This window comes from Lepisma saccharinum, chromosome 14 (genome assembly GCF_977018435.1).
Source record: "Lepisma saccharinum chromosome 14, izLepSacc3.1, whole genome shotgun sequence".
Lineage (NCBI taxonomy): Eukaryota > Metazoa > Arthropoda > Insecta > Zygentoma > Lepismatidae > Lepisma > Lepisma saccharinum.
The window spans coordinates 64,531,074-64,996,289 of record NC_139242.1 but is presented as its reverse complement, the minus strand read 5'-3'; the positions used below and the strand labels follow the sequence as shown (position 1 = coordinate 64,996,289).

The window sequence follows — 465,216 nt, the reverse complement described above, 5'->3', positions numbered from 1 at the left end:
TTCCTGTTGATAGGTTAGTTTCTAAGCAACATGGGTTGCTTGTCACTTGGATGTGAAATCTCCCTTGTATTTGTCTGCAGTCTCATATAAATATAATACCCTTTAATGAAAAAAAGATCTGCACAATTTTTTATCTGATTTCATTAAAACTCCACCGTGAAAAAAAAAACAGTCTTAGGGTCTCCTAATGACACGAGTTGTTTTCAATGTTACGTGGGGGGGGGGGGATAATAAAGAGATATCACTCATCATGAAGTTTGCAAGTACACCTTTAACTTACACCAAGCCTACATTATTTGATTTTCAGAAATATCCAACCAAGAACAATGCATATACTGCCATGTTATTTTTTTTTTCAAATGTTTCAGTTATTCTATGTTGTGGTAATCAGGATAGTTCAACCACAAGGGAAAAACCTTCCTTCAAAAGTGTTCGCGCAACTTCCCCGCTGTTGTCGGTGCTCGAGGCAGTGTTGCCAGGTCAGACTTAAAAAAATCGGTCGATTGTTTCTTGAGAAACCAGCCACAAAGTCCAATGATCTAATAGTAGCGGATAAACGACGTTTTTTTTGGAGGGGGTGGCATAGACGTGCGCACTTGGGGGCAAGGGAACGTCCACAGTTTTTTTTTCCAGCGAGGGGGAAACAATGTTTTTTTATTTTTTTTTATCAGGCAGGTAAACTAGCCATATTAACCCGTAATAGCGTTGCCCTCTCAGAAGACACCATTTGAGTTTGAAATTACCACGTTCCAGTTATAATAATAGATGTAAATTACTGTGACTGAAATCGAATCATAGGTCTGAAATAATAGGTACTTTTATGTCAACATTCATTTTCCAGAAGGGAAGGGAACGATATAGGTTGTGAAAAACCTAGAGTCGCCAAGCAAAGGGTTACAATAAAAGCCCCCTGCTGCAGTGGCGTGTGTTGTTTAAGGTGTAAACGTTACAGATACTTTTGTAACAATGGTGCTAAACCCAGAACCCTGTGTTTGGCGAAAAGAAACCGAACGTCTCCATTTCAGGAGTGGACCCGACCAATGTCTTGCACACATATACATGTATATAATAATTTGCCCACGCTACAAGTCAGAGGTTCTACCTAGCAAGGCATGGACGTTTTGCTGTGTTTGTGTCACTTCATCCATCTCATCACTTCTTCATTCATCCTTGTTGTCGTACTTACCCGTAGAGGCACAAAAGTGACGTAAAATAATTAAAATAGAAATAGAGTATGGGGTGGGATAAAATACAGCCCTCTAAAAAGAGTAATGTAGTAAAAGTACAGCACCTTGAATAACGTAGTGTAGAAAACGACCCAAGAAACTGGTTCCCCAGACGGATGAGAAACATAGATGGCAGTGTGATCAATGTCGGTGCTAATTTTCTTATGAAAGTAATGCGGCTTTGTTAGTTTTTGGAATATATTATGTAGATTTGTTTGTCTTGAAAGGCGGTACGTGAATTGATGGAAACAATTATATTTGTGGAGTGATTTGCAGTCATGAAATGACATTAATTTGGAAAGAAAAGTAAAATAAAATTAATAAATAAATAGAATGCGTAACACAAGAAGAAACATCGCAAAGTGATTCCGGACGTCAGGTGTTGGATTGTGTACTATAGTTTTATTTTTCTATGTTATTAGAATATAAATAGTATCCTGAGAGATATTTCATACCGAGGCGACAAACCACAAGTGTCGCTTGGAAGCGAGCAGTCCGTAATCAATGCAGCCTTTCGAACCGTAGGGACACAAGCTCTGACTGCACCGTTTCCTCAAGGAGATTTTACACCAAAGCGACACGCGACAAACGATATGAGGATTTCACACCAAAGCTACACGGGTCCTTCGGTCCAAGGCAACTTTCACACTGAAGCGACACATGTTGCTTGGAAACGAGCCAATCAAGAGCAACATTTCACACCGTAGCGGCATGACGGGAAGTACAGGTGCTACCTTCATTTGGTGCAAAGGTACATAAACCTTAAACTTAAAACTCAGCTAGCTTATCTACAGGGTAGGGTTCTTTGTATACAACGAAACCAGACAGGATGCCTTCCAATGGAGACGTTTAAACGAATATATTATTTAAATACAAGATACATGGAGTAAGAATTTTACATGATAAGCTACATTCTTCTATAATTTTCTCGTTTACAGTCAATTTTCATCTCAATATTCTTCCTTCGTAATGGGCAGATCTGGATCGGGACTTCCTTCTCAATGGACTGTCTGGATCGGGACTTCCTTCTCAATATGGAGGATCTGGACTTCCCTCTTAATGGACGTTCTGGATCGGGACTTCCTTCTTGATGCACGGCCTGGATCGGAACTTCCTTCTCAATGGACGGTCTGGATCTGGACTTCCTTCTGGATTTCAATTTATTTAGGTTTTGACTATTTAACGAATTCCTTTATCCTTTTCCAACTTTTTCCTCCAAGCTTTGGGAATAATACTAATATCCTCCCTTGGGGCTGCAATTGGAACGCGCCACCACTAACTAGGTACAACAGAGTGTATACTTGGTGCAGCCGATTGACATGCGCATCCAAGTAGGTGCTACAGTTAAACTGCGCAACCAAAAAGTGCTGTGGGGCATCGATCAGAACGTGCTCGCCACTGATGTAAACAAAATTTCCGCTACGGGAATGGTAAATCAACCAAACAGATGCAATATCTGTTCAAAGACACAAACTTGTATCAGTGCTTTGACTTCCTTAATTTTCATATTAACTTACATGTGATCATTGATTTGATTTATAAGATATATATATATTAATTTACTTCTTTCATATTTATTTTTTGTCTTCTTATAATATATTCTATTGTTTTTCATCTTTCCAATTTCCTTTGTTCTTATTTATAGTTATTCATATATATTATGCCAATTCTTAACCTTGCACGCCTGGTGCTGCCATCTCTATTCGTCTTTGGCAAACTATTCACATTACTTGGTCCTATTGGGTACGTAACACAATATTCCCCCCGTTGGCCATAAAAAAAATTTGTCGTAAAATATATATATATATATATATATGCAGATACATTTTTTTTTTCAAATTATATATGTACAAGTCTATTATTTCTTCTTGACGCTTTCTTTCTTCTCTTCTGTACAATTATATCTTCTAATGTTATCTAAATTCTCTCTCCTTTCTACATCTGTTTTTATGTGCTTTAGAAGAACTGTATTTCTAAAAGTACTTATCACTTCATATGGGCCTTCATATATGAAAAATAGCTTTTTGATAGCTTTCTCTGAAGCTTTGCTCACCGGATGTGTTTTACAAAACAACAAATCTCCTTTCTTGATATCTATTTTCTTAACCTTCTTCTCTTCCTTTGTCTTTCTTCTATTTCTCTTTTTATACAGCTCTAATATCACTTTCTTCATTTCGCTCTTTTGCTCCATCATATCTGGCCACTCCAATTCTTCAAACGCATATGGTTCCTCCGTGTATCCGAGAAATAATTCAGCAGGGCTTCTTCCTGTTTCTTCTGACAATGCGTTATTTAACAATTTAGTTATTTTATTAACAACAGTTGACCATCATGTATGGTTATCGTGGCAGTATGTTCTTAACAGTCTGACTATTTCTCCATTGTATCGTTCTATGGGATTCGAGCTAGGGTGGTATCACGTTACATTTATTACTTTGACTCCTTTGAATTGCATATAGTCCATGAAATACTCCGATACAAACTGTGTACCATTATCTGTTAACACCATTCTAGGAATTCCATAGTGTTTAGTGAAACCGTCTTCGAAACATTTAACTATCTCTTTTGATGTTGCTTTTCTTATGTTGTAACACATTACAAATTTACTACTTATGTCCACGCATGTAAGGATGTATTGGAATCCTCTTGATCTCGGCAGTGGTCCAATTAAGTCTATGGATATTAAATCCAATGGCCTTCGAGCTATAATGTGTAGTTCTTCCTTTTTTAATTTCCATTTATATGGCTTAGTCTGTATGCATACAACGCAGTTTCTAACATGGTCCACAACATCCTTTTTCAGAGTCTTCCAAAAATAAAAACGACGTGCCATCCTCAAAGTTTTGTCTGTCCCAAAATGTCCTGACTCTTCATGTACTGTTGTTAAGATCTTATAGATCATTGTTTTGGGTACACATAACCTTACTTGGTGTGGATTTTCAATGTTCACTTTAAAAATCATGCCTTCTATAATTCTGTAATTCCCTTTGATTCTGGCTTTTCTCATCTTCCTTTCTCCAACAATGGTTTCTCCTTCCAATATTTTAAGTATAGTACTAAGTTCTTCATCTTCTTTCATCTCTTTTATCCATTCTTCTTTTACTACATTCATCATTTCTTCCTCCACAATCGCATTTATGGACAATTTGATTATCTCTTCTGGTTCTTGTTGGGGTCTTATTGGAGCTCTGCTTAATGCATCGGCAATTTGATTATCCCTGCCCTTTATATCAATCACTTCAAAGCTATATTCTTGTATTAACAGGGCCCATCTGGTAAGTCTAGGATTCCACTGCTTTGCCGAATTTAGCCAGACCAAGCTTTTGTGATCGCTGAATACCTTAAATCTCCTTCCTTTGAGGTATGGTGAGAACTTTTGTATTCCAAATAGGATGGCTAGGCATTCGAGTTCACTTATCGTATAGGATTTCTCAAAAGTCTTAAGAGAACGGCTGGCATACTGGATGACTTGGTCTTCTCCATTGCTGTCCTTCTGGAATAGATACGCCCCTAGTCCTATATTAGATGCATTGGTTCCCAAGCAAAATGTTTTCTCAAAATTCGGTTGGCTTATGGCAGGCGATGATATGAGATCGATCTTCAGTACACCGAAAGCTTTATCTTCTTCTTCTCCCCAATTCCACTTGTTAGTTTTCTTTAATAGCTCATACAATGGTCTGGCCTTTTGTGCAAAATCTCTAATGAACTTGCTTCTCCAATTACACATTCCAAGAAATCTCTGTAATTGTTTCTTTGTAATTGGCTTAGGGAAACGTCTTATCGCTTCATCCTTATCTGTACATAGCTTAATTTCTCCACCGGATATAACATGGCCTAAAAACTTAACTTCCTTTCTGACAAAAGAGCATTTCTCCAGTTTTACGGTTAATCCTGCTTTTCCTAATTTGTTCAATACCCAATCTATTCTTCTTATATGTGAATCCCAGTCTTTACTGTGAATGCACATGTCATCTACATATATGGCTAACCAATGCTTAGTTTCTATCCCAAATATCTTGTTCAACGCAGTCATAAATGCCGAAACCGATGAATTTAAACCATATGGCAATCTTCTGAATTGAAACAATCTTGAGCCATATCTGAATGCTGTATACTTTCTTGACTTCTTCTCGATCTCAACTTGAAAGTATCCCAGGATCAAATCAAAAGAAGTAAAGTATCTGCTTCCTGCAAATGAGTGTAGCATCTCATCTATTTTATCCACCTGGTTTCTTGGAAGTAATACGTGTTTGTTTAATTCTCTCAGATCTAAGACTGGTCTAACTCCATTGGGTTTGTCAACTACATGCATCGGGCTTACATGTATGCTATTTGAATCTTCTATAATTTCCCATCTTAACCATTTCTGAAGTTCTTCCTCTACAGCTTTTCTTTTCGCAAAAGGTATCGGATACTGTTTAGATACTATAGGTCTTTCTGTATCTACTTCTATTTCGTAGGAATACCCTCTGGTGAGTCCTGGCTTTTGGCTAAACAAATTCCTATGCTCTAACAAAACTTCTTGTAATTCCTTCCTCTCTTCTTTGGAGATATCTTTGCACTCATCAACCTTATTCTTTATCTCTTCAACAGATGCAGTGTATTCATCATTTTCTTTATTCATTTCACTTTCAATTTCTTCACATATATCATTTGGTACTGCCTTCATCTGCCCGTACATTACATTGAGGTTGCCAATGCATTATTTTCTCTCCATTTCGTTATTTACAGTTTCCATAGGAACATCTAGTCTTTTTTCTTCCAATGACTCTAGATTCAATCTTCTCTCTTTGATATAAATATGACCATCATATTTTTCCAAAAATGGTATTCCTAATATCATATCACTTCTTAGACCTTTTTCTTTCATATCTTCCATTGTTTCTTCCTACGTCTCTTCTTTCTGCACTTGGTCTCTGGTTTCTAACTTCTATTCTTCTTACATCAAATTCCTGTCTCCGGAATTTTGGTTTTGAGCGCCCTTCTTCTTCTGAATGTTGCCTCTTTCCATAGAATCTTCCTTCCTTATCGTTCCAGGAATTCTGAGTTTTTGTTAGCACATCTTCGGTTCTTAGATATTCAATCAAATCATCAACTGCTTTTATCTTAACCGCTGCTATAGCTCTCTGTATTCTTAATGGCAATGTTTGGACAACTTGTTTAACCAACTCCTCTTCACTGCATCCTTCCTTTAGGTTTTTGAAGCTTCTAAGGGTCTCCCATGTATGTTCTTCCAGGCTGTCGACTTTTGACCAATCTACATATCTTCTTTTTAATGCTTCTAGCTGCCTTTCCTTTATGTCTTCACTGCAGTAGTAATTCAGGAATTTTCGGCTGAACTCCTTAAAATTTCTAAATTTGTGCTCATTTAGTTGATACCATCCTGCTGCCGACTGTTCAAAACATGTCTCTATGACATTCAAAATCATTCCTTCGGGGATCCTCATAAGTCTGACATTTGTTGTTAGTTCCCTTAAAAACTTTCTGGGACATTTATCAGATATATTCCCATTGAATTTTGGAAGATGCTGCAATTCTTGTGGCCTAGGTATCCTGGTCCTATAGTTCTCGTCTCTCGGGAATTCATTTTCCAATATGTCTAAGAGCCTTTCATTATTACTTCCATCTTCGCTATTCTTCCATTTCCTTTTCTTGTGACCTCCCGCTATTCTATATCTCTTATGCTTCTCTTCTTCCTCCGTCGTCGATTCATCGCTTGAACTCTCTTCTCTCAGCTCTTTCTTAACCTTCGTTTCTTCACTTTCTCGAAACCTAGGATTTATGTTTCCTTCTTTGATGAATAGCTTTCCTAACTTTCTTTCCACTTCTTCTACTTTCTTTTCTGTCTTCTCTATCTTTGACACTGCCCCATTTAATTTTCTGTCTAATTCCTTTCCTTTCTTATCTGCTGCATTAATTTTATTTTGATTTTCCGCAATGTCCTTCTCCATACTGCTAGTTTTTTCTTGAACTTCTTGCAGTTCCCGCGTACTTACTTCTCTCAGTTTTAGAACTTCCTTTTCCATTCTATTGCGTGTTTCCCAGCTTCTATCTTCCATTAGAACCTTTGCTTCCTCTATCTTGCTTTCATTTGCATCTACTCTAGAAGATACTGCTTCTATTTGCGATTTATTTTCAACAATTTTTCTTTCCATACTGTCGGTTCTGTGTATATTCTCCTCTCTAAGTTTTGAAACTTCTTCCTCGATCGTCCTATTTATATCCACGCTTTTGTTTTCAATTAGCAGTGTTGTTTCTTCTATCTTCTTTTCCAATGATCTTCTATTTTCTTCACATGTCTCGGTTATTTTCTCGTACATTTTCTTGCTTTCATTTCTTACTTCTTCTAACTTTTCTTTCACTTCCTTGTTATTTTCTTCTAACTTTTCTTTCACTTCCTTGTTATTTTCTTCTAACTTTTCTTTCACTTCCTTGTTATTTTCTTCTAACTTTCTATTACTTTCATCAAACTTCTCCTTCAATTCTCTGTTATTTTCATTTATCTGCATTGCCAGCTTTTGGAACATTTCCATCAAGTTTATTTCTTCTGTCTTCTTCTGCTTTTCTTTTAGCTTTTCCTTCTTGCATTCCTTACATGTATAATCTTCTTCCCTTTTACTTATTGCTATGTATTTCTCCTTTCTTATTCCTTCGCACGTCCAATGTTTCATTTCCTTACATGTGACACAGAAAATAATTTCTTCCTTGTTTCCTTCCTCTCCGCAACAAATGAAAGTTTCCCTTTTTTCTCCGTCTTCCTTCATTGTAGCTTCTCCATTCTCATTTCCATCTTTATCCTTTTCCTCCATTTTCAGTTATTCTTTCTCTCTTCGCTGTCTGGTTCCTAATTCTCTAGCCCCAAAAGTTGGTCGCCATTTATTTATGCTACCTTCATTTGGTGCAAAGGTACATAAACCTTAAACTTAAAACTGAGCTAGCTTATCTACAGGGTAGGGTTCTTTGTAGACAACGAAACTAGACAGGATGCCTTCCAATGGAGACGTTTAAACGAATATATTATTTAAATACAGGATACATGGAGTAAGAATTTTACATGATAAGCTACATTCTTCTATAATTTTCTCGTTTACAGTCAATTTTCATCTCAATATTCTTCTTTCGTAATGGGCAGATCTGGATCGGGACTTCCTTCTCAATGGACTGTCTGGATCGGGACTTCCTTCTCAATATGGAGGATCTGGACTTCCCTCTTAATGGACGTTCTGGATCGGGACTTCCTTCTTGATGCACGGCCTGGATCGGAACTTCCTTCTCAATGGACGGTCTGGATCTGGACTTCCTTCTGGATTTCAATTTATTTAGGTTTTGACTATTTAACGAATTCCTTTATCCTTTTCCAACTTTTTCCTCCAAGCTTTGGGAATAATACTAATATCCTCCCTTGGGGCTGCAATTGGAACGCGCCACCACTAACTAGGTACAACAGAGTGTATACTTGGTGCAGCCGATTGACATGCGCATCCAAGTAGGTGCTACAGTTAAACTGCGCAACCAAAAAGTGCTGTGGGGCGTCGATCAGAACGTGCTCGCCACTGATGTAAACAAAATTTCCGCTACGGGAATGGTAAATCAACCAAACAGATGCAATATCTGTTCAAAGACACAAACTTGTATCAGTGCTTTGACTTCCTTAATTTTCATATTAACTTACATGTGATCATTGATTTGATTTATAAGATATATATATTAATTTACTTCTTTCATATTTATTTTTTGTCTTCTTATAATATATTCTATTGTTTTTCATCTTTCCAATTTCCTTTGTTCTTATTTATAGTTATTCATATATATTATGCCAATTCTTAACCTTGCACGCCTGGTGCTGCCTTCTCTATTCGTCTTTGGCAAACTATTCACATTACTTGGTCCTATTGGGTACGTAACACAGGCCAGCGTTCGGTTGGTGAAATCCTCAAGCGATAAGTGTTGCGTGCCCCTTGTCGCTTTGGTGCGCAATCTCACTAAAGCAAGACACTCATTGCATCGCGCATGCGCGAACAACAAACCACGGCAACATGTTGCAAGCTATTGATGAAATGGCCCAGTTTCAGCGACAAAGCGACACGTGTGACTTATCGTGTCGCCTAGATCTGTTGTAATGTGCGGTTTTTCGTGTCGCCTATCTGTTGTTCGCACAATTAGCAGCGTACGATTGCCAATAGACTGAAGGCACCATGTCGCTTGTCACTTAGTTGGGAACTCCCCCTGTAGCGCGTCGCTTCGGTCTGAGCACCCTTCCTGTAAGGAGCTTTCCGACCGAAGTAACAAGTAGCACGCGAAGACACCATATGAACGTGTCATTTGCTGTTTGGACCCTCATGTGCAATGAATGCTATTTTACAGTCTGGAAGTGTGTGTCACTAGTGTGACAGTGTGAACATCCCGTGTCGCTTGTCCCATTGGTTTGAAAGTTTCCTTACACTCATGTCGATGGCACGCCACTAAGAAAGTTTTGTGGGGTTCCTCTTGTCGTTTCATGGAATCATCATTATCATCATTAGTTTATAGCAGAAGAAAAGAGACAGTAAATATCAAAAATACAAATGCTTCAGTGTGTACATCTTTAAAAGAAGTGATGATGATGATAATAATGAACCTAATTCATACACAAAAATTTAGTTGCCAAGAGCATTCCACGCATATTTTTTCTCCCGTATTATTAACGAAAGTATGACGATAACAGGACGTGGTCGACTGTCTAGAATGTTCGTTAATATCTTCGCAACCAATGTACCAAATATAGCAATTATCACATTCATAGAAATGCTTCATGTAAAAGAATCAGACGTTGCAGCGAAAACTCCATTTACTTCCATTATAAGCAGACGAATACCAAGCACCAGGTTCAACACCAGCGCCTCTAGCGGATCATTTTCGAGTGGAACCAGCCAGAGCGCGCAGAACTGTGCTGTTTTCCACACTATGTTATTCAAGGTGCTGTAAGTAAAAGTAATAAAATAATGTCCTAGCACAATTGAGTAGCGTTTGACATAATTTCACAGTTCAAACAGCACTTTTCACGGCTGAGTGGAGTTCCACTCCACTTCTCCCCTCCATGTCCAAGTAAGATGGGCAGGAAACGTGTTTTTGAGCTGGATGTTGGAGGTTCCATAGCAATAGTTTATTAAGGAATTCTCCCGAGAAATCAATAGGCCTGGCAACGCTGACGTGAGCCGTACTGGATGTTACTTCCCCCTGCCCTTTCCCGCACCCGCCGGCGCGATGTGCTTCTGCGCAGGTTTTTTTGCTTGTGGTTCCACTATAGTTTCATATCATGTTAGGTCAATCAGTTGGACATTGTGTCCAGTTCATATGTTAATTAATTGGCATGAGGTATAAGAGGTGCCAAAGAAGGATTATTTATAACAAACTGTGACAACACCAAAGCATATTGGCAAATCCATGAGGGATAAAACTTGCAACCATGGCAACTTCCATCATTGTTATTTGCTGGCGCGTCGCGTGATAATGTTCGCATGAGCACGTGAACACTCATGTATATGTTTTAAATTACGTACATATTAAATGCACACACACACACACATATATTTAATTGAAAAAAATACTTTTTTGATGTTCGAATATATACACACAATTTACTCGGAGTTGACGTCTTTCACGTCTGATAACTTTTTTAGATAGTTGGTAACACTGACTCCTGTGTTGCACGGTTGCGATGAACACAATTGCTGTGTTGTGTGTTGTGAACTGGCAGCTAACGGGCTGTTGGCCACTATACCGCGGAAGTGTTCACTGGTCTGTGCGAACATATGGTGCTGGGAGCCCGGATTCAAGCGGCAATACTTCTTGCATTCGGCACCAGAGTGCAGCATATACAAGGCATGCCTAGGGGGACTCGAGACGGTCTGCACTACATAGTTGCAAACTTTAGTGTAAAGTCGCTAAACCTGGCGGATTTTAAATTCCAGTGGGCGCTAAAGTTCACGGAATAGTGACGAGCGACTTTTCTTTAGAAACTAGTCTGCAGGAGTTACATATCTTTCAAGGTTTATATGATTTGCGCATGTGCGGCTAAGGGCCATTCAGGCTGTGCAACTTTTTTTTTAGTAATCGACGTTTTTAATGCAAAAAAAAAAGAAGAACTCTCACCGAATTAAATTGCAAAGGAAAGTGCCGACTACATTTACATCAATTGAACGTGCATTTTTCTGGTAACTATACTCAGAATGGTATGGAGTCCTAGGCCTAAATAGCTGTTACCGTAAAAAAATTTAATTGATGTTAGTAAATTATTTTTACTATTCTCTACGTTATTGGAATATGCTTATTGTGTGAAGAACAAAATATAACTTTCAGAATACTAGAGATGCATTTTTGCTACACATAATATTTTCTTCTTTGAAGTTAGAAAGTTAAAATGAAATATGCATAAATCCTCATTTGAAATTAAGTATTTTTTTTAATGTACATATAAACGCACAAACATTGAAATTTAATTTATTGGTTGGAATAAACCTGATGTAAGTTGTTCTTTACAGCACTTTTTAAAAATATATCTTGCATTTTTCACCAGTAAATTTGATTCAGCAACTTTTAGCGCATGTTGAAGATTTAGCAACTTCTGCGTTTCAGTTGTTGGCAACACTGTTGCTGTGGGAGACCTGCAAGGGACACGTTATTTTTGGAAAGGTCAAGTTCCCTTCCTTTTGCGGGGCAATAAAAAAGCCTATGCTCTTTGGCGGCAACCGGCAAAACGCGGTTAGAGTGGTGTCGACTATTGGAGAGCGCGATATCTATTGGCAAGCGGTTGGGTGACCTTATGTGCATTGGCTTTCAGACGTGCGTGCGTGTGTGCGTGTGTGTTCTGCCGTGTGTGTGTGTGTAGTGTAGTGTTGTGTTTTGTACACTATGAATACTGTTAGGAGTTTGCAGGCGCATGCCCAGGATTTTCGTAAGGGGGGGGTTATGAATCTAACACATTTTCCAGTTCACAGGTCAAATTTCTTGTAATAAATTAGATAATTAATATACTTGGATTTTACCCCAATGAACGCAATCAATGTATTTGCTATGGATGCTTCATGTTTTTATTGCATCATATAAAAGCACCTGCTTGAATATTTCCAAATTATTAATATTTTATATTTAATTGCTCAAATATAATTTTTAAACAAAAAATATGTACACTCAACATTGTAACAACATTAAAGAGATTAAGACTACTTGATGTCTTGAAGACAGTAATAAATAAGGTACCAAAGTTCAACAATTTAAATTCTGAAATTTAGGCATCGAGGTTTCTGTGCGAGTTCTGACAATATGTCGTCACAAGTAACTTTTATATCCCGGTGAATGTTCAGAGCAGCTAACCCATTTAATCTTTCTTCGCAAATGGTATTTCGAAGATAGGTCTTCAAGTGCCTCAAAGTTGAGAATGATTTCTCATTTGATGTTGTTGTTACCGGGATTGTACATAATATGCGCAAACGTGTGTTTACCCAGGGAAATATTACTTCACTGCACATATCAATTGCTTTAAGAGCATTTACTGGACGTCTTTGCATTGCTGCAAGATGACGATACCGCAGTTTCATTTCAGTGTGAGCGTCGTCGCCTTGTAATCAAGGTGTCCCGGGTTCAATACCCGGTGGAGGCTAATAGTGCTTCGGATCTCACTTTAAACTTTAGGCCCAGTCCCGATTAGCCTTACTGTGCATAAAGTGGATTTAAAACATCAAATCAATCAACATTGTACTTGTTGTGGAGATGGTTTTGCTAAATATTGTGTACATTTTTGGCATTGTATTATTATATTATTGGTCAAAACATTTCTTTGACAGTCGACAAACAAATACGAACCGCTTCAGTAATTAACATTTTCTACTACAGTGTCATTAATGTGTCATATTCATTTTCATATTAGGTCTATGGAGAGGAATTTTGTATAATGTTAACGTTATGGAACTGCGAAACCAACTGTTGAAGGGGCCACTCCCCCCTTCCCCTCCGAAGCCCAGTACCGCACCACAGGATCTGTCACTGAGCTCGACAAAATCTTGCCAGACAGTGCTCGAAATGCAAATTCGTAGCCGAAAAGGGAGGGGATGTTTGATCGATTTTGGAAATACGAGGGGGTACATCCTTGTATGGATCAACATGGAGACAATACAGTAGGTGGAGGATGCTCAATATGAAAATTATTCTAATTGGGGGTATGATTTGTGAAACTTTCTTAACTGAAGGCAGCATCCCCTACTTCGACCACTGATGCCAGAAAAGATGCTTTCAGAAAATGAATTTATTACTGCACATGTATATTACTTATTGTATTTGTTGCGTTTGTACAAGAGAAATATTCAGAAGATTTGTAAGGAATATTTACAGTTAATAGGATGCCTATCTAGTCTATCCCGTGTCGTAATACAAACTTTATCCCTTTCCTACAAAATAATAAAACTGTCCATGCCAACCGTGATTTTATAATGTGGTTGCATACATATACACTAGCGACATTAGTGCCACTGCTCCGACGCCAGAGTTTCAAATACCTTGGTGGATCTATAAGATAGGTAATATCGTTTTTCGAGGGTTCGTGAACAAAACAAAAAGTAAATGATTTTAAAGTCCATTTTATATTCAGATACGTTAATCGGGACTGGTCTTAAAGTTTAAATCGGGATACGTACCACTGTGCAATGCACCTTCACAGGGGATCAAACCCAGGACCTCTTTGATTACACCACCATCGGTGAGGCCCCTGAAATCATTGAGGAAACTTGTTCATCATGATGTTCTCTCGCCCTGCGAAAGTTTATTGGTGATATAGGGTGACATCCTACACACGTCTTCCAGACATACACACGCGGGCACACCCCTCCCCTGCACACACATGATTGTATGCTTACAGCACATGCTGTGCTCTCCCAGAAAAACAATTCTAAATCCGCCTATGGATATATCTGCTATCAAATAATGAACGTCACTTACCTCGACAGTTCCTTGACATAATTTTGCAACAAGGTTTGCAATATCTTCTGTTATGCCTTCTTGTTGAATATCAAGAGTCTGAAAGTTCGCACGTTTCACTCTCGCAATTCGGATGGAATTCCTCTGAACTTAAATCGACCTTTTCTGACGTTCTATTTGTGGAAGGTGAAGCTTCAACTTCCATTTTTTGTTTCTTTTTGAAATAATCTAATAATATATTTCTCCTCTTTTTTCTATCCATCTTTAGTTCCACGTCAAAAATCTATTACACACGCAGAAACGTAACACACAACACGACCACTTCGACTTGCTACCTTGCAGACTGCAACTCGCTACAACCCCAGTGAACACCAGGACTTGGGACAAAGATACCGGGCGGTCGAATGTCTGAACCATGCATCCAGCTTGGTCCAGCTCAAATTACGTCACCAGTGTTGACAGCAACCAGTAGTGTTGGCAACTGCTAAATTATTTACGCACAAATTCAAGCGAGATCTTTCACACATGTTACAAGAAAATTCAATAAACTGAAGGCTGGAAATTGGTTGCGAAAAAAATATCTAATTTGTAAAGAGCACAAGAGTAAAACGTATAATATTTTGGCATATTAATTGCTTTTATTTTGTTTATGAACTGACTGGGCTAGTTGCGCTATATAACGCATCCCTCCCTTCCTCCCGGCATGCTATTGTACAAAACATTGCTTGCCTCCTTCGTAAAACCATGCCTCGCTACTGCCTGCAACAATCATTATTATTATTATAATTATTGATATTTTGAAATAAATATGCATCCAGGTGCGAAATAAGATTTTGACTTACTTTGCCTACTAATTGTAGTGATTCAAATCTCACAGAACTTTGCTCTGCTGGTATAAATGGTATAAGAAGGGGAAAGAAAGAAAAGGGAAGTTAGCAGCACTGTCGTAAAAGGAAAGGGAGGGTCATTCTCCTAAGAGGGTCATCGTGGGTGAAAGAAAGGGGAGGAGGGATTCCTTCAGTTCGCATTCCAAGGGTTGCGGCTCTTTTCTTGACCATACTGAGAAGGAAATTCTCCTTCCTTTTCAGTGACTAAGGAATGAATGAATGCTTGTGCATTGCTGTAACTCAACTCCAGTATTATCAAAAGTAATTGAAGAAGCAATACATTTCTCATTGCCAAATGTAAACATTTTACAATATTGGCAATTTATGAAATAAAATGTATTTCTGCTTTGATTTTTTTTAAATGACGAAACCAATGGGGGGGGTTTTAACCCCCACCAACCCCCCCCTGGGCACGCCACTGGGAGTTTGAAAGTAACTCCATTTTCGCGAGTGAGCGAAGCAGAACGAACTGAAGTAAAAAGGATGGGCCCTCACCAGCCGGACCTCTACATTGTACAAGAGGTAGAATACAAGTAAAATTCACCACAGTGGTTGCAACAGAAATTACTAAAGGAACTGTATCCTCTATAAAGGTAAGTGCCAGCATAATGTAGAATTTGAATTTGAATTTGAATTTAAAATTGTGGGAGTGTCAGCACTTAGGCTATTTTGCTCCCGTCACATTATACGGGGGCCAGCCCCTTATCATTACAAAGAACAACTCTAACGTTGCATAATTAAAAATCTTAAAATGTTCTGACTTCTGTTAGAAGCTGAGGCTGTAAACGGGCACTCAGCACACATAAGGACAACAGGACAATACAAACAAAATTATACTGGCCATGGGGCCAGTCGCCAGAGCCTCGTTAGTCTTCAGTCCAGGGTGTACTAACGTGGAAGTGAGGTTGACATTTGGGTGTACTACGAGGAAGGCACCCCTTACACCCCAGCATAATGTAGAATTTAGTTTCTCTTGATATCATTATTAAGTGCATTGTGCGTCGGTGTGTGGCGTTCAATTACTCGACCCACAGTGAGAATTTTTTTTTCTTCTCTGTAATATCTAGAGCTCAATTATAGGCTTCGGCCGGTTATCCTTCAGGAGGGAGTTCATGTGCAAATGTATAATTGAAAGTGCATATTTAGAGTGTGTTCTTTGGCCACTTATTCGGACAAATCAGTAAGTAGTCTTGTTTGTAATAGATACATTTAAAAAATATTTTAATATATCTAAAAGAGAATTGTTATTCTTTTTTCATCGGACAGTTCTTGTAATTGAACAATTCACTCGAAGCATGGATGGGCAAAGGACACATTCTGGGCGTTTGTTACCATTTGCACATAGCTATACAAAAAGACTGCCTCTGGAACGATTAGTTTCGTGCAATGCATAAGATCAAGGATGGTAAATATGTTTGATTGATTTTTTTGGTGTTTTAAGTCCAATTTATGCTCAATAAGACTAATCGGGACTGGACCTACAGTTTTAAGTGGGATTCGAATAACTAAGTTCCTCCACGGGTATCGAACCGAGGACCCCTCGATTAGAAGGCAACGACGGGTAAATATGTTAATAATAAGAGTGTGCCGCGGCATCCTGAGGGGTGCAGGGGCGCTGCGAAATGTTCCAATATTTTCACTGAATTGTTAGTCAGTGCTATGGATGTTTCAAATATGTGCTTATTTAGTACATTTTTACATATGAAATGTTTCTGAATTTGAAATACGTGCCTAATTTTTAACTTAAGGCATGCAATCTTACAAGTAACTGACTGATGCAAGTGTTAGAGAGGGCTACATTCTGGGCGTCACGGAAAAATCTTGAAACTCTAAGGGCCCCGTGAAGCAAATAAATTTGAGAACCCTTGCATTAAATGGTCAAAAATCAATCTCTCTGAACCATGGCAAAATGATGCTAGGAGGGAAAATACGAAACACGAGGGAAGAAGGAACATATGGAATGTCACATTGATCATAAGCATCCCAACCGAGTTATTGTGGGCGGGGCGAGGTCATTCTGTATAATTCCCAAATATCTTACATACAAAATATTTTTTTCTGGACTGGACGCGTCCTCCCCTCTGTCCCGCTAACGATGCACGTGCTTTCAATGCTGAATGAATGTGGTTGGTTAACATATGGTCGGTGTAATAGAAAGTAGATTGCGAAGTATGGTAGTCTTGCATTGTACATACCTGAGATTGCATGTTATACTAATTAGGTTGCACTAACCATTACTAATTGTAAATTGCGTAATTAAAAGGGTGTTAATTGAATAAAAAAATGTATTACTTCAAATATAGCGTGATTTTTGTGGGAAATAGTTGAAAATAAGTTGAACTGTTATTCCTACTTTTTCAATTGAAGATGAAGTTACAAGGGAGAGGAGTAAATCTCCATTCAGTATAAAAAAAATATTGTGAACACCCGTATGTGAACCGCACGCGACGCCACTGGTTATTTGTTTTGCGATGTTGGAGTGACAATTATTAATTTGTTAAAATAAGGTGGGAAAGTGAGATTTCTCTCACCCTGTATGTTTATTTTGTTTGACCTTCATGTTACATTCTTACAACAATAGAACATATCTTGCTTGGTTTTCAAAACCAAGCCTAAAACTTACTACAAAAGAAACTGGACAAAATGTCACAACAGTAACACAATTATAAATTTCAGTTTCTAAAATCTTTAGTTCTGGCATTTTTGTATACAAGAAGAACTGATGATGGTGGTTTAAAAATGTCAACATATCACTAAAATTCTCAGGATTTTTAATGTTAATTTGACCTTAAAGTTTTCTGGTCATAAGGTTAGTTCTGTGGTATTCAACTCATAAATTTTATGACATAAGTGAAAAATTCTCTCTCACAGAGAAAAGAGTATAAATGGTGTATTCTGAAATTTTGAAAATTTGACCTTTACCTCAACAATTATTATTTATTGTATATATTTATTATACAACCAATATAGATAAAATAAACAATAAACCACTAAGGTCTTTAAATAATTTACTTAAATTAATATTTAGAAGCTTGTTTTAATATTTTGCATAATATACACTCCTCACAAAAAGTTTGCAATATTGTTACATTAGCCAATAGGTGATAGGCACCGTGCCATATGTCGGCGAGAACACAAGGGCATCGTGTAGAGACAGACATCATGTGTTGTTGCATTCCAAGGCTGTGCTACAGCACATTGAATAACAAAGTGTGGAAAATGACCCAAGAAACTGGTTCCCCAGACGGATGAGAAACATAGATGTCAGTGCGATCAATGTCGGTGCTAATTTTCTTATGAAAGTAATGCAGCTTTGTTAGTTTTTGGAATATATTATGTAGATTTGTTTGTCTTGAAAGGCGGTACGTGAATTGATGGAAACAGTTATATTTGTGGAGTGATTTGCAGTCACGAAATGACATAATTTGGAAAGAAAAGTAAAATAAAATTAATAAATAAATAGCATGCGTAACACAAGAAGAAATATCGCAAAGTGATCCCGGACGTCAGGCGTTGGATTGTGTACTATAGTTTTATTTTTCTATGTTATTAGAATATAAATAGTATCCTGAGAGATATTTCATACCGAGGCGACAAACCACAAGTGTCGCTTGGAAGCGAGCAGTCCGTAATCAATGCAGTCTTTCGAACCGTAGGGACACGCGACAAACGATACGAGGATTTCACACCAAAGTGACATGGGTCCTTCGGTCCAAGGCAACTTTCACACCAAAGTAACACATGTTGCTTTGAAACGAGCCAATCAAGAGCAACATTTCACATCGTAGCGGCATGACGGGAAGCACAGGCCAGCGTTCAGTTGGTGAAATCCTCAAGCGACAAGTGTCGCGTGCCCCTTGTCGCTGTGGTGCGCAATCTCCCTAAAGCAAGACACTCATTGCATCACGCATGCGCGAACAACAAACCACGGCAACATGTTGAAAGCTATTGAGGAAATGGCCCAGTTTGAGCGATGCACAAACGACAAAGCAACACGTGTGGCTTATCGTGTTGCCTAGATCTGTTGTTGTAATGTACGGTTTATCATGTCGCTTATCTGTTGTTTGCAAGCAATGCTTGCTAATAGACTGAAGGCACCATGTCGCTTGTCACTTAGTTGGGAACTCCCCCTGTAGCACGTCGCTTTGGTCTGAGCACCCTTCCTTTAAGGAGCTTTCCGACCGAAGTAACAAGTAGCACGCGAATACGCCATATGAACGTGTCGTTTGCTGTTTGGACCCTCATGTGCAATGAATGCTATTTTACAGTCTGGAAGTGTGTGTCACTAGTGTGACAGTGTGAACATCCCGTGTCGCTTGTCCCATTGGTTTGAAAGTTTCCTTACACTCATGTCGATGGCACGCCACTAAGAAAGTTTTGTGGGGTTTCCCTCGTCGTTTCATGGAATCATCATTATCATCATTAGTTTAAAGCAGAAGAAAAGAGACAGTAAATATCAAAAATACAAATGCTTCAGTGTGTACATCTTTAAAAGAAGTGATGATGATGATAATAATGAACCTAATTCATACACAAAAATTTAGTTGCCAAGAGCATTCCACGCGTATTTTTTCTCCCATATTATTAACAAAAGTATGACGATAACAGGACGTGGTCAACTGTCTAGAATGTTCGTTAATATCTTCGCGACCACTGTACCAAATATCATAGCAATTATCACATTCATAGAAATGCTCCATGTAAAAGAATCAGATGTTGCAGCGAAAACTCCATTTACTTCCATTATAAGCAGACAAATACCAAGCACCGGGTTCAACACCAGCGCCTCTAGCGGATCATTTTCGAGTGGAACCAACCAGAGCGTGCAGAACTGTGTCGTTTTCCACACTACGTTATTCAAGGTGCTGTAGCTGTGCCTATCACCTAATGCCTAACACATCAATATTCCACACTTTTTGTGAGGTGTATATAATGAGCAATTACTCGTACATTAAATCTAAATGTATAAAAATGTGTGAAAAAAAGATGGTTTATTGGTAACATGAAGAATATGCCACTGCTATTTTTCCTTCCACATCCCTCTTCCTACAGAAATCACTTCCTTAATCTTGTAGTTTACAATTGGCGAGGGGGGGGGGGATTTATAAAATTTCGACCCCTAGGCTATTATTTGTTTTGGGCCCTGCCGACATTATTATTATTAATAGTAGCAGTAGTCGTAACAGTTTTGTTGTTGTGGTACTTTAAAACTAAACTAAACTCAACTAAGTTGTGCAACTTCCTTTGAAATTGGCCAGGACCTGCCAAACAGCTGAAATTCACCTACTATGTCACGGATTTGAAAACGTCCTCTCCACAGACAGGAGGTCCTCTGACGTCATCACTTAGAAATGCGTGCAGGCGGGGCTTCTGCTCGTCCCGTCAACTTAGCATGAGCCACGGAAGCGACTGAAAATTCACTTGTTACTGTGTAAAACAAGTATCTTACAACTTCCAGTGCAAAAATCTATGCTTCATTTCTTGGAGATGAATTATGCCCTAGCAGTATAGTAGTATTTACTATAATTCAGCCACGGTGGCTCAGTCGGTAACGTGTCTGACTACCATGCTCAAGGTCCCGGGTTCGATCCCCGGCCGGTTCAAATCCGGGAACTTTTCTAACGGTGGAAGCGGCCCCGGTGCCAACCCAGCGTCGAATAACATGGGTACCTGGGGGAAACCCTGGGGGGTAAAGGCGGTCAGGGGCGTGATGCTGATTACATCACCCTCACTCACGACCGGATCAAGAAAGTGTGGGGCGTTACCCCCACACCCCCTATACGCCTTCATGGCGTGGTGCTATGCACAGGGGAACACTTTACTTTTTTTTACTTTATAATTCAGCCACTCAGTAGGGGGTTTTCCCATTAGGGTGACAAAGCAAACCTTGTAACAGTCAATGGCTGAACACGTGAACAGCCTTGTTCATTGCGAATACATAGGTTAGTTCTGACTGGCAAGAACTTAATGTTATAGAAATGTCTTTTCTGGAATTACAGTTATTTTCGTCATAATATTTTCATCACAAATTATAAGAACACTCTGGTTTACATGCCAATTTCTGCAATATAAGAGGTGATAGGGTATAAAAAGGTACGGTGAGTTTTTAAATTCCCTGCAGTAAATGAGAGTTTTCTTCAGTTAATATATATATTGCAAATTTTTGTATTTAGCCTACTTTTACGTCGCTTTTCCGTTCACTTTGTTTAACCGCAACAATGAGAACGCATGGTCAATTTATTATGTATCATCTCTAACATCACATTTCTTCCCCCTTTTGGCTAATCGCTACAATGAAGATGAATAACTACAAGCTGTATTCGAAGTCGGGGTGCAGGAGTACACCTCCCACATACACACACACCCACTACTGCCAACTGCACAATCTAAGTATCACCCAACCTGCCATGATAAGAGACGAACTTTTTCTTCTGTCCCATCTCATTTCAAAAACATTCACTTGTCCCATCTTCTTTTATGAGACGAGACGGAAAATGTCTCGTCTTGTGAGCAACACTAACATTAACAATAGAAGCATCCTCAGCTGGTGCATTGTTCCTCCTATTTGACAGCTGGGTGTTCTATATCTCTTCATTTCTTCATCATAGTCTCTTTGTACTTTCCTTGCTTTGGAATTAATTTCATTAAAGTTCTCAGAACTCTCTCTTAGTTTATTATTATTTAATATCTCTATTAGAATACTGACATGTTCACAGTACTGAACAGTCCACCTTTTGAGGTGCTCAACAAAATCTCACTGCATGAAAACAATTTGGTTACAACAAGTGGAGATATTTCAAACTCCCACAGGTTACACAGTGAAGAAACTGAAAAGCTTGCTGAAATATTTATCTTCTGCTAGAATATTGTAATGTCTGTAAAGTTTCTATAATTAGCGAATACAATTCCATAAGTCACGCTACTTAGTATTGATACTTTTCTGTTCATCTTGTGTCAACTAACATGAGAATATTACGGTGTTTCCCTGGGTTTCTTGCACTGCGTTTTTAAAAACCAAATTCCTTTAAGAAGACGCGAGGGGAAAAAAATATAACTGATTTGACAGTCCCAATGCAATTTCTTATCACAGAAATTCCGAAACTATCAGGAAATTGCAGACATTTGATGTGCAGTCCCATCTGGTGTGTTACATTTTTATGAACAAGTGGATATGCAATCTGGCAAGTTTACCGAACCAAAAAAAAGGGGGGGGGGTTTGGACTGGTCAAAATCAGTTTTCAAACTACTTTTTCCTGTTAAGAAAACTTTCAAGAGTATGCTGTGTAAATTCTAGAGTATGAAATATGTGTGACATGTATATTCAAATATTTCAGTCACAGCACATACTGGAAGTATAACATTTTGTTAATGAAAGTAGAAGCTACTCATAAATTGAAGTAACTTTCACAAGTCCTTTGTCAATCACCATGGATGAAAGACATAGTATCTGTGCTGGGAAATTCTTATTGTCTATCTGTTTAGCTGTAGCAGAATAAGAACATTCTTGTGAAGGTTTTTTGAATATCTATGTATGTAAAATACACGCAATCTTATGTGCAGACCAAATTCCATGAAAGGGGAAAACTAAGTGAACTCTAGAAACTAGTTTTCTGTGTCACCACTTGAAGGTACCTTGAAGACAATGATACCATATGAATAAGAAAATGCTGTGTATTTTTCATTTTACACAAATAATTTGTACTAGAGTTTATATTTGGCCTCTCAATAAATTATATATATCAGTATAGATTTTCACACATGATTTCGTTTTAGTCGTAATTTATTTTATTTCAAGACACAATAATTTCAAACTGAAGGAGTGTATTATAAGGAGGGCATACTGTTAAGTGGGAAATATGTCTCGTTTGCTCTCCCCTGGAAAAATGCCATGCTTACGTTAGCCCTCCCTGAAAAGAATCCCACACCTTGGTTAACAATATGTAAAATTGAAATTGACCTATTCAAATAAACACACATTATTCATATCAATGGGGACCTGTACGAGTGAAGGAGGCCGGAGCGTGCTGTTGATCACGTTATTTCAAATTAGGCAGAGCTCGTGTGTGGGGCTCTAGACCCACAACCCCTAAATGTGCCTTTTTGCACGGTGCACAGGGAACTTTATACTCTTTTTTTTTTTTACCTTACATTTCATTCAAGTGAAAAATAATTATTTTGTGGCATTGCGACATGATTTATACGAATAAATAATAATAATCCGTCGCGCAACAGCCCATGAAGGGCCTAGGCAAAATTTATGAAAATTTCTCGGGGTGTACTCATCAGTCTATTGTCTGTGGAGAGTGGTCTTCTTTCCTTTTTTGCCCCGTGTCATTCGGCATTGTACAATTCGTACAATGCGTACTATGCGCAGTAATCTGTGAACATCAGCTTGGGTCTCACTTATCGTACAACAATTGAGTAATATTGTGTTCTGACGTCATAGGATAATGCTTTTTAATTTTAGGCTAAGTGCCTACGTTGTTACAGTAGGCTTGCTATGTTTAGTTCTCTTAGCCTAAATAATAAATTTCCATTGTATTTACGCTAATGGAACCTAACCTAACAGGCCTAATTTAACCTCGTACGCATATCTCCTCTGACGTCAGAACACAACGTAAGAAAACTGTTGTGCGAAGAGGAAGATCCATCAACCTTGTTGTGACTGAATAGACCACAGATTAGATCAAGACTGAAAAGCGTGACAAAGAACCGAAGAACTTTGGTTTCGGACACAAATAGTGGACATTCATTAAAAAAAAAAAAAAAAGTTACACATCTTGTGTTTCGAGATGGCAGAAGAGCTACAAAAGAAGATACAGCAAGAACTTGACAATTACAAGCAAATTCAAAAGGGTAAGACTTTGAAAAATATTGGTGTGGGGAAATTAAATTTGCCGTAGAATATTTTGTTCACATGTTCAGGCGAATTCTCTGGTAGGGTAACGGTTCCGAATGTTAACCCATTCCCTGCGATGGATCTATATATAAACTATCTAAAAATGGGCGTTTTTTGCTGAGCGTCTACATATGTGTGTGTGTGTGTGTGTGTGTGTGTGTGTGTGTGTGTGTGTGTGTGTGTGTGTGTGTGTGTGTGTATATATATATATGTATATATATATAGAGAGAGAGAGAGACGGTATTTAAAGATTAACGGTTGTATTGGCGGCACGTCACTTTTGTAGATGTCTCTTTTTCATGCTATTACAATCCATCGTTGATGCTTTATCAGTACTTGAACAATATATTTTTGGTAACACTTTACTATACCAGAGATGGATTTCTTCAAATTTACAGGAGAAAGGGTACTACTTTACTATACCAGAGACACCTATCAATGATTTATTTTGCAATTTTTTACATTGCTAACGTACTATTCTGCATTGCGGAACATTTATTTAGGTGAAATAATGAATTTCTAACGAAAATAATGTGTATTTCTTACATTAACGAGTACTTACTGTTGTTCCTTATTTCCCACAAACCATCCACGGGTAGCCCCAAAAACCATTGACATTAGCCCAAAAATTCACGATAGCCCCACGAACCATCACGGGGACGAGGTATGCCTACTAGGTTAGGTTAGGCCTGTTAGGTTAGGTTCCATTAGCATTAACTATGTTTCCTAACCCAACCACGTGCCAATGGTTCGCAATTATTTCCAATTTCTAGATCCTGATACTAACACGACACCAAATTTTAACTATGTTCCCTAACCTAACAGAACTAACCTATCCACGTGCCAATGGTTCGTGGAGCTAGCGCCAATGGTTTCCTTTCATCACGACCCCATGTTCAATTAGAAAATCCACTGGATCCTCCAAACCCGGTACAAACTTCACCACGCATCCAGGACACGTCATCCTTCCAACTCTCGTTGCAAATGCAGACAGTTCGAAACACTGGATACCCAATGAACATAAACAAAACACAATCATGACGCGTCATGATACAGTCACGACGCGTGATGGTGTACGAAGGTGTACGCGCTAAACGCTATTCTCCGTCGGAGAATTAATTTTCAACAAACAACATGAATTTCAGCTATGAAACATTCCCACATCACACAAAACACCTTCCCGATGTTCGACAATGCTACAGGAACTTATTACAGTAAGTAGTTTCGGTAACACTTTACTATACCTGAGACAGATTTCTTCAAATTTACAGGAGAAAGTACTTACGCAAATTATTTTCTGTAGCGTTGTTGTTCGGGAATGTAATTTTGATTCATTTTAATGCGAATGCATGTGGTTTTGTACGAAAATCTATTTCCGATGTGCTATTGCTGCTGCCGCCATTTGCTTCCTGCATGAGAGCACAATATGCTCTCGTATTGTCCGTATATGCTAAGTTGAACGAAAGGAGTGCTAATGGAACCAAACCTAACAGGCCTAACCTAACCTAGTAGGCATACCTCGTCCCCGTGATGGTTTGTGGGGCTATCGTGAATTTTTGGGCTAACATCAATGGTTTTTCTGGCTCAAGGAATGATCAACGGTAAGCTATCGCCATGTTGTGTGTGGAAATAAACAACAACAGTAAGTACTCGTAAATGTAAGAAATATACATTACTTTCCTAACAAATTCAATTATTTCACCTAAATAAGGGTTCCGGAATGCAGAATAGTACGTTAGCAATGTAAAAAAGTGCGAAAAATGATTCCCAGGTGTTTCAGGTATAGTAAAGTAGTACCGTAGTTTCTTCTGTAAAAATAAATAAATGTGTCTGAAGGGTAGTAAACAAGTACCCACACATTATGGTGATAGCGTACGGGTTGTGAGAGTTTTTTGTCAATTTATGCAGTGTTGCAAGCTTGTTCACCGGAAAATTCCTACTTTCGTGCCCGGATTTGAATTAGGTTAGGCAAACATAGTTAAAAAAAATTAAAATACTCGACACGTCATGTTATAGTGAAAACACGGCGAGTTTGAAACACTGACTACGGGGTTTACCTTATCTAACACACAGAACATTGTGCTCTCATGCAGAAAGCAAATGGCGGTATCAGAAACGTCGTGTTGGACAGAGATTTTGGCAGAAAACAACATGCATTTGCATTAAAATGGATCGGAACTACATTCACGAACTTCCACAACGCTACAGAAAATGATTTGCGTAAGTACTTTCTCCTGTAAAAAGTAAGAAATCCGTTACCCCTATAGTAAAGTGTTACCAACATGCAAAATGGTGGACAAATCTTGACTAGCGTTGTCGATATGCTGTGTTTCAAACGGCAAAGCAGTGTTTCAACCTAAACAGAAAAATTCCCGCATAGCCCCAAAAACCATTCTGGATCGTATAACCATCCACAAATAGCCCCAAAAACCATTCACGATAGCCCCAGGCACCATCACGGTAAGGTTAGATTAGGTTGCTTTAGGTTGGACAATATAGTGAAAAAACTACCCCAAAAACTATTCTGGATCGTATATCCATCCACAAATAGCCCCATGCACCATCGCGGTAAGGTTAGGTTGCTTTAGGGTGGGCAATGTAGTGAAAAAACTGTGTGTTTGGAAACATGGTATAATTTAACAATACAGGGAATTTCTCCAATTTGTTTGAAATTTCAGATACTTACTAATTTGTGTCTCCTAATCACGAATCTGCACTTAAAATTTGGCGCTCACATATAGAAATTCCTGAATTATGGCTAGCCCCATGAACCATTGGCGCGTGGTTAGGTTAGGAAACATAGTTAAATTTTAGTGTCGTAGTAATATCAGGAATATATATATTTCGTTCTTTAAGTATTCGAAACGGAAAATCTTGCGATAAATAATGAGCAATTGTGCAATGTCGGTTGCGATGACTGACCCTGTGCAAGTTTGACACATGAGCGCCAAATTTTAACTTCACATTCGTGATTAGGAGCCCTAATTTAGTGAGTATGCCAAATTTCAAACAAAATGGTGAAATTCCCGGTATTGTAAAATTGCTCCGGAAACACTTACCAGGGATAACGTCATCAGATGCTCACAACATCCGGTTCAAGTACATGGATGGAAAAGCAAGCAACAGCTTTTGTGCATTGGACAGACATTATAGAAAAATACATGAATTAGCGGCCAAATATATTGAAAAATGCGAGAAAACACTTCTACGACTTTCCGAAATTCCACAGAAACTCAATTCTGTAAGTACTTTCTCCTGTAAATTTAAAGAAATCAGTTTCCCGGCTTTGACATTTTTACCCAACGTTTTCCTGCGCTTTACCATTGCTGTTATATGGACACACTGGATTATCATGTACTGCTTTGTGATCGGTAGCATTTCTTTGGATTATCATGTACTGCTTTGTGATCGGTAGCATTTCTTTTTGTTTGTGTGCTAGTGGTACATTTTTCTGTTGTACATTTTGAACAGAATTTTTTAAATGGCAAGGAAAAACTCAGACGTAGTAATATTCAGTTCCTGTTGAAACACGACTTAGATGATGATTTTATGGATGAAATTTCTGAAGTTGAAAGTCAAGCTAGTCATAGTGATGATAGTGTCCCAAGTGATCAATATGATGAGAGGGGCCTTGAAGAAGAAGACACAACCGGCAGTGAATTAGATGATTTATTTCTCTTGTAGTCTACGGTCATTACAAACATAAAAACACAGTTTTTCGTTGTGAGATTTCAGGAGAACACACACTCCCTTCATCAGACATTTATTTTTTGTTTGACTAAAGATACAGAATTAGATGAAGATTCTCCATCTGATACATGGATTGAATCTTTACTTGTAAGCAGAAATCCTGTCCCTTTTTTTGATAAAATGCTAATGGAATTTATTGTGAATGAAACAAACAAATATGCTAGTAAAGAAGGAGATGAGAAAAGAAGATCAAGCAAAACGAGAATAAAAAGCAGAGACCTTTTATGGGAGGACACAAGAGATGTGCATTTTCTTATCTCTCATTATTCTACAAGGGATCATTAAAAAGCCAACAATCCATTCTTACCACACTAAAAATCCACTGATATCTACTCTTCGCTTAGTGCATTACTATAGTGGGACCACGAGCAAAACAACCAGCGCAGACCCGCAACTCCTGTGCACCGTACTCCCGCGAGTAGGGGAGGGGGAGAGTAGACCATGCTCCCTTATGGCCCGAGGTGGAGGGAAGAAGGGAAAGTTGCACAGGGACTTTTCGTCCCAAGGTTTTTTTCCTTGTGGTCGATCTATAGAGACAGGTTCAATTTGCTCATGAAATACATATTTGCACTTATCTGATAAAGGACAAGATGTTCAGGACGTACTCAACTCTCTTCTTCAAGAGTTCAAGTCCCACTACATTCCAGACAAAAAGATAAATATTGATGAATCATTGCTTCTCTGGAACAGCAGGCTCAAGTGGAAAATATACATCCCTCTCAAGAGAGCCAAATTTCGCATTGAATGTTACATATTAGCAGAGTCAGAAACTGGCTATGTTTGGAATCTTATGGTGTACACCGGTAAAAGAACGACTTACCCCTTTACTATTCCTGGATTATCTGAAGAGATTAGTAAAGGATTCACCAAGCCTGTGAAGATAGTTTTGAGTCTTATTGAGCCTTTATTGAATAAAGGATACACCCTCAGAATAGACAGTTTCTATGCCTCCTGAGCTTCGCGAGATTCTTCTCGCTAACAAAACAGATGTTGTAGGAACAAGAACCTTTGTCAGGAAGTAAACGATAAAGTGTTGAAAAAAGGCGAAACTATTGTTAGGTTCAAGAATAAGATGGTGCACATGAAGTGGAGAGACGAGAAGTATGTAAATATGCTGAGTACCATTTATGATGGACTCTATGGAAGAAGTGCAAGTTGCAGGAAAACCCACGGTATGTGTACAGTACAAAAGATTTCACATCGGAGGAATAGATCTAATGGACCAAGTTACATCTGCTTCCTCCCCTGGAAGAAAAGTTGTCAACAGCCATATCATTTATAGGTGCAATGGAGGAGGAAATATATTTCTTGATTTCAAATTGAATCTCATTCAGCAGCTCATCAGTGGTTATGGAAAAGATGTATACTGCTTAGAAACCTGACTGCTTCGATCAACTTAGGAACATGTCCTACAAGGCTTACAGGAAGACATTTCCCAGTTGAATCTGTTTCAAGTTATGAACCAGGTACCAAGAAGAAGGTTCATAAAAGATGTGTATTAAAATGTCAGTATCCTCCAAACGTCGGAAATTCCTTTATTTCCTTCTTTTTTTCATTGGTACTTACATATTCTGCATTGCTAAGGATTCTTGAAGGTGGGATTTCGTTTTTTTTCACGACAATAATTTCAATTTTGCACATATCGAGTAATTATTGTTCGTTGGTGGCGTTACACACAATATGGCAGGCAAATCTTGACTAGCGTTGTCTATGATCAGTGGGTGTACAGTGTTTCCAACATTCTTCACCGAAAAATACCTACTTTTGTGTTACTAATTTTGTATTTTTTTCTGGGTTCGCACGAACCATGCATGTAGCCCCAGAAACCATTCATGAATAGCCCCACGAACCAAGCACATAGCCTTACAAACCATTCATAAATAGCACCACGAACGATGCACGGCAAGGTTATGTTCGGTTAGGTAAACATAGTTAAAATTGTCACGACCTTTCAAAAGTGTACGAAAAGTCAGTTCGGTAAGTACTCTCTCCTGTAAAATTGAAGAAATAAGTTTTGCGGATAACAAAATTTTACCAAGTAACAAAAATGTACAAAATAGAAACAGGTGCACTTTAAGAATATCAAAAATGAATATATTTTATTAATTAAATTAATATGGAATGCTTATTTGCGGCAGAGTCTATATATAGTTTTCCTTAGCTTCATTTTCCAGCCAGTCTTTATATAGCTATTATTTACGATGAAATGAATTTGCAGCTGCAGCTCTATATAGATATTTTTTTGGTAGCACTTCTCTTCCAGGTCACCACAGGGAAGGAGTTAATGTTTATTCTCAAGTTTTATAGGAGTATTAGGAAGTGTTTTAAAATACTGGAAATGATTGTGGGGGTTAACATACATCCATTTGTTTATTGCTGACACTTACTTCACGTTGGGGTATTCCATCCGTAATGCTTTTGGTGTCAGGTTGAGGGCTCTCAGCATTAAAATAACATCCTTGAAATGCTTCTAACACCTGATCACCTAGTATCTGACCTTGAGCACAAACCTCCCTTTGAGCCTCGCACGAAAATCTGCAGGTTTAATGGGACAATATTTTAATGCTAACCACCTAACCTGATCTGCGTAATGTAACCACGAAAGTATTGTAGAGATGTCATTGTATTGCCAGGAATCCTAAAAGTTGACATATCTAACCAAAATATGAAAGCTGGAAATAAGACAATAGCTCCCCACACGTTAACAGGTCTCAAGCAGAAAACCCTTTTGAACCACACACAGATGGCAGCAGCAGTGTGTATCCAAGATGATAGTAAATAAATGGCTGCTGGCAAAGAAATAAGCATTTTGTAGTACATGGCAGAAAAAAATAATCTCCACAAAATACGTTGATTACTTAACTGTGTGTGTTTACTTAACAGGCATAATTAGAAATTGAACCATGCTAAAAATGCATGCATACAGTGATTAGTTAGGATTAAACAATCGGAACTTGGGCCATTAAAAACTTTTCCTTGCATACTAGATTATGTATTCTAGGTATGGAGTAGCATTTGAACTCTGGTTGGTAACATATTATACTTAAAGTAGAATTTCGTAAGTTTCAATCCTCATTCAACAATAGATCCTAGTTTCTATCACTCTTGCCTTATAATTAGGATCCAATAATTGTGTTCAAAAATTCAGTACAATATGTAGTTAAATATCCAAAAATAGGTACTGAAGGCATTCGAAAAGTAAGAAATACATAACATCAAAAACATTGTATTACCAGCATTTCAATCCTATTTCTATTTTTTTTAAACAAATTGCTCAAGAGAAATACAATAATTAACATAAAATTTTACATATTCTTGTTGCTTACCCAATCCCCATAACACTAATGAACAACAATGTTTTTCAAATATGAAACCTCTCCTGTTGTGGCATATCAAGACTTTGTATTGACTAAATGATCATTCTACTTTGCACGAAGTAAAGGTGGATGTTTTAACTTGCACAAATTGCCTGGTGCATACTCAGTTTCCAAGGCATCCGTTGCCTCTACTTGGCATTCTAAAAATTGTATTGTAACCAGGGGTTTTCTTCCAAATGGTGGGCCTCCGTAATGGCGCAGTCGTAGCATCGTCACCTTGTAATCGAGGGGTCCCAGTTTCGATACCCGGTGGAGGCACTCATTGGTTCTGATTCCACTTTAAACTGTAGGTCCAGTCCTGATTAGCCTTTCTGTGCATAAAGTGGACTTAAAACAGTAATTCATTCTCTCCTAAATGGAAGACATATTTTTCTTCACCACATCCCCAACTGATCTTCAGCTAAGTGACTGTTGAGTGAACAAGGAACAAAGTGCATTATTTTTAGTCTCTTCAAATCAATCCCATCAAAAAAGTCTCCTCTCAAAAGATATCGGTGTTATCAAATATGAAAAACTTCAGATGCTACTAAAAGAGTAATGCATCTTCTTGGTCTCCTGTACAGGTTCACTGAAATCCAAAACTAGTCACCAACTTCCATGGCAGAATGGATAGTACAGCATGCTACGATGGCAGTGGTCTTGGGTTTGAATCACAGCCTGGGAATGGGTGTTTTTTGCGAGTGTCCCTTCACCACTCATCCTCATTGTCGTGATTAGCCAAAATTAGCAGAAGTGCAATGCTAAATAACAGAAATAATATCAAACCAACACCAATCATCCATTATCATATTTTTCAGATTGTTTATCTCCCATATTCTTGAATACTGCTCCTGGAAAGATTTGTCCTGTCCTCGACTTTTACCTCATCATTTGTTTTGGTCATTCAGTACTCTATCAGAAACTTTAGTAAATAAATAAATAAAATTAATTGATTTTCTTCATTTAGCACAGGCTGCAGTGTCACCTTTCAAGAAAGTCAATAATTTATTTCCATCGAGGTTGTCCTTTAAATTTCATTTAAAATGTGTTGTATTTTTATTTTCTTATTTTATATTGCTTTTGTGCCACGTTTTGCTAATCATGATGATGATGATGAGTTGTAATTAGTTGCAAGAATCCTATACTGTCTCAGGAATGTCTGGTTCAAGCAAATGAAAACAAGCCTCTGCGCAAGTACTGACGTGAGACGGCTCGACTAGTGAACACCTACAAGGGAACGCGATTGCAGGGTGGAGGGAAGTAACTGCAGTTACCAGCTTTTGGAGCAGAGTGTACTGCTTCAGCTCCACCCATTCGCGGGTATGGGATTCAGAGATTCACAGGATAGCGTAGTACATTAATCAAAGAGCTCAACCACTGAGGTGGTGTAACAAGTGTTGTTAAATCCAGCTAAACATCAGTACACAGCTCATATTTTCATGTTAGTAGTCTTATAATGCATTTACGAGTGTAAGAATTGTAACTCCCATTTTGAATGAGTTGTTCTTTTGTACTACCTGATATAATAAAGCATGACATGTGGTAAATGAACACACCACAATATACAAAATATCTCAATATGTTCGTTTTACATAAAAATTAGTTGTTAAGACCTTTGGGTTAATGTTTCTAATGATTTTATTGCAAGGAAGCAACACGAAGCCTCATTTTCCTGAACAAAGTTGTCTCACTGAACGCGAACAAATGGACTTAACAGATAGTATGAACAATCATGGCAGCTTCTGCAAATGATTTTGGCTTCAGCTCATGTTACACATGTTCTCTCTGTGCCCATACTTTAAGTTAAATATAAAAAGAAGTCTATAAAATAAAACTGTAATGTCTATGGTAATAGCTGTTGTTGAATGTCTTTCCAGATTATCAGAAAACTCTTTCTCAGCGACAGCAGCTTGATAGCCAGATGAATGAGAATACAGTGGTTAAGGAGGTATGTGTTATAGTTAATAATACACTCCTCATAAAAAGTTTGGAATATTATTATGTTAGACAATTAGTGATAGAGACAGCCTTGGAATGCAAGAACACATGGTATCTGTCTGGTGGATGTTCTTGTCGTTTCGCCGACATATGCCAGCGTGGCTATCACCTATTGCCTAATATAATAATATTCCAAACTTTTTGTGAGGAATGTATATGGATAACTTATATTGGTACACAAATCAACATATAATCTTGTAAAGACAGTGGCAGCTGGTAGTTCTGAATTAGGTGAGGGGCTAGTAGGATAAAAGTGGAGTAATAGAGAAAATTAGATCAATAGTTACACATACTTATTAGAAAATAGGGTATCCAATAAATATGTAACTATTGATCTAATTTTCTCTATTACCCCATTTTTCCTCCTACTAGCCCTTCACGTAGTTCAGAACCACCACTGCCGCTGTGTAAGGTGTTTTTAAACATAAATATTGTTGGTTTACTTTGTATGTCACCCATATGAGCACTGGAGCATATGACATGGCAACTATATTTTTTCTCAAAGTTAAACGGTCGTACCGCAGTATGATTGTGGCACATGTAATATGTGAACACGTTACTACAAACAGTTATCATACAGAGAGGCAGGCAGTGGTAATTCATTGTTGAGTCAACCACAGTGGCATAAACAGCATTCGTGTATCAAAATTATCGTTCTTCAGTGGAAATTAACGTTCTTCAGTGGATAAATGACAGCAAATGCCACAGGGAGCTGGTGGACACTGTGAGGAATAGTGTCCTATTGTAGTATGTGCCTCTATTGTTCCTGTAATGCGAATGCATGCTTTCTGACTTGTAAACACATGTGGCACGATGCTGTCTTCAAGGATGTTTGCTTGTTTCCCTATCCTATATCTGGTACACATGATCTGTATTGTTCATACATTCCTCAGTACCCTTTCATTTGTATATTTTAGATTTTCATGTTGGTCCTGCATTCTTGCGAAAAGAAAAATTGCCATGACTTATGCCACAACCCTCGTATAATTTATATATGAAATGTGCAGACTGTATCTCATAGTTGCTAAATCAACTTCCATGTTTGACAAATATCAGAACTTATATTCTCACCCAATATTTGTGTTTATACAAAATGACTTTTTCTTTTGATTTTTCCCTTGTATTTTTTAATAATAATGCTAGACATGTGTGGTGTAATTGGGCAGTTAATATATACTGTGATGAATCAGGGGGGAAAAAAAACAACTCCTAATTACCTGAGGCTGTTTGCATGTCCCTACTTTGTCTTGCATAGGCTGAGGAGAAAATGATCATCACATACTATCAATAATGTTCATATTTTTACCTGTATAATGTGTTTCATTTTATAGTTGCAAATGTGTCAAACATTAGATAAAGTCCGCGCGTTCATTATATCCCCAGCGGTTAACAAAGGGAGCGGTGCTCTTTGTTAAAAGAAACACCCAAGCGGGCGGTTTTCTTTTGAAGAAACTGGAGTAGGAAAGCGATGTTGCCAAATTGAAGGAAAGGGTAAAGAAAAAGAAAGAGAAACAAACAAATTAAACAATATGTAAAGAGAAAAGACTCACGCACCCGCCTGCTCCGCCTTGCAACTACAAGAAATGTAAAGAAAATGTGGCAACAACGTCTGAGTGCACGCGCTTATCGGAAGCGGCCTGGCTATTGTTGGCTATTGTTTCCAGTGTTAAGTTTTATCAAAGGATTGCCGATGGGGATATAATGAACGCGCGGACTTTACACATCATCTGACATATAGTCACTTCCAAATGTCCTCATGGACTGAAAAAATTTACATGACATAGGTAGCCTTCAAAGATCTAAAGAAATTTCTGTATTAAATGCCTCATATGCCAAATGGAAAAATTATGAAGTAAATACAACAAGCAATTACTTTCTTATGAAAAAAATGACTAGCAACTAGGAAAAACAAAACTGTTTCACTATGTATAAATAATAATAAAATAAAATTTTTAGCCTGCAACTAGACAAAGGAAACTAAAAATATTTTCAATGTCTACATCTCTATAATACTCTAATCATTTATATTTTAAGTCCTAAGAACCAATTTACAATTGTTATGTATCTGGCCCACTTAAATTCCACCATAGTGCTGGGCCACCTTATTTACATCGCACACTACTAACATTACAGATTTCATGATCATCATAATCAGTGGCGAAGCGTAGATTTCCTAGCAGGGTAGGCACAAAAGTGCGATAATTTCTATTAGTTGCTTAAATATGTAAAAAGAAAGGGAGGGGGGAGTGAACCACTCATGGAGAGTGGTTCAATGTCTCTCCAGACCACTTCTTTACTTGCCTGTGGCGCGACGTTTTCAAAAGTGTTGTTACCGGCCATCAATACGATAATTATGTCTTAGACGTTCTCCTCCCGCCCACCAGATGTCATCGATAGATTTTGTTCATTTGGTTTTTTTTTTATTTGTTTGTATTTTTTCAACCCCTGATTTATGCACACACCTCCAGAAAGAACTACCAATCATGGGACATCGCGAAAATCCACCGAATAGTGCTCGAGCCCTGTTGTCAATTCTTCATCACTTTTTTTCTAAATTCATTTTGCAATTGAGGTAAAAAGGGGTGGAACCCCCCCCCATAATTTTCGGGTCAGTCTGACGTTTGTGCCGTGACCACACGACAGAATTCCACACTTTCAGCGACTGTCAGTTTGGTATGTTCTACTGCTGCCAACTTAGTTTTTTTAGCAAGACTGCCTCGCACCGAGGAACACACCATTGTTATATGTTGTCTAACTAAAGGAATGTTGTAATTCCGGTCTTGGCTTTCTAGATAAATGAATTTCTGACACCTGTATGTGCAAGTAAACATAATTTAAGTTTTGAATATTTTCGTCTCATTTGTTCTGCTTTATGTTAATCGTGACGATGAGAATGTATGGAGAATGAATCAAAGATGATTAGGAAACATTGGCATGACCACAATTAGGTCACCTGGCTTCGTAACGTGTTAGGATGACCACCATGGGGCTTTAAAGAAAAAACAAAGTAAAGGTGACCTCTCTCATTCAGTGTGTATACTTCGCATCCTAGTTTGTTCTACCCCTTGTGTTAGTAGACACCAGGCGTGGAGCGTCCATGTAAGCCATGTAAGCCGGGCTTACAGTTTAATACATCCAGTAAAATGTATGTAATTATGTGGCAAAATTCGTAAACAAGTTAAAAGTTCAACTTGGGTCGACACCAGTGTTCAAGATCCTGTTTGTTAGATTGCAACACTTCAGCACTAGGCGGCACAGCACATGGGAAAACTCCCGCCTTCTGCCTGTGGGAAGCTGTAAGCCTTCTGAATTTTGCCTTACAAGTTGCTGACCGCGAGCGAGCAGTGCCTACCCTCCTTCTCTCTGCCTACCCTATCTGCTTGGAGAAGAGTGGGCCAGAACCCTAGGTCTGTAAACCTTCGGTCAGAGGCTTACAGCAGTGTTGCAAACCTCATGTTTAGAAAAAGTGTTGTTCAGGGACGTCCGCAGTATTTCTTTCCACCAGTATTTTTCCAGGGGGTGGGGGTAAACTAGGCATTTTCCCCCTTGATAGAGTTGCCTCCTCAAAAGATACTAATTCAATTTGAAGTTTAACATTTTTCTGCAATGCCCTTACAATAATTAACATAATTTGCTGTGACTGAAATGAAATTATATGTGTGAAATATATAATTTTATGGTTGACATTCATTTTCCAGGAAGGGCCTCCCCTCCTTACCCTTACCGAACATCGATGGTGTCGTTTATACTCTGAAATTATGCTACATGCTACTATATTGTTCTAGGCTCTATATATTATTAATATTAATTTATAAAAAAACAATAATTTATTATTTTCCTAAGACTAGTTTCAAGTTCAATTTATGCATCTACTTTAGAGTTTTAAAATTGCATTATTAATTAGCTACATACTATAGTTAAGTAAAATATGGAATTTCTTCCGTATAATATAAATTAGAATGGTTCAACCAACGGGATGGGTTCGACGTTAACGTGAAAAGATTGAGAAAATTCAACCCCCACGAACAGCGGCCCTCTTGTTTTATTATATCTCCAACTGTCCAACAACTTGTTAAACTTGTGCGAGGTTTAGCACCATTATGCTTGGGTGGCATCACTGGCTAACCGTGAATACGGTCCAGCGAGACACCGATTGCCCCGCAAGAGGAGGGAGCCACAGCGTTATTGGGTTTTAGCCAGGAAACAGTGGAAACTGGCCAGATGTGCATTCTGTAGTAAGGCGATCTTGATATTGCTGGCGTGTTAGCAACTCACATTGTTCAAGACCACACTTGACAAAGACCAATGAGCACATCCCCCTGAAGGAAAGATCAGAAAGCTAGCAACCACCGCACCACCTCCCCTCCTCACTTCAAGAACTGTATGCAGTGCACTCAGTCAAAGAGTAGCAGACGACTTTCTAAGTCTCTATCGTAACTGCAGCATCTGGCAACTATGTATGAAGAGGTGGTTGCAAAGGAAATTTGAGACGGTTGTGTTTCAAGGAGGTTTTTTTTACAGGAAAAGGAAATTTTGAAGCAAAGAAATTAACAGGAATGGGAAAAAGAGAAACACCTAAAATGAGCAAAAAACGAGAAAATGATAAAATATAATAATATATACATTAATGTACTTAACGCTTGTTTTTGCTTGTAGGGTTAGTATATACATAGGAAATATTAAGATCTCTGTTTTTAATTTGAACTCTGCTTGTAGTAATTGAGCTAAATAGTGCAAAAAGTTGTTTTTTTAAGTTAAATGTTTGATGAAAACTTAAGATTGAACCAGTTTTACAAATTATCATATCAAACGAAATATCATTCATTAATTACATTCCGTAATTTAAACACTCTCCGAAAATGCACGGAAAGCTTATTTATGGTCTGTCTCTCTTTTACACTCCCCTTAGAAATATCTCCTTTGATAGAAATTTCTGGATAAACTTCTACAATTAGTGAGCATTTATTTTATATTTTATTTTTGAATTTATTTTTTCTTCCTCTCTTTACGAATTATAGGGAATTATAAGGCCAGAGAGGGAATTTATTTATTTCCAAAAGGGATATTTCACTCTGACTCCGGAATAGCACTGCTTTGGGCAGTGGCTGCTTTTGGGTTTGGTTTGTTTCCCCTTTCTTGTTGTGTGCATCGTTAACTTCTCGTGGTATTTTTTTTTTTTCCATCTATTGAAAAGTGGGCGGTGTGGTGCAGTTGTCCCTATACTGTGGTGTGATACGAAGTGCATTATGGAAGAAAACGAGTGTGATTGTGTGGTGGAGAACTTGTTGAAGACGCCGTTTTCCAGCAAGGATTTTGCTGCAAAGAAGAAACTTGTGGATGTAGGTAGGTCCACTCCTTCTCTAGCAGGCATGGTAACGGAAACAAAAAATAAAGTGCGCCGGTTTTGTGACTCATGGTACGAAGCTGATACTTGGTTATGTGGTTGTAAAAAGTATTCAGCACTTTTCTGTTGGCCCTGCCTTCTCTTTTCAACAGAAAAAACTGCTTTGACAACAAAAGGTGTCGGCGACGCTAATAATTATCATTTATTAAAGAAAAGACATGAGATCTCCGTAGCACACGTAAATTCAAAGATTGCGTTGTTGAAATTTGGAACTACGCGAATTGAAGATTGTTTAAACCTTGCCTTCAAATTAAACCGAGAGAAACACAACGAAAAAGTCAAAGCAAATAGATACATCGTTGGTTGTTTAATCGACACTGCTTGTTTTTTGGCGGAACAAGAGCTCCCTTTCAGAGGTCATTTGGAGGGTTCAGATTCAAACAATAGAGGTAATTACGTAGAAATGCTTCATTATAGGGCAAGCTATGATGAAAAACTACGTCATCACTTGGAATCATCTACAGTTTTTGCTGGCACTTCTCACGATATCCAAAATGAGTTGATTGATGCAATTGCAACTTTGATGAACAAAATAAAAAATGAAGTGAAAGAAGCATTATTTGTGTCTGTCATCGAAGATGAAACAGTAGACGCCTCTCAGAAATCTCAACTTTCATCGATGCTACGTTATGTAACTTCAAATGGTAACGTAGAGGAGCGGTTCATAGGTTTTAAGGATGTCAGTGGGGATCGCACGGCTGCTGCCCTGGCAGACCATGTTTTTGGTGTAATAAATGACTTCCAGTGTGGCGAGAAATTAGTCGCTCAAACCTATGATGCAGCAGCTGTCATGGCTGGAGAACACAATGGTTTGCAAAAGTTGATAAGAGACAGGTATAAGACAGCGCTGTTTGTCCATTGCTATGCTCACAAGTTAAACTTAGTTCTCAAACAATCTGTGGAGGGCATCAAAGAATGTAAAGTATTTTTTGAAACCTTGTCGGCTTTTGCAGCATTCTTTTCTAAATCTTCAAAGAGGAAAGCAGCGCTGGACAAAATGGTAAGCAGACGTCTGCCATCAGTATCTCCTACTCGATGGCTCTATGCAGAGAGATTGGTTGAAGTTGTTTCCCAGTTGAAAACAGATCTAATTAATTTCTTTGAATCAGTGATACAGAACCAAGAGCAGTGGGATGGAGAAACGCGTCTCTCTTCTCGTGGATATTTTGCTACTCTCCATGATTTTGATTTCAATTTTATGTTAATTGTATTTTCGGCCATTCTTCCACCAGCTAAAATACTTTTCGAAAATTTGCAAACCAGAGTGAATGACATCGGCTACTGTACTCGAAAAGTACAAGAATATCAAAGTTTCTTGAGTACTAAGAGGGAAGACTTTGAAAAAGTGTGGTCCGAAAGCGACAGTGCCAGGTTGGGAGAAGAACACTTAAAGGTGCCAAGCAAAAGACAGAGAATTGTTCTCATCAGTAATGAGAGGAAAGCTTCTTACCGAAGACTTTACTATGAAATTATTGACACAATGAAAGTCAAATTAGCCAACAGATTCTCTGATATCCAGAAACTAGAATTGCTCTCCTTGCTAGATTTTGATAATTTTCAAAATTATTCTCTGAAATTTCCAATAAATGCTTACGAATCATTATTGAAATCATATTGACGATATTTTGATCCTCTAATTTTGAAAACCGAACTTACTGCTATTTATTCGTCGCAGGAGTTTTTGAAACCTTCAGTGTTAGACCTCCATAAATATTTAATTTCAACAAACCTGTGCAATGCTCTTCCGGAAACAACAAAGCTTTCTGCCTTAATTTTAACCATACCTGCAACTAGTGCATCTGTTGAAAGAACATTCTCTGCCTTGAAGAGGATACACACCTACCTGCGCAGCACACAGACCCAGAGAGACTTACTAAGCTATCGCTGATGGCAATAGAGAGAACTCTCTTGAAGGATTTAAAGAAGAGCCTTACCTTCCATGATGCTGTGATTGACATCTTTGCCGAAAAAAATCGCCGCCCGGATTTGAACTACAAGTTGTAATGGAACAGTAGCATGTAAGAGGTATGTTTATTTTAAAATTCATTTAGATAAGAGGTTCTGAATCGAACTATTTTCGTTCTATATTTTATCTAACTTTGCATTTTTTTTTTATTGTTAGGTTATTCATAGTGATAGCAATAAGACTGACATAATTATTAGTTCTCCTCTTAATGTATTCGATACCTGGTGGAGGCACATAGTGGTTCGAATCCCACTTTAAACTGTAGGTCCAATCCCGATTAGCCTTAATGTGCATAAAGTTGACTTAAAACACCAAATCAACCAACCATTCCTCTCAATGTAGAAGAACGCAACCTAGCAATGAAAACACCACGCTCATGGATGTTTCCAGAAGTTTTAATCTGGTGTAGTGTCACTTTGTTTTTAAGGGGTGTAAGGTTAAATTTAGTGCAAAAATTAGGCTTTTCTGAACAATTCTAGGGAACTGAAAAAAATGGAAAAGGGGGGGGGGTCAATATGCCAGCCCCAAAATAAGCACAACGGGAAATAGCCTTCATCATGCTAGGCTTACACTGTTGGAAAGCTCATGCTCCGCCACTGGTAGACACCTTTACGTGATAATAGAACATAGGATCCTTGTTTGGGACCCGGCAACACGACAGGTTACTATGTAACATATAAACAGGTTATAATAAATGAAGTTGCTTGAGAGAATAGAGTCCCAATTTTTAGGCGCAATTTAGCTCTTTTCTGCCAATCCAATGTGACAACACTGGCCTGTTCCGCCAGACCTGAAACAGACATGGCCCGCGCAATAACCCCATAACACAACACCCTTTGTCCTAAACCCCAAAAAAAGTCTTCCCTTGCATTGTACTCTCATTGAACGCCCTTTTCTCTTGTTATCCCTTCAGGGTAAACGAAACTGCCTACCTCTTCGCTTGTGTCGGCTGCATAAAAAAAAATGTCTGCTTGTAATATTTATTCAACGACAGTGTTAACGCATTAAATAACGTTTCAACAACTTTGAATTTTTTAAAATATTTTTATGTTACTTGCCACTGCTACTTGCAAAGGAAAATATAGTTGAAAACATTTTAGATATGATTGTTATAAGAAGGAAACATGAAAGACCAAAAGTGGGTCCTACCTTACCGATGATTACATCTTCACTCAATTAAGCACTCGATTGTTCTTGCATTTCAGTCCGGCACTTCTTGCATAAATCTGATCACTGCACAAGACACGAATCACAAACAAATCTCTACCATCACGAAACTCGCGCTCCGAGCCACGCTCCCTTGTAGCGTCCTGAGCAGAAGGCAAGTTTTCACAGAGAGGGAACGAGTGGGGAAATCCCCGTTCACGATAAAAGTAAATTATTCTATTTCCAGTGAAAGTAAAACTACTTTGTAAATATAAGGCGTAACTAGCATATTAATTTACATAATTTGGTATGAAGACTTACTTTAGAAATATAAGTTCTTTAGACTTTCTGTTTACGCTACGGTGTTGGGTGAATTAACAAGACCATCAGCACTCTGACCAGAAAACGAAGTCAGAACTACACCTACTCCGTAATTTTCAATTTCACTTACACTTGTCGATGAAAGGAAGGAAAACCTAAGTTTCGTACAAAATATGGAGAATGTACAATGAAATAGAAATATCTCTGCACGAACACATGCTAATGTTTACAAAAAATGCCGGTACACCACAAATTTCCAACCCTGGCGGAAATGCAGTGTTGCTGATATTCTGTTCGTTCTAGTAGGTAACACCGCGAGGCCGGCCTCAGGAGCACGTTATAAGCATACGTACAGTACTCGTAAGATTAGGCTTCCCGCATATACCACCATACGACGGAATGTGAAGAGAAGAGGCCCGAGCAAATGTGCCTCACTCCGTGGAAAGTTCGTATACTGGACAGGGTTAGAATTTTTTTGTAATTATCATAAATGAAAATTCCAAACTTTTCCATTGCATCACATGTGTTTTGACGAAATAAGTAAATACACCTTTAAAAGAGTGATGGCGTGGGTAGGCCCGGCCTCCTGGCCTCATAGGACGCTTCGCCACTGATCATAATGCATGCTGTGTTGTATGTATTTTATGAATATGTAAACCAATTTTTGGTAATGCTAATGGGTTTCTGTAAAAAAGAAAGAAAAAAAGTATGCTTTGGCTACTTTTTCAGAATTGTTAAGAAATCCCTTGTAACTTGGAATAATGCTTTCCAGATGTAGTGTGGCAAACGCAAATATATCTCACCAGATGCAACAATTGAAAGAAAGAAAAAGAAGGAAGGGGGGAGTGGTCCACTCACCCCACCCCACCCCACTTTCAGAAGTAGTCTGGAAAAATGTTGCTGATGCAGGTTTGATTTCAGTAGACACTTCTGTACCTAAAGTGAACTTGATTGCAAAATACAAATGTTATTTTGAATGTGCTCAGTATTGTTTATTGTATGACTGTAATGTTTTATGATCATATCTGTGTACTCTCACTCTCATTAACAGGAGCTTGACATGTTGAAAACAGAGGCTGAAGTTTTCAAATTGATAGGTCCAGTTTTAGTTCGCCAAGATTTGGAAGAAGCAAAGCAAAATGTAGCCAAACGCATGGATTATATACGGGGTGAACTGTAAGTATGTTTCCATTCTCAGGTATTTAATGTGATTATTGTATGAGGTCAGGAAGTACTGGATCAGTGACTGGGAACAGTTAACATGCTCCCAAATCCTAATTGGGGTTTTAGTACCAGCCAAGTTATGGGTATTTCATTGCATTTCTTCTTCCAACTGTTTCTCTCATCAGAGTTCATCTCTAGTATGTTCAAGGGACACTTTATGATGATTCTATTCAAAATGGCTCAATAATGGTTGCTGAACTCTTTTCTAAGTTTTAATATGTTGTGTGTTGTTAGTTTAAAATAGGTTTTCTTTAATATCTATTATTTCTGGTTTACAAATGGATGTAATTTTTATCACATGTTCTCATTGCTGCTATTTGAGAGCTTTGCAGCAGTTGGATTATCTCAGCTACTGATTATGTAGAAAGAGAGGTGGAATAAAGTTTGTTTTTACTCTTTCGTGTCTCCTGGAGGTCAATTTCAAAACTGTTATCCTCTCCTTTATTGAAAAAGTTACTTTAATTTTTAAAAATCAAATGCTGAAATTTAGCATTGAGGATGAAATTTGATTGAATTTTATAGCACTCAAATTGAAGCCTGTCCTTTATTGAAAAGGATTTTTTAAAAAAACATATCGATGGGTAACCACAAAGAAGATATTCCAATTTCTTCAAAGCACCGAAATACCAAGAATGCACATTAATAAAATAAAAATGGCTGCCACTCGTAAACAAAAAGTGAGATTAAAAAGAGGCCTATTTTTATCAGTTTGCCACCAGTATATCAGGGCAACATTACATATAAAAGTGGAAGTTCTTGCTGACCTGTTCCACCATTACCATACATGAATATAAAAAATGGAACAATTAAAACATATTAAAAAAACAACTTCTTTACAGTTATTTGGTACAGAACAATAAATGTGGAGTAGCTAAATACAGTAAATGTGTGATGTACAAAACTTTTTGGAAGTTATGCAGAAATGACTGGATAAATGTTTTTCCTGGTGGACATAATTAATGAAAAGTATGTAATTAAAAAATGGTGTAATAATGTAAGTGCTTACTTTTTTTATTTTGTTGCTTTTACTTTTCGTTGTAGGAAGCGCCATGATGATCTCATTAAGGATTTGGACAAAAAACAGGATACCATTAGGGAGGCACTTGGCAAATTACAGCACCAGTTCCAGCAAGCTCAGGTGAAAGCGGCAATGAAGGCCTGAGGGAAGAAGAGGATTTAGGATTTTTTACATTTCAAAAATGAGTTCATGGATATTTTGGAGAGAGCATGTTTTGTGTATCAGTTAATAGTCCTGCTGCCAGGTTTTTCCCCTACACTACCAAGGAAGAGAGTGATTTTTGGACTAATAAAAGCCATCTTTTCTGAAACTGATTTTTTTTTTTTTTTTGCCATTATCTACTACTCTTCACGGTGGATAGTTTCTATCCATTGCTTTCACCACTTTTGAAATAAAAGTGTATAATAATGTATATAAATACTGAATTAATTAAACTTTGGTAATTTTATTTACTGTTTTTTTTATTATTAAAGTAACACATTAGATCAATTTGAAATGGCTGTTGAGTGATTTTCACTTGCCGAGGTTGTCAGTTTGCATGACCATATTTACTCAAATAAACCATGCACCTTCATTTTACAGGAAGAAAATTGGGATTTTTTTAAAATCGATCCCACTACCAGTTTTGCATTTTCTCAGCAGAAATATGCAGCACTGCATTTCACAACCAACAATTTGTAAACATGTTGGTTACCCATTATCTTTGCCTGCTGTATCTTTTTTGACCTCAAAAGGCTTTTTCAATTTGTATGTCATTATTTATATTTGGACGTGAATTCAGAACTTTTGAAGGCAATATTATGAGGCTGTCACGGTCCACCTTCAATTCCACCATTGCCCTATTTTCTTATACAGCATGTCTACCAAAATTCTTGACTTTTTCTTGACCTTCCCCACCCTCCCTATTTCTTAACATTTATTATTAATAATTTAATTATACTTAGGTAGAGTTGGAAATTAAGAGCTTCACACATACAAGAATAAAATTCTGAAGAAACAAAGTGAACAAATATCAACCAGAAATCAATACAATTTTAGATTTCCAAATATTCAATTTTACCAAATTCAAGTACATGTATGTATTTAACATTGTAAATTCACTATACTGTATATAAAAAAAAAAAACTACTACAGGTATAATTTTTTGATTTTTTTTGACAGGTAGACACCCTGGTATACCATTTGTCAATAATGTCAGTGCTTTTGTAGTAGTGCAATTACTATATTTAATGGTAATTTGCCTGTCTGTTGTACAGTGGGTTTCCTCCACTGATAATTCTGTAGCATTTGATTTGTCACATTAGGTTGAGCAATTTATGAAATTACCACTTTATTCAAAGTAACAAGTAGCATTTTAAAGATTTCATCACAATATCATTTCAATAGCATCACTACAATAGCATGTATTGTAAGATCATTTATAAATAAGTTAATTACAATACTTGCATAATAACACAAGCAGAGAATCTATAACACATTCTACAGAAGATGCAATTATCATGACTTCCTTTGAGGTTGGTTCATTGTATTATCTACTTTCAATGGAACAATATTAAACTCTTGATGCAAATCTGCCATGGACTGCTCCCATCGTTTTTCAAAATAAATATTCATTAAAAAGTCTGCGTTAAAACCAGTTTGAATTGCCCAAGGTAGGTTATTTTTGACATATGCTTTGCGTTGCCTGGAATGAAATAAAACAGGTGCATTATGATTTTGATACCTGGTGATAAAAGTACTGATGTGATATATTTTTAATTAATCTTATAGTGTAACCACAAGCAAAGAAACCTGCGCAGACCCGCAACTCCTGTGCACTGTAATCCCGCGAGAAGGGAAGGGGGAGAGTGGCAGAAGGGAAAGCTGCCAAGGTTTTTTTTCCTTTTGGTTGCTCTATAGTTTTCTGTCACCTTGAGAAATTACACAACTTGTGCCTTTATGCAGACATTGTACCGCTTGAATGCATGTACATATAGTGGGCAGAACCACACTGATTGCCAGCAAAATGACATGTGCAACCTCTAAACTCGAGCACATAATTTATTTTTAATTAAATTAGCTCACAATTACAAGTAGTCACACATACTTTTGTTGCAGATGATGTTGGTGATGTTTCCTTTGTATCACCACACATTTTTCACAAGTTCTGTAACAATTTGTTTTCACAAAAGAATTGTTCAGAAATTCTTTGGGGCTTCCCCGATGGCATAGTGGTAACGTCATCGCTAGAGACAGGATTTTAAAGGGATTCCTTTTTTTATTTTACAACATGGATCATGGAATAAATAACAATAGTGTTGATAATTATCTTAAACCAACAAGATCACATGGTTTTGATTTTCCCTTTTTCAGCCCACATTCACTGTTTAAAAAACATTTTCCTCCCTGGTCCCTTTATTGACTAGTTTTTCAGCCTACATTCCCTTTTTTCCCTTTATTGACAAGATATCAAATATTTTGTACGACTGTATTTTCCCTAAACAAAACATTCGACAATTGTCTTATTTGGTGCAGCTTACAGGAAAGAAAGAACAAGCACCTTCTGCCTTACCTTCCCTCCATGAGTGTTAAGAGCATGTTGCAGCGATTTTTTAAGACTTTTGTTGTGAAGTTTATTTAGAATAGTTTTAACTTTACTGTGTGACGGTGACAACAATATTGAGTGTCAGTAAAATGGCGAAGCCAGGTAAAAGTGGTAGCAAGCTATGGAATGCGGTAAGTTATTTGAAGGAAGATTTCATGCAAGATTTCTTGCATTTTTTACTTTACTTTATATGAAATTTAATGTATTCCTTTTTATGTATAAATGGTATATATTGTGCTTTCATTTAAAAAAATATTTTTAGTTGAGTGCAAGAATAAACTATAGTCTTTTTCATTTCCTTTTTTTTTTTGGCAAATAATTTTTCCCTTTAAAATCTTTCTAGTCATCACCTTATAGTCAGGAGGTCCCAGGTTCGATACCTGGTGGAGGCACACAGTGGTTCGGATCCCACCTTAAACTGTAGGTCCAGTCAGTCCTGATTAGCGTTATTGTGCATAAAGTGGACTTGAAACACAACCTCGATCAACAAAAATTCATTGTTCTAAAGGGTACTTACAATGGCAGCGATGAGGGGGACAGTTGCCCCCACCTTTTTGCAATTTTTGACCCAGAAATATGCTAAACCTTATCTACAAAGGGAAATAAACTGTCCTTGCCCCCCCCCCCCCAGTTTAGGCAACTTGCCCCCCGGTTTTTGAACCCAATCACCGCCACTGGATACTTATGTTGTGGCATTATAACAACGCTAATATTTATCAACACTGAACACTTATCACTGTAGGAAACAACACAGAAGCAAATATAAGTGCTTCTTCATGACACATCAACCCGTGTGAAAGAAAATATTGATATTCATGGCCGACAGACCACATTCTGACTACATGTATCTCCTCTTGATAATATGTTGTTGATCAGACTTAGCACTATTGCAGTGTTCTTCCGCAGTGTGTTTATCAAAAGGAACTTCTTAAAACCTCAGCTTGGAAAACTACCAGATATGCTATGTGCTTGAGTTGAGTGGACATGCACATCTGATATCACAGGCAAGCAGCATGGTTCCAGCTGCCACGTGGGCATGCCTTCCAAGTGGCACAATGCCCAAAGGACACATGAAAAAACTCTCAAATTCCTAGTTTTTTAATTTCAACAACCTTCCACGAAACTCAGTTTCTTGTTGCCTTTCTTTTAGTAATACTATTTAATATCAAATTTGTAAACCATTGTGTATGAGGTATTTCATGACGTTACAACTTTCAACAGATTGTAGGTTATAAAAATCGATTTACATAACTTCGCTCCAATAACAAAATACATGTCATATTCAGTAGTATGCCAAGGATTTTTATAGGGATGGAGGATTAGTCAGTTATATATTTTGCCATCTTTTCCTGCATTCAATTTAGAGGAATGTTAACCAAGGAGGGATATGACTCAATCAACCCCACTCCCTTGGGCATACCACTGATCGCAAAAGATTTCTTGTATCACATACTTTTAATTCCATAATTGTGAATTTTAGATTTCATCAAAATAATTTAGCATGAGAAAAGATTTATTTTGTACTTTTGGTACAATATATAAATCTTCATTGTAATTCATTTGCCAAATAAAGTCAATTAATTTTACCCTTGTGGTTCAACACATTCCACAGCGAACCACAATGCCGAAAAAATAGGCAAAAATCTGGACCTCTAAATCAATACAAATGTGTAAGATTAGCAACTTTAGGGAAAAATTTACACTTTGGGTCTACAGACTTGACGCAAGATTGATAATTAAGATATTTATACAAATGAGTATAATTTATGGCATATTTTAAATAAACACTTGGAAGTACAGTACCACTAAGCAACACACAAGAAGACTGAAATACATTCCCAGAAATGATCAAATAATAATAAAAATGATGATGATGATAATAATAATAATAATGAAAAGTATTGTTAAAATTCATTTATGCACAGTAAATGTTCAACGCCAGGAAATCAAGACTTCTTATCAAATCACTTTCACGATAATTTAATAACTTTTAAGGCATTAAATAATATTTATTCACTATTTCCGATGCCTTCTCCTTTTGGTTGCGAATGTGAGTTCCTGGCAGGTGAAGTTCTTCAGTTTATCGCTTTTTATTTCTCTTGCTTCTTTATTCAAAACTGACACTACTTTTCAGAGTGTGTAGAGTACAAGAACAAGCAAGTACAAACACCTCATTCTTTTCAAGCCAACTGAAATTATTTTTAAAGAAATTCATCTTCAATTTGGCGACATCTTTAAAATACTTTGCTGCAGAACTGCGACACATCAACACTATTCTTCTTAACACTATCATAGAAGATATTGATATTTCAATTATTTATAGAATCTAACGAATGAAACAAATGCTTAATTTGACCATTCCTAACTTCCCAGATTTTTCACGAAGGACATTTTTGTGACCACCTTTAACTCGTAAAGAGTTATGAGTAAAAATTACCCCGGCAGTTTTGAAATTTACATTTTAGTCATTTCCAATTTCTCAGTACCATTCCAGTGAACCCTTCTCATTATTGCGACATTGAATCAGCTTTGAGACTTCATCATAACACTTGCAGGCCTGTAGAAACACTGCCTGTGTAATTTGCAATGTGTGCTCATACATTTCAGTTTGGTATTTCAACATTTTCATTTTTTCTCATTTTTATCAATACAATAAAAATGTTCAAAATTAGTAAAATTAGTTTAATCAGTGAAGGTAGTGTTATTCAAATGCTTTGTAACAATTATAATTCGGACTTAACGAAGTAATTTTGTTTTTGGGTGATATCCACCCAGCTCAGTTCCTTGCATCCTAGCGAAGAGCGGGAGTTCTGCCATGCCAGGTTAATTAGTCAGACACCAAAACTTCAGTCGCATTACACCAAGGAGAGGGGGCGTGTAAGTTCAAATTTAGGAGGGTGTAAAGGTCCATTTAGTGCTAAAATGACCATAAATTGGGGGTGTGTGAATAAATCACTGTACACAACTGCTATATGTATTTAGCATCAGCTGATAACAAAATCGGGGAACTCTCATTTCGCAGCGCCCACACACATGTTCACATTTGGTGCAAGGTTGCCAGATGACCCATTAACCTCGGAGCACGCTTTCACAAATAAGCTAAATTAACCAAAAGTAGCAAAACTTTTTTCCCCGTGCCAGTTTCAGAATACTTTAAAAGTGTCCTTTGCTTTAGAAATCATCGCGGGGAAAAAGCAACGAAAGATATGTTAACTAAAGATAACTTTTATATTTTAATTCAAATTTATGTTATTTTTTCTGTGCATTAGTGAGAAGCTGTGAGTCTACCTAGCACAATTATATTTTCCGACGAAAAAAATAATACAAAATATAGTGTGAAAATTCCATTTTCACGAACCGCCATTTTGCGACCAAAAAACATCAAATGATCAATTTAGAGAGAAATTTATTTGGCATTTTATGTCCCATTTAGTTGTTAGAAAACTGTTTGTGTTTTATTCCCTTACCAAAAAGTAAAAATTACGATTTTTGCCAACTTTTTTGGCATTCTGGATCACTGTGCATTGGTAAAGTTCTCGAAGTACTCCTTATAATGTTTACCATTTTATCTTGAAGCACCCATGTTGCATTCTCCATACTTCTGTTTAACACCGATGTTAATTGGTATATTGGTTACATCATTTTGTATCGTGATTTCCTAGGTTTCTTTAGTACCAAATTTAGAAACTTTTTGTGTACATATCTTGAACATCAATGTGTTTATCATGTACCTAGATTTGTCACATATATCAGGCGAGAGTGCACAGAATGAAAATACTTTTACCACAAGCATATCTGCAGCCACAGAACTGAGAAATGCATGTTACTCTTGCACCTTGCTAAAATGAACGACTTTTGGAGACCTGGTTAGGAGTTTTCCTTTTAGGCAGGGCAAGGAACAGCATGTTCACAGCAAGACTATATTACATTCTCTGTACAGGCATTGTGATTTAAAAAGTTATAACTAAATTACAAATTTCAATATGAACCCTACATAAACACAGACACTTTGTTCTACTGGAAGGAATGAAAGAAAATGATTCTCCCTCTGTCCCATAATTATAGTCCGGTATTCCAAAATGGTAACCTTTTATTTATGTTCTTTTGGATACTTGATCGGCCAATTTGTACTGATCCTTGAGTAATAACATTGTATGACTCATCGCATGTTTCATTTTCTTCTGTATACACAAGTGTCATAGTTTGAATATTGGACAAGTATTTTGGGACAACAAACAAAAGTGTACCGGACAATAATTATGGGACAGAGGGAGTACATTAATTAAAGTACAGGGTTATTAAAAAAGGACTCCCTGGTTTCAAAAAAATTATTATGTTTATTGCACACTAATACTAACATAACATGTAAGGTACATGTGTAAAAAAAAAAAAAGCTTTTTATTTGAGACAGATAGAGATGCTCTAACAGTTGGGCTGAAAAGTTCGTAGGCTAACATAGTAAAAAATATTTTTTTGACAAAATTCGATTTTATTATTCAATATAGTTGCCTTTGAGGGCGATACAACGATTATAGTGGTCATACAATTTTTCGATGCCATTTTTATAGTACGATTTCTCTTTAGCCTCAAAATAGGCCTCAGTTTCGGCGATTACCTCTTCATCAGTGCTAAATTTCTTTCCAGCGAGCATTCTTTTAAGGTCTGCAAACAGGAAAAAGTCACTTGGGGCCAGATCTGGAGAATATGGTGGATGGGGAAGCAATTCGTAGTCTAATTCATATAATTTTGCAATCGTTTTCATTGATTTGTGACATGGTGCATTGTCTTGATGAAACAGCACTTTTTTCTTCTTCAAAGTGATTTCATCCTTTAAACGCTCCAACAACGCTATGTAATAATCTCAGCTATCTCGATCAACTTCACTTTACGATCATTTAAAATTATTTTGTGGACTTTTTTGATGTTTTCGTCGGTAACAGCCTCTTTGGGGCGTCCACTGCGTGCATCGTCTTCGATGCTCATTTCGCCTCGTTTAAATTTAGCAAACCACTTCTCAACGGTTGATTTTCCTGGTGCAGAGTCCGAATAATGTTTATCAAGCCAAGCCTTGGCTTCAACAGTATTTTTTTTCGCCAAAAAGCAATGCTTTATTAACACACAAAATTCTTTTTTATCCATTTTTTCACAATAACAAAAGCTGCTTCACTCACAATGCTATATCTCACGAACTAATTATCTGGCAGATGTGAAATTTATACACGTATCTTTTGAAGGTTAGTACTAAGTAAAAATCACATGGATTTAATTCTAGTAACGCCATCTACGAGTCAGCCTACGAACTTTTCAGCCCAACTGTTATGTGATTTCATTGCGTGACACGAGAGATATCAGTGAGATTTGCTGCAAAATGCAGTCTGCTGGATGTAATCTTCAGGAGTCAGTGCTTGCAGAAATTGCAAGAAGTGTGGCTTCATATGCTCTTGGACAATTGTCCAGACAGTTCTTTGTGGCAGTCAAAACTCTCAACTTGCCCTGTTTGTTGATTTCTGTGGGTTTGATTGAAAAGCTTTGTGGACCCAGTCCACAGTCTCGTTAGACACTGATGATTGGCCACTGGATTTTCCTATGGACAGACAACCCATAGATACATATACAACTTATGAATGCTTTTTTTCTGTTGGTGGCTCTATCTGAAATTTCATCCTCTATTGTCGTAGTACGGCCGTATCAGACTTTATTTCAGGAAATTGCAAGACACAGGATGCCTTCTCCTCTCAAGATGCTGCTATGTTGCATTTCATGCTCACAGCAGTGAAGTGTGGAACCAGCAGTGTGCGAGATTCTTCGAATACAAACTTATGGACGTAAGGCGATGTGTTCCATAACTTACCCCACAATTAAATTATGAAACCAGAGAGTTCTTTCTGAATAACCCTGTATATTCCTTTCACTTCATGATGTACACTGAACACACAGGAGGGAATACTGAAGCACTACATATCGAGCAATGTATTACATGTATGTCTTGAATAATTAAACATTTATGAAGAGAGATCAACATGAATAGTTGACAAACATGAGTATTATTAGCAGGAGGCGAAGGAGGCAGGGGAGATGCATTTCTCCAATAATCTGGAAAAATGTATTGTTTATGTGTGTATTGATAAGACTTAGGTGGACAAGCCATGTGGCACAAATGGGAGATGAAAGAAGAGTTTACAGGATTCTTGTTGGGAAACCTGATGGTGCATGGCCAATGCGAACATGGAGAGGTAACTTTGAGGTGGATCTAAAGAAAATCGGTAAGGATGGAAAAGAATGGATTGATCTTGACCAGGAAAGGACAGAGGAAGGTTTGTGTTGCTGCAGCCATAAACCTTCTGGTTTAAGAAGGCTAGAGAATTAGTTAGTTATATGTGTACTGGTGTATTATACATTATGTCCCTACAATAACCCAGAGATATTGACGCTCATGTTTACAAAATAAGTCTGAAAGAATTTTACTTACTTTGGAGCGAGCCTAATAGATCCAAATACAGCTCCTCCTATACACATAGGTAGTCTGGTCTGAATTCCTTCAACCCACTTGACGGTAACTTCCCCTAGAGAATAAAGTGGAAAACAAGTGATAAAACCCTTGTTGGCTCTGTAGGTCTGTTGTGCTGGAAGTTTAGAGTTTTTGCTTATAACAAATGAACTCTTATTTCAATATTAGAAAGGAGTGCTCAAGGTGGAAATTCCTTGGTGTGGGGATGCTTGGCAAGTTTAGGGATAGAGAGGATGCTTCTATGATTCAACATTTATACAATGAAGCAGGTGAGGGTATGCTTATGTAAATAATTATCCTAGCTGTAGGGGATGCTTTACATCTAGCACTGCTAGGAAGTAATAATCACATGTTACACAAAGTCTGACATTTCATTTGAAAACAAGGCTAAGGTTTCTCTCGTTGAAATCTCAGGAGAGGGAGGGAGGGAGGGAACAATCAACCCACTTCAACAAATACACATACCTAGCATGTTGGTTGGCATGTACAGAATCGTGTGAAATAAGTCATGGACTTCACGGTATCGTTGCATGACGTAAGCCAAGTCAGGGTCATCAACAAACTGAACTAGAGGTCGGGAATCAGGCGTCACTTTCTGGAAGACAATAAAAGCTTTGTTTACAATACAAAATATAATAATATCTCCGGAAAGATAAGAGGAAATTATGTTAACACAAAACAGTGGATTAGTTTCTAAAATTACTTGTTTAAATTCCACAAATCATATGATGTGAATTTTTTTTCCAAGTCTGGAAAGTAAGACATGTTTTCTCTGCATGCATGTGCATCATAAAATTTAAGACATGGCTTCAATTAATATTTTCTAGCACTTACATTTTTTTCAAGGAAGTTAATGTACTCTCTCCCAACTGTCCCTTGGGGTAACTTCTGCAATCCATCCAAGTCCACTGTCCTAGAATTGATACGAGGCCGCCTCCTGTTTGAGAAGAAACACACATTACAAGCAAGAACAAAATGCAACAAAGAAATTGTATTAGAAATATTATTAGAAATCCCCATTTACAATATAGTGCAAATAAAAGTTGGTTACAATTTTTTAAAAAAACACATTAAATTATGATAATTAAAGCTCTCAAGTATAATATTTATTGATAATATTTTACAATAGCATGATGATCAGGTATTAGGTGACCATAAAGTCTAATTTGTAACTTGCTATTTGCATGAGAACTTCTCTGAAGAGTGGATAGATTGCAATGGAACCATTCCAGTATTGCATTTCACTTTTTCTCAGAGAACAATTTTTAAATGGCACATGGTAGTGAACTTGAAAGACATCAAGGTTGTTCATGAGATAATATTTTTTTAGAAATCAAATGTGGTGTCACACATCTTACATCATTTATGAAGTTGTCTCTGCAGTCTTCATCTAAAGTCCAAGACCAAAGAAAGAGTTTCTTTATTCATGCAAAGCTTTTCCATGAAGATTGATGAATTGGAATTATAAGTTGTTTTTTTTTTCCAATAAATTGCTCTTAAAATATTTTGAATTGTGTCATGGACATTAGATTGATTCTGCCACAGATTTTGCACTGATATTGTTATGCATGCTACATACATGTAAGACTCGATATTTTCATCTAAATATTCAAATATACAAAATCTTACTGAATATTACTTCCACAGTTGAAGCATTAATAATATCTAGAATTAAGCATATAAAAACTCCATATTTGTAAAATATTTTTGAACATTTAATAATATTTATGGATAGTTGATAGAAACTTCCTTGCTTCTTGAATGTATGTATTTCTTGATTTGTAGAATTATTCCTCTTGCAGTTTACCATTATTAGAAGCATTTAAACACATTTTTTGATGTAACGTTTTGAAAAAAAAAACACTTCCTTCATCAGACATTTATTCTTAGTTTGATCAATGTTACAGTCATAACAATGGGATAAATTTAACAAAAAACAAAAAAGGCAGTTGTACAATGAATATTGTCAATAATGTTACATTTGCTAGAGGCATATTGCACAGTGGTTCGGATCCCACTTTAAACTGTAGGTCCAGTTCGTTTAGCCTATCTGTGCATAAAATGGACTTAAAACATAAATTTCAAATATTGCTATATTTAAATGTATGTGAAAAGTTGCCACTCACACTGATAGATAAAATCTAACAATCCTGAAATTATTGTTATATCTTGATTGTTGTTGAGGATATGGAGGTGACGTACTAGCAATGTCTACTACCATGCCTCTACTTCTCATCTATAATTGAAACAGGTATTTCTAGTCAAAACAAGCCTGTTGGTAGTAATATTATTTGAAGTGGTGTTTGTTGTTATACTTTCTAATGGCACAGATTCTTGCATTACACATATATCCTTCAGTATAAGGCTAAGAAAACTAAGACAAGTAAAGCCTTAGTTGCTCATCAGGGTGACACAGGCTGTTTTTTTTTTTGGCCATATATGATATTATTTAAAAGAATATCAGAAAATATATAACTTTTTGTTTGCACTTCTTTATAAACACAACTGTAATTATTCAGATGTGCTCTGTATGTTAAATATATCAGTAATGCAAATATACAGGGTGGCGAAAAAGTTCAGTCTTGTTTTGAGCTATTTTTCTCATGTTATTTGTTTTTTCTTAATATTCGCTTTTTTTTAATTCCTCATTAATGTTAGACTAAAAAGTGTGACCGCGTTCTCTTCCTCATGTATTAAATAGAAACAAAAGTGGTTGAACAAATTAAGCCATTTGCTTCTGTTGGTCGCTGGTGACCATCTTCAAAAAGTTCTCTACTGATGCAAAGATTTTCATCGTGGAGTATGTGTAATTGTAAACAACTGTGAAAACCAGTGTCAATTCCTGAAAGAGGAAGGATTCCAGTGCATTCAGCTCGATCAACAATTGCAATGTGTGAAGAGTTTGTGGGGCAAGGGCATTTGGCCTTCAAATTCACCTGGACTTGAATGCCATGCAAGGAAGCAACTCTTGAGCACTTATTGTAATTTTTATTTCTTTTTGTTCTTATTACTAGTATAAAAAAGTTTTGGAAAAGTTGAAATATTTAAAAAAAAACAAGTCTCCAAACTTTTCCACCACTCTGTAAACTAATAAATGAAAAAATGAAGTAGCTATATGTGTTGGGTTAACCCCTTACATGTTGAAACGCAGCAGCATGTCATGGTAGGTGAAATAATTTAATTTGAAACTTTGGGAACATACTGTATCTTGGATAATGTTCCGGAGATTCATATTTGTATTGATACCTTAGCTTTAAGGTGTGTCATGATTAATTTGATTGTTGCTGTGCCCATATGTATAGATCCACTGGTAAGTCAGCATCTACTTGCAGAAAAATTTACTTACGTAAAATAAATTTACATTATTTACTTTCAAAGATAAGGATTCGCATGACCAACGAGATTATACATGCTGCCAATTACAACTAGAATGGAACCATTTTAGTTGTCTTTGTACCAGTTTCTCTTCTATTGGCTTCCGATTTAATTCTTCTCTGATTGTTTCATTCCGTACTCTATCTCTTCTTGTTTTACCAACTATTCTATGGAAGCATTTCATCTCTACTCTCGTTATTTATCTTACTTGTTTTCCTCTTACTGGCCAGCTTTCACTTCTGAATAGTAAAATTGGTTCCACTACTGACTTATACACTTGTAGTTTAGTTTTGGCATCTATTTCATTTTTTCCGAAAATGGTCTGGCTTAATTGGCAGTACGTGTTGTTAGATTTCCTTACTTTATTCATCACTTCCTCTTATATTCTTCCTGTCTGATTTATGATTGTTTCCAGATATTCGTATTTTTCTGTCTGCTCCAGTTCTATTCCATCGCATGTTATGTGTATTATTTCTATTACCACTTCATATTATGTGTATTCCTTCTATTACCTCTTCATATTATGTGTATTCCTTCTAAAGGGTGATCCATAAAGAACGCCGGATTTGAAGTTGCTATAAATGAAATTTATTTTTGAAAAAAAAGCACAAAACACATACCATTCTCTTCAGGAGATATTAAGGTTTAAACACGGAAAACAATATCGGACATATGACCCCCCCACCCCCTACTAGCCCTACACGCAATCACTCGGTCCATGAAATTCACCATGATCCGATCACACATTTCCTCATCAAGTGTGTTGAGGACACGTCGAATTTCTTGCTTAAGTTCCAACAAATTTCGGGGTTTGTTCTGGTAAACTTGTGACTTGGTGTACCCCCCACAAGAAAAAGTCACATGGTGTCAAGTCACGGGATCGAGGTGGGAAGGTTTGGTCTCCTCGCGACGAGATTATTCTGTCCGGGAACTTCTCACGCAGCAGATTGATTGTTTCTCCTGAAATGTGGCAACCAAAGATGGAACCATACATTTTCGATGTTCATTTGATCCAAACTAGGCCAAAGGAAATCAGTTAGCATTTCACGGTAACGAATTCCATTCACTGTCAGAGCATTTCTTTCTTCGTCTTCAAAAAAGTAAGAGCCAATCAAACCCCCACTCCAAATCCCACACCAAACCGTAACTCTCTGAGGATGCATTTCCTTTTCCTGAATCACTCTTTGGGTTCTCAGATCGTACGAAGTTTCCGAACAGTCACCGAGAAACTTCCACCATTCTTGTAGTGCGTTTTGACAATCAAAACTCGCTGTTCCTTACTGTACTTTTACATGGCGTTAACAACACACACAAACAGTAGAACAACTGAAATGCTTCTCAACACAAAACCTCAATAACAACAATCGTACAAACAATGCTGCAAACCAAACAAAAAAAAATATGGCGTCCCTTTCAAATCCGGCGTTCTTTATGGAACACCCTATATTACCTCTTCATATTATGTGTATTCCTTCTATTTCCTCTTCATATTATGTGTATTCCTTCTATTACCTCTTCATATTATGTGTATTCCTTCTATTACCTCTTCATAATATGTGTATTCCTTCTATTACCTCTTCATATTATGTGTATTCTTTCTATTACCTCTTCCGTTCTTCCTATTTGCATCACTTTCCTCTTATTTGTGTTTACCGTCGTTCTTTTGTTTTACACTTGTTACAAAAATATCTACTGTCCCATTTATTTACTGTTCAGACACTACAAATAGCGACTTGTGTAAGTGGATCTGAAAAAAATTCCAATCATGGCAATATAAAAGTGATCATACATCCTTTGCACCATAAATTAAAATTTAGTATATCATAGCTACCTTCTGCTAATGGGGCTTTAGTGCAACCTGAGATTTACTACCATTACTTTTTTGGATACTAACTAACTAACTATCTAGCCTTCTTAAACCCGAAAGTTCATGGCTGCAGCAACACAGGCCTTCCATCTTGTCCCTATCTTGAGCAAGATCTATATACTCTTTTCCATCTCTACCGATTTCCTTTAGGTCCATCTCAACGTTGTCCCTCCATCTTCGTCTTGGCCTTCCTTCAGGTCTCTTACCATGAGGTTTCCCAACAAGAATCCTGTGAACTCCTCTTTCCTCTCCTATTTGTGCCACATGGCCTGCCCACCTAAGTCTTCTTGATTTAATTATTCTAATATTATCTGGACATGAATACATATTATGTAGTTCTAAATTATGTAACCTTCTCCACTCACCTGTCTCCTCATCCCTTTTAGGTCCAAAGATTTTCCTAAGGATCTTATTTTCAAATACTCTAAATTTATGTTCTTTCAATGTAAGGGACCAAGTTTTACACCCATATAATACTACAGGCAAATTTACTGTTTTGTATATTTTAACTTTTAATTTCTTAGATATTTAACGAGAAGACAAAAGTTTATGAAGAGAGAAGTAACATGCATTTCCTGAATTAAGCTTACTTTTTATTTCCTCTTTAATATAATTTTCATTTGTTAATATTACTAAAAGTATTTGAATTTGGAAACTGGTTCAAACGAGTTGTTATCAATAATTAGATTTTGATTATTACCTAACACTTGGTTCCGGCCTGTAAGCATATATTTAGTTTTATCTTTGTTAACTTCCAAACCTATCTCTTTAGCAGTTTTGAAAAATATTTTAGCATTATTCTTAATTGTATTTATATCATCCCCTAATAAGTCTACATCATCTGCATATGCTAACTGAGTCATACCATTTAATTTTAATCCTCCGTTAGTTTCTTTTACCTTCCTAACAGCATATTCTAAGGCAAAATTAAAGAGCAATGGAGATAATGCATCTCCTTGTTTTAACCCATCATGAATTGTAAATTTGTCAGACACATTAATACCCACACGAATTTTACTTTCTGTTTCACTGGTGCATGCTTTTATCATACTAACAAGCTTCTTAGGTATTCCAAACTCGACTAATATATTATATCATTTATCTCTTTTGACTGAATCATATGCTGTTTTGAAATCAATGAATAGCTGATGGACATTTTGATTATATTCCCACTTTTTTTCAAGTGTATCTGTTACGTTTAAATCCACATTGATAATCACCTATAATTTCATTAGCATATGGGGTTAGTCTTGTTAAAATAATGTTAGATAATATTTTATATGTTGTTGAGAGTAGAGAAATTCCACGGTAATTATTGCAGTTCATTTTATCACCTTTTTTAAACAGGAACAATTATGGATTCTCTCCACTGTTGAGGGATTTCTTCTTTATTACATATTAAACAAATTAATTTATGAATTTGACATATTAACGAATTTCCACTATATTTAATTAACTCAGCTGGTATTAAATCAATGCCAGGTGCTTTGTTATTCTTTAGCCTTTTAATAGCATCTTTAACTTCAGTCAAGTTAGGTTCTGGAACTAAAGGTTCTGCTGTCTGTACTTCATTTACTTCTGATTTATCTCCTACATGAACATTTAAAAGGTCATTAAAGTAGTTCTTCCATCTATTTAGAATATCGCTTGGGTCAGCTAGAAAATCACCGTCTTTATCTCTTATCAAGTTTACTTTAGGTTGCCACCCCTTTCTAAATTCATTTACACCTTTATATAATTCTCTGATATTTTTGTTTTTGCTGTTTGTTTCAATTTCGTTAATTTTGCTTTTCAAGTAATCTTTTTTTTACTTCTAAACGTGCAGTTAACTTCTCGCTTTATTCTATTATAATTGCTTAGATTTGTATCATCAGAGTTATTTAACCACCTAAGTCTAGCCTGATTCCTTACTTCTATTAGATTATGACATTCATTATCAAACCATGGCTTACTTTTTCTTGGTTTATGGTATCCTATACTTTCTTTAGCTGCTGATTCTATTGCATTACGTATGTGCTCCCAATTCTTATTTATATCTGTTTCATTTATATTTTCATCTCATTTAAATCTAGTTTTTTGGATACAAAGATCCTTTCAGGCAAAATTACATCAACGTCTCAAAATCTCAATTTGTGATTTACTTACATGCATGCTGTTTAGTTTTAGAATGCTACATAATGTAGTAATTTGCCATCCACAGTTATTCTTACATTGTAGATAAGGCGAACTAAACAGAAAAACAGCAAACTTATATTAATGTATGTTCAGTTATTCTGACGTGTAAAAAATGAGATACAAACAAGTATACACACTTACTGCAATATTTCTGAGCCTTCACTACTTGATTCCATTTTCTCTTTTATGTACGGTAATGCTCTGTGGCCTGTTGTTTCACCTAAGGTAGCTATCATGTCTGAAAGATAGACAGTAACTTGGTAAAAAAAAGTTCTTGTTTGAAATTATGCATAATTTTCACAAAATCTTTAGTAAGTACAAAGAGAAAATTTGCTATATTTTTCTTTCCCTACTTCAAATTCTGGAAGGATTTTTCTTTTACAGTGTGAATTTACACCTTTTATCAGATATAAAGCTGTCTACGAAACATGCATTCAAGCAGCAGAGTAACTTGGAGTGTATTTTTGGAGGGGCAAAACATGAACCTCAGGTTGCTGAAGATTAAAAATTGTACTACATTTAAATTCTAATAAATCTGAAAACTTGTTTGCGAAATAGGAAGGGGGGGGGGGGGCAAGTATCCCCTTGTCTTCCACCAAGTTACTCCTATACATAGTGTGATTGCATCAGTTTTGTGAACTGCAAAAGTCTACAATTTTTTTTTTTGGCCCTTTAAGGGAACTTAGAAACTAAACTTTGGAGTAGGAATTGCTCCATTACTTCCCTGAAGACAAACCAGTCTACTTGGACAGTCGTTTATGGTAATGTAAAGGTACCCTAAGCATATTGGCATTCAAGAAAGAGAATTAAATTAGATGGGCAGCCATAGGTTTGGTCTCTCCTGCAAAATAAATCTTTATTGTTTTTTGCACTTGCTTTAACATTTTCAGTTTCAATTCAATACTTTACCAAATATGCCTAGAATTATACACAAACAGAGGATTTCACCATTCATTCTCTCAATATGTTATCTCACTAACCATCTTACACTTAGTATGGGTTTGTTTTCTTATTTTATGTTGCTTCTCTGCCTCTTTAGACTAATTGTGACATCCCTGTAATTTAGTAAATATATGTCTCTATGCTCCTAAACCTTATGAATAAATACTATTTCTAAACACAAATTCTTAACAACAAAAAATGAAACTAACAAACTAGGGATGGATGAATGTACCATGAATCTGAAAATGTTACCTTTCTACCTCAGAGACTGTACTAATTGCCATGTATTCATAATGGATTATAAAAATAGAGATAATATGAAGAAACTTGCAGCAGGCAATTGTGATTTTCATGAATCACTCCTGGTTAATGTGCCATTAACAGAGGTCATGGATGCTATAATTTTCTTCCCATCATGTGTTGACCATCTGATGCTGGCTGAGGTTAACCTAATAATACAATTAAGTGACAGTAACTAATTCAAACAATCAAACAAAAGCAGTTCATATCAAGGTAAGTTATGATGTGTTATATTTTACAATGATTAACTACATTGCACAATTTACTACTTGAATAATTAGAAAGACAACAAACCTCCTCTTGCTGGATTGAACAGACTAAGGGTTGCAGACCCGGCAGTGAGCATTAACTTCTGAAATGCTGTTGTTGGAATGTGTGCTGCAGAAAAGTCATATTTACAAAAGTTATCCTCTGATCTGCCCTCTGCATGAACACACTGTTTCCGAAACTTAAGAACCAACTGAGAGTATTTAGAATCTGAAAGTAAAGAACACTGAAACTAATACAACTTTAAATCATTACATTGTGGCTTGTTAGTGTGTAGTATGTCAATGAGTTGGGGGTAGGGAGTGCCCTCAGCTGAATGGATGGAAGGGAAGATGCATGAAGGCTCTTTTCTTTCTGGCCCCTTTATAAATGCTGCTCCCACAGCCTTTGTGCACAAACAGAGAATTTGGCCTAACTTCTGACTACTAATCTAGTCATTATGCGTGTGTTTCGCTCTACATTATATGAATGCATACATGCATATGCCACAGAGGCATAATAAATATTTACAGTGTGTTTCTTAAAGAACTATTTCTCCGTCTCATGTAAGTGTCTTACAAGTAGTACGAGGGTTGTTCAATAAGTTTTGCCTCCTGGGCTATAACTTTATTATTGAATGAGGGAAGTTTATGATGTTACATTCAAATGAAAGTTTGGAATGTCCTGTTTTAAAGGGTAACAACTTTTCGATGTGGTCCCCAAAAGCATCAATACACTTCCGCCATCGGTGCACTAGTTTATGCATGCCGTCAGAGAAAAATGGGTTGGCTGTTAATGACACCAATGATGCACCTCCATGACAACCCCTTCCTTGGATGCAAAGCCCATGTCTCATCAGCGGTGACAATACGACACAGATTGTCATCTCTCTCCACCTCATAATGCTCCAAATTTTGCTGACACATTTGCATGTGGTTGGTTGTGTTTCATGTCTTTGTCAGCTGATGAGGGGCCCACCTGGAACACACTCATTTGAACCCACGTTCATCGTTGATGATGTTATTCTCTATTCCAAGCGATATGTCCATAATGTCTACAATTTCCCTGTTTAATGGGGTGATTACCATGAATCAGTTCATCAACACATGCCACCATCTCTCGAGTGAATGCAGACAGGGCATCCACTACATTGCTTATCTTTCAAAGTGGCCGTAGCTGTTTTGACTGTTTGTACAGTCCGCACCCATATCCTGACTGTGCTAACATCAACACATGCTCCCCCATATATGGCATGCATCCGATGGTGCAACATCTTCTGCAGTCAGAAATTCAATTACAGCATGCTGCTTCAACAGTATGTCAACATAGTACGACATTTGTCAAGCTACTGCTCCAACGTCTGTGGCAGTACTTGAAACAGAGAGCAACATCTGAGAGCAGACATTCCAAACTTTCATTTCAATGTAAAATCATAAACTTCCCTTACTCAATAAAAAATTGATTGATTGATTGATATGTTGTTTTAAGTCCACTTTATGCACAGTAAGGCTAATCGGGACTGGACCTACAGTTTAAAGTGGGATCCGAACCACTTGTGCCTCCACCGGGTATCGAACCCGGGACCCCTTGATTACAAGGCGACGATGCTACCACTGTGCCATCGGGGAGGCCCTACTCAATAAAAAAGTTATAGCAAACTTAAATTTATTGAACAACCCTCGTAGTATTTATCAAGTGTTGCCTACGGAATGGAGTAGTTCTGCCATCTAAAATATCTAGCTTTATGAGCAGTTCTGTATTTTATTTGCCTCTTAAAGTACAAATGCCTTTTGCAGGTAAGAAGAATTAAAATCAGTTGCTTTTCATATTCCATTTCTTTTTTTTGTGTAATTTTATTGCCCTTCAAAAATTCTTATTAGATTAGATTAGGCAGGTTAGAAGATTACAGTGCCTTAGTATTTCCCAACTTTTGTGATGCTTTACATGCATATAATATATTTCAAATTTTAAGAAATATCTTACATTGGTAAGATTTAATTAGTTCACACAATTCCAGCACCCAAACTTTAGTTCTGCCATCTGATTTTTTAAACAAATTTTAGCAACAATTACCATTTACCTTTAAGTTTGAAGCAATCCATATATATATCCTACAAACTTGAAATATTAATTCATACTTATTTCAAAACTTGAAATATTGTCCTCGTTTTCTCACACATCTTGAACTGAGAATTTGCCTCTTCCTCCTCCCCCCAAAATACAAATAAAAGAATGTCTTCAGCTTTCATCAGGTTGTATGATTATACAATGATGTGTTTTCTACACAGGTTAACAATGCATACCTTAAGTTTAAGTAAAGCTAAACCCTATTATTATCATTGTATTAGTATACTGTAATGTGAACACAAATTGACATGTCTCATATCGTAGCATGTAAATTCAAAACATGTGATTAATGGATGAAATAAATCAACAACTTGAGATGACCGGACCCCTCTCCGATTTTCTTCATATTTGGCATACTCACTAATTGAGGCCTCCTAATCACGAATCTGAAGTTAAAATTTGTCGGAAACATCTAGAAATTGCAAAATAAGCGAAAATAAGGCGTTAGTTTTCGGAATGAAAACCGTCGATTTTCTCGAAATTTTTTGTTTCACAAGCAAATATATATATTTCTGATACTACCACGACACCAAATTTTAACTATGTTTGCCTAACCTAACCATGCACCAATGGTTAATGAGGCTAGCGTCAATGGTTCGCAATTATTTGCAATTTCTAGATCCTGATACTACCACAACACGAAATTTTAACTATGTTTGCCTAACCTAACCGAAACTAATCTACCCACGTGCAAATGGTTCGTGAGGCTAGCATCAATGGTTCACAATTTCTAGACGTTTCCGACAAATTTTAACTTCAGATTCGTGATTAGGAGGCCTCAATTAATGATTATGTCAAATATGAAGAAAATCGGAGAGAGGTCCGGTCATCTCAAGTCCTACCGAAATAAATCTTATCTAATCTATAAAACTTTTATCCTCGTGCATTGGTACTGAAATAAGTGTTAGGTACAAGTAAGCCCTAGAACTGATACCAATTAACATAAACTACTTCTACTGAACATAATTTATTGACTATTGTGGTAAGGTACCCACTTTATACGATGGTGGGTGGGTGCCGGAGCATCTTGAACAGGTGGAAGAAATCCCGGTTCTCCCCACCAGGGTTCAAACCCAGGTCTCTCGCATGGTAGTCACATGCCCTAACGATTAAGCTGCCGCGCCGCGACACCCCATTATATATCAAACCATCCTTTAGATGAACAATGCAATGGCGAAAGAAACTATAAACAATAACTTTCTTTGCAATCTCTACACAACTGCCCATCCACCTGTCTGAGTCATACATACATACTTCTAGGATAGTCTATATGATTCATTATTAAAGGTAGATTTTTTAAGGTTATTTGTTATCGAGTGCAGGATCGACGAAAAATGTGTACCATGTGAAAATTACGGGAATAGAGATATCCACTGCAAATATGATTGAAGCATTTACATAGAGTACATTTCGTCACTTGTGGTATAATCCAAACATATTTATTTAATTATTAGTCTCTTTTTCAGTAGCCCCTTGGTGAAAGGGCATGGAAAACCTCAATTTCAGAAATTCTGGTAAAATTTTAGTATCCGTGAAACGTATTTCTTCAATTTTACAGGAGAAAGTACTTACCGAACTGACCTTCTGTACACTTTTGAAAGGTCGTGGAAGTGTTTCTTCCCAATCGCATAATTTATTTCGCCGGTAAATCACGTATTTTTGAAGATTAATGTCTCTCCAATGCACGAAAGCTGTTGCCTCTATGTCGTTCCACTACATGGACCAAATGTTGTGTGCGTTCAATGATGTAACCCCCAGTCAGTGTTTCCAACCACATCGTTGTTTTCCAAGAACATGACAATTTTGAAGATGACAATGTTAACTATGTTTGCCTAACCTAACCTAACCTTGCCGTGCATGGTTTGTGGGGCTACATGCATGGTTCATGGGGTTTTCGAACCCGGAGAAAAATTACAAAATCAGTAACACGAAAGTATGTATGTTTCTGTGAAGAAGGTTGGAAACACTGCACACCCACTGATCATAGACAACGCTAGTCAAGATTTGCACGCCATATTGTGTGTAACTCAACCAAAAAAACGAACGAACAATAATTACTCGATAAGTGGAAAATTGAAATTATTTTCGTGAAAAAAACGAAATGCCACCTTCAAGAATCCTTAGCAATGCAGAATACCTAAGTACCAATGTGAAAAAGAAGAAAATAAAGGAATTTCAGACGTTTCGCAGATACTAAAATTTTAATGAAATTCTTATTTTTTTAAAAAAATGAAAATATTACTTTCTATCCATTGACACCCTTGTGTGTGCATATATATTCACACACATTAACATACAGCTAGGAACATTTTTACGTATTTGAATAGTCACGTTTATCATAGTAGTATTACAACTTTTGTTTGCTTGTACAAGTTTCGTGGTCTAATTGGTAGACTGCATTAAACAATTCTTAAACATACGATGTAAATAGTGTGTTCCACAAAATGTCCTGGTTAACATAGTTTCAGCTCCAGCACACTGTAGTTGAATATGTTCTAAAATTCTAAATTAGCATTACGTTACTTGGTCAAGGATAATTTCTAGATAATCCTTGTTTTAATCACAAAATTATTTACAAAAACAAACATTTGTCTTATTTAAAATAAACAAAACACTCTTTCTTGAGTTTGTATCTATTAACACCAACTTGGAACACAAGCTCCGCCCTTCGATGTTTTCTTGGAACAAACCTAAGCCAAAAAGAATAGGAATATTCTTTTTGACCTGACCTACATAATCTACGTAAGTAACCATAAGAAGGACTACAACTGTAATTTTCACACGGATATGAGTAAGTGAAAGAGGTCAGGTATCCCAATCATATAGCTTGGCGTATGCTCTCGAAGGGCGGGGCTTATGTCCCAATTCGATGTTGATGGAGACACACGTGAACAGCTGCGCTGGGTCTGGGTAGTTTCCGCTTACAATGTGCAGTTTATATCGATGTATTACTTTAATAACAAATAATGCACGGAATATAAATGTTTCTATGTATTATTTTCCACATAGATTTATAGGACAGAGCAGAGTAAGTGGCTGCGTTGGGATTTAGTATTTACACTTCATAGTAACTATATTTTTGTACCCTTGCACTAAATTCAGGAAATGAGAATATGTATGTGTGTAATGGATACAAGGTAACATTTTCACTTAAAAAAATGTATAACAATATCTGTAATTGACGCTTTCCACACGCTTTCACCAAGGGTCTATGGAATAAAGACAAATAAATAAATAAAATAAATTATCATTGGTATTATTTGTAATCAAATTCATGCCATTTCATTAATTCCATACTTTGTTTGGCCCAAGTTCCGATTGTTTAATTCCGAATTTGGTACTTGTTTACTATCCTTCGGACACATTTATTTATTTTTACAGAAGAAACTACTTACCGTAATAAGTTCCTGTAGCATTGTCAAACATCGGGAAGGTGTTTTATGTGATGTGGGAATGTTTCATAGCTGAAATTCATGTTGTTCGTTGAAAATTAATTCTTCGACGGAGAATAGCTAGCCCCACGAACCATTGGCGCGTGGATAGGTTAGTTCTGTTAGGTTAGGAAACATAGTTAAAATTTGGTGTTGTGTTAGTATCAGGATCTAGAAATTGGAAATAATTGCGAACCATTGGCGCGTGGTTAGGTTAGTTCGTCTCAGGCAAGCGAAAAGGCCTATCAGAAAGAAGTACTGGTAATGTGAAAAATTGCAATTCATTTCATCAAAACAACGTTGATACACCTTCAGGAATGTTCCACGTAAGTACGAATGCTACCAAATGCATTCAAAAACATAAAGTCATTGCCAGTATACAAGTCACATCTAAAAAGATTCCTAAGGTACATTGTTTTTACACAGTGCAAGAGTACATTGACACCGTAAGTGACAGGAATAACAACAATAATGTAACAAAGTAAAACTGCCCTATCATTATTTTTTTATTTTTCCTTTGCTGTTCGATTTCATTTATCTAGATGTAAGTATAGGTGACTATTTTATGCTCAATTTATGTTTGTGTGTGTGTGTGTGCGTGTGCGTGCGTGCGTCGCGCGCGCATAATGTCATAGCAAATGAAGCGAACATTGAATATAGAAAACATATTTTTAGCCAATTTGTCTCAAGAAAATAACATTGAGCATGCATTTATTCTCTTTATACGATATCTTGTATCTCATACTATCTATTGTATCTTATATTATATTATGCCTATAATTTTATAGATGTATTCTAAATGTACATGTACAATGTGACAATTCCAAACTTTTGTAAAGTTGAATGGATGCTAATAAATCAATCAATCAATCAACTCCTATATGATTCTTTGTTTGTGAGCAGCAGTCGTCTTGGTTACGGACTGCTACTGCCATGCAGGCCTGTAGCTAGAATTGATCTCCATGGAAGGAGGGGGGCTCACGGGTTATCAGGGGGCTTTGTAAACCAAGTCCAGTTTTCAAAAGTTTAACAGTATTAAATCAAGGTAAATTGGGGGCATTATGTTGTTATAAAACATAAAATTTAGAAATAAGATGCAAATACTGCAGTTTTCTATCTTCTAAAACATCTATTGAATTGTTAATTGACTGCTACTGACACCATCCCTTAATACACACACTATACTATTTTTGATGATACAGGTATTTATATCATACAAGTAGAAATGTACAGTATTCACTTCAATCATAGTGCATACCGTACCCCGTCCGAAACAATAAAATGCCTCTTCGTTCCCAAAACTATGGATCTGTTGGCATTTGACACAGCTGTGGATGATGACATTAAAGTCCCAGATATTTGTCAAGCGAGAGGCTGTAACAGGGGCAGGGAAGTTACAGATAAAGAAGCTCCTCTATGAAAGAACTTTCTGAAATCTAGAGAATCTTCTAAACACTTGCCGGTACTTAGACTTCTGCTCACAAACAAGATGAATAATTCTAATAACTGCTGTTCATGTTTTGTGAATTTATCCCTCGCGAACTTGTGAACAAAATAAAAAATATGCTGTCTAATTTTCACTCTTCACCTCAAAGAAATTAGAATACAAAATAGTTTTACCTAATGTCAAGGGGCTGGCAGCAGTGCCAGGGGGATCTGAGCCCCACCTGACTATGGGCCTGCTGCCATGTACGTGCATAGGGTGCAAAGGAGTATTTTGTTGCTGTTAGGTTAGGCATGTCAGGTTTAAGACTCTTAGCATTAATCAAATATCCCTAAATTCTTTTTTTGTTTGTTAGGTTGGGTGTGTCAAACACCTGATAACATAATATCTGGTTTCAATGACAAATTCCCCTACAAACCTCGCATGAAAATCTGCAAAAACTCACGTCTGAGTCTACCGAAAACGAAGGCTGCTCATGCAAGCTACATTCCCAATCATAATTTCTCTGTTAACTAATACTTAATAAACTTTTAACTGTGCTAATTAGTTTCTCCAAACTTCAAATTTACTCCCACAATCGTTTTCAGTATTCTAAAGCACATCCTAATACTCTTATAAAAAGTGTGAAGAGTCATTAAACATTTGGAACGGTTACCCTTTATTTTAATGCCCCATTAAAGTTTACCTTGTTTTCATCTAATATACATTATAGGTGTGTATTAGTGTATAAAAGATTATTACTGTCCCATTCAGGGGTTGGTTCAGAATTTTCCATCTGGCAGCGTAAGGTCCTTCTACGGGAGATATAAGGGTAAATTTTACATTAAAAATGTATTTACATTGAAATTTCTAGAATAGAAAATTGCGAAAGTGAATTGATACTTGAATTTTGTTTCTCACAGTCTGATGAGATATCTATGGATTAATGTGAGGATGTTGAACATGAGGTAATTTATATAGTAAGATTTTTATTTGTGATGTATTTAATTGAAAATATATAAAATAATGAATAGTGTAGTCTTTTCAATGCAATCTAAATCAGCTTTCTTTGATTTTTTAGCTGCCAAATCATAGTATCATTGGCATATTAACACAGAGAAAATCATTTTCAAATGAAGTACAACAGTTTGCAACAAGGAAAAGGTTTCGAGGAGAGAAAAAGGAAGCTCCAAGTATTTTCCCTGGGTTTCTTTTGGTAAGAATAAAAATCTTTTCTCTGTCCTGTGTTTGTATTAACCTATCACATTAGTGTCTTACGCTGGAGACAGTCACACACTTAAAAGAGATAGTTATTTCATCAGCCTTGAAAGAGGGAAGTAGGCAAGTGAAAAACTGTGCATCTAACTGTTTAGACTTGTAGTTTCATATGTCATGTCGGCCCAAGTTCCTTTTGTTGTATTGCGATTTCATCATCTACAAATTCAATTTTAATATGGTTCGATTTCGATTTACTTCTGTTAACACATTCTGTGGAGTAGCGATTACTTAAGATTTTGTTCAATATATGCTTTCGTAGTTAGGTTAGGCAGGCCAGGTTTGGTTCTCTTAGCATTAAAATAATGTCACTAAATGCATTCTACTAAGGTTCCGATTTGCTTCCCACTAGTCTATGATACTTACAGTCACTTGTCAACGGAAAATACATAAATAACTTTTTTTGAAAATCCAAACAGTGCTCAAGACGTTCAAATTTTGTGTCACAATGATTGCCAAAATTCCACGATAATTAGTCTTCCTGCTAGGAGAATTTTAAAAAGATCATAAAACAATCTGAACCGTCACCATTATGTCTGATGGTGCCTCAGATTTTAAATGCTATAACTGTGTTATGAAGATAATTGGAGAGAGCCATATTTAACCCTGCATTAATAAGCATCATTTTCTGTAATGTACATAAGCATGCGATGATGCACCTTGAATTATACTGTGTGTGTATGCTGAATGTTCTTTCTTTGTCCTTGTAAGATCAACTGCAATTTTATGCTGCACTTTCTAAGTGACATAATATTATAAAGTTAACATGAGTTGTGTGCTTGAGAGACAGTTGTCCTACATTCACCTAAACACATAACCACCGAAGCAGTATCATGTTCACTTTCATTCATGTAGTCACTTTCATGTTCACTTCCTCACTAACACATATCTAAGCATCCTTCCCTTTCTCACTAACACAGTTCTGTATATCATCTGAATCTGGTGTGTGCTCTGTCTTTCTACGCTTTGACATTTTTCTTGTTGCATATTTAGTCCCCCAAGCATTTGACTGATGTCAATTTTATAATATTACGTGACTTAGAAGTGCAACAGAACAACACAGCTGAGCTTAGAATAAAGATAGAGAAAGAATGTTGAGCTACACAAAAGCACCCATGTGCAATATAGTTCACAGTGTTGCGATCTCGCAATGAATATCAATGGAGGACTCTGGTATCCCACACGCCTAACGAAGGGTCAAACATAAGAAAGTAGTAGACTGCAGCTTAGAAATAGTAACAGTATGTTTTAATATACAAATAATGAACTAAACTATATGGCACGACAGCCTTTTGGGGACCAAGACATGCCAAGCAGCTTTTCATTCTGTGACATATGGTCAGCACATTGAGTCTCATTGCCATTGTTTGTGACTTCCTAGACTAGAGACCACCATGAGAACTCTTAGTTAACACAAACCTTTTTGATATCTCATCACAAATCAAACCTGGGACCACTTGCCCCAAAGATGAGAGCACAAACTATTTGGTTATGTGACAAACACAAATATATCAGGTACCAGTTCGGTATATCGGAAACACATTAAAATCTGATATTTTGTGTTTCGCATGGTTCGTACTTACCAATTGTGTATTGCAGAACATAGTTCAAGGTGCCATTATACTTTTTCACGAAAACAGACACAATTTTTCATAACACACATTATGGCAGCCACATCTTGACTCATGTTGTAGGTATGCAGTGTTTCCAACCTTCTTCACCGAAAAATACCTACTATCGTGTTCGTCACTGTTGGAAATTGTACATTATGCACAGGTAGCTGACGGATAGCCCCACGAACCATTTCCAATAAGGTTAGGTTTGGTTAGGTTAGGCGAGCATAGTGAAAAAAAAAGGGCAGTTTGAAACATAGACAGGGGTTTATGTCATCAAACGTACGCATCATGCAGTTCACATAGCGAAAGCAATGGCAATTGTGCATTGGTGAGATATTTCTCTTGAAAAACATGATTTCCGGGTCAAATATATTCCATGGTGAAAGAAAATACCTCAACGAACGTTGGAAAACTTGCAGAAACTCATTTCCGTAAGTAGTTTCTCTTGTAAAATTGAAGAAATGTGTTTCCGATATACCAAACTGTTACCATATATCATTATGGGTTCTACGAAAATTTTAATTTTCATGATGTAGATATAAAAGTACTGTAAGGCCAGATTCACACAGGGAAGTTTTGTTGAAACGTTTAACCTTGCTTATCAGTATTTTTACTTGGAAACCTATTCACACAGGGTAGGAACCAAGAAAGTGTAGAAACTGACATGGAAGCTTTATTTGACTATTGTTTGTGTGATTTTATTAAAAGAATGTGCTGCAAGGACAGGTCTACTGTTGACAAGTCAACATGTAGCCAGAGGTGGGGGATGCGCCATTTCAGGCATTTATTTTGTTTGTGAATTTTACCTAATATTTGACAAACATGAGTATGCAATGTTTAGTTATAGCAATTCTAGCACTAGAATTCAAGAGAGTGCCTCTTCTCTCATCTTCAAGTGAACAAATTTCTTTTCACTGGTGGTGTGGATCTAACCTACAATAGACCTGTGATTTTACTACAACTCTGGTGTACTAACCAACTGTCCCACCAGATTTGTAGTAAAATCACAGGTCTCTCATAGAATCGATCCCCACCAGTGGCAAAAAGAAATCTGTTCACCTGAAGATGAGAATAGAGGTGCTCTCTGGAAACAGTTTTAGAGCAAGTATAGTTAACAGCGTTAAATGGATAATGTTAAATTAACATTGCATGCTAAGTAGAGCTTATGATATTAATTAGTTTTTTTAATGTCTAGTAGATATATGATTTAGTTTTGGTACATAATTTAATTGGCTTTGCATAGCCTATAGGTTTCACACTATTTGTGCATATCTTAACTATTGACTTTGTCTATTGCTATACTTGGCCTAATGACAATACAATTTTATTATTATTGTCACTAACATTTGGATAATTATTTGACAAACATGTAGATAAATAATTGGAATTATTTTTAGGTTATCCCCATTTTAACCTTTTGCCTTGGAACATGGCAAGTAAAGAGGCGGAAATGGAAACTTAATCTGATTGAAGATCTGAAGACAAGAATTGAGCAGCCACCAGTGCCTCTTCCAGAAGAGTAAGTATTCTTGTAGCTACATAATTATTAATTATTAAATACAAGAAATTTGACACATTCATTTTTTAATGCTAGATTCGACATAGAATAGTGCTACAGCCTCAAAAAAGCAGGTCCCAAGCCTATATGTTAGTTTTTGTTAAGTATATTCAAGAGCTTTTATTCATTATTTGTTTTCACAATCTGAGTAGTTATTTGTATGTATTTGTAATTTTGTTATTTAGAATTGCTTCTCTACCACTTTTGGCTAATGGCGGTGATGAGAATAAGTGATGATATGATGAAATTGATGAAGGAATGCCACACAAATAACACTCACACCAATGCGAGGACTTGAACCTGAGAAGTTTGGTGACGAGATCAACCACTTAATATACTTGGTCACAGAGCTGACAAGTCATACATCTCTTCTCTTCCATTAACAATGGTGAGGCAATGGGCAAGATCAACGGACATACGTATATCTGTGCACAATTATCTACTGAACAGCACCAGTATTTCTTTAAAACTTTTGTGAAGGTGATTGAATGTTATAATGTTATTTTTTCTTCCCTTTTTCCCTCTGCATTGCAAGTGAAGTTTGAACGAGCTGAATAATATGGAGTATCGACAGGTGGTTGTAAAAGGGACATTTGATCACAGCAAGGAGTTGTACGTGGGCCCTCGCACTCCCATCGCAGATGGAGAAGGAGTTTCCAGGGGAGGAACTTTGTCGAGGGATCTTAGTGGACAGAGCGGTTATCATGTGATCACTCCATTTCACCTCAGCGATAGGAAGTAAGTTTTTACTATGACAGGTTGTTGTTTTTAATTTTGTTTTGTGTCTGTGTGAGAGAGAGAAAGAGTGAGTGAAATATTTTGCTAAATAATTTTACATTATCATAATGAGAAATGGACAGTAAAATTAAAGTATTTTTTAATTACATGAAATATGTGCTTTGGCACTTAATTATTTGCTACAGATGTTGATAGTCTGTGTGATTAAATAACTATAATGTTCTATGAAGCTAGGGTCCTCAGTGTGAAATCCTAGTAGAAACATGAATGTTACTTGGAGTGTGACCATTATGTATTTCATCAATTTGTCATTCATCTTCATTGTCACAATTATTCTAGAGAAGTATAAAAGTGAAGTTCCAGGAATCGGATCAGACTTCTCAAACACAAGGTAACAGCATTGAATGTGGCACCTAAAAGTTAATCCACTTCCATGTAGCAGACCCAGGTAACTGCATTATGATGCCTTGACCCACAGCCAGCTTAATCCTCTGTGGGTCCTGTGCTATGTCCTTATGTGTACTCAGTCAATTTGACAGCCTTAAATTTTTCAAAGGTTTGGCACTTGATCACCCGACATCACCCCACCCGCCCCCCATTCCCCTCCCCTCTAGGGGGCTACAGGGGGGCTGAGACCGACCAAGAGAGAGAGAATCGGGCAGGCCTGGGGAGGTTGGGGGGGGGGGGGATCGGGGGTCACCCAGGAGTGGATTGTCCCTTTCCTTCGACGCACATAGTCGATCCTGGCACAGTGTTTCCTTCTCTCTTCTTTCCTTGCACCACACATCTCGTTCAACCCTCCTCTTCCTTCGCGAGGCCCCGGGACCCACCTGCCTCCCTCGTCCTTCCCCTTTCACACCCCTTACCACCTTTACCCCCCAGGGTGGAAGGGGATCTCCCGCGCCCTATACCCTCCACTACAACCCTCGGCGGGGCCGGAGGGTGGAAGGGGTGTTAGTAAGGTTGGGGGAAACCCAAAGCCACGCACGAATGGGAGAGGAAAGAGGAGTTCCCTTTCTCTCTCCCATATGATGCAATGAGAGAGAGAGAGAGATTTCCCCCCCCCTTTGGATTCGAGGGGGGCATGGGGCCCCAGTTTCCCGGGTCCCTTCCGAGAGAAAGGAAGTGGTGGGGGAAGGGGGAATTCCTTAGTTTGTAGATTATGATGGAATTTTATTTTTGATGAGGAGTTGATCTCTGTATTACATGATAGAAATCAGTCAGAGTTAATTTTTTTTTGTTTTGATATTTTATATTCTGAAGATCCTGTTCTTTAGTTTGTTTTCATTGACGGACTTGTCTCACATACTAAGCACCAGGTGCAAATAGCAAATAGCCAATATTAAAATGCTGGCAATATACTGACATTCATTGTTACATTGTTATTGGAAGTTCCAAGAAAACAGTTCAAGGGTTCCCGGGTTCGATACCTGGTGGAGGCACATAGTGCTTCGGATCCCACTTTAAACTGTAGGTCCAGTCCCGATTAGCCTATCTGTGCATAAAGTGGACTTAAAACAACAACTCAATGCATCAATCAAACCAAGAAAACAGTTACCCATATCTCTTCATTCTGCTAGGTTAATGGTACAGTCAATGTCATAACCCCCCCCCCCCAATCCTTTGGCCCAATTTTCTTAAGAAAGAACATCAAAGATAGGAAAAGATGGCAGACTACGATAAGAAGATTTTCCCTTTCGAAAATCCTGGGTACAGTGCACTCTTTTTAATTCTAACTTGGGTAAATCGAATTACTAAGTAATTCAAAAAGAAGTTTCTTCTTATGGAAATCATCTTTAATGATACATTTTTTTTTAATTCGTTAATGATACATGTTTTTGTTAATTTGAATTTTGGATAATTTGATCTTTTTTCATGTTCCCTTGGAATTCACATTAAAAATAGTCCACTGTATATGCAAATATATGTTAATTTTTTTTCTACAAAGGAGTAAATTGCCATTGTTAGGAACCTATTGAAAAGCATGCTTAAATTCCTACAGCATATGTCCTGAAAAGCAACCTTGTAATGTGATTTTTATTATTGCTTGGCTTGTCTGCCAATAAGGAATATAAATAACAGGAATTTTAGCATGTTTTTATGATTCCATAACTGCAGTAATTTTATTTCCTCACTGTATGTAATTTTATATTATATACCATGAACTTATGAGCACAAGACATGAAGTACATTTTCTATTCTAACAGTATGACAATTTTGGTGAACCGTGGCTGGGTACCAAGGAACAGGAAGAATCCTGAAACAAGAAAACAAGGACAGCTTTCTGGAGAATTGGAGGTAGTGGGACTGGTTCGCTTGAACGAGACTAGGCCTTCTTTCATGGCACACAATCAGCCAGAAAGAAATAGCTGGTTTTATAGGTAAGACCACAAGAGAGATATATATATATACCAACTAAAGGTTAAAAGATTAAAAATCAGTAACTTACGTGTGTGAGCATGAGATTTATCGAACTACGTTTCGAAGGTTATACTACCTCCTTCTTCAGGTTGAAACGATGTTTTCAGACACCTGACATGGTGCCTCGTCGAGAAAGTGATGGTTGAGGATTTAGGTTAAAATGGTATAGGAAAGACACTTTCTAAAAAAAGAATGTTAAATACACATACTAAAACCGCGCAATACTCCATAAAAACAAAAGAACGTTCAAGGCTGATGAAGGCCACCTGCCGATCAGTGCTCGGGGTAGGCGAATGCAGGGTGTCAGCTCTTATCTGGAGAAGGAAAACTCCTCCCCCCGGTCTTTCCTCAACCGGGGCTCGTGAGTCACCAATCCAAAGTGAATTCAACTTCCACCTTGGCGACTTTCCTAACTTCAGGGGTAACATGGAAGCCCATCTCGTCTCTACTCCCGGCGGCTTTATCCCATTTTTTAAAAAAGTTTATCCAGCCGTCTTCCAAGTTCCCATCATCCCTATTGAGTTTATTCCTAATATCCGTGCATATATAGGCTGCCTCATACACATTCCTGTCCAATTTATTGTTGATCTTCCTAATGACTTCTCTTTTGGCGATCTTATGCCAAGGCATGTGGACTTAGCACACCACATCATGTAGCAGGGCAGATTTACTATTTTTGATGTCAGCGTAGCTGAATCCCGAAGAGAAATTTTGTGGCTTCTTTTTGAAGATATTTTAGAGGAACTTATATCAAGATAGACAGTGTAGTAAATAAATTTTTAGAATTTAAATTTTATGCACCCCCAACACACACTTATATCCGCAGAGTACTTTATACAGTGGACACACAGACATAGCTTTTGCTTTTACCCTCATGATCTGTCTCATGCCAATATAGAGTACTATATCTCGGTTAAAGTATGCTAAAGTTATGGGGGTGGTCATTAACAGAAAAATTCTGGAAATATTTTGAAGTAGCTCTAGAAAAATGAATTGGTTGGTATCTCTGATTAAATATGAGCCAATTCTTTTCATTAACTCTTACAAAACTAAAACCAAGATCATTGCTTTTGTTCTCTGTCACCCCCAGAGATCTGCTGTCAATGGCGCAGGTAGTGGGAAGTGAACCTGTGATGTTAGATGCTCGTGTCAGCAGCACAGTTCCAGGAGGTCCTATAGGAGGACAGACAAAGGTTTCCTTGAGGAATGAGCATTTGTCATACATCCTTACATGGTAAGATAATGTCTTTACTTTAGTTTTCTGTGTCTGCTAATAATTAGGGGTGTGCCAAAATTGGAGATTGAGTATAAAATCTTAAAACCTGCATTCACCCCCCTAGTGTATTTGTCCACAACTCAGATGGGCACATGCCTTAGAAGAGACCTAGTGTTTGAATTTATTTATGTAAAATAATCATGCATACAAATTTCTATGTGATTCACAAGATATTATTGTAAATACCTAAGATATTAAACTCAATACTTACATGTTCAGAGTAGACTTGACAATAAATAAGTTTGAAGACAGTGGTAAACACATTGTCACCTTTATTCATACTTCGTTCTTACAGTGGATTAAGAATAGCACACACCAGTGTAGTATTTTAAATATTTCAGATTGGGTGCATTTATATGCACCATAAAACTTTGACACAGTGTTCCCAATGAATTAAGCCATCGAAAGCATATGACTCTCCCCCCCCCCCCCCAAGGGCAAAACCATGCAAATATGCAAAAATCCGTCTCCTACTGATAACAAACACAAGAGTTGCATAAAATAATTTGTTGAGAAACTAATCCTATTGCTACATCTTGTTTATCACCTGAACTTTTAAAAAAATGTGTTTTTCTATCTTTCAGGTATTCTTTGTCTGCTGTAACTGGTTATTTTTGGTATAGGCTGTACATTCTCAAGAAACCTTTGTTGTGAATCTTCGTAAAATGCAGAAACTTTGTCTTGATTCAGTTTCTAGGCAAAGTGTGGAGCATGATGAATTGTTCTTTGCTGAAGTGGAATTCATGAGTGGTAGTGATTTAATTAAGAAGCATGATTGTAATAGTGCATATCTAGTGTCAGTGGAAAATCAGAGAAATTTCCCTTAACAAGTTTCTTTGAAAGTTTCATGGCAAGAAATGATTACTGTACACTTATATAGATGATGATGAATGTAAGGACTGTATTTATGTTTTGGGGAAATTAAGTACTCACTTATCTGCAAAAAAAAACAACAAAGTTCTGATAATTTCAGTAGCCCCTGCCACCATCTCCTTGAGAAGTTGTTGTAGTGTTGCTTGATGAGCTTCTGTAACACCATAACAGGGTAGCTACTCACCGGGAATTCCTTGAATTCTGGGAATTGTGCATGAATTATTGGCTGGGAATTATGCGTCCATTTTTCTCTGTAGATGTAAAAATTTGCAACTTTTGTTAACGCAAACCCCATTGAATTTATACATATTTGTAAATGTCCTGAGGCAAGTTTATCACAGTTTAGCTTTTCTTGTCAAGGAAGGAAAAGAAAGCTGTGTGGAAAATAAAACAGATTTCTCTCAATCCATTTACTTTGGTAGTATCTTTTGCAGAACAATCTATCTGACAGGGTAGATCATTTACTCTGATCAGCTTACTTTTCTTTTTCTGCGTAATTTTTTCTCGCGATCGATTTCGCCACCCGTCTGGTGGCTTCGTTAGGCGTGTACTTCTTGCTGCGGGTGGCGTGGTTCCTTCTTCTTCCGCTTGTGGCGGCACTAGTTGATGTGGTCCTTTCACTTTCTGCCATTCTCGTGTGGGTGTAGTGCTTCCTTCTTTTAGCGCTCCCCCACGACAAGAAACCAAGCACGAGCTTCAAGCGTTCGCAAAAAAGCCCGCGTGCACATACGAACAAGCGCTGCTCCACAAAAGCAGGCGACAAGACCGAAAACTGTCACGTACAATGCCAAAACCCCGATGTGCGGTAAAAGAAGGAAGCACTACACCCACACGAGAACGGCAGAAAGCGAAAGGACCACATCAACTAGTGCCACCACGAGCACAAGTGGAAGAAGAAGGAACCACACCTGACGAAGCCACCAGACGGGTGGCGAAATTGATCCTGAGAAAAATTTACGTGGAAAAATGAAAAGTAAGTATATGTGTGTGGGGGTGGTGAGAGGCGGTAATACGTGAAGTTGAAATAGAGAAAACATCTGTTGTACCCTTGAACTTTTGGAAAGTTCACCTTGAAAACCGGGAATTATATTTGAATTTCATCATGGTCCTAGAATGGTCACCCTGGGTAAGTTCCCAAAGTATCAGAACATGATGGATAGAAAGATGAATAGATGCAGCAGTCCAGTGATATGTTGAATCACACTAGCGTACACAATTTTTTTTAAGGGGGCTGAATTGTAATGGTGGATAACATTTTACAATGAAGGTTAAAAAGGTAATTATCAAATGCCTCTTGTATTTCCCTACCAAGTACTAATCAGACATAGGTACCCACACACAGTTACAATGATAATTTATCAACAATTAATCAAAAAACCTGCTGTTGTCAATAGCACCTGGAACTGTGACTTCTTTTTTGGATATCACTCTTTGCCATTACAGTGAGAGGTTGATTTTCTTAGTCATTGTAACTACTTTAGTTGTTGTGTTGTATAAGTTGTTCAAAGACAAAAATGGCAACTGGGGGGGACATTTTAAGGGAGGTTTGTATTTAGTGCTTTCGTTTGAAAGTTTTGTTTTTTCAAAAATTTGGGAGGAGCTGTAGCTTGGCATATGCCAGTGTTGAATCATAAAAAACACTAAAATTGCACATTTAAAAATAATAAAAAGTACAAGCAATGAAGGGAATATTTTGGAAGTAGTGGTCAGTCCCACCCTTGCTCCCCCACTGGGTAAAATACCAACAAATTTTGTTATGTGAATGCAATTGTGTAGTAAGAAATAAATAATTTTCGTTACTTGTGTTGTTTATCTCTCGAAATGGATAGAAAATGCACTGTAAAAGGTTTTTGAAATTAGGTGACAGGATAGTAATTTTGATAGAAAATAGCAAAAGAGTAATTTTGAAAAGAAGATAAAAAACATCACTTTAGAAAATAAACAGATTTTGCAACTAGTTTCAATAAGGTGCAAAACGAACAAGTCATTTAAATAGTTTATGCCACACAAAGGATACATTATTGCTAATGCTCAGATTTTTATGTAGCCAAAACATGCAAAATATATAGAAATTTGCTGAAATAGGTAAAAACATGTACTTGGCACACCACCAATTTGACGTCATCGAAAGTTGCCCATAATTTCAGTTTTGGTGCTACAGAGGATGCCATCGCTAAGAAAAACTTAACATCACAACTAAAGTAGTTACAATGACTAAGAAAATCAACCTCTCACTATAATGGCAATGAGTGATATCCAAAAGAAAAAGAGTCACAGTTCCAGGTGCTACTGACAACAGCAGGTCTTTTTATTAATTGTATCATTATAAATGTGTGCGAGTGCTTATGTCTGAGTAGTACTTGTTGGTGAGAATACATGAGGCAGAGGATTAGACAATATATTTTTGGATCTGACCCTCCTGAGGCCTCCTCGATGGTGCAGTGGTAGCATAGTCGCCTTGTAATCAAAAAGTCCCAGGTTCGATACCCAGTGGAGCACATAGTGGTTTGGATCCCACTTTAAACTGTAGGTCCCAATTAGCCTTATTGTGCATAAAGTGGACTTCAAACACCAACTCAATCAACTGATCCTCCTGAATCTTCACTCGAGAACCTGCCTTCTTCCTTAAATTGCTTGAGAAACCAGCCAATTTGCTGCAAAGCCAATCTGCACTGATGCAACATCCTATCAAGTCAACTACTAACTCATGAATGAAAAATTTAAGAACGAAAAGAACATACTAATAGAGAGAAAACAACAAAATGTGCAATGGCATGCTATCCAATGGTTTTCTTATGATAATCAAAATGACTGTCGTCGTTCTAGGGTAATGATTTCCCATATGTAAAAACTGAATACAACCATCAAAAGAAGGTATGAAATGCCAACTTTTGAATTTTTGCACTAAAAAAACGAAGAAAATTGAAAGCAGTTGAAATGACCAATCCCATCATTCTAGTGTTAGTGTGTCCATGTGTATAGACACAAAACAATCCACATACAAAAATGGAATTCTGAAAACAGAAGAAGTTTGCAACATGAAGCAAAAAATAAATTTGTAAATGACATATCTTGCAATAAATTTGAGTAGAAAAAAAATATCTGGTACAATTTTCTTTTGCCCTGTAGCAACTATCAGCATGTACTCAACACAGTTGATATATTGTAAAGAAAGCTTTCCACCTTGACAAAATTTTTTCCATACTCTGACATCAAATGTATGCTGAAAATAATCAAAATTAAAAAAAATATTAAAAACAGTATGGAAATGTGCCTTGTATGAGAATTCATTGGCTAACAGTCAATAATACAACACATTGCTACAAAAGCAGCAGTATTAATTTTTATATATTTATTTTGCAGCATAATAGCATGTCATACAGAGATAGTAAAAATTATTATACTCGAGGCATTCATTAGTTGCTGGGACTTGCAGTTGTACTTGCAATACAAATACTGCTATTCATACCCAATGGAGATTTGTACATAATTATGAACATATCTATAAAATATAAAAACAGATTATCTTCCAGACAAAAGTAACATTATTTTTGCCTGAATATAAACATAAAATTAACAAAGGTTTAGTGTTACAATAAAAGCAAACTATAAACAATGGAAAACATACATTTCTTATTTCTTTGAGGAGGTTTGTTGACATTCGTCACTTATTCCCTTTCTCACTGCATAGCATTTCATATCATTACATTTAAATCAAAACATACACATGTAAATGTAAAATGGTATTAAAACATGTACACATGGTCTAAAATTCTATTCAGGCAAACTGAAAAGTTTGTGGAGTCAAGGCAATACTTCTTTTATAAAGTCCAATATGTAGAAAATATTTTATTACAAATGAGATTTTTTTGTTTACATGTTTCTTAAAATGTAATATCCATAAATTTCTCAAAGTAGCATTTTCATATTTCATCTATTATAAAATTAATTCCATTTGTAAATAAAATAAAGTCAGAAATATATATATATATATACATGAGAAAAATTTTGGTCCATTAAATGAGATAAATGGTAAATAAATGCATTCCAAGTATTTCTTCATGGTGAAGTTAGATTACAAACTACAATTGGAAGAAAAACAATATAAATCTTCCTCTAAACAAAAAAAAACATATAGCCAACTTGTCAAATTATTTGAATGTCATTAAATATAAAGAAAAAATAATATGAATGCAAGAATAGTAATTTCCTATGAATCAAACAACTGCTTTCCAGATCAGATATCACCGTTGCAAAAATTATTCTACTTTTTCGATGTTTAAGACAAAATACAGAATGTCAAATCAATACTTTGTTCATTTATATTGGCCACAAGGAATGTCTATTAAACTACAATGATAAATTGACCACATATTCACGTATGTAGGAAATTCATACTACATGAGGACTTAAACTGAAGTATGTTGGAAATATTTGCATTGTTTACTGGCATTGTCATTTCTTCTGGTAAGAGCACATTTCACTATAGCGTCATTCAATGGAAAGAATTCATTTGCAGGATATTTTTTTTCACTGTATAGAGATTAATTGAAAAGTCATTGGAAATAATTGTGCTAGAAATCAACCTGTTATGACTGGGATGTAAGATCAGAATTTGGTCACAGAAATGAACATCCCATACAAACTGTCTTCTAGTACTTATTGTCCGACATGTGTATTACATTCATATTACCATACATCAATTCTCAACATTTCCAACCTACAGGTATCAAACCTAAGACACTGATAGGCTCGAGTTTCACAACTTTATTGATGTAACAGGAGGTTATAATGGCACAGAAAACTTGTGGGGCTTACGGCTGGTCACTAGATGAGAAAATGTGAATTCCCACCACAGTAAAGTGGAAAACTAGGATTCGGCTAATGTGGATGCACCTGCATTGGATTGAATTTAATCATTGATACCAGTTGATGTTCTTCTGGAGTCCAGGTAGTTAGCAGTCTGTAAAATGCATACATTTTATTATATTTGGACCTGTATTGTGTGGGAAAAAGGATTTGTGCTTAAATAGAAGCTAACTGAATAATCTGACTACCTTATATGTGAACTTTTGAGTTTTTAAGTCCACTTTATGCACAGAACTAATGAGGACTGGACCTACAGTTTAAAGTGGGATCCAAACCATTATACCATGGAAGACTCTCCCATATATCCAAAGGAACTTCCCTGTAACCAACAAGAATTTACCTTTGATGTGAAAGGTCCTAGGTTCGATCCCTGGTGGGGTTCCAAAATTTTGGTCCTGATCCAGTATGATGAGATAAATTGGGGAGCCAAATGTGTCACCCACTGAAAAGCAGCTCGGCAAGCACTGGCCATCAAAGGGCTTTGGCACCAGGGTGTTGACTCTTTCATTCAGCCCACTTCCCCCCCCTCTCTCTCTCACTCACATACACACACAAAAATAAAGAAAGGAAAATGAGCCATAAGGACAAAAATGAATAAATAAAATGCAAGGAAATGTACCATATAAAATGTGGCTACATGTTCACTTTAAGAGTTTATAATGCCGAAGTGACACATGATACATCAACAAAAAATCCACAAAATTCTATCACACCACTAATGCTCTAGCTCTCCCAGCATGCTGTGTAGAGGAAAATGATAACCAGAGAGTAAAAGGCTTTCTGTGTGATTCAGTTAGCCTCCCAAGTCACCCAACAATACACCACATGACTTTTGTTATGGGATATTGTTACAGATGCTGTACACGTGACACCATTGCTCACAACTATGGAAGAACTCAAGAACTGCTGTGGAGTCTGCGACAACTGATATGGTGGACTGCATGTGGCAGGAACCTGATTCTTATCTTCTTGATAATGTTATTAAGGTAAGTTCTATAGAGTTCGTAAGGTATGCTATGGGAATGTGTAAGTTTTATTTTCTATCGATGTATCATTCACCACTGTGACGCCGTAAGTTCAAAATATATGGCCATTTGAAATCAGATAAATCATTTTGAATTATTCGAAAGCATGAACTACTTTAAATTGTTACAGCTTTCAGGTATTAGGATATTAGTATAGGTTTGGTCCAAATGAGAACACTTGGTCCCTCTTCAACTTTTTTCCAGTAATTTTAGTATCCAGTTATTTTTCTTTTACATTAAAATCTAGTCAACCTCCACACATTAGATGCAGTTGAACACTGGATTAGAAAGATGGTCATTATTCTATGATAGTTACTAAATTCTGATCTTACACCTCATCAAGCCAAACAAATAAGTCTCGGTAGTTCTTCAACTATCCTTCTACATAATGACTTTCATTAACAGTGAATTATAATCAATTTGTATAAAATATGCACAATTGAGAATCTAACCTTACTAACACAAGCAACTTATGGCCAATATATATTCATATAAAAATGTAGCCTAGAGCACCTTTTCAACATACTAAATTGAGAATGACATCCTTCTTGTACAAGGAGCAAATAAAATAAATGATACATAATAACCACAAAGCAACATATAAACCAATGGCATTGTATAACCTCAATCATTTACTCAATTTCCCTAACAAATTTTTGATGAACTACTCATAATTTCCCCAACAAATTTTTGATGAACTACTCATAATTTCCCTAACAAATTTTTGATGAACAAATTTAATAACTTGTGTAAAATCTACAAATTTCAAATGAAGTACTGTATATACTTGTGTATAATTGCTTTCCTTGGTAGAGCTCTAAATAGAAAATTATGTTCAGAAGCAACCTTAAAATTTTCAGAACTGGCCCAGCATTTTGAGGAAAATTGAGAGCTGCTTGAAAAGTGATGGTAACCAACAGCACTCAAGAAGGCAGATTTTGGCAGCAATGGGACTCCATGTCTTTTTTCTTTTTAGGTAGTTAAAAAATTCACTTCCAAGAAGTTACCAATCATATGTATTCTGACTAGTGACGAATTTATACACACATTAAGTGTGACGCTCACCCAAAAATATACCCCTGTCTTCCCATTCATATTACCTAAATAAATTCCCTAACTTTTGTAAGTTTTCCAGGTAATACATTTCCCGTGATACATTAACATACTACAAAGGATATTTTTATGTGCAAATATGAAATAAAAAAGTAGAAATATGAAAGCACAAACTCTAATTGCAAGACACATAATATTGAAAATTACTTCTTTGTGTGTGTATATATACCCACACAGTGGAACCTCGATTTTACATTTTTCAGGGTACCAAACTGAAAAAAACTTAAAATGCAGTAAAATTTTATAGGATTTTGCTCTATTGAGACCATGAATATTGCATCTTAAAATGTGCCTAAATGTAAAACTGGGGTTCCACTGGATATATATGGTGCAATATGTAAAAAATCAAAATCTACCTCATCGTCAACAACTGTTTACTATTCCTGGATTTTTCAGAATTTCCGAGTGGTAACGTATGTATTTTTAGTCTCATCCCTGGCTGAAACTTGTATTTGGAAAATAGACCCTGCATGGCGAGAACAGCTGAGGGCTAATTCAGGATGGTTACAGAAAAGTGTTGATTAAATTTCCTGAACATAAGTTACATTTTTAAGAAATATTTAATATTATAAAGAGCACATTCATTCTTTAGGTGGTCTAGTCTAGTATCTGATAGACCCAAGTTCGATTTCCAGGGTGAGTGATCCAAGGTCAGAATTTTTCTGGCCATGTCCCTGCATAAAGCTGCTCCTGGGCTCACCCAGCCTCAAATTAATGGGTATCTGGTGTCAGGCCTGGGGTGTAAAGGTGGCTGGAGCATGATGCTGATCACGTCACCTCCAAAAATGGTAGAGATCGAGAATGTTTGGGGTCCTACTCCCACATCCCCTAAATGTGCCTTCATGGCACTGTGCTATATGCAAGGGAGAACTTTTTACCTTTACATTCATTTTTCTTTACAAGGGATGACAATTCACAAACTTTCTGCACAATCAGATATGATGAAATTGAAAGATGAAACAAGTTCCATGAATTACATATTTGTTGAATTGGTTCGGTTCTAGGATGTTGCCAGATATTTCCAGATTTCCAGAATCAAAAGCATGTATGTATCTTGAAAGGCAGATACAGGTATTACTTTGCAGTACAATATTTTAGGATGACAAATTCAAGACAAAACGGCTGTACACTTTCTGAAACAAAACTGTCCGTGTGCTATCAGAGTTCTTCATTACATTTTTGTTTGTACCTGTCAAGATTACAATTTTGAAAAAAATGCCAGTCCATGACAGAGAGCAGAACTTGGAAGTAGAAATTTGGGACAGCTGAAGGATGACTTGTATGATTCACTATGGTAACAATGAAATAGGTTGGGAGTTCCTTCAAGCAAATTTTCCTATCCTGGGTGATAGTGTATCCCCGCATCCCACCTTCTTCAAGCAGTGGGATGCACCAGTGAAACAGAAAGTAAAATTTGTGTGGATATTAATATGTCTGACAAATTTACAATTCATGATGGGTTAAACCAAGGAGATGCATTATCTCCATTGCTCTTTAATTTTGCCTTAAAATATGCTGTTAGGAAGGTAAAAGAAACTAACGAAGAACTAAAATTAAACTGTGTGACTCAGCTGTTAGCATATGCAGATGATGTAGACTTACTGGGGGATGATGTAAATACAATTAATAATGCTAAAATATTTTTCAAAGCAGCTAAAGAGATAGGTTTGGAAGTTAGCAAGGAGAAAACTAAATATATGCTTACAGGCCGAAACCAAGTGTTAGGTAATAATCAAAATTTAATTATTGATAACAACTCGTTTGAACCAGTTTCCAAATTCAAGTACTTTGGAGTAATACTAACAAATGAAGATGATATTAAAGAGGAACTAAAAAGCTGGCTTAATTCAGGAAATGCATGTTACTTTTCTCTTCATAAACTTTTGTCTGCTTGTTTAATATCTAAGAAACTAAAAGTTAAAATATACAAAACAGTAATTTTGCCTGTAATATTATATGGATGCGAAACTTGGTCCCTTGCATTGAAAGAGGAACATAAATTGAGAGTATTTGAAAATAAGACAGGAAAATATTTGGGCCTAAACGGGATGAGGAGACAGGTGAGTGGAGAAGGTTACATAATTTAGAACTACATAATTTGTATTCATGTCCAGATATCATTAGAATGATTAAATCAAGAAGACTTAGGTGGGCAGGCCATGTGGCACGAATGTGAGAGGAAAGAAGAGTTTACAGGATTCTTGTTGGGAACCCTGATGGAAAGAGACGAGTAGGAAGACCAAGACGAAGATGGAGGGATAATGTTGAGATGGACCTAAAGGAAATTGGTAGGGATGGAAAAGAGTATATATAGATCTTGCTCAGGATAGGGACAGATGGAAGGCCTGTGTTGCTGCAGCCATGAACCTTCAGGTTCAAGAAGGCCAGAGAGTTAGTAAGTTAGTTCATCATAGCACCATCATATAAATCAAAACAGCATTGCACTTATTGTGCATCATCAAAACTAATAACTGCACAATAGCATTTGATTGCTTCATGGTGCTGCCTCGGAATCAACATAATTCATCTCAACACAACTATCTGAAACCTTACTTGCATAGTTTAGAAAATAATGCCAAGGAGAACTGAAGACCTTTGAGAAATTTTTTACCCAATAAAAACATCAGGATATTATACACAAATATGTACAGTTTTAGTGATTTTTGTTTTCGGTTTTCTTGACTAGCTCATTATTGACCAGTTCATTATTTCTTTCATTTCACTCTTTTAACACAATATATCTTAATAAATATAACTATAATCCTATTACAACTATACAAACTTTTCTGTCTATCCCCACAGTATCTCTGTAATCAACAATGCAGCATGCTTCCTAATCTAGGTTTCAAGGCAAACAGAATTTATACTGCATGTAGATATGTCAAGTATCACATGTACATATCAGATAATAGAGCAGAACAACAGACTTTGGAAGATTCATATCCACTTTTCCTTCGTAACAAATTCATATCATTCAATTGCAGTTAAACAGTACATTTTTTACAGCTTTCCTATGAAAGTCTTCTTTTCATTTCACAATAAAAAGTTCACAATGCAGAAAAAATTGGAAAGAATTTACAATAGACTGGTTTGGTAATTTTTTTTGGCACATGCCTGTCTACCCACAAAACACACAACTAATAAAAAGTCAGCACTTTCAAAATGCATGTGGAAAAATGTATGCATGCTGTACATAACTTTTGTTAAAGTATTGTATGTAGTGTATATGAACACATATCAGAAACCACAGAATGCATAATACTATTGCATCTTTCAGAGGAAAAAATCTTATGTTACCATCTTGTAGCAACATTTTTCTGATTTTTTTCTTTCTTTTGCAGTTTCTCACTAACACTGTTGATAAAAAGAGTTCCTGCACTTCAAGCAAATGCAATTCTATTTTAAAATGCAACTGCGTTACAAACCATTACAAAATATTAACTTAATCACTTCTTTTTATCTTTTTTACCATTCTTCGTGGAGTTGCTTCTCTTCTCCACCGGTGGATTCTGGAAATTTAAGGGAACACTTGCTCTCTGATCCTCCATTCGTCCTGACTGTAATCTTAAAATCAAGGAGAAGAAATCTTCGTCAGGTACGGTTGGACCACGATTTGGAACTGGAAGCTGAGGTTCACCGTTTGGTGGCAGTGAGCTGCGCTGATCTTCTAATCTCGTTCCCTGTAAATGGAAATGTAAATGCAAAATTTCCATGTAAATTTCATACAGAAGTGGTATGGTTCTTTCACATCTCGGTAATATGTCAAGACTATTGTGTATATTCAACATGTAGACACAAATATACAATACATAGAAACTGGTCTGAAAATTCACAACAAAATCTGAAACAAAAATTGAAAAGAATCTTATGTTTAGACAATGCACAAACATTTTACCCAGAACCTTCACAGGCCTTTCTATTAAAAGTGGGACAAGAAAAGCGAATCACAGTGATTAGAATAAAATATTTACTTTTTAAATTAAATCAATGAAGGGACATTCATAGTAGAATGTACATGGCCAGGTGGGGCTGCACAGAAAAGAAATTCAATGCAAATACAAATATGAAACTAATAAAACTAATGCATTTCACATAAATGTCTTGAAACTAGAAAGATGTTGACAATTAATGTTGAGCTGATAACAGTGTAGTGTTATAGATATGAGAAAGTATTGATTGGATTTTATTTACACACTTTTCCAGCATTATGTCTTTTGCACGGTCAGCAAAAATGTCCATGACATTTTCGTGGAGTCTGAATTATACTCAAAATTACAGTGGAACCCTAATTTTATGTTCTCGGATTTTACATTTTCCCACATTATACATTCAATCTTGACAGACCTAACAATACAAAATGTTATAAAATTTTCCTAGAGTTTACATTTTCCCGCTATTTAAGTTTTTTCAGCTTGGTCCCATGAAAAACATAAAATCGAGGTTCCACTGTGTGCATCATTCGAAGTTTTCATTTATTTTCCACCAATGGTCAAGTGGAAGAAAAGGCTCCACAGCCTTAACTTCGCCATGTAAAAGAAGACGAAATAAATAAATAATAAATAAATAAATAAATTTAGTCTAAAAAAACTGTATTTTGTGATTACGTAAGAGGTATTTTAATATTCTGTTGTAATTCTTGAATATTTTGGAACAAATTCTGGAAAAATGATGATTATAATTGGAGTGGAATACACACCCACTAATATTAATAAATATTTTGAACAACTCTCAATTGTTACAATTTTCAAGCTGACTCAGCCCTACACTATATCTGTAATTAATTACAAAGGAACGTTTGTAAATGGGGACAATATTTCTTTAATAAAGGCATGATACTAAACAACACAAAATTAGAGAGATACTCTTGTACAGCAATGGAAAAGCCTTACGGAAGGTTATGTAAATGGGAGGGAAATACGGTACACATAAGTTAAAGCTCCCAACTGCAAATTGCAACATGCTGTAAAGGCATTCAGGTGGATGTGGAGGTTCACAATCTCAACCATTTCTGACAGCAACATGCTCCGGACATTTTTACCACACAGGGTTGCCCTCAGTTAAACATTAGAAGCTGGGTGAACCCCAGAGCTGCTCCATGTAGGGATATTGTGGGGAAAATTCCGATATTAAATCATCCACCCCGTGTCTCCCACATGGCAGTCAAGATGCCCCATCGAATGAACCACCGTGGAATTAAATATGGTAACAAGAAGTAAGTGCATACTGCAAATGAAAGTTGGGAGTAGGAGGATGCAGGAGTGCAAAGGCAGATCCATCTGGTGGTCCATCATGGCAGTCAAGGCCCTTTAAGTGCCGTAGAGCCATGTGGAAAAGTAAGTAAGTAAACATAACACTACCAGGAATTACCAAAAAAAAACTGCACTGTACTCACCTGGCATCGCATCAGCATCTCAAAGAATGTATCATCTGGCATGGCAGCATCTTTCATTCCAGCTGCTGACAAACGCTGCAACATCTGCGTATGGACCGGAGGGTGAAGACCAGGAAGATGGGGAAGAGCCACACGTTGCTCGTCCATCCTCTTACTTTGCATCCCCGCTATAAGGTCCAGCAAATCATCTTGAAGGCTGGTACTTTCACCTACAAATACAGAAGATTATTTACTGTTTGATCCTCATTGTTCAGAACTCAAAACTTGGCATGCAGACATACACGAGAAGAACTTAAATTCCACGATCTTGTCATTCGTCTTCTTGCATGTTTCTGTACTGCTAACAAGTACTTTTATCAAATGATGGATGTTATTACAAAGCGATACAAGAACACAAAAGGTTTGATTGATTGAATGATTTGGTTTATTTTAATTCACTTTTCTGTCTCTTTTGGCAAATTGTAAAGATGAGATTTTTCTTTTGAGGTTTTGTATTAAGTCCATTTTATGCACAGAAAGGTTAATCGGGCCTGGATCTATAGTTAAAATGGAATCTGAACCACTATGTGCCTCCACCGGGTATCTAACCTGGGAGCTCGTAAAGATGAGGATGGGTAATGGTATGACAAAATTGATGAAGGGATGCTCACAAAGAACACCTATGCCCAGGCTTGGATTTGAACCCACGATCCATGGCATCACGGCATGCTGTGCTAACTGCTCCACCACTGAGATTGACAAGAAGGCAAAAAGGAAACAGTTTATTTGTACCTATTGGTCATAATGCTGTTTGTATGCTTTTCATCTGCATGAATTTTACCTTGTTTTGTTATTAGTATGGAAATTAATGACACCACAATGCAAAAGAGATAACCACAGAAGAAACGTAAATACTTCATCATGATGTGGTGCAGTAAACACATTGCTCTTCTTGCTCTAGCAACTCATTAATTTTAAAGGTCCACTGCCATAACCCCATAACCATGATAGCGAAGGTAGTCAACCTTAGAAATTAATGGGTAGCTTTAACAAAGAGAGCAAAGTGGAAACAAAACTTTTTCAACATGATAAGTACTTTGGTATTTTTATTTTGGTTATTTAAAGTTTCTTTTCAATCTCTTGGTTAATTGTGAGGATGAATAAGCTGTAGTAATATTAATGAGAATTTGGTACAAACTGGATGTGCGTCATTCTTTTGGTTTGACATGTTGCTTGAAAGTAACCCAATTAATTGCAACCTTTCACACTATACGAGGCCTGACAACTAAGTTCACGAACTTGCCACCGTGCACATATGTTGGCAGCACTGTACAAACAGCTCGCTAAGGTTTCTTAACCTTGGTATATCAGTGTCTCACGGCTGTGTTCGTGTCTACATGTGGCGCTGTCTTGCTGAGTGGCATTCAATATTGTTGTTGCATGTTTTTGAGTGCTGTTGGGAGAATGTCGGAGCTAGAATAGAGTGATGAACAAATATTAATAAATTTCTTGTTAAGCTTTGAAGAGTGGGAGTTAAATAAGGGACATGTTAGCCCAAGTGTATGGGGATAATGTAATGTAGAAACAGCAGTGCACAAATGGACTAAATGTTTTTCTGGGGGAAGAGAAAGTGCACTGACGAAGAGAGGCCTGCCTGGGCAGCCAGTAACAAGCAGAACTGGCGAAAACATTGTATTTGTCGAATTGTGCATCAAACTCGTCGGCTGACTGTGAGAAACAAAATAGACCAAATCATATAATCGTAATAATATGTAGCACTTTTATAGGATGAGTTCGCGAACTTAATTGTCGGATTTCATAGAGCCAATGCATGCTGCATATGCCTGCATTAGAATGGGCAAAGTGCTCTTTTGATGTTTTACTCTCTCTCTCTAAAAGCTTACAACATATATATCTCAACTTCAATTTATCTCACTCCATCTCATCATGTTGAACAATATGAGATCACACAAACTTTCAGTAATGAATTTCTCATCAAAAATGTACATCCATATCTGCTTCTTGCACAAATATATAATAATTCTGAATAAAATTTATAAGAAGTGAACTTCAATTGCATTTGTGCTATGAATTTGTACACACAGGTTAGCATTTGTGAAAAAATAAATATAAATTAAAAATTAAGATGCAGGACATATTCTTAAAAGTGGAGGGGCAACATTATTTCTTTACCTGTGTTCAACACAGCTGGCTTCATGCTTGCATTGTTCATCACTGCATTTAATTTTTCACTTTCTGTGTTGCTGTTATTGGTAAAATGGCTGCTTGCATTTGGAATAATGTCATGATTATTCTCTTTGTTTTCTAATATGTTAAGGGAGCATCGCTGGTCATCCATTCGTTTTGACTGGAACCGTGAGACAAGATCAAAAAATGATTCTTCATCATCTAGATGACTTGAACCTGTAATCTGATAAGAATAATGCTTTATTATTTTTGGAAACTTTCACCAGAAAGTTAGTTTTGCAATATATCACTGGTCTCTTTGGAGAGCTAGAAAGTTTTAAAAAATGTTTACAGCAAAACCTGGATTTTACATTTCTAAATATTAAACATGATACTTTCTAGTCCCAACAACTTATAAAATTTTTCTTCATTTTACATTTCCCCCATTTTCAGTTCTTGAAATGTGTCGTAAAGGGCACTGCTACATGTTATTTTTAATACTGAATACAAGAGTAAAATATAAAGTACCCATAATAGTGTGTTTACCTGCAGATATTAAGTCTGATTACCTTGTAGGTTCCTAAACATTAAATTTGTCACATAAAAATAGTGTGTCTAAATTTCAGCTTAAAATATTAACAGCATCTAAAATGATGTACAGGGAGTGCCAAAAAGATTACCACTTATATGGCATTTGAAGGGGGGATAAGTTAAATGAGTTGAAGGTGTTTAACGAATGAATGGAACTGAACTGAACTGTATCCTTGAAATATTTGTACCATTCACATATGTAAATTAAAGTGAAAATAAATACCTACAATTATACTAAACATAACCTTGACATTTCCATTTCAGTGGTAACATCTTTTTGGCTCTCCCTGCATTACTATATTTCATCTTCATTCGTTTGAAAATACAAACACTTCTGTTGAAATACTTTTTGTGCATTTCATGTCCATCCGTCCCTAATATATTTTTATTTTTGGTGCTTACTAAACAACTTGCACAAACATAATATTAGGAAATAACATGTCAAAATACTGTGAAACACTGGAAAACAAGGGAAAACTATGGGAATATGAATCAGGGAAGGAAGAACCATTATCCTAAATCTGATTAATTCAGTTTGTTTTAAGTCCACTTTATGTACAGTAAGGCTAATTGGAACTGGACCTACAGTTTAAAGTGTGCCTCCACCGGGTATCGAACCCGGGACCAATTAATTACAAGGCGACAACACTACCACTGTGCCATCAAGAAGGTTATCCTCAATCTGACATCTTCATTCTTCAAACGGATGAAGGACTTATTAACTTTGTTTCTCAGGCTTCAAAAATGTAGGAAAAAGTGTGATATTTTTAAACAAAACAACATTCTCCCATAGTTTTTCCTTGGATCATGTTCATACTCCGAGCATGTAAAATATACATAAAAAGGTCTCTACTTGGTTCTAGATGTGTTTGTTGCCATAATCACATGTGGCATTACATGTTCATTAGTTTATAAAATACAACATTCTTAGCATGCCCATGTCAAAGGATTTCAAATCTTCAGTTTTTTCACTGTGATGTACACAAAATATTGGGCATACCCAATGATGATGTAAGTGAAAATGAAGTGATAAAAAAGTGGAGCACACTATCACATCAAATCACAAGTAAAAGAAATTATCCCACACAGTCATGTGTGTCACACGTAGTGCAGAAAATTCTGTGTTAAAAATTCTTGAAAGAAGTCTAGCCAATTATAAATTTCAATAAAGTGCGGCTGAACTAAAAAATAAACCACACTGATGTCAAACAGCTGCAACCAATAAATGTAAAACAATAATGCCACAATCTCGTATTTTAATGAAATTTCAGCATGAACGTAAGCAAATGTGCTTTCGTTGGCAAATAAAAACAGATGAAACACTACTGTTCCTCAGGATTCTTACAAATCCTTTCTTCCAAGAACTGTAAGAACCCTGTAAGTCGTAAGCCGATAGGAGAAATGGAGCTGACAGGTGCAATGCAGTGAAAGATGTTCACATGTGTTTGTGTTCTTGTGCAAAATCATGCAAAGTACCATGCAACAACTTCCACAATACCAGACTGGGTGATGAGATTTTTAAAGCAATTTTTCTGTAATACCAAAGATTAGTGAACTTCCATCATACCTGCTGTCATCTTTACTAATTCTTGACGCTAACGTGAGAACTCCTACTACTACACAGAGTGGATGACAACTGAAATCATGGTAGAGTGTTTGTATTTGGCAGCATGGAATACTGAGAAAATTCAAAGTTCTGTAACAAAATTGTGTTCAGACAGCATGAAAGAAAAATGAAGATCTGTAAATAGAAATTGTAAAGCTGGAAGGAAATGCACAAGAATTTCTAATCACATAGAAGAGAATTGGAAAAAGATAGGATAGCAGTGATTATGAATTCAAGCTTACACAATTTACACTATGTTCTATAAATCTTTACGAGCCAATGATGTAGGTAAGTCAATAATCTGTATAAGATGCATACAAAACCTTATTACAAAACAGAATGGTGCCTTAATTAAGCTAGTCTCCAAGATACAGATCAAACCTCACTATTAATTATAACAATACATACAATGCTACAGAGGCTATAAAGGAAAGTCCACTTTATGCACAAATAGGGTAATTGGAACTGGACCTTGAGTTTAAAATGGGGTCCATTCTACCATGTACCTACACAGGGTATCAAACCCAGGGCCCTTTAAGTACAAGGCATTGCAGCATCAGGACAGATATTATGTACATATACACAAACATATAGATTGCCTACATGAATAAAAAGCCAACAATTCATTTATTTTTAATTTCTTTTGGTTGCTTATTGTGACAAGAAGGAATTTTCTGTTTAACATATTAATTAGTGCATAAAATATAGTTTCCAGCACCAGGCATATGGCAGGTTTTTGTGTTATATAGTTAGATGTGTCTGAACTTTATTCATTTATTTTCACCAAATGTATATTTTTCTTTTAAAGTTCTTAACTTAAAATAGAGAACAGTCAGCATTCTAAAACGCTCACCTTATCACGACGACTGCTGTCACCAGAAGCTCCAATGGAAGGACTGTCTGTTACAGAAGGAGTTTGAGTGCTGCTGGAAGTGGCACTGGCAGAGTTCTTCTGTTTACCATCTGGGGTAAGCTGAAAGAATAATAAAACTCGTTTATAAAAGGACAATTAATTTTGGAAAGGTGGCACATGTTCTAAAAACCTCCATATTTAAGAAAGGGGATATTATATCCTTCCATACAATAAGAAAATGAAGTCAAAAGTGTAGTTTTGGTCCTAAATCATTATGTTTCAGATGGATCAATAAAAGGCTTAGTGTTAAAATCCTCATGAAGGTTCTGGAAACAAGACTGAAATGTCTGTGTTAGGACCAAAACCACAAGCTTTTATTTTCTTACTTTGGAACTGTGTTTAAATTAACATTCGAAAGACTTTTGCATATGCTCTCTATATTGATCCAATAAATTTGAATTCACTAGTGGTTTGAAAAGTAAATGAGAAAGCATAAGGGATTCTTTCTCAATTTTTTTGTTATTTCAAAGTGCCAATTGGAAATATTGTAATTATCTTTCATAACTCTTTCCAAAGCAGCTGACATAGATTGGTAGCCAAAAGTATCAAGCTGTGCATATTATACAAAACTTGCTATGTGACACAAATTGGAGCTATGGGGTACTTCAGGGATCAATCTTGGACCATTGTTATTCATCCTTTCTGTTAGACACATCCATGAAACCTGGTAATTGGCTGGATGATCTCCCACCTCTGATGGGAGCAAGGCCGGCAGGCACTGACCCTCACAGGCTGTTACGCCATGGGTTATTAATAGAGCCCGGAAGTTCAGGCATTTATTTTCGTTAAAATAGGCAGGAAAAAAGGCATTTATAATGTGGTAAATAGGCACTAAAAATGAAAAAAAAGGCAAAATAAACCAAAAAACGGCACATTTAGACGTCGCTTACTTTTATCTATAATTTCTGGCAAAATGTTAAAATCAAATTGGGAAGAGCATTTCAATTTTCTCCGTCTTGATTGCACATAACTACAAGGTGCTTTTTAAGTTCTAAACATTCATTGATAGTCGTCTGTCAGAGAGAATGTTTTTCATAATAGAAAATGATCTTTCTACTTCGACAGAAGTTATTGGAGCATACATATAATAAGCTAATGTAGCTGGACTCATTTTGGTAACAGCATTTTCACCTTTTAGAATATCACAAATTGTTTTCAATTGTTTCAAGTCCTCATTTGCACTCACTACCCGTTAGCACTTTTCCGCAACAGCTCACCCCTTTTCTCCTGGCACTTCCATCATCTGCTGCATAGATTCCTCGAAGATTTTCATGGATGCTATAATTGTAATTGTCTCTGGCAATGCACCATAATGTGCAAAAGTAAACTTGAATAGCACAGGAGTTTTTTCACTTCACGAATTGAAGCCGCTTCATTTTCTGGAAGAGCATCGATCACCTCACTGATTTTTTTAAGGTTGTTAGCATAATATATATCCAGGTTCCCTATCTCGTCAAGACTGGTTGCTGAGGTAAACTAAGCTCAATCGCAACTTCCTGAAATTTTCGGGTTCGAGAGGGAGATTTCAGAAATATTTTCTTTGTGTTCGAAATCAACCTGTCCACTTCAGCAGTCAATCATGCACAAGAAATGTTAACCGAAAGGCAATATCCTGACTCAGCATGAAATACTTTTTTCTCACACTTTTCTCCTTCAGCAATGTTGAAACATGCGTGAGTTCAATATTACTTAAATAAGGCGAAAATTATTCACATAATAAACGGAAGAAAAATAAATACCAACAACGTTTTTTAGGAGAAAAATAATTTATATACACATTTTTTTAAAAAAATGTCAAATTTCATTGAAAAAGACAAAAAAGGCATTATAATTAAAAATAGGCAGTGGGGTCCCAAATAGGCAAAATGAAAAGGCTTCCAAAACATTCGAAACAACATAAGAAACGTATATCCGGAAAAATTTTATCAATATATGCAGTAGATAAAAAGAGGCATTTTGCCAAACTTCCAGGCTCTAGTTATTAATATTGAATGCACCTTCCCACATTGTTGTATCACATGGTCAAGAAAAATCAAGCTGAGGGTTCATACTCAATCCCAGGTTTTTTATTGCTAGAGAAAATTTAACAGTTTAGATTCACAAATATCAATGTGTTTTGAAAGACTGGTTGTTCCAATTTAGATATGTTTGAATTTATTAATATTCCATTTGAAGCACACCTGTCACTATGGTCTTCAAATCTTGATTTAAAAGTATGATTGCATCCTTTAATTTGTAAACCTGTGTGCAATCAGCATAACACTGAACATCGAAATTTTTCAAGTATATGACTAACAGAAAGAATGAATAACAATGGTCCAAGAATTGAGAGCAAATGGCCAAAGATTGAGCCCTGAGGTACTCCATAGCTCCAATTTGTGTCACATAGCAAGTTTTGTATAATATGCACAACTTGAGACTTTTGGCTACCAATCTATGTCAGCTGCTTTGGAAAGAGTTACGAAAGGTGATTAGAATATTTCCAATTGTCACTTTTAACTAAAAAACTGCAGAACATACATGGCTTAAAAAAAAAAAAACACCTGTTGATCTGTGACCACAAGTGTAGTAAAACTCCTTCCTCTTCCAACTACTTGCAAATTTTACACTAAACATTCATAAATATTTCCTTGTACATCTTACTAAGCATATCAACAATTTATGGACCCCTCCAACCCCCCCCCCCCCGTAAATGTATAATTGTGTTCATCCCATCATCTATTTCATCAGTTAATTATTTATCCTATTATCATAATTAACCCAAGAGGTAGGAAAACCATATAAAATTACCAAAAGAGAATGAAATAAAAGAAAGTTCCTGTGTTAAATGTTGCAAATAGGTTGAATATGAATGTTCCAGGATTTTTTTTTTTCACTTTAACAAAGAGTCTAGATGCTGAACATGGGCTTGCTCAGTAACGCACCAGTTCAGGTTAGAACACTTGCAAGTTGCCACACTGTGTGAAGTGTGCCAAAAGAAGCCTACGGTGCTGATGTAACACATAATTTTAAATAACATTAAATATACTGGAAAGAAGTACTCACTTATCTGACATGTTGGTTTCTTGTGGCCACTGGTACCACCCTCTTGGGGAACTTAATACGAGTGTGTCTATTTAACAGGCAACACTGTTGGAATATGGTCATGTGACAAATTATGAATGAGTTGTGTGAATATGTTTACATGCTGGCTTCAGATTACCACTCTGTGTTAATGAATTAGAAGCAGTTGGGGGGAAGGAGAAATATCCAACTCTTACATATTAGGCCTTAATTAACATGTGGGTTCGGTGGTGAGGGGTTGAATTAAACATTGGGGGGACAGTATCCAACTCTAGGTCTTAGATTATGGCAGGGACTTTAGTTAGATGGGGATTGATCATTAAATTGAGGGGGGTATCCAATTCTTGTGTATTACTATTGTCCTAGACTGTTGCGGATATTCTGGTGTGGAGACAGAATTATTTTTTTTGGAGGAGTCAATATCCACTCTTCAATATCAACAGTAAGTCTAAAATTGGTAGGGACATTTTGGTGGTAGGATTGAGTATTAAATTTAAATGGGGAGATAGGAAGCTCTTGATAAAGTGTTAAACCTTAGATTGTCAAGGGATTTCTGTAGTGAAGAGAGAGTATTAAATTTTGGAGACTGTATTTAGCGATGTGGTATCCACACATTTTCGACACTGAACGTGCGAAAAGAGATGCTGGAAAAGACTAAATATCTTGGGATCCTAAGAAAGTATTGACACCCCATTAAATTAATATTCTTGAAAGCCTGCAAAAAAATGGATGTAAAAAAGTCACTTTTGTACTATTTATGTACCACTCATGTTACTAAAGAAAAAGGACTCGTAGAATACTTAAAACCAGTTTTGTGGATTAAGTAAGTGCTTATTTTCAGTATATTTAACTGCTACAGCATTTTTCATTCGCTGAAACATGAACAAGCACATGCTTCCATTACCATTCATTGTCTACCATAAATTGTAAACAAAGAAAAATATTGTTTTCATGATCAATGTGATGTATTTGTGAAAAGTGAATAGGTAAACAATGCTCTTTTTCTAAAAACAAATTGTCATTGTGAATTCTAGGCTCCTAGGCTTTGTAACAGGCACAGAGCAGTTGGTAGCATGCTGGTATGAATTGCCAAAACTACTAAAACTGGTCAAGCCACATTTTTGTACTCAACGCAATCTGTTGCTCATATATGTAAATATTTACAGTGTTAATGAAACATCACCAGTATTTAGTAATAGCATTTTCCATGCATTGCTCAGAATAGCTTTAAAGTTCATTTGTGAAATATCATGCAACTAGAAAACATATGTACATACAAATTATGTAAAAATTAATACACAAAAAGAAGTATTAGATCAATTTGTTAATGTTAGGATTCATTTTGGACCTATCAGAAATTTTAGTACCTTAATTCACGTTACTTTCAGGTATAGAACATGTTTACCTTACTGAAATATGGTCACTACAAAAATACAAACCTAGAATTTAAAAAAAAATGTATCACTAATACTAATGAGCCACGATGGTCTAGTCAGTGGGGCATCTGACTGTCACGTGGAAAACCTGGGTAGGATTCCCAGGGTGGGTGATCTAAGGTGGGATTTTTTTCCGGCCCTGTCCCCGTATAAAGTGGCTCTGGGGCTCACCCAGCCTCGAATCAATGGGTACCTGGGAGCAACCCTGGGGGGTAAAGGGAGCTGGAGTATGGTGCTGATCACATCACCTCCAAAATGGAAGATATCGAGAATGTGTGAGTCCCTACCCCCACATCCCCTAAAATGTGCGTTCATGGCACGGTGCTATATGCACAGGGAACTTTACTTTACCTTACCTATCACTAATAATTCACAGAAGGGTTGGGACCAAATAATTAACTCATAGTGATTATGTATGTTGTTATGGCATTGATAAAAATAATTTCTTCATACAATATTTCATTTCAATAAACAAACTTATAATTTGCTTCCACAACTGAATTACTTTCCTATACATATAAAGGGGTGGGCATAAGTCAGTTTACTGAAAATGCAAACTATATTACTGTTTGTATTTAAATAGAAATATAAATTACCGTCGTAGGGTGCAGCCGTAAACTGACTTCCGCCAACCAATGTATATTGGGTTAACATTTCAGTGGCAAAATGTATTGGAGCCGATAGATAATCATACAGTTATTGAGTACAATGTACGTGTTGTACATAATCGATCATCAGTATTGATAACATTTTTCAACAAAGATGAGAAGAACTGTGGCAAACTCACGAACTAAAGTGGATGGTAATATGTTTTCTCCCCCACTTGCCCTTCGATTGTGCCTGAGTGTTCCATAATTGCCAAATGTATAGCTTCCCTCACTTGCTTCGTGTTCAGAAAAATCAACAAGGTTAAATATTACGTCTCTACTCTTGCCATGTTTGGCATTCCCTGTCATGATGATACAAACACTTGGCACTGAATAAAGGTGATGATGTGTTGAAAATTGATGCACATTTTCGCAATGAAAGGGAAGGATTACATGGTAAACATCTGACTGCATTCCTCATGCTCCCTCCGCTTACTTGCAGTTGGAAATTAGACAAAAGCACCACATGGTTTTGATTGATTTATAACTATCAAATCTTGCCAACTATCAGGTAAATAGATTAATCACGGCAATAAGCAATAAAAAAAAAATTGGACTGTGGCTGTTCCCTGAGAGTTGTGGAATACGGATGACAAGCCAGTTTCCCCGAGCAAGAAGGCCGATCCTCGGGTAAAAAAACAAAAAAATACAGCTTTGGAGCCAATGAACGGATTCGATTGAAATTTAAGACAGCTCAGTATCAGATCCTGATCGGCAAAATCCCAAAAACACAACATGATAGGAGGTGAATTAAGGGAGAAATTAAAGGTTAAAGAGCTAGAGTGGATGACAATACGTACAGACTCACCGTCGCTGCCTACGGAGCAACCGTGCAGAATACAATGGATCCAGCGAGAGGGTAGCATCCCTTCGAAGAGTCGCTGGAGATAGGTCAAGGAACTCAAATTACATGGGCCAATATAGAAGGGTAAGATGCCATGGTTTGAGTACGATTTAACAAGGCATAGACCGAGAGGGTATCATAACGAACATTTGAAATAGCACATAAATAGACAAGCAGAAAACACAGTTTATCTTACACAACCTCTCGGGAACCATCCACGCTTACAAGTACTCACCTCGTGTGTCTAACCAATCAGTGTTGTGTTTAGTTTGCCCAGGATTGTTTACAATCATGATGGAGTAGAGAGCGGGAAAGAGCCCACATGGGGGCATTCAACCCCTTGCCTCCCTCGAAGATGCTGAGATCTAGAAGTGTGAAGACTTACCGTCTAGAAGCCATCTCATTCATCACACTGCCAGGAGTATCAACATCGCCAAGAGGATTAAATCAAACAGATCCGGCAAGGTAAGCTGAGTGACAAGTGTGACGTCTGTAAATGGAGAAGCTTCGCTCGCCCCGTCGTAACTATAAATGCCCAATGAACTCGCATATTTACGTATAAATTACTCATTGACATTGCTTATTACGGTGATTAGATCGTACCAGCGATAATTTTATTATGTAAATCAGAATACAACTTTCAGTCATTCAATTAGGCAAAGTACTTAACCTTCAGATAGTCAAAACTATAGATTGTCGCTGTAATTATATAACGGTGATCAAATTTGACCTCAAACAAGCAACAATATAAAGGTAAACCTAATAACATTCAATTATACCTGCATAAAGGAGTAGTGTTTTCGTCCATGCTTAAGCTCCTACCTGAACATAAGATACCCGGAAACGGAAACGTGAATGAAAAAATAGGAAAAGATGTAATCAATGCTACTGACTTTAAACATCACCCGAAACTAAATTTGTATTAATTAATGATGTCTTTTGAAATGCCGAAGTATGCGTGAGAGAGTGAATGTAGGAATGAAAGGGGCATTAATATAAGTGTTTTATGCATGTTCTCTTATCTAGCAATTATATCATATAAAGTAAATTAATCCTGTGGTGTGTAATTTGAAACTATACAATCTCTTGGGCTCCAACTGATGGCACTTACCCTGGCACAAAAGGTAAATATTGTATTAATCATTGCCTATTGTTTATTTGTTTCTTGTTTGTTTACATTACCCATGCAATGTACCGCCGGAGTGGTGTCATACACATTAAGGTAGATGCCGTTATAGATTGTTTAATTATTTAGCTTATTTTACTTCACTTCTCTGGCACTTTTGACTAATCGCGAAGATAAGGATAAGTGGTGACAAGATGCAATGGACGAGAGGACAATTACAAACACAAATAAACAGCACAAAACACAGACCCTACTAAGATTAAACTGGCCGTGAGTCTATTTACCACAACCAGGTTACTCTGCAAGAATGCAGTACAGGGTGTACTAAGTGGAAGTGAGGTTGACATATGGGTGTCTTCATAAAGGTTTAACCCATAGCCCCAGCACCACAGGGTTTTCTCTTCTTGGTTAAGCTGTGCTACCATTTCACTCTATTCTACTCGAGTCTAAAACTGACTAGAACAATAGCATCAAATCTTAATTAGATAACATATGCCTAACATGGTCTCAAAGCAAGCACAAAAAAGTTTACCAACTCCTACACATACATCCAGGTACATAGAAACAAACAACATGTTTGCTTGGAATTTTCCTCACAATATTATTGAGGGTTATCCTACTTATTTTAAAGATTCTTCATCAGATCATATGATGGCAACTGTTTGATAGTCAAAATTTTGTGATGTTGAAAAAAATGATTACAGCAGAAATATTAATTACGTATAATGTACATACATGATAACTTAAATATTTAACTCAATATTTAATTATTAAAATATGTGATCTAAGGTTAGTTGCATTTTATTTTGTTAGAAATATGATGGAAAAGGGATGTAAATTAAGAGAATGACATGCATTACCGTTTTAAACTTTAAGATGGTTATAATTTTAAAGTAAATTAACTCATATTCCCTAAAAGGAAAGAAAGAAATACACACAGACAGATAGGTACGCATTTCATGGTGCTAGTGAATTACTGTTTTGATCTTAGGTTATGTACAATTCAAGGCTCACAAGGAAAATAAAAAGAAAGCATAGTCAAATAATGTGCAACTGAAATGGCTATATTTTACAAGCATATATGTAGCCTGTACAAAGCAAAATTTTCTAACATGCTAATTTTAAAAAGGGCACTGTTACATACTGCACCAGTAAGTTCCATGGTAGCGTACCACCTGCAGCAGCAAAACAAAGAAATAAAAACACCACACCTTAAACAAATCCAGCTGTTCCATGCTTTTTCTCCTCACCCTATTTCTCCTTTCACCGGGTGACGAATTCTTTAGAGGTACCGTCTCACTATCGGGTGATGTATTGCCACTTAGGGGAAGGCCCAACACTTTCCTCAGATCTACAATGTTCATTTGAGCTGTTGCTTGTCCCATCTGATCCCCAATCTGGAAAAGAAAATACATATATATCTTAGAGATGTGATAGCAGTGATCCCACATGAACTTTAAATGTACTTTCCCCAAATTTTCCAGAGTGATACATAGAAATACCTTCGTTTACCTCCATAACACACCATCCTCACCTTTTTTATTACTATTAGAGATGGGGGTTAATTAATCAGTACTCTATCAATATTGGCCAATATAGGCATATGATGTATCAGTTATATCAGCAAAATTACCGGCAAATTTACTGATCTCATATATTTTGTGACGTTTTTCCTACGCTTTTCGTACTAAAAAGTATTACGTAATAATTCCGCGTGGAAAAACTTCACAATTCCTCATTCTTCGTACGCCTTGCATCACCTGTTGTTTTTGGTTGGTTATACAAGTTCCCGCTAGAGGTCTCTACTGACCTTTTGCTCGGCGCTCGCTTCTCGAGCAGCCAAAACTAACACAGTAACAGTTCCGACTTCGCAGAGCTTCGCGAAACAACTAGCGTGACTCGAGTCACGAGAGGAGGGTCAGACAGAGAGTATGTGGAGTGTTTAAGCGTGCAAGTTGTCTCGCAGGCGAGACTTGAACTTTTGATTTTTGTTTGCACTCAACGTTACTAGATACGCTCTCTGAATTCTACGCCAAGTATTGTACGTGCCTTCGTCTATCACGCTTAATGCCGTTTACAAGTTAACGTGAGGCAGAAGTGGATTTTTCTGGACGAACTTTACACGCGTAAAAATGGAGTCGCATTTGATTGGAGTGAGAACTTTGTTGAAGCCCTATTAGATTTGGCCAGTCTCCAACAACGCGGACCAACATCCAGAATTGTGACTGGGGAACGAGTCGATGGACATTTCCAGACGTTGCTCCCATGCTCAGATGTCAGAACGAGAAGGAAGTCGAGTTTTCGTTTGACGCATCGCCCATAGCAGTATTACATGGTCGTTGGAACCTTTTGAGCAGTTTAAAGGAGTTATGTACAGTGACCACTCCCCCCCCTTTTTTTCTGCGAAGTGTAAATCGTGAACTGTGATAGATTCGTGTACGTTTATAATGATTGAGTCGAAACTTTAAATAAGTAAGAAAGGGAAACAAGGGCGACGAAAGTATAACCCATTCTAAATCGCAACTAATGCACGTTGACTAATTAATGAGCAACGAGTTGTTAGGTTTATTGCATTATGATGAAAGGAAGGAACGTAAAGTAAATGGAACTTGCGACGTTTGTGTAACATTAAAATTTAGCGAGGCGTACGCGTGACAATTCACATTCACCATTGCCAATGTTTAAACTCTAAGGTAATTAACGCGAGGGTGACACAAATCAAATTAAAGTAGTGGGAGCATCAAAGTAATGAAAGGAGGATTGTATTATTTACTGTAAGAAAAAGAAAAAAAGGTAAAAGTGGATCATTTGTTAATCAATTGTGAATATTTGATTTCGTGTACTAATAGATTCACGATGTGTTCAATTGAAAGGATTTAATTGTTATTACGTTCAAGTTCTTGTTACCGTTTAAATTTGTAGTGTATTTCCTGATATGTCAAATGACAGATTATACATCGAAAGAAAGAATTGTTAAAGCTACAATTGGAATGATTTTTAATGGAAGTTAAAGTGCGTTTGCACTCGATAAATTGTTTCTGATGTTGTTGTTAATCGAGATATTAATCGTTCTTGTTCGAGATTAAATCTAATAAATTTTTGACTCAAGTCTTTGAAATTTGCATACAGTTCTATGTTTTTTTTTCAGAACCCTTCCACAAAAAAGAAGTAATGAGGTTACTATTGGTAAGAAAAGAAGTGGTGAACTTTTGTTGAATAGTACTGGTTATATATATATGTATTTTATGAATGAATAGTGTGTCTTTTGTATTGCAGGATTCCTTAACGAATAACCAAACCTGAGCGAATTTTCCACGATATTTAGTGAACATATTTTGTTTATAAAACGTTTTTGATTGTTTTTAAGGTAGGGTCCACATAGTGGATTATATCCTCTTCTTTTCCTTTTTTGCCCACTCTTATTGATTGGTTCTCTATTGAGCCTGAGGTGGCGGCGACAAACGCTGGCCAGTAACCTCAACAAACTTGCGACTTGTATCTGTTGGTTGTTGCTTAATTTGAAGCGCGTACTTTAATTGATCCCGGACCTGTTTCCGCACGCTTCCCACGAGGCTTCATTGGCCCTATTTTCTCGTACGCGACCAACACGTTACAATTTATAATTATCCTGTAATTAATTGCAATAATTTATTCGCATAACTACAATTTGCAAATATTAAACAAAACATAAGTCACAACATATGATTTAAAATTCCTTTACAAATTCTGACATTTCGAGACGATACCCATACCTTCCTCACAGGTGTCCAAAAATCACATTAAAGGATAGACAAAATTCAAACAGAATAAAAAGTGGTTAAAAAACTGTACTTACTGAAAGTAAAGCAGGGCCTACTACATGATATTAGATAGTGCTGTGTAACTTTTATGCAAAACAGTTGATGACAATGATGTGCAGGCAATAGAATGCTGCAGGAAGAGGATTTTGCTCGAGCGCAAAATAGTTTGCATGGTTTGAGTTGGTGTTTAAGTCCACTTTATACACAGTAAGGCTAATCGGGACTGGACCTACAGTTTGAAGTGGGATCCGAACCACTTGTGCCTCCACCAGGTATCGAACCCGGGACCCCTCGATTACAAGGCAATGCCGCTACCACTGTGCCATCAGGGAGGCCCTAATAGTTTGCACGGACAACACTAAATAGCATAGAGAATTGACGAATTGAGAGCTACTTCACTCGAGTGAATAACACTCGAACAGGCAAAACGAGCGGTATACACTCAAAGCCCAGTAATACACATAAAAGTAAAGTACAGTGTTCCCCTGTGCTTCGCACCATGCCATGAAGGCATATAGGGGGTGTGGAGTAAGAGCACAACACTTTCTTGATCAGGGCCGAAGATGGGAGTGATGTGATCAGCACCATGCCTCTGGCCACCTTTACCAACCAGAGTTTCCTGCAGGTACCTACCTACCCACTTTATACGATGCTGGGTGGAGCCACTTTAACAGGTGGAAAAAAAACCCGGTTCTCCCCCGCTGGGGATCAAACCTGGGTGTCTCGCATAGTAGTCAGATGCCCTAACGACCGAGTATGACTGTAATTTGTCTGTGGTAGTGGGCTCTCAAATATGGATCGTGAAGTGAACATAGTCATCATCTCCATGCTAAAATGTGGTTGTCTATATATGAAAATGAAATACATGATTGTGGGCTGAATCTACCAAGGAGGATTTTTTACATATGTGTGTCTACGATATAAAGAGCAACATAAATTAAGAGAATTAGAAAATAAAATCCTTAGAAAAAAAATTTGGACCTAAAAGGGAGAAGAAGACAGGTGAGTGGAGAATGTTACATAATTTATAACTGCATAATATGTACTTATGTCCAGATATTATTAGAATAATTACATCAAGAAGAAGACTTACATGGGCAAGCCATGTGGCATTAATGGGAGAGGAAAGAAGAGTTTACAGGATTCTTGTTGGGAAGCCTGATGATAAAGAGACCTGTAGGAACACCCAAGACGAAGATGGAGGGATAATGTTGAGTTGTAGCTGAAGGAAACTGGTAAGAATGGAAAAGACTGGATTGATCTTGCCCACTTTAGGGACAGATGGAAGGCTTGTGTTGGTGCAGCCACAAAACTTCGGGTTTAAGAATGCTAGAGAGTGAGTTAGTTATGCGTCGAAGATTATTTGGTATATGCTCGAGGTTGGGAGACTTGAATGAGTACGAGCGAGCAAAAGTGATCCCATGCAGGGCTTTAGCATGTAGTTTTTGGCATTTGCTTCCTGTATTACTGAGGTTCTTTGAGAGATGGTGTAATGTTTCTAAGCCATTAGCTTGTGATTTTGTTTAAGAGTAACTGAAAGTGAGAGTTGGAGGGAGTGGGGGGGAAGCATTAACAATTTAACATGATCGCCTTTTATCTCTTGATTTTGCATCTCTTATATTGTAATCTTAAAAATAGCCCTGTATGAAGCACTTCCCAAAGGCTGCTTTTCCCCCTTTGAATTAGGTTAAGTGAAAGCTCACTCAAACAAGCAGAGAGGGAATGCTGACATATTTCGAGTTACCACAGAAGTAAGTGGTACCACAACCTGCAGCTGGCTGGTGGACAAAAACAGATGCCAGGCAGAGGTGTAACAGGTTGTGGATAATAGGCCTGCTGTATTTTACGCTTTTTATGCAAACAAGCACTTTTTCCCTCTACACAATGCTGCCTAAAAGCACGTATTCTTATGATCTTGTCATTATCACATACCCTGAACACATCAGTGGCAGATTAATGAGATCTTGTGGGGGGAGGAACTTTTCTTTCTTTTGCTTGTCACACATTAGATTCTTGGAAAAGTTGCTGTTGTTGTCATTTAGGTAGGCTAACTGGAACTGGGACTACAGTTTGAAATGGAATATGAACCACTATGTTCATCCACCGGATACTGAAACCACTTGATTATAAGGAGACAACATTACTACTAAACCATAGGGGAGGCCCATTTCATTGAAGATTACTCGGTTTTAACCATCCTTTTTGCAAGTGATTGCTGAATTTTAGATATCAGAGGAAAGGAGGGGAAATAAATTGACCCCTCTTTCAATCTTAATGTACTTTTGGTTTTTAGTGTGATTGCTTCATTGATTGAATTGGCATTTGAAGTCCACTTTATGCATAGTAAGGCTAATTGGGATTGGACCTACAGTTTAAAGTGGGATCCGAACCACTATGTACCTCCACCGTGTATCGAAGTCTTTAGTATCAATACAATGCCATAACTGTATGGAATAATATATGGGGTGGGTCCAGATTCTTCAAAACTAAGACTTTTGTATGATATCAGGAAAGATCAGTTTTCTACATGAATTCATCAGTACAATTTCTAACCCTGAAGTGATGGTGGTATCTGGAGGGGTGTTGGAGACTTTATTTTTAATGAAAAAAGTTTCTAAAAAATTTTCTTCTCATCTCTACAACATATCTATACCAAACAAAACAAGATATTATTCATCCATAACACTACTATCACTAGTTTCTGAGATAAAGTTATTTAGAGTAGTAATAAGTACCGTATTTACTCATGTATAATGCACACTTTTTTCCAAAAATTTTGCTCCCAAAAACAGTGATGTGTATTATACACGGAATAATTCAGACAGCCAACATGAAACCGCACAGGGCCATTCCATGATTTTGTGACACTAGCATTGATTTTTCATGCTTACGGAAATCTATCATGCTATATATCGTTGTAAAGCTTAAATTATGCAGTCTCTGAATATGACAACACTATTTCATTCAAAATAGCAACACTAATGTGCAATGAGATTGAAAGAAGCTCATCACAAAGTGAAGGAACGTTCTGATTTTCATTGTACTTTGGATGAAAGAAAAATAAGGGAAAAGAAAATAATAATTAAAATGTATTACTGGCCAAATAATATGACATACATGGAGTGTGTAAATGCCTTAATGGAAGAAATCTTGTGCTGCTAACTGTTAGTTTGAGGGTCCTGAATGTGTCTCATAAATGTTATGTTTGCCATGAAAAATATGTACATTTTGAATTTTTTTTAGAAAAAGTAAAGAGGAAATTAGCAAAACCATGTATAAAAAATTTAAAGGCAATATCCCACAATTTTTATTTTTTTTTACTTTTACAATTACTTTGTAATGTAATGTTCTGCGACACCGAGTAAAGCATTGCCATTCTGGCGAAATTTGAGCATGCACCTTCTGTCACATGGGATGCATATAAGCCATATTTGTTGGGCGAGGAATAATAGAAAATAACTTCTTGAGTACTGCAAATCCATAAGGTAATTTTCATCTTGCTATCTACTATTACAGAATAAATAAGGTGGTTAGAGAGTGAAATCTTTGGGTTGCTAAACACAGTGGAGGTAAGTGGGTTGGTGGCTTATTGTTTACACAAGAGGATATTCTCCTCTTGGTCCACATAGCAACAGGTGACTCATTTAATAGGTATGATGTCATTCACTCTTGATCAGCATAGCAACAGCTGCCTTATGACCTACACCCAAGAAAACCATTTCTTGAACCTGGATTATACTGCGCATTATATACGAGATATAATTTTTGTCACTTTTCCCCATCAAAAACCAGGGTGCACATTATACACACGTAAATACGGTAACTTAAAATTTGTCACTGAAAACAGGCTCAGCACTGAGGCAAATACTGCATGAAACAACCCAACATCTAAGGGTTGTTCAAAATAGTTATGAATGTTAAAATATATAAGTATTCCACTGCAACTATTTAAAGCATTAGATAAACTGCATTTTAAAACAACTATTACTTAATGACAAATCCAATTCCGGTAATATGAATACTTACTTCTTTTGAAATTTCCAAATGTCTGTTGGCAAAATAGAGAGCTTTCTCATGATTTCCCATTGCTGAATGAGCATTCCCCAAGCTCCAACAGGCACGACCTATGAAGAAGTTTGAAAATTTTACACCAGATATAGATACTTAAATAATACACAAATTACTCTAAAACCAAAAAGGTATGCCTGTATAATGATTCATAATCATAAAAGGTATTATTATGAGTTTATCTTAATTAAGTGGAGGGTGCGTAATGGATGTCCTGAGGGGGCACTTAACCTTTTGTGTCCCAAGCATCTCGATCGAGATACCCAAATGTAACCCTCATGGTCCCAAGCATCTCGATCGAGACGCTGTGTCAAGGTCGTAGTTTTTACGTTATAACTTTTCTATTTTTGGCTAGAATTTCGATTTTTTTTATATTGTTCCTAACACATGTATTTAACAGAAATGTTTTTTTTGCATTTTTTTTGTCTTCATGAAAATGGAGGGGGAAAGGTGGGAAAAGGGCCTTCCCTTTGTGTCTCTTTTCAAGGGAAAATTTTTACCGACAAAGGAAGACCGGCTCTGTTGTTCTAAAGCAATGCTTTTCACTCCCTCCTGTTAACTGCATTCGAAGGAAGCTTGTTTATCAGTATCCGATGTTAAAATGAAAGATATCCGTGAGGGTGCAAGCAGGGGGTGGGGGGAGGGGGAAGACTGGTTGTTGAATCTGTGTTGTGAGAATGGAATTTTGAAGCAGGCTGAAGGAAACCTTTGTTTTTTAGCACAAGTGTCCACAAGTTGTGACAGGGGTTACCCTGCATTGTCTAAAAATAGAATTTCAAGCAGCTGCAAGAATCGGCGCTCATTTTTCACTGCCTTCTAGCTTTTTGAGTTGTTGTTTTTTAAGTCCACTTTATGCACAGTAAGGCTAATCGGGACTGGACCTACAGTTTAAAGTGGGATCCGAACCACTTGTGCCTCCATCGGGTATCGAACCCGGGACCCCTTGATTACAAGGCGACGACGCTACCACTGCGCCATGGGGGAGGCCTCCTTCTAGCTTTTTGTCCGTGAATGTTGTGCGTAGGTGTCGTTTTGTGCCCACGTGCGAGGACATTTATTGGGAGTTTTCTCCCTTTCCCCTCCATATGTACGCCGAATGTGCATAAATTACATATCGTCTGAATCTGTGATTCATTCTGCGTACAACGGTATATCTTTCATATCTCTAGGGCATTTAGTTTCTGAGCTATAGTCATTTCAATGTAAACTAACTAAAACTAACTCCTAGCCTTCTTAAACCCGAAGGCTCATGGCTGCAGCAACACAGGCCTTCCATCTTTCCCTATCTTGAGCAAGTTCTATAAACTCTTTTTCATCCCTACCAATTTCCCTTAGGTCCATCTCAACGTTGTCCCTCCATCTTCGTCTTGGCCTTCCTACTGGTCTCTTACCATTAGGTTTCCCAACAAGAATCCTGTAAACTCCTCTTTCCTCTCCCATTCGTGCCACATGGCCTGCCCACCTAAGTCTTCTTGATTTAATTATTCTAATAATATCTGGACATGAATACAAATTATGTAGTTCTAAATTATGTAACCTTCTCCACTCACCTGTCTCCTCATCCCTTTTAGGTCCAAAGATTTTCCTAAGGATCTTATTTTCAAATACTCTCAATTTATGTTCCTCTTTCAATGTAAGGGACCAAGTTTCACATCCATATAATACTACAGGCAAAATTACTGTTTTGTATATTTTAACTTTTAGTTTCTTAGATATTAAACGAGAAGACAAAAGTTTATGAAGAGAGAAGTAACATGCATTTCCTGAATTAAGCCTACTTTTTATTTCCTCTTTAATATAATTTTCATTTGTTAATATTACTCCTAAGTATTTGAATTTGGAAACTGGTTCAAACGAGTTGTTATCAATAATTAGATTTTGATTATTACCTAACACTTGGTTTCGGCCTGTAAGCATATATTTAGTTTTCTCTTTGTTAACTTCCAAACCTATCTCTTTAGCAGTTTTGAAAAATATTTTAGCATTATTCTTAATTGTATTCACATCATCCCCCAGTAAGTCTACATCATCTGCATATGCTAACAACTGAGTCACACCATTTAATTTTAGTCCTTCTTTAGTTTCTTTTACCTTCCTAACAGCATATTCTAAGGCAAAATTAAAGAGCAAAGGAGATAATGCATCTCCTTGTTTTAACCCATCATGAATTGTAAATTTGTCAGACATATTAACCACTTGCCTGACACTTTATTTTCCCAAAAGTGGTCCATATTTTACACATTTTTTTTATTGTGTGTTTGTAATGTACCGATATCGGCAATTAAGGAACAGTAATGAAATTCTATTTTTGGGGTCAAATAAGGTTACCAAACTATTCAAAAAACTTCCATAATTATTAACCCGAGTTAACTCGTACATACATGGAAAGTACTACAAATGTTTCAAAATAGCATATAAACTGTGGAAAATAAAATGTCTTCACATTTTAATGTTGAATTCCAAAGAGACAGATCCAACAGATGAAAGAAAATCTTTTTATAATACTTTTTGCCACGCTTTGTTGGTGTGGCGTATGAAGCAAGATGCTGATCAACACCACCCATTTTGTCGTTGTAATCGACCACCACTCGTGGTTTAATTTTGGCTTTGTGACTTTGTGTTACAGTCATCATTTCAACAGAATGGATGGTTGACAACAATGTCACATCCTTCTTATCTTTCCATTTCATGACTGTCACTTTGCCGCATTGCAACCCTACTTCTTCGCCTTTCTTCAATTTGGCTGTTCTTAGAGTCTGTGGTACATCTCTCCTACTGCGTTTCAGTGTTCCAAATACATCAGCTTTTTCGAAATGAACAGATCTGCAAGTTGTGGGGAGTTATAATAATTGTCCATTGTCAAACAGTACCCCTTTCCCAACAAATCATATACCAAAGAAAATATTTTAGAAGGCGACTGTACACCACCACAACTATCTGTATCTGTCCCGTCAGTACACACACTGTCCACTGTTGTATCACTTCCACTCACATCCATTTTTCCTTCTCCTCCTCTATACTGTTGTCTAAGCTTATCGTTACTCATCTTGTTGTTCTTCGCACGATGGAAAACACTAAAACATGAACAGAATGTATTCACAACACAAAAACGCTCTGTACGTTTTGACACTACACTCACAGAACGACCACAACTACGTAGTGTCATGGGAATCCGGTAGATGGCCTTCCATCTAGTGGCCAAAATGGGAATTAACACCTTTTAAAGCTCAAACGAGTCTATCCGGGTAGGCAGAAAAGTGCACTGCGGTTGCACGATTTTAACGAGATAACTCGGGTAAATAATATGTAAAGCAAAAACAAATTTCGAGTTAACTCGGGTTAATCAGGCAAGTGGTTAATACCCACACGAATTTTACTTTCTGTTTCACTGGTGCATATTTTTATCATACTAACAAGCTTCTTAGGTATTCCAAACTCTACTAATATATTATATAATTTATCTCTTTTGACCGAATCATATGCTTTTTTGAAATCAATGAATAGCTGATGGACATTTTGATTATATTCCCACTTTTTTTCAAGTGTCTGTCTGATGTGAAAAATTTGATCTGTAGTTGATCTGTTACGTTTAAATCCACATTGATAACCTCCTATAATTTCATTAGCATATGGGGTTAGTCTTGTTAAAAGAATGTTAGATAATATTTTATATGTTGTCATTTCAATGTAACTGCATTTTGAAGCTTGAATCAGTGGCGTGCCAACCATTCCTTTTGGGGGTACAACTCAAGTTACCTTGTAATAATGCAAATATTTTTGTGTTCCTTACATGTCAGCGATAATTTCTATGTGCATTTTGAACTTTTCATATCCTTTTTTTCTGAGGTGGGGGTGGGGGTGGGGGGGGGAGAAACCCCATTTTTTTAAAAAAAGTATTTTCAGGGGATTTCCCCCCTTCCCCCCCATATATACACCGAATGTGCATAAATTATATATCTTTTGAATCTGTGATTCATTCTGCGTACAACGGTATATCGTTCATATCTCCAAGGCAAATAGTCTCTGAGCTAAAGTCATTTCAAGGTACCACTGCATTTTGAAGCTTCAATCAGTGGTGTGCCGACCATTCCTTTTGGGGGTACAACTCAAGTTACATTGTAATAATGCAAATATTTTTGTGTTCCTTACATGTCAGCGATAATCTCTATGTGCATTTTGAACTTTTCATATCCTTTTTTCGGGGGGGGGGGGGGGGGGGTGAACCCCATTTTTTAAAAGAAAAATTATTTTCAGGGGATTTCCCCCCTTCCCCCCATATATACGCCGAATGTGCATACATTATATCTCTTTTGAATATGTGATTCATTCTGAGTACAACGGTATCTCGTTCATATCTCCAGGGCAAATAGTCTCTGAGCTAAAGTCATTTCAAGGTACCGCTGCATTTTGAAGCTTGAATCAGTGGCGTGCCGACCATTCTTTTTGGGGGTACAACTCAAGTTACATTGGTCATATGATAATAATGCAAATATTTTTGTGTTCCTTACATGTTAGCGATCATTTCCATGTGCATGTCGACACTGTCATGTATTTTTTTCTTGAGAGGAGGGTGGGGGATCCAAATTTTTTTCCCCGAAATTTTGGAATTTTTAGAGTTCGCCCTCTCCCCATTGCCACATATACGCCGAATTTGCATAAATTTCATATAGTCTGAATCTCTGGTTCATTCCGTGTACAACGGTATATCACTCATTTCTCTAGGGCAAATAGTGGCCGCGGTGGCTCAGTCGGTAACGCGTCTGACTACCATGCTCAAGGTCCCGGGTTCGATCCCCGGCCGGTTCAAATCCGGGAACTTTTCTAACGGTGAAAGCGGCCCCGGCGCCCACCCAGCGTCGAATAACATGGGTACCTGGGGGAAACCCTGGGGGGTAAAGGCGGTCAGGGGCGTGATGCTGATCACATCACCCCCACTCACGACCGGATCAAGAAAGTGTGGGGCGTTACCCCCACACCCCCTATACGCCTTCATGGCGTGGTGCTATGCACAGGGGAACACTTTACTCTAGGGCAAATAGTCTCCGATCTACACTCATTTAATTGAAACTCTGCATTTTGCTCAAAATCGGCTTGGGCACCAAGGGGGTTACATGTGAAAATGGCCGTGGGTTCCAAAAGGTTAAAGGTCAATCTCACTTCCACATAGTACACCCTGTTAACTGCAATTTTACAGGCCAACGAAGGTCTGGCATCTGGACGGCAGTATAATCCTCTGTAGGCTTACGTGTTGTCCATTCTTTTGTCCTTATATGTGCTGAGTGCTCCTTTACAGCTTCAGCTTATAATTAAGTAAGTTCTTAGTTCTCAGAGACAAGTATTGATTTTAGCTACAGTAATGGGCTGGAACACCATATAATGTGACTGGTGCAAAATAAACCAAGTGTTGATGCACCCAAAATGTTTTATCAATCTATCAATTAATTAAGTATATTTTCTCATCCAAATAACCTTAACATTTTTAAACAATGAGGAAAAAATATAAGATATTATAAGTATTTTTTTCTATTAAGATCTTGTTTAAAACAGAGACCGAACAATCAACAAAACATATACCTTCGCCAACCTTATCCAGAAGTTCTTGTGCTATCCTTAAATGGCGGAGGTGGTAATCAATGGCAGTTGGGTAATCCCTAAGCAATGTGTATGTGTTTCCCAGACTATAACAGGCTTGTGCTTCAACAGCTCTATCTCCCAGTTCTTGTGCTAAAACAAGTGTTCTCCTGAAAATGCACAAATAAAACAGAATGAGTTACAATGAAGGATATTTACTAACATTTAAAAAAAAATGTTCCCCTTCCACTGAAGTCACAAGGTGTGGCAATTTTTTTAGGAAAATGCAGATATGTGCAAAACATTCATTGAAATTAATTGCATCTTGTGGAAATATTGGCCACAATGCCTCTTAAGCTTTATAAAAGTTTCAAATAGTACGCCAAAAGTTTCTGATATTTCAACTTACTTGTAATGATCTGCAGCTGTTTCAAATTCACCGAGAAATATGTGAGCATTTCCAAGATTACTATGTGCTCTTCGCTCAGCAGCTTTGTCCCCAAACTCTCGGGCTATTTTTAACCTCTGAAGAAAAAAGAAAACCACAGTAATCAATAAATTGAAAAGAAAAAGATTACATTGTAACAACTGTGCATATTGACTAGAACTTGACACAGCATTTAACTCTCTTACTATGAAAGCATAATTTTTTTTGCAAAATGTATTTTATAACACAACACTTTGGATAAGTAGGTTCTTTCCAATCACCATCGAGTTGTCAACTTCGTATTGAACATCTCAAATACAATATAGTCATATGAAACTTAGTTTGTCATTGTTTACAGTAATATAATTCAGAATAGACATGGTTGTGAAACTTTTCACATTGGGAAAAATGTAATTTTTCAAAAAAAAAACTTTAAGAAACTCATAACATCAATCACAATGTTTAAAAATAGCATAAAACAAATCACAAAATCAATTTCTCCCCAAAATGTTGTTGCCAAAATAATGAAAATTATGTAATTTGCATAAGTTCCTGGATATTTAAGTACTCACCTGTGGAACATGCACATAAATTATTAATTATTATAATTGATACGGCAATCTGTTACAGATTTAGTGGCTTACTTTGAAATAAATAAATAAAAAAAGACATGCAAGAGTTTAAATAACATACCTCTTCATGGAAGCTTATTGATTGACTGAAGTTTCCAAGAAGATAATGAGTGTTTCCTAAATTACCACATGCTCTACCTTGGGCTGCTGTATCACACAGTTCCTTCATTAGTTTCAAATTTTCTCTGAAATTAAACAAAGTAAATTATGCAAAACTGCAATTAATTTTTTTTTTATATAAATTTAATATCATATTTGTATAAATAAGAAGACCTAGGTCCATGGATCATAACAATAATTCTTATTATCTTGAAAAAAATATAAATATTGTAAAGTACCACTACCATTACCGTATTCATCCATGTATAATGTGCACTTTTTTCCAAAACTTTTGTCTCAAAAACTGTGGTGCGTATTATGCACAGAATAATTTGGACAGCCAACATGAAACCATGCATGAACTCACTGTCACTGAATGTAACATGTATATATCAACAGGGGCAAATACAGATTACCAGGTTAGATTTCTATAGTAATAAAAATTATATTAAAAAAACCTATAAAAGTGAAATGGCCATTTCCCATGATTTTTCTCTTTTATCAGAGCATTTTGAGACATGGAGAAAAGTTGCACCGTTCTTTTAGAATTCAAGCACGTACCTCCCGCCACATGCAATTTTGATCTCGCTTTCTTTTACTACAGAATAAACAAGGTGCGCATTATACATGCGTAAATACGGTACTTTACTTGGGGGGAAAGGAGAGTTTTAAGCTCTCTTTCACTAACTTTTCACATGTACATGTTTCTGCAACTTCTAGCAGAGCATTGTTTAATATTCTAACAAAACAACAGCTGGTGGATGTGAAGGCAACAGTCAATAGCTAGAGCAAAGGTTTTGTTGTGATTGGTCAACATATATCTTTGAATTTGTGTTTCTCTTAATTCATGTTGCTTCTCTGCAGCCTTGGCTAATCATGATGACATGAGGAAATTGATGAAGGGACACACGCAACTAGGATTTGAACCCGGGACTACTGGCATCGTAGCATGTTGTGATAACAAATCTGCCATGGAGGTCAGCAAGAAGGGTGATACGGTGATTACTTGAAATTACTAAAAGGATACTCATAAAGCAACAGTCATGGACAGGCCAGGACTCGAAACCTGGAACCTTTGGAAGAAATATCGCAAATTGGCTGTACAGGATTTGGCCACTTACAAAATACAGTGGAACCCAATTTTCACTTTTCCACGAATACTTAATCTTCCTGGTTGCAGTAAATAATTTCACAACAATGCATGAACAACTACGTAGGTTGTTAATAAAGTAGTGGCAACACTGTCAGGAAAAGGTAATGACCGCGTGCATGTGCTATCAGGCAGTGAGCAATGTCAGTGTGGGCCCATGTCGATGTGTGGAGTGCCAAGTGTGGTTGGTACAGTGAGTGCTGTGGTGTATGTACGACGTTGAAATGAACACCATTTTCTGTACTACTCTAAAACATATTTACAAAGGTAGAACATTGATTGTGGATCAAAATCCAGGTTACATGTGGAAAAAAATGCACGACAATGTCAGCAAGACTTGCACAAAGCCTGAAGCAACAATAACTTGCCTTACCTGATGGTTGCACAATGGTGACAATATCGGGAATCCAGCATGATGCAATTTTCCTCATGTTGAGGTTGTTCTCACAGATGCATCACAACCTTCTAAAGAAATGCACTTACGCATTATGCAACCATCAGGTATGGCTAGGTATTGTTGCTACAGGCTTCATGCAAGTCTTGCTGACATTGTCGTGCATTTTTTCCACAGGAAACCTGGATTTTGATCCACAATCAATGTTCTAACTTTGTAAACATGTTTTAGAGAAGTACAGAAAATGGTGTTTATTTCAACATCGTACATACATCACATCACTCGCTGTACCGACCACTTCTGGCACTCCACACATGGGCCCAAACTGACATTGCTCACTGCCTGATAGCACTTGTACATGGTCATTACTAGGGCTCGGAAGTTGAAGACCTATAAATTGCCAAAAAAAGACCTCATATTGTCAAAAAAAGGACCTAAAAACGGAAAAAAGGACGTATAAATTTGATGCAAATGAATTAATAACTTCAGTTTTAATTACATATTTAATGAATATGGGCGGCACCTCCTTATCTGACTTGAGATCTTTGCAGGCACGTGCTGTCTGGTCATATACACCGCACTGAAAGTTTCAAACCAAGAGAAAGTTGTCACTTACAGCGCGACCTTCCAGACAAGTTATGGTTAAAGGACCTTGTACCATACCTACTTCAGTCGTCCAAAAATGTTTTTCTCTCGTTTCAGGGATGGTTCTAATATATTTATTTAGTTATATTTTATTTCTTTACTACAGAAAGGATGTTTAAGAGGTGATGAACTGATGATGATTCGAATTCAGAATGGGCAGTAAAAAATGTACTGGAAAGAAGGTGAAGTTGCAAAAAAATAAAAAATAAATAAAAGCCGTTAAGACCTAAAAAAGGACCAATAAGGCAAAAAAGGACAAATAAAACCCACCTTTTTCTGGCCTACAATGACCCAAAATGAACATATATTATGTTAGGCTTCATCTTCGGACACTAGGGAAAAAAAGGATTTTTCCTCAACTTCCGAGCCCAGTCATTACCTTTTCCTGACAGTGTTGCCACTACTTCATTCACAACCCACGTATTTCAAGCCTCAATCTAAATGATGATAAATGCATTTCCTTCTGCAATCATACAGGTAAATAATCTGCAAGTTTCATCAATCCTGATATGAGACTTAATATTCATATGACAGTGTTAGTAGTAGAAACTCACACATGTATTATTTCTCACCAACTTTTCTGCTCTTGTTATCTTACTCATGTCAATACTCTACTAAAAATTCTCTGCTTTACTTACTCATAGTAAAATACTGCCTGTTCAAGGCAAGATCTGACTTCTTCTGGGAATTCACCTGGATCCTGCTGCCCTAGACGACCTATGTGTTTTCCTTTGGCATGGTAAACATTCCCTAGATTGTAGAGAGCTCGTCCTTCGCCAACCTAAAAAAAAATAATAAATAAATAAATAAATGAAATCTATTCATCCTAAAATTTATACACATTTCACAGGAGGAACCTTGTGAAGCCTGATGCACGTGCATTTAGTGCTCCGAAATTTCACCTGTTTTCCGGTTGCTTGGGTGCTGCTGTGCTTGTCTTACTTGTGATGTGGACTCGAAGTACTGCAAGAGAAGAAATGCTGGACAACTGCAAGTGTGTGGAGGACTGGTTGCTTAGTTACAGGCGATTTTCTTTCTCGCCCATGAGCTCTGATCGAAGTCTCGTGTGGACAGCTTCTGGAAGCCGCAAGAACAACGCTTCCCGTTCCCGCCAGCCACGTGGCTCGATCCAGCACTGCCTCTTGGTTGCGGCGTTCTCCCTCCTGCTGGCAGGCGACATTCATGTCAACCCTGGTCCCCAGGCAGTTTCCCGAGAAGAATGTGGTTTCCGTATATACTACCAAAATGTGCAAAGTCTAACCAAAAAGTTATCGACTCTGCAAATGTTCTGTAGTGAATTTCACGAATACGACGTGATTGGTTTCAGTGAAGTGTGGTTTAATGAAACGATCGGCGATAGTGAAATACCCCTGAAGGACTTTCAGGTATTCCGCAACGATAGAGGTTCACGTGGAGGCGGAGTATTGTTACTGCTAAACAACAAGTGGCCCTGCATCAGACGTCTGGATCTGGAAACGTCATGTGAATTAATATGGACTCTGGATAATATAGGCTCACAAAAAACTTTTAATCGGCTGTTTCTATAGACCCCCGAAATCTGGCACTGCAACCTTGTCAGCATTATTAGATTCTGTGCTGAATGCTATGAAGGAAACTGACATCATTCTTATGGGCGATTTCAACCTTCACATAAAATGGTCATCGTCGAACTCTGGCGTCTGCATAGACAATGATGACATGTGGTTTTTTGATCATTATATCAAAGCGATTGGACTTCATCAGTTTGCAGACTTCCCCACAAGACGCACAGAAACTCTTGACCTGTTGCTGTCTTCGTACACAAAGGTCAAGGCCAAGCCTGGTGAGCAATTATATCGCCTCGGACCACAACCCCCGTCCATGCCGAAATCCGAGTCCCTGGAAAAGCCCCCAGGCCCTCCCCTCCTCCAGACCTGTCTACAACTGGAAAAGAGTCAACTGGGAGCAGCTTTCTCTTGTCACCAGCCTTGTACCGTGGACAATGATGAACCCCCTCCCAGTGGAAGAAGCAGTGGATTTCCTCGTGGACTGTGTACAAGCCATAATTAAAGATCACGTGCCCCTAAGGAAAACAAAAACATCCCGATTCCCATCGTGGTATAGTGAAGAGACGAAACTTACGCTGAAGAACAAAAAGAATGCATGGATCCTGTGGAAACAAGTCCCAAACGTTCATACACGGAACACTTTTACTCAATTAAGAAAACCTAGCAAAAACTTAATGCAAAGAGACTACAATAATTACATTCAAACTGTGACGGAAAGTGCTGCTAAAAACCCCAAAATGTTCTGGATGCTAATTAACTCACGCAGACAACACGACCGTATTCCCGTTCAAGTCTCCTGGAACGGTAAGTCTGCTACAAAGAAGGAGCGCACATCACTTTTTAACTCGTATTTTCACAGCAACTTTACAAATAATACCGCTACGGCACTGCCTGAAGTCAAGCCCATCACTCCATACACACACTCTCAAATCTCAACTAACTGCAATGAAGTCCACGAATTATTAAAATCTCTTTCATGTTCTAAAGCTAACGCTCCTAATGATATCCCTGGCATATTTCTACAACGATTAGCCCATATTCTATCCAAACCAATCAGCATAATCTTTAACAAATGTTTTTCCGAGGGTGTATTTCCTCTTGCATGGAAGCAAGCAAATATAGTTCCTATACTCAAACATGGAAACAAAACTCACGTTACTTCTTATCGTCCGATTTCCTTACTTCCTGCACTTGCACTACTAGCCGAAAAAATAATTTCCAATCGTATCCTTGCGCATGCTACTCCGTTCCTCTCTCTCACTCAACACGGTTTTCTTCCTCATGCTTCATGTGACACAAACCTTGCTTGTTTGCTCACCAATGCGGTTAACTGCCCGAGTGCCAAGCAAGACATGGATGTCGTTTACTTAGATTTTTCTAAAGCTTTTGACTCTGTCCCTCATACAAAACTCATCCATAAACTTTCAAACAGATTCAACATTCACGGACCTCTTCTTAAATTACTCTCATCTTACTTGCACGATAGAAAGCAAAAGTTGAAGACACTTGTTCCATGCAAGACAATCTCACACACATTGAACGCTGGTGCCAAGACTGGAATCTGAAAATAAATCCCGAGAAATCTGTTTTCATGAGGTTTACCCTCAAATCCAATTTTCAGCACCATCCTATAGATTATGCAACAAAATCATCCCGTTCGTACAACAGCACAACCATCTTGGAATCATTTTCGACAGCAAACTCACTTTCAGCCACCACATAGATTACGTAACTTCGAGAGCCATGAAAACCCTTGGGCTAATTTACAGATTTACAAATATCACACATGTTTCTGCCCTCAAAACCTACTTTACATTGTGCGTCTTACCTATTCTTGAATATGGTTCCTGTATTTGGTCAATGGCCTGTGATAGCAATATAAAGAGAACAAACAAAGTGGTAAATTTCTTTATCAGAATAGTCAAACATAGATGCCCAGCCCTTGCAAACTTTTCCAAACATGAAATTCTGTCCACTCTTCAAATTCACGATCCTTCCCTTCACCGTCAAGTTTCAGATATAACATTTCTTTTCAAAATCATGAACGGACAACTTTTCACTAACAAACTCTTGCCACATCTTCACATCCGGATCCCACGTACCAACAGCAAATGCAACAACTTCTTTTATACAAAAACCTCAAGGCTATCCCTAGAACAAAGGTCATTTCTCTATAGGCTACAAACAAGGTACAACACACTAACTGATCCTCCAAGCTTCCATCTATCTAAGCAGGCTTTCAGAAATGTGTGCATCAAGCAGCTGAAGAGAAATTAATATTTGTTATACCCTTGTTATTGTTTTATTATCGTTTATTTCTTATTTTTTTATTATTATTATTCTTGTTATATATGTGTGCATCCTTCTCATTTGTTAATTTCTATTTTTCTCGCTGTTGATATCCTGATATAAAATGGATTCTCTCTGTATTCAGGATTTCTCAAATAAATAAATAAATAAATGACATTCATGAATGTAATTGTGCCTCAACCAGGGACTGAATTTGTGTCTTTGGGATTCTATGCTAATGCTTTACTAAGAAATTACCATGCCAAACCTCTGGCATCCTCACAACCTCTATAACTTAAGTCCATGTGTCAGTTTTTATGCCAGTCACCTTGATAATGGTAAATAACCCAAAGCTATTAGAGGAATCTAACCTTCCAACCATTCTGAGATTTAAAAACAGTCACTAGTCACAAATAAAATTCTCAAAGCTGACAAGAATTTTCCCTTCAGCAGTCAGGATAAAATACTAACCTTGTCATTAAGTTCACGGGAAATCTCTAGATGACGTTTACAACAAATCATAGCTTCGTCAAATTTTCCCATAACTTTCAGTGTGTTTCCAAGGTTACCACTGGCTTTAGCTTCACCTAGTTTATCACCCATCGTCCTGTAAGGAAAGTCCACATTAAAATGCACAATAGTGAGACAAAAGTGTTAATTATGAAATGTTCAATTTCATATTTTATGATGGTAACTACAGAAGATACACCATCACTTTCCTTTACTTAATAATAAAATGCATAGAAAAAAACTGACATTGATTTGTCAATTGAAAGCGGTATATTTTCATTAGCTTCCCTAGTACATATATTTCACCACCAGCGTTACAATGTACATAAAGTCTAGGTAAGATTGCCATGTTCTCCTAACCATGGAGCTACTTCACAGATTTGCAAATACATAGCAAGCCATCAAGAGCGAATTGAATGTTCCAGTGATAATTTCTTGGTTCATAAAGACTTACATGACTGGCACATTATGATACTTCTCTTTGGATTTCATGATTATTGCATAAAAGTTCTTTATTTTTATTGGATTACAAGTGACTGTCAATGTGAACACGAGAACAAGACTGAAAAAGACCCCAGTGTATTGGAGGATTATCTGCAGGTGCAATATGAAGTGCCCAATCATTCAAGAGCCACTGAAACTACCCCTGCAAGCTACCGTTAGTTTATATCGGTGATTTGGCAATCCCTTGTCTAGGTGTTAGGAAGGATCTGTAGGAATTATGTGACCTAGAGAATCTGTTACAAGTCATTTCCTACATCTGTTGGAGGCTTAAAAAACTGGTCTCCCATCCCGATTGGTACTTTCTCTTAAATGGCTGCCATCTTGAATATTTATCATATCATCAATCATACAACAATTTTGTTAAAAAACATTACTGTTACTGCTTTCTGGTGTGGCATTTGTAAACTTAATGAGAGACAACAAGAGAGAGAGAAGGGAAAGACGGGGGCCTTGTTTTTCATATTGAAAGTCTAATCGATAAATCCCCTTTTACTGCAACCCATAGCACCATCAAGGACTCACAGACTTGATATTTCTATAAATATATTGCAAAATTATACTTTATACATATACAGTGAGTGCAGAAATTATTCGTACACCGTGCCAATTATTATGAGAACAGGTGGAAAGGGTGAATACGACATGTAAAGATCACCAAACCCTGAAAAGACAATAGAATGCACATTGATTCATCTATTCTGTCGAAAAACGGATTTTAACATTAATACATACACATACCATAAGCATAAAATACACCCAAATCACAAGCAATGCATATAAAAAGTATTCGTACACCCAGGAAGTCTGGAGGAGAAAGCTTACTGTAATGCGGAGATAAGCAAGTCTCTTGTTTTCACCTGTCCTGTGCACACATCACGCCAGCGATGCTAATCTCCAGTTGCTGCAACCAAATGTAACGGGGGAGTGCCAGTGTGCGACACACAGTCAAAATGGGCCACAATGCGAAAGAGATTACTGAAAGTGAGCGAAAATTGATTATTAAATTGCATAATCAGTGTAAAAGTTTACGGGAAATCGCCAGACTTGTAAACAGATCCCAGTCGACCATTCAAATGATAATTGACAGCTTTGGAGAGAGAAAAACTGTGAAGAACAAACGCAGAAGTGGGTGACCACAGGTGCTGAGACCAGGACAAGCATTTTATAGTGCGTAGGATCAAGCAAACCCCCAAAACGAGTGCTCCAATGATAGCTGCAGAACTTGAAAACTGAGGCGTGAACGTATCTGCAAGCACAGTGAGAACGAAGGGTATCATGATCAAGTACCTCGTAAGTAATTTTGTGTCAATCCAACTAACAGGAAGAAACACTTGCAATTTGCTGCTAGCCATCAAAATAAATCGCAAGACTTTTGGAAGTGGGTTATATTTACAACCAAAAGCAAATATAACTTATTCGGATCGGATGGAAGACATATGGTATGGAGAATGAAGAACAAAGAACTCGATCCTAAGAACTTGTCACCTACTGTCAAACACGGAGGTAGTTCCATACTTGTATTGGGCTGTATGAGTGCTGCTGGGGTCGGCAGTCTTCATTTCATAGAGGGCACAATGGAACACAGAATGTAAACTGCTCGCCATTAAAATTGCAACACCCAGAAGGAAATGAGATAGAAACACGAAACTTGGCAAATATGTAGTTCATAATAAGATAAAAAAATGATTACAGTTAGAGCTCGGTGGTGTGACATGTGACACGTAGAACATGGTTGCATAACCCCAAGGAGCTAGTAGCGTGTACAGCCTCCACGGGCAGCAATAACTGCTGCAACACGGCGAGGCATGGACAGAATGAGTCTATCGATGTCTGCTTGCGGTACGGCGTCCCAAGCGGCTTCCACCGGTGCCAGCGGTCTTCAACATTACGTGCCGGCAACCTGAGTTGGGCCAGCCGGCAACCCACCATGGACCAGACATGTTCAATTGGCGACATATCCGGCGAACGTGCTGGCCAAGGAAGCAGGGGCACGTGATTAGCTTCCATAAATGCGAGGACATTCCTTGCAACATGGGGGCGTGCGTTATCCTGTTGAAAAGTGGCATTATGCAGTGCATGGATTAATGGGACAGCAACAGGGGTGAGAACCTGTGTGATGTACCGTTGGCTGTTCAATGTCCCTTGAATACATACGAGATGCGAACGAACACCTATGGCGATGGCACCCCATACCATGATACCCAATGAAGGCCCTGTGTGATGATGCATGATGTAGGCATCATGAAGCCTAGTGCCACGGTACCGCCACACGTGTGTACGTCCATCATGATGTTGTATACAGAAGCGGGATACATCAGAGAACACTACAGCATTCCACTCCGCCATCCATGCACGACAGTCTTGGCACCATCTCAGACGCAAACGCCTATGCTCTAGCGTCAGAGGAATCCGCAACAGTGGGCGCCGGGAAAAAATTCCCCGGTTCGCCAAACGACGAAGCACGGTTCGTGGGGACACTGGACGTTGTAAAACATCCCGTACTTCATGCGCAATCCTCGTTGACATGGCCATTCTGTCTGTAAGGGCCATGCATATCAGACGTCTGTCCTCTCGTTCCGTCGTCCGATGCGGACGTTGTGAACCTCTACGTCGCTCTACAGTGCCTTCCTGGACCCACTGGTTCCATACACGGATCACTGTGGATGCATTCCGTCTTACACGGGCACCGATCTCATGGTAGGATAATCCGCATTCACGGTATGCAACAATTCGGCCGCGATCGAACTGGGAAACCTGCTGGAATCGCTGCTGTATTCGACGACGTGGCATTGCTGACCGATTTTAACATACTACACTCACGACCATGCACTTTCACTGCTCTTCTGCACCTATCTGACCTGCTACAGGTACCACTTACCAGATGGCATGGCAGGCGTACATGACGCATGACAGCCTTGAACACCTAATCATTTCCTTCTGCACCTCTCCTCTACACACTGTGCACATTTCGTCCGATTCCGATTACTCCTTCTGGGTGTTGCATTTTTAATGGCGAGCAGTTTATATTGACATATTGAAGAAGAACCTTCACGCTAGTGTGGAGAATATGGGTCTAGTTGCCAATTTTGTGTTCCAACAAGACAACGATCCAAAGCATACGGCTGCATACCAGATTGTGGCTTCTCTACAACGTGCAGGAACAGCTCCACACATCTCCCCAATCACTTTAAATGAACACTATTGAACACCTGTGGAGTATTCTTGAGGAGAAGATAAGGCAGAAGTAAATCTCCAACATGGCAGATCTCAGGAATGCACTGCAGGAGAATTGGGGTTCTATATCACCCGCCGTCACTTCAAATCTCGTGGAATCGATGCCAAGAAGACTTCAGACAGTGATCAGTGCTAAGGGATATCCAACGAAATATTTAGTTGAGATTTGGGACCAGATTCTTGTTTTGTTTTGTGCAATAAGATTGCTAACGAATACTTTTTGCGAGTATGGAAAACGATTATTTTCTTTCATGATATTTTGTCTGAGCTATGTATAATTTTTGTACTTCTTTTTTTAATGATATTAATAAAACAATGTGTAAACTCCTTTTCGGTACTGTTTTTCTGTAATTTGCTCCTCAGATCACGGCGTTCAGTCAGCATTACTCTGCACTGTATCGGTGTACGAATACTTTCTGCACTCACTGTATATAAAACTCAGGTTTTGTGAAATTAATGTCAGAATATGAAACTTTTTCTAAGGCAAAATCTACTGCACTCAACTGAGTATGCACAGTAAAAATATAGCAATTAAAACAGTGTATATGCATACCTGGCTAACGTAAGGTCATGTTTGTGATATTGCATAGCCTTAAGGTAATCTCCAAGATAAAAATAGGCATTCCCTAACTGGCTGTAAATGGCACTCAATGTCCTTAGATCATCTGTACCGGCCTGAATGGCAGCTTCAAAGAAAGCTACTCCTGCTCTACAGTCTCCAGCTTTACACAGCCTTTCACCTTCCAAGGCAAGCTCCAGGCAGGTACTACCATCCATCGTGGTCTGAAATTACACTAGTTACTTATTAACAGCAGATGTAAATGGTGATACAAAATTTGCTTCCTAAAAACTATATGGAACTGTTCATGATGTTGTGCAGAAAACATGGTTAAAAGATTACACAAAACCCACTGCACAACTATCTTAATGCATGAATTAAGAGTTTCCTTACTTTCACACTTGCTTTCAGTATTCCAAACATTTTCCTCATCTTCCAGTAGACCATTACACAATCAGAAATCAAGACCTTACAATATATCCATCCGAGTAAACTGAAAATTCCAACCAATGCAACTACTTATGCAATTTACGGAACTGCCAGTTTCGGCAGACCTAGTGTGATTTTTTCTGTCTAGAAAGCCAGACCCGATGTGCTGACAATGCATCATCCAATGAAATCATCATCTTCATCCATTTCATTTTATGACCATTCATCCCTATATCAGTGATTAGCCAAAAGTGGTACAAAAGTATAGTTAAATAAAACAAAACAATTAATCAAGTTTAAACCCAAGATGATTTAGTTTTAGAGATTGCAAACTCTTGAGCTTCTCACAGTTGACAATGTATGAAATTAACACAAATTCATATTAAAAAATGGTGGTACACATGAATTGATGTATAACCCCATTTAGTGTGTCATTTTACCTGAACAACAATTTTATGCATATACAACGGAACTTAAATTATACATTCATCATGGGGATGTGGCTGAAGAAGTTAGAATGCATGAATACTTGGGAACTATTGCTCCAATGAGACCAAAAAGGTTAAGTGCACAATGAGGGGAAAATGTAACATATGGGGGGACAAATCATGGTTCCTCTGTATGTAAAACAATTACTCTGATTTATGAAAATTAAACTACAGACGTCAGATGACTGCAAAATTTAATATGTTAATGCGAGTACTGTTAGGCATTAACATGAACTATTTTCAGAGATTTTTGTGCAACATTTGATGTTTTCTCTTCTTCAAGTTTCTCGCACTAAATCATTTACTTATATAGTTACCTGGGAGTTCCTGGGTATTTTCTCTGTGCTACCCGTTGACATCTTTCACAATGTATATACACAACTATTAATTTTGACAATCCCACACATTGTTCATGATTGGAAACTACAAATAAAAATTGCATCAGTTATAATTGTGTACCTAGTGTATGACAATATTATATAATTAAGTAATCAAACAAACATGCAAATAGTATAAATTTCAACAGTAAGTACAATTTGTTAATCTCACAATAATATTTGTATATTTGTTTCAACATATGCACTTGCATGCTTTTTCATCACTTATTGCAAGACCTCAACATTCAAATTTGGCATGAATCTCCGTATACACAGAAAAAAGGCAAAACATATTAGAAATGTAACATACGTATGTATACCAGTGGCTGGCAACAGTGCAGTGTGCACAAGATGGCTGCTCACAGTAAGCTGTGTTGCTGTTCGCACTTTGTTAATAAATAGGTGATTCAATGAACCTCGTTTGTATCTGAAATACAATATAAAACATGGTGCAGTCGCAGAAAATGGACGGATTGGTGTAGCAGACAGTTTCCGAATGAAGTAAGTTGTGCAGTTTTGACACATCGTCTATACTGTAAGTTCCTGGTCGGGTAAAATTCCAGTGATGCCTACGTGACTTGCGAAGGCTACAAATATGAAGCTGCAAAAGTGTCGAAGGAACTGGTGCTCTCTGGTAATTTGTGTGAGAATTGGCATCGCTTTAAACAGGCATTTCAAATTTACATGTTGGCTGCAGGCCATGAAGTGGAACCCAATAATGTTAAAGTGGCCATATTACTTAATGTGATTGGCGATGACGCAGTTGAGTTATTCAACATGTTTCAGTTGTCACAGGAGCATCAACGTAATTTTGAGTATGTGTTGCAACAGTTTGAAAATTATGCAAATCCAAAAGAGAACGTAGTGGTGGAACGCTATGTTTTTAATTCTCGTACACAGGAGGAAAGTGAAAGTTTTGTCACAGATCTGAAGAAACTAGTTAAGTCTTGTAACTTTGAAGATCAAACAGATAGTGATCTTCGTGATCGGATAGTCCTTGGTGTGTCGGATAAAACCCTGCAAGAGCGAATGTTGCGAGTAGGAGAACTGACGTTAGAGAAGGCCATAGAAATGGGTCATACTTCTGAAATTAGTAAGCAACAGGATAGTACAATTCAAAATAGAAGTGCAGTATCACCTTCAGTAGGAACGGTCACTCGTTCCAGTGAAGTAAATGGCAAGGGAGCCGTCAAGAAATTCGGAAGAAAACAACTACAAGGAAAGGAACAAGAATTCCTGTGCAAGAAGTGCAGGAGAAAGCATAAAAAAGCACCATGTCCAGCATATGGCAAGCAGTCAAGGCAGTGTGGTGGCTATAATAATTTTGGAGTGGGATGCAAAATTAAACAAGTGAAAAATGTGCAGATGCAACAACGAGAATTGAGCACGTCTGATAGTGAAAGTGATGTGCTAGGTGTAACATATGTAACGAGTATTGATGGTGGCACTAAAATGAGTGCTCAAAGTAAAACCAGTAAAGAATGGTTAGAAAAAGTTTAGGTAGAAAATGAAAATGTAGTATTCAAGGTGGATACAGGTGCTGAGGTCAATGTAATGCCAGGGAGAATGTTGAACCAAATCAAACCTAAGTGTAAAATGAAGCTTACAAAAACAGTGCTAGAAAGTTATGGTGGTGCAAGTATTTGTCCACTTGGAATCATAAATTTAAAGTATAGGACTAAATCTGCTAGTAGCAATTTAGATTTCATAATAATTAGAGATGAATATCGTCAGTGTAAACCAATTCTAGGCACAAAGGCATGTGTAACATTAAATTTGGTACAAAGAATACAGGTAGATTTGGTGTGTAATAATTAGGGCTCTGAAGTTGAGGAAAAATCCCTTTTTTTCCTAGTGTCCGAGGACGAGGCCCAAGAAAATAAATGTTCATTTTGGGTCATTATAGGCCAGGAAAAGGTGGGTTTTATTTGTCCCTTTTTGCCTTTTCCGGCCTTTTTTGACTAACTGGTCCTTTTTCAGCCTTTTTTTAGGTCTTAACGGCTTTTCTTTTTTTGCAACTTCACCTTCTTTCGACTACGTTTTTTATGCCCATTCTCAATTCGAATCATCATCACCTCTTAAACATCCTTTCTGTAGTAAAGAAATAAAAGAAAGAAAGAAAGAAATATATTTCAACCATCCCTGAAACGAGAGAAAAACATTTTTGGACTGAAAGAAGATGCATTTCATTCATATAGTTTTTTCGCACTGTGTGTTCCATACCACCAGAATTTTTTATTTTTTTATTCATTAAATATGTAATTAAAACTGAAGTTATTAATTAATTTGAATCACATTTATACGTCATTTTTTTTTCATTTTTACGTCATTTTTTTAATATTTTTAGGTCTTTCTATAGGTCTTCAACTTCCGAGCCCTAGTAATAATGAAACACATGAGTTTATTCAGAGTAATCAAGATGTTTTTGAAGGTGTAGGCAAATATAGTGGTACATTAAATATAGAGGTGGATGAACAGGTAATACCAGTTGCCAGGCCCCCAAGAAGAGTTCCTCATGCAATAAGACCCAAGCTGAAACAGAGTTTGGAAAAACTTGAAAAACAAGGTATAACTTGTAAAGAACAAGATCCACAAAATTGGGTTAGTAACTTAGTAATTATAGAAAAGCCTAATGGTTCTCTTCGTTTGTGTTTAGATCTGCAAGATCTGAACAAAGGCATCAAAAGAAATTTTGCTTTGATACCAACACTTGAGGAAATAAGTACAAGGCTACATAATAAATCAATATATACTGTGCTTGACTTGAAGGATGGGTTTTATCATGTAGATCTAAATGAGCAATCAAGTAAACTGTGTACTTTTAGCACACCGTTTGGGTGTTACAGATTTAAAAGACTGGCATTTGAAGAATCAATGAAAAAAATAAATTGGTGACATTCCTGGGGTTACAGTGTACTTTGATGACCTACTAATTGCAACAGAAAGTGAAGAAGAACATGATAAAATTATGAAACTGGTACTGAAAAGAGCAATGGAGTTAAATGTAAAGTTTAATCCGTCAAAGTACAGTACAAATTATGTGAAGTTAAGTATTTTGGTCATGTCTTTAGTAAGAATGGTATAAAAGTGGATCAGGAACAGGTAAAAGCAATTCTGAACATTGAAGATCCACAAATAAAAAGGAATTGCAAAGAATACTTGGTATGGTAAATTATCTGCATCAGTTTATACCTGGCATGTCTACATCAAGAGCACCTTTAAGAGAACTTCTTAAAAGCAATGTTGCATGGCAGTGGTTGCCAAAACACAGTAAAGCATTACAAGATTTGAAAAACATAGTGTCATCAACTCCAGTTTTGGCTATATATGATGCTAAAAAAGAAATTGTTATTCAGTGTGATGCATCAAGTGAAGGTTTGGGGTCCTGCTTAATGCAAGAGGCAAACCAATGGCATATGCTTTGCGTAGTCTCACCGAAGCAGAGAAATCTAATGCACAGATTGAAAAAGAGATGTTGGCTATAGTACGTATTTTCAGTTGAAAAGTTCCATTATTATGTATATGGGATGGTAATAGTACATACTGATCACAAGCCATTAGTCTCAATAATGAAGAAACAGGTGGCACGTGTGATGTCTAACAGATTGCAAATAATGAAAGTAAGATTATTAAAATACAGTCTTAATGTAATGTATCTTCAAGGTAAAAACATGCATATAGCAGATTTATTGTCAAGGTCTTATCTAAAGGGGTATAGCCCAAGTGATCCATTTCTTGTCTGAAGTTGTACATACTGTAACTAAACACTTACAAATAAGTGATTCAAGAAAGGAAGAATTTGTTGAGTTCACAAAAAGTGATCCAGTGTTATGTAAATTAATAGACTATCATGTAAATGGATGGCCTGATGACAAGAAAAATGTACCTGAAGAGTTGAAGTTATATTATAAGTTCCGTAGTGAAATTCATGTGGAGGAAGGATTGGTGTTTTTAGGTCATAAGGTAAATGAGTCAGTATTGGGAAAAGAAAGGAGATGTATACCAGTGGCAGGCAATAGTGCAGTGTGCACAAGATGGGCGCCCACAGTAAGCTGTGTTGCTGTACGCACTTCGTTAATAAATAAGTGCTTCAATAAACCTTGTTTGTATCTGGAATACAATATAAAACAAGAAAACTAAAAACATTGATCAAAATATATCATTCTTGGCTGCTACATCCTGTACGATTATTTAGCATATAAAAGCATTGATCAAAATATATTGTTCTTGACTGCTACATCCTGTAAGATTATTTAGCTAGTTGCAAAATATGGCATTTGATAATGATCCACACACACACAGCCATGGCAACTTCTTGTTTATAAAGATACCTCTGATGTATGACAAATTAATTTGTAGTGTCTCAGATGTGGCAATTTGGGTATGAACATGAGAGTAATACATATTTAGCGTAGAATGTCAACATCAAATTTTGTGGAAAAAAAAAACAAGTGATTTTGAGTGTCAACAAACAGATCAAGAAGGAATGGAGTGTGAGTGGTCGTGCAGATTGTAGGTAGCTGAAAATGTAACAAAAGTTCAAAATATACACAAAGTATTATTGCAAAGTACACAATAAAGTGTAAGATTAATTGCAGATGGTCGATTCTGTTCAGAGAAAGGGACAAGAACTTTGGTCTTGTGGATCCTGCTTCATGACTTCTGGACTAAAATGCCATTTACGAAACTGGACACACAAGGGACTTAACATGTTAGCAAGTTTTACTTGTGAAGATGAAGCCTACAAGGCAGGATAATCAGCACTGGACCTACAGTTTAAAGTAGGACCTGAAGCACTGCAATGTGCTAAAGTATATTGGGTGTCTCTCCCATTTAAAAATAAAAAGTAGCATGAAAATCTAGTTTTCTTTAAAGTATGGTTAGGACATAAGAGGTTTCTTTGTTGCTCTTCATCAATTTCATCTAGGTTCCCAGGTTTGAATCCTGGCTAGAGCATAGGTGTTCCATGTGAGTGTCCCTTCATCATATCATCCATCACCCATCCTCATTTTCGCAATTAGTAAAAAAGAAAAAAAATGCTAGTCAGTTTGACCTTTGTATCTGCTTACACAATGGGAGTAAACAAGAATGTATTATGCTCGTCAAGATCATAGCTGTCGATGAGTATTGCTTTGAGCCCATGGCACAGATAGGCTTAATGCTACTGGATTTAGAGTTTAAAGTGGGATGCGAATCAATATGTGCCTTTACCGGCTGTGGAACTTACGCTTTGTTATAAATACATAGCTTATTTGGAATATTGTGTAACTGGTGGTTCTTATACAGGAAGATAGTTTATTTTTATAAAAACTTGGTTTGAAAAATGTTGCTACAGTTTGTTGTATGTGGTGGAATTTCATCAATTCAATATCCTAATTAGCTGCTCAAGATATTCTCCTCCCGATTTTTGTACTACACGCGAATTGTTTAGAGTTACTCTAATAATAATTGATTGATTTAGTTTATTTTACTTCACTTCCACTTTTGGCTAATTGTGAAGATGAGGGTGAGTGATAATATGACGAAGGAATACTCACAAAGGTGCCAAGGCTGGGGTTCAAACCCAGGAACCCTGGCATCGAAACATGCTGTGCTAATTATTCAGCCACGGAGGATGGCTAACTCGAGGAATAATTCCCTTGGTCATAAATTATAGTAGTTCGAAGCCTTTTTTGTGTGTTAAACAACATTGTATATGCGTACACAACAGGAAAGAATGTGCATAAATATTAAGGCAATCAACTTAACAAATTTTGTCAAATGTCTTCAAACAAAAATTACTTATAACTAGGGCCCTGAGACTTTATGTTACAACTAGGGCTATGATTTTTATGATTTAGCATTTTTTTTTTTTTGGTAAGGGTGATGTGTTCCCTAAATATATAGAAATTCATATTTTGAAGAAACTAATTGAATTAAGGTGCTTTTTAAGAGCATATTTTGGCATATTTGGCCATTTCTACATGATAAAGCATATTTTCATGGATTTCACTGGTCTACGTCCATTTTGCTGACTGGAGGCTGATGGTTGTTCTTTAGTAATTCGAGGGTGGTAAATCCAAAACCGAAATCCGTTTTTTTCTATCACGTCAGGTTTCGGAGGAAAATAGAAAATTATCTAATATTAGGGATGTATATTTAGAGTAATGAAACAACGTAGTCCGTAAAGAGGTCACAAGATGGCAGCACATGGAATATTATAGTGATTATTATCTAAATCAGTTATTTGAACATTGTTAACCTCAAAACAAAGGACAAATATTACTAACTTTGTAAGGAAAGCATATAGTGCATATTTCGGAATTAAATTGGGTGACCAAGATAAATCCTGGGCACCTCATAAAGTATGCAGGAACTGTGTAGAAAAGAAGGAAAGAAATATGTTAGCGTCTGGAACAACCTTCATGTATCTGGACAGAGATAGGCATCTATTAAGATATTTTCAAAGGGACGAAGAATATGTCTATTGTACAGATGTGAAGGGACTAATTGAAGCTATGGGATGTATGTATAATGCAGGAGAATGGAGGCTTTTATTGATAGCAAGAGGAGTTTGAAGTGTGTGTTGATGCATAATGGCAATAAGTTAGCATCCATTCCTGTTGGCCACTCCGTACATTTGAAGGAAAGCTACGAAACAATGAAAGAACTGCTTCTAAAGAAAAAAGTATGCAAATGACAGTTGGCTTGTGTGCTGAGATCTCAAGGTCATTTCAATGTTACTTGGTCAACAAGCAGGTTTCACGAAATATCCATGCTTTTTGTATTTATGGGACAGTCGAGCAAGGAACGAACATTGAATACGAAGACTGTGGCCTGCCAGGAAAAGCTTTGAAGTCGGGGCGAAAAACATCCAGAACAAGCTGCTTGTTGATCCTAAGAAAGTGTTACTTCCTCCACTGCACATTATTTTGGATTAATGAAGCAGTATGTAAAAGCTCTGGATAAGAATGGGGCTTGCTTTAAATACATTTGCTCAAAATTTCCTGCATTGACGCCTGAGAAAGTAAAAGCAGGTATTTTTGATGGTCCTCAGATAAGGATGCTAATGAAAGATGAAGAATTCTTACAAACAATGAACCGCACAGAGAAAGATGCATAGTGTGCCTTTTCTGATGTCATTACAAACTTTCTTGGAAACTTCAGGGTGCACAACTACGAGGTTCTAGTTGAAAATTTGTTGGTGACGTTTCAAAAGTTAGGAGTAAATACGAGTGTCAAGCTTCACTTCCTGCACAGCCACTTAGAAGTATTTCCGTCCAATCTTGGTGCCGTAAGTGAAGAACAGGGCGAACGCTTCCACCAAGACATAAAAACCATGGACCACCGATATCAGGAGAGATGAAATGAAAACATGATGGCCGACTATTGCTGGTGCTTGCAGCGTGACGTTCCTGAGGTCACGTACTCCATAAAATCAAAGAAACGAAACATTTTGCCTAAGTAGGTATGCATGTTGTGCTATTCTGTGGTGTATGTTAAGTTTAGCATAAGTACAGGCATCAGGTGCTTACTGTATGTGCTCGTGAAACAAATTGATCAATTTGCCGGAATTACCTAAACTTTTTGTCCATTAAGAACTCCCTATTGAGAAAATAGAAACGTATGTTTGTTCAACAACGTGACGTGATACTCTGCATGAACATCTGACTACGTCGCATTCTCTTTGCAAGTGCTGTTGGAATGTAGCCGGATATAATTTTCTGAAAATTTTGAAATGTGACTTGTCAAACAATGCAACTTAATACCTGTTATCAGCTCCGCCACCTTATGTATAGTCCTATAATTTCATTATGTGCAGATATCTATATGGAAAATTGTTGGGGTTTAGCCCAGTAATATATTATTGTGAAAATTTTCAAATGTGATTTGTGAAAAATTGTGACGTGATACACTTTTTCTGACTACATATTTGGAATCAGCGACCTCAAATTATATAGAATCAGTTATAATATGTAAGTCAGCAGAAAAAGAAATTTCATTATGTGCAGATATCTATATGGAAAATTGTTGGAGTTTAGACCAGTATTATAATATTGTGAAAATTTTGAAATGTGATTTGTGAAAAATTGTGACGTGATACACTTTCTCTGACTACATATTTGGAATCAGCGACCTCAAATTATATAGAATCAGTTAAAATATCTAAGTCAACAGAAAAAGAAATTTCATTATGTGCAGATATCAATATGAAAAATTGTTGGAGTTAAGCCCAGTATTATAATATTGTGAAAATTTTCAAATGTGATTTGTGAAAAATTGTGACGTGATACACTTTCTCTGACTACATATTTGGAATCAGCGATCTCAAATTATATAGAATCAGTTAAAATATCTAAGTCAGCAGAAATCTTTTTTTCATATGTAGACCAGTGTTTTCGGTCATATTCAGCATATTTTCACTTTTCCAAGAAATATACAGTCATTTTCCAAGTGGATTCGTTCTTACTCCCATGTTCACTCGAGGTATTTTTTTTTTTGGCCTCCAGGAAAATCTTTTTCATTTTTAATTGAAAATTTACAGAAAGTATTCATTGTGCATTTCAACTCATCAGGGCACATAAAGTGAACTAAAAATAGTATGTATATGAAAATATTTCAGCATAAGTTAGATACTGATGTTTAAAACAGTATACTTATAAGGGCATATTTTTTCAAATTCTAGTGCATATTTTGCAAAATTTTAGGTCATAAGAGCATATTTTCGTGATTTTTAGGTCATAAAGATCCTAGCCCTAGTTATAACATATTTCATATTTGACATCGGATCAAATATTGGGGGTAAGGTCTTCATATATATGATGAAAATCAGATGAAATAGACAAACTTGATACAGAATATTTTGAAATATTTCACCAATTTCGCATTTTTACAACATATTTCTTCAATTTTCTTGTAATAAGACATATTTCTGTATAATTTCACAATTGTCTTGCACGAGGGATAGTTTATATTATTGATAGCACGATAAGAAAATTATGGACAAAGAAATTAAAAGCAGATGCCAACTTTTCTTACCAACTAGTACAGAACAATAATACCCCCCCTCCTTTCTATCCCACCGACAATTGATAAGCTGTGTGACCATTATTGAGGAAAAACGTTCTCCGTCACTGTTGTGCTGGCACGAGAACTACCGGATAGGAAGTAAACAAGTTTCTATTGTTCATCCATTACAGACCCTACTCAAGAGGCAGATGCGTGGGTAGAGTAATGAGGCAAGGAGACTACTGGACTTTTGTAAGAGAAACGGACTGTTAGCAGGTAATAGCTGGTTTAAAAAGAAATATGACAGCCATAAAATTACAATATACAGTTGGAATAATGAACAAAAGTCTGTAATAGATTATATATTGGTAAACAAGGAAGTAAAGAAGATAATGAACAACATTAAAGTAACACCCAGTGAGAAATTAGTGTAGTTACTAGTAATAGAAGGGAGGAACAAGAGAGAAGGATAAGAGTGTGGAAATTGAAGGATAAGATGATTAAAGAGAAATATCAAGAAATATTGAATACTAAAGTACCAAGAGATGAACCCAAAGGAGTAGAAACAGAATGGACAAGATTTAAAACAGAATTAGTACAGGCAGCTGAAAAGGTATGTGGAAGAACAAGCAAGAAAAGAAAGAAACACCATGGAGGAATGAAAGAACTAGAGAGGCAGTGAAAAACAAACATGATGCATTTAGAAAATGGTTTAAATGTAAATCACAAAATGCACGAAAAGAGTAGGTGGAAAAGAAGAAAGAGGCAAGAAAAGTAGTGAAGGAGGAAAGAAGAAAGTGGATGGAAGAATGGGCCAAAATGCTAGAAGATGATGTACGAGGGGCGATCAAGTTGCTCCGACCCTAACATAGAAGGAATGACATTATGATTGATTTTTTATTTTGTTATTGTTTAGTGATCCTTTATATGCTTTCATTCCGAATTGCAAGTCTGAGTGGCGTACAGTTTTCTTATTACAGGGGTTAAACTGAATGAAGTTGTGTCAATTTCGCAGAATGGAGAAATCTGAGGTGAGAGCGGTGATCAAATATTTTGTGAAGAAGAAGTGAACGGTATCCAAAATTCATGAGGATTTGGTGGATACACTAGGGGACACTGCTCCTTCATACAGTATGGTGAAGTGATGGTGTCGTCAGTTTAAATGTGGGAGAGAGTCGTGTGAGGATGAACATGCAGGTGGTGCGCCAGAAACTGTCATGACAACCGAAAACGTTAACAAATTCCGCGATATCGTGCTGAAGGATCGTCGAGTCACTCTCCGTCATATTGCTGAGATGTGTGGCCTGTCATATGGCACTGTGCAAAACATAATTACCCAGAAATTCCAAATGAAAAAAAATGCTGCAAGATGGGTCCCTCGAAACCTCACCCCAGATCAGAAGCGCACCCGAGTGCTCATCAGTCAAGAACTTCTTGACAAGTTTCGTGCTGATATAGATTATTTCCTTGCCCGATTTGTAACTATGGATGAAACATGGGTCCATCACTTCGACCCAGAAACAAAATCACAAAGCATGGAGTGGAAACACCCACATTCTCCACCAACGAAGAAGTTCAAGGTGCAAACGTCAGCCAAGAAGGTGATGGCCTAAATTTCCTGGGACTGCAAGGGTGTCCTTCTTGTGGACTATCTACAAAGAGGCCGAACCATCACTGGCACATACTACAGTGACCTAATCAAGAAATTACGTGATTCCATCAACAAAAAGAGGCGTGGGATGTTGACCAGTGGTGTGCTCCTTTACCAGGGCAATGCACCTGTCCACACCTCATACATTGCGAGGGCTGCTATCACAGATGCATCGTTCGAATTGCTGCTCCACACTCCCTATTCCCCAGATTTGGCCCCCAGTGATTTCCATTTGTTCAAACATTTGAAGAATGACATTCGTGGGCAAAAATTTTCTGATGATTCTGAGGTGGTAAGGGCTGTGGACTCATGGTTGGAGGACCAGTCGGAAGAATTTTTTTTGCAAGGTATCCAGGAGTTGGAGCACCGATGGGAAAAATGCATTGGAGTTGTAGGGGAGTATGTTGAAAAATTTAAAAAAAATTGAGACGCTATTGCCGCTCTTTCTATGTTAGGGTCAGAGCAACCTGATCGCCCCTCGTAGATGTATTGTATGAATTAGTGAGAGAAAGGAGAAGAGAAAGAGGAGACAGCTCTAAGCTAAGGAATGAAACAGAAAAGTACAAGAGGATGAAGAAATAAGAAGAATGTGGAAAAATAATTTTGAGAAATTGCTGAATGTGAAAAAAGGAAATGAACATGAAGAAGAAGCGAAGCATAAAGAAAAAGGAAGGAAAAATAAATCTCACGTGGAAAAAAGTGGAGGAAGCACTGAAGAGAATGAAGAGAGCTAGAGCACCTAGAATAGATGAAGTGTCAGTGGAAATGATACTAGGAGCAGGAGTGATTGGTGTGCAGTGGCTGTACAGGGTGATGAAAACAGTGTGGCAAGAGAGAGAGAAGTGCCAAGAGATTGGACAAAGGGACTAATAGTTCTCATATTCAAGAAGGGGGACAGAAAGGAATGTAACAACTGATGTGCCACTCAGCAAAGGTGTATGAGAAAATATTAGAGAAAAGAATAAGGGAAGTAACAGAGCTGAACATCAAAGAGGAACAGTGTGGATTTAGAAGAGGTAGATCAACAGAAGATCTGATATTCACCATAAGGCAATTACAGGAAAGGCACTACGAGTATGGAAATAATTTGATTATGGCATACCTATACATAGAAAAGACATACAATAGCATGGACAGAACAAAGATTTGGAAGGCTCTAAGAGAGAACGAAGTCGAGGAAGAGATAGTATAGTGCAGAGCACATGCAAGGCCAACAAGAGCTGTGTTAAGACACCAGTGGGAAGAACAGAGTAGTTCAGTATAAGTAATGGACTAAAACAGGGAAGTGCTCTCTCCCCACTGCTCTTCATAATTACAATGGATGCAATTAACGAAGAGGTGGGGAAGAAGATAGGAGAGGAATGGATGAAGGCCCTGTTGTTCACTGACGACTTAGTAATATGGGGAAACAGGGAAGAAGAAGTACAGAGACAGCTTGACAATTGGAATGTGGAAATCAGAAGAGCAGGAATAAAATTAAGTACAGAAAAGAGTGAGATGCTAATAACAACAAGAAACAGAGCCAGAAATGTACCAAGAATAAAGATGGACATTAAAGAGTTGAGGGTAGTGGAGAATTTCAAATATCTAAGAAGCATAACTGAAAGAAGTGGAAGAATAGATGACGAGGTAAACAAAAGAAGACAAATAGGTGGTGGACTCTATCAAAGCATTTTAAGACTATTATGGAACAGGGATGTACCTATGAAATGCAAGAAGGTAATATATAACACATACTACATTCTGTAAAGAAAAAATAGCAACACCTCAATTCTCACAGTAACTTACCCAGAAAACCATAGTTTTGGTTCGCTACAAAAGAAATAAAAGGAAAGGAAGAGTAGGATAGTTTCGTTGCGTTATCTGTGACACCTGTGGTCACAAACAGCGCTAGTCAAATGTTTGTGTATCAGTAATATTCCCTGAAAGTGCCTCGTCAGTTATAGTCGTGAGAATTCTGCACTGCAGTTGTGATGTGTAAGCCAAGGTAAACAGCAGTTAGTGACTGTTCTGTGCTTTCGCCTTGTTTGTACAGCATCAAGTGGCAGTATTTTTGTTGTGTAGCGTAGTTTTTGTGTGATATTGTTGCTGTGTGTGGACTCTAAACAAGTAAAATGGGTAAGAAATGTGACTTGTTGCCACGTAAGCAAGGCAAAATTCTTACTTTGCACAGCAAAGGTAAATCTCTCAGGGAGATTGGTGGAATACTCAAAATCCACCATTCAACAGCAGGAAGAGTAATTCACAAGCAAAACCAGCATAACAAATCATCACTACGGCAACAGTGTGGTAGAAAAAGGAAAACATCACCCAGAGTAGATCGGAAAATGAAAACAACAGCACTGCAGAATCGAGGAATGAGTTCCCGCCAACTCGCTTCTGTAATTAGAAATGACCTTGGAATTGCAGTCAGCCATACAACTTTATTGGCTCGACTGCACGAAGTGGGTATTGGGAAGAAGAAACCGCGTAAGAAGCCGAAGCTGACACAAGCACACAGGGCAGCAAGACGTGAGTTTGTGAGACAATATTCAAGTTGGACTGAAGACGAGTGGAAGCAAGTCATTTTCTCTGACGAAGAGAGAATTAGAATAGTGGGAAACAATGGTGGCGTGAAGTTGTGGATGCGAAAGGGCAAGGAACTTCAAAAGGATTGTGTTTCAGAGACGCAAAAATTCAGTGGCGGAGTGATGGTGTGGGTTTGCATTAATACTCAAGGCGTCGGAAAGATGGATATATATGAAGGGTCAGTTGATGCACTAAAATATCTTCAAAGTCTGGAACGTAAATTTCTTAGAACAGCTAGAGACTGCTTTTCTGGAGAAAATATAGACTACTTTATTTTTCAGAACGATAATGCTTCATGTCACCGAGCGAAAATCGTCAATACGTGGTTCAAGGACATGAGTATTTCGAGACTGGTGGCCTCCAAACTCGCCTGACATGAATCCCATTGAAAATTTGTGGGCCATTATGAGCAGAAGACTGCATAACAAGACATTCTCGAATAGGAGGGAACTCATGGAACAGATAATCTGGGTTTGGTTCCATCAAATTGAGATTACACTTTGCCATAACCTTGTAACCAGCATGTCTTGACGATTGGCTGCACTGCAGAAGGCCCATGGTGGTCACACAAAATACTAGTTTGCTGTGTTGTACTCTCGATGTTCGTACACAATATGTCTTACCCTTAAGATATTCTATTTTTTTTTGTGCTATTCTTGTTGTTTCTTTGACTTTTATGTATTACTCTCTACAAAGGCTTTTTCTATAGAAACACACAGCTAGTTAAATATGCATATAAATTCATTAGTCATGTCAATAAGCTGAAACTGTGGCATTTGTAGTTATAGTTGGACTGCTCATTGCGAATATGTACTGTAATGTTATCAGGAATTCATGTACAAAATCATTTTGGTTAATGAATCTTGTGATAACCATATCCGAGCAAGTGTCACTATTTTTCTTTACAGAGTGTATGTGCCAATAATTACGTACGGAGCAGAGACTTGAACAATGACGGAGAGAGACAAAAGAAAGTTGCAAGCAGTGGAGATGAAATTTTTAAGGAGTATATTGGGGAAGACTAGAAGGGGTAGAATGAGGAATGAGGAGATCCGACAGACAGTGCGGATAGTGAGGCTTCAGGACAGAATAGATCAGGCACAGATGAGATGGCTGGGACACATGAAGAGGATGGATGCAGAAAGACAACCAGTAAGAGCTCACAATGCACAAGGAGTGGGAGTAAGGCCAACGAGGAGACTAAGATGTCGGTGGAAAGAGCAGATAGTGGAGACCATGGGAAGAGAGGAGTGGTGGCAGACCAAAAAAAAATGGAGAGGCTTGACTTCTATGCTGACCCAGCCTGAGGCAGGAAACGGGTGAAGGATGATGATGATAACTCTATAGGCAATCAAATACGGGAGTCTCAAGATCACTTGCCGTTTGTGTCAAGCATTTATCACTGTTGGTGCAAGTGAACAGAATGCCATGAACAGGAACATCTGCTGCAAGATTGTAAGTGCATTCATGAAGATAAACTTATTTAGTGTAACTTGTTCGGACAAAAATTCTGTGCGCTGTTTTTCAGATTCTATGCAGTTAAAATCTGCTAAAAATTGTGTATTGATTACCTATATTTACCAGAGCTGTAGCAAGCTGCCAAAAATGCTTTAGTTCCCACAAAGGTGTAATTTGATAGTAATTGAAACTTAGGATAATTGCAGTGAACCTCATGTTATTTTTAGTATTTCCCCACTACATTCTTCATTTAAAGGTATTTTGACTTAATTTAATGCCTAACCCCCACTTCCAGTCGATCTTCCCTGGATTTGATTGATTGATGTGGTGTTTTAAGTCCAATTTATGCACAGGAAGGCTAATCGGGATTGGACCTACAGTTTCAAGTGGGATCCGAATCACTATGTGCCTCCACCGGGTATCGAACCTGGAACCCTTTGATCACAATGCAATGACGCTGATCTTCCCTGGAATATAATGACTTCCCATATAATGAGAAATCTAAAAGTACTGTTGTGCATAATTTTGGCTTTACTGGAAATATTTATTCATTTTTATGACAGATTTTAAAATTTTTATGGTATAATCACATACATTTCTTCCAGTTCTATAGGACAAAGTCCCGGGCCCTACATATAACAATTCTAATCCTTTACTTCTATTTTCCAAAATTGACAATAATGTTCACATGTGAAACTATTTCAATAGAAAATATGTTAATGTATGCTTTACACACAACTGCATAACACAAATTTCAATCTCCTTACAAGATTAAGAAAATGTTATTTTTTTTTTCTTTCTTCAGTGAATCTATATTTGCTTACACTTGACTTCAACTTATGAAAAACAAATCTTTTGTTCATGTATATTTTGACAGAAAATGCAATATATCAAAGTATCAACGCTGGTATATGTTCCCTAGTAACAGATCCAAATGTTTAAAGATTTTTCACAAGCTTTATAGGAGCATTAGGAAGTGCTTTAGAAATTATGGTGGAAGGAAGTTTGATGCTTCGAGAATCTAAGTAACACACTTACATGCTTCGCTAAGTATTATTTACTGGAGAAATTATAATTTAAACAGTAGTTTACATGAGTATTTGTGCTTTGAGTGAACAGCCATCAGTCATCTCAGTCACATAGTTCTGGCAGATTTTCGTGTGAGGCTCAGAGAAGGTTTCACGCTTAAGGCCACATATTACGTGATCAGGTATTGGAAGCATTTATGTATGTTATTTTAATCCTAAGAGTCTTACACCTGATCCGTTTAACTCAACAACAAAATTATTTACAGATTAATATCCCTGTTAGTAATCACTGAAGATTCTGATGTATGTATTAACAGACAAAAAGAAATCGAACCACAAAAATGTTTGTGTACTAATATTAGCTCAGAATTAAACAATTGGAACTTGGGCCCGTACCCTTTTTGGTAAATTTCTCGTAAAGGACAGATGGATTTCATCAAATTTACAGGAGAAATTACTTACCGAATGCAGTTTCTTTATACTTCTGGAAGTTTGGAGAAGTCTTTTCTCACATCGTTCATTGAATTTTGACAGTAAATCACCTATTTTTCGATATAAATGTGTGACCGATGCACGAGAGTTTGTCCATCCGTTTACTTCCAGGTTGATGTAGCCTGTGTGTGATGACTTAATCCGGGCCAGTGTTTCCAAACACGCGTTTATGTAACTGGTCACACGTTTAAATACGTATGTTCAGTTGAACGTGCTCAACATTTTGAAAATGACGTGGTACTTGTTTACTATCCTTCGGACACATTTATTTATTTTTACAGAAGAAACTACTTACCGTAATAAGTTCCTGTAGCATTGTCGAACATCGGGAAGGTGTTTCGTGTGATGTGGGAATGTTTCATAGCTGAAATTCATGTTGTTCGTTGAAAATTAATTCTCTGACGGAGAATAGTTAGCCCCACGAACCATTGGCACGTGGATAGGTTAGTTCTGTTAGGTTAGGAAACATAGTTAAAATTTGGTGTCGTGTTAGTATCAGGATCTAGAAATTGGAAATACTTGCGAACCATTGGCACGTGGTTAGGTTAGTTCTGTTAGGTTAGGAAACATAGTTCAAATTTCATCAAAACAACATTGATACACCTTCAGGAATGTTCCGCGAAGCAGATACGTAAGTACGAATGTCAAAAATTGACGAAACGAAAAAATTAGAGGTGTCCGAAGGATAGTAAATTTTTACCATTTGTTTGTACAAAGCGAGTGGCAGGACGTGGCAAAATTAGGCGCAAAAGAGTTCCCTGTGGTTTTTTATGATGTATCATGATGATTTGTGATTTTGCATTTCTAACCCCTTTAACAGGGACTCTATAGAGAAAGCTGGGTAGCCGGAGCAGAGGCAGGGCTGCGGTAGGTCAGTTACCCCAGGTGCGGAGCCCGGAATCGGTGGGAAATTTTAACTCAAGAAATATTATTGTTTGCAATAATTTTTGGGTCCAAATTTCCCACAGATTCCGGGCTCCGCCCCTGGAGTAATTTGCCTACCGCCCCCTCGCTTACGCTCTGCTCCAGCTTTCTCTATAGAGTCCGTGTTAAAGGCAAGTTAGAAATTGGCAGGAGTCACCTGGCCCCAAATGAGTGCACATTCACTATTAGGAGACCAAAAATAGTAAGTATAACAAATTTCACATTTCCAACATTCCTCCTCACCGGTAAATAATGAGCAATTGTGCAGATCGCGGTCCACTCAATTTCGCTTATCTTGCACTTTCTATGCATGGTGGGGTGGAAACATTGCATAGTGACTACGGTGGTGAAACTGTGACGGCCATTTCGCATGTTACGGAAGGGAAGAAACGACCATGAAAACTTACTCGATATGTTGCAAATATAGCTTGATATGTTGAAATAAGCGAAATGACACCTTTAACAATGTTTCTCAATGCATAATACGTAAGTAGGGATATTGAAATAAAAAGGAGCAAATTTCATCAGTCTTTCCCTTACGATAAATTTACCAACACTAGAAAAAGTGTCATTCTAACATATTGTGAATCTGTTAATATTGTTTACTTTTTGTGTTGACATGTGAATCACTCAACAAATTCGTTCATGCAAATCACACCAATACCAACTATAATTCAGCATACGAATATAATAAAACTTAATTGGCTGTAAATGATATCCAACATTGTTGCGAACAAGGACACAAAAACAAGCATTTGTGTAACGGTGTAAGAAATGCCTTTTATCGGCAAGTCTACCAAACTGATAAATCTTCAAAGGTGCCTTACGTGGGCATATGCTAAATGTATAAACTATCAACTAGTAGTCAATTACGATACACACTTTGTGCTGAATGTTGCTTACCTTTGACAACTATTCACTTCTCCTGCCCACACTTTCACCATTACAGAATTAACGAACTTAATATGAACCAACATCTAGCATTTAGGAGAACGTTTAAATTTCTGGTTAATATTAATAAAGTCTGAGCCTTTTTTCCTTCATTTGATCACACTTTCTCTTCAAAAACATTCTTCGCAAGCCTGTTTTACTTCTTCCAATTAAAAGCACAGATTAAAACTTAAATGAAAGACGTTGGGTTGGGCGCTGTCAACAACGGACACTCCTCTTCCTCTTTTACATGCATTTTTTTAAAATGTGGATATCTCCCCCCCCCCTCCTTAAAGAGCGTATACGGTTGTACGGTATTTCTCTGGTCCAGCGGAGAATGCACTATTTTCAGTGGATAGGTAATACAAGATTAGTAACGGTCCAGAGAGGAGAATGCACATGAGTTCCACTTAACCCCACCACCTATCAAGAAGAAAAATCTACATACATAATTATCTTTGAGTTGTCGTTCTCCCACTTCTGCCTCTCACTCATTGTTTCTGTCCCCTTCACTGATTAATTTATTATTATTTGGAAAATTAAGTCCGAAATTAGGTTTTCTGTCCCCCATAACCCCCGATGGATACGTCCATGCTCAATTTGCTCAGGATAAAGTAAGACGTTCGTAGCAAGAACGTCTACGTAAAGTACTACACTTTACTTAAAGAAAATTAATTTGTCAATCGAGTTCCTCAACCTCTGATGGATTACAAAAATTTAGTAGGTTTAGAAGATTCTTATTATTTTCTTATTTTCATATTCTGTGACTCAGGAAAAGGAGGGGAGGATCGTTGACAAATTGAATGGCACAGGATCACCGTGGGTGATGTTTTTGTTGACAATATGCCAGGATTTTTGCAAGTGATGTGAACTCCGTATGTTTAAACAGTTAATATGACTCTCGCAAGAAACCTATATTGTTATAGATATGGGATCCAGGATAAGGTACGTGTTTTTATTTTTCACCTGACGAACACCTGTTCCTGAAGTCAATGTAGGTCCTATTAGTATGTGTAAAGGCTTCAAACTGTTTACTAAATTTGTAGACAATAACCTTGCGAAATGTATATTATGGAACAGAACAAAGGATACTTTGTGCTAATATATCCGTGATAGGGAACCTAATTATAGCTCACCAAATTTGATTCTTAAGTTGAAACCTTCCAGCTTCTTCAGCTCATATGGGATTGTCAATATAACGCAATTTCCAATAAGGTGTAATTCATATTTAAACACATTTCAGTGTGCCTTCTAATGTTTTTTCGTTGACTTTTCGAAGTGGTCTATCAGGCCTCCGAGGAATTGTAGATTCTTGAATATGAAGTAGCTACATTAACAGGAGTAAAGAATCGATTCAATGAGGAAAAGGAAATTGCTGGCAGTGACTGATTTAGTTAATTGATGGAACTTGTCGTCATCATTTTCACTTATGTTGTGACAGCGACCATTCCATTACTGGCAGTGACACAGGAATGGGGGGCCAGGGTACAGGGGTGCATTGTACTGCCCTTAATTTTGAGGGGTACAGTACCTGCCTAAATCCATAGATAAAGTTGTACCCTCCTATAATAATTGATAGGTGCAATGTGCTGCTGTCAAAATGACCCACTTCCTAATGCCTCAACTCAAAAATATTATATTGTTTACAAACAGTATCTTCCTTCACAATATATTTCAAACCACTGTAAACATATTCTACTACACTGTCGTAGAAGTTCGCTTTATTTGTGCTTTTGGATTTTTTCTTAAGGAGATGGAAGTTGTTTAAAAAGAGCCTGACATGACGGAATAAGAGGAAGTTTAGTTTCAGGAAATCATGCTGTAGTCTAACGAGAGAGGGTAGACTTTCCTAAAGAGGTAGTCGATTTATTGATAAGATATTAATCTGTTTCAGAGGAGTATAAGATGACCTTCTTTCCATTTGATTTTTCCTAAACTAAATACTTCCAGGGGGAAAAATGGAATTTTTACATCATATGAAACTATATAATTACATAAACTTTTCATATTTCATCACTATAAACAGAATTTATATTTTCCTCATTTTAAACATACATAAATGCCTAAACAAGAACAAGTACAAACAAGAATGAGAAGGATCTCTTTACAGAAGATGCATACCGTTCCTAGTTGAAATGGAACAGTGATGTTTGCTAGGCATTAAAACAGGGGCAACTTGTGATTTTATCAGAGGGCTTACTATCTTAATAAACTTGATAGATGTTTGACAATAGTTCACCAGAAATACAGATTTGAACCTCGCATGCACTATCTTTTTTATATATATTAAGTATGCTTATAATTTGGCGTTGTTTGAAATAAAATTTAATTTTGATTTGGAATGGAACAAAATTGAACCCCATTTGAAGTTAAATTAAAAAAAATCAAACTTTAAAAAAATTCTGTAAATCAGGAGAATAGACAAGACATTACTTTAGGTTCAATGCTTTTCCAGTTACCTTGTCAAGGGCACTGTGGTGCTTAGATTTGGTCAATTTTGTTGTAAATTTTTCAAAATCAAATGAATGCACTAGAGGCATTGAAAGGAAAAGGGTCATTCCACGTCAGTTCAACCAGGCCAGGGAACCCACCATCTCAGATTTTTATGAAACTTGGTACATTCAATCCTTCCATGGTGGTAAGAAACCACATAAAATTTTCCGCCTCTAACTCATCTGGTTTCAGAGTTATGGCCTCTCAAACTTTCAGCCAACTCTCGTTTTCCTTCATTTCCGAAGCCCTCATTGAAACCTACAGTGCTTTACAAAAAAAATTCTATCTCGCTCACACATGATTCAATCCTTTTGAAATTTCACAACAATATTAACCAAACAATAGGCATGTCAGAAAAAAAAATATGACATCACGTGATATCAATATTTTAGTAAAACAAAAAATTAATAAAAAAAATATTAGCGGGATTTTGTTGCCGAAAACATGCCTTGCTAAAATTTCAATTATCATTAAAAGGGAATGAATTAATACCAGCATAAGTATTTTTAAAATTACCCTGGATATCCGGAGTATTAAAATATTTTGGTTAACTCAAAATCAATCAAATAATGTGTTATAAATTAATCAGTGAAGCAAACTCGAAATTCTACACTTTTTTTTATTCTTTGAGCATTGTTGTCTTATTATTCCCATGCTTATTTATAAAATAATTTATCCATATATAAGCAAAATATATATATGGTTCAAAAAAATCTTTGTTTAATGTTGTGTTCTTTGTAAGCAGCAGTTTGATGATATGTCAACATTACCTGAGACAGAATTGCAATGAAGATGACAATAATGATAATAATAATAATAATTTATATTATTTTATTAATATGAAATCATCATTGAACAATATCAGTTATTATGGTATCCCCTCCTGCTTCAACATTTGGTGTTTGATGATTTATCCATATAGATATTTAAATGTGATTGACCAAAACACAGGTTTAAAAATTACTGAATATTCCATATAGTGCCTATATATATTTTAACCTTTCCATATATGTGCATGCAACATATACAAAAATTTACTTTGTGACACAAGTTGTATACTTTGACACGTTGGATTATCTTGTCCATTGAACTTAGAACCTTTGCCATCCAGATGTTGTTTCTGATGGATCAACAACAGCCAGCACATGGGGAATTGGTACTGCACCTGTATCTTCATGTCTTGGCCAATAGAATGATTGGGAAGGAGCATGGGGGTGAAGAAACTTTACAACATCATCTCCTTGATCTTCATCCACTTGAGATACCATTCCAAAATACCACAACTGATCATACTTACAAGCAATGTAATATCCAGGAAAGAGTTCATCTACGGTTACAATAAAAGATTGAATCCAATCTTTTACAACCCAAGATGAGGCTCAAGGTTACCACTGGACTTCTGAATCATGTACTGTACATCCTGTGGTAGTCTACTGTAAGAACTCTGTTGGGGAAAAGATTGTTTCATCGCACTACATCATATATAATGACCTGAAGCATGATGTGAACATGGTTTACAAAATTCAAGGAATAGTCATTAGATTTCTGAAAAAAAAAATTCACATGTCCAGAAAATACACTATTTTCGTGACAGGAGTGCTGCTCAATACAACAACGAATCTCACTTTCTCAACTTGTGTCTGCATGAAGAGGACTTCCAGCGAGAGGCACAATGGTCATATTTTACAACAGGTCATGGTAAATCAGAATGTAATGGGATTGTCGGAACAGCAAAACGCTTTGCACGAAAAGAGAGTTTACAGAGACCATTTGAGAGACAGATCACAACAACAGGGGATTTTTACAATTTCTGTGTGGAAAAAATTACAAATATTGCATTTCACTTTATTGAGAAAGGTGAAGTTGATTCAACCCATTTGACACTTCAAAACCGGTTTACAGATGTACAAACAGTTCCAGGCACTAGAAGTTTCCACAATTTCTGACCTCTGGATTCTGCAGGCACCATTGTGGCTAGAAGAATCAGTCAAGATGAGCCCCATTTGTCACGTACTGTCTGAAAAACCGCCAATCTTTTATTGTAACCGTACATGAACTCTTTCCTGGATGTTACATTGCTTGTATGATCAGTTGTGGTATTTTGGAATGGTATCTCAAGTGGATGAAGATCAAGGAGATGTTGTTGTAAAGTTTGTAAAGTTGATCCACCAGAAACAACATCTGGATGGCAAAGGTTCTAAGTTCAATGGACAAGATAATCCAACGTGTCAAAGTATACAACTTGTGTCACAAAGTAAATTTTTGTATATGTTGCATGCACATATATGGAAAGGTTAAAATATATATAGGCACTATATGGAATATTCAGTAATTTTTAAACCTGTGTTTTGGTCAATCACATTTAAATATCTATATGGATAAATCATCAAACACCAAATGTTGAAGCAGGAGGGGATACCATAATAACTGATATTGTTCAATGATGATTTCATATTAATAAAATAATATAAATTATTATTATTATTATCATTATTGTCATCTTCATTGCTATTCTGTCTCAGGTAATGTTGACATATCATCAAACTGCTGCTTACAAAGAACACAACATTAAACAAAGATTTTTTTGAACCATATATATATTTTGCTTATATATGGATAAATTATTTTATAAATAAGCATGGAAATAATAAGACAACAATGCTCAAAGAATAAAAAAAAGTGTAGAATTTCGAGTTTGCTTCACTGATTAATTTATAACACATTATTTGATTGATTTTGAGTTAACCAAAATATTTTAATACTCCGGAAGCCATTTCATCCAAATATCAGACATAAGTATATTATATTTATAGAAGGAATAAAATAACCATAACTTTTATTGCTGGGTAAGTTAGAATACATATCCAGGTTAATTTTAAAAATACTTATGCTGGTATTAATTCATTCCCTTTTAATGATAATTGAAATTTTAGCAAGGCATGTTTTCGGCAACAAAATCCCGCTAATATTTTTTTTATTAATTTTTTGTTTTACTAAAATATTGATATCACGTGATGTCATATTTTTTTTTCTGACATGCCTATTGTTTGGTTAATATTGTTGTGAAATTTCAAAAGGATTGAATCATGTGTGAGCGAGATAGAATTTTTTTTGTAAAGCACTGTAGGTTTCAATGAGGGCTTCGGAAATGAAGGAAAACGAGAGTTGGCTGAAAGTTTGAGAGGCCATAACTCTGAAACCAGATGAGTTAGAGGTGGAAAATTTTATGTGGTTTCTTACCACCATGGAAGGATTGAATGTACCAAGTTTCATAAAAATCTGAGATGGTGGGTTCCCAAACCTCTTTTTTTTGGTTGAATTGATATGGAATGACCCAAAAGCAAGTTTAAAGTATTGAAATTTTTCAATAATTTCTCCGCTTATTTAAGGTTAGATTTATACCACTGAATCTGGTCATAAAATTTTATATACCCAAAACGTGTTTCTTCAATTTTACAGGAGAAAGTGCTTACCGAACTGACTTTCCGTACACTTTTGAAAGGTCGTGGAAGTGTTTTTTACCATCGATTAATTTATTTCGCTGGTAAATCATGTATTTTTGAAGATTAATGTATCTCCAATGCACGAAAGCTGTTGCCTCTATGTTCTTCCACTACGTGAATCAAATGTTGCGTGAGTTCGATGATGTAACCCGCAGTGAGTGTTTCCAACCACACACTGTTGTTTTCCAAGAACCTAACCTAACCTTGCCGTGCATGGTTCGTGGGGCTATTTATGAATGGTTCATGGGGCTATCCGTGAATGGTTCATGGGGCTATCCGTGCATGGTTCGTGGGGCTATTTATGAATAGTTTGCGGGGCTATGTGCATGGTTCGTGGGGATATCCGTGCATGGTTCGTGTTTTTTTTTTCAAAACCTGGAAAAAAATATTAAATCAGTAACACCAAAATTGGGTATTTTTCAATGAAGAAGGTTGCAACACTGCATCACAACCGATCATGGACAACGCTAGTCAAGATTTCTCCGCCATATTGCGTGTAACGCAAGCGAAAAGGAACAAACAAGAATTACTCGATATGTCGAAAATTGAGATTATTTGCGTTAAAAAAACGAAATGTCACCTTCAAGAATCCTTAGGAATGCAGAATAAGGAAGTACCAATATGAAAAAGAAGAAAATAAAGGAATTTCAGACGTTTCGGGGATACTAAACTTTTAATAATCCGTTTTCACGTGAGCTGTAGATATTGGTACAGTTTTGATTGGGGACACAAGGTCTTTGCATGAGGTGGCAATGTGTTTTGGATTTTCTTTTATTACCATCCATCTAAAATAATTCAGTGAAGTATACTTGTGGAGCGTCATAAAGTGCAGGCCATTCCATTATAAATTACTATCATGTAAAATGTCTTATCAGTCTTTCAAACATTGACCTCTCACGAGTCGATTGGGAACTATCATGACAGTTTTTTAAAAGATGCAACAAAACACTACAGCTCTAAACAAGTGCTTGAAGAGTATTATAAAGGAAAGCGATCCAACAGGCCATAGTTTTTAGTTTTCGATAGATAAGAACTTGTGACTTGTGTTTCTAGATATATTTTGATTCTGAGTATGTGAAACTCTTGACCTTAAATGAAATATTTTGAATATATAATGTTTAACTGAATTAGAATTTTTGGATATATTGGAATCACACAGACCCTTTATATCAGCTGTCTTCAACCCATGGCCTGAGATGGCCTGCAGAGCTCTTTGTCGTGGCCCCAGATGAAGTAAATGGCAGATGGCAGCATCTTACAGTTCTCAATACCATAGTGTAGCTTCGTGGCCTGCGAGCATCATTGAAATTGTTAATGTGGCCCACACACTCTTGACGAGTTGAAGACCCCTGGTTTATGTTGTTAATATATTTGTGATGTGTGTGGGTGGTAATATGTAACGTTGAAATAGAGAAAACATGTGCTTATAGCCTTGAATTTTTGGAAAGGTCACCTTGAAAACCAGGAATTACACTTTAATTTTATCGTGGTCCTGTAGTGGTCACCCTGGTACTCGTGGAACACACTCAAAAAGTCTGTGAAAATAATGAATACATGACATTGAAAAGAGACTAAATATGGTATGGTACATATCCACCACAAATTGATTGATTTGCTTTATTTTACTTTGGTTTTTGTGCCACTTTTGGCTAATTTGCAAAGATGGGGATGAGTGATGACATCATGAAATTAATGAATGGACACTCACAAATATCCATGCCCAAGCCAGGATTCGAACCCTGTACAATGTGCTAACCACTCTGCCATGGGGCTGGCCCGAGCTTCCTGCACCGACTTCAGTTGGCTTGTTATGGGATGCCATCAGGAATATATCATGTCAGATCCCCCATGACATATCAGCACCTTGTGGAATCCATGCCACGTGTCCAGGCCGTCCGACGAGCCAAAGGTGGACCTACAAAGTATTAAGTAGGTGGTCACAATTCAATGAGCACTCAGTGTTAGGTGTGTGTGTGTATATATATATTCTGTGCCTCTGTACTATGTGACACTGTGCTACCTCTTTTTTCTCCTGTGAAAATGCACCATATCCCATGGTAAGTGTTTACTGTCTCCTTCATTTTTGTTAGGTTTTGATGTGTATGTTTGTGGAGTGTGGAGGCTGAATTTTGTGCCCACCCAAATGAAAGACGTTCCTGCGCCACTGATTACTGGCATTGAAAATGTGTTCCTGGGATGTCTGGATGGTAGTGTATCTCCTTAGTGAATTTTTAGTGACTCCTGTGTACTTACTAAAATTAATGACACATTCAGAATACGGAAATGGCACACATGCAACACAAGTTTCTATGTAAGGGGATATGCATGAACATTACGGATATGGTTAGGAATTATTGTTACTGTTGTATTGACACTTGGTGATTCATGTCATTCCACACACTGATAGCAGGTGCCATAAGGATATTTTATTTACCTTAGAATTTATCATTGTCAGTGTCCATGTTCAAGGTATTGTTGGCTGTAGCTAATGTTGAAAAAGCATTATTTTTCGAACTTGATTTTTTTTATACCACTGTAGGGAAGATGTAAAGCACTTTTTTGAGTGCTTTTGTGAAGTCGTGGGTCCCCAGTCATCAACCCAGGATCCTTGGATTATTCAGAAGTTTCCAGAGAGTTACAAGGATGAGGAAGTCTTGAAATCTGTGGCAAAATTTGCTTATCCATGCGAGTTTCAAAAGTAAGTATTTTCTCATTTCTTTTTCTTTTTCACATATCTGTTGGCTTCATTGATTGGAGAATAGTTCTATTATATCTACCAGGAATTTTATTGATGTGCTATTTTTTTGTGTTATATGCATCTTTTGTGTAAATTTTGTAACAATAATGGGTTTTATTATTGTTTTCAGTACTGTGGTCCAGCATTTTTCATTTGTGCTCACAAGCATAGACTCAAAGTGGACGTTTGGATTTTGTCGACACGATCCAAAAGCTTCTACTGCACTTGTAATACTGAGCTTCATCCCATGGCATGAATCTTTTTATAAGTAAGTGGACCAAGATTTACTCTTTTTCTATCATTCTTCTATCTTTAGCTATTGCTAGATCAGATCGAATTACTCCATTCAATTGCAGGAAGGTGACACTAGCCTGCACAAGTCGACAGGTAGGCAAAGGCAAAGAGAGATTATATTATGCATGGAATCATATATGAATGTTCCTAGATAGCTTGGTTGCTAATCATCCTGTTTTTTTAATACTAAGAAACCAGAGTCACTTCTGTGGCCAAGTATATTGACTAGCGAACTTACAATTTGGTCACCATCTCGGTTCGATTCTCAGCCTGGGTATTGAGTTTCATCTAATCATCTTCCAACCTCATTAGTGCAAGTCAGAAGTGAATAGAAATACAGGGTGAGGCAAAAGTCCAGCACCACCCTTTTAATTTAAAACGGCTTGACAGACGACGATGAAACTTCGGATATGGGAAAGGGGGGTGTAGGGGCACACCAGATGGGTCCAGTATGCATCATGGCGGCCATCTTGGAAGCTTCCATTTTCGAATTACCTCCAGATTTTCAGAAGGAAGGGTGTCATGTGCCACATCATTTAAGATGTGTATTTTCTCAGAAACGCGAATATGCAGTTATTTTTCCCCTCTGTTTATTTGGTGAGGTATATATCACCTTGTATACTAATAACCCAGGTCAATCTCTGATTGATGTATAATTTTAGCTAAATTTTCAATATGTTGTCATATTTCTATTTAACCAGTTCATATATACTGCTGGACAAAAAAAAACGGACACTTGCATTTTTTGTGATAACGCAATGGGTCGATAAAAGCTCTGGTACAAGGGCTAACTAAATGTTGCAGAAACTGAATTAAGTACGAATGCATAAACAAAGCCCGAGCCTATGAATCGTGCATATGGTACTACATGATCTGCCGAACATTCTGTAATATACCTGCGAGCTGTTATTGCAATTCAGATGTCAAATATTAAAGTGTCCGGTTTTCATTGTCCAGCAGTATATTTTGATTCTTGACATTAGCAGATGAACGTACAAGGAGAGAAATTTTTCAACTCATAGAATGCGATGCATAAATATTACCAAGAAAATTGTCTATTTCTGTAGTATATGTGGTATTTGTTTTATGCAATGAGAGTTTCAACTAATTTAAACAAATTCCCAAATGAACTACTGACAACCTCTGCAGCAGCACATGTGAAAATCCACTCTTTAAGAGCATATATGGGATGAAAGGTAATAATGAATGAAAATGTCATGGACAGGTGTAGAAAAATACACGGTGGATGCCATGGCACCTGAAAATTGTCACCTGGTGCCTGGATTTTTAAATTCAGTTTTTTCTTTGTTTTACATATTTTGAGCTTACCAAAATTTCCTTTGCCTCTTTTTCTAATTTAATGTTTGTGTGTTTTCTGTATCACATGAATCATTTAATCAGAATAATAAACACAAAATCTGCAGTGATATTGTAGAGTTGCCTGTGTATTAGTATGAATTGCATACTTATGCTGTTACCAGCTGAACCTTCTTTAGGAAGACCACTCCAGCACAAGAATTAATTACTTTTAATCCAATCTTGTATTCATTAATAAATTAAATGTTTCAAGATGACATTTCTTAGCTGGATTCATAGCTTTCTTAGCCTGTATTTTAAAGAAAATATGCTCACTCTTGAGAAAAAGGAGCTGGCACCTGAATTATTTTTAGTTGCGTCTACACCTTGTCATGGACAATTTGGTAAGTAATACTTGTGCAGCCCACTGTACTTGGTGTCACTGATTTCTGAAACTTCTTTCCTTCATGTGTTTTGAACAACACTTATCTAATATCAATATTTGTGCTTACAAGCACAAGTTCATTTCTGCAATTTAAAATGTCAGTATAAAAATATTACAAAAATGAAATAGTAAAATGAGTTTGTCTAGATATATACCTTGTTTTTCTGAACTTCTAAACCCACGTGGGTGCTTCATCAGGGAAAAGGAAGGGACTAAATGCACATAGGTTTAAACAGGTGACTCAAAGCTATAAAATCATGGCCAGTCATGTTAACATTTACTTCCCATTTGTTACATGCTAAATGCTAAAAAAAAAATAGTGTGTGTGTGTGCTTAAACATTGATTGTTTTTTACTTGCAATGTTACAGGTTATTAAATCACATAGCAGACATAAGTAATGGACCACTTTCAAATGATCTCTGGAAATTTCTGGATGCTGTGTACCAAAGCAATGTTCCTGATCCTGGGTCTACACTACAGGTTACTTTTAATAATGGACAACAAGTGCGTACTTTAGTTTTGTTTCTGAACTTACTTATTTCCTATATGTTTGTTTATCTTAATTCAGATTTCCCTACATAATCTTATCTTGGGGCTATCAACTGCTTGGGGAAAACATGGACACCATGTCAGTGAATTATGTTGATTTTATACTAGAATAGGAAGAAGAACTTACGTAATATAATATTGGTAAGCAAGTGAGTTTGTTAAATTTCTGGAAGTTGTATATACTAATAGATTCATATCATATGAACCATTCTTGTTAATGGTGCACATACTTATAGAACAAAGAAAAAACGTGTTTTATATAGTTTGAAAGTGGTATTAGTTTTTGAATATATATTTTTTTCCAGGCATTTGTGTGTCAGTGTCCAAACCAGTTTTCATTGCCTAGTATTCCAGAGAATGTAAGTATATTTTCCACTGCTTTTTGATAATTCTCTGAATGTTAGTGACGATGGTTCTACATTAGCATGCAATGTTAATTGGACATTATCCACTGTATAGTGTCTTTTAACTAGGTGAGATAAAATAAGTGCTCTTTCGAAACGTAGTGTTAGAATATGTATAGTTTAAAAAGCAATATACAATGGATAAGTTTCAATTAGCATTACATACAAATGCTTTTTTAGTGTTTTTATTCATGAATATGCATATTATTAAAGGGAAGCAGTTTAACATTGGTGACTAGGTTAAGTGGAACTAAATAAAGTTACTCCCTGTGCATTTAATCTTACCATGAAGGTACAGCACCTGCTTTTGTCCCATGAGGTTGTGGAAATGCTGTTGCATTGTAATCAAGTGGTCCCAGGTTCTAATCCTTTGTCACCCCAAGATACTTTTTGATCAGAGGCTGGATAGTTCATTCAAATTTATTTACATTTAAACTGCTGAAATTTAGTGCAAATTTGGTTAATATTAGATATGCGTGGTTTGTACCCATGCCTGCAATGAAAAGACCCAAAGATATATATTGAACATTTCATGGGTTCTCCAATTGCATGTGGAACCTTTTGAAAGCTTGGATTACAACAACAACAACAACAACAAAAGGTTTGATGTTCCCTACACTTTGTCGTAGTTTGAAAGTTAGAATGTTATGTTGCCCTGTATACATTACTTCTTAATATAAACACATTTTCCGTACTACAATTTATTTCCATGTTTTCTGTTTACTTCCAGAGGAATCTTACAGAATATTATAATGCTGTGGATGGCCATAACATGATGTTAATGTTTGCCTCAATGTTATATGAGAGACGCATTATTGTTACATCGAAAAAGTTGTATCGCCTCAGTGCATGCGTGCAGGCTGCAAATGCTATAATTTATCCAATGAATTGGCAGCACATTTTCATTCCAGTGCTTCCCATGCACCTCATTGACTACCTGCTAGCTCCTATGCCTTATCTTATTGGAGTACCTGAACCAATAATGAAGGTAAGTTTTAACAACATTTGATTGTCAACCACAAGAAAAAGAACCTTCGGTCAAAAGTATTTGCACATCTTCCTTATCGTTCTCGGGGCCCAGGTCAGTGTTGCCAGGTCACACTTGAAAATATCGGGAGATTGTTCCTTGGGAAACCATAAGATCTGCTAAAGAACTGATGATCTAATATGCAGATGAATGGCCCTCGAGGGAAGGGGGGCATGGGCATGCACACTGGGAGAAAGGGGGCAATTGCCCCCTAATCTGATTTTTTCCGAGGGGCAACCAATGCATTTATCCTGGGGGTAAACGAGGTATATCACCCTGTAATAGTATTGCCGCTTCAAAAAACACCACTTAACTTTGAAATTATCACGTTCCTGCATCCCCATTATAATAATTGATGTAAATTACTGTCACTCAAATCAACGTATGTCTGAAATAATATATACTTTTAGGTTATCATTCATTTACTGGGAAGGGGGGAGGTTGGCAGCCATCTTTGCACCCCCTTTCAGATGTCTATGCCCCTATATAACGTCATAGAAAATTAAGTATCTTCAAGCCGATGAAAATTTAAAGTAACTACGAGTAAAGAGGTGCATAATTTCCTTTGTAATTCAGCTATCCCGCCACGTTCCCAGCAAATTTCTTGTTATTAACAATGAGACAGATTGGTGAATTTTACAGTAGGCCTTCCGCAATAATTGAAGATAACAATGCTTATGCTGGGGTGTCACCTCCCCTTCCCATCTGCGAGAAAATAAATATATACTGTATAAAATATATTGCCCTTGCTACATCAGAGATTCTACCTAGTAAGGCATGGACGTGGCCTTGTGTTTGTGCCATTTCATCATTTCCTCATTCATCCTTCGTTGTTGCCATGTAATCAGGGGATCCCAGGTTCGATACCCGGTGGAGGGACATAGTGGCTCAGATCCTGCTTTAAACTGTAGGTCCAGTCCCAATTAACCATACTGTGCATAATGTGGACTTAAAACACCAATTCAATCAATCAATCAATTATTCATCCTTATTGTCATACTTACCCGTAGAGGCACAAAGCGGTGTAAAATAATGAAAATAGATTTTTGGGATGGGATAAAATACAACCACCTAAAAATAGTAATGTAATAGTACGAGGGCAAATCGAAAAGTCTCTGCCACTTTTTATTTTTCAACCGAAATATTAGTGTGATTGAGAAACCGAGATATACTTTCAATGCTAGGCTTTTCTTGGAACAGCCCAGCATTAACTCTCAGCTGTTCCGTGGCACGCCGCTGCTGTCAGTTTGCAAAGATGGCTGTAGTACTCAACACGTTCACGTCGTATGAGCAGTGAAGTGTTATTCGTTTTCTATGGAGCAAGGGATGAACACCCTGTGAGATCCATAGGGATATGCAGCCGATGGTAGGGGACAAGTGTATCACTTTGAGAAGTGTACAGTGGTGGTGGTGTGAGTTTAAAAATGGCTGAGAAGACCTTCATGACAATGAGTGGTCGGGGCATCCTCATCCCCTTGGAAAATGTCCTTTAGATGAAAATACTGATCTGCTTTCACCATTGCATTCATGCGGGCATTGTTTTCTGTTGCGTTTACGATATTGTTCACGAATCCTTGGGGTATCCTGGCAGGAAATGGGTTCATTTGCGACAACGAAGCGAAGTGCTGTCCGGCAGTGGTTCCACAAGCAACCGGTGGAATTCTACAACAGCGGTATCTCCAAACTAGTGGTGTGATGGGACAAATGCCTGATTCGCTGTGGTGACTATGTGGAAAAATAGTGCAAGGAACACAGAACAATTCCTATATTTTGATTTCCCTGCATGTTTATTATTTTGTCTGAAAAAAAATTGGGGCACAGACTTTTTGATTTGCCCTTGTAATAAAATAATAATAATAATAATAATTATTATTATTATTACGTCCTAGCAAAATTGAGTAACATTTGGCATAATTTCACAGTTCAAACAGCACTTTCCATGGCTGAGTGAAGCTCCATGTGCTCCACTTTACCTCTCCCCACCATGTCCAAGTAAGATGAGCAGGAGAAGCTTTTTTTTTTAAAGGTCCAGTTTATTAAGGAAATCTCCCAAGAAAACAATAGGCCTGGCAACACTGACTCGGACCACACACCCATGAGCGCAATGTGGTTCTGCCCAAACTGTTTTCCCTGTGGTTCCACTATACTTGATTCTGTGTTTTAATTCTCCAGGCACAAGAGAGGGTCTTTGTTCTGAAAATTCTTTAACTTTAAGCATGATTTCCTTATGGTTACTTTGTTCACATAGCTATCACTACTCACTCTTTATGTCAATAGTTGAAGTCCAGAATTTTAGTTATCTTACTTGTATCAAATGCTCAGCTAAATAGTAATGGAGCTTCTGCTTCAAAACTAAGCATTAGGGAATTAGTTGATAAGCACTCTTTTTCACAAGAATTGACATACCAGTCTAGGACTGAACTCATATTGATGCTCATATTCGGAATCTGGTACAGTGGAACCTTGATAAATCGAATTTTTTTGTAATCCCCTTGAATTGTCCATAACACTCGATACTAATTTTACCTCAACAACTCGAATTAAACCTTGATAACACAAATTTTTGTACAGTTTATGGGATGCCGTTGGAGCTCAATAACTCGAAGGTAGAGTATGAAAAACCTCTATGAGTTGAAGTTAAATTCTAATCACCTCTATAACTCGAAGTTTTAGTCGCATGAACCTCAATAAGTCGAAGTGTAGGGTGCGTATGTACAATGTCAGGTGATCAATAATCGTGTCGGGACGAACTTCCCCACCCTGCCATGTATGTAACCATCATTGTTAATGTTCAGAAGGGCCAGTAAACTTTAGACCTCTATAACACGAAGTCAGCGATTTTGGCCCTCAATAACTTGAACCTTGGTAAGTCTAAATCCTTGATACCTCAAATTTTTTCTTTTTCCCCTCGAGTTCGAGTTATCAAGGTTCCACTGTATCATAAATTATCAATTATAATTTATTTTTTGATATTTTTCTGACATTTTGGCCTTCCACAGGGTCCATAAAAGTGTGGTGCAACACGTGTGGAGTCAAATGATCCTGGAAATTATGCAAAGTTCAAAGGCTCCATTAATTTTGCCAGTATTGTGGGGAAATTTGGATTCTGTGATAACATAACATGTATAATTAAGGTACTCACGTTTTCCACGAAGCTGTTTTACATTATTTTCTATTAATTTCGGTAGCCACTGCCACCATCCTCGTTGGAATTCGTTGTGTTGTTGCTTGGCACATTTCTGTTGTTTTTTTCTAAATTGCCACTAGGTGTGCTGCTGTCGGCTGTATGTATGCGTATATGTCGTCTGCTGTTCACCGGTGTTAATTGCTGCAGTAACGGAAGCCAGGCGTGGTGTGCCTGACCACTATATATGTTCAGTTCATGGTTGTAGTGCATGATGGCGTGTGTTTCTTTGATTTTTGTGTCTATGAGAGTGTGTGCTTTGTATTTGACGTGTACTTTCTCAATGTTATGGTTGTGGAATTTGATATGCTTAGCAAGTCCAGTGGTGGGTTGGGTAGTTTTTGCATTTGATAGGTGCTACTGAATTCTCTCACTGATGGGCCTGATGGATCTGCCGATGTAATGAGCCTTGCACTCGCATTCAGCATCAAAGAAGCCTGGATTGTTGAGGGGGGGAGAGGAAGTACCGTTTATGTTTGTTTAGTTGGTCAGGTATTTTGAAGGTTGGTTTGTGTGCTATTTGAATGTTGTAGGGACAGAGGGCTTTGGTAAGGTGGTTGGATGTGGTAGGATGGTAGGGATGAAGACCTGAGGGATGAGATAGCAGTCATCACGGAACTGGCACTAAAACATGAATATACTGAATGTCTACTCTCCACATGGTGCAGCAAAGCTGAAATCCAAGTCAGACAACCTGCACCATCAACACAACCAGATCCCAGTAGCAAAACCAAGTGGTTTTCCTTTCCCTACCATCCTACCACATCCAACCACCTTACCAAAGCCCTCCGCCCCTACAACATCCAAACAGTACACAAACCAACGTCCAAAATAGCTGACCAACTAAACAAACATAAACAGTACTTCCTCTCCCCCCCCCCCCCAACAATCCAAGCGTCCATGATGCTGAATGCGAGTGCAAGGCTCATTACATCGGCAGATCCATCAGGCCCATCAGTGAGAGAATTCAGTAGCACCTTTCAAATGCAAAAACTACCCAACCCACCACTGGACTTGCTAAGCATATCAAATTCCACAACCATAACATTGAGAAAGTACACGTCAAATACAAAGCACACACTCTCATAGACACAAAAATCAAAGAAACACACGCCATCATGCACTACAGCCATGAACTGAACATAGATAGTGGCCAGGCACACCATGCCTGTCTTCCGTTACTGCAGCAATTAACACTGGTGAACAGCAGACGACATATACGCAGACATACAGGCAACAGCAGCACACCTAGTGGTGATTTAGAAATAAACAACAGAAACGTGCCAAGCAACAACACAATGAATTCCAACGAGGATGGTGGCAGTGGGTACCGAAATTAATAGAAAATAATGTAAAACAGCTTCGTGGAAAACATGACTATCTTAATTATCTATTACCGCGTCTCTCATTTCCATAGTATGAATGACATGTATTTTCATGTTCTGATGTAATTCTTGAATATTTTAAAGCAAAACTCTTGGTAAATCGTTGGGATATAATTGGTGTGAAATACTAACATACTAATATTAATAAACATTTTGAACAATATTTAACATTTAGCAAACATGGCAGCAATTAGCACGTCATTTCTTGAAAACTACACGATAATTCAATTCTGTCTTTTTTTTTTGTTCATTTATATACGTATGAAGGTATCACATACTGTAATGACAAAGAAAATATATTCATTGATACTATTTTTTAATTTTGAAATGTTGATTTCTTTTCCTTCAAGAATTATGTTATGTAACTTGGGATGGGTATTACTCTTGAACTACTGACTTTTACTAATATGTTTTACTTTTAAATGTTATAATGGAGAAGAAAAAAAAAGCATGTTCACTCCATGTGGCAATTAGGGGTCGAGCGGGATACGTCCAATTTTCAAAATTGGGATGGGGATTTCATATCCTTAAAGAGTAGTCTTTGTTTGGCTTCACTGTAAATTTGGATAATACATCAACAGCAAGTTTGAAAAGTTCACATTCAGAGAGACTCTCGACTGCAAAAGGTTAATTGTTACAGTTTTCAACCATCTGTATAGATCTTAATGTGTAAGTGTATTGAAATCAGTATGTGTGTCAGTTCAAAGTGGTATCAGCTCATGCCTGATGATAAAACATGTATCATGTCATGCCGTAGGCATGAGTCGAACCTAGGACCCAGGCAGCATAAATGAATAATCTAATCATGTTATGAAAAGGGTCCCGCTGAAGCACTGGAAAAAAGCTTCTTAAAAGCTAATCATGTCAGCAATCTTCAGCAGAGTTGGAAAAGATTTGCTGACATTGCATTAGGCTCGCATAATATGAAAATCAGGAAATGAGCATTTTTCCTCAGAAAGGATGCGATTGAATCAACTGTCTTAATGGCCGATAGTTTGAATTTCATTTAAATAGGTCGCGTGAGAAAATCTCTTGCTTAGTTGTCTTCCGTTTTCTGTCAGATGATGTAGTTACAAAAGAACTCCGTTTCTAGTTGCTCTTAGTTTACATCGAATCCAGTTATCGCGAGAGAGCTCCATAGTTGCCATAAGTTTAGATAAAGGAGCGAACGAACGATTGGGAAGTTAAAGTTTATCGTTTAGAATATCGGTCTACGAAAGCACAGAGTTTGGAGCCCGGAGGTGCTCCCTCGTCCGTTATATTACAGAGTAGGACCACATAGCAACAAGGACCAGTGGAGAAGAGATTGCAGCAGAACTACAGGTAAACGAACATTCCTTATGTCCTTCCTCACCCGGCCTGTTCAGTCAAGTGTAGTGTTTTTAGACAGATGACCCTGTGTTGTTATTTCAAGGGGCTAGACCCCTTGCTGTTTGAGGTTGACGTAGCTCTTCAGAGCTACCCTCCTTTCTCTTACAACGTTCCTCTCGCTTAGCAAGCGAGTGGCCAAAGACTGTTATAGCCTATCTACGATCTCCTAAACTTAGATCTTAGACGTGGTGGAGGTGCGGGGCGGTATTACAAAAGAAGATGGTAATAAATTTTAAAAATATAGTCTGAGAAAGAAAATGGAAGAGAGGTACCTGATGCCTCACCAACTTTTAATTCAATCTTTCCTGTACATAATGTGTCAGCGTAATCGATAAGCGTGCTGAACATGTAATAGGTATGGGGCATTACTAATATATTTTCTTCTTTCGTTTAGCGAGTAAGGAGGAATGACCTTGGTGAAGTGGTGATTCTTGATGCTGACAACAACAAAGTGGAAACTCCTTTTAGTGATCTTGAGAGCCTTCCACCAGAAGTGGTGAGTTAATTGTTGCTTGTCTCCTTTAATGCAAGGCTTAATTAGTAACATCCTTGTACATTTTTACTTAGGAGTAGATATACTTTTCAATTTCTTCTATTACTGTCCAAGTTCTGTTACTTATTTTAACAAGGGTAAAAGTCAATAAAAGAATGGTGTCTTTTGAAAGATTTTCGTATGCCACCATATGCTTGCGAAGTCCTTTATTTTAGCTTTAATATCATTGAATGTCATTCTCAACAATTTCTAGAGTATTTTTTTTTTATTTACATTGTCACATGTAGAGTAGTCTTCACTTTTGTGTGTTTGTTACAGGTACATTCTCTTCGTCGCCAACTTCGGAATCGATCTGCTTTGTTGGGAGACGGTGTTTCGCGTGCTTTTCTGAGAGCTTTAGTGCAGTTAATCGGAGGGTATAGAGATGCTCTTCGCTTTCGGCAGGGAGAAAAGATCTCATTTGATCGCGAAGCCTTCATAGAATCCCGTTCTTCTGCAATGCAACCTTTCCTTAGGACCATGCTGCAGCTACAAATATTTCAACAGGTAATACTTCAAAACAGCTAATATTGTTAACAAGGAGGCCACTTTCCTGTGTGAAAAGTAGATTTTGTATTTTTTTGTTGCAAACAATGAAGAGTAAAGGTAGTCAAAACATTACATCAAATACGTTGTTTGCAATTTAAAATTTTATTTGAAGACTGCAATATATTTTCTTCTGAAATGTCATGATATTTATTTGTCTAAGTTATTTATCTAGTCCACAGTTGTACCATAATAATAATACATGAAATAAAAAAATGATGGTGTAGACATGCATCGAACAAAATGATCCATATTTTGAATCTTCAGGGATTGAGAAAGGAATAACGTTAAAATAGGTAAATGGTTAAATACATTCAAACTCCCTTGACACGAGAAAGTTTTGTCCTGCTAGTTCTTGTGTCTCTGAAAAAGAACGAAGATGGGTTTCAAAATTTGGATCTTTTTTTTTTGAAGCTACTACATGTGTAGACTAATTTTTATTTCTCATTTATGGTAATGCCGACATGTGGTCTATAGTTCATTCAGAATATAAATACACTGCATTAATAAATGAGTGCAAATCCGATATTTTCTTGCGATGTGTAAATTGAGAACATACTTCATTCTGAAATTTCTTCAGGTTTCATTAGTTAGTCGTTTATTTTTCAGTTTATTGAAGAAAGGTTGGATATGCTGAATTCTGGCTTGGGATTTTCTGATGAATTTGAATTGGAAGCCTGTAATTATTCTGATAAGTCAAGCTCAAAATTAAAACAACAGTATAAAGAATGGGCAGCAACTATGAAGAAAGAAGGTAGTGCATTTTTCAAGAATGTAAAAAGCAAGGTAAGAATAATAATATAAGCACACAAAAATAGGAATATTAACCTATTTATGTGTAACTAGTAGCTGTAGTTTGTAGCATTTATTTATATTTGTGTATAAAGCTTGTATCTATTTTTTACAATAATAATTTGTTCATAAATTTCAGCTTGCAATGCCTGTTATATTAAGCTACATTGTTGTTCTGCAGATATAATATCTCCTTTTATTTCATGTTTTAATCTTTAATGGAGTAATATGAAGCAGAGATTAATCTTCTTTTTCATAGAGAGAAACGCACACAGTTTTTTTTCATGTTCTACATGGTGTGTCTAGTTCCCCAGTTTTATTAAAATCAAGCATAATTATGTTTTTACCTTTCCCACAATTGTTTGAGCTGTCTTGAACTTGTGAACAATATTAGTTTAGGGAAAATCTGTAAACAATAGTTAAATATTGCAATACTTCACAGAAAAGCTTTCCCATAAAACATTCCTTATATTTTCCCTTTTCTATGTACACGTATTTTCTCTCTATTGTGATTTTTTACATGTGTGTGAGATTTTGTGTGCATGCTTGCTTGTGCAAACTTGACTTTTGGGGAAAAAGTTTTACAACATGTGCTTTCTTAGCTACCTTTTTGCATTTGCTAGTTGAATATGGTTGTGGAAGTAGCACTTTTGATGAATGTTTATTTCAGATGTGTTAATTGTTTCTAAATATTTTTTTCATGTCAAACATTTTTAATGTCCCCCTCCAGAGAGGTAATAATTCTTTTTTTTAGCCATGTTATAGCATTAAGCCTTAAATTGTTTACACATTGAAAACAGAAACTGAATCATTGTCAGACCATTCAGTAAAATCACTGAACATCAAGTCTTGTTCAAAACATGGTGAAAATTTTCCAAAGTTCTGCTTTTTGAACTGTCATATCGACAGAAATAAATGCTCCCAATAAATACGTTGGGCAGATTGAAGATCCGATGAGACTTACATGTATAATACCTTGGCCCTCCAAGGTAAGTCTTAGTCAGGAGAATATCAACTTTACACTGCTACGATTTTTTGGAAAAAGCAGCTGCTTTCTAGGCATCTTGCACTCAGTGAGTTTTCACATCCATGATGTATTTAAAATTAACCAAAATACAAAATAAATGCAAAGCACGTGGTGTTATTTCATTGTATATCATGCAGGAGAAGCTTGCAAATATTGCTTTTCAGTGGCATGCTGCAATACTAAATTTTTTGTAGCGTAAAATTGAATTTTAAATATACCTGTATCAAATATGGTGCTTGTACTTCCAGGCAAATCCAGCTATGAAGTCTGCTGTAAAATCTGTAAGTAATATTACATTTTTTATATCTGCTCTTTCTGCATTCTGGCTTGCATATTGCATTTCTCTGTCTTGGATGTATGCTATGATGGTAGTATCTTCCTGTGCTGTTGAACTGATGCTTTTATTAAGCGGGTAATTGAGATTTTTAACAGTTTGTGATAAGGTGAAAAGTAAACCTGTATGTTGTTAGGTGATGGTTACATTACACCTTTTAGCTGTCTTTGCTGTGGGTCTTGTTACTGATTGACAATATCTAATGCTTTGAGTGCATTCTTTCCTTTGCTTTCTTTGTCTAACAGTCTTTTTGTAACCCAGAGCTCAACTTTGTTTAATATTCCTGCACTGAAAAACATGAAATAGTACTAACCACTTCCAAACTAGGAACAAAGAAATATTAGGATCATATGATATTGTTTTTGCACATTCCTACATTTGCTCCAATAACTTTCCTCTGCACTAATGTATTGAAAAACTGCAATTATTCATGAGTATATTGTGAGTAAAATAACTTTCAAGTTTTTGAAGTTACAGAACCAAGTTGTTAGTGACCGAAAATACGCACAACATACCAAAGCTAAATACTTTTTTTGTGCATGCTCAAACTAACCCCTAATGTAATAAATGTAATTAAATAGATCACAGTTATGGTGGATGGTCTTTAGGGCATCTGACTACCATGCGAGAGACCCGGGTTCGATCCCTGGCGGTGGAGATTTTTACCACATGTTCAAGTGGCTCTGGGGCCCACTCAGCATTGTATAAAGTAGGTACGTGGAGGAAACAGTGGGGGGGAGTTTAAAGGTGGCCAGGGGCATAGTATGATCACATCACCCCCACCTCCGGTCATGATCAAGAAAGTGTGGGGCCTTAACTCCACACCTCTATCAGCCTTCATGTCAAGTGCAAGCACTTTACTTTACAGTCATGGTTATAGAATATCCTCCTCTATCTGGCTGGTAAATGATTTGAACTCTGGCTGGGTAGTTGGAAGTTGTAGTTGCAACAAATTCAAGTAAAACATCTGATAAGGATTGTAATAATTAAAATATATATTCAGTTTTAACCATTATCTTGATTGGTTTGGAGGAAATCCTGGGGACTCACGATGGATGAAAGTTACATCCAAACTTATACAGCCTAGATGGTAGCCTCTCTATCACTAACCTCTCTATCATATAAGACAATACAGGATAAAAGAAAGTTTTCAATAATTATGCTTTGTATAATTAAAAATAGTATGGATGGATTGCTGAAATTTTTGCTAATAAGATGTCAATATAATATTTACTAATAGCCAATACTTTATTGATTCAATATAAGCTGGCAAATGTTCCATGAAGCCACTGAATGGTTTATTCCCCTCATCAAGTAACTGCAAAATGTTTTGCTTTGAAAAAGAAACTTCTTATTTTGATATTTGTTTTACAAAAAGAGGGTGTATGAATTATACTTTTAAATACAGGAAACTGGTACTCACTTTTATCCGCGAAGCTGTTTTTTTCTTTTTCAATTAATTTCAGTGGCCACTGCCACCATCCTCGTTGGAACTTGCTGTACTGTTGCTTGGCGTGCATCTTTTGTTTGCAGTTGTCTGGCTGCCGCTAGGTGCACTGTTGTTAACTGTGCATCTGGGTCTGTGTCGTCTGCTATTTCCGGGCGATAACTGTTGTAGTAGGGGAATCCAAGAGTGGTGCACTTTTCCTCTATCGGTTTAGCTCGTGCGGGAAGTGCATTATGGCGTGCGTTTCCTTTAATTTGGTGTCTACGAGCGTGTGGGCAGTGTGTTTGACTTGATCCTTTTGAATTTTATGGCTACTGTATTTGATATGTTTAGCAAGACCAGTAGTGGGTTGGGTTTTTTTTTGCAACTTCTAGGTGCTGTTGGATTCTTTCATTGACAGATCTGATGGACCTGCCAATGTAATGTGCCTTGCATTCACATTCTGCATCGTATACACCTGGGTTATCAAGGGGGGAGAGGAAGTACCATTTGTGTTTGTTCAGTTTATCAGCTATTTTGGAATTGGGTTTGTGCGCTACTTTGATGCCATATGGGAGAAGGACTTTGGATATACGGTTGGAAGTTGTGGAATAGTAGGGGAAGGCACACCATTTATATTATATTGGCCGCTGGAGGTTGATTGTGGCGGGGTTGCTTGCAGCTTGTGGTTGGTTTAGGGTGTCTGACCTGTATTTCCGCTTTACAGCACCAAGTGGAAAGTTGTGCTTCAGTGTAGCTATGTTTCAGGGCTATACTTTTAAATTCATAAAAATAACAGTGTCAGGATTATTATACAGGCTGGGTAGTTGGAAGTAGAAATATCAAATTGGTAAAATTATCTATGATTTTTACCAGTGCGTCTGTATCAGCTAATGCCAGTTGATTTGGTTTATTTTAATTCACTTTTCTGCCACTTTTGGCTGATAGCAAAGTTGACAATGAGTGATGATATGATGAAACTGGTGAAAGGACAGTCACAAAGAACACCCATGCCCATGCTGGGATTCGAATCCGGGAACCCTGGCATCATAGCTTGCTGTGCTAACCACTCTGCAGGTGCCATTTGAGTATCAAGTAATCTCCTGTCGCTTAAAGGTAATGATATTCTATGATTTCTTTGTAATGTGAAATTCGACACAGTAATTATGTATATAGGGTGGAACATCAATTTTGTCTTCTCAAATTTTACATTTTCCAGCACTATAGACTGAATCCTCATGGTTCTAATAAAACATAAAGTGTTAAATATTTCCCCAGATTTTATATTTTCCCTCAATCCCCCTCCCCCTTCCCTGAGGAACATAAAATTTGGGTTCCAGTACATATTTAAAATGTGCTACTCTTGCTATCTGATTAGTGTTAAAATAATATGAAAAAGGAACATTGCTTTTGCCAATGACTTGGCAAAATATTGGAAACTGTGACTTGTAATTTATTTTCATCCCTGTAGATTTATTTTGTAGTAGGTGGGGCATTGGTATTCTCTCACCGTGGTATGACATTTAATTGTTTTTCCAGGTTGTTATGGTTAAATATCTATCATATTCTTAACTTGAATGCCAATTTCCAACAAAAAAGTTTACGTTTTCTTACACAGGATGTGTTTGATTTCTGTAGGTGAAAGAAAGGGGTAAGGAAGTGAAGGAACGTGGAAGAAGTGCTTACAAGGGATTCAGATCAAAGTTCCGTGATTTGCAAATCCGCGAAGGACTTGACAGTCAGGAAGTGATGGTGAACATCGAGAGCTGTAAAGATGAAGCACCCAAGTCAGCACCCACCTCACCAACGCAGAAGAGACGGCCTCGAACAATTACAGGAACAAAAGCAGGGCTCGTTGCCTCAATGTCGTACCGAAAGGACCCCTTGAAGCAAAGGAAAAGCAACGTAGAAAATAGGTGAGGCATTAGTTGATGTGCACAGTGCTTTCATAGGATGTTTGTCACTTGTTTATTTCCATCAGGGTGGAATTTAAGCAGATTAATGATAAAATCACTGTAATTCCTGCAAAGTATTTCCTTCAATGAGTTTGAAATCTAGAATACAACTGCTAAGGAATCTGTATTACAAATTGTGTTGGAGAGTCATACACAGTTTTGGATTGTAAGGACTATTGAAAGGTAATTGTATCATTACAACCCAGAAGTGTCCACTATAGCACAACTTGCCTAAAATCTCTATTACCTTTACAAGTTTTACTTCATTCCAAATCCAGCCATTCAATTATCAGTTAAATATCTTTCAACTCCTAATATTTCTTTTAAAAAAATTTAATGCAGCCATTCGTAAGGGTTATTGTATGGCCACTCTTGTTTGCAGATCAAAGCAATACAATGCACTGAGTCCTTCATCAGATCCAGGTTCCCCTGAAAGTCTTCAGCAAGGAGACAGCGAGTCACCAAGCCCTCAAATCTCACCAATTAACATAAATCTAATGAGTGACCTGCAAGATGTGATATTTAGGAAATGCTCAGTCCTAGACGAGAAAGCAAATACTCCCCCTGAAGATGGAGCTGCCAAGGTTAGTTAAAAGTTTTTGTTTGCTTTTTTTTTTTCAATTGTTAGTTTTGAAATTCATATTTCATAAACTGGAATTCTAACTAGCTATGATTCTTGAAATCCTTTGTTTTTGATTGTCTGTCTCTGTTTTGCGAGTATTTGAGTGATTGGTTTGTATGTGGAAGGTTACCTACAAGAAAATTTGTGGTCTGCTTTACCCAGATCCAAGTGATCAATATTTGGTGCCATTACCAGATTATGCTAGTGGTATAATTGAAAACATAAATAAAAATTACAAATAAAAAAAAATGAGCAATGTGGATTTTTCCTACAAAGTTGGAAACAATGGATATTGAAATGTTGCTAAGTCAAGATTGAGACAGTCTCTGGAATATGATTTCAAAAATCATTAGTGGTTAAAGTCCAGTTTCCCAAGTATTGTACCTAATGTGCTTCTGGATGCAGAGATCACTGGCTGCATACACTCACTTGGCTAATTCTAAACCCACCTTTCACACGTTTTGTGTTTCTAACATGGCTTTAAGTTAGGAAAATAACTCAAAGGTCAAGTATAATCTTTCCTGAATGTTGTATGACAACAGATATTTATGAATTGATAGTAAATTTTGATTTGTTTGTAGCCACGAGAGGTTAGTGACTTAATAAGACTAGATTCCACACCAAGTGATGAGGATTTTGACCCTCTTTTGTCCAAGGACACAGGGTATAAGCAAGCTTCAAGATCCAGTAGCAATCTGTTTGAAACATTTGAGTCAGTGAGTAGTTTCTTTGCACAAAAAGAGACAAGGGAGTCTCAGAACAGTCGTTGTTTGTCAAATCCGCTCTACACTTGCCACGTACCATTAAAAGCAGAGGAAAGGGAAGCGAGAACAGATTCCGCCAGCCGTAGTGATTTATCCTTAAACCCTTCACACACCGCAAGTGTATCATTTCCAAGTTACTCTCTAGATTTTGGAGCGAATTCTCGTGCATCAAATGAAGTTCATAGGTTTCCATCCTACTCCGTTCCCACTACGACAGTTACCAAGCCTTCCACTGATAGTCACGACATGGATTTGTTAAAAGAATATGGGATTGATTTCAAGAACATAAGTTTGCACAACGGTGGGTCGTCAGTGAATTCTTGCTCACCAAGTGAAGTCTCTCCAAGTTTAGGGCAGTCAGGTTTAGCATCTCGGAGCTCAAGTTCAACACCATTGGACCCTTTTGAAGATCTTGTGAAAATGACAAAAATTACCGTACCTCCAACAGTGAAACAAAATCCACAGAGTAACTGGACAAAATTTGATTAAAATCTCTGAGGTTCAATCGAGAATCAAAAGGCTGAAATTCTGTTAAAACAGCATACTTTTTTATAGATGTAAGTAAATAAAGTTTATACAAGTTGCATAGCTTCTAGCCTCAAATCAGAACAGGAATCAAAATTTCTGTGAAAGTATAAAATGGCACTCGTTGACACATAATCAATATTCAATATCATCAGCTAAATTTAGTCAACATCATGTGATATATATATATTTTTTTATTTGTTTGTCATTTATCTCTTTAAGTTATATTGTGTACCCACAGAATACATTGTATTTATATATATATATATATATATATTGCTGTGCTTTGAAAAAAAATTCCTTAAGAATGTTTACCTTGTTGATATTGTCTGAAATGTGTGTATATGTATATATATATACAAGAAGTGAAATGTTTTGGATGATCTTAAAATGAATTTATGAAACTTGTACCATGAAATGTATTGTCTATTTATAACTTTGCTAAAGTTATTGGAAGCATGTTTGAAGTGGTGTAAAATTATCATTGTGTGACTTAAAAGACTCTTGGCACTAGGTTTGTGTGTGTGTGTACTTGTTAGGAGAGAAAGGGATCTGTACATCGAAAAGAAGTCATTATGTTCACTGGTACTAAACATATGGATGCACACGAATTTGGTTCGGGCTATACAGGATGGTATAAAATATTGTATACTGTGTATTCCAACATTGGTGGTGGGGATCTCTTTAGAGAAGTATATACCTTCAGCCTGCATCAAAACAGTATCAATGTTTCTGAACGTGATAAAAGGAAGTTCATTTGTTAGTTCTATCTGAATGGTAAAAGGCCAGTGTTAAACATGAATTTTTCACCTATTGAAAAGTTCCAACTTGTTTTGTATCATTAACATTAATAAAGTGTTATTATTGAGTTTATAACCTTTTGATAACATTTATGGTATGATGAGATTTTCTTGGGATATTGACTGAGTGAGTCTTGAGATTTCCAAGTACACTTCAGACTGTGATGATGGGAGTGACAGTAGCTATCAAAACCTCATAAACCTATTTAGGACTCGCATGGCTGATATTTGCAATTTCACAAATGCAGTGAGTATGTTTAGAAGTACCTGAAGTGAGGTAGGTTGCTTCCACTCATAAGCAAATCTTTAAAAGAATAATAATAAAAAAAAGATAGGAAGAGAATAATAAGGAAAAAGTACATTGCGCTTCTACAGAAGCTTTAAACCAAAAACAAATCTATCAAATCATCTCTGTTAAATTTGGCATCATGAATATTGTACTCGGAGATTATATAATCTATGGCTCATGTTTTTTTCCCCCCGTCGTTTCATGAATTTTGAATGCATTTGCTAGCATAGCTTACATATTTACATTTCATGACATTGTCTTTTTAGCAAGTTTGCCATTAAGTAAAAATACAGTCAATGCAAAAGCACAATATTAATGTTTGGTAATGGATTAAATAATTAATTGTGGTATATGTATTCATCTTTCCTTCAGCAAACTTAAAATACTTTGTGTGAAGCCTACTTGGAGGTTCCCTTGTTGGCCACTAGTATCGCTTTAATCTGTTGTTTTAAAGTAAAATTAGTCAAAATACCAAAAAATTATAATCTGGTGTACACAAAACACAACTTTATTTTCAAATGCTGACTGACTACTTTATCGTGTAAGGCCCACTCTGAAAGGAGGTGAATGACTTATACACAAAAAACCTTAAGGTGTATTTTATGTGATGAAGTAAAAGTAAAGAAAACTACATTAGCACTAATTTCCGTTTTCACCTTTGCTTCATTAATTCAAACCACCAAACAACGGGTTTTATCGATTTTCATTCTAAGAGTAAAAAATATTTTTAGGTAATTTTTTACGATTTTTAGGTAATTTAATAATTTTAAGGTCATTTTTTTAGAGTTTTAGGTCATCAACTTCCAAGCCCTAATAATAATAACAATAATAAAACATCCAAAAATGTACCATGCTGCTTGGCAATCAATTAATGCCTTTGCCTCATGAGGGGTATTTGGAAAGCTCTGAAACTTTGAAGTGCTTTTCCTTGGAAATTGCTGGCTAGTGCATGTAGTAACTTAGCATATCAATACCTATAGGGTACCCAACCATTACATGAAGTGTTGTCCTAAACTTCATTTCTCAAACCATGCACTCTCCTTGTGAGCTGATCAGTTGTGAATGCAATGCAACATACAAAGCCTCACAATATCCACACTTCTCAAGCCAAAAATAATATTTGTAGCTTTACCCACAGTATTACGAATAGTTTTACATCACTTAACTTTCTGTAAAGAAGAATGATGAAAATTTGTTTCATATTTTTCCTGCTGGAGCAGATTAAAAAAAAAAATGGTGGGAGGGGTCCTAGGCTGACTTCATTTTTGTTCTGAATCTTGAGCACTAGCTTTGCTTCAGTCATATATAGAATATTCCATCCAGTGTAAAGTAAAGTAAAGTAAAGTATTCCCCTGTGCATAGCACCACGCCATGAAGGCGTATAGGGGGTGTGGGGGTAACGCCCCACACTTTCTTGATCCGGTCGTGAGTGGGGGTGATGTGATCAGCATCACGCCCCTGACGGCCTTTACCCCCCAGGGTTTCCCCCAAGTACCCATGTTATTCGACACTGGGTGGGCGCCGGGGCCGCTTCCACCGTTAAAAAAGTTCCCGGATTTGATCCGGCTGGGGATCGAACCCGGGACCTTTAGCATGGTAGTCAGATGCGTTACCGACTGAGCCACCGCGGCCATCCAGTGTACAAAATCATTTTGAAGATTATTTCCTCCATTCTGAATAGAGTTTTTATGCCGTGCCATGCAAATGTACATTGTTTGAATTGAATCCTGAGAAAATCTCTCTTCCTAATTCCTCATTATGAAAGCTTCAAAATATATATTTTATGGTATGTATTTCACCAGGATATGATACTGTTTGTGCTACAAATTTTGTCGAGGAAAAATCTTTACGCACCATGAATTTTGCCAAAATTTTTAACTATACTTGAATTCTGCCTGGAAACTTGAGTAATCATCCTCTATAACGGCTAGAACAATTCAATTTGCCTTCTGATGCAATTGTACAATGCTAATTAATTTTATGAAAAAGAAGTCCACAGAAAAATCACATATCACAAGTGGGAGGAGCTTTTACAAAAAGTTTCAAGTAATATCTGAATGCAGTTACAGTACTGAAGGAAGAAATTACATATGATCCTTAACACTACTGTTCATGTACAATAGCCTAATTTTCATGCTATGAGTGTTGAACTTCCACATGTGTTTCACAAGATTAATGTGTGTGTTTGTGCATGTGTCCTTGATTAGGGAATTGGAGTAAGCAAAAAAGCAAACCATGTTAGGTCTAATTGCAAAATAGTGAGTTACACAAGGTATTAGATTAAAGGAAACTGAAGTCATAATCGTTGTAAAAAGGTTTTTAATGGAAATGTAAAAATTATATTGAATGTGTAGTGTGAACATGTTCATACCATATTATGGTAACAATTGATAAGAAAGAACAGCACAGTTCATAAAACTGGTACTTATTAAATATTTAAATGAATGAGCAGGAAGAAAGATTTCCATTTCCCACTCCTACCTTTTGTCCCCTCTAAACAGTAATATTTGAGATCAACAAAGTCCCATAAGAAGTATATAATTGAGAATTTCACTGTATTTATATTACAATGTGAAATTCAAATTTTAAGTATATATTGCCAGTAAACATTGCACTGAACATAACATTATTACCAGTTTTGTTATTTCAAAATAGATTTAAAAATAATTATGTAGATACACCATTCCATGTCAAGATGAAGATTATTAAAAATTAAACCAGATTTTTAAAAAAAAGTATGGATATTTTTCTGATGAAGTGAGATAATTTCAAGGATTAAAATTATAATTTTCCTTAAGAATAAAAATAACTCAGGGGTTTATCAAATGAAATAAACATTGAAACACTTCAAATAATCATTACAGTTGTAAAAAATGTGTCCAGCATTATTGATTTAAAGCAACTGAAACTTACAGACATCATGGAAGGTAGGATAAAGGTAGTACAGTATTATTTTCAAATCAAAGCAGGTCTTCCAATAGTCAAAACTTCCCAGTACAATTACTTTTAGGTTCGTACAATCCTGTGAAGATGTGCTCATTGCTATTGTACATCCACTATTTTAACTAGTGTTTTAACTAATATGAGAATGTGAAATAGCAAGTACATTGTTCAGGCTTAAGTTAGGCATGAATCCCCTTTATTACATTAAGTGTTTTTACACGTTTTTTTATAGACATTCCCATGAAAAACTTATTGAGGTTTGAATGTAATTGTAATCACTTAATGTTGCTCAAGCTACCAGTTGCAATTGCCAACTCACAATTCCAAGTTATACGGGGTGTTTCAATAAAAAGGTAACTGAACATGGTGTTCTTTGGATACTTTCAGTTACCTTTTTATTGAAACACCCTGCAGTTAGCTTAATCTGTGTTTGAATATCAATAACAAATTTAAGTGGAAATAAGTTCCTTTCCTCATTCTATTTAGTGGTTTATTTTGAGTTTTAAAAAAGTGTAGATAAGAAATAAATTCTGTACAGGGAGAAAGATGATTCCACAAGCATATTTCATAAGAAGAGTCTATTGTTTATGTAACACTGAAATCAGTTTGCACACAAAGCTGTTAAAATTGATCAGTTTGTTTTAAGTCCACTCTATGCTCAGATAGGCTAATTGGGATCCAACCACAGTGCATATCTGGACCTGAAACCTCTTGATTACATGGTAACAGGATTACCACTATGCCATCAGGAAGGCCTAAGGCATTTTAAAGATGAAATTAATTTATATAAATCTGATTGTATGCGACATGTAGCAAATATAGCTATTGATGTTTCATATTTCTCAAAGAATGGTTCTGGACCTACATTTCTGAGTGGACATATTCCCATTAATATGCAAATGTATATGACACTACAGTTTGCGACAAATGTTTGAAACCATTGAGAGGATTTGTAAGATGTGATGTGAAAGGAATAAAATAGTACAGGGTGATTCTTATAGAACCGACCTGACAAAATGAGCTGTAATATAACATATACCATATAGATAGTAACGTAATTTATACTTGAAGTACCTTGGATAGTGTGCCGTTGATTGTGATCAGAGCATGTGTTGAAAGTGTCCGCCGTTTTCAAGAAGACTTGCCTCCACCCACGTTTGCACTCTGCCACTGTGTTTCTCTGGTGATGTTCCTGATTTTAGCCGAAATGTTGTCCTTTAAAGCTTGTAACGTATGCAGTTTGCTTGCATATACCCTGTCCTTCAGTAACTCCCAAAATAAAAAAATCCAGGCTGCTCTTGGGGTCCTGTTGCCTGGGCATTGCAAACAAGTTCATACATGCACCGCTATGTGTCCTTGAACCTTGCAGCATAAGTTCTGCCTGCCATGTGTCAGACTATCTGCACACCATTCAACTAAGCGTGGCCGATGGATTATTATGTCGTAATTGTGAGCAGTTGTATGCATCACCTGCAGCATTATTAGCAAATTCATCAGGCCGGTTCTATAAGTATCACCCTGCATATACAGCAATTGAAACTTGTTAGAACATGACATACTTTCTTTGAGCTGCCCATTGAAAAATATTGCTAACTCAGTGATATAATTCAATATTTTTTTTTGTACATTGTACAAGTTATTTTGCTCACATATTTTAATGTAAACATTGAGTGCAAAAGAACTGAAATACAGAGAAAATGTTTATCAAATCTGAAGGTGTACGGTCAAGGACAGTTCTGGGTTGTAACAACTGCATTAACTTTCAATGCGATCACTACAACCCAGAAGTGTCCGTGACTGTACAACAGTTAATAACGCAAGTTTATAGTCTATTGTAGTGTTGCAGTTGAGTAGATGGATTTCTGGTTGATAACCAATGCAAATTTTGGTTTTGAGTAGAATTTGCATTGTAATCTGATGATAATTCCTCAAAGAGTTGTTTTTGAATTCCTGTTTGAGACTTTTTAAGTATTGCCGTTTACATTATTATATTATAAGAATATAGTTTATAATATGTTTTATTGTTGCTCTGAGTTATTACAATAGATGGACAGTAATTGCACAAAATAGGAAAAGATACAGGTATAGCAGAGCAGTTGGAGTGTATAACTCCACTTGAGGGCTATAATTGCATGTATATTTTGTAAAATTGCAGTTCAGTGATATTCTTAGTTATTATTTGTTTATGAACATGCTCTCATATGTAAGTAAGGTAAATATTGCTTATCTCACATGCTTAGTTGTGGTTACAAATCCTTATGATCAATGATAGTTTGGCATGGCTCTACAGATGCTAAATGAAATAAGATGTCTTGCATTTTCCATTTTGATTTAATAAGAAAAGGACAGCCTGTTTGAAAATGTCATTGGCAATAAGAATTGCTTAACTTCACAACATAAGTGTAAATGAGGTGCATATCCGAGTATGTTAAGAGTGATGTGGTGATAAGAACTGCCCCCCCTCCCTATTCTGTAGTAGAAAAACAAAGAATTGTAATACTTGCTTCATGCCTAAAAATGCTGATGTAAATTTTAAAATTATTGTGCAACTCTTAGCAGAAAAAGCAAATGATCTGTATATGAAATTATTTATATATATTTAATGTTGAAAACTTGCAATAAATTGCATTTTTCTTGTTTTGTGTTGTATTGTGTGCAAATGTCCCTTCCCCCTTGAAACGACCAGGTTTACATGCTGTTTTTGGGGTGTTAAAAATATATGTATCCCTTGTGAATAGGGATGGACGATATCGGAAATTAGATATCGCGATATATTGTCACGAAAATATTGTCACAGATGATACGATACGATATTTTTTCCATATTGTGATATCGGTGATATATTGTCTCCACGATACATATCGTGTCGGCGCCAACGATATGTATCGTCCCCTTTTCTGTGCTGCATTTCCCATCACAAACAGAAGAGTATTTCATGTAATGACAACGAAGTTCGGTTCATCACATTCGGATGGAAAAAAAACTACATTGTAAGATGTGTACTTCGTACATACGTTAGGAAGGCAAGAAAAGAATATAAAGTGTAATGCAATAATTAGCATGTAAATATATTGTACAAAAATTAATGGGAATTACCTAGGTTGCAAAATCAAAGTAGCCTTTGTGACCTTTTTCCATTACAACCAAAATAATTTTTCAAACATGTTCTTTCCATTGTCACAATATTATTTCATGTAAAGTTTGCAAAATTTGTTGATTACTGGCATGGAATTAGTCGTTATGGCTCTAAGTCTTGTCTACTCTTATGGCGGACAGCTTTAACCCAGATATGCCTGAAAATTTTTTTCTTTAATTTTTCTTGTTTTTTGTGTTTAATGCATTAAGAAAAATCAGATTAATGTAAAAATAGAGTTTATTTTGAAATATCTAGTTTCAACAATGCTCTAGAGGGTGTCCTTTTAAAAGGACAGTAGGCATTAGGGGGTACATTATGTTAGTGTAACTAAGTAATGCACATTTTTCTTCAGGGAAAGAAATGTTATTTAACATGAAACAAATACATAAGAACATATTCTAATTGTTTGTGTGGTAGCTTACAACCACACAGACTCAGTTCGGTAAGAAGAGGAATTGTGGTAAAAATATTATCAAAGAAGATATGATAAGGGTGAGACCCAATAGATTGTAAAACATCAGTGTACATGAGCACCACGGATGGGCCAAGACCAAGTAGCCTACTTTGTATTCATCAGGTAGTTTCGCTTTTGCACCCTGATATGGCTCCATCCAAACAACATACCCATTACAAGTAGCACCAACCCACAGCTTGTAGACATACCTGATTGGCTTGCCTTGAATAAATTGCTTGCATCCGTGGCGACCTTATCAGCACAGTGATATTCTAAGTGTGGTTCCATTTCCCGACATTTCTTATTCAATATGTTGAAAAGGTGTCTCACTTTTGCAAAACGATCACTTGTGTCCAAATGCTTATTATTGCAACAATGCAGATTTGACATAATAAATTCGAATCTGTCTCTAGACATAGCATTCACAACTGCGCCATTGCTTGTATCTTTACATTGTTCCCAATAAAGATGCCTTCTAGGAACCTGGTTGTATCCACTCAACAAAATAATTCCTAAAAAGCACTTCATTTCATCTTCACTGACATCTCCTGATTTGTTCTTTCTCGCTGCATATCTGTTAGTTTGTTCTACCAACAATTCAATAGCATCATCAAAGAAATGCAAAAACATTTTGAGTGGTGACTCTTCATTGAATACTTCCTGAATTGTTGGCTAGTCACTAAATGACACCTTCAGTTTTCCTTTAGTCCACTTATATTATTTTCACTAGATGACACTGACGGAGAATCTTGATTGTTGTTTCGGGAAACAGTTTCATCCAAATTGCTAATTATCTCATCGTTGTTGGAAGTAAAGAGTTCTGCTTTAGCATTCAACTTAGATCCTGGTAGGTTATTGGATGAAACTGAATCATCTTCTCCAGAACCTTCATCGGTGACATCTCCTGTGGCATTGGTTTGTGACATTATTACAATATCCAACTCATGTTGTAAACTATCACCATCATCATCATCTTTCTTCTCGAGGATGGAAAGCATTTCATTAAGTGTAACACCTCTGTAATACAAAATTTACGTAACATAAATAAATGTATATAATGAATATATACAGAGTGTCCGAAAAGTCACGCAACCCGGTGTTTACGACCATATAACGGAATAGCGAAACGGAATGAGAAGAAACGCTTTCTGCCAAGAGAATGCCCTGTATATTGGGAAAATTTAGAGAGACAAACATATGTAAGAACATGCATGTTTTAATAACAAATAAGCAAAGTGTTGCCAAAGGCGGAAAAAAAAATATTTGCAAATCGTGTATATTGATGCACAGAACTCATTGAGGTAAATTATTGCAACATTTCACAATACCAACGAACAATTTGGATGGCCATCTAATGAATTTGACAGAAAAAAATCTTTGACGAAGTTTCAAAAACATTGCAGAAAGGAATAAATGGGCTGTTCCAAAAATCGATGTTTTCACAATATTACGAGGGATGCTGGCAACACTGTTGGTGTCACGTGTCACTAACAGACGTGTTTCACCTCAGGCTATCACACTACGGCACTTTTAACAACAAAGGAGAAAGTTGGATATTCTCGAACATATGCAATAAATTACATACACCTTGCAACCCTGAAATGTGGGTATCACTACAAATTAAAGCTAATGTTCGAAGTGTCCACCATTTTCTGGGATACATAAGTTGGCCTTCCTGAGGGTTGCAACACCGATATTATTAATTTCCTGTGTAATTTTTCGTTTCAGCTCCTCCAATGTTCTGGGTCCCGTTTGGTATAAAAAAAAAGGTAAAGTGTTCCCCTGTGCATAGCACCACGCCATGAAGGCATATAGGGGGTGTGGGGGTAACGCCCCACACTTTCTTGATCCGGTCGTGAGTGGGGGTGATGTGATCAGCATCACGCCCCTGACCGCCTTTACCCCCCAGGGTTTCCCCCAGGTACCCATGTTATTCGACGCTGGGTGGGCGCCGGGGCCGCTTCCACACTTTCCCCTTTAAGTAACCCAACAGAAAAAAAAAATTTCCAGATGTTAAATCGAGCGAGCGACTGGGCCATAAATCCTTGGATATTAGACGATCACCAAAAAATTCTCTCAGCGTACGAAGAGAGTCATTAGATGTATGGCAAGTTGCTCCATCTTGTTGTAGCCAAGCATCACGTTCATCTTCTTCCAGGAGAGCAACGAATTGCATTATGAGATCCCCGTACACAGCAGTATCCACTGTTGTCTCAAAGAATAACGGTCCCACAATACGACGTCGCGATATTCCACACCATACACCGATTTTGGGAGAGCGCAAGGGTAGTTCATGCAACTGATGTGGGTTTTCTGTCTCCCAATGCCTGGAATTTTGGCTGTTGACATACCCATCCAATTGAAACCACATTTCAGGGTTGCAAGGTGTATGTAATTTATTGCATATGTTCGAGAACAACCAACTTTCTCCTTTGTCGTTAAAAGTGCCTTAGTGTGATAGCCTGAGGTGAAACACGTCTGTTAGTGATACGTGACACCAACAGTGTTGCCAGTGTCCCTCGTAATATTGTGAAAACATCGATTTTTGGAACAGCCCATTTATTCCCTTCTGCAATGTTTTTGAAACTTCGTCAAAGTTCTTTTTCTGTCAAATTCATTAGATGGCCATCCAAATTGTTCGTTGGTATTGTGAAATGTTGCAATAATTTACCTCAATGAGTTCTGTGCATCAATATACACGATTTGCAAATATTTTTTTTCCGCCTTTGGCAACACTTTGCTTATTTGTTATTAAAACATGCATGTTCTTACATATGTTTGTCTCTCTAAATTTTTCCAATATACAGGGCATTCTCTTGGCAGAAAGCGTTTCTTCTCATTCCGTTTCGCTATTCCGTTATACGATCGTAAACACTGGGTTGCGTGACTTTTCGGACACTCTGTGTGTGTATATATATATATATATATATATATATATATATTAATGATGATGATGATGATGAGTTGTCTTATTGAAGGCAGGTCTGTTGACCAGAAGGTCGCTGGGCAATGTGAACCCATGGTGGTTTGCCATTGCCTTCCATGGGATGAGGATGAAATGGACATTTACAAACAACCATGCAGGAGCGGGATTCGAACCTGGGACCCCTAGCGTCGCAGCGCGATGTGCTAACCACTCGGCCATGGGGTCTGGCATATATATCAATGTATTAAATAATAATAATTAATTAATATATTAAATATATATTAATATAATATTGTATATAAATGAATGAAGGTAAACACAAAGAACCCTCAAGTGCCTACTGTCCTCCTAAAAGGACACCTAACTTTACATAATTTTTGCATCTCTGTGTATTAAAATTTTGAACATTATTTGGTTTTAGGCAAACACATATGAACCTAGCAAACGTGTAATGCTCATAAAGTAACTGAAACATGTATAAAAGATAAGAAAACTTACCCTTCCATTCTGCAGTGTGAAGGAAATGACATGGCTTCACAGACTCATAAACACAAATAAGGAAAAAGAACATAACAATAGCCGGAACTTGTATGCATTTTGTTACGCTTTGTTCTAAGAACAATGCAATGCTGCAAAATCGACAAAACTAGCCTCACGCAGGGTTTAGGACCCCTCCAGAGGTATTTAGATTCAAACAGGCAAAGTGTCCTTTTAGAAGGACGGTAGGCATATCTGGGTTAAGAAGCTTTTCCGGAGCAGGCCTCATCTCCAGGAATCTATCAACTCAGGGCAAGCCCCAGCACCTAACGACCTGCTGGGTGAGATGAGTCAAGGCAAGGTCTTTTAAGAACCTTTTCCTGCTCCCACAAAAATAGGCAATAGTTAGGCTGGAGAGTTTAATGAACTAACCGGCCCTCATGCTGGCAAGGGAAGTGGGGAGCGGGGAATATGCAGCAGACCAACCAGACAAAACGGTGGCGTCGAGAGCAAGAAGCGCTGGGCGCACCTCGTTCTACAGGCTGCTACGTTTCTTATTGCCCAGGATTGATCTCTTCCCCACTTCCCTTGCCAGCATGTAGTGCGCCTGCCGTAAGACTGGAAAAGACCTATAACTATGAATGATAGACAAAGAAAACTAAAGCTTATCTGCGAATGCTATAAAGTTTGAGTTGTAGTGACGTACGCGGAAAATCAGATATTCGCTGTTCTGGCTGACAATGTACGAAGAAACAAAATAAATTAAAACCTTCCACTTCTTGAACCACGGTCTTGATTGGCACTCAAATCGTGGTAACTATATACATATATCACCACCACGATTTCTATTTATCTCCTCGATAAATATCATGGAGACATATACTTCCCTACCGGGCAGTACTTCACAACACTGAATGAATATAGGAGATATGAGTGTTTCATTACTTTTCATGAAGATCATAATCCTTATTAGCCGCGGTGCATTTTACTGGTGTAATGAATGGTGTAACATTGCATCACTGTCTTTAAAGGAAGTGATACACAAGCTAGGTTTTTTTTTCAATGAAAGGTTCAAGTTTCAAATAGTTGTGAAGGGACACATTATTTTTTTGTCTACTTAAATATGTACGCCAGTCCTGATTAGCTTCTGTGAACAAAGTTTATTTTCAAAATACAAAGTATGTGTTTTAGCGCCTCTTCTTCAATAGAGTAAGAGTGTGTGCGTGGATGTGTGTGTGTGTGTGTGTGTGTGTGTGTGTATCTTTACAACATACGAAACTAGTGTAGCGAAATGTTCACGACTTAAACCTATTTCTAACTTGGAAAATGATACGAATATTTTACTTGAAAAATGTTATCACAAATAAAGCGGAATAAGGCTATAATGATTATATCATTCACAATTTTCTTTAAAGATATACCTTTAAGTATATTTTATTACCTTTCCAATATACTTTTCAACTTGTAATAATATGCTTCCACAAAACTGATAATGTAATTATAGGTTTTCAGCAAGCATTCCTGTGTTTTTATTATAAACAATTATTTAATATACAATCAGAGTTCCTGTAAACAAAATGCAAAACATGATGTCATTATTTAGTACTTTTGTACATGAAGTTTTAATGGTACAATTAGATTGTTGTTTCAAGAGAAGTAAAATGCAAGTCAATTCAATGCACACACTATTTGTGTACTAGATGCGCAGCTTCAAACATTGCAAAATAATGACCAATTGTAATTCATATAAGATATCTAATTTCAGTATGTACTACTTACGATCGTGAAAGAAGTGGCAAGATAAAATTAGAATCTTATTCAACAATCTTAAGGTTCAGTGGCAGCGATTTGCCCCCCCTTCCACTTTTGTCCCCACATTATGGTCAACCTTATCTTCGATGGAAAGTAAGCTGTCTTTGCCCCTCCCCCAAATTTTAGCACCTTGCTTCCCTAGTTTGGAACCTATCCGCTACCACTGTTAAGGTTCAATAGCATCTGTACATCTGTATGTAGGCATAAAGTCATCAAAAGAGACTTATTGAGGAGTAAGTTGGACACAAACTTGCAATTTGCCCTCCTGGGCAGTCAATCCCAGATACGCACCATAAGCTGCATCAGAATTATTTTAGAATATCAAAAAATCAATATAGTGAGCTGCACAATTCATTCTTCACAAATAATGTTTTCCATGTACCTTAAGTGCTGAAAGACCAATTTAGCTGTAACAGGTGTTTCCATATTTCCGCATTCGTCTAGCATTGTCAACGAAGTTTTATTTTAGACTTTTTAGTGCTTCTATTTAAGACTAATACTGATTACAGTGCACATTTATCATTAATAGTTACCCAGAACGACTAATTTTAATTTTTCGTGCAGCTTACTGTAATGCTTTTTTTTTTTTCCTATTTAAATCAAACAGTGCTTGCGTGGCATTAGAGGGTAACTCCTGGATTAATTTTGGACACTATATTTGTCGTTGACATGATAAATATGATGGATGCTATATTGTTGACAATATACACATGTCACGTAGTACATGTTCAGAATCTACCGATGTGCAAATTTTACCGAAATACTGAGAAAGAGATGTATTCAATAGAAATAATTCACGCCCACACCTTCCTATCAGCACAAGCTTCCTCATAAATGCAAGAAGAAACAGAATAAGAAGGACTGGAGCAACATAAAAGTAGGCATCGAACATGTAGGCTACCATAAGTAAAGTTACAACAAACATTCAGTTCATAAAATATCGTGGAGACGATATATATCGCCAAAGTATCATGATGAAACATATTGCAGCCACGACATATATTGCCAAAATATCTTGACAATACATATCGCGGCCACGATACGAGGGGATATCATAAAGTTTTGACAATCACCCTGTTCTAAACGAGCTAGAATTGGTGTTTTATATTGAGGGACTTAGGACTTCTCTACATAGTAACCATCCATAGTCACACATTTCTCCCATCGTTTCTTGACCTTCCGAAGGCCCTTGGTGTAGAACTCCCTGGATTGCGACGAAAACCATTGCTCAACCTCCATAATGACGTCATCTGTTTTGTCAAATGGCCGACCCTGCAACGGTTTTTTCATTTCAGGGAATAAGAAAGTCATCTGGTGCGAGATCAAGAGAATAGGGTGGATGCAGCAAAATTTCATAGCCACATTGCCTTGCCTTCTCGATCGCAACTTGCGAAAAATGAGCGGGTGCATTATCGGCCAGGAGATTAACGCCTTTTGTGAGCATGCCGCGCCGTTTTTCTTTCAGAGCACCTTGCAACTTGTCCAGAAGTGTGCAGTAGTAGTCGCCAGTGATGGTCTGACCCTTCGCAAGGTACTCTGTGAATACGACCCCGCGACAATCCCAGAAAACTGAGAGCATGACCTTCCCTGCCAACTTCTGCACCTTTCACTTCTTTGGTGGGGGAGAATGGGAGCGCTTCCATTCCTTGCTCATGGTTACCAGACGACCAAAGTAATCATCTTCATCCTGCTCCAAAAAGGTCAACATCCACCTTGAAAGTTCGCACAGTGTGTGTTTTTATCCTGCTCCAAAAGGTTCAAGATCCACCTCGAAAGTTCGCACCGTGTGCGTTTTTGAAAAGGAGTCTGCAGGCGTGGAACCCAGCGTGCAGACACCTTTGTCATGTACAATTCTTCGTGAATTATTTTTGACACACTACCATAACTAAGCCCCGTTTCGTTCATTATTGTTTGATGGTTGCACCTCGATCTTCCAAAGATAAAACACTCCACTTTCTTCACATTGACAGCATCGTCTGTCCATGACAGTCTCCCACTTCTTGGCTCGTCTGTCAGTGACATGTATCCCCTTTGGAAATTCCTTTTCCACCTCGCAGTAGTCTCATATGATGGGCAATCATCACCATAGACAGCTTTTATTTCATCATTGATCTGCTGGGCATTATTCCCCTTCAAATGCAGGAACTTTATAACACTTTGGGCTTCAATTTTATCCATCTCACACTTTCCTCTTAACTCATGAGATTTCTGAAAAAACAAAAAACACAATCACTTGGTTTGTGCACCATTAGCTACATAGGGTTTAATAAGTTTGCTGAGAAAAATTCACTCTTATAGCTAAAAAAAACTTCATGGTGATTGTCAAAACTTTACGATATCACCAAATATCGTGACGATACATATCTTGACCATGATATATATCACCAAAATATCGTGACGATATGTCATCTAGTTGATATCGCCTGGACGATATTTTTCAATATCACAATATAAATCTTGTAGACGATATAACTCCCAACACTACTTGTAAACTAGAGCAGCTAGCACAAAATGCATGGTACTTAATAATTCTCTTAAATGCATTATATTTTACATTGGAGGAGCATGCTTCTTAACTTGTATTAAGTATATTTCCATAAAAGGGGAAAGGGGTTTTTGGAACTGTTGCTGAAAGTCCAATCACCTTTAAACTACTTCCACTATCCATTAGAGCAAATTTATAAAGCAGCATTGTATTTTTTGCTATTCAGCATATCTTTTCTGTAGTTTTATTTAGTGTTGCTTTTCTGTCACTTTTGGCTAATTGCAATGATGAGGATGAGTGATGAAAGCACCCTAACAAAAATGCCCAAGCTATGATACCCAGGACCACTGGCATCGTAGCATGCTGTGCTCACCATTCTGCCATGGAGATCAATGGCATAACTTTTCTGGTAATTCTGGCTAATCGTGACAATGATGAGTGGTGACGACATGAAAATGATGAAGGCTGGGACTCTATGTGGAGTTTTCAGTGACAAGATCATTAGATGAATATTCAGTACACTTGAAGTGGCACAAATAAATAAATTCAGTTCATTGTCATCCTAACCAGTAGGATAATGTATATGCAATAATGAATTCCTCCATCATGTATATTTGATGTTTCCGATGGGAAATGATTCTGAAGTCTTGAAAATAGGATGGACAAGTTTGATATAAGGAAAACTGTGCAATTGAGGTCAAAAGTTGATGAACGTAGGTCACCTCATGCCATTTTTCAAACTGACTGGTGGGTTTATTCTATATTCCTAGAATGATGTTCACTTTCAGTATGCTGTCACATAGATCTTGGCCAGCTTTGTTATCATAGTTAAGAGCAGTAACTGAACATTTACTTTAAAAAAAAGTTTTTATTACAGAATAAAATTTATTTCACTTGAATACAGAAACATCACAAAATTCACATAGCATGAACATGCTACCACACAAAAACATACAAAACTTTGAGATCCAACAAAACCATTTGAGATCTATTAGCACCCATATGCATCATCATCTGCATACAAGTTTTGTAACAGTCAGAATACACATCCTATTGAAAGGCTTCATAAAATAATATAAAAACAAGAATACAAATGAAGAAATAAATTAACACAATCCATATTGCACAAGGTGCTAAAAACTTAATAGAATATGGAGGGAATGGACGTATTAAAGCAACCACAAATGAATAAAAAGCACTAAAATATTAAAGCTGCTACATCTTTGGATTCACGATTCTTGAAGATCATCTGCAGTATCTGCCGAGGTGCTTTCCACAGGGGTGCGGCAGAATGGGCAATGACCTTTCTGCAACACTTGAAGCTCAAAATCATCAACATGGAACACCTGAAGAAAGAAAACTCAACATAAAGTGTATCTATATGCACAGAGAAACTCTGCACACACTGAAGCCATTGTACAGCTTTTATGGTCATAACATTTACCATGAAATTATCTCTGGTCCGGATGGACTATGGAGAATTGAATTTCACTTCACTTGTAAAGATAGGCTAATTGGGACTGTGACTACAGTTTAGAGTGGGTTGTGAACCACTGTGTGCCTCCACTGGGTATTGAACCTAGGACTTCTTGATTATAAGGTGATGACATTATCACTATCCCATTGGGGGAAGCCCTAAATATTGAAAAAGGTAAAAGTAAAAGTGTTCCCCTGTGCATAGCACCACGCCATGAAGGCGTATAGGGGGTGTGGGGGTAACGCCCCACACTTTCTTGATCCGGTCGTGAGTGGGGGTGATGTGATCAGCATCACGCCCCTGACCGCCTTTACCCCCCAGGGTTTCCCCCAGGTACCCATGTTATTCGACGCTGGGTAGGCGCCGGGGCCGCTTCCACCGTTAGAAAAGTTCCCGGATTTGAACCGGCCGGGGATCGAACCCGGGACCTTGAGCATGGTAGTCAGACGCGTTACCGACTGAGCCACCGCGGCCGCGGCCCTAAATATTGAGAACTCCAATAGGCACATGCCTATATCGGACAATAGTCTACTGATTGATATTTCCTCCTATCCCTAAGGAGTACTGAAATGAAACGTGCAAAGGAATGCAATATTTTTTTTTGTCTTGTCCTTCGGCATAAATCACTACATGATGTACAATGCAGCCATTCCTTGCATTTTGGGTTGCCTTTGCTCACTATTCTATACTTTTTTTTTATTATTGTGAAGTACACGCTTGTTCAGATAAAGTGGCACATACTTCAACTGTCCAGCCTTACAAAGTGTGACACTTTATGTGAAAAAGAGTGTAAAATGCAGTTTTACTTCTGACTCTACCAACAGCACTTTCTTATCTTCAACATATTTTTAACTGAGATGGGATAGTAATTGGTGCTCTTAATTGTATCAGCTGATGTAGATATAAGTATATTGGTAAAATTACTGAATTTACCGATAAATAGTGATATCAAATCAATACACATTGGAATCAGATACTTAGCTTGCTATGAAATTATTTACTTGTGGTTATATTAATTTTGATGGCCACTGCTTTAATTAAGGAGGTGAAGAAACCACTCTGGTTCTTCATGGAACATTTCCAATTTTATATCGGACCAGTAAATTCCAGTTCCATGAATCTATCCTCAATGCAAAGTTAAAAGCTATTAAATTTTCATAATAATCTTTTGCCCTTAGGTGGTGAAACTCAATGTACAGCAAGTCTAGTTATTAGTTATTCATATAATCTTTCCAACATTTCACAAATTTTCCCACTTGCATCATAAGGTTATCCTCCAATCCTCATCTTTAATTTGAAGGGATCTAAATGTTTTGTAAAAATTCATATACATTTTGTAACAATTTCGAGTTCTTCCAAGGTTTCATTTTTAGTGTAAACGTGAGATACGCAGTTGAAAAGACAACTTAAAATATAACATATAGGAAAATAATATTAGTACACACAAACCTTATTGCATGATTTGCACAGAGTAACTGGCATGTCTGGTAAAAGGTTACGATAAAACTGGTATCGCAGAGGAGAAGGCCACCGACAGATTATCACATCAGCTGGTTCCATGGACTGAAGAGCTGCCCGATTTATCACCACAGGCTCAAACTTGCTGCCTTCTTGCTACAAAAGGGGTGGATATCAATCAATTTGTTGTAGGATATGCACAATACATAGTGTAGTCACAATCACTTCTGGGCTGTAACAAACCCATTGACTTTCAATGGGATTATTACAACCCAGACGTGTCCATGACTGTACAGTGGTACAAAACAGAAAAGTCACTACTGCAAATCTACAAACCACTTGCGTTGGACTATTACAGATTAAAACAACAACAACTAACCTCCATGGCATAACAATCCTTTGAGGTGACATATGGTCAGTGCATCAACTCCCACTGTTTTCCAGCTTTTGAGATTCTAATTATTAGGGATAGAAGATATTAATCAGAACTTCATTAGTATCACATTAATGAGGCTAATTAATGGTAATTTGAAATGGACAGGACATGCAAGGAGGAATAGAAATAAGGTTCTCAAGAGAGGCATTAGAATTCAGGTGGCAACAGACCTGGAAAACCAGGAAAGGTCAGGGAATTTCGGAGGTAAAAAAAAGTCAGGGAATTTTGTCTTTATCGACAAATGGTTCTTTGAACTAGATGCGATGCAATGAACCTGCCAGGCAGGACTGGCACATTTAATGAATCTCAAATTATCACATCCAACTAATGTCGAATTGCAACAAAATGTCTCACTATGACATCCAACAGAAAATGAATGCATTGCATTCTCCTGCATCAGATTTTTGTTTCATGTGACACGACATTTAATCGGACAAACTTTAGGCTCCGTTTATGTGTGTGAATTTTGTTGGACGTGCCTGTCATGATAGATGGTTTTTAATCTACTACTGGAGGTAGTTTATGTCCAATGTTACGGAATAAAGTAATAATAAATAGCTAAACAATTTTAATATTCTAATAATCACTTTAATCATTCAATCACTTTCCTCATAATCGATGTTCCTCTGCAGCTCTACTGAAGTTTCACTTTTTATCTATTTTGATTGAATTTACTAGGCTGGAACTTTATATGAGAGACATCCAGAGAGTGAGTTCGGATCCGTGATAAATTAAAACAAGAATATTGGTAGTAATTGACATTTATTGTATTACTTATAGTGACCCATAACTTACGTTTTGACTTATTCATCACAGTTATTCATACTTGCACATGTGGAAATTACTCACTTTAGTAAACAATAAGTATTTCTTAAAAAATATAAAAAAAACGTTGTAAAAGCAAAGTTTCGGGGGTCTACTGCTCCCTTCTTCAGGCTTCATACTCACATAACGTAAGTAAACGGTTTTTTATATTTTTTAAGAAATACTTATTGTTCATCACCATTGTTCAGGCATTTGTTGTAACGTGGCACTAAATTTTGTATGCCCATGTTATGTTTCTGCCTCCAAAAAGTGGAACCTTCTGTACAAGATGGAAGTCAATACGGTATGCGTAAGGTTGGACCTCCCACTTGAAATAATGCAAAAGAGCGCATGTGCCCTCAGCTGTATGTGGTCATGCAATGTATGTCAGCCTTTCCATCTAACCTTCATCTAACCATACTGTCTCTTATGAAGTCCGGTCCTTACACCTCACAGGATTGTCGGTGGAGCTCTGCCGGCATCTGCTTTGAGCATGCAGACATCTGATTCCGGCACTTACTTCAGTAGGCAGGAGACTGTATGAGAGCTGCCATCTTTCTCCTAGCGCTGTTATAAATCTATTCCATTTACAGCACTGCGACTGCACCTGATTACAGCCACATACCACCTCTTCATATCTGTATATGTAGTTGTGCAACAACCACTAAGCCCAGCAGAACTTACTTTCTGGATGCCCCTCGTATATAAACTTGCGGATGCTGCGATCAACCACAAGTTTCAGTTTTAATAAGGTAAATCAGATGCCTGTACAATGCAGTAGACTTCCCATCTATAAATTGCTTGCATTTTTTTTTATTTCTTTAGCTATCAATAATGCTAACTGCATGTTGTTAGTTAGTACTCTGATATTGGGAATGTTTGTACTGAAGAAGTTCCATAGACAGGTGACGTGCACTGAGGAGTAGCTAGTCTAGCAGAGATAGATCAATCAATCTCAAGAGTCTAATTATTTTCAAATCACAATATTTATTGTCTTGAAGCCCCAGTTCATATGCAACACTTTTTTTCCATGCGCTTCTCGTTCCTCGATGTCATCAGTGGGCAAGGCTGGATACCCTAGCTGGCTTTTCCTCCACCTCACCAGTTCCAGTTAATAAATGGCAGCAGGAAGGAAAAGGGAAGATTTCTGCCTCTACCTCCTTTGTCACCTCCCCCCCCACTCCAATGGTAGAAAGCACGTGCTTTCAGATCCTCCTGTATATAGGAGGACAGATATGGAATTGTTTTCCCTTTGATTCCTTTGTAAATCCTCTAAAGAACTCGGGGGGGGGGGGGGATTTTCTGTAGTACTTAAGTTCTCTGTATTTACACAGCAACTTTTTACACGTTGTACAATATGTATGTATAATATGGGATGTAGTTTTATTTATTTATGAAATGGGAATGTACTTGTATTATGTGCAGACAAAAAGTGGAACCTTCTGTACAAGATGAAAGTCTTTTTAATATGGAATATACTCTATGTGATCAAAAATATCCGGACACACCGCGAAACATGTGTTTATCATAGAGGGCGACACAGTACTACCATCTACCACATGGAACACATAGTCAGCGAACTCAGTAGTCTGCAGACAGTGTGAGACAGCAGTATGGGATGGTCTGAGGAACTCACAGACTTTCAACGTGGTCAGTTGGTTGGGTGCCACTTGTGTAGGAAGTCTGCATGTAAGATTTCCACCCTCTTAAACATCCCTCTGTCCACTGTTTCCAATGTTATAGTGAAGGAATGTGTACAACCCAAAAGCGTGCAGGCCAACCTCCCATGTTGACCTCCAGTGACCATCGAGTGTTGAAGAGGGTCGTACAGCATTATCATCAATCATCCATCGCCACCATCACACAGGAATTCCAAACTGCATCACGATCTACCCAAGCACCATTACTGTTTGGTGCAAGGTGCGGCAACTTGGTTTCCATGGCCGAGCAGCTGCCCATAAGTCAAACATCACACAGACAAATGTCAAACGCCGCCTCGTTTGGTGCAAGGAGCGTTGAAACTGGACCATAGAACAGTTGTGTGGAGTGATGAATCACAGTACACAATGTGGCGATCCGATGGTAGGGTGTGGGTGTGGTGCATGCCTGGTGAACGACATCTACCAGCCTGTATAGTGCCAACAGTGGAATTTGGAAGTGGCGGGGTTACCGTGTGGTCATGTTTCACCTGGAGGGGCTTGGCCCCCTTGTTGCTTTACATGGCAATGTTACGGAACAAGCTTACGTTGGCATTTTAACAGCTTTCATGCTGCCTACCGTCGAAGACCAGTTCGGGGATGACCATTGTGCACTGAGTCCTGATTTGAATCCCATAGAATATCTCTGGGATGTTTTGGAATGCCGACTTTGTGCTAGACCACATCGATCCACATCAATACCTCTTCTCATTTTGGCGCTCTGCAAGGAATGGGCTGCCATTCCTCAGGAAATCTTCCGGCACCTGATTGAAAGTATGCCTGTGAGAGTGCATGCTGTCATCAAGGCTAAGGGTTGGCCAATACTGTATTGACTGCCAGTGTTCCCGATGGAGGGTTGTCCAAACTTGTACTTCATTTTCAGGTGGGTGTCCGGATACTTCTGATCACATAGAGTATAATGATTAAATAACAAATATATGTTCATGCTCTCTCTCACTCTCGTTTTAGTAGTGTATTATTTAAATATAATAATATTTTGGCCTCCAATAAAAAAAATGGGTAAGCTAAACAGTCATAAATATGGATGTATTAATTTTGGCAAGAGAATGCACGTTCTAATTGTTGTTGTTGGTTTGGTATATTTTACTTCGCTTTTCTGCCACATTTGGTTATCGCAAAAATGAGGATGAGTGATTATATGATGAAATTGAAGAAGGGACCTCTCAAGGAACAATTCAGGCTGGGATTTGAACCTGTGACGAGCGCACATTCTTGTTGCTATGTGTTGTACTCTGCAGTGAATAATTAAATAATTTGGAATGAAAAATGTATCCCAGAAGTCAAAAAGCCAAATGAATATTGTCAAAGAAACTACAAAAAAGTTTGTTTTGTTACCTGTTTATCCGCTCTAATATATTGAATTTCTGCCACCTTCCATAACTTTTTCTAGCTGTATAGACTTAATTGCAATAAGTAGCTAATGAGCTTATGGAAGTCATGAGGGACAATCATAAACAGAGAACTCTGGACTCCTGATTTCACAGTGCCCTGCAGATACACTGGGAGGAAATTATTTGTATTTTATTTTTAGCATTGCTCTTCCATAACTTTACCTAACTTCTGCCATGACGACGAACGTTGATTAAATTAAACGGATGGAGTGGTTACAAAGAAACACTCATGCACAGGCCAGGGTTCGAGGCAGGATCTTTCAGTAACAAGATCGTGAGATGGAGAAATTAGCGAAATCAAGCAATGCAAATTTTTTGAAAAAACGTTAATCATATACAAAGATGGGGGTTCAAAAATCCAATTGAAATTTACCACTGAGGAAAAATGCAGTTTGCTTTACAGATACCCACGTATCCGAATAGCCACTCATCTTTGTTGTTGGCCGACCTCTGTGGGGGGAGTGCAAGTGATCCCGGATAGGTACCCAGTGGAGGCACATAGTGGCTCGGATCCCACTTTAAACTCTAGGTCCAGTCCCGATTAGCCTTTATGTGCATAAAGTGGACTTAAAACACCAAATCAACCAACTGCAGGGTTATCGTGGTTATCACTACATGCTAAGACATCAGGAGTTCCAGGTTCGAACCCACCTCGGCATGGCTGTTATTTGTGTTTGTCTCTTCATAAATTGTCGTATCATCTTCGCGATTAAACAAATGTGTCAGCACCACTAAGTAACAAAAATCAGATCAAATTATTGATTGATTGTTTGATTTGGTTTGTTTTACTTCGCTTTTCCACCACTTTTGGCTAATCGTGAAGATGATAAGCTAAAATTGATGAAGGGACAAACACAAATAACACCTATGCCCAGGTCGGGGTTCGAAGCTGGGATCTCTGACTTAGTAGTCAAATCAACTTGTTTTGGATTTTCAAAGGGAGTTACGTGTACTTTTTTTTAGTAGTCCTTCCTCATTTTGCAATCTTTCCCTTTCTTTTTTTTTGGAATACTGGGCCCTAAAGGGGGGAGGGGGGTTATGACTGACATCAACCTCCCTTGGGCACGCCACTGATTGCTACCCAAAGTGTCGACGTCACCGCACGTCACTGTCCATTGATAATGTTAAGGAAATATGGCACTTTGTTTTGCATGGTCCCATTGCTTCACTTTCAGAACATATACATAGTTCCGAGAAGCAAGGTAGGCATGTTTAAAACAACCTGTTTTAAACATTTAAAACACATGTCTTTGAAGTTTTTAAAACTCGTTAAAACTTGCTATTTGGTAGTCTGTGGTTATTTGCGTGTTTTGTGACTTAGTTTTTTCATTCAGCCCGTAGGCCTATAGGGCTATACATATCAACATATGTATAATAATGTGAAAGGCTAAGAAGAATTTGAAATAACTTCTGTAAAAATAACTAATTCAATCTAGTCTCATTTAGTCGTAACTCAAAAAGTAATCAAATATTTTATTTAAACCTGTTTCCATGTGAAAAAATCTCTCCCCAGATTATGAATTGCAATATTTTTCCAAATTCACTATTTGCCAGTTTGAATGTAAATCATAGAGAAATTAAATAAATTTCTTGTAAGCTAATATGAGAACAAGTCATTCATGCAAGAGGGAAAAAATGCTAAAAGCAGCCACCCTGGAATTGAACCCAGCAGGGAAGAAGGAAAGGGGGATACACTGAGAGATGTGGCAAAGATCTGTTTAAGCAGAAGTAGAGGAAGGACAATTCCACAAGGGACAACAGGAATTGATTCCAAAAGTTAAAAGTATCAGATTGATATTTACATTACCTCAAAAGTCATCAGTCGATCCGTAAAGGGATCAGTTGTCACGGTGGTGGGTTCATCAAACTTCATGACTTGGTAGCTTTCATTGATTGACTCCTTCAAACCATCTTCTTTGTCTCTTGGGGCTGGAGATTCTATTAAATGGACGGCCTCTTCATCAGTGATGCCTTCCTCTAACTGGAACTCAACCAATGGGAGCACCTCTGGCAAATGACAATAAACTGCACATTAAGGCACAACTAATGGAAGAATACGTTCACTTCTTTCTTAAAATAAGCAAGGCTAAAACACATTTATTATTATTTGTGAAGTGAATAAGGATATAAAATATTACCTTTTGTACACAAACAGCAATGCTATTTAATTTTATTTTAAGAACAAAATTGTTGACTATTTGGTTATTAAATTGACTGACAACACATTTTCAACAGGAATCTGGTTGTGAGAATCATGAGAATCCAAAATAATATTTATGAAAATGTCTTCAAAGTTTTTGTGGAGTTGGTTTTCAATTTACATTGGAATCACAATTTTACGTTTCCCAGCATAATATGGTTCAAATTGCTTGTTCCAACACAAGAAAATATTATAAACTCCTGCCAGTCAACACAGGTTCCTCTGCATTATCTTGTAATCAACTGTGAATACAGAACAGCACACTGATTTCAAAGTCCAAGTTTGAAATCTGGTTAACATTGTGTTTGTCCTATCATTCATTAGAAAGAAAAGCAACATCCATACAAAAATGGAGATAAACTATTAAATGGACACTGGAAATTTTAGAATGTTATAGTTTTATCTTGCTTATGCTTTGGTCAGAAATTAGGTGTCTAATTGTCTTTCTTTGTTAAGCTTCTTTCTGATTACCTTACTCCTAACTGCAGTGAAATGTTAATGAATAATTAAAGAATTTGACAGACAAGAAATTATATTCAACAGTACTTTCTCTTTCCTGCAAAGACCCCTTGGCCATTGTGCAACAGTAGCATTTAAATAACACACACACATATAAAAGAGTAACTTCAACAAAGTAGCTAATTCCATTGAAAAAAAAAGGAGCTGCAGTACTTACCAAATGATATGAAGGAATGTACGAAGGGCTCACGACAATTGATGCAACAATTCCCCATACTGTTAAAGAGAGGGTTATATGTTGAACATCTGTAGCACATGTGCTGCAATTCTTCACTGTCATGGTAAGGTTTAGAGCGAACCATTAGAGCAGCAAGATCCACATTTTCCTTAAAAAAATCAGAATCTATCACAACAGCAGGGGTGGAAACTAGTCAAATGGTCAAAATTACTGATTTAAGTGATCAAAATTTAAAAAAAAAATTAACAAATACTGACCACTTTATTTACACTATGTCAATAAATTGCCATCCTATAAGTAGAAATGGGGTATCATAAATAATAATAATAACATTCCCTGGCCTCCAGCATCCCCATAGCCAGCCATCACACACCTTTTTATTCAATATAAACCTTATTTAAACCAAATAATACAATACATACAATGAGACAGCAAAACTTGTATAGTCTTTACTTTCAGCTTGTCTTTGGTTTCTTACTGAAAAAAGAAGTTATTAACGAATTCTTTTCTTTCTCAATACTTTTTTGCACTTTATCTGCATGCATTCTTTTCTTATTCTCCTCTGCCATTGCTTTCTCCACTCCTTCCAGCACGAGCTGTGCCATGTTGAGTTCCACCATGTCTTTTTCATCAGCAGCCTTCTTTATAAGTTTGGTTGCATCAGTTAGTAATGTTTGAGCAATCATCCTGTTTTCTTTCTGTTCCACTCTCAGCTTTTGTAATTTTGCTTCCTCCTCTTGTATACTAACTTTTTCATTGTTCATTCTCATCAACTTTTCTAACTGTTCTCCTTTCCCTATCATTCATTTCTTTTCCTCTTTGCTCCTTGTCTTTAATAGCACACTGTTTGTCACAATATTGCTTATAATGAACATGAGCCACTCTTGCCATCTGCAAAAGCTCCTGCGTGATATTTACAAAAGTTTCTTTGACTAGCAGGTGTTCTTTCTGACATACTGGCCCTTTCATCAGTCAAAATGCATCCAGATTTTGAAAACCTTTTTTCTATGTCTCCACTACCATGTGATAATGACAGTGCTGCTTGCACTACCTCGGTAGCTAGTGGGTATTTAGGATCTCCAGATAATTTTGTGTTTCCAAAGAACTGATTCCAGTACATATCTATGTGGCACATCTGTAATCATGTCCAGCAAAATATCCATTGGGAGTGCTGCTGCTACTTTCATTATGTTCTTATAGGTCCCTACTTTCAGGAGCTAAACACTGAAGATTTCTGAGGATGGTTTTGTCCAAAGATGACTGAAGTAAAAGGTGTTTGCAGGCTGCTGTGAAATGTTCTTTTGCTGCCGTTAAACACAGTAGCTTTTCCTTTTCAGAAAGTTTCCTCAGTACATTACATATTCTACTTCCATTGATTAGTTCTGTCACAGGTAGAGAGTACTCATCTCTGAAAGCTTCAATGGACAATGGTGCTGAATTCTTACAAACACGATTCAATACTGTTCTTGTAAATGCTATTACTTCACTGTACATCACATGCACCAAAGGCTCTTCTCTTTGCAAGAGACCAGTGAATTTGTAAATAAACAGGCACTTGTGCAACAGAACATCACCTCTGCTTTCATTGTCTCATGTTTTAAGAGATTTATTATATTTCTATACTTTGAAGAAGATGTCACCAAAATACTCTTATTTTCAGAAACAAATTCCTTAAAGTACCTTGTAACTGCTGGCCATTGTTCAATTAGTCTCTCAGCTGCATTCTCTAGTGTTAACCACCTAGAAGAAACATGTTTCAAGAAACTATGATTTGAAATACTGAGATCTCTTTGAACTTTAGTGAAGTCTTCCATCGTGATGGCCATCCATCAAACAAATCATGAAGAAGGAAAATTAAGTTTGATGCATCATCTCCCAGTTCTGCCATGCCCCTGCAGAAAGCATTATGGACTACATGGATGTTACAAGTGCCAAAATCTACACGAGCCTGCCTTTCTGCCAAAATAAGATAATCATTCATAAGTTTTTTGACAGCCTTGTTCACATTTGGCCCATCATTACTTAACATTAGCAGTTTTGATCGAGGAAGTTGTACTGAATTCAATGCTTCATCAAGTTTATTGTAAATATCTTTACTTGTTGCTGATCCCATGAAGAAAGTCTGGAGATGCCTCGTCACAATCAGATTTTTGGTTGGTGACCAGTATCTATCAGCTACCTGTCACTTTTTGTAAGATGTGGCATTGGTGGTTTCATCATAGCACAAGGTATAATATGCACCATTCAAATCCTTCAGCAACTGTTTTCTGAAGTATGGGGCCAGCGCATCTGTTGTTAGATATCGTGGCTTTGTCCTTGAGGGAAAAGTCTTTGGGCACTGCATTTGGAAACATAATGTTGAAAGTTTCTCCAATACATTCACAAACTGGCTGAAAGGCAAAGCCAGCTGAAATAGTTTTCACCCCCCACATAAGTTCTGCTCTCGTTGCACTATCTCTGATCCTGTAAAGTGGAATAGTTCCTGTATTATATTTTGCTGCAGTCTGGCTACCGGAACTAGATTCTTCCGATACATCAGGATGAGCTGCCGACAGATGTAATTGAGATGAGCCACTCATTCTTATATTTGCTAGATGCAGCATGCTGTTCAACTGCTTCATACCCCCCCCCCAATTTTATACTAAGTATAAGTATAACATTAAAAATTATTACTATCTCATGGACAATAGGAAAATAAAGATCTTACCAATAGTTAAATTGAAAAAAAATCATCTCCTTAACCAGTCATCATGTATCCCTCAAAATGGAGCAACAAAATTCAAAAGATGCAAATAGTAATCAGTAGTCATAGAAACATAGAAATACTGGCTTTACTGACCATTTTTTAAAAAAATTAGAAATTACAGACTAATAAATATGGAGAAACTAGTACTCACTTTATCTGTGAAACTGTTTTTTCTTCATCATTCTACTAATTTCAGTGGCTGCTGCCACCATCCTCGTTGGAACTTGCTGTACTGTTGCTTGGCGTACGTATTTTGTTTGTAGTTCTCCGGCTGCCTCTAGGTGCGCTGTTGTTAACAGTGCATCTGAGTCTGTGTCGTCTGCTATTTCTGGGCGATAACTGTTGTAGTAGTAGAGGAATCCAAGTGTGGTGCACTTGTCCGCTATCAATGTTTAGCTCGTGCGGGAAGTGCATTATGGCATGCGTTTCCTTCATTTTTGTGTCTACGAGCGTGTGGGCAGTGTGTTTTACTTGAACCTTTTGAATTTTATGGCTACTGTATTTGATATGTTTAGCAAGACCAGTAGTGGGTTGGACTTTTTCGCATCTGTTAGGTGCTGTTGGATTCTTTCATTGACAGATCTGATGGACCTGCCAATGTAATGTGCCTTGCATTCACATTCTGCATCGTATACACCTGGGTTATCAAGGGGAGAGAGGAAGTACCGTTTGTGTTTTTTTCAGTTTATCAGCTATTTTGGAATTGTGTTTGTGTGCTACTTTGATGCCATATGGGAGAAGAGCTTTGGATATGCGGTTGGAAGTGGTGGGATGGTAGGGGAAGGCAAACCATTTATATTGGCCGCTGGAGGTTGATTGTGGCTGGGTTACTTGCGGATGGGTTGATTGTGGTTGGTTAGGGTGTCTGACCTGTATTTCCACTTTACTGCACCAAGTGGAAAGTTGTGCTTCTGTGTAGCCATGTTTCAGTGCTATTTCAGTGATGGTGGCTATCTCCTTTCGTAAATCCTCTTCTCTGAAACAGTAGAAGGCTCTTTGATAAAAGTTCAGCCACACATTAGCTTTTTGCTTGGAGGATGGCTAGAGAGAGCATGTATGTACTGGTTGCCTGCATGCACGCCAAGCAGCAGTACAGCAAGTTCCAACGAGGATGGTGGCAGCAACCACTGAAATTAATAGAACGAAGAAGAAAAACAGCTTCGCAGATTAAGTGAGCATTAGTTTATCCATATTTATATACTACCGCGTCTCTCTTTTCTCAATTATGAATTACAGACTAAGATGAAAAAACTGACTTTTACTGATTTTACTGATCATTTTCCAACCCTGCAACAGTAATGTCCGAAGTAACTTGAAGGTAAGTAACTTCTACATCTAACAGTATTTGTACACAACTGAAACCAAAATCTAGTGTAAAGTAGAAAAAAATTCTGGAAAATGTGGAATGCTCAATGCCAATTCCAAAATGGGCTGGTGTCTATTTACTCAACACTTAGATTTTAATACTAAATTAGAGTTTTTAGGAGTCTATAGTGATGCCGTTTCATTATTGGCCAATACCAGTGGTACCACTGTAGGAAATTATCGGTTGAATTTTTTTACTGATTCTTTCCAACATTTTGGTCTTTCTTCGAGAATGTCTTGACACTTTCGCATAGTCAAATTATCCTAAAAAATATGCAAAATTTGCAGTTTAAATTCAAGTTGCACCTGCTTGTGGAAAAAATGTGTTTTATGATTATGTAAGAGACATTTTGATATTCGTTTTTTTTTAGTTGTTTTTTTAAGCAAATATTTGGTAAATTGATGCTTATAATTCAAGTGGAATACTCACCCACTAATATAAATTGTTATTTTGAACAACTTTTATTTGTTACAATTTTCAAGCACCAGTATCGATAGGAATCAGTATGGGTATCAGTTCAGCCCTAGTCATTTCACATCTAGTCGAAATCATAACACTTATGTGGGGGGGACCCAAAAGAAACCGGAATCGTTCTCTGGTGGGCAGTCCCATTGTAGTACATGCATCTTCCGCTAGATGTCTTTTGCTGGGAGGGGGGACCCTTCTGCATCAGTCTGCTGAGCGGCATCATCAAGTAAAGTCGTGGTACCACGTAGTAAATATTTTTGCAAAGCACCTCTTGCTTGTTTGTCGATTTCTGTGTTGACTAAAAAGTTTTAACAACATGTAGTTGTGAAATTCTCTTTTCTGTTAGGGAAAATGGCACGGCGGACAGTTGTAATGCTTGAAACAGCTTTTACAAGGAAGCTACTCTGGGAAAGACACAAACTTACGAGTGGTTTTCCCGCTTCAGGAATGGTGAATTATCACTTGTACTTTGCAGATCACCCTCTGTCAGGGAAACATGTCAAGACGATGCTGATTTCTTTTTGTTTTTGTTGCAAAAGGCATTGTTCACTCAGAATTCATTCCTAATGGTCAAACTGTTCAACAGGCATTTTACTACAAGTTCTGAAACGTTGCTTGATGCAATGAGATTAAAACACCCCGGGCTGTGGCAACAACCTGCCAGCGCACAAAGCCTTGAGTGAGACACAATTTTTAACTAAAAACAGCATGGCCCAACTTATTCACCTGATCTCATTCCGTGCGACTTCTTTTTATTCCCCCCGAATAAAAAAAGTCCTGAAAGAAAAACGTTTTGCGGACGTGGAAGAGTTTGCAAGAGTTTCAGGACTGCTTCGAAAAATGGAAAACATGTTTAGACCGGTGCATTGCATCAAATGGACAGTACTATGAAGGTGATTAAATTTGTAACCTAAAAATAAATACACAATTTTCAATCACAAAATTCCAGTTTCTTTGGGTTCTCCCATGTAACTGGATTTTTTTTTCCAACTTAGCAAACCTGCAAACCTATATCTTTTACTCTCAATATCAATTTTGTTGAAAAGTTGGAATCTTCCATTTTTCAAAACAGGAGAAATACTACTTAAAATTAAAATTGGACGTCTTTATCACATTTAGGGACTTTGTAAAGTTCAGTTTTACTCCAAAGCTGAATATTTAGATTAACTGGATAACAGGATAAGTTGAACTTTTCTAATGGTAGATTCATAGATTTGTTTTCATGTTACTTTGCTTTTCTGCCACTTTTGGCTAATTGCAAAGATTGGAATGAAAAGTAATTAGATGAAATAAATGAAACGAAAATCACAAACATGGACAGGATACAACACAAGTTCCATAGAGGATTATACTGCCTGAGAGTCCAGACACCAGAGCCTCATTAGTCTGCAACAATGCAGTCCAGGGTGTACTTAGTGAAAGAGAGGTTGATAATTGGGTATCTACAGAAAGGGTCACCCCTTATATCTCACTTTTTAATGAATCATTACATGAGCTGCAATGTGGTGAGTAAACTACTCAGAACTGTTTCTTATGTTCGGGAAATCTTGACTCTAATTTTGAGTTGTTAAACCAGCTGGGTCAAAATATAAGTTAATTTTATCATACAGATCTACCATTCTTTAACCTTGAAAACTTATCTCTTGATCCTAAATTCAACTTTTGAGGTTACCTCAACTCGCTAATTGTGCAAATTTTGCTATTTTGCAAATGGGTCTAAAAAAATGTTAACGTCTATCAAGTTTTACCCCAATGGATATGAAACACAAATCCATGCAAAAACTATCTGCCCCTAAAGTGATTTAGGCTGGATCCTTGCCTATTATCATCACATGCTTGAATATTTACCTGAAAACGTGCTGGTATTTTCAAGTTCTGTATTCTGTCCAAGACCTGACGTGCTAGTTTATATGCTCCAAGGTTCCGTGCCTGCTTAGCTAAAGCATAAAAAATTGAGCTGTGAAGAGTTAAGGAAACACACAGGTGATACAGATGACACCATCCATCATTCATAACTTGCAGCACCTTACATGTACACGTTAGTGAAAAAAATATTAAATATTTTGGGCATAAGTCTGCATGACTTGCAGAGAATGTAAAATACAGGGTGTAAGGAAAATTCAGAAATAAAACTTCTTCCTCACCTATACAGAAGAAAAAAAAAAAGGTTATATCAACACGGATCTGGAAATGCATAATTTCTGAGTAGTGAGATTTGCAAATGTGAGCATAGCATCAAGGTTATTACAATTATATAAGGTTGGGTCGTAAGCTTGTTTACTCAAAATGCATGCGATCTGATGGCGAATCGTGGGATCAAGTGAATCTAACACCCGCAAGTTCACAAAAAAGTGTTGCATTACCCACATATCAAAAAAGAACAAAGTGAAAACTTGAAATGGAACGCAGAAATGCTTATATCTTGATGTGACAGTTCATTTATGGTTCGTAATTACTAAAAATCTAGAAGTTTTCACGTCAAGGGGGTTGAAATTGCTTATTTTCAGATAGAAATGCAAGCTATCTAATGTGCAATCCGAGGTCACGCTTCAACATTTCAGATCTGCAGAATGAATGTTTTGTACCACTCTTTTACACAATTAGTGCTACACGTTAACCAAAATAACGTGCAAAGGCAAGTTTTTAAACTGAAAAGCAATTTTTAAGTTGTTAAAACAGTATATTATGATTCCTAGTTCAAACCTAAAAACAGTAGAAAGTATATATTCGATTCATAACTCACTTATCTTGTAGTGGCAAATTAGTCCAGTTGTATAGTTTTTGCTTTACAATCTTAAGGTTGTAAGATCGAATCCGGTAGCGATTTTTTTCTTATTTGTATTTTGTTCATTCTGATTATCTTCGTCACTTTAATTGTATCACATAACATGATATTTTCATGAAACATCGTATGATTCACTTAAATGTGTGTTTATTTTAATGAAAACTGGTAGAAATAATTATGTGATAATTTATGAATAATTTGTATCATGATTAGTAAGTGCAATCCATTTTAAAATGATCAATATTTATTGAATCGTGAAAAATTATAACATTATGTAATTGTGAAATTAAAAAATTCTAAAAAAAACAATGATGTCTTAGAACTCAATCTTTCAACTGAGGACAAATACATTACTAATGTTTTTACTTATTTTCTGTTGTGTCATAAAAGAGTGTTCAATTTCATTCTTTCGACATAAAAGATTTTAAAAATTGTGATTCAATTGAATTAGGGAAGTTTATGTGATTTTTTACAGTATTCAAGCAGCATATTCCATATCAACGATTGATAAGCAGTTTTTACACATGAGAAAAGTTGTATTGTGCTTATAAATATACTAAGCTGTTTTGTTAATATGGTTACATTTCTACTAGTTTCTGCCATTGAGGTCCAAAGATACAAACAACAAACATTTCATACAGTAATATTCCAAAGAATTCGTCTCTTTGTTACCAGTGCTTACAAGCGTAAAGATGCTAGCAATATAAATAATAATATTCAATAACGCATGGTGCGACCACCCTTGAAGGGCCTTGGCCTATTTCCTGACTGCCAGTCTCCTTCCCACAATACTACCTAGAGGTATGGAGATCTTCAACTGGTAATGGGGTGACGTGGGGTTCGCACGTCGAATCCTCAGCCATTATAGGAGATTTCGAAGACCGGGTTACGCTACTCACTCCTAGCTCCCCAAGTTCCTCATGATGGTGGGTTGCCAATGGTCATATATACAGGCAGGCGAAGAACCAGGTGACTGAATTCAGAATTCAGGCCATCTCGCAGTCTGAGTCAAAGCACAGCACCTTAGATTGCACAGCCACGGAGGAGGACCTAGCAATATGAAACATGTAAAAATGTGTATAGCTTATATTTCAATGTAGAAGACTATGTGTGGAGTCCACTAGCATACGCAGGATTTTTTCAGAAGGGCTGGAATTGTATAGATGTAATTCTAGGAGGCAGGATACAACACTAAAATATTTCATCTTAAAAGTTGTTCCAAGACAAGAATGGTTGGTTGTCTGGTGTAATTTTAAGGGGACTTTGCATTTATCATTTTGTTTTTCCTTGAATTTTCTCAAAATTTCGGAGCCGGTCCCCTTGACAGAGTGGTTAGCACATTGCGCTACGATGCCAGGGGTCCATGGGATCCTGGACATGGTTGTTTGTGAGTATCCATTCATAAATTTCATCATATCATGACTAGTCTCCATCTTCGCAATTAGCCAAAAGTGGAAGAAAAAACGAAGTAAAACTAACTAAATCAATCAATCAATCAAAATTTTGGAGGGGACTATAGCCCCATACGCCCATATACCAGTGGCGAAATCTAAACGTCCTAGCACCTAAGATGATTTTAAAATCGAATACAGGGTCAAGAAACGCCTTCTGTAAATAAGACTTGTTCACCTTCCATTATGTCCATAAACATGTGTTCACAGGAAATGTGAACAGCATTGACTCCACGTAGCTACGAATTACTGATATTAATTATTTGAATTATCCTTTGATATTCTTAAAGAAAGAGAGAGAGAGAGAGAGAGAGAGAGAGAGAGGAGCAGGGGGGGAAGGGGTTTCTTTTCGATCTCGTCTCAAAAACTCTCGAACGGTTTGGTCTCATTTTCGTCTCCAGTTCTAAAAGGTCACTGCAACGAGTCTCAAAATTTGAGACGGGACTGAGATAAAACAGATTTCTCTCATCTCCTCACCATCTCTAATTTCAACAAACTCTCCATCGGCCAATAAGAAAAACTTTCCGGACACCTTTTGACAAAGTTATGGAGGGAGGATGGAATGGATGGTAATTTAATTTATAGAAGCATTTAAGGCTACGCTGGATCACAAGCTGACGCCAACAAAGTCATTTTGTTAGGGTTTTTTTTTTTTTTTTGGCATTTTGTATGATGAGTCTATTCGCAAAATATTAACAAGATCATTGTGCATTAAATAAATTTTAAATAAAGCATATAAATGAGCCTAGTCACTTCCCAATTGTCTGTAATTTTTTAATAACCCCTTCTTCACCTTAGTTCTTCAATTGTTTAATCGGTATTCGACCTACAGTTTAAATTAGGATATAAACCTTTGAATCGAATTCAGGATACCTTGATTCAAAGGTAATAACACATGTAAGCCACGAAACTTTTCATTCGAATACAAGACATCAATATGTATTAACGTCTTAAAAGCAACTATTGTATATTAGCTTCCAAGCAAGTCATGCACAAGAATAAAATAAATAAATATATAATTAAAAATTGCAGTTATTGTGAATTATCATTTTGAATATCTCTTGAATGCACAACTGCTTAAATGTAACAGATTAACAAATAATATTACACCAAATTAAGACCTTTTTTTCCTTATAAGGATTAAATTATTTAATTTAGTAACATTTCAATATATTACATGTACAGTAATCTTCTTCAAGAGCTAAGGTTACATTGAAATTTATTATGTTACAAGATATACATCTGCAAAGATTTGTGTAACAGATTGGACAGGGGAAAAACACAATATTTTTTTTAAAAGTGTGCATATTCTTATCCAACACAAAATAGGAACAATTTTTTCAAACAATTTTGAGCGTCTGCCATTCTCCCTAAATCCATTTGTCAGCATATTTATAATCCAACAATGTTAATTCCATGCTGAATCTGTAAAAATGTATCAGGTCTGTTGAAAATATTAGTTCTTTCTATCAACATTAAGTACGTGAATGAACTCTTTGCTACTTGTCTGTTTCTCACAGTTTTTTCGAGTATCTGTGCTCGTTGTTCTTTATACATGCATATTGCAACACTCTTCTTTCACATCTTGTAGGTAAGTTCACATATATGTAGAAATGCATGCTTCAATGCAAACGTGTGGTCCTACATTACGAATCAGATAATTGTCTGATGTTAGAAACAAGAAAAGTGTGGATTTTTTATGAAGTAGAGTGCATCTCTCTTCTGTCTGTGGTTGATTAATCCATACGTGCTGTGAAATATGAAACGTTCCCACAAAATGCATCCCTACAAATATTCACAATTTTCAGTATCAAATACCATGCAAATTAATCATGCGAAGGAAAATTTGTCAAATTTCAACTTCGATTTCAATGTTCGTTACGAGCAATTAACACAGAATGAACTTTTTCATTCATGAATCTTCGTTTAAGCAGAGCATTACACACTTCTCGTATGTGAGATTTGAACATTGTTTCCACGATACGTCACGAGCAAGGAAAAAACAATTGAAGAACTCCTTAGCTAACGACCGGGGTTGCATAGCATACACAATACATGTATTAAATTATGTGATGCTGTATAACCATATATTGGTTCAATCTTGTAAAATGGAATATCGTGAGGCCTGTCACACACTACGTGCTATGCTAGTGAATCTTGATGTACACTGATTACACTTGCAAGTTTCATAACCGAGAAATTACACATTTCCAGACCCACGTTGATATAACTTTTTCTTTTATCTTCTCTACACATGAGGAATACATTCCTGAGTTTTGCCCTTTATTTTCATTCACCCTGTATAATCACAAATGAGCATACACAGTGTGTACATGTTGGGGCCAGAAAAATAATGAAAATATTGCATCTATTGTGTTGCTTCTTTGTTCTTGCCGAGGCTGGGAAATCAAAATGTGATATTTTTCTCCAATAAAATGACATATAGAACTGCATAACTGAATGGTTCAGCTGTTTTGCCTTTAGTGCGAGTGTTAACAACGTTGATCCCCAGGGTGAGCTTCAAAAATTTACTGAGAACAGCAGGGAAGCTAGGGCCTAGGAAGGCAGAAAACAGTTCTTTACGCGCGTATCATGCAGAACATGCATCACCTAATGGAAAGTTGCTTGGCACTCCTTGTTCTTCAAAGGCCTGTTGTGCCATGGAGTTTTAAAATGACACATAGGCTATTCATTATCTTGACTCTTACCCTGAAGTAAGCTGTTTCTTAAGTTGCACACAGTCCAATGTAATTTTACATGAAATATCAGTACACTTTGGCATTCCTAAACCTGAAGCCTTCCAAACTTCATTATTTCTGCCAATCTCAACACTGCCCTTCCATCTTTATCTTTGAATTTGAACAGTTTAAAAGGATACAATTTTGACACTCCTTTTGGTTGCACATCTTTGATTTCATGAACCAAGAAGCGTGCAATGTTAAACAAAGCTTCAGGCATGTACGATGTGAAAGGTTCATCCTGTAAAGGAAAGCACACATAACTGAAAAAGCATAAGAAATGTTTTAATGTATTATTATTATTTTATCAGGTAAAGGTTTATTGCATAAAATCTTATTGCCAGAAAAAATACTCTCTTAGTGTCCTTATTCCTCTTCTATGAGCCTCTTAGAAACATCTGAGTTATAAGAATTAGTATTCTTGTTATGTAGCTTTGCTTTTATTCAACTTTTGGCTCATGAGGATGTATGATGATTAGATGGTAAAAAAGGTAAAGTGTTCCCCTGTGCATAGCACCATGCCATGAAGGCGTATAGTGGGTGTGGGGGTAACGCCCCACACTTTCTTGATTCGGTCGTGAGAGGGGTGATGTGATCAGCATCATGCCCCTGACCACCTTTACCCCCCAGGGTTCCCTCCCCCCCCCCCGTACCCATGTTATTCAATGCTGAGTGGGTGCCGGGGCCGCTTCCATCGTTAGAAAGGTTCCCGGATTTGAACCGGCCGGGGATCGAACCTGGGACCTTGAGCATGGTAGCCAGATGCGTTACCGACTGAGCTACCGACTGATGATTAGATGAAACAATACAAAGAACATCATGCCAAGATTCACGCGAATCCAGGAATTTTGAAGGCAAGAACAAAAGTTGACCATTTAATTGTAGTTGGCTACGAAGCCGGTTGAACTATACATAGTAACTCTGATATTATTGAAATATTATTTTCTTGAATTGTGTTTTATTTCCACTATGACAAAATTTTATTTTCGAAATTTTAGTCACTGTATCACAAATCTACAATTAGTTCACTTACCGTATAGCGTTGGATAGTGTGATAGGCGTAATAAATTGATGCATATTTTTGGTGTTCCGAGAACCTGGTAAGCATTTCATCCTTTTGTTCTATACTGAAATGAAAATATTACTCTTAGCATGAGGCAGTTTAAATATTTGAAGGGAGGAAATTTATTCCTGAGATGTGATTCCAATGCACAATAAAGCACAATGTGAATATGAAAAGTTCAATGTCAATAAACAAAACTTTCTTGAAGGTTGTGAACATCTATTAATGTCCAGGGACTGCAACTTTGTTAAACATTCAATATCATATGAATGCCACTGAGGAAACAGCATCTGTTGGAAATAGAATTTTCTTTAATAAAATATGCCATTCAGGAGTCTGGGTGACCAATGATTTTGTGCCGCATGTACAAAGTTCTACCACTGATATTCTCCATCAAGAAATATATTTCCTTTAAAATGACAAAAGTTTCAAGCATTACAAAAATGTACAAAAAATATATAATTTTAGCTTATATAAGTTCCAGTGTTAATACAGTGAAACCCTGTTTTTACATTCACAAATTTTACATTTTTCAGCATTATGCATTCAGTTTTCATGGTCCCAATAAAGCAACATGTCATAAAATTTTCTCACATTTAATGTTATTTCACCTTGCTCCATAAAAAAAAAAGACACTTACTGCTGATTGGCCAAATCAAGACACTGCATGGCCAACACCCAATAGTAGTAGGCAGCATCCTGAAACCTTGATTCATTAACAGCATTGAGAGTAAGTTGATGCAGCACGTGAAATGCTTCCTCTGGTCTTCCTGCCTTATGGAATGCTGAAACAAAGAAAACAAGGAAGAATGAACACTTAATGAAGAACTGCAATATGTAACATTACACCTGCATTCTGAACATTTCAGCTTAAATTGCACAATCTTCAGTGAAAATGCTTTTCCAAAGAATTTAGTACCATGTACATAATGGTTAGGGTGTTTAAAAATAACAATAACAAGACCAAATCATTAGGGCAATTACAGTCTGTAACAAAATAACTGCATCACCACTAAAAATGAGGGGAATATTGATATATGTTTAAATTACCATTGTAATAATTTGCAAAACAATAGTAATTGCACCTCGGATTGTTCCTTGATTCTTTTTTTGTTACTTTGCACTGATGTCTTTCATTCCACTCTCTGCCAACAGGTGTCTCTGACGCCTGTGTGCAAATGGCTGCTATCTGTTCCTGACGTGCAGCCGTGATTAGTGGTGGAAATCATGTGAATTGTGGGTGGAAAATCTGCGTAATGGATTTCACTCTATCGCTAGATTACTAAAGTGTGTTCCAGCCATGTCTGAGAGGTAGTCTGGACTATTCTCAATGACCATTGAACAGGCATGGGGAAAATCCTAAGTGACACTTCACCATGCAAACAAGGCAAGATTATGGCCCTGAAATTAGCTGGTTTTCATATATAGACATATAAAACACATAAAACAAAGCCCAGGATTAACCTAAAGTACAATATGAGCAGTATACTTGTCAACATATCACCTAAAACACAGTTTGTTAAGTGGTGCAGTTATTTTGTTACAGACTGTAGTATACATGAACATGTTTGGAAGAACGTCACAATATTTTAGCTAAACACTACCTTTAGAATCACACTTAACCAAGTTTTAGAATATACACTTCATATGTAAAAAAAATATAATGTGAAAGGAACTCAACAGTAATTGGCTGTTGGGTAGGGGAAAGGGAGCAAGTAAGTATCAGGGGGTGAGCTTTTATGTGATATTTACCAGGTATTGACTAATGACTGACGAAGGAATTTTTTTAATAAAAAATTACACCGATTATAGCATAAATAATACACAATTATGGTACAATTGAATAATATATATACTAATCTTAATAACTATTTACCAAACTCACCCAGCCAGCAAGGAACTGGTAAAAATTCCAAAAGTCACTTAATTTTAGGGATGGGTCGATATGAAATTTTGGCCGATACCGATAAAGTACCGATATAAAATTTACTGATACCGATAACCGATATTCTACCGATCCGATATAAAATAAGAAATGGCCCTTGAAGAACATGAAAGGTTCACTGACCTCTTTAATAAATGTGTGTTTCAAGGTGACTGCAGTGCAAGATTAATTGCATATTTAGACATTTACTTTTTTAGAAGGTAGGGCATGGATATTATCCATAAAAATTACAATAAAATGGCAGAATTTTGCACTAAATTATCAGATAATAATCGATATATCGGATCGGTAAAATAATCGGTAATTTTACCGATAAACCGATACACCGATATGCCTCTATCGGCCGATACCGATAGAGTACCGATTAATTGGTCCCATCCCTACTTAATTTTGTAATTTCTAGATGAACATTGTTCAACACATGACTCCATTTCTACATTATAGTTTGTCCTAAACAAATTTCAAATCTATTGCTTCTCCTTTCTTTCTTTGTTCAAAAACTTACTTTTAGTGCACTAATACAAAAATTCCCATAACTTTCCCAAAAAAAAAAAAAAAAAATCATGACATTTCCAGGATTTACAGGTTGGTAGACATTCTTTGGGTATTTACTGATCGATTGATTTGGTGTTTTAACTCCACTTTGTGCACAGTAAGGCTAATTGGGACTGGACCTACAGTTTAAAGTGGGACCCCTTGATTACAAGGCAACGATGATACCACTGCACCATCGGGAATGCCCTGCTTGGGTATTGGTTTAGGGAACTATTTCCCATTCCTGCACTTTTATTAGCACTTTTCAGTTCCCTCTCAAATCATTCACCACTCCACTCTGGTATGAAGGAGTGCTTTTTGCTCCCATTTGAATTGTTACAAGTTTCAAGTATCTATCAATTCTAGTTTATCTTGTACGTACACATTGCTTGCATTGTAGAATTATTTTCTTGTAGTTTACGGTTATTACCAGCATAAGAAAACAGTTTTTTGTTGTGACGTTTCAGACAAAGATGAAAAATCTGTTGAAAAGAAATTTGTATGCATTCCATTCCACAAGGGATTCTCACATAAAATTGCAAAAAGTTTGATTAAATTTCAAAATTGTCTTTAGATCACGAAGAAGTTTAGAATGTACATTTAATGAATTCAAAATGAGAAACTCTCTACCAGATGTGGAAACCACAGGAATATATAATATAAGTTGTTTATGTTCAAAGGATTATGTAGGACAAACAGCAAGGAAAATGGCAATAAGATGGCACGAACATGATTTGGACATTATAAATCTAAACCCAAGAACAGGTTTGTCAGCTCATATCATCGAAGAGAAGCATTTGATTAAAAAGAGAATGGCTTTAAAAAGATCGACGGAAAACATAGAGTTGAATGTCTGGGAAGCTTCGTTCATTGCAGAAGAACACTGGAATAAATTAAATAATGAAGATGGTAACATAGATCCAGTATGGAATTTTCTTTTTCACAAATGGAGTAAGCCACCATCTATAAAATTTAATGTAACAGAAAACATCAAGAAACTTTGTGAAAACAATGATGACTTTGAATTACCTGATGATATTTGGGATTCATAATTTTAAATAAGAAATAATGTGATTAAAATTTTTTATCTGAAATAAAAATAAAACAGACTGCTTCCTTTCAGTTAAGTTGCTATATTACAACAATGTAACATTGACAACATCCATTATATAACAGATTCTTTTTGTTTAAAAAATTGCTTACCATTGTTATAACTGTATCTTTAGTCAAAATATAAATGTCTGATGAAGGGAGCGTGTGTTCTCCTGAAACGTTACAACGAAAAACTGTTTTCTTATGCTTGTAATAACCATAAACTACAACAAACTAATCAGAGGCGAGGCGTCCGGTCATCGGGAGATGCCGCGATGACAAAACAAAATGATAAAAATATTGCTTTTTAAATATTTTAGAGAAGAAGTAAAAAATTAGTAAGAATATTCGCATATTTGAGCGAAATTTGTCAAATGATATGATGAGAAGCAGCTAGAAATACGCACGAGATTTGCTTGGTTTAGCGCATCGAAAGGAGAGACCAGTACTAACTCCCGTGCCCACCCGCCCCGCTACGTTTCCTGTTAAGTGCAGTGGTGTCAGGCGGGATAAGTCATCACAGCAGGTCTGTGAATCCAAGGTGCTTCGACCGCTTTTCCCCAGACTTTTTTCTTTCAGCCTCCTTGTTTACAAACACAGCTGGTTTTTGTGACGTCATCAAGATGAAACTTCTCAGAATGTCCAGCACTGTAAAGCATGCAACGAACGTAATGGTACATAGAAAAAAAACATATGTAAGCAAGAGCACAAATTTCCCCACGTTTAGTGCTAGAAAGAACATTAAAAAAGAAAGCAGTTCATTGTATTTCCTTCATAGTATTTCTCCTTTAATTTTTTTGGACCCTATGGTTCAAATATCGATTTCGGAGAAGAGGTTTACCAACTTTTCCATTTTTTCAGGTAGAATTTATTAACGAAGTTTTGTCTTCCTTATTTTATGATCATATACTCCGTAGAAAAAAAATGGATTTGGCCATCTCTACTTCACACGTCATGTACGAACACTGTTATCATCATTATTGATGTAGGAATCGATACAACCCAGAAGTGTCTGTGACTGTACAGGGCAGTAAAGATGTATATTCTACCAGAGATTACTATCAAGAAAAATAAGTTGCTACAACAAATACTATCCTACCAGCAAATATCACTACATGACAATTATAAATTATATGGTTTTGTTTCACTGCGGAAAGCTGCAACTGATTTTGTACATTAACTTATCTTTTAGTGACCATACCTTTCTGAGCATCAACAAACTTGTCACTCTCTGCAAGCCACTGGGCATATGGAACATACACCAGGTCTCGGAACTCAGGGTGTTTCTCTGCCAGCACAAATGCCTCCTTCCAGTCGTGGGCCTCAACATGGAGTTGGACCACGCTCTGCTCGTCTCCAAGCTTACGGAACATTTCTGCTGCATAGCCCAACTGATCAAGTCTTCTGAGGTGCTGGGCAACAAGATTAATGCTTTCGCTCTCAGCTTTGTCTAAACGTCGACCCACATCAATCAACCTACAAGAAAGCAGCACCAAATATGTTACAAATAACCTTGCAGTAAGTACGGAGAGTGAAATTGTACAGTCCATTATAATGAAGCCACAATGTACTAATCCGCAACAAATGAAAGTGAAATCAGAAGAAAATTTTCACTTTTATGGAATTGCTAAAATACACCCTAAAATTCTTAGAATTCATGTTCTATTTTGGCAGACAAGCCAGGTAATGGTAAAAATCAAGAAGCAATACATGGTGAAAGGCTGTTTTTCAGGACAGAATGTAAGCTGTAGGGATTTCACCGTGTTCTTAATAAAGCAGCAAAGAGCAGCAATTTAATCCTGACTGCACAAATTATTCACCCATTTGTGAATAATTGGCATAAATATTGAATGACTGAAAACGGTTAATGTCAACATAACTTGTGGGAAAGTGGAATATAGGTTGGAAAAATATCCACCTAAAACAAAACAGCACATAATCAGCAGGGTAAGAACCCATGAATATCCCTAGATAAACCTATGTTGTCATACAGGTTACAGTTGTTACTCTTAGATATCCCCTCACATATGAAAACATCACAGCAATAACTAATTCATATGAATTGAAACCAGTCACTTACATATCTATCCATCCATGTTCGCCTATTATCTCAATAGCACGAAGAGGATCTCCGGCTGATAGATACATATCTGCTGCTGCTCGAGGCTCATTAATATTGCATGCCCAATCAGCCTTCTTGCGAATCAGCATTTTTCTGTCGGTGCTGTCTCCTGAACCAAGGAATTCCTATGAAAGACACAGAGGAAAAATCAGAGGCGTGACATGAATATACCACAGTATTACCTGTGTGAAAAGTAACAAATAAGGAAAGCAGCAGTTGATTTAATTGCACCAAGATCATCTTAAAATTAGCTTAAATATAACCTTCAAAATGTGCAGTATTCCACAGCTGGCAATAATCAGCATGGGACTCTGTGTTTCCCGCAAAAGGAGAATGTTACAAGGCCCTCCAATTTACCCAATAGTGAACATTGATACCAACATGGGAGGGAAGATAATAGTAAGAGGAGGTTGTGAATATTAACCCCTTCCATGCAGCGATATTGTACAGAAGTGCGGCCAAAAAAAATCGTCTATATATAGATGCAACCGGAAATTTGTGCCATTGTAAACAATGTAAAAAAATAACTATAAAAAGACTTGCCACAAAATGAAGCTAAGGAAAACAATCTATATATAGACTATGATGCAAATAAACATTACATATTAGGTAAGGTTCCCCCTGCATACAACACCATGCCTTGAAGACACATTTACAGTATGTGAGGGTTGGACCTCACACCCCCACTACATATTCTCAATCTATGTCATTTTGGAGGTGATGTGATCAGCACCACACTCCAGCCACCTTTGCTATCCAGGGTTTCCCCCCAGGTACACATTGATTTGAGGCAAAATTCTGACCACCCCAGGAATCGAATCTGGGTCTCCTGCATTGCAGTCAGACACCCTACCAACTACAACACCGCAGCTCTAATTCCATATTGCAAAAACATATTTGTCAGGAACTGACAAAGCATCAACAATGGATCTTTTTATTGCCAATAGCCCACATAAACTAATAACCACGAAAAAGTGGTCTATAAAAATGACTTGCTGCAATACAAGAGCTGTTAATTTTGAAATACAGTCTATATATAGACACTCTGCAAAAAAGGCCCAGTTTTAGTGTGTTTATATATAGCTCCCCCGGTGCCCACCCAGCGTCGAATAACATGGGTACCTGGGGGAAACCCTGGGGGGTAAAGGCGGTCAGGGGTGTGATGCTGATCACATCACCCCCACTCACGACCGGATCAAAAAAGTGTGGGGCGTTACCCCACACCCCCTATATGCCTTATATATATATACTTCCGGTTCCGTCTATTTGAATTTGAATTTTTCTACTGTCCGGTGAGTGTTTCCTTTTACCTTCTTTGATTTTTACTTAGCCCTTTTGGTCCTCCTTGCTTTTATCCATTATATATATACAGATGGGGGACAAAATAATACGAACACCTGTGAAATTAGAGAAAACCTTTATTAATATGGGGTTGGACCACCCTGTGACTGAAGTACACTTTGTATGCGACGTGGGATGGACGCATAAAGGTTATGCACAATGTTTAAGGGAATATGGAGCCATTCTTTCTCCATAGCAGTCTCCAGTTCCGAAAGTGTGGCTGGAGGAGGACTTTGAGCATGCAGTTTGGACTCCAAATATCCCCACAAATTGTTCAATAATGTGCAAGTCAGGAGACTGTGGGGGCCATTCAGGATGTCCTACTTAATCGTCATGTTCATCGACCCATGTTTGGACAGACCCAGAAGTGTGGATGGGAGCGTTGTCGTCTTGAAAAAGTGGCCGCTCCTCAGAAAATAAAGTCTGGACAAAAGGATGGAGATGATCCCCGAAAATGCTCCTATAGTGATTGGCGTTGATCTTCCCATGCAGAAAAACAAGTAGTTCTACACCGTGTCAAGATATCGCACCCCATACCATAATGGACCCACCCCCATGCTTCACAGTCGGCAAGAGGCAGTAAGGATGAAACGCATCTTGGGGCGTTCTCCGCACATAAAGCGCGCCCGGTGATCTGAAATAACGTGAATGTTGGTTCATCAGACCAGATTACTTGTTGCCACTGCTGTGGAGACCAACTTCTGTGAGCTCAGTACCATTGGTGTGTCGTGTACGCTGTCATAACGGCTGATACTGTGCTCCTTGCACACCCCACAAGGTTTGCGGTTTCTGTCACCGTGGCTCCAACTGAACGTGCTCCAACAATCATGCCTCTTTGGAACTCTGCCAGGTCTGACATTGCAGCGTCTCTTGAGAGCGAACGATAGACGAATGCACCACCAATGACTGCCGTTGACAGACTAATACCTTCCCCTTCACGGCCACCAGGTGGCAGACTTCAGTACCAGGTGGTACTGCTGTACTGCCGGTGTCAAATGTGGCATACTTTTTCACAGGTGTTCGTATTATTTTGTCCCCCATCTGTATATACTAGAGGTGTGCAGGATGTGCTGCTTCAGCCCTATCTATCTGGAGGTTGATTGGGTTTATTGAAAACTTAGCACCTTAACCCATTAACTGCAGCGGAGCTATATATATATATAAGGTTAAGGTGCTAAGTTTTCAATAAACCCAATCAACCTCCAGATAGATAGGGCTGAAGCAGCACATCCTGCACACCTCTAGTATAAGTCATGATAAAGTCATCTTTTTATTGGCTGAACTGCACTGTATTATCTTCAACTATATTACACTGCTTTAATAATAACAACAAGAACAATGACAAAAAGGATTTTCATTGACTGATATCATTTTTTCAAAATCCATGCTACACCACTGGTAATAATGGAGCTGGTGATGGAGGTGGTACATGATAAAATTTTATATGAAAGCAGTTGTAATAATAACACTATTTAAAATAAAGTACATATCTCAATTTCATGCACTACCAGAAAAATTTGCTAAACTTAGAAACAATTGTTTATTATTAAGCCTAACACAAAGCAATACTTGAAACTGAAACACATTAATTCCAGACATAAAACAGGGTAATACTTCTTTTCATGAGAATGAATCATAAAACTACACCAATAAATTAAACAATAAAAATTCTACTTACTTGAGCTAAATCAAACATTCTCAGGTCTGTGTACATATTAAGAGCTTTCTGGTCTTGGGCTGCTCTCTGGTACAGTCGTGCTGCCTCCTTAAATTTGCAGCGAAATGCCATAATGTCTGCCACAAAGGAGTTGGCATCAGTTTCTCCCCTTCGTTTTCTTTCCTATTTCGAAGGATAACTTTCGTTATGTTACATTCCATATATTGTATAACATTGAAAGATTTACCTCTGGAATCTAATTTATTCAGTCACACAGGTTGTTTTTTTTATGCCACTGAAGTGATATTTATTTTCTTGGAAAGGAAAAACATTTTTAAAAAATTATTGAATATTAACATCAGCATGGCTTTTTGCACAAAATTGCAAATTTACTTTTTCATATCCACAATTTTATATCTGTGTTGCATTTCTATGAGTTTTAATCACATCTGAAAATCTCTCGTTACATTTTAATAATTATTATTTGGTTGACACAATTACTACTTGTACATCTACAGTTCCTCGAATTACTGTGATGTGCATTGTGATAGCTATCCTTGTTAAAATTCACATAAAAATAAAACATGTAAAATGTTTATGACAATTGTTTCAAGAAAAATTAGCTTTACACTTTTGAAAAGATGAAACTATGAACAAGAGACAAATAACAATTGTAACACTTGTGCAACAATCATTCTTTTTTTTTTCCTCTGGGCAAATATTTCACAATTATTTTCCAATAGAGAAACCTCTTTGCTCACTGCTTAAAATTTCACCAAAATCTGCAACTAGGCAACCAAACATACTATGTTATGCATAGCTTTGGTTTAACAGGTACATAGTTTCAGAACCAATCAAAGTACCTGAAAATCTTGAATTAACTCAAGATATCGCAGATCTTTAATCCTGATGAAGGCCTGCTGAGCTACTTCGAAGTCAAGCCCTTCCAATGCTGCATGAGCAAGTGATTCCCAGTCACCATCTGTTACACCAAGGCAGGCAACTGTGTATGCTTCCCTGTAATTCAATACAAGTCAAACACATTAAATATATTTCTATATGCTCCTGCTGCTAAATAAATTACTAGAGGCACATATTTTTGGTAAATAAAAAGGTAAAATTTCGGTACAAAAACTGAGTCAATTTCGGGTTCAAAAGCGGTAAATAAAATAAAATATCGGTGTTATAGCGGTGAAAAAATGGATGAAAAGTGGTATATAAAAAGACATATTGGTTTTAAAATTGTGAAAATAATCCTAAATTTGATTTAAAAACTACACTTATTCCACAGAACTAACATTTCACTTGTAATAGCACATTTATGTAGTTATCAGAGTATTAAGTTTATTTCTGTGTAAAGGAGTCAATTTTTGCTTCTCCAATATTAACAGCAGAATTAATCAATTTTCCGGGAATTGCATAACTCTCAGGATAATTCAGACCTCGGAAGGTGTCGCGTCGGTGAATAAACCCTGAATTTCGTGTTTAAGAGTTAATTTCGCTTTTTACAGTTCATTTCGCATTATTTCGTGACAAAATATGGTCACAAAATGCACCTCACACCTTTCAAAACATGAAAAATTAACACTACAATGTGTTTTTTCAAATTTCGTTTTTTCGTCAAAAACGAAATATGCATGCCCCTATAAATTACTCATCCACCTTAAGCTACATCTATGCATGCGAAAATTACACAAAAACACTCCTATCTCTTCCAGGATTCAAACCCACAACACTTCAGTTTTGCACAACGTTATGCTAATAGTGCTTAACTAAACATTTCCTTTGCACCTTTCTGATCTCTGAAAGTCTATCATGTCATTATTGCACAGGAAAAAGTAACTTTTCTCAAGTGAAGCTCAATGCTTAATTTTGAAAGGTTGGAGTAAATCTAAACTAAGAAAATTCACAAGATTATAATTTTGTCCCCCAAGCATCACATTCACAGGCATTACACAAAGGTTAATTGCACACTAACCATACAGAACACTGTCAGTTATTCTTCATCACAAATCAACACTCAATGCAACCAACTTACTTAAACATTTTTTTATCCAAATACTGGTACATAGGAGCAGACAAAGGTACTTCTATTGTTGACATGCTGGATATATGAAGGCAAAATATTTTTGATCCACAAAGTCCTACAACAAAACCCTGAAACAAACACAAAGACAATGCAAAAAGAGAACTAAAATGGTAGCTTTAGCCAGGCTATTGAACAATGCACACCAATAGTTTATCTACAGGTTAATGGTTTAAAACTGGCAAATAATACATGATTCCTGCAGCAACTATAACATAATCAAAAAAAGCATTACTATGTTACATGCCAACATACTGTCAGAATAAAGGTTTCACTTAGAATTGACTTGGCCACAATTTCCTCTTTTACCATATCCAGATGAGATTACACATAATCATTATGACAAGGGGCAGGAGTGAATAAAATGTTTAATAATTCTTCACTTTTGAATAATCTCAACTCAAAAGGATTTTAGAACAGCATTGCATTTTACCTTATGATCTGATACACACAGATAAACTTTCTAGAAATTTAAGCACAAAATGCAAGCACAACCAGTACTCAAATCCAGGTCTCTGGCATACTGTGCCATTGCTCTACCAACTGAGCAACAAGTTATAAGGCACCATCGATGTCATCGGCATTTCAAAATTAACAGAACCTGTCGCTGTATCACTGACAAGACAATTCCATGCAGGTAAAACAGCAGAAGCAAAAACTCGGGCTGAATTGGTGGCTCAGTTGGTAGAGGAATGGCACAGTATGCCAGAGGCCAGGGTTTTAGTCCTGTTCAAGCCTACATTTTCACTAAAATTTCTACGAAGAACAGCATAGTACTTAGAAACTAAAGTATACTCCAAGTAATAATTCCTTTAATTTGGTGTTAAATATGGTATTTACGCAATCAAAAATATACAGTAAAACAAGCAATCATGTAGAACCTTAACACCAATACACACATATAGTGGGTTTCAAAAGTCTCTCAATGCAAACTTCATTCACTTATAGTGTGAAAACTAGGAGAGATTCACACTGGGTTTTCTGCCTTATAAAAACCTCATTTATCAAGATTTTTTTATTACTTCTAATTGTCAGGTCATTACTAGGCTTCGGATAGTTATGCATTTTGCATATAGCATATGCAAATGCATATTTTCAGTGTCTTCAGGATACATTGCATATTTTATAGATACTTTCTTACAAATGTATATTCTGCTGTTTCCGTCTGAAAACAAAAATACGTTAGAGTATTCAAATTGGTCTACTTACGCAAGTGAGTATGTATTCTTATATGGACGACGTTTCGGAAGCTTTACTGCTTCCTTCCTCAGGTTGTCGTTTTCAGCTCGGAATATCAAGCCATGTCAGAGAAGTGTCATGTAAGGATACTGGGTGAAAGGTTCGGGTTAAAAACACTTCATAGTGCTTGACCTATACAGAATTAAAACCACTTTGCTAAAAACCCCTTAAAACTCACAATAAAACATGTAAAAACCACCGCTACGGTAAACTGGAGTGGCCGTTGAGAGCCTAAACTCCCTGTCAAGGTGAAGCGAGCGGGCAGATGGCACCGCGCAGCGGAGTGGTACTTCCCCTCCCACAAGAGATCTCTCCCCTCTCTTTTTCTTCCCCTCGTCACCAATCCAAGGAGAATTCCCGTTCCACCTCGGCTGCTTTCCTTACCTCCGATGTGACATGGAAGCCCATCGGGGCCCTTTTATTATTCAAATTGTCCCACTTTTTAAAAAAGCTAATCCATACGTCATCTAAATTGCCCTCATCCCGGTTCAGTTTATTTCTGTGTCCCGCGCATATCAATGCCGTTTCGTACACGTTCCTATCCAATTTACTATTACTTTTTTTGATAAACTCTCTTTTTATTATTCTATGCCCACTGTTTATTATATGCTCTGCAAGCCCCGTTTTCGGATCCCTTTCTTTGATGTTCTTATCATGTTCGCCCCATCTAATACGCATGCTCCGGCCGGTTTGTCCAGTATATTCCATCCCGCAATTGCATTCAATCCTATACACCCCTTTTTGTTCATCAGGGTTATCTCGAATATTTTACCCCCCTCTTATAATCCGTGAAATGCTTTTCAATATGATATGCGCGGGACACAGAAATAAACTGAACCGGGATGAGGGCAATTTAGATGACGTATGGATTAGCTTTTTTAAAAAGTGGGACAATTTGAATAATAAAAGGGCCCCGATGGGCTTCCATGTCACATCGGAAGTAAGGAAAGCAGCCGAGGTGGAACGGGAATTCTCCTTGGATTGGTGACGAGGGGAAGAAAAAGAGAGGGGAGGGATCTCTCGTGGGAGGGGAAGTACCACTCCGCTGCGCGGCGCCATCTGCCCGCTCGCTTCACCTTGACAGGGAGTTTAGGCTCTCAACGGCCACTCCAGTTTACCGTAGCGGTGGTTTTTACATGTTTTATTGTGAGTTTTAAGGGGTTTTTAGCAAAGTGGTTTTAATTCTGTATAGGTCAAGCACTATGAAGTGTTTTTAACCCGAACCTTTCACCCAGTATCCTTACATGACACTTCTCTGACATGGCTTGATATTCCGAGCTGAAAACGACAACCTGAGGAAGGAAGCAGTAAAGCTTCCGAAACGTCGTCCACATAAGAATACATACTCACTTGCGTAAGTAGACCAATTTGAATACTCTAACGTATTTTTGTTTATAGATAGTGAGTAACACACACGTAACCAATCCGTCTGAAAATTAGTAGTTTCCTTTTCTTTGGAGCAATTCAGAAACATGATTCAGTATGTGTTCGCGAAGAATTCTGGCTACAAGCTCCTAAAGGACATTTTCTCTGTTCATGAAGGGAAACAAAATGTGGACGGTATTCCAAATGAACTGCACATTTCCAATTTGTTGAAATTACAACATGCGTCTATTGTTTCTTGTGATGTGGAGAGTGTTTTCAGAGTATAAAAGTTTTCATAATTGGGAAAAGAGAGACGCGGTAGTATATAAATACGGAGAGTGATCAAAATTAGTGACTCTTGAAACACTGTATTATCGCACAAAGCAGTATTTGCTTAAATAATGTTTGCCCTAATACTAAGTATTAGGACAAAACTATATTAATGTTAATGACAAAGGACACAAGAATACAAAAAGCACATTTACAAATAACGCTTAATTTCAAAAATTCTGCACGCTAGGAAAAGATGCATTTTGTTTGGTCTAAGTATACTTGATATGAAAAAAAAAGATAAAAATTAAGCATATGAACTACATTTCCTTCAATCAATCTCCTGCTTTTGGCTCTGAATGTATTAACAAAGGCTCACTATTACACTCTAAAACATACACAAGCATACACATATATATATCTAACATTACAAAAAACATTGAATTATGTACACAATAAAGAAGGTAAAATTTTCAAATTCAGGTAGAAAGAGAAAATATAAATATAAAATACTGTAAGTTAATTTAGAGATCATATTACAAGGGTCGTTCAAGGTTGACCGGGACTTTTATTTCTGCAGAGGAAATAGGTAGCAGAAGAAACACCAAACTATGTCAGTTTTTCAAAGTATTCTCCGTGTGCGCTGAGGCACCGTTGCCATCGTTCTGGCAGCTCCCGAATTCCTTTGGCATAGAAAGAATTTGGTTGTTGTCGTAGCCACTGGAGGACATCGCTCCGCAGTGCTTCGTCTGTCGTGAATTTCTTCCCTCCCAGATGGTCTTTAAGGGGTGCAAACAAATGATAATCACTGGGGGCTAAATCCAGACTGTAGGGGGGATGGGGCAGAACTTCCCAGCGCATGTCGGCCAGAGTTGTTGTTGTCACATTGGCCGTGTGAGGGCGGGCATTGTCATGGAGAAGAATGACATTTCCAGACAACATCCCAGGTCTTTTCTTGCGAATGGACTTTCATACAGCACCACTCAACAATGTGGAGTAATACTGGGCATCAATCGTGCTCCCTTTGTCCAGAAAATCCACATGGATAACGCTCTTCATGTCCCAGAAGACATTTGCCATGACGGCTGCGTTTTGCTTTTCTTGGGGGGCGGGGAACCTTTATGCCGCCACTCCATGCTGCGTCTTTTGGTCTCTGGGGTTGAATTGTGCAACCATGTTTCATCACACGTGATGATGGATTGCAACAATTCATCACCTTCTGCTCGAAACCGATTCAGAAGCTGTTCACAGACCGTCCTGCGTGTCCACTTCTGATCGAATGTCAGCTGGCGGGGAACCCACCTTGCACAGATTTTGCGGAAGCGTAAGTGGTCCTGAATGATTGTCTCAACACTCCCGACACTGATATTCACCTCGGCAGCAATATCCCACACTGTTACTCGCCGGTTCTCAAGAATCATTTGCTCAACACGTGCGATATACACTGGTGTGACTGCAATCGGGTCGAATGTGTCCATGCGCTTCATTTGTCACCAGCTCCCGTCCTTCGCGAAACTGCTCACACCATTCGTACACTCTTGTCCGCGACATCATTTGTTCACCATACTGTGCTTGCAATCGTCTGAAAATATCAGCTGGTTTCACTTTCTCCTTCACGAGAAATTTGATTACACACCGCTGCTCCACAACCACAGACACACTGCTTGCCGCCATGTTTGCTGCAACTGCTGCACATGCACGAAATACGTCATGCCGGGTGCTAGTTACTCGCGAAGGAATACATTACGTCACCCGCACGTTTCATCATGATCCGGCTATTCATCGATTTTTTACGTACGAAAATCCCGGTCAACCTTGAACGACCCTTGTATTTATGTAATTTTGTGGAAGCTATATATACTACATGCTTCATGTCAGTAATATTAATATATCTCCACTGAATAAATGAAAACAGGTTTAAGAAAAGGATATGATGAGCTTGTAAGAATGTCCAGTTAAGCAAAAAATAAATTGAAAAATGTTAAAATACTGAGCGTAGATTGTTAATTAATTTTCAATACGGAATATATGCTACATGCACATTTTTTTAACTACAGCCAAAAATAATACACAAAGAAACAATTGAGAAAGACATAATACCATTAGCTTTTGTTGGTGTGCTGGAAAATTCCCAGCTTTAATACTTAGAAGATTGTTTCCAGAGAAGCACAGCATGTCTTCACAGTTTGAATTCCATGCAACACTGTTAGCATTGGGCTCCTGTAAATGAAGGAATATTTAGCAATAGCATCAAGTATAAATGGAGTTACATAATCTTAAAAAACAAAAACAATACACACATCTAGGGCACTAGAAAGTGTGTAAATCCTCTTTCATCCATTTCATAATTTTTAACATTCACCTTACTCTCATGGTAAACTCAATAATATAAATAAGAAATTCAAAATAAAATAATACAAAGATTTTATCTCTTTTTTAAAAATCCTCTGGTTTGATATTGGTATTGATATTCTAAAATTGTATTCCTTATAAACACACTTCCTGCTACAAGTGGTGGTTTCATAAATTTCTGTAGTACTTTCAGAATCAATGGAATTTTAGAAGAACAAGTCAATCAAACTACGTAGTGTAATGAATCTTGTTTCATTTTTGTAATTATATTAAAAACCTAGTCAAAAATCCTGGTTTTATATTTTCTTCATTATAAGTATTTAACCATAGGACCTGACAAATGCATTGCCTATAATAATAAAGTACTGGTGTAAAATTTGCTATGAATGGGACAGATTAATCAGTACTCTATCAGTATCGGCCAATACGGGCATATCGATGTATCAGTTTCCATACCGATATATTTTTAATATCTTATATTTAGTGCAATATTCTGTAATTGTGTTATAATTTTTATTGATAAAAATATATAATCTGCATTCCCTACTTTTCCTCAAAATTTACTGATACTGATATTCCACATGTTCATGGAAATAGTAACAAAATGGCAGAATGAGACTATTCACGTATCAGTTGTGTTATTTTACTGATTAACTGATATATAGAAGCACATAATTTTGGTAAATAAAAAAGCAAAATTTCGGTAGACAGAGAGAGTTAATTTCGGGTTCAAAAGCGGCAAAAAAAATTAAAATTTCGGTGTTATGGCGGTGAAAAGTGGTATATAAAAAGACATTTTGATTTTAAAATTGTGAATATAATCCTAAATTTGATTTAAAAACTACACTTATTACGCAAAATTAACATTTCACTTCTAATAGCACATTTATGTAATTATCAGAGTATTAAGTTTATTCCTGTGTAAAGGAGTATATTTTTGCTTCTCTAATATTAACAGCAGATATAATCAATTTTCCGTGAATTGCATAACTCGCAGGATAATTCAGACCTCAGACGGTGTTGAGTCGGTAAATAAACCCTAAATTTCGTGTTTAAGAGTTTATTTCGCATTTTGCAGTTCATTTCGCATTATTTGGTGACAAAACATGGTAGCAAAATGCTCCTCACACCTTTCAAAACCATGAAGAATTAACACTACAATGTGTTTTTTTGACATTTCGTTTTATCATCAAAAACTAAATATGCATTCCCCTACTGGCCCATACTGACAGAGTGACATTTATTCTGTCCCAAGTGTTAAAAATGGTTAAAAATCACATTCTTGTACCAATAATAACAATTGGAAGTTATATAGATGTATATCATTTAGATACTATCAAATGCTAATGCTCCCATCAGAGGGTGGAATAAATCATGCACAAGATGCCAAAGTGGTTAGATTTTCTACTAGGTTTACTAAAAGACGTGCCCACAACACAGGTCAATCACAGATTTGAGATATTTTTCCCTTTGAGTTGGAGTTTTTGTTGCAAGTTCAGTTTATGAACAAATAAGCTAATCGGGACTGGACCTACAGTTTAAAGTGGATCCGAATTACTATGTGCCTCCACAAGGTATCAAACCCGGGACCCCTTGATTACAAGGCAATGATACAACCGCTATGCCATCGTGGAGGACAATCAATCACATATTTAGCACCTACTGAGACAAAATATAATTTCCTATAGTTCTTGTAACCTACCTGGAACATTAATTCCTTTGTTAAAACGTCATAAACAAGGCACTGACTATGCTCATCAACAATTGCCAACTTGCGCCTAGAAGCACTTAAATCCAAGCATCGGATTGCAGCTGGAACCTTCAGCAAATTCACTGGAAATGGATTATCCAGGTAGATCTTCAGCACCTATGGATACCACAGATTATTTTTTTCTACATTACAGAATCTTAGCTCATGCCTAAAGAAATATATGCCAAAATAAGATTAATAACAATCTGACCCACCTGGCATTCTCAATTCCATTATATTATCTTGTAATGGTTTACAGTATGAATTTAAGATATGCAGAGAGTATTTGAATTTATTGAATCCCTTTACTCTGCACATACATGATCTATTTTCCATGAGATACAATATAATTACTAGAGCCCGGATTTATAAACACAATCAAACAGTAAAATAAGCAAGTTAATAAGCACAAAAATGAAAAAAATAAGCACCAAAATAAGCATAAACAAATACAGGAAAATCTGAAAAAATATTTGTTTATTAAATCTCTTAACTTATTCAAAGCTGTTAAAGTATGTAACGAAGGTCATCCTGAGATTTTCTTATGTGAAGCTCCTGCGTCTGTAAATGAAGAATGATTTGTACAGTGAAAATGTTCTTTCCACGTAGCATGACATCACAGGCGCATGTGAAAAACACCACACTTCTTCTTCAGTGAATTCCTCTTCAATGTCTGTTTCTTCACCAGAAATATTTTTATAAATTTGGCACAGTGTTTTGTAACCGGGATTTTTCAGTAATTCCTGACTGAGCTTGTCGGACACAATTTTACCAACACCGTGAGTTTCTGAAGACAATGTTACTGAAATTTCATCAATAAGAGAAACCGAATGTTGCAATGTATTATTTCGAGCTTTCAACTGTGTTATAATATCAGGTAATTTGGAAAAATGATTATGAATGCACTATATCTTTTCTAGGATGCTGTTTCTCTCGTGCAGCTATTTAGAAGCATTGATCTTGTCATCCCGATGCCGTAGTGTGATTGAAATATGACAGATTTGAGTAAAATATGCTATTTTAAACCAAAATAATAAAATAAGCAAGCATAACAGTTTCCTGCAGAAATAAGCATTTATAAGCACTTTCAACTTTAGTTAAATAGCTCATCAAGATATGTAATACGAAGTATAACCTTTCTTCTTGCCATTAGAAGTCTGGAAAATAATATGCATTTCGCTTATAATTCCGGGCTCTAATAATTACTTTATGCACAAAACAGAAAACCCTATCCACACATTTTTTTTTTTTTATAAACCCTACATTTAATTCTAATTTGAGGTGTTATTACATTTTACATTTAAAGGTCTATAAAAGAACAGGTTTACTTTAAAAAAGAAGAAAAACTTACAATAACAAATATTAAGTGAAATGAGAAAATATATACAGGGTGATCCCTGTAATCTGCACTTTATTAGTGATCGTTGTGAACTCCTTTGGATTAATGCCTGCACACAGTCGATGTTTATCTGTGCTCTGTTGTTTCATAATTGTCCAGGAGATGTCATAACACATCCCAACCCCTCCTCTTGCGACTTTGCTATCCAACACCACACCTCCAAGTATGACTGTTTGGGATGTTTTTGCTGTGGGTTACTTGGTGGAAAGCTTGTTGGGTCACTACAGTAGATTTGTTTTTAATGAACAACTCTATCACACGAACATGGTCTTGCACCTTATCTCCACGGTAACTTAATCTTCCACACTGGAGCATATATGCCATGGACCAGCAGCACGTGTCCGCTCACTACTAAATTGCAGTAGCCACTAGAAATCTAGCAGTCGTTATCGATCACCCTGTATTAATCATAAAATTGTCATGCTTCAAAATACACTGGAACCCTGAGTTTGTATTCCTGGATTTTAAATTTTCCCACAATGTACGTTCAGTTTTCATGGTCCCAATGGATTAAATTGTTTAAAATTTTCAAAGATATTACATTCTCCCACATTTTAAATACTTTTCACTTTAGTTCCTTGAAAAATGTAAAATAGAAGTTTCATTTTATTGCCTTTGTTGGTCTGAAAAATAAGCTTTTCCATTTTCTTTACATGTCAAAAAAGTCATCTTCCTTTGAACTTTATAATACTGCATTTATGTGTACAATAACATAACTCAGTTACAACCTTCACAAGTGAATTCATTAAGTGTTTCCTCAGGACTTACCTGCCCATTCTTCAGCCCCAGCAAGAGTCCCTCCCTTCCAGCAGGACCTCCGACCACCTTAATGTAGCGGATGAGTGACTCCATCACCCACTCCCTCTCCTTCACACCTTGGAAGGACAAGCACTGCAGCCTCTTTTCCTGGAATCAGAAACATGAACCTCAAACACTTTAATAAACTCTTCTCCAAGAGTGGGTTTTTTCACACAAGGCTGATAGCAACTGCAGGAAAATGAAATGCGCTGTTTCACGCAAAGAATGACATAGGTCCCTCAATGGAATTGAAGATTAAAACATGAATAATAAATCTAAAAGCTATGGATGCAGACATATATGAGTGTTTAATGAAATAAGAAAGTCACGATACAATTCATGAGCTATTTATTATGGATGAAACAAATTGGTAGTCAATCGCTACCTGCCAATCTAAGCATCTTGGAGGATTGGTAAAATAATAAATAATTTTACTGATCTAATATCTCTACAAATAATCTATAATTTAGTGAAAAATTCTGACATTTTTTATGATCATTTTTATGAATAGAGTTACTTTGCAAGGCAAATGTTAAAATACTTAATTTCCTTTCCTAAAGTACAACCGTTGCAATCTCATGGTTATATACATTAATTAGAAACTTATAGATTTATTTTCTCACATTGTATATGGCCCCAGTGGAGCAAAATATAATCAAATTTCCCAGATTTTATGTTTTCCTACATTTTAAAATTTTGACCTTGATCCCTGAAAAAAATGTGAAATCTGGTACTTTATCTACATAAGTTTCTTTTTATATATCAGTCCACCTCTAGTATTATTAGAGCCATCCCGTGGCGGAGTGGCTAGCACATTGTACTACAATGCCAGGGGTGGTGCATTCGAATCTTGGCCTGGGCATGGATGTTTGTGAGTGTCCATTCATCAATTTCATCATATCATCACTCATCTCCATCTTTGCAAATTAGCCGCAAGTGGCACAAAATGCGAAGTAAAATAAAGCAAATCAATAAACAATAAAGTATTTATAGAAATACTGGATTGATAACAATTTTACTGATAAATAAATATGGCATTCATTATTGGCCAATAATTGGTGAACACTCAGACTCAACTGTAGTAAATACAGCAGGTGTGTCAAATTATTGTTATTGCATAATTTTGGTATATGGAGAATCTGGGTGCAACTACTAGAATGAAAATAAATAATTTCCAATAATATTAATAGCAGCGATGGTAATAATATTGAGACAATACTTTTTTAATCTGCCACTCAAAAGGAAACAAAAAAATAGTAAAAGATAACACGCATCCTAAATAAGACAATGAAAAGAAAATAACAAGATACATAGTTGAAATAGAGACTGAACCTGTGTAAATGTTTTCTGACAAAACCAAATAAAAGATTGAATGTATTCCCTTCATTTACTTTTTATTATTTCACATAAAGCTATCAATGGGTGGGTAGCTTTTTGTCAAAAAAGTAATAAAGAATGCAACATTTTGCACTTACATACATACAGCATTATCCTGCTCAGAATTAAATAAAACGCAACTCCACTTTTGTGTTCCCAGATTTTACATATTCCACCATTATACAGGGTCATCCGTTTGAGATGTCAGAAAAGTAAACCTTTATACACAAGAGGTTAATGTACGTATCTCTGAGCAGCTTGTTGTAATATAAGCAGAAAGGATGTAAGTTTCGAATGAGTGGAGGTTTACTGACTTCAGCTGCATGGTGGCAGTAGCATGCATGTAATACTGGAAAATTTCGCATACCATACGACACACTGTGTGTGCTGTTGTGACGTGATCACCACCTTTGTTACCATAGACATTAGCGCCGCCATGTGGCCGAAGTCTGTAAACCTCCACTCATTCAAAACTTACATCCTTTCTGCTTATATTACAACAAGCTGCTCAGAGATACGTACATTAACCTCTTGTGTATAAAGGTTTACTTTTCTGACATCTCAAACGGATGACCCTGTACATTCAATCTCCATGATATGAACATAGCAAAATGTTACAAAGTTGTTTCCAATTTTACGTTCTCCCCCATATATTTTTTTTTTCCACCTTGGTCCTCTGAAAACAAAATTGAGGAACATGACAGCACTATAATTTTTCAGATTATGCATTGTAGCTATGACTAGCCAATTTATGTTACTTCAACTGTGTATTACTCACCTGACATAAAACAAGATGATTTGTACACACAACCAGCAAATTGCACTCAAGTTTCTGGTTGATCTTCTCCTTTACTCTGTAATGCATTCCTGAGGTATCACCTGAATACAATTCATAAATAACAACACGTTCTGGTAACTGCACCTGTAGGAAAAAAATAAATTTCAAATTACTAACGGTAAATAAGCAATGAAGCTTACAACATAAGAATACTTTCAATTTACCATCAATTGAATCTAGGAACAGATAAATATGTCAATAGATTTTCATTATCCGCTGGGATATTTGGAATGACTTGGTGGGTATGTCCTTACTAACATTTTATTTTGATTAGCAAATAGGGCACCTTAAGAACCACTTCTTGTATTTTTTTTTACACAACATTAAGACAATTCCTCTACAAAGGTTGCTACAGCTGAAGCAACAAATCAAACAAGTTAGTCTTCGTGATGATAAAATAACTTTTCATGCCGCACACTGGTGCAAAGTCATTTTGTTCAAACAAACTACATATCACAAAAACAGCACAATAAAAAGATGATAAATCTGGTGGGGAGCTTATGAGGATACTGGTTAGAGGTGCAGCACAGTGCACGGTCACTAGATATAGTTGGAGTTGAAAGCTTGGGACCAGTTTCAATGGCTTTTTGATCACGCAGTGTTCAATCAAAATCAGTTGTTCTTTGTGAACTCCGTGCTCTGCTGAAAGAAGATGCTTGTAGTTACCCTTCTTCAAGCTGCACTTGGACATGTCCTTTCATTTCAGTTTACAAAACTACATTATACATAGACAGAGAGCAATACTTACAGCCAAACGGTGTTTATAAATTGCAATCTTCTTCACAAGATCTCTGCACTTTATACGAACTTTCTGTTCAGTCAGTAAATGCTGTATAATAACATCTGTCATGTTTTCCCTGAAACCAAGATCAAATTAGTCAACTTCATCAATTTTCAGAAGCAGATATTTATTTATGAATATAAATTATTTCTGTGCCGACTTCAATTTGTATTTGTGCCACATTTAGAGTTTAGAAAAAAATGTAAACTCTTTTGAAGAGTTTTCATAAGGTGAAGTAAGAAGGATGCATAAGTTTGATCAGCTTCACATCCTTGCTATGTCACCTGATCTAGGTTTTTGTACAACAGTTGAAAACAAACTTACATTACAAACTTATACGAGGTGCATCCTGAAAGTAAGTTTCCCTATTTTTTCCCCGTGAAAGTAAACATAATGAGCCATGTAAATTGCGCATGCGCAGCAGAGCTAAGAAGTATCAATCATTTGCCCGGCGGACAGATCCCGCCCAGCACCAGTAGCGAGGCAGCAGTGGTCCGAAGTGGAAGCTCGTATTCCTTCTCCCGCCGCATGCCAGTAGCGAGGCAGCAGTGGTCCGAAATGGAAGCTCGTATTCCTTCTCCCGCTGCATGCGAGGTTCGGTCGGTGATAAAGTTCCTGAATGCACAAAGCATTGCGCCAATTGACATTCATCGTCAGCTCTGTGAGATCTTTGGGCCGAACATTATGAGTAAGCAGATGGTGCGTCGCTGGTGTCGGCAGTTTTCGGAAGGTCGTCAAAGTGTTCATGATGAAGAGCGCAGTGGGCGTCCGTCCCTCATCACTGATGATCTGGTTGAGCTGGTGCGGCAGCACATCGTAGAGAACCGTCGCTTCACGATTACGGAGTTGAGTAGCCTTTTTCCGCAGATATCACGATCCGTGTTGCATGAGATTGTCACGCAGCGCCTGCTGTTCAAAAAATTGTGTGCCACGTGGGTGCCGAAAAACCTGACACCCGAACACAAAATGGAACGTTCAGGAGGAGCACTGACATTCCTGCAACGGTACCATGATGACGGCGATGATTTCCTCGACAGGATCATCACGAGCGATGAGACGTGGATTTTGCACTTCACCCCAGAAACCAAGCAGCAGTCAATGCATTGGCGGCATAGTGGATCTCCGGTCAAAAAGAAATTCAAACAGACGCTGTCGGTACAGAAAGTGATGTGCACCATGTTTTGGGACAGGAAGGGCATTTTGCTCATTGACTTCCTCCCCAAAGGTGAAACGGTGAATGCTGACATTACTGTGAAACACTAAGGAAATTGCGACGTGCCATTCAAAACAAGAGGCGTGGCATGCTTACTGCAGGTGTTGTGCTCCTCCATGACAATGCTCGTCCACATACGGCTCGGCGCACAGCAGCTGTTTTGACGGAATTTGGCTGGGAGTTGTTTGATCATCCACCTTACAGTCCTGATCTGGCTCCCAGCGATTTTCACGTTTTCTTGCACCTCAAGAAATTCCTGTCCTCCGGTGAGAGTTTTGGAAACAAAGAAGAGCTGAAGACGTCTGTCACACGCTGGTTCCATTCACAGGTGGCAGAGTTCTACGACAGAGGGATCCAAAAGTTGATACCACGATACGACAAGTGTGTCAATTCTGGTGGTTGCTATGTTGAAAAATAGTTGAACCTTTGCTGTACCTGTTGCCAATAAATGGTTTCCTGAAACTGTGTTGGTTTTTTTTTTTTTAAAAAATAGGGAAACTTACTTTCTGGATGCACCTCGTATTATTTATTAAATATGATATAATCCAATACCATCAAGTCCTTGCCCTCATTTTGTCAAGAAGTTCCCACTTTCCAAGGCTCTGAAAGTCAATACATACGATAATACTAATAACAAATATTTTTACTCAAGAACAGTGTGCATTGGTAGTTTTTATATCGCATATCAATATTACCAACATCAATATGAGTAAGATCCATCATAAATTTGAAACTTCTTTAAAATGAAAAATTGTACCAAAATGTGATTACACCACAATAATTTTTCTTACAGGGAATATGTGATTACACCACAATAATTTTTCTTACAGGGAATATGCGATTACACCACAATAATTTTTCTTACTGGGAATATGCGATTACACCACAATAATTTTTCTTACAGGGAATATGCGATTACACCACAATAATTTTTCTTACAAGGAATGCAGGTGACGAGAATACGTATTTGTTCTCTTATAAAGAACTTCATAGAACTGCATCAAAAGCAACTACTAACATTTGTTCGAAAGAGCATTTACACTTCTAACTACCTTCAAATCTGAATTCCAAGTTTAAGAATCATGTTACGCAAACTCCAAAAAGTGTCTCAAATAATATTTCAACACCACTATTACAAAGGTAAAGCTCATTTGCATCATGCCATGAAGACATATTGGAGGGGGGTGTGAAGGTAGGGCCTCACACATTCAAAATAAAATGTTGGCCATTTGTGATTTGTAAAGGTGATGTGATGTGATCAGTGCCATACTCCAACTGCGCCAACCCCACCCCTTCCCTTTTGTACCAATTTACTAGAGGCTGGGCAAATCCTAGAGACACTCCATGCAGGGTTATTATTGAAAAAAATTATTTCCACCTGAAATTGTCCACCCTGGGAATCAAACCCAGGTCTCCTGCATGGCAGTCAGAAACCTACTGACTGAATCACCACAGCACTCCAACACCACTATTACCAACCTGAAATACTGAAAACAGAGATGGGCCAGATACGAAATTTTGACTGATACCAATAAAGTACCAATATAAAATTTACCGATATTGATAACTGATATTCTATGGATCCGATAAAAAATTCCAAATGGCTCTTGAAGAACCTGAATGGTTCATTGACCTACTTAATAAATGTGTTTTTCCAGGTTGACTTTAGTGCAAAAAAAGGTACATTTACTTTTTTATTGGCAATTTTACTGCTAAACCGATACACCAATATGGGTATATTGGCAGATACCAATACAGTATAATATATTAATCCGTCCCATGCCTACTGAAAAGTCAACAATAGCCTTCATAAAAGGGCTCCCATGTAGCCAAGTGCTTAGTGCTCTTGCCTTGGGTGCAAGCAGTCCTAGGTTCAATTCCCGGTAGGAGCCCCCAAAATTTTAGCACTGACCCAACATCGTGAGGATAATTGGGAAGCTACTTGAAAAGAAAAAGAAGTGGGCTCCGGTTATGAGAGCCAGAAAACAGTAACGATGGGATCTGATGTGCTGACCATGCATCACCCAATGTGAAATGCCACTCTGGCAGGCCCTGGCTCTTTCAGGGCTGTTGCATCACACAGTGTTTAGTTTAGCTATTAGCCATCATAAACTCTTACAAATTCTAAATTTTCCCCTTCAATCAGTCAATCGAACATTTAAATTGCTCATAAAATTGAGTCAAGTTTTCAGCAATCTTACCTGAATGCATATCTCTCCCTGTAAAGCCCATGGACTGTACTGAATATTAATTGGTAAAATGCGATTGTTCCATCCTGACATCCAACAGCCTGGCAAAAGGGCAAAGACAAATTTAAGAGACAATAAAAATACTTAAACATTCACTGGCATGCATTCTCATGTTCTGCAATATATATAATAAGATCTATGTTTTCTATACACTTTACTGTTCACCGAGTGAAGTGTGCCAATAAATTTTGGAAGGGGTCTTCTCTTTTTACGAGTGCTACATTGCAGACACTTGCTTTATGGAAATACGCCAAGGGGAATGTGGAGAATATGATCTGCACAGACACCCTGGCCACACCACCGACTTATATACAGTTGAACATTGATTTTACATTTTTCATGGGACCAGGTTAAAAAAAGAAGAAAGAAAATCTTTTATTGGGATGGTGAAAAATGAATGCAGGCAAATCTAGGATTCATCGTACTAATCAATTAACTGGAAATGCCAATGTAACTCAAAAGTGATATTCTTTAAAGTGAATTATTGTCTACACATATAACAACATGGTTCATTACATGTATTTATAGCATGGTACATAATTGAAAATTAAAAAAAAAATGGTTTCGAACTTAAAATTTTAAATTTTTTAAACAAGTTTTTCTCGTTTACTTTATTTAAGTTTTTCATGTTTACATCATTACTTGGTCTCTTTAGGCTAGTTAGTCCTAACGATGAGGATGAATGATGAAATATTCATGTCCAGGGTGAAAGACCGAACTTTAGGTGGAGAGAGATCACAAGTCAGACCCCAAGGCTAATTTTTATGAAGATATTTATCCTAGGAACAAATTGAAAGTGGTACAATGAGTTCCTCAATTTTTCAAGATTGTTTGTATAACCACAATCATTTTCTTAAAAATTAAACACCACAAAATGTACTTTCTCTGGTTGATACTTTCGTTGATGTTCAGCATTTCAACACATACACATGTCTTTTTGTCTGGAACTCAAAATGGCAGTGTTGACCCTGGGAAGTTATTTATAAAGGAGTAGTGGGTTCCAGTCAATCAATAGTGGCCTCCCCGATGGCGCAGTGGTTTGCGTCCTCGCCTTGTAATCAAGGGGTCCCAGGTTCGATACCCAGTGGAGGTACAAGTGGTTCGGATCCCACTTTAAACTGTAGGTCCAGTCCCGATTAGCCTTACTGTGCATAAAGTGGACTTAAAACACCAAATCAACCAACCAACCAACCAGTCAATCAATAAAATGCTGCTTAGCAGAAACCCTGAAATGGTTGTTGCTGTAGTTTCCATACGCCATAATAACACATGCTCAATATATGCTGAAATGGTTAATATCCTAACCGGGACTGATCCAATATCCTATGAAATAGATATCACTTGGAATTTGTTTACCAATACAGGCCAATACTTTTCCAGCATTTTGGTCTTGCAATGGAATTTAATTCTAGAAATTATGCAAAATTCAGTTCCCAATTTATTTTGTACAAGTATTGTGTGAAAAACTGGATTCTGTGCATACATAACAGACATTTTAATATTATGATGTAATTTCTTAATAGTTTAAAGCAAAACTCTCGAAAACTTATACATATACTTGGAGTGGAATCCTTACACACTAATATTAATACCTTTTTAAGCATAGGTGTTGGTGGGAATTGATAAGCATATCATCATCCAAATAATGGATAATCAGCAGTAATCCTACCCCTTAATACTCACAACAAAATTAGAATCCGGTCTTGCAGCACAGCACCACACCCACGACTGCTGCTCTCCAACAGTTCCAAGTTTGATTCCATCCCGAGTCATTAAAAGGCACGTGCGATTTGAGCCTCCAACCAGCAGATACTCTCCTTTGCTGAAGTAGTTGACGCACAAGGGGTCAAACCCAAGGTTTCTTTCTTTGCCAATCTAACACAAAAAACAAAACACAAGAATATCAATAGCTAAGTCTGAGCCAAATACGCAAACCTTTACATAATAAACATGAAGCAACCCTAAACATTTCTTTTACATGTGTATTTCATGTTTTTTTCTTAACTGCTATGTATCTCTGGACAATAATTCGCCATATTACGTAGTCTTACTACAGCCTGCTGTAACTCATAATATACAGTAGCTGCAAGCAATTGAACACTTTACTATCACCATTATTAAATCTCATCAAGGAAAAATAACAAGCCAGTTATTGAGTCAACAAATTCAGTCTAGAGTAAACTTAAATAACCTCCTCCCCCCAAAAAAAAACAACTATTATGGTGCAAAATTTTCTTTGATTCAAACTTCCTGACTTACCAGGGTGGCTACAAACAAGCAGAAATGAAATTCCCTGACTTTTCCAGGTTTTCCAGGACAAAATTTACATTTTTCCCTGACAATTACAAACTAAACTAAATCGATGTTTTTGCAAATGGAAATAATAAACTCATACAGATCCACGCATGGTTTTGCTAAGTACCAATATTATCTTGTATTAAATTGACTTAATTTCTCTATGATTTGAATTCAAACTGCAAAATAGTGAATTTGGAAAATTATTACAATTCACAAGCTAAGGAAGGATTATGGAATTTTGTCATACGCAGTAAGTTTAAAATAAAATACTTGATTATTTTTAAAGTTACGACTAAATGAGATAAGAGTGAAGAGTGATTGATTAAGAAATACAATTTGTAATTTATCAGTCTCCTTATACATTCTCGGTATTATATGTTGATATTTCCACTGAGGTTTGGAACCCTCTGCTTGCAGAAACTATGAGTGCGAACTCATTTTTCAATGCATAAAGCTACTTCTCTCTTCTCTGTAAAGCAAACAACTTAACTCTTGCATATAAGTGAAACAACTGAATCGAACAAAAGAAAGTGTCATATTTCCTTACATTATCGATGGGATTTCTGCTTCAGTACAGTATATCCAAGTGAAGTGCTGTGAAACTGACAACATGCAGTTATACCATTAATGCTGACGAAATTTAACGCAAGGAATTTATAGAATTGCATTGTATAGGTACCTGATTTAGCTAACCAACACATTAAAAACAGGAACACTAATAATAAAAGCTTCTGAAAGTTCATATACGAGGGGCATCCTGAAAAAGCTCCAATGGTGCCTATACGCAGCACTAGTGGTCGGAGAGCGACACACACACATACAGGCAGGAAGAAGTGGCATGTAGCTGTAATCTGGTACAGTTGCAATGTAGCCGGTTTAGGACAGTTCTAGGTTAAAGATTGCAGCTCTCATAAAGTCTCCCACCGACTGCGATGTAGCCTACATTGCACGCTCAGAATTTGGCACAGAGCCACCAGCAATCGTGTGAGTTGTGCAGACCGGACGTCGTGAGTGATAGTATGGTCAGACGATGGTGCAGACAATTCACGGAAGGCCAATCGAATGTGCACAACCCCATAGAGCTGAGTACACACGGGCCCTTTGCATCACTTCAGGTGAGAGATCTTAGACCACTCCCTGTACAGCCCTGGCCTTGAATGTACCTACTTTCATCTCTTTGTTTAACTGAAGAGGTTTCTGGCAAGGCAAGGATTTGACAGCTACATTGCGGTAGAGATAGTTCCAGTATTTGCTGTCAGACACATATACCATGGGCATACAAAATTTAGTGCCATGCTGTGACACATGCCAGAACAACGGTGGTGATTATACCGAAAAATTTTCCCAAAATTCACATTTTAATTTTAGCGCATTTTCTGGCAAATATCTGAAATTATACCTTCATGGTGTTTTTAAACTACTGTTTCAAATTGTAAGTCACATGGCTTATGCCTCTTCGCGAGAGTTTGATATTTGAAAGTTATTTTGGGAAAGTTATTTTCCATACCCCTTTATTAATTTTAAGGTAAGGATTTTAGATAATGGAATTTTGGTGTGGAGTTAGGGCCCCACACTTTCTTGATCACGGCTGAAGGTGGGTGTGATGTGATCAGCACCACACTCCTGGCTACCTTTATCCCTCAAAGTTTCCTCAAGGTACCAGCTTCATATGATGCTGGGTGGGCACCGGAGCAGTTTGAATAGGTGGAAAACATCCCGGTTCTCCCCCGCAGGGATCGATCCCGGGTCTCTCGCATAGTAGTCAGATGCCCCAACGACTGAGCTCCATTATTACAAATGCAGATAGTGCACACTTAGCTTGGTAATTCAAAACATATCTCATGCGATAAATACGAAGATGTGGCTCCCGTGTGACAGTAGATACGCACTCGATCTCATGTTAGAACCCTGCCACTTTGCTCTGTGATGCAAATGGTTTTGATAGAAGTTGAAAAAATCGTGGGAAATAAATGATTTAATGTGGCTGTCGGAATTATTCCACGTACGTATAACTCTATAGTTTACTCTTGAGTAAAATGTTGGAAAACTTGCATGTTCTATGTACACAAACATGGCCTAGAAAAGACAAGGATGTTGGATTTCATGGAATTTTTTATTGTTTTAGGACATTTCTTTAAAAAAAATCGCTACAAATGCCTACAATTCGCATTTTTTGCCAAATTCGCATTATTTCAATATTTCGAACGAGTGAAAAATGTGTCCAGACATCACTGCACATTCATAAACATAGTTTCGCAGCAATTACCATTTTTCACGGTTTTGGCGTTTGCGAAAAATCAATGTACCTACTAATTGGAAATTACATTCTGGCCACCTCTCGTATAAATCAGTAGATGGAAAGTGAAAATTTAGCAGGGCTGGCAGAGAAAAGTCAATTCTTGAAGGAAGTGATTTGCTGTTATGATTGAATGATTCGAGTAAATACATATTAAAATATTTACGTATTTATTATTAGTATTTTATTTCATAATATTGGACATTAACTTCACTCAGTGAGAGACCATCTCTCACGAGATTAAACAGACAGGACATAGACTGGCTTTAATTTCATTGCAATACTAGTGTTGCAGTAAATTGGAGGTTGGGAGTATGCACTTGCAAATTTTTAAAACGTTCACCAATGTAGATTTATGTTTCACTTTTTCGTGATAGTATTCAATATATATCCAGTTTGGTTGGATTCTTCTTGATATCTAAGAATATTGCAATGTCATTGTAAACGTATGTTAACTTGTGTGAAACCAGTAATACGTCAGGATGATAAAAGAAAGACTTTGCAAGCACTGCTACATTCAATAAGTTGAAGTGAGCCAGAAGAGTAATAAAATTCCAGCAGCATATTTGCAGTCTAAAGCTCTTCTTGTTTATGCATGCGGTTTATTGTTGGATGTTTCAGTCCATGCAATTTCTGTCGCATGTTGTAGTGAGATACTTTGTCGGGTGGTAATATTCGACAAAAATCGTATGTATCAATGGAACACATTTGTTTCCATGTTCCTTCAGTTTGCCCAACAAAATGACTTACTACGACGTCTGACAACTATCAGACGGCGCCACCCGCTCTTATCCCCTCCATCTGTTGACAGGTCCCCTTACTACTCCCATACGGACAAGAAAAAATGATAATTCAATGCATTTTCCACATAATATTTAGAGGCTTAACCTTTACTCCTCCGATGATACCAACCATATGGTATCATCAGAGTAAGGTCGTACTGGCCCGATGATACCATATGGTATCATGGTGCTGATTACGAAATGAATGTGTTTTTTGGACCTTCATACTCTTATGTTTGGGTGGAAACTCTGACACAGGTCTGGAGCAAGCCTGGGAAATTCATATTGATGACCAACCTTTCCCCCTCCGCAACATATCCATGCCACATTTCCGAACAGACTTTTATTTCACATTTTGGCTCATTATTCAACTTGTTTGGCACCAAAGAACATGAAACAAGTTTCATTCTCTTGAGAAATGTCCATTCTTTGAAAAGAATACTAAAGTTCGCACCTTCTTCCCAAATAGCAGGAGAAGAGAGGGTAAACTCCAGATTTTTATGTTTTTTTTCATTGAAATTCGGTAGTCGCTCCCCCCTGTGACTGATTACTTTGGGTCACGTAAAATAACGCACACGTAGGACGAAAGGGTGATTACGAGGAACAGGAATAGTGCGTAGGAAGAGTGTTGGATTACAGTGAGCGTGTTTTACATAGTGGCGCAATAGAAGCAGTAGCTAGGCAGGAAAGAGCTTGAATCCTATTGGCATAACATTGCATGGTGTGATTATGCAAAGACCAATCACAGACTTAGAGTTGGAATGGGGTGAGTGAGGCAAAATGAACGAGAACAGTGCGGTTGGTAACAGAAAAGGAGTAACATTAACTTTCTCGGTGCGGAGAGATTTCCTCGGTTAGGAGTAGTGCCGTCGGACGTCGCGTTGCGAGTTTCGCACGATTGTTAAAACTTTATACGAGCGTCGCTAAAATAATTATTTAATCACACATCACATTCTCTGACACAAGAACAACATTAGAAGAAAAGTTGATACCACGGTTTTGTAAAATGTAGTGACTATTGGATTTTAAAGTATATTTTTCAAATACAAGGTAAAAATTAGATATCAGTTGTTTATTTCTTGTTATTCAAATTTGCTAACTTAAGACTTACGAGTGACTGGTCGGTCTGGTACCATAAACCCAGAGCTCGCAAGCCGAAGCAGGGTACTATATTCAAAGCAGAAGTAAAATCAGAAAACAAGTAAGTAACAAAGAAGAAAACGGTTGAAATTGGTGCCGAAACCCGGGATAGTTAGTTTTAATCTCACTAAATTTCAAAATTCTAAATTATCCAAAATTTACTTCTAAATTTTCTAAATTCATCGGGGAAGAGCCTTACATTTCCTAGTGAGTTGGATAAACTGCGTTGTGTTTGAGAGGAGGCAAATAGTTTGCATTGTTTATATCTGTGTTGACCTTGTTGTGCTCAATCACAGCTGGAGGAAACGTGACGTTGTGCATTGACCAGCTAGGAGAGCGATATGTTTTTTGTCCTGCGTGTTGTGGTGCTGTGTTTAAATTAAAAAAGAAATGGCTAGAAGAAAGTCTGTTGCCCCTAAATTAAGAGACGACGCCCCTGAAGTTAACTGGGACATTACTTTAGAGTGTTGTGGCAAGATGCTGAGCGAAGATGGAAGCATAGAATGTAGCGAGTGTAAACTTTGGAAGCACAAATCATGTGAAAGTATGACTGATGATGAGTTCGAGTCTTTTGTGAATGAGAAGGAAAAAGTGTTTAGATGTGCAAAGTGCAGTGGCGCGGAGAAAAATGAATCCGTAGGGGAGGATGTAGTGTCGGAAGATCAGAAAAGGGATGATATGACTAATGCAAATGTGATGGAAATGCTCCGACGGTTGTTAGTGAACTCCGAGAAAATGGATGCGAAAATTGAAAAACAAAACGAGAAGTTGGAATGTATGGTGAAACAAAGTGAAGAAGATAAGAGTGAAATGATCGAGCGTTTTCAAGTGTTAGAAAGTAAAATAGTTAGTGTGGAATGTGTTAGAGAAGAGTTGCGGTTGCATCGTGAATGGTGTACCGAGGTGCATGAAGAGATGAAGAAAGAAATGGGAATTGCAGTGGCAAAGTCAGAAGGAAAATTAGCGCTACAAGTGGAAGAATTGAGTAATGTTAAGGATAAATGTAAAATAAATCGAGGTGACCTTGAATTTAAATGTGATACTCTGCGAAGTGAAAATGAATTGTTGAAAGTGCAACAAAGAGAGATAGAGAAAGAGGTTCAGGTTATTTCAAGAAGAATACTTTTGTTAGAAAGGAATAACGAAGACAGTGTTGAAGTGTTTGAAAAGAAATTGGAAGAAAGTGAGAGAGAAATACATAACAGAATCGATGCTCTTAACCCATTACTGCCCACTGTCGACATTTGTCGACATAAAATTTAATAATTTAGTATAATTTTTTTCTCATGGGTTTTGTGATATTTGTTTACAACGATAACTTTCGTGGATGAGTTGGCAACTACTTCAGCGACTGCAGCAGAGTGACCTTCAGTTTTCCTCCACAGAGCTTGGGGAGTCATTGTTGTTCACACGTGTTTGCATTGTGTTTGCATCGTGCGCTATGGCTGCTAGCAATAGGTATGTTTTTTTGTATTATCCTAAATCTTAATTAGGTTATTTTTATGTGTGCATAAATAGTACATGTTGGTTATATTTACGCTATGTTCACTTTCGATGAATGGTTCTTATCATCTTCTACGTACGTCGTTATAATTTAGTGTCGACAGGTAAAAGATCCAGGTAGTTGTGTTCAAATCGAGAGTAAACAAATCAAGACTGGAGTAAAAGTTATACCTTCACATCAGAGAATAAAGTCTCAAGTTCGTAAGTGGGAAAAGAGTGACATCGGAGACAAACCTTCGATCGAGTTCACACAACCCGACTTTCTTCAAAATGATTTCACACCTGTACAATTGTTCGAAACGTTTTTGGACGATCAAGTTATTGAATTTATAGTTCAATCTACAATTGAGTATGCTGTACAGAAGGGAAAACCTGCATTTACATTGTGCAAGGATGAACTCAAACTTTTCTTTGCAATATTATTCCTTTCTGGATACAATGTAATGGCTAGAACCAGAATGTATTGGGAATTATCTGAAGATGTACATCACGCAGGTGTTTCGAAAGCAATGTCAAGGAATAGGTTTGAAGAAATACTGCGATACATACATTTTTGTGACAATTCAAAACTAGACGCTGTTGATCGTTTTGGGAAGATAAATGAGCGTTGGCTTCAATTTTATCCAGGTGATACATATCTCTCAATTGACGAGTCAATGGTGCCATATTATGGGAGACATGGCGCCAGACAGCACATCCACGGGAAACCCATTCGCTTTGGTTTCAAAGTATGGGCATTGTCGACGCATCTTGGATATCTTATTCAAGGAGAGCCGTATCAAGGTGCTGCGACGGGAAATACAATACCAGAATTGGGAGTACGTGGCTCTGTAGTCATGGATTTGATATCCGAACTTTCGGCTCGTTCACGGCTCTCTTTGTTTTTTGACAACTATTTTACTTCCATTCGTCTGATGGAACATTTACAAGCAAACGGTCACGATGGAACTGGTACGGTTCGCCCAAATCGTGTAGAAAATGCTCCACTTCCGGATGTTAGTTCGTGTAGGAAACAAGAGCGGGGAAGTTACCATCAACTAACAGACAAAAGTACTGGCATTACTCTTGTACGCTACCATGATAACAACATCGTTACAGTAGCAACAACTGTCGCGGGTGTGTCACCTCTGGGACATGCAAGGCGATGGAGCAATGCGGACAAAAAATACATTTCAGTTCCTCAACCTTCGTGTGTTGCTCTATACAATAATTACATGGGTGGTGTTGACCGCATGGACCAAAACATTGCATGCTACAGGATTAGTATCAGGAACAAGAAGTGGTATTGCCCAATGATAAGTTATCTGCTTAACGTTTCCATGAACAACGCATGGCAACTTTACCGCCTGACTGCTAAAGGAAAAGAAGATGGGCTTGATCTGCTCTAATTTACGAGCTATATAGTACGGAATTATATGCAGTCGTACGTGAAAAACCGTCCACTAGCAGGAAGGCTAAGCATTAAAGTCTCATCCAGAGTATTGCCTGAAGTGCGATTTGATGGCACATCACATCATTTGGAAACTGTTTCCAAGCAAGTACGTTGTGGACATTGTGGAAAGGCTACAAGGAAGAAATGTAAGAAGTGCAATGGCGGATGCCATATACAGTGTTCAGAGGCATTACACACACAGAAATAGATCAGCAACACTTACACAAAGTATGCATTGTTTTCTATTTCCAAAATTTAATTATGTTTTTATTTAGTTAGGTTCGAAAGTAGCAACTCAATTCAGAAATAATTGATAGAATTTTATTATGTACCACTGCAAATGTAAAAATATGAATGAGCATTGTAATTTCTTGTAAATATGTTCATGTATCAATATAATCTGAATGTCAAACAATAAAAATATAAAATATGTGGAATTTCGTTGTAATAACTGCCCATATATTTAGTAAAATAATCATGTTTATTAAGGTTTTGTTATTCAGTATTGATGGTGCCATCCGTGCTCACTGTCGACATTTGTCGACATGCTATAACTAAAAGACTATTGGTCGAAAAAAATAAAAATCATTATTTTGGCATTATTTTAGACAAACTACAAAAGGGTTTCAAAGGATACTAGAAATTTCGAAAAATAAATAATTTGGGCAGTAATGGGTTAAGGAAGAAGTGAAGCGTTTTAAAGGGTTAGTGTTTGAATGAAGAAATGACGGGTGAAAGTGTAGAGAAGGTTTTGAAATTTGCCGGTGAAAGTAGGGGTCGTAGAGATAGACGTAGTGTAGAAAAGTTTAGCGGAAGTGTTGTTAAACTACCAGTACGAAGGGTGATTAAGAAAGAAAGAGTGAGTGATAGTGACGAAGAAAGCGAGTCGTCTCGTAGTGATGAAAGTGATGAAGAAAGTTTGAAGAAAGGTGCTAGGAGTAAGTTATATTTCCACGAATGCCAGCTCAGAAGACTCCGATTCCTATAATAAGACGTATCGAAGGAAGGAACAAAGAAATAGAAGAAAGGAAACGAGAATGCAAGAGAAAGTAAAGGAAAGCCCTATCAAGTATAGTGATATAACAAAGTTGAAAAAGTTCTCAGGTGAAATGGATGACTTGCTACCGTCTGAATTCTTGCAAGATCTCGAAGAAAGTTTAACTTTAATGGGAGTGAAGGAATATCAGTATTTACATGTACTTCCTTTTGTGTTAACTAAGACAGCAAAGTTATGGTTCTTAGAAACTAAGTCTAAGTACAGCGATTATGAGCACTTCAAAAAGAAGTTCTTAAGGAAGTTTGAATCTGAAGATGTGAAATCTACAAAATTGACAGAGATATTAACGCAGAAATTTATACCTGGACGCGGAAAAGCGATGGAAGAATTTTACTGGGATAATGTGAGACAGTTGAAATTGCTCCAATCTTCACTTTCAGAAGACAAGTGTGTTAGTTTGGTCGCTAATCAGTTACCTTTTAGATTAAGAGAAATGTTGCTGGCAGCAAAATGCAAAACTTTGAATTTGGCCGCAGACATTATAAGAAGGCATGAAATTTTGTGGGCTGGACAGAAAAATTCTGGACAAAGAATGACAGAAGATAGAAGAGGGGAAGTGAGAGGAGCCAGGCAGAATGAAGGGAGATATGCTGTGAGGAACGTAGAAGTCAAAAGAAACACTAGAAATTTTTATGGGCAAAATAGAATAACTCCACTTGGAAATAATGGAAGTGTAACTAGTAATGTTGGAACAGCGTCATTTCCTTACCAAGGGCGATTTGCACCGCAAGCTCGTTTCTCGCAGACACCTCGAAGAAATGAATATTTTGAGAGAAGACAGGAAGATCAAAATAGAAATAGTTTAGCAAATAGGGAAGGAAATGAAATTACTAGAAGTGTACCGGTGAATGGTCAAGGATTTAATAACCTTAACACAAACCGTACTCGTTCAAAAAACGAGTAATGGAAGAGTCACGTGATTGTTCTCGGATAGTGGCTGATAAAATAAGAACCGAAAATAGAACTGATAACGGACAGGCGATAGTAAATCAAACGTTTCTTTACAGTGATGTAGTGAAAAATAGTAAATATAACCCTGAGAAAGAAATGAATGATATATTAGTTGTGAAAGCTGAAGTTCATGAGCCTCCATTGAGGGAGAAGTTAGTAACTAAAATAGGCGAGTTGAAAACATTTTTGGAGGAAGTTAACAAAAGGAATTGTCTCCTAGTGATTTGTGTAGTGAATGTGTTCCTAATTTTGAGAAAGTCGGGAATAGTCTTCGTATTTTACTAAATAAACTGGAAAATGGAAGTAAAAGAAAAAGTTGCACCTCACCAACTATAGTTGACTTCGAATCAAAGAAATCAGTGGAAGATGAAACGCTGAATAAGTTTAAGAAAGAAGATAATAAAGTGGGTTTTAGTGCTAATCAGTGCAAGAATAGTATACAAAGAACAGCAGTGGAGAAAGTTGAGAAAAAATGTGTACTTGGATATTATGAATTGATGGGAGACAGTCAATTAGTGAGATTTGCGAACGTTGTGTTAAACAGATCAGTGAAATTTAACGGAGAAGGAAGAAGATATGTCGGTTTGTGTGAGAGTGGGTGTAAAGTTGATGACTTGTTACAAAAATTAAGGAAAATAGAACATAGCATCAAGTTCGATAAAGTGTTAGTTTTAATAGGTACAAATGATGTCTTAAAAAGAGGAAAAAAGGAAGATTTTAAGAAATCCTACGTAGAGTTAGTAGACTTATTGGAGAATAAGAGTGAAGATATTGTTTTGTGTACAGTTCCTCCTGTGCCTGCAGTGGCGAATGATAGCAGTTATGATCATTGGAAAAAACTTACATTCTTTAACAGAGTGATTAAAGAGTTGGGAAAAAGAGAAAAAGTTCAAGTGCTCAGCCTAGATAGTTTGTTTTTGAAGGATAACGGAGAAAATAACTTAGATAAATATGAGAAGACTATGGGAAATGATTATAATTATCGACAAGACTTGGTGCATTGGAATGAACTAGCAATGAGAGAATTTGTAATGATTTTTGAAAAAAGTTTATTACAAGTGTGTGAAATTGATGTGAGGTGGTATGAAGATTTAGTGGATGAAGATAGTGCATTTAATGAAGAAATTTTGAATAGTTCGACTAACAGAAGAAAGATTAAACATTCAGTCTGCGTGAAAGCTGAGGTCAATAAACTTCAAGTGACATGCTTAGTAGACACCGGAAGTATGATTTCGATAATGTCCGAGAAGACATGGAAAAAGGTCACATCTGAGGTGACAAGACCTTCATTAACAAAAGTAGATAACTTAATTTTGATTGACTACACAAGAAAAAAGAAATCTAGAGTGCTAGGAAAAACAGTGACTATAATTAACCTGGGAGGAGCTGAATTATTGATGGAGTTTGTAGTGGTTAAAGATCTAAATCTACCAGTGATATTAGGAAGCGATTTTTTGTTTACAATAGAAGGGGTGTTAGACTTTCAAGAAAAGAAGATGTTTTTTAATACGGAAGTTGGAAGAAACGTTATTAAGTTTTTACCCACACAATATGAAGAGGAAGAATGTGAAAAGGAAGCCAATGTGAGTCGCGTACGAGTGGTGACAGATGATTGTTTGAAATATACTGAGAGAGCTGAAGTGTTGCCAACTGCGAAAGTTACAGACCAAAGAGATGCTACAATAAATGATTTGCGGGAACGAATACAATTTTCTGAAGAATTAACTAGTAAACAAAAGATGGAGTTATTGGATGCGTTGTCTCCTCTAATAGATGTTTTTTCTGATAGACCGGGCACTTGTAATAAGTTTACATATGACATCAAGTTAATAGACGATGAACCAGTTGTGGGAAAATTCTATTCTGTACCTTTTGCATTGAAAAATGAAGTGAGAGGACAAATTGAGCAGTGGCAGAAAGACGATATTGTAGAATTGGGTCACTCACCATATATAAATCCACTTTTGGTAGTGCCTAAGCCTCGAAGTGATGAAAAAAGAGTTGTGGTAGATTTTCGTGCAACCAATCAAAAGATAAGGCTAGAACAAAACAGAGTAGTTAAATTAGATGAGATTTTGTTAAATTTCATTGGAAAGAAGTATTTTACCTCTCTTGATCTGTCGGCAGGTTATTTTCAGATACCACTTACAGAAAATAGTAAGGCATGTACGGCATTTATTTTTGAGGGGAAAATGTACCAATTTAGGAAATTACATTTTGGAATTACGACAGGCATTTCTGCCTTTACTAGTGCTTTGAATCATGTTTTAGGAAATGTGTCAGAATTTTGTATAATATATGTTGACGATTTATTAATTTTTGATAGTACTTTTGAAGATCATGTAAACCATTTGCAAATTGTATTGAAAAAATTGCACGAAGCTGGAATGACAGTTAAGTTAAGAAAAACAGAATTTTGTAAGAAGGAAGTTATGTTCCTAGGACACCTTATCTCTGGTTATGGTGTGAAGGCCAATCCTGAAAAGGTAAAAAGCATTTTAGAATTGCAAGAACCTAAAAACAAAAAGGAGATACAGAAGTTACTGGGAAGTTTCACATGGTTGAAAAGATTTGTACCTAATTTTTCCAATATTATAGCTCCTATAGCTGATTTGTTGCATAAAAATAAGAAATGGCAATGGGGAGCCATAGAACAAGCAAGTTTCGATAAAATGAAAGAGGTAATTGCAAATGAAACCATGTTATGTCACCCTAATTTTAACAAAAAATTCTATATTAGTTGTGATGCATCTTCAGTTGCTATTGGTGGTTATTTGTTTCAAATGGAGGGTGAATGTAAGAAGGTAATACACTATGTAAGTAGAAAATTGACTAAAGCTGAACAAAATTACAGCATTACTGAATTAGAATGTCTAGCAGTGTTATTTTGCATAAAGAAATTTGAAATGTATATATCAGGTTTGGAGTTTGAGGTTTTAACTGATCACAAAGCACTACAATGGCTGAATTCCGCTAAACACTGGAATCTGCGATTGTGTAGATGGTCATTAGAATTAGGAAAACACAAATTTAAAGTAACTTATGTTAGAGGAGTGGAAAATAATTTATCTGATTTATTGTCAAGAAACAACCCGGAATTTGAAATAGAAGAAGTGTTTGTTAACACAATTGGTAACTTGAAACTTGAAAATTTAGCTTTTTCTAAGGAACAATTAAAACAGGCGCAACGGGAAGATGAGAGATTGAAGGAAATCATTAGTATTTTGGAAAATGTAGAGGGAAATGTTATGAGATCAAGAATAATAAATGTAAACAAATTTTATAAACTAGAAGAGGGTGTTCTGTTGACTAGAAATTACCATTTTCTGGAAAATTGGAGATTGTGTTTGCCTAAAATTTTTGTAGCTGATGTGATTAAGGTTTATCATGATGAATGTGGACATTTTGGTGTTGATAAAGTAGTAAATAGACTGATAAAATCATTTGTTTGGAGAGGAATGAGAAAGGATGTGAGAAATTGGATAAATGACTGTGTTATCTGTGCTAAAACTAAACCAGATAAACACCCTGTTAAAGCCAAATTGGGTATGCATGTCATTAATACCGTAAGGGAGCAAGTATTTGTAGATTTGCAAGGCCAGTTGCCTACTGGGCCTCGTAGAGAGAAATTTTTGTTAACAGTGTTGGATGGGTTTTCTAGGTATTTAGTAGCTTACGCTATACCAAACGCTACTACAGAAAAAGTTCTGGATAAGCTGGTTAATTGTTACTTTGTTCATTTGGGTATACCGAAAAGATTGATTTGCGATAGAGGGTCTTGTTTTATTAGTAAACAGTTCAAACAGAAAATGAAAGAGTTTGGTGTTGAGATATATTACGGTAGTAGTTATCATCCTAAAACCAATTTAGTAGAACGTGCTCACCAGGAGATTAACCGACTCATGAGAATATATTGTGAAGACATGCATAAAGATTGGCCGTTGTATGTTAGTACAATTGTTAACTTATTGAATTATTCCATAAATGAAACTTTAGGAGAAGCTCCTGTCTCAGTACATTTAAATGAACAGATTGATGGAAATTTGAAAGCTAAATTTGGAATAGAAAATGAAATTAATGTCAACTGGAGTAATAAACTAAAAATGGTGAAAGTCAAAACTTGTGAAAAAAGACAGAAATTTGTAGATAAACATGCTGAAAAAGAAGTAGGTAGAACTGAAATTGTAGAAGGTGATTTAGTATTTTTGAAGACTCATAAGCATAGTTCATTAATTGATAAAAAGATTGCTAAATATTTTGACTTGTTTAGAGGGCCTTATTATTGTATGAAACAAACTAGAAATGGAGTTTTTGATCTATTCGATTGTGATACTGAGGAGTTGGTAAGTGACCAACATGTAGAAAACCTTAAGTTATGGAGATGTTCAAGGGAAAAGAAAATTGAGTACTGTAAGAAATTGAATGTTACAATGTAGTAGGGTAGGTTAAAAAAAAAAAAAAAATGACAAATACTTTTAATTTGAATTTAGAAGGTACTAAGTTTTAGAGCTTTCAATGAGAATTTGAAGAATATTTAGTAATTAGTTGATTAGAAAAGAAAAGTGTAGTGTAGTTTCTTGTATAAATGTTAATATGTTTAAAGGTTAATTTTTAAGATAAGAATGTTAGGTTTTTTTTAAGTGTAATGAAAGGACGGGTGTTGTCGAGTTATTGTATATAAAAAATATATATATATATATATATATATATATATATATATATATATATATATATATATATATATATATATATATACATATATTTTAGATAAAAATTGGAATATAGGTTCCTATGTATTTGTTATATTATTGGTGTATTTAGAGAAATGTGTTTCATAAGAACTTGATATGTTGTTATGTATTAATTATTGTTAGGTAAACAGTGTACTACTTCAAAGGATAAAGGATGGTGGAAAATAAGGGATTTACCTAATATTGTATAATCTCTTGTACTTTTATATTTTGTGCTGTATAAAATAAATGTCAAATTTACATGTAAATTGTGCCAAAACAATGTGGTGATAGGGAATGATGATCGTGTGTAGTGATTATACGAGGAGTGTTCAAAAAGTAAATGACCAACCGAGGAAGTCAAGTGACGGAAGTAAATAGAACTGATCATTTAGGACCAACCTACAGAAATAAAAATTGCTCATTTGACTCGAAATTTTTATTTTTGCCCAGGGAGGGGCAGATTGTGACCGATTACTTTGGGTCACGTAAAATAACACACACGTAGGACGAAAGGGTGATTACGAGGAACAGGAATAGTGCGTAGGAAGAGTGTTGGATTACAGTGAGCGTGTTTTACATAGTGGCGCAATAGAAGCAGTAGCTAGGCAGGAAAGAGCTTGAATCCTATTGGCATAACATTGCATGGTGTGATTATGCAAAGACCAATCACAGACTTAGAGTTGCAATGGGGTGAGTGAGGCAAAATGAACGAGAACAGTGCGGTTGGTAACAGAAAAGGAGTAACATTAACTTTCTCGGTGCGGAGAGATTTCCTCGGTTAGGAGTAGTGCCGTCGGACGTCGCGTTGCGAGTTTCGCACGATTGTTAAAACTTTATACGAGCGTCGCTAAAATAATTATTTAATCACACATCACATTCTCTGACACAAGAACAACATTAGAAGAAAAGTTGATACCACGGTTTTGTAAAATGTAGTGACTATTGGATTTTAAAGTATATTTTTCAAATACAAGGTAAAAATTAGATATCAGTTGTTTATTTCTTGTTATTCAAATTTGCTAACTTAAGACTTACGAGTGACTGGTCGGTCTGGTACCATAAACCCAGAGCTCGCAAGCCGAAGCAGGGTACTATATTCAAAGCAGAAGTAAAATCAGAAAACAAGTAAGTAACAAAGAAGAAAACGGTTGAACCCCAAACCCCCTTTCCTCGGTTCGGCGTTCTGAATTGTACACAGTTTCATGCTCTGATGTTTTAGCTGCAAAACAAAACTTATCCGAAGTAGATTGCTCCCATAGTGCTCAAGTTATAACAATTTTCCTCCAAAAATGCAAATTACCTATTTTTCGTAAAAAAAAACGTTTCACATTTTGGCTTATTATTCAACTTGTATGGCACCCAAGAACATGAAACATGTTTCATTCTCTTGAGAAATGTCCATTCTTTTAAAAGAATGTAGCAAACTCCACATTTTTTTTTCCATTGAAATTCAGGGGTCGCACCACCCCAAACCCCCCTTCCTCGGTTCGGCGTTCTGAATTGTCCACCGTTTCATGCTCTGATGTTTTAGCTGCAAAACAAAACTTATCCGAAGTAGATTGCTCCCATAGTGCCCAAGTTATAACAATTTTCCTCCAAAAATGCAAATTACCTATTTTTCGTAAAAAACAGTTTCACATTTTGGCTTATTATTCAACTTGTATGGCACCCAAGAACATGAAACATGTTTCATTCTCTTGAGAAATGTCCATTCTTTGAAAAGAATGTAGCAAACTCCACATTTTTGTTTTTTCCATTGAAATTCGGGGCTCGCACCACCACAAACCCCCCTTCCTCGGTTCGGCGTTCTGAATTGTACACGGTTGCATGCTATGATGTTTTATCTGCAAACCAAAACTTATCCGAAGTAGATTGCTCCCATAGTACCCGAGTTATAACAATTTTCCTCCAAACATGCAAATTATCTATTTTTCGTTAAAAAAAAAAAAAAATCACAATTTGGCTTATTATTCAACTTGTATGGCACCCAAGAACATAAAACATGTTTCATTCTCTTGAGAAATGTCCATTCTTTGAAAATAATACTAAAGTTTGCGCCTTCTCCCCAAAATAACGGGAGAAGAGGGGGCAAACTCCAGATTTTTGTTTTTTCCATTGAAATTCGGGGGACGTGCCCCCAAGCCCCCTTCCTCGGTCCGGTGTTGTAAATTGTACACCGTTGCATGCGCTCATGTTTTAGCTGCAAAACAAAAGTTATCCGAAGTAGATTGCTCCCATAGTGCCCGAGTTATAACAATTTTCGTCAAAAGAGTGTTCAAAGTCGATGAAGACGAAATTCCCTGACATTTCCCTGACTTTTTTTGACACCTCAAATTCCCTGACTTTTCCCGGTTTTCCAGGTTTTCCAGGTCTGTCGCCACCCTGCTTACACAACACAATATTTGTTTAATGATTACTTGTGCATTGTTTCCATAAAATCATGCAATATACTGAACACTTAAAGATGCATCATTTTACTTACCATCTTCCCTCCTGCAGTGTAAAATGATAATGTTTGTCCCCAGTCGGCTACACACAAAATATCATGTACTTCTTCCCTGCAATGAAAACAAAAATGCATACACGTAACTGCAATAGAAAAAATACAAATAACAATAACGTATCTCTTTTAACTTGGCCTCTAGATCTAAAAAGTATCTACACCTATTTATATTTTACTTTTCTTTCTTCTGTCAATTATCTATATAAGTGTTTGCTACTTTAGTTGTTGCAAGGACTGGAATACATTTTAATATTTAGAGCAGACCTGTATGCAATATATAAAGCACTAAAATACACTCCCTAACTGTCTGAACAAAATAAATTAACCTAAGCACGTGTATGGTTGAAATTTCGACTGCCACATATATACCTTTTGAGGCCGGGTGGTAGATATCTCGACCAGCAGCACGTGGTAGCAATTAACATGCTATTTATTGAAAACGACACACGATATTTCAGTCCTGCCTTTTTTTATCTTTAGTATACATACGAAGGTATGACATATTCGAATTACAAAACAATATATCCATTGTTTCTACTACTAACAAGCAAAGTTGAAAAAGTCCTTATTTTTTCTTTGTTTCCCTTCATTACCACCATATTATGACAATAAAAATAATACATTGTCATAACAATATTTGAAAATGGTTAGGCTAAGTTCAAAGTTCCACATTTGTGCAATATTTATAATAATTTAGTCATATGATTACTCAAAATTTATTCATATAATGCAATTAAATGTCTGAAATTACTATTTAAACTAATTTCATTAAATATGATGTTTAAAAAAGCCAATTTGTATATCATGACAAAATTATCAAATTGTGCAATATTCGGAATTCATATTCATAACAGTTATTTTTGACTGACAATATGAAAAAAACAAATATCTTCATTCATATGTGTTCTTTCAGGCAAGCAAGATAAGTTACATTCAAATTTATAATTAAATTTATTGAAATTGTCTACATTTGCATTGGCATCAAGGTTTATATACAAGGTCAACTCTTTAAAATTGTTCAATGTCTAATATGATGTCATACTTGGTATTTTGTATCAACATTCAGGAAATGGTAATTGTAATCATTAGATAAGTATATTGTGATATACATAGTAAAATAGCTGTAACAGAGCAAATATGTACATTTACAACACAAACATTCAAGCTGTTAAGCACTTATTGACAAAAATATAAAACAAAAACAATTGAAGATAAAACATACTAAAAAATCTGGCTTGAACTAGTTGCTCTAATACTAGTTGTCTGTGACTTTTGAGAAATCTCAAGATGGATGGAAGATAAGTAAAAATGTGGCTATTGGTGAAGGATTGATATTTGTATAAATCTGGATATTTTGAAAGATTATACTTTACAAGTTAATCTTTAATAGTTTGTTTAAACTATATAGAGACATTTTGTTGATAAGAGAAGCTTGAAAATGCTTTTATAATGGAATAATCTGTATAACGAAAAAGGAAAGATTTGGAACTGGTGTAAAGTGCCTACTTCAATAATTGAGAGCAGGAAATTATTATCTGCTGGCATCTGCATTAACTAGCTAGTAAATGAATATTGCATTATCTAAAATGAAATGTTATGAGAAATAAGACTAAGTGAGTGAAATATTTTCTGCATTTTGGATATGAATAAGCCAAATGTGAAGTTTTGAAAATTGAAGAATGGAAGCCATCTTGTAGACCTGATTGAGGAATTTGACATGTTGAGTGTGCTCAGATGTAGAACTGAGGCATACTCAAATATTTAGTGAAGGACTTGCTCTGTCTCACAAAGAGATAATAAAGAAATGTTTTCTACATATAAATAACATTTATATGTTATAAATGTTCTTGTAAACAATTGCATAATTTGATGCCCTTGTAACTTTTGTTGTTTCTAATTTTTTTTTATCAATATAATAATTATAAAAATATTTATTATTATATGAATATAAACACTGTTCATCAGCATATGTAAGCTGGTATTCCTTTTCAACATATATCCGTAGCTTCCTACTGAGCTATTACATTGATTTGAATTTTTGACAGGTATATACATAAAATGATGTGCCAATCAAGACTTCATATTTAACCGAGGACATTTATCAAAGTGATTGATTAGTGAGATAGTTTAGACTGAATTGTCTTCTCGATATTTAGTCACACTTTCTTCTCTTTTCATCACGTTCCATCGTCATATATATTATTATGGGATAATTTGAAAAATTTAAATTCTACAAGCAAGAATGAGTTAAACCATCCGACAATTAAGGATTCAGAAGGCATGCTGAGGCAAAGGCCCAATTGTAGAAATTTGCCCCTACCACACAGCAGCAATTAAAGCAGCATTTCTTGAAAACTATACACTATGTTTCAGTTCTGTCTCTTTTCTTCATTAGTTTACATCTAAAGGTATGATATACTCGAATAAGAAAACAATACATCCATTGTTACGAACCTTAACAAGTGCCGTTTGAAAAAACACTTTGTTTCCCTTTTGTTACTATGGGATAAATTTAAGATAAAAGGCTGTTACTTCTCAACCACTGCATCTTTTTGAACGATTTAAATTCTAAATGTAACAATGAGTAAAAGCAACATTTTAAGTAACATCAGACAATTAAGGGTCCAGGGGGAAAACGGGGGCAAAGGCTCAATTTTCGAAATTTTCTGTAATTAACCAAAATTTTCAAAGCCCATAATTTCAGTTTTTGTTCTTTTCAAATTGCAGCACATGCATTTCATATCCTCATAGAGTGGTCTTTGTCGTGCATTTCTCCAAATTTGGTCCATCCAGCGTCCATAGAGCCAATGCTAGAAGCAAAATTCCAGACATTGTCCTCAAGCTGGCAACACTGCCACTTTATATAATATTATTTTTTACTCAAGAAGTATTAGTTTGATTTCAATGAAACTTAGCATGGTTACAGGAATGTATCACTGCTACATAACACATTTTTTCATTCACTTCGGTCTATTAAGGAAGGGAAAGGGGAATACGTCAATTTTTTAAAAAATTAACTTTCTTCTTCTTCTTCCTTTAACACTAATTACTGGGGGGCACAATGTATAAATTTTACCTCCGCTAAAGCCCTGTCTTTAAGAAAGAAAACAAAACTAATTTCATCTGTCTACGACAATTAGTTCTTGAGTTACGAATTTTTCTACTTCCCAGCAAGTTTGAAAAGCACATGCTTGAAAAGGTGCCGGCTTCAATGAGAATACAGGCACGCGAGAGGTCTGGCATCTAAAAGATTATATTAACCGATTCTAAGAATGAATTATATGCAATGAAGAGTTCACACAATAAAATATTTAAATGTTCAAGAGTAACAGTTATTAAATGGGAAAAAAAATATTCACCTAGCTTTGGAACATGTGTATTATTCAAATGTAGGCAACTCCTCTTGCAAATAATTATGCAGAACATGCTGTTGAATCCTACTGGTTTAGAATTACCTGTATAGCATAAATTATCAGTACAATATAAAAAAGATTCTATAAAATACTTAAAAGTACTTACGTTGGCGAGTATGTGATTTATGTGAAACTACGTTTCGGGATATAACTAATCCCTTCATCAGGTAATAAATAATATATAGTATAACCGATGTACCAATTACCACTACCATCGGTCTTTCTACGCATTTCTCCCCAAGATTTCATTTTTCTGCTCTCTGAGAAAAGGACAGCCATATCGAACAAACCGTCTTAAACAAACCGGCATTCTTTCCCATGAAGCCCTGCATATATCACCGCCCCTACTTCGAGATAAAGAAGCCAGTGTGTTCCCGCAATAAACTTTGGTATCCATCCAGTCCACATTCGGCTCACGTCACAATCAATTCAAGTTCAGCGTGATGGTTGAAATTTAGAGATGCAGCTATCACGGAACTTCAGGCATTTTAAAATTTAAAATCCCCAACGAAGACTCTCACCCTCGTCCTGAACAAGGACCCTCTGTTCTCAAGGGAGTTTGCAGCCGGTCAGGCCTCGAATCAAAACAATCGTCCTACACATAACAGGCCCTCGCAGATGGACATAATTCCTACGAGCGTGCCCGCCAGTCTGGCTCAGTGACTGAAGTGACAAGGGTAAATAGTATGGAATCTTGAACTACAACCCTGCCCGAAAATATCTCTTAGCCTCAGTGAAGTTTTGACAGCCACAGAACGCATAACTTTAACGAACTGTCTGCATAACTTTAATGAAGTGTCGAGCTGTGAGCAATAAAAATTAATTAGAACAAGATACTTTTCATCCTCGAAATCAGCTCTCAAACAAGGCGTTATTGTGTTTTTGTGCTACGCGATTCTCACCCCTTCATTGTAAACATGACCACGTGTAGGAGGAGTTAAAAGTTCAACGACCAATAGAGAAAAGAACAATTCTTCCCGGAAAGAAGGAACACGAAGGAAAAGGAGGAAGTAGGAACTTGAGAAGATAATTCACATTCAGACTCTTGCCTCAGCACTCTTACGCTACGGAGAGGAAAATATTTTCTCCTCTCCTGAAAAGTCTAGATTCTTAGCTTTGAACTTTCAACTTTTTAACTTGTTAGGGAATGGTGCTCAAGTAAAGACTAGTGTTTACGTGCAACGCTGACCATCAGCGGTCAACGCTGCTAAATTGTTTTTACCCAAAGACTTATGGGTAAGCAATAGTGTTTTGTCTGCATGGTGTGTGCGAAGATGGGTGACTGTCAACTGCAGTGTATTAAATACTATGTCATAACATGTTTCAGTGTTCTGATTTCTTCTTGTAATAATAATTTTGGCATGAACTTGGCTCGTGAATGAAGACCAACGCATTAGGAACGTATGCGTCTTAATTCGTTGGCCGAATGTTGGACCGTTGACACGATATATAATCCCGTGTCCTAATTATTTTGGTACATTTATTTCTAATACACAACTGAACATCTATGTCTAATAACGAACTACTAGATTCAAACCAAAACACCCGCACTTTCTAATATAATAGGTCAAACCGGCCGGAGCATGAAAATTATATGGGAGGAAGATGACAAAGATATAAATGAAGGAACACCAAGAACTGGACTTTCAGAACACGTAATTGAAGAAGAGCATGAAATTAGGAGAGTTGATCATAAACCATTAAGTAGAAATGTATACGAGGCAGCTTACATCTGCAAAGGGAGGGATAATAAATTAAATAGAGAAGATGGGAACATTGACGAAAAATAGATAAAAATGTTCAAAAGGTGGGACACAACAAGGGAAAAAATCGGCTTCCAGGTCACCTCGGCTGTGGTTAACGCCTCTCGCGAAATAATAGATTTTGAGTTAGATATGACGTAACCCAATGGAAGTAAAGGGGAGGGAAAGGAAGTAAGAGGGGAAATGCACCGCACAACTTCCGACATTCCATGAGAGGCCTCCTCAGTCTAGTGTACAGCGTCTATCGAGCCACTCATGAAAAAGTGGTTTTTAACATGTTCAGAGTATAATTGATTTAGTGTTTTTATGGATACACACATCAGGATTTTAACGTAATGGTAGGAACAAGGCACTTTTACGCGTTCAGCACCCTTAAGTCATCTTAACAAGGCACTTTTACGCGTTCAGCAGCCTTAAGTCATCTTTTAACCTTTTTACCTATTTTTACCAAACCTCTTGATCCACGCCTTGTCTGACGCAGCCAATGTCATAATTAAATTGGCATAGTATGTCTACCTGATGAAGGGATTAGTTATATCCCGAAACGTAGTTTCACGTAAATCACATACTCACCAACGTAAGTACTTTTAAGTATTTTATAAAATCTTTTTTATATTGTACTGATAATTTATACTACGTGAGTAAGTTGCACCTGCATCAACATGAAAAGAAGACTGTATAGTACATACTGTTTTACTTCCATGTATAAAAAAAAATTCTGGATAAGTGGAATGCCTGATGCCAATTAGAATTACTAGAAGCACAGAAAGCCATATTAAGTTATAATTACAATAATAAAAAAGATTGGTTTTATGAGAAAAGGAAATTGTTTAATTCTTAAGTACGAGATCTGAACACATTGCAAATGGGCAATATCTGCATAAAATGAAAATTAATAATTAATGTGTGTTAATGCATACAATCTGAGAAGAATCTAAACCATCTGCAAAAACAGATAAAATTTATTGAACCTAACATCCAAATGTTAAGTTGTTGCTCTATTTTTTTTAAAAAAAAATAGTGACTTACCATTTAAGTCTAGGTAATAAATGAATATGCATGTGAATGTGTATATAATTAATATCATATAAATAGAAATTTACATTTATTACTGTTAACTTGATATAATTACAATTAAACTACTCTTTCTGCAATTTGTCTGTGAAAAATTATAATGTAAATAGACATGAGGGGTATAACGAGACAGAGAATATAGAAGACAGCACAGTCAACCAATTCTGTTAAATCATGGCTCACCAATTACTTTTTACACCACAATGTGACTGGTAAATGCTCTCGGTTATATCTGAAGTTCTGATCCACACATAATTTTACACATACAATTGCCTGATATGTAATGGCATACAATCAGAATTCAAATAATTGTGTAGTACAGTAGGGATCTACGGTTACATGCTGAAAAGGAATTACTGTCTTACATTTACTAAAAATAGAACTTTTGTACTGAAACAGCTATGAGTAAATTTATGTAAAATATATTGTTATAACGAAGAAAAACCAAAAGTTAAAACAACATCAAATGATACATTGGAAAGTAATCATTTATAACATATAAATGAAATTTAAATAAAGAAAATACATCTTAGACTATCTTCTCAAAGAAGAATCAGTATTTTTCCATGCCAGAGTTCTACTTGAGTATAAATTTCTTCATCCAGGTTATCTAGAATTCTGCTCTTCAATTTTCAAAACTCAACGTCTGGCTAAATCACGTCCAAATGTAGAAGATATATGAGTCACTTTATGTAACATTCCTCAAAGCATCCACTTGAGGAATTAAATCACTTTTAAGTTTGCTTGCTAATATAGATGAAACCAGATATCAATTAACTGCTTCAAATTCAACATGGCGTTTTCTATACATATTAGTGTCATTCCACAACTCATCAATCTTTTTGAAAGATTATGCCATGATCAAAGTTCTTTCAAGATCCAGTTATAAGAAAAAAGGCTTCTATATAGCTTAAGCAACTTATTTATGATTAAATTGCAAAGTCTAATCTTTTAAAAACATCAATAGTTGTACAAGTATAAAGCCATCCCAAATTGCTACATTTGTACTTATCCTTATTCCATCATGAGATTTATTCAATGCCCAGACAACTAGTACCAGAGAAACTAGTTCCAGAAAGATTTTTTTTAGCATGTGTCATCTTCAATTGTTTTTTTTTTATGATTTGAGTGCTAAGTGCTTAACCTCCTTAATATTTGTGATCTAAATGTACATACTTGCTCTGAATCATCTATTTTGTGATGTATATAACAATATACTTATCTAGCAATTACAATTACAGTTTCTTGCATGTTGTTACAAAAGAACAAGAATGACATCATTTTTATACACTGAACAATCTTAAAGAGTTTACCATTGTATACAGAACACATATATTTGAAGATATTGTTTTTTGATATTATCAGTCAAAAAAATAACTGTTATAAATATGAATTAAAAATATTGCACAATTTGATAATTTTGTCCAAATACACAAATTTGCTACTTTAAACATCATATTTATTAAAATTAGTTCAAATAGTAATTTCAGACACATTTAACTGCATTAAATGAATAAATATGGACTAATCATATGACCAAAACTATTATTACTATTGCACAAACGTAGAACTCTGAACTTAGCATAACCATTTCAAATCTTAATATGACAATATATTAACTTTATTGTCATAGGGGAAAAAGATTGTTGCTGTAATCCAATTGTATTTAATAACTAATCAACAAAAACTTACTTCGATGGATTCCATGCAAGTGCCCAGATGGGGGACTGGCTTCCACCAGGTCGTTCAATCCTTCCTTTTTCCTCGCCAGCCTAAGACAAGAGGAAAATGTCAGGCTATCGGTCACTATGATCTGCTAATCACATGCTTCTACCTTTATACAACTAATATGTAGCCTAAGATACAATAACACAGCAAATGTGCCCGATTTATTGTCCAAGTTACTGATGCAATGAAGCAAACTGACAGACTGATTTTGATGCACTCACTGAACCGATCTTTGCCAATATTTAACCAATTACAGTGTAGGGAGTGACCTTCTGGTAAGGCAACCTAGATTGCAAACCCACAGACAGTGTAGTATTGTTCAAATGCTGGGCTGACTGATGTATGAGTATTGAAAAGTATTGGTCTTTCCAGAGTCTGCAAAAATGATGCTCAACACTTTTGCAATCGAATTATCCTGGTTATTAGGCAAAGTTTGAAGTATTGGATTTTATGATTACATAACATGTATTTTAATATTTTGATGTAATTCTTGGGTTTTACAGCAAAAGTAAATTGATGCATATAATTGGAATGGCATTACTGAAACCTGAAAATAATCAATATTTTGAACAACTTTTAATTATTACAATTTTCAAGTATTGGTGGAAATCAGTAAGAGTATCGGTTCAGCTCTATCATGTGTGTTTTGATATCCTTTCATCTTGTCTCATACCATCAAATCAACATTTATCATCATGATTAGTCAAAATAGTAGAGAAGTGATGCAAAATAACCAAACACAGACAAACAATAAGTACAGATTCTACAAAATTAGTGTTACAAATCTCCTTTGAGATTTACATTGGCACAGAAGTGGTTATTATTGTACATATGGGATAGAGGAATACAGTGTGAGAGATGAGAAGCATAATGAGAAAGTAGAGCTGTAAATTTCCTTATGGTGAAAAAATACATCACCATACTGTATTAAATATTGAGTTGGAAGTGGTCGGGGAAAAAAATGCTCCTTTGGTTGGGTTTTTTTTTCAGAAAAGTGTCTCAAATCAATGAAAATACAGTAGTTGGCAGTATTTTTCCTGTTCCATGGTTTTCGTTTATCTCCCTACTGTAAAATAGACACTTATTTCAAAATATAAAATACAATTTACAATATGAAATTCGTAGCTAGACATTATCAATGTCTTCAAAAAAGCTGGCATTTTTGAATGGGTGGTTCTTTCTGAGTGTTATCTTCATATTTTACTAGGCTTATTTAATATATCTATTTAGTATAAACATATTCACAATAACTAGAGTAGTTTTGTATGCATTTTTAAAAGAGCCTAATAGTGTGATAGTATGATATGATTTACAATGTTTGAATTTGTTATACGAACACATACATGAAGCAAAAAAGAAAATACTGCTCTACCTTTCAAAAATCTAGTATCAAATCTCTCTACACTAAATTTTATGTTCAGTACATCATGTATAATTTGGTTAAATGCCCGCTAAACCTGGACACGGAGCAACTAGTAATGTATTTTGGCTACTTGTTGCAAAATTCTCAGCCTTTGTGAGACCACAGCCCAGTAAATTTAATTCTTACAAGTTGATGCCCTGATCCCAACAATTTCCCTCATAAATACATTTCTGATCTTTAAAGTTTATATGGAAATTAATATGCACCCTCAATTAATATTAATATATCAACTATGGCATAACCATAGTTTAATTATGCATAGACTTGCTGTCAAATATAAAATTAGATTTAAATTAGTCGTCAACCCCTTGGTGTGACGGACCTTTTGGTTGAAAAACACCGGCACTTAAACTGAAGCAAAAGCAAATAAGACTTGTCGCAAATGGGGGGAAAAAATATCCTATTTAAGAAATCTGGACTGGACCTATAGATTGAAATGAGATCTGAAGCACTCTGACCACTGAGGATTGAACCTCAGACCCCTTCTTATTATAAGGCAACAGCATTACTTTATTTCACTCCAGAGGCCCATTCATGATTATAAAAGGAACTTTCTTTCAAAAGCCGTCCTTTTTCCAACAACAGTACTTGCAATTTGTTCTTTGTGATTAAAGGCTAAATTAAATCTTAATCTCGATGAAGTAGTTAACAATCTTTTAGTACATGAGGACATTCAGACCAAAGCAACACATGACAGTGGAAGGTGTCACAATCAAGTGACATGGTCCCTTTCAGTCTGAAAGTAAGCATCCACCACGCATGCACAAACAAGACCAAGGTGACATGGTGTGCACCATTGAAGGAGCTTTCAGACTGAAGTCCCAGATAACAAGTGACACAGTCTTCTTTATTATAAAGCAAGACATACACCGTGCATGCAACAACAACAGACCAAAGTGGCACAATGCAACAGTATAGTGCGAGGAACATGCAAGTGAAATGTTTAGCTCGTTGTTGCACTTTGGTTCAAAAGGTTGAATGGATTACTGAGGTCTGCTTCGAAGTGACACATGCCACTTGTTGCTTCGGTCTGAAAGTTCTTTGAGAAAACGGTAGAGATCAAGTGACAAGTGACACTTGCAGCTTATGTTGCTTCGGTTTGAAAGGTTGCATTTACTTCTAAAGGTTGGTTTCCTGGAGCCACGCGTTGCTTCCATCTCAGAGCTCCGTTAAATAGGATATATACAGACATTCACGTAATATGCATACTTCTGCATATGTGTTGTGAACAGTAAAGATTTCTAATTGTTCTGAAACATCGAAAATTTTGATATTAACATTTGTTTCATATTTTATGACATCAACATTTAAATTGAGACACAAACATATAAAAGGTTGCTTTAAGTTCATTTCATGGTCAGATGTGCTGATCAGGACTTCAAGTTTAGTTAAACCCTAACTTACCCGTGCAGTACAAGAAACTTACATACCGGGGAGGGGTGACTCACAGGCCCACACTTTTCTTCTTATCACTAGAATTCAAGATACCATTTTATTATTGAATCACTGCTTCCTTTGCTCATTCTATATGTGCAGTTATTTTTTAATTATAATAATTACAAAAATTACTATCATTAATAAAAAATAATAACCAATTATTGCATTAGTGTCTCACATATATTTTATCATTCACTAAAACTCACAAAATCTATAATAATTTTTTACTAATGCTTTTTTGTCTGTAGAAGTGCAGTTGTTTATTAAATATAATAATTACAATAATTACCAACATTACCAACCAATTGTACACTGTCACTGGCATTAGTGTCTCGAATGAGATGCATTCGAAGATGGCACCTGATATGCCCACCAATTGCACTTTGCCTCCTATTTACATTACATTTATGTTTTTATGAGCAAAAGTAATGAAAGAATATTGGGAGCATACTAGAGATCAATGAAATTTATTTTCAAACGGTTGAAAAATCTAAAAAATAGATTTGGTGGGCCTGCAAGTCCCTTCCCCCTCTCCCCTCGTTAAGCTAGGATTAAAATTGTATACGAACCCACTATGCAATATGTGTCCACTGGGATTGGCCAATATCAGTCTCTTGGCTGCTACATCACATAATTTTTTTTATCTAGTTGTAAAATATGTCACTACAAACCTGTAAACTCATAACAGTAACTTCAAGTGAAATAGGTTAGTTGTAATTAGTAAAAAGCCAAAATTTCCGGGTTTTTCCAAAAACGCTGGATTCTTTTGCAACTCTAATTAAATATGAATGATGTGAAGTCTCTTATTCATCTTTCAACAACAGGAAATGAGAATTTGAATCTGTTTAAATATCAACTTTTTACTCGTTCCAATATGCCAATTTCAAGAGACATTCATGCATTGAAAGCCAACTAGTCACACACAGTCCCAGAACTTCAATTTATAAATATCCTCATTAAAATTAAATGAAATTGCTAGTGCTCAATTGCTATTGGATTGGATTGTAAAATTGCTAGAAAATGCTGTAATAGTATTATTATTTTGTCCACTTTGGTTAATCTCAATGATGAGGATAAGTGATTATAATAATTACTCAGAAAGAACACCCATGCCCAGATTAGGGCTCAAACCTGAGAGTTTCCACCACCATATAACACGCTCAGCCACTGAGCTGGTAAATGATGTAATATACAGATGAATAACCTTTGCCAGATACACAGATTAAGTACTCCAATATCTTCTCAGCATATATGAGTCTGATGTAATGCAAGAAAAAGAGTACATGCTAATAAACGCATATCAATTGACAAAACTTATAAATTTCAACAGATGTTAGAATGGGTGCTATTACCTTACTTCGAATGGACACACAACCATTTGCTAAGCCAAGGGCCAGATACTGCCCATCGTTTGTCCAGGCACATGCATTGATACGGGAGCTTGACTTATGCTTCTGGACGGATTTCTGCTCTGGAGACCATAAGCCAAAGTCACTGATAGCACAACTGGCCAGCTGATGGGAGACTGGATTGTAAGCCAAACACTGGATTGCATCATTGTGTCTGGAAATAAAGCAGACAACAAAGTAAACACTACAACTGATGACATATTATTACACTAATGGATAATATAAAAACATACTTTAGTTGGGGCAGGTGAGATGCATAAAGTATAATATTACTGGAAACAGGTAATGTAAGGTGTATTGGCCCTAATACTTGTATTTGTAATATAATACTTGGTGATTTGCGAACATTAGCCTTGAATGCACAGCTGGTTATACCAGACTGAATAAACCACTTCAGAGTGCTGGTAAGTCTTACCAGCACCATGTGGAAGCAAATAAAGTGCCATTCAAAACTACAAACGATATCTAAGTTCTCTCTCTTTTGTTAATTTGTATACATATGAAGGTATGACATACTCGATTCTCAAACCAATGTATCCATTGTTACTATTATTAACAATCGGTGTTTTAAAATGTCGATTTTCCCCAACATATTATGGGATAGATTTTATAAATGGGCTATTTACTCTTAAACTACCCTTGTTTGCTGATATGTCTTACATGTACATGTAATAATGAAAACAAAAGAACATGTTCACAATGTGCGGAAAACACAATTTTCAAAATTTCCCAAAAATTAGATTTCCTAAATTTTTTGCATACTTTCAGTTTCTTTTCAAAAATGGGAACAGGCATTACATGTCCTGAAAGAGTGGTCTTTTGTCGCATTTCACTGCAAATTTGGCCTATCCAATGTGCACAGGGTCGATGCTAGAAACAAACTTCCAGGCTTTTTTCTGAAAGCTGGCAACACTTCTCTCCTCATAAATTAATATTATTACCTATCCCTCCCCCATCCTACAACTTCTATGGTTGTATGAATTCCACTCCTAGAAACTACTTTTTTTCATTCACTTTGGCCACAGAGGCATGCTGAATACCAATTTCTTTGTCAAATTTCAATTTTTTCTTCTTTAACTTTCATTATTTTGAGGTACACATTTCACATCCATTAAAAGACCTTTCATATCACAAAAAAACCTTTCACATCATAATGATATTGGAATTACACAATCTGAACCAAAGAATGGCATTTACATTAATTCCAAATTCAAACCCTTTTGAACTCATGAATCACGTAAACAAATTAGAAAATTATACTCACGAATATTTCAAAATGCCTTCAAGTTTTGATGTCCATATAATTACACTCTTGTCTGCACTGCCAGAAGCAAACCTCTTCCCATCCTTTGCATAACAAACACAATACACTGTTTCTTTGTGGCCTGCAGAAAAAAGAAGAGCTCATTATTAGTAGGGCTGAACATGCAGATTACAAAAGCATGATCAGCATCCTAATAAAACTAAATCTACTCTACAAATACACAAAATATTAAAGTATAAACTAGAATTGTCCACCATTTTCTCATAAATTACCTTTTAATGGTTGTATAAGGGTGCCATCACTTGTGTCATACACCAAAACACGCTGCCCAGCTGCCACAATCAACTGCGATCCATCTGGTTTGAAGCAGAGATCGTAAATACTGGAATAACATAACTATAATAAATAAAATTGTCATTTTACAACTATAATTTGGTATTACTATGTCAGAACAAGCTTTTTGAGAATCAATTTACTTGGGACATTACAGCAAAATTAAAATGTATGTTAATATGATAAATACTTGGTAACACTTTCTTATAGTGGAAACTGAATTCTTACTTTTTACATAAGAAAGTACTTACGGAAATCATTTTATTTAGCGTTGTTGAAGTTCGGGAATGTAGTTTTGATCCATTTTAATGCGAAATCAATTGTTTATCTGTGAAAATATCTCTCTGACACGCTATTGCTGCTGCCACCATTTGCTTTCTGCACGTGAGCACAATGTTCTGTGTGTTAGATCGTGTAATGGTTCACGAGGTATTAGCATAATTTCAAATCTGGGCACGAAAGTAGGTATTTTTCTGTGAACAAGGTTGCAACACTGCAAACACACTCCAAATTGACAAAACACTGGCACAACGTGCGATGACCAGTACGCTATCGCCATATTGCGTGTTATAGAATGCAAAAAATGAAGAACAGTAAGTAGAGTCCAGCGCAGATATTTCTGCCGTGCGATGCGCGAAACAACTAAAGAAGCAGTGTTGCTAATGGAGCAGATAGAAAAATCGCTGCAGTGCACCGATGCACAGCTGTTACGTACAACAATAAAATTAGAGAATTCAGGTCTATCTAACGTTGAGTTTTAAACGTCATGCATTATACCAGGACTAGGATTAATATGTACTAACAAGTGGCTTTGTATGTAGCTACATACATATGGACTAAAAATTCGCAAAATACGAACTAACAAATAAGTAAAATTACCAAAAATGCTGCAAAGAAGACTTCTTCATACGATTCCTTATTTGAGTGATTTCAAACCAAATAAAAAAAAATATATATATATTATTTTTCATTGCATTAATGCACTGGTGGCGTTCTAACTTTTCACTCCCAAAACCCGTATACACTGGTATGGAACTGCAACGGCAGATAACAACATGCCAACGTGTTAAACCGCTACAATTGCACCATAACACTCCTCCTCAAGCAGTATTATTATTTCCTCTCTGAGATCGGCGACAGTCGGTTGCCTTTGTTGTACATTTACAAAGGATGCCGGCTTCCACAACAATAACAAGTACATATACTGCCACTAGACGATAAGCTGCGCGGTTTTTTCTATTGTTATGAACCAGGGCCGGCGCTAGTCATTTTGCCTCCCTGGGAGGTGGCGGCAGATGCCGCTCTATTTCGACCCCCCCCCCCCCCTGGTCATTACGCAGCAACGGAAAATTGAAAATCAATATATTCCTAACTAAAACATCAAAATATAAAATAAATAATGAGACTTCTTATGCTATTTCAATACTATTCAGCGCAAAAGAATATCTTGCTCGATCACAGTTTTCAATAGGCTTATTTTTTTCTTCTCTTCAAATTTTGCCGCTCTGGGCGATGGCACGGTTCGCCCTCCCCTTCCGCCGGCCCTGCTATGAACTTGGTCACCCATCAAAGCATGGCAATTTTAACACAGAAAACAATATGTATCGCATTAAGCAGCAAAAATGACAGCCTCCTCTACGCAATTTCTACAAGAACACGTGCCGGAGCCAGAGTTGAAATGATGTTGGAGCCACATAATTTATTTATTTTGAATAATTCCAAAATTATGAAATATGAACAATTTGTTGCTGCTGTTCGCTGCTCTCCTGCCAAAATGCTTTATTGGGATGCTAACACCATGACTGGCTTCCTCCTTCATGAGCTCGTGCACGTTGCTTAGAATTTCCCGAGCTTGGCTATGCAAGGTTTTTTATTTCAACTTCGACAGAACTGGAGGCATTATGGAATTTAACGTTCATTAGCAAACACACACTTTTACATACACACACGCAATACACACACACAACGTTAAACCGGTCAAATACTTAGTATAAAATAAAAATATGGTGCTTCCAATCCAACAAAACTCACCGCCACTTTACCTGCCTTTCCCCTTCCGTGACAGAAATAGTGCTTCATTATTACAGTTGGCAACACTAGTTACTAGCTAGCCAATGAACATGCACTGCATAAAAGAAGCAACCACTACACCGTGCTATATTGCCACATTACCGTCCCTGCCGAACGGTGGGAACCGCGAGCTGGAGCGCTATTCAATTGTTTTCAATGATGTTTGCGCGAGTGTGTCCAGGAATGGAATGACAATATGGCAACAATAGCGAAGGTTTTCGAGCAGGGTAGAACACGTGTTGCTAAGAGAGAGGGAGACGAAACGAAAATTCGTTTCTACGCAACGGCAAATTTATGTGTGATGCACTCTACTCGTAAATGTAAGAAATAGACATTATTTCCGTTAGAAATTCATTATTATACCTAAAGAAATGTTCCGCAATGCAGAATAGTATGTTAGGAATGTAAACAAGTGCGAAAGAAATGATTTATAGGTGTTTCCACTATACGAAAGTAGTACCAAATACTTCTTTACGTGAAATCATTTATTGTCACTTTCACAGTATAACTAATAACAATATTATGTAGTGATTGAATACTTCAATTATGCTATGTTTAGACATCATTCACAAACTACTAATTAATGGCCCTTCAGGCTCCACAGTGTAAGGGGGTCCCAGCATCTCAGAAACCCAAGTCCAATAGCAAAAACAAATTGAAGTGATAAATTTAAAAACAAGGTCAAATTTTTCCAGCCTATTCTAATTAACAGTAAAGAAGTTTGAGTAGTTGCTATTATTTACTTGTGATACATTTATGAAAAGGTATTTTGGCCCAAGTTCTGATTGTTTAATTCCGAATTTATCATGGTACAGGTATTTTTTTAAAGATGGTTCAGTCTTAGTGATTACTGCGTGTTTACTGGAGATAATTTTCTCCTTCCATTTATTCCTTTATGATTATTTCTTTGCAAGCAGCCTTCATTTGCTGTCTCCTTGGATACAGATTGTTGCATAACAATCTGTAGAATCTTCCGAAATGTAACATACAACGAACTCTAAAATCCCAGACATTTCCAAACAGGAAACTACTAGAACCAATGTCTTGTCAGACATTGCCGAGCTTCATTGATCACCATCATTGCAAACAGATGTAAACAATGGCAATCAAGGAAGAGAATACAGGTCTGACTCTGCATTTGTTTAGCAAAATGAATCTGAATAAATAAATGTCTGGGGAGAGAGAGGTCAGGGGCAAGTTCTAAACTATCAGTCACAAGGTGCAGAAGTTCGAGCTAAAAGTCTAGGAGAAGGTTGTGAACTCTGGGCTTCCAGACTTGCGCCACAAACGGATACCTCGTTTTAAACAGTCCGTGATTCAACACTTCGAGGGAACACGTCCACACAGTGAAAGACAGGTATTTCCATTTGCCATGCTGATCCAGTCTGTAGGGGTTTAAAACTCGAGTGTTGTGTTTTGCCATTCATGTGTGTGAAGTTAATACCTCTTGCACCTTACCATCGAGCCTACCACGAGTAGCAACTGGTTCAAAATACGTGGTGGTGGCTTCAACAAATAAAAGAAGCAAGGGGGGGGGTACTTTTATGGGGCGAAGTTTTAATAGCCCCGTCTAGTTCGCTGCACTTTTTGACTCGCACTGAAGCATCTAGTTGGTTACACAGTGCAACACAGAGTCATCTAGTTTGTTGATTTGGAGTCAAGTAGTGTATTTGGTGTCTGCACCGTTTGCACTACGTTCTGGGTCGGTGTATGTGTGGTGGGTGTATGATCACGTGGTGAGTGCTGACTAATCAAATGAACGTTTAAAGCAGCAGACAGGCATTTGTTGAATCTTTTGAACTTGAACACCGCTTTCAGTCTACTGGTACCAGTTTCATAGATCGGAGACATTCAAATCGGATATTTTGTGTTTCGCATGGTTCGTACTTACCAATTGTGTATTGCGGAACATAGTTCAAGGTGCCATTATGCTTTTTACACGAAAACAAACACAATTTTTCACATAGAGAGTAATTTTTGTTATTCCTTTTTTCGCTTCCTTAACACACAATATAGCGGGCAGAACTTGACTACCGTAGTGGGTATGCATTGTTTCCAACTTTCTTCACCGAAAAATACCTACTATCGGATTCGTCACATGTGCAAATTGTACATTATGCATGGGTAGCTGACGGATAGCCCCACAAACCATACACGGATAGCCCCACGAACCATTCCGATATTAGGATAGGCAAGCATAGTTAAAAAAAGGGGGGGGGGGTTGGAAATACTGACAGTTGGTTATGTCATCAAACTTATGCAGCATCCGGTTCACGTAGGGGAAGCAATGGCAATTGTGCGTCGGTGAGATATTTCTCTTGAAAAATACATGATTTCCCAGTCAAATAGATTCCACGATGAAAGAAAATACCTCGAGGAACGTTGGAAACCTTAGAGAAACTAATTTCCGTAAGTCGTTTCGGCCCAAGTTCCTTTTGTTTTATTGCGATTTCTGAATGCAATTTTTACATGGTTCGATTTTGATGTACGTCTGTTAACACATACTGCGGAGTTTTAGCAATTACTTAAGGTTTTGTTCAATATATGCTTTCCTGGTTAGGTTAGGCAGGTTAGGTTTGGTTCCCCTAGCATTAAAATAAAGTCCCTGAATGCATTCTACTAAGGTTCAGATTTATTTCTAAATTCATTCCCATGCCTCTACGGTATTTACTGTTGCTTGTCGACGGAGAATATCTTGTAAGGTAATTTTAAAGTTGTGTTTTTCAACATAAATAACTATTTTTCGAGTCCAAACAGTGCTAATTACTTTAAGGAAGGTTCAAATTTCGTGTGACAATGATTTCCAAAATTCTACGATAATTAGTCTTTGTGCTAGGAGAAATCATAAAACAATCGGAACCGTTACCTTTCCTTGCACCACCCTGACGCTGGAATACACCTGTGCTACACAGAGTGCCAAAAAGTGCAGTGAACTAGAGGGGGTTAATCAAAGGTGTGAAGCTGCCTTGGAAAAACAAATGAAACTTTCCAATAATGCATATCTACAGCCTGTATCAAAACATCAGGACAGTGTACGCATTATAAAATCTGGCTTGCAGTCAGTCAATAATTGACCTTGAGGGATGCCTACAATAGAAACGACAATGTACATTAAGCAAGACAAACAAAACTATACACCCATCCGTATACAGGAGGGTTTGAACCTGGAGCCACATAAAGATATGGATAAATGAACGGAAGGTAGTACATATTAAACTTCACAGAGTATATCAAAATTCTATTCAAGTGGTAATTACTAGGGAAAGGAACTTTAGGTAATTAAATGTTTTTTCTGCGATAAGATACAGACCCTCATTTTTGCCAAAATTCTGATTATAGCCTTATATGTCAACACAGCAAATTTTATTTTACATAAAAACACATATTTACCAGTTTTCCGTATGTAAATACATATTTTGCGAATTTTCATTTTAAATACATAAAATCGCTCATTGACTTCATCCACCTCGAAATCCTCGAAGGAAAAATGTTTATAGGCTACTCTGCACCTCTTTCATATCGAGAGTGCTAGGTTTGTTTTGTCTTTGAACACCCTCGCTGGCAGACTTCTGGCACCTCGCCTACGATCCTATTGGGAGAAAATAGCTGTAAGTAGTAGCTGGGGCTGGCTACACGTAATGATAGCAAGGCTTTTTAATGAAGCAATGCAGCTATTGTGGCCGGAAGGCATAACATTTGACAATGTTCTTCTCCTCGTGACAGATGCTGCAGCTTACGTGAAAAAAGCTGCAGTAGGCCTTGCCGTTAGCTACCCCAAAATGGTGCACGTTAAATGTGTGGCCCATGCGTTGCATAGAATATGTGAAAAGATAAGAGCTCTTTCTCCCAATGTCGATAAACTGGTTTCAAATGGCAAGAAAGTTTTTATCAAGTTGGCTAGAAGAATAGACAATTTTAAACAAAAATGTCCTGAGGTTCCCCTTCCCCCTACACCTGTAGTTACGCCATGGGGCACTTGGTTGGATGCAGATGTTATGCCCAGAAGTTTGAAAAAATTGTATCTGTTGTAAATGATCTCGACAAAGAAGAATTCTGCAAGAACTGTTGATGGAGCCCTCCGTAAAAGTCGAATTGGCATACATCTCAACAAACCTGTCCATTCTCTCTAATTCCATATGAAAGCTTGAATCGTCCGCGAACACTTTGGCAGCTTCCATTGTTAAAGTCCGTATAGTAGAATCGAAACTGCAAGAACTCGCTGGATCTAAGTGTCTAAATGTACAGAATTTTTTGGGAAAAAACAAGGTTTTCAAACTTTGTGCCAAATTGCATGTGTTTTGGAAAGTGAAGTAGAGGAAGAGGAAGCTTTGGAAAACTTAAGCGTTAGTGACATTTCGTGATTCAAATATGCAAGAATTGTTTCTTGTGACGTGGAGCGATCTTTCTCACAATATAAGATGCTTTTTAGAGATAATCGTCACAGATTTACAATGGAGAATTTGGAAAAACTATGGTGATCCACTGCAACTCTTCCAAAAAATTGCTCGCTAAGAGGTAATCATTTAGAAACTAATTTCAGGTGTTTAAAATGCATGTTATAGTTTGTTTTTGTTACCAAATGTTTTTATTTTTGTCACATATTTTCCTGTTTTTATCACATATTTTCAACATTTATGACACATAAAAAATAAATATTTCTGTGTTTTTTAGCACATAAATTTCCGTTCCCTAGTAATTACATAGATAGATATACTACTCACGTATAATATTTAATAGTTACATTAAGTTTCTAATTAATCACCACCTAGTATAGTTATTAGGTTAACACTTTACTATAGGGGTGACTGATTTCTTAATTTTTACAGGAGACAGTACTTGCGGAAATCATTTTCTTTAGCGTTGTGGGAGTTCGTGAATGTAGTTTTGATCCATTTTAATGTGAATGCATGTTGTTTTCTGCGAAAATCTCTGTCCGACCTGTTTCTGCTGTCATTTGCTTTCTGCACGAGAGCACAATGTTCTGTGTGTTAGACGACGTAAACCCCATAGTCAGTGTTTCAAATTTGCCATGTTTTCACTATAACATGACGTGTCGAGTATTTGTAAGTCCTTTTTTTTAACTATGCTTGCCTAACCTAACCTTACGGAAAATGGTTTGTGGGGCTAACGTGAATGGTTTTCGGGGCTAACGTCAATGGTTTGTGGGGCTAACATGAATGGTTTGTGGGGCTAACGTCAATGGTTTGTGAGGTATTAGCATCATTTCAAATCCAGGCACGAAAGTAGGTATTTTCCGGTGAACAAGGTTGCAACACTGCATAAATCGACAAAATACTATCACAACGTGCGATGAACCAGTACGGTATCGCCATAATGTGGGTTACAGAACCGAAATAACGAGTAACAGTAAGTACTCGTAAATCTAAGAAATAGACATTATTTTCGTTAGAAATTCATTATTTCACCTAAAGAAATGTTCTGATTTCCAGAATAGTACGTTAGCAATGTAAAAAAGTGCGAAATAAATTATTTATAGGTGTCACCCCTATAGTAAAGTAGTACCGTTATGATTTTATAATTGATACAAACTACATTTGAATAAAAACATTTACAAAATTCAGACTGAAATAACATACCACTGTTCAATTTTATCACGGTCGTGTACTTTGTCAACCCACGTAGGTACAGCTCTCATCTTTTTTGTACTTGGTTCATGTGGATCAATTTCTAAATTTGACAGCAGTAACCCAAGAAAACTTGGGAATGTAAAAGTCAAATTAGCAATGTTGCCAATTCATTTGGTTATTGAAGGTTTTGTTTCCATCCACACTTACAAACAGGTGGTTTTGTTCTCAAGGAAACTTTCAACCGTTTGGAACGAACAAGGTTGGGCAGGGTGATGGAATTTAATCAATTTAGATTTATGGACGTCGCCAGATTCAAAATAATACGGAGCCACATAGTAAAACCTTCCGATTTTACCGAGTGGCTACATACATGTGATGATTGATCCACAATATATTAGTTATTTGCGGTTGAACTGTGAAAAGAAATTAAATTGAGTTTGAAAACATGATAGCTGCTATCGACTGTTCATTGAGCAGAACATCTAAGATTGTATTTGTGTTAGCTGGCAACTAATATGGGAAAGCTATGGACGGACTCAGAATCGCTGCGCTTTGGGTCTCCCATATTGCACAAACTTCAGCAACAGATATTATTTTTAGGCTATTAGCCCAAGTTGTTATGTTAGGCTAGCTAGGTTTTGTTCTCTTAGCATAATTAATAAATTATCAGTGTATTTATTCTAATAGGACCAAACCCAACAGCGTAAGTATTCCTCTTCTGACGTCAGAACACGGCGATAAGGTAATCTGTGGCGACAAGGGAACCCCGTGTGTGCTTCCACCTATCGTAAGAAATTTAAAATATCCGCGGAAACTTCAGATAAGTTTCTTTGCACTTATCCAATCTCTATGTACCTTGGCACTTCTCTTAGTATGGAAGCAATCGAATATGTAGGGTAGTAAAAGTACAGGTAACCGACTTGTTTGCATAATAGTAACAAGAATGGAGTTTGACGACGTGCTAGCGCAAATACAGGGCATATTAATTACTACCGAGAGAACATTTGGAACTTTGGAAGAATTAAAACCTGGTAAGTATGGTAAGGTAAAACTTCGATAGCGTCCCAACGGATTTCTTCATTATTACACAAGAAACTACTTACCGAAATGAGTTTCTGTAGCATTTAGAAGTTCTTGTTGGTATTTTCTTTCATCGAGAAAAACCGATGTCCGTATATGCTAAATTGAACGAAATGAGTGCTAATGGAACCTAACCTAACAGGCCTAACCTAAACTCGTAGGCATACCTCGTCCCCGTGATGGTTCGTGGGGCTATCGTGAATTTTTGGCGCTAACGTCAATGGTTTAATAATTATGGTGACACTTTACTATACCAGAGACGGATTTCTTCAAATTTACAGGAGAAAGTACTTACGCAAATCATTTTCTGTAGCGTTGTTGATGTTCGGTAATGTAGTTTTGATCCATTTTAATGCGAATGCATGTGGTTTTCTACGAGAATCTCTTTCCGGCACGCTATTGCTGCTGCCGCCATTTGCTTTCTGCGTGAGAGCACAATGTTCCATGTGTTTGATGACGTAAACGCCATAGTCAGTGTTTCAACCCATGCCGTCTTTTCACTATTAGATGACGTGTCGTTGTCCGTATATGCTAAATTGAATTAAAGGAGTGCTAATGGAACCTAACCTAACAGGCCTAACCTAACCTAGTAGGCATACCTCGTCCCTGTGATGGTTCGTGGGGCTATCGTGAATTTTTGGGCTAATGTCAATGATTTTTGGGGCTACCCGTGGATGGTTTTTGGGGCTAACGTCAATGGTTTAATAATTACTCTTTATGTCAAAAATTGAAGTATTTTTCGTGAAAAAATTTCGTGAAGTGTTTTTAATTTTTGGTAACAGTTTCATAGATCGGAGACACATTGAAATCGGATATTTTGTCTTTCTCGTGGTTAGTACTTACCAATTATGTATTGCGGAACATAGTGGAAGTTGGCATTATGCTTTTTGCAAGAAAAGAAACACTTTTTCTGCTAAAATAAACAATTTTCCTTAATACTGCGGAAAGCACGTCACGGAGAGATATCGCTTGCTTTGCGAATGATAACGCTTCTTTTGTTTTCGAATATCAATGTTTCCAACTCTATTGTGAATTAAAATTCCTATGTTCCACGAATTATTGTTTTTTTTTTAAATTATACTTTCAAGTCACGAAACATGCAAAGTTGATAGGTTAGTTTAGGTTTGCTTAGGTTACGTTAGTAAAAATTAAGAGATTAACTTACCATCACAGCATCTTTCACATATTTATTGCATGGCACATCGTTACATCTTTTCAAGTTACATGTATTGCATGGTACCGGCTTGTTTGAAAAATGCGTGCATTCTTGCCTTCGGTGTGAAATTGACCTTAAACAGGTGCTCTGCTAGGTACCCTGTGAAGTGACTCTTCTTTCGTCCAAAGGTTGGTATGGAATGACGTACATTACGCCATGCTCGTTCGATGTTTTGGGAGTGGATTGGAATGTCATCTCGCAACATCCGTCGCATGTTTTCGTGATGTATATGTTCACTTGCAGGCATGTCAACAAACTCTATACTGTGGTTCACTCACAGGTGTCTGTAGCCTGCTCCCTGTAAGTTTATGTAGGCTTTCCAGCAGTCTGAGATGATAGTTCTGCCAGGAAGAATGAATTTGCGTATGATTCGCAGCAGAGTTTGTCCATTCCTATTGTCTACTGGGACCATGAAGAATGCTCTCGGCTTTCCTCTTTCTATTCCGCCGAACACCCACTGCCCGTTAACTGGACGTCCTCTTCTATTTACGCACCTCTTCGTCTTGCCGAACTTCGCTTCATCTACTTCGACAGCAACTCCTTGACTCCTATGGGACGGGAATTTTCAGTTACCCATTCCTCGCAAACCTGGCTGCTAAAGTTCGACCAGTCAACAACAGTTCTTTTACTCATGTCTAATTCCTCTTCTATTACAGCTCGTCTTGGGTACGGCAGATGACGCCACAAATTGCAGAAATGAATTATTTTATCCACCGACAGGTTACTGGAACCTATGAACGTGCCATTTCTTGCAGAACTTTGAATCCGCACGGAACTTTCTTCCGACGTGATTTACCTTGTCCATCGACTCTCTTCGAACAAATATATAACCAATTCCCATCACGTCCAACATGCACCTTACATGCACTGCCACATTTTTCGCAATCAACTTCTTCCTTCACTATACCGTGTTGGATTGTAAAATCCAAGGGATCTTCTACTCCCGATAACAACCTAACGTCACATCCATGACATGCCATTTTCTCGATAAAAAGCACGCGTTTCTAGGAAAAAAGTGTGCGTTTCTTGACAAAAAAAACCGCATGTTTCTCGAAAAACCCCACGAACCATTCACACGAGGTTCGGTTAGGCCTGTTAGGTTAGGTTCCATTAGCACTCATTTCAGCCCTAAATTCATCGAAAAACCATTTTCCTTTCTCGAAAAAAAAAAAACGTGCGTTTCTCGAAAAAATCGCGCATTTGGAAACCCTGATTCCACTAGCGAGATCGCGTGGCTTCCGACGCTAGAGCCATCTGCAGGTACATCTTGGAAACAACGGCATGATGTTGTTGATTTTCACAAAATGCGCAATATTATTACATGAATGATGAGTATTTATTGTTCTGCTGCATTGTACGATGAAGTTTTAGGAAGAATATATATCGACGAAGGTTATAAACCTTGGAGAAACTCATTTCCGTAAGTAGTTTCTTGTGTAAAATTGAAGAAATGTGTCTCCGATGCATGAAACTGTTACCTATTATTTTTAAATTTAGGTATTTTTCGGTGAACAAGGTTGCAACACTGCATGCACACTCCAAATCGACAAAACACTGGCACAACGCATGATGAACGGGTAAGCTATCGCCATATTGTGTGGAAATAAGGAAGAACAGTAAGTACTCGTTAATGTAAGAAATAGACATTATTTTCGTTAGAAATTCATTATTTCACCTAAATAAATGTTCCGCAATGCAGAATAGTACATTAGCAATGTAAAAAAGTGTGAAATAAATCATTGACAGGTGTCTCTGGTATAGTAAAGTAGTACCATAATTACTCTTTATGTCAAAAATTGAACTTTTTTCGTGAAAAAAGCAAAGTAGCACTTTGAAGAAGCTTTCGCAATGCAGAATATGTAAGTGCGAATGTTAAAAATGACGAAATAAACGAGTGAGAGGTGTTGGGACGCTATCCAAGGTTTACCTATGGTAATTTGAAAATTGGTTTACGTCAATAATAGTAGTAAATATTCCTGTTCAAAGCCAATGAGCAAGATGCATGAGAAGAGATGGATATTGAAAAGGAACGAATTCCGGTTTAAGAATAGCATAGTTTAAGAATGCGACATATTGTATGTACTTTTCGTTTGAATGCATAATTTCGTTTATTCACTTAAATGTGCATCTGAGATTGTTTTCGATAATTATTTCCTTGTAGGCTAATATAAAAACAAAGCTTTTGAAAGTATCTTTCTAAGAATATATTGTAGCACTGTGTATATATGTCTATGCGTGGATAACATACAGTACACAGACAGTGTTTTCCTTCGAACGCTCTTCACTTCATGGTGTCTTTTTGGACTACCTATAATTGTATGGTAGAATTCACACCAAAGTGACATGCGATTAGGCTTGCCAACCCTCTCGGAATGACAGAAATTTTCTAAAGGTTATCTCCCTTAGGATGATTGGCTTCACTGCACTTTGGTTTTCTGAAAGGTTTTTCTTCCCTTAGCCTTTGGGAATCCCTCCCTTTCCTGCGAGACAGCTTGGCGACTCTGCCTTGTCACATTGCAGAATTTTCTTCAGAACCTTGCAGTATTTACTGAAATGCAGTTCCACTCCAAATATCGCTGCTGCTTGTTCCACCTAGCCAACATATCTGCTGGCTGTTCCCCTATCTGCAACCCGAGGATGCACTTGGTGCAACTCTGGCTGTAGGAAGGTAACCCAGGTCAGATTAACCATAGAAAGCTAACATGTCCTATGGCAGACTACGTATGTGGTGCCGTTTTCTTGTCTCTCCCCCTTCCACTTTCTGCCCCATCTACTTCATTTGGGTCAGAGAGACTGACACGGATGTATCTGTGTCCTTTTCCTTCAGTGTATTTTTATTTTTAATTCCACGTCGTCTGGTGGACAAAATGTTAGTCTCTACATACACCAAAACTTCAACGAATACTTCGGAAGATTTTGCTAACATGCTGAATGTAGAAATGCAATGAACTAATGCACTTGCTCAACAACAACAAGGAAGGAATATTTGTGCATTGTGCCCCTCAAACAAGAGGAGGATGACCAGATTCTTCTACTGCCATTGTTCCAAAGCTATGTATGGTGATCACCAGTGAAAGTGTTGTTTTGAGTGCACACACGACTTATAAAAATGTGATTTTGCATTTCTGCATGCATTTCATGTCTTTTGTAAGTAAATACTAACTTTTGTAGTAAATATAATATGTTTTGCCAAATTTATAATAATAATAATCTGTGGCTCAACAGCCATGGAAGGGGCTTGGCCTATTTCCCAACTGCCAGTCTCCCTTCCACAATCCTACCTAGAGGTGTGGAGTTTTTCAACCGGTAATGGGGTGACGTGGGGTCAGCATGTCGAACCCTCAACTGTTGTAGGAGATTTCCGAGACCGGTTAATGCTACTCACTCGTAGCTCCCCAGTTTCCTCACAATGGTGGGTTATCACTGGTTGTATACTCAGGCCGAAAACCCAAGTGTACTTGAACCCATGCCGTTCCGCAGTCCGAGTTCAAACCACAGCACCTTAGACTGCACAGCCACGGAGGAGGACTTTGTGAAATTTATGCTGTGTTTTAATTCTGAAGAAATCAGTACTTGATCAGACAAATTGTTAGCTTTAACGTTTGCCACAGGACACATTAGCTTTCTAGGGTTTAAGAAATGTTGCAAAGTTCTGTACTTGTCATGAAGATTCTAGGAAAATTGATAGACTGCCAGTTGTTAAATAAACCAAGATTAAATATGATCCTTAGCTTTTTAGAAATAATAATGTCCCAATATTTACCCTTTTTATTAATAGAGATTATTTCCAATTTTTCTTTATAATACAAAACTTCTTAGGAACGAGTTTACAATACTGGACCACTCTCCAATTTCTATGAAATTTCGCTTACTCACTAATTGTGAACTCCTAATCACGAATCTGCATGTAATAATTGGCGGTCGAGTATGGAAATCGAGAAAAAAATGAAATAAACTATGTTTTCTTAACGTAACGTAACCCTACCATAAGAACAGTAGCTCCACGGAACACACCATTTTCCCCAAATGGGTGTCACTTATCACACAACACTTTAGCAACATTGTGTTCTGACGTCACGGGAGAGAGCTTTTTCATGTTAGGCATGGCAAGGCATAGTTCTCTTAGCCAAAATATTAATTTTCCTTTGTGTTTATGCTAATGGAACCTAACCTAACAGGCCTAACCTAACCTCATAGGCATTCCTCGTCTGACGTCAATATTCAAGGTTGCAAGATTGTTGTGCGTAAAGGAAGACCATTAACAAATTGCGAAAGAAAGATGGTTCCGAATTGCTGTGTATGGACAATCAACGTGGTAAATCGCAAGATTATTTTACAAGTTCTACACGTAAATGTACGATTTTAACAAGTGACCGCCAATTATGAACTACAGATACGTCATCAGGACACTGAAATTAGTAAGTAGGCGAAATTTTATAGAAATTGGAGAGGGGTCCGGGTATTGTAAACTCATGCCACTTCTTAAAACATAAACAACACATTTCTAGATCATCAATAAAGTAAGAACAGACTGTTTTATCTTTCGGTGCAAATTCAAATTTTATGAAGAGATAATAAATAACTGAATAATGACTTGCAAGTGCAATACAACAAAAGCCTACTCAAGTAATATTAGGTCACATTCCACACACACACAATTTAGGTTACTCTCCATTGTACAGTGGGATGCATAAGTAATACCAAACAAATTGTCCATCACCATGTTCATGCACTTTGTTTTACCAAATGAGAACATCAACAATTGAAACAAAAGGGCAAACATTCAGCTGACCTTCACACCAGCATACTTAAAAAGTTTTTCTTTAAAAACATGTAGGATGCAAGAGAAAAAGCCAATAAAAATAGTCATGGACAGTTTGCCGAGCAATATTTGTTCATCTCAGTGTACTGTCAATAATAATAATATGTTTTCTGACTTGTTGTTATTGTTTGCTTATTACAGATAATGAGAAGTTATTGCAAGCAGCAGAAGTCATTGCAAAAGAGATTAGAAAACGTTGGTCCACAAACACTGCATCAGAAGAAGAATTAAATCAGACTTCGAGAAATATACAGTTATATTTGCTTTTGAATACTGACGTATCAATAATACAGGATGATTTGATTAATGATGTGAATTTTAGCCATCTTGTTAAAACAGCACCCACTCTCAGCAAAAGCCTGCTCATCGAGGTGGTTTGGAATGCTTCCCTGGAGGCTTACTTGAGTGAAGCAATCTCGTTCGGTCCAGCTGTTTTAAGTGATGAGCTACTTAGGACCGTGCTTGACAGTTTGAGTTCCCTTTCTCCATACCCACGCATTAAAAAGGCAAGCAGGATTCTTTGTGCTGTGTACCTGAAACTAAAGATTGCTAGCTGCAAGGGTAAGAGGCATGATAAGAAGTGTTTACCAGTCATGAAGAGATTCTTCAGTTTGTTCAAGTCGCTACTTGCACCATTCAAAAGTACAGATCCTGCGGAATTTCAAAAATGGTCTTGTGAAGATCTCTTAAAATTTGCAGGCCATGTTTTGAGTAACATGTTGAGTATTCTTAAAAAGTGTCTCTCGTATTGTTACAGTAAGATGGATGTGGATAAGAAGATGATGCATTTTTATGCTATCTCTGAAAGTTTTGATTACAGTACATGGTCTGATAATACCGAGTCTCGATCTTGTGATATTTTAGAGCAGTGTAACATGCTATTGTTTGAAGTGTGCAGGATGAATTTCAGTTCAGTTTCAGTTGATGCTTGGATATTTTGGAATGAATGTAATGTAGAACATTCAGAAAGAACATTGCAAGCAAATATAGGGAATGAAGCATATTTATGCATTGACTTATTGAAAGGTGCTGCAGCTGTAAACCCAAGTCTTGAAATAATTGAAGAATTAAAGTTAATGCTCTCATCAATTGCTGTTAAACCAAGGGATGAAGATGATGAAATTGCAGAAGCTGACATTCAGACAATAATGAAAAACATACCCAACAAGCGAAAAACTCAAGCAAAGTGGATGAAGGCATTCCTGAATAGTGATCTATTGTTAACAAATAGCGAGTGTTTGAAATGTATTGAAGAGAATGTGCACTTACTTCAAGATGATGACATTAAGGAGCTGCTAGTGAAGACTGTGTTGCTTCTTGAAGCTGGAAACAATCAGGGGCTAAGAGAGAATGTGAAACACACTGTTTTACTGTCTGTCAAATCTTTAAATTTGGAATCACAGAAGATTGTTTTGAGTTTTTTCTTCACCAAGTTTGGTATCACAACAGTGCTTCAAATGGAAAATTTTAATTCTTCTGCCTTGAATATATTTAATAAAGCTGTAAACTCTGAAGAAGAGGAAAGTAAGGTAAGTTTTTGGGGATTCACTGTCTACTTTTTTTCCCCCCCCATCGTTGCATAATGTTCAGGTGTGAAATGCAAAGAAGTTTAGTAGCCTCACCAAAAGTGCATTTATAAATGAAAACAGAGTGACTACCTTCACCAGGTGATGAACCTAGTTTTTGTGCTATTGTCAGCAGGTCTTGTGATTTGTCTCTGTGTGGGGATTTCTTTTATAAACATACATGTTGTCTTATATTTCTTTATTTTTGCACTGCTTGTTAGCTTAGACAGGTTCCATGTCTCTCTCTGAAAGATAATTAATCAGAAATTTCCACAGTATATAAGTGGGGTAGTTAGGTTAACTGCTTTCTAGAGGAATGATATTCATCTTATCTTTCCATGTTATGTTTTTTGTTAGTGTGGGTAATTTAACTTACAAAACCTTGACTTCGTGTAAAGTAGAATAAGTACTAAATTTTTTAAAAAGCTGGTGAAAGTAGCTCAATCTGCTAGACACTTCAGCCGGTGACAGCAGTCACGTCCAAATAAAAGTACTAATGTGAAATCTAGCGTGTGCTATTGTCAGAAGAATGAACATATTGCAGTCAAGATTTTCAAATGATTCCTTTTTTGAGAGGCAAACTTCTTTTTGAATGCTTCCAAATGTAACAAATTTTTGAAGATGTTTTCCTGGGATATCAACCAGCTGATTTCTGGGTAGGCTTCCGAGATTTCAAGAGTTAACGTCACTCTCATCTTCAGGGATTGAAAGCTCGAAAGCATATCAGAAATCACCTGGCTGATATCCCGAGAAAACCTCTTCATCACTCGCTGCTAGAGAAGCTTCAAGAATTGCTGAATTGTTGTTCTGCAAGGTTTGACAGTGCAAAGAACACAAATTGATTGCTACTGCAAATCCTGAAATCCTGTCTTCAAATTCAGAATAATGTGTTTGTTATTTATCTTGTAGTTTACGGTTATTACAAGCATAAGAACAGTTTTTCGTTGTTCTCCTGAAACGTCAACAACGAAAAACTGTGTTCTGATGCTTGTAATAACCATAAACTACAAGATAAATAATTCTACAATGCAAGCAATGCGTACATACAAGAAAAACTATTAATGTGTTTGTTGTAAGTCATCATTCATCTTCATCATTATCAAGATGAATCTATGTTTTTTTAATATTTCACATTGCTTTTCTGTCTTTTTAGGCTAATTGTGATGATGATTAGATAAAATTAGCTAGGCTAGAACCTTTGATAACAAGATACTGAGTTTTTCTTGATCATTGAGGCACTGATTAATCCTTACAGAAAAGTGATGGAATAATAATCAAAGTATCAACACCATGGTTATGAGTATAAGAATTGTAGTTGGCAGAAGTAGTGACTAAATAACTTAAGATATGCACCAAACCAAATATCTGCAATTTGTCACTTGCAGCCATTAATTTCAAACAATGGCTTGAGACACTTCCTTCATAATAATAGAGATGTGGATGGATTTATGTTGCTATCAGTCGAGTTACTGAAGTGTTTCTACTTTTATTATTTGCTTGTTACATATTTCTCTTCAGCCGAATGGGGTATTAATATTATACCAAGCTTATACCAGTATGTTATAAATCTGTAGTGTTTCTGGGTATCAGTCCTCTACTGTATGTTGCCAACAGACAGCTATTCTGCATGGGATCTTTGATCCTTCACCAGCATTCGGACAGATGCAATCCTTTAATGTTATAAGGCATCTCACTTTGATGGGAAAAACAACTCTTGTGATGTCATTTCATTTATCACATCCTCCAAGAAGTTGAACTGTCTGCTCCTCGGGCATTGCACCATGGAACGAAACAGGTGGAAATCAGATGATGCAAGGTCCAGACTACAGACGGTGTGGTAACAGGGTGTTAATATTGGTGGTTACTGGTTGTCCATATCGCAGCTTGTGACAATATAATTGTTTCCAGACAGTTAGCATTGGATTAATGTCTGGCTGTCCCACCACATGAATGTCTGCCTGATGTGATGGATACATGACAAACATTATGATCTGTACCTTTTCCACTGCGTTGTGCATTAGCACCTGTTCAGAAGGCTATCTATTTCTGTACTGCAAACAGTGTGAATTTATAACTTGCTCTGCTAAGCTGTATCATTATCAAATATCCAAAAGAAGTCAGTTTCATAAGATTTGAGTTTGACAAAAATAAATATGCTGCATCAAGTGAATTCCTGTTTAGCCTATTCCTCTGATCTTGATACCAACTAGTCATGGCATCAGTTTTCCATGGAACATGAACATTTTGTGGTTTGGAAACTGAAATTGTATACCTGTTATTTGAAACTACACTGGTTAAAAAAATTAGGCAAACAAGCCAGAGGAGCAAACATGACTCAGAAAGTTGAGCAACAGTGATTTATTTGCATTTGTTTGGCTTTCCCTCAACAGATACGGCTACTACAGAACCCAAGAGGGTGGTTATGCAAGTGACACATGATAGGACACACTACAGGAGATTATACCATGGCTGAATAAGTTGATACAAATAGTGATGTTCACAACAGAAATTGACCTCTAGGAAGGTGTATAGTCTTCAGGAACTGCTAACACTACTGCACACTGGCATGGAATCAGTAAGATTATCGATACATTCTTGGATGAGCTTTCGTTACTCCTCCAGGACAGCTATCTCAGACTGTTGAAGAGTTTCAGGAGGTCCCAGCCTAGCTGATATGCATCTTCCCAGGTTGTCCCAGACATGCTCTATTGGATTAATTATCTGGGGAACATGCAGGCCATAATGTCCTCTCAATGCCCTCAAAGCATGTCATTCACAATCTGCACATGGTGGGGATGGGCATTATTGTCCTTGAAAATGAATGATTTGTCAATTGTCAAGGTATCGTTCCGGATGACATGGAGGTCTGAATGTCGGCCATTGATGATTCCTGCCCACACCATAATTCCACCTCCAGCATAATGGGATACTTTATGCATATGAGCTGGGCAATGACAAGTTCCACTTTCCCTCCAGATCAGCATGGGTCTATTGTCGGACAGCAGACTAAAGTGCGACTCATTGGAGAAGAGAACTTTACTCCACTCGACGTGTCCCAAATCACAGTGTTCTACAAACCAGTTTCTATGGGCCCGACTGTGTTGGACAGTCAAAGGGACACAAACCACTGGCCTTTATGCATAGAGGGCACTTTGCTGCAACCGATTGCAAATGGTTTGGGTTGATATCCTGCATGCTGTTGCTGTGCAAAGCTCACTTTGCAGTTCAGTCACAGTTTTATTTTCTTTTTTTGCCTATTCTGTCAAGCCATTACCAGTAAATGCCGGTTGTCTCTTGCTGTCATTGCCCTTGGTTGACCTTGTCCTGGCCTCCACAGACGGGAAATGACACTTTGAGTCACACTAAGGGCTTCTTCTACCTGCATCTATCCTGATTGCATCCTTCCAGTGGCTCTCCATGGGATACATTCTAGTAAATCGCACGCTGTGGGTATTGTTCAGATTGAATACTCCACGACTACACAAGCCCACATGCACACTCTGTCAGTATCGCACTACTGGGGTACTGGTGTGGCATGTTTGTTTATTATAAAAATCTAATTTCATATAGTAATTATTTTATTATTGGCGTGATATAGGACTAACACTAGACCATTACATTTCTAATAGGTTTACAGAGTTACTGAGATGTCCACAGAGGAATGATACTATACATAATGTACATACATGATATATGTAAAATGGTACTACACAGTTCACAAAATTGTACATTGTCAATTGTAATCTATTTATGAGAATGGAAATGCCCAGAGCACATTTTATGTAACATCACATTACACTTGATACATTTTGTTCTTGTGTTCTTTTTACACAATGTGCATCTGGATTGTTTATTTGCTTGTTCTATGTAATGGTTAACACCATCAAATCGAACATTTTCATTTGTGGAAGCAGACGGACCTGGACGAACTGATGGAATCCATCCTATTTCCTCACTTCTCATAAGTGCTATTGTCACATCTCTAAGGAATACGAGCTGAGGCATTGTGCCTATGAGGGCTCGGTTCAGTTTTCAAGCTGCAAAACAGCCATATTTAAAGTATTGCTAAAGAAAGGCCACCACCACTTCTTTCCCTTGATACGTGGTCGATATTGACTCAGTTAACGATCCAAGGAATCCACTCCTCCCATATGTTTGTTATAGGAATCTACCAAATGTGGCTGCTGAACATCAATTTTCTTATGCTGAGGCTTGCAGTATCGTTTAGCAAACCCTACTGGATTTGTCGAATCATAATTTGATGCAAGGCATGCTACATGATTATCATGCCACTTTATGACACAAATGTATCCAGTAGAACACACATCAGAGGTTCCTCTTTCCTTTTTCTTCATTTCTTTAGTGTCAAGTAAAGGACACTCTCCCAAACGATTTTCACTGACTGTACCCGAAGCTCTGAAACATTTTGACTTCAGTTCCAATAATAGTTCAGGGGATGTGAAGAAGTTATCGAAGAACAGTTGGTGGCACTCCGGTTTCTCAATGCACTCAATCAATTTCAACACAACCCTTGTGCCCAATGGAACATCACTTCTGTCTTCCTTTCCAACGTATGGCTGGAAATTGAAAGGATAACCATCTGATGAAGCCAAACCCCACAGTTTATATCCAAAACGGACAGGCTTCCCACGCATAGACATTTTTGCTGAATGTCGTCCAGTGTAAAGTCATTTCTTCATCTACACAAATATATTCTGAGAATGTGCCAAACTGTTGAAGTTTCTTGCGAAACAAATGCAAAAACATTCTCACTTTTGATAATTTGTTACTTTTATCAATACAATCATTGCTTGAAAGATGAAGATATTTTTTTACATCATGAAATCTACCTCTTGACATACTATTGTGCACTAATGGAATGCTGCAGTCATCAGCTTTGCTCCGTATAAATCATCTTGTGGTAGTGAGTGGTATCCACTGAAAAGAATGATCCCCAAAAACTTCTTCAGATCACGAGCATCGATCTGAAAGTTGACATTGTTCTTTTGTTGTGCATATCGTAAGGTTTCATCTAGAAGATATCGCAAAATTTCATCATCAAAATATATCTTGAATAATTGATACGGTGTTTCGCAGCTTAGTTCCGGATGATTATCATTCAAATTTGGGAGACTTGCACCAGGAATGTGTAACACTTCACTTGCTTTTGTCCAGTTTAGTTTCCGTTTCTTTCGCCTTGGTACGTAGTCTTCATTTTCGAAACTTGTAATTTCATCTTCGCTGGTATGAACTAGAACTTCACCGGTTTTGTCTTCAGTGTCCAAAAGTTCATTATCATCAATGTTCTCTTCATCCGAAACAACTGCAGGCTCGGGAGGCAAACACACAATGTCTACATTAGATCCAACTTTATCACTGTCTAAAGAGTCCAAGTAGTCTAAGGTCTCTTGCATAGTAAGAAACTTTTGAGGCATTGTCAAATTTAATCAACGCACAACAAACAAAAGGGCACTCGTCAAGAGCGGACAACAGAACAAAACAAGCCAGTCTCACATGAGAGAGCAATTTCTAGTGCCACAGGTTGGCTGTTCCAGTAAATTCACAATTCACAATTGAAGCCAACGCTCCCACTTTGGGAACATGAAGGGAAAATGCTGCTTATAGCACATTACGCCTATGCTCCCATTCTGGGAACAATAGACAAATAGTCCTCTTCTCTTACAATGGAACATATTAGGAAATGTTTTCATTAAATAATGAAAATATGGATATATTGCTACAATTTCACTGACATAAGCAAAATGTGACGATGCTATGGTTTAGTGGATTATTTTTTTTAAAAAATCCATGTGAAAAACAACTTTTCCCCCAAAATTGAAAAAATATTATTTTTTAACCACAGGGACTTGAGAAGGTAATACAATTTTAATATTTTATTTACTTCATATACAGTTGATATAAAATGGAAAAAAAGTTTACATATTTCAATGCGGGTGAGAAAAAAAATAAAAATATGTTCCCATAATGGGAACATTGGCACCTAATGGGTTAAGTTACACAATGTAACCTGATATTTTGTTGGTATTTCAGAATTTTTCAGACTTCATATGGCTATGTCTTCAGTCACCAAGAGAAGTTGTGCAGCGAACATTGTTGATGGGAATTCACAGTAACCGACAGTTAACATTGGTGGTTGACATATTGCTGCATTTACGATCAGTTTGTGAAATGGTTGTGCATAATGATCTTGCACCTAAGAAGGAAGCTCATGACAATGGTTGCACAGTGGAAGACCATTCTAGGACAAGCCTTCTTGTAGATATATTTATAAATATTTTAGAACAAAGTGACTGGAGCGATCAGGAAAAAAATAATGTTATTCAAATGGTAAGTACAATCATTGGGAATGATGTAAGTAGATGAGAATAAGCTGTAGATTTTTCTCTGATTGCCTATAGTTGATGATTGTCTGAAAAACTTTTATCACTATTAGAAAAAAAAAACAACTTGGGGTGTTCTTTATTCTGGGTAGATGAACTGACTGAAGCAACATAGCTTCGCTCTTTCACTAGTAAATTTAATGAGGTGTATTTATAAAGTTTGTAAAACTACGTGTGAGTAAATGGAACTGTGCAACATATCAGCCATGTGTGCAACCACATCCCCTGGCCTCCCCTGGCCTGAACAAGTAATTTTCCAACTATCCCCATCTCCACATCCTACCACTCACAGTTTTTGTCAGATCTGGCAAGAGATCCACTTTTTCTCATTCCAATTATATCTTCAATCTGGACCTGGTAACTTTGCAGGTTGAACTCACACTTCCATTTCTACCATCTCTGTGACTGAAAATGCACCCCACAGCCACGAAAATGTAAATTTCTCCAGTGTTTGGTGTGTTCTCTATTTCCTTCTTTTTTGCTATTTATCCCTTCTGGCCCTCCATCCTTTCATTCACTTATTCTCTTCCCCACAATATATATTAGAAAACTGTCTTTTGTATACAGCTCTGCCTTGTGGTGTTGATAAAATCATTGTAAATATAAACCTTTATATACCTCTCTGACTCTTTCCAAGTTCCACGTTTATAAAGTGAAAATAGTGCCTGTTTGCACCAACGTCGATTTACTCGCGAGTAAGAGTAAACTCAGAGTTAACCCACAAATCGGCTGATTATCTGTTGCACCAACAGAAACGCTGGGTAATCTTAGAATAAAATTAGGGTCAACTTTACCCTTCTAAATCGACGAGTAAAAGTGGAGTTAACCCACGCGCAGCAGAGTAATGGCTGCCATCTGCAACCGGCAATGTATCACTTCAGAATTACAAAACTAAATAAATGTTAAATATGAAGTAATAAATTCAAACTGTGCATCTCAAAAATGAGGAATATATAGTATGTTACTATGTATATATTTTGGGAGATGTTTACTGTACATATTCTGCAGTACATAGTTTGCAAAATTGCATGTGCAATACAAGCATACACATATACACAGTAACCAGTAGCAATGTAACAATTAGCTATAAAAAATGATTGTGAATGCTACGTTGAGATAGATGCATGTATAAAAGAATTTACTACAAATTGTTACGTGGTAATGCATATTACAGTTTTATGAGTTGGTTCTGAAAGAAGTAATGTCAGTCAGTCAAAGGAAGTTGATCTTGCCAGTTACTCAGCACTGGGCGGTTAAGGTTAGACGCCTACCTCCACGTGTGAAGGTTGAAACTCTGAGACGGTGGTGGCTTAGCATATATCACTCAAAGGCAAGGTCTTGGCCATGATATGACAATAATGTCAATCATATGATCAGGTGTCAGTCATCAAGTGCCAATCATCTTATGTCAATCAAGTGATATCATCATATGTCAATAAATGGGACACACATCCCTTGCAGATGTACCTAGAAGGTTACGCATCTAGTATGGATGTGCCTGGCAAGGCCTTTCTTATAGAAATAGGACTGTTTGCGAAGATAGCCACAAAAACAGGAAAGAGCACACTTCTGACTGACAGGTTGAGTGATTAGGCAAGGTCAACAACAAATTACATATACTGAAGATTGGAGAATTTAGTATGTTGTGTGTGTCGGAATGCTGCCCGAGCTGTTACAGGGTGCAAGTTCAAGGTAAGGTTACAACAGAGTTCAGTTTTGCTGGAGACTTAGATGCTCCCTACGTTATATAACTTAACTGATATGATTGGGTTAGAACATAACTTAGGATTAGGATACTAACAACATAATATTGATTAGCTGCATGTTAAATAAACTATATTATTCCGAATTGTGAGTGTGTCTAATGTTCCCTGAACTATTGGCCTTAAGAAATGTCTCTCTCTAGAAGAGTGGTGTTAACTTGGTTCGAACCCAGATGCTACAACTCAACTAATGTCATTTGCAACACCTGGAGCTGTAATCACGTAAACACTGCCTTATACATACATTTTTTATTTATTGTATATGTGAGCTGCGCAAAGCAAATATGAGGTTACTTAGTTAGCTAGGAGCTCAGGTGGGGACCATCTAAAATCAGGTGGGGCTGTTCATTGCATTAACAGCTGCTGCCTACTTGCGCACTCGCACGTGCACACCCAAATAAATGCGCATTGTAATGAATTGTTATTACATTTATTCATTGAAAGCCATTTCTTCAAAACAGCAAATGTTCCCGGGCCACATCACCTTCCGTTTACTTCCTTCCATCAGATTTTCTATGAGTAACTCGCGTCGAATGGGCGGCATGAACACAATTGGAAAGTGCACACAGCTGCACGCCGAAGTGGAGCTGTGTTCAACGGCAGGTAGAGGAAGCAGAAAGGCTCTTATGGCTTGGCTCAAGGGTTTTCAGACTCACTTCGCACAAAGAATTGTGACATAGTAGCTAAGGACATGCACTGTTCCCTCTTCGTCATGTAGTGTTGCAATTTTTCCACTCCTTGTCGTGTGACAAGAGTCGAGAACAACCCATGCATCATTGCAAATTGAGGGATTTTTTTCTCAGCAAGGGAAATTTTGATTTCTCTTACCTCACGCAGCTCTGAGCAAAGCATTGAAATCTGAATGAGGGGAGAGTGGGAAAGGAAGGGGAAAGCACATAGTGTGTAGTGACGAGCATATTCAACCATTCAAGGCAAGATGTGATGAGTGGAATACATTGATACAGGCGTTGGAAAAATAGTTTTATAAAATATCAGTGGTTTGAATTAAAAACATTCACAATGTCGTAGGATTTTGTACATTTAGACTTGTATTTGGAAGTTCAACGAAAATTTCAAATAAGAGTTTAATCTTGTATTTTTGTCACAGAACAGTCAATCCAATTCTTTATTCAGTGCATATGAGAATCTGTAACTTGTTACTGATTTCAGATAATTTTTGTAAAAGTGCTGGCAAGAACTAGTTGCATTTGATTAGGGTTTCGAGGACCCTTATGACAATGACTAAAGTGAATAAGTAGGCTACATTAAAAATGGTAATTAACTTAACTGTAAGATGAAATGTTTTTGTGGCATTAAACTTGTGTTTCTGATGAGACATATTTACATTGAAGAAAGATAATATACATTATTAAAACACGGCAATTATACAAAATTCTGGCAATATTATTATCCTTTACAAACCATAGCAGTTTATTGGTATAGCGTTGCGATTGTCAGGTCGTCGAATGCTGAATTTTCTACAGGTCACAAAATAGACCAAACAACACATCTCTCGTGATTGATTTTAAAAAATCACTAGGATATTTCAATTTTGTAATAAACCTTATTTTTAAAAAAATTCATGAAATAGAACTCTGCTATCGTCTCATTATCAGGGAAAGGTGAGTCGTAACTTGGATTGCAAATGCGGTTAGCAGAAACTGGCAGGAATAATTGAGTGGGAATAACAACACTTCTGGATGCGAGGCCAAGGTGCACACCGATAGACCCAGACCACGAGCCGCCACTCTTTCATTGTATGTAAATTAAACAATCTTCTGGTGTTTATAAAAAATAATGCTTGAGTAAATATTTTTTTTTAATGTACGTAATACTTGTTCAGTGAATTTGGTGCTGCTGTTCTGGTATTAGTCCAGAGCGAACTAATGACATTCTTCTTGTTGACAGGTGATCAGGCTTGTAAATAATTCCATATTGGATGGAACTGAATTTATGACAAGGTTGCTGCTCCCAGCTTTCCATGAAGCCACCAAATCAAGTGATTGGCCTTATGTGATTTTTTGGCTGCAGGCTTTGCAAGTGAGTGAACTTTTATTTCCTGAAAAACTCAGGACACTTTATCTCTCTCTATAAAAGAGATCATATTTACACTGTACTTGCGAGAATGTTCTCTTGAGATCTGAGTTGTTTGCCAAACTGGTTGCATAAAATGGCATTAGCTTTATTATGTTGATAAAGCTGAACAGCATGTTAACGAGGCATAAATACAGAGCATTCCCTGACAATCGCTACGAGACTTGGCAGCAAGTGGCCCGGCATCAGCGCTTGTCTTTCCCGGTGAACAGAGTCCGCGACAGTCGCACGCTAAAGTCTCTTTTCTTCACTCTCCCTGCCTTCGCTCTCTTTCCCTTTCTGTTGATGTTGCAGACTGACGCCAGTATAATCCTCCCTCAGAAGTTGTGTTGTGTCCGTGTGTTGAAGATTGTAGCTTGAAAGAGAGAGAGAAAACGAGAAAACCATGTATCAACAAATTTTCCTAGTGTTCCTGTTCCACATAGTACCACTATATTAAACCTCGTATAAAAGTTTAGAGTAACAGGATCAGTTCTGAATAAAAGTGGAAAGAGAAATGGGTAAATCTAAAAAATAAAGTATACAAAGACAATCTGCACACCATCTGTGAGTTAAAAGCGAGTATTGTACGAGAAATCTGGAGAATTACAGTTGACGAACTTGCACGTGTAAATGCCAATTTCCTTCGGAGATGCCAGGAATGTGTTGCAGCAGAGGGACATCATTTTCAACACCTTCTGTAGTGAAGGTCAGTACACAATATGAAAACTGTAATTATAATAGCCGACTCTAGCGACTGTCGCGGACCCCGTTCACTGGGAAAGACAAGCACTGACGCCGGGCTGCTTGCCGCAGTCTCTCGTAGCGAATGTCATTGAATGTTCTGTGATGGCTCAGTAACTGAACAGTAGTTCAAAATATTGTACTCTGCTCATGAACAAGATTGTCAAAATTTTACAGACATTAAAGTAATATAACTTAGTGAGAATATAGTATTCAAATTAAAGGTAAAGTAAAATTAAAATTACAACATGGATCTCTAACAATAGTGTATTTAGCATTTAGACACATGAAAAGATATCTCATTATGTAACATTTTCATGCATGTGTTATAATATTTGACTCATTGTGCCCTTTCTGCCATATACGGTATGCACCAAAATATACAGTACTGAAACTCGCGCACCTCGAACGCGCATGTGCGTTTGTCGATGGGTCATAGCTCGTGTTCTCAGTAGTGAAAAGGAAGTTAAAACTCGCTAATAATGTGTATGTAGTGTTTCTTTCAGGATAAATAAACTCACAGATGACAGCAATGTAATGTTCGTCTTTTAATTTCAGTACTGTATATTTTGGCGCATACTGTATTTAACGTTTTTGCTTAAATGCAGTGCTTTGCTGTACAAAATAAGATTAATGATTAATACATATTATTCCTGAGAGAGAAAAATAATGGATAATGTTTGAATATATCATTGCAATAATTTCTGAATTGAATTTATTTTTTATTTTTGATGATTTTCCAATTTATTTTTTTCTGTGGTAATATTTTCTTTTTAAATGCATTGTTCTCAGTTTTACTATTGATCCACTCATTTTGAATATAACAGTGTTCTAACATTACATCTAGAAGATAAGGGTTGGTAGCTATGTGGAGGTAGACGAGTTGCAAACAACTTGCTCATAGTTACATCTAAATTTTTGAAGTGCAGTTGATTTTTCCACCTTGCACATGCCAGAGAAAGGAACCATAAAACTGCAAAAATCATTCATGCTTCAAAACTTTACATGGAAAATGTTCTACAAAGTCACGGGTCTCAGAGTTTTTAGTCCTGGGTAAGGCATGTTTATCCTATCATCCAGTGGCGGTCCCTCCATGGAACAGAGGGAACAGGCTGCTCCCTTCTACTTATCGCCCTTTTTAGCTATTTAAATTATCTTTCTTCCAAAATCAAAATGCCGAAGATAAACTTTCACCGTGACTGGACGTTTGTTTACTTCACCTTCCCCCTTGTCCCACCCTCTGCTGTCTGATGCAGAGTATTTCCGACCATGCGCGAAGGTAAATGATCCTCATGGTGCCACCTCCCACCACGGAAGCTGAACTCTCTAGCTGTTCCCTACGAGAGACATAGCGAATTTGTTTTCCTTCGACTTTTTGCTGTGTGCTAAAGTTTTTTTGCGTCGTAGTGATAGTTTTGAGTGTAGTAAGTCTATAGTTTTCTAATCTCATTGCAAAATTGCGTCTGCCAGTCATAACGGACTGGAAAAATCTTCTACAGTCTAAGCGTCTGCTAAATGCTGCAAAATAGCTTCCGAGGAAACAGCTCGCGTCCACCTGTTCCAACCATTCAAACAGCCCCAAGACACAGGCAACGGCAGTACAAGAAAGCGAATGTTGCGAGCGTAAGTTTGCGAATGTTGTATGATCGACTGGCTGAAGATGAAAGCTTGTAGTTCATTGAACTTTACAGAAAAGACAGCAAGCCAACACCTATCCTAACCGAATTAAAAACTAAAATGAAATGGTACAGAAGACATTTTCAAGCAAGTTAGTACAACTCTGTAAAATGATTAACTGGATACTCTTCCAGTGTTTGTTCCAGAGAAGGGAGTTTGGATTTATCTCCCTTTAACAGTTCGGGTTTTTTTCACAATTTCTACAAATCTAGCGGACGTCATGAAAAAACTCGGCCATCTGATTGCCATTATTGCATTGAGGATGTTTGAATTACAAGAATGCTCAACTCTACAAAAAAACTTAATCTACAAATAGAGAGATGAAACAGGTTTATACAAAACCTTTTTTTCTCTGATCACTCATAAATTGCTTTTATTAAGTTTTTTCTTTGTTGCATGTTTTCTTTACATTATACGAGGATCGACAATTAAGTAATTAGAATGATTTTATATTGTCCCACATGTGCATTCTATCTCTAATGCATTCCTGATGTAGTGTGGTCCATAATCCACAACCTGAAAGCTTCTAGTTCATTGAACTTTACAGAAAAGACAGCAAGCCAACACCTATCCTAACCGAATTAAAAACTAAAATGAAATAGTACAGAAGGCATTTTCAAGCAAGTTAGTACAACTCTGTAAAATGATTAACTGGATACTCTTCCAGTGTTTGTTCCAGAGAAGGAAGTTTGGATTAAACATTTCTTGAATTCTATTGTTGTGGAGGACAAAACAGAGCATTTTACTACGGTCCTTGTACGAACTAACAAATCGCTGAATGGAAGTCACTAAATTTACCAAGAGGCAAGAAAATGCAGCTCGAAAAGCCAAGGGTGAAGACAATGTTGTGTTTTTGTAATGATAGCAAAGACATTATTCATCATGAAATTGTTCCAGAGGGTGAAAGTGTAATTGGTTGTTACTATCGTAGTGCTCGGATTGATTATGGAAGAGAACTGTCCGTATCAGACCTCAGTATCCTGTACCAGGCAGTTGGTTCCTGCTCCACGATAATGCACGGTCCCACAGAGCAGTGGTTGTCTATACATTCCTAGTCCAAAAACAAGTGAATGTGTTGAATCATCGTCTTTACTCCCCAGATTTATCCCCCTGTGATTATTTCCCGTTCCTGAAAGTGAAGCTGCTGGTGAAATTACGCACTTTTGATGAGCACAGGACCAGTCAACAGGTTGTGAGGTCCAATCTTCAAGTCATACCACATGAAGACTTGCAGATGTCGTATCGATCGTTGGCCAACCATGCCAATTGCTGTATTGATGCAGGAGGGATGTACTTTTAGTAATAAACAAGCAATATTCAATTATTTTGTTTCCTTTTCACAATATAAAATCATTCTCATTACTTTATTGTCTGACCTCGTATCATATTTGCTTTAACATTGGTATTGTCATAATTTTAACGTGCTTCATGTATGTCACTTCTGACAATTTGTAACACATGTATCGTATGTTTATTTGGTTCATTTCAACAAGGGATGAATTTTACTTGGTCTACTGTATTAAATTACGACAGGTATGGGAGGGGAGGAGGCAAGTGCAGGTCACCTGTCTCCCTGCCTGATATAGCACCGCACACCACTGCTATCATCCATTTCATCAATTCATCCTAACCAAAGAGGTAGAAAAGGTAACAAATAGAAAGAAAGTAGGAATGAAATTTGATTATAAAGAATTTAATACAAATTGTTTTTTTCCATGCATCACTTTGCAGTTCATTTTGTGTAATGTTGATATTTGTTGTCTTTTCAGCCATTTGTCAATAATGCGGTCACATTCAAACCAGCCATCAGGTGGAGTCTTGTAATAGTAATGTTAGGTCAACTTTTGGAAGTCAGCAGGTGGGACATTTCAACATTCTCAGTCGAGAGAGCAACAGTCTGTGATGAAGCACTCAAGTTAGTTGAAATGTTAGTCGATGAGATTGTATGTGGAAAGGAGAATATAGGTAGTACAAATTTTACATTAGAACATTTTTAAAATTATGTTTCGGTTGTTATGCTTGTATTTGTTAAATTAGTCATTTTCAAAGTACAATTTAGTCTCAGATTGACATCTTGGGCACCTACAGTTTAAAGTGGAATCTGAACCAGTGTGCCTTCACTGGAATCAATCGTTGATTACAAGCAAAGATCGTTTAGAAATGTAAGACTACCTGAGCATAAAGTGGACTTTGAACAGACTTGACAAACAAACAAAACTACAGGAACCATTTTATTGTTTAAATAAGGTAGAACAAATCATTGGAATCAATGAATCTGCCAATGCTTGTCAGCACAAGGTAACCATATATTAAAAATAACAAGAGTGATACTATTAAGTCTATGACTATTATTACAAGTATATATGGTGAAACTGCAATTATATGTTTTTCAGGATCATTGACTCGAAAACTTGTACTATACAAAAAAATGTATAAAATTTTATGTGTTCGTGATTGGGATCAGGAAGGTAAAGGGTATAGCTACAGAATATAAAATTTCGAAACGTATGATTGAAGTTAAATTGCATATATATATCTTCATGCACATTTCCATGAGTACAGAAATTCTTTCAGTGAATTTAATACATGTAACTGGTGATGTGATGAAGCTACAAATTTACAGATTTTGATGTACTCACTGATAATTTTTGGACCAGTTCTGATATATGTGATTATTTAACAGAAATATACTGTTTGGGTATTTTGAATAACTAGATTTCATACTCTGGTACAGAAACAGTTTTCACATATGTATGAGAAAGAGTAAAGTTAAGGGATTGGAAATCATTAGAAGAGAACCTAGCTTCAGAAGCACATTTGTTGTTTTCTTTTTCTATCAGGAAAACAGTACAATACTGCATTAAACTTGTCAAAACTATGTCAAAATGTTCTCCTCAGTGATAAGTATTTTTGAAGCTGGAAACCAAAAATCGGAGTTGCTTCAGATATCAGAATTTTACCTGTTCCAATATATTTTCGGCCGATATTCCTACACCGGAAATTATCACTTCCGTAATGAAAACATATTGACTTATTAGCACATTTAAAAAATATGGTGGAATCTTCATCTCACCATATATAGGCTTGTTACTGATCTAAGACTGTATACAAAGGTATTGTGTTGCATGTCAAACAAAGAGAAGATAATGGATGTTTTCTTTCCTTTTTTCCAGATTCTGAAGTTTTTTGGCTAAGAGAAAACCTAAAATCATGCTTTCCTTTAAATAAGTACTACTACTGGAAGATTTGGAGTAAGTTTGGATATGATGTTAACCCACCCAAAGATATAGTTTGGTTTGGAATATATTTGGTGCACTGTGAGAGGAGCATCAAAGAAATAAGAAATGAAACTCAACAAGCAATCAAATTGCTATCAGACACGCCAATTCTTTTGGTATACTCATTATATATGGTGAGTTTTGTTGTTCATTAGATTTTTAACCCTAAAGTATTAAAACATTTGAAGATTTTAAGGTTTGTAATGCACCATTGCTTTCTTAACCCTTTAAGTGTGGAATTTTCTGTGCAATTTACTACTGGAAATGGAGGTTTTAACAAAATTAATTTCATCACTCACTTCTTTTTCTGATTCAGATTCACTTTCATTGCTTTCAGAGGTCAACAACAAGTGCAACTCGGCTCTTGATAGCATAGTGGTAACGTCGTCAATCAATCAAGGGGCTCCCAGGTTCGATACCAGGTGGAAGCACATTGCACAGTGGTTCGGATCCCACTTTAAACATAGATCCAGTCCCGATTAGCCTAACTTCTCATAAAGTGAACTTAAAATTTCAAACAAGTGTAACAATGTTTGCATCATGCAAATTTGGTGTTTGAGCCATATATGGGTTTTTAACTGCACAACAGCAGACATTGTTTCTTACATCTAGTTTATTTTCTTTCTTCTTCTTTTTCATTTTCTTCCTCATCTGCTATTGTTTTTGTTTTTACTACAGCTAGCATAATCTTGCCTAATGTGACTGTTATGTTCTAAACATCTAGGCATATATGTATGCCATCTACACTTAAGGGGTTAAGGTTAGTCGAAGAGTAAATTTTACACATGTGTAGAAAATGTGTGCAAGTAAATGTTGCTCATTGGTAGTGTTCATGTTCAGGACTTTTCATAAAATTTACTCATGGTTTGTTTATTTGGGAGTAAAGTAGGCCCATGTTCTTGATCTATGAATAAGTAAGCTATTCTGGATAGACATTCATTTACTCTTATTGTCTTATGATTTTAATACATTGCTTGCTAATATATTTTCACATGATGAAATTTTAAATACATACAAAAAATTATATATTTTTTTTTAATGCAAACCATTAAATAAAAAATTACAATGTCAGTTTCATTCGCAATTATTATTGTTCAGTTTGTTTTGAAGTCCACTTGCACAGAAAGGCTAATCAGGACTGGACCTACAGTTTAAAGTGAAATCCAAACTACCACATGCCTCCACGGGGTGTCGTGCTTGAGACTCCTTGATTACAAGGTGACCATGTTACCACTAAGCCATTGGGGAGGCTTTCCTCACAATGATTAACCTCTATGCATCAAATAGAGTTAGTATTCTAGTCTAAATGTTACAGATGTCACTTCTGTAGATGAGCACATTTTTTAAAAATGCATTTGTATATTAAGGAAAGATGAATAGAATTCTGTTGTATAAGGCACATCATTCGATTCCCTTGGACATGTCATGGCATTTTATATTATTTTTCTGACATGTATGTAAATTAACATTTTGTAAATAATTTTTAAAAATTATTAAATTCACTATATGTGTACTAATTAGACTATAATCTTGCAGGTTCTTCCATTATGCACCACCAAGGAATGGAGACAGTTAGCTTATAGCCTGAAGAGCTTTGTGGCCTGTACCATCAAGGATGGTAACGAGGTGCTGTTTGTCCTTGGGCTCTTCATAGATGCTCTTTTGTTGTTGATAAAAGTGGTGAAGGAGTTCTGTAAGGATGATCCTTGTGCCTATTCTTGCTTGGAGTTTTCTGTAAGAAATCTTGGATATATTTTGAAGGTTAGCAACTCATTGTGTATTCATCTAGTACCAAATTTGTTCTGTAATCTTTTAATTTCATCTTTTCAAAGTGTACATTAGGTCTGCGCTATCTGTCAGTATAAATAATTTCAATATTGGAGAGCATCAATTTGAATCTAATCATTAAGGCTTGAAGACTGAAAATATAACCTAAAAACATTGCTAAAAATTACAAAGTATGCCATGTATTAAGCTTTTTTTAAAAAGAAATATTATTTTCTTTTTCTGCAAAATGTTCTTATAGCATATATCCCCTAAAATATCCAATTTTAATGTACCGTATTTGTCGGCATATAAGATGCACTTTTTTCCTTTAAAAGTAGGTCTGTATAACAGGGTGCATCTTATACGCAGATAGTCTCAGGTTACACCATCAGGAGAACGAAGTTTGTGAATGGATCAAAGCTTCATGGGATGCTCCAAAAACTAAGACTGTGGTTAAATCATTTATGAAGTGTGGCATTAGTAATGCACTGGATGATTTGATTTGATTTATTTTACTTCACGTTTTGTGCCTCTTGGCTAATTTGCGAAGATGGGGATGAGTGATGAAATTGATTAATGGACATTCACAAACAACCATGCCTGAGCAGGATTCGAACCCCTGGGACTAATGCACTGGATGGTACAGAGGACAATTTGTTGCAAAACACTCAGATTCAGATTTAGAAGAGGTTCCAAGTAACTCTTTATTTAGCTCTGAAGATGAATGTCTGGGTTTTGATGAAGACTGTTAAAATGTATTCTTTCCTAGTTAGATTACATAAAGTTAAAAGTAGACCTGCATATTAATTTATATTTGAAATACTATAAATTATTATAATATTCCATGTAAAGTTTTTTCCTCAAAAACTTGCATCTTATATGCCACAAATATATTTTTTATGTAAAAAGCAAGAAGAAAAGATAGCATTCACACTCATACTCTCTCTTTCACATGGGCCTCCCCAATGGTGCAGTGGTAGCGTTGTTGCCTTGTAATCAAGGGGTCCTGGGTTTGATACCCGGTGGAGGCACTAGTGGTTCGGATTCCACTGTAAACTGTAGGTCCAGTCCCGATTAGCCTTAGTGTGCATACAGTGGTCTTAAAACACCAAATCAATCCAATCTCTCTTTCACATCACATTCATGGCAAATCTTGGTGTCTTCCTCCACTATTTGTAACACATTTCTAAGGAAAACAGAAAAGGCAAACAAGATTCCTTTGCTTTACCACCACAAGAACATTTTTATAAAAAAATGTCTAGTGAAAACTATTGCTACAAACTCAGTGGTACAACAGGCCTTATGGCTGTTGCCTGCCAAGTGACTTTTCATTGGATGATGCATGGTCAGTGCAACAAGTCCCACCAGCAACACTATAAATATGTGAAAAATGACAGGAACTTAAAATATAGTACAAATATTTATTTATATGACCAATACAATCACCACTTTCACAAAAGCATGAATGTATTTTAAATAAGACATGTAAACAGGCCAGGATAGAAATATGACATTGTAATAATCCAAGCCCTACTAATCATGAATATTCTGTGGTGTGTGTAAATACATTTTCCAAAGAAATGAATTCTTTCTACCATGTTAAAAAATTAATAATAATTGTTCAAAATTCAAGAAGCTGATCCAGAAACAATGTGTTATTATTTCCAGGATGAGGTCATTCCCCACATGAAGTCCTTGCCAGCTGAGGGAGCTTTAATGGCATTCCAGCAAGTGATCCATATTCAGCAGCAACTTCCCAAGGAAGTATGGAGCTGTTCATCTGTGATGATGGGAAGTGTGTTAACAGATATGATGTCTTCCATTGTTGGGAAGGTTAAAAGGAACATCACAGAAGACACTCAAGAGAAGCACTTAAGCTTAGATGCAGCACTTGACCAGTTCTGTGTTAGTATTAGTATTGTACCTGACATTGAGTTAAGGAAGGCTTTGTCAACAAAATTGCTCGATATTTTATAAACTAAATAGTTACTTGTATGTATTTGTTGACAATAAACTGTTCTTCTACATAAAGCAGTTGTTTATTGAGGGATTAGGCTGACACCATATTTTGATTTTGCAGAATCCAAAAATTGTGTGTGTGTTGTGTGTGTAAAAGAGTCTGGCCACAGTAAACACCAAACAATGATGATAATTTAAATTAAAGCATTTTGTCAAGTTAAGCAATTCTTGCAATCAGTAAATGAAAACTATTGCTTTCTTCACATCTCAACTTTAGTGACCTCTGTCACGATTCTCAAGAAGACTGTTTCTCTTGGGCCTAGAGTGTTGGGTGTTAATCTATAAATTGTGAATTATGCAAATTATGTAAGATTTAGACCATAGTCGGTCTACTCATTTTCAGGTTGGTTCACCAAATGTCATTTTTGTGATTATTAGATTATTAGAGGCATGCATATTTCGTTTTTGACGAAAACACTAAATGTGAAAAAAACACAGTCATGTTCATTTAATTTTGAAAGGTGTGAGGTGCATTTTTCTATCATGTTTTGTCATAAAATGATGTGAAATGAACTGCAAAATGCGAATTAAACTGCAAATATTTGAGCATCAAAAATGGACTTTTACACAGAAATAAACTTATTACTCTGATAACTACAAAAATGTGCTATTAGAGGATGTTTTATTCACCATAAATATGTGGCTCTAGTGATTATTTTTACATAAGAAGCAAATTTTAACAGTGTTCATACTATATTTATACTCTGTAACTGGATGGTTAGTAATTAATCATTGAAACCAAGATGCTACTGATATGTGTTCTAAATCAATAAAATACTGATAGAAAGTTAACAGAATAGACTGTTAACAATATGTTGATTTCCACTAACATAACATGCTGGTATTTGGCTTTTTATGGTCAATGGTGACTCCACTTTAGTCCTAAAGCACAAGGGGAATTATTGGCACAGAATTCAAGAGTAGTTGCTGTTTGTTGTAAAAAAGTATAAGTAGTTATAAAACAAGTAAGACGAGTAGTGCAATTGGGTGCAAGGACAGTGTACTTTTTCTTGGTAGACAAGGGTTAGCATAAAGGGGCCATAATGTGGGTGCAAAAATAGGGGGGACACCGCTAATTGCCACCACTGAGTAAGACAGTAGTAGTAAATGTCTGGAAATATATATTCCGGGTGAGTCACCTAAAATTACCACCGGAAATATTTCGTAAACAACAATAAATATTGAAAAACTGCTTTTGCAGATATAAAGGTATGAGAGGGGCTCATGAAATTAGTGGACACAATATGTTTAACTACGTAAGGAAGTACGATTTTCAACACAAACTTAGTTTTTATAATGGAAACCACATTTTATTTTTAACTCATTTGAAAATACGGAACAATTCATTAAGAATGGTGATTGTTTCATTGTAATACGTCAAATAGTTCTCAAGTAATTGTAACGTGAAGTTGAGCATGAAGGTGCATGCCCACTATGCCTGTCGTCGGAGCCGAGCGCAAATGCCGTCGTGCATACAGCCTGCAAGCTTGTGCTGCATTTTTCCTACTCGCCATAGATAAGTATGATCTCGGCCTTTTTAGAGTTTGAAAATATTATATTCTCAGCAACAGTTTTGATGTACATACACTATCACAAACGTGTGGTTAATCCATGTACTTTGTTATGCCCTTGCTTCATTTGATAAAATTGATAAATCAATTAGAAAGAAAAGAAAAATGTATAAGGTGCAATGTTTAAAAGCTAAAAACGAGAAGAGTTGATTGTTCCGGTGTACTAAAAATTATCATGTAAATGAATGGACGCCAATTAAATATTAGAAAGATGTTAATGTACTAATCTTTATTTATGTAACTATGGTGGAATGTATAAAATTTATACTTTTTAATCTACAAATATTTGTTAACTCAGAAAGATGTATCAGAACCTTTTAGATAATTTGTCAAAGCTTACTTATGTACAAACTACACATTTTATTGTAACCCCCAGTTGTTGGAACTCGACAACTTTCCTAAGCACAATGCATAGTGTGCAGAAGAGTAACATATTTGTTACGATACAGGAATAGCATCAAAAGGGGGATATGCATGTTACGACACACGAATAAACTTGAGAGAATGTTTGTTTGAAGCGTCAACTTAACGTTACAATTAATTGAGAACTATTTGACGTATTACAATGTAACAATCACCATTCTTAATGAATTTTTCTGTACTTGTAAATAAGCTAAAAATAAAATGGGGTTTCCATAAAAAAAACTAAGTTTGTGTTGAAAATCGTACTTCCTTACGTAGTTGAACGTATTGTGTCCACTAATTTCATGAGTCCCTCTCATACCTTTATATCTGCGAAAGCAGATTTTCAATATTTATTGTTATTTACGAAATATTTCCGGTGGTAATTTTAGGTGACTCGCTCGGTATATAATACAAGCTTAAGGCTTGTAGATACTTAAAAGGCAGATACGTAATAATAATATATTCTGGAACAAAAGTAGTGCCCTAACTTTTTTTTTTTTTTTACATAAAGTATCTCAGATCATCACAATATCTATGTGTTGTTTCAAATAACTATTCTCTACTATCAATAATGAATCAGCAATTTGTGTCTAGTTAGCATTATTTTTTTGATTAACATTTTGCTTTGTAATTGAAACACAGATGCATGGCTGCCAATTGTTAAGACTTCAGGCATGTTCAGTCTTGTCTGTTCTTTTATCCGTTTCATCTTTTACCCTTATTGTGCTTAACATAAACAGGTAGAAGTGTTATATTAAAGACACTTTTAATCATCTAAATACTTTAATTCCTATTGATACTGCAATACTTATTTAAGTAAAATTATTTAATGTTGTTTTAAGTGTTTGGCATATTCTTATTGCTATCCTCAGATAGACTATTAATCTTCCCAGCTGTTTGTCATCCCTGTTGGATGATGACAACTGTTTTATCCAACGTTTTTAGATTTTTGTGAAGAGCTAGTCTCTTCTACTGTCTGTGAGGAAGCTTTTAATACATTCTGAATTTTTAATGTATTGTGCTTGTTTTGTACAGGTCTTTTTACAACCTTGCACTTTTAATTTTTCCCAAGGGGCTTTTTACACCCCTTATTTTAACTCTTGCAATCAGAATTTTAGATAAGGGGATATTTACCCATATACATAGAAGGATGCAAAATGGCCTTAAGTGCCGACACACCCAAAACCATGGGTGAGTTTGAGCTTTTGCTTTAGGGGGCCTGACTATGAGAGAAGCATATGATGTACCTGAGGGTTATTGAATATCCCCTAGTTTATAAGGGGTCCGGAGGCCTTCCCCCAGAAATTAAAACAACAACTGAGTTCTAGGCCTTTTAGATTTGAAAATCTTAAATTTCCTCGCTTAAGTAAACAAATATTAATTAGTACATTGGTTGTCAGTTTTAAAAGAAGCAAAACAGTACAATTATTGCATTTTGCATTTCATTATTTTTTTATTGATACAATACTCGTATTACTTTAAAAAAGTTACGGTACAATAGTAAGCTTCAGAAATTTTAGAAAAATTAAATTGAAAAGTTCTTTTGATGCCTGGACAATAACTGTTGACTCAACACAAACTCATTCTACATTTTTCTTGCTTCAAACTGTACACATCAATCAAATCGTCTAAGTTATTTTTTTAACAACATCTTATTCAGAGTGTAAGATCATTAAAGTGTTCAATCTCTCTTGACCCATTGTGCAACGCAACCAGTTGTGGATTCGCTTCAGCAGAAAATGTCCTCTCACAAGTGGCACTATTTGATGGCAGGGTAAGAGCAATTTTCAGAAGAATGTTAAAATTTGTGTGTGTTTCTGTATGTTTGCTTAAAACTGTGTCCACTATCTTTAGAGCATCATTCTTCAAAGGCGCACTTATCAAACTCAAACCGGAACTTTCCATTACATTTCTTAAAATGGTCATTTCTGCCATCAACATTGTTGTGTCAATACCAGGAATGGAGTAAATATCAATGAAACGTGCAGCTCCTTCATCCAGACGAATAAATCTTTCACTGACTTCAGCAACTTCCAAAGTTTCACCACTAAATCTTCTTTTCAGTTCGCCAATCAAAATATCCAACAATGGATAAAAAAATCACACTTGTATTTTTTCTTCGTTTTCTTCACTTTGAAATGTAGAAAGTGTTTCAGCAGATGTCTCTTCTCTGGTTCTCTGGCCAACTGAAGAACAAACCAGATAAGCATCTAATTTGTTTGATGTCAGTCTAGGCCATTCTGGATTTGTGCCTTCTTTCATCTCACCTCCACCTTCAAAAATGTTCAAACCTAATTCTTTGTCAACACCCTTTATTCCATTCCAATTTCTGTCCCAAATGTTTTAATTTCGCTGGGACTCAAGCTCCTTTATCACTCCGTTGGCTACACTGGAACTTTGAGCTATTGAGGTATCAGCTTTCTGAAGGAACTGGGATAAAAAATTTATGAGGGGGAGATATTCAGAACATTCTGATAAACATACAATGAAATCCAATGATTTTATAGCTGAAAGCATGCCTTTGGCTTCAGGCTTTTTAGAACGTCAAGGTTTACACTTAATCATGTGTTATGTTTTAGTTTTTTTAAGTGCCCCCCCGGTCCCTCCAGAACTCCGACTATGCCCAAAACTTTTAATTCAATCAAACAATCAATTTAACACTTACAAAATGCTAGATCCATCCTTTTTTAAAAAGATACAAGCAGTGCGGTTTTTGAAAGGGGATTCTTAACCTTTAGTCCGCCCACGTAACACATATGTTACCCAAAAAGTATGTCCCTTGTAGAATCTGTAACACACATGTTACAAACAGCTTTAGGTACAATTATCGAGGGTTTGCCACACTTATATTTGTATATTGAGGTTGAAACACTGACAGTTCATTCGGGAACATGTGTTTACGAAAATTCCAAATCCCCCCCCTCCTTTCTCGGAATATGTCACGTGTTTGGGCTCACCCAAACACGTGTTGGCTCGACACTTGACAGACACAATGAATGCTTGGTATTTATGATGCTGTTTTCCTCCAAGCTTCCAACGCTGTGATTTAGTACTGATAAGGCACACATTCTTCTTTGTGTTTAGACCTGGTGATCCAGCTGAAGTAGTGGCGGGGGGTGGGGGGGGTATTGCAAGGAGAGAGGGGATTGGATGAGGTTTGGCGGTGTCAGCTTTCTGTCGCCTCTATGTTAGAAATGCAATGAAGCTTGACGATAGCCAGAGGCCAGAAGCATGAGTCTAAAGCGTGCATCTATCCAGAAGTATAGGCAAAACAAATGATTGCAAAGGCTCCCTTCCCTCCTCTGTTAGGACTAACAAAGGCCTCACCATAAACACTTCGTATCATATAACAGCTCATCGATTTCCCTAACACACAATCGTTTCCTTCCGGACATATTTCCACAAAGAGCCGAGTCAACAGGGAAGAAATAGATTCACAGTAGCTACACAAGATGCAAGTGCGAACGAAAAAAAGCAAAAGTTCGGGTTTTCTCCCCAAAGTAGCTGGAGAAGAAGGGCAAACTCCACATTTTCATGCTTTTTTCATTGAAATTCGGGGAATGCAGCCCCCGCCCGTAACCCCCCACGGTTGGGGCATCCAAATTTTACATGGTTGCATGCACTGATGTTCTGCCTGCAAAACAAAAGTTATCCGAAGTAGATTGGTCCCATAGTGTCAGTTATAACAATTTTATGAATAATATGCAAATTGGCTAAAATTCGCTAGAGTTTTACGTTTTGCCTTATTATTCAAATTGTATTGCACCCACGAACATGAATCAAGTTTCATTCTGTTGCGGAAGGTCCATTCTTTAAAAAAAAAAAAGCAAAAGTTCCAGTTCGGGGGAATGCAGCCCCCGGCCGTAACCCCCCCCCCCCTGCGGTTGGGGCATCCAAATTTTACATGGTTGCATGCACCGATGTATTACCTGCAAAACAAAAGTTATCTGAAGTAGATTGGTCCCATAGTGCCAGAGTTATTACGATTTTTCTCCATTATGTATACAAATTCAAATTTTCCGCTCAAAGCCTCGGCGACACTGGGCTTACTTTCGTCAGACCGCGGGGCGTACTAAGGGATTTGAAAGAAGTTGCTGGTGGCAGTACCTCCAAATCCTTTGGAAATGCTGTCCATAGCTCCGGGGAGTGGTTGATGGGTACTGGCATGAGGCAACACGAGTCCATAAAGCATCTTAAACATACCCAATTAAATTTAAATCTGGAGTGTGTGCCAGTTCACCCTATAAGCTGAGCATTGTCATTCATGAGGAGAAAATGTGGACCCAACACCTTGAAACAAATGAGCAACAGGTATCAGTATTTGGCAGCAGTTAAACCTTGTCAGTTGTGCTGAAGAATTTCATGTAGAGGTGTTTTCCCAGTTAGCTTTATCTCCCCAAACAATTATACTGCCTTCTCCACAATGGTCTCTTTTCCAATTGTTTTAGGGCTGAAGGAATCTTCCCAGTTCCCTCCATCGTGCTACATCATCAGGGGTCCTGGGTTCGAAACCCAGCCTGGGCATGGTTGTTTGCATTCATCAATTTAATCACATCATCACTCATTCCCATCATGCGATTACCCAAAAAGTGGCAGGAAAGTGAATTAAAATAAATCAATCACTCAACCAGTTCCCTCTAGATGTAAACCAATTGGGCTCGCTGTGAAGACCGAATCATGACTTATCCATGAACAAAGCATTAATCCACTATTCGCAAGCCCAGTTGACAAGGTGATGGCACCACAAAAATTGGTTCTTTATATGATTTTGTGTTAGTTGGACACATACTGCAGGTGCCCTGGCATGCAGACCTCTTTGCCCGAGCCTCGAATATACACGTAATAATGTTCAGAATACAAACATTCCTGTATATCCTGCATGGCCTAATACGAACTGCTGTCCTGGCCTATTACACTATTGCTTTGCTCTGAGGATTGAATAAGTGACTATATTTCTTTTAGAAATTTGTAATTTTTAGTTCTCTATAATTATCAACAACAGACCGGATCAAGAAAGTGTGGGGCGTTACCCCCACACCCCCTATATGCCTTCATGGCATGGTGCTAAGCACAGGGGAACACTTTACCTCCTCTTTTTTATCAACAACAGCAGATATGAAAAGGCATAAACTTCCATTCTTACCCAGGAACTATGTAGTGAGCAGGTTATGAAGAACATCCCGTCAGGTCCCCAAAGTAAACTGTATAAAGTCTTAACTAACTTTTACAGTTAAAGCTCTTTAACATGCCTACGCATCGAAATTTACATGCTTCCAGCAACATAAGGCTGGTGACGGTGCCATAAAAAGAAATGTGTGAGGAGAAAACTATTTTCTAGCAGGAGCAGTCACACATTTAGTCATTGCTGGATTAACAATGTTCTCTTGGAGGGCGATAAATACCTTTATGGTGCCAATTCCAAACTAATGGGAGAAAGCTATACTTCTCCAATCCTCAATAATCCCTGTCCCTTGTTTAAATTTGTTTTCAGTTCCTCACTATTCTGTCACATATAATGACAGCTATAAGCAAAGCCTTACTTTAGTACTTTCTTCCTTTAACAATTTTCCAAAACATTGGTTTTCAGTTGGGTTTTGGGCCCCTACCCGATATAAAATCCTCAGTATGCTCAAGCCTGGAGTACATGCTCTGCCCTATCTATGGTCTTACCAGAGTATCTACACAAGAGAAATTGAATGAGGAGACAGAGGTGGCCGAAATATTTCCCCCCTGGGAAATAAACAGCATTAATTTATGCATTTTTCTTGTTTGTTTGAGGAGGTGATATACTGATTGGGGACAGACTGATAGGCTGGGGGGGGGGGGGATTTTCCTCTCTGCTCTAAAGCTCGATCAATATTTTGCATGTGTGTTTAAACACCTCAATTTTTGCTTTATTTTATGACTGATTTTTTTTTTTAATCAAAAATCTAATTATAAAACAAGACTCTTGATAGTTACTCTCATGGTCCTTTTGGGAGATAAATCCCTCCCGACATGTTTAATCTACCCTTGCAACAAGCTAACATTCTTTACATGAGCTCCTTTCATCCACCAAAGCCCAAGCTAAGTGTTCCCTGTTACTACCTTACTTTCATAAAATTCCACCATGTTTGTTGCATTTCATTCCAACTTTGAAAATTATCTATCAATATCCGAGTCACTAACATTCGGAGTCCTCGATTGGATGATGTAATCTGCCTTGTGTGTGTGTGTTAAAACACAACAATATTTCTTGTTGCATTTCATTCCAACTGTGCAAATTATTTATTAATGTACGTAAAAGAATATAAGAAGTCTCTTGGGGGAAGTGGTCCCCATGCCCCATCAATAGGGTGACCAGACGTCCTCTTTTATCCGGACATGTCCTCCTTTTCAGGTGTCTGTCCGATGTCCAGGCGGATTTTTTAGAAATTGGTAAATGTCCTCCTTTTTTGGAAAGAGTATAGCATTGACCGTAGCAAATGTGCTGCACAGAGAATGCTTCCACATGAAACGATCGTCATTTAAGGCTTATCACTTGGGGCACGTTAAGTATTTGAACAATGTTCACCTAGCATCTGGGAGCTGAACACGATCACTTTCCCGACTGAGTCATTAGTAGGGTGCGGATTTATAGATAGTAATAAGGCACCCTAAAATTTTAAAAAAAGACATTAAAATAGGCAATCAATGTGAACGTATTTCAATTTTCTTCTTACAATGCACAGTTATGCTGTATTAGCACTTCAGTCTATACACAAAAGTGTGCTAACGATTAACAAACTATTAATACTCTTTTGATCGAAATACACATTTGCGAGGAATCGTCAGTTAATTAATTCTCACAAAAAGAGCTTGGGGTAATGACTGCGAATTTGAACAAATCATGAAAGAACGATTTGCACCATTGTAACAAAAAAAAAAAAATTACATCAATGTTCCAATTGAGACCCTCAAATCTGGCGAATACCAGATATCAGTCAGGACAACATCAAAAAAGCCTTCTTTAATGTAGAGAATGCCAAAGGCACGTAAAAAAATAGGCATTTGTAGGCACTATAAAAATGTGTTTTTGGACTGCCATGAAACAAACTTTAAACATTAAAGCCTGTGTGTTACTATAAAGTAATTGAAAAGGCAAATAGGCAAAATTCTACACCCTAGTCATTACTATTATTCTAAGTTCTTACTATTATTCTAAGTTTTAACTCGTTGCTTTGCCCTCTGAGACTACTAAAACGTATGTACTCTGGGCAGTTCCTTTTTGATTGATTTGGTTTATTTTACTTCGCTTTTCATCTACTTTTGGCAAATCGCGAAGATGGGTATGAGCGATGATATGATGATTTTGATGAACGGACACTCACAAAGAACACCCATGCCCAGGCCGGGATTCGAATCCGGGATCACTGGTGTTGTGGCGCAGTGTGCTAACCACTCCACCACTGAGGCTCGTCTGTTCCTTTTCAAGTTATACATATGCAATACAGAAACGGGAAGTGAAAATTGTGATTATTAAGTATTATTTACTTTCATGAAATAACAAAGCGAAAGTGTAAATTCAACAATGATCTTGCAAGAAAATATCCAGAAACGAATATGAGGTAAAGTGTAAAGTGGCTGTCACTTTCCCCTGCTGTTGAAAGAGTGCTAGAAATGTTCGTGGCATTAAAATCATATTTCTCTACCCAATCTAAATTACCTAAAAATTTAATTCGGTTTCTGGAAATAAGTTAAAGCAAATCTTAATTGTTACATATTCTTTGTCATTTGTTAAATAAGTGATTAGATTAGGAGATTGCTTTCGTTGCTTAAAGGTAAGAGGAAGTTATTGAAAGGCATCACCTGAAAAGTATCTGTGAACAAAATGTTGGTAAGATTTTTTTATATTGCTTAAATAATGAGTAACAGCAAATATGTTGCAATTTTTTGCTGTGTCCTCTTTTTTATGACTTTGACCTCCTTTTTCGCCGTGCTGTCCTCTTTTTGGAATGTATGTGTCTGGTCACCCTACCCATCAATGGCTTTTGGGGGATCAATCCATAAATCCCATCTTTTAATCCATATTTTTCATTTAGTATACACCTAAATACCATATAAAAAAAATCCATCTTTGGGGTAAAAGCGGATTTAATTCATATAGTTCCCCTTGTTTGCTGGGCAAGTGTGTGCATTATACTGGTCTGCCAGAGAGGGCATGCATGCACTTCCTACCATGCATCCTCTAACCCCCCTCCACACACACACACACACACACACTTTGTACATATACAAGGGGGGATCAACTGAAACCCGTTCAGTGGTTATAATTCGTGAAATAAATTTTATTTCGAGCTGAAACTGGTACACTGTCTAGAGGCGTCTATGGTTAGGGCTCAGTAAAAATATTGTTCAGAAGAAGTCACCATGAGCGTTGAGACACTTGTCCCACTGTGTCACTAACTTACAAATGCCGTCCATGTAAAATTGCGAAGGCTGAATCTCAACCCAATCACGCACAGCATCCTGAACTTCAGCATCAGACTGAAATCTCTGACCTTTCAAAGCCTTCTTTAGAGGCCCAAAGATGTGAAAGTCAAAAGGTGAAAGGTCAGGGCTGTAGGGTGGGTGTCGCAACATTTCCCACTTGAATCGTTGAAACAAATCATGCACTTGGTTTGCAACGTGTGGACGCGCATTGTCACGCAACACAATGACTCCAGCGGTCAATAAACCAGGCCTTTTGTTTTTGATGGCTCTCCGTAACTGTGTCAAGGTCTCACAGTAGCGTGCGGCGTTGATGGACTGTCCTGGTTCCTTGAAGTTGAGCAATCAAAGAACACAGACGCCATAACTTTCCCCGCAGACGGTTGCGTCTTGAACTTTTTGGGACGTGGAGATGAGGGGTATTTCCACTGCATCGTGGAAGACTTTGAACTCGGTTCAAAATGATGGTACCAAGTTTCATCCTCAAAAACAATGCGCAGCAAGAAGTCGTTACCTTCCAAATGGTAACGTGACAAATGTTCAATGGAGCATCCCATACGCTCCAACTTTTGGTCCTCCGTCAATACCCTGGGTATCCACTGCGCACACACTTTATGATAACCCAGAGCTTTCACAATTTTGTGAGCAGTACCATAACCCATGTTTAACTCGTTCGCTATGGATCGAATACTCATGCGTCTATCTGCAGATATTGCCGCATTCACCGTTTCACACATGTCTTCTGTGGCAACAACATGGGCTTGACTAGGATGGGGATAATCAGTGGTTTGTTCACGCCCCTTCCGAAACATTCTTGCCCAGTCCACCACTGTTGTTTTGGACACGCATGCATCACCATACATGGACGTCCGCAGGAATTTTTCCAGGGAGGGGCAAGGAAGGTATTTTTTCCAGGGGGGCCAACATGGCATATTTTCCCCAATAATAGTGTTCATCCCTCAAAAAACATTGCTTAAATTTGAATTTATCATGTTCGTACAATAATTAACACACATTATTGTGGCTGAAATTAAATTATATGTGTGAAATATGTAATTTTTGGTTCACTTTCGTTTTCCAGGGGGGGCACGGCCCCCCTTGCCCCCCCTTCCGGACGCCCATGTCACCATACACGTCTTTCATACGCCGGTACACTTCAGCTGGTTGACAACCTTCGGCACTCAGAAACTGGATGACAGCACGCTGGTCCTGTTTGGACGGATTGGGGATGTTGAACGCCATCTTTCACTCGTTATACCTGCAAAACGGAAACACGTATAAACAACATTCCTACACCCAACACACAGGGACATTAGCCATTACAAGTAGTATAAAAGACGATACTATAAACTCAGGAAAGGAAGAGCTCCCCTCATGCAGATTTGCTATACTTAAAACTTGCTCAACATGCCCATATGAGTTTTTTGCTCTAGTGTGGAACCCCGTCTAATCCAAGATTTTTGTAAAAATGCCCTCAAATATTTTCTGAGAAAGGAAGAGCTCCCCTCATGCAGATTTGCTATACTTAAAACTTGCTCAACATGTTCATATGAGCTTTTTGCTCAAGTGTGGAACCCTGTCTAATCCAAGATTTTGTAAAAATGCTCAGATTGATTTGCATATACTTACAAAAAGCACTTCTGAGAGATTGTTGTCCATAATCCTGTCAAAAATGATGGCCATACTTAAAACTAGGCCAAGATACACATACACATATTCAGACACACACCCATACCCATACACACACACACATACACATATTTACTTCCGGTTTAAGTTCAATTGGGCACCAGGCTCAATTTGCATATCTAGTATTAAGATAATATAATTTTTCTAGAATTGCTCCGTGGCTCTCTCATTTCTTACATCATAAACATATGATTTTTCACCTATGAGAATAACACTACATATGGTGTCATCAGGTAATGCCTCATGGAATTCACAGATAATTTTAATGTTTGTCCTGTCATTCACCACAACTTGTTTTCTTTTTGAGGTGTTGATGACAAACATGGGTCTCCGTGCTTTGAATTCATCTGGTGTGTAATACATGTCAGTATTGCCAGTAGTAGAAAACAGTAAACAAAATTTGCCTGTTTTAGAGATATTCCAAAAAAATATATATATTTGATAAGCAACAACAACAGGGCCATCTATGTGCAAATGTCTGAACTCGGTGAACACTTGGGAACAAGTCAATTTTTTTCAATATGTCAATATTTTTAACTCTTTTTGCCAGTAATAGGGAATGGTAGTAAGCATTAGACAAAGTACTTTGGAGCCAAATATGCCTTTCTTAAGACGTCGTATATTACTAAAATATCTTTAATTCACATATTTCTCATACCGCCATATCTTGTTCTATTAGGCATCTTCAAGAAAATTGAAGATTAGTGAAAATTAATTGAGTGCAACAGCAAAAGAGGTACTAATAGGGCAAGCATACAATGATATGGGGATATGTGAATTGTTGGTTTCTTCGATTCAGATAAATGGATTGAATTGAAACTGGGATATTTTGCATTTTTTTATACAAAATCTGATATTTGTTACATCCAGCTTGTTTGTTGTAATCTATTCATATTTAGAGTTAGGCCTATATCTGTCCAAGTTGTTATATAAAATGGCATTAGGTCAGTGCCTTCTGGGACATGCATGTCTGTGCAGGTATTTGTGCTAGGTCAGTGCCTCTGAAGGCCGCTGAAGGACTGCGCGGATCAATACTCGGTGCAGTTTCTCAGATTCTCGCACGAGGAGTTGTGGGATCAATATTCCCTGCCCGGGCAGTTCTATTCCCGCCAAAGTGGTTCTTAAATATAAAATTCAAGAACTAATTGACATAGAGCTATGCAGTTTTTTTGTCTGTACTGAACCCAACTGATCCAGCATAGAATTTTGATTTGAATCCCAGGAAATTGTATATAAATACCAAAGCCAAAAATATTAAGTGTATACACACATACATATATACATACACACACACAAAGCACAGTGCTGAACCCAACTGATCCAGCATAGAGTTTTGATTTGAATCCCAGGAAATTGTATATAATAAACAACAACAAAAATGCCAAGTCAAAAATATTGTAATCAATGCAATAAGAATATATCCAGCTCTAATTGGGCCAGACACCAAAAGATTTGTAACCCGGACAAATACAGAACTCCCACAAAAATTTGCCCCAAATGCCATAGAAAATACAGCATGCAATACTTCACATATACACATAAAAATACTTGCTCTGCACAGTCATCAATACAACCATCCACATCTGGTCTGAAAAGGAAGCATGAAGCACCTGTTAATGCTAGAGCAGCAAAGCAGCCACGCCATGAACCTATCCATAGCAGTTTTAAGGGCCAATTAAGAGATCACCGGTTTGTATCAGAGCCAAGATGTGGCATTGAGAATTTTTTGAACAGTATAAATTCTGATCTGCAGGCAATTCTTAATGCACAAAATGGCTCTTATAAACTGTCCCTTAAATTGTTTGTACAATATAAGAAACCAAATGGCACAAAATTTATACAGCCCCACATAACAGAAACTGTACCTGTATATTCAAATGCAAATTCAGACAAAATAATAAGCAGGTTGATAGATCAATTGAATATTAAACACTCTGAATTTGCAGCAAAAGAATCAGGATGGAGCCTATGCGGTTCATCACACAAGTTATATGTTAATATTTCTGAATTCAGCCCATTGCAAGGATCTACATATGTGCCATTACCTGCAAATATTAAAAACAAAAGAGCCGTGGTCAATATTGAAAATACCGACCAGAAATGCTTTTTGTGGTGTATATTAGCTGCTTTGTTTCCAGCTTCAAGAAATCCTGAGAGAATAACTTATTACAAACAACATGAACATGATTTTGATGAGGCAATGGAGGGTTTAGAATATCCAATGTCTGTTCAGAATATTGATAAATTTGAAAAAAAGGCCAGGCATATCAATGGCAAACAATTATCTATTAATGTATTTATTTGTTCCACTGGCAATTGCCCGATAGCACCTCTCAGAATCAGTACAATTGATGATGATTCTGCTGTTCCGATTGATCTGCTCTTAATTGAAGGGGATGATACATACCATTATACTCTGATACATAATCTTGAAGCTTTAGTCAGAAAACAACTAGACAAAACTCATAGAATATTTAAGTTGTGCAGAAGATGTTTAACTGTATTTGATGGTAAAAAAATAATAAAAGGGGTTCGGGAAGAGAATGCAGAAATTGCTAAAAACAAGTTAATTGAGCATCTGAAATACTGTGGCAACCATAAACCTGTTCATATGGTGATGCCCAATCCAAGTGAAAATTGCAAATTCAAAAAGTTTGAAGCCTTGTTGGAACACCCAGCATATATTGTCTGTGATTTTGAATCAAATCTCAAACCTCTTGCATTCTGCAATCCAGATCCTGAAGAATCTGCAATTACACCATACCAGCTACATGAACCTTCCAGCTTTTGTTATATAGTTATACGGGATGGTGTAGCTAGTGAGCCATACTTATATATGGGACCAGATGCCATCAAAATATTTGCACATAGAATAGAAAATGAGTGCCGTGACATAGCATCTAACATCTTATTAAAATCAAAGCCTATGTTGCCTTTAACAGAGAAACAGATTGAAGATTTCAACAATGCAGAAAAATGCCCGGTATGTGATTCTGAATTTTCAGATACAAATATCAAGGTGAAACACCATTCTCATACAGATGGTAAATTCAAAATGGCCCTGTGTAATAGCTGCAATATTAAGATCAAGAGACCAAGATTTGTCCCCATATTTTGCCATGGAGCATCCAATTATGATTTCCATCATCTGATCAGGTACGAGGGGTTTGACAAGCAGAATTTAAATATTTTAGCTGAAAATGATGAGAAATATATATCTATTAGCAAGATAATTAAAGTTGATGGTGTTCCTATTCACATAAGATTTCTTGATTCTTACAGATTTTTATCTGCTAGCCTGGCCATACTGGCCACTCAATTATCTGATGATCAATTCAAAATCACACGTGCATTGTTTCCAAATCAGGACCTGAAATTAATTAGGCGGAAGGGTGTATATCCATATGATTATGTTACAGATTTTTCTAAATTTGATGAGTGTTCTTTGCCACCACAAGAACAGTTTTACAGCAAAATCAGAGGATCTGGAATTACTGATGATGATTATCACCATGCCCAGTTGATGTGGAACAATTTAAAATGCCAGACATTTGGTGATTATCACATGGCATATTTGAAACTTGATGTGACCCTCTTAGCTGATATAATACAGGCATTCAGAAAATCTTCTATGCAAAATTATAGACTGGATCCAATATATTTTTTCAGTGCCCCAGGTCTAGCATGGTCTGCAACGTTTTTAAACACTAACATGCATTTGGATCTGATCTACGATCAAGATATGTATCTGTTTATGGAGAAAGGTATAAGAGGAGGGATGGTGCAATGTTCCCAGAGATATGCCAGAGCAAATAACAAATATATGCCTGATTATGATCCAGCACGGCCATCAAATTATATAACGTATGTAGATGCAAACAGCCTCTATGGTCATGCCATGATGGATAAACTGCCATATGCAGGGCTTGAATGGGTTGAAGATTTCAATATTAAAGATCTTAAGAATTTTGATGACAGTAACTATGGCCTCATCTTAGAGGTTGATCTGACAATTCCTGATGATTTGCACAATAAATTTTCTGATCTGCCCCCAATTCCCGAGGTTCAGTGTTCACCTGGCTCTAAACAGAAGAAGCTCATGATGACTCTGGAGCCGAAACAGGGTTATGTCTTATATTACAAAAACCTCCAGTTCCTGATGAAACATGGTGTCCAAGTAACCAAAGTTAGAAAAGTTTTGAGGTTCAGGCACTCAGAATGGTTGAAACCATACATTGATACAAATACAGAGCTTCGAACATCTGCAAAGAGCCAATTTGATAAGGGCTTGTTTAAATTGATGGTGAATTCAGTGTATGGCAAAACTATTGAAAATGTCAGAAAACATACCGATGTTAAAATAATTACTGACCCCAGCCTGAGCAAAAAATTGGTTGCAAAGCCTAATTTCAATTATAGAAGAATTTATGATGAGCACATGGCACTTTTCAACATGAAAAAAACAAAGATCAAATTTGATAAACCTATTTATGTAGGGGCTGTGATATTGGAATCGTCCAAATTACATATGTTAACATTGTATTATGATGTGCTGAAACCTTTTTATGGTGATCGTGTAAAATTATTGTACATGGACACGGATAGTTTTATTCTTGATATTCAAACAGAAGATGTTTATCAAGATATGTCACAGCCTGAATTGTTTCAATACTTTGATACCAGTGAACATACAAGAATTCAACCCCACAACAAAAAGGTGCCTGGCAAGTTAAAAGATGAGACACTTGGTGATGTTATTGTGAAATTTGCTGGGTTAAGTGCCAAGATGTACACTTTTAAAACATGTGGTGGCGCTGTTGCCAAAAAGGCCAAGGGCATTGGCAGAGTAACTGTTGAAAAAGATCTCCAATTTGAAGATTATGAAAATTGTCTCAAATCCCAGAGTTCAATCAAAACATCAGAAAATAGAATTCAGAGTGTGGATCACTTATTGACTTCAAATATTGTAAGAAAAGTGGCCCTGGACCCACATGATGATAAGAGATGCATTTTATCATGTGGCATACATACTTTACCATGGGGTCATTGTGATTTGAAAAATCAATGCCCAATTACAGAGCATGATTTGAAATAAATAAACATGCCTATGAACTTATTTGGGTTCAAAAAACAGGCTATTATGGAGCTGCCAACACCACAACCCTCTTCTGATATAATATCTAAACTGAGTGGCTTGTTAATTATTCATCTGAACAGCATACTTACAGATGTTGATGATGAAACAGGCAAAATATTGTACATATTTAACAATAATTTAAATCATTACCAATTACCTGTAGGTGGGCAATTGCAATTTATTACAACCCCTGAGGGTGATGTCAAAATTTCAATAGGGAGAAATATTTACAGAATTAAGCACTCAAACATGATTTCTGGCACTGTATATACTGTTTCTGCTGGTGACTGCTTATATATTGAGGTCCCGGGATCCTATGACAAGCTTATACCCTTTTTTATAGAATTAAGAATCAGATACTCTATAATAAATAACCACTAAAACAAAAATGCCTAATGATATATTTGGCCATACAAGACATGAAGATCACAGTGATGAGATTCTTATGCTTGATGTCAGAGTCAAGAAATTAAGAAGTGATTTACAAGCTTTGCAAACCACACTCAATGCCAGTCTTCAATTAGAAATTACAAATCTGCAATCACAATGCATGGACCCTCTTCTTAAAATTGATTCTGAACTCAAAGTGCTGCTTCAGAAATATACTGATCTGGCCACATTAGATAATTTTCAAAGTTTAGAAGAAGCTGTAGCAGCTCTTCAAGCCAAATTTAAGACCCAGGCCACCAATTCTGAGCAATTGAAACAGCAATTGGAAGAGCAGATAAATAATGTCCAGACACAGCTCCAAACAATTGTCAAAAGCATAAAATCACAAGAAGATTTTGATCTAGTGATTTCCATTCTAAAAGAACAGATTCAATCACTCCAAATACCTAATCTGGATCCTCTGCACAATGCCATAGCCGAGGTTAAAGAAAAAATTGAGACACTTGAAAATTTTATGAACAATTTGCCATCTTCTGATGCTTTGAGTGCAATAACTCGGAGTGTAGCAAATATTAAGCTGCAACTTGAAACATATGAAGATTTTGGAAAAATTCAAAGTACCATAACCCATCTTGAAGGTACCATAGCAGCAGTGCAAAATGATTTGGCAAATGTACTAGAATCCCGATTGCCTGGGATTGTAGATACACTTGTCAGTGTCCAGCACCAAATCACAAAGCTTGAAAACCTCAACACTGAATCTGAGCTATCTCATTTTCATCATTTGATTGATGATATTCAAACAAAACTTGAAATTTTACAACAATCCACACCCACTCAGGCAGATATAGCCCTCCTCCAAAATGCTATGCAAAATGTGGCTGATGCTTCTGAATTAAACAATGTGAAATTGGCACTTGAATTTTTGCAAAATACAGTATCAAATCTTCCCACATCACAGGAACTTAAAAATATTAAGAGGGCAGTGAATAGGATATTGAAATCAGAAGATATCAAGAATATCCAAGCAGAGATCAAACATCTCACTCAGACAGTGGCCATTCTACCAACCAATCAACATATTAATGAACTGCATGCCCTGTTTGAGGATATCAGAAGACAGGTCCATGATCTTACTGCTCAAAATTCAAAATTGGCAGTTGTTGAAAATTTGCAACAAATTGTAGCTAATATCAAGCAACAGCTAGGGACCATGGAATCCAATCAAGCAAATGCCCTGTCTGTTTTTGCCACCCAGCTTCAAGAGATTGTGCAACAATACAAGAAACTTGTTGTGGACATAAAAATTAAGCCAGGCCATGATGATGTTGTTAGGACCATCAATGAGCACCTTGAATCTGTAACAAGCAGATTGCTTACAGCAGAAAAGGAAATAACAGGCATAATCGAGAATCCAAAACATACAGTAATTCTTGAATTGTACAGCATCCCCAACAAAGAATATGATTCACCATTTACACCAGGTGGCAAAATATATATGCTGTCCCCTGCACAATTTTATTACCAATTTTTTGTTGGGGGCACATTGAGACCAATCAAGATCAAATATTGGCTTCAACCACAGGCACACCACTACCCCACCTTATCAATAACAAATGCTGACAACAAAGTGAAAATCACCAGTGTAGAGTTAGAGGATTTTACAGATCCCAATACATTAGAAACAGCCTATACTGAAGATGATGGCACTTTGGAATTTAAAATACAAATAGGAGACAAATTATATTTAGAAAATCCTGCAGTCTCAGCTGCTGAACACCCCATAGTTGCAATATTTTTGTTTACATATTATGTCTAGACAAATTATTGTTGATGAATTACACAGACAAGCCAGACATAATTTTAAGAGACTCCCAGTAGTCACAAAGGGCATAGATGATTTATGGCAGAGCGACTTGATTGAAATAGCAAGTGGGCAGTTGAAAAACTTAGACAAAATCAACAAGGGCTACAAGTATCTACTCACTGTAATAGACACATTTTCAAAATTTGCCTGGGCTGTGCCACTCAAATCCAAGACTGGAAAATGTGTTACAGAAGCCATCAGGACAATCATCAATCAGAGTGGAAGATCCCCGCGCTATTTGCAAACAGATAATGGCAAAGAATTTTATAATTCTGTGTTTCAACAATTTATTAAAAGCCAGGCAATAAAACATTACTCGAGTTACAGTGATCTCAAGGCCTCAATTGTAGAGAGATTCAACAGAACCTTAAAAAATCTTATGTATAAACAATTTACACTTCAAGGTAATTATAAATGGCTTAATATTCTTCCAGAACTTCTACATAAATATAACAACTCGGTCCATTCCACAATCAACATGAAACCCTCTGAAGTAACTTCATCTGATGAGCAAAAATTGATCAGAACTGTTTATTATCCTAGATACCAGCCAACAACAAGAAAGGCCAAATACAAGGTGGGTGATCAAGTAAGAATCAGCAAATATAAGCACTTATTCAAAAGAGGCTTTACAAGAAACTGGAGCACTGAATTATTTACAGTGGTTCAAGTTAAAGCTGGGACCCTTAACACATATATAATAAAGGATCACCGAGGAGAAATTCTCAAAGGCAGATTCTATGAACAAGAGCTCAGCAAAACTAAACAGCCTGACACATATCTCATAGAAAAAATCATCCGCAGAAAAGGCAACAAGTTATTTGTCAAATGGCTAGGACTTCCAGAACACAGCTGGATCGATGCAAACAAAATAATAATATGAGCACCTGGGATGTTATAAAAAGGCTGCCAGAACCTGAACAACAGAATAAGAGAAATGGCAACTTGCTGCCTGATAATATTAGATGTCTTATTGTTGGGCCATCGGCTTGTGGTAAAACTACACTAATGATTGATAATTTTTTATTGGCACCCAACTGGTTAGACTGGAAAAACAGGCACTTGTATGTTTTCTCTAAGAGCTTGGAACAATTAAAATATCAGCAGCTGATGAAGCTATATGATGGATTGGATATTGCCACTTTTGAATCAGATGTTAAGCCACTTCATGAATGTCTCGATAATTCTGTTGTTGTGTTTGATGACATTATACTGGATAATCAAAACAAGGTTAGAAATTTCTTTACACAGGGCCGGCACAAAAACATTGATTGCTTCTACCTGGCACAGACTTTTTCTAAAATACCGAAGCAACTGATCCGAGACAACAGCAATTTTATATGTGTGTTTCATCAAGATCATACCAACCTCAAACACATACATGATGAATATGTAGGTGGGGACCTGAGCTACAATGATTTTTCCAAGTTTTGCAGCAGGTGCTGGAACCAGGACAGTTATGGGTTTGTCACAATTGATATGACAAGAACACCCAATAGTGGCAAATACAGAAATAAAATCAACAATTTTCTAGACATTGAAACATAAATAAATAACCATGAAAAGGCCAATTATTGATGATCTTAAGTTAAGAGATTATCTTGTAAAAAGATTTAAGGGATGGAAATCAGAGAACCGGGGAATTTATGAAAAACACAAACAGAACAGCCCATAATTGATGCTATTAGTGATTTAGGTAAGAATATCAAAACTGTTACAGAGCAAAATCAAAATTTGATCACAGAGCTTGTGCCTGTAGCTGCTAGGAACATTTTAGATTATCCATTCACCCCACTTTCCAGTATTCATACACCTAGTCCTATTGCTCCTCGAAGAATTGAAGCTACTCAGGATCCTATTGAATTGGGTCTTCTTGCACAAAAATATTTAACCACACCTAAAGACAACAAAGATGAGGTGTTTGGCTTATATGCTGACACAGAGCTTGATGGTAGCATCATACATAGAATTGGCAATTTCAGAGTAACATTTATGGGGGATGATCTGATTGTTTATTCAGAATCTCGTCTCGGAGAAAAAGGTGCTTTTGTTAAGTATCCCGGAACACCTGGATTGTGGGAATTGATGACTCGGAAAAGGCCTGGCAGCTATACAGATCAAGATTATGAATATTACAAAGAAATATTAATAAAATCAGATGCTCTATACCAGAACAATGATCCCACACAAAAAAGAGTCAAGTCGAGCAGTGGAGCAAAATACAATAATTTAATCAAGCCCATATGGTCACAGATCAAGACAGGTAGTGGAATCAAACAATACAACACCCTGCCTAAAGAATTTGTGTGGGTTGATGATGTCAGGAAACTTGTAGATAGGTTGCTGGTGATAGCTGGGGAGGAAAATGCTGGCAACCACAATTTTTACAATGAAAAGGTTGGAATTATGGACATGATAAGCACCAAATTATCTAATTTTATAGTGAATGACCCTAAGGGGATTGGATATCTCATAAAAATTATTAATACTCTACCCCCCAAATTTTGGAATATTTCTGAGGGTCGGGGGTTGGTTAATGACATTATAAACAAGCTGCCATTTGAACTACACATTCCAGGCTATCAGTATTGTGGTCCAGGCACAAAACTGGATCATAGATTAAACAGAGTTGATCCTGGTGTAAATCCCCTAGATGCTGCTTGTAGAGACCATGACATAGCATACAACACACATACTGATCTTGACAAGAGACATGTTGCAGACAAGAAATTAGAAGAGGCTGCATTTGGTAGATTTATAAGCAAAGATGCTTCTTTAAGTGAAAAAATAGCAGCATTGGGGACCACCATAGCTATGAGCACCAAACAAAAACTGGGGTGGGGGTTGTGAATATGTATATAATAAACCTACAATGAAGGCCAAGGGTGTTATGTATCAAATACCTTATGCAGGTCTTAAATCTCTTAAAACTATTGATAGTCTTTTAACCAAAAAGCAGCGCAAGAAAAAAAGCTCTTGTATTGCAAAGGGCCATGGTATGAAATTGTTGCTTAGTACCCCCCAATTAAAAAAATTACAGCAATCAAGAAAAAAATCACATGTAGGTGGATTCATATTTACTATCCCTGCCATCTTAGCTGCTCTCGGGGCTGTTGGGAGCTTGGCTGGGGGATCAGCCGCCATAGCAAAAACAGTAATAGATGCCAAGAAAAATAGGGCAGAATTAGATGAATTGAAGCGCCATAACCTGGCCATGGAGAAAAAAGGCAAAGGTGTTAAGAGAGCCATGAATAAGTTTAAAAAAAACAAGAGCCGCTTACAAACCAAGATATTGAAGCTTTAATCAAGCCACTGGGCATCAAACATTTTAGGGGTGTGTACATGTCTGATTCTTTACCAGAACAACCACTCAACAAAGAGTGTGGCATTGTTAATTTGGATAAGTACAAAAATCAGGGCACTCACTGGATTTGTTATCTTAAATATTTAAAAAATGAGGCATTTGTGTTTGATTCATTTGGAGGTATTCCACCTGAAAATTTAGTAAAATATCTAAAATCAACTAATCTTTATTACAATAATGCCCGTGTTCAAAACTTCAAAGATGTTAATTGTGGACATCTGTGTTTATCTGTTCTCAGATATCTGTCTCAAATAAATAAACCATCAATTGAAGATTTTCAAAAGGCCTTGTGGTATTTAAAACATCATGGGGGTATTCCATCTCACCAGCCAAAATTCAATATTGAAACTTAGATTACATGATGATATAGTATATCCCAAAACAATAGCTCTCAGAGCATTTTATGGCATGTACTTGGTCCCTAATATTACACACCACAACAACAAAATTGCAGTAGGGGATCAAAAAATTGTCATCACTCCAGGGCAGTATAATCTGTCCACTCTAAATGCTCAATTACCCAGAGGTGTAGTATTAACTCAAAATTCTGTCACTCACAGAGTAGAGATTGTATCTGCTACAGAAACAGTGGATCTGGGTACTATAGGAGAGCTGTTAGGCTTTGAGAACAACACAAAACTTGAACCAGCCATCAAACACACTGCTATTAATATACCTAAATTCTTAGCCATAGAGACTCTGAATATTCACTGTAATGTGGCTGAGGGTATGATCACCAAATCAAATGGCATAGGCACTCACAAACAAACCGGCATCATTGCAACATTCAAACCTAATTCTGAATTCATGGAGCCAATCATCTACACTCCATCCCCAACATTATATTTTCCTGTGTGCCATAATAGAATAGATTACATTGAGTTGATGGTCACTAATGAAAAAGAAGAATTAGTTGATTTTGCTGGAGCCACAACAACTGCAATCATAGAGATTAACATTTAAATAAAAATACATACAATGGAAAATATTGAGAGTTATGAGCTACAATCATTCCCTCCAAACAGGAGGACATTTGCAAATTTAAATCAACCCAACACAGAGATTGAGGTTGATCTTGATGTAGGGGATGGATTTATACACCCCCACAGAGCAGATCTATACATCAAATTTGATGTTGTAAAACTCGATGGAACAGATTATCCGGCAAATTCAAATATAAGACTTGTAGACAATTTTGTGCCGCATCTGTTCTCTGAAATTGAGATCAGAAAGCATGGTGTTGTTATAAACAGAGTGGATTATCCCGGCATTACCTCCACAGCTTTGGCCACATTAAAATTATCCAAAACCGAGGCTTCTTACTACAAAATAGGTGGATTTGAGCAGTAGCGTACGCAGGATTTCGTCAAGGGGGGGGGTTATTTCTAAAACTTTCTCCAAATTCACATTACCTTTGATTTATTATACTTTAATTAAATATTAATAATCACAATTAATTAATAATACTTATAATTAATTAATTAGCTGAATTACTACTAATAATACTACTAATGCCACTACCACTATTATGTAGTAGAGATCTACATGAATATACCATTTATGAAAACAATAGAAAGAAATTACTTTCTAATCATTCAATTTTTATCAAATCCTGGGAGCATTATTTTGTTTTTGTTTTTTGTCTGGTCAACGAGGTGAGACATTTTAAGGGTGAAGAAAATCCATAAAACAAGAAAATATATTAAAATAAATTGAAATAATTAAAGTATGGAACTCATCCAAGAAGCTGCGGTGGTCTGATCTGACAATCACGCGGGAGATCCGGATTCGATTCCCGAAATTGGTTGGAATTTTTCCTGCTTCTTCCCCGCATAAATGTCGCCGATAATTCACATCTGGATTGTCTCACTGTTCTTACCAACAAAATATTTTCCAATAGTTAAGCTTATTGTCGTTTGAATAATTGTCTAGTCAACAAGGTGAGACATTTTAAAGAGAGACATTCAAACGTGCTGCGGTAAATAATACAATGGGAAGGCAGACTGGTGACTGTATTCTTGTCCGCCTAGCCTTTGTCTATACATTAGCATCTAACAACGAACCAAGGACTTTCTTTAGTTAATTCTCATTGTTCACACAAAAAAAAATACATGTTCTTTGAACACTGGCGTACGTAGAGGCATGGCCGATGGTTAGAGGCACATACTTTTGGTAAATAAAAAAGCAAAATTTCAGTATAAAAACAGAGTCAATTTCGGGTTCAAAAGCTGTAAATAAAATGAAATTTCGCTGTTATAGCGGTGAAAAAGCGGTATATAAAATTACATTTTGGTTTTAAAAATGTGAATATAATCCCAATTGATTTAAAAACTGCACTATTACACAAAATAAACATATCCCTTCTAATAGCACATTAAATCATTACCAGAATATTAAGTTTATTCCTGTATAGAGGAGTCCATTTTTGCTTTTCAAATATTTACAGCAAAATTAATCAATTTTACGTGAATTGCATAACACACAGGATACTTCAGACTTCAGAAAGTGTCGCGTCGGTATATAAACGGTAAATTTCGTGTTTAAGAGTCTATTTCGCATTTTGCAGTTCATTTGGCATCATTTCGTGACAAAACAGGGTAGGAAAATGCACCTCACACCTTTCAGAAACCTTAAAAATTAACATTGCAATGTATTATTTCAAATTTCGTTTTCTTTTTGTCAAAAACTAAATATGCATGCCTCTACCGATGATGCTACAGCCCCTACCAAAATTTTGAGAAAATCAGAATTTTCAAATAAAAATCCGTTAAGAACTTTAAAAAATCAAAATGTGTAAATACGAAACCTCTTTTAAAGTGAGTCCCAATTACCATTTTTGTCTTTGAATACAATTTTAATAGACTGAAAAGCTCCAAAAATACGAAATATTTTATTATGCATCCTGCCCTCCAAAACGAAGCCATGTGTTATCCACATTTACTATTCCGGCCCCTCCCCCCCAAAAAAAAAGCTGCGTACGCCAGAGTATTGAACATTGTTGCAACTGAAATACAAAACATTTTATTTCTCTTTTAAATCATAGTTACCCTCATATTTCACTTTCAAGAACTTGTGCTTATTTTCAAGGCATCACTCTGAAAGATGCGTGTGCTTGGAATGCTGTGCTTTTCTCCATGTTACATGGAAATAATAATTCAAATTATTATTATTATTAGTGGTAGTAGTAGTAGATGTAGTAATAGTAATAGTATTGTGCCAGATCTTTGACTGTGGTAAATTGGCCATTTAAAATTTTTTCCACAGCATTTTTCATAATATTTCACAAGCTCAAGGGGGGGGTTTAAACCCCGTAACCCCCCCCTTGCGTACGCCACTGGATTTGAGGCTGGTGATAAGATATTATCTAAGAATCACACAGTGCTGTTCCCCATGCGCCTATTGCCAGGATTCTTCTCAGATTACAAAGATATTATGTGGAAGGGTGGGTTAAGAATTACATTTAGAAGAGCTGCCAATGATAATAATGCTTTGATGAGGTACAGCACATTAAACCCTACAGGAGAAGCTCTGCCCAATACCCTACCTGATGAAGGCAAGTGCATTATTCAGACTATGGAGCTAAGAATCCCTGTTGTTGAATATGAGGCCAGTTATGCTCTTAAACACAAAGCAGATATAGTAAAAAATCCACAGATTCTTCTACAATTTTATACATATCAATGCGTACAGAAGCCCGCATCTGGCACATATTATGAGTTTGATGCTACAAATTCATTCTCCAGTATACAATATGACATGCCTGATTTTGTGGTAGTACTGTTTCAGACTGGAAGACACAACAATCAGGAAAAAAATTCAAGTAAATTTGATAACTGCAACATCAAGAACATATATCTTAAAAATGGCAGAAATGAGGTATTTCCTAGAGAAAATTATAATTTAGACATGTCCAAGGATGATTTCCTCAAATTATATGAAGCATTTACAGCATTCAAACGGGTCACTACTGGCAATACTGACATGTATTACACACCAGATGAATTCAAAGCACGGAGACCCATGTTTGTCATCAACACCTCAAAGAGAAAACAAGTTGTGGTGAATGACAGGACAAACATTAAAATTATCTGTGAATTCCATGAGGCATTACCTGATGACACCATATGTAGTGTTATTCTCATAGGTGAAAAATCATATGTTTATGATGTAAGAAATGAGAGAGTCACGGAGCAATTCTAGAAGAATTATATTATCTTAATACTAGATATGCAAATTGAGCCTGGTGCCCAATTGAACTTAAACCAGAAATAAATATGTATATGTGTGTGTATGTGTGTGTGTGTATGGGTATGTGTCTGAATATGTGTATGTGTATCTTGGCCTAGTTTTAAGTATGGCCATCATTTTTGACAGGATTATGGACAACAATCTCTCAGAAGTGCTTTTTGTAAGTATATGCAAATCAATCTGAGCATTTTTACAAAATCTTGGATTAGACAGGGTTCCACACTTGAGCAAAAAGCTCATATGAACATGTTGAGCAAGTTTTAAGTATAGCAAATCTGCATGAGAGGGGCTCTTCCTTTCTCAGAAAATATTTGAGGGCATTTTTACAAAAATCTTGGATTAGACGGGGTTCCACACTAGAGCAAAAAACTCATATGGGCATGTTGAGCAAGTTTTAAGTATAGCAAATCTGCATGAGGGGAGCTCTTCCTTTCCTGAGTTTATAGTATCGTCTTTTATACTACTATTACACACTATTGGACAAACAATATCCTCCTACACACTATACCAATAATACATGGAACGAACGGGTTTCAGTTGATCACCCCTTATATATACATACCAGGTGGGCTGAAAAGTTCGTAGGCTAACATAGTAAAAAATATTTTTTTGTCAAAATTCGATTTTATTATTCAATATAGTTGCCTTCGAGGGCGATACAACGATTATAGCGGTCATACAATTTTTCGATGCCATTTTTATAGTACGGTTTCTCTTTAGCCTCAAAATAGGCCTCAGTTTCGGCGATTACCTCTTCATCAGTGCTAAATTGCTTTCCAGCGAGCATTCTTTTAAGGTCTGCAAACAGGAAAAAGTCACTGGGGGCCAGATCTGGAGAATATGGTGGATGGGGAAGCAATTCGTAGTCTAATTCATATAATTTTGCCATCGTTTTCATTGATTTGTGACACGGTGCATTGTCTTGATGAAACAGCACTTTTTTCTTCTTCAAATGGGGCCGTTTTTTCGTGATTTCATCCTTTAAACGCTCCAACAACGCTATGTAATAATCGCTGTTCATGGTCTGGCCCTTTTTGAGGTAATCGATGAATATAATACCATGCGCATCCCAGAATACTGATGCCATAACCTTGCCAGCCGACTGTTGCGTCTTTCCACGCTTTGGATTCGGTTCATCACGTGCAGTCCACTCGGCTGACTGTCGATTGGACTCTGGAGTGTAGTTATGGAGCCATGTTTCATCCATTGTAATATATCGACGGAAAAATTCGTGTTTATTACGGTTGAATATCGCTAAACATTGCTCCGAATCATCAAAACGTTGTTGCTTTTGATCGATTGTGAGCACGCGCGGCACCCATTTTGCACACAGCTTTCGCATGTTCAAATATTCATTATACAATATGTCCAACACGTTCCTTTGATATTTTTAAAGTCTCAGCTATCTCGATCAACTTCACTTTACGATCATTTAAAATTATTTTGTGGACTTTTTTTATGTTTTCGTCGGTAACAGCCTCTTTGGGGCGTCCACTGCGTGCATCGCCTTCGATGCTCATTTCGCCTCGTTTAAATTTAGCAAACCACTTCTCAACGGTTGATTTTCCTGGTGCAGAGTCCGAATAATGTTTATCAAGCCAAGCCTTGGCTTCAACAGTATTTTTTTTCGCCAAAAAGCAATGCTTTATTAACACATGAAATTCTTTTTTATCCATTTTTTCACAATAACAAAAACTGCTTCACTCACAATGCTATATCTCACGAACTAATTATCCGGCAGCTGTGAAATTTATACACGTATCTTTTGAAGGTTAGTACTAAGTATAAATCACATGGATTTAATTCTAGTAACGCCATCTATGAGTCAGCCTACGAACTTTTCAGCCCACCTGGTACATACATACAAAATGACGAAGGAGACAGTAAACCCTTACCACACAAAAAAGAAGACAATATTTCGCTGGATATACCGCATTTCCATTGGAGAAAGAGGATATTAATGTCTTCTTTTTTGTGTGGTAAGTGTCTCCTTGGTCATTTTTGTTTATCTACCCTTCCGGGGCACTTTTTCTCATCCTATTCCTCTGTGTGTGTGTGTAGATACATACATACACACAGGGCTGGCGCTAGTCATTTTGCCACCCTGGGCGGTGGCGGCAGATTCCGCTCCCTTTCGAGCCCCCCCCCCCCTCGTCATTACACAGCAACGAGAAATTTAAAAATCAATATATTCCTAAGTAAATCATCAAACTATAAAATAAATAATGAGACTTGTTACGCTATTTCAATACTATTAAGCACAATAGGATATCTCGCTCGACCTGTTGAACTTTAAGAAATGCGACACTAATTTTATATTATTATTATATTCAGTGGCGTAGCATGGGCATTTCGGGTGGGAACGCCAAGTCCGAAGGAAAGATCGGCCCTTTTTTGGTTAATAATTTACTTATGGAATTAGTCGCCACAGGTGTTGTTTATTTGCCTGAAGTCAGCTGGGTTTGCAATAAAGCATCATCATCCATGCAGTTTTTAGCTAGAAAATTAGATGCCTCACTATGCAACAAATGTTTTGAACTCTGGTGTTTTATACCTTTCGGCATGACACAAATCATTATAAAACCTACCTGAATCACAAGCCTCTGGACAACAGTAGACGTCATTGTTGTGAATGATCCAACTAATGATTGATTTGGTTTATTTTACTTCGCTTTTCTGCCACTTTTGGTTAATCGCGAATATGAATATGAGTGATGATGATATTGATGAAGGGACACTCACAAAGAACACCCGTGCTCACCCCGGGATTCGAATCAGGGGGCTCTGTCGTCTTGGCGCGCTGTGCAAAACACTGACACGGAGGTGGGTGGATGATCCAATTATCGTACACTCCACTAACGTAACAGTGCCGATTAGTAATTCAGACCACTGTTTATTACATCTTGAGAATGTTGATAAACATTTTAAAATAATTTTGTCCAGAGACCATTCGATGTTAAGAGTTTTCAAATGAATGCTAAACATTTCCATTGACACAATATTAAGGCTGTGTCCGAAAGCTGCAAGACCATACTTGAAGCGAGCATACTTCGAGAGCATACTCGCAGTGCGGTCTTGAAGCCTGGAAGCGGAAGCTTTTGAACTGCACTTCGACTGCAGCGCCAATACAAGTGAGGAATGCAACAAAAGTTGCTTCGAATTATCAAACATCGACTGTATGTGCCACTCTTGTTTTCCGTGAACAACACACACATGACTCGGCGTGCAGTTTATATAACACAGCACGTTATTAATTATAGAAATATGAAAGAAATTTGCTCTTTCAAATTAATTTTCACACATTCCGCAACATGCTTTACGATCGCGGGAAAAGAAATTGTTTTCTCACTTTTAAACACCTTCTCACTATAGAAGAAAGAAACCACGCATATATGAATAAAACCAATAAATAAAATTACATAGTATTTTAAAAACTTGTTTACTTACATTTCCACACAATGGAAGAACTGCAACTACCAGCTGATTGACTTCAGACGTCCATTTTTTTAACAAATGAAAAGCAAGCACAGATCGCAAGTGTGCACCGCTCGTGTGCTGCGTCCTCTGGTCTTGTACACTCGTTTGCTTGGCGCTTTCGAACTGCACTAGATGACGTCACTTCCGTCAAGACTGTACTTCAAGTATGTACTTTGTACCTTTTGGACACAGCCTAAGCAGTTACATAATAACGAAAAAATAATAACCCGCAAAACTATTATTTTTTTTTATTAAGTGGTAGAGCAGCCACAGGCTGAACTTCTACCACGAGGACTTCAGCAACTTATTTGACAAAAACTGTGTTGATCTTTTAGTTTTTAATGCACATCGCTGTTCGTGCGATAAAATATACAATGCAGTGGCCATTAAGAAGTGCTATTTCAGTTTGGTAAAGTTACGTCAGTCAATATTGCGTATTGTAGCAACACATAGCACGAGTGGCACGAGCGCGAAGAACCGGGTAGAAATTCTACCGCTGTCGTCTGCTTCAGAAGGCAGGAAGGGTCACGTGAACCAATCACGTAGCCCTCTGCTCCATACGCGGGCGTAAGAGAGAGCATTTGGGCGCGTGCTTTAGCAAGGAATATAGTGTCTTTTACGCCGAACCTGCTCGGCGTCCGGCCAGGAAAGGCATTGCAAAAAAAATGCTAGAACGAGTGTTGTTAGTGGAGCGTTGCAAGCGGATCGCGAAAAATAGCTATTATAATGCCATGAAGGTCAGACGTATATGAAATTAGTCAAGATTTACTTTATATTTACAGCATTTACGCATTTTTGAAATTTTAAATCTGGGAACGCCGGGCGTACGAGCGTACTATAACGCTACGCCACTGATTATATTTCATGAAAACTCTCTCTCTCTCTCTTAAATGTATTAACAAGTATTAGAAAGAAATGAAGGCTTGACTTCATATGTTTACCGTAGGTCTTTGATATATGATTGGATCTTCAAAATGTAATATTTCCGGATCTCCCGTGTGGCTGATCTAAGGTCTGAATTCATTCCTGCGTTGTCCCCACATAAAGCAGCTCTGGGGTTCACCCAGCCTCAAATTAATAGGTACCTGTGGGAAAACCTGGGAGGCATAGGTGGCCGGAGATTGGTGTTGATCACATCACCTCCAAAATGGCCGAGATTGAGAATGTGTGTGGCCCTACCCCCTACATCCCCTAAATATGATTTCATGACATGGTGGTATATGCACAGAGAACTTTACCTTTACCTTTGCATGTAATATTCTCTTTCGTATAATGCTATCTTGCACAAAATGGAAACAAGCGTGTTTCAGACATGATTGACAGAAGATAGTATTTTTATTAACCTTCATTTCCAAATAAACTTTGTTCGCCACTTGCCATGGTTACCGACAAAGTTAATAAATTCGAAGTTCTACACTCAGATTAGGTGCAAATCATGACCCTTTATCAGTTTAAGGTCTCCTTTGGTGTAATTGTTTTATTATAGCCGAAAGCACTTTTAGTTCATCTTTTAATTCAGTAGCCTTCATGTGTTAACATTCCGGCAAGTTTTCTACACTTTTCAGACAAAAGATCATGGCATGTCTTTATGCTTACTAATATCATAAAGAAATTTTAAAAAATCACTTTGATGTTTAAGCTGCTCAAATCTTTCTCTTAGAACTAAAATAATCGTCTAGGACCTGGTAATAAAAATGAACTCTGTACCGGTTTTGTGGATCTTCAGCAGTTACGTCATACGGAAACTGCTTCTTTTTTCGATTTCGGCCCTGTACAGAGTTTCCTATTTTATTTTATTTTTTCGAAGTCAGGATAAGTAGTTTAATGCATTTATATTTATTAACATTAATAGGTACTTATTTGTGATAAATCACATACATAACAATTTTTATAAACATGAAGTAGAGGGGGCGGCAGCTACTGTCGCATGCCGTCACAAAATCATGAGTTGTGCCCAGACAAAACAGACATCACAAACACTTATAACATCAAATTTGGGCGGCAAGAGCCGCAATGGCTTCTTGCTGCTGGTCGAGAGAAGGCGCCTGCCTTATGGTGTTCAATCCTTGTAATAGCACTATAAGTGCCGGGAGGACGTCGGGCTGTGAAAGCATTTGGATCACGTCGAGGAGGTTTTGTGGAGACGTCAGCGGTGCAATGGGCGGCTGGTAAATCTCCTGTCGAGAAGGCAGGGCACTGGATGGCTTTTGCCGTTGTGGTTGAGGCTTCCCATAGGTCCATCGAGCGGGTTTTGACCGGCGGAGCAGTGGTGCTGTCGTCGAGTTGGTTGAAGTGGGCTGCAGTTGGCGTCGAATGGGCCTTGACTTAGCACGTGTAAGAGGGTCCAATTGGGTCCCTCTGTCCTTTTTTACGGCCTGTAGCTGGCGAAATGTCCTTGTTTGCAGTTGGCACAAGTGGGTTGTATACATTGATCCTTGTTAGGACAATCAGCAAACAAATGATCTCCTGAGCATTTGACGCATCGGGGTAGGGCGTAACAGTGTGTATGCCTGTGCCCTATGTGCTGGCACGCATGGCACTGCAGAATCTGTTGAAATCGGTATTTTTCAACCGCGATGTGGAATGGGCCAAGCATCTGAAGTTGGTAGATCCGCTGGCTACCGGGAGTTCTCGGTAGCGTCACCAGTACCAGAGGCAGGGTTAGCTTGGTCGGGGATGGAGAAGAGGCTTCCATTTGATTTTCTTCCGTGAGTGGACGAGGTCTAGCTTTAAGTCGTCCAACATCGAACACCCGCATCTTGTGGTGTTTCATCAGGGTGTCGAAGATGTAGTTTGTAGCCAAGTCTTTCGGCAAGTGTCCGATGATTACCTTGGTTTTCTCTGCGGCCAAGAAACCGTAGGTATGTTCTATTTTCTGACGCTTGAGGAAATTCATGATGGTGTTGGATTTGCTGTCGTCGAGTGTATGAATTCTGCAACTTCCCTTGGTGTAGGTGAAGCTGATCCTCTCTGGAAGAAGTGCTGCTAGTTGGCCCGCCAGTGCAGAACCAGTCTGTCGAAAAACTGTGATGCAAGGTGGCTTGCGTGTCGGAGTTGATTTTATTACCGTCTCGTGGTTGGGTGGCGTAGAATGAGGTTGAGTTAGCTCCCTTTTGACAGGTGCATCAAGGCAAGTTGTCTCCATATGGGGTCTAGAATAGCTGTGGTAGCCTCCAGTGTTGAGGCCTGGGCCATCTCTTGGGCAGGCGATGTTGAGTATGGTAGTAGTGGTTCCTGGAAAGGATGGCCTTTGTAGTCGTGGCCAAGAACCAGGCTGAGATCATTGAGGTGTCGTGCTTCCCTTCCTTCCATTTGGCATCGAGCCACCTGAAGTGTGCAGCACTGTCGAACTGGCCGTGTTCATCTAAACAAAACAGGCTGAGAAACTCAAAATGCTGACCAAGGCAGTAATTTATTTTATTATAAAACATAAACTAAACATAACATTTCAACCTTCTAGCAAGGTCTTCATCAGACTCTGCACCAAGTACAAATGTAGCAAGATACAAAAACAGGACGATATATATACACAAACATTACTCCCCTCCAGACTATTAGAAAGTTGTTCTGGAACATTCTAGCAGGTGGCTTTCCCTTGCCAACTGTACTTTCACCTACGTACAGGGTGTGTGTGGGACTGTAAGGGATTTTTTGTTCGAGAAGAGAAAATTGCGATATTTTCAGGACGGAAAGGAAACGTTTGATATTTTCCAGCACTCAGCACAGTACTGTGAAAATATAAAATTGTACACAATGTTTCACCCTACAGTATTTGTTTTTACCTTTTTGGAGTAAAATTGCCATTATTTTGAAATTTCATACACTTTTGAAACGGGTGTTTGAAAGCAAGCGTCATGCTATGTGGTTGAAAACATGGCGGCTGTTCTATCTTGATGTAGCACATTATAAGTTACGGCTTGAGTGAGCGTAAAAACGCCTCCGTCCTGTGGATGGAGTAATTTTTGTTGTTTTTTAAGTATTGGATATAATAAAAAAGGCAAAGGAATAATAAACAAACGAATGCTTGAAACAGTACAGAGAATATTGGAAGTGCTAATTTATATGTAATTTATTATTCAATAAATCAACGTGACCTGTTTCAATGCAATACAAACCAGTGTTTACAACAACAACACTTTTCAGGAGGCAAATTGTAAACAAAAAACAATGATGAAGAGAAAGGTAAATACAAAATATGCTGATTATATATATAGTATTCAAAAATTTATGTGTAGATGTTTTTTACTTTCCATAATATTGGTCGAAACCTTCGTTCATCTATTCTATGCAGACGTTAGTGCTTTCCTGTGCTCTTGATATTACATCAAGAAGATAGATAGTTGTGTATTCAAACTGTAATTTGCATATTTCACTAATCACCAAACATCCGCATTGAGTCAGAAAAGTCCTTGGGGCAACTATTCCGAATGTTTAATGATTTTTTTGCAAGTTGTATAGGAGTATTAGGAATTGCTTTAGAATCCTGGAAACTATTGTGAAAGGAAGTTCGAAGTTTTGGAGAAACCAATTGGCACAGTTAAAGCTTCACCAAATATTATTTACCAGGGAAATTATGATTTGAAAAGTAGCTTATGCGAGCATGCTTTGCAGAGAGCAGCTGTTCATTGTTTACGGTCGCCTAAGACACACAGTTCCAGATTTTCACATGAGGCACAAAGTGGGTTTCTTGCTTGAGACGAGGTATTGCGTGATCAGGTGTTGAAAAAAGCATTTATTGGCGTTACTTTAATACTAAGAGCCCCAATTCTGAACCACCTAACTTACCAAGGGAATCTAGGAATGTTCTATTAATGCTAAGAATCCCAAACCTAACCCACGTAACCTAACAACGAAAGCATTTATGTACATTATACCCCTTCAGGCCCAAGTCCCGATTGTTTAATGGTGAATTAATGAAAGTACGCAGGCATTTTTTACATGTTTCGATTTCTATTTATGCCTATTAACGCATATTTCAAGGTCCTAGTGATTATGTACTGCATATTTTCTGGAGAACGATTTGAAAAGTAGGTTATACTAATATTGTGCTTTATATACAGACAATTAGAAAATGAAACATGTAAAAAGTGCCTGTCTGCATGTACCATGATTAATTTGGAATTGAACAGTTGGAACTTGAACTTTCTTTCGGTGAAGGAACCAAAAACCATTCACGCATAGCCCCAAAAACCATCCACGGTAAGGTTAGGTTCTGTTAGGTTAGGCAAACATAGTGAAAAAATCATTTATCTAGAAAAAAACATGAATTCGTGCTAAAAAAGATTACACAATGAAATAAAAATACATTGACGAACTTCGATAATGCTACAGAAACTGATTTTCGTAAGTAGTTTCTTCTGTAAAAATGAAGAAATCCATTTTCACTAGATCGAAGTGTTACCGGTGATTTTAAAGAAGTACTTATTTCATGTTCTGAAAAAAGATAGCCTTAGATTAGAGGATATTGATGAAAGGGTGTCCATGCCAGACAGAGACTAAACTGAAGACCTTCGATGGCAAGACTGAACATTTCAGCAAATTGTAGGTCTGATGATTCCTCCCTCAGATTTCTAGATTTCTCCCCTACCTAAATATTATGTGTTTTTGGAGCATAGAAATACATATTTATGGAGCTATAGAGAGTTGGAATGTATTCCGAAACAGTACATTTTTCACACAAGAAGAATAAAATTATATTTTCATGGAAATTTTTGTGTTGTTTCATGGCTTGTCATGTAATCTTAACTGAAACCACATTCATGTTACTTGTAATGAGAAACATTACTGAATTTTAGGTGGCTCAGAATAACTATTTATGCAACTTCCTTACCAATTTTTTTTACAGATAAAGCCATTATCTAACAACAAGCTCAAAAATGGAGGTTAAATGTTTTAAATGTTGTAATAATGTGTAAAATGTGTATGTATGGGGGGGGGGACAACTTGGAATACTGTTAACATAATTGTTTCATGTTTTGCTTTTTTATTATGTTGTGCAATCTGCAGTAGGCACAAGTACTTGATGCTCAAATTATTTTTAGAATAGTAATAAAGGAGTATTTTTTAACTTATTAATCTGTCTGCCCTTGCAGTGAATTGGCCAGTGCTGTGAAGTCAAGTGTCCTGCTTCTTTGTGCTTGTTCCTTGATCTATTCATCCTCATCATTGTTATTCACCTAGAGCAGTGTAAAGTAAGAACTACAATACAACCAACTACACATTTTCATTACAAATTCTAGCATTGTACAAGTTTTAAAAATATTACAAAATATTGTATTAACATTCCTGCATCTTATTTTTTAGCAAAAGATTTCTTGGCAAGATTTTAGAGAAGATTTTAAGAAACGTGGTGCATTGATTTTGGGTGCAGTTCCGTTTAATGTAAGTATAAGAATGTGTTCATAATTAAGTAACTTAGAATCATTTGTTGGCATAGAATTATTATATTAGTCCCTTCCCTCATGTACTTTGTGATGGCTAACATTCTATATGATGTAATCTCATTACCTCAATGTACATGAGTGTTTGAGTGCCATTGAATAAGCCTCAGCACACTGTAAAATCAATCTTTTGTATCAAGTTGAATTCATTGTCACGGTTTCCGATTGTTTTATGATTTTTTTCAAATTATCGTAATTATCGTAGAATTTTGGTAATCATTGTCACACGAAATTTTAACCTTCCTTAAAGTAATGACTAATGAGCACTATTTGGATTTAAAAAAAAGTTATTTGTGTTGAAGAAAAACAACTTCAAAATTCCCTCACACAAGCATGTGTGCTTCCCATGGACAATGTATTTTCCATTGACAAGTGACTGTAAGTATTGTAGATTAGTAGGAATTAATGTGGAAGTAAATTGGAACCTTAGTAGATTGCATTTAGGTACTTAATTTGAATGCTAAGAGAAATGATCCTGGCCTGCATAACCTAACTACGAAAGCAAATATGAACAGAATCTTAAGTAATCACTAAAACTCCGCAGTATGTGTTTACAGAAGCAAATCAAAATCGATCCATGTTAAAATTGCATTTGTAGCATGATGAAATTGCAATAAAACAAAAAAAACTTGCACATCACCTATTTTAGAAGGTAATTTATTGAAACCTTTACAAATTTGAAATTAATGTTGAATGTATTTTTTGTTATTACCATCATTGGAAAAGTAATAATAATAACCATATAGTGTATATATTTAATAATTAACTACCACCAATAAAATCCAACCCTAGAGAGGCATGGTTAAGTGTTTATTACTTTTACGATAAATATACATTGGGTTACTAACCTAGCAATTCAAATTAAATCCATTTGCAGTATAAAGCAGAAACGGATAAGAAAATCAAAGAGTAACTGCGAAAGAAAGCAGTGCTGAAACTTTTTTTTTTTTTTTAAAAAAAAAGAAAGCCTCCATGCCAGCTAACTGTAGACCAGGCGAACGAGAACAAGTCTCTGCGCAAGTAGTGACGCGAGACGGCTACATAAGTGAGAGAAACGGGATTGTGTAATGGGCGACAGGAGTTTTCCCAATTTCCTTCTTCACTATGCAGCATTGCAAACTTTTGAACAGGATAATACCAAACGCACATGACAAACGGACCGTATTCTTGTCTCCAGGTCTGTACGTTTGGTTTAAGAATTTCTTAGGGAAATATTAGGGATTAAACTGCAAGAGCAAATTTTGACAAGCCGTGCATTTAGCGTACACACTAAGGTCTGGACCGTACGTTCGTACATGTACAGTTAGGATCGTATGGTTGACAATGCTGCACTTTCACCACTCGATTTTCCTCCTCTGCCGATATGCGTGGCCTTGCTCTACAGTTAGCTGGGACAGGGTATAGTTGTCCTCTTACATAAGCAGATATTATTGTTTTGTCTTTGAAAATGATAAGCAACATATACTGTGTGTGTGCGGTGCCAACTTACAACGCTATCTATTGTTTGATGGCCCGCCAGTCCTCCACCCCTGCCCCATGTTATCGAGGTTTGAGTTAAACTGACGTGTCACATTCGGGAGTCGGAAATAGAGCTGCATTGTTCTTTGACGTGTTGATCGCGAAAGGTGGTGATGATAGGTATTGCCGAATCGCACAAGACGCAATAGTAAGTACGAATATCCGCTGTTTATGTCATTGCTGGTTGCACTTCATTTACGATCTTGACGGTAATGCTAACACATTAGGTGAGGTAGTTGAAGCTGGTGCTGAGTTGAAAGTTTCATTTGTAAGTTCAAGAATACGCCGGAAACAAACACAGCATGACTATAAGGCAAGGGATGAACCCATTTTGGATCCAAAGACAAAGTTTAAAGTGGATTTTTTCTTTTTCATTATTGATGGGACAGTCAATTCTATTCAAGAAAGATTTGAACAACTGAAAGCTCACAGTTCACATTTCTCATTTTTATATAATATAGCTAAATAAAAAACTATTTACACAGGTGCGATTTTAAGAATATGTGAAAATTTGGGGAAAATCTTAACACATGAGGAACACCGAGACATTGATGCCACTGAGTTATGCGAAGGTAACTGAAGGTACTTTCCCACTTAATAGAAGATAGAAGTTGATTCGCCTCCACTTGAAGTGTTGCGCTACATTATTGAACTGAAGGTACTTTCTCACTTAATAGAAGAAGTTGATTCGCCTCCACTTGAAGTGTTGCGCTCATTATTGACAATTGTTTCGCTCCAAATGTAGCCATAGCTTCGAGAATACTGCTTACTCTGCCGGTAGTAGTTGCAAGTGGTGAACGTAGTTTTTCGAAACTGAAGTTTATTAGAACTTTTAAAATATTTATAGTGAATATATATATTTATATATTTTTATTTATCAATAACTTATCTTCTCACATTATGTATTCTTTCATTTTATTATGTTAAAAATTGGTTATAGCATGTGAAATTGCCACGGATGACAAGCTTAGTTGTTCATACATTACATTGTCTTTGTACATATTTTGGGGTGGGAGCGGCAAGAAGTAAAATTGCACGGGGCGGCAAAATTCCTAGGGCTGGGGCTGCATGCAATAGTGGTAATGTGAACTTTAGAGAACAATATTGATAAACTTGTATTAAGGTACAGCTATCACACACTATGCTGTTATGCTATACTTCTGATTGCTACTATACTAATGTCGTACACATCCTATTAACAACCTCTGTGATGGATACTAAAAATTATCAGATAACGTTGGATATACAGGGTAAGTCAAAATGATGGACCCGATTTCAGACATTTATTCTGTGAAATATAATAAACAAATGTTATTGTGAGACATGTGGTAAGAAAGGTAAACTGTCTAAGTTTTTTTCAAACAAATCACAAGTGTTCTATGTGAGCACCTCGCATAACACGGCACACATCAAGCCGATAGTCTATCTCCTGCCAAACCTTGTGTAGCATGTTTCAGTCAATATCAGCAATGGCTGCTGTGATGCAGGCACGCAGGTCAACCAATGTTGTTGGAAGTGGTGGTACGTAAACATGCTCCTTGACAAAACCCCACGTGAAGAAATCACATGGGGTCAAGGGGGGGAACGAGGTGGCCAATGAAGGAGAGGTCGATCCTCCGGAGATTCACAGCCTATCCAACGTTGTTCCAATGCCCCATTGAGATGGTCCTGAACGCTGCCATGGTAATGCACAGGGGCACCATCCAAATGGAGAATGAAATCTGTGCTATCCTCTGCAAGCTGCGGAAGGAGCCATAGTTGCAGCATATCAAGGAAAACAAGTCCTGTCACAGTACGTTCATGGAAGAAAAAGGGCCCATAAGTCTTTTCATGGGAAATGGCACAAAGGGCATTCACTTTGGTAGAATCACGTTCGTGTTCCACAAATTCATGGGGGTTAGCAGTTCCCCAAATCCTTACGTTGTGTCTATTCACTTTCCCTGAAAGGTGAAAAGTTGCTTCATCACTGTAAATTAACCTCTCAGAGAACCCATCCGTTTCCATTAATGCGAGGAAATCAGCAGAAGGATGCGTGCAAAGCATAATCGGTGTCTTTTAACTTGAACTAGTTGCAAGCGGTAGGGTTTCATTTGTAAACGTTTCCGCAGAACCTGCCAGACAGTTTTCTGTGGAAGTTGAAGTTCTCTTGCTGCCCGGTAGGTGGACTTCTGTGGACTCCACACGAAACATGTGCACACTCGTTCCACTGTCTCTTCCCCAGTTGATGGACGGCCAGTCGATTTTCATTTACAGATGCAGCCCGAATCTCTGAAATGTTCATACCACTTACGAATGGCCTTCCCCGTAGGTGGTTCTCTCCGATATTTGATACGGAAATGCTGTTGCACACTAATCACAGACTTGTTCACATAATAATCAAGCACACAGAAAGATCTCTGTTCTCCAGTCAACACCATTTTCCTGCTCGCTGCTTGCTTCTGACTCCTAGCGGTAGAAATTGGAAACACTGCGTGGAAACTAAACTTTGAAAGTTAACCTTTCGAAGCGCATGTCTCACGATAACATATGTTTATTAGATTTCACAGAATAAATTTCTGTAATTGGGTCCATCATTTTGACTTACCCTGTATTTTGTAATGGCACATTTTTGCACCAGAACTGGTAGTTTAATTCTTTGGGTCGTTCCATGTTAAATTAACCAATGGTCTGAACTTCTGACATCTCCGAAATTTATATTTTTTGGTACAGTGGTACTACCAGTAAAGTTGACAAAAAATGCCAAATTTCAGATTGTTTGGGCTCTTAGTTTTTTAGTTATCGACATTCAAAAAACAGAAATTACAAAATTTGACATTTTGAAATTTTTAAACAGCTGTATATCAAAAATTATTTGACCTAGAGAGCTCAAATTGGTGTCATTCACTTCTGCCTTCAATGAGCTTTAATTTGAAATGCAACATGACTGCTATTTGAATTTTGTAATTTTTCAGAAACTCTAAAAAAAATTTGAAGACATCAATTGACTATTTGTGTGCAAAATTTCATAATGGGACGGCAATGGGTTCCTTTGGAAATTTTTATATAGTGTTATTTGTAACCTGTGAATCCTTTCCCTATTCTCAAAGTTGTTCTTGAAAGAACTTGAACTTTTGAATTTCAGGATTCGCCAGCAACTCCAAAATGTTTCATCTGTCAAGAGACGCTGGTCGGCAAAGCCCTTCCTCTCGCAAAAAGCATCATGCCATATTCACGATCAAAAACGATGTCCAAGGTCGGCCAGCTTCTGGGACAGGGTTACTTAATTATTGTCTCTGAGGACGACATGCTATGTCTCCGGTGTACAAATTTAATAAATCAAATGGACAAGTTGGAGTTTGATTTGGAGATCGTGAAGAAACCATTGGTGACTTTTCTGAAGAAGAAGTACAACATAAGCACTAAGCTTTCCAGACAAAGACAACCTTCGCCTCAGCCACCAACTGCAGCCATGCGTGGTATGTGTCATTCAAGTTTATTGCTTTTGATTTGTAGATTGACAGTTTATTTTAGTGTGTTGATGGATGCAGTTGAGGAGTGAGTGTTATTTTGCCATTATTAACCGAACTTTACTTACTTACTCAGATCCTCTTCTACCAAAGGTGTCGAGGTTTTGCAGAGAGCTCTCCATTGGTTACAATCCTCTGCTATCTTCCTTGCTTCATCCCATTTAATGCCTCTTCTGTTTAGGGTCTGCTCAATGTTCTTGTTCCATGTTTGCCATGGTCTTCCTTGGGGCCTCTTTTTTCCTATTCCTCTTGATCTTGCCTCCCATATTTCCTTTGGTATTCTTCCATCCTTCATTCTATTATCATGGCCAAACAATCTCAGTTGTGCCTCGATGACATTTTGTTCCACTGGTTTTGAATTTAGCGTTATCCTGATCGTTTGATTCCTAATTCTATCTCTTCTTGTTTTTCCAACCACTCTTCTTAAATATTTCATTTCCGCTGTCTGTATCTGCCTACTTGTCAGTACCCACGATTCGCTCCCATATAGCATAGTTGGTAAATACGTTGATTTATATATTGCCATTTTTGTTTTCTGGCTGATTTCTTTCTTTCCTAGAAACCCCTGATTGATAGCATAATATAGTTTGTTTGTGTTTTCTATTCTTGTATTTAATTCTCCATCTATTCTTCCATTGGTGTTGATGGTGATTTCGAGGTATTAACCTTTTACTGTATGGTATCATGGTGCTGATTACGAAATGGATGTGCTTTTTGGACCTTCATACTCTTATGTTTGGGTGGAAACTCTGACACAGGTCTAGAGCAAGCCTGGGAAATTCACATTGATGAAACTTGGCAAACAACAGGTGGCTCTGCATTCGCAGTTAACCATGCCATCAGCTGCAGCTGTAGCTGTCAGCAGCAGCAGAGAACACACTTCGCATGCAGATACTCAAAGTTAGCAAATGTAGCAAGAACAACTCCGCATGTTACTTTGCCAGACAAGACATGAACATTTGTTGTAATATAGGGCTTCTGCCTTGCAAGTTTCAACAAGGCACATAAGTACTTTTGTGTCAGGTCATCATGTGTCTCTTCTGTACCTACCACGTTAATTTGGCCATAGCATTTTACGAGTAATTGGGAGGCTGCTCGTAAAGAAACTAAAATTGGATTGGAAGGCACCAATTCATTTACCATGGGCTGCGACTACGTTTGACTGCATCCAAGCAGATAAGGACTTATAAAGGTACATGCATAAGTGAACTGTTTGATGTGATGAAGAGACAGTTTGTTGACCATGTTGATCAAATTGAATGTTATGTTTTGGCAAAAGAGAGTTGAGTACTAAAATTGCATTTACCCTGCAATTTGTTCGTTGGTTCGGCAACTAAGTAGCACTCAAAATTCAATGTCCCAAGTGATAAAACTTAACCCAATTGTGTACGTCCTTTTGTTAATGAGTAAGATAGAAAATGAAAGATTGAATTTTCCCTCATTTTTGACTCTTCACGTGCTTAAAGTTATAAACTTTGTCTCTCGTCGTTATTACCCTTAAGTGTTTTAAAATAAACATATTTGACAAAAGTAGAGTGAGAAAGCAGGAATGCTTGCGTCGTTAACCTCACTATTTACAGTTACATTGTCGTCATTAATATTAATAGTTCTACTATGATTGTGACTGCACAACAATATATAAAAATTTAATTCCTATCAGTGAACTGTTGTTATTCCAATTAATGTGACATACATAGATGGAATTTCAATACACTTTCATCACAATGACCAAGAGAAGTGCATTTGTATAAATGCACTCTGTGATACTAGAAAAAACAAATCTTTTATTTTTCTTTAAATCAGGATTTGAGTACTGTTGAATAATATTTATAGCAGTTTTCTAAAATACTGATATATATGGTATTTTTTTCCCCTAATGATCTAATTATGCTGTACTTTAATATTTTAACCCATCACTTTAACTAATAACTAAGTAATATTAGAAATATAGTACACAAACGAAAGACTGACAAATTTAAACATTTTGTATTAGATTCGATTAGATAGTGATATTTTTTTTTATTATTTTCAATTTGCAATAGCACTCCTTGATGTATACATCGAAATGTGAATGATTTATTTTTTGGAGATTATTTGTTTAGAATGGAAAATATTGTGACATGTTTGTTTTATTGGTACTGAGAAAGTAAAATTGAAGTACCATACACTAGTTTAGGTGTAAAAACAGTGTAGATGTGTTTCCTTTTTTGAAAGCTGTCATTTTGGACCAATCAATGTGGCTTTCTCAAGGAGTTCTATGAAATGATACATAAGATATTGAAAATTGTTAAAACTATGGTAGGTAATTTTTATTTTCTTGTAGTTTACGGTTATTACAAGCATAATGAAACAGTTTTTCTTTGTGACGTTTCAGGAGAACACACGCTTCTTTCATCAGACATTTATTTTCATTTTGACTAAAGATACAGTTATAACAATGGTTAGTATTTTTTTAAACAAAAAGAATCCCTTATATAATGGATGTTGTCAATGTTACATTGTTGTAATATAGCAACTTAATTTTTATTTTTAAAAAATACACACTAGTGTCCAAAAGTTAAACATAACTAAGACATGAGAAAATATTTTATTAATGAAGTGTATGAATATAGTAAAAATTAATGAAAATGTTATCTAGTATACAATACAGGAGAATACATGAAAGTAGCAACTGTATTTTATTGCAAAGACACACATGCAAAAAATAACAAAATTTGAAGAGCACAACCTCAACAAAAAGTATAGAGGTACCCCTAACAGCCACGCATTGACATGGAATGCTCCTACAGGGCTCTATGGCTAGCTGGTGCAGAGCTCTGGAATTGTCTTGATGGAAAGTTGGCGGGCTGCAATTTGTCTCCCTAAAACATCCCAGGCATGCTCTATAGGGTTCATGTCTGAAGACCTTACTGGCCAGTCCATGCAGCCAAGAAACTTTCCACGTGCATTTTCGTCCATGACAATAAAGACTCGACCGGCTGCACCACCAGAAAGTCACACATGTTGTTGATGTACCTCGTCTCCATACCTCTCTGTAGTAACAGTACTTCCAGTATGCAACTCCATACATCCATTGAACATGATGCCTGTCCACACCAATATTCCACCACCACCAAACTGATGTTCCTGGGACTAAATCGTGTTCTCGGTTCTCTCGAGAGGAGTGTGCAACAGGAATCATTTTGGAAGTAGAATCTGGACTCATCTGTGAAGAGCACATTCTTCCATTCATTCAGGGTCCAATTTTGATGGTGCTGACTCCACTACTAGACGTCTGGCATAGAGACCAGCTGTCCCGAGTCTCCAGTACACAGTTGTACTGCAGGCATTGTTCCTCTTGAATGACCTTGTACTGGACTAAAATGAACGTATCCTGTGTCTTGGAACTGTCGCTAAAGCCTGTAAATGACACTTTGTGGCATATTCAGTGCTGTTGAGACTTCAGTCTGTGTTTGACCTGTTTCGGGCATCCAATGATTCTTCCCTTTAAAGAAGGGTCCGACTGACGTCTTTGTGCCATGCTCTTTCTGAACAGTGCACATTTTACCAAGAGATTGTCCTCCGATCACAGTGAGCATTCAATACAGAATGAAGTACCCTTGGTCTGATACACTGTGTTTTGTTTACCTTTCAATCATGGAGCTATTTGACGCTGGCAGTAGTCTTGCCTATGCATGTAAACTGAGTTACACTCCTTGATAAATATATACAGTGATTGTGAAACTGTACCCCTACCACTTTTCTAGTTTTCTAATTATGCTTAACTTTTGGACACTAGGAAACAGTGTGTTTTTTGACCTATGTTTGTATGTTTTCTTTCCATTAAAAAAATTACTTATTCAAATTTTAACACTTTTTAATGTACCACATTTTAATTCTTGGAAATAATTGAAGAAAGCTTCTGAAATGGTTCCGAGATGACAGAGTTTTAAAAAGGAAACCATGTGTGAGTACGGTGTTTTTACATCCTAATTATGAAGACATCTAGAGAGTATGCACTAAATGACCAGAATCATATGGAGGTAATGTGAAAATTCATATTTCTGGGTGCACAATATCTGGTGGTTGAGAGAACATAAATATTTTTTTACCTTACTAACATCCATTCTTAAATTGTAGTTGTTCTATCGAAATAGGCAATGTCACACAACCAAATAACAAACCAACTGATGACAATTATGGGACCCTTCTATTGAGCATTTCTTGCAAAATACTTCAAATAATAAACAAAACTTTGCAGAAATTCTAATTTTTAATGTGCACAAGTGATTTTCAAGCTGTCTCAAAAATAGAAAGATCGTTATTATTTAGCAGGCATGTTTTGACCTCATGATCTGGTAGTGGCTTATTGTTGTATCATGAGTATAGCATATACATATATTTTACTATTATTGTGAATATTTAGTTTTAAAAAGTATGAGTATAACGTGATGTCTAGCAAGCAATATAATACAGTATGAACATATTGTGGTTCACAGTGGTTTGTTTTAATGTTGGCAGAGAGTAACAGCTGATTTGTTGAAGAAGTAGAATTGCTTGCAATATAAGAAGATTGCGCTGCATGAAGGTAAGTATTTTATAGATTTTTGAGTAATGTTTAAGAAAAATATTGGAGTTCTCTTACTTTTTACTCAGTTATTACTTCAAACCATTAGGCAGTCAGAGGAGGGAATGTTTAATTACAGATAGTTCAAAGAAATAATGTTGTTTGTTATTTGGTTGTTTAATATTGCTTATTTTTACCATCTAGATTTCCATATTAATGAGAGTACTACCTGTGACATTGAAATATGCACGATTACTCAGGATTCAAACCTACAAACTTGACTTTTATTTATTCCAGATATTGTACTTTGCTTGTAGTAGAATAAAATAAACCAATAAGATGAGAAAGGATAATTGGGAAAAGTATTAAGTGCAACACTGTGCTTGAATAAGAGAGGAATAAAATTGCAAATTAGAAGAAAGAATCTGTTATTGTAATAGTTTGTCTTAGTGTAGTTTGATTATTTTTGCCCTTCACAAGGTATTTTCTACCACATCACCATGGTTCCATTAGCTGAAAAATTGCCACACAATTTTTAAACTTTCCATTGTACGTATTAAGAGCAGGGTTGCTACGTGACTGGAAAACCTGGAAAACAGGGAAAAGTCAGGGAATTTGGTTGGTCAGGGAAAAGTCAGGGAATAGTCATGGAATTTTGCATATTTTCTGGAATTTACGTGCATTTTGGAGTTGCAGGAGAACCAGTTACAAAATGAATGAACTGTTCATTTCCACTTCCGAATTCGGTTCTTGTGATTCCAGTCCCCCCAAAAGATTCAGTTCAGAAACTTGTTTCTCTCGTCATTATGACTTCTAGTCTGTTACGTACAAAATTATGGTTCCTTCGTATTTCAATTCTATATTTATTCACTCTTGGATCCGTTCATTTTGCGACTCGTTTTTGTGAACCTGTTCAAGACCGGAATTTGGAGAGGCGTGAGATTTTTCCTTAGAGAACAAGCTACTCAAGACGAAACCTACGCACCAGCCATCCTCAGAATTTCTTGCGGAAAAAATGTTCCTTTAGCTTTGTGTGTGGTGAGGAAATTTTCTTTCTTCAAGAACACACCTGTTCGGACAGTTCATTGGTTTTGGATCTGCAATAAAGCTTGAAGAGCTGGACGGGTGTGGATGCCAAGTAAAAACAAAGGGACTTGCTACTTCGTTCCCCCCGTGAACCCGTTCTGTGAATTTGAATCTGTTTGCGACCCGTTCAGAAGCAACCTGATCAACTAGTTCATTTGCTCGTTGTCGTAGTTTTTACATTGCAGAGATGTGTTACACCCGAGAAATTAGTGATTTTATGCAGTATCAGTGACGTCATTATTCGAATATGCACGTGTTTTGTGCATGTAGAACGAATTATTTTTTAAAAACTGGTGCAAAATAGAGGAATTAAACGTAAGCTGGTCACACATCGTGGTTAGGTTTGGAATGTTGGTTTCATGCCGGTAGTAATTTTACGTATTGTTTGCGTGTAGAATGAAATTATGCTGAAAAGTGGTGAAAATGAACCCAAGTTCCTTTTGTTTTATTACGATTTCATCATGCTACAAATGCAACTTTTACATGGTTTGATTTTGATTTATGTCTGTTAACACATACTGCAGAGTTTTAGCGATTACTTAAGATTTTGTGAATATATGCTTTTGTGGTTATGTTAGGAATGTCAGGTTTGGTTGTCTTAGAATTAAAATAAAGACCCTGAATGCACTCTACTAAGGTTCCGATTTATTTCTACATTCATTCCCACTAGTTTACGATACTTACTGTCGCTTGTCAACCGGAGAATACCTTGTCCGTGGGAAGCGTGTATGATTGAGTAAGGTCATTTTGAAGTTTTTTTTCAACATAAATAACTTTTTTCGAATCCAAATAGTTCTCATTATTTTAAGGAAGGTTCAAATTTCGTGTCACAACGATTGCCAAAATTCTATGATAATTAGTCTTCCTGCTAGGAAAATTTGAAAAAAAAATCATAAAACATTCGGAACTGTTACCTTTTAAAAGACAGATTTCGATGTTTTCCGTAATATAAAATTGGTTCCAGCATGTGGAAAACTCAAATAATGGAGATATTTGATTCCAAAGTGTGGCCCGCGTATATATTTTTTTAGGTGTATGGTTGGTCACCGGCCCCATTCAAGTTCTGAATTTCCGTAATATGTACTATTTTTAAAAAATTAAAAAATATAATCATTAAACTTATTGCATATTTTCCAAAGGTACATAACCTAATTTTCTGTTGTTTCTCATTTGTATTGATATAGGCTAATTGAGGTTGTATACAGGTTACATTGTAAAGCTTTGATATATGCCACGTTTTTTTATTGATTTTTTACACCACCTTAATTGTAATGACTTCGTGAAAATGGGGAAGCACAATAGTTATTTATTTTTTAATTGAATAGTATTATATTATTCACTTGGTAAATTTTCAGCTAATAACTGTGTATATTCATATTCATAATAATTAACATGCCTGCATATTTAATTGAAAAACTTGAGGTTCAAAAGCAAAAATCATGACGACAAACATGTCTGGAAAAATTTTATTTCTGGTCTGGAAAACCTGGAAAAGTCAGGGAATTCCATAATCAAAAAATCGTAGCTACCCTGTAAGAGACAGGTGTTCCCATTGGGAAGAAAAGTTGTAATAAAGCATAGCATATCATTAAATATTGTTTGGATAATTATAAAATACATACGTACCAGGAATGTAATCAATTTCCAAGCATGTATATAAGCAGAAAATTAGGTTTGAATGACCTTTTTAATTGCGGAGTTTGCATGCTTTGTTGAAAAAATTAGATATAAGAATGAGCATACAGAGAATTGGTGTACAATGGTTGGTGTCTTTGCAGAGAAGTTGGCAGGAAAAGAGGAAAATGGTCTAAAATCTGTGTTAGGACAAATAACATCATTGTCAGGAGGCACGGAAGCAAGGGAAATCCCCCGTGATAAGGAAGGAGGAACCTCTGTCAGTGTAAGTCAATCTTTTTTTAAGAATTTTTTAGCTTGAAGGGTGATGTTTGTGTGTGATTGTGGTGTGATTCATGTAATCCATTTTAATTATGGAAAATTGTATTGATTAGACTCTGTGACACATGGTGCTGCTTATGCAACCACAATTAGCGAGAGTGTTAGGTGTTCAGCTCATGATCTCATCTCTAAATGTTCTGTTTGAGTGAACATTTCATTGTGTTTCATAATGTATTCTCTTCCTCGTGATTATCCTTATCAGGCAGAGAAGTGGTACTATTGGTGATCCCCACTTAAGAGTACAGTGTGGGTCTTATGGTGACTGTTAACTCAGTGTGCAACAGAAGACACTTCCACCACACATTGAACATTTGCTGTAGTACACACCGAAACAAAAGTTAGTGACTCACCTTTACTGTTTATTATGAGACTGAAAATTCCACGACAAATCGGTGACATTAAGAGACATTAGTTTAAAAGCAACGAAGGGGAACTAATAAAATAATCATGGAGATTTGAATCCTCAGACTACTACTAACTTTCATCCTATTTATTGCCTCATCATAGCTTCAAGAACGGCTCAAAACAAGAAAGTGCAAAGATGCAATAAACCAGTCAATGCCCAGGGAAGCCTATTTATGAACTTTTGCCTGTCCCCTTCCCTCTTCCCAACACATTTGCAGTGAGTGGTAGCAACCAAGAGGCTGTTATATTTAGCTCCCCAAGTCACAGAAAACACTAGAAACTGGGGATGGGTCAATATGAAATTTTGGCCGATACCGATAAAGTACCGATATAAAATTTACCGATACCGATAACCGATATTCTATCGATCCCATATAAAATTAGAAATAGTCCTTGAAGAACCTGAAAGGTTCATTGACCTCCTTAATAAATGTGTGTTTCAAGGTGACTGCAGTGCAAAAGAAGTTGCATATTTAGACATTTACTGTTTTAGAAAGTAGGACATGGAGATTATCCATAAAAATTACAACAAAATGGCAGAATTTTGCACTAAATTATCAGATATTTATCGACATATCGGATCGGTAAAATAATCGGTAATTTTACCGTTTAAACCAATACACCGATATGCCTATATCGGCCGATACCGATAGAGTACCGATTAATCGGTCCCATCCCTACTAGAAACAAATGTACTTGTGAAATGATCTGAATTGTATGAGAAAGTGTAGAAAGAAATGACATTACATTCTCCATACTTAGTGCATATTCATTCTTTTCTCTTCAAATGTTAACGACTTTGCTTTCTGACAAAACCACTGTTATTTGAGGATGGTGGTCTCAAATGTAAAAGCCCCTAAGGCCCCATACTGAACTTTTTAGTAGGGATCACCTAGGTAACCAAGACACAACAAATGCTACAATTTCCACTTCGATTTCTGCTACTCCTCATGCATTTAATTTTTATTTCTGGTGCAGAAGTTTATTTTTCTTTTACATAAAATACTTCAAGTATATTAAACAATCATTGTCAGATGAAGTAGAAACATGGATGCAAAAATGATATGTGCCAGAAGATAAAAAGAAGTGTTTACATGGGTTTACCATAAGTCATGATGACACTCAGTAATGTGTTAATGATTTGACATGCTTTGGGAAGAAAACTTCCTTCTGCACTATTTAATGTTATAAACAACAGATTCTTTCTGTTTACATTTCATAAACTTCCCATTGATATCAGAGATTCCAGTATTGTGAATAGTGATTCAAAAAATTTTGAAATTCATAGTTCTGGTTTATTTTATTTTCATTTAGTCTGGATAAGTTTTCTATGTTCTTAAAGGTTCGTATAACCACTTTTTATAGATGCAAACAATGAACCCATGCAACCAAAAGCAAAGTTTCCCTATCAAGATATCAAAACATTGAAATTTCATTAAAAAAAGGTCTGAATTTTCTGAATATGAATTTGTTTTGTTTGTTTATTTGCATGTAGGTATTTAAAATATAAATTTTTCAACATTATTTTTTTCCAAAATGATGCATTTTATTTGATATTCTAATCAGTTTGCCAGCTAGCAAAATATTTTGGTAAACTCATTAAAAATAATGGAGAACCCAATAACAGTATATTCTCTACCCAGGTAATATAGAAATATTCCTATTTGGCAATTCTATGGAATTGTACCCATCTTTTATTCAACTCTTGTGTTTCATCAAAACAAGGATACCCTACAAAATTTTCTACCCAATAACATTCAGGTCAGCAACTGGTATTTTAGTGTGTTATGAAGACAGTGTTTACCCAGGTGAAGTGACACTGATCTGCAACAGATATTGGTATCCACCAGAGGCGCAACCACAAATTTTTGTTGGGGGGGGGCAAGTTTCAGGATAATTGTACCAATAATAATAATAATAATAGTGGTGGTAGTAGTAGCCTAGTAGTACCAAAGACGTTATTGTCCTCATAAATTACACAAGAAGGGGTAGAAGTCGGTGCTAAAGCATTTGTTTGAAACAAACGATTTGAAATATTTTTTCAACACCGTCAATTTCACATTAGCTAATAATGGAAAACAAGCACACAAACTGTATTTCTGAATGGCAGAAAATGGATGATAAATGCATTCCAAAGGTAATTCTTTTTGTACATATAACATGTATAACTTTCATGTACAACATATGTTTTACCCATATGCAACATGGAGCAACATAAAATAAGAAAATACATTTGCAACATGCTAACACTAAATTGTGCATGTATTCAAAGTTTATCCAATACATATATACAACACACATTATTTAAAAACATTACATTATAGAAAACAAATACATTGCGAGTGAAGTGAGCTAGAAAATTTTTAGATACATTTTTTGCAATTGAAAACGATATTGATTTAATAGGGAGCAAATAATTTCACTGGATGCAATGGCATTCTCTATTTTACAGCTTTTTTCATTTAAATTGCCCTGTGCCCATGGCCGACTTCTGCTGCCCCCAAGCTACGGGCTTGATCTTGATGAGACTGAGAAAAGCAGGCATTGCGAGCAAAGCGATAAAGAAAATTTTACGAAATGTATTTTTATTTGCATGAAATTTGAAATCGAGGAGAATAATTGTTCCCGGTGCCTTTAGCCGTCAATGTTTGCCCCTAATAAAGCGCAAATAATATCACAGGGTGGCATGGCATTCTCTCTTTCACAACTATTTTGCATTTAGATCATTCAGCACCCATGGCTGACTCCCGCCGCTCCCTAGCTACAGGTCTGAAACGTAACGAGACTGAAAAAAGTAGGCATTGCGAGCGAAGCGAGCTAGAAAATTTTACGAAATGTATTTTTATTTGCATAAAATTTGAAATTGAGGGGAGTAATTCCTCCTCTGTGCCCCCTGCAGGTGTCCTTAGCCACCAATATTTTCCCCCCTAGAATTGACTTAACACACAGTTCACACAGTTTGCTTGTCAATGACTCCGAGACTTTTTTTCACTGTGCAAAGGCATCACACACTGATTTCCACGCAACAATCACATTCTACGAACAACAGCTGGAATATTCTATGGTCAGTACATGGCCTTTACTCCAAAATAATTTAGGGAAAAAAAGCAAGTCATTTTATTAAAAAATACGTGAATTAGAAACAAATTACTTTCAGATTTTTCGTACAAAAGTCGCACACGTCACCATGGAATCACCCTTCAGGATGAATTCAATGCCTTTCCTGAAGAAAGCACTTTATGAAGTGCTGAATTGTTACCATCATAGTGTAAATTCTGCTTGTGGTTAAGAATGGTACATTGTTTTCTACCCCATTTTGAATACTTTGTGTACTGAGGTCGTTTCTAGATTGGAATTATGAATTACTTCCTTGGGATAGAAAACAGTGTTTTTATACATAAATGCCAGCTCGGTGGCTCAATGTATTCTCACCACCAAAGTTTCCAGGTTTAAATTCTGGCATGGGCACTTTTCATTAATGTCCTTTCATCTAATCATTGCTCATCTTCATCATCGCGATTAGCCAAAAGTGGCGGAAAAGTGACATTAACACTTTAACTGCCAAGTGATACACAACTTGCAGGAAGCATAAATTGTTCTTATACACATCTCCTTTGAAAATAAATGTGTGTATGAAATTACTGTGTTACTACAGGGTACATATAATTGTTACACACACTCATCTTCGCGAAGTAAAATAAACCAAATCAATCAATTAATCATTATACTCATGGCTTAAGAAGAAATTTAAGAAAGTTTGTTACACAGCCCGTGTGCATAATAATTATACACACCATCAAAACAGCTCCAGCCTCCCACAAGCAAATGCAAAATTCAGCCTGACAGTTAGTGTTAAATAACAAAAATACACAATATACACATAAATGATGTGTATATGATATGTATATGATATGATATGTATATGATATATAACAAATTGAAATTTCCATCTATATTGCTTGTCAGAACTTTTGAATGTAACTTATTAAGTACTATCCTTTTATTTTATTTGTAGGTCAATAAAAGAGGAAGTGCTGGTGGCCAGTTTCCGTCAATGAGCTCTCTGGTGTCTGTATCAGATGGAAATGTGAGTACAGCTAACAGCAGATCACTAGCAAAGAGACAAAGTGTTTGCCTATACAAATGTGTTCATTGTACTTTCCAAAGTGACTACCTAATCGATGTCAAACAACACATATATTCATGTGCAGGTGTTAAGACCTACATGCATCGGAAGAATAGTGAAGGTTTAGCTACTCAAAAGCAACGTTTGAGCAAAGTGAAGGAAAGCAAATTTTTGGTGGTAGGAGACAAAAACAATGTTGACTCCAATAATATTTTATCTTTTGTAAATGATCATCAATATACTTTAGAAGACAAAAGTGTATTTGAGTGTAACATCTGCAAATTTCACACTTCAGACAAGACAGTGTTTGGAGATCACTGTAGGGAGCACATTGAATTTAAAAACTTCGTGTGTAAAGTGTGCAACAAGAGATTTGAGAAAAAGTATTCGCTCAATAATCACATGAAGATTCATAAAACTTCCAAAGTGTTAAAATGTGGAGTGTGCTTTAATGTCTTCTCGAAGGGCAGTGATTTAATTAAGCATTTGCAGGAACATTCAAAATTATCCACACCAAAAGTGGCTACTGGTGAAGTTGTTGAAGGTTCTGAAGTAAATGTGGACAATCATTGTTTATCCGTGGTTACCGAAAATGAAGTTACCAGAGTACAAAAGTTGAGTGGTGATTATAACGAACCTCAGGTTAGAAATTGCAATGAAATTATAAACGAGGACACGCTCATTGATTATGAGGTTATCATAATGGGAATGCCTTCTTCTGATACACAGCCTCATGAGTTACAATTTCAGTGTAAGAATTGCATGTATGTTACAGATAACAAGCTTGATTTGGTGATTCACTGTCAGAGGCATCATGCAACAAAAAAATATCACTGTAATATTTGTAAGAAAAAGTTTCTGTTTAAAAATTACCTTACTGTTCATACGATGCAATTCCACAATGAGCAATATGCATGGAAGGGTGGCCCTGGTTTGGAAGGTGAAAGTAAAAATGGTAGCAGTAGGAAAGAAAAAGTATATGCATGTGCTCTGTGTTATTTGAAATCTAGTTCAAGGCAGCAGTTGCTTCTTCATTTCAAAGAACATAAGTCAAATGGCTTTTATAACTGTAGCACATGTAGGAAAAAATATAAATTTGCTGCAAACTTGATCAAACATAGGAACAAATGTAGTCCAAAAGAAAAAATAGAGTGCATTGAATGCAAGAAAGTATTCCTGAATTCTACTCAGTTAAAAAATCACCGAAAGGTTTTTCACAGGGACCCATTTTGCTCCACGTGTAACAAAGAGATCACAAATCCAATCCGTTTGAAGAAACATGAAGCAAGACACGAGAAAGGTGTTGCAGAAGCAGAGATGTGTCACATTTGCGGACAGATTTACAAAACAAGAAATGGGTTTTTGTCTCACATGGCTAGACATACTGGGAAATTCAAATACCATTGCTCACACTGTAAAAAGGGATTTCCTATCAGAGGTCGACTGGTGGAGCACTTGTCTACGCACACAAAGGAGACTAGGTTCACATGCAACATCTGTGATAAAAAGTTTTATTATAGAAGCACCTACTGGGCACACAGGAGACAGCATGATGATCCATACCCATACACATGTGACATTTGTGGACAGAAATTTCGGTATGCACACCATCGAGTAAACCACAGACGAAGACACACAGGTGATCGCCCTTACAAATGCATGTTCTGTTCTTCTAGATTCAATACAACTTCATCATTGACAATCCACATGATGAAACATACAGGGAAGTATCCTTACAACTGCAAAATTTGCAAGAAGGGGTTCAGTACTCGTGAGAAAATAACCAGGCATGAAAAGACACATAAACTCATTCCTCAGTCACAAGAGAAAAACAGCGTACCTGAGCAGGAAACTGAAAATCAAGCCAATGTGCCCTCAGAAGATATGTTACTGCTGGGTGCAAATGCCAATACTTTCTGTGATTCCAGCATGAAATGCAACATGGTGTTAATTGAAGATGAAACAATGACGGTAACACAGACACCAGCAGATTATCAAGTGTCAGTGGTAGACAATGCTTCAGTGTGTGTCTTAACTGAAATGAATCCAAATATAGCTGAATTGGCTGTACAGCATGAAACAGTTGTCACTAGCGAAAGGAACAATGAAGTTGTATTTGAGTTGAACCAGAAAATTGGTGAAGAAAATTTAATATTTGTCACTGCAGATCAGGACACAGATATGGAAGTCTTAATTGATGGCAGTGACCAAACAATGTCTGTAGAATCAGTTAATAAATCCTCATGATCACAGAAGTTTTGCCATAGGCTTGGTCAGGTAATACAGTGATACTTATTGCAAGAAAATATTGTACATTTATAAAAAGATTTTGCCTACAACATGAACTGTTTTATCATGTTATGTTAAGAAACTGTCAATAGATTGTAAGGGTTCATCAAATTGTAAATAAAATTATAGATGTCATTACAAATATATTGACAGGTTATCTGCCTAAAAACTAAGAGAAGAGACAGTTGATACATAAATAAATGGATATGTCATTGTACTGTTATTAGTAAAACTGTAATACAAATAACTGTATTTACTTATTTATTTATTATGGTGACAGCAGAGAACTTAGTTCCCACTCAGGACTATGTTGCGTTATTGCTTGGTGAGCTTCCAGTGTGTGTTGTTTTGCTGCAAGCTTCTACATGCATGGTCGTCACCTGTTTGAGTGTGGTGCTATTGCTATTCATTGGTAGTACTACCTGTTGGAGTAGACCCATCAAGATATGGTGTGCCTTTCCACTGTTTATGTTTAGTTAGTGCGGAATGTGCATAATGGCATCTGTTTCTTTGATTTTTGTGTCTGTAAGCTGCAATTCTGTTGTACAGGTGCTAAAAATACATCCCATATCAGAGTTGCCAAACATATCAAAGGTAATAGCCATCTAATCAGAAAAGTATATATTCTCGGAAAGAAATTATGCACAAAAATATGGCTTCCTTTAATAATATAACAAATAACTATTTAAAGCAAAAGAAGATATGTAACCTACATGTCTACAAGGTGAGAAAGTTTAACCAACAAAAATGCAACATGCTCAGTTCATAACACAGCAGTTATATACAGTACAATTCACATGACGTTCCATCCTAGGGACAAAATTGAATTGAAATGTATTTTTTTATACAGTAAAGCATAACAATAATATTTTTATGCACCCTTTTTATCCAAATAAGTTTCAAAATAATATCTGCAAAAGTGGATCTTATTTCTGTTTGTGCCACCAATTGATTGCTTTCAATTAATTTACTTCTCATTGACCATGCAATAAAACAATATTCTCTGACTGGTATATACATGACGTCTGAAACAGAAAATAATAACACATGATCACTATTCGCTCATTCACCTCGTTGTGCATGCTTAGTTCTTTCAGAATTTATGGACTCATTTCCTCTAGTCTTTGAATCTTGCCTCATATGCTCACTTACAAAGGTAACAAATATTTGCTAGTACAACAGCTAAACTATGTTCAAATCTGCTGATCGAAGAAGACTCGCGGGTTAGCATTGACCTCAGATTGCAATTTTACTGGCTAATCGAGGATCAAATGTTTTATTTTGAATCTTGCCTCATATGCTCACTTACAAAGGTAACAAATATTTGCTAGTACAACAGCTAAACTATGTTCAAATCTGCTGATCGAAGAAGACTCGCGGGTTAGCATTGACCTCAGATTGCAATTTTACTGGCTAATCGAGGATCAAATGTTTTATACATCTCCACTGATATGAGCACAGTTTACATATGAAGGGTGCAGGGGAAAAACAAAATCCACTTTTTGATACCATGCTTTTCTAGGGGTGGTATACTGCAACCCCACATGCCTAATTTTAGGAAAAACACTCATAGTCCTGCATAACTCAGCATCGAAAAAATGTTCTTCTGCTTCATTCTGTAGCATTTTTAAACTTCAAATTGCATTCCTATAGAAAGTTAAAAAGTGGACTTTGATTGCTTTTCCCCTGTACCCTTCATATACGTGGGTTGTTTGAAAAGCATGGTAAATGAATAAGAAAATACTAATACATTTGATCAACTTGTATTTATTTTTCAACATAGTCCCCATTGAGCTCAACACATTTTGTCCCAACGATGTTGCAAAGCCATTACACCATTTTTATAAAATGATTTCTCCTGTCTTCAAAATACCCATTCACAGCATGATTCATTTAATCTTTTTCGGAAAATCATTGTCCTCCGAGCCATCTTTTGAGGTTAGGGAATAAATGGAATTCAGAGGAGCTAGATCAGGTGAATAGGGCAGATGATCCAACAATTCGAACTTCAGTTCATGGATGTTAGCCATAGAAATCGTTGATGTGTGAAGAAAGGCGTAGCAAGGGGTGGGCAACAGCCTGGGGCCTCGCATGCTATAGGTTGGATATGAAAAATGAAATATATAAAAGTGAGAAAAATAGATGAAAAAGGCTAATTTTTGTGAGCAATAAACTTAAAACAGTCTGCTTTTATCTGGGTTTAAATTCTATTTAAACGCTATAATTTGAACGAATACATCAAATCAGGGGCATAACATACAGGTGGGTGGGCCTTAAGACTAAGTGGGTCGAAAAAAAAGTAAAGAATTATTTTCATATTTCTCATGTGAAACATTTACACAAAAATTCATGATAAATTGCTTGGGAATTTTTACCCTTTTATTAGTTTCTTGAATAAAAAGCACTTTGTCTTGTCGTCTTTTTGTTGACCTTGCACGAAGCAAGTTTGAAGCATTTAAATAATTGCATTGTTTTCAACTAAAGAAGGGCATGGATATTAGCAGTTCTTGCTTCCTTCCTACAGCTTGAGGAGCAATTGTCCTCTGTAACTAGTACGAAGATAACTATCCTCCAAATTTCCTGATCAAGTTCAAAGTTTCAGGAACATGCTGAAATCCTCTCAACAACATCCACAAGTGCTTTGGGAAAGTACATTTTCCTTGATAACTCTATACTAGCTTCCAGTGTTCTCTGTACCATCTTCTGTTTTTTTTTTTTTTTTTTTTTTTTTTTTTTTTTTTTTTTTTTAACTCTTCCAGTAACAGTGACGACAACTATCTTTCTCAAAATTGAAACTTAAGAATAACTCCCGGAAGCTAGTGTACAGTAGTATGATTCAGGCCAAATTTAGTGGACTCGGTATTTTCACTGTTGAACATGAAAGACAAGATGTTGTGAACTAGCTAATAGTGTCATTCCCAGCCTAGAAGTCAGCTTTCTGTTAAGAGGGTCGAGAAGGGGATACGTAAGTATTTGTCTTTTCTTCTTTTGAATATACAAATATCAAAGAAAGATAAGTTGTAATCCATGAAAATTCACAGGTAGAGGTTCAATTTGTATAATGATTAATTTAAGTGTAGCCCCAACCAGCCATTCAAAATAATTACTTAAATTTCTTGGAAGATTCTTGAGTATAATTACTTAAATTTCTTGGAAGATTCTTGAGTGTACATGGGGGCCCAAATTTGTTTCTTGCAAGCACTTGACGAATTTGTTACACTAATGCGTCAAATATTTAGTACTACAAGAACATTTCAGATGTATACAACAAAATGAGATTCGCAATTATCATCTAAGTCCCAAAATTCAAAAATAACTGGTGCAGTTGATGTGCAACAAAGTCAAAATAGCCAGATAAAAAAAAAGTCCAATTAGCTGTACCAATTGATTGTGCACATGGAGCAAACGACTATAGTTTTAAGGTTTGTTGATATTGAAAGCAATTGTGTCGAAGAGTCAGCCTCGTAACTAGGTATTTTGGCCACCCTAGCACCCACGCCCTCCTCTCCCCCCTCCCCTTCCTGCTCTACCAAGTACTGATGTTTTATGTGCTTAGATATTTTCTTCTTTGCCATGGTTTGTGTCCCAGAAAACCGATGCCGTAACTTTTCCAGCAGATGCTACTGTTTTTGCCTTCTTTGGAGCAGGTTCCCCCTTGCCTGTCCAATGCTTTGACTGTTCTTTTGATGGTGGATCCACGTTTCATCAACGGTCATGTAAAGTCAGCAAACGTGGCACCCATGCGCACAAAGCTTTCGCATGCCTAAATGTTCATTTAAAATATTAAAAACTCATTCAGTTGAGATCTCCCTGATCTTCAATCTTCGGTCACTCAAGACTATTTTATGGATCTTAGTCACCATATCCGAAGTTGGCATCCGCTGCACGGTTCATCTTCGCTGCTCGTTCGACCACGCTTGAAGTCTGCAACCCAGTCTTAAATTAAGGGAAAGACTCGCCAAGGACATGATCTAAATTCGTTTTTATTTGGGTTGCTGTTTTCCCCTTTAAAAAATAAAATTTTATCACGGCACGAATCTCTTTTTTGTCCATCATTTTTGAAAATGCTTGCACATTCACCTACTCCACGTGATCAAACAATAACCTCACAACACACACTGTAAGGGCTAGATTGAAGGTTCAAACTTATCGACAGTGCACCGATTTCGATTATGATGCTGCCATCTCTGCATTGTTTACCCTTACTTTTCAAACAACCCTAGGATGACTTGCCCACAACTTGCTTTGGCCACAAGGTAAAGGCAGATAATCGTGTATTCTAGCTTTAGAAACTGTGACTAGCCAAGTAACATCAGCTTCAATGTTTGGCTAAATCAGCTTCTAGGTAGTGTGTTTAGCATGATGTTACAAAGCCAAGGGTAATAAGTTTAAATTCTGGTTATAAGGCATGGGTGTCATCTATCTTGTCATGGTTAACTTGTGGATGTTGAAAAGTAGCTAAAACCAAAGCTAAAAATGCTTGACTATATATGTATGTAAATCATAGTTTCTATTTTTGCAGAATCTACTGTTCGTGATGATTTCAATAGGGATGAGATACCAAAAGATGTTGATCCATCGAAAAGCATCGGAACATCAGCTGATAGTGCACCGAATAATGATCGAGCTAAAAGAAGTGTGTGTATTGACAGGTTTTGGCAAGATGAATATGAAAGTGAACGTGACGCCACACAAATTTTAATAAGTATTATCAAAACTGAAAAATATCAGGAGTTGCTAAACGGCAACAAAGTCAGAAAAAGTAAGGTGTGGGAGATGATTGCAGACGAAATGTTGCAGAGGGGAGCGAAAGTACCTGCTCCATCAAAAGACGAAGCTGGTAAAAAGTGTCATCAGAAATGGAGGAATCTGGAATACAGCTACCTGAAATATAAGGAGAGTTTAAGAACTGGCGAGAAGAGAAAGTTTACCCCTAAATACTTCAATGATATGGACGAGGCAATGTCAATGAAGTTACAAGCACTGGCAGAATCTTCCGATGATGTACCATCGAGCAGTAACCCAGCGGTTCAAGCAAGCACAGGTCATAAACACAAGTTGAAATTTAGTAGAAATGCCAAAGAAAGCGAAAGAGGATGTAAATCTGAGATAGAAGATCACAGCTGTCAATTACAGCTTCGAAGCAGCCTCTTAGAAGTTCAAAATAAACAGCACCAAGAGCTGATGGACATTTTCAAAACATTTGTTGGAGAAAGCAGAAAAAGGAAGAGAAAACAAAGTAAGGTACAAGGAGACCAAGAACATAAACCAGATTGAAAGTACAAACTGTGCAAAGTAACCTGGGAGTTGATACTTGATATTAATAACACATTACCTTCTTTCCTGTACATTACAGGTTATGTGTGCATCAATAGTAAGAAATTCAAACCCAATTTTATTCATGAAAATAGATTGTTTAACCTGATTCTGCACTGAAAATTGATTTTCAGTGTAGATGTTAAATGTACATATAAACACATACAATAATACAAGTGTGCACAAAAAGTAGACCTTTGCTACTCTTGCCATTCCCTGCAAAGAAGGTGCAAGATTATTAAGAGTAGATAAAATACTTTAATAATAAATAAGTGTTTTTTTTCTGGGAAGAAAGATCCTGGTACTCTTCACGTTGGTTTGTAAGGAAGCTGTCAGACCAAAGGGGCATGTGACAGGTGACAAGGGGATTACACACAAACGTAAAAGACACAAGCATCATGGGCCAGATGCAGCTTGTAGAAAAGTATTCACTGTGTATGTGCTACTAACAGATCAACGGGATACTATGTACGCTATTAATTTTTCCATAAATTTTTAATTTTATTATTCCATTTCATTTGAAGTTTGGGGTAATTATTTGTATTTTATTCGGGTGATGAATTGGGTATAATGTTATGTCTTTTTTGTTTGGAAATTCTGACCTAGTAAGAGCCAGCAACATGGGCATCATCTTGTTGAAGGTTTGTTTTCATTTGACGTGTGTTGCTTGTCAGTTGTCGCTTCGGTCTGCAAGTTCCTTCAGTGTGTTCATTGTAAGAACTCAAAATATTGTGGTATGTTCATGAATGAAAGTGCATCTACACACATTTCTCTCGTTAAAATAAAATATTATTAGTTTTATTCCCACCTATAACAGAGATTGTGATATGGCACCGCTTGACATTAATTTATAAAGCTATTTTGAAGGAAAAGACCATTTGGTTTGTGTCCACCTGAAAACAAATGCTACATGACCAACAAAAAAAAAATATTGCATTCTCTTTCAAATGACAACTTTTTCAGTTGGGAAGATAAAAATGTAGACAAAAACATTTGACAAATTTGAAACAAAAATAGTGTTCATTTCCCCATCAATTGTAAAAATATTTCATGTATTGTGTTTGATGACTGGTAGAAATGTTCGTAATCATAAAGCAGAATGCAGGTACTTCTCACCAACTGAAAGCCACTTCAAATCTACAACACTTGCAGGTGCAGTTGGCCCTATGGTGCACAGGAGAATGAACAACAAGCAATGTTTCTACCTTTTCACAATTTTTTGCTAAAATTTCTGCATAATAGGTAATGTACGTGGGTTAGAAATTTAATAGTGGCAACACTGCTGTATATACGCCATGAAATGGAACCGGTGCTTGTCATTTATACCACAGGTTAGTTTGATACCTAAGCTACCTCCCAGTAAAGGGACTCTTCACCTTCCAACACTAGGTGCATGCGCAGTGATGAGAGGAATAGAGTATCATTGAAGTTGGCGGTCTAAAGTTATGTAGTCAGATTCAGAACCCCACTAATGTGAAAGTTCTGGTGATTCTCGCTGTACCTCCGTGACAGATCTTCAATGCACAGTATTACCACAGGCAAGTTAAATTTATTAAGTTATTGTTTATTCTTTTAAACATAGCCTGCGACCTGCAGTGCAAAAGAGGGGATACCTTCTGCTGAATCCTCTCATCATTTTGCAAGATAATACGTGGGCGCATATAGTGCAACCAGTGGCTGATTTGTTAGCTCGATGGGGCTGGCAGATGCTCTACCATCCCCCAGACTTAAGCCCCTGTGACTTTGATTATCCCTAAGATGAAGGGCATTCGATTCCGAACTGTTCCAGAGATTCTTCAGGCAATAGACTGCTTCATTCGAACCATCAACAGAACAGGCACTGCTACAGAAATACGACGACTTCATATCACTGGCGACGGTTGTACGAGGGTCACTATTTATATTTTGAGCCTTGGCAACATTGATTAAAGTTAGGCGCGATTTGACGTTTGCACGGAATCGTCTGGCATTATTGACCACAAATGTTTTGTCAATAGCTTCATTTGTGTTGTTTATGTTGCCTTGGAGATTGCGCGACAACAATAAAATGGAATTAACTCGTGAACATTTTCGTGCGATGATTTTTTACAATTTTCGACGTGGATTATCAAGACAAGATTGCATCGATCAACTTACTTCCACATTTGGCGATGAAGCCCCATCCTTTGCCACTGTGAAACGCTGGAATAACGAATTTAAGCGTGGCCGCCATTCGCTCACCGACGAGATTCGCGAAGGTCGTCCAAAATCAGTTGTTGTTCAAGAAAACATTGATGCTGTGCAAAACCTAATATTGCAAGATCGTCATGTGACATACTGTGAGATTGAGGCAACCATAGGCATTAGTTCCACCAGCATATATAAAATATTACATGATCATTTAGCTGTGAGAAAGGTATGTTCTCGTTGGATCCCACACAATTTGACAAAAACTCAAAAAGACGCTCACGTCAATTGGTGCAAACAAATGCTCAATAAATACAATCGTGGTGCTTCAAAAGACATATATAAGATTGTAACAGGTGACGAATCATGGATATATGCATATGAGCCGGAACGTAAACAGCAGTCGACTGTATGGGTGTTTCAAGATGAACCCAATCCAACAAAAGTTGTTCGCGCTCGAAGCACATCGAAACAAATGGTCGCCTGTTTTTTCGGGAAAACTGGTCATGTGGCAACTGTGCCTTTAGAGGAACGTAGAACGGTCAACTCTGAATGGTACACAACAATTTGTTTGCCAGAGGTCTTCGGTCAAATACGGAAAACAAACAAACGCCGTCGGATCATTCTTCATCAAGACAATGCCAGCTGTCACACATCTCGTCTAACAACCGACTTGATGAACAGTCAAAAAATCGAATTGATTGGTCGTCCGCCGTACAGTCCTGATTTGGCACCCAATGACTTCTTCTTGTTCCCAAATGTCAAGAATAAATTGCGTGGACAACAATTTTCGTCGGCGGAAGATGCCGTCAAAAACCATATTATGGAGGTGTCTCAAGAAGATTGGAAAAACTGCTTTGACAAATGGTTCGAATGAATGCAAAAGTGTATTGACCATAAAGGAGAATACTTTGAAAAACAATAAAGCAGTTTTCAATGCCAAATTCCTGTTTTTTCATTGTTAGGCTCAAAATATAAATAGTGACCCTCGTACACAATGCTAGTGACTACACCGAAGGGCTGTAAAAGTTTCACACAGGTATCTCTTTCGTATCATTTATAAATTAATAGTTGCCTCTATTAAATTTTCAACCCACGTATTTGTGGCTGTAACATGGCAAATTCTTTTCCTGAGAAAGAGAAGCTGTGAGTCAGCTGTGCTGGTGCACTTTCTCATTTGAACCCCCACAGGACAACTACTACCATAGTGAAAGCATTGGGAGGAAGGAAGAATCTCGAGGTGGATATATGGCAAAAATACATGGAAACTGATACTGCCGAACCATAATATCCGAAAAACGGATATGCACAGTCTATCGTCTCTCAGAAGATGCAACAGAAGGCATCTACCCTTGCTTCTTTCTCCCTTCCAGTGTTGCCCTCTGAGGGCAACATTACATATTCAATTTTAACTTTGTATCCCTTTTGTGCTGATTGTGGCAGAGATGGATGAGTACACGGCAATCTTTATTAAGGCTGGAATGCTGAAATGTGGCAACAGTCTCTCGCCAGCTTGAAAATCAAGGCAGAAATCATGGTGGGAATAACGAAATTTTCGTTGATTCCAAAGAAAACGAGGGAATCTTAAGTAAAATGTTCTAGTTTTTGTAAATTTCGCATTACGAGGTAAGTGGAAAACATGCAGTAACAGTGGAAATATAGATTTGCTGTTAAATAACTGAAAATATGGAGCAAATATTAGGCCAACTTTACATATCATATCAAGCATGGAATGTTTAAGATAATTGTGTAGTTTGCCATTATTTTATGTGCTATAATTTCGGAATAACATTGATCATCTTATGTAGTAAGTGTTAAAATTAGTACATAACAAAATTACATTCTTGTATTGCAATATTACTGATTATATATTATTAGAAACAAAATGTCAAGAAAATATAGCAATTTCTATAATTTTATATGGACTTTAACTTTGATTTAAATAATAAAGGGTGAGCACTGCATTCGCACATATACCAGTTAAGGGTTAACCTATAGAATAACTTTCTCGGGAAATGCATATCAGAGTAGATAGGTATTTGTCATACAGAAGCAATTAGTACAAGTCATATTGTGGGGATGAAGAAATCATGTAGAATAGTACTTTACAGGAAGGTTACCATTCTGCCATTTCCATGCTTGTTTATATATTATGTGGTAGATATTGAAACCTAATTAATGCAAATTCAATGTCAAACTGAAGTGTGTTAGGACAAATACATAAAATTATAATTAAAGAGCAAGAAACCTAAGATGAAGATGTTCACATCTAAAACTAGAGGAAGTAACAAATGTAAACTTACTATGAACTTTTCTAATGGTGGCAGCGGCCCCGGCGCCCACCCAGCGTCAAATAACATGGGTACCTGGGGGAAACCCTGGGGGGTAAAGGCGGTCAGGGGCATGATGCTGATCACATCACCCCCACTCACGACCGGATCAAGAAAGTGTGGGGCGTTACCCCCACACCCCCTATATGCCTTCATGGCATGGTGCTATGCACAGGGGAACACTTTACCTTTTTACCTTTACCTTTACTATGAAGAGGAAACCTAACAGGTCTAACCTACCAAAAAACAAACAACAAAATTTACAAATTAACTGAGGTACAAAAATTTAACCAGTCCAACCTAATAGAAGCAGGTAATTGTTAGAACTATAACAACATAACACATGTAAAATTACCTAATTTTACAAAAGATACAGACTATTTGTTCTGTTCTAAATGGCAGAATATAACAAACAATGAACATCTTATTTAGTAAGTGTTCAATTACTACTTGCAATAACTATCGTTTTACAAATAAAAATATGTATATATAGGTAACACAGTTCATATTTGGAGATTTTGTAGCGTCAGAATATATCAGATACGTACAAGGACGCAAAACTTAAATAACTTGGTCAAAATAACATCAATGTCATCCTGCCTCTATGTCGTGGTTATAGCTTTTCGATATTGCTGATTTGTTTTTCACATGATGATTAGAAACTCTTAATGCCATCAATATCGGATGTTTATTAAATTTAATGATTCTGTTTAAAGATGGCTATGATGAGTAGTAATGAGGGTTCTTCTTTTTGGTTTTAAGTCCACTTTATACACAGATAGGCTAATTGGGACGACCTACACAGGGTTCCCACGAACTTGAAATGTACTTTCCCAGAGTTTTCCCGAATCTTCCAATTTTTTCCATAGTAGTCAATACACAGTGCAATGCTATTTTAAATTTATTTTACAATAGCTTACATTTCCCTTGTAGCTATACCATCTTCACCTTCTTTATTATTATTATTATTAGAGATGGGACAGATTGTTTCTTTTTATCGGTATCAGCATTTCAGTAGTATTAATGATAATTTGATCAATCTGATATATTTTTAAATAGTCTCTAATCTGGTATTATAATATTCTGCCATTTGTTATTTTTCTTAATAAAAACATACAATTTGTATGTGGAAGTTCTGTAAAGTAAATGTTTAAATGAATACGTAGTTCTTTATTAAAGGCAAACCCCATTGAATCACGTCACACTCACTAATTGAACAGGTGAAAGAATCATTCATGTTCTGAAAGAATTATTTGCAATTAAATATTTATTGGACCAGTAGTTTTTGCTTGTCGGAATCAGTAAATTTTATATCAGACATTTATCAGTACTAGCAAAAAATTCACATCAGTTCACTTTCTAATATTAATAACAAGACTAATTCAATAATAAAATATTATCTCTATATGAACATAATTAATACTTGGGAGTAAAACCACCTTGCTAAGGCCTCCCTGATGGTGCAGTGGTAGCGTTGTCGCCTTGTAATCAAGGGGTCCCAGGTTCGATACCCGATGGAGGCACATAGTGGTTCGGATCTCACTTTAAACTGTAGGTCCAGTCCCAATTAGCCTTTCTGTGCATAAAGTGGATTTAAAATACTAACTTGATCAATTAAACACCTTCCCAAGCTGCGTTACAGCACATAAAATAACAATTCGAATGCATCATATTAAAAATAATATTTTCACACTTTTGAGAAACAGAAGTTTACAACTGGACAAAATAGTACTTAATTTGTAATGCAAAATAAATATGTATCTAAAGTCCATATCTTCAAAGCAGCGTGTGTAAAGGAAAACTGAAGTTGTGTTTATTGTAATAGTTATTATCAAAAGGCAGGAGCATATTCTAGTTCTTCAGATGTACTTCATTGGGACTCGTTGACCTGTTAGATGATTTTCCCTGAGAATTTTACTTTCTTCAGATTCCATGAGATTTCCAGGTGTGTGGGAACCCTGCTACAGTTTTAAAGTGGAATCCAAACCACTATGTGCCTCCACCAGGTAATGAACTTGGGACCCTTGATTACAAGGTGACGACGTTACCACTACGCCATCGGAGGCGCCCAGAGCAGCTATAAATGAAAGCTGGAATGAGAGATGATGAATTAAAATAAAAGACACATTACCTCAAAGTTGGAAACACTTCGTGTACGCGAAAATGAAAAAATAAAATAGTGGGATCTTAGACAAGAAAGGAAGATGTGACTAACCTTGTCAGTGTTAAGGTCTCAAGTTTGTTAGTTTTTGTCAGTGTTAAGGTCTCAAGTTTGTTAGTTTTTGTTAGATGATGCTGTGAGTGAAGTGAGGGACAGACTATACTTAGGTTAAGGCTACGTCACTTGATGCAGTTTAGGTGTTGCTCTCTGTGCAGGTAAGAAATGACGGCCAGAAATGGATGTGATTAATGTAAACAAACTTCCTTCTTCGTTGAAATAAAATTAAGAGGTAAAGTGTAAGCTGGTCGACCAACTCCAAATTTGAACAAAGCTGTTGCATTTCAATGAAGTGGACTCCCATTTGATTTCTAGTATGCACAAGACATTGGTTGCCATTTCTCTTTAATAACTGTAGGATCAGTTCTCATTAGTAGTCTTTTTTTTTATTATTGCAGGCGAAGACATCTAAAATCATATATTACACACATACTTCATTACAGTGACAGTAATTTATGGTAATTACGATAAAGGCATTGCTAGAACATGGTAACTTCAGTCAATAAGTGTTTTTTGAGGGAGAACACTATTATGGGGGAAATGTGCCTTGCTTGACCCTCTGGAACAAACTGCCCTAAATTTATTCGTACAGGGAAACCTTATACTCCTAGATGAAAACATTCTGGACAAACCTTTTAAGCCCCATCCCTTCTCGACAGACGAAGAAAGTCTGTTCGCGGAAACTAATAGTGTGTCATGACCTCGGTGAACCCCCAGGAAATTAATGCAAGAGTTGCACCTGAACACTTGCTATCAAGCATATGCTGGTAGCCATGTTGTTTATACATGATTGTAGATTCATACCAATGCTATATGAGAACTATATGGACCATACTTGGGTAACCAGTGCTTGTTCAGAGCACAAGTGGTGTAACTCCACTTTTCATGAAAACTGAGTTGCATGCGAGTCATTCCATGCGAAATCAACACAGTCCCCAAACTGACCATCACCGATTTTCATAAAATTTGGGGAGTTCAAACTATGCATGGAACTTAATAACGATGGAAATTTTGAGTCTCGTTTGTCTTGTAATTGTTAAATTATTAAAGGTCAAAGTTCGCATAAATTGCTCTTTTTGAGCCCACTTAACTGTACTAAATGTGCCTAGAAAGATCAAATAAAGCTTATTGTACAGGGAATTGAACAAGCTTTCCAGTGATATATAACAAGCCTACCTTTGGATAAAAATATAATTTTGTCACGTGACCTTGGCCTTTGACCTTGAATATCTCAAAATGCCATCACCAAAAATCATGAAAAAAATATATTAAGATATTGAACGAATTGGTCTTAACTCATAATCATGCCGTAAGAAGGAACGAGCTGGTGGGGTAGTGGTTATCGCACTGGGTTGTCACTCTAATGGTCGTAGGTTCAAATCCCCACGGTGGCAAAAACTTTTCGTAAACTTTATTCGTTCCCATTGTTACTATTTGAATTAGTCTTCTTTGAAACTAACAACGGAAGATTATACAATTAACTCTCTCTTTTTCAAAATGGTAATATGAGGACAGGTTTCTTATTATAAGAATTGGAAATTTTAGTGGTCTCAACGCATCTAAAATCCAAAATACTAGATCGACGTTATTTTCTACTGAATTCTAAATCCACGTTATACACAGATAGGCTAATGGGGCCTGGACCTACAGTTTAAAGTGAGATACGAACCACTATGTGTCTCCACTTGTTATCCTGCACTGAACGTAAAACAAACAGCTCCCCGCCCCCATTTTTAAAACAAATTTACATTAAATATGGTATTTATAAGATAATCATCATTGATTTGATTGTTTTTATTACTGAACGTCAAATAAAACATTTTCCACAATCGCCTCTTCGTCCTATCTCTCCCAATATCTTTCTGTCCCTCTCTTTTCCCCCTTCTCCACCCCCCACACACATGTATCAAAATAAATATTTCTTAGGTTTGTATGTGTATAAATATAACATTAAATACCCCCCAAAATACTATTTATTTTCTACTTTCCGTCACCCCTCTCCCACTACCCCTCATTATTATTGGCATTCGCCAGACAAAGTGGTAATGTATCGACGTCTTGTAATCAGTGTGTCCTTTTCCGAGTTCCAGTCAGGTCGCATAATGTTTCAGATTCCAATTTCAATGTATCCCGAGTCGTGATTAGCCTATGTGTGCAAAAAGTGATGTTAAAACGAACTCTTGACCTCAATAATACAAGTTGTGTATTTTCTTTCAGCTGTGGTTCCCTCTTTTCGCGAGAAATAACGAATTAACCTAATCATTAACTGAACAAATAAAAATGCATCTCTAAATTAATTAATGAAAACTGTTATTACACCCAAACCACTATTTTATCGTAAATGTAAATGAAATGTCATCTCACGTAGTGAAAACAATGTGAAAATTATTCTAATGAGTGATATATGATTGTCAAACATATACATGAATACATTATATTAAGCTCGTGAACTATAATTAGGACAATTTATTACTAATTTGAAACGATTAAAGGCAATTAAAACGACAAAGTAAACTTTTGCGCAATCTTTCTGCCGATTCGCATTATTGAAACAATATTTAACCAATTGGGACGTTATCTCATATTTGGAAATGCTGCATTGGTTGAACTTCCTGTGGACAAGACCGTGAATCACACCTCCTGCTCCTCCGAATCGAACTTCACTCTGATTGGAGGATCGTATATTTCACAACACTTCCTTGTTTCAGAGCTACCAACATAATTTCGTAAGACGTTAGACTTGGAAAAAATCCATGCGACAGATTTTTTGAACATGACTGTACCAGTATGTTTGTGCTCCCATAGTTAAACATAGGACTAAGCTATCTAAATGTGCCTCTTTCTCAAAACTGTATTGAGTTGGATGCAATTATGTCACTTGTGCTCTGAACCCCTCCTATTTCAGAATATTGCACTGTAACAATCTATAGTGCTCCAGCGATTGTTCTCAATATATCTGCACATTTGAAGAGCCCACTCAAGTTGATTTTAAAAATACCAGTTTTTGACAAACGTACTCGTATATAACACTCATATTTGTGTCATACCTTCATAATATGGGAAAAAAGGGATGCTAAATCAACAGCAGTTTTGTCGAAATGAAGTGACATTTAAATAATGGGTACCCAGACTTCAATGTCTTCTGATCCCTAACCTGTTCATGTTATCACATTATATTCATAAATTGGACAAGAGTACGTACATTTGTTACTGTTATTGTTCGTTCCCCCATATAGCCAAGTTAATTCCCAGTTATTTGTGGAATTATGTACCAAATATACAAACCTCTCAATAATGGTATGTACAATGGGATTCATGAGTATTACTGTGCAAATCGTACATGACTATTTACATTACAGTAGGCGCCCTCTAGTTCGACCACCTCGGGACAACCGAAGTAATCCTATAAAATCCAAATGTATGTTTCCGTTTAGCACTCATTTTCCAATAGTACACATACACACAAAACATCACAGTGCACAGAATGGTACAGTACAGACAATAAACAAAGAAACGCAAGCAGTAAGTCTGCACAATAGCAAGAGCTGTAGATGACTGATCTGTACAGCACAATACTTTCCAGTGCTAGACACACAAGTGGTGACTTGTTGCCAGCAAGGCAGTGGGGGCAGGCCGAACCAACCAAAACCAAACTAGAGGGAACCTACTGTATTTTTTCTCTTTCATCCTGTGTTTTTTTAAGCAATGGATTTTTATGTATACTGGTGCAGAAGTTGTCAACAGCTTGTTTTGAGTTTTCTTTTAATTCTTGAAGCTCTTATTGAGTCAAATAAAGTGAACGAACATGGTGATGGACAATTTGCAAAGTAATACTCATGGATCCCACTGTACTTTGTACTATAGAAATGCAATTCAAACATACTAGGATTGGGCATATTGATGTACTGGCATTGGAAAATATCAGTCACAATTTATGTACTGATACCAGCCGATACTTTTCTGGTATTTTGGTTTTTCACAGGGTCCACAAAAATAAGTGCAACACTTTCGCAGAGTCTAATTATCCTGGCAAATTGGTCAAATTTGAACTTTATTTTTACTTTGCACCAATTTTGTGATTACAAAACACATATTTTAATATTCCGATGTAATTCTTCAATATTTTAAAGCAAAACTTGGGTAAAATGATGCATGTAATTTGTGAAATATTTACACAACTAATATTAGAACATTATTTTCAAGCATCGATATCGGTGGGAATCTAATATTGGTGGTTCAAAGTGGTAATGGGTCAGCCCTAAAACATACATATAATAAAATAATGAAAATTTTTAAACTTCAGTGTATAGTGTTTCTCCTGAAGGTGGCACAAAATATTATATCTGTTGTCTTTTTCTTGTTGGGTCACATGGTCAAACAAGTTTATATGGCAACTTTTTTCCAACTCAAGTTCAATAAAAAAAAAGAAGTTTTGATATAGATTTTATTGTTATCAATCTATGTCTAAATCATTTATGTGACAAGAAAAATATTACAAGGCTCTTTTTGTCACAATGTTCCAATTTTTTTAAAAAGGTTATTTTAGAATCCTTAAATAATTACAACTTACAGAAATCTGGGTACAAATTATGAACCAGAAAAAATACATCTGCAGCAACAGAAAAGCTCAAGAGCCTTTTGTTTCAAATGTATCTTTTGTAAGCAGCAGCACAAAACGTAACTCGCAATGTAAGAAATAGATTAATTAATAAATGGCATGGAAAGATTTATGTAGAGTTTTTTTTTTGTACAATTCAAAGCATGCAAGCAAAGACTAAATCATCAGTAATTACTGTAGTAAATCTGTACAAAATCTTTCACAAGTCTAATGGAGATTAATGATGAAAGGTACACACTCAAACATGAATACATTAAAAAAAAAAAGGAATGAACTAATTTGATATTAATATAATCTTTGCATAACTAAACGATTACTTACAAACTACAATTTACAGAAACATATATAAAACTGTTTCAATAATGGAACTAAACCTGAACAAAACCAATCAATACCTGCCTCACAAATGATCAGCTATAAATCGTCAAGATTGCCCTGCCTGCCAATCTACATGGCGAAAACAGTTACACTTCCACATTGGCCACAAAATTTATTTTATTGGTACAGACCTATTATATATTCTTCAAGAATATTGTTCAGATGACTTTCATGACATGACAGTGGGACAAAGGCAACTTGTCGGAAATAAGTCTAATTTTAACAAGTATCACCTTCTTCTGAATGAAGCCTCTAGTGTAACTTATTGTTCATGTGTATATCACAACACTTGCACATTTTCTGCTTTAAAAAAATCATTCCTTTGTTACTCTAAATGAAGAAGGTGTTTGGAAAATAATTAAAAGCTTGTTTAAATTATTTCGTAAACAATACTTGCATAACATGGATGATATTGTAATTCAGAAAACATTTAACACCCACCTTTTACTTAGAAAATCTTGAGTTACATCACCTAATTCAGTAATCACTATGAGAAGGGTTGATTCATAGAAGCTTTCAAAGTCATTCATTTGAACTTGCTGTATATTAAATCAATATAGTGCAACCTATTACTCGTACCAGAGATCAGACATAATGGCAGCATTTTCTTCCAAATTGACATTAGCCACACTCTGTTCGGAACCTTCCACTACAATATTCACCACCCTAGACTCTTCAATTCCAATGCCTGCCACTTGAGACTCTCCACTGATGACATCTTCCATCCTAGAAGAGCTGCTGTCACCCATGCCTTCTTCCCTTGTCTCACTGCCACCTTCAATGTCCACAGTTCTAACAGGAACAGAGTTGCCCAAAATGTCATCTTCCATCATCTCCCCAGCGAACGAAGAGCTCTGTGTGTCTTCAGACAAGTTCTTCTTCTCATCTTCCATACTTGAAGCACTCACACTTTCGTCAGCTAATCTTGTGATGCTTTTCGTATCACTTGAAGAAACATTTGATCGCCTTTTCTTTACTTGTTTCAAAATACTATTATCTCGATGAACTGCAGCTAAATGTCGACCATATGTATACAATTTTGCAAAACCCTTCTGGCAAATTTTACATGAATATGGGAATATATCAGTGTGTGATATTAAGTGTTTCTTCAAAGTGCTACTATCGGCAAATGTTATGCAACATTGTGGGCAGCTGTGAATCTGGTCTCTGGTATGTTGACGCTTGTGAACTGTCAGCAGAGACAAAGAATGGAATTTTTTATTGCATGCATGGCATTTGTAGTGAAACGGATCCTTGTGCCACTTGCAATGGAGCATAAAGGAATTGTAAAAGGCAAACTTTCTATTACACGTCTTGCAAGTATAGCGTTTTCTGTGTTTGTGTTCACTCATATGTTCCTCAAGTCCACCGTGAGATGGGAATTCTCTGTTGCACAGTGGACACTGAACTTTATAAATTCTAGCATGCAGCTTCAGATGCCATTTCAGGGCTTTCCTGCTTTTGAAGATTTTATTGCAATGCATGCATTTGCATCTTTTCCTCCCCTGCAGCCTTTTCCTATCACGAGCCATCGCAAGCGAGGTATCTTCTTTCTTCAGCACAACAGGAGCCTCTGGAACCTCATGAACAGTCTCTTCGTGCTTCTTCCGAGATGCTTCGGTTGGGAATTTCTTTCCGCAGTGGCAACCAAATGTCTCCACTTGGAAGTGCTTCTTCTCATGTTCCACTCGTATCTCCTTCGTAGGATACATCTTTAAACAGAGCCTGCATTGCCGTGTCTTGTCCGGGTGGAATTCCTCAACATGCTTCTCAAGTGCATCTACATTTATCATTACTTCATTACAGTACATGCAGATTGTGTGGGTTTTCATGTGCTTCATTAAATCTTGAGGGCTCTTTGCATCTTTCCCGCAGGAGTAGCATTTATAAATTTTCTCATTTCCATGTGACTTTATGTGAACCTTAAGAACTTCCTTGTCAAGTGTTCTGATTCCACACATTCCACAAACGAGCAGCTTTACCTTTTCTGCCTCAGAGTTTTGAACTGCCTTATCAGCATCTTGCTGTTCTGTCGAGGAGTCTGTGCCTTTTGCACCTTCAAGGGATCCAACTGGAGTACTACAACCATTCCCATCCTTACATATTCCAGCTTCGTTTTTTTGCAGGTCATCTTGGACATTGCTTGTGCCTTCAACACCAGAAGATTCAATCTTATCTGTCTCTATATTGCTCACTAACCCACTCAGCTGACCTGCATCGCCTTCACCAGTTTGTTCCATTGGCTCAGGTTCATCGACTAAGGGCATGGAAGCGGCAGCCACTTGTCCAGCAGGAAGACTTGCACCCTCTGCCTCTTGATTCTGTTCATGATGCTTCATGTGTTGCAAATAAAGCATTTCATTCAGGAAAGTTAATGAGCAAGCTTCACACTTCAACTGTTGGCTGCTGTCGGCAGGTGCCTGCTGACTGCCATCCGAGCTACTCTCCATGCTCATTTTGTGAGCCTTAACGTGAGCTTTGATGTCGGGTTTTGAGTACGTCTGGAAGGTGCAGCGTGTGCACTTGTAAAGCTTGAATGACTGGGAGGGTCTTGCTCCTACAACACCGGCTTGGTCTTCAGACGTAGGCTGAGGAGGTCCTATAAGTAAAGTCTGCCCAGGCTCTATGGTCGGTTGACCAGCTGAAGCAGCCTTGTGGTTCTGGAGATGTTTCACCAGATCAGCTTTCTCTTTGAAAAGTGTTGAGCACAATCCACATTTGAATATTAACTTTTTGTGAGTTTTCATGTGGTTGGTCAACATATCTTCCTTCTCAAATATTTGCCCACAGATTTTACATTTGAAAGCTCTAAGTGTTGCATGTTTCCTGCAATGTTCATCGAATACAGTCTTGTCGCTCGTCTGGAATTCACACACACTACACCCATAAGCAGTATCTGCTTTAGCAGCTTCCTCGATGCTTGCACTTCCAACCCCAGCCGTACTTTCAGAGCTATCTGCAGAGATGTGCGTTTGCATGTGAGAAGAATAAGTCGCATCATCATTGAATGTTTGTTCGCAGAAGTGGCAGGTCCATTTCTTCAGATGCTCTTCCATGACGTGAGTTTTAACATCTGCACGTTTCGTGAAAATCTTGTTGCACATACCACATTTGAATTGACTCTGTCCCTTCCCACATGTAGCAATATGAGGTTTAACATCACTTATATTAAAGGACTTAAAATTACAGTTAGAACACTTATACAGTTTTTTCTTCTCGGGCTGGTCTTTCTTAGGAGTAGCCTGAACAGGTTCTTCACCCAGCAAGCGGGCAAGCTTCTCCTCTAAATCATCATCCACATAGGTATTAGAATCACCTGCAGCTTCTTCAGTCCCCGATTCCCCTGGTTCATGTTTTACAATATCCAATCCATCACCCTGCAAAATACAATATGGAAATACTGTATATTTATTGTATTTTTTTCTGGGCCAAAGCTTAGAAGTTGAATCTCAATTAGAAACTGAAGCCACCATACAGAAATTATAAATTACAGAATTTACACAAATACCTGAAATCTTCCTTGAAGGACAGTCTGTCCAAGATTTTTTATTCTTTTTTAACTATGTTAATTATTCAGTGATTTTCTGCCTAAGAAAAGATTAAAATAAATGTACCTTTATTGGATGGGCATGAATTTGACATCTACCAACAGCTCAAATATTTAAGTCCACTTTATGCACAGATAATTCAATCAAGATCCAATGCATTGTTCAAAGTAGTATTCACATGACTGTGCTTCAAATGAGAATCAAACATGGACCTTATTAAAGGCCAACCAATAAATCAAGAGCTATGTGTAGTGTTCATCTGAATTTACATGCAATAAGAAAGAAAACATTATGTATTAGGGATGAATGAAATGAATTTTTTTCAACTATTGGGGCCATTCCATCTTAATTCAGGCAGGAGGTGCCCCTTGACCATCACTGATTTCTTCGAACATATACCTGCAAATACGCGAGGAAAATGTACTTTTCAAAATGACGTGAAAACATGTTTATCATCAAAGTTATGCCACACAGAAATGAAGTGTTATACACTTCCAGTCTTTTTTATTTGAAATGGTCATAACACCACTTTATGTTAATAACAGGAAATCAATGTTGGATGCAGTTTGAGATATTTTTTTAAAAAAATGAAAACTGTGAAACTTAATTTTTTTCCCATTTTTCAACAATATTTCCTAGAATAACAAAAACATCCATTGCATTGAAGGTACAGGTTAGTTTCCGTCAAGAAAAAGTGTGATCATTGCCTTCAACAATAACTTGGTAGAATATTAATGACCAAACATAGAAAAATATGTTTTTTTACATTTTTTTGAACTGGAAATATCTCAAAAACCAATTTTTGATTTTTTCAGAATTGTACGAAATATTGTTCCATCACTGTCCATGGAACTGCAATCAGAGGGGGCAGTATTTTTGTTGTTTGTTTATAATAAATTTTTCCGTTGGCAAAATATTCAGCCATAAACAATTGGATGACCAACATAATAATGTACTGATCAAGATTCACTATGAAAATAAATTAAATAAGGTGTTAACTTTGGTCTCATAATTCTAATCTTTCTGATCTTCATTCAAATTATGCCACTTGATCTTGTAAAAAAGGAGGATCTATCTTCAGACTGTTTAGAGGTATGATTGCAGACCACTCAAGACTCACTCTGGTTGCAGACCATTTGTGACCACTTGCTACACAACGTGACGTTACAAATTAACCATAATTTTGATAAAGTTCAGATAAAAAATAGCTCTTTTACGAATTATGGGATAAAACAACCTATTTCATTTATTTTTCATAATGAGTGTTAGTCAATTCTTTATTGATAATATGTGTTCTTTCTATTATTTATTGATTGATTGATTTGGTGTTTTAAGTCCACTTTATGCACAGTAAGGCTAATCGGGACTGGACCTAGAGTTTAAAGTGGGATCTGAACCATTGTGTGCCTCCATTCTATCATTTATGGATGGATACTTTGTCCTTACTGGCTATGATCAGAATGGTCAATCCTAATGCACCCATGTATGTAACAATTATTATAAACAAAGAATGAAATATATTGCCCACTTGGATTCCACAGTTCTTATGGTCCACGATGGAAGATTATTTCTTACAATTCTCAATCAAAAATGGGTTTTTGAGATATTTCAGTTTCAACGTGAAAATTCATTTTTGTTCAGTTTTCATCCATTAATATTTCAGTGTAGCTATCATTCAAGGTAGCATTTTACATACTACAATCCTTGACTATATTCAATGCACCAGATGTTTTTGCTATTTTAGAAAACATTGTTGAAAAATGGAAAATCCATCATATGTAAATTTTATTTCTTGTTATTAACATAAAACAATGTTAAAAGAATGGAAGTGTGCAACACTTGAGTGGCATAACTTTGATGATAGAGCCACGGTTGCTCAGACCTGGGTTCGAATCCATCCTGGAGCAGGTGAACTGGACCAGGAATTTTTCCAGTCATTTCCCTGTTTCTGCATGGTTTTGAGACCCAACCAAACTCTTCTAAATGGGTATCTGTGTGTGTGTGTGGGGGGGGGGGGTTAAAGGTGGCCAGGCATGATGTGGCTGATCACATCATCCCAACTATAGCCGAGATCAAGAATATGTTGAGCTATATACCTCCACATCACCCAATATGGCTTCATGGCATGTGTGCCCACGCACAGGGGTATCTTTACCTTTATAACGATGGTAAGCACGTTCACTTGGCTGAAAATGTACAATTTTCTCACCTGTACAAGCCTGTATCTTCCTTATCACAAGCTACAGGAAAAAATAATTTAATGTATGTCTGAATACTCTATTACACATATTTCTTCAAAGCAATGGGTGATGATGGTCAAGGGGGACAATTATGGTTTGCCTGCCTAATTTGCAATGAAACAGGTCTAGCTGGTGTGTTGTGCACCTATTGTGATGTTTTCTTCTGGTCATTTTAACACTGTGCAAATGGGAAAAGAGAACCCAGAGTGCTACAAAAACATCTAGGACGTTTGAAACCTTTCATCAATACAAACAGAGCACTAATGAAAAACTTACCACTACATTGTGAGGAGAACATGTGATATATTATTCATCCTCCTAAGAAATGAATGTGAAATCTGATTTCACTGACAGATTTTGCATTAGTAAAAGAAGCTGCATATTTAGGAATGACCTAAGGTGTACATTTATATTCATGTGATACAATTGGGGGAAGTTACAGCTTTCTGCAATAAGAAATATTGACAATTTCACTGATATACTTGGCAGCTGATTTTTCCACAACACTTCACTTGACACTATTAAGAATGTTTGATTTTATCTTGCAAAGTGAAAGTTTGATTAAAAATTATGTGTACTTTGTCTTACTTTCCTCGAGAAGACTCTGTTCTCGGTTATTGGGCATACTCAATATGCTGATGTGGTTTTAGTTGTCATTAAGACTCACTCTGACTTGCCAATGTTGAAGTAGGTTCTATTTGTGTGATTAAGCTAGGGGCATCCATAGGTCTATTTCTATAAAATTTCCTCCGATTTTATCTTGTATCTGTTTTATTTTGTGATGAAATTAAATATAAGAAAGAAAAACAGTTACGGGATTTCTGGCTTTGTAGAATAATACACTGACCAGTCTGATACAGAGTCATGTGTTCAGTTGTGACATATTTGATACACGTACAGCACTACAGTACCATGCAGCTTTCCATTCTGGTGCACTTTACACACCAGTTATATTACCTAGCCATAATAAGTCGATCCTCCCTCCCCCCATGCCTGAGCCAAACAGCTTTTCATTGGTGATGCATGGACAATACATAGCTGCTGTTCTCCAGGCAATCTTGATCCAGCCTGCTGATTCTTCTAAGTAACTTTCTAACTGTTCCCCACAAGCTGGATCAACACTGAAATTTTTGTATTTCTCACTTGAGTTCAACCTCAGGATACAACAATATTCTTACTTCATCACTACTGCTGCAACTTGGTAACCCAGAGAAATCGTAGATATTTTCACATTCCTGGACGTGATGTAACTCCATTTGGAATATAAATATATCTGAATACATTACTGTTTCAAGGTTAGTGCAGTTAGTGCATGAAGTGCTGTTACACTTATTTTTTTGAAGATGGTGAAGGTAACTCATTATCCTCTTAAAATCTGCAGTTAGTGCATGAAGTGCTGTTACACTTATTTTTTTGAAGATGGTGAAGGTAAGTCATTAACAGTGAATTCCGAAAATGTTATGTTGCTATGGTGAACAACTTCCTTGCTCAAGAACTAAATCGCTTTACACACATTCGTGACAACGCCTGGTTTCTTGAACAGGATGGGGCAACATCACACACAACTCGGCAGTCATTTGCAGAATTGAGACACTTGTTTGGCAATAGACTGATTTCTTGATTTGGTGCCATCCCAGATCTCTCGGTCTGCGATTTCTTTTTGTGGGGTTACCTCAAGACAAAGGTGTTCGAACATCGACCTGCATCAGTTGAGGAACTGAAGACACGAATCTTCGAGGAAATCAACCAGATTCCTTGGGGCATGTTACGTCGAGCCATGCACGATGTTCCTAGACAGCTTCAGGAACGTTTACGCAAAAACAGTAGCTATCTTACTGACGTCATCTTCAAGACATGAGGCCATCTTGTGACTGTGAGTGAATTAATTTAGTACAATTCCCGGATCCAATAATAAAAAAGAAAAAAGTGTTCCCCTGTGCATAGCACCACGCCATGAAGGCGTATAGGGGGTGTGGGGGTAACGCCCCACACTAATAATTCACGCATAATTCCTGCAATTCAAGTAATTCCCAGTGAGTAGCCACCCTGTTGTTGCTTCATCCTCCCTTAATTAAATATTCCCCATTAGTGCTGCTGTAAAAGCAAACAACCAGCAAGTGTTAAACTTTCTCTAAGTACGATGATATTCAGAAGAATCAGTGCTTCAAAGAAAACACATTAGCTAACCACACTGAGTGAAATCAAATAACTGAATAGTGATTGTATAAGTTACTTCAGAAATAACATGTAAAAGAAGTAATCTAGAGATTATTGATGATCCCCATAGCATGTAAGTTTGTAATGGTTTATTTTTATATTTTATCTTAATAATAACAAGAGGATTTGGTCAACCTGCATTTAGTGCATTTATTAGTAAATCAACAGCAATCAACGAACCAGAAACCTTGCAACTGCTTTGTTATGCATCAGCAACAGTGTATTCATGTTGCAATTGTTGCAGCCAAAAGTGACACAACAAGCAACATAAAACCAACAAACAAAAAAGATAAGCTGGTGTGATTGGATTGCTGAATGTGTCTTTATAGTATGCTTTTATCTTTACAATTTTAACTCCTTGAAAGAATTCAACTGAATTTTTTTTTTTTCGCTCCATACACTAAGCATCGGCCCGTGAATTTTTACTGACATTGATAACCCAGCACACATAAAATTGCAAATCTACTATAAGACTGGCTTTTTAACCACTTTAATTTATGTAACTGTACTGGATTTTGCTTTGATAAATAATTAGAAACGAAGGTGCCATTTTGCATTAAATTAGAGACTACTTAAAGATAGATCAGTAAAATTATCAGTAATATTAGATTAACCTTTAGTGGACAAGAGCCTCTATAGACGAGCACTTTCCATGTGAGCGCTTTTCAAAGTTGGCATAAGATCTATCCCACAATACTGAGGAAAAACAAAAAATATTTTCAAATTTCACTCGTTAATAATAGTAACAATGGATATATTCTTTTGTGATTCAAGTATGCCATAATATCAAGGCGTGTGTGTATATATATATAAAAAGACAACTGAAATATCATGTGTAGCTTTGGAGAAACGACACGTTAATTGCTGCCACGAGGTGGTAAACGTAGCGAGCTGCCAAAGGTTAACTGATGACTACATAAGCTGATACTACCAAATTAATATTTTGCGTTGTGCGAATTACTCACTTTTAGCAAATATTAAAATATTTTTATATATTAATAAAAATATAAAAATGTGTAAGAACCTAAATTACTTACAAGTGAGTACCATCCATCGATAAATGCGACATTTCGGGGGTCTTACCGCCCCCTTCTTTAGGCTTTCCTTAGGCATATATCACCACATTGCCACGTCAAGTTATATCAAACAAGGAAAAGGGTGTGGGTTGAAGTAGTAAAACATAATTGGATAAAACTTGTCTTCGTCAAATATAAATTGATCGTATCCCTTACCATCTTACTATAAATTGGAATTTCATAGTTGGAGTAATAGTTAATGATAACATTTGAGTTGCATTCAAAAGGTATTGAATAATTCAATTTACTTTATTGAGCAAGAAGCAAAAGCAATCAGCTTCGACCTGAATAAATTGGTATATATTACCCTTGCTTACTTAACTGAAGCCAAAGGAAGGCGGCATATTAATGTTAATAATAAAATTAGGATTATTTCCTCAGTTAAGGGGTATAGTATCAAGTGGGGGCTGCTAACTTCCATCTTTAGTGGTGAAACTCCATTAATACTCTTAACATTATTTCTTTAGTATAAAATTACATTATCTTTTCATGATAAAGCTGAACTCTAAATAAGTTCAAGAAGTGCTTACAGAATTATTCTATTCTTCCTAATAACTTCAATATTATGCTTTACTATAAGCTATATAAACACACATAAATTATTAATAAAATTACTATTAAAAATAAAAATATAAAATAAATATTAAAATAGTTAGAATGTATTAGTTGAATATTTAAAGAACTACTCCTTATATATTTATACACCCCCTGTCCACCTACAAGTTCACTTCATCCGTAGTCAATAGCCCTAATATATAAACCTCCATTAGTAAATGAACTACCAATTAATCCACCCGAAGATAGATAAGGTAAAAATCATATCCCTCCTAATAAATAATATATTATTTTATTATTAAAAAATGGATAAATTTCGAACAAGAAAGACGTGATATTATATCCAATTCATCCACCCAATAAAATACAAATGATTGCCCCTACCTTCAACTTAAGTGGAATAATAATAACAAAGACAGCAGGAAAAACTAATCACATTAATCCAGAACCACCTACAATGGATAGGAGTAGTAAGCCTAATATACCCTTAAATATACCATCCGTCGATAAATGCGACATTTCGGGGGTCTTACCACCCCCTTCTTTAGGCTTTCCTTAGGCATATATCACCACATTGCCACGTCAAGTTATATCAAACAAGAAAAAGGGTGTGGGTTGAAGTAGTAAAACATAATTGGATAAAACTTGTCTTCGTCAAATATAAATTGATCGTATCCCTTACCATCTTACTATAAATTGGAATTTTATAGTTTTAACCATTTTTATTCATTTGTGTGGGGGTTCTGAAGAAGGGGGTGGTCAGACCCCCGAAATGTCGCATTTATCGACGAATGGTACTCACTTGTCGTAAGTAATTGAGGTTTTTATACATTTTTATATTTTTATTAACATATAAAAATATTTTAATAATAGATACTGCCAAGAGTAACAGTTATCTGTTTATGCACAACATAAAAGCAATATTTTTATTAGTTGGATGGGTAAATAAAGTAAAAGAAAAACATTACTACTGGATCAAGTAATTCTTCATATATTTACATTTACTTTCCAATAAGGACAATAAAGCTAACATTTTTTTTAGCCCGAAAACAAGCATTTTTACATATTTGCATTGCCTTTTGCAGATTCATCAACTTTCACTCTTCTCTTCTTTAAATGTACAGGTCTCTTCACACCATTCATCTATTACATTTGATATGGTTGCTATTGCTTGCTCCTTATCATTAATTTGAACTTCAACAATTCTCTCTGGAACTGAAGTGGTACATTCCTCTTCTAAATTGTCTGCGCCACTACTATTAATGAGTTGCATTAAAGCTTCTTCATCCCTGTGGACAACCACCTTGTACTCAACTTTCTTCTCTTGGTTCTGTAGCATGGAATCATCATTGTGGACTCTTGCTAAATGTATTGCTAGCTTATGACGGCCATCAAAACCTCTTTTGCAGACGGGACAGTAATAAGGATACTGTCCTGTGTGTTTAATGAGATGTCTTTTCAATGATCCACCCGTAAGGAAACGCTGAGAACAATTGGGACATTTATAGGGACGTTCTCCAGTGTGCCGCCTCTTGTGTATGGCAAGGCGAGAGGAATGGCGGAACTTCTCCCCACAGATATCACACTTGTAAGGGAAAGGATTGTCATGCCATTTGCGATGAATCCAATATGTACTCTGGTGATAAAATTTTTTCCCACAAACATCACATGTGAATCTATCTTCCTTAGTGTGTGTTGCCACGTGATCGTCGTACATGCTCTTGGCCATGAATCCTTTGTTACAGTGGGGGCAGTACATTTTGAAGTTCCCTACATGGTGTACCATGTGAGACCTCAGCCCACCTCTAGTTTTCAATATGCGACCACAAACTTGACAAACGTGAGGGTCTGGATCTCTGCGATGTCTTTGTTCATGCTCATTTAAAGTTTTAAGATTCGTGATCTCTTTTCCACATATACGACAGAATGGTTCTCTATGAAAAACTGCCTTATGTCTCTGTAACTGTGCTTCCCGCGAACACCATTTTCCGCAGATATCACATTCAAGGTCACACAGTCCTTCATGTGTATACCTCTGATGCATAACAAATGTCCGTTTTGAGGTAAAGAGCTTGTTACATAAGAGACAAGGATATTCCACATGTGAATCATGGTGTTCACATTTCATGTGGTACTCATATTCCACTAGGTCTTCCAGCTGCTTCTTGCAGATCTGACATTTGATATCATATTTGTGTTTTTCATGGTACTTCACGTGCTTCTCCAATTGGCTTTCTACTAAGAAACTCTTACTGCATTTATGGCACTTAAAAGGATAGCTCTTTATGTGCTCCTTAAAATGGGTGCTGATAACCATCTTGGATCGAGATCTGAAGTTGCAAATACCACATTTGTACACTCTTCCTTTTAATGTAGTTTTCCCAGTCATTATATTAGGAGGATGAACTTGTGAAAGGCCAGTTAGCAAACTTTTATTCAAAACAGCAACTCCTGAAGTGTCATGCCTTGTCTGGTCAAGATTCTGCAGTGGAATGATTTCTGTTGACATACTGCAACTATCATTTCTTGACGTTTCGCCAGAAATTGCAAAGCCTGCTGAATATTTTCCTTGATCCTTCTTTAGATCACTACTCTCCTTGGAATTTTTGTCTACTGCATCACTCAAACTAATTTCCAATATATCCTCACTGTGTCCTCGAACACTTTTACTCTCGGACACGGTGAACTGATGATCGGTATTTGGAAGATTGGCTGCTGTCTCAAAAACCTTTGGAAGAGACATGGGTGCTTTGTTCACCTTGATCTTTTCCTGATTATTGACGGGAGATTTGCCATCCGCAAGTTTCAGATGATTCCTTTCATGAATATCTCTGTAACTGCTTATACGGAAGCTTTTATCACAAAAGGAGCATTTGTATGGACCTCTGCTGGCATGATACCTCACATGCATCCACAACGACTGCTGCGAGCCATAACTCTTTCCACATACTTTGCAGCCATGGCGTTTCTTCTGCTTGTGGCCTTGGGAATGTTGCAATAAATGGATCTTATTAGTAGTGCTATATAAACAATTACTGCAATGATATAATTCTTCAAAATTAAAGCTGTCAGAAGAATTTTTTATTTCATCAGCTGTGCTTTGACTATCCTTCGTGTCTACAGATTTCTCTTCACTTTTACTTCCCTCAATACTCCCAACAATCACATCTCTTCTATCACCGGTTGAGGAAGAAAGACTATGGCTCTTAGACGAAGGGTTTTTCGTTTTCTCTGCAGAAACCTTCCCTTTCTCTTCTTTTGAAAGTTTATGACTATGTAAGTGATTCATTAGAATATTACTATTTCTGAAGATTTCAGAACACACACCACAACGGAACAGTCTTGATGACCCGTGGTTCTTTTCATGTGCATGCAACTGTCCTTTCTCCTCAAACTCTTCTCCACACAGCTTACATGTGAAAAACTTAAAAAATATATGTTTGCGGCAATGATCGCCATACAAATTCCTATCAGTTGTCCTGTATTCACATATGTTGCATTCCAACACCTCTCCTTGCTCTACAAAATCCCCTGGTGTGTTCACTTTTGCACCTACACCTGCACCGACCACACTAAGGTTACAGTTTCTGAGAAGAGAATTTTCACTTGAATGCACCATTGTTACATGCCTCTGACAACTCTCCTGGCAATTAAATACCTTTTTACAAACACTACATGGGAATGTCTTAGCACTGTTGTGTGAATAAATATGTAGTTTAATATGACCCACACTATCACTTGCAAAATTACAGTGGACACACTTATACAACACGCCTCCGCTACCATCTTGAGGCAACACATGTACAGCTTTAGAGAAGTCATTTTCATCTTTCGCGATGGAAAAGTCTGTTTCTGTTGTATTTTTTGTATTGCCCATGTCATTTCTCTCTTCTGGTAGACTTGCATGACTGGTACCAGTAGCAATCTCATGGTCCTGTAACAGAGGAGGAAACTATCAATTCATTCTATTGGGATCAATTAATAATAAAATGTGTGCTGCAGTCACCAACAAAGGTATGTGTACACAAATTGTCAACACAATGATGAACAAAAGTTGTCCAAAAAATTACCAGCATCAGAACAATTCTGTCCTCATAAAAAACCGTGCTTATGGAAAAAGTAACTAGAAGTGGTGAAGGACAATTTGCAGACAGGTTTCTTTCTAGGTGACTGCACAAATTACTTGGTGCTTAATATATCTTACATACTTAGACACCTAATGGGAACATTGGAAAGCTCTGAATACAATCTAAATGTATTTATCAACAGGCAGTCATTGCAAAATAGCATATGATCAAGAATGAGACATTTCAACCAGAAAGGAGTGTATAAGGTACCACTCAGAAGAAGAGATCAGACAAAGTAGACATAGCATACTAACCAAAGAAGGGATCCCACATAAACTATGTATTCCCCCCACAGAGATTTCTGCTGTACTCAAATTTTATCCAGATTTTTAAAAATATTAATACACAGTTCAGCAATGTCCCTCATACCCATACCATCATTACCTTCTCTATTATTTTCAGGGATTAGCATCACTAGATATTGGTGAATTGGTCTGTTTCAGTTTTTTTAAAAATGCATACATGGCACCCCTATAAGCTGCAATTTATCCATCACCTATCAGAAGACGATCCTGATCACCGTGTGCAATTTGTGTAATGGGCCATAGAGCAAATACAGCAAAGCCCCCGTTTGGCCTTCAAAGTGCTCGTTACTCATGAGGCAAACTTTTACGTGTCAGGCGAAGTGAACAAGCAGAACATCCAGTATTGGTAGGATAGCAACCCACATTAGTATGAAAGGTACTGGTGTGGTGTGGTGTGGGGAGACTCGTGTTGTGGGTCCTTTCTTCATCAATGGGACTGGACCGTAACAGGGGTTGGAGTATCGTTGAATGCTGGAAGAGGATATCTTGCCATCTCTGTTGTCTGAGGATGGGTCATCCCCTGCTTTTTACCAGCAGAACGACGTTCGTAATCATTACGGCAACTGTGTCTGTCAGTACAGAGATATGCAATTTCCCAATACTTGGATTGGTTGGTGAGGTTCTGTGGAGTGGCCACCCCGTTCCACAGACTCCACTAGATTTCTACCTGTGGGGACAGACATGACAAGGACATTAGTGTATTCAGTGAACATTCAGGATATGGAACATATTAATCAACGAATCATTGGCGCATGTGCCAACCTCACTGCACACACTTTAAACAGGGTTTTGCACGAAGGGGAATCGAGACTGTCTTTAGCAGTTCATCAAGGTGGTCAGCACATTGAACCCATCATTTAAAAGTAAGTGGTCTTGTGTTCATGACTAGCCTTGTTTGAGTTGACAACAACAAAGAAACATCAATAACTTCGTAACAGTTGGTGCTAGAGCAACAATAAGCATACCACTGAACTCGTGAGAAAATTTCAAAACTTAGACATCGGTTCTTTTTAGAAGCTGTAACCTTCATTCTGATTATAGCATAAGATACACCTCCACAAAAGTGCATACTTTATAAATGATGAGACCAGTATAGTGTTAAAGTATACAGGACCTCCCTGATGGCCCGGTGGTAATACACTCAGCTTGTAAGCAACGGTCCCAGGTTGAATTCTGGGTGAAGGCACATTTCACAGTGATTCAGATTCCAACTTTAAATTGTAGGTCCAGTCCAAAGTACCCTATCTGAGTATAAAGTGGCAATAAACAAACTTTCGTATCTTATAATTTTGGTTTACAGATATTTACAACATATATTTGAGTGCACAAATCTGCCATTGATCTTATGAATTGTAAACTCACAATTCATGCACTTCCTTTATAAATGAAATTTTCAACGTAAGTCTCTCTCTGTATAACATCATTCAGAGCCATGGTCACATTCATTAAAACGGCAAATGCATCAACTAAGTCTCTCACTAACAATTTTTAAAACCTATTTCTATTATGGGATCAGACAAAAAAAAAATGCATTGTAGGGTATAATGATAAATATGTGCATGCATATATGGTGAAAGCAACTGAAACACACCCACATGACATTGCTTGCCACAGATAAAAGACCTGGAAAATTTGAGTTTTTGGAAGAGACGAAACCACAATGAAGCATACCAACAAACAGGCAAGCGTACAGCACCATACACCAAACTCAAGACTTTTCTCAAACAAGCTGTGTCCATGTCATGCATTCTGCCTTTACTGTGAATGGTTCATGGCCACGAACTTTCAATTCCCAAGTTCTAATCTAACAAACCAACACAATGCTCATTCTACGAAATAGGTCACCACAGTATAGCAACTACTTATTTCAAAGTCCACTGATTTCATTGTCAACAGAATAGTTGTTACATTAAAGAAGATGTAACACAGTGGAATTTGAAATTAAATGAACAAAAAGGCCATATGGAATAGTATTTCTCACTGCTGCAGTGAGGAACACAATAAGATGCATACAGACCTATGTCAACACAAATTCATTCGCTGGGGTAAAACGTTGAATGATTATAAACATACATCAAAATGCATCACCAGCAAAACATAGAGGAAGGAAAAAAAAAAAAGGAAACAGGGCTTGTTGTGATGATGAACCTTTAGGCACTGTAACACTGTAGAAGTGAGTTAAAGTTACTTAGTATTGCAAACAACATACTAAAAATAATTAACACTTTTAAATTGCTGCTCAATTTGGAGTTATAAATGGGAACACTGTTTCAAAAATTTTCTGAAGTACAAAAAATAAAAGATCATTATTAATTTTATATTTATTTGGTGTCGTTAGAAAGTTCATGGGTGAGAAACACTAACTGATATACCACTACAATTTCTTACAAAGCTGAAAATAACCTGCAAGGATTTTCTGAAGGTGTTCATTTATGGGAAGTGGTTCTTAGAAGAATCTGAAATCATTCTTACAAAACAGCTTCATTTCTATATAAATGATATTTGACATCATGGTGTATATAGGAAAAATTGTAATGCCTGAATGAGGAAATTTTATATCTTCCAGTTACAAGTAAAAACAAGCTCTAATACCTACATTGCCAGAGAAAAGTTTGGAACATACGAATCAAGTTGACTTGAAGTCTGCCACTCTCGTCAGAAAAAATCTTATTTTCTACTGTCTTTAGAATGGTACAATTTATAGATATGACTTATCATGAAGGTAGAAATAGTGGGACAGATAACGTTTGAATCAATCTGCCTCTATATATGTGGATGTTATCAGAGATTTAAGTCCACTTTATGCACAGATAGGTTAATTGGAACCGGACCTTCGGTTTAACCACTATGCACCTCCATTGAGTATCAAACCTGGAAACCCCTTGAACAAGGTGACCACATAACCGCTATGCCACTGAGTAGGTGCAATGGATATTATTTAAACTGACTTGTGATAAAGAAGGGGGAAACAACAAAAAGTCTACATTTGATATGAGCAAGAAACCAGTTCTGCATCTCGTTTAACTCTCTATCTCCTTTAACTCCTTTTGCATTTTATCAATTATATTATCCTTGTTTAAATGATAATGAAATAACAATAATAATAATAATAATAATAATGATAATGTTTCCCATACTAATTGCAACTAAAGTGAAAAAGTTATTTCATGAAAGGATCCTGATTACTTACCTCACTATACTGAATCCAAATCTTCAAAACTCCATTCCAAGCCAATGGTGCAATTATAAACAGCTCTTCAGTAGAAAACAAGTCAGCACAATCATAATACCTAATTTACAAGGATATCTATACGTAAAAGACACAATTTTCACTGTATCCGATGATAAAAAAATGTTACATGACTTTCAACAAATATTAATGTTGCAAAGCAATTATACTTCTGGTGACGTAGAAATGTAATTAATAAAATAAAGGGTATCTATCTGGGGAGGAACTAGTGAAAAAGAAAACATCACATCTCTGAACTTACTGTATTTACTCTCTTGAAGTACATAATCAAAACAAGAAACTCAAAACGTATTTATTACTATCCTGTGTCAAGGAAGCCTACCATCGATCAATATTATCCTTGGAAATGCCAAGTGCCCCCCCCCCCCCTTTCCTTGAACTTTGTGTTTTTGAAATTATTTGTTTTAGTGCAGCATTCAACCTGAAAACAACATTGCACTCAACATACCAACTACACTTTTTTCCTGTGGGGCCAACATCCTCTCTGTTCACTGGTTGGGATTCAAGTGTGAAAGAACAGCATTCACCATTCTTCCCCCTTGCCACATGTATGGACATTCACCAGGCTTGCTTTCAGTGTACCAAATACAGAATGTTTCTCTTTCAAATTTTGTAAACTTCAAGGCAATAAATACAATAGTTTTGAGCATGTAATGCTTTTACTTATTACTGGTACTTTTCTGGGACATGGAATTAGACATCACCTTTCCAGAGTCCTGGAATCTCATAGGATAAATTTCTAGGAAATTATGCAGTTTCCAAACCAGATAAAACTTATCGAACATCCTCCCCCTCTGAAGTGATGTATAATTTTCATTATTGTGGCAACAGAGGAAAAAAATGATTTGTGATTAAAACCATTATCTTTGTGAAACTATAAATACATGTATTTTAAAGCTACACATTGGTAGATTGATATGGTATAGATCTTACTACGACTTTCACATGTTTCAATTCCCAAGTATTGTAATCGGTATAGGGGTTCAGCAAATAGAGAGACAGTGAGTCTATCTCTAATGTCTTTTTTGGGGAGGGCGGGCTCTCTCTCTCTTTCTCTCTTTGAGAGACAAAATGAGATATAGGAAGCAAAAAGAGGAAATGAAAAAGAAGAGAGAGGGGGAAGGAGGGGGAGTGAGAACAGTAAGAGGGCAGCTCTTAAAATTGGACTTACAGAATATATTTTGGAACAGTTTGCTTGTGCATATCAAAGTTTCTATGTGCAGTGTAACATACACATAGGGGCACACTATTTTAAACCATACAGCAGAAATTAAAATGACCCCATAGTAAAATTACATAAACAAATTAAAACAATGGTAATTCCTAGCTGCAGCTGTTTCTGCATGCAAAACACAACAGTAATATTAACCAAATAATAAGAGAAATCACTAGAAATGTAAAGTGCAAAGGTTCATCACCACAGCAACACACTTTGGGGCAATCTCTGACATGAAAATTGTTACCAGCTTCTCCTCAAATTCTTTTCGTCTAGTGATTGCCAGTTCTCCTTGCCTTACCTAAAGACATTCTACTATCTATCCCACATTCAATATCTTGTGAATTTTCTCAACTGTGTAATGACTAGAGACTGGGCTTTAAAGGAATTCCTGTTTTTATTTTTCAACATGGATCATGAAATAAATAACGTGTTGAGAATTATCTTCCACCAAGATTACATGGTTTTGACTTCCTCCCCCCTTTTTCAGACCACATTCCCCCTTTTTAAAAAAGCATCTTCCTTGGTCCCTTTATTGAAAAGATATCAAACATTTTGTACGACTGTACTTTTCCATAAACAAAACATTCAACAATTGTCTATTTGGTGCAGTTTAGAGGAAAGAAAGAACAAGCACCTTCTACCTTATCTTCCCTCCATGAGTGTTGGGAGTATGTTGCAACGATGCGATCTTTAAATTAAAATAACATTTTTAGTGGGGTGCAAAAATAAACTATAGTCCTCTTTCATTTCTTTCTGTGGCAATAATTTTCCTTTTTTTTTTGTCCTTTTTTGATATACATTTTTCCCTTTAAAAATCTGACCTCTAGTAATGACATACTTAGTATTGTTGCTTTCATCACCTTCATACAATCATTCTGATTCCATACTTAAAACAATTCTTATAAATTACATCACTATGATGTATATAAAAATATGCTGGAAGGTATTAAACAAAAACACTTCAGAAACTGATGTAGTAAAAAGTAGAGGTGTGCAAATATCATTATGTATCAGTATCAGCAAGTATCGGTTTGGATTTAATCACCACCACACACTAATACTTGAGTTTAGATATTGTATGGGATCTGCTGTGATTTGGATGTGCAAGAGTTTGTCTTGTGTACAACAAGCAATAGCAGAGAGGCCAAAGACTGTAATAGCCCTTAAGTACTGTGATGTGACTTTGTAATTTATGACTCATATGGTCCAGTCAATAGCTACAATTGGTCTCGGGTACTGGGAAGAAAAAAGTTCTTCTCACTACTGTGATACGAGGTGCATTACAAAAGAAAGAGTCGATTATTTATAAAAAGTGCCTGGCAACAGTGATCGGGTCGTGCCTGCGCAATAACATCAACTGGTTCATTGGCAACCTAACAATCATATTTTTGCTAGTCAGCTGTTTGTTATCCTGTGAGTTATAGCATAAAATGGCTGCAAGAATGCACAATCATGCCTGTTGAGAAGTACAGTCTGTGATTTGATTGCTTAGCGCCAAAGGTCATAATGCTACCAAAATTCAAGAATTGTGAAGTGTATGGTTAGAATGAAATGAGTGAAGGAAGAGTCGGGCAATGGTGTTGTGCAATCACACCCACCAAAGGTGAAAATGTTCAAGTAAACTCCATCTGCACAAAAAGTAATGGCAATGTGTTCTGGGACTAACAAGGTGGGTTTTTAGTGAACTTCATGGAGCAGGGGGAAACAACTGCAGCACAGGCATACTGTGAAACTGTATCAAAACTAAGATGTGCCATATAAAACTGACGTGGAAATATACGCTCAGGAACTGTTCTTATCCACGACAATGATAAACCACACACTCTCCAGATTGAGAAGTTCGAATGGGAGCATTTTGATCACTCCCGATAATCCAGACATTGCACCTAGTGACTATCACCACACACTGTTGTCCTCACTCTCCAGACAATTAAGAGGTTCAAATGGGAGCTTTTTGATCACTCACGATAATCCGGATCTTTCACCTAGTGACTAACACATATTCCTGCACCTCAAAAAGTGACTTGCATGTCATTGATTTGGAAACACTGAGGTGTTGGAAACAGCAGTGTTGGGTTGGCTTAACTACCAGGTGATGAACTTCATTACAGAGGGTGTAAAAAAGCTTATTCAACAGTATCAAAATTCTTTGGAAAATTATGGTGACAATGTTGAGAAATGGAGTAGATATGTACGTGTTTGTAACCAATAATACAGTGTAGCTACACTTCTTTTCTGCTTTTTGATATAATCAATCAGCCCTGAATCAGGTGAAATGCACCTCGTACAAACCTCATTTTACATTCTCTCAATGGGCCTAGATCAATACTTTACTGGTAATATAGGTTGGTTTCAACCATGTGGACTGACATTGTGCCACTTGTTTCTGCTATCAGAATGGCCAATGCTAATGCACACAAATATGTAAAAATTCATTATAAACAAAGATATTGCCCAATCAGATTCCAGAACTCATAAGAACAAGGATGGAAGGTAATTTCCCTGATACACACAGTGTGTCCCATAATTTTCCAGACTGATGCCTGATGTAGTAGTGCATTTACATATTGCACGATTTGGAAAAACACCCCTTCTCCAATTATCCTAATGTTTTTTTTTCTCTTGCTGGTAAATTTGAACATTGGGGAAGTATCCTCTTAAAAGTTACAGTAACACAAGCAACACTACCCTAGGTCACCATGTCGGAAATGACCAGAAAACACAAAAGGGTTCAATATTGCAGAGACCCCAATTAGGGCTTGCGGACAGAGATTCCAATTCCCTGAAAACTATTGCAACAGGTAACGAAACATGGTGTTAACAATATGAGCCGTTAACAAAGTGCCAGAGTTTGGTGTGGAAGAGCCAAGGGTCTCGAAATTCCAAGTTCACCTGCAGAAGACCCATAAGTATCAAGACAATGCTCATCACGTTCTTCGACTCTGTGGGTATCACTCACAGGGAATTTGCTCCCAATGGACAGACATCACAGGGGAGTTCTACCATTAGGACCATGCACCAAGTCATCAGTCTAAGGTTGTCCATCAGTTTTTGGCCTCCAAGGGAATTGTTCTGATTGATCATCCCCTATGTTCTCCTGATCTGTCTCCTCCGGTCTACTTTTCCGGAAACTGAAATTGCGGCTGAAAGGAACCGTTTGATGCTGTTGCAGACATTCAAAAGAGCTTCGACCGAGTATCTCAACACTATTCCCATCAAAGACTTCCAGAAGTGTTTTTACAAGCTGTATGAGCGTTGCATTCAGTGTATTGAAGCACAAGGAATGTTACACCCAAAAGCATCATTATATGCGATTCCTGTTTTCTCATCCTCGTTTGGAAAATTATGGGACACACTGTGTGCATACACACACACTATATAGCAGAAAGTCACTGCCCAAGTGAACGTTCACAGTAGTGTCATGGTCTGGGGCTGTTTTTCCTCGTTTGGGCTCGAGCCCAACACCATTGAACAGTGGTTATGAGGACATTTTCTCTTTCAGTACGATAATGACCCTGTCCATAGAGCAGGGTCCATTGCATCGTGGTTTGAGGACAATCAGGTGGAAGTGCTTAGCTGGTCCGCTCAAAGCCCTGAATCCCATCAAACATCTTTGGGATGATTGCATGCCAGATTCACTCGACCGAAAACCGCTCATGAATTATTCAAGAGGCTACAGGATGAATGGAAAAAAATCCACCAGCAATATACCAGAACTTAGTGGAAAGCCTGCTCAAAGAGTAAATGCTGTAGTAATAGTGAAGGGAGGTCCAACATCCTATTAGTTACATGGCTGGTGTCTTTGGAATGAACAGCACTGGGTGTCTGGTGACTTTTGGCTACATAGTGTATATTAGGGATGGGCCGATATGAAATTTTGGCTGATATCGATAAAGTACCGATATAAAATTTACCGATACCGATATTCTACCAATCCGATATAAAATTAGTAATGGTCCTTGAAGGACCTGAAAGGTACATTGACCTTTTAATAAATTGTTTCAAGGTGACTGCAGTGCAAAAGAAGTTCCTTTTTAGACTTTTTTTTTTAGAAAGTAGAGCATGGAGATTATCCATAAAAATTACAACAAAAGGGCAGAATTTTGCACTAATTTATCAGATATTTATTGATATATCGGATCGGTAAAATAATCTGTAATTTTACCGATGTGCCTATATGGCCGATACCGATAGAGTACAGATTAATCGGTCCCATCCCTAATATAGAAGTTGCAATTTAATAAAAGTGTGAAAAATGATTTAAGGTGAAATGATCCACTTTTCTGGTTACATTGAAGAATATTTTCTTTGAACTTCAACATTCTCTTTCTTCTCTGTACGAAGTGGACCATCAGATATAAAAATGAAGTTTTTTACATACAGTAGTTAAAAATATTAGAACATGTTTAATGCTTACAGCTGCTGCATCAGTTTCCATGGGCTCAGATGCTGAATGCCCACTGCCCTCTGCTGTAGCCCCACTATCTGCAATTAACGCAGAACTCTCATCTGCTGAACCTTCTTTTGCACCAGCATCATTCTCCTCTCCAGTTATATCTGCCTCTTCTGAAAACAAAAGTCCATTAAATTGCACATATTTCAATAACACACAACACAATACTTCAAGACTTTGATTGACATATATGTATTTTGTAATTATACGTCTAACTTCTTCTGCTATCAACTGTGACAAGGAATGGTGCTGAGGTGAAATGAATAAAGAAACACAAAGGAGACCCTCACAGGTGCCAGATGTGGCAAAATCAGGCAAGAACATAAATTGAGCACTCTACATGATAAGAGAAATTCAGAATTTTACTCGAAATTGTGTAATAGCTCCAGCACATGAGATATTAGGTACAGTGGGATCCATGCGTATTTCTCAGCAAATTGTCCTCATCTTTTTTTCATTAATGTTTCTCTTATATCCAATGTGGTTATGAGCAATAGATTTGTGTGTATGGAGGTGCAGATTGGAGTTTTGTTTAAATTCTTGCAGCTCTCATTGGATTAAACAAAGAAAATTACATAGCAATGAACAATTTGCTTGGCAATACTTTATGCATTACACTGTAGTAACATTGTTCTTCTAGTACAATACTCTTATATACTGATGACTGACCATTCAACATAAAAAATGGTTCTAAGTCCACCTTATGTTCGTATAGGAAAATCAGAACTGAACCTACAGTTTACAGTAGATGCTATTGTGGAGGGGCTTCTGACCATTTGAAAATGTTGATTTGTCTCATGTAGCTTTGAAGAAATTGAAGTATAATGAGGTATTTTACAACTTGACATATTTCTGAACTTTGGAAAATGTTGATTGTGATGTGACTATACCATTAGGACTCAGACAACAATAATATTTAGGCTAACTTTTATTGAAAAAAGTTTTTGTGCAAGTAATTGGAAATAAGAAGTTTACTATTCTTGCAAATGTTATTTCAAAGTTCAGGTGCTTTCCTAAAGCTGACATGAGCATAAACTCAAAGGATTCAAATGCACTCTATGGACACTTCAGACGTTACCAATTTTCTAATTAATTGCTTTCATGGGAAGTTCACATTAAGCAAGATACCGTAATTGAGACTAGATCTACCATTTTAGGCCAACTTTAAATGGAAACATTTGATTTCCTGTAACAATCTGGCTAGCATCTGCGACTGTGATGGAAAGCATGCAGAATATATTAGATAATACACCTCTTTTCCTACAACCCATCATTTTCTTTATAACTGTATCCACTACTAGGAGAATTATTGTAACATCGATGTAGTATGTCAGCTGTTCCTCATGTAGGATTTTACATATATTTTATTATGTTTAATATCATCGTTGGAATACCATAGTCTGCTAGTAGATACAGTTATGAAGAAAACGATGGATTGTAGGAAAAGAGGAATACAATGGGACTCAAAGATAGACTAGAAGATTTAGATTTTGTGAATGACATCTGCTTGTTAGCAGGAAGACTTAGTGACATGAAGGAGAAACTAAAAAGACTACAGGAGGAAGCAAAAATAGCAGGACTCACTATTAATGTGAACAAGACTAAAGAAATGAGAGTCAATGCAAGAGGAAAAGAAAAATTGAATGTTTGTCATGAGATGGTTGAACAAGTAGTCATTTACAATCTTATGGAGCAATCAATCGAGAAAGCAGCCTTAGACAGGAACACCAAAAAATAGGGAGTCCGAAGAACACATGGAAGAGAACAGTAGAAGAAGCAGGAACCAAAAAAGGAAAACATGGGGAGAGATCAAGGAGTTGGCATGTCACAGAGCCAGGTGTTTCACTGAAGCCCTATGCTCGTGATGGAGCAAAGGAATTAAGTAAAGTAAATCAAAGTTAACACCAAGTTACAGAGTTTTCATTCAATAACTAATAAATTTGAAGAGGAAGATATGTAATTTAAGAAAGGGAATGTTCTTTTAATTAACAAAATACCACGTAAACACACAAATACAACACTTTTTTTTGCAACATAAGTAGCCACCAACTTCATCTATATAATGAGATATTGCTGTCCATGGGTCAGTGCCCAGTGTTTCCAAACATCTGCACTTGCAACGCAGAGCTCATTGGTTATGCTACGCCAGGTGCTCAAAATGTTAACCCTGGAATAAAAATGCTGTACATTTCTTCATCTTCCATGGTAGAATTTTGATTGAGCAGAAACATTAAGAAAAAATTATTTAGTCTACAGCAGGCCTAAATGAGTGCTTGAATAAGTTGCAAGCAATAATTTGGCAAGAGTAGCAAATATATGAAGCAGAAGATCAAAAATAAAACTTATTCAACATAAGATATCACAAACTAATGCAATCAAAAGCAAGAGAAGAGTTCAATGTGTTTATACATACCACCATTGACTATTTCTCCATCAGGAAACAACTTTTGCTTTGATGTATCGTCTCCCAAATGATATTTCTTTTTCAGGTAGCCTATTAATGCTTTCCTAACAATCTTTAGGTCTCCTTCTAACTTGTCCAAATGATTAAGCAATGCTACACAACGGAGGCAAAGGAGGTCATCCTGTGATACAACCACCATGTAGCCATCCCCCATGAGTTGCCCTATTTTGGTTGGCATTCGAGTCTTGGAATGGCGCGTGTTCCCCAGAATGAGTGGGACTGCCTTCCCAGAAATCATCTCGTCACAAATGAAGCACCTCGGAGCCATCTGTGCTGCGTCTATGACTAGTTTTGGAGAGGAAGATCGTTTCACTGGCAACTGTAAGAAAACATATAGCATATTACCTATATATAACTACAATGCAGTTTCTAATCAGCTTTTATGAGACAAAAGCAAAGATGAATGGTGCTGCACACTTACTGACACCAAAATGTGGTTTCAATACTGTATCCACCCACAGTCATGGTGCTGTGGCAAATAAAACAAAAACAGTTCATTCAAGAATAGAATTAGAAACTAAATTATCAACATGAACCTTAATAGGACTAAAGAATTGTGATCCAGAATTCCAAAAATGTTGGCAGGAAGCTGCTAGAGAAGTTTTCACTCTAGTCGATTATTTGTTCTTGTTTTAGGGCTGCAAAATGGTAGTGTGTGAAAACGAAATTTTCATATCATATTTAGTACTTATTTTAAAGACTGGTTGCAATTTTGTTTCCCCCATGCTATAATTGTGCTATGCACTCATAACTTCTCACTAACATGCAGAAAAAGAACCCCTATTTGAAGTCAAATAATTTCTCTCTATATATATTTTTTTTAGTTGGAAATATATGAAAGTTATGATTTAACAAAGCTTTCGCCGCTATTTCACCTGATGATTGATGGATACTTATTGTTAAACCGGCACAGGAGAAAAGTTTTGCCACTTTTGACAAATTTAGCTTATTTGTGAGCATGTGCGTGTATGCTGTGAAATGGGAGGTCCCCACTTTCACTATCAGCTGATGCTCAATGCAAATAACATAAATACACACAAATACATGGCACACTGCCACCATGGTGCCTGAATTTTCAAATTCAGTTCTAAAATTACAAGTTCCTCTATGGAAATTTACATCACTCTTTTTTCTTTTCCTCTTCAAATAACGAGTACAGTATATTATTTTTGTTATTTGTGGGTTTTTTGTATCAGGTGTATCATTAAATCAGAATAATAAACATGCCATTTCTGTATTGTTGCTGGTCAGATTTTGAAATCTGCCATGATATAGGAGAGTGGCCATGTATATGTATTAGAATGTATGGCATAGCTATTCACACTTTCTGGTAGAAGAAGAAAAAAAGAAAGCTCCCGATGAAATAGCCTGGCTTGTGAACTACTTTTAGTTTTATCTACCCCTACTAAACACTTTACATAACATTTTTAACGAGTCCCAATTTATGGTCATTTTGGCTCCATGTGAACCCTTACAACCTCATATGCAATTACACCCACCCCACCCTGTTTTTCGTCAGTTAGTAATTGACGGTGGTGTTTTCTTCCACAAAGCATACTTTGTGAAAAATCTAGTGTAGATAGGAATGATAAGATAGAGCATTTGTTTTATTTGCGTTACATTCCATAAATACTGACAGTATCTCTGAGTTGATGTGTCATGAAAATTGTCATGGAATAGAAGATAATATTCTCAATTTATAATACATACATAATCTCAACATATAATATAATTTACAATAATATTGGTTGACTTTAAAAAAATGAGGTTTTTGTAGTTGCCTTTAGTTCTATTCTTCCTATTCACTCTGAAATATAAATGTGTCAGTTTTGAAGAAAGAAGAGAGAAGTAAAAATTGAAAAACTTAATAACTTCAAGAAATATGCTCAAGCTCCTCACATTCGCAACCAAAGTGCATTCAAGAAGAAATCTTACAGGAGGATGTGGAATGCATGTAGAAAACTGGAAATGGCTGTTGAAGTAAGCTTGAAGTCAAAAAAACTAATGTGTGCTTTATAAAGACATTTTTCAAGAATCTTGTCCGTAACACCTGTGCAAAGTATGTTGTATCCACATGTAGATTAAGGAAAGTGTGAAAATACTATGGAAACCAAGCAAAAAGTAATGGCTCTGAATATTTAATTTTTTTTTCAAACTTTCATAGGAGAAAGACTAAGTATTGCAGAAATTATTGTTACAGTAAATTTGAACATTGGTGAAAAGTAAATCCCAAAGAGTTCACAAAAAGTGCAATTTATCGGCGAATAAAAGATGTAAAAAGTAACTTATGCAAGCATCCTTGTTCCCCACTGACTAGGCATTTCTCATTCTTACAAGAAAGAGAAAATATCGCAGAATAGTGGAAATGATTGTGAAAGTAAATTTGAAGCTTTCTGAAAGTTCTTAACAGTGTTTGCAGTTCCAAAAAGTCCTATTTAGGTATCAGTAATGTAAAAGGTACCTTACACAAATATCCAAGCTTCCCATCAACAAGGCATCCCACAAACAACACAAATCTCAAAGGGGTGTTGTGCTTGAGGCCAGAACCAACATGAGATGTTGAAAGCATCTAGGGAAAATATTATAATACTAAGAGGCCTAAACCTTGTATGCCTAACATAACCACGAAAGGATTTGAGTACTAAGCAAACACGCAGTAAGGAATCAGTAAAACTTCAAAGTATGTGTTGACAAATATAAATCGAAAAATGAAAGAAAAAAAATGTTTGTGTTCAATGATGAAATCGGAACTTATGGCAAACTCGACAACCTGAAACCAGATAAAACATATGAATAGTAACGTAATAAACATTAATAAATGTAAGCTCATGGTAGCATGATTGAAAAATCGTCATGTACAAACACGGTGAGGAATCAGTAAACCTCTGTAGTATGTGCCTATAGACATAGTATTCAGAACCAGTATACACCATGAAACGAATTTAATTTATTCTAAAATAGAGTACAGGTTTGTGTTGCCTTAAAAATGGTATATAATTCGGATCATGAAGATACGCATCATGACGTTATTGTTCATTTTTAGCATAACTTGAGCCATGGCTTGCACTTTGACTATACACAGCATACTCACATTTTCAAAGGCATTCATCCGTTCGGAAAAGCAAACTTTGTCATTCTATAGTAAATAAACCTATTAAATTTAACCTTGAATAGGCAGTTGTAATTACGCTTGTAATCAACACATGTACATACACGCTTCAGAATGTTAATATATTGTTCTTCCTCGAAGTACAAGTTAATTATATTAAATTAAGAAGTGAACTATATTTTTATAAAATCAGAAACAATATGTTGTCAAGATTCCAACAATAGTTACAATGATACACGCCCGACCATTAGGTTTACGTGTCTGTGTGCAAAAATTTCTGTTAATAAATACACATTAATCCAATTCTACTTATGCATGGGCGTTTGGGTTGCAAACCACCAACAAGTTTGCGCGCGAAGCAATATTTATTGAAGGGACGCAGCTTTGTTTTACATATATTTTATCCATTATAATTACCGGCTTTGCTTTTGTCGGCGCTGCTTTCCTTCCCATAATTTTGTCTTTCCACTCACACACGAATTTCTGTCACAAGGAAAATTTACATTACTTGCAACCATGTAACAAACTGGAATAACACAAGGACGCAGTTTTCGCTACAAAACTCCCAACATGGACGCCGTTCTTATTATCATAGTTGCCAGGCCGAGCGTACATTGTAGTGATGGGTCGTTCGTGAACGAGTCGTTCAAAAGTAACGACTCTCTCTTGTGAGCGGTGAACGACTCGTTCACCAGAATTGAACGACACGTTCAAAGAGTCGTATGTGTGCCACGACTCCTCCGCCCGCCAAGCAACTATTATTCCATTATTCCCTCTCCTTTCCACGAATTTTGCGAGGAAGGCGCATGCGCAAGTGTATACTCGCCTGGCGGCCGGAATTTTTTAAAGAAAGCAAGTCGATTCTGCGGGCAGCAAATGGGGACTGGAGAGGAGAGGGAGGGGGGTCCTCTCTGTTCCTTTTCCCTACCCCTAGTTGAGTAAAGCTGGCTGAAACGTGCCGTGTACGATGAGAGGGGAAGGAGCATGCTCGCGAGTCGACTCTTTCCTTCGTTCAAAGAGTCGTGGCACACTTTAGCGACTCTTTGAACGAAGGAAAGAGTCGACTCGCGAGCTCGCGACTCGCGAGTGTTGTTTGCAGAGAGAGAGAGCGCGCAACCTCAGCCCATGACGGGCAGCGAAGAACAGCCAACAAATTTGTCCTGTAGTTTCAAGTTCGGCCAAACCATTAGCGCTAAAATTACAAGAAATTAAATGTTAGTAAAAAATATTAGGGGAGTCTTGTAAAGATTTTGGGAAGGTGTTAGGCACAGACCTCTTGATTACAATATTCCGATTAGCCTATTTTGAGTTGTTATTGTTTAAGTCCACTTTATGTGCAGATAGGATAGTCGGGACTGGACCTATAGTTTAAAGTGGGATCCGAACCTCCACTTTGTATTGAACACGGTACCCCTTGATTACCGGCGACGTTATCACTACGCCATCGGGGAGACCCGATTAGCCTATTGGAGCATAAAAGTGTACTTATAACAATTTTTGCCAAGCAAACCATTTTAATACATGACAGCGTTAACCACTATGCTATTAGGGTGAATCAGAAAAGGAAGGCAGTAATTTATAATTTGCAACACAAAATACTTAGTGTGGAAAGCGATTGTTACTTTTAATTATTTTCTAAAGCGCCGGCCTCCATGGTGGAGTGGTTAGTACACCTCATTACTCATCCTGATCTTCGCGATTACCCAAAGAAAGGTGACAGAAAAGCGAAGTAAAATAAACCAAATCAATCAACCAATCATTATTTTCTAAAGCAAGATCAAAGACAACAAACATCTTTTGTTTTATGTTACTCCAAATCCAAAAATGACGTAATACAAGCAGCAAGCACAAGTTCAAACGATAAACCTTTAGTGAAAATAACAAACATGTATTAAAACAAAAATTATAACTTACATTTTTTTATATTCAGTTAAGAATTACCTAATAGAACAAACCACATGATAATGAATTAATTATAAGTGGACTCGTGAAATGAAGGTCTTTTTATATTTGAATACTACATTATGTTCTGTTTTTCTGATTTTTTTAATAAAGAACCTGAGAGACAAACACACGCTCACACACGCAGTTATACATAATTTCTTATAATCCGATCTATAATAGATATTCAATTTGTTATAACATTAATTTAATATATTTTGTGTAATACAAGGAACAAATTTGAAATTATGCGGGGAACGGTGGGGATTTCCCCTCTAACGATCATATCATGCAATTTCCCTCTCTTTCTCTCTGTATGCATGTGTACATACATATACTTATATATTATACACGTGAGATTAGAAGATTAAAATTTAAATCACATTGAAATGATAACGTTATTAGAGACGAATCACAAATTTACACCAATAGAAACACAGCATTATATACAAAATAGAAGTAAAACACAAATGAAAAGCAAAGATAAATATGAAAATTCAGTGCGCAAAATCATTGCAAAACAAAAATGCAATCAATAAAATGAATATTGACAAAACTAACTCAAGTATTCTATAATGTATGCCGGCGTGGTTAGCACATCAAGGGTCTCGAGAAATATAGTTTAAGGGATGATCCTTCCACGTAGTACACCCAATTGTCAACCTCAGTTCCACATAGTACACCCTGGACTGCATTTTGCAGACTAACGAGGCTCTGGCGTCTATACCTACGGCCAGTATAATTTTCGTAGGAATGTGTGTGTGTTGTCCTGTGTTTTGTCCTTATGTGTGCAGAGTGCCTTTACAGCCTCAGCTTTTAACCGGTCAGATTATTTTAATATTTTAGTTACTACAGGACATTACAGTTATGTTATTTTAGTTCTGGTAAGGGGCTGGATCTCGTATAAAGTGAAGGGTGCAAAGTAGCCTAAGTGACGCACACAAAATTTTAAATTCATATTCAATCATGGCCTTTAGTATAAAACAGAGATGTGATGGGGAGGGCCGGCCCCCGTGGCGGAGTGGTTAGCACATCGCGGCACGAGGGCAGGGAGTCCTGAGGCCGATATTCGGTGGAAACACATAGCGGCTCGGGATACCACTTTTGCCCAGGCTTTGCTCTTCTGCCACTTTGGCTAATCGCGAACATGAAAATCAGTGATGATATAATGAAATTGATGAAGTGACACTCAATTCCGAGATTCCTCTTAGCGCACTGTTCTAACCACTCCTCCACGGAGGCGACTGAAATTGTTGGAAGTGAATCAGTTTCACAAGTAGCAGGGCATTACAAAATCGCAATGAAAACAGGGCCAACCCTTCCAAAGTTGGTGAGATGATGAGAGACACTCTGTGTAAAATGTACTGTCCGAGAATCTCGTCTCATTGGAGTAACGATACCGATTTATGCTTTGAAATCGATAAGCGAACAAGACCTGACAGGTGTTTTTAACTTGAAATCAAATCACGAACAAGATATGCATTCTCATTCACGAGTTGAAACGATGTGCCAGTCATCTTGTCTCACCACGATACTCGATCGAGTTGCTCTTCCGCTTCGTGCACATGTAAACCTTTTAATTTACACGTTCAATTTTATTTATCCAAGAAAACAAATCTGTTAACATGAGAATGAACAGAAGAAATAAGCTACTAGTTATTTTCCCATTAAGGAACAAACAAATTTTAAAATGCTATAATTTCTTATAAATTAGCATGCAGTAATTATATTTTATAATTTATTAATTCAGTTTTAATATTTTAACTGCCTAACACGCTTTGTTGTATTTTATGCATCTTTTATACCTAATTACTTAGTATTGACAGCGAGGATGAATGAATTTTACGTACAGATAAGCTAAACGGGACTGGATCTACAGTTTAAAGTGGGATCCACCAGGTATCGTTACAAGGCAAGGACGGAGGATGGATGGTGATTAGAGTAATTGACAAGAGGTTAAGTACAGATTACCACTCATCTCTGGGCTGGGGTTCGAACCCGGAACTTTCGGTGTCAATAGGCTTACTTTGAGGAGGGCGACACCACTTATCTGTCACTCCAAGATTATTTCAAGCTGGTGTCTCGGATTCGATCCTCTGTGGAGGCACCTTGCCCAGTGATTTAGACCCCCAGTTTAAAATGTAGCTTCAATCCCGAGCATAAAGTGAACTTTAAATATTGTCTGACAAAATCGTTTTCATATGACGTGAAATATTTCATTAACATTAACGTGTAAATATTTTACTAATGAAAACAGCATTAAAGAATAAATATAGAAGTTTAATCATAAATCTCATCGTACATGATACTGCAAAAAAGCTTTTATTGAATGACTGCAGAATTAGGAACAACTACGTAAGATGGACATGGGTCATGTTCACGAGTGATATAAACAGCTGTTGGCCATCTGCGGTGAGCCTACGTGTTAAGGTGTTTTACTAGTAGAAAGCAACATTAAAAAAAATACATACGTATAATTTGGCCCGCTTTATAGAAATTCGATCATACATTATGATATTGGCAGAAACTTATATTGAATGACTGTAGAACAACAAAAAGCTATGGACATGGATAATGTTCAAGAGCGATATATATTTCTTAAACACAGCTGTTAGCCATCCGCGGAGAGCGAGCGGGTGGATCCTACTTTAAACTGTAGATCCAGTCTGCTGGCGAGACTGCCGCCGCCGCGCCTTGTGTAAGAGAGCTCGCGACTCGCGAGCGAACGATGAGTGAGGAGAAGAGTCGCTAAGGCGAGCGAGTCGTTAAGGTGCTTAATGACTCTTCGTGCCGACTCGCGAGTCGTGAACGATGAGGGAGGAGAAGAGTCGCTAAGGTGCTTAATGACTCTTCGTGCCGACTCGCGAGTCGTGAACGAATGATGGGGAAAGAGTCGTGGGACTGTGCTGTGACTCTTCGTGCTGTTTCAAGAGTCGTGAACGAGCGATGCTCGTGGAAATGCAAGCATGTGTCGCAGCGCAGATCTGGAGTGCATTTTGTTGCGATATTAAAACCAGTGATCGAATGCAAAAAAGGAAGAATATGTAAATGCACGTTATTACTAATAAAAGGTTGATATAATTATATAGCATTTCTGTGTATGCTATCGTACTGCATAATTTGCATTATCCGCAGCATGAAATGTAAACTGAAACAAGATACAAATATAGAAAATCTCACTCATGAGGCAGAGTAATGAAAACAAGTATGTGTATAAAAAAAGTATAAATTTTGTTTGTGTGTGTGTGTGTGTTTACTGTTTACACATATATGTATATCCACACACATACAGAATCGTATTTGTATTTTTCTTATTTTATGCCGCTTTTCTTCAAATTTTAAGTAATCGCGACGATGAGGATGATGCGTGATGATATAGATGAAGGGACACTCGTAAAGAATATCTTTGCCCAGACCGGGACTAGATCCCGGGAACTTCTGTGGCAAGATCAAATGTCGATTACTTCAGAATCTTGGCCATCTAGTCGGCTACACGCACACACACATACACAAAAATGCAATACAATTTATTAATCTTGAAGGACGTACGTTGTGTTCGTTTACTTAAATACAATCATCTGCTTCAACACCACCTACCCCCTTCCCCCTCTTCAGGCATGTGTTTCGAGAAAAAGAAGCTTGGCGACTCTTTTGAACGACTCATTTGAACGACTCTTCTCAGTGAGCGAGCGCTCATGAGTCGACTCGCACAAATGAACGGCTTGAACCCATCACTAGTACATTGGACGGATTTCAGTGGAAATGAAAAGCATGATTTTGACGTCATCATCCACACAAACAATTAGTGTATTTACTAGTCTGTGATACAAGGCCGCCCGCAGAGGGTGCCACTTGCTCCTACCCCCTGAGATTTGTAGACAGCAGTGGCGTATCGTTATAGTACGCCCGTACGCCCGGCGTTCCCAGATTTAATCAGTGACGTGCACTGAGGAGTAGCTAGTCTAGCAGAGATAGATCAATCAATCTCACGTCTCTAATTATTTTCAAATCACAATATTTATTATTTTGAAGCCTCAGTTCATATGCAACATTTCTTTCCACGCGCTTCTCACCCCTCGATGTGATCAGCTGGCAATGCTGAATACCCTAGCTGGCTCTTCTTCCGCCTTATCAGATCCAGGTATAGACAAACGCCCGAAGGCAAAGGGAAGATTTCTCCCTGTATCTCCCTTGCCCCCTTTTCCCCGCTCCCAAAGTTGAAAGCCCGTGATTTCAGGTCCTCCAGCCTATCTCCTATAGAACAGATAGGGGATAGGTTTCCCTTCGATTCCTTTGTAAATCCTCTAAAGAACCCAGGGGAAAATTTTCTGCAGTACTTATGTTCTCTGTATTTACACAAACTTTAAACCGTTGTACAATATGTATGTATAATATGGGATGTAGTTTTATTTGTATATGAATGGGAACGTACTTGTATTATGTGCAGACAAAAATGTTATGGTTTCTTTTCTCTTTTTTAAAAAATATGGAATATATAATGATTAAATAATAAATATATCGCTCTCGTTTTACTAGTGTTTTATTTAAATATATTAATAATTTTGCCTCCAATAAAAAAAATGGGTAAGCTAAACAGTCATAAATACGGATGTATTAATTTGGGCAAGAAAACGCGCGTTCTAATTGTTGTTGTTGGTTTGGTTTATTTTACTTCACCTTTCTGCCACAATTGGTTATCGCGAAAATGAGGATGAGTGATGATATAATGAAATTGATGAAGGGACCTCACAAACAACAATTCAGGCCGGGATTCGAACCCGTGACGAGCGCGCATTCTTGTTCCTATGTGTTGTACTCTGCAGTTAATAGTGAAATAATTTGGAATGTAAAATGTATCCCAGAACTCAAAAATCCAAATGAATATCATTGAAGAAAGAAGAAAAAAGTGTGTTTTGTTACCTGTTTATATCCTCTAATATATTGAATTTTTGCCACCTCCCATCGCTTTTTCTAGCTGTATAGATTTAATCGCGATAAGTAGCTAATGAGCTTATGGAAGTCACGAGGGAGTCATAAACAGAGAACTCTGGACTCCTGATTTCACAGTGCCCTGCAGATGCACTGGGAGGAAATTATTTGTATTTTCTTTTTCATTTCTTCAGCGTTGCTTTTCCATCACTTTACCTAAATTCTGCCATGACTATGAACGTTGATTAAATTAAACGGATGAAGAGTGGTTACAAAGGAACACTCATGCACAGGCCAGGGGTCGAGCCCGGATCCTTCAGTAACGAGATAGTGAGATGGAGAAATTAGGGAAATCAAGCAATGCAATTTTTTTTTTGGAAAAACGTTAATCATATGCAAATATGGTGTTTCAAAAATCCAATTGAAATTTACGTACCACTGAGCAAATACGCAGTTTGCTTTATCGATACCCACGTAAGCGAATAGTTAGAGCTTTCCACTCATCTTTGTTGTCGGCCGACCTCCGTGGGGGAGTGCAAGTGGTCCCGGATCGGTACCAGGTGGACGCACATAGTGGTTTCGATCCCACTTTAAACTGTGGATCCAGTCCCGATTAGCTTTTATGTACATAAAGTGGACTTAAACACCAAATCAACCAACCGCGGGGTAGTGGTTATCACTGCACGGTACGACACCAGGAGTTCCGGGTTCGAACCCCGACCTCGGCATGGGTGTTTTTTGTGTTTGTCTCTTCATTAATTGTATTGTACCATCTTCGCGATTAACCAAATGTGACAGTGACGCTAAGTAGCATAAATCAAATCATTGATTGATTGTTTCATTTGGTTTGTTTTACTTCGCTTCTCCTACACTTTTGGCTAATCGTCAAGATGGTACGATAAAATTGATGAAGGGACAAACACAAATAACACCCATGCCCAGGTCGGGGTTCGAACCCGGGATCTCTGGCTTAATAGTCAAATCAGCATGTTTTGGATTTTCGAAAGAGGGTGGGATTAACACGTGCTTCTTTTCAGTAGTCGTTCCTCATTTTGCAATCCTTTCCTTTCTTTGACTTTCTATTTTTAGGAATACTGGACCCTAAAGGGTGGAGGGGGGATTATGACCCACACCAACCTGCCTTTTGCACGCTACTGATTGCTACCCCAAGTGTCGACATCACCGCACGTCACTGGATTTAATATTTAAAAAATGCGTAAATGCTGTAAATATAAAGTAAATCTTGACTAATTTAATATATGTCTGACCTTCATGGCATTATAATAGCTATTTCTCGCGATCCGCTTGCAACGCTCCACTAACAACACTCGTTCTAGCATTTTTTTAAAATGCCTTTCCTGGCCAGGACGCCGAGCAGGTTCGGCGTACAGGACCCTATATTCCTTGCTGCCTTTCTGGAGGGAAAGCTTGGACCTCTAAAGCACGCGCCCAAATGCTCTCTCTTACGCCCGCGTATGGAGCAGAGGGCTACGTGATTGGTTCACGTGACCCTTCCTGCCTTCTGAAGCAGACGACAGCGGTAGAATTTCTGCCCGGTTCTTCGCGCTCGTGCCACTCGTGCTATGTGTTGCTACAATACGCAATATTGACTGACGTAACTTTACCAAACTGAAATATAGCACTTCTCAATGGCCACTGCATTGTATAATTTATCGCACGAACAGCGATGTGCATTAAAAACTAAAGCCCGCATCACACGGAACTGGATATCCACTAGGTATGTCCTAGTTGGCGCTGGACTGGCTACCAATTTGCTAGTTTTCGACTCACACGATACTTATCAGCGTACTTGTCGATAGACTTTTGTTCCCATATGAGGGAAGTTGTAATGTCGGCCACGTGAGATGTAAACAATGTATCACTTCACATTTTTAAAAGTCGATAACTATTCAACTGAGAGGAATAACGTTTCGTATAAAACGTTATTAGGTACAAAACAATGGCGCTGCTTAAATACATACTTTACAACGTTTACTGTACACGTATGGAAGAATATTTTAGTTGTTTCAAGTGTAAACACCGTGCATTCAGCATAGATGGTGTAACTCAAAGCGCCTTTCATGCTGTATACGTTATACATTGCTGGAGTAACACTCGGAAACCACAGATAAAAGCGCTCCTTCGCACACTCACAGATTATCTTCACATGGCGAAACTTTGCTCTGATTGGCTGTTTCACAGAATCCAGTCGAGGAAAGCAAGTAGCAATTAGAACAAGTCCTATTCCTCCAAACCAGTCAAGCAGTCTGCCAGGCGGCCATGATTGCTACCTAGAAAGTTAGTTCATCACCAAGTAGGGCATTTCAACTAGAAATCCAGTTCCGTGTGATAGGGGCTTAAAAGACCAACACAGTTTTTGTCAAATAAGTTGCTGAAGTCCTCGTGGTAGAAGTTCAGCCTGTGGCTGCTCTACCACTTAATAATAATAAAAAAAATAATAGTTTTGCGGGTTATTATTTTTTAGTTATTATGTAACTGCTTAATATTGTGTCAATGGAAATGTTTAGCAGTCATTTGAAAACTCTTAACATCGAATGGTCTCTGGACAAAATTATTTTAAAATGTTTATCAACATTCTCAAGACGTAATAAACAATGGTCTGAATTACTAATCGGCACTGTTATGTTAGTAGAGTGTACGATAGTTGGATCATCCGCCCACCTCCGTGTCAGAGAGTTTTGCACAGCGCGCCAAGACGACAGAGGCCCGTGATTCGAATCCCGGGGTGAGCACAGGTGTTCTTTGTGAGTGTCCCTTCATCAATATCATCATCACTCATATTCATATTCGCGATTAACCAAAAGTGGTAGAAAAGCGAAGTAAAATAAACCAAATCAATCATTAGTTGGATCATTCACAACAATGACGTCTACTGTTGTCCAGAGGCTTGTGATTCAGGTAGGTTTTATAATGATTTGTGTCATGCCGAAAGGTATAAAACACCAGAGTTCAAAACATTTGTTGCATATTGAGGCATCTAATTTTCTAGCTAAAAACTGAATGGATGATGATGTTTTATTGCAAACCCAGCTGACTTCAGGCAAATAAACAACACCTGTGGCGACTAATTCCATAAGTAAATTATTAACCAAAAAAGAGCCGACCTTTCCTTCGGACTTGGCGTTCCCACCCGAAATGCCCATGCTACGCCACTGGTAGATAGAAATCATATAAATCAAATTTTGAAACTGTTACATGAAAACATAGACAAGGGGTGTCGTGACAGCACATTAAGTGCCTATGCAAAAATATTCTAGTGATATGCATGATCTATGAGATTTTTCTATGCCGTCGGAAGTTTGATCACTGGTTAGTATAGACGGTGTTAAAGGCAGAGCATGCGCACTCGTCTGGTCCCCCTCGAACATCCGGTTACGCTTAAGGTGCTATGGACGTTAATATGAAAGAGCAAGGTGGAGATTCTTTTACAAGCAAATAGGATGTCAACTGTGTAGTATATGGTTTCACAGTTCGATCGGGAACAAATTTATTAAGTATCACTTCGTAGGTTTCCGAAGGACGTAGAGAGACGAAACCTGTTGATACAAGCAGAACGAAGAAAAGATTGGTACCCGGAAAGTATTTGTACGACTTGCATTTTGTTAAGCATGTTGATCGTTTATCTGCGTATTGTGTTGTGGTGAAAAGCACGCTTCTTAGTGAGGTTTCAAACCGAAGCGACACACGACAGCCCCTTTACTCTAACAACACCTGTGGCGACTAATTCCATAAGTAAATTATTAACCAAAAAAGAGCCGACCTTTCCTTCGGACTTGGCGTTCCCACCCGAAATGGCCATGCTACGCCACTGGTAGATAGAAATCATATAAATCAAATTTTGAAACTGTTACATGAAAACATAGACAAGGGGTGTCGTGACAGCACATTAAGTGCCTATGCAAAAATATTCTAGTGATATGCATGATCTATGAGATTTTTCTATGCCGTCGGAAGTTTGATCACTGGTTAGTATAGACGGTGTTAAAGGCAGAGCATGCGCACTCGTCTGGTCCCCCTCGAACATCCGGTTACGCTTAAGGTGCTATGGACGTTAATATGAAAGAGCAAGGTGGAGATTCTTTTACAAGCAAATAGGATGTCAACTGTGTAGTATATGGTTTCACAGTTCGATCGGGAACAAATTTATTAAGTATCACTTCGTAGGTTTCCGAAGGACGTAGAGAGACGAAACCTGTTGATACAAGCAGAACGAAGAAAAGATTGGTACCCGGAAAGTATTTGTACGACTTGCATTTTGTTAAGCATGTTGATCGTTTATCTGCGTATTGTGTTGTGGTGAAAAGCACGCTTCTTAGTGAGGTTTCAAACCGAAGCGACACACGACAGCCCCTTTACTCTAAAGGAAACAATTCACCTTGCATACGAGTACAACAGACCGAGGCGACACGATGCCTGGTGCTGACAAAACAACAGTCCAGTCCAAGCGACACGTGCATTTTCTCGTGATGAACTGGTTCGAAAGGAAGCTTTCAGACTGCAGCGATACATGTTTCTTGGAAACCAACATTCAAAAATAAAAAACACCTGTCGCTTGTCGCTCGGACTGGGCCGTTTTATCAATACCGTGCATTGTGTTGCCCCGGCCTGTTATTTGCGCAAGCGTGGCTGGTGAATGATTTGCTTTAGATCCAATGCTTCTGTGCGAAATCCCGATATCGCTTGTCGCTTCAGTCTGAAAACTCCCTTGTTGTTTCAAGTATATTCGTGAAAGTGAAAGTGGCATGCCATATCATAGGTTTTCCCTAAATCTCTCGGGCAGAAAGGCGAAGTTGAAAGCACATATATTTACTTTAGCATTTGTTATGTGTCATTACTTCTGCAAGTAGGAGTTCCACCAACCCCTCTGGTTGCAAAGTCCTGCTTTAAAAATTAATTGTATGGCGAAGTATTGAACATAGTCTATTCATTTTCTCCTTACCCTTCAAATATATTAATACATTAAATGAAGTATTTACTACATTTAAAATAATTTATGTAATTTAATGTTTTTCTAAATATTTATAAAATTACACCAAAAAGGTACGGAGAAAATTTGTAATATTGGTTCACAGAAATGAGAGGGGGGGTTAACATTCCTTCTTTGCCAATGACTGAAGTTCAGGGTCAGGAGATGCCACTGGTACCTGTCACTTATGGTAACAAACAGCAGTGGAGAAAGGTCATTTTCAAAATTGAAGTTGATCAAAAACAGGCTTCGAACCTCCATGTTAGAAGACAGGCTCAACGTTTTGGCTTTGCTCAGCATTGAAAGTGATATTTTAAGACAACTAAGTTATGAAGATATTATAAGTAGCTTCATTAGTATGAAGTGTAGGTGCAAACCAATTAGCCACTAAGATTATCTGATACTTTCATTTTAAGTCTGATTGTTTGGGAAAGTACTGTATTTGAATTAAATATAAGTAAAATTTGCTTGTTTGTTACATTCCTTTTTTCTTATCTTGCATTTGCCTAACAACATTTTTCCTTGCCTCCTACGACCACCCCGGTAGTGTTGCCAAACCTGGTGCACATAAGAGAGCTAAATTTTAACTTAAATGAACTTAAAACTGACTTTGAAGGAGCTTGAATTACGAATGCTGGATAAAGTACCACAAGCCACAGACATTTCAAATTACAGCTACACAAGAAAGTGATATCATTATCTGCTGCTCAAGAACTAACAATTATATTCCAGGGTGAGCACCATGCTCACACGTATACCAACAGAGGGTTAATATTTGATTTTCATAGTCTGTGGTCATATGAGTTTTGTAACTTTTTCTATTCATTCAATCCGTGCACAGAAATCTGTTAAATGGATGAATATATATATATATATATATATTTTTCTAACAAAAATGGCCACGGTGGCTCAGTCGGTAACGCGTCTGACTACCATGCTCAAGGTCCCGGGTTCGATCCCCGGCCGGTTCAAATCTGGGAACTTTTCTAACGGTAAAAGCGGCCTCGGCGCCCACCCAGCGTCGAATAACATGGGTACCTGGGGGAAACCCTGGGGGGTAAAGGTGGTCAGGGGCGTGATGCTGATCACATCACCCCCACTCACGACCGGATCAAGAAAGTGTGGGGCGTTACCCCCACACCCCCTATACGCCTTCATGGCATGGTGCTATGCACAGGGGAACACTTTACCTTTTTTTAACAAAAATATAAATTGTAAGGAGTAACCGTGGGCCACGTTTAAAACAACAAGTGCTTAAAACATTTTTAAAATTGGATAGTATATTGGTGAAAGAATTTTGTTCTGTACTTAACAACAAATGCCCGACCCTGTGGCCGAGTGGTTAGCACATCACGCTGCGATGCCAAGGGTCCCGGGTTCGAATCCCGGTTGGGTTTGGTTGTTTGTGAATGTCCATTCATCAATTTCATCACTCATCCCCATCTTCGCAAATTAGCCAAGAGGCACAAAACGCGAAGTAAAATAAACTAAATCAATCAATCAATCAATGTACTTAACAACATACCACACATAGTTCATAATGTCAATATTTTGTTGTATTTAAGATGCCGTGTTTCGGAAAACAGATAGTGCCGTGTTTCGGAAAGAAATTTAAAAGTCCTTGCCTTGACTCATTCTCACCCAACATGTCAGCAGGTGCTGGGGCTTGCTCCGAATTGATACCTCCCTGGAGATGAGGCATCCTTTAAAAGGTATTTAAAAAAATAAATTTAGGGAGTTTCACACTGAAACAACATGTGTCGTTTGGAAGCGAACCCTCAGTATTCAATTGAACCTTTCGAACTGAAGAAGCACAAGCTGCAGATGCCATTCGGTGCATGGTGTTGCCTCACTTTGTTGTTCGGGTATGTGCACCCCAATAAGCTATATTTAAAATCTAGAAGAAAACCCAAGCAGAGGCCTTACTACATTTTTTAACATCTAATTTGTTGATATAATAAAGTATCAATAAGTACACCCAAAGGCATAAATAATAGTAAGTGAATTGGCCGTTACTATTTTAATTAAGTCTGTTTTCCACAGTGTGATGATCATGGATTGAAATAAAACACCAATAAGCAGATGTCAACATAATTCCATTTATTAAAAAATCACTCGTAAATGAAAAAAAGAACAAAAATAGTGAAGGTCAATTAGCCTACTATTATCTTCGCCTTTGACTGTACAATGTTTTCAGAACATTCTTTTGGTTTTAGCAAGTTTGTTGGTGCCGTTATCAGCTGTAATTTGACTTTATCATAATGTAAAGGGGCTGTAGTTGCTTTTGGTTATTTAGGACATGACTGCTTAGGCTTCAAACAGCCACAGTAGATCAATCGACATGGTAGGATACTCTTGTGCAGTGTTTCTCAACCGCTGGACGAACCTGGTATCAATTAATATAACATAATCCTAATTTCATACATGAGTTTTAATATATTTTAAAGCCCACTTTATGCACAAATAGACTAATCAATACTAGAGCTACAGTTTAAGGTGAGACCTTCAGTGGCTCCACCTGGTATCGAAACCAGGATCAATTGATTACGATGAGCTATGCCATCCATATTTTTATATTTGTCAACAAACCCTGATGTAATCCAACTATTACTCTTTTATGATTATGCCAGAATTTATCAATACTTGATTTCAAGGGCATATGTTAATTCCTGTCTAAAATTTTAAATATTGGAAAGGTATTTACAAGAAAAATTCTTGCGATCCAGGCTTCAACTTTTAAAAAGAAAGTGAAAAGTCTGGAGCAGTGCTGGTTCTATACAGGGTGTCTCACAAGTAATAGTGGAAACTGACACAGGTGAAAGTACACGATAATAGAAGAAAAAAGTCTCAGTAAACATGGTTCAGAAAACGAGCTGTTTTCAAGATAATTGCAAATGTGTGAATTACAAGCTGCCACTAACTTCATTGTTTGTAAACGTCGTCCTAGTTGGTAAAATGCTAATAATACAGTAAGAAAAGTCATTGGAGATCTCATTGCTTTTATTGAACATTCTACTCTAACTGTGTACTGATTGTATCCATCGTGTTTGATTACAACGCCACCTCTCGGAAATATTCTGTTTTGTAAACAAAGAGCAGACCTCAGAATGCACAAGGAGTAAAGCACTCTGTGTTTACAAAATGCAATCAGTGACTGCATCTAACCACACATTATTAGCATTTTACCAACTAGGACGACGTTTACAAACAATGAAGTCAGTGGCAGCTTATAATCACACATTCGCGATTATCTAAAAAAAATGGCTTGTTTTCAGAACCATGTTTACAGATACTTTTTTGCTTCTACTATCGTGTACTTTCACCTGTGTCAGTTTGCACTATTACTTATGAGACACCCTGTATACCCCGAACTGCAGAGTAGCCTGGTGATGATCAAACATTTAGGGGACCCTTGCCATGCACTTTACAATAACTGTATGTAAAACAATAAATGTAGCAATTTGTCCAGGGCAAAGAAGAAAAGACCAGGAAAATATTATAAGTTAGCCTTAACGAAGGTTGGAGAAATGCCTCGATGTGCTAATGTAGCGTTAACTTGATTTAACGCTTCTTTAAAATTTAACGTGCGTTGAGCGAACCGGGCACAAGAGGAGTAACGTTTCCTGTAAAACGTTATTAGGTACAAAACAATGGTGCTGCTTAAATACATACTTTACAACGTTTACTGTACATGTATGAAAAAATACTTTAGTTAGTTGATTCAAATGTACACACCGTGCACTCAACATAGATGGTGTAACTCGACGTGCCTTTCATGCTGTATATGTTATACATTGTAATCGCATAAAATAGCCGAAAAGTTACATGAAATGCTTCCGTTGTGTAAAGTACTATCTGCTATAAAATTTTTGGAAGCTTTTACTGCTAGCAAAAATGCTAAAGGAAATGCTTCCATCTAAAGCCGGCCTTAATGATTGGGACGAATATTTTATTTGTTAAGTGAAAGGTCTTCAGCTGATGTCTCACGGCTTGCAATTACAGCAAGTCGTGCTCCGTGTGTCCAAATTTGTAGATCACTTCATCACAACCATGTGTACGTGTGACTGCAAGTACCACCGATTATTCTTTCACTTGACCTTTTTTACCAAGTACTTTCATATCCATCTTTTTGCGGGAACCACGACACACCTTTTTCTCTTACCTTTTTTACACCATGTTCGATCCAAGAAACAAGACTGCTTTTTTAACGTTTATTGAGCACTATATACCCACGTGTGTGTGTCAGGTATCGGTATGTGCTTATTCCATGCATAAAGCTTATTATTCATTTTTGTGATAGCACGTAGCGTATCACGCCGTAAATATTATAGTCTAACTTCTCATGGGCAAGTTATCAAATCCGCTAAAATCACCCTCAGACCAAACTACCCTTGTGCATAAGGTGACAGAAAACCCTTTGGGGCTTAAATATAAGAAAATGGATAATTCGATAGCCACAGGCCATAACAAGTGACAAAGAAGTTTGAATGATAATACAATTGATTTATTATGTTAATTGACAGACAGATTTGCCTTATTTGGAGGATCTACATTTCATTTACGATAAAATGACCATTGGTATCTAGCAGTCTAATCCGGTAATGCTTGTAAGCAGATATGACTACCTTGAGCATTGGCACGCCACCCATCGTGAATTCTCTCACACAAGTTTGTGTGACTTTGGACATGAATAATTAATTAGGTTTCGCAACACCCACATACAAAATGATACGAAAATATGCCATATGACAATGTTTGTCATAACAGCCCGGATCTCACTACCAGTGATTACCACCTGTTCTTGCACCTGAAAAAGTTCCTGTCTGGCCAACATCTTCACAACGAGGAACAGGTTCAGACAGCTGTCACACAGTGGTTCGGCACCCAGGCGGCGGTCTTCTACGACGCCGGTATACAGAAGTTGGTCCCACGCTATGACAAGTGCCTGTTGACAAGTAACTGGACAAGTGCTGTATCTGTGGCAATAAATCATTGAATGGAATAATGTTTCCTTTTTGTGCACGACCCCAGGGAAACTTACTTTCTGGATGCGCCTAATAGTCCATCAGAAAAAAAAATATGATTATTCAATGTTTAAAAAAAAAGCATGATATGATAAATATTGGTTTACTGTGAAGTCCTATTGCTGTTTTTTGTACTTCAAATAAGGATGTCATCATCATCATCAGCCTTTGCAGTTTCCTGCTTCTGGCTGAGTCAGCATAGAAGTCAAGCCTCTCCATTTTTTTAACTGGTCTTCCACCACTCCTCTCTTTCCACGGTGTCCAATCTTGTCCTCTTCTCCTAACACTATCTGCTCTTTCCACCGACATCTTGTTCTCCCCCTTGGCTTTATTCCTACTCCTTGTGCATTGTAAGCTCTTACTGGCAGTCTTTCTGCATCCGTCCTCTTCATGTCTCCTAACCACCTCATCTGTGCCTGATCTATCCTGTCCTGAAGCTTCACCACACCCACTGTCTGTCGGATCTACTCATTCCTTATTCTATCCCTTCTAGGATGTCTGGAAGTTTAAAAAAGAACAATTCATTTTTTTTTTAAACCCATAAAGTAATATTTTCTGATAGAGTTGTATTTTTGTAGTGTATAAATTGAAGAAACTAGGATACATAACCTTTGTTAGAACTAACAGTGTATTTTGAAATAGTTGGCAACACTACTATTTTGCTACTGCATAATACATGTTTTTTATGATACATTAGGGGACTATTTTTAGGTGCAGGTGCATAGCAGTGCTACATTTTTGGATTTATCTATTGAATTTGTATTAATGAGGAGGCTGCAGGGGTTATCCAAAAAGGAATCCCTTGAGTATTGTACCCTTTCTTCTTTTAATTGTGTATGTACAGAGATGGAATGTCAACATTGTACTTCCTGAAAAAACAACTCTGGTTTTCGAGAAGTGATGTTAATTGCAACTGTCCGCTGCAGGTTCATGCTCACATGATTATAGATATTCAATGTGGGAATCGCCTAAGAAAAAATGGGGGAAAGGGGGGAGGGGGAGAGAGAGAGAGAGAGAGAAAACATGCTGACAAAATGAATCTTTCGACACTGATTACAATGGACTCTGGAAACACCAGCTCTGCTTTTGGGTGTGGGAATTTTTAGGTCTGGCAATATTTAGAAACTCAGCCATTCCTTTCACAAGTGAGGTAAGCCTGACATTTCAATCCAGAGCATCCATGAATAACCAGTTTTTAAGAACAAAGAAAGGAGTAAAAGATTCTCTCAACATTTGCCAATTATGCTGGTAAGTCGGGATTCTACACTCAAAAAATTAAAAACTAAACAACTCAAAGTAGTAGAAACAACTGAGATAAAGTGCAACACGTGAGAGCCATTTACTTTTCTCCCATTCCTGAAGTAGGATCAAGGTTGATCCAAAAATTCAGAAGATAAAACAAGGTATGTGGTGGGAATTTGTCTCAGTTGTTCTTATCATCTTGACAATGCACAGCATGAAATAGCACCCTTCCTAACCTTCTCCCCCACACAGAGATGTTTCAAAGTATGACTGCAATGGATTGATTTACCTTGATATATTTGAATTTGGTTTGTTGAAAAACATTCTTCGTCACTTTATTGATTGTATGTTTGAACTATTGCTTTAAGTCCACTTTATACAGATAGGTTATTCAGGACTGGATTAAAATGGAATCCGAACCACTGTGCAATGTGCCTCCACCAGGTATTGAACCTGGGAACCCTTGATTACAAGACGACAACATTACCACTACCCCATTGGAAAGGTGATCATGGCTGTTTGTGTAACCATGGTTTCACATGGGAAAAATGTTAACAAGTGTGTTTCATTTTTATCATTTAATTCGCTTATTAACTTTTCCAGTTTTTGTTTGTTATTTTTATTTTAAGTTAACATACATCATACATATGCATTTTGATTCTCAATAACGTGAAAAATATAATGAATACTAACACATTGTTTAATGCAGTACATAATACTTAACTCAGACCACTTTAAACTTTCCAAGTCGTGAAAAGGTAAAATGTAGATTATGCTGATGAGGGACTAAAGTGGAGAATCGGTATGCCACACTTCCACCATTTCAACTTCTTCTGTTATCATGTCTTCATTGTCACTGTTTTGTATAACAAAGACTTCTTCACTTTTAGTACATTCTGCTTTACAAATACTGGGATAGTCATCTACTGATAAGACTGTCTGATATTCTTCTGTTTCAATGCTTACTCCTGGATCTAAGGTACTGGATGGCTGTTGAACCATTGCGATACATTTTCCAACATCACTTACATCTGGCATATTATAATCTTGAATGTTGGATGGCAAGTTTGCAACTTGTACACTACTGGATGCACTTTTTGAATTATCAGGATTGTCACTGCCAGTAACTGTATCAGGCATGTTAACATTAATGTCTGTAGCAGTATTTGTATTGTTTGGAGACACTTGTAATGCAGTACTGTCTACCTTTGTTTCCACTATTCCCATAATGACTTCTTGTTTGAGACCACCAGAGCTATTCTCTTTTGACACAGTGCCAGATCCACTCACACTATTCTGAGACTCCACCTGTTCCTCCTCAGCTTGAGAAATTCTGGCAATTTCACTTGCATCACCTTGACCAGTCTGATTTGCTTGATTCTCATTGTGATCTTCACTCACCTCATCGCCACAAAAATCACAGTTCATCGTCTTTTTCTTCATATGTTGCCTGATGTGGTAGATCATAAATGACTTGTAGTTTGTAGTATACTTACACAAATCACACTGAATCCAGAGGTTAGTGTTTTGTACTTTACTTGTTGTCTTTGAGGAATGACTATATTTATCAAGAGTTCTTGTTTCTTGCCCTGCAGTTTTTGTATTTGCAGCAGAAATTTGACCCTGCAAAAAGAAAAAAAAATCATTCTGTAAATATATTGCTCAAGTTAGTAATTATATAAATTTGGATGGGAATATGAAATAATTCACAGTCTTTCTGTAGTGTTGACAGACATTAGTTTCCAGGTTAAATCTTGACAAATCAAATATTTTCAACTAATAGTAATAGGTTCATGGCCACGGTGGCTCAGTGGGTAATGTGTCTGACTACCATGCTAAAGGTCCCAGGTTCGATCCCAGACATGTTGAAATCCGGGAACTTTTCTAATGTTGGAAGCTGCCCCCCCAGCATCGAATGACATGGGTACCTGGGTGAAACCCTGGGGGGTAAAGGTGGTCAGGTGCATGATGCTGATCACATCACCCCCACTAACTAAGAAAGCGTGGGGTGTTACTCCCACACCCCCTATACGCCTTCATGGCATGGTGCTAAGCACAGGGAAGCACTTTACCTTTTTTTAAAAAAATTTTTTATAGTAATAGGTTCTCACTACTTATTGAGATTTATTGCTCATGTGAAGGAGTTCCAATAATTAAAAATATCTTCCTAATACATATGCTCACTGAAGAACAGCCATGAAAAAATCCAATGTGGAAAACAAAATTAGTGTTGTTGTTATGCCAGTCAAGAACAACACAAGGAAAAATACAAAGAAAGCGGCAAAAGACTACATGCTAGAATCAATCTCTTTCCCATTTATGTATTTCTTATCAACAGACCTGTGTGTATAGAAACTTCATTTGGACAGCTGCTGTCTAATAAACGCTAAATATCTCCTGACTACATCTGCTTGTCTTACTAACAGGATGATCCCTTTGCCATGGTTAGTATGTAGTAATAAAACTAAAATATGTTTATACTGGCTACACCAAAGTTTCAAAACTTAAGTCCCTGGCCTGGGCATGGAAGTTCCTTTTTGAATGTTATGATTGATGTATTTATTTTAATTCACTTTTCTGCCACTTTTGGCTAAATGTAAACATGAGGATGAGTACTAAGATGAAAGGACACGCGCAAACACACATGGGCAGCACACAACACAAATACCACAGAGGATTATTTTGGCTCCGAGTCCAGATACCAGAGCCTCATTCGTCTGCAATATGCAGCCCACGGTATACTACGTTGAAGAGATTGCCATATGGGCATCTTCCAAAAGGGTCACCCCTTACACTTCTCGTTTGGAATGTCCCTTCATCTAATTATGATTCATCTTCATTGCTGTGGTTAGTCGAAAATGGTAGCGAAACGACGTAAAACAAGAAAAATACAAATAGTTCTTAAATTGCCAAATAATTATATTCATAGTTCTCGACAAAGATTCATATAATCTGTGACAAAACAACAACCATAAAAATAAGTTTTGCCCATACAAGTCGAGAATTGATATTTTTTTTTTACAATCTACAAAACTTCTTCTAGTTCATTTGTTCATCACTACCATGATCATACATAGAATTAGTCACAAATATATTGATCACTATCTGTGTTACTGTCTAAGTAAACACAACAAAATCCATAGCTCATGTGTATCACGTCAAAACAAATTCCCTCACTTTACCAAGTTTCCAGGTAATACTTTTACACTCAAATCAGCATATGTCAGGTTACATGCTATTGCAATAAATCAAGTTTATACTCTCCAAGTAAATTACCACAAGAGGCTAATTGCAATGTGTTTTATTCTCATTATGATGATTATCAAAAACATTCCACTTCCTTGACCTTTTCACATGGCATAAATACATGTTTATATTAAATATCAATGTAAGTGATGTATGTTTTGCAGCTGATACAACTTTATTCATGTTCCAACCATTCATGAAATGTTCACGTCTTGCTCCATATTTTATGTCAAAATGGTGAATGAAAAAAATTAATATCAATCACAAAAGTACATCATTATATTTGTGATTAATGTAAAATGCTTGTTACATGGGCAATTTGCCAAGATTTACATCTATTTACACATGTGAAGAAATAGAAAAAATAATAAGCCCTGTGTATATTAAGGGATCATAAAGTCTTATTAATCCCCATTAAGTGATTGAGCTATCCAGATATAATTTGATAAGCATAATCATTTATGTTTATGTGCATGATATTGAAATTACAGCTACTCATGTCAACTCTTTTTGTCTCTGGATTTAGTAGATGTTAGTAAACTCCATGATAGACAAAATGGAAGTCTGCAGTGTTATCAAGCATCTTCATTTGAAAGGTAACAGAGGCAGCCAAACCCATGATAAAATAGCCACTGTTTATGGTAATGATAGTACAGGGTGTAAAATCCTGGTGAGGAGGGGGATTCCCTCCACCAACAATATTGTCCTAAAAAATCACCTCACCAAAAATTTCCGAGGGAAGAGTTTTTTTGTTATAACAACAAAGATAAGCAATTAGTAAAGGTAAAGGTAAAGTGCTCCCCTGTGCTATGCACCATGCCATGAAGGGGTGTGGGGTCAGAGCCCTACACTTTCTTGATCATGGCCGAAGGTGGGGGTGATATGATCAATACCATGCCCCTGGCTGTCTTTACCCCCCAGTTTCCTCCAGGTAGCCACTTTATACGACACTGGGTGGGCGCCGGAGCCGCTTCAACAGCTGGAAAAATTCCCGATTCTCCCCCGCCTGGGATTGAACCCAGCAATTAGTATTGATTCAAATATACTTTACTAAGGACAATATCGAAAAGACACAAAAAGTGTTGTGTTGCATGTTCTCTCTCTCTCTCCCTCTGAGCCTCCCTAATGGCATAATGACTTGTCATCAAGGTGTCACATTCAGTATCTGGTGGAGGCCCCTGGTTGGTTGGTTGGTGTGTGTGTGTGTGTGTAAATTAATATCTTCCTTCCCAAAAGTCTTCAATGACTTGGCACCCTGTCCATCATATGACACTGGTGTGAGGTGGAAAACGAACTTTCAAACTGGACACATCCTTCATGAAAAATGTGAGATATCATCATCCTTCACAGTTTCCTGCCTCTGGCTGGGTCGGCATAGAAGTCTGGCCTCTCCATTTTTTTCCTGGTCTTCCACCACTCCTCTCTTTTCATCGACATCTTGGTCTCCCCCATGGCCTTATTCCCACTCCATGTGCATTGTAAGCTCTTACTGGTAGTCTTTCTGCATCCATCCTCTTCATATGTCCGAACCACCTCATCTGTGCCTGATCTATTCTGTCCTGAAGCTTCACCACTCCCACTGTCTGTCGGATCTCCTCATTCCTTATTCTATCCCTTCTAGTCTTCCCCAATATACTTCTTAAAAATTTCATCTCCACTGCCTGCATCTTTCTTTGGTCTCTCTGTCATTGTCCAAGTCTCTGCTCCATATGTAATTATTGGCACATAGATAGCGGTGAAGAAAAAAAATACCAGGGTATGATCAGCAAAGGCAACCGTCTCCTAGCTGACAATGCACATACCCATTCCATCAAACCACCTACTGTGGAGGCAGACAACAGTGGCTGCAAAATTTTGCCCCAACCCACTTATTCATCTGATCTTGCACCCAGCACTATAAGAAACAGCAGGAACATTGCTACGAAATTACTTATTTAATTGTAATTAATCAACAACTGCTCACCTATCATCTTTCACGTTTTCAGCTCCTAATGCATGGGATATGCTGCTTGTAAACATTAGGTGCACAAATAATCCTAACGCTCCAGACTAATCCCCGAAATTTATTCCTTTAAGGAAGCAACTGCTGAGTTGTGATACAAAAGGTATCAATATGCTCTTCTGTAGAATTGTATTGTTTTCTTCCCTTTTGCACTTATATTTAAACGTTTGTAAAAACTAAACTCAATGGTGCAAACAGCCAGTTCGGGGCCAAGTCTGTTAAGCTGCTTATGTTGGGTGATGCAGTGTATCACATTATGCCCCACTGCTGCTCTTTTCTGGCATTCAAAACTGGAGTCTTGTTTTCAAAGTAGCTCTCATCAGGAATAAAACCTGAGACTGCTCACAAGGCGTAACAATTAGGACGTAAAAGAGCTCAAATGGTATGTTTGCTTAATTTCGATTGTACATATATTTTATTTGTACATATGTATTATTTTATATGCAGCCTCTTATTATATGAACTATTATACTGACACTGGTTACATACCAGAACAGTCTCAGGATAAACTTTTACGTTTTCCGGGTAAAATTTCCTTAAAATAAAAAAAAACAACTCATTAAATTAATAACTTGTTTATACAAAGGCTGTCGCAGAGAAGGTGAGACAGATTTTTTCCTGGCTTGGCAACACTGCCTATGGTTTCGGCACTAGTCGTGTTGTGTAGGATAACTCATTCTGTCTCCGTAGCAAGTTGTCACATTTTGCGAAACCACGTTAGTAAGCAGCTGTGTTGATTTACGTGGAACGTGTTTCGTTTCCCTCTCCAGATTTTTGTGTATAACATTGGTTTTCGCGGTGAGTATTCAAGATGAACAGCGACATGCCCTAAAATTTTGTTGGCGTTTAGGGAAAAGTGCTGCGGAAACATATACAATGCTTCAAGAGGCATATGCCGATCAAGACAGACTGAGTAGAGCCACAGTGTACTGATGGCACAAGTCATTCGAAGATGGGGGCAAATCAGGCACTTTGCTTCTGCATCCTGGACAAAGACCATCTGTGAGTAATGAGACGCTAGTGAATACGGTTGCATACCACGCGGGCTTTTCAGGATTACGCCATGAAGAGAAAAATAGACATTTTCCCGCATACAGCATACAGCCTGGACCTTGCACCCTGCGACTATTGGCTATTTCCACTTTTAAAGGCCGCTTTACGTGGTCGTCATTTCATGACTAACAAAGAATTGATCACCGCAGTGCAAGTTTTCTTCAGTTTGCTACCTGACGACGAATTTTAAAAAAACATTCACAAAGTGGCAGAAGCATATGGACACTTGCTTAGCTGTCAATGGTTCCTATTTTGAAAAAGATGTATGTCGACTCGATATGGCTGATTCTGAATAAAAATGTTGTGCTTTGTACTTTTTGTGTTTCATTTTAATGATTCTTGGAGGGGTCCATGTACATGCTTGTCTTTTAACTTTTAAGCAGTCATGACTTTTTGACCTATTGTGCTCATTTTGGTCTCAATTGGCAGCTAATGAACCAAATTTTCATCCTAGTACATTTGCTAGCCAATGGAGGTTGCTCTTTTCCTATACAGCAATTAGTCTCACCTTCTCTGCGACAGCCTTTGTACAAACAAAATTAGATCCTTTTAAGGCAGAGAAGATGCAAATTCTGTTCCCTCATTTAAAATTCGTCCACTTCATTCCAATATGTGTTCCACAGTTCTCTTTTACATCTTAACAACTCTGCAGTGGAGTTGAATGTAATCATAATACCAGACAAATTACCACATTACATGTACCATGTTCATTCACTTAATTTTACACAATGCAAAGTTCAAGAATTTATACATCAAAATCACAAATTCTATTCCTTGAAAAAAGAAAAAGAAAAAAAATTGAATGAAAATAAGGTTCCATTAGCATAAATACAATGAAAAATTATTATTTAGGCTGTATGTATGCTAATGAAACCTTACCTAACAGGCCTAACCTAACCTCTTAAGCATTTCTCGTCACGTAGACAAATGAAGTAGTCTGTATAATACTAAACTACCGAAAATAATGATGAAAAATTATAATTTTTCTCACATTATTCATGTATATAACTGTACCATGGCTAGGGTTACCAGATCGCTATGAGGGAAATGTAGGACATTATGTTCCAAAATGTAGGACATTGAGTCAAAATGTAGGACACAAAACATTCACAATAAATAATACATATTTCTATAGAACACGTTAGAGAGTAATTTAAAATTGATACTTTTCAGTAAAAAAAAGATTTCTTAATGAATTCTTTAATTCAAAATTTCCAAACTTGTAATTATACTAAACAATGCACCTGTTTTAACGGTACTTCTCAGAGGAGCCAATATTTCCCAAAATTTCAGTCAAAATATATTTATGAGAGACTGAACAGCCAAACTCTTTGATATTATATGGACCAGTACCAAACTTCTAACAGACTAGATGAAAAAAAAAAACATCTCTCGTGAGTCCGTTGTGCTGATGGTAATGAAAGTAGTCTTTGCATTATGACCTGTAATGGCAAACAAATATTCAGCAATTACCATAGAAATGGTTCCAGAAGTTTCATCTTGGGTAGTTTTTAGTTGAATAACAGGGTGTCTACCAAAATAACAAATCCAAAATTCTTGAGTTTTTCAGGATTTTTTTTTAACATTTATTTTTCGTTTTTGTTTACCTAAGTAGGGGTCGAATAAATAAAGGTTAAGTTTTAAATTAGCAATTAAGAAAATAATATTTAATAAGAAAATCCTACCAAAAGGCTGGTTAAAATGTAAACTGCAGCAGTATATAACAAGAGATTTAGACCTATTTTATCTATTAATGCATGCTGGACTGCATTTTGCATACTAGCGAGGCTCTGGCGTTTGGACTCACAGCCAGTATAATCTTATGTGGGACTCGTGTTCTCGTCCCTATGTGTTTGTGATTGTCTCATCATCCATCTTATCTTATGGCCATTCAGCCTCATGTTTGCGACTAGCCAAAGGGGCAGAAAAGTTAAGTAAAATAAACTAAATTCACTGATCAGTCATTTGGATAGCAAAAATTCTTGACCACAAGTATAATTTCTTGACATTTTATTGACGTCTTGATATACTTTCTTTATTTTTTCTTGATTTTCACGACTTTCTTGACTAGTAGACACCCTAAATAACTTCGTTCTCTAAACACCTGCTTTGCAATCAAGATAATGAATAAGAATGGGGAAAAAACTTGTTTCATCAGTATAAACCCCAAGGCAAGAAATTACCCTCAGGCATTGAACGGTCGCATCATCAGAATGTGGCCCCAAAACTTTTGTTCATTGATAGCTTCCGTTTTTCCGTTTGTCCTCTAGTAGGACAATATTTTATTTTATTTTTCGGCAATGACTGAATCAAAATAAATGCCACTATTGAGTTTGAGAGTGAAGTCCATAGACATGTAACTTGCATGATTTCTCTTTGTTAAACTGAAACACGTATTTCCCTAATTTTATTATGTGACGCTCTAAATGTAGGACATTTATGACATTTTTCAAATTCCTCCCGGACCCCGGACACAAGGCTAAAATGTAGGACATGTCCGGGAAAATCCGGACGTCTGGTAACCCTAACCATGGCTGATGGTTAACAGAAAATCCTTACCAAACTGTTGCTTGAGAAGTGACTTTGGGGCTTTGTATTCTTTCCAGCATCTTCCTGAATAAGTTGCACGTTCCTGCTGTTGCCTGGAATATAAGCAGACCTACAGTAAGAAAATGTTTGAAAAGCAAAAAGTCACAATCATCTTCATACAATATCTCCTAACCTATTTTTGGTACAGCGTTATTCCATGCCAAACCATCCAATGGTGGTTGCATGACCATTTTTGAAAATTTTCATTTTTAGTACAAACGTTTCTACATGTTTCTAGATATCAAAACCAATGTTCAAAAAAAATATTGTCTTTAGTTCTCCTGGGGCAGCCATTTTTCCAACATGGTGCATGGCTTTTTTGCTCATATAGAAGTTTACAGAAACTTTAATACCTGATTCAAAATTCATTTTGTAGCTAATGAAGTATACTTTCTATGATATTCAAGTATGATTTGCTAAAAATTGCATCCTAAGTACAAAAATTATGGTGGAAATTTGGGTAACAATAGTTAAAAATTTGGATTTTTAAGGCAGATTCTTTTTTAATGAAGGGGTATAGTCTAAGGCTTGAATTCTTTTTCATGTGTAGAGCTACCTGCTGTATCAGTGCTTAGAGAAATGCAAACCTTTTTTACAGCATGGGCTCAAACATGGCCGTTCATTGAAATTTGACAGTTTTCGGGGTTAAATATCTCAGATGGGTCCTCTTGAAAAATTCTGAAATTTGGCACAAAGGAAGCCCTGCATGAACCTAACTCACAGTAAAAATCTCAAGTTTTAGATTCAACTCGTATTGGTCAATATGAGGTATAGTATGTGACCTAATTTCTGATGTTGCAAAGTAAGGTTAAACTACTTCCCATACTTAGAATAATGAAGTCTTTTCTTTTTATTTTTTAAAGTTGGGTTAAAACATCAGGTTTTAATATTTGACTTACCAGAAATTGAAATTACACGGTATGACAATTGAAAATCTGCAAAACCTCATTGCAAAAGGTTTGATTTATTAGGTACCCACGACCAGTTGGTATTGTCAGCTCCAAAACTGAGCTTCCCCATATTTTTTTTAAATTTTTAAATGTAGCAGCTTAAGATAGTCAGTGGCATGCCCAGGAATTTCAAAGGGAGGGGGGTTGGGGTTGCATATATTTATTTAGTACACAACCCTGTTTTTGCCACATTATCCTGCCTTTGATGATTTAATTCTTTATGGAATGCTGTGCCAAAGGTAGGGGCTTATGACCCCCACCAACCCCTCCTTGGGCACTCCATTGTAAGTAGGCTATTTATTTTGGAGGGTCAAAGCTGGAAGAATATATTATTTTTTTGTTTCCTTTATTTTCCACGTTTTTTTTATTATTATTATTTTCAAGAAAAGACACTTGTGGAAGTAGATATGAGTCCTGCACAGCAGATGATTCACAGACATATTTTGAAATGATGTAAGGCAAGGCTGGAATTGATCTGTGCATGGACAATCTCTGCTGCCATTCTTCCTTTGCCTAATGTGCCAAGAGTAGTGACTTGTGAATGTTTGTTATCCGAGACTGGAAATGGAGTGTTCTGTAGGATTTTTAACTGGAGAGGACTGTCATAAATACACTTTTGGTAAGGTTCCCAGACCTAATTAATCTTAACAAACTCGGTGAATATGATAAAACACTTCTGAGACTTTTACCCCAACTTCTTAGGTAAAGACTACAGGTGGATGGCTTAGAGACAATATGCAAATATCATTGAAAATAGCTTTTTATAGGGTAAAATATGTTGTGATCTTCAGAAGTACGACGTAAAGACAAAGTTTAGTAAGGGAATTTTTAGAATCAATTTGCATCATATGGTAAGGCCAAAAAAGTATCAAGGAAGCCTTATACCAGTTAAATCAATATGCCTGACATGTTGGAGTAAAACTTTCATATCTGGAGAAAGTGACTCACTTAAATGCCAGAATAAGGAGTCCCGTTGGAGGCACATAGTGGTTCGGATCCCAATTTACACTGTAGGTCCAGTCCCGATTAGCCTTACTGTGCATAAAGTGGACTTAAAAAACCAAATCAATTAATCAATTAAATGCCAGAATGACAACGATGTCTTTGTGCCAACCCAAGAAAAACTAACGGAAATGGACGAAGTCTGTTCTGTTTTCGATGTATCTCCTGTTTCAAAACTGAGGAGGCTGATTGCACAAAAACAATAAAGTGCTATTGCCCGAAAAAGTACTCACATCATACAAGGAGTGCAAAGGAAACTGGAAAGGTGCTTTTCACAAAGTATTGGAATAGAAGAAAAGGAAAGCAAGTTTTGCAATCCGTTGTGTGGCCAGTATAATTGAAATTATAAGAAGAAAAATGTAAATTAACAAAACTATTATTAAAAAGGTATGAGAATCATCTGGTTAAGAAAATATGTATGTGATGAACTGAAGGTTTCTCACAATTAACTCAGGAACTTACTGAAAAACAAAGAATTCTGCCTGATTTGACAAAGAGAATGAATAGTAAACTGGAGCTGACAATGTCAAGTGGACGTGGATACCTAATAAATCAAACTTTTTTTGCAATAAGATTTTGCAGATTTTCAATTGTCATACCTTGTAATTTCAATTTCTGGTACGTCAAATATTAAAACCTTATGTTACAATATTTTCTGAGACTCTTTTACCCCAACTTTAAAAAAGAAAAAGAAAAGACTTCATTATTCTAAGTAGGGGATGTAGCTTAACCTTACTTTGCAACGTCAGATATTAGGTCACATACATTACCTCATATTGGCCAATACGAGTTGAATCTAAAAGTTGAGATTTTTACTGAGAGTTAGGTTCATGCAGGGCTTCCTTTGTGCCAAATTACAGAATTTCTCAAGATGACCCATCTGAGATATTTAACCCCGAAAACTGTTAAAATTCAATGAATGGCCATGTTTGAGCCCATGCTGTAAAAAAGGTTTGCATTTCTAAGCACTGTTGAGATATTAAGGTTTCTGTGAACTGATACATGAGCAAAAAAAGCCATGCACCATGTTGGAAAAATGGCTGCCCTATGAGAACTATTTTTTTTTTTTTTTTGAACATTGGTTTTGATATCTACAAACATGTACAAACTTATATACTAAAAATTATTTTTTTCTAAAATGGTCATGCAACCGATTATTTTAAAATTGGTTGATTTGACATGGAATGACCCTACGTATAAAATATCCCACTGAAGTTCCTGGGTTTCAATCCTGGCCTGGCATGGGGGTTTTTATTACTATACCTGCAGCAAAATTAGTTTGGTATTGAGAGCTGAAGGAACACGCGTCACAGTGTTGCCATATCATGCAGTACAGTACACAGTGCAGCAGTCTGACGCTGTGTCGAGGAACATGTGTTATGAAAAGGAACAACAATAATGAAATGTGTTATTGTTTTCTCTATTTCAATTTCACAACATGAACGAATTAATGTAACGAGCATTGTTTACAGGTTACCTTTTCAATCCATTCTGAAAATACTGAATATGTACACTTGCAGTCACCACTTCTTTCCAAAGTCGCCGTTAAAGTCTGCCCAACTTTTAATTAGACTGCAACTGAATTGCACAAAGTTCAGTTGGTGGGGCATCTGACTTTCACGCGGGAGACCTGCGGTGGTTTGTGGAACTATTTTCAAATATCCCGAATGGCTCCGGGGTCGACTCAGCCCAAGTGAGTACCTGGGGTAAAGGCGGTTGGTGAACCACATCACCTCCAGAATATGGCCTAGGTCGAGAATGTGTGGAGCCCTACCTCCACATCCCCATATGCCTCCATACTTTACTTTATTTTGCATCCACTAATTTTTTTTATGAGGATCCCAGAGATTTTATAACTGTCGTTAAAGATGTTTCCCCACCTTGATAAAGTCCCGAATCTTTCAACGAAACGTGCAGTTTCCCAACAGAGGGATGATCTTTCCTTCTATAATAAGAGTAAAATGGCGAAGAATAGCGTCTTGCTGAAAGGCATCTAAATTTGTCACGCGTTTACTGATATTCCTCTTCTTTCCTGAGATTTCCAGTTTTGAAGCCTCACATTTATTTATTTATTTCTACCACATTATATTTTTCTTTCCCTATGGTTGTTCTTAGACACGCCGGCAGCAGCAGTAGTTCTCTCCAGAACTTTATTTACAGAAATGATTGGACCCCCATTGTTTTTCTCTTGTTCAAATTATTTGCGCTCAGAACAAACCATCTCCCACGTTTGGCCTTTGAGAGAAATTCATTTTTCTTTTAGTTCATGGCCTCTTTGGTACATTGACATCTCGAGTACTGTCTCCTGTGCTTGACATTCTTCACACAAGCACACGACACATTCAAGCAGAACACAAAAAAATAACACACTAAAACAACATGCTATATACAACAAAGAATACTCTAAATTCAGTAAACACTAAACAAACGGGCCTGTTAAAATATCACAGCAACGCAACGCAACAAACAAACACGTCCTCTCCCAACATGAAAACTGATCGCAGGAAGAATCGCCCGATAAACGGCAACACCAAGATAAACGGTTTATGTTGCTAGGTAACCAGGGCTTGGGTGAAGCACTGGGAAGATTTTGATTGGCTCGCATGCCAGCAACCCACCCTCCCGTAGTGACATAGACCCGCTTTCTCCATGTGCTTCACAAGCATCAATACCAAACTAATTTTGCGGCAGGTAAATGAGAATGCATGCAAGAAACTGAATGACCAAAAACTGAACGAATACTTAAAGAACGAAATATATATTCCTGATATTACTACGACTTCAAATTTTAACTATGTTAGCCTAACCTAACTGGCCTAACCGTGCATGGTTCATGGGGCTATCTGTGAATGGTTCATGGGGCCACCCATGGATCACTCGAGGGGTATAAAGCTAATTGCGACCACGGACCGTCAAAAAATATCAGTTTCGTAGCACTTGAGCGACAAACATTTCTTCCTTCCTTCACGGAAGACTCCATCTTCCTCACATGAACAACTCCAACGTTCCCTACGCCATTGCCAAACTAACCTGTAATCAAACTAGTACACATTCCACACACTCCTCGCCTTCTGATTTATCATCGTGGCAATTGAGATGGTTATTTTACGATTTCTACACGTGAGCACCAAATCTTAACTGCAGATGCGTCATCAGGACTCCATAATTAGTGGGGGTACTACTTTACTATACCAGAGACACCTATCAATGATTTATTTCGCAATTTTTTACATTGCTAACGTACTATTCTGCGTTGCAGAACATTTCTTTAGGTGAAATAATGGATTTCTAACGAAAATAATGTCTATTTCTTACATACGATAGCCCCACGAACCATCACGGGGACGAGGTATGCCTACTAGGTTAGGTTAGGCCTGTTAGATTAGGTTCCATTAGTACACCTTTCTTTCTATTTAGCATATACGGACAACATCGGAATTACAAATTCCCCGGCATCTTCCACACCCGGCAACAACTTCACGACGCATCCTTGACACGTCATGTTGTAGCAGCAGCAATAGCGCGTATTGTGCTCTCATACAGAAAGCAAATGGCGGCAGCAGCAATAGTGCGTCGGAAATAGATTTTCGTAGAAAACCACATGCATTTGCATTAAAATGGATAAAACCTACATTCCCGAACATCAACAACGCTACAGAAAATTATTTGCGTAAGTACTTTCTCCTGTAAATTTGAAGAAATCCGTCTCCGGTATAGTAAATTGTTACCTTACTGGGTATTCGAATTATTAACGAAATTAAGGCGTTTTCTGGTATTGTAAAATCATACCCTTTTCAACGAACCTGGTAGTTGTGAGGGAACAGAGCGCTCTAAATTATCTTCACACTCCAAAACTTCATTCTCATCTAAAGAATATTTTCTTTCCAGAAATTGAAGAACAACTTGTTTCACGCTTGTAAGTTCCTTTTCAAGCCTATCTACTGTGTTCATTAAATTAGCACAACCTCTGCAAATAACATCAGTATCGGACACAAAAACGACATACTGATCTCCTACGAGTTCGCTGATTTTATCCCACATTTTCACTTTTGAATATTGTGTTTTGCATGATTCTAGCTGAAATTTCTTTCCCTCGATAGCCACATCACAAACAAAGCAACTCAAATCCCTTGGAGACATATTTTCTGTCTGAAAAATATTATTGCACTAATACGGATTGTAGGTAGTACAGTGGGATCTATGAGTATTACCGTGCAAATTGTCCATCACCATGTTCGTCTACTTTATTTGATCCAATAAAAACTTCAAGAATTAAAAGAAAGCTCAAAACAAACTGTTGAGAACTTCTACACCAGCATACTTAAATATCCATCGCTTAAAAACACATAGGATGTAAGAGAAAAACTAATGAAAATAGTCATGGACAGTTTGCAGGGTAACACTCATGTACAGTCACTTTTCTATGGGTCTGACGAGTCTGCCTGTTCGCACTTCATTTCTGCAACATTGTGTTCTGACGTCAGATGAGAAATTCGAACGAGGTTAGATTAGGTTCCATTAGCATACAATTAAAAATTTTTATTTAGGCTAAGAGAACTAAACCTATCTAGCCTAGCCTAACAATGTAGGCATGTATTCTAAAATTAAAAACCCTTGTCCCTTGACGTCAGTACACATGGTTGCTCAAATGTTGTGCGATAAGTGATAACTGATCTGGCTGGTAATCTGTGGGTCCGGATGTCGCGGGTTTACTTATCGCACAACGTTGCGGACGTCATGCATGAAGGAATGCGTAGATTGTTAGGTTTGGTTCTAATTGCATAAATACACTGCAAATTTAGTAGTTATTCTAAGAGAACTAGACATAGCTTGCCTAACATAACAACTTAGGCATTTATTAAGCCGAACGAACGTAAAACAAAAAGAACCATCTGCACGAACATCCGATAGAATAAGAAGTTTTCCGGGCAAATTTAAAGATGAATTTTTATTGTAAAATGTAAAAATGCAACAAATATTGTAAATGTTAAACCTAAGGAACAGGGTCTTACACCCAATAGTTTCTCTCAAATGAAAAAGAGAGTTATACAATCAGTAGCGTACGCAGGATTTCATCAAGGGGGGTGTTATCTCGAAAACTTTCTACAAATTCACATTACCATTGTTTTATTATACTTTAATTAATTAATAATAATAATAAATTAATTAATAATTTTTATAATTAATTAATTAGTTTAATTACTACTAATGCAGCTGCTATTTATGAAAGAAATAGAACAAAATTATAATTCTTTTGTTTCAAAATAATTGTCTAGTCAACGGTTATTTGTATATGATAAGTGAGACATTTTAAGTGTGAAGAAAATCCATAAAAACAAGCAAATATATTAAATTTATTGAAATAATCGAAATATGAAACTCATTCAAGGAGCCGCGCTGGTCTAGTCTGACAACTTCGTGGGATATCCGGGTTCGATTCCAGGAATTGGTTGGAATTTATCCAGCCTTGTCTCCGCACCCAGCCTATGGGTATCTGAGAGCAACCTTGGGGGATGAAGGCTGCCGGAGCATGGTGCTGATCACATCACCTGCAAAATAGTTCGAGATCAAGAATCTTTGGGGCCCACCACACCACTATGTGTGAATTCATGGCACGGGGGAATTTACATTACCTTTACCTATGGAACTCGCCCAGGGTTTATAGACATTACAACACATTTATCCCTTCTAGGTGATTCACAAAAGACTTCTTCGACATTATTTAATGATGTGGATGTAGACTCAGCATCACTTGAGAGTTCACAAGGGGATGTGAAATCAGTACCGGGAAGAACGTTTGCAATAAGGACGAAGCAAGGAATTTTCACAATTCTCGCAAGAGTCACTGCGCGACAGGGTTGGCAAAATTTGTGTTTTTTTTAAAAAGAACAAAACAAACTGTTTTTTGTTTAAAACATGTTTTTTTGTTTTAAACATAGTTTTAAACAGGAGTTTAAAAAAACATGTTTTAAACACGTTTTAAACAAAATAAAGTCAACCTTTTCCCAGTAAATTATAGTTAAAGTCGTTAAAGATAAAATACTCATTTTTATGAGTACAGTGGCGGCAAGGACAGTTTATTTCCCTTTGGAGATAAGGTTTACCATACTGCGGGGCAGAATTTTTTGGGTCGGGGCGGGAAATTCTTTAAATCCCGACATTCGGGACGGGGAAAATTCTCAATTTCACGACAAAGTCGGGCAATTCTCGGAACGGGATATGTTCGAAATTTCCCAACGCTCTTGAAATCTCGAATTCTACACGTAATTTCCATCTTAAATGCTTGTTTTTGCACTTCTGGTACAAATACTAACAATTTCCGATAAGTTCCAGACATTTACAATCCAGAAAACATCGAGAATTGACGACTTTTTAAAATGACCATTCGCATTTCTCCGACTGCTTGGGATCCCGAAAAATCGGGAAGTCATTTTTTTTCCGATCCCGACTTTTCGAGATCCCGCACACCTCTACTGCAGGGACAAAAGTTGTGGGTAATAGCCCCTTTTTTCAGCCACTGCTGAAGTAGGTTAGGATTCATATTCATCTAAATTTCAAGAAACTAAATATTATAGAATTACTATCCTCGTCCTGGAAAAATCAGAGTGAAATATTTCTCTCTGCCTGAACAGTTTATATAGCAGAAAACAACCTGCAATGTGATAATAGATTCTCCAGATCAATTTATCTTTCCAAGTACAAAATTATGTTACCAAAAGTAAGCATCTGCGCTTCATTCAGTTATACAAACCAATGAATCGTATCCCAAGAGAAAAAAATTCACGTCATGATCAAAATCACGCATTGTGTATTCAGATATTAGTTTCCAGCTTCCACCAGTCTCAAATTTATAGGACGGTACGAAACAAAGAACTGAGAAGTTTCGAATTATACAGTAAAGCACGGGTCTTTCTTGTCGCGCAACAGTTTTGCTACCTTGTGCATACATGGCTAGCCTGCCTACCTAACCTAGGGTTACCAGACTTCCGGTTTTTCCCGGACATGTCCTACATTGTAGCCTTATGTCCGGTGTCCGGGAGGAATTTGAAAAATATCATAAATGTCCTACATTTTGAGCATCATATAATATTAATTAAATTAGGGAAATACATAACAAAAAAATATCATGCAAGTTACAAGTCTATGGACTGCGCTTCCAAACTCATTAGTGAAATTTATTTTGATTCAGTCATTGCCCAAAAAGAAAAGAAAAGTTTGTCCTGCTAGAAAACAAACGATAAAATGGAAGCAATTAATGAACAAAGTTTTCGGACCACTTTCTGATGATGTTACTATTCAATGCCTAAGCGGAATTTCTTGTCTTTGGGTATATACTGATGAAACAAGGTGCTTCCCATTCTTATTCAATATTTTGATTGTAAAGCAGGGGTATAGAGAACAAAGTTATTCAGGGTGCCTGCCAGTCAAGAGAGTAATGGAAGTCAAGAAAAAGTAAAGAAATCAATAAAACGGCAATAAATTATTCTTGTGGTGAAGAATTTTATCACAATGACTGATTTAGTTTTTTTTTACTTCACTTTTTCTACCCCTTTGGTTAATCGCGAAGATGAGGATGAACGGTGTTAAGATAAGATGGATGAAGGGACAGTCACAAACATATAGGGACAACAGACACAAACCCCACATAAGATTATACCCGGTGGAGAATCATAATGGTTCGGATCCCACTTGAAACTGTAGGTCCAGTCCCGATTAGCCTTACTGTGCACAAAGTGGACTTAAAACACCAACTCGATCAATCAATCCAGATGCCAAAGCATCGCTAGTCTGCCAAAAACAGTCCAGGATGCATTTATAGATAAAGCAGATCTAATTCTCTTCTTAAATAGTTACAGCTTCAGTTTTCATCTAGCGGGTTTCATTAAATAAATATTTATTTTCTTAATTACGAATTTCCAACTTTACCTAAGTAGGGGTCGAATAAATAAATGTTAAGAAAAACGGGAAAAGTCTAGAAAAGTCCAGAAAATGTCAAGAATTCTGGATGTGTTATTTTGGTAGACACCCTGTTATTGAACTAAAAACTATCCAAGATGAAACTTTTGGAACCATTTCAAATTACGGTAATTGGATGAATATTTTTTTGCCATTACAGGTCATAGTGCAAATGTTGAGAGTGTGCTTTCATTACCATCAGCACAACAGACTCACAAGAGAAATGCTTTCTTTCATAAAGTCTGTAAAATGTTTGGTACTGGTCTCTATAATTTCAAGAGTTGATTTTGACTAAACCTGAAATTTTGAGAAAAATTGGCTCCTCTGAGAAGTATTATTTAAATCTTGTAGTTAGAGGTGTATTGTTTAGTATGATTGCAAGTTTTGAAAATTTGCTTTTAAGAATTCATTTTTTAAAACTGAAGTGTCATTTTTCAATTATTTTCTAACATGTTCTATAGACATATGTATTATTTATTGAAAATATTTTGTGTCCTACATTTTGGGACAGCATGTCCTACATTTCCCTTATAGCGATCTCCTGCGACGTCAGAACATAAGGTTGTTCAAGTGTTGTGCGATAAGTGAAACCCGTAAAGCACGGTTTAATTGACACAGATTCAATGAAAATACAGGGTTGCCAAACAAAAAAATTAACACAGACTATGAAATATCAAGTACCAAAATGTGTTTTAAACACTTCTAAAAAAAACATGTTTAAAACACATTGTTTTAAACGTTTAAAACAATTGTAAAAAAAACAAAGCCCTGTGTTTTAAACGTTTAAAACAAATTTTTTTAAACACTTTTGTTTTAAACATGCCAACCCTGCTGCGCGACTTTTTGCAAAAGAAAATTGCAAAATTGAACTTTGCGGCCGCTTAGATTGTGTTTGGAATGTTGTGTTTTTCTTCATGCTGCATGGGAATAATAATCCAAATTATTATTATTATTATTATTATTATTACTGTCGCAGATCTTTGACTGTGATAAATTAGCCATTTTTAATTTTTTCTACAGCATTTTCCGTAACCCCCCCTTGCGTACGCCACTGACCTGTATTGTAATGTAAGTATTGACATGTCCTATATTACCATGTACTGTAATTTGTACACACCGGTAGTCCTTGGACGCAAATAAACTAAACTAAACTAAACTGAATTCCCGATGACGTCAAAACAAAAAGGTGCTCTAGTGTTGTGCGATAAGGGACACCATTAACGCTTTACGACGTATATAATCTGTGCGCTGAAGCATGGAATTCGAGTAATCTGTGTCTGTGTGTAGTGTTTTTTTTCCAAATATTTATTATTTTTTTTCAGTGAAGGTAATCGTAATATATTTGAATGTAAATGTTCTATCTGTCCTAACCCTGTTTTTTTTTCTCTTTCCACTGAAGTTATGGGTTCCGTTCTTGAAGGATGCAGCAACATATTAGCACACAGATGTATTAGCAAAGCAGACTGAAGAACTGTGTATTATAGTCTTCGCATTCATCGAGTACCTACAATTGAAAGTACTGGCGTTGTACTATTACAAAAGTCAGGGTCACTCACTTCCCACGATGTGTTGTTTGCAAGGGTGGAAGGGACAAGCTTTTCAAGGCACCGCAGAGACTTACTTTTCCACGTAGTTCATACTAGAAACCGTATTAATGCAGATCAATGACACTGGCGCCTGGAACTTCAGCCTGAATAATAGGTCTCTGTTCTGTTCTGTACTTTGTCTTTATGTGTGCTGCATGCTCATATAAAGCACCAGCTTTATTATTAAGTTTTTTTTTCTGTAAGGTGTTTATGTCTACATAGTTTAATGAAGACATTGTCTTTTAATTAGTGAGACTTATTCCAATTTTGACTGTCAGTAATGGGCTTGTCCTCCATATGTTATGTTGGCTGCAGATATAGCCTAAATGCTGATATAGGTACATCTTATGTATTTTAATTTATTTGTTATTACAGTTTTTTGCAGTTTCTCCTATATCAGTTTACTGTATATAAACTTACCTTGTCTACATTATTTTCTAAACAAATATCAGCTTTATGTACATTAATTCAAAGAATAATGTGTTTCATGTCTGTTATACTTTAAGCTTTGAATTATAGTAATTTGTCTATCAAAATATGTTATCGTGCATTACCTATCATGACCTGACCTAACCTAAATCTAACGTAACTCTGGATCCCATTGGCAGCCCATTTTTAAATTTTGTAGTTATTGAGCAATAGAGTATGAATGACATTTTTTTTAACCCTTCACTACACTGTGAAATTGTTGTTACGTGACTGGACGGGTTGTGCCTGTCAGGCACCAAAAAATTTAATTAAATTAAAAACATATAAGAACTTTTGTAAAGAAAGTAGCTATTTGTTTGAACAAATACATCTACTACTAATTGATACGTACAAGAAAATCATTATTTTTAAGTTCTTTAGCACTGTAGTGTTAACCTTTCAGTACACGGGTGAAATTGTTGTTACGTTACTTGACAGGTTGTGTCTGACAGGCACATAATGAGAACAATGCCTTCCCGCTCACTGACAGTGGCTGGACTAACTCCACGACACGATTATGAATGCAACGAAAGGTACACTGAGTGCCATCTATTGGAAAAACGAAAATTCAATTCATTTGTCTTGTTGGGTGCTTCTCAGGCACAACCTGTCCACTGTAGTGTTAATTCCACATCATTTGTTTTTACCCTGACATAGGCATGCAATATCTTGTGTGAAAAGCGCTTCAAGACCTGTCCAATGCCATCTGAACCACTTCTATAGTGCCCTGATTGCCGAAATATTACAATTTAAAGTTAACAAGATCTTGAAAAATCGCACATTTACCACCCCCTGTATTTTCATAAATACAAAATATATGGATCTGCAACATTGAGTATTTTCCTACCTCAGCTGGCCCTTTCAGTGTGACATATTTCAAATGAATCAAAATAGATGAGGTTGAAAGGTGACCATGTTGATTAAATTTCTTTTCTATATGGCTGGTATTAGATCAGTATTGGCTACCTTCTAATTAGGGTTTATGTCTATTTTTCAGTCAAATCCAGTCCAGTCCCGGTGACATCTAGAGACTAGTAGTATCTCTGGTCACAATGACAGAAAATGGACAGGTTTGCAACATGTCAAGCATTAGTAGTGATGATTTCCAAGGAAATGAGTCCAAAGTGATTGTCAAAAGTGATGAAGAAGGATTGGAGAACCCCTCTCAAAGTTCTAGCTTCATACCACCTGAAATATGTGTGAAAGTAGAGGAGCATGAAATTGAAGTTGACAGTGAAGATGAGAAATGGCTAGATTTGGAAGTTGATGAAGGCAAGGAAGAAAATAATACATTGAATCTTGCATCATCTGACAAGAACTTATTACCAGATAAATATATTGAAAGGTAATGTTGAGAACTAGAAAAAAAACAAAAACAAAACAGTTAAACAAAAGCCCATTCAATGGTTGTACCTATGTACAGATTCACTTCAACAAAAATTCATTCATTAAATATATCAAGTTATGCATTTTTATTATTTTTCTTGTAAATGCTGATTAATGCACTTCAGAACTTGCATGCAACCATTTTTGATCCGAGTTTATAAATATAATAATATAGCACATTTTTGCATTCGATATTTACTGACCACTTAATTTCATTTTTTCTATAAACTTTTGGTAATTTAATGATATTTTTCATAAATTATATGTGATATTTTTATTGATTCATAAAAGCAAAAATATTATTTTAAATTCTTTTATGCGGCCATAATAATTTAGCCTTGTTCTATGTTTTTTCATGTACATATACTTGTTCTTCAGTTTTTTGGAGTATAGTTGGATACAACGCAGGAAAAGCTCATTTCTAGGAGATGGTGTAAGTTAATTTCCCACTTAGGACTTATGCTATAAAGAAGTTGAGGTGAGAAAGCATAGAGAACAAGAAGTAAATTGTTCAGTTCGTAATGTACATTTTGCTTCAGTCAAGTTATTTATGTTTGGCTAACTTCTGAGGCTACATTCAATTGGAATATTCAGTGGAACCCCCATTTTATATTTTACTGCTTTATGCACTTTGTTTCTAGTCTCAATAAAGAAAAATATTTCTAAAAAATCCCTGATTTTACATTTTCCTGCATTATAAGTTATTTAGGCACAGCTACACTTCCTTGCCACCTAAATATGATGAACGAGGTGTCAAGTGCATTTAAAGGCCCAACTTTTCATTGCTGTTTGTTAGTATATGCCTGTTCTACATTGTGTATGTGTGTTACATATATGCATGCATATATTGTAGAGACATGTGATTACTTACTGTGTCTTCCTTGTAGAACAAGTTTTTGACCCATATACTACTATATTATGTATTTTACACACAACAACCCTGTGTTGACTGTTTCCTAGATAATAAACTAGTACGGTCTGCTTTGAAACATTTAGCATTGAATGCAATTCTGCCTTATTCATTTATTTATTGTTCCTTGGAGTGTATCTTTATTCATTTTCTGTTTTTGTATAATGTACAATTCTCACGATTCTCTATTGTCTCTAAAAAACTAATGAAAGACAGGTTTCTTACACATACAACCCCTCATGTATGAGGGCAAATCTAAAAGACTTTCCACCTATTTTTTTCAGCCGAAATAATAAACATGCAGGAAAATCAAAATATAGGAACTTTTCTATGTACCTTGCACTATTTTTCCACATAATTACCACAGTGGTTCAGGCATTTGTCCCATCTCACCACTAGTTTGGAGATGCCACTGTTGTAGAATTTGGCCAGTTGATTGTGGAACCACCGCTGGACAGATGTCTTTGCTTCGTCGTCTAAAAGGAACCTCTGTCCTGCCAGGAACTTCTTCAGTGGACTGAACACGTGAAAATCATTGGGGGCAAGGTCTGGATTATATGGTGCATGCTCCAGAATCTCCCAATAGAATGACTGAAGTCTGTCGATGGTCCTGTTTGCCACATAGACAGTGTTTTTCATTGTGAGCGAGGAGCGAACACATTGATTGTCATGAAGGTCTTCTTGGCTATTTTTGAACTCACAACATCACCACCGCACAGTTCTCAAACCGAGACACTTGTTCCCATATGTCAGCACCATTTCCCTATGGATCTCGATGGGCGTTCGTCCCTTGCTCCATAGAAAACGAATAACAATTCGCTGCTCATACAATGTGGATGTGTTGAGTACTACAGCCATTTTTGCAAACTGACAGCAGCACCGTGCCGTGGAGCAGCCGAGTTAACGCTTGGCCATTCCAAGAAAAACCTATTAATATTTCCCACGACCCTGGGAGATCCGGAAAATTTTACCCCAGCAAATCCTTGCATTGAATGCATATCTCGGTTTCTCACTCACACTAATATTTTGGCTGAAAAAAGTAGTTGCAAAGACTTTTCAATTTGCCCTCGTACATACAACTCAAGGCAGCTCTTGCTCGATCAATCTTTCATTCTTACTCTCTCATGCTACTCGATCTATTTGAGATACTTCTCATCTTTATGTTATGTATTTGGAAATTTCAAGAGCCTTAAATAGAATTAACCATAATCATCATCTTCATAATTTAGAATCCAGATCTAACATCCATGGTAATTTCTGTCCCTGCTAAAAGACTACCTGTATGCCCAGGAACAGCATTTTTTTTGTACCCCTTCCAGCTTTCTGTCTGTTTTGTCTGAATATTTTCTTGACAGTCTGTCTTCTCCCTATTAATGTTCTTCTGTTTGCTGCTGACTGTAAACTATTCAGAGAAATGGCATCACAATATGATTTACTAATCCTACAAAATGCGATTACAGCACTATTTGTGTCATGTCATCAATGGAATCTGGAATTGAATTCTCAAAAATGTTCCTGTCTCAGTATTTTACCTAAAAAGAACAGTTTATTATTTTTATTCTCTTGAAAGCAATAACATCATCAAAAAAATTTGCTCTCAAAAATGATCTTGCTGATATTAGCAATGAAAAATATCTTGGTGATATTATTGTTGCTTCCTGAGACTTAAACTTCCCGTCATCAATTTCATCATGTCATCTTCATCTTCGTGATTAACTAAAAGTGGCAGAAACTCAAACTAAAATAAACTAAATCAATGAATCAATTTAAAACAAGTTATGTGTGGTACACCCAATGGTGAAAGAACCAGTAGGCGAATTGTCCACCACCATTTTCATTCGGTCTGAAATACACAATGTGATGACAATGAATTGAAATAAGGCGTCAATAAGCAGAGAACACTGCCTGCTTCGAACCAACATAGTTTCATTCCTTAAAACAACCCAGGAGGTAGAATAAAAAGTTAATGAAAATAGCGGCGGACAATTTCCCTACCATTATCTTTGCCGTTGACTGTACAAACATTGATTTACACTCACTTGGATATTCTGAAACAGTTTAATCATCTCTCTACACACATTGTGAAATTCATCCAACATACAGAAGTTGGACCAATATTTATTGTATCTTAAACAGTACTAAAACACTTAAAATTTTGTCTGATCTGTCACAAACATCATTCTTGTATGATCAGAGACTTCAAAGAATTCACATGCAAGAAATCAGCCTGTTTGAATCTAGGATGTTACGAGCAGATTAGGTTGTTTCTTGATGTTATGCTCCTTTCATCAGAATTTAAAGATGATCAATATTATAGCTATAACATCATCAAGCAATTCAAAGTTTCTTCCTTTTGTACAAAGTCTACAAAGTGAATATGTATTGCCATCTGACACTCCAGCCTTCTTAAACCCGAAGCTACACAGGCCTTTCATTTGTCCCTATCCTGAGCAAGATCTCTATATACTGGTTTCCATGTCTACCAATTTCCTTTAGGTCCATCTCCATCTTCTTCTTAGCCTTGCTATTAGTCTCTTACCATCAGGTTCCCCAACAAGAATCCTGTAAGCTCTTCTTTCCTCTCTCATCCATGCCAAATGGTCTTCTTATCTTCATTAGTTATTTAATTTAATTTATTCCAATTTTCCTTCACAGTAATAAAGCCTCTCCAGTCATTTTAAAAACTTTCTGATCTTTAATCGTATGATTTGAGTAGGTGTAAGTCCACTTAATGTTTAGATGGGCAAATCTGAATTGGACCTACATTTTAAAATGTTATCTGAGCCAGTATGCAGTGTGGCTCCACCAGGAAGCTAACTGCACAATAATATGAGCTGACAAGCCTGTTCGTGGATCTGAATTCATAATTCCTAAACCATGCTTGCCCCACATAGCAGTTAGCTTTGTTTAATTCACAAATGCCTGATGAAAGGAGAATGTGCTCTGAAATGTGTTAACAATATAAGCTGAATTGAATCTAAGACTAGGTGCACTTAATATGTTGGAGAGTTAAGCTATGTGTTCATTTGTTTCCCTTTAATTTGAAATTTTATATATTTTTTCTTCTCTACAGCTTGTTACAGCAAGCATCGTCTGTATCGAATGATGGAACAACCGAGGTGAATGGAAACAAGGAAACTGAATCAGGAAAGTCAAAAAAGAAGAGGAAATCTAGGAAACACATTGGTGGGACTAATGCAAACGGTTTGTATCAGTGTGAACATTGTGGACGAGAAATGCCCACCTACCGAGGATATAAAGTACACGTGGCAGTTCACAAAAGGGATAAACGACGGAAGTGCGAATTCTGTAATGAAGTGTTCAAAAGAAAAGTCTTGTGGCTGCGGCATGTCAGGGGTCATACCGGTGAGCGACCTTATTCATGCGAGCTATGCCAGCGCTCTTTCAAGATGAGAGACCGGCTAGCAATACACATGCGGGTCCACACAGGCGAGCGCCCCTATTTGTGTAACTACTGTGGGAAGTCTTTCAAGAAGAGCTCGAACTTGAAGCTCCATGAATTGACCCACATGAAAAACAAACCTTTCATGTGTGAAGTGTGTGGAAGATCTTTTAGAGACAGGCAAGAGTTGGTCATGCATACGAGAAACCATACTGGGGAATCGCCTTTCACTTGCGACACTTGCGGGAAATCTTTTAGAAAGAAAAATGTATTAATGGTGCATACACGAATACACACAGGTGTCCTACCCTACCAGTGCCCAGAATGTAACAATTCATTTAGACATAAATATCAGCTGGATGCCCATCTATCTGCCCATATTACTTTGGCGTGCATTCGAGAAGACAATGACAGGGATGGCGATAGTACTCTAGACACATCAACATAATAAATGAATTAAACCTTTCGTGTGTGTTTTCTTCCCCCTTCTTACAGTGTTACTCACGCATTACAATGACAACATTCAGAAATTTCAGGGAAAGCTGCAAAATTTTAATTGGAAATTATGACATAAACAAGGCTTAAACCTTATTGCCAGGCAATAAGTGTCAGCAGTGTAGCTTTTCTGAGCTGTAATGCCAATGTATTGATTGCCATTGAATAGAGATATGATCACAATACATTTGAAATGTGGAATTGTGTAATGATAGTTTTAAACTAGTTGGGAGGTGTGTTACTGTGCAACTAACTGTGATATGTTCCTTACGTGCTAATCAGAAACTGATCAATCATATTAATTTATATTTCAATAAATATGTATATTATGGGGCTGTTGGTATACCAAAGCTTGTTTTGTCATGCAGTAGTTTCTGAATAATGAATATGCAGTGCCTGCATTTGACTACTGTGCCACTTGAATGTGGCCCGTGTAGCAGCTGGCACCATGCTGCTTGTCAGTGAAAGCAGATATACGTATCGCACAGCTCATTTGGCAGCTTTCAAGTTTCTCTTTAGTAAGTACACAGCAGAACACTACAATAGAGCTAACTCTGATTGTCGATGCATCAAAATTCACAGACAATGAACAGTGCATGACTCAAAGAATTTCCAGTTTGACTTGTCATTGTTAACCAACATGTATCAAGAACAGATCCTGTTCTTTCTGCCTCCCTGCTGTGAATGTCAGTACAGTGGAACCCTGATTTTACATTTTCTCACATTATACATTCAATCTTGATGGTCTTAACATAGCAAAATGTTATAAAAATTTCACAGATTTTACATTTTCTTGCATTTTAAGTTTTTCAGTGGGATAGAAGGGGGTGACCTGCTAAGGCACCCAAAAGACAACCTCACTTTCCTGTTGTACACTCCAGTAAGTGCTTCTTGTAGAACGAGAAAGTTCTGGTGTCTCGATCCAAAGCTAGGATAATGCCGTGGAGTTGTATTGTCCATTGTTTGCCCTTGGATGTGCTGCGTGCTCGTTTTAGAGCCTCTGCTTTTATTAGGTAAGGGGATTTTATCATCAAAAACATTATAGTTTTAGTTCTAGTTAAGTAATGAGTTAGATATGTGCTGATATGCCCATAATATCAAAGTGTTTTCACGTTGTTCCCCTGAAAAAATGTAAAATCGAGTTTCCACTGTATTTACTTTCACCCAGGTGGATTTGTATTCTCGGTGTAGTATGCAAAGGTGATATAAGTGGTAAATTGATAAGCATTTCATTTGAATGAATACTTTCTCAAAATATGTGACAGTAGGAGGACAACATTTTCAACATCTGCGACAAAGGTACATGATTACTTATAATATTAAAAACCTTTAATTAAAATAAATATGTGCACTTGAGTTGAGGGGTTACATACAGAGTTTCTCCGGCAAGCTGCATGGTTCCAGCAGCACAGTACTCAAAAGGAAGGCACTGTATTCGTTCATTTTATTAATTTTACCACATAAAGAAAGTCCATGCATGCATTTTGTATTTTATAGGTCTTTTGGTTTTCCAAAAGATTTGATATCAAAGGTTATTTATGTCACAATAAGATAAATACTGGGTAGATCTTTCAGTTCATTCAAGTGTACATTTGGATCTGTGAAGGTATCACTTGGGTTGAATCGAGTACTAGAACAGACAACTAGCCATTCAAAGTACCTGGAATATTTAGCTGATATTAGTGCAGTTAGAAAGTGTCTGCCCAAGTTGTCCAACATACTCATCCACTTTGTTGCGTACAGTCTTCCTATTCTACATCAGCTCGCAGAACGCAGAAGAAATTTGAATGAAAATTGCAATGGATGATTTGAACTTTACTGCACATTGAATGAAGAAGAAGCATGTGCCTTGAACAGTCTTTAATAAGATACAGTTTATTTGAGTGACACATTGTTTGATAGACTTCTTCAATGCAAAACATCTTTTGGTGTGGGGTTGGAACGTGTGTGTAAATTCATAACAGGCTAATACCAGGGTGGATAAAAATTAATGGTTCATTCCATGTCAAATCAAGCGAAAAAAATTATTTTCGAACCTTAAGGATGAAGATTTTTTAGATTTTTTGTTTATACATTGCACCCATCAAGAGGACAAAAACTGCCAAATTTCAGATTTTTTTTTGGCTCTTAATTTTTGAGTTATTGACTCAAAAATACAAAAATCCCAAAATTTGACGAAATTTTGAAATCTTTAAACAGCTGTAGATCAAAAACTATTTGGCCTAGAGAGCTCAAATTGGAGTCATTCTCTTCTGCTTTCAATGAGTTTTAATTTGAAATGCAACATGACTGTATTTGAATTTTTTAATTTTTAAGAAACTTGAAAATAAGTTTTCTAAAAATCTCAAAAACACCACTTTATTATTTTTTTTTAAAAAACCTATATGATTTGAAGACATCAATTGACTTCGTGTACAAAATTTCATAATGGGACGGCAATGGGTTCCTATGGAAATTATTATTTTTTTGTATTGTGTGCGAAATTTGTTGACTTCCATGTTATAACGACAACTATATGCTGAGTGATTGAAGTCTTCATATTAGTCCATTTTATAATTTTTGGACTGCAAATAACATGAAAATACCTAAAACTTATCACTTTTAATATCAGGTAAGCGAATTGAAAATGTACGAGTGGAAGTCATTAAATAACAGGAATTTTATTCTAAACTTCATGAAGATTTAAGCACAAGGAAAATTTGAGTTTCGGGACTCAACAAGGTTCCTTAGCAACACACCATAAAGGTGTCGTGACAATCGAGAAGTATGCACCTGTGCTGTAGTACGTACAGCACGGCTGCTCCACTGTTGACTTGCACCGTAGAAGAGCATCAAATCAAAGTGTTATTCATTTTTTGTGGTCAGAGGAGTGAAACCTGAAATCTAGAGCTGAATGAAGGTTCAGTACGGAGACAATTGTTTAAGTCAGGGGAGAGTATATGAATGGGTGGAAAGATTTAAAGATGGAAGACTAAATGTCAGTGATGAACACCAGAGTGGGAGGCCAGTTTGCGTGGCAACTAAGGCAGTGAAACGGCAGACTGATCAGCGAATACATTAATTTAGTTCTCTCCCCTGCCTTGTCTGCAAAGAAAAAGTAAACTGTCCTTGCCCCCTGCCCACTTTGTCATGCAATCACTGCTACCGATTTCTAATGTATGGGCAATTTATTCTTGGAAACATAGGTGACAAAACTAACGAATAAACTGTATGCGAGTGTTAACAACAAGAAATTTGCTAGAGAACGAAGTTGGATAGTTCAATTACATAGGAAATAATGCATCTTATGTAGTTGCTTGGTACTTTCGTCGGCTTGAAAATACTTAATTATGTAAAGAGCATAATATTGTTTAATAACTGTGATAAGATTCCTCTGCACTAAATTCATAAGCAAGAGTATTAAAGGGGACTACTGCCCCCTCTTGCCCTTCCATGCACATGCCTATGGATTTCAGGTTTCAATCCCTCTGACCACAAAAAAAAAAGAATAACACTTCTTAGCTCTTCTACTGTGCAAGTCAACAGTGGAGCGGCCGTGCTGTACCAACTACTGCGCATAGGAACCCATTGCTGTCCCAAATAGTCAATTGATGTCTTCAAATCTCAAATGTTTTTCCAAAAAAAATTAAAAAATCAAATACCACAGCCATGTTGCATTTCAAATTAAAGCTCATTAAAAGCAGAAGAGAATGACTCCAATTTGAGATCTCTAGGTCAAATAGTTTTTGATCTACAGCTGTTTAAAGATTTCAAAATGTTGTCAAATTTTGGGATTTTTGCTCTTTTGAAAGTCAATAACTCAAAAACTAAGAGCCGAAAAAATCTGAAATTTGGCAGTATTCATCAACTTTACTAGTACTACCACTGCAGCAAAAATTATTAATTTCCGAGATGTCGAGGTTCAGACCCTGGTTGATTTGGCATGGAATGACCCTAATTAAAAAAAAAAAAAACTGGTTGGATTTTTTTTAAATTTACATCACAACTTCTTGTAATGTTTTAAAAAGAAAACATGCATAAAGTTAATTGTATGTATTTTGGCACAGTATGTATGAATATATAGAGTTTTCAATGTTGAAGGTGTTTTCTAATCATATCTTTCCTTTCTATAGTCTATACCTTGTGTTACGTTGCATATCATAAGCACTTTCCATCAGGGACTGCGCTACAGGTGGGCTGAAGCCCCCCCCCAAAAAAACTGGTATCAGCCCCCCTAGATTTTTGTAATACCGTGTTCGCATTTCGGCTGAAAACTTAAAATGTAGTAGTTTACATTTTCCATTATAAAACTTCCATTGGAGTAAGTACAATGTCCATTTTCTGGTTCGGTTAGATTGCAAGGCAACTTTATTACGATGTGTTCTAAAATCAAGGGGGAGAGGGGTCAACTGCAGATATGTCTGAGTAACATCATTGGCCACTGATCATTTGGTACTAGTAATTGGCCAATCATGCAGGCACGCAGCCAAAGGGAGGGCTCGGATGCTGGAGCTCACTCTCAAAATCCTACAAATATCTAATTTAAATAGTGTATAGTGGTAATTAATTTGATTTCCTTAGCAGGATTGAACATCCTGTACAATAAGTTGAAATGTACTGAGAAATTCATCTTCGGGGCTTCTACCTCCTCACTTTTTGTCTTTACATGGCAGCTTCCAAAATAAAATTCTAGCTATGGGCCTGCAATCATATGAGTCTCCAAACTTGTTACGAAATCTTCTTCCTGCCTGGTAGGTAGATGTATTCAGTGGCTGTGAGATTGTTATTTGATTGTTGGCATGTACAGCTAAATGTGTGCAATTAATTATTGTTAGTTTCTCATTGGAGTACCAACAATTGCATGGTGTTAGCAATGCTTTCTCATTGGTTTCATTGTTATATCTATCCTTATCACTGCAAATATTCGAGAGAAAGAAATACAATGTTAAAAAATCAAAGAGTGTACGAACTACGAATTCTTAAATGCTAAGAATTGGAAAGATTAAAATTGGGCTCCGAGCCCCAATAGTCTATCGATCAAACTGCCGCTTTGATATCAAGGACACCTGGGTTCGATTCCCGGTGGAGGTAACATTTCATTAAGTGGTTCAAATTCCACTAGAAACTGTAACTCTCGTCCACATTAACCTCTATGCATATAGTGGACCTTAATACAGATCCAATCAAGTAATCATTGCAATACAGTGCGAAAAGCAGCAAGATTGGGCTATTTTATTGCTCGCAGTCCTAGTCCTATATGTTAAGTAATTATAATTTGTGATGTTAGAAAATAATTTCTGCAGTACCGTCATGATCAAATTTGATTCCATGCAGGAGAATCCAATCTTTGAAGCAACTATTTAATCCAATTCTGGTCAGTATTGATACACAATATAGTCTAAAATGTAATTATAATCCTTATGAGGTGAATTATTTCACTAATCAAAATGCCCAGTACAAGAGTTGCAATTATAGTCATTGCTTTTATATCAATGCATTTGTCTCCTAGTGGAGATGAATTTGTAGTGAAAAATGTTTTTTCCGTGATAGTGGCACCGCATAAGTGGACTGTATTTCTTGCATCCTTCCCATTTCAGCCCTAAGTTCTGAATTCCAGTCGTAAGATATTTCAACATGGCAGAGAATATGGTATCATTAACACACTTTCTATCCAAGGGTGGTATTGTTTATTTGATGTCTACTTTATTAAATTAGTGCCACTTTTCTGAAGCACGAAAAGCTACAATCTTTCGCTGCTCCCGACTGTTGTGATTTGGACGTTTCGAGTTATATGGCACACTATGAGGCAGAAAGGAACTCAAAATAAAGACCTTCAAGCAGCTGCTTGCAATAGTTGAAACATTCAAAACTGCATTTTACGAACTTTATAGGGGGCCTCCCCGATGGCACAGTGGCAGCGTCGTCACCTTGTAATCAAGGGGTCCCGGGTTACCCGGTGGAGGCACATAGTGGTTCGGATCCCACTTTAAACTGCAGGTCCTGTCCCAATTAGCCTTACTGTGCATAAAGTCGACTTAAAACACCAAATCAACGAACTTTATAAATTGTGTGTTATTGAAATGGGCATACCCCCATCAACGGCTGCTTGCGTAAAATCAAGTGTTACCTTCGTAATCGAATTGGTAACGAGAGGTTGAGTGCTCTATCTATTCTGTCCTTTGAGAAAGGGCTTGCAAAACCATTGCATTTAAACAAGGTTACACCTGCTCATAAAAACATATGCAAGGTTATACCTGCTCATAAAAACATATGTATTTTATCGTATTTTTTTTTTGCTGTGGTTCATTTTCTCATTTTAGCAAAAGAAATAGGCTTCTCACAGTCTTTCCATAGAAATAGTGTTACGTGTAGTATTTATACATATATTCAGCGAGTTGATTATGAGTATAGTTCTAATGGTGTATTTTGTACTGCTGATATGAATAGCAAGTTTGTGATATTATTCCACTCAATAATGGCATAGGAAAATGAAACAATATAATTATTGCATTTTATTTGACAAAACGATTTGTGCTCAAAAGTACTTTTGTATATGATGCAACATATCAGTGATTTATATTTCGATATGATTGTATGATATGTCACTTTTCTAACGTTGGAAGCGGCCCCGGCGCCCACCCAGCGTCGAATAACATGGGTACCTGGGGGAAACCCTGGGGGGGAAAGGCATTCAGGGGCATGATGCTGATCACATCACCCCCCCCCCACTCGGGACCGGGTCTAGAAAGTGTGGGGCGTTACCCCCACACCCCCTATACGCCTTCATGGCGTGGTGCTAAGCACAGGGGAGCACTTTACCTTTTTTTACCTGTAAAATATTGTCACTGGTAACATTACACCAAAGTAAAGTAGCAAGTAAATACCTTTTAGCCGGTATTAGTTAGCCCCCCCTGAGAATTTGACTTCAAAATCTGGAGGCCCCCCACTTATTTCAGGCTGGCACCGTCACTGCTTTCCATGTAAAATTTTCACATCAATACTCAGTGAAAGTATATTTTTTTATTTACTAATCTTCTGTTTGTGCTTAATTTGAAGAAGAGCACATATTATGTTGGCATACTGCTTGTGAGACTATGATGATAGATTTCATTGTTTGGTATTTTAAAAGCAGCTTGTGGCAGAATATTTTGATTGAAAGACATTCAAGTGAAGAATAATAAAGAGCAACAAATCATGGAGCAATACGCCTTGACATATTTGATGGCCATTACAGTGGACAGAATTATGATGCTGTTTATAAGATTATAAATAGCCATATCCTGATAAAGATGATGCTTTTAAAGAAAGACATGGACCATCAATTGCTTTCCAATTTGTTTCTACCCTTGAAGAAGACCAAAGCTCAGTTTAAGTCTACTGAGTGAGTTTTAAGTCCACTTTGTGCACAGAAGATATGGTAATTGGGACTAGACCTACAGTTGAAAGTGGATCCAAACTACTATGTGCCTCCACCAGGTATCGAACGTGAGAGCCCTGGATTACAAGGTGGTAATGTTACCACTATGCCATCGAGGAGGCGCAGTTTAAATCTACTCAGATAAATCTAATTGTGAATGAATGAATCATTGTGCAATGTGTGTATGTTTCAACCAGGAATCAAACCTGCAGCCCCTTTATTACAAGGTAACAACATTACCACCATCACACCCTTAGTAGGGATGGTGATACAGGGGGAGGGAGTTTAGATTTTTGTAGTATGGTAGACACATTTATACCAAAAACTTAAAAAATAGAAATTTACATTTTCTATTATAAAAAGTAGTTCAAGTATATTTTCTAGTTCAGTTAGATCGCAAAATTACTTTATTATGATGGATTCTAAAATCGGGGGGGTGGGGGGGGGTGGAGGCTGCAGATATACCTGGATAACAATGGTCACTGATCATTAGATACTACGTAATTGGCCAGTCATGAGTCGCCAAACTTGCTACAAAATCTGCTGCCTGCCTGGTAGATGGACATAGTCAGTGGGTGTGATACTGTTCTTTGATTGTTGGCATACACAGCTAAATGCATACTTACAATTATTAGCCTCTGTAAATTTCGGAAGAGATCTAATAGGTGAGACAAGTGATTTTTTTTTTAAAGTAGGACAACTTTCAAAATCTAAAGAAGGATTATGTTCCTTGTCTGTTTGTTAATTCCACATTTGAGTACCGACAATAGCATGTTCTCTCATTGGTTTCATCATTCTATCTATCCTTGTTGCTGCAAATATTTGAGGGAGAAATACAATGTTAAAGAATCAAACAGCACACAAACTACCTAATTCTTAAATACTAAGAATTTTCTAATTTTAGCAAAAAGTACTTGCACCCCTTACATAGAAATAGTGTTATATGTAGTATTTCTACATATATCCAGAGAGTTGATAATATGAGTAGTTTTTATGGTGTGTTTTGTACTGTTATATGAATAGTAAGTCTGCAATATTATACCACTCAATAATGGCCTAGGAAAAGAAAACAATATAATTATTGCACTTTATTTGAATAGATTCGTGCCTAAAAGTACTTTTGTACATGATTGAACAAATTGTAACATCTCAGTGATTTATCTTTGCATCTGAATGTAAAATATGTCACTGGTAAAATTATACCGTAATAAAGTACATTAAGTAAATACCTTTTAGCCGGTATTAGTTACCCCCAGAGAATTTGACTTGGAAATCTAGCCCTCACACTTATTTTAGGCTGGCACAGTCACTGTACCTTAGAAAGTAATGTACAGTACAGACGGGATCAAATGAAATGTACTTCCATTCTCCTACCAACTCAGAAGCGAGTTCAAAACTCTTCATTGCTCCTGTATAGATAAGAAAGTGGGGGAGGGCAGTATCAGACAAGGCCATCACGCAAACTTGTTTCCGGCAAGCTTTCTGTTGGAGTCTTGGCAGTTTGTGGAAGGATTTTGTGTTCCTACCACCCCCCCCCCTTTCCGCCCCTCTCTCTCTCTCCCCTTGTGTTTGTGTGTGTGTGTGCGCGACACCTGTTTCATTTAAGTTTGACTTATTTGCAGTGGCGTATGCAAGGGGGGGGTTACCGGGTTTAACCCCCCCCCCCTTGAGCTTTTGAAATATTATGAAAAATGCTGTAGAAAAAAAATTAAAATGGCTAATTTATCACAGTCAAAGATCTGCGACAGTAATAATAATAATAATAATAATAATAATTTGAATTATTATTCCCATGCAGCATGAAGAAAAACACAACATTCC

The 465,216-nt window shown here is 37.0% G+C and overlaps 13 protein-coding genes across 20 annotated transcripts; 6 read left to right on the top strand and 7 right to left on the bottom strand.

Annotated features, from left to right (window-relative positions):
- The first annotated feature begins 23,823 nt into the window (after positions 1-23,823).
- Positions 23,824-44,482, top strand: LOC145998975 (prefoldin subunit 6-like). Its single transcript, XM_083135819.1, has 4 exons — positions 23,824-23,917; positions 32,944-33,014; positions 42,953-43,077; positions 44,167-44,482. Exons 1-4 carry the CDS (start codon positions 23,854-23,856, stop codon positions 44,285-44,287), a joined length of 381 nt encoding a protein of 126 aa, XP_082991945.1. The 5' UTR covers positions 23,824-23,853; the 3' UTR covers positions 44,288-44,482.
- An 8-nt stretch (positions 44,483-44,490) lies between these two features.
- On the bottom strand, positions 44,491-66,950 carry Coq4 (Coenzyme Q4). 3 transcript variants are annotated; one of them, XM_083135816.1, is made up of 7 exons: positions 66,688-66,950; positions 62,189-62,371; positions 60,794-60,890; positions 54,070-54,172; positions 53,701-53,830; positions 53,197-53,290; positions 44,491-45,827 (listed from the first exon to the last, which is right to left on the bottom strand). In XM_083135816.1, the coding sequence occupies exons 1-7, from the start codon at positions 66,725-66,727 to the stop codon at positions 45,641-45,643; spliced, it is 834 nt and encodes a 277-aa protein (XP_082991942.1). In that variant the 5' UTR covers positions 66,728-66,950; the 3' UTR covers positions 44,491-45,640. The 3 variants fall into 3 exon arrangements, with proteins under 3 accessions (XP_082991942.1, XP_082991944.1, XP_082991943.1); XM_083135818.1 differs by having other exon boundaries at positions 66,791-66,947; XM_083135817.1 differs by lacking the exon at positions 66,688-66,950 and adding an exon at positions 66,510-66,651.
- A 169-nt stretch (positions 66,951-67,119) lies between these two features.
- Surf1 (surfeit locus protein 1) lies at positions 67,120-79,531 on the top strand. Its single transcript, XM_083135815.1, has 7 exons — positions 67,120-67,295; positions 70,203-70,337; positions 73,410-73,531; positions 74,111-74,308; positions 76,516-76,689; positions 77,820-77,963; positions 78,590-79,531. The coding sequence occupies exons 1-7, from the start codon at positions 67,194-67,196 to the stop codon at positions 78,657-78,659; spliced, it is 945 nt and encodes a 314-aa protein (XP_082991941.1). The 5' UTR covers positions 67,120-67,193; the 3' UTR covers positions 78,660-79,531.
- A 2,684-nt stretch (positions 79,532-82,215) lies between these two features.
- Positions 82,216-148,595, bottom strand: pins (G-protein-signaling modulator pins). Of its 2 annotated transcripts, none has more exons than XM_083135813.1 (14): positions 148,405-148,595; positions 130,333-130,438; positions 129,093-129,322; positions 124,763-124,898; positions 121,094-121,236; positions 118,229-118,352; positions 117,518-117,633; positions 117,112-117,278; positions 111,496-111,593; positions 104,881-105,066; positions 96,494-96,613; positions 93,450-93,687; positions 91,278-91,486; positions 82,216-89,565 (listed from the first exon to the last, which is right to left on the bottom strand). In XM_083135813.1, the coding sequence occupies exons 2-14, from the start codon at positions 130,372-130,374 to the stop codon at positions 89,332-89,334; spliced, it is 2,043 nt and encodes a 680-aa protein (XP_082991939.1). In that variant the 5' UTR covers positions 130,375-130,438; positions 148,405-148,595; the 3' UTR covers positions 82,216-89,331. The 2 variants fall into 2 exon arrangements, with proteins under 2 accessions (XP_082991939.1, XP_082991940.1); XM_083135814.1 differs by having other exon boundaries at positions 104,920-105,066.
- Positions 148,596-149,217: 622 nt separating this feature from the next.
- LOC145998971 (DENN domain-containing protein 1B-like) lies at positions 149,218-213,236 on the top strand. Of its 2 annotated transcripts, XR_014443353.1 has the most exons (14): positions 149,218-149,376; positions 156,967-157,125; positions 157,295-157,432; positions 159,569-159,704; positions 160,055-160,108; positions 160,884-161,141; positions 167,515-167,616; positions 167,932-168,159; positions 168,808-168,984; positions 170,266-170,298; positions 173,416-173,693; positions 174,115-174,316; positions 174,936-178,066; positions 213,192-213,236. XR_014443353.1 is itself a non-coding variant. In XM_083135811.1 (13 exons), the coding sequence occupies exons 1-13, from the start codon at positions 149,360-149,362 to the stop codon at positions 175,605-175,607; spliced, it is 2,454 nt and encodes an 817-aa protein (XP_082991937.1). In that variant the 5' UTR covers positions 149,218-149,359; the 3' UTR covers positions 175,608-182,313. The 2 variants fall into 2 exon arrangements, 1 of the variants encoding a protein (XP_082991937.1); XM_083135811.1 differs by lacking the exon at positions 213,192-213,236 and having other exon boundaries at positions 174,936-182,313.
- LOC145998388 (protein GVQW3-like) lies at positions 190,182-190,658 on the bottom strand. Its single transcript, XM_083134793.1, has one exon. It carries the CDS (start codon positions 190,656-190,658, stop codon positions 190,182-190,184), a length of 477 nt encoding a protein of 158 aa, XP_082990919.1.
- On the bottom strand, positions 191,844-280,520 carry Oseg1 (intraflagellar transport protein Oseg1). The gene is made up of 26 exons (XM_083135810.1): positions 280,378-280,520; positions 272,650-272,759; positions 272,378-272,498; positions 271,057-271,267; positions 266,809-266,888; positions 258,846-258,921; positions 241,855-242,046; positions 240,124-240,212; positions 236,677-236,785; positions 235,869-236,012; positions 233,684-233,821; positions 231,469-231,633; positions 229,515-229,634; positions 224,493-224,611; positions 223,318-223,471; positions 222,476-222,637; positions 219,415-219,581; positions 218,536-218,810; positions 214,404-214,548; positions 213,734-213,827; positions 212,841-212,941; positions 207,575-207,683; positions 201,126-201,294; positions 200,057-200,256; positions 193,892-194,056; positions 191,844-192,311 (listed from the first exon to the last, which is right to left on the bottom strand). The coding sequence occupies exons 1-26, from the start codon at positions 280,434-280,436 to the stop codon at positions 192,195-192,197; spliced, it is 3,591 nt and encodes a 1,196-aa protein (XP_082991936.1). The 5' UTR covers positions 280,437-280,520; the 3' UTR covers positions 191,844-192,194.
- A 620-nt stretch (positions 280,521-281,140) lies between these two features.
- LOC145998969 (uncharacterized) lies at positions 281,141-308,850 on the top strand. The gene is made up of 8 exons (XM_083135809.1): positions 281,141-281,399; positions 287,628-289,015; positions 295,103-295,399; positions 299,124-299,255; positions 303,479-303,674; positions 304,883-305,121; positions 306,524-306,748; positions 308,423-308,850. The coding sequence occupies exons 1-8, from the start codon at positions 281,312-281,314 to the stop codon at positions 308,729-308,731; spliced, it is 2,874 nt and encodes a 957-aa protein (XP_082991935.1). The 5' UTR covers positions 281,141-281,311; the 3' UTR covers positions 308,732-308,850.
- Positions 308,851-319,481: 10,631 nt separating this feature from the next.
- LOC145998387 (histone-lysine N-methyltransferase SETMAR-like) lies at positions 319,482-320,060 on the bottom strand. Its single transcript, XM_083134792.1, has one exon. It carries the CDS (start codon positions 320,058-320,060, stop codon positions 319,482-319,484), a length of 579 nt encoding a protein of 192 aa, XP_082990918.1.
- A 23,426-nt stretch (positions 320,061-343,486) lies between these two features.
- LOC145998968 (uncharacterized) lies at positions 343,487-365,383 on the top strand. Its single transcript, XM_083135808.1, has 5 exons — positions 343,487-343,551; positions 345,673-345,750; positions 350,449-350,782; positions 358,244-358,365; positions 362,842-365,383. The coding sequence occupies exons 1-5, from the start codon at positions 343,537-343,539 to the stop codon at positions 365,197-365,199; spliced, it is 2,907 nt and encodes a 968-aa protein (XP_082991934.1). The 5' UTR covers positions 343,487-343,536; the 3' UTR covers positions 365,200-365,383.
- Positions 365,384-381,707: 16,324 nt separating this feature from the next.
- LOC145998967 (uncharacterized) lies at positions 381,708-411,411 on the bottom strand. Of its 3 annotated transcripts, none has more exons than XM_083135807.1 (4): positions 411,248-411,411; positions 407,671-408,040; positions 405,222-405,370; positions 381,708-385,644 (listed from the first exon to the last, which is right to left on the bottom strand). In XM_083135807.1, exons 1-4 carry the CDS (start codon positions 411,281-411,283, stop codon positions 382,837-382,839), a joined length of 3,363 nt encoding a protein of 1,120 aa, XP_082991933.1. In that variant the 5' UTR covers positions 411,284-411,411; the 3' UTR covers positions 381,708-382,836. The 3 variants fall into 3 exon arrangements, with proteins under 3 accessions (XP_082991933.1, XP_082991931.1, XP_082991932.1); XM_083135805.1 differs by lacking the exon at positions 381,708-385,644 and adding an exon at positions 392,909-395,837; XM_083135806.1 differs by lacking the exons at positions 381,708-385,644; positions 411,248-411,411 and adding exons at positions 392,909-395,837; positions 410,813-411,086.
- Positions 411,412-429,543: 18,132 nt separating this feature from the next.
- Positions 429,544-443,980, bottom strand: LOC145998580 (uncharacterized). Its single transcript, XM_083135018.1, has 3 exons — positions 443,599-443,980; positions 437,814-437,896; positions 429,544-430,576 (listed from the first exon to the last, which is right to left on the bottom strand). The coding sequence occupies exons 1-3, from the start codon at positions 443,933-443,935 to the stop codon at positions 429,740-429,742; spliced, it is 1,257 nt and encodes a 418-aa protein (XP_082991144.1). The 5' UTR covers positions 443,936-443,980; the 3' UTR covers positions 429,544-429,739.
- Positions 443,981-448,993: 5,013 nt separating this feature from the next.
- On the top strand, positions 448,994-457,018 carry LOC145998966 (uncharacterized). 2 transcript variants are annotated; one of them, XM_083135802.1, is made up of 3 exons: positions 448,994-449,078; positions 450,803-451,150; positions 455,175-457,018. In XM_083135802.1, the coding sequence occupies exons 2-3, from the start codon at positions 450,858-450,860 to the stop codon at positions 455,950-455,952; spliced, it is 1,071 nt and encodes a 356-aa protein (XP_082991928.1). In that variant the 5' UTR covers positions 448,994-449,078; positions 450,803-450,857; the 3' UTR covers positions 455,953-457,018. The 2 variants fall into 2 exon arrangements, with proteins under 2 accessions (XP_082991928.1, XP_082991929.1); XM_083135803.1 differs by lacking the exon at positions 448,994-449,078 and adding an exon at positions 449,096-449,452.
- Positions 457,019-465,216: the final 8,198 nt, after the last annotated feature.

Excerpts from the sequence above, each read along its gene's own strand:
- LOC145998387 (XM_083134792.1), bottom strand. The coding sequence starts at position 320,060 with ATGTATGGTGATGCATGCGTGTCCAAAACAACAGTGGTGGACTGGGCA.
- pins (XM_083135813.1), bottom strand. The coding sequence starts at position 130,374 with ATGTCAACGGGTAGCACAGAGAAAATACCCAGGAACTCCCAG. Across the intron at positions 124,899-129,092 it reads CATGACCTTACGTTAGCCAG|GACGATGGGTGATAAACTAG; the intron begins GTATGCATATAC and ends CTTTCCTTACAG. Across the intron at positions 91,487-93,449 it reads GCCAGCTGTGTTGAACACAG|GTGAAAGTACCAGCCTTCAA; the intron begins GTAAAGAAATAA and ends CTGTATTTGTAG.
- LOC145998969 (XM_083135809.1), top strand. The coding sequence starts at position 281,312 with ATGGAGTTTGACGACGTGCTAGCGCAAATACAGGGCATATTAATTACT. Across the intron at positions 299,256-303,478 it reads TTTGGCTGCAGGCTTTGCAA|CCATTTGTCAATAATGCGGT; the intron begins GTGAGTGAACTT and ends TTGTCTTTTCAG. Across the intron at positions 305,122-306,523 it reads TGGTATACTCATTATATATG|GTTCTTCCATTATGCACCAC; the intron begins GTGAGTTTTGTT and ends ATAATCTTGCAG.
- LOC145998580 (XM_083135018.1), bottom strand. The coding sequence starts at position 443,935 with ATGTCTCCAAGGGATTTGAGTTGCTTTGTTTGTGATGTGGCTATCGAG. Across the intron at positions 437,897-443,598 it reads TGTTCCCTCACAACTACCAG|GCAACAGCAGGAACGTGCAA; the intron begins GTTCGTTGAAAA and ends CTTATATTCCAG. Across the intron at positions 430,577-437,813 it reads ACTTCTCAAGCAACAGTTTG|GGTCAAATTTCTGCTGCAAA; the intron begins GTAAGGATTTTC and ends TTCTTTTTGCAG.
- LOC145998971 (XM_083135811.1), top strand. Across the intron at positions 161,142-167,514 it reads TACCTGAACCAATAATGAAG|CGAGTAAGGAGGAATGACCT; the intron begins GTAAGTTTTAAC and ends TCTTTCGTTTAG. Across the intron at positions 167,617-167,931 it reads AGAGCCTTCCACCAGAAGTG|GTACATTCTCTTCGTCGCCA; the intron begins GTGAGTTAATTG and ends TGTTTGTTACAG.
- LOC145998968 (XM_083135808.1), top strand. Across the intron at positions 345,751-350,448 it reads TGGGTGCAGTTCCGTTTAAT|GATTCGCCAGCAACTCCAAA; the intron begins GTAAGTATAAGA and ends TTTGAATTTCAG. Across the intron at positions 350,783-358,243 it reads ACCAACTGCAGCCATGCGTG|AGAAGTTGGCAGGAAAAGAG; the intron begins GTATGTGTCATT and ends GTGTCTTTGCAG.
- LOC145998388 (XM_083134793.1), bottom strand. The coding sequence starts at position 190,658 with ATGGATAAAATTGAAGCCCAAAGTGTTATAAAGTTCCTGCATTTGAAG.
- LOC145998975 (XM_083135819.1), top strand. The coding sequence starts at position 23,854 with ATGGCAGAAGAGCTACAAAAGAAGATACAGCAAGAACTTGACAATTAC. Across the intron at positions 23,918-32,943 it reads TTACAAGCAAATTCAAAAGG|ATTATCAGAAAACTCTTTCT; the intron begins GTAAGACTTTGA and ends ATGTCTTTCCAG. Across the intron at positions 33,015-42,952 it reads AGAATACAGTGGTTAAGGAG|GAGCTTGACATGTTGAAAAC; the intron begins GTATGTGTTATA and ends TCTCATTAACAG.
- LOC145998966 (XM_083135802.1), top strand. The coding sequence starts at position 450,858 with ATGACAGAAAATGGACAGGTTTGCAACATGTCAAGCATTAGTAGTGAT. Across the intron at positions 451,151-455,174 it reads CCAGATAAATATATTGAAAG|CTTGTTACAGCAAGCATCGT; the intron begins GTAATGTTGAGA and ends TCTTCTCTACAG.
- Surf1 (XM_083135815.1), top strand. The coding sequence starts at position 67,194 with ATGTGCAGTTTATATCGATGTATTACTTTAATAACAAATAATGCACGG. Across the intron at positions 73,532-74,110 it reads CCAGTGCCTCTTCCAGAAGA|TTTGAACGAGCTGAATAATA; the intron begins GTAAGTATTCTT and ends TTGCAAGTGAAG. Across the intron at positions 76,690-77,819 it reads AGAAATAGCTGGTTTTATAG|AGATCTGCTGTCAATGGCGC; the intron begins GTAAGACCACAA and ends TGTCACCCCCAG.
- Oseg1 (XM_083135810.1), bottom strand. The coding sequence starts at position 280,436 with ATGAGAGCTGTACCTACGTGGGTTGACAAAGTACACGACCGTGATAAA. Across the intron at positions 236,786-240,123 it reads AGGGAGAGATATGCATTCAG|GGAAAACATGACAGATGTTA; the intron begins GTAAGATTGCTG and ends TCTTGGTTTCAG. Across the intron at positions 192,312-193,891 it reads TGTGCAAATCATGCAATAAG|GTGTTCCATGTTGATGATTT; the intron begins GTTTGTGTGTAC and ends TTCTTTCTTCAG.
- Coq4 (XM_083135816.1), bottom strand. The coding sequence starts at position 66,727 with ATGTTAACCAGGACATTTTGTGGAACACACTATTTACATC. Across the intron at positions 53,831-54,069 it reads TTAACTTCCTTGAAAAAAAT|AAAGTGACGCCTGATTCCCG; the intron begins GTAAGTGCTAGA and ends ATTGTCTTCCAG. Across the intron at positions 53,291-53,700 it reads CATGCCAACCAACATGCTAG|GGGAAGTTACCGTCAAGTGG; the intron begins GTATGTGTATTT and ends TTTATTCTCTAG.
- LOC145998967 (XM_083135805.1), bottom strand. The coding sequence starts at position 411,283 with ATGGGAAGGAAAGCAGCGCCGACAAAAGCAAAGCCG. Across the intron at positions 405,371-407,670 it reads TGGAGAAATAGTCAATGGTG|AAGAGGCAGATATAACTGGA; the intron begins GTATGTATAAAC and ends TTTTGTTTTCAG. Across the intron at positions 395,838-405,221 it reads TGGAAACTGATGCAGCAGCT|GACCATGAGATTGCTACTGG; the intron begins GTAAGCATTAAA and ends CCTCTGTTACAG.